This window comes from Chelonia mydas, chromosome 3 (genome assembly GCF_015237465.2).
Source record: "Chelonia mydas isolate rCheMyd1 chromosome 3, rCheMyd1.pri.v2, whole genome shotgun sequence".
Lineage (NCBI taxonomy): Eukaryota > Metazoa > Chordata > Testudines > Cheloniidae > Chelonia > Chelonia mydas.
In genome coordinates, this window is record NC_057851.1 from 84,975,797 (window position 1) to 85,552,512 (window position 576,716).

Genomic DNA, 576,716 nt, shown 5'->3' on the forward strand with positions numbered 1-576,716 from the left:
TCCTGTCTGCTGTATAATTAATTTTGCTGGGTGTAATCTAATTAAGGTGGTGGGATATAATTGGTTAGCTAATCATGTTACAATATGTTAGGATTGGTTAGTTAAATTTCAGTAGAATGATTGGTTAAGGTATAGCTAAGAATATTACTATATAAATTAGGGGCAAACAGGAAGTAAGTTGGGATTCGAAAATAAGGAAAAAGGAACTTGTATTTAAGCTTGCTGGAAGTTCACCCCAATAAACATCGAATTGTTTGCACCTTTGGACTTCGGGTATTGTTGCTCTCTGTTCATGCGAGAAGGACCAGGGAAGTGGGAGAGTGAAGGAATAAGCTCTCTAACACTAAGTAGGACTAGTTTGGGGGTGACACAGCTGCTTCACTACATCACCATCCCAGCCCTCCAGCAGAGCAGTAACTCCCAGGCACAAATGGACCTCTTCTCTTGGCCTTTGTGCATCAGGGCAACAGCAACCTGTCTCCTGACTAGACCAGGCCAATAAGCAGCCCCCACATGAAGCCTTCTGGGATCTGCTTGCACCTCCAAAAAGGCCTTGTAAATTTTAAAATGGAAAGAGCATTATGTATCGAATCTGCTGGATTGTTTAAATGCCCCTAATTCTGTGTCAGTATCTGGGCAAGTGAGATAGTTCATTAGATAAAGCATTGAGTGCTTTAAACGTTGCACCCATTCTCTAACATCTGGCCTTCTCAGAGGACTGCCCAATCAGCTTGGGAAGAAAGTGTTTGTTGTTTACAGCACTAGCACATATGATTAAAGGCATGGTGAGACAGTTAGCAATCTCTCACAGAAGACTTAAAAATCACTTGTTTAGAAAACTGATTCATTCAAATCACTGAGCAGGATAAACAGACCATGGGGAAAACTTTAGCTTTTTATGAACTGAGCTACCAAATACACCACTATCATAACTCACAAGATTTGAACACTCTGGATACCTTCCAAAATAGCTGTCCCTATACATCTTTCACACAATGGTTCTAAAAAGCTCTCTGTTTAAAAAAAAATACAATTTTAAATTGCCTTTGTTTTTCTTATAAATGCTTAAGAGCAGTAGAGTATATATAATATGAAGATACCCAATTCAGAGCTAATTTTCCTTCATTTCCTGAATTAACACTTGAGCTATATGTTTATGTCAGTGGTAGCAGCTCTATGGCTTGTTTGTTTCTAGGCAGACCTATATATTTTCACTTAAAAGCAGGAATACCACAAATGTTTTCTTTGATTTCTTCTAAACCTGTTTGTCTCTCTGTCATTTCATTTTTTAATGACTGCTTTGCTCTTTTGATATACCTGGTTATAGACATCTTTCACCCTCATGGGCAACTGCAACTGAATTAATTATTTCAAAGCGCTTTAACTGAACAGCAATAATGTTCTTTGAGGTGTGTATTACACCAGCTTTCCAGATGGTTGAGTTTTTTAATAAACTCAACTTCAATTCATATATCAGTTTTCTCAACTGTCCAGAAATGAGGTTTACAAGTGCAAGTGTCTCTCTCTCTCTCTCTCTTTCTCTCTCACACACATACACACACATGCATTTTGCCTCTGGGATCACCCCAATATACACCAAACAGCAGAAGGTGGAAAATAGTTGCACATATAGTAATTTTAATCCATTCCATTTTTAAATACCACAATAAATTTCATTTTCACAATAAATTAAATAGCCATATTCAGTTTACAAAATAGAATTACTTAGTGTGAAACCAGTATTTACAAACAATATACACTATATACATGATGTTTCTCTTTGTTGACACACAAGCATAGACGAAAAAATTATTTGATTTTTTTTGATATATGATTGACATGCTACAAGTGACACTATGGTCCATACAATAAAACAATAGTGCAAACTCACCACAGGAACTTTGAACCAATGTTGTTTGTACGAGATAGGATTTTCTTTTCAAATAATAAGAAAATAGTATTATCCAGTTTCACTGTAACAATTCATCATTGTATTTAAAGTGTCAGAATTCCTTTAGCAAGGTGCATACTTAATATAGCCTGAATGTTATACTTTCCAATATACCCTCACAGCTACATACAATTCCAAGCTGAATTTGCATGTTCTAAACTAACATTCTGTCTGGGTCTATAAATGTGTCACATAATAAATGTTATTGAGCAAGAGGAACACTGGCCCTTTTGCACAGTATCTGAATTTATTCCCCTAAATACTACCTTGTCCTTTATTTGTATAGCTTAAAATGATGCAACTATGTAGAGAGTAAAGTTATGTTAGTTACTACTCTGTAGAAAAATTGATCCCACCTTATATTTGGTCACACACTGCATATGTACAAGTATGCATGAAAAAAAGTTAATTTGATAGTTGTGTCTATGAAAAGTGCATATTTTTACTCTAGAAGAGACATTGCTGCTTGTCTCCAGGTGCAACACATAGTGTTGTATGAAATTTAGTTTAGGGCCAGTTAAATGTCCTCCCAGTGATCTGGTAAAATTTTTGATTAAAAGGGTGAAAGAACTTGCGCAATTTGGTAATGACAGAGGAATCCACCTCTGGATGAATGCGTCCCTTGCTACCCGCCAGGCACTTGTTAAAGACAACGTTAAATCGCAAGCAGTAAAACCCTCTGGTGGCATTGAAGTATAAATTGTACTGACTTATCCTTGGAGGAAGATTTAGGAACTTCTCCACCAGCTGGAGTTCTGGCAGTGGTTCTGTAATGAGCCGATCTCCATCTACAATATGAAACTGCTCGATTGGAAAGTATTTTAACCATCTCTCCAGATGTTTTGTGTAGATGCTGGTTCTCACTGCCTTATACTTAGTGTTCACTTCGCAGGTATTAGGATCAATAGCCAGCTTCTCAAATTTGTAGTAGGTTTTATTCTTTCTTTCCTTCCCCTCCAGCACCTGAGTGTAATCAGAAATAGCTCTTGTTGTGGGTTCCCTGACAATGATCAGTAATTTGATGGATGAGTTCATTTTATAAATCCTTTCAGGTACCTCCTCTGTGATAAAATATGCAGGGCTTTTCTCAATTGTTATTTGATGAGGGTAAGAAAAAGGCATTTTTTTCCTGTACCATTCAATACCCTTGGCATAGTTCTCGTCGTTATCAAAGAAGTGAATTTCTTGAGAAGCTTTGACCACTGCTGGATGGAGGTTCAGCATCTCAAGCAGTGCACGGGTGCCTCCTTTCCTCACCCCAATTATAATGGCCTTAGGGAGCTGCTGAACCAAATTGTGAAGTCGGATTTGCTCCTTAGTGGCGTTGCCCTTACGGAACTCATGTAGCAGCCCACGCTTGAACTGCAGGGCTCGGAGTGGGATCTCGTCTTGGCCATGGGGTCGAAGTCGATCATCAATGGGACAAATGGGCTGCAGCCTGAAATCAACAAAACAGATGAGATTTTGTTCTGTTGTAAACCATAATGAACGTACGTTTGCAAATTTTATTTTAATCCACCCTTTATTAAATGGGCAGACAATCTGTGGCATTTTTAATATTCTTCCAGATTCCTATTCATCAAGCTCTTAATTGATAGCAGCATGTTCACAGCACAAGAAAAACAAGTGGCCTGGGTCAAATTAGCACCTGCTTTACAACGAGACATTTGACAGATCTGGGCAATGTGCTTTTGGTAGAAAATCCTGAAACAAACCGATTCCTGATGTGTAGTGCTATTTTTGGAAATAATATCTTGTCATTTAAGGTATTTATACTTTCAAAATGCTATTAATGACCTAAGATATGGAATAATGAGCCAATTGTCAGGATTTCAAGAGACAAAATCCATCATAATCCCTGAAAACACTAATGCTCAAGTTTGCACATAATCTCTCTCTCTCTATATCTATGGATGAGTATTACACACACACACACACACACACACACACACCCCTCCCCCATATAAAAAGAGCATTACTAAGGTTGCAAAGTCAAGCACTGAAAAGTTAGGAAATGCCAGAATTAAGTGTGTGCATTATGATAAAGTCCTTATTTATATGTTTATATAATATTTTAGGCACAGAATCCCTGCTAATAATGTTGTTTTAACAAAGTTTTGTGTGTGTGTGCGTGTGTAATTTACTAGGTTTTTATTAAAAAGCAAACTGAAAAAAACAGAATTTCCATCATGTGGCATCAAATTGACATCCACACAGTTCATCTGCAGACTTGGAACCTTTAGAACCACTGCAGAGACCTCTGTCACTTGAAGTAATAGAGGGTCTAATAGCGGTAGTATGTTGTCATCAGCACTTGAGTAAGAGGCAGCACAATTTGCCAGCAGATTTCACAGATATTTGCTGACAGCAGAGGAATAGTGAGACTCCTTAATCTTGGGTTCCATTCCAGCCTCCAGAGGGGTATGTGCTCTTGTGTTTTTGCCCCAAGCTTGACTCCTTCTCTCCTGTTCCCTCCAGCCTGTTCATGTACCAGTCTTGTCTCTTTCCCACCCTTGGATCCTTACCTATCTGGTCCCAGTCTCTATTCATCTGGGTTCTTGTCCCAGTCCTAGTTTTCCCCTTTGGGCTCTCTGTTCAAGTCCCAATATCTCTCCCAATCTAAGTTTGACCCCTTCCACATGCTCAGTCCCCAGTCTCCTTGCCCAGCCAGTCTCAGTTACGCCTCTCTCTCCTTCTCAGTCTCCCCGACATTCCCTCCCCAGATCTTTGTCCCAGTCTTCCTTCTCCCTGGGCTTTGTTCTAGACTCTTTGTCCAGCTAGTCCCAGTTGTTCCCCACACCCAGCTCCTTGTCAGATCTCCTTGTTGCCCCCCAACCACCTGGCTCCCAGTCTCCCACCATTTCTCTCACTGGCTTCCAGTCCCAGCCTCCCTGCCCAACCAGTCCCAGGTTCTCCTCTACTCCCCCCAACTCCCAGTCCCAGCATCCTTGTCCAGTCAGCTCCAGTCCAAGTTTCTCTCCCCACTCCAGTCCCAGTCTCGCTGGACTCCTTCTCCCAATCTACTCCTTTCCCACACCCAGTCCAACTTTTGTTACCTCTGCATTTGAATAAGATCATAGAATCATAGAAGATTTAAAGATGAGGGTTGGAGGAGACCTCAGGAGGTCATCTAATCCATCCTCCTCCATGCTGCCTGGATGCCAGTAAGTGGTGGTGGTGGTGGGGGGGGGGGGGTGCGGTCATTGAATGCATAGGAAGGACAGGCTCCCTGATTTCAGGTCTGATGCCTAGCTCCACCATTGCCTGAAGCACCTGGGAGCAGCCATTACAGGCAAAATCCAGTTCTCCCTGTAGGCTGGGCTGGAGCATGCTCAATTCCTATGTGGGGATGGTTCATGCACAGTCTGGTCTACACAAGCTTGAGTTTGCTCAATGAGGAAGGAATCTTCAGAGCTTTAACTGTTCCTGAGCATTGCAAACTGTGACTTTTCAAAGGCTTATAACTTGGACACATTTGGGCAGATTTTCATATGGATGCCAAAAGGCACATCCTTGACACAAAGGCCATGCCCCTGCCAAATTTCAAGTCCTTACTCCAAAACAAGGGGTCACTAGAGATCCTCAAAGAACAGGTTGCCAGAATGTTTTAATATGGGCAAAATAATATATTCAGAAATGGCTAAATTGTTTTGACTGAAAGTTTCCAAAAATATTCATAGAGTCATAGATTTTAAGGCCAGAAGGGACCACTAGATCATCTAGTCTGACATCCTGTATATCACAGGCCACCTGCACCGCCCAGCACCCACGTGGGTGACTAGAATTGTACACCCTATTCCAAACGAGGGCCTACCAATGCCTTGGACAATGGTATTATTATTTCTCTATCTCTACTGGAAATGCCTCGCCTAATACATCCTAGGATTGCACTTGCCTTTTTTCACAGTTGCATCACACTGATGGCTCATAGTCATTCCGTGATTGACCTATGCAACCAGGTCTCTCTCCTCTGTCGCTTCCAACTGATGAGCCCCCAGCTTGTAGCAGAAATTCTTATTATTAGACCAGAAGTACAGGACCTTGCACTTTGTACTATTTAATTTCATCCCATTTCTATTACTCTGGTGTTCATCCAGATCTCCCTGTACAATATTGGGTGCCTCCCAACTTAGTATCATCAGCAAATTTCATTACCACACCTACTTTGTGTGCCAAGGTCATCAATAAAATATTGAATAAAATTGGTCCCAAGACTGATCCTGGAGGAACTCTGCTAGCAACCCCTCTTCAGTTTGATAATTTACCTTTCAGCACAACCAGTTGCCTTATCTCTGTTAAGCAGTTCCTGAGGCAGACACCTGGAATGGGAAGTTTCAGCTCAGATGGTTAAAGTTTGGGAAAGTTATAAGTAACTGAAAACAGGGTCTTTTTTCATGGTAAGTCTCAGGCATCCTTTATAATAGATAGTACAATCAGCCATGCCTATTATATTAAGCCCTTAATCCCTGATCCTCAAAGGTATTTAGGTGCCCAATTCCCACTGACTTCAGTGGAAGTTAAGTGACTAAATACCTTTGAGGATCTGGGCATAACTGACTGAGGCTCCAATCACAAGCCTACTGAAGTCAATGGGAGTCCTTCTACTACTGACTTCAATGGGCTTTAGATTGGGCCCTAACACACCTGTAGAAAGGCTCTTTCAGTTGGTCCTTCTATGTCTCTCTGGGCTTGTCTTCACTACCAGGGTAAGTCGACCTAAGTTACGCTACTCCAGCTACATGAATAAAGTAGCTGGAGTCTACATAGCTTAGGTCAACTTACCCCGGTGTCTTCACTGTGCTGCGTCGATGGGAGATGCTTTCTGGTTGACTTACCTTACTCTTCTCAGAGAGGTGGAGTACCGGGGTTGACTGGAGAGCACTCTGCCATCGATTTAGCGGGTCTTCACTTGACCTGCTAAATTGACACCTGCTGCATTGATTGCCAGAGCATCGATCTCCCCTGTAGTGAAGACACGCCCTCTCTCTCTCTCTCTCTCATGATGAGTACAAATAGAGTGTTGTAGCTGTTTTGGTCCCAGGATATTAGAGAGACAAGATGGGTGAGGTAATATTTTGCATTGAAATTGGTCCAATAAAAGATATTATCTCACCCACCTTAATTCTCGAGTACAAACAGAGATGTTTTAATGGCAGTGTGGTATTTTTCCACATTGCTTAATGAAAGATGAAGATAAATCATACTGTCATTAGCAATATTATATATGGAACTTCTGGAATTCACTGCTGCATGAGGTCAATGAGTTAGATATTGTGGCTGGATAATTTTATGACCATCAATAACATTTGTAGCTGTGTAAGCTTAGATAATGATATAAGGTTAATTACATGTCATGCCTCAGGGCATAAGATAAACTCCTGAAGGAGTCAAGAAGGAATTTTTGCCCCACCTACAGAATCACATAATTGGCTATCTTTAGTTTTAATGTCCTCTGAAGCATCAAGCATTGGTCACTGTTGGAGGCAAGATACCAGGTTAGGAGTCTGATCCTGTGAGGCACTGAGTCCACCTGATAGCATTGAATGCCTTCCTCAATAGTGGGACTGAAGTGAATGGAAGAGGAAGAGACCGAATTACCTTGGAAGGCAACACCACCACATAGGGATGGGGCCCAGGTTGGTCAGTAGTCTGATTTGATATTGCAGTTCCCATGTTGTTCCTATGCAGTTTTACATGCTCTAGATATTTTGAATAGAAGCATGTCACAGTTTTGCACATCAGCCATATTTTTCCAGGGTAAGGGGTGAGCAGGGTCACTGGCACAGATATGCGTACACAACCCCAATCTGTTCAGACCTAGGCCTCAACCACAGGGAACCCCAAACTCTTTTTTCAGTCATGCTTCCAAAGCTGGCACCTATCAAAGCAATCCCAGGTTGTTCTAAGGTCTCAAAGACATTATCAGCTGTTAGAGATAGGTCTGTTACATCCCAAATAGTTTCTAAGGGTGTGCCTGGTCAAGAGTGCCAAATACTCTCTAATTTCCTCTCTGTGGATTTTCCACTGCTCTCAAGGAAATCACTTGCAGACACAACCTCCTTGTCTGGTGCATTCAGCTTCAGAACATCATGGCTAGTTAACATAGTTAAAATTCTCAAACCCTGCAGCAATCTTTCAAGCGCAATAGGATTCAAAACTTGATAAGCTACTCTGCAGGCTCATACATAATTTTAATTACCACTGTCGCGCATTAATTGCTTTTCCGTAAATTTAGAAAAGAAGATACATAAATACATCATAACTGTTTTGCTGAGACTAGAGGTCAACGCACAGATGCACACAGACAAAAATGAGCTACTGTAATGACATTTGTACTGTATGCTGCTTTATTCCTCCTCTGAAAACAAGCACCAATGCACACAGAATACAAATAGACAGATAGAAATACTTTGACTTGGACAAGCAGCACCTCTCTCCCTTCTCCCACTCCCTCCCCAGAAAGAGAAGGAAGAAATAATGAAAATCAATATTAAGGTGCATAGTCTTTCTATACATCAGTAGGAGAAAAACCTGGAGATCTATATGTTTTAAGCAAACGAGGAGAAAAAAACCCAGTTATAATTAATAAATCCAGATCCATTTATAATTAAGACTGTGACTTACGCCTGGTTGTTTAATTACTTACCTATCCAAGCTCCCAACTCTGGCAACTAGATATAGGAGACTTCCAATAGCAAGGCTGCCTAGCACAAAGAGCTTCTGTCTCAGCAACGCCTGCTGTTTGAATAGCATGGCCCTCCATCAATCTTCAGGACTTCTTCAGTCTGCAGGGACCAGAACACATAAACCACTCATCAGCAAGTGGCAATACTCTGGCTAATGTTTATTAACAGGCAGGCAATCAATTCTTACAAGTGATTAAGCCTCACTTGCAAAAATCTTTTAAAGCGGCATTGGTATTAGATAAAACTTGTTTATTTTGCTCTTTTTCTGCCATTCATAATGAAGCCAAGCAACGTATCTAGGAAGTGGAACTTACTATTTCAGAGCCAGTTTAACTATGTCCACCATTACTAGGAGAAGCAGTGTCCAGTGGCTAGAACCTGGGGACTGGGAGTCAGGAAACCAAGTCAATTCATCTCCCTCTGTATCTTGTTTCCCTTCCCACCCTTCGCCTGTCTCGTCTGTTTAGCTGGTAAACCCTTTGGGGGCACAGACTGTCTCTCATTAAGTGTTTGTACATAGCCTATTACAATGGGCACGAGATTCTGACTGAAGCGTCTGCTGGTACATCTGCACAGCTTGTGGCCGCCAGCCCCCCCACCTGGGCTGATAGACTTGGGGCAGCAAGGTTTGCACTACCACTCTTAAAATAGACAGCGCTTTGAAGTTTTGGCTCAGGCTGGAGCTCGGGCTCTGAAGGCTAGGGAAGGGGGTGGGCTTCAAGCCTGAGCCTCCAGCCCAAGCAGTATGTTCAAAGTGCGGCCTATACAGCTACATTTAGTGTGCTGGAGCAAGCCCCGCTGCCCGAGTCTGTCAGCCCAGGCTGGGAGGTTCACTGACGTGGGCTGTGTAGACGTACTGTAAGGTGCTTCTGTAATGCTAATAAATAATAATAATAATGTCTAGTAAAGATACAGAAGCAGATCATGGCTCCAAGCCTTCATTTAACCTGTAGTACTGAATTCTTTCTTATTTATATGACAGTAGCCTCACAGTAATAGTCCCAAGATCCTGGCTGCATAGTGCTGGGCACGGCACAAACACAGAGTAAGAGAGAGTCCCTGCCCTAAAGAGTTTACAGAGGAAGCATTATTGTTCTCTTAGGGAAAAAAGAGATGGGGAATAATACAGAGAGATTCACTGATTTGCCCAAGGTCACAGAAGAAATCTATAGCACAGCTGGGAATTGAACTGAAGTTCGAGTTGCTGCCTAGTGTCGTAACCACAAAACCATCTTTCCTCTTTTTTTTTTTTTTATTATATTTTCCCCTAGCCTTTCGAAGTTAAACACAAAAATGCCCCCAATATAAAGAATTTTAGATTTTAAGCAGTGCAGACAATACATAACTGGAGCTTAATATGTGAACAATTTAAAAGTGAGGAAAAAATATACAGATATTACATCTCTGTGTAGATACATTATTACTAATTACTACTTTAATTAAATTCCTTTAATTAAGAAATAGGGAAGGGACAAGAAATGATGATGATAATGAGAGCAAATTTCCATAGGTTTACAGTCTTAAATCCTGCACTGCTGCTTTCTGTAGATAAAAGAAAGGTTTCAGTATTACAGTAATTGGTTCTGAATTTCAGTTCTCAGGAAACATACACAATCCTCTCCATACGAGAATAAAACACAGTCCAAATGTCCTCCCTTGTCTAGCTACTTGGATCCCAATGGATTAGTCATGTTAAGTCATATCTGCAGGACTTTCTGTGATTATGGAGATCTGCAGAACATAGTGAAATTAAATTACAGATATCTTGGCTCCTGCACGTAGATTCCATAGGGTCTTATTCTCTCAGTAATCATGTTGTCCTTAACATATGTATATATATAGGCTCATTGGGATTCACAATTCCTTTAAAACAGTTGCACCAGTTTTGTGTGTGTGTGCAAGATTGAGAGAGAGAGAGAGTTATAGAGCAAACAGTTGCTCCATTACCAGTCAGGCTGAATTACAACAGCAGCTTACATATTTACATTTCACACACACCCCCTATTCCCTGTTTCACTACTTATGAATTACTCATAACGTTTGCAAACAAATTCATTTGGGGTGAACTTTCTGTGCTTGGCTTCAGCTCAGAGGTGATTGATTTGTAAAGTTTCATGAAAATGTGTCCAGCCAGTTTTGAGTTTTGCATGTATTAAAACAAAAATCCCATTTTCTCCATATATTTCTGTCAGAAATGTGGTGCATGCCTATCTAAAGAGTAGAAAGAGTTTTGTTCATACTTGGTTTGTTTTTTGCAGGTCTCCTTGAGACCAGAGAAACCAGTCAAATTGGAAAGAAGTTTTGAAGTTATAAGAGCTGACCTTTTTTGCGCACATGAGTAACAGTTTTGTCTTTTATGTTTCTTTGCTCAATCGGCAGCTTAGAAACTTGCAGGGGAAGGAGGGAACACAAGCATAACAGGTCTTTGTTATTAGGTTTTTCTGCTCAGTGCACTGTAGCTTTGAATGTTGGGAGCACTGTGAAGCAATCAGGCATAATATAAATTTTCAAGAACGTTGAAGGCCAAATTAATTCCTGCTGTAACTCCCTTGACATCAGTAGAGTTAGAACAGAGATCATTTGCCCCTTAAAGCCCTAAAACCCCGCTTCTAGCAATGCCTGAAAATGCTAACTCACATGACACCATCAGAACTCCAATTAATTTTTTAAAAATAATTTCAAAGTTATTACCTTCCTCTGAATGGTGCATTGCTCTCTAACTTTTTTGTCTGCCTTTTGGCTCTCAAATTCCTTTGAACAGGAAGCATGTGTTTATTTATTAATTTTTTTAATCGTGTGAAGACCATTGTTGGTTATGGAAAAACGAATGAATCATTAATGTATAAAGCTCATCTTGTAAGTACATCAAGAAGCCCGGGCTAGTGGTGGCAATGAAAGCATTGTAGCCCCTTAAACCTCATGTAGCTCAGAAGCATAGACCTAGTAGCCCAGGTAGTCTTGAGTTCTAGTCCCCCTCTGCTGGTGACTAGCTCAGCAGTATGTTAGCACTTTCTGAGCCTGAGTCAAAGCCTACTGAAGCTGATTTGAATGCAGCGAGTTTTCTAAAACCCTCGCCATAAAATTTACAGTTATACCTGAAAAAACTACTGTGAAGTAGTTAAATAAATATCACTGCCATGATTTTTACAATGGAACAAGGGTTAGAGAAGTAATTTCTTGACACCTGAAATGACTGTATCTTGGAATAACTAGTTCTAAAGCACATAAAAACTATTTGTTTGTCGTCCTATGCAACAGAGGAATGGGTTCAAGAATTAGTTATAGTTAAACCACTAAGTAATACCAACCGAAATACAATTAAGGTAAAAAATCCATCAGACAGGAATGTTACAAAACCTTAACATAACAGCACTTAACTTTTGAAAGTGAAGAAATGAAAACCCTCCGATTCCATGGAAGCTGCATAGTCTCTAAAAGTATGCATGCCCTCAACTAAAAGGAAGATAAGAAAGAAGATATGGCAAAGTGGAAAGACACAAGAGGCTATTTGAACCAAATAAGTATCTTTCAGAATTTGTTACTGGAAGCCACAGAAAGAAGCATAAATTGTGACAATTAAAAATATAAATTAGCAAGGCTCAGCAGGATCTTGAAGAGTAATCAACCAATGTCATAAAAACAACTAACAATAAGTGGGTTAAATATATCAGAAGCAGAAAACCAGCAAGAAAAGTGGTGGCTCCCTCAGAAAGTAAAGGGAACAAATAAGACCTTTGTAGAGATGTTAAATAATTTTTCTACATCAGTCTTTATCACAGAGGATGATGGGGAAATACCTTTATAATCAAAGGCCTCCCTGTCCATGTCCATCTGAAGGAGCACTCTCCCTCTGGGACCCCACGACAGCTACATTAGACTGAGAGAATGAAACTGTTTACAACTAGGGGAGACACATGAATGTAGCGGACAGAATTGTCCCAGCAACTGGACCATGTGTGTGGAACTTCCTATCACAAGAGAGAACCTCAGCAGTTTCAAAACTAAATGCAAATCCCATTTCTGCAGGTTAGCCTTCCTCAATCATTTTGAGGAAATTAAAATCCAAGCAAACTACTCCTACTTATCGGGAATGGAAGAGAGAGATTTTGCGTTTAGTATTTAAAATCTTGTGAGGTCTTAGATACTATGTTGATGGCACAGTGTAAGGCCTTAGATAAAACTGAGTTCAAGAATTTGTGCCAAAGACAAGTTTTAACACCACAAAATTATACTTACAGACCAAGCCCTTACCCTTCTGTGTGATATTATTACATATATTCATATAGGCTATTATATTATAGACATACCCATATATTTAGACAGATATGCAAAGAGATGGATTTAATCACGATGAAATAAGCAAAGGCACTCACTGGATTTTCATGAAACAGTCACGACACACATAAAAAGTGGTATAAAATTTCAAAATATGAAATGAAAAAACATCAACATTGTTCATGATGAAAGCACGGTTTTCATTATATAGAGAAGTATTACTATTATTGTTAAAGAGGATTTCTTTGTATCAAATTTATAAATTAGCTGAGACAGATGTTTTGCACACCAGCAGGGGTCATCCGTTGACCAATAAATATCTGCCTACATATATTACAGAGACAAGGTGGGTGAGGTAATATCCTGGGACCAACATGGCTATAACACTGCACTCATATATTACAGACAGATCTTTGAATCTATTGATAGTTTAAAATGTGGTTAATAAGAAATGGAGCAAAGTCCTTAATACCTTGCTCTCTCTCCTTTCACTTTCTGTGTTCTTTTAATTATAAAGACACACAGCTCCGCTAGGTGTGCACTGTGAGTAAAATTCATACACCTCAAGTGGATTGGTTTTGTGGGAGGAGCTACATGGTGGCCGGAAAGGGAAAGAATCCACTCCCCCCACCTGTGCGCATGCTGTGGAACGGTTTTTGATCCCCTTCATGGCCTAGGTTGGAATAGTGGCTGCAACCCCTCCTATATGAGGGTCTGTGGTCCCTGGATGCACATAGTGGCAGACACGCTAGCTATGGCCTGCCCCTCCCTTGGCCTACTCTAAACGGCCACTTTGTGCTGAGTGGCTGGTAAGCAGACCTAGCATGAAAGCAAGCTGAGCAGCAAGTGTAGCATTCTCCTTGTACCCATTCCACAGGTGCCCATGTCTGAGCCATTAAACTACAGCAACATTACTGAAGCTGGTGAATTGCATTAACAGAGAACTACTACACATACGATGAGTAGTAACAGTATTTTTCATTAAAAGGCAATTGATAAGAACATCAGAACGGCCATACTGGGTCAGACCAATGGTCCATCTAGCCCAGTATCCTGTCTTCTGACAGTGGCCAGTTGCTTCAGAGGGAATGAACAGAATAGGATAGTTATTGAGTGATCCATACCCTGTTGTCCACTCCCAGCTTCTGGCAGTCAGAGGTTTAGGGACACCCAGAGCATGGCTTGCATCCCTGACTATCTTGGCTAATTGCCATTGATGGACCTGTCCTCCAGGAACATCATTCATCAATATATTAACAGGAGTGATGTAAGCAAGACAAGAAAAATAATTTTTCCACTCTACTCCGCCCTGATAAGGCCTGAGCTGGAGTACAGTGTCCAGCTCTGAGCACCACACTTCAGGAAAGATGTGGACAAACTGGAAAAAGTCCAGAGGAGAGCCACAAAATGATTAAAGTCTAGAGAACATGGCCTATGAGTAAAAACTGAAAACATTTGTTTAGTCTGGACAACAGAAGACTGTATGTAAAAAGTTGTTATAAGAGGAGGGTGTTAAATCTCTTTATTCACTGAGGACAGGACAAGAAGTTATGGGCTTAAATTTCAGAAATGGAGATTTAGGTTAGAAAATTAGAAAAAACTTCCTAATTGTAAGGATAGTTAAGCACTGGAACAAATTACCTACAGAAGTTGTGGAATCTCCATCATTGGAGATTTTTAAGAACAGGTTAGGCAAACACCTGTAAGTGATGGACTAGGAAATACCTAGTCCTCCCTGAGTGCAGGGGATTGGAATAGATAACCTGTCATGGTCCCTTCCAGTCCTACGTTTCTATGATTCTGTGTTGATAGTTACTCCTGAATGGTCTCAATAGGGACTACTCGCTGAATAAGGTACAACTTAGTGTGATTAAAGGTGTCAGAACATAGCACCTCATTAGCAATTTTTGAAATTAAAAAAATAGTTTTCTCCCTCTGCTTTGAACAATATGCATAGATAACTGCGCTAAGATTTTTTTTCTGTCAAAGCTGCCTATCCCTGAATAATATTTTCATATCTGAAATAAGACTTCTCAGCTGAAACTTAGATGCTCTTCTATTAATTAAATCTTTGGAAAATATTTAAACTAACCACCCTCTTAGCTATTATGAAGACGGTGAAGCCCATTTTATCTAAATAAGGAGAGAGAGAGCTTGGCATTCACAGGAATTCAAAATATTAAAAGCAGTTAGAAGCATTGATGTAGAAACCATCAGCAAAGAGCCATTCATGCTGGAAATATGTTTTGCCAGTAGACTACACTCCCAGTTGAAATTTACAAGCAGATTTTCCCTGTGCTGCTTTATCAATGTATAAAAATTCCAGGCTATGGGATTATTTATTTATTTCTTTACACAGACTCATGCATGTAGAAGCATGCTGCACAAAAGAAGGTTGGTAAATCTGAAGCTGTCTTTGCAACCTAATCTTAGATCTTGTTTACACCTGGATTTTTGCACTAGCATAGCTACACCAATGTAGCTGCACTGCTGAGAACCCCTGCAGTAGATGTACTGCAACGGTATAAAAAGTGACTTGCAGTACAGTTTTTAAACCAAGGTAAGCCACATTGGTGCAAGCCACTTTTTGGAGCAGTGCAGCACATGTACAAGTTGGGGTTTGCATCAGTGCAGTTACATTAGTGTAGCTGCCCTGTACAAAAAACCCAGTGCAGACAAGTCTTTACCATGCTCTTCTTGAAATCTTATCCTTCATTGGCTTGTCTCTGTCTTCTCCTGGCTCTCCTCCTACCTCTCTAATTGCACCTTCAGCATGTCCTTTGGAGGATCCTCCTCATACTCCTTCAGCTTTCTGTAGGAGTTCCCCTTCTCTTCCTTGGCTGCCTTCTGTTCTTACTCTACACCTTATCTTTGGATAATCTCACCCACAATCACAAATTTAACTATCATCTGTATGCTGACGACTCACAGATCTACCTCTGTACTCCGGACCTGCCTCCTGTCCGAACTAAAATCTCAGCCCGTCTCTCTGACATCTCCTCATGGATGTCTAGCCATCTGCTCAAACTCAACATGGTTAAAACAGAGCTCTTAATCTCACCCCAAACCTCGCCTTCTTTTTTAACCACTATGGACAACACCACCATGCTGCCTGTCACTCAGACCCATAACCTGTGATCATCTTCAACTTGGACCTCCATCTAGGTTCTCATATCCAGGCTATGTCTAAATCTTGCTGTTCCTTTCTACATAACATCTCTAAGACATAGCCTTTCCTACCCAGATCCAGACAGCTTAAACTCTCATTCATGCTCTCATCATCTCGCATCTCAGTTACTGCAGCATCCTGTTCTCTGGCCTTGACAAATGTAATCGTGCATCTCATATCCATTTAGAATGCTGCTGCAAAGGTAATTCTACTAGCCCATTGTTTTGACCATGTCACCCTTCCTTGCATTGCCCCCTTCTCTATGTTATCAAACATAAACTGCTTGTCTTCTTTTTTAAGGTCCTTCATGGCCTATCTCCATCCAGCCTATCATTTCTCATTCACTTTCAAGATGTCAGCACTTGCTTCCCGTTCACCAATGATGCCAACCTCCGTTGTCCGCTTGTTAAATTTTCAAACAAGAATCTTTGTGCTTTCTCCCATGCTGCCCCTGCAAACACCTGCAAATCTACCTTGTTATCCACCTTTAAATCCCGCCTTCGAACTGTCTTTTGCTGTGATGCCTACAAAAACGTTGACAGTGGGTAGGCTGCTGCTGTGCTGATACCACCGCCTATCCTTCCTTGTGCTATGCTTCCCTATGTTTCCTTGTGCTCCCCCATCTGTCTGTATCCATCTGTTGTCTTGTGTCTTATATTTAGATTGTAAGTTCTTTGGGGCAGGGACCATCTGTTTGTTCTGTGTCTATCCTGCACCTAGTATAATGGGGTCCTGGTCGATGACTGCGGCTCCTAGGCACTACAGTGATGAGGAAGAGGCCTCTCTTTTGTCAACACAAATCAGTAAATACTTCTGCTCCGTCAGGGTGGATTTGAAATGTGGAATCAGCTTTAATTTGCACATAATCTCTCAATATGATCCTTTCACTGCTCACTTGGTGCATTTAAAGAAATATATCTGCCAAACATGGAAAAATGAAGGCATGACAAGGCAAATAAGATATTTCTGTCTATAAATAACTTGCTCACTCACCCACACACTCTTTTTTGAAGACAAATATAATTATTTCTCCAGGCTAACTGTGTTTTTCCCTCATTCAAAATTATAAATGAGCAAAACACAGGAAATAAAATATCACCTATGGATCAGACAAAGAAAAACAGCATGTGACAAGACATGTTCACCCTGCTTGTGCAGGGATGGGCAAAGTTAGGATTTGCAGTGGTGCCCAAGGGATTTAGATGCCCAATTTCCATTGAAAGTCAGTGGGAGTTGGGCACTTAACTCCCTTAGGTTGCACTGACAATCCCAACCTTAATATCCTTGTACCAAATTAGCCTCCTATGCACAGGGGGATGTGACCAACAGACCAAGATGGGCAGTACTTCTATTGCCACTGCTCCCAGGGGTTTCATCTGGGGAGACCGACTTTAAGTGCTTCATCCACAATCTACTGAACTGAATAAGCTTTGGGTAATGGTGCTTGTGCAGAAGACCTGCCATAGGATCCCTGGTAATCCTTGACCACAACTCTTCTCCAGCTAATGCCAGCCATTTTTGAAAGGTTTTATTTCCATGTTAAGTGAAGATGTCAACACAACTTTAGCTATGGAAACAACGAAGAGTCCAGAGTCCATTTAGCTATGGAGTTGTCACCAATCCTTCCACAGAGAACAAGAGGCGCTGACTTTCTGGTTTCCCAGGGGGTGATCGACCCCTTCTCTGCCCAGGGCCCTGCTCCCATGGTACTCCTTCCCCCAAGGCCTCACCCCATGTGTTCCTGCCCCATTCTTCCCCTTCCCCTGAGCACACCCCGCCCTCCCTCTGCTTATTCCTGTCCCCGCTCCTCTCCTCTCCACCCCCCCCAGGACTTCCTGCATGCTGTTGAACAGCTGATCACCAGCAGATGGGAGGCTCTGAGGGGGAGGAGGAGGAGCTGATTGGCAGGACCCACCAGCGGGTGAGAGGCACTGGGGGTGGGGGAGAAGCTGATTGGTGGGGCCGCCGGTGGGTGCTGAGCACCCACTATTTTTTCCTGTGGGTGCTCCAGCCCCAGAGTACCCACAAAGTTGGCGCCTATGGAGAAGGCCTCTTAAGAGCGCTATTTGAGACTCAAAGATCTGTGACATTCTGCAGTGTATAAACTCTGAAAGCCAGGAACACACTTATACACTGAGCCAGACTGTTCAAGTGACAGCTCTCAGGCCCCATGGAAGAGGAAAACAATGGGGGGTGGAGGGGAGAAGCTCATCTCTGCAGCCCGGTGTTATAGAACTGCATGGTGCCAGAGAGATCTTATAAATGATCTCTCTGTTCCCTGAGCAGTACTCCTTCCCATTCTTGAGCCATTTGTCTTTCTCCCATTGCGGTAGAGCAGGCTGCTAAAGTTACTACAGCCTTGGGGCTTTATCATCTCTCTTACACGGCTCCAGCTTGGAGGAGAGACAGATGTGCTCCTGCGCCTGTGTTAAATTACAAAACGAACAAACCTGTTGGCAAGAGAGGCCAGAAGGGGTAATTTCTTCTGCTCCTGATCAACTGTGATAGTGGGAGCCACACTTAAAAAAAACATTAGGGGATGTACCCCCATTGGAAGAAAGCATCCTCCTCCTGTCATCAGCATGTGACACCTTTAAATTAAATGGGCCTGATTCTTCTCTCACACCAGTTTTACACTGATTTCAGTGGAGTTACTCCCAATTGATACTGGTGGAATTAAGAGAATTACTAGCTTGTGACACAACTTGATTTACACAGCGATTTTTTATAGTTAATTTCTTCAGCTCGGTTTAGTTCCTTCATCCTCTTTCCTGCTGACAGTTGCCACTGCGGTATACGATACCACTCTCAATGGTCATCAAACACAAGATGCATGAGTTAGCAGTGAGCCAGTTAAAAAAAAAAGATGGAGTGGCTCTGGTTGTAAAACTCATATAATTTATGCAGGAACTTGGAATAACCTTGGAGCTATGCAGCCTGTGTTTGCAGTGGACACCAGTCAAGTTATCCATCTGGTCTGGCTTTGTCTGCTCCTGGCTCATGTGCATTACAGAACCCACATCCTAGTTCCTTTTGGGATTATGGGATGGCCTTAGTAATGATTATGGTGTAAGAGAGAGGAGGGTGGATGAAAATCGGAATAAACACAAAATTAATTAAAAGTTTAATTTTCATTGGCTATGAGCTATATGCAGACATGTTTATATAATACTAATATCCAAATGGACACTTATACTTTAAGTAAATATGGAATAAAAGCACAATCCTAAATCCTTAATTAGGGCCAAATCCTGTTTCCCCTGAAAAAGTAGATTTGTGCAAGGGTTCTAGATATGTGATGTTTAGATACCATGGTGATCAATACCCTGTACATGTCTCAACAGATGGAAGAGCTGGTCTAGAAATGATAAAAGAACATTCACAAATAATATATTTGCCAGCTGAGGGGGGAAAAGAATAGTGAATTATTTATCAGGTCAATATTATTCAACCATCAATAGAGCTGGGAGAATAATTTACCAGTTTACTTGTGAATAATTTATTCATCATTTGATGACAGCGGGGCAGGGGAGGGCTGGAAATTAATGAAATAAACTTTATTCAGTCATAGACAGCTAAACAGGGCACCAACACAGGAGCTGAGGACATAGACTCATAGAATATCAGGGTTGGAAGGGACCTCAGGAGATCATCTAGTCCAACCCCTGGCTCAAAGCAGGACCAATCCCCAATTTTTGCCCCAGATCCCTAAATGGCCCCCTCAAAAATTGAACTCACAATCCTGAGTTTAGCAGGCCAATGCTCAAACCACTGAGCTATCCCATACTGGCTGCCACTTCCCACAGCCCCCATTGGCCTGCAGTGGCGAACCCTGGCCAGTGGGAGCCACGATCGGCCGAACCTGCGGATGCGGTAGGTAAACAAACTGGCCCGGCCCGCCAGGGGCTTTCCCTGAACAAGCAGTTTCCCAAGTTTGGGAAACACTGCTCCATATCATTAATGATCTTGCTCCAACCAGACCGCCCATGACTCGGTTGCCGACACTTCAGTCAGAGAATCATAGAAATGTAGGGCTGGAAGTGACCTCAAGAGTTCATCTAGTTGAACCCCCATGCTGAGTCAGAGTCAGATACACCTAGACTATCCCTGACAGGTGTTTGTCTAACCTGTTCTGAAAAACCTTCAATGACAGGGATTCCACAACCTCCCTTGATAACCTATTCCAGTGTTTAACTACCCTTACAGTTAGAAAGTTTTTCCTGATAGCTAACCTACATCTCCCTTTCTGCAAATTAAGCCCATTACTTCTTGTCCTACCTTCAGTGGACATGAACAATTGATCACCATCCTCTTTATAACAGTTCTTAACATATTTGAAGACTGTTATCAGTTCCCCACTCCTGTTAATAAACCCCAGAATGACATTTTCTTTTCTTTTTTTGCAACTGCATCACATTGTTGATTCACACATTCATTTTGTGATCCACTATAACCCCCAGATACTTTTCTGCAGTACTCCTGTCGAGCCAGTTACTCCCCATTTTGTATTTGTGCATTTGATTTTTCTTCCCTAAGTGCAGTGCTTTGCACTTGTCTTTGTTGAATTTAATCTTACGGATTTCAGACCTTCTCCAATTTATCAAGATCACCTTGAATTCTACTCCTGTCCTCCAGTACAGTTGAACTGAAGTTGGTCACTGCATTTTGGGTCTTAGATACCCATGAAGGATGGAGAGCTATGAGGCAAAGGTTTTGGCTCAGTAAGCTACAGGATCTGGTCCCATATTTCTGGGCAAGTAAAACAAAATCCTCTCTGAGAAATATCTTTGATAAGAAGTTGCTGCGCATGAAAATAAAAACATATTTAAGAAGAGAAACCATTTCATTTTGCAGCGGTAGAATTTAAAATCTTCAAGGGTACATCAACAAGCTAATAAGATCTACAACATATCTTGCAAGTTCGGCTATGAAATTGATTCTTGTAGTGCTTAGAAATTAAACAACAAAGCACTGACATTCAAAGGTAAATAAATCCTTGCTCTCTCTCCTCTCATTGCATGTGTTTTCACGTTTGCTAGTGTGCCATGCACCAATTCCAATGACAATCTTTTTTTAAAATAATGTTTAGGTTTGTTTAATTTAACAGCATCTTCTTTAAACGTGTCTGTGGAGGGGAAAAATTCACTTGCATTCTGAGATGTGTAATTCATTCAAAAATATGCCACAACTGTAGAAAATATTTCACTGGTTTGCTTTCAGTTTGCCTTGCCGCCACACAACAAAGCCATAGCAAATCCAACCTGAACAATAACCATCAGCAACAGCAGACTGCCATTAATAAAAATCAAAGAAATTGCTTATGTCGTATTATGATCTCACAGTATAACAGCTGTCATAAAAATATAAGGACGCCTGTGTATGTGAGCACTGGAGTCTGTTCTCCCTTCAGTGTGCTAGGTTTAATGGGAGATATGTTTGTAATTTTGGGGGGAAATAGACACCCTTTATAAAAAGACTAAGTGGAAAGAAAACTACTAGCTTATCTACTTCTATCTATCAGGATTGTTTTGCTCTTTGTTCCTTTGTTAACCACAAAGTGTAAGTGCTGAAAATAAAACAGAGGGAAAGTTTATGAATTATACAGTCTCAGAGTTTATTACTGATCTCTACTCATCCTCTTGGGAATCATTGCAGGAACAGCTTTGAGCAAATTCCAAATTTTCAAATGGGCTCTCCATTCCTTTATCTCATTCAGCTTTTGATATTGTGCATAAATTATTTATCAGAGCTACCATTATTTCCTTAGCTTGAGTTGTCCTCTGGCACCATGTCTGCAGAATGATATTCACTCTGCATTTGCAATTACTAAACTTAAAAGAAATCAGTTAATTCTTCCTCTGTTCAGTACTCTCATTTAGCAGAATGATGTGTTAAGGACTGAGATGTGAACTGAATTTCATTCTGACCCTGAATCCTAATTACTCTTTTAATCTTGCCGTTTCATTGGAATATGTAACTAAAGTTTATATAAGAAATATTTCTCTTTTCCTTTTTTTTTTTAGAGGGGGATCAGGTGGGAAATAGGTTTTTTCCACATCATAAAATTGTCATTAGTGCTTCATTGAACGATGTGCTGGTAAATTTAGAACAGGGTTCTCTCTTACACACTTTAAGCCAGATTCCTTGAAGGTAATTTTTGAAGCAGTTCCACTCAGAGCACCCCAATCTCAGGAGGATCTGAACAGAACTGTTTCTCAATTACTTCCTCTTAAACCGTGTGAAAGAGGCACCTCATTGTTTCTCACTCCAATAAATACAAAATATTCTTGAGAAAATCTTGCTTATTCTGGTTGATTTCCTCTCCTATTACTCTTGTGCTGTGCCTATGTCTCTTCCCTCTTCCTCTTACATTGCTCTATCACTGACACCGATCTAATTTCTAGTTACCAGTGGCTGCTGGAGATTTCCATTTAAAAACAAGCATTTGTAGTTTTGCATCTAAAATAACAGGCTGATGCATTGCAGCAGCGGCCTGATTCAGCTTCGTCTCGTATGCTGCAGAAAGGGGCTCAGAGTTCTGCTGATGCAGACCAGCCTCCTCGCACTTGTGGAAGTGCCCACCGGGGGGCACCATCATTCCACTCCTGCCCCCGGCACACCCCAATCTGGCAGCCTCCTGTGAAAGAGGAGAAAGGGTGGTAGCTGGAGAGGGGGCGATCTGTGTCTGATTCGGGCCTACCTGTACAAAGCACCCATGAAGCAACGAAGCCCAGATCCAACAAAGCACTAAAGCATGTGCATGACTTTAAACATGTGGGAAATCTCATTGACCTTAAAGGGACTCTTCTTCTGTCTGAAGTTACAAACATGCTCAAGACCTTTGCTGGAATGGAATGTGCTGGAGAGAGTTACTCCTGCCCCCTAGCAGCAGTGCACTGTGTTTCTCTCCTGAGGCAGCTCTCAGTCCACATTATAGGCAGCAATGCCTTCTACTCAGATGGGCCATTTACCTTACATCTACACAGCAGACCTTATTTTCTGCAAGTGCAGGGTCATGACCTAGATAGATATAGCAGCAATAATTACTATACTGCCCGAAACTTTGTTAATACTAGTGGCCTCTGGTAAATTATTTCCTTTGTCTTCCATACAAATCTTTAGATCATCTCAATCTTTCAGTCTTTGAAGTTGCTTCTCTCCTCATCTCTCCATGCAAATTGTGGCTGTTTCCTATCTATTTTATTTTTCCATTAGAAATAATGATGTTTTCTGGGTACACAGATAAGTCAACGCTCAGTATCGCATCCTTTACTCATGACAAGTTGTACTTACTTTTGTGAGTAACACCACTAAAATCAATAGAGCTATTTTTGACTGAGTGCTACTCATCATGGGTAAGGGGTTAAGAACCTAAGGTGAAATCCTGGCACTGCTAAAGTCAATGGCAAAGCTCCCACTGTCATCAATGGAATCTGGCCTCTAGAGAATTGCTAATGGCAGAGAGAGCCTTTCACCTCCAGGTTATCGGTCTTAAGGCTGGCCATTAATATTCAGCTCTCAGAATACATTATAGTGACACCATGGCAATGTTTTAGGTGTGCTAATGGAGTTGTCATCTTGCGTTTAAAAATGAATTCACATGTAATATATAAGTTAGCACAAAGGTAGGGCTGAGTTGGGATTTTAAACACAGAAAACACAAATTGCATTTTTTGAAGGTTCACTCTACACCTTTCCCTTTCACTTTGCTTCCCTCTCTCCCCCCACATTGTTGTTGTTTTTTTTAGGGGGGGGAGTTTAGTGCTTGTGAAAGATGTAGATATAATATCCCTGGCCACACACAAGGTACAACCCAGACAGATCCAGTACAAGCTTCCCCAAACTACCTCACCAATGTACCTCAAACCTGCCCTAAAAGGACCACCTCTCAAAGTGAGAGACCTGTGACTATAATGTTATGCAAACACACCTGCCTCTACTGTTACTTTGTCCTGCCACTGCCCTTCCCACCATCTTTCTCTTGACTCACTTGCTCCATTTTGTCTAAATCTTAGAATGTGAGATCTCTGGGTCAGGGGCTGTCTGTGTTATTTGTTTCTACAGTGTCTAGGGTAACTGGGCTCTGATCACTGTGTACAGTCCATAGGTAGTAATGTAATGATAAATAATAGTTGAATAGCTGAAACTGCTAACAAATGGTGCCAATTCTGATTGTGCCCCGCCTCTCACTTTATGCACACCCATTTCTGCAAGCTTGGGGAACTAGACTGACTGAAAAACAAAACAAAATACTTTTCCTGCATTCTTACAGCTCTGATCAACACACACACACACAAAATCAGCCATACAGCTAGCAGTGAGTTTGTACTTCTTGATGCACCAGGCAAAAAAAATTATCTGACTCTTTCATCTCTTAGAACTGTAACAGCTTCTTTCCATCGCCAGCAATCACAGAATGCTTGCCTTTGAAATATATTGTCTGAGCTGGATATTTACAGGCAGCATTTCTGAAGAGTAATATTTTGTTTAGAGCATAAAGGTATAAAACAGTAGCGATTTCGTTGCACATTTCTGTGCATTGTTATTGTAGAAGTTACAGAAAGGGCTATTCCCACCACAGTAAAACAACCATTGTTATTATTTTCTTTTGTAAAGGATTCACTATGAATGTTACATAACAATAACAGCTGTTACGCTGATCCTTTGAACAAAACAGACGATAATGCAATTGAGCTTGCTTTTGGCAAAGGACGGTCAGTTCAGAGGGATGTCTAACGCTTTAGATTAAAATGTGGATGAGTATATTTGATACCATTTCACTACTGTGAATTCCAATGCATTCATTATCTGTTATTATAATACGTATTTCCTGTACATTTCCCCAGAATTTTGCCATTTTCACACCCTTGATGGCAACAAGAGCTGAAAAAAGCAGAGATAACCATGGAGTACCTTATGCCAAAGGCTGTTTCTCAGACTACAAACATATCAGCTTGGATAACAAAATCACTCCAATAACATTTCTTTCCTCTTGTCAGGGGTAACTGCCATCTCACCACCAAGAAAAATAGACCACCACCTCTCTCCCACCCAGACAACAGAAGTGATTGAGTTGAATCCTTAGCTAGGACCAGGAGTGCACTGAGCTATACCAACCAGCAGTGATATTTCCACTACCTGGTAGCAGATCTGATTGAAAGTCATAGGGAAAGTGTAATTCTGTTTCTTTTACTGTTTTTTAGGAACAGTACACAAAGCAAACAACAACAAAACAAAACAAACATGATGTCTAATTTACTTAAACAAAATCAAGCTATGTGTATATTTTTTCATAAAATATATCTGTTTACCAATACCCGCCCTTCAGGGGCAGGGGGAGACTTTGAAAATAAACAGGTTTTTTCATCAAATTTCTGTTTTTAAAAAAAACAAACTATTTTAAATTAGAATTTCAGTGGTAGATTCATGATCCCATAGAACAGGGATCGGCAACCTTTGGCACGCGGCCTGTCAGGGAAATCCGCTGGCTAGCCAGGCTGGTTTGTTTACCTGCAGTGTCCGCAGGTTAGGCTGATTGTAGCTCCCACTGGTCACGGTTCGCCGTTCCAGGCCAATGGGGGCTGCGGTAAGCGGCGTGGGCCAAGGGATGTGCTGGCCGCTGCTTCCCACAGCCCCCATTGGCCTGGAACGGCGAACCGCGGACAGTGGGAGCTGTGATCGGCTGAACCTGCAGATGCTGCAGGTAAACAAACCGGCCTGGCCCACTAGCAGATTTCCCTGATGGGCCGCGTGCCAAAGGTTGCCGATCCCTGCCATAGAAGTTTATCACAATGCTGTGCTGAAAGAAAGATTCTCAGTGAGTTTATTGGCTCTCCAGGGGCTTTGTGGGCCTCCTAAATTCCAGCTCTGCAAAACCTATTCCATATTGTAACGAGGAAGAACCATCTCCTCTCTGCAGAATGACAGATTAAGTTCTTCTGGCTCCCCCTTTCTAGCTCTTACATATTGTAAGTGGATGTCAAAGAGCCCAAATTGCTGATTCATCTTTTAATTTATACACAGGTGCTCCAGTCAGACAGGAAAAGAATAAGGTTCATTTATTTATCCATCCCCAGCCATTTTGTTTGCCTGTGTTAATCTAATAGGTTAGCTTGTTGCAGCGGACTCTCTGAGCCCCCAAGTTGTCAGCAGCATTGATAAGCAACAGGTGCCTGTATGAAGGAAATGGCAATTAGGCTCTTGGGAAGATGTTACTGGTAACATTGGGGCTGATTCCTTTACAGCTGCATGGAAGACTTTTTAAAAAGTCCGAGGCTCCAAATTACCAGGCCTTTGCTAGCTCAAATCTGTTTCAGAAATGGATTAGGGAAAAGAAAGTTGTGACTATGTGACCTCAAAATTATGTGTTTCTAGACAGCAGCGGGCAGAGAAAGGAGAGATTCCCACAGATTATACCACAATAAATGAAGAAATCCCAAACATAATGACAATGGGTCCATGGGGAGCTGTCTCTGACAGAAATGATTATGAGAAAGGCAATAGTGGTAGAGAAAAGATCACCCCTAAACTATTAGGTATTGTCTTCCCTTTAGGACAGCCTCTCTGAAACCATGCCTCACTTACTAATAGTGGAAAATAAAATAAAGCACCAAACCAAACAGTAATTAGTCATAATCTGTAAGAAGTAGAGCTGAATTAATTAGGTATGTGCATGGTCAACATTTCTCAGGATCAGGCTGTAGGTGACTTTGGACAAGTCACTTGCCCTTGTGAGTTAAAAAGAAAAGGCAGAATTCCATTATAAAACAGATACTGCAGCTGAGCTCTGCTATCCTGAGTAAGCAATTTTTAAAAAATACGGTTGGAGCATTAATTTGTTTCTACTCCCTAGGTTCCCAGCAAACTATGAAAAACCTCTGGTGAATGATACCACACATAGCTCCCTCTTGCCACCACCTTCAGAATTCTGGAGCAGAGATAAATCCGCTTCAGTGCTTACTAATGGTCCACTGCTCTTATTCAAGCTCGCTGGTGTGACTCTGAGTTGAAGGAGGTGATTCTCAGCCACTGTAAATTGTTGTAGTACCATTGCCAGCAGTGGAGCTGTGGTGATTTACATTCACTGAAGATCTAGCCATATGAGTTGTTGGGTTTTTTTGCACCCAAGAACATGTATATCTGTCACTAGTGCATTCCCCCATCCTTCCTTGTGAATGAGGTAAAGAATTCATTAAAATCTTTCTTCATAGCCTACATCTTCTTTGAGTAATTTATCCCTACTGCCTTAAAAGCCCTATTGATTAATTTAATGGACCTTTTATTCTTTCTATAGCTGAAATATGTCTTATCTCCTTGTGTTATCTTCCCTTTTATTCTATTTTAGATATTCTTAGACTCAATCTGCACTTTCCTGCTCTTTTTGTACCTTCTATACCAGCCGAGACTTTGGGGATGACATCACAAGAGGTTCTCATCAATGTCCAATCACAGGCAGGTCCCTCCCCAGCTGGCAGCTGCCAGTCACTGAATGGACTGTATAGCCTGAAGATATCTGCCTTTTGACAACTGTGAACTGCAGTTGTCAGTCAGGAAGCAAATTTGGGGCCACTGGGAAAAACATTCTACCCCAAATATCAAGGCTGGGGGAGCATTCCTCAGTGATATCTGGTGTAAGATTTACCTTTATCATTAATAGAAAAACCTGAAGGGAGTTGGTCCCTTTTTCGGCCCCTCCCCTTTGCTGGAGACTTATGGAAGTCACACCTACCTTTAGGCCGCAATAATTCCTGTGACCACTAGCAAAGGGGATAGGGAGAGGACTACTGAGATGCATTTATGGTGGTTTGCTTGTGGATGAAGGTGGTGAGAGAGGGCCAGGCGCTAATGTTTAAAAGTTAGGGCTTCAACTCCCCACATATTGAAGTTTCTTTAAAACTATTTTAATATTGTAGGTGATCCAACTTCATAGCAATCTGTGGGAGACCACAACAGATTCTCCTTAATAACGGTGCTAAATCAATAAGTCATACTGTGTGCTGTGTGCTATATTGACTATCTGGGCTTTTTACAAGTTTCCCATCCGCCTAAGGCAATTTGTGTGTTGATGTTTAGACATGACTGACATAATGCAACAATCTGGCTTATTTGTTTGCTTTGTAACTATGTAAGATGCTGACAATGATTATCCCAATTGATTGAGGACATGCATTTGTTTACTGTGTCATAGAAAGTAATAAAGATGCTTTTTTTTTCCTTCAGATGATTGCTCCAACCCCTTAATAAGAATGTTAACATATTTCATGAGCTCTGCACTTTACCAAGATACTAATGAATCCTCAATCCTATTTCGTTAGTTTTGGAGCACTGACTACAGTAGCTGGAACTGTAAGCCTGTTGTCCACTCTTTAGCAGTGTGCTGCAATATAATGGATTGATTTATTAAACTGTCTGTGAAAAGAAATCCCCTTCAGAAGAATATATTTCCAATATTTGAATTCAAAACATATCAAACTCATTAAATAAGCCCTTCTTGTTGGAAATTGGTGCCTCCTGATGGAGAGAGCCTGATGAAAGAGTGAGCAACAACAGGTAAATGATAGGAATAAATCAACATGTTCATGGACCTGGTGGCAGACTACATTCTCTGTGCACTGAAGCTCAGAATTTAAGACAATTCCTCTGAATCAAGGGATTCTTTCTGATGAATCCTATTTCCAGTTCCCTCATGTTAGTAACTTGGCTATTCATTGGCTATTTATACTGAATGTGTTTTAGTTGTTCACAAATATCCACCCTGGGTTATTTAGAGCAAATGACATATGCTTTTCCTAGAGGAAAAAAAAGGCATTGCCTTAGTTTTGGTGTGTCTAATTACAATCACACTCTCTATCATATGCATCATCTACTCTAATTACCCAGAGAGTTGGCAGTGTTTAACAATGAAGCAAGGAGTGCTCTAGTGTCCAATTAAAGTTTTCTTTGTGGATTAATAAGTCATGTCTCATCAGCCCCACTGACCCAGAGGTGTTAATCTTCACCTTGTCATTCTAATCTTAAAACAAAACTCTGCAGATCAAGAGTTGCAGAACGGTTGAGTTAATTGTTCCATTAGACTGATGCAGTCCTCAGACCCATGTCCAGTAATAGACTATTCCTTGAGTTTCATTACACACCATGCCATAGAGCACAAGAAGCAGTGAAAAGCCACTGCTGCAGACATTTGCAGGAGGTTGCCAGTAGCTCGGATTCTGCTCCATGCTTAGCTGTAAGTCATTTTGGTATAATTATTTATGCTGCCTGTACATATGGAAAGAAGCATTATGCTTATTATACATGGTCAAGAGAAATTTTAGCACATAAAAAACCAACCACAAAAGTAATATAATCTATAAAGTAAATAAACCAGTTAGCTACCCTAGTACTCTTTGAGTAGAAGGCATTCAGTGTTCCACGGGTAAAGGACAATAAGCCACAGGTATTTACATTGCCTAGATTCTTACCGATTCACAAGATTACAAGAATCACGTAGAGCAAGATGAATGGGGTTAATACATGTTCCTCAACATTTCAGTGATTTAGAAACCAAATTTTAAGCATGGTCACTCTATGTTTCTATCTGTTTTTTCCAAATAGTCACACAGGTGAAGTTTTGTTTGTATGAATGTTAACAGAAAACGATTCCCGTATTTGTAGCCCCAATACATTTCATGATCACTCCCTTCCCAAGCAGCTTCTCGTTGTGATATGAGCTAGATAGGGGAGGAAATGGGGACTGGTCCTGGACCAATTCTTTCATGGGCTACGTATCTATATTGCTGAGCACACAGAGAGAGAAGGATGGGATCAAAGACAGAACAATTTTATGGGGGAAAAGAGTTTGTGGTGGGTTACTCAACTGAATAATCTTCCCCTTTCCCCCCTCCCCCATATCTCCTTTCCTATCCATCACCATCTCTATAGCTTCTTTCTCTTTCTCCTTTATCTATCACATAAATCTCTCCTTCCTCTCCAGTCACTCCTGCCCAGGCCCCCAAGATGATAGGGCTGACACACTTTGTCCCCTCCTTCCAAGTATGGATGGAGCAGGTGAAGACCCAGTAGTGTTTTATGCTTTGTTGTGTCTGGATCATCTGCCATGTAAGATCTCACTCTGACACCGGGTTAATTAACAACCTCCAGCATTATTGTGGGTGCTTTTACAACATGGCTTCTCAGGCTGCTCCCCAAATGTTCCAAATAGGTGCCTCAGGAAACTGTTTGTATCTGCTAGCACTTTCATGGTGTTACAAGTGGCATGTTGACTTCAATAGCTCTTGAGCATATATTTTTCTTCACCACCTCTTCCCACAGTGTCAACCACCTTTTCATTTTAGTTACTCCAAGTCAGATGGCTACTCCTCTTTTGCCCCATTGCATTCTCTCCTGAACATAACCTAAAAGGTGTCAAACATTAAGAGGCACAAGTGTTCTTGCTTCTACCAAAGATTATGCTACAGCAAATGAAGCTGCTGGGCAGTTTTCTCAAGACAACTGATCCCTCATTTGTATATTTCTTTCTTTCTTTCTTTCTTTTTTTTTTGTCTCTTGAAGACTTTTTAAATAGTTTCCTTTTGTAATAAAAGCAGATAGACTATTATCATGTTTGCTCTCTTTGCGTTGTGCCTACAGAAGTTACGAAACATTGTCCTGGATTCAAAGCCTTTCCTTTGTAAAAGAGATAAGGTACTGGTACATAAAGGTGTGTTGCCTAGAAAAGTAGCTGTGCTGGATCATTTGAATGATTAATTTAAACAAGACACCTCAGAGATAACTTGGTTTCCCCCATTATTTATTTGGGGTCCAACACCACGGCTGCCTCACTGTCTTCCTTCAAGACCCTCCTTAAACTTTCCTCAGTGGGTCAGCAGCTGGGATGCTGTGACTGTTTCCTTGTGCTCCCTCATCTGTGTATTGTATCCACTGGTTTTCTTCCATCTTAGACTGTGAACTCTTGAGAGCAGGCACCATCTTTGTGTTCTATGTTTGTACAGCACCTAGAACAATGGGACCCTGATGCATGACTGGGGCCCTTAGATGCTACTGCAAGACAAATCATAATAATTAATAAGTAATAAATAGTGCTTATTATCATGAGTAGTTTCACTGAAATCACTGGGACTACACATGGGATTATCCTTGGGAGCAGTTGCAGAAAACAATCTTTAGAGCTTCAGTGTGTGAACTTATGAGCTGTGGTGGAAGGAACCAGGTGAACCCTAATTGTGTTTTTGTGTATTACAACCATTTAAGCAGCTAATCTTTTGTAACCTGGCATTTTAAAAATAGATATCACAGGATTTATTAACCATTCCCCAGTCCCTTGTATAAGCACTTATATCATGCAAAGTGGGCTGCTACCAGATCTAAGGCCTAAGGCCCAGATCCATGAAGGGACGTAGAGTGAGCAACATGGGGCCTGCCTTTCAGGCACCTAGAAAATCACAGGAACAACACTGACACCCACAAAAGTGGAGTTAGATGCCTCTGCTCCCAATACAATGCGTGCTGAGAGATAAGTGCCTTAGACTACTATCCGCAAAGCCAGCATGCTAGGTAAATGTCCTAACCACTACACTAAGAGTCATGACCCAATATATATTTAATTATTCATTGAAAGTGGAACAACTTCAATAGGAGAGATTGAGGGAGCCCCCTATCAGAATGTTCCATAGCCTAATGGTTCGGGTACTCACCTGATAGGTGGCACATCCCTGTTTAAATCCTTTCTCCCCCTCTGGTGGAGGGGGGGATTTGAACCAGGGTGGATAGTTATACTCTATCCACTAGGCGAAAGGCAAGGTCCTTCTCTCTCCAGGCTGGCCCTTTCGCGTGAACCTCTTTTGTGAGGGGCCTGATCCAGTAGACATGCTCATATGTCACCTACTGGGTCAGGTTTCCACACCATGACTTGTATGGCTGGACACCTATCTTTCCTGGTTTGTGACTCACTCTGAGGTTTGGACAGGAGAGAGGCATCTGGATGCCTATCAGGAAGCAGTGGTGTGCATGGTCTGGCAGGAGATACATGCCTGGGAGTTTAGAGAGAGGCTGCAGTGTGCATGCCCAGAGGAAAAATCTTAGACATTGAGTGAGGTTAGGAGTACACAGAGTTTGGGGGCAGGCAAATGGGGGTTTTGTGGATTGCAGTGGTGCCTCAAAATGGGACTGAGAGACCCAGCTACCTTCATGGATCCCACCCTAAGTTCTTATGTTCAGTTCATTAGCAGGGGCTGAGATGGGCCTTAGCCCCCCCCCGCATTCGTTGCCACCCTTGTGGCCCCACCCTTGCTCCTTTTCTCCCCCCCTCCCATCCTGAGGCCCTGCCCCCGGGCCAGGTCAGAGGCTGGAAGCTGGAGCTGGGTAGTGCACAATCCTGGCTGCTCCTAGTTGGTGAGAGCTGCCCAGGTGGGAGGACCCCGCTCTGGGGCTGACAGAGCCCTCAGGGAGCAGTGACCGTGGGGGGCAGGGCCCAAGAGCCTGGGCCAGAGTGGGTCAGTCCAGGCCACTGTGGAGAGCCCGGACCCTCCACCCGCCCTGGGTGACACACCCAGGTGGGCGGGGACATAGTCCGGGGGCTGCTGTTGGGCACCCCCGCCCCTCACTCGGGTTTACTTATCTACTGCTGCTTTCTCTGCTCTGCCTGCAGAGCTGTGCAGCCGGAGAGCAGCAGCAGCTATGGGCAGGCTACTGTGGGGGAGGGGGAAGGCTAAGGCAAATTTTGGGGAGGCTATAGACCCCGTAAGCCTCCTCCCAGCACTGTCCCTGTTCATCAGGTATATAAGCAGAATGGTTTTTGTTCCTAGCTTGGCTCAAGTCATTTCCATGACTCCCCGTTATTGTTCCCAGAAAGAAGAAGTACGAGAGAGTGCTGGAAACTGGTGTAGACAACTAAAATTGTGTATGCAAAAACATTATTGTGAGGCAAGTAAAATGCATGATAAGTAGTTAATGTCTTTTGTACAATTTTTTGCCATTTATGTATTTTTCAGCAGACTTGTAAAATGCATCAGTTGTAAGGGTTTTGCATTTCATATTTCTCGATAATTTCTTTTATTGTAGCACTTCATTGAATGAGTATCTCTGAGGATTATGTACAGAAGCTAGTTGTGGAGTAATTTTAGCTTTTCCCTTTATAAGAAACCGTGAATTTTAATAATATTAATGCTGCAACGTTGTGATACAAAATTGGAAAAAAAAGCTGCATGCAATACCAGGCAGAATGCAGCACGTTAAGAAAGCTATTAAGATAGCAAGGTACATTTTCACCTTAACTGTGCTTTTCTTTCCTTTTGCCAGATAGCATGAGAACCGTAATGGTATTTAAGTCTCATTTATGTCTGAGATTTTCTTGTTTTTCTTTTTTTCCTCTTTAAAAAGGAAAGCTATGTTTACAGTTCCCACCATGGCAGCAGTTGCTCTTTATGCACATGGGGTTTGATCCAAATCCCAGTGAAGTTAACGGGAGTCTTTTCATTGATTTAAATAGGTTTAGAATCAGGATTCTGGATCGTCCCAGCAAGTTTCTTAGAGGGACAAGCTTTGCAATTGGCACCGTGGCACTGGAAGTAGGAGTGCTGCCAGGCTGATGTAATGTTCTGGGTGCCAGGCCTGCTACAGTGATATTTTTAACATTTTCATTTCTAATTTTTTGTACGTGAAATGAAATAACTCATTCCTCTCCCCCAGGAACCTCCAGCTGGGGGTGAGGAGTATTTCCCACCCCACATTGAGACTGGAGTACATCGGGGGCTACAGCGGTGTTCTGCCGTTCATGGAGAACAAGGAGCAGATAGTGGTAGAAGGGCACAGTGATTGTGTGTGGGGATCTGAAACAGAGAAACCATCCTGACCGAAGGAGTGATGTGACTCTCACAGCTAGCAGTCTGCAGATGCACAGGCTCTAGTAACTCTAACAGGGAGCAAAAAGGATGTGAAAATAAATGAAGGCTTTAAGAAAGTGCTCACAAAAAGTCTCTCACAGAGATGTTTTAATGAAACCAGATCTAAAATAAGAACCTTCCTGAAACGTCACCCAGCTTTCAGGCTAAATATAAACCTTATTTGTGGTTCAGGAAAGTTTATGCCGTTGTCTTCTTATCTTGAGGGTCTGAGCTACAATAGCTTCTTCCTGGTCCTATTACCACTTTTAACGAAGGGACACAAGATGACATAGTGCAGATCGGGGCCTCTATTAGTCTTTTAGAAATTATAAGTAATGGTATGGGTCTTTGTCAGGGTCTGGGATGATTGCATTATCCACAGTAGCAGAGACAGGAAGAAAATGAGTCAAAGAGCCCTCTTGATGTTTGGAATCAGATAGAGAGATGAAGAGTTAAATTGAGTCTGAGCTTGAAAAATAGTTCAGATATGGATTTAATTCCATGATGGAAGAAAGTTTAGGCCAGTTCTTATATTCTTCTGAATTGTCTTGCACGTTACTAGTTACTAACTACGCAAACACAATAAATAGCATATACAGAGTAGCCCCCAAGACACTCCAATTTCTATTCTGTTAGCCCTTTCCTTGCTCTCAAAGCTTGTTTTATGACCATTTTCCTTTTGGAGGAGGAACTCCTTTGACCCCATCAATGGTACTTCTTTATGGGCAGCAGGGCTTGATCCTCTCCCCACTCTTCCCTCCCCTGCTCCCCACCCCCGATTCCTGTAGAATTGAGTTTGTATTGTAACAGAGCTTTGTTGTGCTTAAAGTTTTTTTAAATACATTTAAGAATATAAGCTCAGCTCTGCACATTTGTCTTCTTTAACATTTGATTCCCTTTCTCTACCTTGGCCTTTTCCCGTTGACCAATTTTCTCAAAGAAGAAATTGTCAACATCAGCTGCACGCAGCATGGTGTCCATATTACCTCAGTTAAAGAAGGAAATTTTATGTCTGGACATGTGTAGCCTTGTGGGAAAAGGTCTTATTTCACTCACTGACAAGCATAGCTGTATGGCTAGCAGTATTTCTCAGGGGACGGCCTAGTTTTTTTCTTTTTTTAAATCAATACTGACTCTTGACACATTTTCATTTACATCAGTTCCTGGCTTTCAGACTGGGCACAAATCAATAGCCAGCTTTTAACACTGCTCAACTAGTTTGTTCTATGTAAAAAACGAGAGATTTGCCTTGAGTGGCTTGTTTTTTCCACTGGGCAGCAGGCCGACTATCCACCATTAACACACTGTGATTCTTGGGAAGGAAGTTTGAATTTACTTAACTATTCTTTCTGTGACTTATCAGAAGAGCTTGAACTGTAGCATTAACCACGTGATATTTTCTTCATCACTGCTTACAGTCAATTGACTTTGTACTTAGTGAAAGTGTTTGAAGCAGTTGACTCAATGTTCTAGAGGGCAAGAAGTCAATAGGAAGAAGAAAGATTTAGTTTCAAAACATACAGTACATGGCCTTTAAAGCTGAAACCATACCAGATATTCATTGGTGCTTTATCATGCTGCTGATGTGCTGTTAGTGAATTTTTATTGCTTGCACACTGGAGAGAACATGGCAGTGTCTTTACTGAAGTTCCACCAAAAAGGTATGGCATCCACATCATCTCACATCTGTTACTTCCATTGAAGGTGCAGATGCACTCAAATGATGCTTTCCCCCTTCAATCTAAAATCTACAGAAAGGGTCAAGGAGCCAGGGAGTTTCTCCAACTTGTGCTTTTTTATCAGCTGTTTAGTTTCATTTAACTTGTCTTCATAGTTCAGTTGAGGACAGACATGTTCAGCTGACACCTTGTGTTCCAGATACATTGACAAATGTTACTCCAATACAAAACAAGTACCGAGCCAATCATGTTATCCCAATGCTCAACAAGTATGCATTTGCTCAATAAATCATTAATTTGTTAACAAAATACTTAAATATGCTGTCAATGCCTTTGTAGTTCATGAAGCCGCCACAGGGATTTTTCACACTAAAGGAGTGTATGAACCATTGGATACAAGAGTCCAGAATATCGAGTAGCTGAATGTGATATCTTCGAATTGCTTTTCACTATGAGTAACCTCCAAGAGAAGCCTGACACATGAAATGGTCCATCATGACTATTTATTTAAAGTACATAAAAGAGATGCCTGATCAGATTCTGGCACATCTTTTGACTGCTCTGAACCACTCAGGGGATACGAAGCAGCTTGAAGCCTGGCTTTATGGCCTCATTGGGGATTCTCCTTGCACAAAGGGAATCCCTGGATGGCACAGAGCCTCATTGGGGATTCTCCTTGCACAAAGGGAATCCCTGGATGGCACAGAGCCAAGTGTAGCAGCTTACTGCCTCCTCTGCCCCAGCTCCAGATGAAGGGAGAATTCTCAGTGGAAAAGAGGTCTGGGATGTGGCAGGGTAACTCACTGCTCTGGCCATCCCCGGTTGATGGAAGCGTCCCTTGGGTCTGTGGGCAGCTGGGTGTGAGACAGAACAGCTTTGGGACTTTTTCTGAATTTCACTGGGGACCAGACTTACACCAGGATATTGAAGCCAGACTAGTCTGGCATAGACTAGAGTCATCTTTGCCCCCGTTGTCCTTTTTTGGTCCTGTGCCCAGTGCAACTCAGCACTCACAAGATATAGCCCATAAGTGGCTATATCTTAACTATCTAAATGGATACATATAATTAAGGTTTTGTCACAGTTATTTTTAGTAAAAGTCAGGGACAGGTCATGGGCAATAAACAAATATTCACAGAAGTCTGTGATTTCTCTGTGACTTTTACTAAAAATAACAGGGGGAAAGAGGGTAGGGCTCACTGCTTGGTGGGGGAACTGGAAGCTGCGGGGCCCCCACTGCTCCGGGGCTGAAGCTGAAGCTGAAAATGACACAGAGGTCTCTCTGTGACAAAATCTTATCCTTACATACAATCATAGAACTCTGCATAATAACATGAAGTGCCCATTGGTGAGCACAGAGCCATTGTTTTCCCTGACAGATTATTAAACAAAAGAATTATACTTTTCACAGTATAAACCAAGGTTCGTGTCACAACTTAAGGAGTTTATTACCTTCAAAGGATAAAATTAGCATCCCATAGAAGGAAGGCATTTATACAATAGGCTGTGAGCATTTTCCTCTATAAACAGATGTAGTTGTTTGTGGCTTTAGCAAAATTTCAATTGATTGGCCCATATTATATGAAGCAGCTCTCAGTCTCAAACTGTGCAAATCAAATTTATTTAATAGTTCAAGTTTTCTTGACCTTTGTCTTTCAGGAGTTTAGAGTTACAGGACAACATGTTTTTCCCACTGGAAGGCATTAAAGTGGTAAAAATGATAAAGATGTACTTTCAAGGAAATTCATAAAGAAAATTTGCCAAAGCTTTCCAGAAATTCACATTCTGTTGTTTTTTAAACCAGACTAAAACATACTGATGTGGAAAAAAGTGAATATAAGTGTCCATTCAAAAGTTTACTTGCCTACTACTAATATATATTCTATAGATAATAATATTAGTATGTGTGAGTCAGAATGAAGAGGAAATATTACCTAAACTCAAAAACAAAAGTTTATCAAAAAAGAGTTCAACTAGACAGTATCTTTCAGCTAACACCTTCCCACATTCACTCTCTGTCCAGAAATGTTCACCTTCAAAAAATAAACCAAACCCTAAACATTAGAGAGTCTGGAAATGAACAGTTAAGAGATTCAGTCATTTCATCTGTGCCATAAAATCCTTCACCACTCAGTCACTTGGTATGTTTCACAGCACCCACCCCACTAAACTTTGTTCTCTAAAACTTGCAAAAATATATGAAAAACTCAAATTATAAGTAAATTGGAGATTGTAAAATGAGATTCCCTGTGCAAGGGACCCATTCCCAATAGATTATAACATTTTCACACACAATACAGCATACCTCACTACGAAACCATGAACAGTCAGATTTACCAGTACACTCCAGCTGTTTCATGCTGCTCAGACAATACCAGGTAAAATGGGTTTACCGATGCTTTATGTCATATTGTGAGTCTGACCCACAATAAGTTAGCTGGTATCCAAAATAGTTAAAAATACAAACTTACAAGCAATACACAGCCACACATAATTGTACAACACCGTGTTATCCACATATTTTATTCTATCAAATAAATAAAACATTCACTTTCCATTAATAAAAATACTTTTCAGTGCCACCAACACTATGAGAAAAAATATATTCTGATGTACTGTACTCCCAAACTATACCCTTTTAAAATCCTTAGTCTATTTTAAATAATAACAGATTTCAACAGTACACATTCAGCAGCACATTTCTATTATAGAACAAAACACTGAGACAAAGTTAAGGTGCAAAATTTGGCCAGCCCAGTCTTCCTTGAGATTTTATACAACTATTGGAAATATATTGGAATATCAAATAAAAACATAAGAAAGGCCCATACTGGGTCAGACCAAAAGTCCATCTAGCTCAGTATCCTGTCTTCCGACAGTGGCCAATGCCAGATGCCCCAGAAGAAATAAAGAGAACAGGTAATCATCAAGTGATCCATTCCCTGTCCCCCCATTCCCAGCTTCAGGCAAACGGAGGCTAGGGACACCATCCCTGCCCATCCTGGCTAATACCCATTGATGGGACTTATCCTCCATGAATTTATCTAGTTCTTTTTTGAACCCTGTTATAGTCTTGGCCTTTACAACATCTTCTGGCAAAGAGTTCCACAGGTTGACTGTGCATTGTGTGAAGAAATACTTCCTTTTCTTTGTTTTAAACCTGCTGCCTATTAATTTCATTTGGTGACCCGTAGTTCTTGTGCTATCAGAAGGAGTAAATAACACTTCCTTATTTACTTTCTCCATACCACTCATGATATTATAGACCTCAATCATATCCCCCCTTTGTCATCTCTTTTCCAAGATAAAAACTCCCAGTCTTATCAATGTCTCCTCATATGGAAGCCATTCCATACCCGCAATAATTTCTGTTGCCCTTTTCTGAACCTTTTCCAATTCCAATATATCTTTTTTGAGATGGGGCGACCACACCTGCACGCAGTATTCAAGATGTGGGCGTACCATGGATTTATATAGAGGCAATATCCCATTTTGTCTTATCATCTATCACTTTCTTAATGATTCCTAACATTCTGTTTGCTTGCTTGACTGCCGCTGCACACTGAGTGGGTGTTTTCAGAAAACTATCCACAATGACTCCAAGATCTCTTTCTTGCGTGGTAACAGCTAATTTAGACCCCATCATTTTATATGTGTAGGTGGAATTATGTTTTCCAATGTGCATTACTTTGCATTTATCAGCATTGAATTTCATCTGCCATTTTATTGCCGAATCACCCAGTTTTGTGAGATCCTTTTGTAGCTCTTCGCAGTCTGCCTGAGACTTAACTATCTTGAGGAGTTTTGTAACATCTGCAAATTTTGCCACCTCACTTTACCCCTTTTTCCAGATCATTTATGAATATGTTGAGTAGGACTGGTCCCAGTACAGACCTTTAGGGGACATTGCTATGTACCTCTCTCCATTCTGAAAACTGACCATTTATTCCTACCCTTTGTTTCCTGTCTTTTAACCAGTCACAATCCAGGAGAGGACCTTCCCTCTTATCACATGACAGCTTTCTTTGGTTAAGAGCCTTTGGTGAAAGACCTTGTCAAAGGCTTTCTGAAAACCTAAGTACACTATATCCACTGGATCCCCTTGTCCGCATGCTTGTTGATCCTCTCATCATTTTCTATGAATGTTTGAAGTGTTGTTGTTGGTCCCAGGATATGAGAGTGACAAGGTAGGTAAGGTAACATATTTTATTGGACCAACTTCTGTTGGTGAGAGAGACAAGCTTTCAAACTACACTAAGCTCCTCTTCAGGTCTGCAAAAGGTAACCAGCTAAATACAAGGTGGAACAAATTGTTAAACATAAGGGATAACACAAGTTGCAAGAAATCATTTAAATTGAAGTGGGCAATTAATATCTGCAGTCATTGGACAAAGAAGAGTTAATAGGTTATAGGGTTTGTAATGAGACACAAAAACCAGTGCCTCTATTTAGTCCCTGATTTTTGGTGTCTGACAGAGTCATGAATTTAAGCTCCCAGGCACACCTTTTGAAGGTGTTGGGAAGGTTTCCTTGGAGGATAAGAACTGAGAGATCAGATATAGAGTGGTCATTTTGTGAAAAGTGTTTACCCACAGGTGATAAGGTGTTTTTGTCTTTTATCATTTTTCTGTGTGAGTTCATGCAACAGCATAGTGATTGTCTAATTTCACCCATACAGCTGCTGTTGGGGCATTTGATGTACTGGGTGAGGTACACAACATGTGATAAGAATGCGTAGTATCCGTGATCTTGAAAGGTCTGAAGAAGAGTTCTGTGTAGCTCAAATGCTTGTCTCTTTCACCAACATTTCCTATGAATATGCTTTACAATCATTATTAGATATATATGAATTAATTTGTGCAGCATTTGCTGATCACTGACTTTGGAATTAGTTTCTGTTCAATATGAACTGTTTAAAATTAAAAAAAAAAAAAAATGGACCGTCTTTTTCTTTTGCTTACACCAGTTTTACATGGATATAACTCCATTAACTTCAAAAAAGTTACTCCAAATTTGTACTGGCGTAAGTGAGAGAAGAATCAGGATTATTATTAAAATTCTTCATATTTTTTTAAAATCATATTTGATAGGAACAGAGAAAGTGTCATACTGGTTCACACTAGTGATCTACCTAATCCAGTATCCTGGCTCTAAAAATAGCAAATAGCAGCTGCTTGTAATAAGGTATAACTGAAGAGGACAGTTATGGAATAACCTACCCTAACCCCTTCAGTTAGTTGCTGGATTATGACCTGGAATATGAAGGTTTAATCTCTATTGTACTTTAAAATCCTACTTAATGTAATATTAACAGTTCTCATGTTTATTAGAAATGTTTATTTTTTAAAATCCTACTCAGCTCTTGACCTCAATGTATATTGTGACAGAGAGTTCCATAGGCTAATTATTTACTCCTGATTCAGCTGATTCAACAATCCTACAATAACAGTATGTTTAAGTAGCACAAAAGCAGAAATGGGCCAAACAGAAAACACATTTTTGAGCACCCCTGAATTTTGGTGAAGTTGAACTTGGAATGAAATTTTGCATTTGGCTACATCTCTCTAGTGGGTCAACTGAAACGCTGGATTTGAACAACTCAGAAGTTTAGGCCATCTGAGGCCTAAGGAGGGAGAGATCATGGTTGTAATAGCAAGGAAGGCTATTTTTCTGAGAAAAAGCTTTTTAAAAAATATTGTATGTACTATGGTCACCCTTAAAAACTTGCCAATTGGCTGCATAACTTTCCCTTGGTATTTGCAGCTCAAAGTATTTCTTATAGTAAGGACAAGACATTGACAGAACCAGATTTTAAAGGTATTTAGGCACCTAAAGATACAGATAAGTGCTTACTGTGGTTTTCAAAGCACCTAGGTGCCTAAATACCAATGTCACCTAAATATCTTGAAAAATCTGTCCCTGAGACACTATGATGGGAGAGCAAGATAGATAGATTCAAATGAATATTGCAGGTGCTCTGATGAGGTAACTACATCCACTTATCGAAGTTTTAAAGCTTAAATAAAGGTAACAAATATGTTAAAATACTATTTACATAATAGTGTCTATCTAATCTATCTATGTATCTATTGGGCTCTCAGGGGACATATATTGCAGGATTTATAGGGGTCTTAGGCTAATTTAACAGACAGGAAAAGCCTTTAAAAGCCACATAGTATGATGAACTCTGGGTTGGACATCAACAATCAAGAAACCAACGCTGATTAATAGGTCCCCGCGGAGCACAGGAGAGAGTGCATCTGACATCCTCTCTTCAGGGTCCAAGCACTGGCTTTAAATTCCTTACTTTTTCCACAAGTGGGAGTGGATGAGGGAAAACACAATTTTCTTTGCCTTAGAGGAACTGGTTTAAGTGTATGTGGTGGTAGGAAGCTCGAGTAGACTCTCCATCTCTACACAACTCTCTGTGTCAAAACCCAGAGACTGAACATTTTTTAAAAAAGAGGTTTCTATGAGCCTGCATTTGATGGTGAATGGGTCTGCCGACTGTAGAACTGCCACTGGACCTGCAACTTGTTGCAGCTCAAAAGGCCACTGATCATTCTGATTTTTTTAATGTTACTATAATTTATTTACTAATATGCCCTCTGCTATAGAAAACATAAATGACATGTCCTCTGCCCCCCTTCACTTATGCTGATGGAGAGGTGCACAAGTGTGCCAGGTGTAAGGCAGCCGCTTTGCAGGATGTTGCCCACTCACTCACAAAGTTCACAAAGCCCCACATCAGGTATACTGTGGGTTAACAGGGATGTGCCTTCACTCCTGTCTTCTTGTCCCCGAGAAACTGCGCAGACTCTAACAGTTGTGCTTTCACAATGCCATTTATTTTGAGTTCCCTCTACCACTACAGTCCCCATGCAACAGTCTGTTTACAATATCCTTGCTGCTTTTGGCCCTCTTATCAGGACCTGAGGCAAACAGATGTCTTCCTTCCCTGAGGCCTCTGTGGGTATGTCTATACTGCAATTAGACACCTGCAGCTGGCCCATGCCAATTGATGCAGGCTCGTGGGGCTTGTACTGCAGGGCTGTTTAATTGCAGTGTAAACGTTCAGGCATGGGATGAAGCCTGAACTCTTGGAGTCCCAACTCGTGGGTCCTAGAGCCCAGGCTCTAGCCCGAGCCCAAACATCTACGCTGCAGTTAGACAGCCCCTTAGCCACAGCCCTGCAAGCCCAGGGTTTTTAATTCCAGTGTAGACCTACCTTGTGTGACTGGGCTCAGCTGATGAACTAATTAGCTCTTTATCCCACACAGCCCGCTAGCCTGATTATCTAATTACCTCAATCAGTTTTTCTCTGGGGAAATGATTGGCCTCTAAGTGATCAGAGTGCAGCTCACCTCTTCGCTCCCTGCACTCTGTCACACTGGGTTATAGTTTAATTTTTTTGCTCTCAAAAGCATATGGATGTGTCTGTAAAGGCTGCTTCTGAAAGCACATTATCCCCAAATACACCTCATAATAAACTCTGATGTAGTGGACTTAATCAATATATTTAATTAATAAAATTGCTATGTTAATTATTATACCTACTGAAGAACCTCAGAACAGAGCTCCTTTATTTGATTTTAGTTGAGGAACTCTATTCAAGTCCTGCTAGAAGATTTCAACCTGTGACATTTGCGTCTTCATATTTTAAGTGATTTAAAAAGCCACACATAGAATCATAGAATCATAGAATATCAGGGTTGGAAGGGACCTCAGGAGGTCATCTAGTCCAACCCCCTGCTCAAAGCAGGACCAATCCCCAATCAAATCATCCCAGCCAAGGCTTTGTCAAGCCTGACCTTAAAAACTTCCAAGGAAGGAGATTCTACCACCTCCCTAGGTAACGCATTCCAGTGTTTCACCACCCTCTTAGTGAAAAAGTTTTTCCTAATATCCAACCTAAACCTCCCCCACTGCAACTTGAGACCATTACTCCTTGTCCTGACATTTTAAAAAACGTCTCATTAGAAGGAATATAGTAGGCCAAATTCTTGGCTTTTGCTAACACCATGACAAGAAGTGCATTCTATTTTCCTTAAATTTTTCAGCATTATACCTCTTGTCCACTCTTTCCTTCTGCCTCTCCAGCAATTATCTTTCCTTATGCTTTCCGACATGACACATGCTCACCCTAATTGAACGTCCAAATTACAGTGAAGAATTTGCATTTTCTGGATTCTAGCTTTCATGCATTATTAACTGCACTGACAAAAGATGTCCATACAATAAGTGAGACATAATGGGGTTCTACCAACATGACATGGAAATCGTGTTCTGTGCCATTCGTTTTGTGCTTATTTTGATAGAACAGAACTGATGGACTGTCTTTGGATACAATGCAGCAGAAAACCTGCTCTTCGTCAATTCTCAATTGTACAGAGAAATAATTCATATCTGTGTGTCCAAAATAAAGGCTACAGTAGTTTTAAAAAGTAAGATCACATTCCAGAATTAGGGATATGCCTAAACTATGCCTGATCCCACTGCCCTTATAGGGGCAAAACTCCCATTAACTCCAATAAGGACTGCCTGTTACAGTATAGCCAACTCTCAAGATTTTATCATGAGTCTCATGATATTTGGCACTTTTCTTAAAGCCGCAGCTCTCAGATTCCTGGGATCATGAGAGAATCTCAACCTTCATTACATAAAATAAATAAAGGAAGGAAGGAGGATCCTAGCCTTCTTGGTTGTGGAGAAAAACTTACAAACCTGACTCAAGTGTATCCTAAAGGCTCAAAAACAGCTTGCAACTAAAAAGTCCCTTCCAAATTTATTTTAAAAATAGTTTATGATTTTTAAGCCACTCATGATTTTGGGGATCTGACTCATGATTTCTGAACCCTTGTGGTTGGCAGCACTGGTTTCAAGAAAATCCTCTGGCATGAGAAAGCCATGCAGATGGCCCAAACTATGACAGAGTTGTCATGTTTCTGCCATGGGGAAAGCAGCAGAGTGGGGATCAGTTATACAGAGGGCCCCCTAACCTCTGTATGACACAGAGGACAACTCCAATCTGCAGACTGAGAATGGGAGCAGGGGAATGCAGAATGGCCAGTGTATGCACAGTTACACAGATCCACTGGCAACACCCCAGCTAAGAGGGTGGGGGGCTATGTAGGCTGCTTCATTTTAAAACCACTGTGGAATGGCTCTGTAGCCTCAGAGCAGCATTTAATCCCACCTGATGCCCATAGAACACTTCAATTTTAAGTCTGATTTGGGCCTATATGAGGCATTGTCTAGTTTTCTGTTGACAGACATTTTAAGGTAAATAATTTAATATTAGTGTCTGACCTCATCTGATTTATTAATGAAGTCTTTATCCCGTGGTACCAATGTCTGGCCATTGTATACCTGGCCTGAATAAATGATGGACAGCACTGCATAAAACCCAACCGCAACGGGAAATACCAGGACAAGAAGGACGTTTTTGGGGAAGGATGGCCATGTGGTGAAGGAACTGCAATAGGACTCAGGAGAGCTGAGTTCAATTTCCCATTTTTCAGCAGACTTCCTCTGTGATTTTGGGCAAGTCAGTTAATTTCTCTGTGCCTATTTTACCCATTGGGAAAGTGAGGATAATAATAGTATTTCCTTTCTTCCTCTCACCTATTTAAATTATAAGATGTTCAGGACAGGGGCTTTCTTATCATGTACAGTGTTGAGCATGACCAGGCACTGATTTAAGTAGGCGACACTAAATATTGCTATTAGTAATAAGTGTAATGCTCAATATACAGTAATTTTGACACCGTGCATGTATACTAAAGCATTTGAAACAAACCAAATACTATATATAGTCTTCTCTTTCCTATTAAAGACATGGGGCCAAATCCTCAGCTGATGTAAATTTACCCAGTACCATTGTCTGCAATGGAGTGATGCTGATTTACCCCAGTTGAGGATCTGGTCCATGTATTTACTGGATGTTCTTAGTAGTTCTTAGTATTTAAAGACACAGGCTTCCTTGGCCCTCATCTACATTGTTTGATTAACATAATGTTTTAAATTTTAATGATCACCATTTCTTACCACAAGGAAAAACCCATAGTGCTCTGAGTCAAAAGGATAGGACTGCGGGGGACGGGCAAAGAGAGGGAGAGAATAGCATGCTTGCTATTTAAATAATTATTTTCATTATGTAAGGACACATATGTCATGAAACTTAGAGCATCTGCTCTGCATTAATTCCTATCCACAAAGTCTGAGGTAGCATACTGTAGGACCTCCATGTCAACATTTTGAGATCAATATTGTGCAATCATTTGGGGAAAGAGTAGGAGTGATCTTCTTCTCAGTGAAAGCAACAATAGCTACTTATGGAAAAGGCTAGAGATTGGCATGGATTTGATTAACCTGTTCCTTGTCTTCTGACTCAGAGAGAGAATAATAAATGTGTGATCACTCCAGGCTATTTTTTATATTCAAGGGCTGTTTCAAAACCAATTAAATAAAGCAGGTCATAAGTTACACAGACGTGATTAGATTGTTATGCTGATACAAGGAAATTGTGTACTGCAATCATTCTGCAGTACAAATAATTACAGGAAAAGCCCAGTTTAAGGAGACATTGACAACCTAAAAAGCACACTTCTCTTGATTTCTTTTACCTAGTATCGTTAAAAATCACACAATCACTGTAATGTAAGGAGATTAAAGGAACAAAGACTGGCCCAGATTCTCTGCTGCACTCCGTACAACTAAAGGGGGAGTATCATAGCGTTGGTCATAGCTTCTTGGTCTGTGGTGTGTTCCTGTACCAGCCACATCAGCAACAGAGTTTAGAACGACTTGGGAGCTTCTCTAACCTCCGCTAGCTTGTAGCAGTCTCCTAGGAACTACAAGAGTACTGAATGTGTAACAGTTGCCATCTGGGCTGACCCAAGGGCTTGTACCAGGGACCTCCAGAACTAAAAGTGTAAGCCCTTCTAGTGTGAACTAAACAGCTAGGCTCACAAACTCATACTATTCCTACACTTATGGCAGCATGTAGAGTACAGGAACTATATATGGAGCTACAGGTGGCAGTGAAAGGCAGGCTGCCTGTACACTTGTTACTGTGGTGTGTAGCTACACATGGGGTAGGGAAAGGCAGGTTGCATCCACACCTGTTCCTGTGATGTGTAGTGACAGGTGGCAGTGAAAGACTGCAGCAGGGAGGCAGCCAGGAAAGTCTCCATTGCCAGACCCTTTCCCCATTGCCTCTCTGCTGCTGGAGCCTTTCACTGCGGGCGGGGAAGGCTCTGCTGGGAGGAAGCAGAGGATACTACACAGCTACAGATGGCAGCATATACAGGGGAGGCACTGCTTGGGTGTGTAGAGAGCCATGTAGGGTTCAGGCATGTAAAACATTCTACTTGCCTAAACCATTACTCATTGTCTATACTGCTATTTATTCCTGTGCTAGCAGGGCGAGATGTGTATGCACTCTGCACACCGCCCTATGTGTAGTACCCTAAGAGCAGTAACAAACTTACATCAGAGCAGGCATAGAGAGGCATGTAACCAGTTTCATGACACACGTTCCAGCTGTGCTTCTAGCAGAGGATGGTGGAGGTGAAGACTGAGCCAGCTATGCTGCCTGAATGGCCCTGGGGAACTCTCCTTTGTCAGAAGAATTCCCAACCCGCTGGTTGCAGCTGGTTTTTGTTCCTTTTGCACTGCCTGAATTTCACTGTTTCCGTTTTATGGTCAATTAATTAGCCTTTTAATCCTTTCTTTGTATGGGTCTATTCCACAGCAACTGGGCAGAGAAAACCTTTTCTCACTTTTATTTTCACATATACTCACCAATTGCTCCATTCATTTTGGGATCCAGTTCAGAATTGTTTTCCATGTTTATATAACTCTCCCCTCACTTCTTCCGTCCTGCTGTGTCTCTCACATCTTCTCTCTCTGCACTCTCTTCTTCAGTCATTCTTCTGAGGTATGAATCTTCTCTGCAGCTTCATCTGGAACAGTCTTCCGTATCTCTTTTGCCACTACACAAATCCCATCTCAAAACATGTCTTTTCTCCGTTGCCTAGTCCTCTTAATGAACTCATCTCCCCTGCATTACTGGCATCATGACTCAATGCCTTATTTGCTTTTTACATCAAACAATGTTTTTTCTCTTCTGTTTTCCATAATTTATACCACAGACTCTCCACAGTCTTGTATTATTCAGTTCGGCAGTACAATTTGTATGAAAGCAGCTTCTCACAATCATCTGGCTCCCTTTTTCTGTGCAGTCCCCTATTCATAACATGACCTCCCTGACCATATCTACAAGCTTCCATTCTATCCTGGCCCTCTTAAAAATCCACTTCTGCTGTGCTATTTACCAGGAATTGAGTTGGCTTTATATATAAATTGCCTGTTTTTCTCGTTGTTCCCTTGGCCTCTGTTTTCTTGTCTGTCTCTCTGCGTCACAGAGGCCCCTTGGCAACAGGTCCACTGTTCTTTGCAAACAACTCTCATTTCAGACCCAACAAACTCGCTACACCAAAAACATGTATTGCAGGGTATTTATCCATAAAGGGTAACATGTAAGGTATCTACAGAAAGCTTATATCTTATCAAGGCTCAATCATTAGGAGATGTATGTTCAGGTAATATTTAAGGAATAATGTCAGTATATTGGAAGTATGCTTTATGAACTTGGAGTAATAATTAGTCACCAGGGGCTAATATGTCTCAGTAATAGCCCAGGCAAGCAGGAGGAAGTTGTCACCCCTGCCTGGGGAGCCAGTGACATTATGCAAAGCTCAGTTGTCTAGCCTTGCTCCATCCGAAGACTATCAATGAAAAACCATCAGAGACAACTACAAACAATTGAAACCACTTGGGGGTAAAAATGGAACATTATAACAGACAGGGGATCACCCATCTATGAAAGAAGACAAAGGGCTGTTTCAGTATAACACAGAGAAAGGAGAAGCACCCTGGATGCATTTGTTGAGGAAACATCTTGTGGAGTGTTTCCATCACTCTTTCTTGTTTCTGGTGGAATATTCTTTCTTAAATAAACCTACTTTTGTTTTATTGTAAGTACTCACAAGTGCCTTGTGGTTCACAGGAGCGGTGGTTTAACATAAAACTAGTAAACTGGTGTACACTGCTCCTTTGGATGCAGAGTGTTGGGGATTTCTGCGAGTAGCCAGTGTCAGGGGCTGGATATCACAGGGGAATGCTTCAAAGGGACATGGGAATTGGGGTGCACCTATTGTTAACCTGCTAGGTGAAGAAAAGCTGGAATAGCCCAGAGGAGAGTGCTTGCATGGCTGAAAGGTTTATGGCTTTAGGGAAATAAACACCCAGCCACCATGAGCAAGGCTACCTCTTGCTAGTGGCAGTGGGTAAGAAGGTGACTCACTGTTGTAGGTGCCCTAAGATTGTCACACTCTTCTTAGATTGTCTGCTCCTCAGAGCAGACACTATCCTTCTTGAGTGTTTGGAACATGCCTACCACCATGAGCACTACTGAAATAATAACATCAACTGTATTTTACTGAAGCATATAAGGTCCCATCCACAATATCTGGTACATTCTGAAATAGGTTTGCACATTACTTCTTGAAGACTTTTAGGGTCCAGCAGCTGCTGTCTTGTGTGGAAAAAAAACTTTTAGAACTATTTGCTGAAAGCCATTAACAAAGCTAGGGAAGGAAAACCAAACCAAACCAAACCCTCTCATCCATCAGACCAGCACCACAGCCATGTTACCTTATGTTGTGTCTTGAAATGATCAACTTGAAATCCAGAAACCAAGAAACTGCAGTTTGAATGTAGCCTAAAGGTGAAACTACTAGTTGCAATATAAAATACTGTACTTTCAAAACATAAAACATTCTAAGAAAGTTGCATACTGAACTCTTCCTAAAGTCACCTACATTTTTTTAAAGCAATTAACCTTTGATTCACCTGTTTCATGGTGTGACAAAGTGGGACTGTTCTTAATGTTTCCTTTGAATACTGGAGGGGTGCCTCAGTTTCCCCTATGCATTTCTTAAGTCTCGGTGGTGGGATAAGGGGGTGTAATTGTTGCAGAGCAAAGGGCCAGTGTACATAAATGGCCAACACTCTGTCTCCTGGCAACTGATGGCCTGGGCCTTCCCCCCGGCAAGGTGAGAGCTAAAGGTGTTGGAGAACAAAGGAATCAGGTGACCTCCTGGCCCGGGAAAGGGACAAAGCCAGAGGAGGAGGGGCTGGAGAGTGAGTCAGTTGAGGGCTGGCTAGGGACATGGACTGAAGTGCAGACGTGGTTGTCTGGCTCACTGCCCCCCAAAATGGACCTGGCTGAGGGGTCCTGTTCTCTGTACCTACAAGCTCTGTTTTAGACCGTGTTCCTGTCATCTAATAAACCTCTGTTTTACTGGCTGGCTAAGAGTCACGTCTGACTGTGAAGTTGGGGTGCAGGACTCTCTGGCTTCCCCAGGACCCCGCCTGGGCAGACTCGCTGTGGGAAGCATATGGAGGGGCAGAGGATGCTGAATGCTCCAAGGTCAGACCCAGGAAGGTGAAAGCCATGTTAGCTTCTTGCCCTGAAGACAGTCTGTTCACAGAGAGGAGACTTCACCAGAGTCCTGACTGGCTTCGTAGGGAGCAGTTCCAGAGCATTGCCTGGGGACTCCGTGACACATGGACATTATCTTTCACCAAATTTTACAATCCTAATTAGTATTTAGCATTTGTGCAAGTCTCTGTGATTTAGGATGCTAAATGATATATGGGTTCAACAGAGTCCTCAGCTGAAGGACAAGTATTTTAGTGTATATGTTATTATACCAATAAAATAAAAACCAGCAGGATCTTATTAAAGGGGAAAAGGCAAAATGCCACATTTATTGTGAATACAGAAAGAATCATAGTAAGCAGTTAGTAAGCATCCATCCACATACATCCTCTATCATTATGTTGGATCATATTAAAGAAGTTCTGTATTAAAATCACAAATGAGTTTGATTCCCCATAGTTTAAATTTCAGGGTATTACTAATTAAGAGGTCTCTTGGTTTTTGGTACTGTTTCTCTCCCTCTGTGTGTGAAACTTGCAAGCTGCTAATTGTGTTAGTACATGCTAAGACAGAGTCTGTTCTCAAAGCAATTCTTTGTAACAACTACTCACACAGAGAGAGACTCAAAGCAATACTCTGTAACAACAGAAACAGCACCCAGAGACACCCCGCCCTTTTGTTGTATTCATCTCGCTTTGTTAACAATTGTGATTAAAATAGAGATAGAGGATGTATGTGGATGGATGCTTGGTGTGGATAATAACTGAATGATCAGGGAGGTGCCAGCCTAAGAATCCAGTGTCCATCGGCTGAAGAAGGCATCAAGTGGAAATAACCAGAGGACCCCCGGAGGGCAGACTGGAATCCACCCAACAGCCTCACGGATGGGAGAACCAAAGAACAAGATAACATCTAGCAGCACGGAGCCGTCAGGAATGTGCTGTCTGCTGATTGATTCAGCAACAGCATGATGAAGCAATTCCCATAGACTGGCATAGGAAGAAATTCCTATAAAAATGGACTCTAGAAAGTGAGAACTTTGGGGTCTGATTCTGCAAACCAACTTCCAGGAGCATCAGATGAGCATCTGACAAGGCCCTGCTCCCTCCTCATGTCCAGGCCACCTGGCCAGTGGCTTGGCATGAGCAACTCTAAGGCTAGTAACTATGATAACAACCTTGCAGAACCTGTGTGTGTGTGTGTATGAATGAATATTGAATAAATATGAGATTGAATGGAATGTTATAGGTATAACTAACTGCTTACTATGATTCTTTCTGTATTCACAATAAATGTGGTATTTTGCCTTTTCCCCTTTAATAAGATCCTGTTGGTTTTTATTTTATTGGTGTAACAATGTGACCTGACCCAAAGGCTATTTCCAGCAGTTTGTCATTTAGTACAGGGAAGGTTAGATAGGTTAGGATGATTTATGATCTTTCATGCTCCGAACCTAACAGCACTGTTGAGCCGATCCTTTCATTAACTGTAAGCAGCTATCTTTTGTTAGTAAGCTAAAATGCATGGCATTTTCCTACCTGTTACTGAAGAAAAAGTGAAAGCTTTTAATAAGATAGAACAATAAATCAAACCTTTATTATTCAGTCAGTATAAGCCTTGATGCAATTTTTATTTGTTGTATTTACACACACCCATACACACCCAGAGAAATGGGGCCAAATCTTGGAAGGAACCTCAGATAGATATATGACAACACACCAGAAAACTACTATGTACCAAACAATTACCATGATGTGACTGGGAAAAAGACAGCAGAAACCAACATTTGATTGAGGCATATAGGGAAAAAAATGTATGAGGGTGGACATAATTTGGTGAAAAGAGGCTAAGATCCACATGTAAAGCATGAGCAGATCCTCATTATCACACTACGCTAAATGCATTGCTCACAGAACAAAAGCAAACTATTTCAAATATGAGATGAAATAACTTATTTACATAGGTACATGGGTGCACTTATCTGCTTTGTGGGACAGGCAAGTGTATTTCTGAGCAATATCTCCTACATCCTTGTACACAGGTAGATATTTGAACTAGAGCAGGAGAAAAAAAATAATTCAATTTTTTTGATGAAAACTGGCCTTTTTTCTAAATGAAAAGTTTTATGGAAAATTTTTGTTTCATTTGAAATTTACTGCTTTTTTGATGAAAACCAATACCCTTTCATTTATTTGTTTATGTGTTTACTTATTTACTGAGATTTTCATCAGAAAACTGAAAAAAATCCATGAACATTTTTGAAAAAAACCCCACCATTTCTTTTTCATTTTTTAAAATGGAATATATATATATATATATATATATATATATTTACCAGCTCTTGTCTAAATAAAAGCAGAGGGAAGTATAAATAAACATGACTATACCCAATCTATATGAAAAACAATCATGAACATTTTTATCAGTAACCTTGCCCTGCTTTTTATTGAAAACGTGTTTAGATGAAAAATTTTCCAAAAAGGTGTAAACATAATGTTAGGTACATAATTCAGCTTTAACGCTAGTGTAAGTTAGGAGCAACTCGGTTTAAATCAGTGAAGCTACCTTTGTTTAAAACCAATGTGAGAGGCGAATCAGTACCTCGGTGTGTATTCTGGAGCCATCGTTTGGGGGAATGCATGGGTTTTTCCAGGGGACAGCTTTTTAGAGGAGATTCTGGTATCTACAGGCAAGCAGAACAAGTATGTATAAGTTTGAAAGCCACTGGAAAAGAATTATCCACTTGATGCCAACATGTTTTATCAAGGTCATTTTAGATCCCCAGTGACATTGCTGGGGAAAGATTGAAATTTTCCAATCAAAAAAGCCCAAGGCAGAAAACTTCTTAAAAAAAAAGAAAAGAAAGCAGCTCTGGAAATTGATACACGCTACTAAGGTCAGTGTGGAATCCCCAGGCCTAATGAAATAAAACTTACTACCAAATCACACAGGGTTAAATTTGTACCATGCAATCTACTCTGCTATCCCTTTGCTCCACAGGGGAAGTAAGCTCCACCAGCCCTGTCCTTGGCCCACCATACTTCTCCCTTCACCCCCTTCGGCTAAGCTGTGCTGCCAGTGTCTTTGGGGGAATGAAGCCAAGGCTCCACCCACTTCCTGCCCCTACCCACCCACTCCTTGCTCACCAATGCAGGAGTGGGAGTAATGGTCCTTTGGGAGCTGTTCTCCCCAGCCATCCTGGAAATGTGACTCACACTGAGGTTTCCCAGAAATCAGTGAGAAGGACACCTTTTGTCCCCTTACACCTCTGCATGAGTGTACACGCCTGCTCACAAATGAGTTCATTATCTCCAGTGATCTTCCTACTAACCACTGATACTAAAAGTATACTGTGCTTCATTCTGACTTCTATATTGTAACACAGGTCCTTTGCAAAAGCCTTCTAGTGCTTGACTCTATTGTGTCCAGGGCATGACCTAATTCTTTCCTGTGGAGGCCACTATGGTATTGGAACAGTGCTTTGCCCTTGAAGAGGAAGGTCACTTTTATGGACATTGTACTTCCTATTAGCTGAGGAATTTAAAAAAATCACAATGAATATTTGACTGTATGTTCCCTTTTTGCATTGAGAGAAAGGATAGCATTGAGAGGTAAAGGCACTGACGTGTGACTCAGATACTCTGTGTTGAATTCCTGGCTCTGTCACAGTCTTTCTGTGTTAGCTTGGGTAAATTATTCCCTATCTGTAAAATGGGGATGATGATACTTCTCTTGTCTATTTAGACTCTGACCGTGCAAAGGCTTTTGCATGTGAGTAGTTCCATTGAAGTCAAAAGTTAATTACATGAGTAAGTTTTTGCAGGATATAGCAGGACCTTAGACTGTAAATTATTGAGGGCAAGAACTACCTTTTACTATGATTTTGTACAGCATCTTGCATGTTGGGGTCTTGACGATGTTTGGGGCCTTTATGTGCTGCTTAATACAAATAAATAGTAATAATGGTATTTCTATGCCCCACTATTTCAGCGGTGAACTCAGGGCTTTACTTATTATAATCAGAAGAAAAACCAATCCCCTGAATTGAAAAACCTCCTTATCATCATTTAGAAGATGCTTGATGAAGGGAAAATGTACTGGAGCTCACAGGAACAGAGAATCTAAAATCAAAATTACATGTGTTACATTTTATGGAAAAAAAAAAGTGGTATCTGAAGCTTTAAAGTCACCTTGCTGTACACTGATATTGTATAAGGACTGCTTTTGAATTAAAATTGTGACTGACAGACCTTTCTTAGACTTCAAAGACAAGACAAGAGTTCACACCTCTGACATATTTTTGAAGTCTACAGAAATTAAAGTCTGCTTTTGTTTATTGCAACAGATCCCCACAGGTTTTTCCCCCACCAGCCCATAATCCTCTGACTTTCCCGTATCAATTTCTTCAGTTTTTACTATTTGTGTAATATTTTTAACAAATCCATAAGACTGGCGCTGAGAAAATTCCTGCAAACAGCATGGCATCCTGAAATATGTGAAATTAGAATGGCCTTAGGAAATAACAAATCTATAAAACTTTAAATACTGTGTGCAACTTTCTGTTTCAAATTGCCTTTTACAGCTGAGTGGTAAGTCAGTCTATTTGGTATGAAAAACTCCTTCACATTTTTCAAACTTTCAGTTGACTGAGCTTTCGCAAACTTAGAATATTTTGATATTTTTTTTCTACTAAAAAGAAAGTAATCTAGTATTTGTCAGAGGAATAAACTCTGCATTATAACTTACATTTGCGACTAAAATGCAAAGAGAGGGGCTAGAAAATAAGCGATATCCTGAACCTATCGGAATAAGGGACATAGTACAGTCTTATGATGTATTTGTATTGTAGGAGAGAAAGAACTGGCTCCACTTGTGCACATGCAAAATTGCACCTTCACAGACATATGGGAATGTGATTCAGGCTGACAAAGAGTGAAACGCTTTGCTGTGCCCGCAGCTAAGGTGGCTGTATGCCATCTTTGTGCCCTTCTGATTCTGGGCTGTTTCCCCTGGGAGATGCCTCAGGATAAGTTAGACATCCCTGGGGGCCTGTCCCTATCGGCTGCCACACTGACTGGAATCTCCTCAGTGTTATATGCTTTGGTCCCTCTTGCCCCCAGCCCCACTCTTGGCATACCCCCTACACCAGGTCTTGCAAAGGTGTCTGTGAGAGGCAGACTTACAGCTGTCTTCCACCATGTCCACATCCAGGGACTCCTTCCCCTGGCTGGATAAGGGGAGTTTTATCCCTTCAGCTCCTGTTGAAGTCAGTGGGACAAGAGATCACTCAGCATCTTTCAGGAGCCCGTGATCTCTCTGAAAGAAATCCTGACACCATGGAAATCAACAGGAGTTTTGCCTTTGACTTCAATGCAGCCAGGATTTCATCCTTGGTTTCCTCCCTGCAAAATTGTGCGTGTGTGTGTGTGTGTGTGTGTGTGTGTGTGTTGGAGAGCAGGGTGAGAAGGGGATGCAGAAGCTAGTGGGTAGGATAAGTGGAGGGGGAGGAGGAGGAGGAGCTGTGAGGCAGGGGTGAATGGATGCACAGGAGGAGGAAGGCAAGAACTGGGATGGGGGTTGTACGGATAGGAGCAGAGGGGGAGAGACATAGACTAGGGGCATGGGCAGGAGAGTCTATAATCTCAAGAGAGCACTCCCTTACAGAATTTATTAGTCTCAGTCTCTACATTCCTTTGCTGTCAGCAAATAGCTGTGAAATCAGCTGGCAAAATATGTGTCATCTCTTCTCTAGTGAATGGTCAACGTACAGGATAACAGCCTCCTGCTGCCACCAATTACTGCATTAATACAAGTGGTAGACATAATGGTCTGAACGAGGCTGATGGCCCAAGTTGGGGGTTGATATAGTTCCAGGTGAACAAAATTTAATTTTTCAGGGTTTTTTTTAAAATTAGGAAACTGCATTAATATAACTGTTGAAAGAACATTAAGGTGGCAAAGGACTCTACAGCTGGGACTCAAGCACTTCAAAGTTAGAATATGCCAGAATTATGGTTGACCATACAATCTTAATTTGACCTCCTTGTGCGTATGCATTATGATAAAGTCTTTAATTACATGATCACATGCTATTTTTTCCACAGGATCCCTTCCTCATTCAGTGCACAGCATAGATGGTGCTCACAGAATGAATCAGTGTTGTGCACACAGCTGGATGGGAAATGTTTTTCTTATCCTGCCAGAATGTTCAAGATTAAAAAACAAAAAACCAAACCAAACCAAACCAACACACCATCGCAAACTGGGATGAAAAGTTGAAATCTTGAAAATGTTCACGAACAGATAATCTGAAAATTTTGGGGGTTCAGTTCAATCAAAATCTTTTATTTTAATACTTTCAAAGCGTTGCATTTTGATTTCAACATTTAAAAAAAAACCACGTTAGTATAATTAACAATTTTGAAACAAAAAGTCATGTTGAACCAAAACACAAAAGTTTTGGTTTTGAAAATGAAAAAATGGAATGTTTTGAGAATTTCAAACCTGATTTATTTATTTTGAATAAGGAGATAATCAAAACCAACCCTTTCCCATGAACAGTTTTGGTTTAGATGAATTGGTATTTTTTGATGTAAAAACTTTGATGTAGAAACTTCTTGACTAGCTCTAGTTGTGTAGTTAATGCGGCTATTGTCTTTAGTTCTTCTGCCTCATTTGTTGCAAAAGTTGGAAAGTGTGCAGTGAATGTGGCAGAGGACTGTAGGAAGAGAAGCAGTGGTCTGGTTAAGAAGCTGAATGCCACTCTGGAGAATTGGATTAGTTCACAGGCAACCTCAGTTCTGGCACTTCCTAACTTGAGTTTGCAACCTTAACATTCTTTTAATATAGTTTTAATTGATGCAATATTGTTTACATCTGCCATTGAAAAGTGCTTTGTAAGCCGAGACAGTCTTAGTTGTTAGTTTCTCAGACTCTGAACTTGCATGGAAGTGTCAGTTCAACATGGGAGAAGAGCAGAAAAAAAAATCTTTCTACACGTTTCTCCCATCTATAGTACTACCACTCTGGTCCTGCCCCTAATATGAATCCTGGACAAGTACAGATTTTGCCTCTAATTAATATTAGAGCTGGTCTAAAACAGGATTTAAATTTTCACAAAAGACTGTTCCCTAATTTTTTTATTCAAAATTTTGATGAAAAAATCAAAAATTTAAATTTCAAAATTTTTGTAAACTTTTTTGTTGAAAATTGTGTTGAAAAATTTAACACTTTCCTTCATCAACATTTGAAATTTTTCCAAAAAATTGCTGAAGTTGTAAATTTCAAAAATGTTTGACCAGCTAGTTAATGTTTGTAGGGTTACCTGAAGACATTAAGTTCATACATTAACAGAGATCTTTCTTTTGCCCTTCTTCAGGGCTTGCCTACACAGGTTTTGTACTACTATAACTATATCGGATTCTAACTGATAGAGTTATAGCAGTACAAAAAAAAGGTATGTACACTAACCCTCAGATTTCTTGTTTTATGTCCATTACATTTTTCTGATATAGCATTACAATTGATAAAAAAAAATGGGAAAATGTAGACATTTTCAGCAAAAATGTCCTGTTTTTAATGTTAATTTTTAAAATAATTTCTGACCAGCTCTAGTGAACATCTATCTTGTCTTCCATGTACAGTATATTGAAATTACCTCATCACAAATCTAACTAAGGCATGGATGGGGCATACCTGAATCTAGTCTTGCTTTCCAACACATGTTCACTGTTTGTGCTAAACACAAGTCTTTTGTTAATCTGATTGCATCTTATTGTACCAGATCAATTTAAAAAATGTTGTCTATCTTAACAGGTCAGACAATTATAGAGTACAGATTTAGATTCAGGTGCAATTTGGAATTTATGGACTGGTATGAGCATTTGCGAATTCAAAAATATTTTTTGTTAATCTACAGGGTTTGTATAACTTGTATCAAGTAGTCCCTTAAACACATTCGCCACAGATATTTGTGAAATGCAGAAAGCTTTAATTCAGATAAGACAACAAGAAGCAAATGGAAATTTTTTTAAACTTACAAAATTGTATCTCAAAAGAAATGAAGCCTTCTTTGAGTTAAAAAAGAAGCTTCCCAGAGAGCATTCACATTTACTTTAAAACTGTTCAATTTGCTAAATTTTCACTTTGAGAACTAATGTTCATGAATAAACTACTCTACCCTTTTCAGACAAATATTAAGGCTTATCAAAAGAGAAATTGTTAGCCACAGCAGCTGCTTAAACAGAGCTGCCTGTGAATGTTTTAAAAATTGAATGCTGTGTGCTTTGGCAAGACAATTTTGGTAACAGTGAATCTGAAATCTGTCCTCAGTTATAAATAGGAAAAAAGTCTGCACTGAATCTAGAATCTAGAGTTCTGTGAACCCAAAAACTGAAAATTTACTGTGGTGTTGTGGCTGCCATCACTATGGTGCAATACGAGGCTGGGAAACGAATGCATGCAGGCACGGTCTTTTATCAGATCGATACCACAGGTGACACACAGCTACAAAAGGGGGAGAAAATAACCCAACAAGATGCAATTATCTTATTGTTTTGAATTCTATTTGAAACAATGCAATTGTTTCTTCTGTCATGGAAAAAACACACTGGGTGAAATTCATTGCTGGGGTAAATCTCATGGAGACCTTCTGCTTTATTATTAACTATATTGTGAGAGTGCCTAAACACCCCACTCCGGAATGCAGCCTCCATTATGCTAGGCAATGTACACACACAGCATTAATACACAGTTCCTGCCCCAAAGAGCTTACTTTTGCTCTTTATTGTTTTTGTTGGTCTTTTAACTTGAGTCTTTCAGCTTAAAGATATATGGTTGCTTTTTTACGTGTGGGGAGCGTAAGAACATATTTTTCAGGCTATAGGACAATGTGAACCTAGGTTGTATGCACTAGGAACACAGAGACATACTGGGTTGCCAACGCTCCAGGATTGCCCTGGAGTCTCCAGGAATTAATCTTCCATTGAAGATTGTGTCATGTGATGAAACCTCCAGGAACACATCCAACCAAAATTGGCAACCCAGGAACTGCAATAATGGCTCAGACCAGTGGTCTATCCAGTCCGTATTTTGTCTGGGTTGCAGTGAAGATGCAAGAAATGCTGAATTAATCAATTATTAGATACCATGCCCCCAGGAAAGTTTCTTCCTAACCAACAAGAATTAGTTGTTGGTTTACACCCTTAAGCATGAGTCAATTCTTTTGGAATCATGCCCAATATTTGGCAATTCGATAAAATATTCTTGCTTTTTCATTGACAGATTTTAAGCTTTATAAATTTTTGAATTTGTGCAACTATATGACTCATATAGATATAAAGAGATTTTTATTTCATTTTACTTCAAAACACACACACACGCACAACCTTGCAATATTTACCAAGAAAACCTGAACAATTTTCAGTGTTGTCTATTAGCTTTGCTTGTGTTTCATCGTTTGTATGTGAGACAAGGAATAAGAATCTTCAAAAGAAGTCTCTATGAAGTGAGTTGAATACATAATTATATACAAAGAAGCGGAACATTGCATTTAATATTATTTTAAAGTTACTAATATGAAAATGTTTTCTCAGTATGAAAGTTTCTTGATTAACGCTCTAAAACACTAAAATCATGGGAGCCACACCGGTGATACATTTGAAATATTTTTTTTAAACACCTGCTGACTCTACCAACAAGGAGTTGAAATCACCATTAGGCATGACACACGATGCAAACCTATGCCTTGTCAAAAGAGGGAAAGCATAGGAATAGCTCACAGGAAATGTCACTGCAGACTTGGGGCTTCTTGAGCATTTTAAAGTGTGCACATTTTTCAAATGAGAGACTCCCGAACGCTCCACCTGCACTGTGCTTGCCATCTGTTCATCTTTGTGGCACAGAGAGATCTGGATTTCAGATGTACTGTTGTAGCCCAACAACTATCATTCTAAAGAGGACAATGAAAGATTAAAATCGCAACTAAACCTTGACTTTCTCATTATCACTGCTGCTTCTAATGATTTTTATTTTAACCCAGGCATATAATGGTGTGAGACGTTATTTTAAAGATATGAAAATATTAATTTTATATATAAAATAGCATAAATAAAGTCAAACTTAATTCAAATATTTTCTGGTTTTATTTTCCGTTAGACAATTACTTCAAAGCATTGCGCGACACACCAGCAGATACATGAAATGTATTATATTATTTATTATTACTAATTATGATTATTTCTACAATGTCATCATTGTGCATGGAATTTTACACTAGAGTTCACTCTCTAAGGGGTCAGTCCTGCCATGTGCTGCCCCCATGAGGTCAGAAACATCAATGGGAATTCAGCGTACTCATCACTTTGAAGTATCACACCCTATATTAGGTTAATAACAGATGACACAGTCATGTTGCAGGGAAAGGACTGGATATGGAATATAGTTATAGTTCATGAGATATGCTTTTGTTACACATTTTTGTTTTTTCTTAATGATTTGTGTCACAGTTCAGGGCAACTGCATCGGTATTCCCCCTCTGTAGTCCAGCAAGGGTACCCACTCGAGGCTCCTGGCTCCTCAGCTATGTCTCTCTCCCCTTCCTGACCATGTTTTTTTGAGCCTGAATAGTTTCCTGCATATAGTATGAAGTTCCCCAGCAAGCCAGACTGCCTAACAGCCAGCTCCTGCACTTTGCTTATTCTTGAAAGTCTATGAACAATGAAGCCAACAGTTACAAGTTACCACACAGATCTTTCAAAGTAAGCACATTTGTTCTTAAAGTGAAAACATTTCACAGAAAACATTAAAAGCAATACAAGAACCTACACACATACTAAAAACCAGCGATTAGCCCCTCCCTCCAACCCACTTTCAGCAGGGGCTCTGGCAGGAGTCAGTCCTTCAAACCCTTCCCTAAGGTTCTGTCCATTTGCTGGCTCAGAAAGAAGACCCCCAGTCAGTTTAAACTCAGACTGTTTATCCAAACGTCCTTTCTTTGTCTGTTGATCCCCAGAGAATCTAGCTTGAATATACGAGAGCCTCTCCAAGTGGTGGTACCGCTCTGTAAGTGTTACAACCTGAATAAATTTACCTAATCACCCCTCCCTCCACTGTTCTTAGTTCCTGGAGGGCTGTGGTCACCCTCCCACATGCAATTATATACAGTCCCTGGCCACAGTGAAACTTAATTCAGTAAGATTTCCCAAAGATATTGCAGGAAATTGCCGTATCTGTCAAAATTTGCACTGGTCATTTTTAAATTATCATGAATATAGTATATTAAAGGAGAAATGTCTGACAGGAAAGATGAGGTTGCAGGTGCAAAAGATGTAGTTTTGGAGGGTTAACTGAGTTTACAGACTCCTGAAAGCATTCCAGGAATATGGACAGCAGAAGAGAAGGCTTAAAATTGCTTATGGGAGGAGACCAAAGGATTGTCAAGATGTGTCAAGTTGGCAGTGTTGGTAGGGTAAGTGGGGAAGTATTAGGAGATGAGATGCAGGCATAGACAGCGCTGTAAAGATGGGGTGAAATCAGAGTCCAATTGAAGACAATGGTAGATTTGCTGTGGATTTCAATGGAGATAGGATTTTATCCAGAGCTCTGAAAATGAGTCGTTTGAATCTGATATTGGAAACCAATGCAAGGACTCAAGGAGACGGTGACATGAGCAGAATACGACAAAGTAGCTAGTTACTGTAGCAATGGGTGAAACAAACTGCCTACATGAAATAGCGGGACAGTAGCAGAGGGCAAGGAACATGATTTTGGCTCGTGGTTTATTAGATGGACTTTAAGTAAAATCAGAATAAATAATTTTGTGTGATCTATGTTAATATGTTTCAGTGATACACAAAGTAAAGTATTTCACTATTCTGGACTGTACCAATGGACTTGGATGGCTAATTCTCATTGACTGTGTAGAGACAGATAAGCTAGTATTACAGTATTGTTTGACTCTAATAACCAAATGTGTAGGATTCCAAACTTTTAGATGCAGATCTAAACTGAACCAACTCTCATCACCTTTTGAGATCAGTCCACCATGAGATTGCTCAATTCCTGCAGGGAGGTTCTCTTGTTCTGCAGGAAGCTGGCACGGCATATTTCTTACATTACAGACAAGAGCATTTAAGCATATTTTATTTATTTACTTGACTACTTGAAAGAAAAAAAATACATTAATCACAGCAATGGGGAAGAAGCATCCTAAGGTTCTCAGTGCTTTTGATTAAAGTCTGCTAGATTGAATTGTAACTTGAAGAGTTTTGTTGTTGTAATGGCTTCCTGCAGGGATCCACCTGAGTGGTCTATGTGCTTTTTCAATAACTAATGTATTATTCCCTATGTTAGCTCCCTTGCTGTTATCTTTCAGATGTGGTTGTTTTTTTTGTTGTTTTTTTTTGTTTTTTGTTTTTGTTTTTTAAAAACAACTTGATCATTTGGAATTTTTATCCAAAAGTTTAAAAACACTTTGGGAGCCCTGACACAGGCTTTACCCTTTCACTCCATAATCCCCAGCAAAGCCAGCTCTTTAATTCCTCTTGTGACATTGTCTGATTAAAATATAATCATGTAAATCATTATTGCTACCACTGCTATATAATTGCAGCAAATCTTATACAAAATATAACTCATGGCCAGAAAGGGAAACTTGCAGCCTAACTAACCCAAAGTGACCTTTAAAGACACATTAAAAAGGTATGTGAATGGCAATTAGGGCCATTCATGCTAAGTAGGCTAGAACTTTGAAATGCAAACCTATATTGTTAGAAGTTAGAAGTGATACTGGGTTCTAGCCCAGGAAAGCTTATGCCCAGATAAATTTGTTAGTCTCTAAGGTGCCACAAGGACTCCTCGTTATTTTTACTAATTGTGTGTATCTTTAATGCCAGCATGTAAACAGACAATTCCTGTCTGTCACTATACCTATTAATTCAGAGATCAAAAGGGAATATTAACATTTAGATTAATCTTGGATAAAATAATGTCATTGCCTATATGTCTCTTTGAAGTTTGTAATAGAATGCCTAATGGATAAATTGCCCTATGTTAATTTGTGTAACTAATTACTGGTTGTGTTTAGTAAGCAAAAGGTTACATCAAAAGCCTATTATTTACCCAGGAGTGTATGGTCAAGTGGATGCTAGAACACTGTATAAAAGACCTTTGGGTCCTGATTCTGTCATCTCAGATCTGCTTAAGGTTTCATGCAGAGGAAGCCTAAGCCACAAGGGCTGACATCCCAGTTCTAACTGGATCACTCTGAAATATAAACATTGGACTATAACCTATGGACTATTTCTGAAAAAGCTCTTTTCAACTACAAAGCTCACCATCTCTGCTATGAATCTGAACCTCAATCGACTGAACTCATGTCTGTATGTATATTGATCTTTTAACCATACTCTCTCTCTCTCTTTTGTATTTTTAAAATAAATATTAGTTTAGTTAATAAGAATTGGCTGTAGCGTGTATTTGGGTAAGATCTGGAATATTCAATAACCTGGAAGGTGATGTGTCCGATCCTTTGAGAGTGGTAGAACCTTTTCTTTTATATGATGAAATAAGTTTTTCAGAAATCTTCATCGTATTTGATTTGGGTACCTGGATGGAGGCCTTAGGCTGGATCACTTTAAGTGAACTGTGTTGTTTGCACTTCTGAGTAACCAGTAAGGTAATAAAGAAGCTGTTTTGTGCTGGCTTTGTAAATCTACGTATTGGTATATCCAGCAGCCTTTTGGGGATTGTCTGCCCCATTCTTTGCCGTTCACCCTAATTGTGTGACCACAGATGGCCCTTACTGGGACCCCGGTCACACCTCTCTTATCTTGTTAGAGAGCGAGAAGGGAAGCTAGTTTGCTTCACACAAAGAAACAGCAGGACCCACTCCCCCAATAGTGCGTCCACCTCTCCACTATTTTCAAATTTCCTAATACTCTGAGGTAGGAGAACTCACAACTATGGATATGTCTTACACCAGTGTGTGGAGTACAGACACTGCATGCCCAGCTAGCATGAGTATAAGTAGCAGCATAGACAGTGAGGCACAGCTTAGGGGGGTAGAGTGCCCCAAATGCTTAAGCCCCTAAGTTAAATACTCTACATGTCTCTCTACAAGGCCAAGCCCTGCCACACCTACACTGCTATTTTTACTAGTGCTGTGTCCTGCTGTCTTCCTGCTGCTAGAGCCTTTCACTGCCATGTGTAGCTACACACCACAGTGACAAGTGGGATGCAGCCTGCAGGGCTTGTCTCCATTACCAGCTGGATCAATGGGCAGCGATCAATCCAGCAGGGGGTCGATTTATCGCGTCTAGTGTAGACTCGATAAATCGACTGCCAAGCACTCTTCCATCGACTCCGGTACTTCGAGAGGGCGAGAGGCACAGGCGGAGTTGATGGCAGAGCATCAACCGTCGACTTACCACAGTGAAGACACCTTTCAGAGTAACAGCCGTGTTAGTCTGTATTCGCAAAAAGAAAAGGAGTACTTGTGGCACCTTAGAGACTAACCAATTTATTTGAGCATGAGCTTTCGTGAGCTACATGAAAGCTCATGCTCAAATAAATTGGTTAGTCTCTAAGGTTCCACAAGTACTCCTTTTCTTTTAGTGAAGACACCGTGGTGAGTAGATCTAAGTACGTTGACTTCAGCTACGTTATTCACTTAGATCTATCCCCCACCAAGTGTAGACCAGGCCTCAGGCTGCCAGAGCATGTCTTCCTGGGGAATTTTCACCAGTCACACTGATCGTTATACAGGTATAGCCTCCCGCCCTCTCCCCCAAGCTGGATACTCTTATTCCATTATAAAAGAGGCTTTTTTCTATTTAGCTTAAGCCCCTTTCCAAGTGGCATAAGCTAAACCGAAAAAGTCTCTCTTAGACCGAAAGAAGATTGTCCACCCAGGGTGTTACATTTGTATAACTATATCAGTTTGAATTCACACCTTAAATTATACCAGTGGTTCCCAAACTTTAACAACCTGTGAACCCCTTCCACTAAAATGTCAAGTCTCGCTGACCCCCTCCTAAAAATGAATATTTCCAGGGATTTTCTCCTTTACCTGAGTATAAATTATAAAAGCAGTAATCTTGGAAATACAAAATTTGTTTCTGACATGCTTATTATTCACTATTTATTATTAATTATTATGTATCATTACAGTATTGTTATTACACTATGAAAAGGGTAACACTCTTCCAAGATCTCACTTTTGTAGCTTGTATCACTTTGAATAAGCCTGTTATAAGACAAGGCTCCTATGTTTCATCAAGAAGTATCAGATGTGAACAGCATGAAGATATTTAAGAAGCCAACTCAAAGAGTTCTTCCTACACAAGCATTCAGATCTTGAGCAGTCCAGGCAAACAACGGACGTTACAACAAAGTTTAAACTTGTTCTTCATAATAATTTTAAAAACAATACTAGCTGCCTATTTAATTTTAAAAACAGCAGAAAAAAATCCACCTCCCTTTCCATTTTTTATAAGGAGTCTTGTAGTTGAAATCTCCTCAGTGTGACAGATGTGATTGCTTTGATCTGCTTAGCTCTTGGAAGTCCAGGGGCTCCAGGCTGCTGGCCCCGTGTTGTCCAGGGTCCCTAGGGACATCTTTGTCCACCATTAGGGAAAATTTTTTCCCCAAGAAACCCTTGTAACATTTCCCGAAACCCCAGGGGTTCACGAACCTCAGTTTGGGAACCACTGAATTATACCGAAATATGTGATCTTTAGTAAAGGAATCCTCCTCACTTATTTAAAATGTATGAGTGTTTATCGGAACCCAATGAGGGCTAGACCCCTAAAGCCCAGTGCCTGGAGTGCCTACAGCACCTGGCTCCGAGCTCACGGTCTGAGAACATCCTACCAGATATCTAGAGGGGCCTGGCATACCATAACAATCACAGCCACACCCTGATGGCATGTTAGTTACAGTATAGGAAAGCCAACAAGTACTTTTCAGATGTTAAAGCCCCTGTGATATGAATGTCCAATTGAGAGAAGTTTGTGTCCTGTTTCACTGGAGAGGGCGGAGTTAGCCATCTGGCTTCCCCTGGAAGAAGCAAGATTGCAGTGTACAGAGCACAATGCTCCTGAAGACCCAAGATTTGGGTGTGAAGAAATAGGCATTGGCCCAACCTCTAAATACAAGAGTCAGGGAAAACTCCCTGCTGGAGGCAGATGGGTAGGATGCATTCACACACCTCCCCCTCCACAGAGGTAAAAAGAGGTAGGTGGCTGGGGTTCATAATTGAACTTCTTCCAACCTTCCAAATGTTTTGTTAACCAGTGCAAGGGTGAAGTCAAAGTTCAGGCCTAGTTCCTTTTTAATGAACATGTCCTCCCCTCCCGAGTGAGCAATACATCTTTTTGTTGATTTTTAGTGCACCTCACAAACATAGATTCCACATATTGCTCCTGTATAACACAGGCCATAGAACTTCTCCAAAACAATTACCAGAGCAGATCTTTTAGGAAATCATCCAAACTTGATTTAAAAATCCACCATGACCCTTGGTAAATTGTTCCAATGGTTAAGTATCCTCACTGTTAAAAATGTATGCCGTATTTCCATCCAGCCATTGGATCCTGTTAGATTGAAGAGCCCATTTTTAAATATTTGTTCCCACTTATAGACTGTAATCAAGGCACTGCTCAACCTTCTCTTTATTAAGACAATTTGGTCAAGTAATATATGCAAATACAGAAGTCTCAGCGCTCACCAGGGTCCAAGCACCCACCAGGACAACAAAGGGCAAGTCATCAATGAGACAGTGATGGCTCCCTGATTCTGCAATGACCCTGACATCTATTTAAGTGGCCAAGAGACAGAGCACCCTGTGCAGTGAAGCTCTGTTGCCTCTGTGGTGGAGGTGGGAAAGGACAGGTAGTTCAGAGTGCCACCTGTTCCGGGCTTATGTCAATGGGGAGTTGTTCTCTGCCATGGGAATTTTCTGATGGCTCCTTATAGTCAGAATCCAGAGACTTTGAGCTGCCTGCATGGTACAAAGAGGACAGATTGTATTGGAGATTCTGGTCCAGAATGTACTCATGCAGACTTTAACTATCTGCCTAGGTTGTCATATGGTGCCCATTACTTATATATAACAATCAGGATTGATATACAACAAATGAATCATAAATAAAAATGAATTAAAATAAAAAAAGAGGCGACTCACAGAATGAAGTGCAATATACAGTTAAGTTACACAGCCTTTACTATTGTGACCTTGTATGTGTACAGGAAATATTTGAGTTACTTTCAATATGATCCAAAAAAGTGCTGCCAAATCATAGGTACGCGGGCCGAAATATATGAGTGTTTATATATATACAATGTTCATATATAAAAACTAGTGTACCATCTTTTACACTGATAGAAGAACCAAGGCATTTAGGATATGTAATTCTTATAACTGTAAATTCTGATAGATTTACTGTGAATTACATTTTGGCATTTTTTCTTTCAGGAAATGTTATCTTGATTTGCTAACTGAGAATATATGCCCTGATCCACCTTCCTCCTAAGTCAATGGACTTTAATAGTTGCTGAATTAGGCCCTTGGAGAGAACCGTCCTTTCAATATCTTGTTTTGCCAAGATATCACCTCACCTCTCCAACTAAAACACAGAAGGGCTAGATTGCTTATTATGAATCTAAAACCCAAAAGACAAAATTGCCCCTGCCCACCTGTATATGGAGTGTGACTGCAGTGTAAAACTGGAGTGATTTCATTTGAAAATGCAACCAAAACCTATCGCTTTCTGATTCAGTTGGTTCTGACTATACAGTATCTGCCAGGCTGAGGGCTTTTGCTCTCTTAGGTAGTAGTTGCTCTGGTTACATAATCGTTCCCTTGAGCTTGCAAGTTTCAAAGTCAATTTGAGGTCAATCTATATTTTTATGGAATTAAGATGTCAACAGCTATGGCTAAACTATGTGATATGACACCCCTACCTCCACCCTCACCCCTCCGATTATTTGGTTTCTGGGGATGGAGGCTGGAGTGCAAAATTAGATCAATACTATTTGATTTTTTTCCTTTTAGAAATGTTCTGCAAACACTTGAATCACACTCATGTTAACAAATAAACCAGACTAAAAAACTTCACCAAGATAATAAAGAGATTAAGCCATGGGGTAATACTTGTTTTAGTTACATCACTGATGAGAGATTTTACTACCTAGACAAAGTCCGCTATGTATTAAAGGAATAGTAACAGGTACGTTACACACAAAAAATAAAATATTTTACACAGCCTAGTAGTACCAGAAACGCTTTCTTATATTCTTCATTTTAATTTCAAGGAAAATAATTGCGTATGCACATACACATTTTCCAGCTGTTTCTCCAGTCCAACAAGCACTGCAGAATTGTGCTTGTTCATAAGAGCCATTACGCAAGATATCTTTGTTATATGTTTGCACAGTGCCAAGCACAATGGGGCCCTGGCCTCTAAAAACTACTGCAACAAAAATAGATAACAATAATTGACTAGAAACAAAACTGAAGCTGACTAATTTATTTTTATGTTTCATGCTGAATGAAGTACAAAAAATAAACAGCACATATATGAAGGAATTAAACATGTGGTGAATTATATTAAACTTCACAAAGGCACATGTGGATAGGGAGTTGGATGAACATCTTTTGGGGTCCAAGATCTGCCCAGGAGCAGGCAACAGGAGGGAGTAGACCAGTGGGTGTGTTGGGGGTAGGCTATGCAGCATCACTTATCCAATCTCCACACACTATAGAACATACACCGCCCTCCTCCACTCAGGAGAACTCCTAAAGACGTCGTTTCAGGGGCTCTGGCTAAAAGGATCACCCTACTAGCACACTTGCAATGAGCCATACTGTCAGGGGGGAAGGTACAGAAGACCTTGGAATAAGTGGGGAAGTAAAGGGCCTTTTCACATTTCTCTCTGCTTCGACAATAAAAATATATTGTTTAGTTTTATGTTGATTAATGGTCAGATTTGAGTCAGTTTCACTGTCTGGTTTTCATGCACTAGCATAATGCAAGAATGTTTTGTGAGTTTGTTTTAAACTGTTTTCTTTGGAATTATAAAAATTAATCATGAAACTAAAACTCGTTGAAAAATACCAGCTATTTGTCTAGGAGAAATGTATATATTTATATACAAACTCTAGAACAAAACTAAAAAAAAAGCGGCTCCTGGAAGCAGCTGGTATGTCCAGCTCCTAGGCAGATGGGCCAGGGGCTCTGAGCACTGCCCGCACTCACAGGTACTGCCCCCGCAGCTCCCAATGGCCATGGCTCCTGGCCAATGGGAGCTGTGGAGCTGGTGTTTGGGGCATGGGCAGTGCACAGAGCCCCTGTGACCACCCCATGCCTAGGAGCCGGACATGCGGGCCGCTTCCAGGAGCTGTGCAGAGCCAGGGAGCCTGCCTTAGCCCCCCTGCACTGCTGACTGGACTTTTAGCGGACTGGAGTCGCCAGGGGGTCCCTTTTCGACCAGGTGTTCCGGTCAAAAACCGGACACCTGGCAACCCTATCAGTATTACACTGTTGACTCATATTTAGCTTATGACTGACTATGACCCTCAAATCCCTTTTCACACTACTCCTTTCTAGGCAATCATTTTACATTTTGTATGTGTGCAGTTGATTGTTCCTTCCTATGAGGAGTACTTTGAATTTGTCCTTATTGAATTTTATCCTATTTATTTCAGACCATTTCTCCAGTTTGTCCAGATCATTTTGAATTTTAAACCTATCCTCCAAAACACTTGCAACCCCTCACAACTTGGCATCATCCACAAACTTTGTAAATGTACTCTCTCTGCCATTATCGAAATCATTCATGAAGATATTGAATTGGATTCAGAAATGATCCCTGCGGGATCCCACTTGATATGCCCTTCCAGCTTGACTGTGAACCACCGATAACTACTCTGTGGGACTGGGTTTCCAAGCAGTTATGCACCCACCTTATAGTAGCTTCATCTAGGTTGTATCTTCCTAGTTTGTTTATGAGAAGGTCATGTGAGACAGTATCAAAAGGCTTACTAAAGCCATGATATACCACATCTACCACTTCCCCGCTAGCCACAAGACTTGTTACCCTGTCAAAGAAAGCTATTAAGTTGGTTTGACACAATTTGTTCTTGACAAATCCATGCTGACTGTTAGTTATCACCTCATTATCTTCTAGGTGTCGGCAAACTGTTTCCATAATTATTTGCTCCATTATATTTCAGGGTACTGAAGTTAAGCTGGTTTGTAATTCCTTGGGTTATCCTTATTTCCCTTTTTATAGATGGGCATTATATTTTCTATTTTCCAGTTCTCTCATCTTCCATGACTTTTCGAAGATAATCACTACTGGCTCGGATATCTTCTCAGTCAGCTACTTGAGTATTCTAGGATGTATTTCACCAGGCGAAGGTCACTTGAAGACATCTAACTTTTCTAGGTAATTTTTAACCTGTTCTTTCCCTATTATAGCGTCTGATCCTACCTCATTTTCACTGGCATTCACTATGTTAGATGTCCAATCACTACTAACCTTTCTGGTGAAAACCAAAACAAAAAAGTCATTTAGCACTTCTGCAATTTCCACATTTTCTGTTATTGTACTCCCACTCCCATTGAGTAATCAGCCTACCTTGTCCTTGGTCTTCCTCTTTCTTCTAAATTATTTGTAGAATGTTTTCTTGTTGCCCTTTATGTCTTTAGCTAATTTAATCTCAGTTCTTGTGCCTCGGCCTTTCTAATTTTATCCCTACATACTTATGTTATTTGTTTGCAGTCATACTTTGTAATTTGATTGAGTTTCTACTTTTTGTAGGACTCTTTTCTGAGTTTCAGATAATTGAAGATCTCCTGGTTAAGATAGGGTGGTTGCTTGCCATACTTCCTATCTTTCCTACCCTATCTTGCTTTTGTGCCGTTAATAATGTCTCTTTGAAAAACTGCCAACTCTTGTGAACCGTTTTCCCCCTAGACTTGCTTCCCATGGGACCTTACCTACCTGTGCATCTGAGGGCTTGGGGCAGGCTGGCCAGGAGAAATTCTGATTTACTGCCTCTCCCCACTTGGGAAGCTTCTATTTGCACAGCTCTTCTTGTGAATAGTGAATTCTCCCTCCAGTGTAGCTGCCCGCTGTGGGTCAGGGTTGTGCTAAAATCATATAACTTGTACCTGCTATGGAATTTCACCCGCAGAAAATAGTTATAATTCAATAAATACAAATACATTTTAAACAAATCTGTGTACTTTCTAACTATTTGTCAAGGTGTTGATAAGACCCTCTTCATAGAATCATAGAATATCAGGGTTGGAAGGGACCTCAGGAGGTCATCTAGTCCAACCCCCTGCTCAAAGCAGGACCAATCCCCAACTAACTCATCCCAGCCAGGGCTTTGTCAAGCCTGATCTTAAAAACTTCTAAGGAAGGAGATTCCACCACCTCCCTAGGTAATGCATTCCAGTGTTTCACCACCCTCCTAGTGAAAAAGTTTTTCCTAATATCCAACCTAAACCTCCCCCACTGCAACTTGAGACCATTACTCCTTGTTCTGTCATCTGCTACCACTGAGAACAGTCTAGATCCATCCTCTTTGGAACCCCCTTTCAGGTAGTTGAAAGCAGCTATCAAATCCCCCCTCATTCTTCTCTTCCGCGGACTAAACAATCCCAGTTCCCTCAGCCTCTCCTCATAAGTCATGTGTTCCAGTCCCCTAATCATTTTTGTTGCCCTCCACTGGACGTTTTCCAATTTTTCCACATCCTTCTTGTAGTGTGGGGCCCAAAAATGGACACAATACTCCAGATGAGGCCTCACCAATGTCTAATAGAGGGGAACGATCACGTCCCTCGATCTGCTGGCAATGCCTCTACTTATGCAACCCAAAATGCCATTGGCCTTCTTGGCAACAACAGCACGCTGTTGACTCATGTCCAGCTTCTCATCCACTGTAACCCCTAGGTCCTTTTCTGCAGAACTGCTGCCGAGCCATTCGGTCCCTAGTCTGTAGCGGTGCATGGGATTCTTCCATCCTAAGTGCAGGACTCTGCACTTGTCCTTGTTGAACCTCATCAGATTTCTTTTAGCCCAATCCCCTAATTTGTCTAGGGCCCTCTGTATTCTATCCCTACCCTCCAGCGTATCTACCTCTCCTCCCAGTTTAGTGTCATCTGCAAACTTGCTGAGGGTGCAATCCACACCATTCTCCCGATCATTAAGGAAGATATTGAACAAAACCGGCCCGAGGACTGACCCTTGGGGCACTTCACCACAGTTATATGAAGCATATTCATAATCTTAGCTTAATCCCCTCTTCCTTATAGACTAATATAATGATAACTGTGAGAAATACTTACATATGAAAACTGCCCATATTTCACAAATGGAATATGCCTCTCTCTCACTCATACTGTGATGCTGTATGATTGAAATATGACCATTTATATCAATGATATTGCCACTGTTAGACAATTGCAACAAATCTCATTCAAAATATAACATGTAAGGTGTCAATGGAAAAGTTATGATTTGCTAAGTATGATTATCCTATTTATATGCATGTATCATTTTTGTAACTAAAATTATGAATATTGACTGCATACCTGTATCACTATTGTGTTTGTTCCTGGGGTGGCACCCACAAGGTAGTTTACATCCAGTCTAGCCTGCTCATTGTGAATAGACTATTCAAGTTGATGGCCCATCAAAGACACAACTCTCACAATGATCCATAGAAGAAACTCATTCTGCCCAAATAGTTCTTCTTGCAGACGCCTTAGCCTCCAAGTGGCCAATGGCTGCCCCAGTGAGTCAGCAAGCCATGTATGGGCATGTGACATGCTCATATGACCCTGGCGTCCATCTTGTACCAGTAATTTTCTACAAACTGTGCTGTGAGCTTTGTTTGGGACAGTAGAAGTCCAAGTACATGGCAGACGATATAAAAGACCCTTGCTGCCTCTTTCCTGCTCTGATTCTCTGTACTGTGGATTTACAACTAAAAGAACCAGACTGAATTAAGGACCTTCCAATCTTTGGGGAGTTATCAGAGACTTTACAAGCCAGCAGTCTATAACATCAGCACTACAAATCTCATATAAGAACACTGCCATTATTGTATGTATATGATCTATTAACCATTTAAACTCTCTCCTTTTCTTTATTAATAAATCTTTAGATTTTAGTTACTAACGGATTGACAGCAGTATGATTATTAGGTAAGGTTAGAGTTATATATTGACCTGGATATGTGGCCGATCTCTTGAGATCAGAAGAACCCTTTGTTTGATGAAATTGGTTTTCAATAAGCACTCATCATAAAGTCTAGTGTCTGGGTGGTGAAACAAGGGCTGGAATGCCTAAGGAGACTGCATTTTTGACTTCTTGTTAACTAGTGTGGTGAGACAAACATTTATTTTAGTTACTGGCTTGGTATAATTTAATGATCGAATAACCACAGGTTTGTGTAAATCTGCTCTATTTCTCACCAGTTTGTCCTGAATCTGGTATTCTCTGAGGCACAGTGACACACACACACACAAATGTTTTATACAGAAAATTAATATGACAGAGATGTTGTGTGATACAAACAATCCTAACACTTCTAGTTGAAAAAAAACCAGAATAAAAATAAAGCTATATAATTGCATAAAACCCCTGTCTTTGCCACTAATGGTGAATTATAACATACCTTCTTAACTCAGGAGAAGGAATCCTTTATCTCACCCTAAGGAGGGGCGGTAGTCTTTATATATCAAACAGAGTTCTTAAATAGAACTCCTGCATGTGTACAAACAGAGTTATTTAATTCAGTATATGTGCAAGACTATAAATCCATACTACTTCATACCGGTAACAGACCTCGCCAGCCATGAAGACAGACTGTAAATCTTGTGCTCTGATGCATCAATATGCAAGTATCTTATTGGCAGCTGGATTAGTGCACAGCATGCATTTTCTTCTTTGTAAGTAATTTTTTTTAATTCAAGGGTAAATGTCAAAACAATGCTGTAAAACCAATTAAGAAGAAAGCAAACAAGATTAGAGGTGCTACTTGAATTATTTATTGTTATTCACTTTTGCCAAGCCTTGAAATAAGTACTTAATAGACCTTATTGTAACTCTCTTAGCAATACAGTCATTAATTTAATGCACTACACAGCAATGTACTAACATGAATATGTACTAATCATGATGTGAATCCTTTTTGTAGAACCCCAATAACCTGGACTTGTTTGCCACTTATGAAAATCTCCAAAAGGAAATTAATGTATTAATTTTACTCAGTAATATTATATATTAAGCAGGGATTGATTTCTGTAGAAGAGAACACCAGGATTTATTGAACAGAGAGATTAATATTGACCCAGTTAAAGCTCAGGTCAATATTTATCTTGAGGGACAATAAACCTTGCTATTCACCAAAACAAAAGCATTGTTAATACATTGTGAATGCTTTTTATCAAAAATATCTGGAAATCTCTCCATTATGAGAATGAATTACAGAAGTGTGACAGTTTTTCCTTTAAAAGTAAAGGTGTATGGTGGAGAAAATATCCGAAGCCCAGAAAAAACAAAATTGCTTCCATAGAACACACTACAGCCAATCAGACTCATTTGCATGTGTGATCAGATTGGTTAACATTCTTGCAGGTCTCAGTATTACTGACCTCTCATTTGGTAAATAATAGAAATTTACTGACTTAAACCATGAGTCAGTATTGTTCACAAAACTTTACTGACTAGTCCAAGATCACAAAGTAAGCCTGTTCCAGAGTCAGCAACTGGACTCAGATCTCCTAAATCCTAGTTCTCTGCCCTACCCAGAAAACCATCCTTCCCTTTGTATCACTATTGCATCATACAGGTCTTGTGATTAAGACATGGAACTGGGAGTCAAAGTAGTATATGCCTTGAAAATCAGTATGTTATCACCGTCTCACAAGTGGTGTTCCGAGGGTAAGGTCATGAGGGCCTGTTTCTTCAGCATAATGGAATGAAGGGTTAAATGCAGTAATGTTTGTGAGGTACTCAGATACTTTGATGATAGGATGCTGACAGAAAATTTTAAGGATTTTTTGCTCTGAGGAGAGAATATTTTAAAGTGCCTTTATCTCTACTTTCCAGCTTTAGTCACTTAAAAACATGTTTAAAACATTTGGGCTTAATGCCAAATCTTTATTCCTGCCTCTGCTTGTTTGAAAAATAGTGTCAAGCACTCATTAGCACTAACCTGCTATTTTTGAAATAAACACCATTTTTCCCACAGGAAATTGTCTTTTTGAAATGATACCAGATACGAAACCATTTTAAGATAACTGCTCCAGTTAAAAACTATCCAGGGCACTGCTGTGCACCTGAGGTTGGAAGCCGTATTATTCTCTAATGCTGCAAAAGAAATCAGTGTGAATGGAGGGTAGTTAACCACCTGCAGGACTGAAGTCAGAGTACCAGAAGGGCAGAAGCTATGTTAAAACTAGTTAGAGCAGAACACTATACTACTATGCAGAGCTCACCAAACAGGTAAAACTCACATTTCCCCTTGGTTTCTTGGGAAGCCTCTTTCTGTTAGCAGGAGATACTCCAATCTCCTGCAATAGACAGCATGAGGGTAGACGACTGCTGTGCCCAAAGGGAGCATCACTGACTTCAATGCGGCTTTGCCTGGGCACAGCAATCCCTGGCATGCCCTACTGCAGGACCGGAGTCTTAATCTGATTGCCCCCCCAAAATGAAATGAAACATTCAATGCCTTATGTCTTTTAGTATTGCGCTACACACAAATAGGAGGAATATGCTCACTGTAGGCAAACATTCAGCTCTTTCCATTAAAATGCTAATTACTGTCCTTTTATAGATCAGTTGGAGAAGAAAACTCCAAAGAAAAGTTTGAGAACAAAATTAACATCCAGAGATTATTCCAGAAAAATTTCATAGAAGAAAACATGCCGATTATTAGAGAACCAACTTTTTTCTTGCTTCGAAATTTAGGTGTGGGGGGGAAGTAAGGTTGACTTTTATTCTCCCTGGAATTGCTGCATATATTAAACTGATATTGAGAAAGCCACAGAAATTCTTTGCTTTTAGAAAGCATCATTCACAATTTATAGTATTGTACTTTTAACTAATATATTCTTAGCAAATTGCACAAAAATCTGTCCATGCTATCAGTAACATTTTAAAAGCAGGTTCTCTGGTCCTTACTACACAGAAATAAATAATGTGTGACAACAGCATTAGGGAACATAAACATAAAATTACCGGTTATTAAAAACAGAGCACACTTTTCTCGAGGATATCTATTACTCAGTTGTAAAATAATATGTTTGGCATTCACTCTAATGTTTCAACATTATGGTTCAATCTTCTAAAAAGCTGACATAGAAAATAACTGCATAATAAACCAATTCATCATAATGGGCAAAAGAAACCTCTGGAATAAATTGCAATAACCTTTCAAAAACTAGCAGCTTTTAAAAGTATTAATTTCTACTCCAGATAATTGGAAAAGACACCTGGGCGGCCAGGCAATATTTTTTATGGGATTGCCCTGTCAGGACTCAGATTGTCTTTGGAGCCAGGAACTATTGTTTAGTGCTAAATGACAGTGAATCTTGCAAATGGGTCTTCCTAGATGGGGTTTGCCATAAATTACCAAACTGAACTCCCCTCAAGGTCAGCCATAAATGAGGGTGCTGGTATCAAACGGCCTTCTCGGAGACCTGAAGAAGTCTTCAGACTTCACATAAATGGGCATTGGTTGTGTTGGCTGCCGTAAAATCAACTTAATGGACTGACAACAAAAATTACTATCGAACTTTGAAGATATTTCTGTGTGCCAAATAGCTGAAGAAAGTAATAAGGAATTCTGTTTCAAAGCAGCAGGAATTGTATAACAGAATTTGCTGTGAGTTCTATATTATAAATAGTTTTACTAATTCTAAATTGATAACAGACTAAAATTGGAGATTCCAGTTTGCTTCAAGTAACACAAGAAAGAATTGTTTTAGTAACATCAGGGTGGGACATTCACATTGAAGAAAACTGATAAAGGATACTTAATAATATATCAGTTTCTGTTTCCCTTATTCCTTTCATAATATTAATTGACGTTTCCTCTAGATATATATCAAGGACAAATGTTGGTCTTTGCTCCCATTGTTCCTGCTTTGAAGTCATGGTTTATGATGGCTTGAGTCAGTGTTGTCCATGAGAACAGCCCCTGGTGTCATAAACACAGGTTCATGGCTTCAGCTCTCATTACAGGAGAAAGAGAGATTAGGGCCGTGTGGCAGAATGCTCTCATTTAAACACCAATATCTTAAAATGGGAATAGGAATTCAGAAAGTTGCTGCTGAATGTTCAGTCTTCACCTTTCCCCCAATATGAAAGTTCCTCTTTAAGACTGTGGCAAAAACTGGGAAAAAAAACAACACCCCAAAACCAACAGCAACTAAACAAAAACAAGAAAATTCAAGGTGAAGGCTGCAATTCTGGGCCGTATTGTTCCATCTGTATTGAAGTAGAACTCCTCATTGAACCCAGTGGGAAGTTTAGAAGTATCTGCTTAGAAATAGATGATGTTATATAGCACTCTGCCTTTAACTTGCTCACTTGTGCCAGCATAATTAGCTATTTGGGATAAAACTGTGGGTGCTGTTGCATGTGTGCACAAAGGAGAGAGAAAGGACCATAAGCAAGGAAGGCACAAGGAGTCTCCTCCTGGCCCACTGCACAGGCACTGGTCACAAAAGAGTTGTGGCTAGAGCACTAGGGTGCTCCAAAAAGTCCCAGCTGCCATTCTGGCCCCCTGGGATCATATCCTGGTGGCAGAGTTTAGAGAAGTACGGAGGTTGCTCTGTACGATGCTGGGGATTGGGCCAGACTGCATCCCAGAATTAGGGAGCTGCAAAGAGCTCCTTTGCAGCCCCTCCTCCCCCTTAGCCTCTTCTTATCATTTATTGAGCACCTGCTGCGTTTTAAAATCTATTATGTTAATGTTTATTTAGACACTTTTATAAAAATGTATTGGCATGCAGCATGCTGAAAATCGTTAAGCAGTTACTGTGTGCACATGTATCAGCCATTTCCCTGTCAAACAATGCAAAGTGAGGACACAATTTTTAAAAGCAACTTAAAGTGAGAAACACCTCCTGTGTCTGTTTTAAATGTTTATCCTTAAACCAGCCGAACAGATTTTATATTTTAAAAAATCAAAATGGGTTTGCAGTGTAAAATGCCTAACTGCGTCACCTGAACCTTTTAAACAGCATGGAGAGCACCAATATCAGAACCAAAGATTACCCCCATGTAGCAAATGACATTAGGATTCCTTTTCTAGGCAAATTCTTGCCAGTTTCGTAATAACTCAGTAATTCCAAAGCACAGCGGAGTGTCTAAGAAAGGACAGAGATTTTACCTGGACAAAGAGTAGTATTCTGAATTCCTATGGTTACACACAAACACATGAATAACATGCCTTTTAAAGTTTCATGCTGTTTGCATGCCTTTGTTTGTTCTGCAGGTGCTGCCTATCTCCTTATTCTCCTCCTTTTGTGAACCAACCCTTCCTATGCAATGATAATCCTTTTGTATACTTTGCAACCTAAACAGAGGAGCAGCTATTTTATATAATTGCAAAGCTATGCCTGCTCTTCCCCACCACATTCTCCTCAACCCTGAAAAACATAACAAAAGGAGATGCTTCTCACATCCTCCCTTCGTGGGCTCTCTTTTCTGAGCCACTGCCAAGAACTAGGTCAACCAGCCCATTTCCAAATATCACACTGACCTCTCAACAAATTTTGCACCGTTACGCTTCTAGTGCATCTCAGCACAGATGTGTAAAAGAAATAATAGAGAAATAAAATCCTGTTGGACATTCTTTTAATTTCAGAATAAAACTGTCATACCATTTGAAGTTTAGTCTAATGACTTAATAATTATACAGCTCTGAAGAAATCTGATTAGGTGAGCTAGGAAATCCATAGCAACTATTGTAACTCACATTCTTGTAGGACAAAGTTGTCATTCTGGTAATCACTGAAGCATACGTTTAATGACTGATTGAACTCAGACTCTTTTTCCATCAAAAACCTGCAAAGTTAAAACTGGATATCAACTATGGCAACTATCGAATTTGACATACTGTACTGTACCAAGACACACACATTACCCTTTCAAAAGAAAACCCAGACTTCACTTTAGCTACTTGTATGTGGACTGTTTTGAAACAGACTCAAAATGATGCTATCTGCTAATGAAAAAGGCCTGGGATGTTATACAGTGTCCCGGATCCTTACAATCCCATTGTTCTCTAGAGCATTTCCTGGCTGGCTGAATGCATTACATTGAATAACACTGGGTCACTGTTAAGAAAATAGAAAAGTCCATTTTTGCAGCAGAGGTGGATTTTCAGAGCTCCAAAGAGAACAGCTGGCCAGATCCCAGAATTATGGGATCTGCTGAAGTCCAGTTGCCCAGGCTGACCTGGGAAAGCATGAACTTTCCTGAGGAGTGGAAGAGGTTCCAGCAGCACACACAGCTCATTTTCAAGGGTCCCCTAAAATACAAAGATGAGGAAGAAAAATGCTGTTGTCTGCTCATCTGAGTGGAAGAGAAAGGTACAGGCACTTACAATACGTGATAGATGTGTCCGATGAAGATGAGAAAGAGCTGAGGGCATATTTTAATGTTTGAGGCATATGTCCCTCAAAAGCTAGCCTCGTGGGTTGCAGGCTATCAATTTTACAAAGGGGTACAGGTGAACAATTTGTGACAGAGTTGCTGGCTAAAGACTGTGCACTTAACGATATGAGCAAAATGATTATGGCCAGCATAGTGTTTGCGTCAAACTCACCAAAAATCCAGGAAAAGTTGATAAATGTGGGAGGCTATATTGAAATAAAACATTCCTCATTGTTAGAACATATGAAATGGCAAGCTCAGCCAACATGCGTGTAGAAAAAGGAGGCAGTCAGTGCAGTAGTAAATGATTTCAGACAGCCACAAAGACAAAAAAATTGCAGTCCACACAAGCAGGCAGGATACAAACCTGTAAACAGAAAGAGGGTCTGTGGCAAAAGTGGGAGCAGAGAAAAGTCATATAATGCCAACAAAGGGCAGCTCTGTCAAAAATGTAAAAAAATCATTATGCAAAATTATGCAACTTCAAAAGAATGGAGGGAGTGGTTAAGCAGCCACAATACAGCACAGATGACAGGTTAGTGGGAGCCTTCATCCATGCAAAATAAGGAGCAGTAGTGAATTATGATTCAGCGGCCCAACTATACCAAGTGTTCACAAAGGTTATCTTTGGGGAGAAATATCAGCACACTGGAGATTAGTGCACAAGTCAGCGAAATACTGTGAAAACTGTGTGAACATTTCATGCTCTCAAAACCATCTCTTACACACACACCAACCAGAAGAGAAAGGAGACAAGCCACAGGGTGTACAAAGTACATACCCTGTAATGTATAAGTGCAACAGAGAATGAACATTGTAAATATTAAAAGGTCCAGACTTTAAATTCAGTCTCTGAACATATCTGGATCTTATTTTAATCAAATCAGTAATGTCTGAAGGAGACATCCCAATTCCATTTCCACGAAGACAAAACAAGATAGATGACCTAATAAAGGAACATAAAGCTACAGTTAATGGATTAAGGCAATTTTCTGGACAATAAAATATTAAAGATGGTAGCACTCAATACCCAATAATACATACTCCACAGAAAATCCCACTTGCAGTGCAAGGCTGATTGGCTACAGAGATTTTGTGATTAGAAAATCTAGACACAATTGTCAAAGAGATGATCCTATGAAGTAATTAAACCTCACAGTGGTAGCAAAGAACCACAAACTAGAGAGCTACAGTTGTGCCTTGATCCCATATAAAAGCTGCACTGACTTCACTGGGGATGCCTGCATAGAGGAAAGCATGCACAAGATCTGGGTTTAAACTGACAGATTCCCAGTTGTTCAGTGTCTTTCATGCCAGACCCAAGTGGCCTGTGAGATAAAAATGGACACAAAAATTTTATTGATAACCACATTTGATAGCTCACAAAGGAGGTACAGATTCACCCATGTAGCCCTTTAGAATACATTCAGCTCAACAAGTGTTTCAAATTAAAGTGGATGAAACATATTGCAGGCTATGTGAAATTGCAGACTTTGTGGATGATTATATATATGTATATTTAGAACTTCATGTAAGATAATGATGCCAATCTATGTGCCATGCTCCACAAGGAGAAGTTAAACCTGGTCAGTTGAATCTTCATAGCAGCCAAAGTAAAGTATTTTGGTTATATTCTATCAGGCTTATCAAGCCCAACTCTGCTAAAGTGGCAGCAATTGCTAAAATGGGATTTCCAGGTCTTGATGTTCATCTAGAAAAGATATCACAGATTATGCTTATATCACACCTTGCAGAAGTTTTGGAACCACTGAGCATTATAAAGAAAGACTCTGCATTTTAATGGTCTGGCAATATTCTACCTTCACCAAAACGAAGCAGCTATTAGTCAGTGTAGACTTACTGGCATACTATGATATAAATAAAGAAGTAAAAGTTCATGCAGATTCATCCAAGTAAGGACTTAGGACTGTCACTGCAAGAAAGGAAGTCAGTCGTTTATACATTGAAGTTTCTCACATCCATGGAAATTAACAATGCGTGGACTGAAAAAGTGATGTATGCAATAGTATTTGACTGTGAGCACTTCTATTAATATGCGTATGGGAGGAAAGTCACTGACACATAAGCCTTTGGAGGCAAGCAAAAAAAAAATCTTGTGGCAGCATCATCAAGGCTACAAAGAATTATATTGTACTGGCAGAAATGCAATATTGTGGTCAAATGCAGCCAGGAAAGGATGTACCAGTCACTGATACCTTAAGCAGATTATACCTGGCAGAGATGACAGTATTGCAGAGTCATTTGAGGCAGACGTTCATTTAGTCATGATCAGTTTACATGTGTCAGACAAGAAACTGACAGAACTAAGTTCTGTAAATAAATAGGATCCTAAGTTATCCATCTTGCTGGGAACAATCATTGCTGGTTGGCCAAACGAAAAACGTTTGTGTCTTCCCCAATGGCAGAGTCACAGTCATTCATGAGGAACTAACAGTTATAGATGACCTGATTTTGAAGTTGAAAGATGTGGTGCCATGATCACTAAGATCAGAAATGGCAAAGTTAATTCATCTGGGATGCCTGGGAAGAGAGAAGTGCAAACATCCGGCTAGAGACTTGTTATTTTTGGCCTGGAATGAATGTGCAAATTGAAGAAGAGGTTCTAAACTGTTTGATTTGCTCACAGCATCACATGTCAAACTGTAAGGAGCCCATGATCCCATATGACATCCAGCTTGCCCTTGACAAAAGGTAGCATCAGACTTTTCACACTGAATAACAAAAAACATGCTTGTAATGGACTATTACAATCATTCTTTGGAAAAGGAGAGATTGAGAAACACAAAACTCTCCACAATAATTGGTAAGCATAAAGAAAAGGAGTACTTGTGACACCTTAGAGACTAACAAATTTATGAGAGCATAAGCTTTCGTGAGCTACAGCTCACTTCATCGGATGCATCTTTGCCTGACGGAATATTTGAGAAGGTGGTATCAGACAACGATTCCCAGTACAATTCACATCTAGCATCTGATATCCACTATAAAGTGGGCAAATAAATACAAAAAACCAAAACAGTAGAGAATGTGAAATGTGTGCTAGTAAATAAGCCAACCAACATGAAGGAGACCCGTATTTTACTATGATGGAGTACAGGAATATACAATGGATGACTTGGGATCAGCTACTCAGCTTCTGAAGTTTCATTATCTACTTTCAGTGTTGGCTTGTACCAATCATCCATAAAAGCCAAAAATCATCAGACAAGCTACAACTCAGGAAAAGCTTAAGTCTAAACAGGTTCACCAGTCTTTATCTTATAGCTGGAACACTACACCTTTGCTTACTGTCTGAGACTCTTTGGCTGGAATCATTTCTTTAGGTGCAGAGTTGCTGCCTACGAATTACAGCTTCCTGAATCAATTTTCACTTTATGGTCTCCAATAACCTGATCATGGTAAGTCTGGTATGTCTTCCTCCCAGTACTGTCAGTTATACCACATCCTTCCCCTCCTCCCCAAACAGTCTTTTGGTCACTTATTTAGAATATTTACATGCAACTAGCTACATTCACTCACTTTCTAAGATATGTGTGTGTTTTCCAGGTTGCCCCCTACAGGACTCTAAGAAGCTTATCAACATCAATCATTCTTACCAATCCTACTTGAATATAGAAAGCAGCTGCTGCATCTTTTTAAGTAGCACAAAGGTCATTGGAAGACCTGAGACATCCACCAGCTGTAGTGGTACTTACTTTGTTTTAAATTTGTAGAGAGAGTGAGCGTGTCTGTCTGTCTGTGGTGGGCAAGCAGATAAAACAGAAGATAAGGATGGGGTTTCTAGTAGAAATGTAGTGAAATCCCAGATGTATGTCTACATTAATATTTAGCATCTGTGCTTTTACGGACTTAAACAGATAAATAGCTAGCCTGTCACCACGATCACCATATGTATTCTCTGATTATTTATCCTGTAGCAGGCTTGATCTTTTTGTGTTCCAACTGTTTTTGGAACAAAATCTTAGATGTACTTACTCTAGAGGAAGAGGAGACCCACTGAGTAATCTCCCCCTCATAATAACTCCCAGTGCTTTGTCATCTTAATTTTTGTCTAGAGCAGTACTTTTAAATGCTGATTTGAGACATACTGTGCCACAGGAAGTTACCAGCTGTGCGGTATAACTATGACAAGACACATATGAGTATATAAAGCAACTCAGATAATAATAACCCTATTTATTCCCCGGCACAACTGACAATAAAGGTCAACATCCTTTGATGTTCTTTTATGTAAAATACTTTTGAATAATTTAGAACTCGTATAGACAAATTTTAGCTAAAAAGTAGGGAAAGGGGCAACACCTTCCTGCCTCACCCCTCCTCACCCCCAAAGGACACACACATTTGAGGTAAAAATAGCATTATGAGATCATACGCTGCCTGAGATCAGCCTCCTGCACAGCTGCCTCAACCATTTTACTTCCAACAATAGTAAAAATAAGTTCTGCAGGTGCTCTGAGTAGAACAGTGCTTGGCCAGGTCAATTGCTTGTGCATACCCAGATATAGGAAGACCACAATCAATTTCTGTAGTTATGCCCCCATTACGCCTTTCTGTGGTCCCGTGCACAAAAGAAACATAGAGCCATCTCTTTATTACACAATTGTGGTAGTCAGCTTCAGTCGTGTACTCCTGCTGTGGCACACAGGTTCTCAGGGCCGCCAGACTTGTGTATGAGGAAAAATCTAGTCAAAACATATTTTCATGGCACATCTCCTGAAATTACTGGCAACACTAAAGTTTACTAGGTTGTCAGATACTTCAGATAAAAAAGGAACTTCGCTGGAGTCCCAAATGTATTTGACCCATTTCTATTATTAAGATTATTTGGTAGCACACGCAATGCGAGGCACTTTCCAAACAGATAAGAAGGTATGGTCCTTACCTAAAACAGCTCACAGTAAAGACACACAGTCAGCAGGTAGGAGAAAGATAGAGAGTACATCTAAATAATATACATTATGTTGACACAATTATTTTATTAGTTATATTATTTATGTCAGGTAGTGTCTTTTAGCCATCATGGCGGAAGTGGGTCTTTAGGAACATGGAGAGGAACATAAACGTAGTGACAAGAATACTGAACTTCATGCAGGGGAAGAAGGAAGACAGTTGAGTGATTCAAAGGGGCTGATAGGAAAGATGATCTTAGTGACAGCATTTTGTGTGAACTTGAGGGGGAAGATGTGGGTGTCAGGGAGGCCAGCAATGAGTAGGTCACAGTATCTAAAGGGGAAAAATGAACAGAGCCTGAATAAGAGTTTTAGTCATAGGAATCAAAAGAATATGACCTTTTTATGAACAGTTAAAATGATAGGCTCATGAGGGTGCTTCAATATTCATTATATGGTAACATTTGTTCCCAGAAAGTATAGCTTTCAATTTGTTCAGGTCGTACCACTGCAGAAAAATGTGCTAAAGAGCATTTCTAGTCAGTTTCAAGCTAAGTTGCATTTAACAAATCTCTCTCTCTCTCTCTGAATCTCTTTGATTATGCCAAGAGAATCAAATAGCCAGCTGATAACATGCAGTCATATTCCATTCTTGTTCATTTATGTCAACAGTTTGCACAAAGATCAACAATAGGATATGGTTCCTGGTTTTAATCCCATCTTGTAATATTGAAAAATAGGCTTGTATTTTAATTATAGCTTAATGTAATGTTCCTCAATAAGTTAAAGTTGACATATAAAAGTTGTTTATTCATTTTCCCGTAGGAAAAGCTATAACGTTTTTAGTTTCAAATCTGAATCAGTTGCAAACAGAAAATACATTTTGTCAATTTAAGAAGATTCCACTATAATTTATTGTTTTTATAACATAGCTACTCATCATGTTATCTTCTAAAGGATAAAGACATTGATAGTATCAGCAAACTGCAAGAGTCAGATCAATATGCTCTTGAGAGGTCCAATAATTCTTGAAGGTTTAAGTTTCAACTGACACTACTGAATGCATAGTATATAAAATACAGATGATTTGAGTATTAATTTCTCATTATTGAGGAAGGGATGATTAACCTGGCTGACCCTTCACATGCAATTCTTTTGCCAAACATTGAAAATCCTAATTTTCTTTCCTTTTCAGGTAAAGACAAAGTGGATGACTTGAGTATACAATCTTAGAGGTCATATGTACATTTAAAATGTCAGTTTATCTAACTTGTTTATACTAATGTGAACACAAGTTATGTGACGTTAAAAAAAACCCGAAATATATATGCTAATAAGACAGCAACGTTTAAAAAAAGATGCTCTGAACTGCTGATAACATTGTAGTCAACAGAATCTGCTTTGAGCAGGGGGTTGGACTAGATGACCTCCTGAGGTCCCTTCCAACCCTGAGATTCTATGATTCTATGATTCTTTGGTTTTTACAGGGCTGCTGGAGGACAGTTTAAGTAAGACCAGCAAAAAACTAAATCCAAGCAAAAAATTCTCGTGCTAGCAGATTCCTTCTGAAGCTCAGCAGCAAATTGGAAATCATGACCTGAGAAATAGTTATCTTTTACTAAATGCCACTTTTATGAGATACTTTTGCCCCTTTATTTTAGTGCAGGAGAGGACTTATTACAAATCTAGTACAAATGACTTAAGGATGATAAATCTCATCCTAGCTATTTCTACTCTTTGTGGTTGGCTGACTGGGCTTTGTACTTAATGAAAATAGTTATTTTAAATATGCTTGCTCATATTTAATTTTAAATTCATCATATGTAAGTCTTGATATTATTACCACAGCCGTTTCACATTCGTTATTTATTAAAACAGCATATACAGTATATTAAAGCTTTGATCATCAAAAGGCTTATATAGAAACCTGGCCTCTGCTGTTTTCATCTCGTGATTTTCTACAATAATCTGTTTATATTAGACACTATCATAATGCTCCAAGAAGTTAATATGCAGCAGAATTAGACAACTACAATGATTGTGGTATGGAAATTTCCATTTGCTTTGGAAATGTTCATCAACTGTGCATGGAGAAAAAAAACAACCTATAATGATTATAATTTGGTTGCTCAATCTACACTGCATTTAGGCTCAACATTCTTGGTAGGATTGTCACCACTCCTCCAGACACTAGCCACAAGTATTTTTTTTCCTCTCTCAAATTTCTTCCTTCCTCTAGTAGTTTTAAGAGACTGTTTTAAAAGTAACTGCTCCCTGTGTTTATGGTAGTAGATTTTTTCTTTGTCAAAACTGCCTAATTGTACATGACAGTATAGTAAATCTGGATTCATTGCCTCATTGTTGTAGATTATGGTTTTACAAAATAATCTGAATTTTGGTATTTTGTGGTTCTGGTGGGTTAGCAGCTGCTCCATTATTACTGTAATAGCCTCATGTTGGGTCTAATGCAAAGCCCACTGAAGTCAGGGGAAACATTCCCATTGGCTTGTGTGAGCTCAGGACCAGGACCTTGGGGTCTAATCAAACTGATATTGATGCCAACGGCAATAATGTGATTGATTTTAATGGGAGTATGTCTATCTCTGTGTTGATTTACCAATAATACTTCAAAGCTAACGTGTATGCCTGTGTGATGAAGGCAGATGGAAGTGAAAAATGTGACTGAGACTGTCATTTTAAAATGATTCATCCCTTTTTTAATGTCTGAAAACATGATGATGAGCATCATATCAGAACCTGAATATAACAGAAAGTAAGCAGGACTAGAGCAGAACCCTTCTGAAGAAGTAAACAATATTTAAACTGAGCATATGACATGCCTTTGGCAATAACAACTCAAAGACCCCAAAACATCACCCGCTCCTGGTCTATCTTAGCAGATTTTAGAATGCGTGAAAACTACTTCTAGAAAAACTAGGTTTAAGTTTTAATTCTCTGCTTCAGTCTTCAACACTGAAATGCAGTTAAGCAGCAAGTGTTCATACCAGATAAGGGAATTGTGGCTACTCTCATAATTATGCTGTTTCTATAGCTGAGTCTAGCAGAGAGTCATATATCATCACATTATTAGGACAGTTAGCACATTTGACAAGAACCCATTTTTCCAATAGCCAGAGACATTTGTCACTTCTTCTGTCCAAGCTCGGAGCACAGTGAAACAAATTTCTTTATTTTTTTCAGAGTAACTTGATTTCAAATCAGCTTCACAATTTTTTTTAAATATGCTTTTACAAAGACTGTGCTTTCTGTGTAAAATAATAAGGAGGAGATGTGTAGGAGATCAAGGAAAAGTGCAAACAAACAAATGCCTTTAATCTGTATCTGTAATAGGGATTGGCACAGTGTGTGATCTCAGTCTGAGTGTGTGTGGTTTCCCCACCTCTTTTAAAATATTCAGTTTGTATCATTTTTGTTTAAGCTTTTGTTCAGAGACAGGCAGAGAGTGGGGTCTGAGCTCGGGAAAGGGAGCCAGGTACTCCTGAGTTCTAATCCTGGTTTGGCATTCACTCCATGGGGAAATCACTTTTCAAATGTGTCCACTAGTTTGGGGGAACTTCTGTGTTAGTGTGCCCAACTTCAGACTCCTAGGAACCGACTTTCAGAGGTGCTAGGTGTTGAGTTACATAAAAAGAGTTTCACCCAATGTGCCATTTGCAATGCATAACAAAGATTTATGCTCATTACATTACAGCTTTGCCTCTCCTGGAATTGACACCTCCTCATCTGTTATTGGGAGTGGACTACATCCACCCTGATCGAATTGGCCCTGTCAACACTGGTTCTCCACTTGTGAGGTAACTCCCTTCTCTTCATGTGTCAGTATAATAATGCCTGCATCTGTAATTTTCACTCCATGCATCTGAAGAAGTGGTCTTTTACCCACGAAAGCTTATGCCCACATAAATCTGTTAGTCTTTAAGGTGCCACCGGCCTCCTTGTTGTTGTTTTTTTAAAGTTTTGTTGGTGCTACAAAATCCAGGAGCAACTGCATATTCTCGTGTGCCATCTACTAGAACATAATCTATTAATTTATATGCAGACATCTCTCTTCATAGAACACTCTTATAATGCTGAGCACTCACAACTCCCGTTGGACTCAATGGTAGCTGCAGGTGCTCAGGTCTTCTGAAAAGCAGGCTTACGGGGTCTAAAGTTGGGCACCCAAATACTGAGATGTTAAAAATTAAGGTTTAAAAAATGTGTGTGTCTCAATTTCCACACCTATAAAGTATGTATTATAATAATGATCACCTTCTTATCTCATTCAAGTGTTGTGGGGAATAATGTTTGCAAAATGCTAGTTAGTATTAACATATTCCATGACAGACCTTTTGATTTATTGTCATTTTTAATATATTAGCATATATCTGTCTGACCACCTAGATATTTACAGTATCCAGAATATGTCAGATTGTTATTTCAGCACCAGATGTTTGTTCAAATTTGATCACAGTAAATATAATAAAAAATGATGATTGAATGGATAATTATATTTTCAGGCAGAGGTCTCTTTTGATGCCATATTTCGGTTTACACTTTATTTGTGAATTCCTAATAACTCCACTAGGCTGACAGATCATTAAAGTTTTGAATTTTATTAACTTCCAGTTGGAAAGTTTTATATATGGAACAGACACAAGTAAACATGCTATATAAGAACACAGCAGAGCAACAATAACCCTTTCTTATATTTATATAATTGTGAAACTGCCGTGGGAATCTCTTCAGGTTGAAGAGTGGCTGAGTTATACCCAACAGCCATTTCAAATGATTTGCTACTCAAGTCTCCCAAATAAAATGCAACCAGCCAGTAGTCTTCAGAAAGAGCCAGAAACCTACCTGATGTATTTGCTAAACAGTCACAATAATCTCAGGAACAAGCAAGTTGTTAAAGGACCAGGGTAGTGATCTAGAGATAATGCTAAGTACTATCTAGTGAAAGACCCTGATCCATATCTTGGAGTCAGGGAGACAAATGTCCCTACAATAAGGGCAGTGATGCTGCACTGACTTACATCAGGGCTGAACTGGACCCACTGTTTTGCTTCTGAAGCTGGCAGGGGGTGGGAAAGTTCATGTTTCCTGGCTGATCAGGAGTGGTATTAAATCACAGAGCCCCACAGATAGCTCAACTCAGCCAAGAACTTGAGGAGAGTCATGGTGACATGATTCCCATATTTCCCCCTCTGGATTTCCTGGTGCGTCCGGTCGCCTCTGTATCTACCTTTTAGAGCAGGAGCTGTGATTATTTTTCTGTCTACTAAAGTGCTGAGCACTTTGTCACTGAACAAAAGTTAAATAAAAACATGCAGCAAAAATAAGGTTATGCAAAGAAAACATTCCAATATTCACAATGGTACAAGGCCAACTTCCCAGATACCCAGGGCTCAGATTCCCAACCCGAAGCAATTATCCCAACCGTGGGGGGTATCAGCCTGTATGAGGTATAAAGCTGACATGGTGGCCATGCAGAGTTCAGGGAAATCTAATACTGGAAGGGCGGTGCAAAAATTTATATTAAAAAAATCCCTTCAACTGTTAGCATGTGAGAAATTGATCTTTTATAAGTCCTACAACATGCGGGGGGGGGGGGGGGGAAGGGGGCGGAGGAGAAGTAAAAGGAAAATACCCTCTAGTTAGTGTCTCTCTCTCTCGCTTTCTCTCTCTCTCACGCGCGCGTGCACACACACACACGATTTACAATAATTTCAGATATAATCAATTACTTTGATAATAAAATCCTCACTTTTAGGATCTCCTTGATCCCCTTAGGCTATCTCTGAAATGGCATGATATCTCACCCACAGCTGTATGAGTGTTTATGAAAATGAATACATTATATGTTTTTAAGAAATAGTTTGCTAATTTTATGAAACTTTTCAAGGCGCTAAACTATTAACCATAAACCTTGACTTAAAGGCCCTATTTAGAAAAATGTCACAGCAGCACGTTTCCTGGAATCATGATTAAGAGGAAAGAGGCTGGTACAGAAGACATCTTCCTTCACAAAGGAATGTGAAATGACTTCTCTGTTACTTAAATAAATCATTTAATACAACCATAACTCTGTTTAAGGATTAGCACTGGCACTTTAGAGTGATAATATTTAAAATAAATTCCTTTGTTTTTATAATCTTCTGTCTTCATTGTTCCTTCATCTTCTTAGAAATCTATTGCTTTTAAAACGTTCTGAAATATTTTACCAGGAAAGTTCATGGACATATATTTTCTCACCTTCACTGGTATGCAGGGGCTATCATGTAAGACAAAGACAGAAAACAGTTTTAAGAGCAACATAATAATTGAGATGGAACAAATTAAGGAGTGTTTATAGAGACAACATTGCAAACAGGAAAGTTTATACTTTAGTTCAGAAATGTTTCCTCTTGTTCTGTACTATTCTAGTCAATAATAAAAGTTTTGGAGGGCAAATATGCCTCTAGAAAACATGTGACATTTTAAAGTGCTGTTACAGTTTAATTCAGGGAGATCTCTGTTTGTGGGGAAGTTTTCTAGCATTGTCCATTTAGCAAGCTGCCTGTAAAGTATACATAATTTGAGAACATCTATTACAGTAACCAACATTTTACCCAAGCTTAAATCATGTTAGCAATAATCTCTTCTTAATCAGGTGGAACTACTAGGGATTAACTAAATATGGCTTTCGTTTTGAATGTTGAACTATAGAAAAAATCCCCTCTTTTTTTGTTTAGAATAAAGCTATTTGTCTATGCAACAAAAGAGTTGGAGTACATGAACCAGGAAGTATATAAAACAGACTAGGTTAGTTAAATAATCTTCCTCTTTGTATCAAGATCAGTGGATAATGAAGCTGGATTTTCCACATTATATGTTATATATCTAAGCAGAATGTACTGGGCAGGGTCGGGATGGGTAGTTATTTTGTCCTCTGAAAGAAGAGGTAGCTGAATACATCAAATGAACAGCTGTTAGTCTGCCCAGTTTTGTTTTTAAATGGTGGGAACCTCTCCTGGCTAAAAAAGCAGACTGCTCCAGGCTATGTAAACAAAAGCCTCCCCATCTCCTCCTCTATCTCCATACCTTATCATGTATAACTCCTGCTACTTACATCCTCTTTGTATGGACTAGCTATTTTCAGGAAGCAGAGTAGCAGCTGTGTTAGTCTGTATCCACAAAAAGAAAAGGAGGACTGTCATAAATATAAAGGGAAGGCTAACCACCTTTAAATCCCTCCTGGCCAGAGGAAAAAACCCTTTCACCTGTAAAGGGTTAAGAAGCTAAGATAACCTTGCTGGCACCTGACCAAAATGACCAATGAGGAGACAAGATACTTTCAAAGGTGGAGGGGGGCAGGAAAACACAGGGTTCTCTCTGTCTGTGTTGTTTTTGCCTGGATCAAAGCAGGAATGCAGGTTAGAACTCCTGTAAAAGGCTAACAAGCAATCTAGTTAGATATGCATTAGATTCTGTTTTGTTTAAATGGCTGATAAAATAAGCTGTGCTGAATGGAATGTATGTTCCTGTTTTTATGTCTTTTTGTAATGTAAGGTTTTGCCTAGAGGGATTCTCTATGTTTTGAATCTGATTACCCTGTAAGGTATTCACCATCCTGATTTTACAGAGGTGATTCTTTTACTTTTTCTTCAATTAAAATTCTTCTTTTAAGAACCGGATTGCTTTTTCATTGTTCTTAAGATCTAAGGGTTTGGGTCTGTGTTCACCTATGCAAATTGGTGAGGGTTTTTATCAAGCCTTGCCCAGGAAAGGGGGTGTAGGGTTTGGGAGGATTTTTTTGGGGGGGAAGACGTTTCCAAGCGGGTTCTTTCCCTGTTATATATTTGTTAGACGCTTGGTGGTGGCAGCAATAAAGTCCAAGGGCAAAAGGTAAAATAGTTTGTACCTTGGGGAAGTTTTAACCTAAGCTGGTAAATATAAGCTTAGGGGTTTTTTCATGCAGGTCCCCGCATCTGTACCCTAGAGTTCAGAGTGGGGAAGGAACCCTGATACTTGTGGCACCTTAGAGATTAACAAATTTATTTGAGCATAAGCTTTCGTGAGCTACAGTTCACTTCATCGGATGCATGAAGTGAGCTGTAGCTCACGAAAGCTTATGCTCAAATAAATTTGTTAGTCTTTAAGGTGCCACAAGTACTCCTCTTCTATTTTCAGGAAGGAAGCTCTGGCTTCATGCCCTCATAAAGTTTGCCAAAGCAGGGGTCTATGGACTTTATATATTTCCTCCAAGTCTGTTGCACATACACCTATATACCTTCCCCAGCTCCCTCTTCCCTAACCTATTCCTTGCCCTTCAGTGCCCCCTCTTATATGTTCCTTGCGTACCCTTTACCCTCCTTCATTCCTCCATGCCCGTCTCACCAGTGTTCTACCTCTTCCCTGTAGTCTACCCACCTCTCTCAGAAGCCACCATCATTCCAAGGCTGGGAAGCATGGCTTCACACTGTCCTTCCACGTGCACTCCAATCTCTTCCCCTCCAGTCTATGTCCCACTTGGCCCATGTCCCACTCTGTGCCCTATTTCATAATCCTTTGCAAATTCCTACCAGGCAACATTTATCTGAGGCTCTCATTCCTCACCCACCCCAGGACCTGGAACTAGAAGGTCAATTTATGTTCAAAATGTTTATTTTTGTCTATACATTTCAAACCACCACTGTGGCCCACCTTCCTCAAAATTATACAAGGCCCATCATTTCAACAAGGTCTCCAAAACAAAGCAAATTCGGTGTTTCAGAAATATGGTGAGCTCAAAAATGCATTCGAATAATTTTCAAAAAGTAAACTACAACTGGAACTTCTAAGTGCCTTAATTTAAAAACTCTTTTTTTCCCCTTTCTTTTTTTTTATAAACCTAACTTCCAAGAATAACTAGTCTGGGATGACAGTGGTATGAAAAATTTCAGGAAGATCAGTTTCTTCTTTGAGAAGATGATGATTTGGCTTCAGTCTCAACTATCGGGTGATAGCAGCTGCTTCATAAGGAGCAATTCAATATTTAATAATTATCAAAAAAGTATGTTTTCATTCCCTTACAACTCACCTCCTCTTCTCCTCATTCTCTACATTATCCTACACTTTAAAACCCAGCTATCCTTTATTCCTTCATTAGTGACCCATACAAGAACAGCAAACCCAGTACCACAAGCTAACAGTTTGTATTATGAGTGTAGATAATGATTGAGAGAACAAGGTATATTATGGAAAACAAACAAACAGAATTGTCCATCCATTTTTTGACCAAAAAGTCATTTGAGCCATCATCATTTTCTAACCAGCTCTATGATCAGTTACATTATTGTCTTTTATAAGACAATGATATAGAATGGGATTTTCAAAGGAACATAAGGCAGTGAGGTGGTCAACTCCTATTGAAATTCAATGTCAGTTCGGTACTTAACTTCTTAAGGCTCTTTTGGAAATCTCAACCATAATGAATATTTTGCATGGCAATAGGTGAAATGATTCATTTTACTCATGTAAAAACTAATAATGCTTATGGCCTAAATTATCAAATGTGATTAACGATTTTGGATGCCTAACTTCATAGTCCTTAAAAGAGCCTGACCTTGACAGGATGAGTAACTCTGCACATTTTGAAAATGATGCCCTTTTAAGGTATCTCAGATTGAGTAACCAAAAATAGAGGCACCCCAAATCATTAGTCACTTTTGAAAATTTAAGCCTCTCTCTTTCAATACACTGATTCACTCCAAAAATATGAAAAGGCACTTCTTTTCAGCATGGTCAAAAGATCAAAACACATCTGACGTTCCTAGACCAGGTCATTTTGGAAACATCATGAGCAAAAAAAAAGCAGTGGAAAAAAAATACATCCATAGACACAATACATCCATAGTATCAGAACATCATACCTTTAAAGGTTTTTGGCTTATTTTTACCAAACAACTCCAGAAAAATTACTCTTGGATAAGATGTAACAAGCAAATTTTCAGAAAGACAGTTTTCTTCTTGGAAAAGTTGGAGGTGTGGTATGGGGAGAGGTTGGAAATCAATTTCATACTTCAGAGACAGCTTAAACTTTAACTACGGAGTCACTACAGCAGCTCTGTAGTCATTACATCAAGGGTTCTGTTGTACTCAAAATTATAACCCCATAAACTCATGCTTGTTCACAACCATTATATTTATTTCATGACTTACTTATTAACTGCCTATTAAAAAGGTCTTTATGCATTTTTACACAAATGCTTTTCAATATGTTTTTCGAAATTAATCGCCTACAAGTCTGCATTTTCTTTGGATTCCATGAGATGATGACTGCCCTCACTTTGCATTAATTGCTTATTATTACTAGGCTTATAGGCTCAACATTTTGTTAACATGGATCACAATAAAATTGAGCTTTCTCGGGTCACATCAGAGACTCACATTTGCCCAGAGATCTTTCTGTGCTTATTGCCTTTTATCTCAGTGCAATCCTCCTCACTAAGCAATAAAACTGTTAAACACACATCCAATGTGCATATGCTTCAAATCTGGGGTCAGGTTTCAACCTATTTACTTCCTCCTCTTTGGTTTCTACTGCTCATAAACGTCACTTTCTAGTCTCTTTATGGGAATGTTAGCTCATTGGCTGGGTGGGAGTGGGGTTGGGGGGGGAAGCTTCTTTCCCATTCACCAGAAAATGTGCAGCAAATTCAGTTTCTCCATTTTCAACTCCATGCATGTCTTCAGCTTACATCCCCCCACTGTCTAGATCCTGCTAAATCCAAGTGTACTGGCATGTTTTACGATACAAATACCATTTTTAGCCCTCCATCCTCTGAAATCTTGCAGATTTTTTGTCCTTAAGAGTGGAAATTTCTGAAAGATAAGAAAGGCTGAAACTCGATGAGCCAGTGATGCTTCTCGAGGGTACCCAGGGTTATGAGGGACCTGTCTACCATTTGCCCTTAGTGTGAGGAAGCCTTGTCTGTGCCTGCCTTGGTTCAGCTCCTCAACTTCACTGGCCACAGGCAACACAAGCACACGCCTCTAGTCCTCACAATGGCCAGCCCAGGTCTACTGCAGTCACAGTATTCACAGATTTGCTGCTTCCAAAGAAACAGTACATCTCAGCTTGCCAGTTCCTCCTCAGACCACCACTACATTTAACACACAGCTCTTCAATACCTTTATAGTGAAATCAAATACAAGTTTATTTAACAGAACATAGAGATTCAAGTAGCAGCTAGCATAAGTATTGGAAAGAAATGGATACATATAAAAATAAAATCATAACACACACACTCTAGAGCCTAGACTTAATTAACTAGATACTCCTATGTCTTGTAAAGTATTGCTCACCCCAAATCTTTGCAGCACCTTACAGCCAGTCTAGCTGTGAACCTCCTTTCACGAGATAAGCATTGCCTGGTGATCAGCCTTAACTCCAAAATCTTAAGAGCATAATATTAGGTATAGCTATGTAACTCCTTATATATTATCCATATACACATTTCACAATGATTATGACAAACAGTAAGCTACTGGCTCTCAGTAGAGACCTCACATGCTACCATTCGGTGAACTGTTATATATATATTTGACCCAGGGGATCCCTGTATAACCATATGCACCCCTGGTGCCCTCTGTCAGTTGGCACCAAGGAGTCCCTGAGTCACAGAGTCCTTTATTGCTCAGTGGGTATGTGAAAAGTCAACCCATGTACTGAAGAACTGATATACACTAGCTTCCTCTGCATGTTTGGTGGGGAGCAAAATCTGGAAAAGCCTAGTTGCTTCTCTCTTCTGCCTGGTTGAGATCAGCAGACTCCAAACCTTGAAAAACCCCTGTGGGGAAGGGGCTTCTGCAGAATCAGAGGGAAAGGAGAGTGTCAGAAATCAGGACCTGCAGCAGAGCCTAACAAGCTCAGCTGGCCTGTAGTAGGCTGACGGATTGGCTATGATACCTGATAGATATGATCAGCAGATGGGCTCAATTACAGCAGTTCAGCAGCTCCTCAAAGCATTTGTCTGTGGCTGGGATAGCTCCTGCACCTGGCTGCTTGGTCCTAGTCCTAATCCAGCTTTGTTCCAGCCTCACCCCTGCCTTGCCTCACCCCCAGGTAACCCTCTGTGCTGATTCTGACCCTCTGTGCTGATTCCTGACCTCTCACTTTGGCTGTGACCCTTGGCTCTGGCCACTGGTTCCTGGCTACCAACTCCTGTTCCGATCACTAGACCTGACTGTCCATGTCCCAGTCACGTGTCAGGAAGAATGTTACCTAAGAGGCAGATATACCTAGGGACCAAAGGCTCTCCTCTATGTACAGCCCTAGCCAAGAGCCTGTGTCCTTATCTTATTCATCTGTCCCTACTTATACAAGCAGGGTCTTTAGTTCAGAAATGCATTCCAAGGCTTTTTACAGATACATTACATAGTTCAATAATTAGCATTCCAGTTTAAACAAGAATTCACTTCAAATAACAACAGAGCATCTAGTTGTTGCCTATTTTTTTCAAATTACAAAATACATTCCGGAATACCCCCCAAAACAAACCAAAACCAAAACATTAGGTCTCTACAACCCATGCTTTTGTTAAGCACAAAAGACCTTCTCCTCTCCCCTCACAACCTACTCAGTGCATGTGGTACACTCTGATCTACCTCTGAACAAATATGTGCTACAAAAAGAAGGCACAGTCAACTGAAAAAGAAACATTCCTTGCTCAAATAAGCACAATATATGTATTCATATATTAGACACAAAGAAACTCAGCAATGTTTTTAAAATGAGGAAGATCTGGACTTCTTCCAATTTGCTGTTGGCACTATCAATAGGCCCTGCTCAAGGAAAGATGACTGCGCTGCCTGGGCCATCTGAGTAGGTTGGAAGACGGACACATACCAAGGACAAGGGGAGCTATCAGGGGGAACAAGAACAAACTGACGTCCCAAGCTTTGCTATAAAGATACATGCAAGCGAGATGTGAAGGAATTTGGAATTGATCCTGACCAATGGGAAATCTTGGCAAGTGATCGTAACAAGTGGCACCATCGTCTTCATCAGGGAATCAAAGTCCATGAGAGAAGCTGGCTCCTACAGCTTGAAGAAAAAAGAGCCTGTAGAAAGCAAGCAGCTCCCAACCAAGATATATGCCTTTGCAATAACTGCCAAAGATCATGCAAATCTCGGATTGGACTATTCAGTCACATGAGACATTACAAACCATCTATATCATAGATTGCGATTCCCACCATCTCTCTCAGACGAAAGGATGCCAACAACATATCAATAGGAGATATTTAGTAGAATGGCTTCTTCATCACAAACATAGAACCACTTCTTAGAAGAGCACACAAGAATGGCCAAATGGATGGTACTTGGTTTTTTCACTGTATTGATTTTAGATCACATGAATGTAAATAACTATGATGACCTTTTTAGGCACTAAAAAGCAAATTTACAAAATATAAATTAACTGTGCGTTATCATCATGAGCTCAATGTGTACCCAGAAAATGTGTCTCAATGACTGGATTCTTGCATGTGAAGTATGGCTTGTTAGTAACTATATCAATTTCCTAATCAACACTACATATGGCTGACAGAATAATGATAAGCAGTGCAGGGAACACAACAGACAGTGAAAAGCACTCTGGAATATTGAGGAAAAATAATCTATGAGAGAATGAAAGACAGACTTTTCTGTCCTTTCATTCACATACTGAGAGAGAGAGAAAATGTGACAAGGATAATTCCTATTCAAGAGTCAAGTTATAATGGGTAGCTTGTTTTAAACCTCATTTTTAGTCATGTTGAAGGATTTCACCAGTACAAGAGAGAAAGATAAAATCAAGCAATGTGGCATGATAGTTCAAATGTATTCCATTCTGTACCTCTAAAAGAAGAGGAAAGTTATCTTAAACCTATATTATCTATTAGACTGCAAAAAATGACTAAAGAGAACATTTAACGTTTCAAAATCAAGCACTCAAAAGTCAGAAAATGTCAGGATTAAGATTGCCTGCGCCCTTGTGCATACACATTATGATACAGTCTTTAATTACATGATCACATACTATTTTTCTCATGGGGCCCATGCCTCACTCAGTGCACAGGATGGACAGTGCTCACTGAATGGGTAGTTATTCTGTATTTCTTTTTGTCCTCATCACTCAATGTGTGGCCCCAGTCCTTATTTACTGCACAACATCTAAACCCTGCACTGAATACAGAATCATTAATTTCTTCATGGGCATTTCAATTGTGTTTGCATCATAGTATCTTCATTCTTTACAAACGTTAATGAATTTATCTCCACAACACCCCTGGGAGGTGAGGTGGTGGTATTAACGCCCTTTTAAGCATGGGAAACTGAATCAAAAAGATTAAACCCAAAATTGTCATCAGGGCCAAATAATTTTGGTTGCTCAGTTTTAGACTAGGACCTATTTTTTTTATGGTACCTAGCATTTTTTTACAATTTATATGTTCAGAGCTGAACTCCCACTAATGTCAGTTGCAGTTGCAACTTCTGCAAGTCTGACCCCAACCAAGTATCTCAAATTGGTAATCTAGGAAATTGGGAACACAGTTAGTGGCTACCTGTGAAAATGTTGGTACATATGACTTGCCCAGCATCACACAGGAACTCTTTGGTACAGGCAGGGATAGAATAAAGTAACTTAACCATGAGACCATCCTTTGTCTTCCTGCAGTTCCCTGCCTCATCACACACCTTCTAGCTTCTACAACAGAAGAAGCCTGGGTTCTACAGACAACAACATCCTTCACTACACTAACCTCATTAATTCCGAGAGCACTGCCCATCCTGTGCAGTGAATGAGGCAGGGGCCTTGTGGTAAAAATAGTATGTGATTATGTAATTAAAAACTATATTATAATGCTTATTCCAAGAGACTTGAATTAAGGTTGCATGAGCAACCTTAATTCTAGCATTTCCTAGCTTTTGAGTGCTTGGCTTTGCAACCTTATTTTTCTTTTAACATAGTTTTTTTGGATATAATTTGTTAATTGTAAACATTGGGGAAAAAATCCAAAAATTGCATCATGTAGACCCCTATAGACCACCCACATGGTTCATCAGTAGGACTCAGACCTATAGATCCACAGGACAGTCCTCTAAGCACTTGGGTGAATGGAGTAACCAATAGCAATAGAAGGCTCTAATCTTCTTTGTGGACTTGTCAATAGAGGGGGAAGGGTGAGACACCCACTTTGCAAGGGGGTTTAACAACTAGCTCCTAAAGAGCAAAAATGTTGAGACTGAGGAATAATGGGTGCAATTCCTGGTTCTCTAGGGGAGCGTGCTGTGGACCCTTATGCCTTTGTCCCCCATCGCTTCCCTTCTTCTCCTATCCCCCTAACCTAGCTTCTGACCCTGTCCCCTCCCCTGCTGCTATCCCGCCAGCTCTTCCCCACCCCAAATCCTACTCCTATCCCCCCTCTGCTTCCAGCCATGCCATTGTCTGTTCCCTGAGTTATTTCTGTCCAGTATGTTGAATTTCAATAAAATAAAATAATGGAATAAATATTAAGGTTGGGGGGAAACCTGTAAGCACAGACCAATTTTCTATAGACTCTCATATAAGCCATTCTCAGTTTTTTATGTGTCTTGATATTTAAAAATGCACATTAATATCATAACTATGCCACTACAAAAATACTAAAGATATAGGTGTCTAATAGTGTTATTCACTTCCATTGACACTATTGACCATTGTGCAGAGTCAGAAGGCCAGAAGCAATAGAATTAGAAAGGGGAGTAGTGTCTGCAGTTCAATCTGCCCTTGTCTTCTCAAAGGGCTAAAATTACTATTACTCCCTCATACAGCAGTCTTACTGTCCTCTAAGGATTTGTTTGTGTTTTGAATTTTGAGTTTCTTAATTATAGCTTTTCCATAACTTTTTCATTGTCCATGCTTATCATGGTTACAAAGTCTGATTGTAAAGCATGCAGCGTACTTCCTGTATGGAGCAATTGAAGTACATATTTAATATTATGAACACGATCCCACAAAATATCTGGTGGTACACTGCTATATTACATTGTTACCACTTTGTAGGGGAAGGTCTTGTAGACACAAAGGAAATTATCACAACATGGACAAGGGAAAGTGCTGATGATACCTGCAAAAGTAAATTGATCTGGATTAAAAGTGTGTTCTAGAGTTTCATACTAGATTGCACATGGCTTATTTTATCAGAGAAAAGGCATCCAAATTATCCAGATATAGTTTCTGATCTTACAAAGACCAACTCATATGCTGCATTTTACTTACTGTGAATAGCCACTCTGAAGTTAATGGAGCTATTAACACTACAAAGTGAAGCATGCACATTTTTGCAGAATTGGGTCTCATGATGAACCAGGAGAATTGACTTGAAATTTGGGGCATTAGGTAATGAAACAGTATCCATAGAAAATAACTTTCTACGGAAAAGACTGCAAGTACTGTGGTGAGTCACTGACATAAAATATTCATGATGGCATCAGGATGTAACAAATCCTGTGAATAGCTGAGTCTTGGTAGCGATTATCGCTTCAGTGATGAATAAGGAAAAAAAGTCTGTGGATCTGAATACAATTCATTTGGAATGCAGCCTGGGAGAGATTCTTACTACTTACTAATATTATGCATATCATATTATTTCTATGTAGTATAATAATATTCCATAGTGTTATGAATTTGAGACATTTTAAATATTTACTAAAAAGAAAAGGAGTACTTGTGGCACCTTAGAGACTAACCAATTTATTTGAGCATAAGCTTTCGTGAGCTACAGCTCACTTCATAGCAACCATTTATTTAGCGGTTGTTAGTGAAAAATGTTAAGTGAAGTTATATGTAGCAAAGTTTGCTATAGACTCCAACTTTCTTGTCCACACCCAGTTACAAGCAGTGCAAGTAGTGATGGCTATGATTAGTGTAGCCTGACACTTTCCATTTTAAGACCCTACTTTCCAAAACTTTAGCTTTTCCGGTCGAAGTTTTCCATGCCAGATGTCTGACTTAGGCGGAATTATTTTTTGGAAATTTTCACCTAACACAGTTCAACCATTTCTGAGAACGTGGTTACAGAAAAAATGTTATACCCAGGTTTAAAAAAAAAAAATCTCACAACCATTTCTTTGTGAATCTCTAGTGTTTCTGGAGCACGATTTGAAATTTGGCAAGGGGGTGCCCCTGGTGTCAGAGATGTGCCTTTTGCTGTGCATATGAAAAACTGACCCAAATTTGGCCACATTATAAGCTTCTAACACATCTAAGTTCCCACGTGCTCAGTAATGACTTGCTAGCAATTGGCAGCTAAATTCTCCAAAGAGTCCATCTACACTGAGCATGCTCCAGCCCCTCACAGCTCCTACATGTGACCAGACTGTGCACACGTTGTCCCCGCACACCAAATGAACACTCTCCAACTCTGAGCTGCATGGGCTGTGCAGGACTTTCCTGAAATTGTGCTTCCTAAGTGTCGGGGGCAGCTGTGTCCCCAGGCATGGGAATGAAGAGTGGGGAAACAGTCTCCCCGGGATCTCAGTGCTCCCCATGCTGGTGCCCAGGCAGCTTAGAGAAGGAGGAAGATGCTCCCTGACTAGAATGCAGAGGGGTGAGGAACTGTGTGTGTGTGGGCAGAGACAGAGGAAGTGGGGACAAGGAAAGGAAGAGGAAAGGGCAGTGCGGGGAAGGACAGATAAGAACCTAGGGAAGAGGGAAGATAGGAGTGGAACCATAGGGGCAGGACTGAGGTATGTGCAGGCGGCGATACAGAAGCCTAGGGAGGAGGTATAGGAACAACATGAGAGGAGAAAAAGATAAGTGAGGGAGTTGGATGGATGGACAGGAAAGGATCTTTACAAATGAAAATGTTACTTATTAATTATCATTAAGTATTAATTTGATATGCCACCCCCAATCTTCAAACTGATGCTGAGCACAACTAGATAACAGGGCCTGTCTCAGTGTGATGAGATGTGTACGTCATACAGACAACATGAGGCAAACCTACAGGCAAACCAGGGCTGCTGGCTCAGCTGCTTCTGCAACAGATCCCCTTCCGGATCCCTGATTTTGTCCCTGTGACCTTCACTCCCATCCCTGGTTTTTTCATTTGTTGTCCCCCACAATCATTTGAGACTGGGTCTGGTAGCTCCTTCCCTTAGGCTGAAGGGCTTTAGCTGTGGGAAGGCTTTCACCCACCCATCCCCAGAGCCTCAATACATGCTACTCTAACAAAGCTGAGGTGTGTCCCCACTCAAGCATGCAGCAACAACTCAGCTGCACTGACTCATCCTTCCAACAGAGCCTGTAGTGACTCAGCCAGGTTCAGGTATTTTCCCAGCCCCACCAGAGCTGGATCCCCAGGTTCAGGTATTTTCCCAGCCCCACCAGAGCTGGAGATCAGTCTGTGCAACCGTACTACCTAGCCACGACCTCTTCTGCTGCCTCATAGTTTGATTAGGTTCTCAGACTCCCAACCTGGTCTTGATCCAGTTCCTGCCTCAGAATGCCCGAGCCCAGTCTTGTCCTTGCCCTACCCTAATCTTGCTCCAGCCCGGATCTTGATTCCAGCACTACTCTTGACCCTACATCCAGCTTTGACCTCCATTCCACTACTAGGCCTGATTACTGGGAGGCAGTGCCTGAGAGACAAGGAGTGGGTTAATGTGAGCCTGAGAGGCCAACTAACATACCTGGCTGCACTTGTAGGGTGGGCCAGCCCCAATTAAAGAGGAGTCGCAGCTGAGGAAGGAGCTGGGTGGCTGCAATGAAGGCAGGAAGTCGAGAGCAGAAAGGAGCGGGGCCAGGCCAGAGAGCTGGGCTGGTGGGAGATGGAGGATTTTCTGACCCTGAAATGAAGTCACTCTAGAAACTGGAAGAGTCTATGAGAGAGGTAGAATGGATACCAAAGGGGGCAGGGGGAGCAGAATCAGAAGATGATGATATGATATGTAAGCAAAAAGCAAAGCTGAGGAAAGAAATAACCAAAATATTGTAAGATCCCTAGCCAAAGAGATAAGATTAGGTGATGTTAACCCTGTGAAAGTAGCTGATTGGATTAAAAGAAAGCATTGGGGACAATGTAAGAGCTAGGAGGCTGAAAGATGGTGATCTTTTAGTTGAATATAAAAACAAAGAGCAAGCTGATAAACTGCTAAAAATTAAAATGCTAAGGAAGTTAAAATAAGTTGCAAACTATTGAAGTATTTGACTGAAATAAGGGGGTAATATATGGTGTTCCATTAGAGCTGACTCATGGTGCGGTAACCAAAAGCATAGGAGCAGATAAAATGTTAGTAAGTAAGCAACTAATTAATAAATGAGGAGGAGAAAGCAAGTCATCAACAGCTGTACTGGGGGACTCTACCTGAGAAAGTAACATTAGGATTTCAGATATTCAGAACCAAGCCATATATCCCCCGCTCCCTTAAGGTATTGTAAATACCAAAGGTATGGGCATATAGCACCTAACTCTAAAAGGAAAACAAGATGCAGTAAATGTGGGGGAGAACATTCCTGTGAAAATTGTATAGAAGGGACAGAGGTCAAATGTAGTAACTGAGATGGTTATCACAGTCTAGCATATAAAGGGTTAACAACATATCTTATGTGGAAGCTGTAAGCAGACTCTCAAAACATCAGGTGAAGAAGGAAGGGACAATCAGCTTAGGAAAAGGGGAACTGCAGACACAGCCTCATTCTATAAAGAATATGATAAACACTGAGGAAGGAATAGATGATAATATATTAGTAATAGAAAAAAAGATTTATTGCATTTATGAAAAAAGTGAAATTGTACATCACAAACTGGGAAAAAATGAAAATTATAGCAAGGACAGTAGACAAATACTTGTTTATTAGCAACTTGCAATGCACTGTATTCATGCAATTTTGAATAAAGTTAATGGTGAGATATGATTGGTATGGAGATCTCAATTTTTTGTTGAAATGCACACAGTCTGATAGCACACAGTTAAGAACTAAAAGAAAATATCCTGGAAGTGAAAACTAAACCAGATGTCATATGTATCCAGGAAACATGGTTGGTTGAAAAGCTTGCTTTCAAAATTCCAGGGTATATTGGCTTTAGAAAAGACCAAAAACTAGGAAGAGGAGGAGGTGTTTGTACTTTTATATGGGTAAGATTAAACTACATAGCAGTAGAAAATGAAGAAGCAAGCCTAGAACATAATGCTGTTGAGATCCCAATGCAGAGTAGTAATATTTCTTTAAGGTTTTATCATATCTATAACCCATGTGGGAAATTACAAAGTTTGGAGCTACAAGAAATAGTGAAGAATGCTAAAAGACAATATATGATATGTGGTGACATAAATAGTCATAATATATTGTGGAAATTAAGACAACTGATAAAAATGGTGCATGCTTAGAAAAGTTCATTGATGAAAACAATCTCATGGTTTTAAACGATGGCACTCCAGCTAGATTTAATACAGCAGATGGTAGTTTTTCCTACTTGGACCTGGGAATTACAATAGCAGATATTGCAAGTAAATGCAACTGGAAAATATATAAAGAAGAAGGAATGGGGAGTGATCATTTCCCTATCCTCATTACTTTTCAAGGGCAAAGTAAGGTGGAAGGTAATGGAAAATTACCCACCTGGAATTTGAAGAAAGCTAGCTGGCTATTTACAAGTAAATGTACTAAATTTGTGAATAATCATTGTGTGAATGATGACACAGAGAATTTCAATGAGAATATAATAAAGGGATTCATAGCACACTGAAGTACCCCAAAACTAAAAACTCATCTCCATGGAGGAAATAGGAGTGCAAAATAGCAATTAAAGAAATGAACAAAGCCTATAAAAAAGCAAAAAAAAATACAATGAGTAGTGAAGATCTATAGAAGTAAGGCAATAACACAAAGAATTATATATATATAAAAAGTTGGAGGAAGTACCATGAGTGGACAAACAAAGATACCAAGACATCAGAAATTCACAGGCCAATTAGAAGAATAAATGGAATTCATACTAAGAGTAGCCACATGCCAGGTCTTATTGGAACTGACAACATAGTTAGAAGTTCGGATAAAGAGAGAGAATTTTTAGCAGCATCTTTATGATGGGTGAGTAATGATGAAAACCTTAAGTGAAGTTTTCCACCAGATTAAAAGACAATTCATTGAAGAGACTCGTGATCTATTATGCAGTCGGGGTAAGCATGAAGATACTATACTGAATGGTTTTGTATGTGAGAACTTGAGAAAGCTATTGATATCAGCAAGAATAATCTCCAGGTAAAGATAATACATGCAATAATGTTTAAATAACCCTCAAACTGCTTTCAGAGAGATATCTTCAAATTATCTTTGTCTGGAAAAAAAGGAATGATACTGGTAGGGCGGAAACATGCAGTAGTAATTCAAATACGAAAACTGGGCAAACTATCCACAAAAGTGGATTCCCTGTAAAGACATCCTTATGTCCTGTCTGGGTAAAATTATGGAGAGAATGGTGAATGAAAAATTGGTTGCCTGCTTAGATAAAGTGCAGAGCAGCTTCAGGCAAGGAAGATGCACCACTGATCACATTGCTAAATTAAAAACAAATTAAAAAAGTGAGGTGCAAGTGTTTCATGTTAATAGCTGTCTTTCTAGATATTGAAAAGGTGTATGACATATTATAGATGGAAAGTTTACTGTAGAAAGTAGACAGACTAGGGCTAAGTGGAAGAATCTATGAGTGGATTAGAGAATTTTTGAGTAAAAAGGTCTGTACAGGTCAGAATTCGAAAAGTTATGTCAAATACATATAATATTAAAAATGGTACACTACAGGGAAGTATTATCAGCCCAACCTTATTTAATATTATGATAAATGATCTCTCAAAACAAGTAAGTGCCCTGGTAGGTGTCACTAATTACAGATGATTGTGCTCTGTGGGTTATGAGCAGGAATATTGAGGTGGCAGAAAAAAGAACTGACAAAATGTTATGAGAGACCTCTGACTGGGGAAATGCATGGGGTTTCAAGTTCTCTATTGCTAAAGCCAAAGGACTGGTCTTTACAAAAAGGCAAGTTACAAACGAATGTAAACTGTATCTGTAAGGAGAACAAATAGATATAGTTCAAAGGTTGAAATTCTTAGGAGTAAATTACTTTGGAAAGATCATGTAAAGTAGGTTAAAGATAAATGTATAGGAAGGATTAACCTGCTTAAGTCTTGCTGGGACTAATTGGGGGACATAGAAGAAAACATTGCTGATGGTATACAGAGCCATAATCAGACCAGTTATTGACTTTGGCTGGCCAGCTTTTGGGTCAGCATCAAAATCAGAATTTACAAAATTACATTTAATAAAAGCCCAGGCACTACGAATGGTACATTTATTGCAACACCTCCGTGCACACGACAGATAGCTTCTAGTGAAATGTAAATTATACTACACATGAAACTATTGGACCTAACATTCTGGGCCAAAGTTAATGGGAACTGCAATGATGAACATACTGAACATACCGGGGATTTCTGTTGGGAATTTGATAGGCGAACTATAGCAAGCAATGTTAGAACTCCACATACCGTTTGAGTTAAAGTGTGGATACAGGAATTGAAGGACAAGGAAAAACTGCACCCAAAACTAATTTTCCCATGACTAAAAGTTTTGACTTCATTCAAAGTCACATGTCCAAACATGGATTTAGATTCATTTTATAAACTTAAGGATAAAAGAGACAGTACACAGTAAAAATGAAGTGTACCAGTATATAGGTGAAAAGTGGAGTTGGTTTTGTCAAGTATATACAGATGGATTCCAAAAAGAAAAAAACAAAACAAGAAGAATAGGAATGGCATATTATACACCAAAATTGGGAATCAGTACATCTAAAAGAATATCTGACTATACAGCTGTCATGACAGCCCAACGAGTAGGAATTATGCTAGCATTAAACTGGATCTGGGATATACACCCAGCAGAAGCAGTCATTTTTTCAGATTCAATCTCAGGCCTTCTGGTGATAAAAACGGGTATCTCAGTAAGTAGAAGTGATTTAATCAATGAAATTATATTTCAAATAAGTTAGTACAGATGGGGATACATGTAGCATTAGCCTGGATCCCAGAGCATACTGGGATAATAAGGAATGAAATGGTGGACAAAGCAGCTAAAAACACTGTAAAAATTTGAAGGATTGACATAGAAATACCCTTGAGTAAACAGGAATTCAAAAGCCTAGTACAGAAAAAATGTAAAAGAGGAATGGCAAAAAATGTGGATGAATAAAAAATGAGGAAGAAGATTTTTTGAATTGTGCCCTATGGTTGAGGATTATGACACGCGTCTGGGCTGGACAGGGCAAATGAGGTGCTTTTGTTTAGAGTATTTACAGACCATTGTGGCATAAACAAAAATCTTTCTCAAATCAATAGACTCAAAGATGGCCTATGTACACTGTAAGATGGAAGAAACAATGGATCATCTTTTATGAGTACGTAAGGGATTTGATAAAGAAAGAAAAGCTTTTTGATTAATTCAAATGTCTTTAACATAATGTCATTTGTTTTAACTTATTTAGCAAAAACATCAGGAAAATGGGGTATTATGAAAAAGGTGCTATTACATTACCTGAAAGACACCGGGCAGAATGAGAGGATAAAAACAGCTAAATATTGAAGAATTACAGTTGGTGGCAGCTATAGAGAACTCAGCCAAGTCTGATTTGCCATTAAAAAAAAAAAAGGAAAAGAATAAAGAAGGAGGCTGGGCTGGGGCTGGCTAACCAGACGAGCAGGTCAGGCTGCAGGTTGGGGTGTGCAGGTTGGGAGAGGCGTAGAGCTGGGGCTTGGAACTCAGAGGCAGCTTTGTCTGGCAGCTGGTTGGCTGAACAGAGCTGGAAATACAGGCTGAGAGAGAGAGACTGAAAGTTATGTTGGCAAATGATGGAGAAGGAGCAAGGGATGAGGAATGGCTTCAGAGGAGGAAGAAGAAGAAGAAAGCATAGAAATATCTGTATCCGAAGAAGAGGGAGCAGACGAGGATGGAAAAAAAGAGTAAGGAAAAGGACCAACATCTTATAATTATCAAATCACTAGCTGAAGATGTATAGATAAGGAGATGTTAATCCCTAGAAAACAGCAGAATGGATTAGGTGAAGTATCACAGATATATTAGGAGCTAAAAGAATTCAGGGTGGAGATTTATTAGTGGGATATACATATAAAGAACAGGATGGGAAACGTCTTAAACAATTGTAGGGAACATAAAAGTAATTTGCCATTACCTAAATTTATGACAGAAGCAAGATGGGTAACACATGGGGTTCCACTAGGCATGGCTGAGGATGAAATTTAAAAGGGGTATAGGTGAGAACCAAGTGCTGTTTGTTAAGCAACTGATTAGCAGGAGTGGGAGAGAAACACCACGCCACATCATTTAACGATACAATGCTACCCAACAGAGTTAATATAGGATATCAGCACTTCTGGGTTGTACTATATATCCTAGCACCTTTGAGATGCTATAGATGTGAATGTGGAGGAGAACATTCATATAAGAACTGTTCTAAAGGAACAGAACTAAAATGCAGCGATTGTGGAGACAAGCATAGTGCAGCATACAAAGGGTGTGTGACAGCAGAACGAGCTAGAGAGATACAGACAATTAAAGCTACCCATAAAATTTCATATGCAGAACCTATCAAAAGATATTCACAGCAGAATGTGGAGGAGGCGAAAAATGTCACTAAGGGAAAAGAACCACTGGTAGAATACCATTCAGTTCAGGGCAGGAAAGATAATATAAGTACTGCTTGTAGGCAAAGAGAAATTTACAGTATTTATCATACAAGTAATTAATTGAACTTTACAGACAGGGAAGCAAAAGAATAAAAATTATAACAAAAGCATCAGAAAAATATTTGCATACAGGCAATTTCTCGATAGACCACATTCATGCAATTTTAAATGTACGTACTAATGTAGTTTAAACAACATGGTTCTAATATTTTTTGCTGGAATGCACTTTGTTTAATAACACATGCTCAGGAATTAGAGAAAACTGTTTTTGAAGTGGAAAACAAACCTGATGTGATCGGTATAAGAAACGAGGTTAACAAGAAATTTATGTTTAGACCTCTGGGATATGAAGTAATCAGGCACAATAGAAATAACAAGAGGAGGAGAGGTCTGTATATTTATAAAGGACTGTTTTAGTTATGTTGAAATAGAAGTACAGAACTTAAGTTTTAAGGACCACATTGTTGAGATTCCTCTGCAGAATAATAGCATATTTAGATGGATCTATAATTTAACAACCCATGTAAAAAACTAGATAATCTAGAATTGGGCCTGGTCTACACTATGAGTTTAGGTCGAATTTAGCAGCGTTATCTCGATTTAACCCTGCACCCATGCACACGACGAAGCCCTTTTTTTCGACTTAAAGGGCTCTTTAAATTGATTTCTTTACTCCACCCCTGACGAGGTGATTAGTGCTGAAATCGGCCTTGCTGGGTTGAATCTGGGGTACTGTGGACACAATTTGACGGTATTGGCCTCTGGGAGCGATCCCAGAGTGCTCAGTTGTGACCGCTCTGGACAGCGCTCTCTAGTCAGATGCACTGGCCAGGTATACAGGAAAAGGCCCGCCAACTTTTGAATCTCATTTCCTGTTTGGCCAGTGTGGCGAGCTCACCTGCACAGGTCACCATGCAGAGCTCATCATCACAGGAGACCATGCAGTCCCAGAATCGCCGAAGAGCTCCAGCATGGACCGAACGGAAGGCATGGGATCTGATCGCTGTATGGGAAGACGAATCCGTGCTGGCAGAACTCCATTCGAAAAAAAAAATTGCCAAAATATTTGAAAAAATCTCCAATGGCATGAAGGACAGAGGCTATAACAGGGACCCGCAGCAGTGCCGTGTGAAAATTAAGGAGCTCAGGCAAGCCTACCAAAAAAACAGAGAGGCAAACGGCCGCTCCAGTTCAGAGCCCCAGACATGCCGCTTCTATGATGAGCTGCATGTCATTCTAGGGGGTGCAGCCACCACTACCCCAACCCTGTGCTTTGACTCCGTCCAAGGAATGGGAGGCACCATGGAAGTGGGTTTTGGGGGATGAGGAAGATGATGTTGATGAGGAGGTTGTAGATAGCTCACAGCAAGGAAGCGGAGAAACCGGTTTCCCCAACAGCCAGGATCTGTTTTTCACCCTGGACCTTGACCCAGAACCCCCCGAACCCACCCACGGTGGGCTCCCGGACCCTGAAGGCGGAGAAGGGACCTCTGGTGAGTGTACCTTTGTAAATATTATACATGGTTTAAAAGCAAGCGTGTTTAATGATTAATTTGCCCTGGCATTCGCGGCCAGTACAGCTACTGGAAAAGTCTGTTAACATGTCTGGGGATGGAGTGGAAATCCTCCAGGGACATCTCCATAAAGCTTTCCTGTATGTACTCCCAAAGCCTTTGCAAAAGGTTTCTGGGGAGGGCAGCCTTATTCCGTCCTCCATGGTAGGACACTTTACCACGCCAGGCCAGTAGCACGTAGTTGGGAATCATTGCAGAACAAAGCATTGCAGCGTATGGCCCGGTGTTTGCTGGTATTCAAACAACATCCGTTCTTTATCTCTCTGTGTTACCCTCAGGAGAGTGATATCATTCATGGTCACCTGGTTGAAATAGGGTGGTTTTAGTAAGTGGACATTCAGAGGTGCCCGTTCCTGCTGGGCTGTTTCCCTGTGGCTGAACAGAAATCTTCCCCGCTGTTTGCCACGTGGTGGGGGGAGGGGTGAAGCCATCACTCCAGAGAATTGAGTGTGTGTGTGTGTGTGTGTGCGCGTGGGGGGAGGGAGGGTTAGTTGGGTTTCTGCTGCACTTGAACCCAGAAACCGCAGCTCCTCCTTTTAAATTGCCAACCCATTTTTAATGACCAACCCAACGGCTACTTCATATGGGAAATGAGGGCACTGCTGTTTGAAACCATTCCCACATGTTATGAAGGTTAAAGAAGCCAAAAGACTGTGACTTACCATGGCTGCCTGCGAGCCGAATTCTGTTGCCCGGCTCTACGTGAGTGATCTCTCACACCAAACCGGCATACCCTCAATAAGAGGCAAAATGCGACCTTGTAATGAAAGCACATGTGCTATGTAATGTTAACAGCAAGGTTTACCGTGAAAGAGTCTACCCATTGTTCTATAAAATGTGTATTTTTAACTACCACTCTCCCTTTTTTTCCCCTCCACCAGCTGCATATGTTTTTCCTTCCCAGAGGCTAGCGAAGATTAGAAGGCGAAAAAAACACACTCGTGATGAAATGTTCTCTGACCTCACGCTGTCCTCCCACACTGACAGAGCACAGCAAAATACGTGGAGGCAGACAATCTCAGAGTGCAGGAAAACACAATATGACCGCGAGGAGAGGTGGCGGGCTGAAGGTGGTCGGTGGCGTCAGCATGCTGAAAGAAGGCAGGGGTCAATGCTCAGGCTGCTGGAGGATCAAACTCATATGCTCCAGCATATGGTTGAGCTGCAGGAAAGGCAGCAGGAGCACAGACCACTGCTACACCCCCTGTGTAACCAACCGCCCTCCTCCCCAAGTTCCATAGCCTCCTCACCCAGACGCCCAAGAACGCGGTGGGGGGGCCTCCAGCCACCCAGCCACTCCACCTCAGAGGATTGCCCAAGCAACAGAAGGCTGGCATTCAATAAGTTTTAAAGTTTTAAACTTTTAAAGTGCTGTGTGGCCTTGTCCTTCCCTCCTCCACCACCCCACCCAGTGCTTCTCTCCTCCATCACCCCTCCCCGGGCTACCTAGGCAGTTATCCCCCTATTTGTGTGATGAATAAATGAAGAATACATAAATGTGAAGCAACAATGACTTTATTGCCTCTGCAAGTGGTGATCAAAGGGGGGAGGGGAGGATGCTTAGTTTACAGGAAAGTAGAGTGAAACCGGGGGGTGGGGGTGGGGGGCGGTTCCATCAAGGAGAAACAAACAGAACTTTCACAGTGTAGCCTGGCCATTCCTGAAACTGGTTTTCAAAGCTTCTCTGATGTGCACCGCACTCTCCTGTGCTCTTCTAACCGCCCTGGTGTCTGGCTGCGCATAATCAGCGACCAGGCAATTTGCCTCAACCTCCCACCCCGCCATAAACGTCTCCCCCTTACTCTCACAAATATTGTGGAGCGCACAGCAAGCAGTAATAACAGTGGGAATATTGGTTTCACTGAGGTCTAAGCGAGTCAGTAAACTGTGCCAGCGCGCTTTTAAACTCCGAAATGCACATTCTACCACCATTCCTCCCTTGCTCAGCCTGTAGTTGAACAGCTCCTGACTCCTGTCCAGGCTGCCTGTGTACGGCTTCATGAGCCACGGCATTAAGGGGTAGGCTGGGTCTCCAAGGATAACTATAGGCATTTCAACATCCCCAACGGTTATTTTCTGGTCTGGGAAGAAAGTCCCTTCCTGCAGCTGTTGAAACAGACCAGAGGTCCTGAAGATGCGAGCGTCATGTACCTTTCCCGGCCATCCCACGTTGATGTTGGTGAAATGTCCCTTGTGATCCACCAGAGCTTGCAGCACTATTGAAATGTACCCCTTGCGGTCTATGTACTCGCTGCCTTGGTGCTCCAGTGCCAAGATAGGGATATGGGTTCCGTCTATCACCCCACCAGAGTTAGGGAATCCCATTGCAGCAAAGCCATCCACTATGACCTGCACATTTCCTGAAGTCACTACCCTTGATAGCAGCAGCTCAGTGATAGCGTTGGTTACTTGCATCACAGCAGCCCCCACAGTAGATTTGCCCACTCCAAATTGATTCCCGACTGACCGGTAGCTGTCTGGCGTTGCAAGCTTCCACAGGGCTATCGCCACTCGCTTCTCAACTGTGAGGGCTGCTCTCATCTTGGTATTCTAGTGCTTCAGGGCAGGGGAAAGCAAGTCACTAAGTTCCAAGAAAGTGCCCTTACACATGCGAAAGTTTCGCAGCCATTGGGAATCGTCCCAGACCTGCAACACTATGCGGTCCCACCACTCTGTGCTTGTTTCCCGGGCCCAGAATTGGCGTTCCATGAACCTGCCCAACTGACACCTTGATGTGCACATTGCAGGGGCCCATACTTTGTGAGAAGTCTATATCCATGTCCTCATCACTCTCGTCACTGTGCTGCAGTCACCTCCTCCTCACCTGGTTTCGCTTTTCTTGCAGGTTATGGTTCTGCATATCCTGCTGGATAACGCGCACAGTGTTTATAGTGCTCATAATTGCCGTGGTGATCTGAGCAGGCTCCATGTTCCCAGTCCTATGGCATCTGCGCTGAAAAAAGGCACAAAACGATTGTCTGCCGTTGCTCTGATGGAGGGAGGGCGACTGACAACATGGCTTACAGGGTTGGCTTACAGGGAATTAAAATCAACAAAGGGGATGGCTTTGCATGAAGGAGAAACAGAATGGCCCCCTCAAGGATAGAACTCAAAACCCAGGGTTTAGCAGGCCATTGATTTCACGGAGGGAGGGAGGAAGGGAGGAGAAAATGAATACAAAATAAATCTGGTATATTTCTTGTTTTGATCCACTTCATCTATCTTTATGCATCTTGCTGGCAGCAGACGGTGCAGTACGACTGCTGGCCATCATCATCTTCTGGGTGCTCGGCAGAAGACAGTGCAGTATGACTGCCGGCCATCGTCGTCTCCTGGCTGCTCATTAGAAGACGGTGCAATAGGACTGCCAGCAGGACTGAATCGCCATGAGACAAAACTTAAAAGGGAAATGACCTGGCTGAGTCACTCGCAGATTTGCCCAGGCGCCCCTGACCAACCTCACCAAGGTCAGCTAAAAGAGCACCCTGGAGTACGGCGACAATGGCTACCAGTCATACTGCACTGTCTGCTGCCAAAAGGCAATGAGCTGCTTCTGTGTAGCAATGCAGTACCGCGTCTACCAGCACCCAGGAAACATACAACAACGGTGAGCTGAGCAGGTTCCATGCTTGTATGGCATCTGCATGGGTAACCCAGGAAAAAAGGCGCGAAACAATTGTCTGCTGTTGCTTTCACGGGGGGGGTGGGGGTGGGAACTGTGTGATAGCTACCCACAGTACAACGCTCCGGAAGTCGACGGTTGCCTCAGTAGTGTGGATGCACTCTGCCGACTAAATGCCGACTAAATGCACTTAGAGCATTTGTGTGGGGACACACACAATCGACTGTATAAAAACGCTTTCTACAAAACCGACTTCTATAAATTCGACCTAATTTCATAGTGTAGACTAAGCCTTGGAAGAGTTAGTTAAGGGTATCAAAGGCCTGTATATTTGTGGAGACCTTTAGAGCCACAATGAATTATGGGGAAACAGGAAAAGGGATTATAATGGCAAATGTCTGGAACAGTTCATTGACATGCACAACGTGTTATTGCTCAATACTGGAGAATCTACTAGGTTGAATTCGATGGGTGAAACCTTTTCATGTTTAGATCTGGAAATTGCAACAAGTAATATAGCAACTGCAGTAAAAGCTTTGTTATCTGGCATGTTGAAGAAATAAGGGGGTGCTGGTGAGTAAAAAATTCTGGTTAACTAAGAGGGAGGGAATTTGGGTGTGGGAGGGGGATCAGGGCTGGGGGTTGGGGCACAGAAGAGGATGTGGGATGCTGGATCCAGTTGGCTCTCACCTCGGGCAGCTCCCCACAAGCGGTGACATATCCCTGCTACTCCTAGGCAGAGGCGCAGCTAGGCAGCTCTGTGTGCTGCCCCTGGCCTGCCCTGAGCGCTGGCTCCGCAGCTGTCTTTGGCCAGGAACCATGGCCAATGGGAGTTGTGGGGGCTGCGCCTGCAGGTGGAGCCAGCGCGCAGAGCCACCTGCTGCACCTCCATCTAGGAGAAGTCGGGACATGTCGCCACTTGTGGGGAGACGCTCGAGGTGACTGCCACCCAGATCCGGCACCTCGCACCCGCTCCCGTGCCCCAACCCCCTGCTCCAAGCCTCTTCCTGCACCCAAACTCCCTCCTAGAGACCGCACCCTGCACCCCCTCCCACACTTCAAACCCCTCGTGGTTGTTCCACCGCCTATGAGCAGCAGGGACTTGTTGCCACTTCCGGGGAGCCACGCGGAGCCAGGAAGGGAGCCTGCCAGTCCCGCGCCAACTGGACTATAAACCAGACTTTCAATGAAAATCAGACATGCCGGTTTATAGAGCTTGCCAGTTGGTAAAGTGCCAGGTAACACAGCTTTTACTGTAAATGCAGTTGGGAAATCTATAAAGAAGATGGAATTGGAAGTGATCACCTGAAAACACTGGAGGAATTCTTACCACGAGCCTTAGAAAAGCAAAATGAGGAGTCTTTAAGAGTAAATATGCTGAGTATCTAAGTACCAATTGCATAAGCGATAATCCAGAGGAATTTCATGATAATAGAATAAAGGAAGTTATAGTTAGATTGGCTGCTGCTGCACTTAAGATGTCAAATGGCCACAAACTCAGAAATCCAGTTTCTTGGTGGAATAAAAATTGTTAAGCATACAAATAAGAAAACGTACAATGCATAGCATTAACTCAATGAACTATAAGAGATGTGAAGCAGCGGTACAAAGAATTATTAAAAAGGCAAAGAAAGAGTTAGAGAAAGTAGTATGGGAAAATGAACAAAGATTCTAAGGATTTAGAGATATATAAACAAGTTAAAATTAATGGGATACAGAGTAAAAATAAAATGTATACCTGGTCTTAGAGTGGAATGATAAAGTAGGAAGTTCTAATTTAGGAAAAGCACACATTTTAGAAAAAGAGCTCCAAAAAATTAGTAGGAGTGATACAAATCAAAGTAAACAATTTTGTGAACAGAAAATGAATGTTTGCTGAAGAAAATTGTGAGCTCTTATGGCTAGGTAGAATATAAAGGTGATTCATTAAATGAAAATTTCAGCATACAAGAACTCAAAAAAGCTATAGACAAAAGTAAAAATACACCCCCCTGGTAAAGATAGCATGTGAAATGCAATGCTTAAGCATCTACCAGAGGGGAGTTTAAGAGATTTGTTGAAATGATATAATAATAAATGGGAAAAAGGAATACTACTGGCAGAATGGAACCAAGACCTGATGCATGGAAGCTTATTGCTCTCACGTTGTGTGTCAGCAAAATTATGGAAAGATTGATAAATGAGAGATTAGAAGCACACCTGGAAAAGTGAAATTATAAACTGTGTACAAAGTGGTTTCAGAAAAGGAAGATGCACAGTTGATCATGTTTAAGATTAGGCACATATACAAAAGCCCTGGGGAACAGAGAGTTTATTATAGCTGTCTTTTTGGACATTGAAAAAACGAATGACATGCACTGTAGGTCTTGCTGTATAAAATAGTTACAGCTGGAATAAGAGACTCTAAGTGATAGACCCATACAAGGTATGGTGCGGGGGTGGCTTTGTTGAATATTTTTAAATATACTGATGGCACTGCAAATGGGAGTGTTCTCAGCCGAGCTGTGTTTAATGTTATGATTAATGATCTCCCAGAGAGTATATGGGTAGGAATAGGTATTACTCTATTTGCGGATGACTGTGCAATGTGGGCCAAACACATTAGACTTAAGATAACTGTGGAGAGAACCAATGAGGCACTTTGGAGATTTCAGAATGGGGAGATTGTGACATACCACACCTGCCCTGCAACCTGGAGTGCCTTACAATGCCTTGCTGAAGTAGCTCCTACCTGGGCTGCTCACAAACAGCCTTCCAGCATGCAAGCTATACCCTGAGTGTCCGTAGCCTGCCAGCTTGCCAGTCACATTTGGGTTACACTCAGGCTCCCACCAGCCTTAGTTATACAGCAGGGTGACCCCAATACACCCTAGGATTAGATTTACCCCAGAAATGTATGTCCTGTGCTGCTCAGCCCTCTCCTAGACAATACAAATTACATTAAGTCAGTTATTTCTTTAAAAGGAATAATATGTTCTGATAGGGTGCCTACCCCACACAGGTTTTAGATGTGCTTATGCCCTGTCCTGGAAGGAGCAATGGAGGGGAGTCCTCCAAGCAGCCCAGAGTGGCTGAGTGAAGCACTGCCAATCAGGAAGGAGTTGCAGGGAGCAACCAATCCAGGCCCAGCAGGCTCAGATAAAAGGGAACTGCACAGCAGAGTAGGATCACTCACTGACAGGAGCCCAGGGAGTAAGGACTGCATCCCTGGAGGGCTGCAAGAACTGTAAGCACCTTGAACAGAGCGGTGATTAGCTCCTGGCACTGAGCAATTGAGGCCCTGAGATAAAGGGGAAGAAGGTGCTGATGTGGTCCAGGGAAATAGAGCAGTATTGACAGAGGCTACAGAGGGGCAACAGGAGGCTGCTATTTACAGAGTCCTTGGCTGGGTAGTGGGTAGGCCTGGGTCAATCCCCCCCCCACACCCACGCTTGCCACTGAGGAAGTGGCTGGACTGTTGGACAGAGAGACCCTCCCTTGGAAGGGGGAAATTCAGATGACAACCTAGCCAGTGGGCTGAGTTGAGAAGAGGACACTGCAGTTTTGGGAGGTAAGAGAAGAGCAATGGCCTGTGCCAGTGTGCAGGCCCTGGGCATAGGTGTCTGCCTTGAGCTAATCCCCAGAATGACCAGGAGGAGGCACCAGTCTGGCAATGAGGGCTGCACGCCATGACTTATTCACACACTTTGTCACACCAAATGGAGTTTCTCAGACACTTCAATTTAAACACACTGGATTAGATAAAACAATTACAAAGAGATTTTAAGTGAATACAAGTAATGAGAGAGAGATCAGAAATGGTTACAAGAAAAGATGTCTCCTAATACCCGAATTAAATGATATCAGATTCAAGCAAAATTTCTCATCACGTGCTTTCAGCAGTTCTTACTGACCAAACCCTGTAGATCAGGATCCCTTCTCCCCGAGTCCAACGACTGTTTCCTTTGTCGCTTCAGGGACTGTGAATACAATGGGCAAGGGGGGGGGGGGGAGCTTTGGGGTGTTTATCCCTCCTTTTCATAGTGTCAGTCCCTCTCTCAGAAAACATTTCAGCTGGGCACCAGAAGACAAAGAGTCTATGCAGAAAGATGTTTCCTGCTGCTTTTTTCTCACCTGTTTGAACTTTCTTTGTTTCCCTCCCTGCTTTATGACTCTGTTTACTGCATAAGTGCAAATTAAGCAGAACACTCATTCCTTTGTTTAGGACAGACTTCTTTGCCAACCTCAGGTTTTTCAGGGCTGTGGGTTTGGAACATGTGTTAATAGCGTCACACAGGGAAATGTTAACTTCACATACAGCATTGCCACACATTTTATCAGCGCAGTACTGACCAGCAAATTTTGAGTTTTCATATCTTACAAGGCATGATTTGAATCAAGATGATTATAATAGTGTGTAGGGTGTGAGTACAAGGGTATATTCTGTCACAGAGATAGTTGGGGATTTAAATTCTCACTAGCTAAAAAAAGGGAATGATCTTCACAATAAAGGAAGAATGGAACCTATATCTCTCTATACAGGAATAAAATGCAGATAGTTTATCAAACATAGCTCCTAAAAATGTAAAATCTTTGAACTAACTTTGAAGGGTCATATAGATGATATCAAGACTAAATGTAAATATAGGTTGAAGCTGCTTAAAAGGACTGCTAGCAACAATTGGGGTGTAGATAAGAACACGTTGCTGATAATTTATAGGCTACTAATAAGACCAGTTATAGATTATGGATGCCAAGTTGTTAATCAACATTAAAAAAAATTAAAGCTGACTGCAGCCCAAGTTCTGTGACTCGCATGTGGTGTGAGTATTACGACTCTTATGTATGCTGCAGGTAGCAACTGGAAAAATGCTAATAAATTTGAGGAAATTGTTAGATTTCACTTCTCGGGCTAAGTAATGGAAATTGTGAAGAGAAGAATACTAAACAAATATACGAGGACTGCTGGAAACTAAGTAGACAAAGTAATTGGACGCCACAAACTCCCACATGTTAACAGGGTCAAAAAGTGGGTAAGAGGCCTGGGTGAAAAGGAAGGTTGGAAGAAATTAAAATCTTTAGTCATGGAAAATCAGAATATAACTGGATGGATGTCTCTTCAGTTGTGGATCTGGAATTATATAATAAAACAGAGGGAAGAGCAGGACCATCAAATATGACAACTAAGATTTATGAGTTTATACAGGGCAAATTTTGTCAGCATTACCAAATCTATACTGATGGCCCTAGAGATAACATAGGCACAGTGGGAATGACCTTTTGTATCCCTAAATTTGGAATTAAGACATCTATGAGTATCCAGTTTTGCGGCCTTTATGACAGCAGAATTGATGGGCATACTGTTGGCATTGACCTGGATAAGGGATGTATGCCCAACTATGACAGCTAACTCATCTGATTCTTTACCAGGTGTAACAGGAATTAGAAAGAGAGCCTAGGAAAGCAGGAATGACTTAATAAAGTAAATGTTGTTCTTAACTGCACAAATAGTACAATTAGGTATACATATAACAATAGGGTGGATTCTGGTGCATGTCAGGATACCAGGCAATGAAATGGCAGACAAAGCAGTGAAAAATGCTGTAGAAAATGAGGAGGTTGATATCAAGATCCCTCTGAATAGGAAGGACTTCAAAAGTTTGGTTGAGAGATCTTAAGAAGAATGGCAAGAACTATTGACCAAAGAGAAAGGGACAAAAGTTCTCTGAAATGTGTCCTAAACTTGGAGGATAATGGTATACTTAATAGCTATGACAGAAGAAGCGGAGTAATTATGTTTAGAAGGATAACTGATCACTGTGACCTGAATGGTAGTGTGTGTTTACTAGACAAGCACAAAGACAGGTTGTGCAACACACACACTGTCCATGAAACAGTTGAGCATCTGCAGTAGCAATGCAGGGAGAATTAAACAGAAAGAAAGATTCTTTATGAAGAACTGAGATGCCTCAAGGTGAAAGAATATAGGCTAAAAGGATTGGTGAGAGAACCAGGAAAGTGTGGTAGCATTAAAAAAGCTTTACTTTGCTTTTTTTGAGGGTACAGGACTGGGTGAGAGGATGAATATTTTTGCTTATATGAAAACTGTGATAGGTACTGGTTATAGACCACATGCTGAGGCTGCTGCATCATAAAATAAGAAGAAAAGAAAAAAAAAGGAGGCTGTAGGGAGGAGATTCTCTCTGTTCCTCTCTGGGAGTATAGAGCAGAGAAATTGAGAAGGGCAACGAGGAAGCTAAAGAGGAGAATAAGCCCTGGGATCCTCTCATGAGCAAAGAAGATTGGCAAGCAACCAGGAGAGAGACAGATCAGCCACTAGGGTGGAGCAATCTCTGTTGATGTGCCCTGAAAGAAGGGCAAGAACTGTATTTCTAGGGAAAGAGAGCCCTGGGAGGCATTTAACTGGGGACAAATCCAGGGAAAGGTGAGAAGGCTATAAAGTCAAGCCCAAGGAGGGTGGAAGTGTGTTTGTTTATATTTGGGGATTCCAGGGGTGTACCCTGGCTCTGAAAGAACAGTGAACTTTGAGAAGTTGGTGGGGAGAAGGTCTGAGAAGCCAGGATGAGAAGAAGAGCAGGAAGATAGCAGCAAGGAGGTCTGCTCTGCACATGTCTGCTAGTTATAGGGTCCCTAGGCTGGAACCCAGTGTAGCAGGAAAGCTTGGGTTCTACTACTAGCCCCAGAAAAGGTGGTATGAAGTCCATTTCTCAGCAAAAGAATAATGACAACTGAAGCCCTGAGAGGAGGGTGAGGACCATGGGGCCCAGAAATGAGGCCAAAGACCTTTTGTGAGGACAATGGTACCTTTTGTTTTATTGGACTTTGTTACTCCCGGAAGGGGTGGAAACAAAGTATGACCTGGATGGAAGACTGAGCTCTGGGAAGAGAGACCATGCCAGGGCCAGACTGGCTGTTGGAATGGGGAGCCAGATGGGGAACGAGCCTGCTATGCCATGCCCAGATGCAAGTATGCTCCTTCAGACTCGGCACTGGCAATCTCACTTCTTCCTTTGATATTTTGTTCCCTGGTGTCTTACACTGTAATTAATACTGGCTGCTGTGTGCATCAGCAGATGAATTTGGTTTGTGAAAATAATCCAATTTGAAGAACAATCCATTTACATAGTGGGGGAGGAGCTTATTCTAATTAGGGAAGAGCAGTGTTAGGGAACTACATACACCACTGAGTGCAGTCAGTCTGGCTTAACCATGAGTATTTCCATACCCCCCCAAACCATGAATCTACTCTCAAAAATCATGATATCTATACACAAATAATCAATGTTGTGCATTCCTTTTGTTTGCATTTTAGTTTCTGAGTCTTTAATATTCGCTTGCTTGGTGTTTTCAGTATTTCTCTGCAAGGGATAGAAATGCACTAAACAAAAGCTGAGATTTGCATCCATTGATTCCAGCAGCTAGGGCTTTAAGGAAAACCCCAAACATCATGAGACTTGAGATAAAATCATGGGAATCAGCAACACTGAGCTATCAAGGAGCTGGAGTGACTCAAGGTGCTTTCAAAAGGCATGCTTCTCTGTAAATATATTACTTACATATAGTCACAAACAGTCTATCTTGTTAATTTTATTCTTTCTTACCTGCAGGCTGTACCACATTTTTTTTAAATATGATGCCCCTGAAACCTGGCTACAGGACTTGTTATCACCCTCAACACCTCCTCACACAAGGCAATGTGGCATTTATTATTAGTAGATGACAGATGAAAGAGAGAGAGAAAACAGAATGAAGTTAGGCAAAAGCAGACAAAAGAAACTAGAGACAGGGCGGTGGTGGGGGGATAGAGGACAAAGAAAAGGGGAAGGAGACACAGACAGAGCAGAATAAGACAATCCAACAATGGGCTTCTTTTATTACATATTTTACTGGCTCACTATTTCTATTGTAATGAGGTTTTTTTTTTTTAAATTTAGTTTTGAATAGTGCAGTGGTAGTGATTATCAGAACAGGCTCTGAGTACTTTTAACCAGCTAGTCTTCAGAAGTTCCTGAGCCCATTGGATAACAATTCAGTTAGCATTATAATTGCCTATTAGAATACAGCACCACACAATAAAATCATCACTGCACTGTTGCGGAAATACTCAGCAAAGCTTCAGTCCCAAGAAAGGGCCATTCTCTTCTATGGATTTGTGAGAATTGTTACAGCAGAGCAAATATCCTAGGGCAGCAGTCATGGAGGAATGAGAGGAGCCTTCTGTACATGCTGTTTTTCCTCACCTAAATAAGCAAAGCTGAGCAAAAATCCACTGAGTTGGTCATATGACAATCAGTTTGTTTTTTTCTATTTTGTATACATCTACAAATAGGGTTGCCAATTTGCTATTTTCAGAAAACCAAAATGGACCACCCTTGCCCCACCCCTGCTCTGCCCCTTCCCCGGAGATCATGCTCCTGTCCCTGCTCCTCCCTTCTCTGAGGCCCTGCCCCCCACTCACTCCATCCCCCTTCCTTCCGTTGCTTGCTCTCCGCCACCCTTGCTCATTTGCTCATTGTAAGCAGGCTGGGGCAGGGAGTTGGGATGTGAGATCTCTGGCTGGAAGTGTGGGCTCTGGAGTGGGGCCGGAGATGAGTGGTTTGGGCTGCAGGAGGAAGCTTCGGGCTGGGGAAGGGGTTTGTGGTATGGGAGGAGGTATAGGCTCTGGGCTGGGAGTGCAGGCTTTGGGGTGGGGCCAGAAATGAGCGGTTCAGAGTGCACGAGAAGGCTCCGGGCTGGGGGCTTCAGACTTGGGCAGAGGTTGGGGCATGGGAGGGGGCTCCGGGCCAATGGGAGCTGCAGAGCTGGTGCTCAGGGCGGTGGCAGTGGATGGAGCCTCCGGGGCCGCCCTAATGCCTAGGAGCCAGAGGGTGATGCTGGCAGCTTCCTGGGAGCCACACAGAGCTGGGCAGGCACCCTGCCTGCACCGCTGTGGGCAACCAGACTTTTAATGGCCCAGTCAGCAGTGCTGACCGAAGCCACCAGGGTCCCTTTTCAACCAGGTGTTCTGGTCGAAAACTGGACACCTGGCAATCCCATCTGCAGAGCGTAATTTACAGAAGATTTTAGCTCATGGTCTACTTTCTTAGAGGGTTTATTGTATATAATGAAGAGCAAAAGTTATACCCCTGTATCTTTAAGTACAATTACGTTATCTTCAGAACAGATTGCATAGCACTCCAGGGTCTTAGGTTTTACCCCTGCTCTGAAGTGAAAGACAAATCTCCCACTAAATTTCCTGACACAGGGTTAGGCCCTCAGCCTGGATCCTGAAAGCTCACGTGTGGGTAGAAACCTGCATCCGCATTGGGCCCTAGAATTAGGATCACAGTTTCATGTGCAGTGAGTGCTGCAGAAGAACAAAACATTATGTAGAAATCAGATAATTCTCTAAGAACTCTCTAAGGCCTGGTCTACACTGGCGGTGGTGGTGGGGGGAAATCGATCTAAGTTATGCTACTTCAGCTACATGAATAACATAGCTGAAGTCAACGTACTTAGATCTACTCACCATGGTGTCTTCACTGCAGTGAGTCGACAGCTGACACTCTCCCGTCAACTCTGTCTGTGCCTCTTGCTCCAGTGGAGTACCGGAGTCGACGGGAGAACGCTAGGCGGTTGATTTGTCGTGTCTAGACTAGAAGCGATAAATCAACCCCCCCGCTGGATCGATCGCTGCCCGCGATATATAGACAAGGAGCCAGAGCGGGAGCCAGAGGATATAGACAAGCCCTAAGAATACAGAAAGGCAGAGAAATAGTGCAAACAGAGTTCATTCTCGGCAAAATTTTAGCTCAGATATATCTGTTTAAGCTAGGAGTAATTCCATTGTCCTCAGAGAAAGCCCATTGAAATCACTGGATTTATTTCGTATTTGTTATGCTGTACTGTAACAGAGCACAATTTTGGCCTTTTTTTGTTGTTGTTAGCTATAAATTCAAAACCACAATTAGTTGCAAATGTACCACATGCATTTTGCAGAAATGAAGTATTTAGTGCAAAGTACATATTTTGCACATGCCTAAACAGCTGAAGTCAGTACCAGAATACATTAAAAATTAAAATAAAAACAGCATTTACAACAAACTACATTTGTACTGAAGTACCAGAGTTAGGTGACACTCCACGTATGATTGTCAACCTGACTGTAAATCCTAAAGGAGAAAGTATGACAAGCGAGATAGACGGCGACACAAACTTTGTTGATGAAGCTGTGTAGATACTGTACACTGGGCAAGAACAGATTAATACTGTAAGTTGTTCTTTGTCTCAAAAGGCTTAATTAAAAACAAAAGCATATAAAGTGGTTGCAGAATTAATGATGTTTGATCATGCAGTCTTCCCAAGAGGACACGAGGCAAGCTCTGTAATCTCTAGAGACCTAGCAAGCTCTCAACCATTTCCCGTAGACTTGGGCAAGCTGCTGCAGAGTTGCTGGTCTCTGCTACAGTGTTAAGAACATAAGAATGGCCATCCTGGCTCAGACCAGTGATCTATATAACCCAGTAGTCTGTCTTCTGACAGTGTCCAGTGCCACAGGCTTCAGAGGGAATGAACAGAACAGGGCAATTATTGAATAATCCATCACCTATTGTCCATTTTTGGCTACCCCCACTCCTAAAATAGAAGGGGTTAAAAGCAGCCCTGGGGAGGGCTGTGGCTGGAGAGGGCTGACTGAGGAAGCAGCTGCAGCTGGGCCATGACCCAATCAGGCCCCAGCTGGCCTGTATAAAAAGGCTGTGAGCCAGAGGCCCAAGGAGTCACTCTCCAGGGCCTGCCTGCCAGACAGACAGACAGACAGGGTACTGAGTGTGGTGCAGTGCTGGGGAAGGAGCAGGCTGAGCGGGGATGCTCCAGGCTGGCAACTCCTCAGGCTTTAACGCCTGGTCCAAGGCCCATAGAGGTACTGGGAGACAGAGGAAGGCAGCAGGTCTGAACCCCCTTGCCTATGATGAGTGGCCTTTACACTGCAGTCTGCCCCAGGGAGCGGGGGCTTGGTGATGACTGGCAATAGCCCAGACTGAGGCAAGGTGGGAATAGAGGGTTGGGGGTTCCCCAGGAAGGGGTGACCCAGAGGCAGAGTATGGGGGCAGAACCCCAGAGAAAGGGGCACCGGTATCTGTGAGGGACATGGGGGCCAGAGCGGTGTGGATCACTGGCCTGCAGAGGGTGCTCTAGGCTGGAAAAAAGCTAATTCCCAAGGACGACTAGCAGGAGGTGCCACAGGCGTGAGTCCGCTCTTTTACAGGCAGCCAGAGGTTTAGGGACACCCAGAGCATGGGGTTGCATCCATGACATTCTTGGCTAATAACCAGTGATGGACCTATCCTCCATGTGCCTTATTTAATTCTTTCTTGAATCCAGTTATACTTTTGGCCTTCACAACATCCTGTGGCAATGAGTTGTACAGATTGACTGTGCTTTGTGGGAAGAAGTACTTCCATATGCTTCTTTTCAACCTGCTGCTTATTAATTTGATTGGGTGACCCCGGTTCCAGTTACGTGAAAGGGTAAATAACACTTCTTTATTCACCCCCACCATTCATTATTTTGTTGACCTCTATCATATTCCCCCTTGATATTCTTTTCTAAACTGAATACTCCCAGTTCTTTTAATCTCCTCTTAAGGAAGCTGTTCCATACCCCTAATCATTTTTGTTGCCTTCTCTGTACTTTTCCCAATTCTAATATATCTTTTTGGGGGATGGGGTGACCAGAACTGTGAATGTTAAATTATGCTCAAGTAGAGATAGCGGCAAGTATGTGCTTCTTAATTAAATTTTTTGTGTCCTTTTAATATGGGAAAAAAAACATTTGTGATTGCTTCTTTGCAACCCACTTAATTGTTAGTGTGAGCCTAAGACAGCAGTGGCGAGAAAAATTGCAAATAGCTGTAAAGCAGCAGAATCATTGCATGAATCATTGATATGCAAAACAGTTAGGTTTGGCAGAATTATTATAATTTTGATGGCTAATATAGAGGTTTATTTTTAAGCATATTTTTCAGTTTTATCAATTTACACTTTCATGCATGTTGGGGTACCATTAAAATTGTCTAAAAACAAAGGCTTAAAAACCAGAGCACCTAACATTTTGTAACAGGAAAAACAATAAGATTTGGCTATATAAAAGTACAGCGTGTTTGGACTTTGAGTAAAATAAAATTCCCCTTGCAGAAGATAAGAAATGTTGACATTAAGGAATTATTGTATGCTCTCTAAAATTCCCCTTCTAATAGATTAAGGGTGAGGATAATATACTTATGATATACACATACTGATCTATAACATTGAAATGAAGGATTGCTAGTGATAACATTAAGGACTTTGTTACTATATTTTTAATAAATTGCAATTATGGATATTGAGGAAGTATTAGATAAGGTAATACACAGGCTAAGGCTTTGCCTGGCATGAGGGTATTTTTGTTAATTTCTTTGATACAGTTTTCTGATTTGTTTAAAATGATATTGTTGGCACGATAAGTAATGTGTTGTGTTGGCAAATGGAAGTAAGAAGTAAAAACATGTAACAATAAACAAAAATTCTGTTTTTCTGGGAAACTTAGAAACAGGGTGACCCAGGGCAACATGACCCAGAAACTGTAAATTCAGGAAAAAAATTGTACAGATTGTGTGATTAAAGCTTGTGCATGCGTAATATTTGGATTATGTAAAATTCAGTGGGTAATGTGTTAAATTCTGATTTGAGGAAAATTTTAAGTACTGGAGAATGTGAAAATGTAAAAGTATACATGTAAAAAATGGCTCCAAAGCTTGAGAAATGCTGGATCAGAAACTGACAAATGAGAGTAGACCAAGAGATTGGGAAGGGGACAACTACCATGGAGGAAGGACTGACTTTCGCACCCTGGAATGAGTAGCATGGGCCCACTTACTGTTCTGTCTTGTTTGGCATAAATGTATGTCCAGACACTATAAGTGACGATTGTCTGAAACTGTATTAAATAAAGGCAAAACTGATTACGCCTAAATTGAGTGGACGTGACTCAGTTTCCCACTCTACACTCCCACCAATTGGGGTGGGGGAGGTGTCAGACAATTTCTTAATGACAGACATTGAGATTCAAAAAGTTAGTTTTATAAACTGTTAGAAGAAAAAATCATATGTCAAAACATACAAAGTAAATGTCCTTTAAATCAATCAGACCTGTTTTTACTGTTCATTCACTAATCCATTTGTAACAAGCCTTAATGCAGAAATCTTGGATTTTGAACTCTAAGTTCCAGAGAGAAAACTTGATTATCATCAATACAATTTGTGTGTGTGTTGAAATTGATATTTACCATTAAAAAAATGAATCCTTCCACGCCTAAGAACAAAGCACTGTGATCAGCGACAGTTCTGTACCACTTTATGGGCCAGATACTGCTTCCACTGAAGTCAGTGGAAAACTCTCATTGGGAGTTCATAGAATCTTATGGACCCTATAACTTAGATTTACCATCCCTAGTCAAGGGCATTTAGAGACAAAATAGTCAGATGGTAAAATAAGGTATTCCTGTATATGCTGTTAACATCTTTTATGGCTGCAAGTCTCTGAGATGGAGCCTCAGCTGGTGTAACTCAGCATGGTTCCACTGCAGTCAATTGAACTACGCTTATCTACACCAGCTAAGAATCTGGCCCTCCAGTTATTTATGTTCATTGTGACATGGTACCTGTACACTATGTTCCTCAGCCATTTCATTGCTTCTGATTGATCTGTCAAATGTTGAGAAGTGGAATGAAAGAGGTAAGATGAAAGAAAATGGAAAGGCTGAAAAACAAGCTTAGATAAAATATTCATTACTTATAGTAATTATAAACAGAAAATAGGAAACAGAAAATCCATATTAGCAGAAGAAATTATGAAGCACGAAAGTCATCCATCTGTAACACCCTCCAAGTATTTTTCTGCATGGATTTTTGTTCCAATAGTTTGGATGGGGTGGGAAAAAAATCCCTTTGACCTTAATTATTGGCCAGATTCTGTCTGCCACCTTTGTCAGTACTACTCAATGTAAGTAATTGCCTGAGTAGTCTTATTGAAGTCAAAGGGGACTACTATGTGAGTAAGCACTAATCAGCATGAGTCAAGGTTGAAGAATTTGCCCTTCTGTGAACAAAAACTGTTTTTTTGTTTTTAAAGTTGGTAACTTAATTGCTGTCTATAGAGACTATTGTTCACATTAGGCTATTCTAGCATCTGCTTTCAAGGTTAGGCTGGGAAAAAACTGTGGATGAAGAAACCTTTATCATCGAGCTAGTCCATACTAAAAAGCCCAGCAAAACCAATAAACATACTCATGTGATGAAATATTGTTAAGGGAACTGACTGTGGGTCCACTTCTGCTTCCAGTGAAGTTAATGACAAAACTTCCTCTGACTTCAGTGAGAGCACAATTGAATCCAAAATGCCTCAGTATGTAAACTGTAAAAGTTAGCTGCACCACCAGTTTATTTGCCAGATGGTAAATATGCTCTTTCATATGCTCACAAAAGTGTACCCAAGTTGAACTAGTTTTGATCCTTACAGAACTATCTTTATTTGTTATGATGAATTAAGCCATTCTGATTGGCCATTTTCAGGCCTGGTACTGGAAATCCTTTCATTTTTGCACACATTTTCAAACACAAAACATAAGCAGATATCAAACTAGCCATTTTGACAGGCCTCCCATTTTTGTAAATATTACTAGGATTAATTCGTTCAGTTTGAAAAGCCAGGGAAAACATTAATTCCCTAGAATATTAGATTTTTTCCCCACTGAATAAAATCAAGTATTGAATTCATTGTCATTGTTTGTGATGTTAAAGCTAGCATCACTGAAGCATGGTTGAAAACATAATAGACTCAAAAGCATATCAGAGCAAACTCTACAGCCTAGAAACTGCCCAAGAATGAATGGATTTGAATTACATGTCAATGCCAGAGAGAGACTGTTCGGTCAGATCACTGGTGAAGTTTATTGAACTCCAGTATTGGTTTCCTGAGCAACATTAGCTCTATTGAGTAACAGAAAATTGCAGTTAATGCCTTGTGTTACCACGCTCAATCATTTTAATGTTCTCACATAGAAACTTCCCTCCCCATTATAAAAGAGCAGTATGGAAAAAAAGCATGAATTATACTTCCATGCCAAACTTGTCAGGCTCTGCCCTCTGAGCATTCCACTCAGCTTTCTGAGACCAGAGTAGCCTTCTTAGGTTTCTAAGGCACCCTAATTATGTACATTTGAGAGTGCAGAATTCTTTAATTGAAGCCAGCACACAATCAGATGCTGCTCTTTCTCAAATATTCAGAAACATCATCTGCCAAGATCAAGAGTAATTGAACTGATATCTTCTAGGTTTTATCTGCAGCTTTGCTGCATAATTTTTCATTTTCTTTAGAAGGCTTTAACACAAAGAGAGAACATGCCTAGAGTCCCACAGAGGTGTTTTGACATTAGGCTTAATAAAGCATGAAGAACTCATTAATAAATAATGTTCTGCTAGGTTAACAAATAAAGCTGAATGCTTCAGCTAGGCCCAGGAGTAAATCACATTGTGCAAGCAGACAAGCGACTTGTTAAAATGATTGCAGTGGTCCCTTCTCTGCACTGCATTTGGCACAGCCCAACGCAATGTTGTGCACATAAAAACACCACATCATGTACCTTAAATTATAATGTTGCCTGTCAATTTTTATTTTCCTGGTGTGAGCCTGAAGTGTTTGTAAACAAGCCTTTGTGACACTGATAAAGAGCTATGTACACAATATTGTTAATCTTTGCTGAGAGAGCATCCTCTGAAGTTTCAAAGGAAAAGACTTCTCCTGTACTCACTAAGTAATGCATCATTCCATTCTTATGCCAAAGCTGCAAGCCTGATACATGTTACAGTGGACACATTTGAACTGTTGCAGTTAAGACTGTCTTGGTAGTTCCATATGTCCTTATTTTCAAACGTTAAAAATCCTGCCATGAAATTTAGTTCTGAACCAAGGCTTAGGGGGAAATCTTGGCTCCACTGAAGTCGATGGCAAAAATGTCATGGACTCTAGTAGGGCTAGGATTTCATCAAAAGTATAATAGACCTTGGGAAGTCACATTGTGCTCTCCTGTCCTTCAGCTCTTCCAGGGTCCAGATGCCCTATAGTATATTGTTCTCTGTATAATTCAAATTGGGCCTATAAGATTTGGCAGAAGGGCAGTTTTTCATGGTGGAAAAATTCCTGCTTCTATTCTTAGTTCATGTGTGAGTTATATTAATATTCTAGACCAAATGGAAAGAGCCTTGATCTTTAACTCTACAAGTAACATGTTAAAACCAATCTATATCCAGGACTGAAAAAATACCTACAATTTCTGGTTATGGCCACAATCCCACAATGCTTTTTTGTCAGCTCATGGCTTTGCCATCCCTGAGTAACGCTGACAGAGATCGGGATGTTGTGCTAGGAGTTAGAGCAGGCTTCAGGCAGCCAGGAATAGGAGCCCATAGTTACAGACAGAGGCCAGATGCCAGAGCTGGAGTCAGAAATCAGAGCCATGGGTCAGAGGTAGGAGCAGGGCTAGAACAAGAAGCCGCAGGAGCTATCACAGCCATAGGCAAATGCTTTGAGAAGCCCAGAGGTGCTGCTGGGTGTTAGCGGGGTGAGTTAGCAGATCAGCTCTTCCCACCAATCAGGCAGTGTAGCCAGTCAGGCAGCCCACTAGCGGCTAGCTGCACTTGCTAGGTTGCCTGGAAACTGGCTCTGCTGCATGCCCTGATTCAATGCCACATATGCTACAGAAAAACAATTCCACAATGTTTTTGAGTTTATAAAAAGTTAATGAGACTGTTTTTCAAAGCTCTCTGCATGTAATACCAGGTCTCTTACTTAACATGAGTCCAAATGGCTGAAGCCATAAAATCTTCTAAAGCTGACCTGAAACATCTTTCATACACCGTATAGACTCAGATATCTTGGGAAAATACAAGATCCCATAGGGTAGGTGACAGTTGTCCTTTTCTGTTCACATAAACCTCCCACTTCTAGCGCTGCCAGCCTGCAAGATAACAGACTTCAAATTCATGATATTTTTAGGTTAAGCGGTGAATCCTGACCAACTGGGTGAAGTGTGGGAGTGATTTTGATGTAAAAAATCCTCTGATTTTGGGAAAGAAGAATTTTCTCACAGATTTTTTTTTTTTTTAATTGAATGGCAGCTGGTGGAACCTTTTCAGGGAATTGTAATGTTTGAATAAGCATCTGGGGATATGAATTAGTGGACAGAGGACAAGTGGAATGATCAAAAGGAGCATGATACATTTATCTATCACATGGCTCTTCAATTTACTCATAGTTAAAACATCCACGTATGTGGTGAATGTATGTTCATATACGTGTGTGTCTACAAATAATTATATAGAAATACATATAATGCAGTACCACTTCTCACCATAGTTTAAAAGTTCATCAGGAATTATTTTCAGAGGTGCTGCACACCCATAACTCCAACAGACTTCATTGGGAAGCTGAAAATCAGATCTAGTGTTGACCATGTAAACATATGCAGAAATTCTTCTAGTATCCAATATTTTAAAATATATAAATGCGGTCTTTGTAACTTGCAATAGACAAGGATCCCAAGGGCACTGTTTTCACGATATAGACACGTGACGTGAAAACTATATTATACGATATTGGATATCACATGAGTTGCTATCAGATTTCTTTGTGCTGTGTTTATTTACATAATATTAGAAGCAGAAGTCTAGAGACTGCTAAAAGGAAGAGAATTCAACTTCTCAAACCATAAGCTGTTTATAATAATCCTTATTTCATGTGAGGCCAGATCAGATACCTTTTCAATAGGCTGTAATGGATGTTATAATAGTAATAAGAACATATCACAATATGATGGAGCTACATACAATAATTCCTTTTACAGTTGAAATAATTGTATGGAAAAGGTATTGTTTCCTCAGTTCCATGTATAGTCATCTGGGGGGAGGGAGGGAGAAATGAGATTTGACACAGAATATGAACTTGAACTACTACAATCAATCAAAAATGGTAAGCAAAAGGTGCTATTTTAATTTTACTCTTTAATTACTAATTTAAGAGAGATTTGCAATTAAATGGCTTTAAGAAATAGTGGGTGTCAAGGTTCCTGCCCCACTCTGAACTCTAGGTTACAGATGTGGGGACCTATATGAAAGACCCCCCTAAGCTTATTCTTACCAGTTTAGGTTAAAAACTTCCCCAAGGGTCAAAATTTGCCTTGTCCTTGAACCGTATGCTGCCACCACCAAGCGTCTTACACAAAGACCAAGGAACAAGCCCACTTGGAGACGTCTTCCCCCAAAATATCCCCCCAAGCCCTACAACCCCTTTCCTGGGGAAGGCTTGATAAGAATCCTCACCAATTTATACAGGTGAACACAGACCCAAACCCTTGGATCTTAAGAACAAAGAAAAATCAATCAGGTTCTTAAAAGAAGAATTTTAATAAAAGAAAAGGTAAAAGAATCACCTCTGTAAAATCACGATGGTAAATACCTTACGGGGTAATCAAATTAAAAACATAGAGAATCCCTCTAGGCAAAACCTTAAGTTACAAAAAGACACAAAAACAGGAATACAGATTCCCTCCAGCACAGCTTATTTTATCAGGCATTAAACAAAAAGAAATCTAACGCATTTCTAGCTAGATTACTTACTAACTTAACAGAAGTTCTGAGGCTGCCTTCCTGATCTGTTCCCGGCAAAAGCATCACACAGACAGACCAACCCTTTGTTCCCCCCCAGCTTTGAAAGTATCTTGTCTCCTCATTGGTCATTTTGGTCAGGTGCCAGCGAGGTTATCTTAGCTTCTTAACCCTTTACAGGTGAAAAGGTTTTGCCTCTGGCCAGGAGGGATTTTATAGCACTGTATACAGAAAGGTGGTTACCCTTCCCTTTATATTTATGACAGTGGGGTATAATTTTGAAACATCTGAAGTGTAAACATTTGTGTTGCAAGTACTGTATCATAGTTATAAGAGTTAGAGATTACTTTATCAAGCTGCTGGCCTATTTAAACATTATTTTTCCTGGCTGACTAATATCAGTTAACTAGGGAAAATGCCACTCCCACATAAGAACTTGGGGGGAGCACACTGAGCATTCGGTGTCCCAAAATGCTATTTAAATATGGCAGCTGAGATGGTCTAAGTTGGTAACTTCATCTCTGGGAAAGAGGCAGATTTAGATTTAAAACATAAAAAACAAAAACAAAACAAAAACAAAAAAAACCCCCAGCATTTTAGAGCCATGTCCAAGAGTTAAGAATCATCCCAGAGTGAGAATGGCTTCTGAAACTTTCCAGCAAACCAAAGCAACCCATTGCCAAGTAAACCAACCAGAAATTTAGGGGTGGATGCTCACCTTCCAACCCCTGCAGAGCTCTGACAGCAATAGATTGATTGGCTGCACTGCAGATTGGGGAGCCAACATTCTAAGATGTTCGCTTGCCCCTGGTTTCATGGAACTATGCTGTGCTTGGGACTCCTTGTGGCCTCACGAAGAGGTGCTCTGGGACTAGAGACAACCAAGGCCGAGGCAAGCAGATACAGAACTATGTGGATTAGCCAGCGATTCCATCCCATGGAGGCGAGGTGGGGAGAAATACTCAAAACACTGAAGTCCTTGTACATGGTGACAGTACCTTTCAGCTACAAGCTATGTACCAGGATTAGGATAGGATTTAAGTACAAAAGGCAAAACTGTGGAAATTCTATATTGTTTTCATGCATTACATAACAAGCCCTCTTCAGGAAAACTTTCCCCCTTAAATACGCATCCTAGGAATAGATATGCAGACTGGGAAAGCAAATGTTTTATTTCTGACTCCAACAACAATATTACCACAGCACATATACCAACTGTTTAAAATAGTTTATAACAAATCCCAAAACATTCCTCCCAATAGCTACATCTTCCTAACTCCACCTCACAAACTGATGCTGTTCGGAACTAGGCCCTGCTTTTAACGGTTTTCTAATAAATACCAAAATCTACAGTGTTCAATCATTTGTAAGACAAGCAGGTCAGGTAATGATAGATATTCAAATTTTTGCTGAGACATTCCTAAAATGTAAATGGCAGATAGTACAGACGCAGAAATGTAGATGTCCTACTGAGCTCACAGTCTGGTCTGCGGAACCATCTAGAAGTGCTCCAAGGGACTGTGTATGTTCTCTATATGAAGAGTCCATTTAGAAGATCATTTAGTTCCAGGCCTGGTCTACACTACAAAGTTAGGTCAATTTAAGCCACCATACATCAACCTAGCTGTGCATGTGTCTACCCTTAAATCAATCTTCCACCAATGAAAGGACCCTGTTTACAGTGATGCAGTAATACCACCTCCCTGAGTGGCATTGAGCCACGGTCAATATACTGAGGTTGACACAGCATAAGTGTTGACACTGCATTACTTATGTTGACCCTAAAAGTCCTCCAGTAGCTGTCACACAATGCTTGACACTGACCATTCTGACCAGTCCAGAGGTCCACTGACCAGTCCAGAGGTCACAGAGACCTGAAGGCCCCACCCTGTTAAAGCCCCACAAATTTCTGAAATGCCTTTTCCTGATTGTCCATCTTGGTGAGCACATCTAACAGCTCTCCACTGTTGTGTGCAAGTGCCAAGCTGACCATGCTGACAGGCTCCAGACATGCTCGAGCTTGGAACAGACCAGAAATATTGGATCTCCCTGAGCCTGTGGGAAGAAGAGGCTGTGCAAGTTGACCAGCCATAGAAATACAGATTGCATTGGGGAATGCAGAAGAGGGATTATGAAAGAGACTAGCAGCAGTGCTGCGTGAAAATGTAAAAACTACGTCAGGCATACCAGAATGCCAGGAGACCAACAGTCGATCCAGTGCCAAGCCACAGACCTGCTGCTTTTACAAAGAGCTGCACGCCATACTTGGTGGAGACCCCCACTCCCATGCCACCATGGATACCTCTGAATAGCCTGAGCCAGAGGGTGTGAACAGTGAAGATGAGGGGGAGGAGGATGGGAGACATGTGGCAGGGAGGGGAGTCTAGCTATGCTATGAGACAGGACCAATTTGAGACTCCATCGTAGGCCAGACAGTCGAGACTAGGTGAGCCCAACAGAGAGGAAGGAACCTCAGGTAAGTTTGTAATCGTATTTCCCATTACAACGATGTGCTGATGGTACCCCAAATAGGACACAGTTATTAGCTTTTCATTAGTTTACTTGTACTAGAAGAGGTAGAGATTAGTGTTATCTGCTTTTCATTCCCCTGTAGAGTTCGGCATGTGGAGCAGTTTGTTTATGTACACAGGGCTGTCTCTTGAATTCTCCTGAAAGATCTCAGTGAAACTTCCATGGAGGTCCTCTGCAATTGTCTACTGAAGGTTTCTAAGGCTGCCATTCCTATTTCTTCCTCCATGGTAGGACACTTTCCCATGTCGGTCGATGATAACTTTGGCAGACACCATTGCAGTACACAGCCTTCTGGCATACGGGTCTGGGCGACTCTGGGCTGCCAGCAGCAGCTGTGCTTTCTCTGCCTTTGCTACCCTCAGGAGTGAGGTATCATGTGGAAACCAGTGCCAGTATCCAAAGCCATTGTCCTACATCCATAGTTTCATGCAACTGAGCAATTCCCTCATTTCCCTCACTCCAAGTGGGCAAGATTCACTATGGCTGGTGCTGTGCACAAGCACTCCCAAGCAGAAATGTCAATAAGCATGTCTTAATTAAAAATTTAAGGGAGCAAGGGAAGGGAGTTCTGAATCATAAGTTCCGCTTTCCATTGTGAATGTACGGACAATGGTATCTCTGTGTTTTATTGGCAGCTGGTGCCACTGCAGCCTTGAGGAGTTCCCTCCACACCTGTGGACTGCCTGAGCCAAATAAGGAGGAGAAAGAAAAGGACTCGAGACATAGGTGCTGGAACTATGGATGCAGGGGGTGCTACCACACCCCCTGGCTTGAAATGGTTTCCATTATATACAGGATTTAGTTTGGTTCAATAGCTCCCAGCACCCCCACTATACAAATTGTTCTGGCACTCCTGACTCAGGATGACACGCTCAATGAAATCTGCAAGCCAGTGCTGCAGACGCTGCAGTGAATATTGCAGACTACCTGGAGAAGGAAAGAGAAGAGAGGAGAAACTCCCAGGAGTCCCAGGAGGAAAAGGAAAGTGAGATGCACCCAGGACACAATGGGGCTTCTTCAGCAGCAAACGCAGACGCTGCAGATTCTTGTGGACCTACAGATTCAACAATCACAGGCTTGCCTCCATTTGCAGTCCATGAAGAACTCCATTATAGTACCTTCCTACACCCCACCTCAACATACCACAGGGCAACAGGGGCTGGCATCCCTACCTCTACCACTCCACTTTATAGGACATTAAGGACAACCACAGTTTCACACACAGTGATCTGTGAGAGCCATGGTTGCTGTATGTGTAGGTAAATGGACATGAATGTTCTTTCACCTTGTTAAGTTCTGTTCCATAAATATATTTTAGTGTTTAATGTAGGTGCTTTTAAATTGTACAGGTAATTTTCCCCCACTGGTTTTATTACTGAATAAAATTATTTTTATTTGGAAAATAATTCTTCTTTATTGGTTCACAACATACGCTGCGAAGTGCCTAGCATTTAGAAAGCACCCACTTGTTACTATACAGTATGACAACTCATAGGACTAGTGACAAACACACTGTAATAATCATAAAAGTAGAGCAAGAACCACAAAATTAATATGTACATTGATAGTGTTATATTCATAGACATACACCAAGCACCATGCAATTCCTAACAGCCTCTAAACCATAAGGTCAGGTACAGCACAGTACACCATAACGCACTACTGTGGTTCACTGTTAAAGTGCTCTTTCAAAGTGTTCCTAAGTCATATAGCTCCATGTTAAGCTCTTCTAATAGCCCCTGTGTCTGGCTATTCAAACTCAACAAGCAGCTTCTTGCCCTCTACCCCGGTGGTATCTTCCCCCCAGCTTTGCTTCACGGATATTATGCAGGATGCAGCAGGCAGCTATAAGCATTACAATTTTTTTTTCACTGAGATCCAATCTTAAAATCATAGAATCATAGGACTAGAATGGACCTTGAGAGGTCATCTAGTCCAGTCCCTTGCACTCATGGCAGGACTAAGTATTATCTAGATCATCCCTGACAGATATTTGTCTAAACTGCTCTTAAAGATCTCCAGTGATGCCACAACCCCCTAGGCAATTTATTTCAGTGCTTAACCACCCTGACAGTTAGGAAGTTTTTCATACTGTCCAACCTAAACCTCTCTTGCTGCAATTTAAGCCCATTATTTCTTGTCTGTCCTCAGAGGTTAATGCGAATATTTTTTCTCCCTTTTCCTTGTAACAACCTTTTATGTATTTTAAAACTTTTATCATGTCCCCGCTCAGTCTTCTCTTCTCCAAACTAAACAAACCCAGTTTTTTCAATCTTCCCTTAGAGGTCATGTTTTCTAGACCTTTCATCATTTTTGTTGCACTCCTCTTGACATTCTCCAATTTGTTCACATCTTTCCTGAAATGTGGTGCCCAGAACTGGACACAATACTCCAGTTGAGACTGTATCAGTGTGGAGTAGAGCGGAAGAACTGCTTCTCATGTCTTGCTTACAACACTCCTTCTAATACCTCCCAGAATGCTTTTTTTTTCGGAACAGTGTTACACTGTCCACTCATATTTAGCTTGTGATCCATTATGACTCCCAGATCCCTTTTTGGAGTACTCCTTCGTAGGCAGTCATTTCCCATTTTGTAGGTGAGCAACTGATTGTTCTTTCCTAAGAGGAGTACGTTGCATTTATCCCTATTGAATTTAATCCTATTCAGACCATTTCTCCAGATAAACTTGAATTTTAATCCTGTCCTCCAAAGCACTTGCAACCTCTCCCATCTTCGTATCATCTACAAACTTTATAAGTGTACTCTCTATGCCATTATCTAAATCACTGATGAAGATATTGAACAGAACCAAACCCAGAACTGATCCTTGCAGGACGCCGTTTGATATGCCCTTCCAGCTTGACTGTGAACCACTGATAACTATTGGGAATGGGTTTCCAACCAGTTATGCACCCACCTTATAATAGCCCCATCTAGGTTGTATTTCCCTAGTTTGTTTATGAGAAGACAGTATCAAAAGCCTTACTAAAGTCAAGTTATACCATATTGACCACTTCCCCCCATCCAAGGAAGGTATTAGATTGTTTTGACATGATTTGTTCTTGACAAATCTGTGCTGTTACTTGTGACATTATCTTCTAGGTGTTTACAAATTGATTGCTTAATTATTTGCTCCATTATCTTTCTGGGTACTGAAGTTAAGCTGACCAGTCTGCAATTCCCAGGTTGTCCTTATTTCTTTTTTTATAGATTGTCACTGTATTTGCCCTTTTCTAGTCTTTTGGAATCTCTCCCATCTTCCATGACTTTTCAAAGATAATTACTAATGGCTCAGGTATCTCCTCAGTCAGCTCCTTGAGTGTTCAAGGATGTATTTAATCAGCCCCTGGTGACTTGAAGATATCTAACTTTTCTAGATATTTTTAATGTGTTCCATCCCAATTTTAGCCTCAGATCCTGCCTTATTTTCACTGGCATTCACTATGTTAGCTTTCTGAATAGCCCTGTGTTCTTAAAGATGCAAACCTCATGTCCCTTTCCTGACCAGGCAACATGGACGTTGGTGAAGCATCCCTAGTGATCCACCATCACTTGCATAACCACAGAATAGTAACCCTTTCTGTGGATGTACTGTGTAGCAAGGTGGCCTGGTGCCAAAAGAGGGCCATCCATCGCTCCACCACAGTTCAGGAACCCCATTTCTGCATATCCATCCACTACATCCTGCATGTTGCTGAGAGTCACAGTCCTGTATAGTAGGAGACTATTGATGGCCCTGCACACTTGCATAACAAAGGCCCCACAGTGGCTTTTCTTATTCAAAAAGCTCTTCCCACTGACCAGTAGCAATCCAGCATTACAAGTTTCCACAGTGCAATCACCATTTGCTTTTCCACTGTCAGTGCAGCTTTCATTTTGGTGTCCCGGAGCGTGAGGGCCAAGGTGAGTGCAGCACACAGATCCAGGAACATGGCCTTGTGCATCCAGAAGTTCTGCAGTCACATGCTAGTCATCCCAAGCCTGCATTATGATGCAATCGTACAAGTCAGTGCTTGTTTCTTGGGCCCAGAATTAGTGCTCCACCATCTACAGCTGTTCCACGAGTGCCAGCAACAATCTTGCATTTGTTCTCACTATGTCCCACAGCAATCCATCTACCAAGAAATCATTATGTTCTGCACTGATTTGGTTCTTCTTATGGCTCTGCAAATACCAGAGGATCATGCATCCTGTGTTTGCAATGCTTATGTGCAGAGCTGTACAGGCTCCATGCTTCCCTCAGAGGTGGCAGACAGTGAGGAGCGCCACATGGGTTCATGGGCTATTTTTAAAATGTGCAAAAATTATGGGATATGAATGATATTATGGGTTTAAGACAGTTGCATGCTGGGAAGTTGACACCTTGCTCCCAGTCAGTCCTGCAGGACTCATTTCTGCCCACCCTGCATTACCAAAACTTTCCAAAAGACTATGCACTGGACAGTGACAGTTTGCATACTGGGATACCAATCCATGGAGCACTGCACTGTGCATCAACATCAGCACTTCTGGTGAGTACACGCAGCACCAATGCAAGTAGCCAAGTATGCATGTGCACAAGTGATATACTAACTAAACAGCAGCTTTATGCTGACATAACCTGCATCGACTGAAGCTTGCAGTGTAGACATGGCCTTATTCCGCACAGGCCTCTTGGACACTGTCAGTGAGATAGCTGTCTCTTCAAAATGTCCTTCACTGCAAGGGGTCTGGAGGTATTATTGCATTCAGTGGAGCCACACTGCAAGGGACTGTGCACAGGATGAGAGCCAGAACAGCTGTGCAGATATGGGTCCTCCATGAAGATGGCTTCTTACTAGAGTTTGGAGGCAGGATATACAGTCTGTTCCTCAAAAAGGGGCAAACCCTGGGTCCCCCAAAAGTATGCTATGGCAAGATCTATGGACTTGCAGTCCTTATGCATACTCAATTCCAACTCTCTTATCCATCCATCAGTTTTCTACAGCATTCATCACTATAGCTAAGACTTCCCAGGTAAATTACATCTGTAAGGTGAGGTCTCTAAAGGACTTCATTGAGTCACCTGCTCTTCTCCTCCCAGGTAAAGAGGTACATACTCAGGATACATGCATATCAATATAGGTACAACGTCATGCTAGTTATGTCAAAATACATTATCAAAGGGAGCTCTGGTACTGTACTCAGAAGGTGGTCAGAATCTGCATTAGTGTGATTTCCCTGAAGCTTATTTTATAACCAACACCCCACAGAGAATGTTCTTATTTCTCTAGTTGTCACATACTTCATCCTGGCTCTGTAAGATATGTTGTCTCAAGAGAACAGCTGCCTATGCATGTGACAAATAAGGATATAGATAGGTTGAGATCCATTCAGGCTCAGTGAATAAATGGCAACTGCACATTGGTCCTATTCTCCAAAGCCAATGGGTCGGGACCTATGCCTTTAATCGACAATGGAGATGGACTGGGAGCCTCCAGAGTGATAAGAGTATAGGAGTGACAGTCTCATTATAACCAGTCTTATGGAGGTGGTGGGGTGTGATGTGTAAAAGCTGGAGTCTCTACCTTGCATCCACCTTCAGCTCTAGTTATGGTGAATTGCAATAATCCCGTGTGGAGAACGCATAGTTCACTGAGGCTAGATCCTCATCTGGGAGAAAATGATGAACCTGCCTAGTGAGCTGTAGTGGAAGAAGGCGTTATTCACCACTGTTGCTACCTCATTGTCGAGGCTTAACGAAAAGCTGAAAAGACTGCAAGGCTTCACGTTACTTTGCTGAACAAGGCTCAGATGCCTTTAGTGGAAGGGGATTCAGCTATAGCTGTCTGGAGCAGAGCTCTGGTAAATATTTTCAAACCCCTAGGGAGGACCATGAGCTGGTTTCAAGGGGTCTTCAGGGCCCCATGGAGTTGAAACTCCAAGCCCTGGCACCCCACTCCTCATGGGGCGAAAGCCCTGAGACCCCCCCACTGCAGCTGAAGCCTTGAATTGGTATGTGTGTATTGCGGGGGGTGGGGGAGGGAGGGGGAGGAGGACTCCAGGAAATAATCTATGAGAATTTAAGCCCTGGGGAGAAGAGTTCTATTGCTCATTCTGAGGCCACAATTCAGCAAGGTTCTTAAGCACGTACCCAATTTTATGTATGTGTATAGTCTAATTGAGGATATATGCTTAAAACTATGCAGATACCTAAGCCTTGCTGAATCAGGAAACAAGCATTTCTCTAACTGATATGATCAGGGTCTTTCCCAGATTCACCCTGAGCTAGAGGTTCTCTCAGGAGCTGTTCTCCTCTACATATTGTGACGGCTCTGATTTAATCTGTGGAAAATTACACATACACTTGGCTGTAACCTACAGAAGCATTCACCACCTCTCCAAGCAGTCTCCTGTAAGGATTGAAAAAAAAAGGAGGGGGCGGGGAGGAAGGCAAAATGGTAGATCACTCATGGGATGCTGCAGGTGGAAGCTAATGGGGAGGAAAAGCAATTTACCTATTACTGTTCTCTGGGTTCTGTTGGAATCAGTTTTTGTATGGAAGGACTGCAAGATCAAGCCAGATGCATTCAGTGTTGGGAGAAAAACAAAAACAAAAAATATTCTCCTCAGTGACTGAAAGAACAAAAAATCCTTGTGAACTAATATATCCAGGAACAACTTGAATTAATGGTTCTAGTAAGTGGAAATTTAATGCACAATAAAACAGTCTGCGCTACCACAATCCCACATCTCAGTACAGATAATAGAAAAATAAAAACTGTTTCTTTCTCAGTGAATTTTGGTCAACTGACATTTTTAAACATTTCATTTTACTTACACGCAAAGGACAATATCGAGAGTATAACTTCTCTATTTAATAATTTTCTTGTGATGTGTTAGAAAGGTTAATGTATTAAATTTGCATTTTTCTAGACAGATTATTTCTCTCTGCTTTTTTCTATGTTCTGCTTTTTTAAATAGAAGTGGTATACAATGACTCCTTCTTGACAGGTTGTCCGAAAACCAAGTTTCCCCCTCTCCATCAGTTTTCATGCTCTACAAGCTTTGCCATAATAAACCACTTTGCATGTATTGAAAACGAGTATTACATTAGATGAGGTAATTTAAGTGTATCCCATTTCACTTGGTGAACTAAGCAGCTTTGCATTATAACTAAGTTGAGCTAATGAGAATATGCTTGAAGTGCGTGTTACCTGGAAGTGAAGTTAGCTAGTTATATTGTTCTGCAACTTATGAGTCTGCAAAACGATGGCAGGAATCCTGCTGTGAGGGAAATAGGAAAATTATTATAATCTGCATTCCTAAATTGAATGAGCATTTTGTTCAGCAATAACCTCTTGACTGCAAATAGTCTGCAATTGTGTCCTGCTGTTTAAAATGCTGGTGGTTTTTTTTTAAATCAAGTAAAAAATTCCATATTTCTTTAATTCAAAGAACTTTAAAATCCATATATGGTTAAACTACCAAGACAGCGAAAGCTGCTTATCATCCCTTTTTAAGTGAAAACTATTTGGTGTCCACATTTTATTGACAGTTAGGGACAAATGACTAGAATTTGTTTGAGGCATAAAGTGGGTGAGGTAAAGATCTTTTATTGGACCAACTTCTGTTGGTGAGAGAGACAAGTTTTAGAGCTTACACAGGAGTTTTCTTCAGAGACCTTGCTGTTCACCAGTTCATGGTCTTTTTCTTTATTTATATGATCTTTTTAATACACTATTGTCTGAAGAAAAGCTCTGTGTAAGCTCAGAAGCTTGTCTCTCTCACTAACAGAAGTTGGTCCAATAAAAGATATTACCTCACCTCTGTAATATTCTGGGATCTACACAGCTACAACAGCACTACATAGAATTTGTTTGGGATTCCCCCCTATGGTCTTCACTATTTAATAGGTGGTACGTGTGAAGCTTATCATAAACTTCCTTGTTAAATTATTGCATTGACATTGAAATAAGTTGAATGTTTGCCAGAGTGTTTTAGTCTGTATAAAGGAAAATGTAATCTGAATAGATACCCTGAAGTGGTTAGCAGTTATGATATAGCACACATCAGTAAACCCAAATATATATGGCAATAGTGTATTGAAAAGATCATATAAATAAAGAAAAGGACCATGAACTGGTGAACAGAAATAAAATGAACTTCACCAACAAAAGAGTGGAAAATACAGTTTTATCCATTCAAATCCTTTAGCTAAGAGGATAATAGGAGAGGGTATAAGTAAAAAAGTATTACTAAGTATTACTGAGTATTACTAAGCTTTGGAGAGAATTGAAATTGCCTAACAATTGTTTTCTGTTACTTTCTTCAAGTAATAAGTGTGGTGGGGCAAACTGCAGTGCTTCCCACATTGGTGTGCAAGGAAAGGGGAGGCAAGCACAGAGATCATCTTCCTTCCCATCCTTTGTTCACACAGGTACGGACCAAAGCAAATGCTTTGTATGGTGAATAGGAAAGGGAACAGTTGATGCGGACAGTAGTACCTGAGTCCCTAAAAAAAAGAAAAGAGATGTGTCCAGCCTTGGAGTGGCACCTCTCACAAGCCTGCTGTTCATTGACATCATAGAAGGTGGTGCGCTACACCTTTTCACAGGAGAGGCAGTGCTTGGGTGCTAGGGATCATGCTGGCCCCAACACTCTAGGAATTTTGCCTGTGTCTGCACCCTGTAGAATGCCTCAGACTAATGCCATTTGGCTCTTTCTCCTCTCCTCTTCTGTGCAGGTATTGAACTAAGAGAGACCGTTTCACCATGCAAATACCTAATCAGATTAATTTGATGGTTCCTGATATTGGGTCAAATCTTAAAGTCCTTACCCATTCCTTACTTAGGGAAGATTCCCATTCACTTCAGTGAGATTTTTGCCTGAGAAAGGACAGCAGGATTAAGCAAAAAATGAATATTTTGAGAGATATGAAAGACTAGAGGTTAGAAATGCCAGGGCACCACATACTGCAGAATAGAGCTGGGCAGCTACTACACAAAAAAGTATTCACAAACCTCTTGTTTGAATAGAAACTGCAATTTCACTTTGATGTTCTCCACAATCCTTTATTAGTTTTCGACAAACATTCATATGAGCATGATAGAATCTATGAAAAAAAATCGAAGGCTTAACTGGCTGCTGCTCTTTCCCTCTGTCTCCAGAATGGACCCCCAACAGACTCCAGAGTTTAGATTCTGGCCTCACAACCGGATATAAAGTTTGGGACAACTAGGGACAAGTCTCTATGACAGGGAACTCAGATTCCCTCATCTTTAGTCCCCTTTAGCATGAGAGAATTCTCATGGGAGACTACCAATCATTTACAGGAATTCACATTGTTTTGCAAAACAATCTGCCAGTCAACAAGCTATGATAGTCATCATGAATATTTGTATCAAATAATCAGCTTTCAAGTTATATATAATTAGAGCTTGCTGAACATTAAATTTCAAACTAACCCCCCCACCCCATTTTAAATATTTTAAAATGGTGGGTTTTATGAGCAGTTATAGAACTAGGCAACATCAAATTTCAAAAATTTGATAAAGTCTTAATTAAAAAGGGTAGGGAGGGAAGAGGAGGACTTTTGCAAAATGTTGCAATCCTCCCCCTTCTCTTCCCCAAACTGATACTAATATTTATATACACACTTCATCTTGCTGCCATTGAACACAATAACAAAACTCTGGCATCATTAGAACAGGACTGGAAGTATACTTTGAACTTTGTTGCATTTTTATATTTCTCCTATGCATTCATTTTTATATTTGGAATAGGCAATTAGTGCCAATGGGATGCACTCTCTTTTGACAAAGGATTGCTTGTTTTCTGTCTCTTATTTTCTGTGCATCTTTATATACAGAGCATGGATATGCAGTATGCATGCAGTAGTCATAGACAAAGTAACAGACAGAGAGATTGATTACAAGGCTGTAATTCAGTTGAGGTAGCCTGGTGATATCATCTGCAATGAAAGGAAAGCTCAATCCATATAGTTTACAATATCATCACAATGCTAATTTTGAGCTGTATCTTTATTAATCAATATGCCTCCCCCTAACCATTGTAACAGCCTATGGAGAAGAAGAAGAACAGATATTATTCACAAAATATTTATTTAGAAAAATAGCCAGTGTAAATAGGTTGAGGTCCATCGAGTATTTTTATCTGAAGCTGGAGAAAATAATTTTGCCGAAAATTCCTACAGAACTTTCTGCAAAAGAAGGAAAAAAAGTGATGGCAATCACAGACACAGTCAAGGTCAGAATCATCTACTCCTTCTCTCTGTTACACTCAGCAGTGTTTCCAATTCAGTGGAAAACTGCTGTGGAATTTAATTGTCCTTTATTTATGATATTATGACTTGTGCTGGGCGCACCATGAAATATTTAAGTAGCTCATTACTGTTTGGCCCTGCAAGGATGCATATGTACCTATTGCTACTGCAGGATCCCACAAATAGTCATTTTCATGCACACATGAAGAGCTAACTGGTTAGTGTTCACAAATGTAGATTCTTGCACATATATTTCATACTGTTACTTACAAATTAGATGGCAGCTGAACCAATTGAATAGGTAGGACTGTCTCTGTGATGATTTCCTCAAACCCTGCCAATACCTTCATCCTGACCTGCCTCAATTGTTCTCCAAGGGAAGAACCGGAAGCTCCATTGCTTGGAATACCTAAAACTGGACTGGACAAGGCACTTGTATGGAGGAGTCCTGCACAGGCAGGGAGATGGAATACTTCACCAAATAGGACTTTTCTATTTCTATGATTCTATGCAGCTGGGTTTGAAAAAAAACTAAATCGAATTGTTTTAAGCAACTAAGGGCCCTATTCAGAAAGGCACTTAAGCACGTACTTAATTCCATCTGTAATCAGGATTGCATTTGAACGTGAGTTAAAGTTGCTGTCCAGAATAGGGATGATTTCCTGAATTGGGTGTTGATCATCTAGAATTCACGTATTGTACAAATATTTAATTAAATTCTGATTATCATCAAAGAGTTTCCAGAGAAATGAATAAATACAATTCATAATGAATTCAGTTCTTCTACCACATTTAACTGTTTTCTCTGTACTTTGGCTAGCTAATTATACAGATAACATACTTCCATTTGGGAGAAGTGTGGCCAATTTTTCATTGAAGTGTGATATCTCACATTATCTAGATGGACCAAATTCCTTGCAGGGTGAACATGTGGAATCCCATTTAATCTAATGAAGGAGTAGCTGTTTAACCTAAATTTGGTTAAATTTTGGTAAATTTGGTTCAGTGTGTTTTGTGGCAACATAAATCTGGCTAGATCTTTCAATGTTCTCAAATATTTACATGCTGTATATTAATCACCAATGTATATAACTAATATACTTTATATTAGTAATGGTTAAATTAAATTCGGAAACTTCAGGCTTTTAGAGAGTTCACCAACCTTCGTGTCCTTATGCACATCCAGAGAATCCAATACATCTACCTTAGATCAAAAACATTCAAAAGGATTTAATTCATCTATCTTCAATACCCAGAAGTCTTCAGTGGTTTCTAATGAGACTAACGAAGTGATAAAGCGATTCCAGATATGCAGATGGGAAAATCAGACATCTCTGCTGCAACGGTATGCAACTTGTTGACTCTGTAAAACAGAGAAAAGCCATTTGCAAAATTCTGAAAAGAAAGATTACTGTTCAAATCTGAGAACAAATACTTTACAACAGAGCCCACTCCATCACAGGGTTACTACTTAGAGCAACCTCATGCACACTTTTAAAAAATCTCAGATGTTCTATTTAAACTACAGAAGGCTAAGATCCACAAAAGCGATTTAAGCACCTAGCTACTACTTCAGGTGCCTAAAAGTCCAAACTTTAGCTCCTCAAAAAGTCCGCTCAGTTGCCGGCGAACCCTGTATGTGCCTACATTCTCTGGGCACCTAAGTTTCCAACTAATAAAGTGCCCTAAAAAGCTAAGCATGGGCAGCAAAAAGCCAATTAAGTCAAGCTGCTTAGTGCCTAACTCATGCCTAAGCTCTGGCGCCCTTCACAAACTAGGCACCCTCAGATTCTCACCTGTGGAGCCCAGTCTAGCAGGCATTTTCAGAGGCCGCCTAAAAGCATGTCTACTGGATCAGGCCCTGCACTGAGATGGTGATGCCCTCTTTTACACAATAAGCCACTATTTAAAATACTCACCTGGGATGTGAGGTGCTCAGGTTCAAATCCCTCCTCTGCCTAATGGGGAAATAGAACTTGAACCCAAGTCTCCCGCATGTGAGGGGCATGCCCTAGCCACTGGGGTATAAGGTATTTAGGGGGCTTGCTGTTCTCAGTGTCTTCTGTTGAGGCTGTTGCACATTGTACGAAATACTTAAATAGTGACTGAGCCAGAGAGAGTGAGAATTACTCTACTGCCTGGTGGTTAGAGCACTCACCTTGGGGGTAGGAAAGAGATGAACTGGGTTTCAGTCCTTGCTCCATGTAATATTTCTGTACTTTACACAAAGCAGAACAGCTCTAACTGAAGAGATTGAGAGAGTTCCCCGCCCCTCTCCAATACCACATAGCCCAGCAGCTAGGACACTCTCCTTGGATTTGGGAGGCTTGTGTACAAGTCCCTGCTCCAAACCAGGCAGAGCTGGGGATCTGAAGCCAGGTCTCATACATCCCAGTTGAGTGTTCTAACCACTGGGCTATACGGTACAGTGGGGGAGGAGGGGAAGCTCCACTTTTTTTTTTGTTTGGCTTAGGCAGCCAGCTCCAGGAGAGAGCTCATAACTCTGAATACCATGCGGAGGGAGGCGCCTCCTTCAGACCCTGCCTGCATGTATTGCCTTCTGCACCGAACACTAGCAAGAAAGAGTGTTTTTCAGCCATTTTATAACTCCTAGAAAAGAACCCAGCATTTATAATGGGATTTCCATGTCAGACACTTATCTAGAGTAAAGGCTGATAAAACATACAGGGGGTTGTTTGACTTGTCTTTTTCCATTCTCTCCTCAATAAATCATGCATATTTATAAACCTAGCCAGGCATCCATATCCAAGAACTGTAACACAGATGTGAATATGAATATGGTATCTAATTGCAATCCCTATATTACCATTCCTAGCTCTGGGCATGAACACAGCCACTTTCTTTCAAAGCAAATCAAGCCCCATGTGCTCTGGAATACAGCAAAGCCCTCAAAACCCATCCTTGCCAACGTCAGCTGCCAAAACAATGCACTTGTCAGGGAAGAAGAAGTTCTGAGTTCAGAACAAAAGTTAAATTGAAAGGCATTGCTTCAGGAACATCAAGAAGTGTGTGTCTGCAAGTGTTACTTTCATCCTTCTGGTCAGAGGAACCTAAAAGCACCCAAGAAATGCCATTGGCTTGTGCCACTACAAACATAAAATAGCAGACTAGTCAATTTATGTAAACTGTCCTCAGTTGGTGCAACACAAAAATCCCTGAATCTGATACTGGAAAAATACAGTTTAGAACCCATGAAGCAATGGACAAGAGAACACCATGAGGTGAGCTATTCTCTATCTTTTATTTGCAATGAAAAGTGTTTATTAAAATCCTTTTATCTACGCTACATAAATCACTTACACATGGATCTATAATAGTTTATTTCTGGCTGTTAAGCGATTGTTTATTTGATATATGGCTTACAATATTGAATGTCTTTTTTCATCAGAAACATTTATTTATTAATAATTCAGCAGATAAATGGTTTTAGATTGAGCATTTTAAAAATGTAGGTAAATCAATGAAAAGGACACAAGGCCATATATTATATGGATATAATAATTGAATCTCATGCATTAGACTGATAATGTCCCAAAAGCTCTATTTTTTCCACACTGTAAATGTTTCAGAGTAAACATCTAATAAAACCCTTTTCATTTATTGCTTTGTGGAGACTTATTGCTTTTGTGAAAACTTGTTATTGAACACTAATGGAAGTTAATACACATGTTCACATCTGGAAATGGGCTAGAAGAAGAGAGGTAAATTCATCTCAGACTGATGAAGATTACCTCAGAAATAATGAGGGCCTGATTCACATTGACTTCAACAATAGTTATACACAGACTACAGGTAAAGAGCGCAGGATCAGAGCCAAAACAGTATTTGAACTAGCATATATGTAGGGCCCTCGTAAATTCACGTCCGTGAAAAACTCATCACAGACCATGACATCTGATCTCCCTCATGAAATCTGGCTATTTACGGGAGACCAGATTTCACAGAGTTGGGCTGCCAGAAAGCAGCAGCTGCTGGCTGGGGATCCCACCTCTGAAGGCAGGGTCACTGCCAGCAGCTGTGCAGAAGGCATGCTGACATGGTATGGTATTGCCACCTTTACTTCTGCGCTACTGCTGGCAGTGGTGCTGCCTTCAGAGCTGGGTGCCCGGCCAGCAGCTGCCCTCCAGCTGCCCAGCTCTGAAGGCAGCAGCACAGAAATAAGGGTGGCAATACTGCAAGCCCCCTACAATAGCCTTGTGACCTCCCATCCACAATCCCGTTTGGGTCGGGACCCCCACGGTTACAATACCATGAAATTTCAGATTTAAATATCTAAAACCATGAAATGTATGATTTTAAAAATCCTATGACCATGAAATTGACCAAAATGGACCATGAATTTGGTAGGGCCCTACACATATGTGAGACAAGGGGATGATAAGTGAACTGGATGTGCTAAACCTTAGGATGTGGCCCTGAGGGTCTTATCTCATTACATACAAGGCATATGTTGAGAGACAAAAAAGGACAAGGTTCTATCCATAGCAAAGAATACAAAGGGTTGTGTTGTTATTCTTTCATCATGGGTCTGTGGGCATAGGGGAGAAGGGAATGGAAAGCACTGGATGAAGGGTATTCACATCTCATGTGATGTGTAGGAAAACTGAATATGCAGTTCTGAAATAGTGGGTATACTGTGTCCCCCACCCCAAAGGAGATTAAAAGAAGTATGGAATGAGTAATTTAAAGCTTTCCAAGGCAACAATAAAGGGCTCATTTCCCCCCTCCATATATGGGAATAATGGTGCTGTGGGTCACTATGACTTCAAGGACTCTATTTGCAAGATGGACCAGTTTCCTACTAAATATATTGAAACTAATCAATATTAATGTCATACTACCAATATGCATATATGTAGACTTTCCAATTAGTTGTGTGCTGTTCAGTTTTGAAAGAAGTGCTGATGCACTGTGCCCACAATAGAGTCTTCTTATAAGTGATAAAGTGAATAGAATTTCTGTTCCCATTTGTGATAGTTATCATCAAGATGAAATTTAGAGACATACTATCATGTCAATATATTACACCAATAAAAGCCACAATTCAGCATCTGAAAGGTATGCAGAAGCATATTGATACATGTAAGTAAAAATAAACAATGTATCGTAGCAATTAAAATGAGTACCTATTACATGAAAAAAATAAGCCCCCTGTTAATGAAGCATGACGGCTGTATACCTAATTTATTTTTAAATTCAAGAAATACAAAAGATAAGGTCTTTCTTTGAATGACCAACCACATGGATTCCACTCTTGCACCCCAGGTGCATGATTTTGGCCAGCAGTGTCCTTTGGAATCACACCTGTGCCCTAGATGCCCTCACACACAACCCAACCAAGGGACATGAAAGGTACAGCAGCCCCAACCATCCCTTAGTTCTTTCTTACAGCAGTGAAATGGAACCTGCCTCTCCACATGGTATTAGCATTAATGTTACTTTGTTACTAGTTAGCTTTCCTAGGGAACACCCACTCCTGGGGACAGGGTCACTGGAATAAGGGAGCAGAGTGAGGGTGACATGGTATAAAATTTCCAAGTGCAAAGCTTAGTAGTGGCAGTAGTTACCTGAGCCCAGGGCACAGGAAGCCTGGGTGTGACAGAAGCTGTTCTGCTGAAGTTCAGGACAGCTCTCAAACAGACAAATCTCTATTACATTGACTTACAAAGCAGACAGGACAAAACCATTCAAGAGTACACCTGGGCTATTCATGACCTTTGCAGAGAGGGTTAAGCTTCAGGCAGTAGCCTCAGAGATGATCAGAACTGGTCTCCAACTCCATAAGGACACGTTACCAGCCAGCCAAGCTAGAACCAACTAGCCACATTAGAGCTCATTGCAGTAGTGCAGAGGCAGCCTCTGCTGCCTGTTTGAAGAATGTCCTTATTTTTTAAATTTGTAGGGCAGCCATATAGAGCTCAGGCTACACAGTTACACAATCACTGGTAGAGGCTTCCAGATGGAATGTCCATTTTGGTCGGGCTGTCCTGCTGTCATTGTTTAAGTAGGACTCCTAGTACCCATCTCCAAGGAAACAGACCATTATATGTTTCAGAGTAGCAGCCGTGTTAGTCTGTATTCGCAAAAAGAAAAGGAGTACTTGTGGCACCTTAGAGACTAGCCAATTTATTTGAGCATAAGCTTTCGTGAGCTACAGCTCACTTCATCGGATGCATCCGACGAAGTGAGCTGTAGCTCACGAAAGCTTATGCTCAAATAAATTTGTTAGTCTCTAAGGTGCCACAAGTACTCCTTTTCTTTAGACCATTATATGTTCATTTCCAAAACTAGAGTCCATATAGACAATCACTCGAAGAAGAAAGAATAGCTACTAGCCCTACAGGAAGTGTGATTCTTTAAGATGTCCACATGAATTCCACAACTCACCCTTGTTCTCTGCTACAACAGAATTCTCCTCTGGGATTTGGTATAGGCAAAAGAATTGAGGGATGGTAAGGCTCACTTCACCTTTTATGCCCTTGGATGGGGAGGTGCAAGGACATCTATGGGGCCATGTCTTTGCCCTAGACACTGCTGGCCAAAGAAAGATCTTGTGCACATAGGGCCACGTGTACACCAAGAGTGGAATCTATGTGGATAACAAATCTCAAAGAATCACACTTACTGTATGGTAAGTGTAATAGTGTCCCATTAAGCACATCACATATGCTGTATATGCCATGTATTATGTACAGATACACTGATTATCCACATGTCTCAGGAACATGTGAAACCTTCCATTATTCAGAGGTTGGATAAATTAATTTCGGTTTCTAAATTAAATTCTGATTCAAGAGCTGAAGTGAATTTCAAACAAGCCAAAATTCAAGCAAGCAGGACTCTGATGATTGAACTGTATTTACATATTTAGAAATACAATCTTGTCCCACTAAAGTCAGTTTTGCCACTGATTTCAGTGGGTCAAATGGAAGATCAGGCCCAGTTACAGCAATATACAGCAGAAGTTTGCTAAATGCACTTTGCTAATCTATATACTTTATAATTCATACAAATGGGGCAATCTTCCTCATGTTCTCATAAAAGAAATACAAGCAGAGTCCCACAGTGAGTTACTATATTACTGAGAATGAAATCTTAATATAGAATATGTGCTAGCACATTATAAAATATTAGAAATAGAAACTATAATAGTTGTCCAAATAAATGAACATTACCTATTTTTGTTCACTTACAGATTGCAGAAAGTCTCCAAGTCAGTGGCCTGTATCTGTAATTTTCACTCCATGCATCTGAAGAAGTGGGTTTTTACCCACAAAAGCTTATGCCCAAATAAATCTGTTAGTCTTTAAGGTGCCACCTACTCCTCGTTGTTTTTGTGAATTAGTGAGGTTCTACTGTACTAAAGTATACATTTAAGAAAAAACAACACTAGGCTAGACAATACTATGGGCTGGATTTGTCATCCTTCGTTATGCTGAATGGTACCTGGATTATTTCACTGTTAGTCCCACCCATTTCAATGGGATGGCTCATGCTGTAGGGTACTGCTTAGTGCAAGAAAGGATCTCAGAATCAGGCCCTACGAACGTACAACATAACTGTATTAAAGTTCCTGAAGAAAATTTTACTTTTGCATTTCCTAACTTCCTTGTTTTAAGTGTGCAACCTGAATATTGCATAAGTAGAAGAAGCCTAATTTTCTCATTCTTGTAAAGAAACAGAGAAAGGAAAATGAAAATGAAAAAAAAAAACTAAAACAAAACACTGCCTCCTGCATGTGGGGGGAAGCATATATCATAGGGCTGCTATGTGTTCTTCTCATGCAGGCAGGGGGAGGGAGGAAGCAGCAGGACAGGCAGGGAGTGAGTGGAATCTTGACTCCACTCCCATAACATGCCTGGCAGCCTAAGTTACGCCCATGTGTTGACGTTACACTGCAGCAAATATAGAAATTTTTCAGTTTACTCCCTCCCTGGAGCACTGGGGAGATCAGAAGGGACAGTGACTCACCCACACACACCACCACACTGCCCATTAGCTGAGGCTTGATTGCAACTGACAATCTGGCCCGAAGTATTTTGAGAATGCAATTTACATGTCTCTATTAAAAAATGTAGTTCTTACTGTAGGATCCATAACAAGTGATTTCACCCATATAGTCATACTTCCAAAATGCTTTCTAGGCTGTGCACAGAGGATAATATTTGTATTTACTGTTGTATGCATGGGCTGTTCACATTTTGCCTCTGGAGATGCATAAAGATAAATATCAGTTACCCATTCAACCCATCTTACAAAATCTTACAGATTTATGTCTGGTACAGTCTAGGCTAAAAAGATGAGCTACAGAACTTGTATAAGAGGGCCTCTTTGCCCCTATGCCAGGGGCATCCAGTCTCCTGCAAGCCCAAACCCTGAACCTCAGCACCATAGGTAAGCCTACAAGAAATAACTTTTTTATTTTTCTGTTTGAGACCTCAGAGGCATCTTTATGTTAGCCTTCACCTCCTGTTTCTATCTCTTTCATGGAAGTTTTGGAAGCTCCCAGGAATTGGGATATTTAAGAGTAGACTGAAGGAAACATTAAAAAATTTACCTTACGGAAAACTCCAATACTGGTAAGTATATCAAATAGATGAAATACTCCTTTTCTAACTCTAATTTCTCTGGTTATTTTATTCTTTTAGCCTTCGTTTCAGCAGCTTCGCATCTGGTCAGTGTAGCTGACTGAGAAACACTTAACTACATTTCTCATGCAAGCAGATAGTAGAACCTAATCCTATCTAGAACCTCACTGGGTCAGACTTAATTCTATTCACTCTAAAGCAAAATTCTATCTTTTTGATCTCAACCACTTGTGTATTAACTACTCCCCTATTGACTGCTACAGAAAACCTTGTGCTATGGTAATGCTTGTTGTTGGCACTGATATTTTCCATTGGCATATCAGGAATTTCAAAGAACTACCAGGTACATGAGGTAGCATTGTGGGTGAATTATGTACTGTTTGCGTAGTACATTAACAGATGGAATTAGTTTATCTCTAACTACTCAGTGGCCTCAGAATTCTAAACAAAATTTTCTGAACTGCAAAATGAACTAAAACCTCCTGTATGTAGTTTGATGTAGCCATGTTGTTCCCAGGTTATTAGAGAGACAAGATGGGTGAAGTAATACTTTTTATTGAATCTGTTGGTGAGAGACACAAGCTTTGGAGCTTACACAGAAGAAGAGTTCCAAAGTTTTTCTCCCCCTCGCCAGCAGAAGTTGATCCAATAAAAGATATTGCCTAGCCCGTCTTGTGTCTCTAAAAAACTCCTTGCCACTGAGATCGCAAATAAGTTACACCCATTCTGACAAAATTAACTAGCTGTTTCCTCAAAAAGAACGAGGAGTCCTTGGGGCACCTTAGAGACTAACAAATTTATTTGGGCATAAGCCTTCGTGGGCTACAGCCCACTTAATCAGATGCATGGAGTGGAAAATATAGTAAGCAGGTATAAATATACAGCACATGAAAAGATGGGAATTGCCTTACCAAGTCGAGGGTCAGTGCTAATGAGGCCAATTCAATTGTGGTGGATGTGGCCCATTCCCAACAATTGACAAGATGGTGTGAGTATCAACAGAGGGAAAATTATTTTTTGTAGTGACCCAGCCACTCCCAGTCTTTATTCAGGCCTAATTTGATGGTGTCAAGTTTGCAAATTAATTCCAGTTCTGCAGTTTTTCGTTGAAGTCTCTGTTTTTGAAGTTTTTTTGTTGAAGAATGGTGACTTTTAAGTCTGTTATTGAGTGTCCAGGGAGATTTAAGTGCTCTCCTACTGGTTTTTGAATGTTACAATTCTTGATGTCTGATTTGTGTCCATTTATTCTTTTGCGAAGAAAGTGTCCAGTTTGGCCAATGTACATGGAAGAGGGGCATTGGTGGCACATGGCATATATCACATTGGTATATGTGCAGGTGAACAAGCCCCTGATGGTGTAGTTGATGTGGTTAGGTCCTATGATGGTGTCCGTTGAATAGATATGCGGACAGGGTTGGCAACGAGGTTTGTTGCAGGGAATGTTTCTTGGCTTAGTGTTTCTGTTGTGTGGTGTGTAGTTGCTGGTGAGTATTTGGCTATTCTTCAACAAAAAAACTTCAAAAACAGACGTCAGTGAGAAACTGCAGAACTGGAATTAATTTGCAAACTTGACACCATCAAATTAGGCCTGAATAAAGACTGAGAGTGGCTGGGTCACTACAAAAAATAATTTTCCCTCTGTTGATATCACACCTTCTTGTCAACTGTTGGCAATAGGCCACATCCACCACGATTGAATTGACCTTGTTAGCACTGACCCCCCACTTGGTAAGGCAACTCCAATCTTTTCATGTGCTGTATATTTCCACTCCATGCATCTGATGAAGTGGGTTATAGCCCATGAAAGCTTAGGCCCAAATAAATCTGTTAGTCTCTAAAATGCCCCAAAGACTCTTTGTTGTTTTTGCTGACACTGACTACATGACTACCCTTCTGATAGCTGTTTCCTGTTTCTTTCAAAAGAAGTATTGCTTTGTACTGTGTAACAGTGGTGTTTGAGTCAGCACAATCGTCTCTGTCTCCAGTTTGCTTTTGTCGTAATCTCATATCTGCCCAAATGCTCCCAACCATAATTACTCTAACAGCAGACTTTGAAAACTTAGTCCCTTTCCAGAGCCAAAGTATCTATTCCAGTCACGGACATCCAGGCTGAAGTTTCATAGTGTTCTCCTGTCACATGTTACATTCATTAACTCAGCACTGGCTAATTAAAGTTGGACACCATTTCTTGTACTCATCTATCTAAAATATCAGCTTTGATTGATTTCTTGCAGAGATATGAAGGCATGACAATCCCTGTTGAAATGTTTCACTATTGCTTTGTGGAGATACTGGGCCTTATTCTGATCTCTCACCAGATTTACATAGGTGTAACTGCACTGACTTCAGTAGAATTACTCTCGATTTACCCAGGTATACGTGAGTTTAGAATCAGGCTTAGTCGACTATACAAGCTACTCCCCAATAGTATATTTTACTTAAGCCCATTAAAGAGACATTGCTAATGAATTTTTCATATAACATCCTATATCCAGCGTAGGCCTGATTCTGCTTTCAGCTTTTCCAGTGTACAACCACTGTGTTCAGTAGAATGAGATCACTTTAAAACCAGTGAGATGTCAGAATTAGTCCCAGTGATTACTTTTACAGTTCTGATCAGGAACTAGAGCCAAAACTAGAACTGGTCAGGTTTTTTCCCCCAAGTAAAAAGCCTTTTCCATTGAAAAAATATCTTTTTTGTTAGAGGAAAGTTTTCATGAAAAACTATTTAACTTCCAATTTTTTATTTTTATGACTTCTTAAAATGATAAAATAAACATTGAGGAATAATCATCAAAATTATGGGAACTGAAATTTTCAGTTCTTAAAAAAGTAGGTAATGTTCTGATCTAAGAAAAATGAAGATTTTTTTTTTAAAGTCAGTTTGAAATCCTGGAAAATGGAAACATCTTTAAAGTTTTGGATTTTTATCATGATCTCCTCCTCCCCGCACCCCCCATTTTTTTTGACCTGTGCTAGTCACAACAAGGGATTTGAAAAGAATCTGTCCACAACTGACATCTCCTACCTGTGGCATTCTGTCAGCCTGCAGAATTCTGGAATTGAAAGGGAAGCAATTGGTTTTTTTTATAGGAAGACAGTAAAAGGAATGAGAACTGTCAGAGTGTCATGTGGAGGTAGGTAAGTGACAGAAGCCTCCTCACTGAGGAAGGAAGATGGATGACTGAAGAAACAGTTGCCTTCTCCATGACAAATGTTATTTGCATTCTTCCCTTGAAATAGTCAAGGCCAGCACTACCTGGAGCAGTTTCTGGGTTAATGTAAACTATTTGGTGCTAATCAATTACCATATTATTTTTCATATATGTCAGATTTGTAATTTAATTTAATACACTACTGGAATGTGCTCAACTACCATAGTAATCATCACAGTATAAAAGCCGGACTAGAACTGAGCTGGATTGTAAGTACACTGAATTAATAGCAGATAGGAATATTTCATTGGTGTACTGTGTACAAGACCTCCCCGGCAAAGAACTCTGCTCATAAGTCTGTTCCTACAGCTCTGGATCTCAGCTGCCAAAAAATGTCAATTATTATGCCAAACTGTGGAGCATATTGTGGGCTTGATACTCTTGGAGCCCAGTCCTACAGAGGCTCTTCACATACAGGACTTCCATTGAAATAAATGGGAATTCTGCGCATAAGAGATCTTGCAGAATAAAACATTAAAAGTTTGTTGAGGACCAGGATGTGAGACCAAAAAAAAAAAAAATCAGTATTGCCAGCATTAAGAGTTCAAACATGATTTTATGGGTTCTTTTTATTTGTCTTCTGGTTTCCGAGCCCATGTGGTGCATTCAGGGCAAGCTATTCTCTGCGATTCTAAGGTTTAGAAATTCACTTTGTTTTAAAATGAAAGCTGAATTACTTAATGTAATCACTTCATTCCACAGCTTTAAGAAAAAGCAAATGTCATGAGTCTCCCAATAAAATCACGAGAGTGACAATGCACCAGCAACAGCACAGTCTTTCTAAAGCAGGCTGTAAGCTAGACAGCACTCATATTCTCTTACAATTCCCTCTTAATCCTCGTCTCCTCTGTATCAGATATGAATTGCCAGATTAGGGTAAATCTGTCCCAACAGGTGCCCTGGAAAAACATCTCACTGGCTATCACCCAAATCCTAAAGCCCACAGTACACACTGGCATAATACAGGAGTCAGTGACATTTAGGGTGGCCACTCACATGTTCCCTGAATAGCAGGCATTCTAGTACTTCCAGGAATGGCATGGGCATGCTCCCATTGCTGTGACCCCACCCACACTGGCATGACATGGTGCATATGAAGTCATGACACATGGAGGGCACCATTTTGAAGAGCACCTTGCTGCGCCCATGCCAGCATGATCTTACACATACACCGCATGCAATGTTGCAGGGGTGGAGTGGCACACTCTACAAAATGGCATCCCCTGTCTGAAACCAGACAAAACCATGTCCCACTTTTGTCTCAGTACTGGATGAGGAACATTCCCCCCAAAAGAGGACTGTTCCCATCTTTGCTAGCAACAGGTAGAGCTACACTGGTGGTATCAATGCCTCACCAGTCTACTAAAAATTCTTTGAGAGAGGTCAACAAACATGTGGACAAGGGTGATCCAGTGGATGTACCTGGACTTTCAGAAAGCCTTTGAGAAGGTCCCACACCAAAGGCTCTTAAGCAAAGTAAGCAGTCATGGGATAAGAGGCAAGGTCCTCTCAGAGATCAATAACTAGGTAAAAGACAGGAAGCAAAGCGTAAGAATACAAAGTCAGTTTTCACAGTGCTGAGAAGTAAATTGCAGGGTCCCCTATGGATCCGTACTGGGACCAGTGCTGTTCAACATATTCATAAATGATCTGGAAAAAAGGGTAAATTATGAGGTGGCAAAGTCTGTAGATGATATTAAATTACTCAAGATAAAGTCCAAAGCTAACTGTCGCAGAGTTACAAAGGGATTTCACAAAACTGGGTGACTGAGCAAGAAAATGGCAGATGAAATTCAACGTTGATAATTGCAAAGTAATGAACACTGGAAAATATAATCTCAACTAGACATACAATATGATGGGGTCTAAATTAGCTGTTACCACTCAAGACAGAGATCTGGGAGTCATTGTGGATAGTTCTCTGAAAACATCTGCTCAATGTACAGCGGCAGTCAAAAAAGCTAACAGAATGTTAGAAACCATTAGGAAAGGGATAGATAAGACAGAAACAACCATAATGCCCCAATATAAATCTATGGTACGCCTACACCTTGAATACTGTGTGCAGTTCAGGTCACCACATCTCAAAAAAGATACATAACAATTGGGGAAAAGTACAGAGCACAGCAAGAAAAATGATTAGGGGTATGGAACAGCTTCCATATGAGGAGACATTAAAAAGATTGGCACTGTTCAGTTTGGAAAAGAGACGACTGAGGAGAGATATAATAGAGATCTATAAAATCACAAATGGTATGGAAAAAAAGAATTGTTATTTACCCCTTCACATAACACAAGAACCAGGGATCACCCAGTGAAATTAATAGGTAGTAAGTTTGAAACAGACATAAGGAAGAAATTCTTCATACAATGCACAGTTAATCTGTGGAAGTGCTTGGCAGGGAATGTAGTGAAGGCTAGACATATAATTGGGTTAAAAAAGAATTAAATAAGTTCATGGAGGCTAGGTCCATCAGTGACTATTACCAAGATGGTCAGGTTGCAACCCCATGCTCTGAGCATCTCTAAACCTCTGACAGAAATCGAGACTGAACAATGGGGGGACAACTCCATAAACTACTGTGTTCATTCCCTCTGAAACATCTGACATACTGGGCTCAATGAACCACTGGTCTGACCCAGGAAGGCCATTCTTATGTCTATGACAGTGGTTGGAAAATCCAGAAAAATCTTATATAAGGCTACATTTGGCTTCATCTTGCAAAGTGTAGGTGGAGACTCATGCATGTCTAAGAAAATGGCTAAAAAGTAATCAGCTGCCAAAATATTCCTGCCTAGTTGCAAAAAAGTTAGCCAAGTACTCTCAGTTGCATGGTGAAGATCACACTTAGCACCTGACAGACATGCCCATACTCTGCCCTCTGCTCTCTCAATAGTTAAGGGAGAGGGTGTGCAAGGGGCTTGAGAATGATTTCTACTTGGTGCAGACACAGCGTCCACTCATGCTTGCAGCACAGCACAACAACTTTGCTCTCCTGCTGCAAACCCACACAGTGACTTACAGGCTCAATAAATGATCACCACGGAAATAAACTTAAAAGCAGAGCTGATGAAAGAGAGGACAAGCTTTTCAGGAGAATTTTTTTTTCCGTTTGTCAAAATTTCAAGCTTGTCCAACTAGCGTTGCTTAAAAGCCAGAATAATAACCTTTATTGTAAATATACTAAAATGAAAATGTGCTAAACAGCCTTTCAAATCCCAAAATTCACATGGAAGGGATGTGGTCGTTCAATTAATTTTTGAAAGCAATGAATCTGTGATTACATATATTTACTTAAAAATGTGCAAAGTGGTTGTGAGTGAAACAGTTTCCCCTCTGTGTTTAAATCAGTTTTTGCTTAGTAATGCTAATTAAGCAATCCAAACAGAACAACCATAATAAAACATACTGTAGAATAGCTGTACAAGAAAGAGTATGCTATTAATATATTCAGTGACTAAGACTTATGAATGCAAATATCAGCAGTGAAGCTAGGGACAGATCCTCAGCTGGAGTCAATAGAAAGATGTTGATTTACACCAGCTGCAGATCCAGAATATGGCATGAGGACACAAAATAATTGAATATTTGATTGCCAAAGCTATTTATTCTCTTTTCTGTTCATTTATATGTGGTGCCAGAGAAATCAAATTTGTCTTTAAATTAACTCAGAATACAAGCATTGGTCCAGACTGTGCACAGGCAGGAAGGAGGGCATAGGGCGTCTTCCCTTGTGCATCCCACACTAGGGAAAAGAACAGTCAGAGTCCCTGAGATCGGGGAGAGCTGTGGGGAAGCTGCTCTGGCTGATTTCCTGCTGGACAAAAAGGTCTAGGGAAAGAGGATAGGTGCTCTTTTGACTCTGCCAGGGTACAACCAGAAGAGCTATCAATGGATTCTACTCCCTCTCATAGAAAGCCCTGTGGATGGGAATAAACTGGCCCCTGGCTCGAAGAAGAAGAACTTTCACATTAATGCCCAGATTTACCAGAGAATAAAGGTTGCTTTTAGGAGAAAATGTTTTATGTAGCAAGGAGATGGGTACAACTAACACAATTTATAACATAAATTGCTGCTCTAGCACGGGTATTTTGCTTCTTTCAAACCTACGAATATGCTTCTGATAGAAGATTAGAGGCATGGCATATACATTTTTTTAAACTGAGTGGCTGGTGTCCCAGTTTCTGAAGTAGTATTCATATCATTATCCTCTGGGCTTTATGTTTAAAAGATTAGTTTAACATTAGGAAAGAGGCTTTTCTGTGTTTTTTTTTCTGCCCTGTAAAATTTTGAACTCTCTATTTAAGGGGGAAATCAAGCTGGTGATGAGAAACAGGTTTAAGACAAGATTTCCATAAAGAGAACTTTTTGGGGGTGTAATTTTCTTCTTCACTAGAATTTTTTAAAAATTCTGTTTCACAAACAAATGGCTCATTGTTTACATGATGCCAAAAAAAGTTACTTAAAATTACACGATTAATGATTATCCTGAATCCAGAAGCCCTTGCAGGGTATACAGCAGAGTTCACCAGGTTGTAGCAATAAGTTTAAGTACCAGGCATAGTCTCCCAGACTCAGCAGAACAAAGTCTCCATCCTTTTGTGCGCTTTTTCCTTTATTCTCAAGGACACAGGGTAAAAAAGGGTGGGAAATTAGCATTCCTATAAATCACAGGATTAAGTGTGATCCGCGGTATTCACAAGACATTTCACTACACACTTAGACTTACTTCTGCTTCTTAGCTAATTTGAAGGCCCCAAACAGTTTTTACCAGCATCAAGCCCTGCAGTTAAATCCACTGAGTCACCATTTAATTAAGGTTCTTTGTCTCAGTATCACAGGTGCCTGAACTTTATAACAGCAAAGGGCACATTGACAACTTGCCAGAAGTGCAAAAGCTGGTTAGTATATACAGGACATCTGATGAAGTGAGCTGTAGCTCACGAAAGCTTATGCTCAAATAAATTTGTTAGTCTCTAAGGTGCCACAAGTACTCCTTTTCTTTTTGCGAAGACAGACTAACACGGCTGCTACTCTGAAACCTATATACAGGACATGTAACACTTCAAAAGTACAAAATAAATACACACAAATACACCATTTGCTTATGCTTGTGCCTTTCTTAATGATGAAAAGGTGCTGTTTGTTTGAATCCACTAGCAGGTGGTCACATCTGACCTCATCTTGTAGTACTAGGGATGTGGATTAGGACAAATGTTAGTATTCCAGATGTTAGATTTGGGCATTTATTTAGAACCTTTCATATAAGGATCTCACATCCCAATTATTGCTATTTTCATTCCAGTTCTGTCCCTATATTAACTCCACATGTTATGTACATAGATACTGAAGGGTTTGTCAGAGATCAGGTGGTGGGGATCATACCTAGTGGAATGAAGCAAAGCAGCAAAAAACGAGTGCAGGAGCTAACACACCCAAGGACAAATGCTTTGAGCAGCTGTTGGTTTACTGCTGCTTCTGGACTTGAGAGCATGCCTGTTGGGTCTTTCAATCAGGTGATTCAGCTGCAAGTCCTCTGTTGCTCACTATGGAGATGGAGCTACCTGGTCCCAGACTCAGCTGCAAGCCCTAATTCCTGACACAGTTTAAGTGGCTGATCTTACATGTTCCACAAACGCCCAGAAACACAGTAGGCTGAATTAAGGTCAGAAATGTAGTCTTATCCCCAATTTGCTTTAAGGGTTTAATTCAGATATATAATGTTACTATAATATTTTTATAGTTTTAAAACATAATAAGGCCACCATATAATTTTCACTTTCTTTTCTATGTAATTATAGCCATTTTCTAAAGTAGCCAGAATGTAAACACAGAAGTGTAATTGTAGTTTTCAGTGATAGCTAGCCAAAAGTACTATTTTAAAGCTAAAAACCACTAAACTATTGTCATTTTCCACACTAATGGTGTCTGAAACTCCACAAGCTCATCTTGAAGCATTTATTGGTTTATGAAATGTATCGATGACACAAATGACTGGAGTTAGGAATGTTCAAAGCTCACAAAGCGCAGCATCCTCAAAGTCGGATAACAGGGTCTTCACACATTGTCAAGGAGCACAGAAGCATTTGCACCAGAATGGTTTTGATATCAATGGACTGAATAGTCAGAGCTATGAATCATCTCCAAAGCACTCGTAAAAAGCAATACGATAGGTTTTTCTGGTGATTCATAGCTTTTAAGGAAAGCTGTTTCACTTCCTTAAACAGTTTTGGGGGGGGGGGGGGGGTTAGTTTTGTATTTTGTTTGGTTTTTAATATCAAAATTATATTACTCAAAAGAGAAAAGACCTCATCTCTACAACTTTTTCAGTGTCCTTTTATACCTAACCTCCTCCAGAGGACAAAGTTTTTAACGCTGTGATGAATCTTTCTGGGACAGTTAAGGCTAGAAAAGTTAAAACTTTCTTCAAAGCTGTTTGCCGGCCTGATTGGGTGGATAGATAAACATTTACTGATTTACACTCTCTCCTTTTCTTGTGATACTTCTATAATAACATTCACACTTTTATCTCCTTCTATTATGTATTCTCTGGACAAGCATCCATATTTGTAGAAGGTAGATAAGCAGTGAAGAAACAGTATTCTAATTTGCACAGCTCCTTGCATCATGAAGAAAACTGACCTCTTATCTGGAAGAGTTTACGATCTGGGAATTCATCATATTAGACTTAGAGTTGTGAAATGCGACTGGTAGTGAGATATCAGCTAATGCCCATGGTGCATGCTGTTACCACATTCATCTGCTCTATCAGACACTTAAGCTGGCCTAAACTAGAAACCATTTCATCCATATTACCAATAAGGGCAAATTCTGGGTGAAATCCTGGTTCTAGTCAATGAAATATTGCCACAGAATTCCATAAGACCAGGAATTCACCTCTGCTGTGTCTGAGGTCTTAAGGCTAGTTCTACAACACAAAAGAAAACAGGATTGAGGAAGCTGGGCGGGGGTTGGACACCCAGCTGCATGGTGGGAGGCAAAGCTACATGGGGGCTCAAACACGAGGCAGGGCTGGGGGGATGAGGGGATGAAGCGCGGATAGAGTAGGTGCATTCAAAATTACATTCTGTGCCCAAAGATATAGGATACTTTCCCCAGAGGAAAACGCTTAGTTCAGAACACAGCTGCTGGTGCAATGTGCTGATTTTACAGGCTCGGTCTTTGCCCACTTACACTTTTGTATGCAGGACAAAAACTGAGTAATAAAATAATTCATATCTTCTATGATCAAATCTTTTGTTTTCCCCCCTCCAAACAAACCAGAAGCAACTTTTCTCATAAATAAATAAATAGCATAACCCAAGTTTTATTTATTTATGTATCTATTCATTTATTTGATTTTTTTTAACAGTATGGTCTAGTTGTACACAGCAACCCTTTAATAAGTAGACTTAATAGTAGTAGGTAGTAGACAGCTTCTTCTATCTTTCCTTTCCTTTGTTTGTCTATCAATAATGCATATAAAGGAATGCATAGATTTTTCATGCCAGAAGGGACCTTTATGATCATCTAGTCTGACCTCTAAGCATTTCCAAATGCAATCCTCAAAGCATTTCTATGGAATTGACAGCTTAGTATCTTATATAAAGAAACCTGAAAAATCTTTGGTGACAGTTAATAATCTAAGCAGTATGACCTCCTTGACATATTTAGATTTCTCAAACCTGAGAGCTTTGAGAGCTACCCAGACAAAATTCAAAACAAAACAAAACAGACCTCCACGAGAATTTTGCTTTTCATGAGAACTCCAGGATAAGGCCTGTGGGGTAGCCCTTCTATGGATTATATTTTAACGGTTAATACATGTTTAGAAAACAATAAATATAGCATGAAAAGCTAGCAGAGGACGTACTTAACTGAAAGTACACAACAGTTCATATACTTCTCTGTTCATTCCATCAGAGCATATCACTTACCATTGTGTGTGTGTCTGTGCATGTGTGTAAGTGCATGTTAGAAGTTGGATAAAATTAAATAAATATATTTGTGGATCATCTTTTTTCTCCAAGTAACCGTGAAGTTACTCATTTCTATAATCTGAACATGTGAGCAATATTCCTCTGACATACAGTGCTGACTTTGGGATTAAATGGGGAGATCTGCATGAAAAGGGGGGGAGGGATAACTCAGTGGTTTGATCATTGGCCAGCTAAACCCAGGGTTGTCAGTTCAATCCTTGAGGGGCCATTTAAGGATCTGCGCCAAAATATTGGGGCTTGGTCCTGCTTTGAGCAGGGGGTTGGACTAGATGACCTCCTGAGGTCCCTTCCAACCCTGATATTCTATTCTAAAAGCAAGACTACAGGTTCAACCCCACAAGTGTCTGAGTGCTGTTGAAAGAAATGCAGACTCAGAGTGCTAACAATGCTAATGCAGTGACTGCTCATCATCTGCTCAGAGAGGATTCTGCACAGTGCAGAAAAAACATGTACAGTGCTCAGCAATGTAAGCAAACCTCCATTCCTTCAAGGAGCTGAGCACTGAGAAAAGTGAGTGTGACCAATAAAGACAGAGGGTAGTAATGGCATCAGTGCTTTAATTCCAAACCAGATAATGCAAGTGTTATGGTGGCCATTTTAAAGATTTTCAGCTATTCCTGCCAAACAGGAGTCATGGTTCGCTTCAGAGTGCTTATCGACTATAGGGGCTATTCCCAAGAGAATTTTCATCTCATGGAGTTTCCTCTTTGTACTTACATTGGTGGTTGGTTTGCCCACATAAGAAAGTAGGGAGTTCAGCCCCCTAGACCAGTAGTTCTCCTAGATCTGGTGGGCTCCCATGTTTCCATGTGTCTTAGCCCTTTCTGGTTTCCTGGCAATGCGGCTTTCCTTTAAGAGCTGCATTTTTAGGGATACCCCAGCCTCAAGCAAGTTTCCACAGCACAGCAGAGAAGTGGATAAATTAAGGTTAGGCTTGGCAGCATTCAAAGTTTATTTTTTATAATTTCAACAGATAATATCAGTGTTCATTTTCAAGCATTGTTTTCTACTCAAATGTTCAAAATTGTGGGAAATTATGGTGTGGGGGTCAGACAATAATTATTCAATGACAGTAAACACCGAGATTCAAAAAGTGGAAGCTTTATAGCCATTAAAACACAAACTCTAATAAGTTCTCAAGCAGCATTTTCCTTACTTAGCCCATCCGTAAATGTTTAGTATTGTTGATGGAAATATTTTTTCCTCAGTTTGTGTGTACAGTGAAATTGACATTTACCCATAAAAATGTAATCCATCCAAGCCTAATTAAGGTTGACTGTGTCAGTATTAACTGGCTCCTGTGAGAGCATGTTACCTGGTCCTGGTCCCCTCCTAGCTTTGGCCCCCACCTTTCAATAACTTTAATCCTATGTAGGACTTTCTGGGGGGTCAAGGAAAGGGTGAAATGATGCTGCAGAGGTAGTACTTCCCCATCTCATGCCCTCCCATACAATGTCCCCCAGGATTTTGTTTGCTCTGCCAATGGAAGGTGAAGGACTACAGGGGTCTTAGAATAAACTGATAGCAGCAATGAGGGTCAGTTGATGACAGTTATATTTGTAAGTTTTCTAATAAGAAAGAAGCTGGCTATGAGGGAGAGAGTCCAACGGTTCATGAGTTCACACGTACTAGTCAGAGTATTCTTGCTGAGCACCAGACTCAAGCACCTGCTCCCCTCAGTTTGCTTTACCTTTTTGGATTGTAACAAGGCACCATGATCAGCAGTTGTACCATTGGCTCAGCCCTACTCGTTTGGAAAGCCCAGTGTTGTTCCATTTAATTCAATAGGAGTTTTACTGTTGGCTTCTATGGGACCAGTACTGGGACTTCACAACCATCATCCACACGCTCCTATCTGAAGGTTTTAAACTGCTGCTCTTCGCCACAGTATCTGACCCTACCAGACTGGGCCCAATCTTTTAAATTCCAGTGAAGTTTCCATGAAGGCAAAGGTGCATAAAGGTAAATACATTAAATTGCCATTTAGGACACTCAAATACCATAGTTTTAACTTTCATTGTCTATGTGTTTCATTTAGAAGTGTTTTTAGCTGGAGTAATGATTGAGTCTCACATCGATGTTGATGTACAAGGATTCAGCAAATACCATAGGTAGGGCCCTACCAAAATTCATGGTTGATTTTGGTCAATTTCATGGTCATAGGATTTTTAAAATGATAAATTTCATGGTTTCAGATATTTAAACCTGAAATTTCATGGTGTTATAACTGTGGGGGTCCCAACTCAAAAGGGCGTCATGGGGAAGTCTCAAGGATATTGTAGCGGGGGGTTGCGGCATTGTCACCCTTACTTGTGTGCTGTGCTGGCCGTGGTGCTGTCTTTAAAGCTGGGCAGCTGGAGAGCAGCAGTTGCTGACCGGGCACCCAGCTCTGACGGCAGCACCGCCGCCAGTGGCAGCATAGAAGTGAGGGTGGCCTGGTATGGGAGGGGCCTCACTTTTGGGGGGAGGGAGAGATGGCCTTACAGGTGGGTAACTGCCCAGGGCGCCATGGTTGGGGGGTGGTTCTGTGATACCACCCCCCCCACACACACACACAGAGCCAGCCTAAGGCCCCCACCCATATGCCAGGCTCCAGCTGCTGGTCCTGGCCAGGCCAGTGAGGGACAGGACTTCCAGCCCCAGGAACAGCTTCTGCAGGGCAAGAGGATCAGACCCACCTCCAGGAACCTTCCCCGGCTGCAGGAAGCTCTGTGGCTGCTGGCTGGGAGCCCAGCTCTAACGGCAGCACCACTGCCAGCAGCAGGGCAGAAATAAGGGTGTCATGGTATCGCCACCTTTACTTCTGTGCTGCTGTTGGTTGCGGCGCTGCCTTCAGAGCTGGGTGGCCGGCCAGCATCTGCAGTTCTCCAGCCGCCCTGCTCTGAAGGCAGCGCAGAAGTAAAGGTGGCAATACCAAGACTCCTTACAATAGCCCTGCGACCACCCCCGCACACAACCTCGTTTTTGGTTGGGCCCCCCAGTTTGAGATATGCTGCTCTCCCCTATTAAATCTATATCGTATGGGGTAAAAGTAAACAAAAGACCAGGTTTCACGGCCCGTGAATTTGGTAGGGCCCTAACCATAGGTGAACACATATTTGTGAAGTCAGACCAATACACAGTCAGTTACATTTGAAACAGACAAGATTGCCCATGACCATTACAGGCTATTGTATCCTTGCTTTATGCTGTTTACACTGTTCACATAAGGTGTAGCTTTGCTTCAAAGGGGTTAACGGCAACATGATAAAAATGACACCAACTTGCTTTGTCATCGGCTGTTGATCCCCAGTTTCTGGGGTCAACCTGACATGCATTCAAGTTTCACTTCAGTGTGTTTTTATATTGTTTGTACTGGCCAACAGGAGAACGGGTGTCTTGCTTTCACTGATCATAAAAGATGGCATTAGGTATTTTTGAGTTTATCATACAAACAAGATGCCCAGACCAACACAGCTGAGCTTTTTTGAGCATGCTTTGAATGTCAGACATCCAACAACGATTAAGGATTACAATATTGAGAATCCTGTCCCAGTGCTGATCCTTCAAATAGACCAAAGACAGTGCCTATGGAACTGATAAAGTTGCCTAATGAGGCAGTGATATGTTGTGCATGTCTCACAACCTTATAGAAACTTTGTAAGCATGACTGCCTGACAGACATTTAGCTTAGTTCTTATTTTGACAACCCCTATCATTCCATAGGTGTTGCGACAGCATTCCAAAGACAGAACTGGCCTTGGCTGTGTGATGAGTAATCTCATAACCAATTTTGGTATTCTGTGAAAGCATACTCCCTAGGTAGCAAAACTTCTCCATGGACTTGAGAAGAGCATTGTTGATCTTAATATTTGGTTAGACATGAGCATGTACTGGCACAGGTTGGAACAGTAGTTCAGTTTCAGTACTTCCGGTTTTTTAGGCTGACTATGAAACCAAAACAATTGATGACATGAGCAAAGTGATCAGTTATAAATTGAATGTCATCAATCAAGTGAGTAACCAGTGCACAGTCATCAGCAAAAGTTTCTTAATGAGTAAATCTGCCACTTTTGTGCGAGCATGGAAGCGTTGCAGATTGATCAACTTCCTTTCAGTGAGGAATTGGATAAATACTACTCTGTCAATGTCATGAAATGCATCCATAAGCATAGATGAAAAAAAATGATGGAAAAGAGCATGGGAGCCAGTACATAATCTTGTTTGATTCCACAGGTGTCCAGAGGGGGTCCAATATCCCACAATTTTCCATTGCACTGTCTATCATCCCATCATGGAAAGAGCAAATGACAGAAATAAACTTTGCAGGGCATCCAAAGTCTCCAGGATCCTTCACAAAAACCTTAGCCAAGTCAACAAATATCATATAGAGGCCATGCTTTTAGTCCCAGCACTTTTCCTGGAGCTTGTAGCTGATGTGCTACAAAGATCATGTCTATAGAGTCCTGTCTAGATTGAATTTCACATTGAGACTCAGGGAGGACAGTTTCCATAAGACAGACTTAATACCTATTCAATATGACCCATGCAAGAATTTTCCCAGCAACAGAGAGTGGGGAAATGCTGTGGTGATTATTACAGTTTGCTTTATCACCCATACATTTATAGAGGTGAACAATGTTGGCATCCTTGAAATCCTGTGGCACTGACTCTTGCTCTCAGATAATGGAGATGAGTCAGGTGAGGTGCCTTGTGGTGTGGTAGCCACCCTTCCTATAGATCTCCGCTGCAATGCCATCTGTTTCAGGTGCTTTCCCTTGTTATATCTACCTGATTGCTGTTATGGTTTCACGTAAGAAGGGGGGGCTAGTGCAAGTTTTCTTTTTAATGGCTGCTGTGAAAGAACATTAATTGATTTCTCAGAAATGTAAGAGTGATTAAGAAGCAAACTAAAATGTTCCCTCCATCAGTCAAATATTTCTTTTTTTGTCAATTAAGAGTCAATTGCTATCCAGTACGCATACAGGGATTATCCTATACACAGCATGGAGACCAGCAAAAAAGCTTTTGGTTTCTTTGCAGTCTGCTGTCAGTAGTAATCTGCCACTTTCTTTTCCCACCACTGGTTTTTCATTTGCGGAAGTCTGGTCTGATCCATCTGTTTTGCCTGATGATATGAAGCCTTCCTAGCTGCTGAATCCTTGTTCACTATGTAGGCTCGATGGATAGCATGAAGTGAGTCCAACTGCTGACATATTCCAGGATCATTCTCACCAAACCAGTCCTGATGTTTCCTCTTAATGAAGCTGAGAACTTCAGCAACCCTGTTATATGTTGTGTCCTGAAAATGTTTTGAGGCTGTCTCAACACCTACTGAGGCTTCTGTAATGCTAAAAATGCTTTCCTGGGTTTCTGTTAGAATTCAGATTGTTTGTCACAATTTTCCAGGCTTGAAATATTGATTTTTTTCACTCGGTTGAGTCATTGTCTATGTTGCTTGAAAGCGGTAAAGAGGGACACTTGACTTCTCACAAGTCTATGCTATGACCAGCAGATCTCATGATGTGCGTGAGCTTGATATTGCAGAAATCTTAAATACTCAACGGCAGAAAAAACGAGTACTTAAAAATGGGCATGAAGAGAAAACAAAATGACACAAGAAACACAAATTTCAAAGGTTGGTAATGTAATAAAATATCAGAATCCCTCATGTGGATGCCCAGCTCTATGTTTAGACATCTAAGTGCCAACATGAATGCCCACATATTGACTAGAACCCCCAGTTTGACACATACATAGATTCCATATGCATTCAGGGTGCTCTACTTTGGATCAAAATGAAGAACATCTTGAAACATATGTTTTGCTCTTTCTTCCCTCCCCACCCCCCATCATATTAATATCTCTGTAATAAAACAAGGTTCTATTTGTTTCAGATAACTTTCACTGGCATTATGATGCTGCTGCCATAAAGTGTACTGCTAATAATTTCACTGTATTTTGTATCTCACTTAATTCTTCACTAATGATCTGTCATTAAAGAATTTTAATTAACCCATGCTAATTAGTCTCATAGATCTACCCAGTGAATTTGAGTTTTTTCCAATATATCAACGCAGTAGGCCAGATTCTCTGCTACACTCTGGCCGTGTTGCACTGTATCACCAGCAGAACCTGTCCCTAAACCCAACGTAACCGGCCTAGAGAATATTATTCCCATGTAAGGAACGTCTTCTCGTGGTACAGAACCAGTATAAGAGCTCTTACGCTACTCCCCCTCCTTGCTACTGGCATAGCAGGAAAAAAACACAGCGTGGCTAGAAGGGGGACATACCTGGGATGCCTGTGCCACGCCTCTGACCTTGGACTGCATTTTGCTGCAGGGGGAATAGCCCTGTACAGTCTGCACCAGGATCAGGGGACTGCAAAGCTATGCTGTAAGCCTCCCTTGTACACGCAGCTCTGACCTGCACTGTGTGAAGGTCAGCTGCATCCAAGCACCGAGTCATTCCACAGTACATTTTTCTCTTTTACCTACAGCAGAGTATATTATTTTTATGCTGTATCTCTCTTTTTTGTAGCTCCCTCAGTGCATATGCTGACATTTAGCAGTTCTGTTCACAGGACTGAACTGGCATTCAATCTGCCAGACCACAAACAAGGGATGTACCAATTTCAAAATCTTCCAGCTCACTGATAGCTCTTCTTCCTTGACAGATACATTTATTCCAGATTCCCCTTTTCTTAGCTTCTCCCTCAGGCAGCATATGACAACTTCTGTGATATTGAGTATGATCCTTGATGATAACAGCAGGATTTTTACGCTGCCCTTCAACAGATCTCCACTGGTGTTAGCTTATTTAGCTAGTGAAATATGCAAGTACATTCTCTCCTGCTACACTTTCTTCTTCTTCCAGAGAAACTTTGCAGCAAATTCTATTATTCCTCAAACACACATTAATCAATTATTAAAACTTTTACATACCTGATGTTTATTTTATTCTATCAACTGCAATATATGACTTACACTTGTATTTTATCAACACTTAACTATTAGTTTACTCAGTTATGCATTAGTCCAAATGGCAGACAACATGTGAGGTGATGCGGCAGTGTTTAGCGCTCCTTAGCTATGTGCTTGTCATTATTGCTCTCCTCAAAAAGCTTTTTCTCCCTGGGGGAGCCCTAATACAATATTTAGCTTGAATCCTAATGTAGCTAGCTCCATTATAACTATGAACACAGACTCAAAGGCAACTGTAAGTAATGCAAAAATAGATCAATACTAATCTGAAATGTTGGTGTGTAATTCTAACAGAGCTGTTACTTATTTCAATTGTAACATCCATCTTATGTTCTGATTGGCTGCTGTTACTGAATCATGCTAGTGACTTCAAGAGTGATAAGTGCTACCATTCTTAAAGACAGAATAATGTTAAAGACCTTAAATAAGTAATATCACTTCAGTGTTGCTTACTCTTGCGGGGCTTAACTTTCTGAACCCATTTGGTGATTTTGTTTTGCTTTGTTTATTCAAGTTTTCAAGTACAAATACATTTGTGAGAAATTAAAAAAAAAAGTAAAAAAACATAAACAACTGTGATTATTTTAAGTCTTAAGAGAAGCAAATTGCGTTCCTCTGCAACACCAGCTATGTCAATGGACAGTACAAATGCACATATATTGCTGTTACAAAATAAAAATGGACAACCATCATAAAATATTTATTGCTAATTTTTTTTTAAAAAATCCACTTTGAGCCTCAAATTCAATTATATTAAGAAAAAAAATCGGAGACTAAAAATCTTGGTATTTCTCTCTAAAATTTAGATTTTGCCATTTGAACAAGCCATGTGATCCATTTTAAAGGATTTTTTTTTAAAAGAAATTGGTGGAAGTTAAAATGCCTTAACATTCCCTCCACCCCATTTTTTCCTCCTAAGCACAGGCCTCCAAACACCCTCCAAGTTATTTGGAATCATTTCAGCTCATCCTTACAGAAGTGAAATGTCAAAGAGCAACCTGGTTTTGGAGGCTTAAATAAATGTTAATTTGGGAACTCCGTTCTTTTCAAGGTTCCATCAATAAATTTTGCTTATTAAAAATAGACAGATTACTGATGAAAATTGTAAAAAGAAATATTAATTCTTATTAATACCATCAGCTCACAATTTTGTATAACATGGAAGCCCTTATGCTGCAGAGTTAGAGATCTCTTTCCAGCTGTCAAATGATGGAATCCCTGTATTCTTGCTAATTGGCTACACACTAAGGTAAACAAGTCAGCTAATTCCAGAACACTGAACTGATTAACATCGGGTTGTATGTACATATTTATACAGAGAGAATTCATAGTTTTCCATGCTGCTTTTGCTTCACTAACCAAAAATGGGTCTGATTTTAAAAATTAAAACTGCTTGGCTGCAGAACCATTTATTAAAGGCATGTAGAAAAAGTGGAAGTGTCCAAAAAGTATATTTAAAGCTGTATTATTTTGAAAAACAAAACTATGGTGTAATACACACAATTGAGAAGAGCAGTATGGACTCTCTGTTCACCCAGTCCTCTCTGTTCACTCAGAACTTGAGGCATCAGAACTCACTCTCCATTACTAGTCAGAAAAACACAGAAAGATTTTTCACAAAAAATAATCAAGATGTTTCCCCTGTTTTAGTCATCAAAAACATTGTTAATGAAAATGTTCTGACCAGATGTAATTTCACTCTTTGCCTCTTTAAACTCATGGCCTTTTGCCATGAGGAAGTATAGTTTTAAACATACTGAGCCAAATTTTGCTCTCATTTACACCAGTGTAAACCTGGAATAATTCCTTTGATGTTGATGGCGTTTCTTCAGATTTGCGCTGACTGGTATAAAAAGAGGAGAATTTGATTCATTAGATCCCACTTTCCACTGTTACATTTGTGGTATGCTCCCTTGCTTGCCTATAAATGTTTTTTTTTTTAAGTTAATGTTTTTAGTGTTCAGAGCCATATTCTCTGCTGGTATAAAAAGAAGTCGATGGAGCAGTGCCGGTTTACAGCAGCAAAGAATTTGGATCATAATTTTAAACACAAAGAAATCTTACATTTGTTCACAATGCAGGTGTCCTAGAGTGATAATATTAGCACTGTACCTTTAAAAAAAGGAGCAGAGGATCTGAGAGGGGAGGCAGGGAGTGAAGTAGCAAGGAAAGGTGCAAGGTCACTGCCCTGGGAGCTGTAGATGATGAAGAAAAACTTACTGTGAGAAGTTTTTTGGATGTCTTTTGCTCCAATACATGGGCAGGATCAGCAGAACAGAACTGTGATTTGAAATAAATAAAAAAAGTGTTTGCTTTGATTCAGTTTGACCAGATATCAGTAAAATTACATTATGGCTATTTGGACCCTCCACGCTGAGACCCAAGAAATAGAAAGTATGGATTTGTATATTGGATCCAATTCTGCCCTCAGCTACATCTGTGAATTCCCACTGAAGTAAACTGGAGCTCGGTATGCAAATCTCATGGCTGAATTTGCCCTCTGTTGTATATTAAGGTTCTGCATATATTTAGCAGTATAACTGGCCACCAAAAAATACTTTGTGGGCTCAGTCTTCAAATGTGCTCAATATGCTGAGTGGGTCAGGGGACACCAAAAGGGCTTATGCAGGAACCGTATCCTGGTGCCAGTTCTACACCAACTCTGGCATATTTTAGAACAGCCTTATGTTGACTGACTATGGCACTGCAGCTGGGAACAGCCACATCACAGAGGAGAGTGACCCTTTGTTCCCAACCCAGCACATTCCAGTTACATTGGTTTTCCTGACACTTGTCATTGTTATATGGGCCCTTTATGTCTAATATGGCAAGTTGAGGTTACAATGAGACTTTTGCATTTCCTTACTTGGGAGTATTTAAAACTGCAACCTTAACCTTACATTAACAGTTTTCACTGGAGGTCATTGTGTCCTATCCAAATATTCACCCAGCCCAACCTGGCTTAGTTAGTAAGATCAAACAGCATGGGTTGCTATTGCTGTGGGTATAAACTGTTGAAGTCCTTAAAGATATAAAAAATTAAAATGGTGTGCAGTGTTTTCTAGTTCCTGAATTAGCAAATCAACAGAGGAAAGACTTATGCTTATGTACAGCAATTCAGCTTGAGTATGAAAACATTAATTATTTACTGTAATATGCTGATTTATAATTATGAAATCAGTAATTTAATTGGCATCTAGTGCAATAAAAACATTCCCAATGTCATTATCTAAGTGCTGATGCTTGATGCTTTCAAACTCAGCTGAACTGTCAAAAAACACTTTTGTTAAATCTTTGTACCTGCTAAACTGACAACTATTAGGGAAAAAAGCTGAAAAAGTGCTATTATACAACAGCTGGAGATGTTGTCTTTACATTTCAACCAAACTGATGCAGTTCACTGTTGGTCACCAGGCATATGTCTTACTGCTGACAGAAATAGTGAATGTACCTATAATTAAAACACATATTCCTGGCAAACAGAAACTGCCATCATGAATTACATTAAAAGTGATTTGTATGGTGGTTACTGATTATGCCAGTCTGACTGACACAGCTTTCTCCCTAGACGCAAGAACAGGATTGTGTGCTGGTGAGCATGTTTGTGTGGGTGCACTCGCGGGTGCATGATGGGAGGTGTGAGTTCCAGTTTAATGTAAGGCTACACAGGAGAAGATGAGGAACAGCTATTTAACAGAATCAGAGATTAGCAGTACAAAAGATAGGATCAGCAGAGCCAACTCAATCTATTTGGGTTAGCGTAAAAAGCGTGCTGCAAGCAGGGCTCTGGCTTTATGCCTGCTGCTGCCTGAGCTCCAAATTACAGCTGGAACAGCAGGAAGTTCTTAGATCTTCTAGCCCCAGGTGAAGAGGTCTGATCTTCAAAGTAGTAGCCATGCAAAGGGAGGTGTATCAGAATAACCTTACAGCTGTTAGTTGAACAATAATCAGCATGAGTAAGACTTCATTTTGAAAAATCATCCGATGGACGGAGGTCAGTTATAAACTGATAAACTGGCTTAGACTGGGGGGAAGAAAAACAAAAGTACTGAATTTAATAATTACTCTAGTTTATTAAGCCTACTTAAGCCTACTCTGGTCTACTCAGAGATTTTGGTCCAGTATAATTATTTTGAATAAGAGTGTGATAGCAGGGACACTGTAATATGAGTACAAAGATGCCTTCTACTCTACAGAAATTAGCTACTTGGATCGTAAAAGTAGTACAAATTATGGGTATCAGCAAGGCCTTAGTCTTTGATGACAGAGAGAAAATCAATTCAATATGTAAAAGAAAAGTCTGTAAATTTGATATCAAAACATTTTCTGTTAGAAACTATTAATTAAAGCTAGTCCTGAAAATTCAAATGAATGAAGTGATGTTAAGAACTCCTCAGACTTATTTTAAAAGTCCCTGCAGCCATACTTGAGGCTTGTCAACACTTAAAATGCTTCAGCGGCATAGGGAAAGATTAAGAATGAGCTCTCAAAACTGGATACTCTCATAAAAAAACAACCTTCCACACAAACTTCCTCGTGGCTGGACTTTACAAAAACTAAACAAGCCATTTACAACACACACTTTGCTTCTCTACAAAAGAAAAGGGACACTAAACTATCTAAACTACTACATGCCACAAGGAGTCACAACAGTGGTTCCCTTAACCCACACAGCAATATTGTTAATCTATCCAACTATACTCTTAGCCCAGCAGAGGAATCTGTCCTATCTTGGGGCCTCTCCTTCTCCCCCTCCACCCCCACGAACATGATACAGTTCTGTGGTGACCTAGAATCCTATTTTTGATGTCTCCGACTCAAGGAATATTTCCAACACACCTCTGAACAACATACTAACCCACAGAGACCTTCCTACCAAAACTACAAAAAGAAGGATTCTGGGTGGTCGAAACAACAGACTGGACTTCTACATAAAATGCTTCCGCCGACGTGCACGGGCTGAAATTGTGGAAAAGCAGCATCACTTGCCCCATAACCTCAGCTGTGCAGAACACAATGCCATCCACAGCCTCAGAAACAACTCTGACATCATAAACCAAAAGGCTGACAAAGGAGGTGCTGTCGTCATCATGAATAGGTCGGAATATGAACAAGAGGCTGCTAGGCAGCTCTCCAACACCACTTTCTACAAGCCATTACCATCTGATCCCACTGAGGGTTACCAAAAGAAACTACACCATCTGCTCAAGAAACTCCCTGAAAAAGCACAAGAACAAATCCGCACAGACACACCCCTGGAACCCCGACCAGGGGTATTCTATCTGCTACCCAAGATCCATAAACCTGGAAATCCTGGATGCCCCATCATCTCAGGCATTGGCACCCTGACAGCAGGATTGTCTGGCTATGTAGACTCCCTCCTCAGCCCTATGCTACCAGCACTCCCAGCTATCTTCGAGACACCACTGACTTCCTGAGGAAACTACAATCCATCAGTGATCTTCCTGAAAACACCATCCTAGCCACTATGGATGTAGAAGCCTTCTACACCAACATTCCACACAAAGATGGACTACAAGCCGTCAGGAACAGTATCCCCGATAATGTCACAGCAAACCTGGTGGCTGAACTTTGTGACTGTCCTCACCCATAACTATTTCACACTTGGGGACAATGTATACCTTCAAATCAGTGGCACTGCTATGGGTACCCGGATGGCCCCACAATACGCCAACATTTTTATGGCTGACTTAGAACAACGCTTCCTCAGCTCTCATCCCCTAATGCCCCTACTCTACTTGCGCTACATTGATGACATCTTCATCATCTGGACCCATGGAAAAGAAGACCTTGAGGAATTCCACCATGATTTCAACAATTTCCATCCCACCATCAACCTCAGCCTGGACCAGTCCACACAAGAGATCCACTTCCTGGACACTGCGGTGCTAATAAGCGATGGTCACATAAACACCACCCTATACCAGAAACCTATTGACTGCTATGCCTACCTACATGCCTCCAGCTTTCATCCAGACCACACCACATGATCCATTGTCTACAGCCAAGCTCTACGATAGAACCACATTTGCTCCAACCCCTCAGACAGAGACAAACACCTACAAGATCTCTATCAAGTGTTCTTACAACTACAATACCCACCTGCTGAAGTGAAGAAACAGATTGACAGAGCTAGACGAGTACCCAGAAGTTACCTACTACAAGACAGGCCCAACAAAGAAAATAACAGAGCGCCACTAGCCATCACCTTCAGCCCCCAACTAAAACTTTTCCAACGCATCATCAAGGATCTACAACCTATCCAGAAGGATGACCCATCACTCTCACAGATCTTGGGAGACAGGCCAGTCCTTGCTTACAGACAGCCCCCCAAACTGAAGCAAATACTCACCAGCAACCACACACCACACAACAAAAACACTAACCCAGGAACCTATCCTTGCAACAAAGCCCGTTGGCAACTCGTCCACATATCTATTCAGGGGACACCATCATAGGGCCTAATCACATCAGCCACACTATCAGAGGCTCCTTCACCTGCACATCTACCAATGTGATATAAGCCATCATGTGCCAGCAATGCCCCTCGGCCATATACATTGGTCAAACTGGACCGTCTCTACGTAAAAGAATAAATGGACACAAATCAGACGTCAAGAATTATAACATTCAAAAACCAGTTGGAGAACACTTCAATCTCTCTGGTCACTCGATTACAGACCTAAAAGTGGCAATTCTTCAACAAAAAAACTTCAGAAACAGACTCCAACGAGAGATTGCTGAATTGGAATTAATTTGCAAACTGGATACAATTAACTTAGGCTTGAATAAAGACTGGGAGTGGATGTGTCATTACACAAAGTAAAACTATTTCCCCATGTTTATTTCCCCCCTTCTCCCCCCCCCCCCACTGTTCCTCACACGTTCTTGTCAACTGCTGGAAATGGCCCACCTTGATTATCACTACAAAAGGTTTTTTTTTCCCCCGCTCTCCTGCTGGTAATAGCTCACCTTATCTGATCACTCTTGTTACAGTGTGTATGATAACACTCATTGTTTCATGTTCTCTGTGTATATAAATCTCCCCACTGTATTTTCCACTGAATGCATCCGATGAAGTGAGCTGTAGCTCACGAAAGCTTATGCTCAAATAAATTGGTTAGTCTCTAAGGTGCCACAAGTCCTCCTTTTCTTTTTGCGGATACAGACTAACACGGCTGCTACTCTGAAACCTGTCAGCGGCACAGTTGCACCAGTGTAGCACTTCAGTGTATACAATACCTATGCCAACAGGAGGGCTTCTCCCATTGGCAGAGGTACTACACTTCCCAAGAGGCAGTAGATAGGTCAATGGAAGGATTTCCATCCACACCCCTGAGAGGTGTACCCAAGTAAATTCCTGGCTTTTGTCACTCCTTTGTTGTATTTAGTCTGAAATTGGGCCCTGACCTGCAAAGCCTTTGAAATCAATGGGACTATTACAGTGGATAAAGCTAAGCACATGTATAAATCATTGCAGGATCTGAGCCCCAGACTATAAACTTTCTGTTTTCATATCTGGCAAAGAGTCCTGTGGCACCTTATAGACTAACAGACGTATTGGAGCATGAGCTTTCGTAGGTGAATACCCACTTCGTTGGATGCACCCACCCACGAAAGCTTATACTCCAATACGTCTGTTAGTCTGTAAGGTGCCACAGGACTCTTTGCCGCTTTTACGGATCCAGACTAACACAGCTGCCCCTCTGATACTCTTTTCATATCTGCAATCTAAGATGCCTAGCACAGCTTGAACATTATAAAATAAATTAGCAGCAATATCAAACAAGGAAATTAATATGAAAAATGCTATTGGAAGTTTCAGGTTATGAATTTAAGTGTTCCAAAATCAGGAAATATTAAAGGTTAGCATAAATATTTAAGCTTAACTCCTTCTGGTGAATATTCATGACCACTAGTCTTTAATTACATGATCACATATATTTCTCAATGAATACAATATATTATACAGGGTTTTTTCCCCTCCAACTTTAAGTATAGGTGTGTGCAACATCATATCATTGTCTTTTCTTCCGTGTATACATATGGTATAGCATATACTATACTATACATTTAAGGTAAGATATTGCAGTGGTGGGTCCGTGGAGTGTGAGATAGCAGCAAGACATTAGCAGTTTGTAAGGCTGCTGACCATGGTGATTTTTCACCCATTTTAAAATAAAAGTGAAGCTAACTTAGGGTGCTGCAAGAGCATGCTATAGCAGCGTGTAAGCAAACCCTCTTTGAGCTCCATTAAAGACATGTTGTGGGTTACTGAATTTTACAATCTGAGTGTACAGAAAATATGACAAAAACTCCAAGTTCACTGCATTCAAACCGCTCTAATTGAGAGGAATACTAATGGAAGATTCAGGAAACCTAGAATAGTATATTTAATTAAAAGTAGCATACGACAAACATTCACTTGTTCACTGTGCTATTCGGCTTGGCCCCAATGCAGTTATAAGTACTTCCCTCAAGTTACATAATGGCACTGTGTTGACAACTCATGAATTTATTGCAAGTCTCATTTTATTTGGTGTTTTCCAAAATACCAAAATTTTCCGTTCCGGGAGGCATATGATAACAAGAGAATCTGAACTTTCAATATGTTTCTAGCCCTCATGGTTGTGAAGATACATCTGAGACAGTATGCTCAGTGTATCCTAAAGGCTCAGAAACCAGAAGACAAAAAGAACCCCAAATTTATTTGTTTGTTTTAATCTCATTATTTTTGTGAGCCTGACTAATGTTTTTTTGAACACACAGGGTTGACAATATTGTGGACTTGGGCAATGCTTAAAGTTAAGCACATGCTTAATTGCTTTGCTGAATTGGGGCCAAAGTCTAAAAAAATCCTGAAAAACAAACCAAAGTCAATGAAACTTGAGCATAAATTAAGCTTATTCTCAAGGACTTTGTTGACTTGGGGCTCAATCTTGTTTCTGTCCAGCTAATTTGGATCTTGTCCATATAAAAATTTAAATTCAAATGAAATTTAATTCCTCCCCACCCTGAATGAATAACTATGAAATGAGAGGGAAAACATGGTAAAAAATTAACATGGATCTGAACAAATAAAATGGTAAAAATAATAATAAGCTACAAAATATATGAATAACATCCTTCTAACTCTTTATTTTATATAAAAGTTGACTCAAACAGAGAAAGCATGTGCTTTGTGCATTAGAGCCAAGAGAAACTCTCCACCGTTTTCAACAACATTAAAATTGACATAACATGACTGAATGTCAAAAGTTGATGGAATCTGGCAGGGTTAGAAATATTAAATAAGTAGAGATTTTGTATAATGTTTTTCCATTTTTGACAGTTTATATACCTGTGAAGAAGGTTCATTAGTAGTTATGAAATGCAACCTATTCAATTTTGGTTTATATTTTTTAATAGACATAGCAGTGAGGAAAAGATGACTTCGAATGGAGTAAGTGTTTTTGGAATATCTGTCAATTTCACCAAATACTATTTTCAATGTATTCTGCACAGGATGTTTTTGGCAATGCATTTAATATAAAGCCAAAATAGAGAAAGGAAAATCAAAAATAAGAGAAATAAACAACAAACCGGAAGTTCGAATTGCTGCTCTCAAAACATAGTGTTTACAATATTTAGCTATGATTCTATGAAAGAAGTCCACACACTCTTTTCTGCCTTTCAGCTCTTAAGGATTGAAAATCATTCATTTTATTATTACAGATTTCACTGGGGCAAATGGCTGCTTTAGTGGATTAGCCCATGGACTGTCACAGCAGGTTTCTAAAATAGAAAGCAAAGACTATTAGACTGTTGTGAAGTGTTCTGAGTGATATACTTTGGTTGATTTAAGTATGGCATTTTCTGCTTTGTTCTCTACAGCACAAATTTAATAAAGTATGGTGTAATTTTCACTTCCAGGCTTACAGATGAACAGACACGCAGGTCCCATTTTCCAAAAAATATGTTTGCTTCCTTTTTCCCTTTCAGTCTCCTTGCTAACTTCTATTCTACAATAAAGTTGACAGAGAGGAAGGAAGCTGTGTCTAGCATAACATTAGCTCTGTCCTATAAATTAATTGCTTTTCCCCTTATTTGTATATATTGGAACCAATTCCCCTACTAGCTGGGGCAGTTAGTGGTGTACAACACATCTGTGAGCAGACGTGTTTGACACACACAAAAAAGTTGGACTAGCTCCTGATAATGTATTTGTATTTTTTACCCCTTCCTACAGCCTTTGGACATAAAGTTTCATCAGTAATCACTGTGAAAGATGAAGAAATTAAATTAAAACACATACATGTGTCTCAAAAACTGCTATACTCCACTTATGTTTCCGTGATGGTACATGAGGTTTTATGTTTTGGCTGCAGAAGACAACAATATCTTTTTTCATAATCCAAAAATATATCGATGCACCAAAGCATAGATTTTTCAGGAATGCTTACATTGTAAAAAATTGGAGAAAGAAAACAGGCTTTTACATCAATCAATTTTAGGTCATGCGGAGCAATTGCTCCTGTTGTCAGCATAAGTAAAGTTTTCTACCTTCCTTAGAGGCTGCTTTCTCAGACTCTGCAGCACCACTAGCCCCTGCTGACCCAGCAAAAGAAGAATCAATTTCAAGACCTAAGGCTTAAATTGCCCTGTTTGGAAGTATGCTGTATATCAACTAGGTTCCTGGGTCAGTCCCCTTCAGATACTTCATTAGATTAAATATTTAAATATGCCATTCTAAATTAGGTATAAGTTATGTACTATGCTTTGGAGATAATCATTGTAAAAAATTAGCATTTATGTTATTATCTGAGAGCAATGACCTGTCATTCAAGCCAAAGTGTGAGGAAACAACTTATTGCAGTGATGAATTGTGTGGCATGAAACCTCAGGCTCCTACATAACAAAGAATACAGTGAAATGTGAAGAAATATATTTAATTACACTTCAGTGTAAACTTGTGGAATATTTATTTAGACTCTTCTTCACTCAAGCAAAATGCATCCTAAAGTGAACGGGAGTTCTGAGCCAGTGTTGAGACCTTGGGGGATTTTCACCTGTCTCTGCAGCATGGGGCACAGGTCTCTTGCAGATTTAAACTAGTGTAAATGGTGGGTTCTCTGTATTTTGAAGTCTTTAAATCATGATTTGAGGACTTTGGTAACTCAGACAGAGGTTAGGAGTCTATTACACGAGTGGGTGGGTGAGGTTCTGTGGCCTGCAATATGCAGGAGGTCAGACTAGGTCAGGGGTCGGCAACCTTCGGCATCTGGCCCATCAGGGTAATATGCTGGCGGGCCGCAAGACATTTTGTTTACGTTGACTGTCCGCAGACATGGCCTCCCACTGTTCCCAAAGGCCGCAGTTCACCGTTCCTGGCCAATGGGAGCTGCGGGAAGCGGTGGCCAGCACATCCCTGAGGCCCATGCTGCTTCCCGCAGCTCCCATTAGGCGGGAACAGTGAACCACGGCCACTGGGAGGTGCCAGGGGCCGTGCCTCCAGATGGTCAATGTAAACAAACTGTCTCGTGGCCCGCCAGCGGATTACCCTAATGGGCCATGTGCTGAAGGTTGTCGACCCCTGGACTAGATGATCATGATGGTCTCTTCTTGCCACATAGTCTATGAGCAGGAGAGTTGATGTGTAGGTGCAGTGCTCCAAGAGGGGAACTGTGAAGCACAATCTTTCCCAGTGCTGCTCCTTTCATGGAAGTAGGGGTGGATGCAATCTACAGCGTCTGTTCAATAAAGCATATTTCTCCCCCTGGTATGTGCTGGCCTCACTCCATAGGCCAGTTCAGGGGGAGGCAGATCCATGACCTTGTCTCCTTACAACATCCTTTAGGAGAACTTTCAGCATTGCCAATCTCAAGTGTTCAAAAACTCATGAGTCATGCCCCCAAAATCCTGGGACAGGATTAAAAATTGTGACATTTTAAAAAAACTATTTACCTCCTGGGGTTTGAGCCTTTAGGGTGCACTCCGGGTTTTCCAAGCTTTTCTTTTCAACCATGAGGGCTACAAACTTATTTTTTTTAAAGTGAAAACAGAGAAACTCACTTAATTCTAGATTCAGGAGCTTTAATGGAAAAAAAAAAGCCACACCAAATATCATATACGAGACTTGCAATGACAAAATCATGAGGTATGGCAACATTCCCTGGGCAGGGCAGAAGCAAGCAGCCCTTTTGTTCCAGGGAACACGGGAGGTGTTATACACAGCCAAGCAAGGGGTTTGGAGCTTGCTGCTCATCCCTGTAAAGCTGTGCATAGCCCTATATGAGCATCACAGAACTGAGTGCTATGAGGTATTCTTCTTTTGCACCAGTATCCTAAGGTGAGATAGCGACAAAAGCTAATTCTCTACCTACTCACCCCATTCAGGTCAAAACATCCAAATTTGCTGCAAGGATTTTAGTTTTGCATTCCTCTGGTCTAGGCTGAGTGAAGAATAAGCTGTGTTATTACACAGTGTTTCAAAAGATGTATCTGAAATATTTTCAGAACTCAGGACATAAACGGGACCTCTGGATTGACTGCCACTCTTTTCACTCCCATCTTAATATCCAGTAAATACCCTAATCAAAGTTTTTTCCTTTAGTATTATTACTACTAGTTACTGATATACTGATCAGCCGAGTACAAAGGAGCATAGGAAATGCCATACCATCTATTTTGACATCCTGTCTCCGACAGCGGGCAATACTGAATGATACAGAGGGAGATGCAAAAAATAAATTCCCCATAGGGGACAATTATGGGATAACCTTTGTAGAACTGATCAATGAAATTGTTTTAAATTGTTCACTTTATTAATACAACTTCAAAAGCAAAGTTTTATGAATGAAACAACATTCATTCATAAAACCGGTTACCCCAATAACTGGCTAATTGAGTTTCACTTTCAATCCAATTGCTGCTTAAATGGCTGAAACTTACACTGTTTCAACACTGTAACTTCTGCTCACTGTTTGTCATTCATTTTACTTTTCTATATTGTAACTTCTGTTCACTGTTTGCCATTCCTTACACTTGTCCATGTTGTAACTCAAACTCCATTTTAACTTGTCCCAAACTCCATTTTAAAATGCTCACTTCATTTAGTAAAAGCTTGCTGCAACCTTCATTTTTGCAAAACCCTGCTGTAATCTTATTAGTTTAGTTTAGATGTGTGAATGAGGTATGGATGGATGATGGACTCAACCTCCAGCCCCCGCCTGTCCTGATGAAATAAACAGCTGAAGATGCAGACAACAGCCCTGACAAAGTAAGAGGAGTCTACCCTCAAAAGAAAAGAGCAAAAGTACAATTGAAGAAACATCAAAGCCAGGTCCTGGGCTGAAAGTCGTGTCTGCAATTGACAGGTGATCAATCACACCGGACCCAGAGGCAGCGTGACACAGCAAGACCTATAGACTCCGGAGTCAAACTAAAGCCTACAAAAAGGATGGGTGAGATGGAAGACTTTGAAGGGTAACATTCTGCTGCCAACATGGAAGGGCATGGGTGCATGCCCAACAGAGACCCAGCTCCTCCTTGTGCCCGGCTTTCCTGGCCAGTTAGCTGCCACAAGCTACGAACCTAAGCCACGAACTCAAGCTACATTCAGGACTGGTAACTATACAGCAGCTGCAGAACCTGTGCGTGTGTATGAACGAACGTGTGAATGAATGTGAAACTGAATGAAATGTCATAGCTATAACTGACTGCCTACTAGGATTCTTTTTGTAGTCACAATAAATGTGACATTTTGTCTTTTCCCCTTTAATAAGATCCTGCTGGTTTCTATTTTATTGGTATAACACCTTCTCATACGTAAGTTTTTTCTAACCCCTGACAGTTAGCATTTGGTTTATGCCCTGAAGCATGAAAGCTCATATCAGCAACTGTATTATGCACCTTGCAGAAAAAAATTAATAATTTATAATGATAAAATAATAATGATCCCTGCCCTGAGGTGCTAACAATCTAATCTGTAGACATTACCCAGTGAGTAAGAATAAGTTTCTAACATGCCCATACTAGGCCCATCTGGTGTTCTAAATTGGCCCAATAGCCCTTAAAAAAAAAAGTTCACTCTAATTACTAAAACTGGACAAAAAGAAAATATTCCAAAAGGACAGAACTTGTGAAAATGAACAGATAAATGTTGACAAACCTGCAGACCTGAATAGAAGTGCCTGGTATCAAGCCTTTAAGTGTCTTCTCTGCAGAGTTAATCCAGGCTTTGATGATACATCTACACTGCAGCTGGGAGGTGTAATTTCCAGCTCAGATAGACATACACATGGTAACTCTGACAGTATTAGGGCTCTAAAAATACCAGTGTGGCCATGTTTATTTTGAGTATGCTAGCTCAATCAGAGCTAGCACATGTATACACCTCCCAGATGCAGTGTAGACACATCCTTAGTCGGGTGTTGTCCTTAATTCCGCATGTGTCCACACAAAACCGTCTCACCCAAAGTGGTGGTGCTTTAAACCCTGGCTAGTTAGCTCTTCTGGGGATATAGGCCAAAGCTCAAATGAGTTTTTTGCTCAGGATGGTAATGCACCCACTTTGCGATAAGGATGTAGGCTAAACCATGCAAGTGCTGATAAACCCTCCAGTGCCTTCCCAGAATTCCCCCATGTGCCCAGAAGGACAGAGAAGTTTTCCCATAATTCTCTAGGAAAAGTAATAGGACAGCTCAGCTTACTGCAGCACAAAACAACATGGGATATGGCCCCAGAAGTCCTAGCAACACACATGGGTAAGTACAGCACCAGTGAGGACATGATAACTTGGGTATGGCTTGGCAGGGAGGCTGCTCAGACTTGAGGCAGGAGAACCTGGATAATCAAACCTGACTGCTGACCACCTGAGATAACATATACCCTAAGACAGCCACAGAGGGAATTTGACAAGCCCAGAGTGGGAATTCCATGGACAGGGTCCCTGAACTAAGAAGATCTTGTCCCAGACTCAATTCAGAACCTCACTGTGCAGAAAAATAAAAAACAAAAAAAGAACCAAGCTAATCTCAGTCTCGGGGGATACAGAGGGAGAGAGAACAAGAAGAAGATTTTCTAAGCAGCATATTTCTGGAGTGATATATGCAGAGGTTAGACTGGAATTTCCTGAGTTTTAAAATAACAGTCTTCAGTTTCCTACCTCACACACTACCTGATAGGGCAATTTAATAATCACCCACCCAGTCAATTCCTGTTGTGGTGAATTGCTTTAATAATAGTGAAAGGCCATCAGCTTAACAAAGAATCATATAAATATCTATAGATTTGACTTTTAGGAAGTTTTGTTTGTTTATTGTCAATGGCAGAAACAATCTTGAGAAGTTGAAAGTAGAATTAATGATAAATTTAGTTGTTCATGTGGAATAATCTGCCTTTCAAATAACCCAGTACTGCAATTGCCTTAAAGGCAGAAACATCTGCTGTGGAGTCATGCCTTGGTTGACTACAGCAACCTGAGATTTCACTGTTGATCAGCTCTGCTCTCACTAGTGTGTAACATTGCTGTCAACTGGAATTATAAACACTATAGAAACTTCATGATTTCATTGAGTGGCACCAAAAAAAAACCCCACTATGTTTAGGTAGGATGAATATATGGAGGTAGAGAGTTAATGTCAAAACACATTTACATAAAAAGGCATGGTCTTGGGAAACATGCCTCTTCAGCATAAAAGCTCATGCATACATAGCTCTCAGAAGGATTCTGTTCAAGAAACAGATGGAAGTTTTCATATTTGTTAAAATGAAAGGTGAAGAAATAGGAAACAGCCTGCAGAGAACAAGGCAATCCAAATAGCTCACCAGTATCTTAGGAGTCATGGAAAAAGCTCACAGCTTGTGACAAAGCCAAAAGTTATTGCAAAAATATATTTTGTTTGACATCTAGTTTGCCTCTTTTACCCATAAGAAGAAGAGGAGAAAGAGAGGTATGAAATGGGAGAGTACCACAACCTGATTGTGTTTGGGATAATGAGCAGTTAATTACAATGAAACCTGTATCAGAGACCAAGCTTATTTACATGCCCTCTTGTCTTGAAACACCATCCTAAAGTATTTTGAGAATACATTGCCCCAGAAAATTCTCGCCATCAGCAAAAGCAGTCCCATGTCCCAAGCAGCAGCAAATGCACAGATGTACTAACAGAGTGAATATAGTGTCACTGGGCAGGTGCCCCAGCATTGGGCAGGCTCAGTGGGGCGCAGGTTGTTGTTGCTCTCTTGTGGAACACGTCAGTGCTGCTGAGCCTGACTAGCACTTGGGCTGGGAGAAATTTTTCAGGCAAACCTTCCCGCCCTTCCCCCACCCCCCCAAAAAATACAGGTTCAGGTTGACTGAAACATTTTGCGAATTCATGCTGATTTAAGCTAATTGTCTCCACCAAAACAAAAAAAGAATCATAGAATCATAGAATATCAGGGTTGGAAGGGACCTGAGGAGGTCATCTAGTCCAACCCCCTGCTCAAAGCAGGACCAATCCCCAATCAAATCATCCCAGCCAAGGCTTTGTCAAGCCTGACCTTAAAAACTTCCAAGGAAGGAGATTCTACCACCTCCCTAGGTAACGCATTCCAGTGTTTCACCACCCTCCTAGTGAAAAAGTTTTTCCTAATATCCAACCTAAACCTCCCCCACTGCAACTTGAGACCATTACTCCTTGTCCTGTCCTCTTCTACCACTGAGAATAGTCTAGAACCATCCTCTCTGGAACCACCTCTCAGGTAGTTGAAAGCAGCTATCAAATCCCCCCTCATTCTTCTCTTCTGCAGACTAAACAATCCCAGTTCCCTCAGCCTCTCCTCATAAGTCATGTGTTCCAAACCCCTAATCATTTTTGTTGCCCTTCGCTGGACTCTCTCCAATTTATCCACGTCCTTCTTGTAGTGTGGGGCCCAAAACTGGACACAGTACTCCAGATGAGGCCTCACCAATGTCGAATAGAGGGGAACGATCACGTCCCTCGATCTGCTCGCTATGCCCCTACTTATACATCCCAAAATGCCATTGGCCTTCTTGGCAACAAGGTTGCTGACTCATATCCAGCTTCTCGTCCACTGTAACCCTAGGTCCTTTTCCGCAGAACTGCTGCCTAGCCATTCGGTCCCTAGTCTGTAGCTGTGCATTGTTTCTTCCGTCCTAAGTGCAGGACCCTGCACTTATCCTTATTGAACCGCATCAGGTTTCTTTTGGCCCAATCCTCCAATTTGTCTAGGTCCCTCTGTATCCTATCCCTGCCCTCCAGCGTATCTACCACTCCTCCCAGTTTAGTATCATCCGCAAATTTGCTGAGAGTGCAATCCACACCATCCTCCAGATCATTTATGAAGATATTGAACAAAACCGGCCCCAGGACCGACCCCTGGGGCACTCCACTTGACACCGGCTGCCAACTAGACATGGAGCCATTGATCACTACCCGTTGAGCCCGACAATCTAGCCAACTTTCTACCCACCTTATAGTGCATTCATCCAGCCCATACTTCTTTAACTTGCTGACAAGAATACTGTGGGAGACCGTGTCAAAAGCTTTGCTAAAGTCAAGAAACAATACATCCACTGCTTTCCCTTCATCCACAGAATAAGTAATCTCATCATAGAAGGCTATTAGATTAGTCAGGCATGACCTACCCTTGGTGAATCCATGCTGACTGTTCCTGATCACTTTCCTCTCGTGTAAGTGCTTCAGGATTGATTCCTTGAGGACCTGCTCCATGATTTTTCCAGGGACTGAGGTGAGGCTGACTGGCCTGTAGTTCCCAGGATCCTCCTTCTTCCCTTTTTTAAAGATGGGCACTACATTAGCCTTTTTCCAGTCATCTGGGACTTCCCCCGTTCGCCACGAGTTTTCAAAGATAATGGCCAATGGCTCTGCAATCACATCCGCCAATTCCTTTAGCACTCTCGGATGCAACTCGTCCGGCCCCATGGACTTGTGCACATCCAGATTTTCTAAATAGTCCCTAACCACCTCTTTCTCCACAGAGGGCTGGCCATCTACTCCCCATGTTGTGATGCCCAGCGCAGCAGTCTGGGAGCTGTCCTTGTTAGTGAAGACAGAGGCAAAAAAAGCATTGAGTACATTAGCTTTTTCCACATCCTCTGTCACTAGGTTGCCTCCCTCATTCAGTAAGGGGCCCACACTTTCCTTGGCTTTCTTCTTGTTGCCAACATACCTGAAGAAACCCTTCTTGTTACTCTTGACATCTCTTGCTAGCTGCAGCTCCAGGTGCGATTTGGCCCTCCTGATTTCATTCCTACATGCCCGAGCAACATTTTTATACTCTTCCCTGGTCATATGTCCAACCTTCCACTTCTTGTAAGCTTCTTTTTTATGTTTAAGATCCGCTAGGATTTCACCGTTAAGCCAAGCTGGTCGCCTGCCATATTTACTATTCTTTCGACTCATCGGGATGGTTTGTCCCTCTAACCTCAACAGGGATTCCTTGAAATACAGCCAGCTCTCCTGGACTCCTTTCCCCTTCATGTTAGTCCCCCAGGGGATCCTACCCATCCGCTCCCTGAGGGAGTCGAAGTCTGCTTTTCTGAAGTCCAGGGTCCGTATCCTGCTGCTTACCTTTCTTCCATGCGTCAGGATCCTGAACTCAACCAACTCATGCCACTGCCTCCCAGATTCCCGTCCACTTTTGCTTCCCCCACTAATTCTTCCCTGTTTGTGAGCAGCAGGTCAAGAAAAGCTCCCCCCCTAGTTGGCTCGTCTAGCACTTGCACCAGGAAATTGTCCCCTACGCTTTCCAAAAACTTCCTGGATTGTCTATGCACCGCTGTATTGCTCTCCCAGCAAATATCAGGAAAATTAAAGTCACCCATGAGAACCAGGGCGTACGATCTAGTAGCTTCTGCGAGTTGCCGGAAGAAATCCTCATCCACCTCATCCCCCTGGTCCGGTGGTCTATAGCAGACTCCCACCACTACATCACTCTTGTTGCTCACACTTCTAAACTTAATCCATAGACACTCAGGTTTTTCTGCAGTTTCGTACCGGAGCTCTGAGCAGTCATACTGCTCCCTTACATACAGTGCTACTCCACCACCTTTTCTGCCCTGCCTGTCCTTCTTGAACAGTTTATAACCATCCATGACAGTACTCCAGTCATGTGAGTTATCCCACCAAGCCTCTGTTATTCCAATCACGTCATAATTCCTTGACATCACCAGGACCTCCAGTTCTCCCTGCTTGTTTCCAAGGCTTTGTGCCTTTGTATATAAGCACTTGAGATAACCTGCTGATCGCCCCTCCTTCTCAGTATGAGGCAGGAGCCTGCCCCTCACAGACGTTCCTGCCTGTGTTTCCTCCCGGTATCACGCTTTCCCACTTACCTCAGAAAAAGAAATGTTGGAAATGTTGAATCAAACCATTTGAACATTACCAAAATGAGATATTCTGATTTTTCAGCATAGAGTCCCAAGGGGATTTAGGCACCATCACAAAACCACTGGCAGATCAGGAAGTGGTGACCCCCTTATAACCTTTAGTTAAATGGTTAGGTTGCTCATCTGGGGTGGAGGAGATCTGCATTTGAATCCCTCTTCTGGAGCGGGACTTGAACCAGTCTACCCTTTCTTGGGTGACCACCCTAACCACCAGGTTATAGGGCAGGGATTGGCAACCTTTGGCATGCAGCTCATTAGGGAAATCTGCTGGCACGCTGGGACGATTTGTTTACCTGCAGCATCTGCAGGTTCAGCCGATCGCAGCTCCCACTGGTCATGGTTCACCATGCCAGGCCAATGGGGGCTGTGAGAAGTGGCGTGGGCTGAGGGATGTGCTGGCCGCCACTTCCTGCAGCCCACATTGGCCTGGCATGGCGAACTGCGTCCAGTGGGAGCTGCAATAGGCTGAACCTGCAGACACTGCAGGTAAACAAACCATCCCGGTCCGCCAGCGGATTTCCCTGGTGGGCCGCATGCCAAAGGTTGCCGATCCCTGTTATAGGGTATTCCAAGGTGTGTGTTTTGCAGCCTGTTCAAGCTGTTCCACTTTGTATACAATACTACAATATTAACTGAGCCAGAGAGAGCATGAGAATGATTCTACACTTTTGTGATTAGGGTACTGATGTGGGAAACCTCTGATACCTCTCTAAGTTCCAGTCCTTGAGCCACTTAATATTTAATTATTCATTATTGACCCAAACCAATTTTCCCCCAATTTTTCAGAACCTACAAAGAGTTGCAAAATCAGTTACTCATAAACCTCTAATTAGTACTGCTCTGAATGGTAGCCTACATCCTTGCTACTTTCAAAGTCAGTTATGCTCCTTTTAAACTAGTGCCCTACAATTCAGGGCAAAATTCATGTGTTGCCATGGTGGAGACTTGGTACCAATTTTGCCCCCTCATTTTGTATACTGAAGTTTTAGTTGCAGTTACATTGAGGCTGACTTCCAGTGAAATCTAAAAAATGGAACATCATTGACACTACCTGTGAAATGGTATAGAGATATAGGCTATTGCTCAAGGCATCAAATGTGGTAGCATTATATGACTCCTGGCCACAATGCTGAGTAACCAAACAGATACAGTCTTTGAATGGGCAGATCAGCAAAGCACATATGTTCAATTATTGTTTTTCTCAAGGATCTGTGCTGGCTTCTTCATTATTCAACACCTGCATTAGTGACTCATCTGACACAATTTTGCTTGTCATTGATAACATTGCTTTTGCAGTACAAAGCACAGACTTTGACCATCAGCAACATCCTCTCCACCAACATGAAGGTAATGGTGGAATATTTTCAATATTGGAAGCTCCATCCCAATGCCTCCAAAAATGTATAATGACATAAGAACATAAAAATGTCCATATGGACCAGACCAATGGTCCATTTAGCCCAGTATCCTGTGTCCCAACAATGGCCAGTGCCAGATGCTTCAGAGGGAATGAACCAAATGGGGCATTTATCAAGTAATCCATCTCCTTTCATCCAGTCCTAGCTTCTGGCTTTCAGAGGCCTAGAGACACCTAGAGCATAGGGTTTTGCCCCAGACCATCTTGGAAAATAGCCATTAATGTACTTATCCTTCATTAACTTACATAATTCTTTTCTGAACCCAGTTATACTTCCGGCCTTCAGACATCCCCTGGCAAAGAGTTCTACAGGTTGACTGTGCATTGTGTGAAGAAGTAATTTTGTATTCTTTTTAAACCTGCTGCCTATTAATGTCATTGTGTAACACCTAGTTCTTGTGCTTTGTGAAGGGGTAAACAACACTTCCTTATTCACTTTCTCTACACTATTCATGATTTTAGAGACCTCTATCATATCTCTCTCCTTCCCCACCCCCACCCCCCCGCCAACGTAGTCATCTCTTTTCTAAAATGAACAGTTCCAGTCTTTTTAATCTCTCCACGTTTGGAAGCTGTTCCATTCCCCTAATCATTTTTCTTGCCCTTCTCGCTACCTTTTCCAATTCTAATAAATCTCTTCTGAGATTGGGCAACTGGAACTGCATGCAGTACTGAAGATGTGGGCATACCATGCATTTATATAGTTGCATTATAATATTTTTTAGTCTAATTAGCTACCCCTTTCCTAATGGTTCCGAACATTTGGTTAGCTTTTTTGACTGCTGCTACACATTGAGCAGATGTTTTCAGAGAACTATTTGTGATGATTCCAAGATCTCTTTCTTGAGTGGTAACAGCTAAATTAAATCCATCATTTTATGTATATAATTGGGATTATTTTTTCCCAACATGCATTACTTTGCATTTATCGGCATTGAATTTCATCTGCCATTTTTTTGCACAATCAACCAGTTTTGTGAGATCCCTTTCTAACTCTGCACAGTCAGCTTTGGACTTTATCTTGAGTAATGTAATATTGTCTGCAAACTTTGCCACCTCACAGTTTACCCCCTTGTCCAGATGATTTATGAATATGTTGAACAGCACTGGTCCCAGTACAGATCCATGAGCGATCCTGCTGTTTACCTCTCTCTGTTGAAGTGAGCTGTAGCTCACGAAAGCTCATGCTCAAATAAATTGGTTAGTCTCTAAGGTGCCACAAGTCCTCCTTTTCTTTCTGTTGTGAAAACTGACCTTTATTCCTACCCTTTGTTTCCTATCTTTTAACTAGTTCAGGGATCAGCAACCTTTGGCACGCGGCCCATCAGGGAAATCCGCTAGCGGGCCGGGCCACTTTGTTTATCTGCAGCGTCCGCAGGTTCAGCCAATCGCAGTTCCCACTGGCTGCAGTTAGCTGTTTCAGGACAATGGGGGCTCCAGGAAGAGGCATGGACCAAGGGATGTGCTGGCCGCTGCTTCCAGCAGCCCTCATGGGCCTGGAACAGCGAACTGCGTCCAGTGGGAGCTGCGATCAGCTGAACCTGCAGACGCTGCAGGTAAACAAACCGGCTCGGTCCACCAGCGGATTTCCCTGATGGCCTGTGTGCCAAAGGTTGCTGATCCCTGAACTAGTTACTGATCCATGAGAGGACCTTCCCTCTTATCCCATGACTGCTTACTTTGCCTAAGAGCCTTTGGTGTGGGACCCTGTCAAAAGCTTTCTGAAAGTCCAAGTATCACCCTCATCCACATGCTTCTCTACACCCTCAAAGGATTCTAATAGATTGTTGAGGCATGATTTCATTTGCCGGTGGCATCTCAGGCTTATGCCAAGACACTTCCAAAACTATCCATTATTTTACTAACCTGGACTTGACTAATTGAACGTTGCTCATCACCTCTCTTGCCATATGAAAGAAGAAGCTGCAGTTTTCCTCTGTGTAGGAAAATTTTTACCATAACTGGGACTAGATTGTAGTTGAGCTACGCATCCATACAAGGGAGGAAGAACTAACCTCCCAGTAGTAAATTCTTCCTAATTCTCACCTCCAAAGAGGAAGCAGAAATGCCTCGCAGGAAGAGCAGCTTTTGAATCACCCCTCAGGGGTCAAAATCTAGCCCTAGTCTTTACTGCAGGATACGTAGAGTTGTGTATAATGATGATGAGAAGTACGGAATGGTTATATCCCCTTGCTAGTTTTCACACAGTACTATCAGGTGAAATGGAAATCAGATTGCATATGTTAGAATATGAAGCTGCTCATTCAGGAAATTCACAAAAGCAACTATTCCCCTTGTTCTTGCATTGTGGAACTCAGAGGACCAAGGCATGAGAAAAATCATACATACAGGGTTTGAATAGTAATGGGATCTCAGGTTTAGCTAGGGGATCAGATTTCTAACATTTGGCAAAACAAAACTCTGCTTTGACCCTGTGTTAACTGCTAAACTGGCAAGAGTGCAAAGGATAAATCCCAGATTTGTAACTGTGTTGGGCTAGGGTTTTGATGATACTGAGATTGTCAAATATTGTAAAAGACATCCTGGGCCATATTTGTTGTCCCTTCCTCTTCACGCTCTTTGCACCACTACTGCTGGACAATATGAGTGGAAAGCCCCCACTGAGGATTTTCCCAGTAAGACAAAGTACCCAGCTCACTGACACAGAGCTAACAGAGCTAACTCCTACACCTTCTCCCAAATCCCTCTGCAGCCACTGGTTTAAGGGGGCATGCTGGAGGGAAGGGGACATGGTCGTAGTACTTTGGCAGTCTCCAGCTTGCATACAATTCCATGGAGACTGTAGCCAGATTGCACAGGTTAGAGTGGCTGACTCAAATCAGTCTCTGGACAGATTTGTGCAAATCACAGCCATAATTCTGATGGTTCCTCTTCTCCTGGAGTAGGCAGATTTAGGCACAGGAGAGATTCTGAGTGCCAGTTTTTTCAGAGATTATCTTGTGTCTCCCAGCTGGAGTATTAAAGATCTTTCAGTTTTACCCTGCTGTCATACCCATCACTCTCTGTCAAGGCTGATTCCCCACTCTGGCACTTTGAGTGCAGAAGGTGGGAGCCTGCAAGGATTTAAAAATTAATACTTGCCACTCCAGGCTTATATTAAACTCCCAAAGTTACCGCTTTTCTCTCACCTTGGCTTGGTAAATGCTGCCACCACCCAAATGCAAAAACCCTTTTGGAACCCAGGAAGACGCACTTGGGAACTCCTTCCTGTGGGGTACCCATAAGCCCTTTCACACACACCCCTTTGGGGAAGAGCTGAGAAAGAAAACAAAGGAAAGTAGCTGCTGCCACCTGCTAATTAAACAACATATGCACAAACCTCTTAGGACACCAAAAATCCAATTCTGTTCTTAAAAAAAGGTAAATTTTATTATTTTATTTTTTTTTAAAAAAGGAAATACATCTGGAACTTAGACTTTTGCTAGATTTTAAAAGAGCAATTCCAAAAATTAAGTGCACAAAATAACTTTCTTGGGGGTTCAGCTTAAAGGTTACAGCCAAATAGCAGCATTTGGGGTTAGCACAGAAGAGTCCACAAGCCAATAAGAAATAAAAGAAATAACCCTAATCGTGTCTTCCTGGACATTCCCTGATTACTTACATATTTGGGGTTTCAGATAAGTTGGATTGAGGTATGATTTGATGCTTTTTCATATCTGGTTTTAAAGCTGCTTACAGCATTGCTGCTCTGTGACTCCTCTCTTTCCCAGATAACCAGAACACACAGACAAAGGGAAGATTTTTCCCAATTTTAAAAAGTTCTAGCCCTCCAATTGGCTTTTTTGGTCAGGTGCCCACTCCTTTTCCTTTACCTGGGGGACTTTGTTAACCCTTTACAGGTAAAACAAGCAGAGAACAGACACCAAAAGGGACTTTATAGCTAACTGGCTGGCTGGGGGAGTCCATAAAAGGGACCTACCCCCCACCTTCACTTCATTTATCACACTCTCAGTGCGTCCCCTCCCTCCTTTCAATCCTTCCAGCTAAGAGCGAGTAGATTGAAATTCCTTCAGAGCCTTTCAACCACCTTAAATGGTTGAAAAGGGTATTGTTAAAAGCATAATTCATTCTCTATGGGCTGAGAATACCACCAAACTCTGATGGTACAAGGACTGAGTGCCCAGGAAATAAAATCACATCTGGTCTCCTGCAGGCAATACGAAGGACTACCAGTAGGTCAGATCAATTTATAGGAATTCCTTTTGGATTGAACATAACGGGGATGAGGTTATGGTCTTACCTGTAGAATTTATGCTATGCCTTACTTAATAGCATAAGAGAAAATGCACGGTCTCCTGTCTCTTTCCCCATGTATTCAATGAATATAATTTTCAAATTAAATGATGTTCTTTATAAATTGGGTGATTCATAGTGGGAAAAAGTCGAAGAATGTATTTGAAAAATATTGCCATGTGGGTCAAATAGACTATTGGTTACAAACTATTAGTCCAGCTCTATTCAAGGCAGTGTACAATTAGGCAGAATTGCCTACAAATGTTACTTCTGAAACACAGAATTTTACCAGTATGCTGAAATCAGGCAACTATCGCAGGCTTCCTTCACAATCCTACCTCAAGGGTAGACTGTCACCCCACTCCTGCAAAGTTCTGTGGATGTGAAGAGTCCCACTGAGTTTAGAAGCTTCAAATGCTCTCTTTTCTTTATACTCAAGGAGGTTTTTTTAGAAATAACACTGAAGATATTCTAGCTTCGAAAGCCGGTTCAGAGGACAATCATAGCTGTCACAGTAGATTTCCTCTATCAGAAGAGGGACTTTTCAGAGTTGCTTTTTGAAGTTCTAAAAGCCTTAATTCATATTTGTCAATAACCAAAATAATGTTAACAGAGTAGTTTGCAACCACTTCGAATATAAGTGTGAGTGTCACCTTCATGCTAAGTTTAAAAATGCATGAGCATTAATATTTACTGATCATCAGTAGAACACTATCTGAGCATAAGCTCCAGTTCTGTTCATTTTATTACTCAGATACTTATAATGAAATTAATAGGTCTGTCAAGCGATTAAAAAAATAATTGTGATTAATCGCGCGACTAATCACACTGTTAAACAATAATAGAATACCATTTATTTAAATATTTTTGGATGTTTTCTACATTTCAAATATACTGATTTCAATTAGAACACAGAATATAAAGTGTACATTGTTTATTTTATATTTATTTTTTATTACAACCTAATAAAAGTACTTTAGTGCAATTTCTTTATCATGAAAGTTAAACTTACAAATGTAGAATTATGTTTTATTTTTGAATGCAATTATTTTTTATACAATGTAAAACTTTAGAACCTATAAGTCCAATCAATCCTTCTTCAGCAAATCACGCAGACAAACAAGTTTGGTTACAATTTGCAGGAGATAATGCTGCCCACATCTTGTTTAAAATGCCACCTGAAAGTGAGAACAGGTTGTTGCATTGCACTGTTGTAGCCAGCATTGCAAGATATTTATGTGCCAGGTGCGCTAACGATTCATACGTCCCTTCATGCTTCAAACACCATTCCAGGGGAATGCTTCATGCTTCAAACACCATTCCATGCTGATGATGGGCTCTGCTCAATAACAATCCAAAGAAGAAAAGGAGTACTTGTGGCACCTTAGAGACTAACCTCTAAGGTGCCACAAGTACTCCTTTTCTTTTTACGAATACAGACTAACACGGCTGTTACTCTGAAATCCAAAGAAGAGCAGACCGATGCATGTTCATTTTCATCATCTGAGTCAGATGCCACCAGCAGAAGGTTGATTTTCTTTTTTGATGGTTTAAATTCTGTAGTTTTCACATCAGAGTGTTGTTTTGTTAAGACATCTGAAAGCATTCTCCACACCTCGTCCCTCTCAGATTTTGGAAGGCACTTCAGATTCTTGGTTCTAGTGCAGTATCTATCCTTAGAAATCTCACATTGGTACATTCTTTGCGTTTTGTCAAATCTGCTGTGAAAGTGTTCTTAAAACGAACATGTGCTGGATCATCATCCGAGACTGCTATAACATGAAATACATGGCAGAATGTGGGTAAAACTGAACAGGAGACATACAATTCTCCCGCAAGGAGTTCAGTCACAAATTTAATTAACACATCATCAGCATGGAAGCCTGTCCTCTGGAATAGTGGCCAAAGCATGAAGGGGCATATGAATGTTTAGCATGTTTGGCGCGTAAATACCTTGCAATGCCAGCTACAAAAGTGCCAGGTGAACGCCTGTTCTCACTTTCAGCTGACACTGTAAATAAGAAGCAGTCGGCAGTATCTCCCGTAAATGTAAACAAACTTGTTTGTCTTAGCAATTGGCTGAACAAGAAGTAGGACTGAGTGGACTTGTAGACTCTAAAGTTGTACATTGTTTTGTTTCTGAGTTATGAAGCAAAAAAGTGTACATTTTAAAGTTACACTTTCATGACAAAGAGATTGCACTACAGTACTTGTCTGAGGTGAATTGAAAAATAGTATTTCTTTTATCATTTTTACAGTGCAAATATTAGTAATAAAAATAATAAATATAATAAAAAAATAAGTGTGCACTGTACATATTTTATTCTGTGTCATAATAGAAATCAATATATTTGAAAATCTAGAAAAACATCCAAAAATGTTTAATAAATTTCAATTGGTATTCTATTGTTTAACAGTGTGATTAATCACGATTAATTTTTTTAACCCCAGTTAATATTTTTTATTTAATCACATGAGTTAACTACAATGAATCGACAGCCCTCGAAATTAGTCCTAAACCTTTATATTATATATAAAATACAATCACAATTCAGAAGCGGCACTATGGCTAGCTTTTATTGTTGCACTTTTATCATTCGATGTGTTTTTAAAAGTTGTCAACAAAAGGGTAAATAGTCTCCCTGAAAGACCAAAGCAGTGGTCTAGGAAGCCTTTAAACAGCTCAGTGCAATAAACACTTCCCTCTCACCCCCCGCCCTTTCCAGGAGGGAAGGAAATGGGGCAGACTTTTAACTCTGTTTTCAGAAGAAGGGCAAGAGGGATGTAGAAAGAACTGGGCTTGTTATGCTAGGTTTCTCCCACAATCCATATCCCATGATGGGAAATCCCCCAGGGAGCCTTATGCTTTATTTTCCTCCCAGTGAGACACAAGTATTTATTACCAATATGCCATGTTGCTGAAAACAGAGCAAAAAAAAAAAAAAAAAGAAGTATATCAATTAGCATTTTAATTGAAGAAACTGGAGGAGCTGTCAACAAAATACTATTAATTAGATTAGATTAGATTAGATTAGATACTCTAGTATTAGATAGAAAGGAAATGGTGACCAGAAAAGTAACAAGGTTTGAGTGAGGTGATACCAACATTCTGAAGGCTAGGTGAGGACATTTGAGGAAGTCTCTAACAAAAAATTTTACATCAGCTTATATGTCCATATGTCTATCATCAGCATCTCTTTGTACATCCTAGAACCTGGTATATTTCCAAACAAAAATCTTCAGTATGAGAGAGTTACGGTTTGAATTGCAGTGTAGATAACTTAAATATGAAGGGTCTGATCCAAAGCACATTGCAGGCAACAGCTAGACACTCCGAGACTTCAGTGAGCTTTCGATGAGGCCCAACGAATATTATTAAAATATTGTGATTCAAAATTTCCCCCCAAATATTTGAAACTCAGACTTAAAGAGGCAGGTCCTCAGCACCATTGACTCCAAAGGAGCCATGACAATTTGCACCAGCTAAGAACCTGTCTCAAATCTCCACAAACAACCTTAACTCTGCCTACTACTACTTTTCCACACGACAGAATCCACAAATGGGACAGTATGTTAAGTATTATGACTTTCAGTTGTTCATTAACAGCAGTCAAAAGAGCCATATTTTGTTTTCACGTCAGTTTCTCTCTGTTCTGTATGTGGCACAGACAAGTTCATAGCCTATCTGCCCTGCTCTGAAGAAGGAAATACTGTGGGATTTGCAGCTCATATTTGTCAAATGGGCTGGCTCAATGTGGATAGATGACTTGCCTTTAGCTGATGACCCAAGTGCCTGTAGTCTGAGAATCACTTTGGAAATGTGACTAAGATGAGAATAGTCTGTAGATATTTTTAGTCTATAGACACAATGAGATAAATAGGACTTTGTGGCTTGTAATAACATGGTAAGTAGGGGAGAGTGTTGTTTGTGGATTATATGTAGTGGGTAAGCTATGAAAATGCTATGGTGTATTGACTGCTGTGGAATATTGCAATAAGGAAGGAGTAGCTCTTCCATAGGTGTATGGAGAATCAGAGGTGATGTTAGTGTAGCTAACTTATAACGGGAAGGTAAATCAGAAGGAGGTTTGTGGTTTTGTATATTAGTATGTAGACTGTGGAATTGTGTTATGGGGTGTGTAGCTTTTATTGGAAATGGAGAAGAGGTACAGGTGACAGATGTAAAAATATTTTAGGGCTATAGATGAAGGGTGTCATCACAATATGGTAAAATCAACCTTAAAGTTAGTTGTGGAACCTCAACTGTAAATTGAGTTCCCCTTCTGCTCAGAGTAGGGGTGCTGGAACAGTTTTATAGTGGGGATACTAAGAGCCATTGAACCAAACTGTACACCCTGTACATAATGGAAACCACTTCAAGTGTGCCGGTGCTGCAGCATCCCCTGCACCCCTAGTGCTGGATTCTAAAATATAAAGTAGTTTAATGTTGCAGTCTTCCAGAAAGGGTATTTTATGTTTTTATCTAATTTCTCCGTTTGCAGGCTGTGACCACAACATGGATAATGACCTAGTGATTCTGGAAATTGGGTCTTGTATGAGGGCTAGCCTGAAATAATGTTGGTAGAATGGAGGAAGCAATTGGAAGAGTTGGTTAATATTGTATCTGCACTCCCTGGTTGTGCAGCTGTCATTTATAATACAGATTTGCAACTCAGGGGATTTTTTTAAAGACCTTTTGCTGCTCCTAAGTGCTCAGGTGGCAGCAAAGGTAACTAGCTGAGAACATTTTTTTCCTATCTTTGCCTGGTGAGACAAGGGCAAAATTTTCTTTCAAATGTGAGCTCTGCTGAAGTTATCCACACCTTTGTCATCTTGAGAGTGGCCTGCCACAATGTATTTTATATGGGACTACATCTTGAGACCAGTTGGAAGCTGAAGTAAGTGCATAATGTTGCTTCCCGCATTTTATGTGCTGATGCACAGTGTCATTACATAACAGTGATAGTCTCCACTGGCTGCCTGTTAGTTTCTGCATGGAATTTGAAGACCTTAGTTTTACCTCTGAAAGCTTTAAAAAGGTTTGGGGCTAGGTTACGAGAGAAACTGCCTTTCTTCCTCCATAGCAGCTGTGATCAGCTAAGATGTTCAGTTCTCCTCAGTTTATGGTGAAGGGGCTTGCTGACAGAGTGTTCTATATTAGGGTCCTCAACTCTGGCACTCATTCCTCCTTTCACACCACCAGAGCCCAGATTTTTCCAGATTGGAGAGAATTATTCTTCCCTACTATTCAAGTGAACATGATCAAGCTCAATAACTTGAGAGAGAATGAGAGTATATATTTTAGAGAGATATTCAATATTTGTCCAATGCTCAACTACCCACTTATCTTGCAAAAAGAAAAGGATAGTCTCTAAGGTGCCACAAGTCCTCCTTTTCTTTTTGCGAACACAGACTAACACGGCTGCTACGCTGAAACCACTTATCTTGGTAATCGGGTCTAACACTTAATTACCTTTTCAAAAGTTGTGGCTTATTTTCAGTTTGAATTTTTGTAACTACCACTTTCAGGCATTGCATTTTGATGATTCTCTGACATAGAAACATCTGAGGAATTTTAGTTATATAAAATAATCTGTGAAGACTTTCACAAACTAATTGCATGATTGGGGCCTCTGAGTCAAAGCTTCGTGAAGGAGAGGTGTTTGATTTACATATTTTAAATTTGATTTAAATATTTTAAAAAGTCTGCAAGACTATAGAAAAAATCATATCTGCTTGGACGTGCTGGAGCTCCATCATGAAGTCTGGAATTTTCCTTCTAAAATTAAAACTGTTCTCTCAATCTATTTTAAGTCTCTTTTTAAAACAGAATGAAGATTTAAAAAAAACCAACACACACCATACACTTACATGTTAAACTCATGTATAACTTGACTCTTCGTTTAAGGAGATCTAACTCTGCAGGACTGGCTCTAGGCACCGGCAAAGCAAGCACATGCATGGGGTGGCACATTTCCAGGGGTGGCCTTCCGGCCATCCTTTTTTTTCCCCTCGGCCCTGCTCAGTCAACCAATGAGCCTCTGCATGGGGTGGGGCGGCGGGCTCAGTGCGGGGGTCCCGGCCGGTGGGCAGTCCCTGCACTGGCCCCCCGTCGCTGGGGGAGCAGGGCGATGCGGCTCCTCCCCCCCTTCCGACCCCTGCCACATGTGTCACAAGCGGCGGAGGAGCCGGACCGAGCGGAGGGGAGCTCGGGATCGGGGCAGGACCCACAGCCAGTAAGGGACCCACTGCCCTGGGCGGTTCGGCACTGGGCGGGAGCCCCTGGTCCGCCCCCCTCCCCGCGGCTGACCAGCCTCCCAGATGCTCTGTCAGTTAATGTCCCCTCTGCGGGGGTGGGGCCGAGTCTCAGATCGGGCTGGGGGTCCACGGGCAGGATGTACAGCCCCGAGCACCTCACTCCAAACACTGCCATAGCATTACGCATTCTTTTAACATTACCAGTATCAGTGGCTTTTGGTGAGCGCAGTTTCTCAAAACTGAAATTACTAAAAAATTATTTGAGGTCCACCATGTCTCAAAATAGTTTGTCAGGACTCGCATTAATTTAAATTGAAAGTACCATTGCAAAAAAATTAGATTTTACTGAATTATTAAAAGACTACGCAAGTATAAAAACCAGAAAAATTCAGTTCATATAAATTATTTTAACCTATGAGAACCTGGGCGCTCCAGAAGACACTAATGTTTTTCATTACAGTGTATAGATGAACCCAAATTGTTTTAACAAAATCACAATTACAAATTAAACGAGTGCACTAGTAGGAAATTGTTTTATTTCACTAACTACAAATTCTCTGTTTTCATTTTTTTTTAATTTTAAACAGTCAAAAAACTCCCCCACAAAACAAAAAAACATTTACACATGTTTGCACTTTGCAAAGCCAAAAAAAAAGGGGGTGGGGAGCAACATTTGTTTTGCTTAGGGAGGCAAAAAACCTTGAGCCGGTCCTGTAACTCTGGCGGCTCTCTCTGGGTTTTGTGGAGTTATAAGCTGTGCAATTCTCAGATGCGACAGCTCCGTCTTGTACATCTTATAAACTCTGCATACTCAGAAAAAAACAAACTGAATTGGGATTAATTTGTTTTCCTTATTTCTGATGTGTGAATGTGATGAATAGAGCTGGTCAAAAATGCCATTTATTTTCCACAGGAAATTTAGAACAATTTTAAGATATTTTTAAAGTTTACTTTGAAAATCTTTTGGGGTTTTGTTGAAAAACTGGAAACTGAAAGCATTTCAGTACGAGTTCTTGGATTTTAGTTTTCAAAAAATTATTTTCAATCCCAAACTGAACATTTTTACTATTTTCCCCCAAAAAACAATATTTTCCCATGAGAATATGCATTTTGGGCAAAAAGCCATTTTTGAAGGCAAAATTTTATGATGAAAATATGTTGACCAACTCTAGTAATGAACCTGCTGAGTAGCCAATTCACTGCTTTTCTCTGTCCACCACTTCAAGGTCATGTGCAGCAGGAAGATGGCTGGTAAAAATGCAAGAGTAAGTAGGAGGAGTATGGTATTTGCAGGCAGTTGATAGAGGCAGTGTAGAAGGTAGTAGAGTTTTGTGAATTGTTCATGTGTCTTCAATAGAGTTTTTCATGTGCTGAAAGTAATGCATATGGTCAAGCATTTTGGCTGACTGGGGCGTAAACAAATAGGAGCAAACCACTGCTTGTTTATGGCAGCATTTTAAACATAAACCTAGGCTGATTTTGTGTACTTGAAGTTTAAGTTGAACAGTTCAAAGTTCTACTACCTACTACATTGTGTAGTAGAGTATGAAGTCTCCATTCTTGCTCCTTGTTTCTTACAGTACTTGTAAGCTTCTGCCTTGTGTCCTACAGTGTATTTCCTCTACAGACATGCCTTTTATATTTAGTTATGACGAACTTTCCAACTGTTTTCCTATTACAAATTTGTATTTAGTATCCTATGGAAATGTAGGCAGGCAGGCACACATTTTTTTCTTGACTCCATGAAGGAGCTCTCCTTTTCTTTGAATAGAGCATGTCAAACACCAATGAGTTGCTCACTATCTTAATAGAATACTGAGACCCTACAGCATTCTGTCCATGTCACAGCAATAGCTCTCGTCTCTCTTTCATTGGAACAAATATGCAACTTTACTTTTGTATTACTGCCTCCTTGGATGGTAATATATTGTTGCTTTCTATTCCAAAATGAAGTAAATCATGTCCACATCATTTTTGAAAGTAGAATATCAATCCAAATTCCTGACAGTTGCAAACTAGACTTCTCTAGTGTAATTGGGACTTAGCTTGTAAAAACTAAATTGCAAAGCAAATCACCAATAGGCAATTTTCTATATGCAGCTAGTGAACACTGAACCATAGATTACATTTTGAAAACAAGGTAAAATGATTGATATTATTTTAGCTCTAGCCAGGTTAGAAGGGGAAAGCTGGGGACCTGCAGTAAAGAAAAGGGATGGAAGGGGGGAGGACTAAAATGGATTGAAATGCTTTCATCAGTCAATACTTTACCAAAAATCAGATAATACAGCACTAAGCAGACAGCCAAATATGGTTTACCCTTTTACTAATTAAAATAAATGCTTATTGCTTCAGGCTACAGGTAATTTAATTTAAATCTTATTTGTATATACCAAATTAAATAAATTGTAACAAGTGAACAGGATCAACAGGGAAGTCACATTGCTTCTCGTGGGGTTTGTCTTATTCCAGCCCTTTTTCCCTACAACCCCTTCTGCCATAAATACTACACAGAATTGTCTGCATTCCACATTCCACTGTGACTCATCTCTGTAAGTTATATGAGTATTGAGAAGTGAGCAGCGGTAAAGACAGTGCAGTTTGTTAATGAATATCCAAGTGACAGGAAAATCAAAAAGAAAATTGTATTTATTTTTTAGTTGTTTTGCTTTTTGTCTGGACTGTGATCTGAATGTGCGGGGGGAGAAAAAAAAAAGGAAAATGTACCTTCAAAAGCACCACCCTACAAAGATTATTTTACTGGTATTGAAAGAAATTTCCACCATGGCTAGTACTACAGCACAACTTACTATTCTGTCAAATACTACAAATGATTTTGTATTTTCTTTCTTTCTTGTTACAGATATCTAAAAATCAGAATAATGACCTGAGAGGGCAGCCAAAAACAGAGAGGAACAAAATTAGACTTTATGATGGCTAGACTTTAACTGCACCAACAACAAAGAACAAATACATTATATGGTGTAATGTAAGTCTTAGAAGTCCTGATCTCAACTCCTTACATCTTACTTCTAGAGATTGGAATAAGAATCTAAGTCACGGAAAAAGAGATCAAGAGGTTTGTCTGTAGAAGATGTTAGGGGTCATTAATGATTGGAGTTATACACAATTAGCCAAGTCTCAAGTGGTCCCTATATACCAGGTATCTCTGATAAGAGACTAGATAAGTGATGTTTTGTCTTTTCAGTAGAAAAAGACAGCAGTATTTGGACTGCTCTATCCTACATAGTAATACTTAGGAAGTGAACACAAACGACAGAAACCATCCAACTCAAACCATCAATGTGATTTCTAAGAACATACTGATAGGAGCCGCTATACTGGAAGAGATCACTATTCTAGATAGTGACCACTCCCAGATACTTAGGAGGAAGATATTAGACTTCAACAATGCATTCTTGTGCAATAATACAGGGATACATTTCCTCTTCACACCTTGAGCTTTGGATTACTTTATGCCTGAAAATCATCAGAATGATACCCCTGGTAATTTTATTTTAGCTGGTGTAAATAGATATTATTCTGTCTATTTTGGGTTTCTCATTAGGGTATTTGCTTCAATAAAATTCTGTAGCAGTGAGTTGCACAGATTTTCTATCTTTAAAAGAGTATTCTGCTTCCCACTCAAAATTTGTTGCTTTTTGATTTTACCAATTGCCTTCTTCTTTTCATATGAAAACTGTAACTGGGAGCATCCAAATGGCCATGTCTGTATCATCTAACATTATGCACACTTCTCTTATAGCTCCTCCTACACTTCCCTCCCAAGTGAAATAGTCCTGAACTTTTAAATATTTCATATAGAGGCTCATCACTACCTACCCTCCACCTACTGCTGCTACCATTAATTTGTGCTGCTCTTTTTAGAAAATTTTACATTTCTATGCTCTTGTAGTGTGTTATTTCTGAGATAAGATGATCAAAACTGAACATGATTCAAGGTTATAACATATACAAATTATATATAGTGTCATTTGAATATTTTTATGGGTGGGATGCTCCCATACCCTTCACACATACAAAGAGAGCAAACAAGTGTCTATGTTTCACTTCCTCTAATTATACTGTCTATCTTTTTGACTGGTGTTCATCACAATCTCCTGTCAAAAAATTCAGTATCAACTCCCTGTTCATCAGGTCATTAATAAACATATTGACCAATACTACTAGTCTTAGTATTGACAACTTGAAATATTAAAATAGACTCACATTCTTGCACTGACAAATACCATACAGTCATAAAATATGATGGGATACCATAGGAAAGCAGTATGAAGAGTTCTGAAGACTTTAACATATGCTCTGTTCCACATTAAAAACACTAGTATAGCATTATCAAACAGCAACATCAGACAACCATCTGTAATGATGATTTATGTTTCACAAACCATGGGCCATATTTGGAAGTCTTTACTTAGTTTTCATTCAGGTGAAACTCATGCTGAAGCCAATAGGAATTTTGTGTTCAGGATTTGGCCCAACTATAAACCAGTGATTTTCAATATAATGAAATCATGCCTTCAGGTCCTGCTCCCAATATGTTCAACAGAAGCAGAACTGGAATTTAAAGGGAAAGTTACCCCTTGAGTGGGTATTACTAATTAATAGATGACATCTCTTTTTTCTTTATTCTAGTGTCTTCCAAATCTTTTACTTCTAAAGTTTCATAATCCCCTGAATATCCCTATAGATATCCTTCTTACTCAGACTGCTGTGACATTTTTTTTAAATTTCAGCTATACTGGAGAGTGGTAATAATAATCAAGCCTAGCACTCTGTCTGAATGAGCCAAAAAAGTGTCAAAGACTTTTGAAACTTTCATTGCATTTGATTCAAATGAAATTCTCTAGCTTGGATTATTGTAAAGTGCTCAACACTGGGCCATATCTTAAAATAACTCTGAAAATGCAGCCAGTACAGCAAGAGATTGTCAACCACTTAAGTGGTACTTCCTATAGGAATCATATAATCTCCAGGAGCCATAATTACTAGTTGACTTCTGGGTGAAGTTCAAGGGGCTTAGTTTGGCCTTTAGGGAAATAAGAAGTTTGGGTCCTGGCTACTTCAAGACCACTACTTTCTTGTGCAATACTGCAACAGTTGGAATTAGCTGAAGGTGAGAGAGTGAAAAGCAGCAAGAAATTCTTGACAAGGGGCCCTTAACCGTGGAAAGCATTTCCTCCTTAGTCCTCAAGAGTCTAGTCACTGTACTAGAACAAAACGACCTCTTTTGCAAGTAGTAACTAGTTAGCTGAATTAAATACGAGTATTAGACTAAATGGACTACAACTGAAACTTCCTGTTCTTCTCCTGAGCTTTTGAATTCCTTTTGCAAAACTCAAAATTTGCTATTTTCATTAGTTTGTACTCACAACAGACTTGGCTATCACTTTGAAGTTGCAAGGATCTCTCTGTACTTATGTTAAAAAAGATAAATGATAAACTTCTTGACAAAGTCACTATGATTACATAATTTCAGTGTAATGGAGTGGGGCTTCTGATTTTATTAAAAAAAGCTTGTTACTGAAATACAATAGCTAAATGCAAATCATCCTTCACTTTACCATTCCTGCCCCTCTCTCTTTCATACATGTGTACACTCTCAACATGATGAAAAAAAATCCATATAATTTCTCCTGAAATTTGCTCTTACTAGTAAATTTTAGATTCACACTAATTATCATACAAAAAATGTCCTGAAAGATGCACTAAACACGGCATGAATCAGCTTTTAAAAGTGTTCAATGTACCAAATACAATCACTGCTGCATACAGTACTTCAAGCTTAAAAAGACAAATAGTTCAATCCATTGTTCCTTTTGCAGCCTCAGAATAATGAGCAGTTGATTACATTTAAAAAGGAGGATTCAGAGCTTTTTCCAGACATAATTATAAAAGCACTATTATGTGAATAAAGTCACATTCTAAGTAACTTCTACAAATTATACATTCCATCTCAATAGCAGTGGAAAACTGGACCAACATGCTCCTTTTACTAGAATGTATCAGATAGGAGACAGTAAGCATGAAAAGATTTCTTTTAAGCCAGTCTGTTGAATACCTCACAGACATACATGGTTGTACATCTATAAACCTATGAAAAATGTACACAGTACTTCGTTTTAATAATTAAAGGTATTCACAGTGCCAGATGGCATCCCTTAACTAATGACATATGGTGTATCTTAACGAATGTGAAAGCTTTCTTTTGTTGTATAGGTTCATTGGTAATCCATTTTTATTTCTAAACCAGCTAGTCAGAATTACTAAGTATCATTATTTTTGCAACTTCTCGTCTTCTAGAAAAAAAAAGTGACAGCATGAAACACAAAGTCAAGTTTCCTTTGAAGATATTATTAATAGTTGTTTAAGTCTTATGGAGCAAACAGAGGCATGCATTGGTATCCTGTTGGGCACTCATTAAATGAACCTATAAATGAAAGCTATTCCCAGTAAGATGATCTTCTATTGATTAATGTTTTTGTGCATTTTAAAGTAGATTAAATAAATGGAACAATCCTTTGATTAATGAATGGCTTATTTTAAACATATAGCAAAACTTGACCCTTGGATGTAGGTGGGTAGCTCCCTTTGAATTCAGTGGGAGCCATACGAGCATCCATGGGTAGAGTTTAGATTTTGGACTTCAGTTCATGAAATTATTAGGCAACATGGGGTTTGAGCAATTCACACATCAGAGACAGATTTTAATCTTTTCAATGTAAAAAAAAAGCTTAATAAAATAATGGTAAATGAATACATGTGTGAACTGAATCTTTAAATTATAATGACATTTTTGTCACATTATATATTTTCCCTGAGGATTTAAGCAGCAAAAAAAAAAAAAAAACCCAAAAAACAAAACAAAACAATCGCTAATAAAGCCTTGCTCATCATATTGTTAGAAAATGCCTCAAGTGCAATTTCCCCATGATCACCAGTCTCTCATTTTATCTATATAAATATATCATGCCATTCACTACAGTATCTTGGCACCACATACAGGAATTCATACAAGACTTAATTCAAGCTCAGCAGTTGCTTGTTGGAGTCTGGTTTTGAAGCTTTTCTGTTGCAAAATTGCCACCTTTAAGTCTGTTACTGAGTGACCAGAGAGGCTGAAGAAAAAATCGGTAGGAGAACACTTCAACCTCTCTGGTCACCCAGTAACAGACTTAAAGGTGGCAATTTTGCAACAGAAAAGCTTCAAAAACAGACTCCAACAAGCAACTGCTGAGCTTGAATTAATATGCAAATTAGATACCATTAACTTGAGTTTGAATAGAGACTGGGAGAGGCTGGGTCATTACACATATTGAATCTATTTCCCCATGTTAAGTATCCTCACACCTTCTTGTCAATTGTCTAAATGGGCCATCTTGATTATCACTACAAACGTTTTTTTTCTCCTGCTGATAATAGCTCATCTTAATTAATTAGCCTCTTACAGTTGGTATTGCTACTTCCACCTTTTCATGTTCTCCTTATGTATTTATCTTCTTACTATATGTTCCATTCTATGCATCTGATGAAGTGGGTTGTAGCCCACGAAAGCCTATGCTCAGATAAATTTGTTAGTCTCTAAGGTGCCACAAGTACTCCTGTTCTTTTTGAAGGAGACATGAGATCATCCTGATCTTCCCTGTCAGAATTGCAGTAACATACCCTTCAACAATTAAACCTGGTCTCTAGTGCCATCAGTTTCCTTGGCACTAACAGCTTTATTATACCTGTTGGGCATAATAACCTAGAGACAATGGAAAGGAGGCAGCATTTGTTGATGGCTTGGAAAAGAAGGAGAAAGAATTAGATTCTTGACTGAATGGGGAGCCAGGGATGTATTTTCATTTACCTGTTCTGCTGTGGATGGAGGTTGAGTCAGCCTGGAATGGATGCAACTTCTAGGTATGTTCTGTCAGCTTTATCTAGTTAATATTACTAGCCTAGTGGATGGTGAGGCTTGGGAACAGTAAACATGAGTTATCTTGAGTTTAGTAAGGCTTTTGACCAGTGTTCCCTCTAATTTTTTCATCCATGTGCGGAATTAATTTTATTATGTGAACCATATGGAGGTAATGTGCGGATGTGCGCCACCAGTGGAAACCAAAAACCTAGATATAATATATATTTTTACAAAGTTACCATAGGGATAATTACTCCAGCCAGGACAGGATAGGCATTTTAGAACTCACTACTCAAAGAATTAAATTTAAGCGTAAGAGAGAAATAAAAATTATGAAATGCATAGACAAGTCAAAAAACTAAAATAATACTTCGAAAGAAGTATGAAGAAGTAACAAACACCACCACCACAAGTATGGGTTGGGAGGTGAGTAGGAAAGACAGTGCAAGTGTGTGACAGACACACACACCCCACGTGTGACAGAGATGCGCATTGCCCCTTTAAGTAGACTCACCCCACATTAAGTACACTGACCTTTTAAGTAGATCAGCAAGTTCAGACACAGCAGCAGCTGCCAGCAAGCTCCCTCCATCCTGAGCCCTGTCATGTTCCCCACACCTGCTCTGTGGAGATGGGGTACAGGGGCAGGGGATAGGGACACCCTGACATCCCCACCCCTCTCCCATCCCCACCCCACCCCGCTCTGTACAGCAAGAGGCAGCTCCAAGGCATAGGGCAGGAGCAGCACACAGCAGTGAGGGGAAGGACACCTGAACTGCACGGCACTTGATAGCCTGCTGGGAAGCTTCCCAGCGAGCAGCGTACAAGGAACTTAGCTTTTGACACTGTTCCACATGATGTTCTCATAAGCAAACTAGGGAAATGTGGTCTAGAACAGGGGCTCTCAACCTTCCCAGACATCTGTACTCTTTTCAAGAGTCTGATTTGTCTCACGTACCCCCAAGTTACACCTCACTTAAATCGGACATAAAAATACATATTGCAGCATACTATTACTGAAAAATTGCTTACTTTCTCATATTTACCATATAATTATAAAATAAATCATTTGCAATGTAAATATTGTACTTACATTTCAGTGTATAGTATATAGAGCAGTAGAAACAAGTCATTGTCCGTATGAAATTTTAGTTTGTACTGACTTCGCTAGTGCTTTTTATGTAGCCTGTTGTAAACCTAGCCAAATATCTAGATAAGTTGATGTATCTCCTGGAAGACCTCTGCACACCCGAACAGGTACATATACCCCTGGTTGAGAACCACTGATCTAGACAAAATTAGTATAAGGTAGATGAAGAACTGGTTAAAAGACCATACTCAAAGTGTAGTTATCAAAGATTCCCTGTCAAACTGGGAGGAGGTATCTAGTGGGGTCCTGCAGCGTTCTGTGTTGGTTCCAGTACTATTTAACACGCTGTAATGGTGTTAGTACCTGTTAGTAAATATTGACCCTTTTAATTCTTTACCTTCTGTATATTTGATTCATTTTTATAGTAACTATTCTTTAGAATCTTTAGGATATTAACAAAGAGTATGTTGAATTCTAAGACCCCAAAGACTGGTCCTTGACTGATAAGTAACCCTATTCAGAAATTGTGTGTTTGACTGTATTTAATAATCCGGGTGGCTCTATGTTCATAGAACTCCAGAAAATCTGGGAAACCATTCCCAGAAAAAATATATATTGCTTACATATGCATATATAAACCTGGGAAACTAAGGGATAATTGTTACAGCAGGTAGAAAATAATAATTATGGGGGAAGAAAGACACACTGAAATATATTATCTTGTTATTTCTCTCAGTTGTAGATATCATACCTTTACATATAAATCAGGTAAACTGAGACTGTATAGAAATTACATCAAAACATGTTTCTTGTGGGAAAAGAGGTTTCTTTGTTTAAAAACACACGCGCGCACACACATATGCGCATGCACACACACAGCCAGCTCTTTATCATCACCACCACCACATCAAAGTATAGTAAGATATCTTGAGATGCCTTCCAGCGCTTCATTTCTATGATTACATATACATTAACAATTTGTTAGAACTTTGTATGAACAAAATAGAAAAATATCTGGTATATGATTTTTAGTGTTACAATTTTTTGCCATTCTGGTTAGTCCTTTGTTTTTAATTTAGATTTCTACTAACTTTTACCAATCATTGGATAACAGAATCATAATTAATTCCTACCTCATCTTTAAGAGAAAATAATCCAAAATATTTTGAGCCTGATTCTTCACGGGATTTACTCCAGTTTAACGCTACTCTCTGGAGTTTCACCGGTATAAAACAAGTGTAATGGCATGGACAGCATATACCTTTAGATGTTAAAAAGCCAGTCTAGAAGAACTGTTCATTTTAATAAAGATGAAGGTTAAGAGCCTGATTTTGGGCACCAATGGTACACAGGGCCTGAGTTTCAGAAAGTAAGGCGGTTAGCAATTCCAACAATTGAGGCACTCAAAATGATTATGGGCTGGAAAAGTTATAAAAACCAGCCAGATTATGAAAAAGAGTTAGTTTTTAGATGTTTAAGATAAAGATGATGAAATCAGTACTAATTTGATCACCCACTCCGCAATTCATAGCTCTTGCATGTGGGTTGATGAACTATAGAAGAACCTCCAATTTAGCCTTAATTGTGTCTTGCTTAAATAGCTAATCCATTTCTAATTTGACTGTTTCTCTAGATAGCAAATCTTTAAATGATTGACTTATTGGTTTTCTAACATACATTATTTTGCAGGTGAAACAAATTTGATCACTTAACGCTACTTTGAATACTAAAGGCATTGTTTCAGCAGTACTGTACATCCAAAAGTCATTTCTGAATGCCAAATTGGTCATGCGGCTATGAAACAATGGCCCTCATATATAAACACTAATGGATGCAGTTTAGTGTCTTTTGGCTATTAAGAGTGTCACCAAAAGGACAAGCAATAAGGTATTACTGATCAGCCAGGAGATGACAAAGCGTGCCCATTTATATTTTATAAATCATTTGTAATCAATTATATATTTATTTATATATATATATACACACACACACTCCATATTTTCAGTCTTTGAAAGAGAGACACTTTTGTTCTCTGTTGCTATTGCTTATCTTTTGCCTGAAATCACAGCTCTCCATTTGTGATATCATACTCACTTTTATGGCAACAAATTACATTGCAATATTCCAAACACAGGATTATTAATTAAGTTAGAGAGCGAAGAAAAAGACCAGGAACAGATGAATTCCTAAAAACAAAAGAAAAGTTTTCACAGAGATCCTTGTTGTGGATGGGGGAAGGTAGGAGAAAAATAAAGAATATGCGATTTCTCTTCTAGCAGAACATTGTAACAGGGTTACAGGGCTGGCTAGTTGTGTGGGAGGCACGTCCAGAGAAGCCCTAAAGAACATGGCTTCTCCCAGATGAGGACAATTCCAGACTTAGGAAGTAACCCGACAGGAAGATCAGAGGAAGTGCTTCTTGGCTGGAGGAGAGAAGGGCTTGGTCAGCAGCACCTCTAGCTGGAGGGGAGCTGCTTCTAGCCTTTTACTGTCGTAAGAGGTCACACAACAATATTATAGGCGGGGCTGGTAGCACCACCTATTTATTAAGGGTGTCTGACATTTTCCATTATAAGACCATGTAATTTTCCATCCAGGGCATCTGTCTTAGGCTGAATTGTTTTGGTTAATTTCTGCCACAATAGTTCAGTCATTTCCATGAACAAGAGAAAAATACACCGTTTTGCCCTTGTTAAAAAATTCTGGTGATCTTTTCTTTGAAAAGCTCTAGGGCCCCCATGCTTTGGAGCAGGAACTCAAAATTTGGCAGATGCATGGTTTTTGTGTTAAGGATTTGCCTTTTCCTGACCCCATGGAAATCTGCTCAAATTTGGCCAAATTATAAGCTTTTGGAAAAGTCTCAATTTACACATGCTCAGCAGAGACATTAGATTTTAGCAGCTAAATTCTCCAAAGATTACTCCAGTTCCTGGCTGCTGACAGCCATGCTGGAGCTGGGCTCCACTCCTGAACTGAGAGCAAGGAGACTATCTTCTGTGTCTCAAAACACTCCAGCTGCACCCAAGTAGCATGGAGGAGGAAGCTGCCTAATTCAAATGCAAAAGGGGACAAGAACTAGACCAGGAGGGTGGGACTAGGTGAAAAAGGAAACTGAGTCTGGGAGCCGGGGGGGGGGGGGGGGGAAGGGCGGTGTAGGGGAAGAGGGGCAGCTAGACCAGGGACTGACTGGTAGGGTGACCAGACAGCAAATGTGAAAAATCAGGAGAGGAGGTGGTGGTGGTGGGGAGGGGGGGGGGTATAGGAGCCTATATGAGAAAAAGACCCAAAAATCGGGACTGTCCCTATAAAATCGGGAGATCTGGTCACCCTACTTACTGGGCAAGGAGACTGGAAGGAGACAACTGGGTGCAGGAGACAACTGGGAGTCAGTATGTGTAGTGGAGACTGAGTTTGGATGACTAGCTGGAGGGGTCCCTGGGGACTGGGACTGTCTGGGCAAGGAGTCTGAGTACCAGTTGGGTGGGGGAAAACAATATGAAGGTGGAGGGGGGACAGATCTGATAGCAGGAGAACTGGGATTGGCTGGACAAAGGGACTGGGACAAGGAGCGTGGGAGAGGCAGAGATGGAAGAGGAGCCCAGGGATGGCAACTGGAACTAGAAATATGTTGGAAATTATTTTCCTAATAAGTTTAAGATTTACCATGACTCAGTTTCCACACAAGCATTCCTTTATTAATTCAAAGGCCTCTTGGTGATAATTACATCCAATGTACAAACATCAGCATATACACCCATATTCTATACCCAATAGTAATACATTTATAAGTACTGGCCAGAATATTAACAACAGGATCAGGCCCAGGAAAACTTACTATCATGGCATTCTCCAGAGGGGTAAGGAACAGCTCTGACAAAGACCACGTAGGAAACTTTGCTTTCTTCTACACTGTAACTAACAATGGCATCACCTGTTTGTTGTCAGACCTTAGCTAAGGCCAGATGAAGCATCCAGGGTTGAACCATGTCCCCTGCCCCAGTAAAGACAAGATTAGTGACTGGGCCTCTCTTCAAGGTTTTCTTATCTTACTTGGCCATATTTCTCTTCAACTATCTAACTACACGTTTAAACAAACCAATTATTTATTGCAGTTGGTGTCCATTTAACCATATTTTCTTTATTTCTGTTTCTTAAAACCCAAACCTAAAATGAGATAATACTGGTATTTCCAGAATCACCACAAGTTTAAAACAAACAATCCCTCTTTCTAATGATCTCATTCTTTTTGGTCACATGCTTTGGGCCTATCACTCATATTAACGTCCAAACTCAGTCTAAAATCATAATTCATCTCGGTCTAATGTGGGCCTATACTCCTACAATGCTAGTAGAGCGAGGAACTGTGGGAACAGGCAGAGGCCATTGTGTGGGAGACAGGCAGATAAGATGAAGAACTGGGAGTGGGGGTACTGGGACTGGGCAAGGAGACTGGTGACAAGGAGCCAGGAGTTTGTGACGGAGGGGGCACTGGGACAGTCTAAGTGAGGAGAATCAGACTGGAGGAGCCACCGCAGATGGGGAAGTGACAGGACCGGAGGGAATGGGACAAAAGGGGTCAAGCTTGTGGGAGGGAGGGGAGGTGGAATGGGCAGAAGTATTTGTGCCCCAAGAGCACATGCCCCTTCAGAGTCTGAAATGGAACCCTGGATTCCTGAGTCATCATTCTTCTGCTCTCAGCAAATATCTGTGAAACCCACTGGCAAACTGTGTCCTATCCCCCTCTAGTGCTGGTCCACAGAGGATGACAACCTACTACTGCTATCAATTACTCTGTTAGCTCCAGTGGCAAAAGTCTGTATGAGGGATCTAAAGGTTCCTGTCCTGTTGATGAATCATGTGTGTGTCAATATAATACTATGTGATAGAATTACAGATTTTGCAGTTTTTTCCCCTAAATTTTTAAAATTATACAAAACTACATTAAAATAACTAAGGTTGTAAAGTATATATATTTCCAAACTTCGAGGCATCAGGTCTTTAATTGTAGCCCACAGCAGAAATCAGAAACACATTTCAAAAGGAATGGGCACCTTGTTCTAATTATGTCCCTCCTTTCCATACCTGGCAGGGATACTTTTCCTTTTATTTACTAACTAATGCAGTCTAATGACTAATCAGCTACAGGGAAGTTTTTTAGCACATAGTAAAGTGCCCAATCCCAAGAGCATAACTTCTAAGTTATTTCAGAATACGATACATGGTATCATGATCTGTTGTGTGCAATGCCCATTGAGTAAATTGAAGTAACAGATATGTCATGATGTCTTATATCACATTGGTGTCTTTTTACACTTACATAAATTGGAAAGTAAGAAACCAAAAGCAATGGTGCCATAAATCAGATGACTTCTTACAAAATCAGCCTGCCTCCTCTGAAACTAATGATCTGCCCCATTACCCAGTAATATCACGGTTAAAAGTTGAGAAACATTTACGTATTTTGCAATGACAGACTTTACAGCCTTTGAACAGTAAAAAGAGGTTACCATAAACTGAGTACTCCATGAGAAAAAGGCTCAACTGGTACATTGTATCCATCCAAATGATGGTTGTCTGATCACAAAAGTCCTATTGACCTCCATGTAAGACCTTTTTTCTTGTCATCTCAAAAATGGTAGTTGCTTTGAACAGGCTGAGCTTGTGACTTCTTTTCCACTTTTATGGTCTAAGAAGACTGATCTTAAAAGATGGTCAGCAGTTCACTTCTGCATGTCTAGATCTGAGCTTTTTTTTTTTTTCTGGTGCTGCAACCTGCCAAAAATAATTTTTGAGTACCATATTATATGAAAAATACATCAATATGATTTAAAAAAGACTTTCTATAATAGTGGCATCTTGGCTTTTTACAAGACTAATAGCTCAGTGCCCCACAATAAAAAGGACATTTCCTCCTCCCCCCCCATTACCATTATTATAAAATTGACTAATATGGCCAAAAAGCAGGTTAAGTATTTGGATGAGCATAAATAGTAGAAGGCAAAATATACCATTAAACTGTTGAAAACATTCTTAAGAGATTAAGGGTTATGTTTTACCTTTACTTGTGCTCACATAAAGTATCTTGCAGTTAAATTTTATGTAATTTGAATTAAAGAGGACATAATTCTCACATGTTTTAAAAATCTATATTTCCTTGAATTGTATCACTGGACAATGGAGACATTTTTTGTATTACTTTTATTAAAAGTGCAACTCCCACTCACTGTTACGGTGCTACCTACTTAGTCTCGGATTTTATATAGTTTAAAGTCAGAGGGGACAATTAGACCAATTTGACTTTCTGTATAGCAGGTCATTACACTTCACCCAGTTATCCCTATGTTAAACCCAATAACTCGTGTTAGATTAAAGCATTTCAGTCCTCTGAAGACGAAGCTTGTGTGTGCTACAGGAAGAGAGCAGGAGAGTGTGCTGCCGCTAATGTCCGAGGTCCCCTAAGGGAGTGCAGAGGAACATTCGGGGGGGCAGCTGGGATCCAGGCTAGCCCCCACTGGGGGCAGGGAGGGAGCGTCACCGAGCTCCATGGTCCCCGTCACCCACCCCACGCCCGGGGGCCCCAGCTGAGGTGCCACTTCTGCCTCCAGCTATGGCCCCAGCCTCAGGCCCCTTACCCCTATACCCCTATCCGTATCCCTCCCTCCCAGAGCCATGGCCCCGCTCCTGGCCCCAGCTCCGGGGGGCAGAGGGAGCATGAACAGAGGTAACTGGGGGCATGAGGTAAAAAGTTTGGGGACCACTGCTATAGCTGAAGTGGTCCATGGTGCTGTTGAGGTGGCTTCATGAGCCATGGCAGCAAGGGGGAGGCTGGGTCTCCCAGGATCACTACTGGCATTTCAACATTCCCAATGGTAATCCACCAATAGGGAAAGAAAGTCCCTGCTTACAGTTTTCTGACCAATCCTGTGTTCTTAAAGATGCGAGCGTCATGCACCTTTGCTGACCAGCTCACACCAACATCAGTGAAACGATCCACCAGCACTTGCATAACCACAAAAAAATAGCCCTTTCTGTTGATGTACTCTGTGGCAAGGTGGTCTGGTGCCAAAATTGAGATGTGTGTGCCATTTATCACCCCACCACAGGTCAGGAACCCCACTGCTGCAAATCCATCCACTACGTTCTGCACATTGCTGAGAGTCACAGTCCTGCAGAGCAGGGGGCGATTAATGGTCCTGCGTACTTGCATGACAATGGCCCCCCATAGTGGAGTTCTCAACTCCAAAATGATTCCTGACTGACTGGTAGCAAACTGGCATTGCACGTTTCCACAGTGCAATTGCCACTTCTCCACTGCCAATGCAACTCTCATTTGGTGTCCCTGCACTGGAGGGCTTGGACGAGTTTGGTACACAGATTCAGGAATGTGGCCTTGTGGATCTGAAAGTTCTGCAGACACTGCTCATCTTCCCAAACGTTCACGATGCCATGATCCCACCAGTCACTGCTTGTTTCTCAGTCCCAGAACCAGCACTCCACCATCTCCAGCTGCTCCGTGAACACCAACAGCCATGAATAGCTTCTTTCTATGTCCCGCAGCAATATGGCCTCCAAGGATTCCTCATGTTCCCTACAGTTCCTCTTGTGGCTCTGCCAGTACTGCAGGATCATGCACTCTGTGCTTGCAATGCTCATGACAATAGTGCTGAGCTATACAGGCTCCATGCTTCTGTCACAGATGGCGAACAGCAAGGAGGGGTGCATGGGTTTGTGGGATTTTGAAAAGGAGCGAAAATTATGGGATGTAGATGAAATGATGGGATGGAGATCACTGTATTATGGGAAATGGACCCCATGCTCCCAGTCACCCTTGTGCCCCTTGTTTTGGCCCTGTCGGGCATTGCAAAGCAGCTTCCCAAAAGAGACTGCGCTGGATAGTGGTGAGCTGCACAGTGGGATACCTACCCATGATGCACTGCACTCTGCATCAATGCAAGTGATCCTGGTGAGTACGCATACCACCAACACAAGGAGCCAAGTATGCAAATGCACAAGTGACGTACTAACTGCGGTGGCTGTTTGCCAACATAACTTAGGTCAATGTAAGTTTGCAGTGTGGACATGGTCTTACCTCTGTGTAAGAGCAGCTTATTTTAGTTTGACTTAAAACCTGTTCCAAATTGACTTCAGCTAAACGGAAAAAAAGCCACTCAAACTTGAAATCAGTGTCCACATAGGCATTTATATCAGTTCAAATTCATACTAAGTTACATCGGTGCAACTTTCCTGCATAGACAAAGATGACAGGTGATGGAAGACTTGTAGGTAACAATCACATATGTAAATTGCCCTCTTTTTGGAAAGGTAAGTGGAAAGAAGGAAGTTGCATTTATATTTAAAAACAAAAATGAATTTGTATTTTACCAAGAACTGCAGTTTATTTTAAATCCCTTATAAAAGACTGATACTTAAACAATGAAGACAACGAACAAACAAAATTTTAATCAGTGCTCCTAAAAGTTTAATTCAATTTCCTTTTCATATTTAGAATCCCTACAAATACTGTCCATTGCTCATTTTGAATTCAGTAAAATTTAGGCTTTTGACTATCAAATATAGAACGTTGTAACAGCCTAAGCAACTGAAAATGGAAACAAACAAATTAGCTTGCCTACTGCTATGGAGCAGAGAAGAGCCTGAGCTGCAAAGGTCACATAGAGACAGCATATGCAGAATGTCGAAGTGAAAAACAAAACTCAGTGGGAAGGGGAACAAGGGTAGGAAAGGGGTAAGGGTTCAGAAGCATGCACAAGGAAGTGTTCTGGCGAAGGAGGGGGAAAGGGTATCTTTACCTTCTCCTCATCATCGAGGTGGTATTATTTATTTAATTATCCAAACTTACAATGGATTTTGGTTGGAAGGGGGTTAACTGATGGATTTGTTTGTGTGTATATTAGGTAAATCCCTTATTAAAGATGAAACTGTGGTGAACAGGAAAAATCATGAGTCAGATCCTCAGCTGATGTAAATTGACCTGGCTCCCTTGATTTCAATGGAGCTACTTTACAGAAGTTCTGGAGTTGGGCCCATTTTTGTGATCAGCAAGAAAATGTGGAGAAGACCCCTGTAGAGAAAAGATTGCTGTATTCAAGTTAATACACTAGAGACACCATGAATTCTCAGACTGATCGGGGGGAACATTGAACAGAAGAGAAGTGGAGTGGCTTAAATGAAATATGCAACAACTACTGCAGGGATTCAGAAAGAACTGTCACAGCTAGTAGAGCACAAGATGTACATCTTCACTTTAAATTAATAAACCATGCTATAAAAATAAGTCATTTACATCAATAAATAAATGAATAAAGCAGGCATTTTAAAGCATATTATATGCTCTTAATGTCCCCTTGGAGCCCCAGCTACACACTTCATGTAATTCATGTACTGTATATGTCAAGATAAAAGTGAAGTTTGCTCATGCTAGTAGTTATCTACTTTTGAAAACTACAGAAGATTGCAATATTTTTAATATTGAAGAAGGGACTTCTTTTCAGGGGTGTTAAAAGCCCTGAACCAAGATGGAACTTAGGACCAGAAGTTAGAGCACTTTAAACTTTGCATGACAAAAAAAAGCAGAAATATTCTCCTTTATTTGGGACAAACTCTTTTTGCATTTATAGCCCCAGATTTTCAAAAGTGAGAAATGATTTTGGGTGCCTAACCTGAAACACCTTAGAGGAGCTTGATTTTTAGAGGGTGAATACTCGGCGTATTCTGAAATGTCACACTCTGAATGATATTTCAAGGTGGGCATGCAAAAAGAGAGTAGTATATTTTTTAAGGTGCCTCAATTTTGAAAATCTTGAGGGACTTTTTTGATGATTTACACTGCTAATTTGAAAATAAATCACTGAAGCTTGACACGTTTAATGACAAAACTTCTTTGAAAGATTCATCAGACTTTTCACTTTTCCTTGAATTATGTCTGAATTTATGATGTTCTTCAGAGGTCCATACCTTGTGTTCTAAACTTTCAGTCAGATTAAGAGTACAAGAAATGATAGCACATTACCTATCTTTTCTTTTCACTCCAAAACTGGTGTGCACTATTACTAATTTGTCAATCTATCGGCAAACCCAATACTGCTCACTCAGCTGTCCCTCCAATAGAGCCACAGTGAGTCACTCAGGCACACAGCAACAACACAGCTGCACTGACTTACCCTTCCAACAGAGCCTGTGTAACACTGCTTGTGGGTGGGATAGAACCTGGGACCTCCAGCATAGCGTATGAGTCGCTACTGCATGAGTTAAAAGCCCCAGGGCTGCTACCTAAAGGCTGTAGCAGACTCAATCTCTAGCGGTGCTAGGTGCCACTAGCAGGGGATAGGTGCTAGGTGCCACTAGAAGGGGATAGAGCACCACACCAAGCAGGCACGGGTTACACCTGCAGTGACTCAGACTTTAGCCATGTGGCAGCAGCCTATCCCTGAGCAGAGCCTGGATCAAATGACCCCTAAATTCAGTTTTTCCTCAACTTCACCAGAGCTGCAAGTCAGTCTGTGCATCAGCACTATGAAGCCAGGAATCCTCCTACTGCCTCACAGCATAACAGGCTCTCGAGACGTGCAGCCTGCTCTTGATCTGGTTCCTGCTCCAGCCTTGTCCTACTCTGACCTTGCTCCAGCCCAATTACACACATGCTTCTCCCCCGCCTCTGCTTCCCAACCCCCTGGACCGTCAGATTCTGACCACCTGGCTTCAACCTGCACCTGGACTCCAGCTACAGTATTGATTTGGCTCGTCTACAGACAGATATTGGTTCTGACCCTGGCCTGTCCCCGGATCCTGGTTTCAGTGCTGCCCTCAGCCCAGCCCCAACCCTGTATCCGGCTTAGACTTCAACTCCAACCTTGAAGCCTAACTACCAGGAGCCAGCAGCTGACATATTAACCATCTAGTAATGTTCCTCAAAAATAAACAACTGTAAATATTTTCTATAATAAGATTAAAGAGTTGAACTATAACAAATTTCTGCTTTAACTCTCCATTGATCAGTGGATAATGATATATGTAATACTTACATGTGTGCTTTTACAGATAAACATTTGCTCTCATTCTATAGGATACCCACCAGAAATAAGATGAGTTTAATAGATTCACAGATTCCAAGGCCAGGAGAGATCATTGCAATCATCTAGTCTGACCTCCTGTTTAACAGGACATAGAACTTCCCCAGGATAACTCCTGAAGGTTTTTCAGAGATGCTCTAATCTTGATTTAAAAAACACCAGTAATGAATTGCCAGAGAATTCACCATGACCGTTGGTAAACTGTTCCAATTCTATTAAATTCCATTACAGCTTACTTCCTGTCATTTTGTCTAACTTTAATTTACAGCCATTGGATCATGTTATACCTTTCTTTGCTAGATTGAAGAGCCCATCAAATATTTGTTCTGCATCTAGGTACTTATAAGACTGTAATCAAGTCCCTCTTAACCTTCTCTTTCTTAAGCTAAATAGACTGAGCTCCTTGAGTCTATCACTATAAGGCAGTGGTTCTCAAACTATGCGGTAGGCCTCCCAGGGGAGATGTGGGAATGTGTCAAGGGAGGCACAAGCAATTGGAGGGGAGGGAGGGGGAGGAAGAGTGTTGTTTTTTGCTTGTTGTTTGTTTTTTAAAAAGAGTCTGGCCATCAGCCCCACGCAGCTGGGGCTCGGCCATGCACACCTGGGAGATGCGATAAAGGGGACTGCTGGATCCCTGTCGCCCCGGCGCTGACAGCAGAGCCCCACTCTAAGGCTCTCCCCCCCCACCACACCAATTCCTCACCAGGAGGAGGCACCAGGGTTCCTGCTGTCAGCCCCAGGTTGGCAGCAGCAGCATAGAAGTAAGGATGAAAAAAGTTATATTGACAAATTTCACTTTTCATATTTCAGAGTAGCTTTTCACTTTTCACATTGCCACCCTTACTTCTGCGCTGCTGCTGCCGGTGCTAGAGTTGCCAGGTGTCGAAAAGGGACCCTGCTGGCTTCCCACGCCGCAACCCAGCTAGCCCGGAGGCCCCTCCAGCACCCTGAACCCCTCATTTCTGGCCCCACCCCGGAGCCTACGCCCCCAGCCAGAGCCCTCCCCCCCTCCTGCACACCAACCCCCTGCCCCAGCCCGGTGAAACAAGTGAGTGAGGGGAGGCACAGTATTCCAGCAGAAATTGCACTAATAACAAATGCAAGGGTAAAATAACATCTCTATTCCTACTCAAGATTCCCCTCTATGCATCCGATGATCGTATTTGCCTTCTAGACAGTGTTGCCCTGGGAGCTCATGTTGAAATCAATTATCCACCACAACCCCCAAATCTTTTTCAGAGTCACTGCTTCAGAGGATACAGTCCCCCATCTTGTAAGTACCCATCTGTAAGAAAGGAACAAATAATGCTGGCCTAGGTGTATACCTTTAGCCGTATTATTGTTTGTTTGTCCAGTTTACCAAGCAATCTAGAGCAAAGTGGTTGCAAAAGTCTGCCATTCTGTTATGGTAGCATTTTACAACCAGTTTTGCGTTCACTTTTCATCTTAGTAGCAATTGGCATATGAGTTATGGCAGACTTTTGCAACCTGTGTTCAAGTGTAAATGAGGAAAAATACAGTAGGAGGAGAGAGGCATTAGTATCAATGGACAGTGTTGTTCTTAGGTGTTGCCCCTCAATAGTATTTACAGTGGATGATCACTTAACAGTTCTCTCTGGGTCCTCTCAAAGAACAGCTGAGCCACACAAGAGCAATCTCAGGAGGGTTCATAGCCATGTGAAAAATCTCATGAACAACAATATCAAATGGCAAAAGCTGTAAAAACACACACACACACAAACCCCACACCAGCATGGGCATTTGAGAATCCTCCACAGGAAGATCAGTTATTGAGACTGGTGCAGCATCTGTGCCAAGTGCCATTCCATGTTCTAAAACCATTTGACAAATTTTAAGTAAACCTGAGAACTCAGTTATTGCCAAGTTTGCCTCACCACCACTCACTCTATAAACTTCCCTTTCAAAAGAAGGAGGTACAGATGGATGATAATTAGCTGGGATTCCTAATGTTAAGTGATAAATTCTTAGGCAAGGGCTTAACTATTGTTTCTTTCAAAAGCAGTTTAAGAACTTGCTTAAAAAGCCAAAACCCAGTTGCCAAAATAGCTTAATCACAGCACGTGCATGCACAAAATGATCAGCTGGATGTCAAAATGGCTACTTGTGTGTACAATTATAGAGTAACTTGCCTTTGCCAACTGACTGCACAAATAGGCACACATTTGTGTTTAATAGCAAGTGCATTTTTCTAAACAACTGCCACAGAAAGCACTATTCTGCCACTCATGTGCACGATAATGCAGTATAAAAAGTTCAGGTTAATCTAAAAAGAAAAAAAAATAGGCCTACTATTGTGTACTGAAGAAAGTCACAAGAACCTACCTGGACTCCCTTAACTTTTTTTTTTAATCCATAGGTATGAGAGAAATCAGAGCAGTCTCCTCTTGTGGTCTGCTCTCATGAGTTCAGTCTACTGACGAATAAAAGCACCACAGGCCAAGACATAACACGGGCTGCTGCAAGCACTTCTGTTCTCAGCTCTTCTAGCCAGCACCAACATAGCAGATATCGGATGTTTGTACTGCTATTCTTCTGTGCAATAGAGTTAGACGTGAGCAAACCTTCCATCTCAGATTAATACATACACATTTTTAACTTCTGCAAGTCTCATTACTCAAAGAAATCTCCAATGTGTGCAAGAATAAATTCCTCAGACTCGCTGGGTTGCTAGATTAGTAACAGTAATATTTTGGAGTCATGCTGTTAATAGCCAACGGCAACTTTAGTTATCAATAATTACCTCCATAGGAAACGTCACCATACATAAAAGAGTTAACACAATGAAAACCAGGGGAAATAAGGATGAAGGTGGGAGGAATCTGCAATATGTTGGATTGCAAATAATAGGTCCACTAAAAAAAATATATGAATGTTTCAATGTTTGGTAATGATAGTCAAATTCCCAACTAGCATTAAGAGGCAGGGCTCATCTGAAGTTCATTTTCCCACCCCTCACAGAAAAAAATATGTAGGAGACAGCTAGAAGAAAGAACTTAATAAATGAACTTTATAGGGTTTATACCAGATCACGCTGTCGTGAGTGAGAGTTTTCTTCCCCCCTATGGCCCATGGAAGGAGCACTATGTTCATGCCCCAAAATTTATGGTTCCCCTGACATTCATGCAAATCTTAGAGGACCAGCTGGATCTGCTGTGCCTCCATGTTAATTCTAAATCCACACACACTTGTGATAATTGGGTTGTCAAATTTACCCTAATTGTAAGCTCAACTGTAAATGTGTTAACTTTCACATGATGCCACAATAACCTATAGCAACAAATGCTGATAGGAAGAGGTACAAAAGAGACAGACTGAAGTAGTTTAAACAGAAAGGCCTACTAATATAGTCCGAGGACTATGCTGAAATCATGCTTGGTAGAAGCAGAAGATGTGGAACCAGAAACTAAATAATCAAAATTGGTGTGTTGGAAACTAGGCATAATTGATGGACAAAAGGAGGGGATGGGCTATTCCACTGACCATTCCCTTTGTGGGTTCTTACAGAAAGACTTTGGGGGAGAAAATAGGGAGGAAAGGAGAGGATACTGAAGCAAACTTCACCATCATGGTTGCCACCCCAACCATTTCCTTAAGATGTCCTGACCATACTGGGCCAGAGAGAGGGAGCCAGATGACACTGCCACCTAGGGTTGCCAGGCATCCAATTTGCAACCAGAACACCCAGTCAAAAAGGGACCCTGGTGGCTCTGGTCAGCACATCTGAGTGGGCCACTAAAAGTCCGGTTGGCCGCAGTGCCCGCGGGGCAGGCAGGTTTTGTGCCCGGCTCCACACGGCTCCCAGGAAGTGGCTGGAATGTCTCTCCGGCTCCTAGGCAGAGGCGTAGCCAGGGGGCTCCGCGCACTGCCCCCATCTGCAGGCACCACCCCGAGCGCCAGCTCTGCAGCTCTCATTGGACCGTAAACACAGACAATGGGAGCTGCGGGGGTGGCGCCTGCAGGCGGGGAAAGTGCTGAGCCCCCTGGCCACCCCTCCACCTAGGAGGCAGAGGAACATGTCAGCACTTCCTGGGAGTCACCTGAAGTCAGTGCCACCTGGAGCCTGTACCCCAAACCCCCTCCCATGCTCCAACCCCTTGCCATAGCTCAGAACCCCCTCCCACACTCAAACTCCCTCCTGGAGCTTGCACCCTGCACCTCCTCCAGCACCCCAACCCCCTGCCCCAGCCATGACCCCGCACCCCCAGCTGGAGCCCTCACCCCTGCCCTCACCCCATTCCCTTGCCCCAGACCAGTCAAAATGAATGAGTGAGTGAGGGTGGGGAAGACAGCAATGGAGGGAAAGGGGATGGAGTGAGCAGGGGGTGGGGCCTCAAGGAAGGGCCTCAGGACAAGGGTGGGACAAGGGTGTTTGGTTTTCTGCAATTAGAAAGTTGGCAATTTTACTGCCACCCCTACCAGTTCCAGCCGACTCCCAAATACCACCTGAAATTAATCAAGATTGGACTGGACAGCAGCAGCAAGAGTTCCAGCCCATCTCAACTAACTTCTTTCCTTTAACCAGAAGGGAAGTTTTTACCATCTTAGATGATATCAAAGAGACTGCCAAACTGGGGTGGGGCATGTTGCTTAAAACTCTCTCCAGCTAAAGGGAAAGGGAACCAGGGGTGTTAAAATAAAAGCCTTATTTAATACTTTACATTGCAAATGCTTTAACTGTTTTTCCTTCTTCTCTGTATCCTTAAAAATCCTTTCAACCCTGTATTAAAGGTATGTTTGCCAGGGTACTAAGCAGGCTACTGTCTCTGTAAACCAAACCCCAAACCTTGTTCAACACTGTTTAATGTTGGGCAGTGACTGGGTTATTTTAAAATCTTTAGCCCATATATTCCATCTAAATTAATACAATAACTTCCAGCTTGCTTCAGTGGGCCATAATGCCAGGAGCTCTTATCAGCCACTGCCCAAGGAACCCCTCCTAATGGATCAGGGCTAGACAGTAAGATGGAGCTTCTCTTCAAATATAGACAGTACCAGCAGGAAATTTATCCAGTTATACCAATATCATTACACTGGTATAGTTAAACTGCTATATTTATATCAGTATAATTCCTCTGTGTGGATACTTATTCTGGAATAAGAGTAGCTTTCTTCAGCTTAGTTTAACCCACTTTCTAAGCAACAGAAGCGACACTGAAAAAAGGTACTCTGAGGGCTCATCTGTACAGCGAGTCATTGTGTAGCAAGCCAGGATGTGAATCCACAGCTCAATGTGGATACTGCTACAGTGCAAAGAAAGTCCCTGGAGTGAGGCTTGGTTTATTACACTTCCAAGTAGTAGCTCCCAAGCTGCACTCTGGGACTTTTACTGTGCTGTAGCAGTGTCCACATGGGATGTTACTGCACACAAAGCTTCTGCTTTGAGCATTCACATGCCTGGCTTGCCATGCCATAATGTATTGTTTAGACAAGCCCTTATACCAGAATAAGAGTGTGTCCACATAGGGAGTTATAGCCGGTTAAATTCACACCCTAACTTATACTGGTATAATTTCCCCATGTAGACAAGCTCTAAGATGCTGACACCCTTAGCTCCCACTGAATCCAGTGACAGCTGATGATGCTTTGAAACCTGCAGGAGGCATTTACCACTATGCAACATCAGGGCCCCTGTCCTATCCAGTACAGATTGTAACATTAGTGCCCCCTCAGACTCAAATTTGAGTCACTTCCATGATTCTTACTAATATATTACTTACCTACCATCTATGGAAGACCTTAACATAGCATGATGCTTTAAATATCCACAAGAATTAAACACGATAGTATCCTGATAAGTAATTGACTTGCTCCCACCCACTGCAAAGAGGGAAAAAGAGGTAGTGTGTGATGTATGTCTAGATACGGTCAGGTCATACAAAGTGACAAAACAGTATAAGAGAAAGTATTAAATAGTTTCACAATATTAGGTAGAAGTGACGAGGGGAAGCTGTAAAATACTGGCACATTTTCAACTAGATGGCACATCTTTACTGAATGAATGTACATGTGCAAGAAGTGACCACTCAAGAGACAAGCATAAAATGGTTTCATAGGAGAGCTGCTCTTTAACTAAAGGTCAAGCAAAATTGTGCTAGAAACCACATGGCAATATTTTTAAGTGGTCACTTAAGAAAGAGAGTTGCTCATTTGGAGATTATTCATAAGATTACAATAGGGAAGGAATCTAACAGCTAATTTTTCTAAAGTACAATAAGTTAGAGTCTGCTGTATCTAGGTATCACTTTAAGGAATAGAATTATTTCTTAAAATTATTATTTTTAAACAGAAATGCTGAACTTCAGTCTACTTTTTCATGAGCAACATTCATTTAAGCTTTATTTTATTTTGCTTTGTTTTCTTTAAGAATTTTTCAACCTATTAAAATGTAGATATATTTGTTAAAAAAATAAAACAAAACAAACAAACAAAAAACCACACCAACCAGGAATTTCACACTGTGGCTTTTGAGCGGTTTCTTCATGGACACTGAACAGTTTGCCACAGTTGTAAGGTAAGATTCATTTGTGGAAAGAATAAATGTAAAAAGGTTTTCCTTTTATCATCTGCAAAATAAAATATATATCTTAGTTCCACTATGCTACCTCTAAAACACATCATATAGTTTAGCAAAACAGCCTTCCATGCTCCTTTCTCTTTCCAAACTAGAATTTAACATACAAGTTATTATAATTAATATCAACTCTGCACAAAGGTGGATGTCATTAATAACTAACACCAAACACCCACTACCTTCCATGATGGTCCTCATGGTCAATAGGCCTGAATGGACACTTATCTATTTATGTGAGAATGAAAAGTTATATGAGTAAGCATAATAAGTCAACCAGTGCAAAGGAAATTAAATAATTTACAATAGTTTTTCCTCTAAAAATTGAGGATTACAGAATTACAATTTATTCTTGACTAAACTATTAATTTACAGAGTAATTTTACCATTCCTACATTCATAGATGTGTGGTAAGTAGATAGCAGATTCAGGCAAACTCACCCTGGGATCTGAAAGCCAAGTCGCGTTTCCTTTTCACACATCACCACCAGTAGTAGATATTCTGAACGCCAAATGAAGCCCTCAGTTAATAGTGTGGCACCCCACTGTCTTTAAATTAGGCCCTCAATGGGACTGCTCAGGTGCAATTGACTGGAACTTAAATAAACAGTTCTGTTGGTGATGAACAAAGTAGATAGAATCCAGCTAATTCAATATTAGCTCTGTTGGCTCTGAAGAACCAGCAGAAGTAAAAAGTAGTTGAAACTTAAATTTTGTTAATCAGGTAAACTGATGTGACACTGAATGCACACAAAGAGAAAGTCTGTTGAGTTTGGAGACAATTTATGCAGTCACTATTCAAAATAGGGTCACACTTAAATAGTCTCCATTACAACTTGGTGCACAAAAATATTTTCTAGCAAAAACAAAAAAAGCAAATAAATTATTAGGAATGGGCCAGATTCACTGGTATGCTTCAATTGTTTTGTGTCACTCTGGTGAAGCAAAGCAGCCATAAATAAATCTTAAACAACAAGTTAATCTGGCCCCAAATTCTTAATTCACACATAAATTGTCACCATTCTAACCAACAGAAGAAAAAAAGATGCTGGATAAAATGTTCAAAGACAATCTCTTCCATGCGAACAGTGAGTGGAGCAAGCATGGCTTTCTGGAGCTGGCACAGCAAGTTATGCTGCATCAGTTAAAGTTTTTCATAAGCACTTCAACATGCTGAATGAAGGAGGCTGAAGTTTGTACAGACTTGTGCAAGTTGCTGGATATCCTCAACCGCAGCTACTTACACACCACCACTAAATGAGGAAAAATCCAAACCAGTGAGAATGCACATTTCAAGAGGAGAAAGTGCGGAAGACGCCAAGAACTAGTGGGAGGCAGATACCCTGTGGAGCTTGAGGTCTGCATGGCCCTGGGGACCAGGAGAAGAAGAGAAGAAAGGAACCCTAATGAGCTCATATAGCCTGATTTTCAAAGATACTGAGCACCCACAGTTCCCACTGACCTCAATGGCTTACCTCTACTGAAAGTCCAGACATAGGCCTCCAAAGCCCCTTGCTCCTTAGCTCCCAATCAGCCTTTCCAATTCCCCAGCTTCCCACTTTATTTCTAGTCTCATTGCTTGTCATTCCCAATTCTCCTAAAAAATTGCCATCCTGGTGGATTTCTTAAAGTTCACAGTAATAATGACCAATCATGCTCACTTTATAAAAAGTGAAAGTTTTGCTGGACCCAGTTCAGACTGGAGGCATTGTTCTACAGACTTCAGTATGTAGACAGGTGTGCTAATTAAAGGGAGCAGAATGAAATAAGAGGATCATGCAGAGAGCTTAAACTCCAAAGGGCACTGGGAAGAGGGAGCCCTGTAGGTGTCTTTGTTCCCTAGCTCCAAAGAAGTCTTCCCCAACTTAGCTCAACAGCCTCACCACTTCATGCCTTGCCTCTCCGGTGTGCACTCTTCAAAGTCTTCAGGAACTATCAGAGGAACAATACACACTTTATAAACAGCACCACTGGTCATGCATAATTTATTATAAGCTCATTGGAAGCAGCTTTCATTTGAACCTTCAAAGATCTGCAGTACTTCCAGCAGACTTTGTAATATAATGCACTGAAACAAATACAGCTATATCCTGTTATTTAGAAAATAATGGATTTTCACCAACTCAAAAAAACCTTTGATAGGTATTAAGTCTCAGCTAAGTTTCCTAGTTAAACTTAACATTCCTTCCTATATCTATAATATAGTATTACCACAATACCTAGAGCTAAGATAGGGACCCCATTGTGCCAAGCACTGTACAAACACACAGCCAGAGACAGTCACTGCCCTGAAGATCTTAAAAATCTAAATACACAAGGCAAAGGGAAAGAGAAAAGTATTTTCCCAGAGTCAAACAGGAAGTCTGTGGTACAGCTGGGAACTAAACCCAGGTCTCCTTCACTCTAATCCTGTGTATAAACCATAGAAGCAGTACCTCTTTGTTATTATTGTTGTTAAAAAATCCAGTCTTCAAGACAGCAGTAATATAAAGCAATTTCTAGTGATTACATCAGAGAGACCAACTTTTCAGAAAGGAAGTATGCTTTTCACATCTAGCGTGTGAAGATCCATACTTGGGATATTAGATAGCAGGATTGAACAGGTATTTGGTCAAGAAGCCAAGTCAATAAATAACTTTGTAATTGTGTGAATAAAGTCCCAGATAGCAGCTTTGCATATCTCAATAATGCCAACTTTCCCGGAACACAGTGTTGAAGGTACTTTGAAGATGGTAGAAAGTGCTCGATCCTCAAGTACTGTGATACCAGCAAGGTTACAACAGATCTGTAAAAAAAGTTTGATTCACTCAGGCTATCACCCTAGCATGCAAATCTGTTCTGACAGTATTACTAAGAGAAAGAAGGTTACTTATCAATAAGTCTAGCTACTGTACATTGCCAGTACAGATCCACACGCTTCACTACTCATCCCCACTTCCTGGTGTCTAAACAGTGGAAGAACTAGAGTGCTTTCCTTTTTACACTCCATAACTATACAAGAGAAGATGGAAAGCTAATGGCATCACTCTACATTGTAACAAATTCTGACCTTACTATAGTTTTAAACCAATCTGCTACTGTTCATTACAAAATGAAAGAGCTTGCTTTTCTATTGATGAATGCAGAGTACACCATTAAGTATCAAACAGTCATTGTGTCCATTCAGAAAGAGGAGGAACTTCTCTGCCCACTTTTAAAATTCCTATTTGGATAGAGGGACCATTACACAGCAGGATTTTTGTTTTTGAAATGGGGGGAAATTCTGTGAAAATAAAGATCCAAACTTTACATCGATGTAAGAAATGAAGTAATATATTCAAATTTGTCAAGTGTCTTAGAATTGTTTTGTAGATTACTCTTGTCACAGATTAACCTGAAAGGGTACATGAGCACATCTACAAATTTTATTTACTTCATATTAAGTACTTTCATAATGCATCATTTGGGTTTAATTTATTAAGCACACAATAATCCACAATAGTTACTGAATACATAATGCAATAAAGTGATCCTAGTTACTATTAAAACTACTTATAAGATTCCTATAAACTAGGCATAATTTGAAAAAGAACATTATAAATGTGTATGTTATTAACCTTCAAAATGGTAGGCAGTTTTTCTGGGTCTCGATGGAATAAAAACAACTGAGGAGAGATTATAGAGGTCTACAAAATCATGAATGGTGTGGAGAAAATGAATAAGAAAGGGTTATTTATTCTATAGTAGGGTCCTCAGTGGGCTGGGTTAGGCTGTAAGTGTTTGCTATATTATACTGAATTTCTTTTACTACTACTCCCATAGATGAGGCCCTCAATTCCAAACTAGACATGACAATGAGACGTGGCTGCTGCACAGTGATACTGGTATCAGTTATCTGATTACAGGGCCCAAGAGAGTCCTAGGTGAACATGTACGCATTACAGCAATACATAAAAGGGAAGATCCCCAAACAACTTACAATCTAACTATTCCTGAAAATTATATTAAATATGCTTTTTGAACTTCAACTGTATTTATTGTGTTTTTTGGGGGGGAGAAAAAGATTAATGGGGACCAGGACCCAGTCATATTATAACACATTATTTCTCATGCTAGTCAAATAGGTCCTGTGATCTGAATGAGGGCCCTGTGTAGACACCACCCACCATCATGCCTGTTGATACCCTTGAGCTGTGGAGCAGCTGGGTCAGCTATACGAGTGACTATATCAAGTTTGGACTGCATAGGGTCCTCATAACTACGCTAGAGGAGCATATTGCAGAGCATTTTACTATACTGACCAAAGGGAGGGAGGGAGATAAAAGTCAAGACAGTTGTTGCAACTGAACCCTCCTTTCAAAGAACAGTATACCGTACGTGAAACGTTTTCTTTACTGTGCTGTTCATGAGCGCTGCTTTGGAGGCTAGTCCCAGTCAGCTGTTGCAGGCAATGGGTGTGTAGAGTGCTGGGCCCCTTGCACCCTGACTGTTAACCACATCATGACCAGAACAAATATGGCAGTGGTCAGTGAGACCAGTTTTGCTGTACTAGTATGGCTTCCCCACCCTCCCAGAGCAACACAAAACATTAAAAACCCAGAGCTGTTCTATGAAACAACCTGTCACTCTCCCAACGGACTTTATTGGCCTCTAGTCCATTTTCCAATGAGAACAGCAATTAGCTCCTGGTGAGCTTTGGTACCATGCCATGTCCTGACCTCCTTACCTTTCTTTCTTTCTCCAGCAAATCACTGTCCTGCAAATTACAATTGCTTTAGGGGATGTTTAGTGAAAGGAGTAGGAGTAAAACTGATAGGGGTTTGGGGTGATTCTGAGGGGAGCTGGAGGATGAGTTGGAGGCCATGCAATTGTTTGTGCTAACCTAGGTGAGCTGCAAGGACCCTGTGCTTGCATGATGATGATTTAAAAATAATCTTTTTGCATTTGGAGATGAATCAGACAAACCAATATGGCCACTTGAGAAGATAATTCTCAAAACCAAGAAGCAGGGAGCCCTGGGCTGCATGGCCACACCATCTGCTCTCATATTAGTATATGCTAATTGGTCCTACAGGCACAAAAACACCCACTAAAAAGCATAACAGACTGCAACAGCATGACTTGGACTATAAAAAGTGACAGGATGTCCTTGTCCTCTGCTAAAAAGCTGAGAACTCCACACTGACTGGTGAGGGCACCCCAATCTGATTCCCATCCAAACCCACTAGGCGTGGGTGAGGCCAGTGCCCCCACTACCTTACTCCTCACACCACCTTGCTCTCACTTGGGATGGCCCTGACTATCTGGACATGGTTGCACTTTGTACAATTCTGAAAATAGGCTGAAAGCCCCTTTCCCCTACCACTACAGCCAGAACCTAACCCAGTCGCATGCTCAATTACCTTTTGCCAATGCCCCTCTAAAGCTCCCATGGGCGCCTACCTCCCATTTGCATCCCAGATTAAGTGCCAATAACTGAAAACACACTTTTGGTCTGACAACAACCTTAAAATTTATCACAATTAAATGAATGCATATTTACATTGAACAACTGGATGTAAAAAAGACGACCACTTACTTTTCTTTGAAGGTGCACCTATTCTTTGTTGTTTCCTACAATACAAAATAAAATAAATCTGTATTTTTTATAAAAAAAATCTGAGCTCTACTTGTACATTGGTAACTAACAGACTCCTTTGATTGTAAAGCAATAAGTAGTATATCAGCTCAGCTCAAGGGTTTGGCTTGTATTGTGTAGTTGCTGCCCTGCATCAGGGCAGCCCAAAGCTACACTAACCAAGTGACAGCTCTGGGAAGCATTGTGTGTCACACATAATGCCTCTCAGAGCTCCATACCACCCAGACGCAAAGTGGCTATTGTGCCAGCCTTTCAGAGAAAGTAGCTTGTGTTCTCATCTGCAGTGGCCAGCTCTGCTGTTTCCTTCAGTTGTGCTCTCCACCCAATGTCACTAACCTCATCAGTACTCAAGTACTGTGATTGTTCCTGGCCCTTAGATGGGGTCAGTATGGGCTGGGGTATCTTTCTCATGGAAATTTATATATTTCCACCATACTGACATTTTGGGTTTTTACATCGAATACCATTTTATTTATCTTCTTCGAGACAGTAGCAACCAAAGGCAAAAAAAAAAAAAAAATTAGCATGATTTTTAGTCATCTCTTGCTTGCATACTTCAGTAATTGAGGACACTAATAATAGCAATCCACACATCTTAGCTCTGTGAGGGTGCAATTCACACCTCCACAGATCGTGCACTATTGCACCCCACGCATCCTCCAGATGGCCAATATTACTCAACAAATTGCCCCAGGCTTGTGACCAAATAATGTGATGTTTATACAGTTGCTTTCATCCCCAAAGATCAGGAAGTGCTTTACAGACTGTACAAAGTACAGGATCAAGCTCCCAACACACAAATGTGTCTTCGGTGGGGTGCAATGCAGTACTCATTCTGTGCCTACAACACTGTACAACAATTCTTAGGAGGGGAAGTAAAGAAATAATTTCTTCATTTGAAACTTCAGGGGGAATTGTAGGCAGAATATATTTATCAAAATTGAAATTTGGCCAGGACACTAGAATTAACATCCCTACACTTGCAAAGAGCTCCATACTATCTTTTTTCCAATGAAATGAAGAGATCAAGACCTTAGTTTCAATTTAGTGCCCCAACCAAAAGCCAGCACCCTCAGGCTAAGCAGTGACATAAAATACCATACAGCTATCTTGTTTCAATGCCCGTTTAAAACAAAAAACAAAAACAAAAAATGCCACATATTGAACCATCACCACTGAACATTTTGCAGGATCTATTTTTGAATTCTGTACTAGAAGAAAAGCAAATAACTGGAAATTAAAATAGTATGATAAAATGCTCCATGTAGGCCAAGTACATTTTATGGTGGAAAGGATTAATACAATAGCTATTTCAACGAAACAACATATGGAGACAAAAATTATAAAATGATTATTGTAATCATGAATTGCATCAAGGTGATACTCCTTTAACACAGAAGAAGGAAAAAAGTGTTGCAAACATTTTAAAGAACACTGAGATTGTAACATTTTATACCATGGAGTGACCAGGTGGGCTGGATAAAGGAAGTTGAAGCGGGGAAACTAATCATATTCCATACATGACAGGAGTTAATTTACTCTCAGCCAGGTTTCTTTGATGACATTGTATCTGAAACAGTCACTCATGTTCCTCTTAATTTGGATAATAAAAACGTAATGCTATTTTATTGTTAGGAGTAGAAATACTTGTTACTTATGACATGACAAAGGATAATGGGAGAGCAAGGAAAGCTGAGGGAAACAGGCTAAGGACCATTATAAATGACAAGGAAGTTTCCTTCAGTAGAGAGATAGGAAGCCAGCTACAGCCTACTTCGAGACGCCAAATTTTGGAAAGAAATTTGAATTCTCAAGGTGCCTAAAGCATGTCAGAGAATGGAGAAGTATAGCTTTCTTAATATCTAGGCTGTCGTTAGTGTAAACCAAGAGGGACACTCCTTGCAAACTGGATGACTAATCAGAGATCAATGAATCTAGACAGAAGTGAGAAAGAGATAAGAGAAAGTGGGACCTGGGCTCCTTGGTAGCAGATAACTGATTACATCTACTCCATAGCTAACCTTTAAGCCATGTCACTAATATGAAAATACAACATGACAAAGATTGGTGATGGACATATTTGCTTTTATACACTTTATCATGGCAAGTTCCTTAGTTGTGACTTCTATGGACTCGTAGTAAGTCACAAAATTAAATGGCTCAATCCATATTTTAAAACATTATGCTACCATTTCTTAGATTCATACATTCCAAGCTCAGAAGGGATCATCTAGTGTGTCTTCCTAGTCAATAGGACTTCCCCAAAATGTTTCCCAGAGCACATCTTTTAGAAAGGGATCCAATCTCTATTTTAAAATGGTTAGAGATGAAGAATCCACCACCTTGATAACCTTGGTAAGTTGTTCTAATGGTTAACTACCCTCACTGCTAAAAATGTAAACCTTATTGCCAGCCTGAATTTGCCTCACTTCAACTTCCAGCTATTGGATCATGTTACACCTTTCTCTACTAGATTAAAGATTCCATTATTAAATATTTGTTCCCCATGTAGACACTTCTAGACTAATCAAGTCACCCCTTAGCCTTCTTTTTGTTAAGCTAAATAGACTGAAGAGCTCAAGCTCTCTCTATAAGGCAGGTTTTCAAATCCTTTAAATCATTCTCACAGCTCTTCTCTACCCCCCTCTACAATATATCAACATCCTTCTTGATTTGTGGGCACCAGAACTGGACACAGTACTCCAGCAGCAGTTGCACCAGTACCAAATAAAGCAGTAAAATAACCTCTCCACCACTACCTGAGATTCCCATGTATGCATCCCAGTATCACAGTACCTCTTTTGGCCAAAGTATTGCACCAGGAGCTCATATTCTGCGTATTATCCTCTATGACCCCCAAATCTTTTTCAAAATCACTGCTTCCCAGGATAGAGCCCCCCATCCTATAAGTATGGGCTGTATACATTTAACCATATTAAAAACACAAGTTGGTTGCTTGTGCCCAGTTTACCAAGCGATCCAGATTTCTCTCAGTGAACTTTCCTCTTCATTATTTACCACTCCCCCAGTTTCTAGGTCATCTGCAATCTTTCAGTGATTATTTTATGCCTTCTTCCAGGTCATTGACAAAATGTTAAATAGTACAGGACCAACAATCAACCTCACTGGAAACACATGCTTGATGACAATTCCCCATTTACAGTTATATTTTGAGATCTATCAACTAGTCAGTTTTTAATCTATGTAATGTATGCAATGTTAATTTCATATTCTATTTTTTTCATCAAAATGTAATGCCTTATCCAGTAAAGCATTTGACTGGGCTGGTTGTGACATTATGAAAGAAGTGCCCTTCAACTTTTCTGCCATTCACACCCTGCCAGAGAGAGTCATAGTTCATTCTTGGTTTGTGACAAAGATAGGCAAACCAGTTATTTGTTTTTGTTCTTAATAAAGAATCATCAGCTTGAAAGTGAGCTCCAACATTGCACTGGACCTGAACTTACAAAGCTATGGAATGGTTCTGATAAGGGACTTCCTCCTTCTTACCAACCGTGTCAAATCACCCTTCTCCAACTTCCTCTTCTGTGACCCTCTAATAGGTATCTCAAATTAGGCACCCCAAATCAGTGGGTACTTTTGAGCTTAATATCCCTCTGCCTCAGTTCCAAACTGTAAGAACACGGATAATAAGCACCCCCACATCTCACAAGGTCTGTGAAAATAAATTCATTAATTTTCCTGAAGCACTGAGATACTATAGTGAGAAGTACCATAGAAAAGCTCAGGAGGAAATTAATAACTCTGTCTTCACAGCTTAGAATAGTGTGAAGTAAATAAGGCATGGGGCCACCAACTCAAAGAAGAAAACAAAATACTGAAGAGATGCTCATTAACTGAGCACTGTAGATTCTATGCACTGAACGAGTCAGGGAGTCTACGGGGGAAAAACATTATGTGATTATGTGATTAAAAACTGTATAATGATGCATGTGCACCAGGGGTTCAAATTAATGTTGCACAGGTAACCTATATGCTGGCATTTCCTAACTTTTGGGGTCTTTATTTAGCAACCCTAACCATCTTCTTTTAATGTAGCTTTATCTCCCCCTATACAATAAGGATTACATAAACACTTTCTTCCAGTTTAGTTAAAAAGACAAGTTAAGAATTTCAAATAATGGCCACTGATCTTGGTTGCCTCAATTTTTGGGTGCCTAACTGAGGTATGAGCACTTACAAAGTGCTTCTGAAAATTTAGCTGAAATGCTTACATTACGGAGACAAGCAGGTAGCACAACTGGCAAAGTATTTCATAAAATGTTTTGCACTTCACATCACCGTAAAAAAATAAAAAAGAAACATTTATTTATATACAATACAAAAAAAGATTAAGAGAACCAAAATTAGTATACTAAGTGACTCAACTGACAGCTTCAGAACTCAGAACTCCCCTTAAATTACTCCTGTTATGCTGCAAAGAAGACCACTAAACCAAAATGTAGTATGATGGTTTATGATCTCTCCTAATAAATTTATCCTGGTTAATATGTAAGTGGGAATGTATATTTCTTCTTTATACAGAATGACAGGGACAATATTTTGATATAATTATATTTAATGGGTTGGTCATAGTTAAAATATCAAATTTAATGGTATGTCAGAATAATCAAACAGGATTTTCTCTGCCCCATGCTGATTGGCTGTTTGTTCCAACCTTTCCCCTCCGCCTTCCTCAGTCTCTTTACTCCACCCCTGTCCCTTTTATCCTCGTCTCTCCTGACCTGTCCCCCTTCCCTCTCCATTTAGCTGATCCCAACTGAACTAAACCAAGAAATCAATAAAACCATGAAACTAACATGATGCTTACCATCATCACAGTCTTCATTCTACTGGTGTGTTCTATCCTTTCACCTGCCCTGTGCCTGTCTTGCCTATTTAGATTGTAAGCTTTTGGGACCATCTACTACTGTTTGTACAGTGCCTAGCACAATGGGACCCTGTTCTTGGATGGTGCTTAGGGACTATCACAGAATCATAGAATCATCATAGAATCATAGAATATCAGGGTTGGAAGGGACCTCAGGAGGTCATCCAGTCCAACCCCCTGCTCAAAGCAGGACCAACACCAACTAAATCATCCCAGCCAGGGCTTTGTCAAGCCTGACCTTAAAAACTTCTAAGGAAGGAGATTCCACCACCTCCCTAGGTAACGCATTCCAGTGTTTCACCACCCTCCTAGTGAAAAAGTTTTTCCTAATATCCAACCTAAATCTCCCCCACTGCAACTTGAGACCATTACTCCTTGTTCTGTCATCTGCTACCACTGAGAACATTCTAGAGCCATCCTCTTTGGAACCCCCTTTCAGGTAGTTGAAAGCAGCTATCAAATCCCCCCTCATTCTTCTCTTCCGTAGACTAAACATCCCCAGTTCCCTCAGCCTCTCCTCATAACTCATGTGTTCCAGTCCCCTAATCATCTTTGTTGCCCTCCGCTGGACATTTTCCAATTTTTCCACATCCTTCTTGTAGTGTGGGGCCCAAAACTGGACACAGTACTCCAGATGAGGACTCACCAGTGTCGAAGAGAGGGGAACGATCACGTCCCTCGATCTGCTGGCAATGCCCCTACTTATACATCCCAAAATGCCATTGGCCTTCTTGGCAACAAGGGCACACTGTTGACTCATATCCAGCTTCTCGTCCACTGTAACTCCTAGGTCCTTTTCTGCAGAACTGCTGCAGAGCCATTCAGTCCCTAGTCTGTAGCGGTGCATTGGGTTCTTCCGTCCTAAGTGCAGGACTCTGCACTTGTCCTTGTTGAACCTCATCAGATTTCTTTTGGCCCAATCCTCCAATTTGTCTAGGTCCCTCTGTATCCTATCCCTACCCTCCAGCGTATCTACCTCTCCTCCCAGTTTAGTGTCATCTGCAAACTTGCTGAGGGTGCAATCCACACCATCCTCCAGATCATTTATGAAGATATTGAACAAAACCGGCCCCAGGACCAACCCTTGGGGCACTCCACTTGATACCGGCTGCCAACTAGACATGGAGCCATTGATCACTACCCGTTGAGCCCGACAATCTAGCCAGCTTTCTATCCACCTTATAGTCCATTCATCCAGCCCATACTTCTTTAACTTGCTGACAAGTTACTATACAAATTACTATTTATTAATTCATGTTTAATTACAAATATACATTTAAATGATAATCAGAAGTCATACATGTATTACAAAGTTAGTGCCTGATACTGCAAACACTCACCCAAGTGACTAAGATTGACTACCCACATGTGTGAAGTTACTCAAGTATGCTTATAGACCCTTAAAGAGTCAGTTGGCGGATTTGTCAGGGAAATATTACACTCACAAAAGAACCTATTTCCCACAATCAAAAGCTTCATTTTAGAAGAAATAAGATTTGCTAAGTGTGACAACGCCAAATGAAAAGTCTAAAATGGCAAGTAAATGCCAAGCTATGGGACACTTCTAGACCCTACACTCCTCCAAAAGCCAGGAATAGGACCCACCACCTTACTATAACCACTATACCACACTCCTCCCCCAGAGCTAGAAAACAAACATGAGACCTGTTGTCCTACTGTTGTCTAGTATATAACTAAGTGTGCATCCCCCTCTAATGGCTAGTCTACAGCAGGGTTAATGTTTATTTCTCAAGCAGTAGATGTCTGGGCTGAGGAGCCCTGTGGATGACCTAGGGAACATGGGGTCCTTATTGCTGGATGATAAAGATCCTCTTTTTCCAGTTTTCTTTAATAAAAAAAATTAGTTCACATTGTGAACAAAATCCGTAACACTTTAGACTTTGTTAATTACTGTGCCATGCACAACAAAAAACAGGTGTTCCACATTTCAATCACTGCTCACACATTTCAAATACTTGTGTCACATGTTGGTAGGTTTGAGGATGGCTGTGTGAATTGATATCCATCTTTTGAGAGGGAAGCCTGTGGCTTCAGTCCCATTAAAAATGACAGAAGACAGCAGCCATCTCTAGTAGGGATTTCTCCTTCCTACTATTGATGTAATGGTGATTTTTTACCCAAGACATGAACACCTTCAATCCCACTAGGCAACTTATGTCCCATTGAAAATCATAGTAAATGGTAGACATTCCAAATAAAGGAAAGTTATGGTCATAAAGGACAGGAAAAAACAAATAACGTTATTAAATTACAACCTAGTTTCTTCATATAAATATTCAAAAGTAACATACAATTCAGTAAGTTTTAACCAAATGGAAACTTTGAAAGATAACAAACCAGCCATTAGTTAGCAAAAGGGTTCCAAAGAAAAGGTTATACACTGGGAATACTTAAAGTTTCCATTTTAAAGTCAAACTAATTAACAGATTTATTTGAAAATTCCGCCCCCCCCCCCCCAAAATCAATCCTTATTCACAAGTTATATGCCGTACACGCTGTACTCTTTATCCAAAACACAGAACTTGAATTCCTGCTTAAAGTTTGGGTTTATTTTTCACTTAAATGACAGGAGCTATCAGGCCAAAAGTATAAAAATAGGTAAGTTTGTAACAAAAGGAATTAACAAAATGTGTGTCCATCATCCTGATTTCTATGGGGTCTGTTCTGCAGATACTTCTGCACATGAACAAGTTTATTCATGAGTAGTTCTGCTGAGTGGGAGTCAATGACTAGTTGTACTTTCACTACTTGTGAAAGTAAATTTTCTCAGGTGCCTAAGCGTTTGCAGGATCAGACTCTCGGATTGTAAGCTCTTGGGGCACTGAGACATATGTGCTACAGAAATCTAAATAATAAAGCATGATGTAGTCTCCATTTCATGCTCAACATATTCCTAACATGAAGGACCAACTACACTAAATTCTGCAATATATAAGTAAATGAAAATATAGAGCAAGAGTAAATGGCTAACTTCCACAATTGACATTATTTTATGTAAAATGCACTTCCATATAAAGATCAGGGTTTGCTCTTGAGCTCAGTTACTGACTCTTCACTTAGGACCTAGGAGTGCTGCCACCCATTGGCCAATTCAGCGACTCTGAAGATATATTGACAGGCTCCAACTAGTTGCATTCTGGCAATGATGCTTGAAAGTAAGGTATGCCAGATGAATAGCATTTAAATAAGGGGAAAGTGGGAAGATCCCTGCCATCCCACACACTAAATTATTTTCCAGATTAAATTTAGAGAGCACTTTATAAAGTTGTAACATAGCTCTTAGTACAAAATCTGAATTATTATACCCAAGATTTTGCTCTAGCTCATCCGCAGAAGTTTCCAGACCTGGGAATTATTTCTACATTATACTTGACCTAAGGAACTGTCCCTAAAGAAAAGGAGTACTTGTGGCACCTTATGCTCAAATAAATTTGTAAGTCTCTAAGATGCTGCAAGAACTCCTTTTCTTTTTGCGGATACAGACTAACATGGCTGCTACTCTGAAACCTGTCCCTAAAGTTCCTCTTCCAAATATCAGTCCTTTCAGATGCACAAATATGAAACTAATAAGTTAATTTTTTTTTAAATCAGGTGTTTCTTGCCATCCCCCTTTTTCTTTAACATTATAATTTTATTGTGGTCCACATTAGGGCTTCCCAAAAACTTTATTTTAACATTCCTTCTAGACAGACTCAGACGGGGGGAGAGGAAAGGTGGTGCTCCTCTTCCAAGTTCCATCCCCAAAATAAGCGCCACCCACATTTCTAACACAATACACCACTCGGTGTAGATTTGAATATTGAATATGCTCTGCTATGTCCTTTGGACTTGACTCCTCAGTTGGAGAAGAGACAAGTGATTAAGCTCACCCAATCACCACCTACTGTTGACACTAAAAAAATAAGACCTCACAGTAAACTGTGTAGAAGTATGACTTACCCTTTCCTTTATTACACAAGGAATGAAACTGTTAACAGTGTCAACATGTAAGTCAACACTGGGCATCTGAAGCAACACCTCACTGTGATGAATGGTGCAATTCTCACCTCTCCGAGCTATTGCTGTAGGCTCCTGGCAGAGTCACATAGATATCCCTGTATTGGCTACACTCAGGGCTTGTCTTCACTTCAGTCAACCCAGACCATGCTGCTAAGCTGACTCCCATCCATAAACAAAGCCTCTCCCAGATGCATCAGTGCTTTCAACCCAGGCTAACTGGCCTGTCCTGGCCTACATGTTAAAGCCCAAGTGCTGTAACCTACCCCCTTTGCAGTGAGGACACATGTAAATCACTCCACTACAGATAGCCCTCCAATGCCTTCCCACAGTTCCCCTGCATATCCAGGACAGACAAGTTCTCCCACAAGCCATTGGTAAAAACATGGAGTGCTAAGAATCATGGGACATGCCTGAATAAGTCCTACCACCTCACACAGATGAGTACAGATACAACGTGAAAGCAGTCGGGGGTGGCTCTACACTGAAGCGGCTCACATCTGAGCTAGGCTAACCCAAATGCCTATCATACTTCAGTGAAGACATACCCTTCATTCACAGTTGAGGTTTTTGTCAAAACCATAATGGCTAGAGATTTACTTTTTCTATTTAAATAAAAGATGAAATTCTGGAGAACAAGATAGTAGTTTCAGAGAGGTGGTGGAGAGATGCCAGGTGCTGGATTTCAATGGGATTCCTCATGTGCTGAAAGCTAAATGCATAGATTAATAGATTCCAAGGATAGAAGAAAGGACCATAATCTAGTCTGGCCTCTGCATAATAAAGACCGCAGAATTTCAGACAGTAATTCCTTCAGTAGAGGGAATTATTCTTCCTATGCATAAGTCTTTGCAAGATCAGGACCTTAACCTTCTAACAGATTTTATATGGGATTTCCTAGGTGTTTTATTGTTGTTGCTGTTGTTAAAAAAGGGGGGGGGGGGGGAAATGGGGAAAAGGAATGAAATGACAAGGAGCTTCACCTCTTTAGAACTCTGAAGATTTGTCAAGTTGAAACAAAGTGGTAATAGAGTATGTGAACTCCACGATTTGGAACTATTGGAGTACAAATCACTGAAATGTACTGTCCCATTTTCCTTAGGAGACCCACAGAATACCCATCTCCAATGAAGAGCTGATCAGGTACATCAGAGCATCATGCATATTGTACAAATTGTGAGCAGCCTTATCTCACCCCTTTGCATACTCAGTAAACTTATAAAATTAGTCACACAGCACGTGCAACACACCATTCATTTAGATACACAAAAAGATATACAAAACATGGACAGGTGCCCAACATACAATTTTTTACAGGTCATAACTAAGTCAAACCAAAACCAAGATTTCACTAGACTACTCAAAAGCACTTCAAGTGAGGATTATTTGGATACCAAATTTCAGCTTTCTATACCCAGACATTCTGGTTACATGCCTATTCCAAAAAATGGGTTGCTACTTATCCAGATTTTCCCAGGATTGTCCCTTTTTTGAGATAGCTCTCCTGGGAAATTTGTAAGGGTTCTCAGTAAATACTGACAGCTGTCTAGTTTTATGGGCTGAGGATCATCCCATATGTCCTAGTTTTTTGTGCCTCAGAGATGGCAATCCTATTAAAAAGGGTTGGAAGTATTTTATTTTTATAGTGAGCAAAAACATTTTCAATTCTCCTTATACTAAAAGTAATGACTTGATCATTTTTCTTCAAACTTTCCAACCAAGCTCTCCTTCAGGCAGAGACCAAGCTTGGAAAATTTCAGTCCAGCAGGTCAATGTTTCAGAAAGTTACAAACCATGGAAGACAGAGGTAGAACACAAATATTTGAATGTAACTGAACCAATCACTGCCACTATAATATTATGGCAGGTGAAGACAGAGCCTTACACAGTAAAAACTATGTAGAGGCAGTGGTCCTTGAAAGGAGAGAAGCTGCATGAGTAGCAGGAGAGTTTGACTCTGTCTGATTAGAGTCAATTCTCAGGGCAGAGTTGCTCATTGTGACCCAGGCATTGTTGTGCTGAGACTCCCAAAAGAATATATTGCCATGAATGCTGTTTGACCATCTCTGTTCTGGGATTGATATACACATGTAAATACAAATAAGTTACACTTAGAATACAGTGTGGCTCAGCGCCACTCATTTCTTTGCAATTGGGAAGCTAACCCACAGCATCCTGGTCATCTGCTACTGCTTAGCAGAGAGGCAACAACGGTGTCAGAATGGCTTCTCTGTCGGTCAAGCAACAGTTTTAAATTTTGTACTCAAGTGCATTTTATGTGAGGTTCGAGTGGATTTGAGTTAATTAACCATACTAAGTCAGAATTCTAACAGACTCATAGTGGCACTGCAAATCTCTCTAAATACATGCCAAAAACCATACATAAACAGTTGTTAATTAATCGACAGCACAATTATATAATCTCATTAGTATTTGCATATTTCAGTCACAAAAAGGGCAATATTTCACTTTGTTAATTAGTCAGGGTTTCCCCACTATGAATGGAACAAATACCAAGTTACTGATTAATCTAATTTTGAGATGGGTGATTGTATGCTGTAACAGACCAATTTGTGACAGGGTGGATTTTTTTGCATGGAGTAACTTGTAATTTTGTTATTTTCTTCTTATGAAATTCCAGGTGAAACTGGGGAGAGAGAGTTTGCAGCATGGCTTATGCTTTATCTTTACCCTTGAGAGGTTGGACTAAGCAAAGAATTGAGAGGGATCACTCACAGTGAGGAGAGCTAGTAATATAGTCCTTCATTAAGGCAAGGCCTGAATCTATTAAACAACAATGACATTTGCAGTCACCGCAAGAGAGATATAGTCCACATGCAACTCCCAGAAGGAATGAAGAACCCTTCTCTCCAATTAAGTGTCACTTTGATCCTTATTGCATCAAGGGTGGGTCTCAAGGCAAGGTAATGGACAACTAATTAAGCAGAATAGACTTAAAGAATGTCTAGATTCCCACATGAAGGACCTGAAGGTAGATTCCCACATGAATGACCTGACCTCTGGAAACAGTGGTCTGGATGTGATTTCAAAAGAAACTAAGTCTAATAAATACATCTTTACTTATCTTTTAGGAAAACATTTGTGGGCATTAACAAAACCTTTTAATACATTCATTCAAATCAAACAAATGTATAGGAAATGAATTATCATCAGGTTTCCACTAATATTTTGGCCTGCAACTAATGTAAAATAATCATTTATTTTTTGTACTGGGATAGCACTTGGAAGCCTTCCCCACCCCCATCATAGATCAGGGCCCGATTGTGCCATGCACTGTACAAGAACAAAAAAAGTCCCTGGTCCATAGAGCTGACAATCTAAGATTGTACAATAAAATAAATTCTAATGACAACATCCTGCCATTATTCTACTCAAAGAGTGGAGTCAGAGGGTTATCCAACATGCATCTAGCACAAAAGCCATTCTGCGGCCGCAGGAATGACTAGCTCACAGTTGGCTAGGAGAAAATACTGCCAGGAACACTTGGCTGCTTATTTTAAAAGGAGCAGTGATGTTAACAGGAGCAGCAGTAGCACGTGTTAGCTGGTTAAAGGTCTGGATACACACCCTAGTTAGTAGACTATGCCTCTTCTACAGTGTGATGGGAGTGCTGGAGATAGGCCCTCTTCCTACTGCTTACTAGCATGCTATGCAGAGACCCTTACCTTCTGCTTACATGGGAGAGAGAGAAGAAGAGGTTTCTTCACCCTGCAGTATTCACACATAGCATAGTGCAGGATTTCACCCTATGACTGTATTGTAGTGCTCTTTGCCTGTATCAGAGCACCATCAACCTATGCCAATATCTTCATTTTAAGTTCAAGTGATGCAAAAGCGTTTTGCACCACATGATGAAACATGTCAGGCTGTCTCAATAGGGTGAATGCTGAACTGGCATGGATTTGTGGTGCCCAAGAGAGAAGTGATAAACTTAGTGGCAGCTGGTGGACTAGAGAATGTATTCCCCACATACACCCTGCTCCCTGACACACATACAAAAAGAGCAGTTAGACTGAACCAGAAGGTGTTCAATGAACGGAGAGAACTGTTTAGTTCCTTTCAAAGTCTAGTTTCAAGATAAGGAAGGTTAAATTCAGAGTGGCACGGTGCCCATTAACTGCAGGGAGTTCAGAAAAGCTCTGTTAGTAAGGCTGTGTGAAGACATAGGTAAGGATGTTAAAGGCCTCGCTAAGGACTAGTTCAGGGCAGCCTTTATTCATAACGATCAGGCAAACAGATGGCTAATGGGTTGCAATCCATGCCCAGAAGCAGTGGGGTATATTCTGTGCCCAGAAGCTGGTTCCATTCCATGGCTGGGTGCCCACTGCAATCTGTAGGTTGGAGAGAATCAGAGGATAAAGACAACATCAAATTAGATGACAAGGCAGAGGGCCCTGAGGAGGAGACAGACATTTCAGGTCAGGCCACCCAGTAACACACTGAATTCTGGAATGGAAGAAGCTGAAGTATGAGAAGCAGCCAAAGCAGGGAGTGGAGCATGAAGAGCAGTGGCAGCACAAGCATCATAATCAGCAAACTAAAGCAGCAGGAGAAGCAACAAAAGCTGCAACTGAAGCAGCTGTGCCTGTGGGTATTATGCAAAGGGTAGTGAGAATATTCTATTTCCCTAGTGCTAGAGGGAGGTAACCTTGCTTCCTTCCTGAATACATGTGAACAAATGAGGAAGTACCATTGTGTGGGAATATGGGTCTGCACCTTTCACTTTTTCCCCCTTACAGTCTGAAGTGGGACATTTTCTATAATGGCTTTCAAACACCCTAGGATACTGGGTCAGCAGTCAAATGTAAGTCCAGTTAAAGGAACACTTAAGGTGTCAAAGGAAGTCACAGTTAGCACTTCTAACTAGCAGACTGAGCTCAAAAGTCAGATAGTTTGTTATCCACTGGCCAGATCTGTAGTTGGTAGAAATCAGCATACGTGCATTTAAGTCAATGGAGCTATGCCATTTTCCCATCATTTGAAAGGATCTGGCCCCTAGATTTTACAGTTAAGTGCAGACTTAAGTTATAAACACAACTGTGACTGAACCCAAGATCGTGGGTGCAAAATTAGGGGTCTTGTTTCTAAAATTTGGCTTTATGAGGATGCACCACTTTAAAATACAGGTGATTGTCCAGAATATCAGGGAATAAATTTAGCTTTACTGTAATATTTTACCTGACCCCAGGGGCCCACAGACTAAAATACTAGTAGAATAAGAAGGCAACATATTGAAGTGGACATTGATAATGTGGAGCATAGAGATAAGTAGATGGAAAGGATTAATGCTACCACTTTTCAACACTCCATAGTTTCATAAAGTTGAAGGCTAAAAGAAACCATCTAGTCTGATCTCCTGTATACCACAGGTCCATTAAATTTAATCCAGATACCTCTGATTTGAGCTAGACTAAACATTTCAGTCTTCAGGAGAAACTGTGCTACAGGGACACCAAGGTGCCACTGATGCCCAAGATTCCTACTACACATTTGAAATATGCAGGCTGAAGCAATTTTGCAAAGTTGTTCCCAGATTATTTTAGAACTTGGATAATAGATGCTACAGCAGAAGCCACAAGGTTAGTTAACTAAGGTCACTGTCAGGCCTACTGCACATGGAAAGCAGTAGAGAGAGGAATATGAAACAGTGGCCATGACATTAACATAAAAAGAATGCTCAACTGGTTGAAAAAAACCCATGCTCAGAGCACAGTTGTCAATGGTTTGCTGTCAAACTGGAGGGCATATCTAATGGGGTCCTGCAGGGGTCAGTCCTGTGTTCAGTATTATTCAACATTTTCATTAGTGATTTGGATAATGGAGTGGATGGTAGGCTTATAAAAATCTGTGGATGACATCAAGCTGGAAGGGTTTGCAAGCACTTTGGAAGGACAAGATTATAATTCAAAATGACCTGGACAAGTTAGAGAGTTATTGAATTTCATCTGCATGATAAGTGCAATGTATTTCACTTAGAAAGGAAAAAAAAATCAAATGTATAGCTACAAAATGGGGAATAACTGACTAGGTAGTAAAAAGAAAAGGAGTACTTGTGGCACCTTAGAGACTAACCAATTTATTTGAGCATAAGCTTTCGTGAGCTACAGCTCACTTCATTGGATGCAATGAAAGCTTATGCTCAAATAAATTGGTTAGTCTCTAAGGTGCCACAAGTACTCCCTTTCTTTTTGCAAATACAGACTAACACGGCTGTTACTCTGAAACCTGACTAGGTAGTAGCACTGCTGTAAAGGATCTGAGGCTTATAGGGCATCACAAATTGAAGCCAAGTCACTGTAATGCAGTTGCAAAAAAAATAGTCCGGGGTGTATGTACAGAAGTGTCGTATGTAAGACACGGGATGTAACTGCCCTGATCTACTTGGCACTGGAGAGGCTTCAGCTAGAGTAGTGTGTCCAAGTCTGGGTGCCGCACTTTAGGAAAGATGTGAACAAATTGGAAAGAGTCCAGAGAAGAGCAACAGAAGTGATAAGGTTTAGAAAACCTGATTTAATTAAGAGAGGTTAAAAAGGAGGCATGTTTAGTCTTGAGAAAAGAAGAGAGTGAGGAGGAACCCGATAATAGTCCTCAAATATGTTAAGAGCTGCTGTAAAGAGAACTGTGATCAACTGTTCTCCACATCTACTGAATGTAGGACAAGTAGTATTGGGTTTAAATTTGCAGCAAGGGAGATTTAGGTTAGTTATTGGGGAAAACTTTTTAACTATAAGGATAGCTAAGGTCTGGAATAGGCTTCCAAAGATAGTTGTGGAATCTCCATCATTGGAAGTTTTCAAGAATAGGTTGGACAAATGCCTGTTGGGATGGTCTTGGTTTACTTGGTCCTGCCTCAGGGCAGGGGCTGGACTTGATGACTTTGAAGTCCATTCTATCTCTACATTTCTATGATTTAATTGGTGTGCACAGTTACATCACAGTGGACAATGTTTTAAAATCAAGACAAGCTGCAGAGAGTTTTGCAGCACTATGACATAACTCTGGAGACCTATTAAAGATATAGTCTGCATATGGCTAAGTCTTGACCAGATAGGAAGTTGAGACCATCCGAGACTGCAGTCTGTGATGGAAGCCTTGTAAACCATGGGGAGAACACTCACTATCCCAGTATGTGTGAATTGTGCAGCAACCACCAGATTTGAGGCTGGCCATAAGTTTACAGTGGCTGAGCAACTTCCTTGTACTTCTGGATAGCATGCTCTGGAGTGGACTCATGGCATCAAAAGATACTAATAAACCTAATAAAATTTACGAAACAGTCAGGAACAGGGGAAAAGGATGATGGGGCAGACACCAGAGGCATGCACGATTCCAGAGTAGGAATAAGATTCTCCCCCCGCCACACACACTCCAATCGTGTGACTTGTTAGTTAATATGCTTCCCTCACATGAAAGGAACTCTGAACCTGTCTTTATAATTATTTATTTTTATATATAGTTATTTATATTAATACAGTAGTTCAACTTTGCAGCATAATTCTTCCTTATGTTTATACTTTTAAAAATAAACTCAAATATACTCTGTGCAGAAAGTGCATTTAATATAAAATTAATAGAACAAATTAGAAATCTATACATGGAGGTATATAATGTATTGATCACTCAATTCCATTCTCAGATTATTCTCAAGTATCTTGCAACGTGTATTATATGTTACTATGGTCTAGCATCTGAACATTATTTTGCAAACATGAGGAGTTATAACAGGCAGTACTCGGTTTTACAAGAATGGGTCTGATTGAACTGCTTTTATGTCAGCCTTCACCTCAGCCTGCACTAACTAGAGGAAATTCCAGACACCTCTGTACTGAATAAAGGATGGAATTTTCCAACAAATCCTTCCCTCTACAAAGCCAGGCTACACATCCTGTCCTAATTTGGGGAAGTTCAGAGTCGGATCTAAATTTTGCACCTTGGGCCTATCCTAGTTCTTTCCATGTGTGTATAAACAGTGGCATGGTCAGAAAGTAGAGTGCAGAAGAAGGTAGGGCAAAGGTTCCTGCTAAAGGGGCTGAAACCAGCCTAACTTAAAGAGACTGCTTTAAGTAAGGGCAACCACCCCAGCATTCTCTTTGGCCCCACTCCTGCCCCTCCCAGAACCCAGTCCCTATGTCAGTTTGTGAAGATAGACAGTGAAGGGCTTCTTAGGGCAACCCAGCAAATTGCCTGTGCCAGGGGAATTCTCCCCAATCATTTTGCCACCTTTTTTACAGACCTTATAAGTCACCAGAGCAGCATACAAGGACAGAGTGGGAAGCAGAACCATTCCTATAGTTCATATACATTTCATACATTTGTATATGTTCTTATTAACCAAATCCTAGGTAGTCATTCATTTTCACTTGTAGAGTGTTTCTGGCAGTCTGAATGAGATGATTACAAGATCCTGGTAATAGTTCACCATGAGAATTTGCAGATAAACTCCAAAGAGAAAGAATACTGAATTTAATAGAAGCTACAAGTTCACTGATACTAACTTTAAACAATACCCAAAATTGAGATCTCATGAATAGTAACATCATAACTGAACACATTTTCTTCTTCCCCATAATGAGCTGAAAGATCTTTGTGTAATATAAACTATCAGCCCAGTGTTATGTATATTCCCATTATGAGTCCATTCTGCAAACCTTATAAAAGCTGAATTTCTAATAATCTCAGTGGGGATTTATGTACCTGGAAAGTTTGCAGGAGTATGAACTAAGACAAAATCCTGACATGTTCAGTGCCATGTGTGTCAAAATACATTTCACCATATAAGATGATGTATGTACACGTTTGCATTCTGTCTGAGCACAGATGTTGGAACTCATGCCCTTTATTTTAATACAGATCTCAATTATTTATAAACCCTTGAAAATGAACTTGTAAATAAACAGTCCTAGGATTTCAACATTTAGTACAAACTGACCTTTGTAGCATTCACTGAGCAACATAACTGTAGGTATTGAAACATGGGCAAAAATGACCACTGTTTTTGTATATCTTCATCAGCAATCCTCTATTAATGGCTCATATTTTCAGAATGCTGTTCGGTTTCACACAATTAGGGCTGGTCTACCCACAAAAGTTGTACTGCTTTAATGGCAGCAGTATAGTTATAGCAGTACTACCCCACAATGAGTGTGTGGATCCAGTTATAACATTATGAAAGTCCTTATACAGGTAACACTTAATCCTGTATTAGAAGCAGAATAAGCAATTTCAGTATACAGCACCTTTACACTAGTAGAACTGCATCCACTGTAATGGGTTTTATTGGTATATTGGTTTAAAAAAAATCACATCCCTAATCAATATATTTATACCAGTACAAAACTTCATTGCAGACCAGGCCTTAGAATCAGGGCACAGATTAAGCTATGATTATTTGTTGAAATAAGAAAACAATTCCTGCAGGTCCTCTTTCTTGCGGATTTTACCCCCAATGGCTAGAGTCACCAGCAATGACTGGCCAGCTGCAGTTTTCCAGCATATTTGGAATATTATTATAACTCGATTCTTAACTTTCCATATTGATCCAATGCTCGGATTGTGGGGCATATACCATGCCTTTTGGGTTTTGGGTAACAGAATCCAGAAGGCAAGATGTCTAGTTCATAGACAGCTCTTATTGGTGCACCCTAAGGACAGAACAAAGAACAAATATTACATTTTATACTGCTGGAAGAGTAAGTTACCCTGGCTCCCTTCAAGCTACCTTCCAATTACTATTTAGCGTCAGATCTTGCCTTCCCATAGATTAAATCCAGTTTAGCACTAAGAAGTCCACTCACCTCTGGCTTTGAAAGTTGGTCAGAAACAGAGCCAAGTGAAAGGATTAATCAACTCATATCCAGCCAAAAAGCAACCTAGAGGGATCATTTAGTTATTCCTCTTTCCCCAGCTGTTGTGTGGAGCCCAAGCATCCACTTCTTCCTTTCTGTTATGGAGGAAGATTTAGGATAAAATTACACCTCAGGAAGGAATTTGGAAGAGCTCATATGCTCTGTCACTAGGTGCTTAGTAGAGCTTGGCAGGAAACATTTTCCCCATCCCATGACAATTTTCCCATCCTGAATAGAGACAAAAAGTTTATCTCAAATGTTCACGGATTGATAATCTGAAAAAAATAATTTAGATCAGGTTAACTTGTAACATTTTGTTTTCATAACTTTAAAATTAAACATTCATATATTTTACTATACATTAATTTTAAATTTAAAGTTGTTTTGAACAAAAACAACATTTTGTTAAAAAACAGCAACAACAACAACACACCACTCAAAGAGGATATGGCAAAAATTTTCAACAAGGGAACAGTTTTGGTTTTGACAACAAGCACTTTCCAACAAAAAATGTTAAGTCAACAATTCCTGTTCAGCTTTAAGGCATGCCATTGTATCTGGTTAAAAGTTTTTCGAAAGACTATTTTTATTTCAAAAAGCCACCTAAAATATATGGAAAATTTGTTTAATTCAAAACTGCAGTTTTTCAAGTAAACTAAATGTTTGTCATGAAAAAAACAAAAATATTCCATTTTTTCTTCATTGGATTTTTCTCCCAGTTTAGAAAAGGGGGTACAGAAAATAAAAGGGGGAAATGAAAACAATTTATTTTTTAAGTTTTGCTTTGTTTCACCAGAAAACAAAATTCAATGCAATGTTGTCTTGAATTTTTTCAAAGATACCATTTTTTGTTCAGTCCTACTTGACTCATCAATAAAAGGATGAAATTCACCTTTTTCTGTCCCTCTGTACCAAGCTGTGCAAGTGGATAGCAGGAAGAGTGCAGACACACCTATATAATGGGTCTCTGTACTGGCATCAAAGCAGCAAGCAGGGAAGACAATAATGCAGACTGAAGAAAGGAAGGGAAGGAGCTGCTGAGTGATATGTACATGGATCTAGTGCCCGAACAACTATGCAGTGGTTATGGAGACGGGGCTGGAATAGCAGCTGTTTCAGTTTAAACAGCAGCCCCACATTCTGATCCAGACTTGGAGGTAGAGCAGATTTCATCTGCCCAAGCACTCTGCATTCCACCCACATGGAGCCTGGACAGTTGCACTTCATGCCAGTGAGTGAATTCCTCCCTTGGAGAAGAAGTAGCATAATTAATAGTTTTTAAATGTGGGCTAGTGATGTCACCTGCTATGTACAGTTTATTACAACAGTTATCTGGCCCCACTGAAGCCAATGGGAGTTTTGCCACTGACTTCAATGAGGCAGGATTTCACTCAAAGTCTCTTCTGCCTATGTGTAAAGTCTTTGCAATATTTGAAAGCCACAAAGACTTTTTTCTTTCAGAATAATTTGAAAAGTTCACAAAAGCAGGTATTTTAATATTTGCTTTGAAATTAGATTTTGAATCATAATTCTGGACTGGATGCTTCCGCCTAGAGTATAAATAAAAGCATGTTTATTGTCTGGATAGATGGAAATGTAGAGTATTAATTACAAATCTGATTTTGCACTGGATATCAATCCTTTTGCTACAGGCATGAATATGAAATTAAGTGGTACAAAATGTTTACCACCCCATTTTATACTATGCTTTATAATTATATAGCAGCACATAGATGAGAATGCCTGGCAATGATTCCCTATAAATTCCATTTCTGAAATCTTGCCAAAGAAAGGATCCACTCGATCCAGTCAATTGCCTTCCAGTCAATCACTGAGCCCTGCTGTTTTGTTTTACCTTCAGGAAACATTTATAGTAAATTTATTGTGCTATCATATCTTCTTTTATCTTCATTGTTTTTCCTGTCTGACATTCAGCAGATCCCTACTAGTGACAGGGAACTTAGAAGGGGGTCAAAGCAGAAACCATTTTAGATTTTGATACAAAAAAAACCAAAACACCTTTAAAAATATAATCTGTATTAATTAGTGTCCATCAGGATTTTTAATCCACTGAATTGTCCCTTCTAACTTTTTACTTTTAAGCATTCATTCCAGCAATGCATCAGATTTGTTGTTTACTTAACAGTAGAAACATTTTAGATAATTTTTGTATTGTTTTATTGATCTGTTACACTTATTTCATCCTGTTTATTCTCATTTTTATATAGACAGAAGGTTTTTTTGTTTATGCTGTAGTAGCAAAGCTCCTAACTATAATCTTAGCTGTTCTTAGTGTTGCTTTAAAAACAAACAACAACAAAACAAAGACAAGACAATTGATATTCATTTGCCTTTTGACTCAGGTTTCACTGTGCCCCATGGATTAACATCAGTATAAGGGAGTTCACTTGTTAGTAAAAAAGTATCAGATTCATTTAATCTTCTGCATCTCTCAGGTTTACAATCTCAGAATCATGTTTGACTCCTTCCTCTCATTCTTGCCACATATCCGGCCATCACTAAACCTTTTCACTTCTTTTCTACACGATTAACAAAACAAAACAAAAAACCAATCCCCTCCCAATCCCCACGAAGCCTTCTTTTGTCCTGGAAGCAAAAACTCTTGTCCATGCCCTTTTTATTTGCTATCTCAACTATTCAACTTCAAGTCTTCCCAAAACCCTTAATCAAAATCCTTCCCCAAACCCCGTTCGTGCTAATCCAGAGTGTAACAGCCAAAGTTATCTTCCTTGGTAGTCAAACAACATCAAATGCTCTTTAAATAGCTCGATTGGCTTCCCATCATTATCATTTTTAAAATTTTTGGTCTGACCTTTGAGGCCCAGTAGAATTTACCTATGGCCTACATACATCATGTGCCACTCAACCTCGGTCTCCCAGTGTTTCTAGCATCAGCATCTCCTTTGTTTCCTTCTCCCACACTCTTTTCTCCAAACCTTCTGCAGTGTTGATTCCTAAGCAAAGATCTACCTCCAAAGCTGAGTTTGCTAGGTCACCAATCTTCTCACCCTCTACGTAACTCCTAAAGGAGTATGAAATCCTGGCTCCATTAATGTTAGTGGCTAAATTCTCATTGACTTAAGGGGGGCAGGATTTCACCATCACTTCTGTGTGGTAGACATTCAACACAACTGAAAAATAATTAGTTCAGAAATGTATATATAGATATTTAAGGTAACCATTTCATCATGCCTTTCTCTCTATTCTAGACTGTACTGTGAATGTTATTATTAACATTATTAAATGTTATTATTACATTAGTGTCTAGGGGATTTAATCATGAACCAGAGCCCCATTGTGCTGTATAAACACATACATGATTCTTTCCTGAATGATCTTATCATCTGGGCATAAAATCAGACACACCTGGTGGAAAGAACAAACAGACTCAGGGAGCACAAGGAAACAGTAAGGTCATACTTGCCAGGGTAATAATCAGGGGGTCTCAGAAAAGCAACTGCCGAACCATTGTCAGGATGTTGTAGGCATCATGGTAGAGGAGAATTTTAAGTAGAATGAAGGAGGTGGCTTTGCACATGTTTGTGAGGGTACTCCATAATGGGCAGCATGGAACAAAGAATGAAGATGCTTGTTTGAAAGTTTACTACATACTGTAGGCAATAAAGTTTGGCATTGCTGACACGTCAATTAAATGTTTTAGAGAGGATAGGTAGGATGGGGATAGACTCTGAAAATGCCTTGAAAATGAAAACAAGGAGTTTGTTTGATGCAATGGCAAAAAGGAGACGATGGAGGGACACAAAGAGAGGGGTGACATGGGTCAAGTGATGAGCTAGTAAAAAGGATCCTTGCTGCAATTTTTTGGATGGATTCACTGGGACAAGATGGGATTTGTCAGAGCCAGAGAGGAGGAGGTTGCAGTAGTTCAGACACAGGACGCGAGTTTTAGTTGTGTGGATGGAGAGGAAAGATGGATCTTAGTTGTAATGTAGGAAGCAACAGGATCAAGGTATAGACATAGACTGGATCTTATTGTTAAATAAATACAAACAAAACAAAAATCAATGTATTGGTCTGATGTTTTGTGAATTCCAAAGAAAAGAGTATAGTCACGGATGCATGGTCAGAAAGTGTTATCTATCCAATGAAGCAGTGAGATTTCTGCAAAATTCTATCCAACAAGGCCCTGATCCTGAAAAGACTTAAGCAAATGCATAATTCTACACATGTGAATAGTCCTATCAAGGCTTAAGAGTACAAACTTTATCTCTGTCTGAAGAGATACATTTTTGCTTGTCTTTCCTTTGTCAGTCAATCCCAAATCTGTTGTAAATTTAGTTCTCAGAAGCAGGAGTAAGAGAGTAGACTAAAGTGGCCTGTTCTGTAAACTAAGTAAACTTCTATTAAAACAGTATCTGTCTCAAGTGAAAAAATACTGGTAAATGGTTTAGGTTTGTTTATTTAAACAAATTCTGTGGTGTCTGTTTTTATTTATTATGTATAACATAATAGCCGTAAGACCAAAAAAACAAAAGCTTCCCATTTGCACAAGACCCAGGATGCTGTACAAGCCTATTGCCATGAAGATAAGCCCACTGTACTTGTCAGACATGTCACTTTTTAAGGTATCATCATAGTAGCAAATCTAGTTAGTGGAGTGGGTGGCATTGTGGTCCAGCTTGTGCAGAAAGCTTATATACCTGCTGAGCAAGTTTAAGCACCTGCTTTGGAGGACAAACCCCTATTCTTCAACTCATGTCACAGTTATTTCTGTGCAGGATTAAACCAGTATTGGCATTACCTTTATGACTTTTCAAAACAAGAGTATATACCCTTTGTTTATAAATTGAGTCATAAAGACCTTTTACCAATCATTTCTGGTATTTAGTTTTCTTTTTTAAATAAGTTTGCCTAAATGTAATATCCAGTTATCCCTTGCACATGCATCTGACGAAGTGGGTATTCACTCACGAAAGCTTATGCTCCAATACGTCTGTTAGTCTATAAGGTGCCACAGGACTCTTTGCTGCTTTTACAGTTATCCCTTGGTAGTCTCCAAATGTCTCTACTATAATGAAGACAAACAGTTTTATTTATGATAGTCCTTTGGAGACTCCAACAAATGCACACAGTCAAAATTATTCAAGACATAATAATACAAGATACTAGTACAGCAACTTGAATGGATAAACTTGATGTCATGCAGAAAAGAAATGGATTGGACATGAGTGTTATATACCACACCACGACAGACATGTTATCTTAATCCCTCTGCATAGAAAGTCAGATCTTCTCAAGAAGCATCCCATTGCTAGCATCAACATGCATCATGACCACAGGTACCAGTGAGATAACATTATCCGTTTTTGCAATGTGAAGCATAGTGTGTCACCTCAAATATCTTAAAGGTTCTCTGGGTTATTAAATAGTTTAAGTGTCACAACTTTCCTTAATTTACCTATTCAATAACAGCTGAACCTTATAAGCTTTAGACAAGCTTGTTTTGTATTATGTTATATTGGTGTCTGTTAGTATTACTAGAGTTCATCTTGTGTTACTTTAATTATAAAGTTTGTTCTTTCATACTTCATCTTTGAAAATTCACTTGGGTCTGAGCATAAGATGTCTCAGTCCTACAGAATCACTATATGGTTTTTATGTAATTAAAAATGCATTTGAACATTTTAAAAAAAGATTTACAACTTAAAAAAATAAAGTAGAATTTTTAAGGTGCTTCCCACCCCACCCCACCCCCCCCAAAAAAAGTTAATAAAATTTGTCAAGCAGTCATTACATAGTATAGCCCAACCACTGTCAATATTTGTGGCCCTGCTTCAGGAAAACATCGCTATCCAGCAAAGCTATTAAGCACATGCCTAAGTTCCAAAGACTTCAATGGGATTTAAGTACATGCTTAAAGATATGTATGGGCTTAGTGTTTTCCTGAACGTGAGTCCTTCTGCTATAACCATTTTATTTGATTTTAAAATGTGCACTACTTTGCATAGTTACAAACTCTTGATTCAGCGCCAAATCCTGCAGTCTTTACTGAAGCAAAACTCCCAATGCCTGAGAAAGAAAGCTAGGATTTGGTACTAGCACAGTATTTACACAGACCAAAATGACTTCATTAAAGTCATCCATTGCCAGATACTGTTTACCTAACAAAGTATGGACGAGTAACAAAATTCCAAGTAAACATTATCTGCATTGCAATATTGCAGGGGCAGTTTATTTGGTTAAAAAAATGTTGTTGTTGTTTTTTAAATACAGTAGAGTGTTTCTATTAATCTTGGATTTTGTGAAAGCTTGCCTTTACATAATTTACATTTTGGACCAAAGTTGATATAACAGTGTTTCCCTTGATGTATGTTTTCATGTTATTTAGCCACTAGACTCTATTGTGTGGTAAACTCATGCATTTCTAAGGGAGATTGTTTTCTCTAGAAAGTCATGATTAAAACAAAGGAAAACAAAATTCATGAATTAAACCAGTAATAAAAGCTAAGCCAGTACACACAAGCCACTAAAACATCAAGTTATATATGACAGTCCTTCCTTGTTCTGTTGCACTGAATTTAGATATTGTGGTTCTCCAGCCATGGTATGCATAATTTTACATACCATCTGTTTTACATGTCATATTCCATACGTAGAATGCATAACCTGAATACAATATTTTGATGGATTTGAGCTACATGAATGTTTTTGTTCTTAAATTGATGGGTTATGAGTTAAGAACGATATTCTTCAATTTCTAAGAATTTGCTCTACAAATTAAGATATGACACCATACAATTGATTTTAAAATATAAACATGACAAGAAGTCAGAAGAAAGTCAAGGGTCTTTTTGCTGGAATCCTGGTAAGAATGTTTACAATCTAATTATATGAGCTCAGTAATCTGTCAGTATCAGTCATATGATAAACAAACTGGAAGATTACAAGACTTTATAAATATGTTTCAAAGGAACATACTTTATAGTACATTTTCAGAAGCCTAAATGAAAAATTTAGACAAGAGTGATATCTGGATCAAGCAACACTTTTTTCTCAGCAGATTATACTGACAAGAAGGTTAAAAGTGACTAAAGGAGGTTCAAATGTAGATTCTTCACTTGCTAATTTCCTTTCCCACTCCCTACAACCTCTGATCTAGGAACCCCTGCCCCCCCAAAAATCACATACACACTTCATTTATGGATAAACCTAAAATACCAACGAGTATACACCTTTCTAATTTCAGAAACCATACACAAATGTTTGAAGTATCACTTGGATTTCTTAATGTACATGTGAGCAGTCATTGGGACAAAATCTAAAAAGGTGTACAACACAGCATAGCTGATGGCCTACCAGGGGTTATGCTAAGATTTATGCAAATACATATCCTTGTTTTCAGAGTTGTGGAATATCCACAACTCCAGATGAAATCAACAGGACCTACAGTTGCTTAGCAGCTTGGGGGGGGGGGGAGAGGGGGGAGAGAGAGAGAGAGAATCAGGCCAGAGTTTTTAATATGGAAAAATATTCATTATCTAAATGAAAAGTAAAATAGTAAAAATAACTTATTGCAATGACTGTCAGTAACTACCAGATAAGACAAGAAAAACCTCAACAAAATTCTGTCTAACTGAGCCCCAAATATATAGTACCTGATTTAAAACAATTTAAATTCAGGATATTACAGTAAAGTTAGGGATAAAAACTGCAGTCTAACATTTAAGTCTGAGCCTCCCCCCCATAATGTGAAGGTTGTAAGAGAAAAGAGAAAGTGACAAAAAGAAAATCATTTATCTACGTTAAAGCCCTGCTCCCCACCCCCCACCCCCAGCTCTAATAGGAACATCTGTCCATAAATAAATATTATGGACACATTCAATTTAATAGCAATTCTGCTGGAAGCATAGAAAAAAGCTGATTGCTAGGTCCAGTACCTTGAATTGTATATACAGCATATATGAACTTGACTTTTTTATTAAAAGGGTAACTACAAGAAAATACGGAAAGGTTATTCTTTGCTATGAAGCATCCTATTTCTAACAATTAAATATCTGTAGGCATCTTGGATTACTGGCAATGACCCTGACAGTTGTTAGATATTTGTATAAGGATATTAAGTGTTTTGGAGTTCTTTTTAACATTTTGTAGAAAAGTTAATAAGATCACTATATATAGAGCTTCCACAAATTATTCTTTTGAGAATGATGAGAATTGACAAATATATCTATAAAGTACAAATAACATTCTATCATTTTAGAGTAGGTGAAGAGGATTAAAAAGTGGTCAGGATATGCAAATGAGAGGGTTTTTTTCTTAAAGGTTTATTAAAGATTTGGGGTCCCATTACTATATTGAACTGCTTCTAACCCTGATACTCCACTATGCAGACAACATTCTATGAACTAAAACTTCCATCTACTACTTTTTTGCATAAAATATGCTTTGTAATCTATATAATGTTCATTTTAATGATTAAGATGCATTCTTGTTTGTGTATATGTTGTTCAGGAGTTCTTAAAAATGGAAGAAGAAATAAAAAGTATACAACATGTACTACGTTTCCCCAAGGGGAAGGGGGAACTGTTCAAGAACTGAATATTATGCAACACCTTTCCTTGTGGATATTACATTTCTCTTGTTAATCTCCTGTTCCCACTGCTTACTCTTAGGGTCTGATCCATAGGCTATTGAAGTCAATGGGAGACTTTGCACTGAGCTAAGTGGGCTTTGGATCAGGCCCCTATTTGGTTAACAACTTTATAGTAGGGGAGGGGCAGGGGAAGGGGAAAGTAGAGCACTAGGGGAAAAAAACCAGAACATTCTGACCCCCTGGATATTTTGTGGAAGTCTGTGTATAAAGTGACTCAGTCTCCCTTTTGTTAGCAAACATTTGAAGAGAAGACAATCATTTAGATTTTTCTTCACTATGTCCGAATGGAAATCTACAAGATAATTCTGACACAATGCAGCTAAACATCCCTTTGGTAACAGCTATTCTTATCTTCTTAGAATGAACTTCTTTCACTAATCTCTGCTACTGTACCTCTTTCAGCCTGCTCTCTCATTCTTTTCCTTTGAACAGTATTCAGCACGAGCCCTACCCTTCTTTCACTGAAGTCAATGGGAGTTTTGCCATTGACTTGAATGGGAGCAAGATCAGACCCAGTATTTCAAATAAACGGAGACAAGATATGCTCCTCATGGTGCTGCTTCTAAAACCAGGAGAAATATTGAAATCGTGTAGCAAAAATCTATTTAAAAGTCTCCAGCAATCACCAGCTTTATCTGTTTCCCACTGCTTTGCCTGACTCGTGGGAAGGAATAAACAGCCCCGTTGCTCTAGAGAGTCTGACATCTGACAGCCGGAGGTACCAGCGAGCTGAGAGGAGTCACCAGGCACAAACCTCTAGTTGGGTGCAGCCAGGCACTAATTTGATATCAACCATTTTGCAATTATTAAAGCTCCCTTACGGGAACAATATTTTGCAGCCAGAACCCGCTACGAAGCACATAATGGAGAGATATGGGCTGGCAGGAAGAAGGGATAGTAGTTGATGAACTCCATAGGCGGCTTCCTTGGGTAAGGGCTGAATTGCCTGTGGTGGGAGTGGGGAAGACCCACGCTGGGACCCAGGCGACAGGAGGCGCGATGCCACCTACCCCAGGAGCGGAGCCTCTCCCACCGCAGGTTACACTGGCTGGCGGGAGAACAGACCCTCTCACTCCGCTTCTACAGCTCTGAATCGCATCGCTATTAATATAGGGGTCACTCTAACAGTAACAGTATAAACCACAAGCCTCTGGCAGCCAGATATGGGCTAATTCCTTACAGCAACTCCAACCTGCCCTCGGCAATACAGATCCCCGTGCCCAGCTCCAGCCTTATCCCCAGTAAGGCACAGAACCAATGGTACCCAGCAGAGCAATGCACAGAAACCGTTCAGCAGTGCACGGAACCAATCCCACAACTGTACCCAGAGCAAGGCACACAGTCTGCAGCAACGCAGACCCCCTACAACTGTACCAGAGCAATGCAGAGAACCAACCCCTCCAAAAAACTGCACCCCGGCCAACTCTCACAATGCCCCCACTGTACCCAGAACAAGACAGGGAAGCCCCCACACTGCACGCACTGTGGTGCGGCAGGTAGCACGCCCACAGCACCCCCAAAGTGTCCCCAAAGACATGCACAACCCCCACACAGCAGGAGCCCCAGCAGTACACAGGAGAACCCTCCTGCGGTACCCGGCGCGATGTCCGAGAGATCCAGCCCAGCCGCGGAAAAGTCCTTCTCTAAAGCTTCACCTTAGCATCACATCAGCCGCTTCCTCTCGCCCCCCGCCTGGCCGCGCGTGCGGTAAGACCGGGCACCGCGAGCGCTAGCCCAGCAGATGCTGGCAGGGGCAGGCTTCCCGCTCGTCGCCACCACTTACCGGGCATCCTGAAAAGCCGGCGGGGGGCAGCGGGTCGGCTTTCGCCGTTCAGCAGCCCGGGCTCAGCCCCGCGCGGGAGACCCCAGGAGCCAGTGGATCTGCGGCGTGTGGGAGGGAGAGACTCACACGCACTGCTGGAGACGGGGCGGGGGCGGGGGCGGGGGAGGGGGGGGGGGAGAGTCGCGGAGTTCAGGACGCGTTTTCTGCACACCCCAGAGAGGCTGGGGCCAGGTGCAGCAGGGCGCGCGCCCGCGGCGCGGGCACAGCGGCGGCGGCAGCCCCGGTCCCTGCACTGCCCGTCCCCTGTGCCCGGGAGCGGCGGCAGCAGCAGCAGCAGGAGATGCAGCCCCCAGTCTCACACACACAAACTCTCTCTCTCGCTCCCCCGGCTGCGAGCGCGGAGCGGTCTCCCACAGAAGAGCCCCACTCCCCTGCCTTCCCCGGCTGCCGCGGGAGGCCGGCGTGGCAGAGGAGGTCCAGCCTCCGTGGCTGTGAGGGAGACACGGCGGCGCTCCCGCAGCGCCCCCCTCCCCCCGGCCAGTGAGGGGCGCCCCGCAGCTGCCGCCGTCTGTGGATGAGTCTCCGGGCCCGGCGCACGGAGCAGCCCCCGCCCCCCGGAGGTCACAGCCGCGCAGGCTGGGAAGCGCAGCGCGGGTGGCCCCCGCGCAGACACACGGGCGCCCCCCGGGCCACTGCTCCGAGGGGCCCGGGCCTGGCTCAGCCACGCACTGGGCACCCCGGGGAGGGGGCGTGCATGCCCTAGGGGACCCGAGCGGGGAGGGGAGCGCGGCTCGGCAGGCGGGGAAGGAGCGGCCGGGGCGCTGCTGCTTGCTTCTCTGAACTGTTGCCGGATATTTCCACTGCAGCGTAAGGAAGCAGCAGCATCGCCGAGGCAGCTTTGCCATACCTGATTTGATGCCTGCACCGCCCACCCTCAGCTCACCTTCTTCCCAAAACGGAATGATGGGCTCAGGAGTTAGGTGCCATGGTTTACTTCCTGCCACATTAAAATATTTTCCCCAGGCTAGGGGGAATGGTTTAAAACCCCAGACACCCCCGTTCGCAGGAGAGGGAAAAATAGCCACCGTCAAGTTGTTTCCTTGTTGATTTGCATTTTAAGCTCGACTGCTGCTGCCGGTCCTATTATGGAGTCTCACTAGTGTTCCCCAGCGGGCATACCAGGCTGAAGAGAGGCAGCTATACCTTGTCTAACTGGAGTTTTCTCCAGATGATCTGCTCTAAAAGTGTCCTACCCTTGAGATTGGGAAGGGGCGGGGGGGGGGGGGGGGGGCTTTTGAATGCGAGTTTGGGATTGAAGTACTGAGCTTTTTTTTTTTTTTTTTTTTTAACTACTACAGCATTTAGGAGTTTCAACTGTTGTCTCTGAAGGTATACCTTTTGGTTTTTCGTCATTGAGGGAAGGTGAAGGGAACTAGGGTAAACTGGATAATTGCAAATGAGAAGTTGGAAAGTGGTCTCATGAAGGTATGAACTGGTCCATACATATGTGAGCAGGCTGGTGGCCAATCACTCCACTGAGAAAAGGATTGGGACCAAAGCATCTCAAATAGCAGAAAATACCAACTGAGGGCCTGATTTTTCTTGGGCCTTTACTTGTATAGTTATTTGCACCAGTACAAAGTGGGTGTAAAATGCTACCAATCTGCTACAATGCATATATATTTGCTATTCATAGTGACATAAGTCCCAGAGTATGAAGAATGATAGACGAACAACAAAAGAGCCTGCTACCATTCAGATTTATAATAATTTATATCCACTTTACACCAAAGTGGAAGACTACACAAGGCGCTGGGCACAAGCGAATCAGGAGCCTGCTATTTTTCATTCCTCACCCATCAAACTATGGGACTCAAATGTTCACCATGAATGACTGAAAAAGCTGCAGTATTTCTGGGGGAAAAAACCTGTATAAAAATCCAACTTCTATTTACCAACAACTCCTTCAATGATAAAAGTTAAACAAAATTATGTTGTTAAGTGTATTGAGCAGGAGGAAATGTGGCTGTTTGCCAAATCTATGATCCATTAATCTCTTTAGCTCATTGTTAGCAGGCAACAATAGCACACAATCAAATTCTTATATTTTAAAGACGTCATTTTCTTTTCTTTTTTACCAAAATCCACTCATAACAGATTAAGAGAAGCCTTTAACAATACAAGCAATAAGGAAGGAGTACAGTGTATTTTTATTGGACAAATGATGCTAGGAGTTTGCACTGTTTCCCAGGGATTAAAAATATTGCTTGTCCGATATGATAATATATTCAACAAAGGTGAATGATAGTATATGAAAAATTCATACTTTACATCAAACCTTTTAACTAATTTAATATTCAGCACTAAAACGTATATTTATGTTATCAGTTTTATTTGTAGTTCTGTTTATACACAGAAATGAAATGAAGCCCAGTGTGGTAGAAAACGTTTTGCTAATTAAAATATGCAAATAGAACATCTATTTTTCCCCTCACTACCTTTCTTTTTTGTTCCATATCCTTTATATGGCACACATAGAATATTATGCATATACTTCAAAGATTTTTTTCCCCCTGAATAAATAAGAATAATCAGTAGTAGAAGTGCAGCACTCATCACAACAGTAACAAATTAGTGTCTGGACTTAAGGAAAAATCATTGATAGGGATACCGGTGGAAGTTATGTCTTTTAAAAGCAAATATGGAAACACTATAAGCTTCCTTTATTTTGTTTAGTTTGCTTTGTGTTATAGGAGCAGTCACTTGAGATAATTATGTCTCCATCCAAACATGGTTGTCATGTCATCTTAGAAGGTCTGTATTCTAAGGGGCAGATTCCATCCCTCTCAGTGGAGACATGTGGAGTCTTTTCTGACTGCAGACTGGAATATTTGATCAAATCCTAAGAGAGGCACTTTTCTCAGGTGTAGCCATGTGCTGCCAAACCCCTGCCACTGCTCGGTGGGTGCTACAGATGTGTGAATAGTCTTCTTCCCTTACATGGCCCTCAGGATTGCATTTAAGTAAAACATGAGAAAAGAAATATGAGGAAGAACATTGATCACAGGAGAGCGTTACCAGATTTGCCCATTACTTTGGGGGTACACACTTATTAGGGTTATTCTTCCGGGGGGGGGGGGGGGAAATCTGTAATTCTATCAATGTACTGCTTGTGTCACGTGTGTTTTCATACGGAGCTCTACTTCTCCCTTCTGCAAGTTCCCTCCCAATGGAGCTATCCTGCAGGACCTAGGTTCCCCAGGGCTGGGTTCCTCCAGCCTCAGAATCAAACGAACACACACACACACACACACACACTCTCACTCTAACAGAGCATGTCTGAGCAGACCGGCACTCCCAAGCTGTCACCCTTATATGCCCTTGCACTCAGCAGGCTGGGTCAAATAGCACTTCCCAGCTGACACCCTCATATGCCATGGGACTGCACCAGAATAGAGTATGCCTGAGCAGGCTGCGTTGAGCAGCACCTCCAAGCTGCCACCCTCCTATGCCACAGGTTCAGCACGTCCTGATCCCCACTTTCACGTTACAATTGTTCTGGTCGTAACCCACTTGATGAGCAAACCCCATAGGATTTTTGGGCGGTACAGGTAACAGGAGCATTGCTGCAGAGCAAATGGGGAAGCCAAAAACATAAGAGAAAGGGAGGGAGGGAAGCAACCGGCTTAACCCTAAAACTTATTTATTGCCAGGTAATAACCATAAAAGGAGAGAAACAAAAAAGAGTTACAATATTAAATCTAGCTTAAATTTGATTACAAAACTCAGGTTTAGAAAACTACCTGATCACACAAGTCAGGATTAGAAAGTTATACCTAGAGAGAAAGAGAGAGTTGGATTCTTACCACTCTGTGAAGCTTGAACCAGTCGGGGTTCCCAGGTGATGGTGGTAGCTGAGGGTCCGGAGTGCTGGAGACAGGCAGAGCCCTGAGAATGATCAGTCAGGAGAAGATGAAGTCCCAATAGAACTGATGCAGATTTTGGATCCAGGCATCAGAACACTTACTTGAGCGTGGGTAAGGGCTTTTTGTAGGGAAACAACAATGGTTCAAGGGAGGACACTAGATTTGTTTATGGGTAAACTGATGGCTCAAGGGAGTATACCAAAGTTGTTTTGTTCAGGCTAGACAATAGGAACTGATTATTCCTGCCTATGGGCAGTGTTCCTTCGAGGGAGCTCACAATGCAATTAGGCAGCTTCAGTATTTTGGATACCAATAAAGGATATTTTACTAGAATTGGTCTGATAACTATGGAGCTGGGTGTGTGCAGATGTGAGTTCATTAACATCTTGAGCAGAGATTCCCCCATCAAGTAGTGCTTCCCTGCTTTTCTGGTCCCAGAGTTCAGTGCGGTTCTTGGCTTGGAATCTCTGTTCTCCATTCTGTATGCTAAAGGAGATGCCTCCACGTCCCATCTTCGATGCAAATGAGGCTAAGCGAGTTGCCTTAATCCTGTCACCCTTGTCCTGAGGGGTTTAGGTGTGTCTCCCACTGCCTTTTCATTGCTTTTTGTAGGTCTTTTTTCTGATCAGTTTTGGTTCAAGCGGAGGCTGGGGCGGGTGTCCTTTGTGACTCAGACAGGCTGGATACTGAACCCTGGTTCCCCAAGAACACAGAGCTACAGGAGGCATGACAATGATGACATCCATCAAAGTCTCTAGGACATCTGCCTGCAAAAGTGTTTTGTAGTTTTGGAAAATTCTTAGGGACCCATCTTCACCCCTCAACCTGCCATTCCCTAACTCACCTTTCTGAGAGGATTAATGCAGCTTTAAACCCGCAATTAATTCGGTGGTCTTTGCCCAGAGGGAGAGATGGACTAAAGTCCATGGATGGCTAGTGATCCGATTTGCATAAGTTCCTTGTGCCAGAGCACAGTTCTAGAGGTCCAGCTACTATACTATAGTCCTCAGGATCACTCAAGCTAGTGAAAAGCTGGAACAAAAACAGGAAAAAGGATGTGCCTTATCCCTATGTAAGATCAGTCCAAGATTTGGCCTTCAATTTGAAGGACAACTCTAAATACGAATGGGAGTTTTACTGATGCATTATATTGCAGTTAGAGACAGGAAAGGAAAGAACCCAGAAATGCAATAGCGTAGAAATAGTGCACATATCTGCAAGAATGGCTATAATTGTTTTGACTCTACTGAAAGGAAGCCTAAGAAAACTACAAAGATTAAGATGATCACATGGGTGAGGCACTATTATTGTTTATTATTTGTACTAGAGTAGCAACTTGAGTCTAGAGCCTAATTGTGCTAGACATTGCATAAAAGAGATGGTGGTCCCTACCTGGGAGATTTTATAATCCATTTACGTGCGGGACTGGGATTCAGGAGAACTGAATTCAATTATGGCTCTTTACTGGTCAAACCAGGATATGTCACAGGGGAGACTCCCTCACCCTGGATTTCTCTTTGCAAGCAGTACTCTCACACTCTTACGTAAATAAAGTAAACTGTGAACATACAAAGTCTTATGCAAGCTTCATGTCCCCTCACTATAAGGCTTTCCCCAAGCTTCAGTGTACCTCCTTGCCATAGGGTGGGGAGCAGATGGGAAGGAGAAAAGGTCTCACCTCTGAGATCCTAAGCCTCTTTGCCCTTCCTCAACCCTTCCCCTCTCCCATTTAACAGTCCCCAGCTGACAAGTTGAATCCCCTTGTTAATTGATTAACTACCCAGTCTTATTCCCCAGTTTGACCAATGGGGGCAGGTTGCTTACAAAGCCTTAGGCTACTCCCACTATCACACACCTCCTCCCCTTTTCTCTTGTTTTGCTTCCTTCCAGGACCTTTTCTTTCCTGTCTTGGGCTGTGTCTTTCCTCTGGGGACTGCCATCCCCTCCCACTAGCAAGGTGTCTAAACTGGCTCTCAAAAATCCCTGTAGGAGCCTTCATCAGAATGCACTATTTGGTGGAAAATGGGGAAGGGATAACGCCCATATTTGTTTCTGCCCACCTGTCTTCACACCAGGGCAACCTTTTACATCACTGGACTTCTTCCATGCCTTTAATCTCCCTTTCTACTATCTAACTCAGGTTACCTTGGATTTCAGTACACTGTTATCCTTGCTCTGTCTCTCAACCTTTTTACATACCCGCTTTGCCTTCCTCCTCTGTCAAAGCTTATTCTACTTCTGCCCCCTTTTCATTTCCCTATACCTTTGGATTCTTTGTCTCTTCTCTAGTCTGTCCCATTTTTCCCTTTTCTAACCCACCTTTGACTTCTTGGCCTTTTTCCTTGTGGCCTCATCTGCTCTGCTCTTTCCCTCTCTAGAGGTTTGGTTCTGTGGGTATTTCTCAGTATCCTCAAAGGAAAAAGGCTCCAATCCATCAGTTAATACAGGCTGGGGCAATGACATGACTACACCAACCCACTTCCACCAACTGTTCCCCAAAATTTCTAGAAGCACCTGGGCCACTGGGAAGATTTTTCTTTCCCCATGGATATGCCTAAAACTGAGTTGTGCAGCAAGACTGAGGCTTGCCTCACAACCATGTAGTAGGGCTTCACCCAGTCTCAACCAATGACAGCCCATGGTAGAGTCAACAAGGCCCACCCCTTATTTCTACCCAACCTTCAGAGACCAGGTGTGTTTGCTTTAACTGCTTCCCAAAGGTTTCTGTCCACCCACAGAGCTCAGCAAGATCACAGACTATACAAGGGCAATCCCTTTTCAGATGTCCTACGCACCCACGCTGATGAACTATTTCACAGTTCATGCAGCAGTAATAATAGACAAAGCAATGGGATGCCTAAGTAGGCAAGGTATACCAGATTGTGTCATCTCAGACAATGGATCACAGTTCACCAACAAGGAATTTGCACACTTTGCCAAAGATTGGGAATTTAACCGTAACACAGCCATCACCTACAAGAGTCAATCCAATGACAAAGCTAAATCAAACAAAACAAACAACCCCCCACCCCAAATTCTCTTAAATAAAAGATTAAAAATAACACATGGGAAGCCATCCTAGAGTGGAGAAATACCCTCTCCCTACTAAAAAGAAAAAGGAGTACTTGTGGCACCTTAGAGACTAACCAATTTATTTGAGCATAAGCTTTCGTGAGCTACAGCTCACTTCATCGGATGCATACTGTGGAAAGTGTAGAAGATCTTTTTATACACATAAAGCATGAAAAAAATGGGTGTTTACCACTACAAAAGGTTTTCTCTCCCCCCACACCACTCTCCTGCTGGTAATAGCTTATCTAAAGTGATCACTCTCCTTACAATGTGTATGATATTGATTATATTATATATATATTGATATGATATTGTAAGGAGAGTGATCACTTTAGATAAGCTATTACCAGCAGGAGAGTGGTGTGGGGGGAGAGAAAACACCTTTTGTAGTGGTAAACACCCATTTTTTTCATGCTTTGTGTGTATAAAAAGATCTTCTACACTTTCCACAGTATGCATCCGATGAAGTGAGCTGTAGCTCACGAAAGCTTATGCTCAAATAAATTGGTTAGTCTCTAAGGTGCCACAAGTACTCCTTTTCTTCTTGTTATCTATTGATTTTTCTGGAGAAAAAACAACCATTAGTAATAAAATAGGGAAGAGCTTGTAGTTTATAGAAATACATCATTTTCAAATGGAGACTAGCAAATTTCACTTGGCAGCTTTCTTTAGCATAAGATCCTCAATAAGTCATAAGTATTTCTGCACTTGAAGAGGCTTCAAGTCAGCTGACTTTCCTCCTGAACTCTGGCATCCTTGTTTACTGGTGGAAGTGTAACCCACACACCTCCTGGGTGTGGTATTCTGTCCCATCTAGTGGCACCAAGACCACTTAGAGAGAGTTAAATGAGTCTGCTCTACACTTTAGCTAACAGCAAGTTGGCTTTTAGCTCATGCTCTAGAGGCTTATGCACTAAGCTCCAGATGTCCCCAGTTTGATCCTGCCCGCCAGCGATCAGGGTCTGTTGGCATTACAGAAGTACATGTGTTCAGTATGGCATCACTGTTGTTACTTGGTAATGCAAGATTGTGATGTCACTGGCTATTTAGAATCTTTATCTGCCATCTGGTAAAACAAAAACAAAACAAAAAACAGCTGGTATTTGGTAGCCTTAGGTTGTTTTAAGAAAATAAAATGTGGAATCATTGTGTTTCTAATTAAAATACCCACTTTAGTTTAAGTTTTCCTCTGAATGGCTTCAAATTGGAACATCCCATTTTATGCAGATTTGTATTGGTTACTTATTTCTAACCATTTCACCTCAAAATCTTGCACCACACACACACACAAATACTACATGCCTATAGCATTTGTTTGTTTAAAAGGAACTATATTTAAAACCACATATTTTGATAATGTCTGCAACAAAGCTATCTTGGCTTATGAACACATTGGCTCTTTCAGGCTAAGAAAGGTTGAGCCATACTTGATAGGTGAGTCAGGAAATGGTGCTGGTGACTAAGCAGTTGCTACTGTTGCCTCTGAAACAGTAAGGAACAAATGCCCCATGATGGTGAAAAGGCAGGCACACTGTTATCTGAATAACAGCATCTAGGGTGAAATTGCAATCATTATGACCCAGAACCACAAAGGGACTTAGGCACTGAGACACTGACTATTGTAACACTTAACTTTTTAGGCTCCTAGAAAATCACAGACACAACATGGTCTACAAAGCCTAGGCACCTAAGCTTCCTATACAAAGGATGGAAAGAGAGAGAGAAAGAGCCAGCATGCAGCATGACTCCCCATCCGAGCTAGTCAATGGGAGCTGCTGACAAAAGGGATGTGGCCTAAGCCCCACCCCCCTCATAGAGTTAGGGACATAAGTGCCAGCTACAGGGAGGAGCCTAGCTCTCCTTAGCAGTCCACAACCAGGAAGCCTCTCCTGGAACTAGGTGCTAAGATGCTTAAGTCAGATTTTGGCTCACACCACACAGATTAGCCAGAGAAGAAGTGGTGCCATACATGTAACTTTTAGCCCAAGAGTTAGAGAACTCACCTAGGATGTGGGAGGCCCAGGTTCAATTCCCATCTGCACTATGCCAGACTTCTCACCAGCTACAAAGTATGCATAGACACACCCAGTTTCTTTCAAGGAGAAATATTTTCTTTATAAAAAGAAGTAAACAAGAAAAAAAAAAAGTCTTAACTCAGTCCCTACTATCAGACTCTAGCTCTATTCCTCTCAGGAGCCTCTGGCAGGCTTCCAGTTCTGCCCCTTCTCTAGGGCAACAGCCTTAGGGCTGTCTCTTTGAGCACCTTACCCCTTACTCCAGGTGACCCACTGCAGAAGTTAGTTCTACTTCCATAGAACTTTCCCTCCCCAGAACACAGCCTATCTCAATTAATTCCTCCTCTAGCTGCCAACTCACAGCCCTTATTAGGCCCAGGTGTGGCCCATCCTATTTAATTGGCTACATTGGACTCACCTGCTGTGGTCCAGGAGTGATGGGTTTGTGTATCCACAGGGACCAGCTACCCTGTGACATGTCCTTTGCTTGAGGAGGAATAAGGATTTAAATAGACATCTCCCTTTCTGGAGACCATGTTAACCATGGCACTATGGGATTTTCTGATATAGCATTCCTTCAGTCTCTCCTGTTGAAGCTGTTCCACTGTGGATAAATAATTAAATAGCAATTGTAGCATGAAGATTGGACCCTGGGTCTCCCAATTTACCGATGGGTGCCATAACCACAAAGATACAGAATCATTCTTACTCACACATTCTTTCTTTCTGGTCCAATGACTTTAAGTATTTAATCCAAAGTAGAATCACTTCAGTAGGAGAGACTGAGGGACTCCCCCATCTAAACCATGGCTCGGTTGCTAGTGCATGCTCCTGAGAGGTGGGAGACCCCTGTTCAAATTCCCATCAGTTGGAGGGGGAATTGAACCTGGGTTCGCAACTCAGTGAGTGCTCTAATCAGTGGTCTTACAAGCTATAAGGTGGGCCTCACCTCCTATGCATGCTGGATTTTGAATGTGAGCTCGTTGACAACCTCTGAGCATGCCACCTGGATTGGGCCTTGTGGGTAAGATAGGTGGGCAAATGCCTATCTTCCCCCATTTGTGGATCACGCTGGGAGATAGGTGTCTAGAGGCCTAGAGCGAGCACCAGTGCACAAGCCCATAGGCAAAAACAAAGGGAGCTTTTACTCTGAGAGTTAGGCACCTACAGAGTTTAGCAGGAGTTCTGTGGATCCTAGTGGAGCCTAAAACTGGGATTTAGACATCTAAACCCCAGATTTAGGTGCCTATGTACCTTTGTAATTCTGGGTGTATCTGAACTATGATCTTTAAAGATTTAAGCCACTTTTTGCCCAGGTAGAAGAGAGAGCTCCTGTGTGTTGGCAAAAAAACTCAGTGTGGGTAATTACATTGCCTGCTCTAAAGACTTCCTGAATTTTCAGTTTGACATTGTATTTGTCTTAACAGTTTTGGTGACTGCTGTGCAGTATTGCTGTACTCTGTTAAACAGCTGCTCCATCACAGAGGTGGGTTTTTATACGTCAATATTACAAACTCCAATTTTGTGATATTCTGCTTAATCCAAAATGCTTCTATGCACCGAACCCTGATATCAGTCTATTGTATGCTACCTCTATTTACGAAAGTTTTGGGTGTCCCTAAAGAACTTCACAAAAATCAGTATTTATTTCTATTTGTTTAGCAAGGTGCTTTATGATCCTATAGGATTCTTTAAGCTAGTCTATAAAAATAGCTATTATTCAGAATTAACCTAGCTAATATACTTCTGTTTGGTTAGAGCTTGCCGTCATAACCTGCTAACAACATGCTTCAGTGAAACTGGTAAATATTTTATTTTTGAGCTGTCTGTATATTATCGACTTTTCTGGCTTCTCCCTTATTTTTTGTTTGGGTACTAGAAAAAAATCAATTCAAATCCTAAACATACAATAAAGCAAAAAGGGTAATCTTACATTCATACATTTTACAGCATGCATTTCTTTATCCTTTTGAGACTGTGCTTTCCAGGTTAATCTACAACACCCGAGAGTTCTGAAAACTCTTTTTTAAAAAAATTGGAAAACAGCTATGCTACACTATAATAGGTGGAAGACTAGTTAATTTAAAACCATGGTGAAATGTGACTAGCATGTTAAAGAGAGAGTTTCATATTGGGGGCAGGACTTTCAAAGGTATTAGGCTTTGGACCAAATTCTGCCCTCAGGTGTCCATAAATAGCTCCAATTTGGAGAAAAATTAGATGTTCAGAGAGTTAACACTGACTTTAATGGGATCCCGCGTCTGTGTGCACCCGATGGCAGAATTTGGCCATTAAACATAGATCCACTTGCCCTTTACATGTATTTATGATTTTCTAAATTCTTTACTAAATATCAGACTATTGTATGAAGCCTACAAACTCTAGTCCTTTCCTCAAATAAATATAGAAAAATTGTGTGTGTGTGTGTCTAAAAAGATGTATGTAAAATTTCAATGTATTTCACTTTCTTATGAGTGACACAGATAGCACCACCTATTTGAAGACTGCCTGACACTTCCCGTGATAAGACCCTATTTATATTTATGTTTATATTTTTGCTACACATAAGATGTTTGGACTGAAATTTTCCATGCCAGGTGTCTGCCTCAGGCTGAATATTTTTGGAAAGCTAAGCAACAATGATTCAGCTGCTTCTCAGAACAAGATTACGTGGAAATACATTGCTTTGCTCATGTTAAATTGTGTTTGGTTTTTTTTGTTTTTAAAAAAGCTCTAGGAACTCCATGCATTGAGGCAGATTTGAATTTGGCAGGGTGGTGGTCTTTGCATCAGGGAAGGGCCTTTTGCAATCCTCATGAAAATTCACCCAAATATAAGCCTTTGAAAAATCTCAGTTCTCACATGCTCAGAGACTGGTTAGAGTTTTGTAGAATTCTCCAGAGATCTACTCTGAGTATGCTCCAGTCTGGGGCTGCAGGGGCTTTGAGCAAGTTTTTCTTTGCAATTGTTACTCCAGGTTGCTGCTCGCCTCTGTGGAACTTGGGAACTGAGAACATGGAGCCTGTCTTTCCTATGCTTTCAGTGCTTCACCAGCTGTCATCCAGGCAGCTGCCTGACTTGAATGCAGTGGGGACAAGACCAAGACCTGGGTGTGTGTGTGGAGAGAGAGCCTGGGACAAGGAAGTGGTGAAGGATCAGGGAGAGAGACACAGGGACCAGGAGCTGTGGTGATAGAGAGAGACTAGGATGGTCCAGGCAAAGAGACCGGGACTGGGAGTTGGAGCCAGGGGAGAGGGTGCTGAGATTGGATGAGGAATTGAGGGAATGGACTGAGAATGACTAGGCAAGGAGACTGAGAGGGAGAGTGGGACTGGGAGGGCAGGGTGGTCAAGGATACAAAGGCAGAGACTGAGATGAGGAGCCGGAGGAGGTTGATCTGGCTTGGAAGCCAGGGTTGAGGGACGACTAGAACTCAGATGAGAAGCCCAAAGGCGGAGCCTAGGAGAGACTGGGCAAAGAGATGTGGACTAGGAAGAGGCATCTGAGGGGGTGGAGACTGGGACTGGCTGGGTGAGGAGATTGGGACTGAGATGCAAAGCTGCTAGAGGGGCCAGGACTGGGCTGAGCCATGGGTGGGAAAAGACAGAACTGGAACAGAAACAGGCTGGAGAAGATGGGACAGAAGAGGTCATGATTGTGGGGAACTGGAAAGAAGAGTCTATGTTCACAGAGCACATTCACTTCCAGAACGTGAAATTTAACCTATGCAACCATTCCTCTCCTGCCAGTAAATATCTGTGAAACCAGTTGTCAAAGTGTGGGTCTCATTCTCCTCAACTACTGGTCCACACAGAATGTGACAACTGCAACTTCTGTAAATTAATCTGTTAGCTCAAGTGGCAGGGGTATGGGCTGTGGATCTAATGATGTCAACTCTGCAGATGACCCATGTGGGTGTGATGCCATACGATGCCAAATGATGGAACTTCTGTTTTTTCCAGTCTTCTTTATTAAAAACCTAGAAAATTACTCATAAAATGGACAACATTAAAAGAACATTATTAAGGTTGCAAAGTCAAGCACTCAAAAGTTAGGAAATGCCAGAATTCAGGTTGTCTGTGCATCTGCATTATGATAAAGTCTTTAATTACATGATCACATATTATTTTTTCCTATGTCATTCAATGCGCAGGATGGATGGTGCTCTGGGGATGAATCAGGATTGTGTAATAAAGGAAACTGTTTTCTGTAGGACGCCTGTATCATTTGTTACACAGTTTGGAAGGTGTGTACTATTGGCAGGGTTGGGGCAGGAGGGTCTAGGCTAACCCAAAACTAAATGTCCATCCCTTCAACTTTGGGGGAGGAACCACTAAGCACAGCGTTCCTCAATTCAGTATGCGGTACAATGAAAAGGAAAACCCGGTATGGGAATGAGATCAAAGATTAAAAATAAGTAAGGCAGAGGGGCATATTGAGCAGAGAAGCTCCAGCAACACCCATGACTCCTCAAAGGTGTCTAAGGAGGCACTGGAACATAAATTCTTGTATCAGAGGCCCAGTCTGAGTCCTGAAGCCTGAACCAAAGTAAATCCTGAACCAAAGTACTTCCAGGAAGTGATAAGGAAATCTGGGCTGTGAGCCAGAGGCAGGTCCCACTCACAGAAGTTGGCAAGAAAAGGTTTTTAGAAGCACGTGCATACACACACATAAGTGCTAATGAGAGGAACTTGTGCCAAGACGGCGGCAAGACACACCATAGACATAACAAGGAACAGGCAGGTGCATCTTAAAGACAGGATCAAAAGGACAACATGATGGATAGATTCGTTTGAACAATGATGAGTAATCTGTCCTGCAACGGTATAAAAGTAGGTCGCGGAGTGCATATCTTTGTCCAGCCTAGGGGGCAGTGGAGTGTCCCACCACTGACTGAGCTGCGTCTGTTGCCAGGGAGCACAAATTCGTATTATGCCCTGTAGGGAACTATTACTGTGCTTCGTTTGACAATAAACCTGGCTCGGGTTCCTTCATACCTTACTAGAGTCTGTGGTTTTGGGGGGTTCCCTCGGGTCTGCTGTGTTAGCTATCTGTGCAGTGCTGGGGCAGCACACAGAGGGAACACTCACGCAGCCGACTGTTATCATCATGAACAAGAGTGGAGCACCACACAGGTAGCTACTGACAACACTGGACACTGCCCAGAAGCCATGATCAGATGAGGGACTAGAAATAGGCCCTACAGTTGCAGAGCTATCCCCATCTAGCTTCCTCCTCCTGATATGATGGATGGCCATCTTGGCCAGCACCAGGAGGAGGTTGACGAGGGGCTTCTGTGACTTTGTGTGGCTATGGATTGGGGGTGCAAGAATTAGGGGATGGGGAAGAAGTGCAGCCAGAAACTCAGTAAGAGGTTCTGGAGGAGCCAGAAAAGGAGCACCAAGGTCTCATCACTGCAAAAGGGACAGGTGTTGGAGGAGTTCATGGACTGTGCCAGGTACGTGCCTGAGCTCACAACTCCATGGAGCTCACAGCTCCACCAACTAAAATCCCCCTGTGGGGAACCAGTGTAGAGTACAGACTGGCCCACCAGGGTTCCTCATCCTCCGCAGATGGTGACAGATCCTGTGACGTTGCACTCTATATGATTTTATGAAAATATGCTAATGAGTATGAATATAATGAAACTGGAATACGCTTCATGCAAAAGGTCTCTTGTAAGGTATCATTACAAAGCTTATAACTACTGAGTGTGGTCATCCTATTTGTATAAATGTATCACTCTTGTATCTGAAACTAGAAATATGAAATATAACTCTGAGGGCCTATTGTAATTATGCAAAGTGTGGGCCATTAATGGTGGTTTGGAATCTTGATGGCTCTGTTTGCAGACAGGCCTTCCTGTGAGTCAGTCTGGGAGGAATGAAGGCTTGGGGTCTCACAGGAAATGTGACCATGTCACCTGGTACTGAAATCCATCTTAAACATTGTGCTTTTCCATTTAGAGTGGGGGACCCACAGAGACAAAAATTCCTGCTTTATGCCAAAGCTATATAAGGGGGTGGAACAGAACAAAGAAGGTGTCAGTCATGAGAAATCCCCTAGCTACTACCTGAGCAGGAAAAGGGCTGTACCAGGGGAAAGGATTGTGCCCAGACTAGGAAGGTGTCCAGTTTGTGATAGCAGCTTATTGAAACATCTCTGAGGGTGAGATTTTATCTGTATTCAGTTTTCTTACTGTATTAGACATAGACTTGCGTGTTCTATTTTAATTTGCTTGATAATTCACTTTGTTCTGTCTGTTATTACTACTTGGATCCACTTAAATCCTGCTTTTTGTATTTAATAAAATCACTTTTTACTTATTAATTAACCCAGAGTATGTATTAATACTTGGGGTGGGGGGGCAAACAGCTGTGCATATCTCTCTATCAGTGTTATAGAGGGTGAGCAATTTATGAGTTTACCCTGCATAAGCTTTCTACAGGGTAAAACAGATTTATTTGGGGTTTGGACGCCATTGGGAGTTGGGCATCTGAGTGTTGGAGATAGAAACACTTCTTACGCTGCTTTCAGATAAGCCTACAGCTGTTAGGGGACATGGCTCAGACCTGGTTCTGGGTTTGCAGCAGGCTAGCGGGTCTGGCTCAAACCAGGCAGGGCACTGACGTCCCAAGCTGCCAGAGCAAGAAAGCAGGGGCAGAAGTAGTCTTGGCACATCAGGTGGCAGCCCCAAGGGGGGTTTCTGTGATCCAACCCATCACAGATCCCACCACTTGGTGTTGGGGCAGGTCACTAGGATGAGGAGGTAGATGAAGCACCAACGCATACACATGTTCTCAGCATGCAGTTCAGAGGCTGACTCGCTGGATGTCATGCAGCTAGCTAGAGTGGCATGTTGTGGGTGGCCAGGGAGGCTCACAGGGCAGGGCCTGATGAAGAGTTGTGGAGGGCTGGGGTGAGGATTGGGTGGGGAGCATCATCCTGCAGGGCCTGCTTAAAGAAAGCAAGAGAAGCAGGAGGCAAGGCAACTCCTGGAGAACACAAAAGGGGATGTGCAAGGTGGGCATGAGATCATTTAAATAAAGACTGTATCATAATACTGTCAAGCTGTCCTGCACTGGCTCAAGAGCATGAGTGCCATCCTCAGGGCAGACTGTCACAAAGTAGGGCACAAACCCCAAACTGGTTGTGAGTTCTATACTAAGATTTCACCAACCAAGTATCAAGTGTGAACTCCTTGAGAACTGTAACAGCCTTAACACGGGGTACAGATATTAGAAGTAAGATCAATACATGCAGCATCCTACAAGTGTTTCATAAAGTCTAAACACTAAACACATTTTTATAACTTTAATACCTATTTTAACAATGCTAACGCACAAGTGGGCCAGACTGGTCTCCAGTTATGTATTTGTTGGTGTTCAGTTGAGACCTAGGAGCCTGGGCATGACCTGGTACCTGGTCTGCCAGTGTCACAAATCCATATGCACAAATGAGGTGGAATTAAAGTTAATTTTAATTCTGGCATCTCCTAACTGCAGAAGGCTTGACTTTGCAACCTTAATGTTCTTTTAACATACCGGTAGTTTTCGGTGTATAATTTATAAAGTGTCTGTTATCTGAAGCTTCGTTCTGTGAGTTACTTTGTGCTCTCAATCCCATTGACTTCAATGGGATTTGAAGTTGCTGAGTAGCATGCAGAAGACAGTCAGCATCCTGCAGGATTATAAACTCTTTAGGGCATTCCTGTTTGTTTGTGAAGCACCAGGCACACTTTTGAAGCTATGTAAATATGAATTTGTATTTGTGCTTTAATACGCACCTTCTTCACAGCCTGTTTTCTATTCGATATGTCAGTGGAAGCATGTTGGTAGAACTATGACATCATCAAAATTTACATAGTAACAATTTTATCTCATAAATTTAAGATTAGGAGTTAACTGCAGACTGAAGCAGACAAAGCTGAGAAAGCCCATAAAAAACATAAAGGTCTTGAAAAATAGCAAAAGAAAAATATGAAAATATTGGTGAAGTGTCGGGGGGTTTTATACCTGTCTTCTCTCTTCAAGTTTACCAAATCTCGGTGTTATTTCTACTAAAGTCAAAAGAGTATTTAAGAAAATAGAAACTATCTTGCAGATTTCCTCTTCCTTTCAAGATTAGGAGATTTATAGATCAAGCTTCCATGAGTATTAAGTGGGAGTTATACACATACTGTAATGATCTTAGTGGACATACATAATATATTTTGTAATTATACTAACAATAAGCTTTTGGCTTTGAGAGCTGACTGTCTGGAAAATCAGGCTTTAAATCTAGGTCTATCTGTGACTTAGACCTAGATCCTTAATTGGTTGCCAGAGCTTCAAGGGATGGTGAAAGATCTAAATTCTGGAATGGTCTGTTCCTCAGAAGTTTGTTGAGGGCTCATTTTATAACTAACTCTGCAAGGCTCACTATTCGCTGCAAGGATCTGTAAAATCTCCACTCTTTACAAATCTGAAGTCACTTCTTCACTCTTGATAGTTGCCAAATTATTATTTTTATGTATTTAAAAATATTCAGGGGGAGGATAGACATTTCTGTTTTCAGAAACCAGCAGAAGTGGGGAGAGTTTAAATCTTTGCTTATAACTGCTAGGGGGTAGAGGTTTTTGCTTGTGTCTGTAACCTTTTTAATAGACAGCTTCACCAGAGTGACCTTTCCTATTTTCTGACTCAGAACAAATACTGAAGAAATAGAAAAGTGTGACTATTCTTGCTGAATGGAGCCAGAAACTTCTTTTGCTGTATTAAGTGTTCAGAGGCTTTCAAAGGAACAACATCAACAAAAAAATGGTCCAGTTATTTGCGGACTCATTTTCCACTGAACCTGAAAAAGCAGAGACTCCACAATGGGATCTACAGACCAAGGGGCTACAAGGCTTTGTGAAGGAAACATTGAATTTCTATACGTGCATGCTGAGTGATATGTCTCGCAATGGTACATCTCGTAATCTATTTACTACTGTGGGCAACATATGCAGCCTCATGCACACAATATATATACTAACCGTATGGCCCTCACAATGTCACATGGGCTGCAACTGTGTGCTGATTACCCGCAAGTGGCGTGCAGGCCCTGGGTTGAGAATCGCTGATAGAGTTACATAAGAGGGCTGCTATTTGTTCCCATCTATTAAAAAGTACTTATAGTTTTAGCAGACCTTTTCTATAATGAATCCAAACAAGTCAAAACACCCACAGTCACCTAGTATATCAAATCTGTGCTCCATTACATATGTGGACACATCAGAGATAAAACTGGACTGACGTTATATCTGCCTCGTGAAAAAAATGTGTGCTCTTAACTCAGGGTTCGCTAACTCAGGTACAAACAGGGCGGCCCTTTTAATTTGAGTTTAAGCCCGTAGGAGAGCATGAAATTGAACTCGAGCAGCTAACCTGAGATTCTCTCTCTTTCCTGATTTTGTAGTTTGAATTTAGATTTTAATAACATCTGTGACTTTTTCCCTCTGAACTCATACACCGTTATTCTGAACACAATGTCATCACATTGTATTATACTGTCCTGTCTTCACTGCTATTTTAACCCAAGTTCGTGAATGCATCTAGAATTAACAACACAACCTGTATTCACACTGTAGACATACCCTAGAGAAGCTGGTCTCTAGAAAACAGTGCCTGTCTTCGACGTGATATTATTTCTCCGAAGCCCTTAAAATATATTCTGTCCTTCTGTACATTTTGTATTGCACTATATGTAGTCACAACACTGTATAGATAAAATGAGTCCATATTTATCTCTAATTAAAATTGTCTATAGTTAACATGTACATGTGCAAATTAGACTCAGGCCTTAGGTTTCATGCTTGCCAGTCTGGCCCTTGGATCTACAAAGGATCTACTACTGGTATAGAAATCTTCACAAGTGTAAGTTGGCTGTTCATGATACTTTGAATCAGGAGAAGAATAGATCACCTTAGTTAACATTAATAACCTTTGCACAGAATCAAAAACGCTTCTATTTTCTACAAGTATTTTTATCTAATAGTACAGAGACGCATTTTATATCCTTGATACTGTGGTGTTGTCACTCAAATACAGCATTTAACCCCCTATTCTTTAAAGCAACTATGGTAGGATCCTATTGTCTTGAACATATGGGAAATTGAATTGCTTTTACAGTGATGCCAAAGATGAGGCATGAACATCTAATACAATTCAAACACTTAAAATATGCATTCTTTAGAAATAATAAATCGTTTAGTACTATGCCAACATTTCAGGAAATTGTCTGGATAAAAATAGAAGAGACCCTATAGAAATCAGGAAACTTTATTCAAGCAAGTGTCTAAAAATATTTATGTAACAAATTATTTTTTCATAATTGCTAACAAATATAGGCATGGGTTTCCTAATGATTAAAGCATACAGGGGTCTATGAGCATAAAGCATACAGGGTCTGTTGGCAGCCTGATACCCTGCCAGACAAAATTTCTTTGGCTCTTTCCACTATAGAGAAGATTTTTTCCCTTTCCTGATTTTGTAGTTTGAATTTAGATTTTAATATCTGTGACTTTTTCCCTCTGAACTCATACACTGTTATTCTGAACACGTCATCACATTGTATTTTACTGTAATTTCAGAGTAGTTACATGTTTTTGCTTTTCACTATATAATTACCACTAATTCATACACTAAGAAGATTAACTAGACGACTGATTTAGTTATTTTTGCTTTAATATTCTTCTTGTCATATATGCTTTTGGAATCCATATATATTAACTGCATTCTGTTTACACTAGAATTATTCTCAGTCATGTAGTAAACTTTCTGGTTACATGAATTAACAGTTGTCACGGGTATAAAAAATAAAGCCATAATCACAGTTTAATTACAATGTAACTATGCTGTAATCACAGTACCCTTATTATAAAGTGTGATCCAACATGCAGCTAACAAGCAGATAACTTCATGACCTGTCCAATTTAGAATCCTGTAGAACATTTTGAAGATTATATATTCAATTTCTGGATGAGAAAAAGTCTTAGAATAATTTCCCATGGGGACACAAGGATAGCCAATGTTTTCACATGAGCTTTATTACAATTAGATTGCTATCACAACTATAGTTAAGACCTGAACTAAAAGTTAGTAGTTGTTTATATGCTCTAGCACTAGTATATGGCCTGTGTTATACAGCAGTTCAAATTAGATGATCCTAATGATCCTTTCTTGCCTTAAAATCTGTGAATCTAAGATTGCCTAAACTTGTCCATTCTAAAGCCCCATCTTCAGCTGTTCATAATTTACTGTAAATTTTACCTTTTTCGGGCTAAAATTTTTCAGATCTAGGGTGAAATCTCAATGTCTGTTTAAGTCAATGGCAACCAGGATTTCACTCATGGTTTCTACCCAAAGAGGAAATTTTGTTTTTGAAAATGTGAACAAAAACAATCCAGCCATTCCTGGATATGAAAAAAGAGGAATGAGGGAGGAAAAAAACATTTACCCCATATTATTTAACAAACAAACAAACACAAATCTTGCCTTTCTTAAAGAGTTCTATCACTGAAGCAGCTGTAGGTAGCTGTAATCTTGCTTGGTAATAGATTGTTGCCTCTCTAAAGCTCTCATACGATATTTATTAATTTTATAAAACTTTTCTCCAAAGTCTTGTGCAATGCATTGGCAAGTGAATCAGGCAAGACTTACATGGTATCCTTTCACTAATTCATTATGCATTTTGTTATTAGCTGGCTTTTATGGAACATGTGGTATATACATTACTACAAAATTGTATTTGAAAAATAGTAGTGGTCACGCTTTTGGAGACTATCATAATAGATATTCACATGCTGGCAGGGTTAAGATTACACCTGCAAATTTAATCTTTCCTTTTCCTAACTTTTGAATGATCAATCACATAACCTTAGCATTGGCTTAGAATACTATTTCTTTTCTTTGATGGAATAATTTTTCTGCATCCTATATTAAATACAAGAAAAATATCAACCTTATTAAAATCAATGTTTATTGTGGGAATGAACTTGTTTGTAAACAAAAGCAACCAGTGACAAAGTTTTGGAATGGTTTATTAAAACAATTGTGTATGTTGCACTCTTGCTTTTGTACACAATAATATAAATTAACTATATCACCAAGTTTATTTTTTGTTTAGTCTAAAATCTCTTTTGTAGCTTAACGTACTTGTGTTTCACAATGAGATAAATATTTTCATGCCTAACCTAAATATGCATTTTAACAGGTGTAAGTTTTGCTGATTCATTTCAAAACAAAATTGCATATTAGTCCCATCCCAAACAAAGTTGACATGAAGATGAGTCAGATCACTGCCGCTCTGGCACCAGATTGCAAAGTGCTTTTAAGTATTCCTACATTATGCACACCATTTCCCAAAAGAGCACCAGCTCTCAACATGCTAGCTGTAGAGCTAAAATGTGGGAGTTCTGGATTGTATAGTGGAAATATGGAGAATACTCCATCCCTGTTACTTTATTATGTCTGAATTGATATAACAAATTATGACAAATAGGTCTTTTTCATCCACACAACACTTACCATTAAAATTGGAATGGGTTCTGCATGAGGGTCAAGAGTAGCAAGTTTAATTACACAAAAGCCAGCGGAGTCGTGTGTTGTGAATTTAATATGGAACACAGTAGAAAATGTACTAGAAGACTACCCTAAGCCTGCACATGAATGAGTAAAATATCAAAGGGGAAGCATAAGTCTGCATTTTAAGAGTAAATCTATACAAAGGTTGATGTGTTCTCTGAAAATAAACTAAAATTAACTTTTGCTGAAAAAGGGAATGGACAAAAATGGAGACTTTGTCTTTCCTTTCCCCCTGGGGTCAGCCTTATTGCTGCCATTATAAACGTGCAGAGAATTAACGTTGGACAATGGGCAAAAGTCATAGCTGATGCAACTCCACTGAAATCAAAGGAGTTAATCCAGGGATGAATTTGGCCCAGAGTGCTTTACGTTTTCATTTATGGATGCCTACAATGAAGCTCTGATCACATATTTAGTACAATATCACTTCGTTGAAAGAAAAATGACAATTATTAACATTGTCCATTCAGTAGTAAAATCTTTATATGTAGCTTCAGATTTATAAATTATGGTAAAAATATGTATAATTATTAGCACAGGACATGCAGTTAGGGGTACTTGATATCTGTCATACAACAATAAGTCTAAATGGAACTGGATCAAAGGTGCATAAAAGATTTCCTTTGGTAAAGCATGCTTACTATAGGTTTATCTGATTTGATTGAGTGTGATATAATTCTGACAGTAATGCATCCCAGAAGGAAGTAAAAAATTAACATTAGTAATGCAATGAAGCCATCTGAGAAAATAAAATTACACTGAGATGTACTATGGAACAAAAAATAAATAAAAATTAAGTTTATGTGAAATATAATTACAGATTGTGTATTCATGCATGGCAACATTTGTTCATATTTTAACTATATCTGTTGATTTTCTTTACATATCTAACAGTGGCAAGCCAAAGTTCATTGTTTTGGTAGCTAAAAAGAGATTCCTACAAGAATTATGTATTTGACGTGTTTAAGGCTATTTCAGTCCTCTATTTATTGTCTTAATGAGTAATCAACTCTTCTCAGAAACAAGTACACCAATGAGCCTTGTCCCACAGAACATAGTCTATGGCATTGGTCTGCAAAGTGCTTAGCTTTACACCAGTGAGTGGTCCCATTGAAGATCCATTGAACTTAAGGCTTTTATTCCTGCAGGTTGTTCTCTCAGATTGTCACCACCCACTTCATATGTACTCTTTATCACAAGGTACAAAAATTATGTTTGGGAAATAATAGCAAAAATACAAGAAAATAACACTTAAACTTGCATCTGGAATAAGTTTGTCATTGTCTTAATACCATATTCTGCTGCAACAATATGGCTCCTACAGAGATTCAATATTCCATCACTTCTGATCCATTCAGAGGGACCAATAGAGCTGGTCAAAACATTTTTGACAAAGAGTTTACCATCAAAAATGCTGTTTCCATGAAATCAAAATGTTTCATGGGAACAAGTTGATTTTGAAATAAAAGTTTTGAAATGATGTATTTCAATTTTCTCCTTATATTTCACACTACAGTAGATTATTATATTTAATATTAAATTATCTGTATATGCTGTTTTATATTTATCAATTTAATATTATGTTTCAACATTATTGAACCAAAATATTTTGATGATTGCTTTGATGTTTCTGAATTGAAATATTTCAGAATTTCTATTCTGCTAAATATTTTGACATTTGTCCTAATTTAGGATGAAAAGAAATTTTGAAATGTCTGAATTTCCTGTGGGACAGAAAGTCCATGTTCCAACAAGTTCTAGTGACAAGCGATAAAACTACAAAAGGACAATTCAATGCTAAGAGGATAGTTAATCGACATTTTAATATTAAAAAGTCATACTCCCCCAAACACTTGAAACTACTTGTGAGAACCAACACATGTTCATGTGGTGCAATTATCCATGCATCAACTAGATGGATTTTATGGTGTTTACAATCGAGACAATGGTCCAAGATCTTCCCTCCATTTATTTATTTGCCACAGAGTGTATGAAAGGACCAAGAAACCAGCTTCTTTGCTGCAAATATTGTTTGAAGCGAGTGAGTAAAAGGATATCAAGTCAGCAAGGCATACCTTGCCTTCTTCTGTTTTCACCAAAACCCCTGTGCAAAATCTTTGCACATCTCATGCTTTGCAAATCTGGGAATTGCTTTCTTCAGCATATTCCCCTATAAACTTGCAAGGTTTCCCCACATCAGACAATGCTGACAAAGTCAGCATTGGCTTATTCAGACTTCCAATCTGCATTCTCCTTCCTCCTCTCCTTTTCCACCCTGCTAAAGTGAGTGTAACAAAAGAGAAGTTGACCTAAACACTTGCCAGGAACGAATGGAATTTAAACTGAAAACTTTTTGCAATAGAGACTGTTGAAGTCTTGTGGGTTGAAATTCATGAAATTTCACAGCTCCTCCTTTGGAAAGTGTGTGCCCTTACATCTAAGCTAGCACTATGGGACAATCTTTGTTGTGATGCTTTAGACTCGTGTTTTACTAAAATCACTTTAAAGTTGCAGTTCAGCATCCTTTGAGTACTGCACTTTTAATTGATTGCATATACACAAGAAATGAATTACTGGTGTGTCTGTTTCTCAGGTACATAAACACTGGAAATGTTATAATCAAATTATAATAATATTACTATGATGAATATGGGGTGCAGTCTCACACCATGGGCTCAACCCTTTTCCCCTCTTTGATTTTGTCCACATGGTGCATCAAGTATGAATCAGCCTCCCCCTTCATTGCCTTGTAGTATAGGGAGGAAAGTGGTTCTACTTTCCCTCTTTCCTGACTCACTATTCCATTTCAAACTTCAGTCTGTTTAGTATCTTCCTGTCTTTTACTCAGCTGGAGAGTTCTCACCTCCTCCACTGGGACTTCAGAAGAAACACTGTCTTACTCATCAGCATTCACTGGCACCATGACTGCTGTACATGGAGAAGGGGTGGCTTGGTTGTAAGTAGTCACATAAGAATTGCTGAAGGGGCATTGTCCTGACCACTTAACGGTCATTAAAGATCCCATGACAGTTTTTTCAAGGATGGAGAAATGATCTTCAAGATACTGGACAAAATTCACTTTGGGCAACTATTCTGTCTACCTTAATTCCCCCTGCTATTTCAGTTGGTTGCAGTATTCTTCTTTTTACTCCTTACTCTAAGCTACTGTGTAGTATTCCTGTGCAATGCCAGGCAGTGGTATGTTCCATCCCTGAAGCTGTATGTTAGTGGCGAATGTAAAGCAAGTGAGGCTGTTTATGAGACAGTGTTTCTGGGTTGTTTATGGAGGGATAAAAGGTGGAGAAATATTGGTGGAGGAATTTGTTGTCAATATGAAGTATTAAAGGAGAGTTTGTGTTGAGACAGGTGGATCTTATATTTGGGGATGGTATTTGTAGATCTTTTTTTCTGCAGTATAGTCTTTTTTTGTTATTTCCAGTATGTACTACAGCCAAAAATGTGCCAGTAGTTACTACCTCTTTGGAGCTGAATAGTTCTGCTGATAAAATTTACAAACCTCTGCCAGGCCAGCTGGGCGAGCAGAGCCCACAACCTCCTTGCAACTGCGTGATTTAGCTGATAGGGTTTGTGACGCTGGCACACCAGGTCCATTCAGGGCCACACGCCAATTCATTTGTGTTAATGTAGATCAAAGTGATTGTTAATGTATAAGTATGTAGTCAGATGTTTAAAGTTCATGAAAACTAAAGGGTTATTACTTGCATTGTTATTACATATCTATTCCTGTTATAATGTAGCAGCAAACATTTATATCAGGGGTGGCCAACCTGTGGCTCCGGAGCCACATGCGGCCCTTCAGACATTAATATGAGGCTCCTTGTACAGGCACCGACTCCGGGGCGGGAGCTACAGACGCCAACTTTCCAATGTGCTGGGGGGTGCTCACTGCTTAACCCCTGGCTCTGCCACAGGCCCTGCCCCCTCTCCACCCCTTCCCCCCCCCAGCCTGCCATGCCCTCGCTCCTCCCACGCCCAGAGCCTCCTGCATGCCACAAAACAGCTGATGATGGAGGTGCAGGGAGGGAGGGGGAGGTGCTGATCTGCGGGGATATTGACGTATTACTGTGGCTCTTTGGCAATGTACATTGGTAAATTCTGGCTCCTTCTCAGGCTCAGGTTGGCCACCCCTGATTTATATTGTGCATAGCCTGTAACTAAATTACCCATCAAAGAACTCCCGTGAAGTGCTAATGAAGGACTTTAACAGAAAATGCTAATTTCAAAGCAAATGGTCATTGTGTGTGATGATCAAGGTCAAGGACTCTAAATGCATTCCTCACTATTCATCATCAGAGAAAGAGCCCACATGAGTACAGACACTGTTAGCTTGCTTTCTATATAAAGGAGCTATAAATATGGATTCAAGAAATGATCCATTGTCTCTGACTGCTTGGACTCTTATAGGGAAGGTACCAGACGCAAAACCCAGCTCTCCAGAGACAGTCTGGGTACCTGAAAGACTTTTGGTAAACTGGCAGCACTGTTACCATTTGGAATTACAAACTGTGACTTGCTTGTGCATATAAAATTTACCTGCTTCAACCTCTCAATAACTCTCATTTCCTTTTCTTAGCTAATAAACCTGTAGCTGGTTTACTATAGAATTGGCTGCCAGCATTGTACCAATTGATCTGGCATAAATAGCTAGTCCTTTAGGACTGGGAGTAACCTGATGTGGTGTGATTTTTGGTTTATGGAACCATTATCACTAAGTCCAGTTTGTCTGGGTGGCAAGATAGGCTGGAGCCTAAGGGGCCTGTCTGTGACTCCATGCTAAGACTGGTATAGTGATCCAAGAGTTCACATTTATTACTGGCTTGGTGAAATCTAATTAATGAATATACCACCAGTTTGGGGTTTCTGCCCTGTTTTCTGACAATCTGACCTGAGATTGGCACTCTCAGTTGTGAGCCACTCCAGAAAGCGTAACCAGGTTTACAAGTGCAGTTGGAATAATCATATGCAAGCAGAACTTCTAAATGTTTGGCAAACTGTGTAAATTGTGCTTAGTCTTGATACATCATTTTGGGATTTAAGTATCAGGTAATTCCTAATATGTGCCCCCTGTCTTTCAAAATAAAGTCCTTATAAAGGACTCACGTACCAAACAAGTCTAAGAGTTCAAGATGAACTCTTTTTGAAATGCTAGTTTGTGAAAATAACATTAGAAGGTTTTTCCAAAAGTGAAGTAATGGTACCTCATATTTCAAAGTCTACTCTCTAGGATATTTGTTATCTGTGATTGTATCCTAATTAGAGACCAGAGTCCCGATTTGCCAGATTTCAGGCAAAAAGGAATATATTGAGGAAGTTGGAGGAGAAAAACCGCTATAGAATCTCTGCCATGTTTCCAGTATGTTGATAATACAATATGGGACCCTTGAAATGGCATATACATTTATAATAAATATATATTATTATAAAATGGATTCGAAAAATGTGGGGTACTCCAAAATATGGAGATTGCTACCTAGCCACGTGTATCTTGCTGCATAGCACAACTGCTGCTGATAGGTCAGACACAATAGCTTTCTCTTCTGGAGTGAGCTAATAATCAAATGTCTCTTTAAAATTAAGGGCTATATTCATGTAAGTGGCATTATTTTTTTCAAAAAAATGAGTGCTTCTTAATAACTTTTGAAAGCTCTCGGTATATTAGGTTTCCATTGCATAATACAATTCCTGTTTTTTGCCTGGCTCTCCATCATTTTACTGCTGTGCACTCTTTGGGTGGTTCATAGAGGTCAGACACTTTTGTTATAGGAATTGAAGGCTTTAGATACAAGAAGAAGGTATTTGAAGCATAATAGGAGGCCCAATAATTACATACTTTACATATAAAATACAGGATCTCTTCCATAGTGAATTATACACAGAATTTTCAACATAGGATTTGCAAAAAGAAAAGGAGTACTTGTGGCACCTTAGAGACTAACCAATTTATTTGAGCATAAACTTTCGTGAGCTACAGCTTACTTCATCCGATGAAGTGAGCTGTAGCTCACGAAAGCTTATGCTCAAATAAATTGGTTAGTCTCTAAGGTGCCACAAGTACTCCTTTTCTTTTTGCGAATACAGACTAACATGGCTGCTACTCTGAAACATAGGATTTGGTCATTCTGCACTTGATTTAGAAAGAGATTCATGGAAAGCCATAATTATTTAAAGAAGGGAGATGGGGAAGTGTTCTTTTGCCATGTCTATAAATCTTTACTTATGCTCTACAGAGAACTCTGCTCTCCTTGCCTGCTTTAACAGTGTAAGAGGAGTATATCAAAATGTCATGAATTGTTAGAGCTGCAGAACGCTTTATAATGTGAGATCACAAGTGGAGACAATTTCATTGTAACAGTCCTGGCTCCAAAGACTGAATACTGTTCAGCTGGCACACTGACATCATGTCAAGGATATTTTCTTCAGTGTTAGAATGTGTGAAATAACTAAATCTATGAGGTTAGAAAGCTATTAAGAATAAGAAATAAAAAATTGGTAAATGTACAAGGCTACTGGAGCTGTAATAATTCATTTTGGTTGTTGGGTTAGTGTGCGGGTGCTGGGTGTGTTGGTGGTGTGTGTGATACAGGTGGTCAGTTTAGATGATTTAGTGGGACCTTCTGGCCTTGAACTCTATGACGGTTTCTGGAAGAGGAAGGTAAAATAGAGAAATGGATCCAAAAAGATTGGAGATAAGTTTCTTTTAAAAGAAAAAAAAAGTTTCTGATGATAACATTCCCCAGTGAACTGCAGTGATTACTTATCACTCCACCTGAAAATGCCTTTTTACACTCATTTGCTTCTCTTCCTCTTGCAGGTTCTCCCTATAATATTGTCCCAAATCTGTGAGGGCAAAAAGCACAACTTCATGCCACACTATTTATGTACCAACAGGCAAAGCTGAGAGATTGGCATGATCGGCACATCTTGTACCAAACAGGTTGTGCTTTAATAACTCCACCATGTGCCTGCTCTCCACTGATTTGAGGAACAGACATCTTGTTGTCATTTGTAGATAACCCACTGTCCGTGTGTGTACATTTTTAGGAGACTAACAGCAGTCTTATTGGGATATTGAATTCTGCACTTTGAGGTGAATAAAACAGATAAAGGCCAAGATTTACAAAGGTGAGTAGTGATTTTGGATGCCTCAATTTTTGGGTGCCCAACTTGAAATGTGGGCTTGATTTTCAGAGGGTGAGCATTCATCTTTCCTTGACTAGGCTTGGGATTTGTGCAACTGCATTAGTAGCTACAATTGCTGGTATTGGGGAGAAATTCCCAGTGTACACAAGTTCTTCAGCTAACAGAGAGTTTCATTTCCAACAATCCTCCTAATTTCAGATCTGATTCTGCAACCCTTGGGAAGCAGTTCAAAATAAAACGTATGTTTAAGATAGTCATTTTGAATTTTTCAAAGTACTCTCTTTTCCAAACTTTCTTGTTTTCATTTTCCAGGTTTGGGAGTTCTTTTGGGTTGGTTTTTCCTATTACTAATTTTGATTTCTTAAGTTTAGCCAGTGGGTAGGATTTTTCCAAATGAAAAATGCCAGAGGTTAGATTCTGAAATGGAAAAATTCCGTTTTCAAAAATGATGATCAAAAATAGGAAAAAAATAATTTAAAAATCTATATAAAGTTTAGAAAAATAGAAAATTGGTCAGTTTCAAAAAGCCATCAGAGCAAAAGTAAGTTTATTTTATTTATTTATTTATTTATTTGATCAGATCTCATCACTATTATTTGGTTATGTGAAACTTTATAGCGTATATCATCGGCTAAGTAAAGAAGGTTTCTTCCATTGTGTGTGTGGGCCAGCTGCCTCCTATGGTCACCCTCATAGTCCAGATTCACACTACAGGCAGCCTGCCTCAATTTCCCCTTTTGGACTGTTCAAATAAACTTCAGTTCAAGTTTTTTCTGGGGACTGGGTTTATTAATATAAAAAAATTATAAATGAAACTTAAAACACTAAAACAAAGTCCATTCATAAATCCACACAACCCAAGGTTTCTCCTTGTCCTCCTTTGCCTCCATGCTTGGGGCCTTTGCAGTCTCACTCCTGTGCAGACAGGGTATCTCCCAGGCCTCCCTGCCTAGAGAGCTTTCCTCACTCTCTGCAGACTCTGCCACAACTTCCGGAGCTTTCCCCCTTCACTGCAACTTCCTGCTCTTTTTATAGTGCTTCCTCTTAGATGAGGCTCAGAGTTGGTTTAGACCCAGGATCTCCAGCCCATGGGGCAAATAACCCTGTTACACATTGCTAAAGAGAATACTTTAGGCATAACCACTACCAAACTCTCTCTCTCTTCTTTCTTCTCTCCCCACCCCTCCCATATTTTCCCCAAACTAGCAAGATTGCAGGGTGACTTATAAAAGTTTCTGCCAATGATGCTATTTATTTTCTTCTCTGTTCTAAGCGTGAAAAGACACATTACGTGTAGATAAGCAACTAGTCTAGAAACATGACTTCTTGTTATTAGCAGTTTATAGACGAGCACTCAATAGAAGGGAATATCATTTTGCATATAAAATATTAACTACGCTCCTGATTAAGACTCAACTGATTGGTATGACTCTTCCCCTATTTTTCATCAAAATGTACAACTGAGTAATAATTTTGTGAAGTACAGTATATTGAACCTGACATCTTAGAAAGGTTGACAGCCTTCTTCTAGCTATTAAAATACGATGTATTTACAGTATGCAGTCATATCTGTTGCCTTACTGAAAAGGTCATTTTGATCGACAGAAAAATAGCCTTTACATAGAAGATATTGGAAGGCATCCTACATTTTGTTTTTCTAACAAAGTAATGAATAGGAGGATCAATAAATAAAGCTTTCCTAGAATGTGGTGCAAGAACAATGTATGTTCTATTAATAAAATATATATTCTAAAATGGACAAGAAAACATGCAATAAAAGCTGAATATGAAAATGAAGGCACAGTGTGAAATTTTCTGTTTCCCCATGCATTTTGTTTCAATTTAGCATCCTGTAAGAGGAGGGAAGGGATGTTTTAGTAAAAGAAAAAAAATACTTTTTTTTGCAAGTAGAGAGAATTAGCAAAAAACTAAGGATCTGAGCTCTGTGTGGGCAGACTTTGCAACCATGTGGACACACTGTGAAGTCAATAGGAACATGTAGAAGTCAGCTTATGTAGCATTCTTTGCAGGACTGGGACATGAGTGGCTTTCCTCTGGGTATCTAATTATGCAGCAGGAAGGGGGGGGGCGTAATTATAGTTCCTCTAAAAACAAAAACACAGCAATTAGCACAGTGAGCCATGGGGTACACTTAAGGTGGAAAACTGTGTCTTCACCCTTTGAACTGTATTTCTTAAACAGAGAAGAGAGATAGTCATTGATAGAGATATGGGGGAAGAGGTGGGGGGCAAAGAACCACCTCCCCCCATCAACAAAAAAAGTCATTCAATAAGAAGAGAAATGTGTTTTCTTATTTTACTACCAATAATTTCCAAATTCTTCTGGATCTAACATGTATATGGAAAGAGAAAGTTTGTGCCCCACTATAACCACTGAGCAATTTTAATACACCAAATCCAAACTGGCTTCTCACACATTAGATGATGTTGCCCAAGTGTCGTCCAACCAAGCCTCCAAATACTTGTGATTGATGCTGTTTTAGTAGACAAATACATAATGAGAGGAGGAGGTATTAGGCATCACAGGTAGAACATAAATCCATTCTGTATGGACTATAAAGCCCTGAACTAGAACTCTGTTCTTGGCATGGAACACTGTTGTTAACAGCTGTGTTCACTGAAAACTGTAGATGGGTACTGCTGTTGCTTTTCTTACCAGGGCATGACATTTTAATATCTAGTCATATCTACGTTTATCTTACTTATTGGAACCTACTTTTGAAAGGGGGCTACTGCTCCTACTTTTGCTTCACTGGCAGGTGACAACGGTAAATAATAGGTACTTGTGATTAGCCAGGACTAGTCATGTGATCTCCTCTTTACCTACTATAGTAAATGACAAGAGTCAGAAGAGGCTACCTTGAGATTATGAGCATATTCTCCCATGCTACACAAAGCATTATGCCATAGTGCTTATTGGTATGGGAAATATTCTGGGAAAGGCCTAGTTCTGGGTCATTAACATTTAGTTACACTGAAAAGTTAATCTAAAACACAGCACCATGGTGTTCTGTGTTTGTCTGTCACTGAGAACAACTCCCATATCAAAGTGGCTGAGTATATAAATAAATAGATAACTTTTCTATCTACCAGACCTGCATGGAATGGGAATTTGGTCCACAGCAACTGGAAAATTTGTAGACCCAACCCCATGAGCATTTCTCATGCTTAAGGCTGGAGCCACTGGCTGTGCAGTGCAAGTGGGAGTATAAACCTGTCAAAAACCATATCCCCTCGTTCATTAGAAGTCACAAATAAGAAATTGGGTCAGATCCACAACTGATGGAAAGCACAATAGATCTGTTGAAATCAATGAGCCACCTCAAATTATACTAGCTGAGTATCTGGCCTATTATGCTTACTTGTAACCTGGCAATTTACTTAGTTCATAGCACTTCCCTAATTGTGGTAAAAAAATCCTACATGTTCATTATGGGGCAAATTTTGAAGTCTTTACTCCAGTACATCTCTTGTTGAAGAGAATGAGAGTTTTATTTGAATAAGGACCACAGAATTTGGCCCCATGCATTTAACATATACCAGGATGGGGTACTTCCATTTGGACTCACCTTTCAGCATTTGACTCGTTTATAAAGAGAATCAAACTTTGCAACATGTTTTTCATCATATCTATATGATGAATAGTTGTCTTAATTAAACAAGAACAACCTGATTGTATTTTCTGCATGTAGGTGGTGGAATATATAAACAGAGGGGGGAAAAGCTGGTGTTCTAGAATAAGTCTTTCAAAGTAGTTTGAAAGCAATAAAACATCATATGTCATGCACTTTTTAAAAAAGTGATGCGCCAAGCTGTTCAGTTTTTGTCCCATTAATAAGCTAGCTCACACGTGCAGATGATTTAGGCAAAGCTACTGCTTGGTGCGTTCAATATGGAATGAAATCTGCTACCAAAACTGAGAGTGGGTATCTAATATGAAAAATTGTTTTCTTTCTCAAATTTTACCACTCATGTCATGTTACATTAGACAGAGTAATAGAACATTAACTGTGTAATGAGACATGACTGTTAAAATGTAAAGGAGAACACATTTTCAGATTGGCTACCCTTGTCTAATGTGATAGCTTGTATCTAATCTGAAATGTTGGTAGATAGGATGCAAGCCAGCTGTTTGTGAATTCTGAATTATTTGGAAAGTAAAGTATTGAAAAGTGTGTTATAAACTTTTCAAAACATTGCTAGAACTGAGATATCCTTACTTTTCTACGACATAGCCTTAAGACATTTTCAATTTAGTCCTTGACATGATAATTTAATATGAAACTCTTCTTTTTATGGAGGCTCTGAGCTCAATATCTTCAGCCGGTTTGAATGGGCATAGCACCATTGAAGTCATGGAACCACACCACTCTACGCCAATAGAAGATTTGGTCTTTGGCCAGGTTTACTCTGGTTTTATAATGGCATAACTCTTCTGTAATCAGTACAGTTACCCTGGCATAAAAATGGAATAATGTAGTGGTGAATCAGGCCATCTGTTTTGATGCCATATCTGGTTATTTAATTTACTATATAAAACTAGTACTTGTCACAGTGTTACATTGCATTGCTTTGCACAGGGAGCCTCTAGAACATGATTAATGCATAAATTGCAGTTTGAGTCTGAAAACGGAGGACAAAATGGTTTACAATACATAATGGACCTTTACAAACAAGATATTAGATTCATGTTTTGGCTGTGTTGAGAACAATGCCACCATAAATGATTAAAAGAACTCTAGAAGTAGGAATGTTGGATTGATTTGCCCAGCAAAAGAACATTAAAAAAGGAAAGATCACATATATGGAAATGCACATTTAGAGAATTCCACCAGCCATGAGCTCCTAAAGCTATCAAATCAATCTGCACTTTATCCCTTGCACTTAATATTTAGAAAACTGATTCTACTTTCAAGCACTCAAGCTGTGCAGAGTGGCGCTGCCATATTATTAAAATGTGTGTGCTAAACCCCTCTGAAATCACCAAGAACATCCAATCCAATAAACAACTTATAAACTGAACAGGAAATACAAAAAAGATTTATTTCCCCAACTGTGACCCTTAATTGAAGCTGAATATTTACAAAGAAAATAGAACCGAGTATATATACTGCTATATATCTAGCCTCTGTGTAAAGTTTTCCATATATTACTACTCTGCAATTACAATCTTCAGTTTCTGTAACCAACTGTAATTCAGTATCAGGATAGATGAATTGCCAATACTTGGCTTCTCTGGAGCAGAAAGAAACTGCTGAATTGAATTATGTTTTCAAAGAGATTTAGACACTGAGTATTTCTACACTGCAATTAGATACCTGCAGCTGGCCTGTGCCAGCTGACTCGGGCTCGCAGGGCTCAGGGTAATAGGCTATTTAACTGTGGTGTAGATGTTCAAGCTCAGGCTGGAGCCCAGGCTCTAGGACCGTGCAAGGTGAGCTGCAGCCCAAGCCCGAACATCTACACTGCAATTCAAGAGTCCCTTAGCCTGAGTCCTGTGAGCTGGAGTCAGCTGGCATGGGCCAGTCGTAGGATTTTAATTGCAGTGTAGACCCACCCTCTGCCTCTGTTCACATGATGGGAATCACAATAGCTAAATTGCTGCACAGTACTTTGAAAGACACCCCTTAGTGATTTTACTCTTCACAGGATGCACTTTTCATTTAACCTGAAGATATCGCTGTTTAACTTACCTTATTAATGGCAGTAAAAACCTGACTCTTCTGGATTCTTATTAGATGGAATATAAGCACAAAATTCTCTCATTTGATCCATGGTGCAGACTCTTACGTGCAGTGCCACATTCTCCTCTTAGACCTGCATTGTGGTTATAAACAGATAATCTGCTCTTCCTACATTGCTAGAGTGCCCATGTTTTACACACGCAATTGGGAGAGAGCATAATTTTGAAGTCAAGATGCCATGGGTCAAAATGAAAGGAGAATTCTGCCCTTGGTCTCTCTGGATCCTTGTTTAGAGCAAAAATCTCTGCTCATATCCTCTGGTGGAACTCTTATCTGCAGAATGGATCACTACTGCATACTCTGAACTCATTTGTGTATGTGTTTTCCACTGATCTTAATAGACATTCTGTATAGGGAACAAATCTAGCATGGAATAGAGAGCTAGACTGTGATTCAGCTAGGCTGTGGCCAGGGGATGCACAGATGCACCTGAAAGCAGATTTTACTAACATATCTGCTGTACAGTTCCAGTACCAGAGTTTTTCACCAAAAAAGGAAAGCCATTATGCATTAGAGACGTAACATGAAGGCCAACCTGCGTAGTCTCTTGACTTGTGACACCCACAAATAATCGACCACTAGTGACTATAGGCTAAGTGGGAGTCAGAAACAACTGACATTTGTTTATAAAAGTAAAAAAAAAATAATTTAAAATTAATTCAGAACCATCAAACTATACAGGCTGTTAGGCTATGTACCTGCATGACTTTATAATCTTCCCTTCTATTGCTTGGTACATTGTCTTATTTCAGATTAGATTGGAAGCTCTTTAGGACAGTAATCATGTCCTCCTGTAGATTTGAATAGGACCTAGCACAAAGGAACCTGAAACCAATGGGGGCCTTTGACTGCCACTGCAATACAAATACATAATTTAATACTAATAAAAGCAACAACAACAACAATCTAGATATGATATTTTTCTTTCTAAAAAACAAACACACAGACACACACGCTTTCATGGGAAAGGTTTCCAATCCAGGAGTACTACTGAAACATGCAAAGGGATTTTTACTTGCTGCAACATTTTACAAGTCAATATTCAAATGTTCAGATTCACAGGCTCCCTTAATGCAGGGACCAACAAGCAAACAAACAGCAAAACATTTTAACTGTGTAATGGAAGTTCCTCTCTATTATCCCAACATTAGCTACCCTCAGGCTTTAGAATCTGTGCAATTGTAATGATTCATTAAGATTTCACTTGGACCAAGGAGAAGAAAACACCTCATGGTCCTTTGTTGTCTGCAAGATTTTAACTAAATAACATCTGCTATCTTAGATTGTGGTTGATTTAATTTTTAAACACGTGCTTCTGCCCTTTAATTTTCTGTAAAGCAACCACATACATTATTAGTTCATCTATATTTCCTCAAGGCAAGGTAGACTTAAAATTTTTCATAAATATTTAAAAACACTGCTGCAAAATAAACAAAAATTTTCACTTAACATTTAATTGCAAGTCCTGGTATCCAACAACAGCAAAAGCAGACGCAACAAAATAAGAAATCTCATTTCACAATGAAATCAAAAGATCATTTATATTAAACAAGTAGCCTCTTTTTATCCTGTCGTACTGTAACCTGCATTCTACCACATTTACAATGAGTTATTTCATTAGTGGTGCAGGTCCACAGATCCTGTTAGTGATCAACACAAGAAAAAAGACCTATTCTCAAACTTAATCCGGCCTTGACATGAAGTAATATCTAGTAATTCCCAATAGCCTTGTTTGTCAGAACATACGTGCACACAGCTTTGTACGCACCTTTATCCATGAAGAAATCTGTTAATAGTAATATGTTGAACAGCATAGGCCCAATTCATGGGTCCAGATGAGATGTGTTCGGCACAAGATCTGAGAGGAGCAAAGGTGACCATATGCTTTAGGGCTTCTCCAGCCATGGATTACCATACCTGCCACAATGTATCCCTCCATGCAAAGAGAATCTTCAACTGGCTGGTTAAAGCAGCTTTTCAGCCCCTTTGTACATCGAGTGATACAAAGAGACTGAAATGGACTGAAAAAGTGGGCCCTATCAATGAAAATAAATCCAGAAGAAATTTCATTTTCGACAATTTCATACTTGCAAAAATGTGAATTTTCATAAAATTTCACAGAGATATCTTCCCACTTCCATCAAAAATGTGGAAATCCCTAGTTTTTGCATGTTTCATTGCAAATCTTCCTTTGCTTTCAAATGGGTCTAAGATTTTTTTCAAAATAGAATCAAAGTGAATTCTACACTTTTTGCCACAAAATAAGTACACTTTCTCTGAAAAAAATCTATTTTCCAGTGAAAAATCTGTGAATTCTTTTCGAAAGGCCTATTTATGCATTTCTATTCTGTTTTTATTCAGGCAGAACTTTAACAGAAGTCAATGACTGAGTGAATGCTTCAGGAGATGGTCCAAAGGCTGGGAAAATTTGGATTCTGTAATGAAATGCAAACACACTCACATTGCCAGTATTTTCAATTTTATGGTGAAATTTTTACACACATCTTTTCTGAAAGATAAAATTGTGGATCCCTGTTAGAAATCGAACCAAACATGGGAAAGGGGAGGACTAGAATTCTTCCTACCACAGGATATAGAGTACCAGTTCAGATGCTACAACCTCTGTATCGACTGCCATCCCCCATTGTCTCTTTCCACCCCACATATTTTAGCTAGTGGCTCCGCATAGTCATGGACCCATTAGGCCCGAATATGCTCTCACATAGACTGGCAAAATTCAGGACTGACTCCACTGAAGTAAATGTAATTATGCTTTTGTTATACTCGTGTAAAGCAGATTAGATTCAGACCCAGAGGAGTGTTGCTTCTTCCCTATCATATGGAAATTGATTTTCCTCCCCTAGGCTGAATATAATTGCCTGCACTAACTTCAGCATTTCTCTACCTACCCAATCCTGGAATTCCCATTCCCAAGTTTCTAAAGGGCGATGTAGATATCAGTTAACTTGTTCTTAATATCACTCTTCTGAACTAAGATAACTATTATTATCCACACTTAGCAGATGGGGGAAGTGAGGTAGAGAGGGGAAGTGACTGGTCCAAAGCTATGCAATGAGGCAAGACAGATTTAGAACACAATTGAATTCCAACCAGGTGCTCATTTTCTCCTTTTGCCTTTGTTCATCTAATAATTCAGCTCTGACCACTAGAGACACTGCTTAAATGTACTTGATTGGGCAGTGCGTGTGCCAGGACTGCTGCTTTCCGTACCAAATGTGATCATTTCACCGTTTGCCTCTTCTGTTTGCTGCATTTCTCTACCTGTTTTTTTTCCCTCATCCTATGTTTACAGTGTAAGCTCGTTGGGGTCATGTCTGACTTTTTTATTGTGTCTGTGTACAGTGCCTAGCACACTGAGGCCCTGATTAGAGACTTAAGAGCTACATCTATGGTGCAGCCGGGAGTGTGCCCCCCGAGGAAGACAGACAGACACAAGCTAGCTCCGCTCAAGCTAGAGCACTAAAAATAGCCGTGTGGATGCTGCAGCACAGGTGGCGGCATGGGCTAACTGGCTGAGTACAGACCCAGGGGGTCAGGCGAGGTCGCACTTGGGCAGCTAGCCCGTGCCTCTACCCAGGCCACAACATCCACACTGCTATTTCTAGTATGCTAGCTCCAGCAGAGCAAGTGTGTGTCTGTGTGGGCTGGGTGGTACACTACCAGCAGCAGTGTAATCATACCCCTTAGGTATTACCACATATTACTACTACAACTACTTGACATATGATATCGTTGGGAACAAGAAGAGTGGTCTTGCCCCTCTGCTTCCTGGTGTGATTATATTTCGCAGCTCAAGAGAAATGGGCCAGGGGCGTTGGCAGTGTGCAGTATTTACAGTAGCCCTTATCATGGCACAAAAATACCACAAATAACATCTGAATGATTAGGACAATTGGAAGTCCTCGAGTATCTGCTGAGGGAAAGCCCTCACTGAAGCAACATACAAATGAATTAGATAGTCCTTCAGATCAGATAACAGCAATATGCCAGAGTTGGGTTGGATATGAGCTTGAACTCTGGCTGTCTCCTCTGTACAATATGTGATTTGTGTTCAATGAGGGGGAAAAAAAGCCCACTTATTACAAGGCTGCCAGTCCCGTAACCTGCTCAAGTGCAAATATTTACTGATAAGTTCAAATGTAAGGTAGATACAACCTTTAACATGCTGACTCTGGCTGTAACTGAGCAGAAAAAGGAAAATCATATTGATATTGGAAAGCTGTACAATATGTACAAACTTTAATTACCAGCTCCTGTGAGCTACCCAGTGCTTACACAGAGAAACCACCGAAAGGTCAATAACACAGTTCTCAGCATTATTTGACCTTATTTTATTACAGTGCTTGACTTGAACCTTGCACATCCTTGCATCCTATTTCAAAGACTCCCCTCTGAACTTCAGTTTGGTTTTAAGAGGTTGCTGGATTAACTCTGAGCGGTTAGATAGTGTGAGCACTCAATAGCCAGGGCATTTTGCTGCAGCACTCTTAATATCATTGGAACTCATGAATGTACAGATATACAGGTAGGCCCCTTCTTTTCTCAGAATACATTCAGTGTATAAGACCCAGAAGAGGGTAATGAACCTCTCCTTCCCTCCAAATAGCTCAGTAATGGAAAGTAAGCAATACTTCCCATGATGTGTCCCAGCTAATAATTTACCTGTAAAGCATATTTGATTACTTCATATAAAATAATGAGGTTGGGGAACACAGCTTTCTTTTAAAGGTTTTTGGATGAAAGAAGGTTTTTTGGTCTGGCAGGGGTCTTCAGAACCTTGTGGGGTCACACGGCTCCATTAGCAACATTATTTTTACACCATTGCCCCAAACTACAGTGATGGGACTGATGTGTGCCCCGGAAGAAAGAAAACCTCAGCACACAGTGGCATAGGGGGCAGCTCCTTCCTCTATGTTCATTCAGAGTCTGCCATATTTTGAGCACTACTGGAGGAAAATAACAGCAACACAGTCCTCAGCTGTGGAGTTACCACAAGAGCTTGGTAAGGGGTTGTGAATAGTTGTGCTGCCCCAAGAGCAGGCCAGGTTCCTGGTTTCTCCCTTGCTGCTGTGGGAAGTAATCTGTGTTAGCCCTTTGTCTGGAATAGATTACTTTTCCCTCTGTTCTGATGCAGCTGTGCTTGCCCTGCCTATTCCTTTGCCCTGCTTGTTCACCTGCCCGTAAGGGCAGGTAGAGGCCTCACACAGCCTGTTTTCTCTCCCACACCGTAATCTGTGAAGTGGGTAGCCCATGCAAGGGTGAAAGGGAATGCTTATTACTGATACAGATTGAAGGAATCATTGGAGTCAGTGGAGTTATAGACAGGTAGCATGACGGCAGAGTATATTGCACTGCCTTTGGTCTGAGCTATGTGAAAAAATGTGCTAATCAGAATGGTTCATTCTGGCAAATAAGCAGGGCCAAGAGCCTCATCCCGACCTTATCCTTGTATAAATCAGGTGTGAATCCACTGGCATCATGGGGGTCATTTAGTGTAACCAGTGTCGGCAACAGTGAAGTCAGGCTGCTAGTTTGTGCTCCACTACCACTTCAGCTATTTAAAGAACCTCTTACTATTCCTCTTTATGTCCCTTGCTAGGTGTAACTCATTTTGTGCCTTACCCATTCTAATTTTGGCCCTACATGTTTGTGCTATTTTTTGGTACTCCTCCTTAGCAATTCATCTGTCCACAATAACCATTATAAATCCCATTTTTCTTGCAATGCTACCATTTAAAATTGCATAGGACTGAAACTTAGCAATTCCAAAAATTTAGCAATGCCTATCTGCTGAAGAAAGTGCAATTTAATGGTGAATCAAGAGACCCCAACTAACCTATTTACACAAGAACTGTCACTCACCAGACACTATAAGTCAGGGTTCTTTCTTATTTTGTTTTGCCTGTGTTGCATTATCTTTGTATCCTTCCTCTATAACCTGAGAAAACAAAAAACAGCAACAAAGCATAAATAGCCTAGTTTGTGGGCTATTAAATTTAAGCGGAGGTATTTTTCTTATACCTTTTCACCTGCAAACAAAAGATGGACACAATCTCGTTTATAGTTGTTTTATATTGTCAGATTACTTAAAAGCCTTCAGAGCATACTGGTGAATTTGGCCCTGTATATTGTCTCTAAATTAACCGACTTCTAATGGTGCCGGTGGGAGCTCGACCCCGTTCTGCCCTGGTCCCGCCCCAACTCCACCCCTGCCCCGCCCCGCCATCTGTCCCCATTCCAACCCCTTCCCCAAAGTCCCTGCCCCAACTCCGCCCCCTCCCTGCCCCTATTCGACTCCTTCCCCAAATACCTGCCCCAGCCCCGCCTATTCCCCACCTCCTCCCCTGAGCGCCCCACTTTTCCGCTCCTCTCCTCTCCCCTCCCTCCCAGAGCTTGCTACAGCTGTTTGGTGGTGGCAAGCGCTGGGAGGTAGGCAAAGGAGCTGGGATGCGGTGCGCTCAGGGGAGGAGGCGGAGGCAGAGGAGGGCAGGGATCTTGGCTGCTGGTGGGTGCAGAGCACCCACTAATTTTTCCCTATGGGTGCTCCAGCCCCGGAGCACCCACGGAGTCAGCGCCTATGCCAATGCACCTTTTGCAGCTCCATAGTTAATGCTGGGTTGAGTGTTGTACTTTTCATATATTACATACACACACACACACACACACATTTCTGAATAGTTATATATGCTTGCTTGTTTGAAAAAACAAATGAAAATTGTTTTAAAATAGCACACTGGATCATCTGATGATGCATGAATTTTGCTGCAGTTTCTATTATAGTTATATGCTTCCATGTGTGATAATCTGTCACAAAACAATGTTTTACCAAGTCTCAAGGTTGGCTGTAGGACACATCATTTTAGTTAATGTCACACTAGAGATCAGTTATTTCCCATTGTGATTCCCAACTGGCATCTTGCAGTGAGCTTGTTTACTTCTCTCCAGTGCAATGGATTGTCTTGTCACTAAATAAAAAAAAAAGCTGCATAAAAATAATGTGGAAGCTCTGACTTAAGATGACAAATTCTAGGCAGTTCTGAATTAAGGATGAGGTTTCAAAACAGTGCTTGTTATGTGGAGTAGTAATATCTTTGTATAGGAAAGGAGAGCAGTGGCAAGTAACAGCTGGTGTCTAACCATTACTGTGTCAGTCTTTTATTTGGCTTTGGAATAACGAGAACTCCTTAAATATGTTCCTTTTATAAATGAATAAAACAAATGCAAGTGGGCCAGTACTTGTGTGCCAAGTTTCAGCCCAATGCAATTTGAAATGGTTGAATTACAAGAAAAATGGGATTTCTAATGGAAATACTGACTGACCTTTAAGTAGAGTTGTGCAACCAGGCATTGCTGCTATAATGTTGGCAGTATGATAGAATCAATTCAATGGGAGAACAAGAAACCCTCTTGACTAGAGGGTTACTGGATTAGTTGCTTTTAAAAGGGACAAGTTTGACAAATAACACTGAAAATCCAGTGCAATGAAATGTTATTTTGCATTGCATCTTTAATGCATGCTGAATCCTAAAGACCTCCACAGAGGTAAACAGAACTCAGACACACAACTGGAAAACCAAGCATAGCAAGGGTTGAGGGTGGGTGGGCAGAGAGATTACCCTAAGTAGAATAGAGAATGGAAAAGAGAGATGGGTTTTCGATAAGATATGAAAATAGATGAGGCACTGATCGAGAAGAATATTGTTCCTGATGGGGGTGGCCACAGAGGAGAAGGCTTTTGTACTAAGGGTGACAAGACCCAGAAAATAAACTAATAGTAGACAAAAGGAGTATTTGCAGAAAGGAATAAAGAGAGATAGGCTTTGTAAGATAAACTAAAGCAGCTAGAGGAAGAAGACAAATTTCCAGAGGTAGATCATGCCTTTTAGGCACTCCACTGAAAAGAGAGCAGGGTGGAGTCACACTGCCTCAGGGAACATTTCGTGAGGGAATGAGCCTCAGGTAGACATGATCTATCCAAGCTCCATGCTGCATGGAGGGACAGTGCAGCCTAAACCATCCTACTCCCACCACAGTGCCAGTAAAGAGGTAAGGGGAGAAGTCCCATGGCTGCACCTCCTCTCCACCGCTTTGCAGCCCCAATGGGAGAAGTGTCTGTGCTGGTCCAAGTGCAGGGACTGCAATTTTTCCTGACCCCTGTCCAGACTGTGTGAATGGGGAGGGAAAGACTCACCTTATGTAGCCCCTCCCCACATTCCCACAAGAATAAGGCCTTGTCTACACTACACAGTTTTGTTGACAAAAGTCAGCTTTCATCAACAAAACAGGGGAGGTGTACACACTGAAATGCTTCTCCCGCTAATGTAACTCTCCTTCTACACGGACAAAATAAAATCACCTCAACAATCTCAGCATAGAGATTTTTTGTGATGTAGTTAGAGCGACGCAGCATCGGTGTAGGCACTGTGCTTGCTTATGTCACCCTAAGTGGTCTCCAGGAGGTATCCCACAATGCTCACCATGACCGCTTTGGTCAACAGTTTGAATTCTGGTACCCTGCTGGTACACAGGTATGTGCCTCTTCCATGTTTAAAGGCCTGGGAATTTTTGAAAGTCCTCTTCCTGTTTGCTCAAAGCATCTTCCTAGCTAACCATGCCAGCTTTCCGCAGCAGACGCTGTCCCACGTGGAGCACACTAGAGCTGTTAGATCTGCTGAGTCTGTATCATACAGCAGAAGGGACATGAAAGGGACACACAGCAATGCCATGCTAAGATCAGGGAGCTGAGGAAGGTGTACCAGAAGGCAAGGGAAGCCAACCATCATTCTGGTATGGCACTGAAGACATGCCATTTCTATGAGGAGCTGCAAACCCTCCTTGGTAGTGACCGCACCACCAAGAGCTCCCTGGATACTTTGGGGAGACTGGAGGTAGTGACCAGTGGAGTCAACACCGAGGGCCAACTGGTGGATGAGGAAGTGGAGTTGAAGGAGGAGGTGGGACATGTGACAGGGTCGTCCGGTTTTATGGCAATCCAAGATCTATTTTTGACTCCAGAGAGGTCTAGCCCGTTCCAGCACTCTGGCTCTGGCACACATGAAGCAGGAAAGGCAAGCTTTGGTAAGCAGGCATTTTGCTTTGATACTGCACACTGATAGGAGATTGAGGCATTGATAAGGCCTCAACAGTTGTACTGTGTCCAGTTCTGGGCATCGCGCTTTCAGGAAGGATTTAGAGAAAGTCCAGAGGAGAGCAACAAAAATAATTAAAGGTCTAGAAATCATGACCTATGAGGAAAGATTGAAAAAATTGGGTTTGTTTGGTCTGGAGAAGACTGAGGGGAACATAACAGTCTTCAAGTATGCAAACGGTTATTATAAGGAGGAGGGTGATAAATTGTTCTCCTTAAGCACTGAGGACTGGACAGGAAGCAATGGGCTTAAATTGAAGCAAGGTAGATTTAGGTTAGACATTAGGAGAAACTTCCTAACTGTAAGGGTGGTTAAGCACCAGAACAAATTACCTAGGGAGGTTGTGGACTCTCTATCACTGGAGGTTTTTAAGGACAGGTTAGACAACCACCTGTCAGGGATGGTCTAGAAAATAGAATCATAGAATCATAGAATATCAGGGTTGGAAGGGACCTCAGGAGGTCATCTAGTCCAATCCCCTGCTCAAAGCAGGACCAATCCCCAATTAAATCATCCCACCCAGGCCTTTGTCAAGCCTGACCTTAAAAACCTCAAAGGAAGGAGATTCCACCACCTCCCTAGGTAACGCATTCCAGTGCTTCACCACCCTCCTAGTGAAAAAGTTTTTCCTAATATCCAACCTAAACCTCTCCCACTGCAACTTGAGACCATTACTCCTTGTTCTGTCATCTGCTACCACTGAGAACAGTCTAGATCCATCCTCTTTGGAACCCCCTTTCAGGTAGTTGAAAGCAGCTATCAAATCCCCCCTCATTCTTCTCTTCTGCAGACTAAACAATCCCAGTTCCCTCAGCCTCTCCTCATAAGTCATGTGTTCCAGTCCCCTAATCATTTTTGTTGCCCTCCGCTGGACATTTTCCAATTTTTCCACATCCTTCTTGTAGTGTGGGACCCAAAACTGGACACAGTACTCCAGATGAGGCCTCACCGATGTCGAATAGAGGGGAATGATCATGTCCCTCGACCTGCTGGCAATGCCCCTACGTAATCAGCCCAAAATGCCGTTAGCCTTCTTGGCAACAAAGGCACACTGTTGACTCATATCCAGCTTCTCGTCCACTGTAACCCCTAGGTCCTTTTCTGCAGAACTGCTGCCGAGCCATTCGGTCCCCAGTGTGTAGCGGTTCATGAGATTCTTCCGTCCTAAGTGGAGGACTCTGCACTTGTCCTTGTTGAACCTCATCAGATTTCTTTTGGCCCAATCCTCTAATTTGTCTAGGTCTCTCTGTATCCTATCCCTACACTCCAGCGTATCTACCATTCCTCCCAGTTTAGTATCATCTGCAAACTTGCTGAGGTGCAATCTATGCCATCCTCCAGATCATTAATGAAGATATTGAACAAGACCAGCCCCAGGACCGACCCTTGGGGCACTCTGCTTGATACTGGCTGCCAACTGGACATGGAGCCATTGATCACTACCCCTTGAGCCCAACAATCTAGCCAACTTTCTATCCACCTTATAGTCCATTCATCCAGCCCATACTTCTTTAACTTGCTGGCAAGAATACTGTGGGAGACCGTAACAAAAGCTTTGCTAAAGTCAAGGAATAACACGTCCACTGCTTGCCCCTCATCCAAATACTTAGTCCTGCAAGGAACTGGACTAGATGATCTGTTGAGTTCCCTTCCAGTCCTACATGTCTATGATTCTAAAAAGTAGCTGTTATTTTTATGTAAGGAGGTTGGAGGTAGCTTCAGGGACAAAGGGTCATCCTCCATTTTTGGATGGCAGATCTCTGGTATGCAAGCTGCTGTCACCACCATTCTTTTATTGCTTGAGTTATGTAGTGTTTAAATAAAAATAATTTTAGCATTAAATACAAGCTTCTCATGACTCAATAAGGAAAAGAACACACCGGGGGACCATCTGTAAGGATACAGCCATGCTGCTGGGGAGCAGGTGTTTGTGTGTGGTAAACAGTGGGCCCCAGAGCCATCAGGGACACACAAGGCCTCCTGTGCATCTTGCAGCTCAAATCCATTGCCTGTACTAGGAATGGTTAAGGGTGGGCAAATCCTCCTTCTCCAATATAATGATCCTCGCAGACCTCCACAGAGTAATCCTCAGAGTTTTCCTTGGTATTTCCTGGTTATTTCTACAGAAGGGGCAGTCAGACCATAAATAAACTAACGGCACTGAACTAGTTTCACCCAACTCCAAAGATAACTCATATCTATTTATAAATCAGCATCACATGTTACACTTATTTAAATTAATAAAATCCTTGTTAATCAAAATCTACATGCAATGGAACTGCACAGCTTTTAAATATCTCCATCTCAAAATACACTAAAGCAATTGTTTGGTACATGTATCCCCAGATACAGCAAATACTTTATGCATCATCTTAGTGGTTTGTTTGTTTGTTTTTAAAGATTCAGGAACCATCTCTTTTTTTAAAAAAAACTATATCAATTTGATTTTCATTAATTAGTTTTTTCCCCATCTGTAACCTGCAAGTGCAGTATCTGGAGGCACCGTGGGACTGGACAATTCGTTATTAGTAGCTAGAGGAGCACTCCACGATTCAGACTGTTCTACAAGGAATAGATAGATAGCTATCTGTAATTGCTGAAGAAACTAATCGGTGGTTAGAGCATTCAGTGTTCATTTGCATTGTCTCAGATTAAAAAAGAGGTTTTCATACAGCATATTACAGTGCACCATAGAACCACTCTAAGGGCTTTTGTTTCCAAATATTTTTAATGTTTTATTTTTAAAGATTTTGTTTGTAATTTTTAAATTTGATTTTAAAAGTTATGACTCCTTATTTTAAAAAAAATTATCCTGAAAGAGAGGGCATATTAATCATGGACCATGGCAGATAGCTGCCATATTAGAATTGGTTTGTGATGTAAGACTATCAGCTTCCCTCCAGCTCCTCCCACCAGAACACAGCAAGCAAGAGGTCTTCATGTTTTGTGTGTTTCACTTTATTGCTCCAAAACCACAATTTAATTTACAGACTAAACAAGCAGGAGATGCTTCATGTAGTCTATGAGACAGACTCTCCCTTGCACCAGAGCTCCACTCCGCACAGGCGAGAGAGGAAATGATTATGGATCTCTGATTCCGAAGGCCAGTCCTCATGCTATTTATACTTTCTGCTATGCATATGTCCCATTTACATCATCTGAGGGGAGTGAAAGGGTTGGGACCTGGCTTAAGAATCTGGTCCTATACTCCTAAAACATCTCCCTGGCTACCAGCAGTCAAAACTGTGCACAGACTATAGAACACCTGGAGATACTCACCAGTAGCACTGAGATACACATACTTGCATTAAGCTTTAAAACAAGGTGGCAAGGTATTGGAAAAGGAGACAACTTCCACCTGACCTCCTGGATTGATTGTCTATATCACTTAGGCCACGTCTACACTACCTGCTGGATTGGCGGGTAGTGATCGATCTATTGGGGATCGATTTATCACGTCTAGTGTAGCTCTGCCATCGACTCCGGAACTCTACCATGGCGAGAGGCGGAAGCCGAGTCGACGGGGGAGCAGCGGCCGTCGATCCCGCGCCGCGAGGACGCGAAGTAAGTGATTCTAAGTCGATCTAAGATACGTCGACTTCAGCTATGCTATTCTCGTAGCTGAAGTTACGTATCTTAGATCGATCCCCCGCACCCTAGTGTAGACCAGGCCTTAGAGAAGGGTGGATGGACTCCTGGCTCTTGGAGGAAACTTCTAAAAAATGATGAAAAATCTGAATTTCTCTGAGATATCAGGCGATGATACTAGAGCAGTAGCAACAATAAAATAATAATTAGAGATGGACTTGAACAACAGCTCTGGATTATAACACCTTAAACTTTGTGGAAGGTTAGGTCCGCCTAATGGTGATGCTTATTATTTCCATGGCCCATCTGGTAAAACAACAGAACAGCTCCTCAGTAGGGAGGAAAAGAGGAATTTCCAAACCAGGACAAGAAACTAGAATAGTGTTGCCTTTTTGGGGGGCTCCACTGAGCTTCAAATACTGATACCAGAATTTGCATAACCCTCCCATCCCCCAAAATATGGTTTTTTACTTCTTGATTGCTTACCTATATTTATGTTGTGTATTGAAATAAATAAATTGCTAATATTCCAATCTTACACTTTCACTTGGTATATACCAGTCATCATTTTTTGGTTTGTAACCTAGTGCAAAAAGGTATGCTTATAACTCCTTTAAAAAGGACTATTTAGTCTAAAATCCTAATAATTCTACAGAGGAAGGAAGATGAGAACTGAGAGATTCTTCCTGACTATAGGTTATACATCCCAAGTAAAGACACGTCTGATTATGCACATGCATAGCTCTGTGAAGAGTCACACTAGAGATTCAAAGTTTTGATGTTTCCACATGAACATGTCAAAAGCTAAAGTGCATTTGATGAACGCCTTAATGTGCAACATCTGTTTGCAGCATATAATGTCTTGCTGTCACCCTAATTCATTATGTTCCTCCAAACAAGCTGCAGCTCTCAAAGCTGGGAAGGAGGTTTGCTTCTGCTTAGCACAGACTGATGAAATCTGTAATTAGAACCCTGTTCTCTTCCCAGCTGCTGCTGGCACTGTACATTTGACAATGAAGTAATATATCATCTACTACACTGCTTCTTAATATTTTTAGTAGGGCTGTCAATTAATCGCAGTTAACTCACGTAATTAACTCAAAAAATTAATTGCAATTAATCACACATAACAATAGAATATCAATTTAAATTTATTAAATATTTTTGGATGTTTTTCTACATTTTCAATATTGGTTTCAATTACAACACAGAATATAAAGTGAACAGTGCTCACTTTATATATTATTATTTTTTATTACAAATATATGCACTGTAAAAATGATAAAAGAAAATATTTTTCAATTCACCTCATATAAGTACAGAAGTGCAATCTCTTTATTGTGAAAGCGTAACTTACAAATGTAGATTTTATTACATAACTGCACTCAAAAACAAACAGCGTAAAACTTTAGAGCCTACACATCCACTCAGTCCCACTTCCAAATGCTAAGACAAACAAGTTTGTTTACATTGATGGGAGATATTGCTGCCTGCTTCTTATTTACAATGTCACCTGAAAGTGAGAACAGGCATTTGCATGGCACTTTTGTAGCCAGTGTTGCAAGGCATTTACGTGCCAGATATGCTAGACATTTGTATGCGCCTTCCATGCTTTGGCCACCATTCCAGAGGACATGCTTCCATGCTGATGATGTTCATTAAAAACATAATGCGTCAATTAGATTTGTGACTGTACTCCTTGGGGAAGAATTGTATGTCTCCTGCTCTGTTTTACCCGCATTCTGCATATATTTCATGTTATGGCAGTCTCAGATGATGACCCAGCACATGTTCGTTTTAAGAACACTTTCACAGCAGATTTGACAAAATGCAAAGAAGGTACTGAAGTGAGATTTCTAAAAATAGCGACAGCACTTGACCCAAGGTTTAAGAATCTGAAGTGCCATCCAAAATCTGAGAGGGACGAGGTATAGAGCATGCTTTTAGAAGTGTTAAAAGAGCAACACTCTGATGCACAAACTACAGAACCCAAACCACCAAAAAATAAAATCAACCTTCTGCTGGTGGCATCTGACTCAGATGATGAAAATGAACATGCTTCAGTTTGCACTGCTTTGGATCGTTATCAAGCAGAACCCATCATTAGCATGGAAACATGTCCTCTAGAATGGTGGTTGAAGCATGAAGGTACATATGAATCTTTAGCGCATCTGGCACATAAATATCTTGCAACGTCAGCTACAACAGTGTCATGAGAATGCCTGTTCTCACCTTCAGGTGACATTGTAAACAAGAAGCGGGCAGTATTATTTTTCTGCAAATTGTAACCAACCTTGTTTGTCTGAGTGATTGGCTGACCAAGAAGTAGGACTGAGTGGACTTGTAGGTTCTGAAGTTTTACATTGTTTTATTTTTGAATGCAGGGGGTTTTTTGTACATAATTCTACATTTGTAAGTTCAACTTTCATGATAAAGCGATCACACTACAGTACTTGTATGAAGTGATTTGAAAAATACAATTTTTTTGGTTTTTTACAGTGCAAATATTTGTAATACAAATAAATATTAAATGAACACTGTACACTTTGTATTTTGTGTTGTAACTGAAATTAATATATTTGACAATGTAGTAAACATTCAAAAATATTTAACAGCGTGATTAATCACAATTAATTTTTTAATCACTTGAGAGCCCTAATTTTTAGTCAACTGTACTAGACTTAAACCCAGCTGTGCCACCCAGTTGTCCTTATTTCCTGTTCAGTTGTGTGCTCTCTGACTTCCAGTGGAGCTCAGATCTGGTGCTAATAGGATGTCATAAATATAAAGGGAAGGGTAACAAGCTTTCTGTATACAGTGCTATAAAATCCTTCCTGGCTAGAGGCAACATCCTGTTATCTGTAAAGGGTTAAGAAACTCAGCTAACCTGGCTGGCACCTGACCCAAAGGACCAATAAGGGAACAAGATACTTTCAAATCTTGGGGAGGGAACGGCTTTTGTTTGTGCTCTTTGTTTACGTATTTGTTCTCTCTTGGGCTGAGAGAGGCCAGACAAAAATCCATCTTCTCTAACCCATCCTTATCCAAGTCTCCAATATTTCAACCAGTATAGGTAAGCCAGGCAAGGCGGATTAGTTTATCTTTTGTTTTATGTGAATTTTCTTTGTGTTAAGAGGGAGGTTTATTCCTGTTTTCTGTAACATTAAGGTTTTGCCCAGAGGGGGATCCTCTGTGTTTTGAATCTGAATACCCTGTAAAGTATTTTCCATCCTGATTTTACAGAGGTGATTCTTTTACCTTTTCTTTAATTCTTTTCTTTAATTAAAATTCTTCTTTTAAGAACCTGATTGCTTTTTCATTGTTCTTAAGATCCAAGGGTTTGGGTCTGTGTTCACCTGTACCAACTGGTGAGGATTATTATCAAGCCTTCCCCAGGAAAGGGGGTGTAGGGCCTGGGGGGGAGATTTTGGGGAAAGACATCTCGAAGTGGTCTCTTTCCCTGTTCTTTGTTTAAAACGCTTGGGGGTGGCAGCATACTGTTCAAGGCCAAGGCAAAGTTTGTACCTTGGGGAAGTTTTTAACCTAAGCTGGTGAGAATAAGCTTAGGAAGTCTTTCATGAGGGTCCCCACATCTGTACCCTAGAGTTTAGAGTGGGGAAGGCACCCTGACATAGGACATTAGGGTCTGACACAGATTCATCTTTAAGCTAAGGAGAGGGAGATGAGAATATCAGTAAATAATGTCGACAGTACCAGCACTTGGACTGTAACTGAGAAGTGTAGTTGGCCTGGTCCAAAGGCCAGTAGTACAGAGCAACCTGGAACGTATGGAAAGCTGAGCCTATTCAAACAAAATGTGTTTCAGTACAGCCAATTGCAAGTTCATTCACCTCGGAACAAGGAATTCAGGCCACTCCTACAGAATGGGGCCTTATATTCTTGGAAGCAGTGACTCTGAAAAGGAGTTTGGTGGCCACAGTGAACAAACAACTGAACATGAGCTCCTAGTGTGATGCTGTGGCAAAAACGGCTAATTGATTAATTGAATGTATAAAAAGGGGACCAGTAAGGAGGAGTAGGGAGGTGATTCCACCTCTGAACACAACATTCATGAGACCACTTCTGGATTACTGAGGGCAGCACTGGTGTACACATTTAAAAAAGGAAATTGATAAAATTGTAGTGTGGGCAGAAAAGAGACACAAAAATGATCTGAAGGATGGAGGAAAATGCCTTACTGTGAGAGACTCAAATAGCTCATTGAGGAAAAAGAGGGAGAGGTGACTGGGTTACAATGTATAAATACCTTCACGAGGAGATGATACGGTACTAAAGGGCTCTTTAATGTAACAGAGAAAGGCATAACAAGAACCAATGGCTGGAAGCTGAATCCAGACAAATTCAAATTAGAAATCAGGAACAATTTTTTTTTTAACAGTCAGGGTTGGAACAAACTGCCATGAAAAGTGGTAGATTCTCCATCTCTTGATGTCTTCAGATAAAGACTGGATGCCTTTCTTGAAGATATACTTTTTTTCCAAATACAAATTATTGGGCTCAACACAAGGGAAAGTGAATGAAAAATTAATGGATATACAGAAAGTCAGACTAGATGATCTGTTCCCTTCTGGCCTTAAAAAACAAACTAAAAAAACCCAAAGTGTATAGAATAACTCCTTATGACTTCAGTGGGCTTTGGCTCAGACCCTTGTTTCTGAAAGACGACAAACAAGTATATTAGCCTTTCTAGCCTTCACTCCCATTATTCAATCACTTTCTTTTCTCAGTAAACTTTCTATAAGATATCATATTCTATCAGCATTTGGCACATTTATTTTTAGTGAAGAGATAACAGACTCCATACAGAGCAATACAAGAGATATTGAACTGTAAATACACAATTGAATTACAGAGTCGAGTATCTAATCAATGGAAAGTCTCTCTGGGTATGTGCAGAAATGTGTCTTTTTTTAACCTAGTGGCCTTCAAGCGTATGCAGTAAGCTACAAATATCTATGTATTCTACCAGCATAGAAGAGAGAAACGTTCAGAATGTGCTGGCTAAACAGAGAGATGGAACTTAATTGTCCTCCTAGCACTTTCCTGCTTAAAGTGTTTTTGTGAGCAGGACTGCATGATGATACCTTGTGAGGGAGGCATGCCATTTTGCCCACAAAAATTGCTGAGGCTGCACAACCTCGGTTATTTTCCTTGTCACTTGATATGTGGGATGTAAGCTAATCAAATAGTTTTTGAGATTGTTGCAGTACGCAGTTTACTAAGCTAGGAATCCTCTCTCGTAAGAGAAGAAAAGTGGCTAATTACCAAATTTCTATACATGCCTCTGAAGAGTTTTGTTGCTCGCTCACTCCCCTGGATATAGATTTGTTGTTTTTATTTTAATTTATTTATTTATTTTGGAAAATGAGATAAAACACAGATGTGGAAACAATACATAGATTAATTCTTAAACATAAAGTGGCACGTTAGAAAACAAAGGGATACAAATACTTCCTACATTTCTGCCAGTCCTTTTTCTCCCAGGGCACACCTGTGTGAAGTTGTGTTAGGGAGCATAATGGGTCAAACTCTGTCCTTGCTACATCCATGCAATATTCTTTACATCAGTATGCATGGAACAACACAGAAATAGTTATGTGTCTAGCAATTACTTTCAGGATATTCTTTAAACTTGTGATTCAAATTCAGTGGGGAATTTTGTGACTAGATTTTATTTCTCCTACAGTACCTAAGACTAAAATAGCTTCAAATATGTGGTTAAAGGGAAAATAGCTGCTGTAGGATAAACTTAAGGGTGATTTTTTAAAAAGTTCTTGTTCAGCTAAAAGGGCAATGTTCTCTATGATTAAAGGACCTATTCTCCAGCCTGAGTACATATTTCCCAATAACATTTACTGGAGTTATGAGTGTGCATTGACTGGAGAATAGACCCCTAAAAGTCCTCATCATGTTGCTTAGAATTAGATTCTTTTTTAGAAAGGAGTAAATCTTCCACTCTTATTGGTTGAGAAATATTTGTATAGTGAGTTCTTAATTTCACCCATGGATGCCCTGTGGTGCTGTCATTTACTATAATGGAAACCTAGTGCAAAAACTGAAGGTCAAAATACGATCCTAAGTCTAATTGTTAATGAATAGAACTGTAAATATGAGTGTGATTATACTGCCCTGGTACATATGTGGTGAACTGCAGTAGAAATGTGAAAAAGTGCAGAGAAATGTTTTATTATACGAAAAATGCTTTGATTTAGCTTTTGCTAAGCACTGTATCATTCCAAAATCCCTCCAGCTAAAACGAAAAGGATTTCTGGAAATAAATCCATTTTATAGTTAGCGATACTTTCTATTCATGGGCCCATGTGCAATTTGAATTTAAAAAAAATCAGAGTTTTATTCCCATCACTAGTCTTTTTACACCGAAGATAATTCCTCCTCATAAACACACACAAACAAAATCGCCTTGTTTTGAGACTACAGAGAATACAGACCTTTAAAGGTGTTTTGGACTATGTACAGCTCAATAGAAGACTGAGAAGTTGAAGGGAAGTGTCAATCTAAAGTAACACGATCAATGCTCTCTGGTCCTGGGAAGTGTCCTCTAGCAACAGAGTACTCAGAGTTTGAAGTTTCGAGTATAGCAAGCAAACATAAGGTTCCTGATTCACTATGGCATTATTTCAATTTAATGTTGCATCTAAATCAGGCCCAGTAGTTTTTGTTTTTTCTTTTGGTAGTGAGGAAAGAGAACACAGGACACTATCTTTATATACCATAAAGTAGCAGTACAGAATACAGGCCATTTCCCCTTCCTTTCTTTTTTTTTTTTAATAAAAAAACCACTTTATAATGATTAGATATACCATGTACACAACATGTTAAAAGTAAAGCAACTAAAAGATATCACATTAGTTCACACTGAGGTGTTTCAGAAGCAATTGTTAATTCTTAGTTTCTGGATCAAACAACTCTTTTTTTTTTTAAACACAGAGATTGTGTGTGTGACAATTTAGGGAATCTGTCTAGGTATCCATTATGAATTCCAGTTCGATTTTATGAACTGTCCATATCTTAATGTCTGTTTTTCACTCTATTCTTATCTCACATTCCTTGTGTGAAGGGGTGGGGTTGAGGCAGTGGTGCTAGAGTGGCCATCTATGAATAAGCTAATTATTAAAGGACTATCAGCATCTTGTTAGATCTTGCCCTGGCAGAACAAAGGAGTAAATGCATCCTAGATAACACCAGCTTCTTCCAACTTCTCTGCAGAGTTCTAGGGTTAAGGAATGGAATTTTCTAAGAAGAGGGAACAGAGAGAGGAGGTATTAATACAGCCCTTTAAAAACACAGGGACGGGGTGGGTCAGGGAGACAAAGGAAGAACAAAGGGACGGGCTTTTGGAGGGAAAGAAGATTTTTGAAGGAAGCTGGCTGCAGGAGAGAAACAGACTCCATATGGTCAGAGGAGAAGCCATGAGCTTCAGGAGGGGCATCCTGGACCTCCTAGACTTTGACCAAATCCCAAAGAACATTTAAGAATTGAGGAAAAACAGAGGCAAGGGATTGGCATATAGGTGTGTGGTTTTTTTTAACCTAGATTTCCAAACCTCTGCTGTCTAAAGTAAAGAGTAATTGTTTTAGAAACCCCCTTTTCAAAGCCTGTGTCTATTTGCTTCAACTATCACATATCTCTGATGGGGTAAACTGTAAATCTCATATTCCAATTCTGTGGACAATCTGGAAGGGTTTGCTTAAGCAACGGGGGCAGGGGGGTGGGGTACTCAGGGGTACCCACAATAGCTTAAACAATTGGACTGTGGGGGGTCTCAGTTCTCAGGAGGTGCTAGAAAGAGAATGTGCCCAGAAACCCAGAGCTAAAGGCAGCACCTGGACTCTGCTCAGACTCAAGAAAGCTTAAAAGCACACAGGTCAAGTGTGTAGGACCCAAACACAGCAGTCAGGTGATTGTCCAGAATGGGAAGCTTGACCAGGACTGTGACTATGGGTGTACACTACTTGATATTCCCCGCTCTTGACCACAATTATTTTGTGGTATCTAAATGTAACAAGAAGTTTTCAGATTCCAGCCTACTGTAGAGTAGAGAGGGACATGGAAGTATCTGAATAGATCTAGCCTTGGAAGAACGAAGGAGTAAGTGCATCCTCGATAAAACCAGCTTCCTTCAACTTGCAACAGCTTGCAAAACATGAAGATAACTGACTAATCAAAGAACCTGAAATATTTGAAATCAAGATAGGTTGATACCTTTTTCTGAATTATGCTTGGCTGTCAGAAAGATATATTTCCTTTGATTTACCCAGGTGTTGACAAAAAATTATAGTGTAGACTCTTGGTATATTTTGCTGTAGGTAGATTGACACCACTTTCATTAAACGCTCATTCCATTAAATAATAGAAGTAAATTCTCTGTTCCCATGAGGTTTTTGTTCCTTGCTCAAGGCCTCCTCTTATTTTTAAATTATTTTTGAATAAAGGTATAGTCATACTTCATTCTTCTTAGAGAGTCTCTACCTTCTCTCTATTGCCCGCTCTTTAGTACTAGACCTTTTATAGTACAAAAATACATAATTCTACAACTAGTAATGCTAAAGAAACTTCAGTATGTAGTAGAAGTATATTACATATAATATAATGTGACTGGGTAATGCTCAAGTTGCAGTTTATCACTATTCAAAAAAGTCAAATAGTCACCTTCACTGTAATCAGGAATCATGGTAGCGCGTACTAGACTTGGGAGCTATGAATGACTCCTGCTTCACCACTCTGCAAATTACTGAACAGCAGCATGCTGTTTATAAATATGAAAGAAAAGGGAAACAGCTCCAAAAACTTACACAACTAAAAAAAGCCCATTGTTCTGAATCATAAAACTGACAAAAGGGTAAATTGTGCGGCTGAAAATGAATTTATTAAAAGATGATGAAAGACTTAGGTTTTTCAAACCCTCCAATAGAGGCACTAAATCAAATCCCAAAACTTCAGTAGCAGATATTAGATGTCAAACTTACAGCTCACACATTTATCTCCCCACTCTCTTGGCATAGCTTGGCTCAGAGCTGAGAGGAAAAAGTCAGCTGTAATTAAGATGTAAAGACAAAGTCCTCTCTCTCGCTCTGTCTTTGAAGTTCATGTGTGTGAGACTTAAACTTTATGATGGAAAGATTTTTTTTCTGGAAGGGCAGAAGTTGTTCACAGCAACCAAGTCAAGTTGGAAACTAGTTCATTATGTTTTCACCGTTTCTAAAGAGTATTTAGGTGCTCTTGTGAAAAAAAATTAATTTTAAAATGATACAATGTTTCTTTATATATCTCCCATGGAATCCAGTTTACTGTGTTCCCCCTTAAGGCCCAAATTAACTAAGTCAGCATTCTGTTAGGCCTATTTAAGAAGAGTGATTTATAGGTCCTAGGCTCCCATTTGACTAAGGGGCCAGAAAATGGAGAAAAATCATAGTAAATGATAAAAACAGCCTCAAAACTACAAGCCTAAAATTCTGCTTTGTGTGCTGCCATCCATAACATCCATATTCTGGAGGGGCTCCCAGGGTGCAACCTGAACTGTGGGACCACTGAACCCTCTGTCCCACCAATCTGGAGTAACTTTTCGATGGTGTGATGCTGTTACAAGCTATAAACCTCTGTCAGGTATTGTACTTGCACAGACATCCACAGGCAGGGGCACTCCCAGCTGAGTTACATGCTTCTCCCAGCTACTCATGAACCAACAATAGACAGGCTCCAGCCAATTCCCCCAGCTCTCCAGCCTTGTACCCCCAGAGTATGCCATCTTGCCCTGATCAGAAGCCAGACCAATGTAAGTTCATTACCCAGTCCACTGCTCCGTCGATGTGGAGAGGACACACATTAGCTTCTGTACAGTGAGGTGAGATTTCTCAAGCACTTCAGTCAAAACACACTATTTTAGGTAAAATATAGAACAGATGCATAAACTACAGAAAGATAGATTTTAAGTGATTATAAGTAGCAAGCATAAGAACATAAGACTGGCCATACTGGATCAGACCAAAGGTCCATCCAGCCCAATATCCTGTCTACCGACAGTGGCCAATGCTAGGTACCCCAGAGAGAGAGAGAGAACCTAATGGGTAAGGATCAAGTGATCTCTCTCCTGCCCTCCATCTCCACCCTCTGACAATCAGAGGCTAGGGACACCATTCCTTACCTATCCTGGCTAATAGCCATTAATGGACTTAACCTCCATGAATTTATCCAGTTCTCTTTTAAACCCTGTTATAGTCCTAGCCTTCACAACCTCCTCAGGCAAGGAGTTCCACAGGTTGACTGTGCACTGAGTGAAGAACTACCTCCTTTTATTTGTTTTAAACCTGCTACTCATTAATTTCGTTTGGTGGCCCCTACTTCTTATATTATGAGAACAAGTAAATAACTTTTCCTTATTCACTTTCTCCACACCACTCATGATTTTGTATACCTCTATCATATCCCCCCTTAGTCTCCTCTTTTCCAAGCTGAAAAGTCCTAGCCTCTTTAATCTCTCCTCATATGGGACCCGTTCCAAATCCCTACTCATTTTAGTTGCTCTTTTCTGAACCATTTCTAATGCCAGTATATCTTTTTTGAGATGAGAGGACTGCATCTGTACGCAGTATTCAAGATGTGGGCCTACCATGAATTTATATAAGGGCAATAAGATATTTCCGTCTTATTCTCTATCCCTTTTTAAATGATTCCTAACATCGTGTTTGCTTTTTTGGCTGCCACTGCACACTGCATGGAAGCATAGAGATCAAAGTTGGTTACTTAAGAAATTAAATTAAATCTGCAATCTGAGTTCTATAAACTAAACAGGGTTTGAATCTGGCAGTGTCTCACCCTGATAGATGATACAAACAGGTCGCAAATCTTCAATACACAGACTGGAACTCTCCAGCAGCCCAGGGCCACCCTCCCCAGTTCAAAATCTTTGTCCTCAGATGTGTTTCCAGGTGTTGACTTGTGGGGGGACTGAGATTTCTTCCAGCTTGCTGGAAAGCTCTTTTGCTATGACGTGGGTCAAGCAGTCTCCATTGTCTACATCCCCTCTCTGAGAAGTGTCCATTGTATACAGTTCTTGGGATAGTGGATTCTCTTTAATGGGCCATCAGCACATCTGGCTACTCCACTGTTGTACCTGAAAGGCTAGTTGTGGGTGCTCCCAACCTCACCACATATTTCAGTAACTCACACATAGCAAAACTTCATAACTCCACATACAATGACAGCCCCTACAATCCAACAGGATATTAATGTTCAATTGATCAAGACTTTTAAAATGATACCTCCCAAGACACACCTTGTAAAAAACATATCATAATCATATCGCAATGGTGAATATGGGGATGCCAGGGTGCTACTCTGAGGTACAGAGGGCCACAAACCATCTGGAAACATGCAGAAGATTCTCCAAAGATCTGCAAAATACATAGATGGCATATGGTCTGTAGAATGCTCTGATAAGTTAGTGGAAAGCTAAACTGATACGTATAACTCCCTGGAAAAGCAACCTTACTTCCTCCAGAGATGACATCCTGCAATCCCTAACAAATTCAAACTCTCTAAGTTCAATGCAAGTCTAACCCCATGAATAAGGACTATAGAACTGGGCCATTACGTGAGTAATTGTGGCTGTGGGTAGTAATCTTTTATCAGAAGAAATTTGCACCTCAGTGTGGGTGATAATAAACACTTCTGTGGTTTCATAACCATAAGTGGAGCAATTGCAAATAAAGGGGCATGGGGGCTGCATGTGAGATTGCAACAGTTTGAAAACCCTTTTTTGGGGGGAGGGGGGTATATACCATAGAATCTAGAGATGGAAGAGACTTATTAAGATCACCTATTCTAGATATTCAGTCTAGCTTCTCTGTTCCTTAGCTTAACTCCTTTCCTTCTAGTTAGACCCATTTTATTTCATTAAATAATTCCTCTTCCTCCAAATGCGTATTCTTAGAAGGATGAGCTTTTTCTCCAGAAGAGTATTAGCACTTAATTACTAGCAGTGGCAATGGCTACTCATGTTTCTCCCACCACCTCACCATTATTGGATAGAATGCTGATCATTTGTGTTTGCAGACCTTTTATATAACTGATTTTTAGCTTTCAGAGTAACAGCCGTGTTAGTCTGTATTCGTAAAAAGAAAAGGAGTACTTGTGGCACCTTAGAGACTAACCAGTTTATTTGAGCATGAGCTTTCGTGAGCTACAGCTCACTTCATCGGATGCATAGCATATCGTGGAAACTGCAGTTTCCACGATATGCTATGCATCCGATGAAGTGAGCTGTAGCTCACGAAAGCTCATGCTCAAATAAACTGGTTAGTCTCTAAGGTGCCACAAGTACTCCTTTTGATTTTTAGCTGGGTGAGATGGGGCAGCATACTCTGCAAAATGAAATCCTCTGAGGTCACTCCAGTAGGATTGGGGTCACGCAGGCCAGAGCAGCCCCATACTGTTCTGGAAGTACCAGTACTTTTCTCATTCAGGACTACACCACTTCTCATACACTTAGTGTTCAGAGTAACAGCCCTGTTAGTCTGTATTTGCAAAAAGAAAAGGAGTACTTGTGGCACCTTAGAGACTAACCAATTTATTTGAGCATAAGCTTTTGTGAGCTACAGCTCACTTCATCGGATGTATACTGTGGAAAATACAGAAGATGTTTTTATACACACAGACCATGAAAAAATGGGTGTTTATCACCACAAAAGGTTTTCTCTCCCCCCACCCCACTCTCCTGCTGGTAATAGCTTATCTAACCTATCCTTGCAACAAAGCCCATTGCCAACTGTGCCCACATATCTATTCAGGGGCCACCATCACAGGGCCTAATAACATCAGCCACACTATCAGAGGCTCGTTCACCTGCACGTCCACCAATGTGATATATGCCATCATGTGCCAGCAATGCCCCTCTGCCATGTACATTGGGCAAACGGGACAGTCTCTACGTAAAAGATAAATGGACACAAATCAGATGAAAGAATTATAACATTCATAAACCAGTCGGAGAACACTTCAATCTCTCTGGTCACTTGATTTCTGATCTCAAAGTGACTATCCTTCAACAAAAAAACTTCGAAAACAGACTCCAACGAGAGACTGCTAAATTGGAATTAATTTGCAAATTGGATACAATTAACTTAGGCTTGAATAGAGACTGGGAATGGTTGATTCATTATAAAAAGTAACCTATTTCCCCTTGTTTATTCCTTCCCCTCCCCCCCCCCCATTGTTCCTCAGACGTTCTTGTTAAACCCTGGATTTGTGCTGGAAATGGCCCACCTTGATTATCATACACATTCTAAGGAGAGTGATCACTTTAGATAAGCTATTACCAGTAGGAGAGTGGGGTGGGGGGAGAGAAAACCTTTTGTAGTGATAAACACCCATTTTTTCATGGTCTGTGTGTATAAAAACATCTTCTGTATTTTCCACAGTATGCATCCGATGAAGTGAGCTGTAGCTCACGAAAGCTTATGCTCAAATAAATTGGTTAGTCTCTAAGGTGCCACAAGTACTCCTTTTCTTCATACACATAGTGTTACCTCAAACAGTGATAAAACTGTTCTCTACTGTGATTGATAAAAAGTTACAAAGAAGAGGGAGAAAAATTGTTCTCCTTAACCTCCAGGACAAGACAAGAAGCAATGGGCTTAAACTGCAGCCAGAGTGGTTTAGGTTGGACATTAGGAAAAACTTCCTAACTGTCAGGATAGTTAAGCACTGGAATAAATTGCCCAGGGAGGTTGTGGAATCTCCATCACTGGAAATTTTTAAGAGCAGGTTAGACAAACACCTGTCAGGAATTGTCTAGATAATATTTAGTCCTGCCTTGAGTGCAGGGACTGGACTAGATGACCTCTCAAGGTCCCCTCCACTCCTATGATTCTATAAAATCAACATCATCTTGGAGTTTGTTTATAGTCACCATGACTATAAAAATGCAAGACATTGTTCAATCCCAAAAGGTCAAAAAAATATGAGTTCATTGATAGAAGTAGAAAATGAGAGCAACATGCATTCTGTGGCCTGTGTAAGTGTAACGTAGAAAAGGGGATTTAAATCAGCATGTTTCTTCTGAAAAGCACAAACAGAATTCAGTGCAGATACTTCAATTAATATACAGAATTTCTTCAAAGCTAGTGTGTTGCCTCATGACAATAATGCGACTGCTGCTGAACTTTGCAAAGTGTTCCATGCTGTTACGCATCAATATTCTTACTGAAGCATCAAATGTAGCATAAATATTGATAAAACTATTTACTGTGACTCATCTGTGGTTAAAAATTTGCAGAGAAACCAAGGCAAAAGCATTGAGTGGGAATGTTTTAGCCCCGTATTCAGTTCAGAAACACACAGTCTATATTAAGGCTAATCATCAATATTTCTTTTTGGTTATTGATGCTTCAAATAAGGGAGCAACAAAGTGTTTTCCATTAGTCTTAAGGTCTTTAAGTTTTGAAAAGGAGATTCAGCACTCTCTCTTGGATTCTTACAGTGATAGGACAATGTCCAAGTCATTGCCACAGAAATAAGGCTCAAGGCTTGTGACCTTAGTTTGGAGATACAGCTGATAATGCCAGTGTAAATTACAGGAAGCATAACATTGTTTACCAGAAACTTAAAAATGCCAGAGAAATCATAGCAACCAACTGGTTAGCACACATTCTTTGTAACACAATGAAGTATGCTACAGGAAAACTTGATGTTGATTTAGAATATTTAATTCTAAAGATTTATTCCCACCTTAGTATTTCTGCTTCCAGAATAGAACAGTTAAAGGAAATGTGTGAGTTTGTTGAGGTAGAAGAGAATAATCTGTTGAGACATGTTGTTGCCACATACGTGCTGCTTTTGCCAGAAATCAGTAGGTTACTGAAGTGCTAGAAATGACAAATTAGCTATTTCAGAAGTTTAGGGGAGGAGGAGTATCCCAAAGTAATTTGGGAATGCTCTGGGGATGAGGGGACTGCCAGTGAGATGACTGAACTATATTTTCTCTTTCTGAACCACGCTCTGAAGCGATTCATGCACTGTATTAAAGACTTCGGAAGCCATGTGCTATAGCGTTCTGTCAATATGTGAGCTCATGAATGGACTGACTATGAAACAGGAGAGAAGGATTAGGGGGCAAGTCCTTTGAATACACAATGAATTGTAAACTCAGGAAACTCTCTCAGGGTATTGCTGGAAGGTGAAAAAAGGACTTTGCGACCTTTTATGAAAAAGCAAAGTATCTGCATGACAAGTATGACTTCTCTGAAGACAGCTTTCACACTGCAAAGTGCCCAAGTCAGCTCTTGAAAAACCCATCAGCTTTGAAAAAATTCTGAAACTGTTCATGCTTGCAGCATGAAATAAGTGGACATGGATGAACTCTATGAAGAATCTGGCACTGTAAAAAGCCCAATCTCTTCTCCTAAATTAAAGGATTGCCTGACTAGTGAGGAGATGTACTTGAACATTTTCACAGGGCAACTTCAAGAACTTGAAGAAAATCAGCTCTTTAACTTTTTCAATACTGTGCAGCACTACTCACACAGAGAAGGTTTTCTCTCTGATGACCACAATTTGGAGAAATTAAAGAAATAGGCTGAATGTAGACAGCATGAAAGCAGAGCTCCAGATCTTGCAACTCCTGTTAAATTGACACATAATATGTACCCTGAGCTCCCCAAGAACAAAGAACTTCTGAAGGAGGCTGGGGGTGGGCAAAAGGACAGACATAGATAAAGGCTAAATTTTGTCTTTTTATGGTCACTGTAAATACCATTTGGTACACTGTGAATTAGGCACACTGCACAGTCTGCTTCTCTCTAGCAAGTCTAACTGTATTTACATTGTCACATTGTTCACTATACATAAATGAACACAATATTTTATTGAGAAACTTCTGAGTTGTGTTGTAATTTTTATTCCATTTTGTAATCGTACACAGAATTGAATGCAAGCTGTTATTAAAATTTGCCAAAAATCAGAATGAGTCTTTTACTAGAATACTCAGCAATGAGCTGGATATTTTGAATGTGGCAATGTTTGGTATAGGTTTTATTAGCTAATATTTCTGCACGGGCTATGTCTAGGCTTAATGCAACTGAGACAACGTCTTTTATTCTGGGGATACATCTGTGGCCATCCTAAATACCACCCAGTTGCCCAAATGCTGCTCAGCCTTCTCTGCCAATGCATAAATTGTAAGGCGAAGAGCAACAGATCTTCAATAGCCAAGCATCCTCGCCTCTTGTAGCTGAGAACTCTTCCATTGTGGTGGCTACTGCATCCCTGCTGCTGCAGTAGTAGGTACTGGGTGGCTTCTTGATATTCCATGATATTCAGGAGCACCGGAGGGAATTCTCACCCCTGATTAGTTTCAGAACTTCCTCTGCACAATACCTGTTTACTTGGATTTTGCTGCAAGTTGCCACAAGAAGGGAAAGGATTTGGTCCTCAGGGAGGTTTTTACATGCTAAAATGCTTAACTGATATTTTTAGTTGTATTACACACTTCTGATCTTCATGTCTATCATGGTTTCAGATGGTGATGCTCCAAATAAAGTGTAGTTGAGCCATAATGAAGTGTTATCAGACAGAATCACTCATTCCATTTCTATCATCTAAAACTTACTCAACTGAAGTGTGCTTTGGTGGAGCTACATTCCATTCTTCTGGGTTATGGAGCTGATGAGGAGCTGGATGACTATATGTGTTCACATATATTATGGCTATTATAAGTTTTCCTATATAAATTCCTAAACTGAAAATAGGGCAGTCTCTGGAGGATTTGAGTTAATCAAAATCAAATAAAATTATTAAACATATTATTATACTCCCGTGTGATTAATTATGTCTAAAGTTGCCTGAGACAAGTGTTCTGAAGTCACAAAAGATGAGAACAATCACTTTGCATGCATAAACTTGAAAATATGTATGAAAAGAAACTGGCATCCTTTGAAATGTTATACATTAGAGAGATTAGAGAAACGGGTGCAAATTTACTTCCAAGAGGTAACTTCAAAATAGGGTGGAATGACTTATCTATAGAGTGAGGGGAGTAAGAAGGAAGACTGCAGCATTTTGCAGCATGTAACATGCCTGCTGTTGAATTGAAAGGCATATCATATACCTGCCTTTCAGCTGTGGCATCACTGACACAGCACAGTTACATGCCACAGCTACTATGCAGGCATGTGGCAGTCTTTATATTTTAACATGCATACTATAAAATTTTGCAACCCCTATCGATTTCTTTTTGAGCCTATTTCTTTGACGTCAGTAAACATGACATTTCAGGATCCAGCAAAAGAATTAGGAATATTTGACCTACTTGTCATATGTGAAATTTCTGCAAAATATGGCCTAGGGTTTTTTGGATTAGCCATTGGGAGATTAGCCCTACAGCAGAAACACACATTTGCTTCAGATAGTGCTACATTGATTGCCATTGAATAGTTGTTAACATTTGTTAACACAGATCTCATGCAGTTACATTTCTTTCTTATTCTTAGGATAGAGGAAAACCGTGGTACCTTGGACACCAGTGAGTGGTGTTAGCAAACAGTGAAGGCTCAGGCTTTTGGTACAGCTGAGAAGACAGATGGAAAGTAAATGGCTCTAAGTCACCTCGAGTTCTGGGCTGGCCAAGGGCCAAAAATGTCTCCAGTGTAATTAAATAGCCTTAGGGCTTCTCTAAGTTACATTCCCAGAGGCCTAGGATCTGGTGGAGAGCTGTGCATGCTGACCTGCCTCCTCTCACCCCTAGCACATCTCCTCCCTGTCTCCTGACCCTTCACATAACCCTTCTGGGGAGAGAGGAGAGGATGGGTAGTACAGCAGGAATGCCAACTTTGCACCATTGGAAGATTCTCTTGTGTCAGGGGAATCCTCAGCTGCCCCTTTTAGGAAAGTTTCTGAGTTCTTTATGCTGCCTCAGAGGTGAACGCTGTATTCCATAACAGGAAGATGTAATGAACTAACTAGAAAGCGCATTCTGTGCTTGGCAGCCAGAATTAAACGTGCTCAGTGAGCAAAACCTGGTTAACATTTTTTATTTTTTAGGGCTAGTTAATTTTTTTTGTCAGCCCTTAAGTACTTGTAGCAAGTTACCCACATGAGTAGTCCCAATGAACCCAACAATGTGCCTAAAGTACTGACGTGCCGTAAGTGTTTGCAGGTTTGTAGCATAGGGCATTTAAACAGACTTGCTGGCTAATGTAATGCCCTTGCAAATCTGCTTTTGTGAAAGCATAATGAAATTCCGATTAAACCCCTTATCATAATGGCAGGAGCCATGCTGAACTTCACCCTGATATGGACGTGAACAGGTGGGATATTTTTTAAAATCAACTCAGCTAAACGAAAATACAGTATGTACCCTTCAGAGCTACCAAGGTCAGCAAGAGCTCTAGTAATCTGCTATATCAATGCCAGATGCGTAAGGTAAAAATATCTAGTGGCATTATTTGAGGGACCAACACGACTACAACACTGCATAGAGGCATTAAAGTTCACATTTTTTATGATGGCAGTAAAATGCCAAGCTTCATTACAGCAAAAATGTTAGTGCTTCTTTCTGTGTGACTTAGCTTAGAGTCTGACATACAGTTGAAAATGAATATAAATGCACATATACCTTACAATTTAACGATCATTCAAATTACACATACATCCTTTCCCATATGAAGAAACAGTCCAGAACCTCACATGGGGTATGTAGAGAGTAATTTTCACCAGAATTTTGGGGGGAAAGTTTTGAAGGGGCGGAGCTGGCCTGAAGAATTAGAACAGAATTTGGTCTTCTTTAGCACCTCCCTCACTGAAGGGTTTAAAAAAGCAATGAGTTACTCACACAGTTATGCTGAATCCCCCATTTTTGTTTGAACAAAGTTCTTCTGGTGAAATGCACATTTTTTGCCTGAATTGGCTTATGGTGCAATGTCACCATTTAATTGGTGAAAATAGTGATATTTGTCTTCAGCATCCCCTCATCTTTTGTGAGCATAAAATTCCACAAGAGCCAGGCCCAGAAGACATTCTGTACTTCATACACCAGGCCTGAAATCTGTTGCAAATACATTAATTGGCAGGGAAGGAGCACATCAAATATTACAATGCTCACAATAAATTCATGAGAGTTGGCAAAATAATGCACAAACCTTAGCAGCTGTCTACCAAAGGAGTTGAACTTAGTCTTCAAGCAGTGATGACATATTCCCATTCAGCAGATTATGAAGCCTACAATTTATACATTCCATTGCAATAGATGGAACACAATGCAGCTAAACCCACTCCTCTAGTGAGCTGTCTTTTGAACAGAGGTTGGAATAGTTGCTGGAATATCCCTGGCAGAATACCAGCTGGAAGGATACCCCAGCGTGCCCTCTCAGGGAGTTGTAGGCTTCAAAAAGGGCAAGGTAATATCCTAGAAAGAGGCCTTCAGAGAAGGAGTTTTCTTTATTTAGAGCCAGGCTTACAAATCCACCCATTCTGGGCCAGGTTCATTTCTGCTCCCAAGCTGAGCATGGTGCAAGTGCCGGGTCTGGAGAGATGTAGCAGGGATACAAAGGTTGCTTTGTGCCACATTTGCCCCTCTCCTATTTTAGGAGTGGCTGGGAGCCAATATGTTCCTGGGTGTAGATTAGAATAACTAGAATAATTAGGACTGCCCTAACTTGCACCAATCTGTCTATAGCCCATTGCTCCAGCCATGTCCCATTTCCCTGGGAAAGCTTCTGACACATCTCTATTGCAACGGCTACTATAAAACATGACATAGAGCTGTCAAGACAGTTCTACATCATCCAGAGACTCCCCTTACTCTCAGGGAATTCCCCAGCTGTTGGGCTGCTGGCTTTATGGCTCCCTTATGTTGGCAGATCAGGTGCAAAGGAGTCACAACCCCATATTTTTCTTCTGCCAGTCAGGTAAAGTACATGAGAGGTGATGGGAAAAAGAGTTAAAGGTGTAATACATCTGTCACCTTTTCAGGGTAACTGCACCTGTATTTCCTCCTCCATGGTCCCTCAAGGACACTCAAAGTTTTCTGGCCCCCAGACATCACTTCTTCCCAGCATAAACCCAAGTCTCACTCCTTCTGACCGAGAATTTCAAGGCTGCACAGCTCCCAGCCTTACACTGTGATAACCTCAGCAAGCCAGTCTGCCTAAAAGGCCAGTACCTGTAGTTTGCTTTCTCTCCAAGGTCTATGACCGGCATATTGCCTGTAGTTACAAGTTACCATGCAGCTCCTTCTAAGCAAACACATTTATTCTTAAGGATAAAGCGTTACAGAGAAAGCATATAGAAACAATAAAAGACCCTATACACATGCTAAAAAGCTTATCAGAGATCACTCTCAACTCCAACTTCGAGCTCTGGAAGGTGTCAGTCCTTCACACCCCACACCTAGGTTTTCCTTGTGGCTACAAGTTTATATAAGTGTTTAGATCAGGAACCAAGACAAAGGCCCCACATCAGTTAAAGCTTGGGTTATTTATCCAAAAGTCCTCTCTTTGTCTGCTAGCCTAGAGAGGATCGTGTATGAGCCAGAATATGCAAGCCTCCCCAGGAGGTGGAATCTCTCTGGAGCTGTTATAACCTGAGTGATTTGCCTAAATGATCCCCTACTGTTTTCACTTCCTGGAGGAGCTGTGGTAACCGTCCCCCCACATGGACTGCATAAAGTCCCTGGACCACAATAATACATAAACCATTTACACACTTAATATACAGATAGTGCAGGAAGTTGCCTTGTCACAATGTCATCATCAGTCATAATTTTTCATGAAAGTTTCTATTATTTTTAAAGCAATAAAGGGGAATTTTGCATAGCTTTACTTTTTAAAGTCCTCTGGGAAACCTGGAGGATAAAAGTCACTGTGTAAAGCTAGACTTGCTGCCTTTCTTTTGGACAAGTTATTTTTTTTTAATAGTTTTATAATCCACTTCAATAAACCAATGGGTAAACCCTCACCATTTTATGTGCAGAGTTCCTGTGAATAAACACCATATTTTCAAAGGGGACGTAATTTGAATGAAGGGACTGCATTCTCTTTTTTGCTGAAATTAGGAAATCTCACAGGGAAAAATCAGATGGAAGCAGGCCAGAAGAAAAATGCACACCAAAGTCATTAGATTCTATACCGTACTTTTGCTATAATTCAATCATGAAGTTCAACAACCATTATAAACAACTTGAACTATATCTTTGCAGTTTATATATGGTTCAGTTCTTCAGTCATACAATATATATATAATTGTATATATTGTATAAATGAGCAGCACTTGATAGCTATAAAACTGAATAATAAATCTGCCTCCTCAGCTACTTATCAGATACTGTCATTTTTGGATCAAGAGGTGCAAAGTTTCCTGGTTTTAGTGGTGCACAGAACACTTACTGTCATCTTCTCCTCCTAGCTAAATTATATGAAGTTTGAGATTTGTTGAATGGCCCTGTGGCAACGCACAGGTTGGGTGTTAGAAGATGTATGTTTGATTCCTACCTCTGCCAAAGGCTTCCTCTGTGTCCATGGGCAAACAACTTAACTTCTCTTTGCCTACCTGTCTCTTTAAATAAAAATAAGGTATTATTATCTGTCTACCTCACAGAAGTGTTATGAGGCTTAAAAGTGCCTTAAAAAGGAAAATGCTATGGAAAAGAAAACATTATTATTACCTCTTCAGTTGTTCCACTCCTACCTATTGACGACCAGTAAAGATTTGATCAGGGTTGGGATCAGGCCATTTCCGTTTGTTGGGAAGAGGAATAAAACTCAGCTTGAAGATTCTCTCACATGAACTATGCTAACTAATAAAGACTTCATCAGTGGATTCCAGAGAGGCAAGGAATCCCTTAATCCAATAATTCACTTGCACTTTTAATCAGAACACCTGTCACCTCTCACAAATAGATTCCACTTGGGACATTAGTTATTCCTGCTAAGCCCCCTCTCCCACCATCAACTCTTCCAAGGCAAACCCCCCACTTGGAATAACAGTTACACTCAGAAATGAATGCCAGTACTGGGAAGATGAGCTCGGCATCTGGACACTTATAGCTGCCAGGTGTATCCTATGTATGACCACAGCTGTTCACAGTGATAACTGAAGAAAAAAGAGGAAGTGAGAGAGAGATAGACATTAGGAACCAGCAAGAGGCAATGCTATGTTATTATTTTAATTACATGGGGGTGCTGATTTGCTTTGTAATTGCAAAGCTACATTGTTGTTAAAGTCCAAGATATGCATGGAAAGACACTCTGGATGTAAGTTTTCAATAGAAGTGGAGGCTGCCAACAAGAGGGCTGTTTAGACACCCCAAATAGAGGAGGAGAAGAGAACAGTGATGCCTTCTTCCTATAATTTTGGAAGACCTAGATCCACCTCCACCAAGTTAACTAAGCCACAAGAATAAAAAGACACAGGAAGGGAAGCAGAAAGCTGTAAAATCACTTTCCTAGGGTATGTGCCATAATAACTTATCACAGATCACTTTGTCGTAAAAAAAGATTTTTTTAAACACAGGAGGGAGTTTAAAAGAGAAAATATAGATACTAGGTATTTAAAAGTTATACTTCTCCCCTCCCCCCCCCCCCCCCCCCCATGCCATAAAACAATAGCAAATGTAGTACATGCCTGGGGCCTGATTTAAAGAAAAATAATAGCATTATGTTGGGTTGTTTTGCAAGTTCTTGCAGTTCTTTGGGCATTTTACTGTTGATTTACAGAATACCAAGCAAACAGGTATCAGGAAAATATGCATGCTGACCATAGGCAAGGTATTAGGTAACAATCTTTGCCCCAGTGCAGTGGCTCTTTCCATGATCAAAACAAAACCACACCCATAACATTAGTCCCCTAAGTTTCAATAAGCACTAATTCTACTAGCAACCCAGAACAAACAGAAACTTTATTCTTTTATACAAATACTACTAGGCACAGGGATGTTATAAAAACAGCCCTAACCATGCAATGTGATCTACATGGGATGAGGCCTGTGCCCACACAAACTCCCATTGAAGCGTCTGCGCAGATCCAATTGTAAATTTGAGGCCTTATTGATTAACATTGCATAGTATTAATATTTCCAATGTATATTTAAAATAGTAATATTCCACTTGCAGTTCACACACTGATGCAGCATCCCCTTGCTTGCAGGGGAAAGCTGATCCAGAATTTACCATTTGTTCACAAGGGACCAGGTAGTGTCCCTAAACCCTCTCACAATGATCTTCTTATGGTGCCCTAGAACTTGGACATACGTGTGACCATCAGTTTAATAAACTTTTCAACATTAAATACAGGACCATCACAGAATTACAGCATTGTCCAAAGTGAACCTGCTAGTGTAAATTTATAGCACACCTGCTGAGGATGTATGGTAAAGGGAGCTGTACATGTAAGGAGAGAAAGAATGGTATATGTAAGGAGAGAAAGAATGGTCTTGTGGTTAATACACTGGAGAGCTGGAAGTCAACGGATCTGGATTTAAAACACAGCTCTGTGACAGACTTAATGCATGTCCCTGGGCAAGTCATTTAATGTCTTTGAATCAGTTCCCCATCTGTAAAATGGGAATGATAAAACCAAGGATGGAAGAAGAGAAGTTTTGTCTTTTCACAATGTAAGTGTTTGGGGCAGGACCTGTTTCTCACAGTGCATTCTGTGCCTAGCATACCAGAGCCTCATTCGTGGTTGGGGACTGTAGGTGTTACAGTATAATAAATACCTGTTAACGGTATAACACGACCCAGTTTCTTTTTACTCAAAAGCTACTTGATTTACTGCCCCTCCATGTTTATAACATCTACAGTGCAGGTGTGGTTTTTATTTTTTTAAACAGGAAATATAACAGGTTAAGAATTTAAAAACAAAACAAACCCAGCAATTTGGTCTCCCTATCCATATTTACGCAGCGAATACTACAACAAACTGGTGGCCAGATGCTTAGCTACTATTTTTAATTTGTAACTATCACGGGTGACAGAAGTGTCCTTCTGCCTTTTCTTCATTGTCCTCCTACTCCACATTTGTGAATGGCAAGCCCACCTCAAGGTGTAGCCTGCAGGTAACATGTATTTGCTCATGAATGAATGTCAGTTTTTTAACATTAGTCCTAATTGCTGAATCCTTCCATCAGTGACAGTCACCTCAGCACTGGAAAAAACCACTTAGATTAAGTGCTTGCGGGTGAGCAGCTATGTTGTTACATTTTAAGAATGTTCAGAACTGGCTGTATCTGCCTCTGGTCCTGCCAAAAGAGCAGGATTTATAATGTTGTAGGGGATAACACAGCTCCTGCACATAGTCCTTGGCCATTTAAGATTCAGGATGGGCAGTTTCTTTTTTGGCCACTTTAGGTATAGAAGGCTTTCCCTGTCTCTATTAGGCCTCAATATATACCTCTTCCTTCAAAACCCTCCTTATAACATACCGTTTCCTCAGCTCCTATAAGCTGTAGTTCTCCTTTCTGAGAAGTAAGAAACAGATTTTGACAAAATCATCAAAATGATTATATAAAGGTTGAAAAATTTCATTTCAGCTATTGAAATGAAACATTTCATTAAGGTAAAAATTAAATAAATATTTCATTTATGAAAAATTCCAAGACTGACTTTTTGTCCCACTTCAGGATGAAACCAAGTTTTGAAATCTCAGAATTTCCTGCGGGATGGAAATTCTGAATTGTAACCAGTCCTAGTAACTACTATGCCATGTTCTAAACATATCAGTTCAGTCACACAGCATTTCATTATACCCCTTTTTTCACTCTCCATTTATATGGGACCATATGTTCAGAAGTGCTGAGCACCAACAGTTCCCACTGACTTCAGCTGAAGTTACAGATGCTTTCACCCTCTATATGCCCTCTTAGCCTCCTTGTTTCCCTCTTTGGCTCTACTCAGTGGAAGAGTTACTACTGCTCAGAGGAGGAAAGAACTGTAGAGTAGTGCCTGCTCCCACATATATGGTATGGGTTAATACCATGTCTGAGAAGTATACATGCTGCCATTGTTACCGTATGCTGATGAACAATATCTGCCCTGATTCTTCCTCCTTCCCTCCGATTTTAGCTAGTTCATCCTGTGTCTTTCCCTTTTTTATTTCATTTGATTATTTTCTCATTCATTGGCATTTAAAATCCAAAACAAACAAACACTGGCTCCTCTTATCAACGGGGTGCCCCAGCACTACTGTTGGCTTGTCATTTCACTGCCAGAGCTATTGCTTTTTTCTCCATATTGTCTGCTCATCTAGTCTGTTGCTCTTGTTTTTCCATCCCCGCTCTGCCCACATCTGCAATTAACATGAAGTTTCATCAACTTGTAGCCTGTTGCAGTACTACCTAAGTAGATTTCACCTCATTAATTATCTTAGGGAAATTTCTCCATCAACAATCCCACACCCACCATCTCTCTCAATTTAAAAAAGTTTTGAAAAGACATATGCAGCTAAATTGCTGTGTTCAGTAATTTTTTTAAAGTATGAAAGCTGCTAAAATATTATTAAAAATAGGGTCACTATTGTTCTTCCTGCTCGTTATTCATTGCTCTTAAATATTCCCCTTTATCACAAATTAAAAGAGACAAGGCAATTTTGTTCCAAATGTGTTTGAAAGCAGAAAGACATAACAAGCTTTAAATAGGTTAGTGTCAGGAAACAAAATTACATTTCTATATTTATTTTAAAAACAATAGCACACGTTAAATACGGTGACATCTTCTAAAGGTCATTCATCTGACTTCCCTTTAATCCAGGGAACGTTGTTTCCCATCTTGCCGATTGCTGGCAATCTGATTGGCCATTACCCCATTTCACTGGAAGCTGCTAGAGCTGATCATGGGTGTTATCAGCTATGACTTTTATTGCTGCTGCATGGCAAACTTAGCAATAAAGAAAATTGTAAATTCAGGATTTATTCTTTGCAGGGGTGTACCTCATGCTTGGAAGATTAATGAAGAATTCCTGGTCCATTGTTTATTAAAGACACTTCTGTTCTATGGCATTTTAATTGTAAATCCACTCTTTGACATCCTAACTAATGGTTCCTGCTAAATTAATAAAAGCGACATATTAACTTTAAATCCCAGATAAGGTAAAGATTGCCGTTTTAATATCTCATCCATATCCTTTAGCTTTCTACAGGGGCTTTCAGGCCAGTAGTTTTAATAACATGCATGAATGAAGATGCTCTTTTTTAACTCAAATGGTGGCAAAGAGTTTTTCCTTTATATTAGCAGACAATCAATTCCAATAGCTTTTTAATGCTTTCTTAAAGAATCAATTTTGAAGCAGAAGCTCTTCAGGGGACCCTCTTAAACTTCTTCACAGCCGGTCTCCTAATTTTCTATTACAATGCAATCTAAAGCAGCTACAAAAATAATGCAGATAATGTTTGCTGGGTAATGATTTCCAATTTCCCCATTCCATGTACCCTGTTATTAGGAGGATCATCTTGGCTGTGTAAATTAATTTTCAATTCACTTCAGGGGAGCATTACAATGATTTATTCAGCACTGGTGCTGAAGAAAGTGTTGGGAGGATTTTAGCCATCCAAGAAACAAAAATCAATTTGTTCTGATGATCAGCATGTTAAAAAAAAGAGAGACGACAAAAGGTTCACTGGAATACACTGGGGTTTAGCATGCGTGATAGAAAAACTTGTGATGTGATACTGGGTGTCATCCAAAGTGCAAGAGAAACAAAAGGCCTGAGATTTACTGATTTTGCTCCATGTTTTGGGGCTGTAGGGGGGGAGGGGAGGAGAGCCAGCAGATTCTAGAATTTTTTATACAGTATTTTAAAGAGCAAGTCAACTTTTCAATCGCTAAAGCCATCTTTCCCCAGTCAGTGATAGAGGTGATGCTCACTCCACGTTAGAATCAAGGAGACCATTTCATAACTATGTTGTCATTCATAATGATAGGTGAGAACTTGGGAGAACTCACAGGCCTAGAGTACTAAACATAATCAAAATATCTAGTATCCATTACCCACTGAGACCACTGGTTCCATATCTCCCAAGAATTTTAGACATACTAAGTAGCTGTGGTCAGAATGCCTGCCTATTTAAGTGCAGTGGATTGCCGTTTAAAAGTCAGCATAAGTCACAAGGATAGCTGTGGTGTTGCAGTAGATTCTCATGCATAACATTATAGTTGGATAGGATCAGTTTTTCCTCCTCCCATGAAAATTTTCAATTTAAAAGCATTTTTGTCATCCCAAATTGGGCTGAGAAGTCAAAATCTTTTACATTTCTATGAACTGAAAATTAAAAAAAAAAAAAAAAGTTGAGATGAGTGGAAATGCTTTGTTTTGATGATTTTGAAATGCTTAGCCTACATTTATATTTTTTAGTGTTTGACCATAATTAGCTGAAATTTAAAAACAACCCCCCAAACGGATTTTTTTTCCATTCAGAAAATGTTGAAATGAAACGTTTCAATTTCAAACCTTTTTTCAAATTAAAAAATTGGTCAAAACCAATCCTTTACCATACAGTTCTGGATTTGATGAATCAGAATTTTTCAGCAAAAAAAAAAAAACAACCCCAGGTTTGTGGTACTGCATTGTCATATGAAGAATTGCTATTTTGTGTCATAGTAAGCGCAGGAATGATACTTTAAACCACAATGGCACCATTCACTGTTTTAAAAAGTCTGGAAAAATGTTTGGGGACATGTTTTTTGTTTGTTTGTTTGTTTTGTTTTTTAATACATTTGACTTATTGCTAGTAAACATATAGGGTGGGATTAGAATGCTCAGCAATGGCCTAACTGTGCTTCTTTTTATGTCAGAGGGAATTTTACTGTTGACTGCAAAGAGAGCAGCCTTAGGCCAGCACTGTACATTTTTGAAAATCCTATCCCTAGAACCCAGTTCTTCCACTCATTCTTTCATTGTGCAGTACCTTATTCCATCAGTATCCCCTTTTGTTTCAAGAGCATGAGTAGAGAGTCAGAAACTGGCCCACAATTCGTTACAGAAACCTTTATATCTTTCAAAAACAAAATTGTAGAGGGGTAAAAGGTGGTAGTTAGGGATCTGACTTGGTGTTATTTACTACAAAGATGGCAGGGAGCAGAGAGGAAAAACTGACCACTGATGCGATTGGAAAAAAAAAAAAAACAGCAAACAGTATTGTATAAGAGTGCAGTCCGTTGTCATTTCCCCAAGTTGTCTAAAATCATTACAGAAAAAAAAAGGTTAGACTCCTCCCAAGGAGCCCTGTATCACTGGAACAATAAATCAAACACTAGAAACAAATTGGCTACTGATTCATTAGGGGCCAAATTCAATTGTTTCACAAGTTTCGTTTCACTGCTGTCTTTAAAAATGTGCTTTTGTATTAATATTGGTAAACAGAACCAATAGTCTAAATTTATAATAATAATAATAATAATCTATAATTGTACAGCTGTTTTCATCTGAGGATCTCAATGTGGTTTATGAAGGTGGATAGCTATTATCTCCTGCTGAGGAAAGGAAAATTGAGGCACAGAGAATTAAAGTGACATGACTAGCATCAGACAGTGCAATGGCAGAGTCAGAAATAGAATCTAAATCCCCAACGAAATGCTTCAAATAGCGGAGAACTCTGACTACTATTGTCACTTCAACTGTCATGTTGCTCTCCCCATACAAACCCCCAGTATTGTGTATCCAGGCCATTGTTGATAGACAAGCAAAATACTGTACTATAAATCATCTTACTTGATATCCCGTATTTGGGTGAGAATTCCTATTGTAACTGTAAATTAGTCTAGTGGGTTGGATTCATTTAATTGTTCTGTCTTTCCTCAGTAGTGCCCGCCAACTCAAAGACAAAAAAAGAAATGTTATAGTCTGGTGCCTTCACTGATAGCAAGAGGGTTAAGTAAAGGGAAATGGGAGTGTTAATTTCTTCTTAAAGGAGGAGAGCTCCTCTTCCTTTCCTGGGCTAAAATTAACAGCACTTCTTCACAGCTTCCCTTCCCGCTTGGTTGATGCTGCAAACTCCTTCTCTCTTCTTCAATCTACTTTAACCACACCTTTAACTAGGTTATCCAGATGAAGAAGCCCTTCTCACGTACCTCCTTCCAGCATCTACTATGAAGAGGTGAAGGAAAATCTGACCTCAATGAGAAGAAAAGTTATATAAACATATCCTCTGTCCTCAATCCCTCCATCCTCACCCTCCTGTAATTCCTCTCCCATCCTTTCATGTCAGCAAAACAAAAAACATTTTAAAAATGTTCATCCAAAATTCGTCAGGGGTAACATTTTAAAATATCACAATGCTATTGTAAGCAGCACAGTACATTGCAGGCTGAAAAACTGCAAATTATGTCAACCTTCAGTAGGTACGGATGATATTAAAAGTAAGGGTTTTTTTTCCCCTGCACCCAAAAAGCCATTAGCAAGGTTGTCAAAAAGAAGAGCCTATCAGGATTTCAAATAAAAGAAATGAAATATCCATTTATGACTACTTATCTCCCAGATCCTCTCTGCATCTTAAGCAGAAAATGATATACACTGACTTCAGAAACACAATTACCACATATAAACATTTCTGCTGTAGGAACATACCAAGGACTATGTACAACAGTAGGCAATAGTAGAAGAGAAAGAAAGAAAGAAGAAAAAAAAAAGAGGGGATAAGGGGAGGGAGGAGGAAAAACAAAAAACAAAACAAAAACAATTTCTGCCCCTTCCCCTTTTTAAAAAAGGAGCTATGAGTGGTTCATTGCTCCGAAACTCTACTCTTGTCATATACAAAGAACATTACAAATTGCATCCTACTGTTATGCACAAATAGGAAGATTAAATATAAAGGAGTATGGCACAGAATTAATCAAAGTATATTAAGAAAGATGAAAGATGTCTTTGCAGCCCTCTCTAGAGCTGAGAGAGAGAGAGAAAAAAAGTGTTTATACATTAATTCCCGAGTTTCCCAAATTCTGTAGTTCTCCATTTGTAGCCCCCAAAAGAGGGCAGATTAGTGAAAGAAATACCAGCATAACCATTACTATGCTCTTTGGGAAAGGAAAATGTGATAGCATTGAATGTAATAATAGTAATGAATAATATTTTTTTACAGTTTTACTTTCACACCAAAGGATACTAAATCACCCTAACAAACTAGGAGACAAACTGCCCCCTACCAGCATAGGATATTTCTTCCTACAGTCCATTAAAATGATGAATTTGGATTCAGAGGATTTAGAGTTGATCATTCCCTTGGACAAGCTACATTTACCCTCCCCTCTTCCCTCATGGTTGAATGGAGCAGGTTAAATGCCAAGATCATCTGTACTGGACTCTGATCCTAAGAGCCTTTTACGCCAACTGGAAAAGGGCACACCCAGCACAGTGCATATTCTGTTGTCAGAATATAGAGTCATTGAATTGTAAGACTGGAAGGGACCTTGAGAGGTCATCTAGTTCAAGCCCCTACATTCATGGCAGGACTAAGTATATTTAGCCAAACAGTATCTTGTAAGGTATCATATAAAAAGTACAGACACACTGATCATTAAGATTATTGCATGATGAATGTATGGTCATTGTATAAAGCATTATGTATGTGTGCTCAAAATATGTTCTTAAAATATGTTCCAACCAAACAATCTGAGTAGAGCAGATAGACAAATCTATTAACAAAGGAATGTTGTTTCATCTGTTTGCCTGTATCTCCAATGTAATTTGAGCAAGGTGTGGCCAGAGACAGTGGAAGTACATTTATATCCAAGGTAAACAAAGTGATTAAGGTAATCAAAAAGGCAAATTGACCAGAGGATGACGAAGACAGCATGGCCTCTACTTCCCAGCAGGGGAGAGGAACTTTGTGCAGGTTTACTTTGCAAAGAACACATTTCAAAGGTTTACTGGACTATAAAAATAAGGAGAGAGACACCCATAGTTATCCATCATTTAGGGGACAGCACCCATATTCTGTGAATATTGGGCTGTAGGTGCTGGTGTCTTGACGTAAGTGAGAAAGCTGTTTAGGCAAATCTTGCTAAAGTTAAGTCGTAGACACTGGAAAGTGTGTTTTATTTTGTTTGTTTGTAACCACTTTGTTTCTGCTATCTCTGCTTAGTGTCACTTACATTTATGTTCTTTGTTAATAAACTTTTTTTTGTTTTGTTTTACTATAAACCATCTCAGTGCTATTATATTGAATTACGTGCAAGTCCTCAGTTTAACCCAACAGGCTGCAGTGTGCATTGTCTCTTTGGAAGAAGTGAACCTAATTATTTCTCTGAGTGTCCAGTGAGAAGGACTGGACACTGCAAAGAGACATATCTGGGGAACAGGGGTTCAGAGATTGTTACTCCTGCGTCTTGAGGAGTTTGCTGGTGAAGCAGATAGACTGGTGTGCCAAGGAGCTGACACATAGTGTAATCTCCAGCAAAGTTCACTCTTGCTAAGGCAGTTGGTTAACACAGTGTCTTACAGTTCCAGGTATGCCCTGAGGAGAATGTCACATGGCCCCTGTGCTTTCACACTGCTTTTTATACTCATATATAATATATATATCAATATATAATATACTCTGAATAAGACATGTTCAAATGAATGTTCCTGGAGGCTATGACCTCTGAAAAGCTCTTCACGTATGAACATTGAACCTTGTTGTAGGGGAACCCATGTAGGTAAGCAGTGGCAGATCAACATTAACTTCAGTATTCCTGCAGGTTTGAGGATGGGCAGATGTTCCAGAAAGTAAATGTCTTCCCTGGACCTTCTTCCACAAGGCTTGGGATCAAGGAGAAAATATGATAGAGCTGGAACTCCTTCCCATATTCATGCTTCTTCCTACCCATACCTGCTACTTTTTGTTGACCACCATCCTACTTAAGGAACTAAAATACTTTACAAAACTAAATGTGTAAATAAAGACAATTGTAGATCCCAAAAATCCTTGAAGATCCAGTTTTGCCAGCCATACTCAGGTTGAGTGGTGTCTTATTCTGTAAATAGTCCCATTGGGTCTCCTCACACAAGCTCGGATTCTGCACCCATGGGAGTTTTGTCATTAAATGTGTGATCAACCACACAGTAAGGTACTACTCAGTCTAAGGACATGTGCTACTGCAGCACGTGGTGAAGACACTATGCCGACAGAAGAAAGCTCTCCCATTGGCATAACCCCCCACCACAAGCAGCAGAAACTATGTCAGCAGGAGACACTCTCCTGCCAACGTAGCACTGTGCACACTAGCGCTTTTGCTAGTGTAACTTATGTCGCTGAGGGGGATGGAATATTCACACCCCTGAGCGACTTAAGTTTTGCTGACCTGCGGACGCTGCAGGTAAACAAACCGCCCTGGCCCACCAGCGGATTTCCCTGATGGGCTGTGTGCCAAGGGTTGCCGATCCCTGGTCTAAAATCATAGCATGCCAACACTGAGATTTTCTCTTTTCAGGAGAATGTCAAAGTGGGAACTTCAGTGATCCACACCCTATCTGCAATATGCCTCTCTTTTGTAACCATACACTGTTTTTAAAGGCTTTTCCTAGTCCTGTGTGTCAATAAACACCTCTATTGTAAGAAAAATCTGTCCCAAACCATTTTGGACTGCTCAGGCAGCACAGCAATGAACGTGGAACGCGTACACAGATTAGATCAAGTAATAAAAAGGTTTGTCCAGAGACATCTAGCTGGTCCATCTGGTGTGATGAAAACAAAATGTTTTAGGCAATCATGCTTTTGCGCAAGCTTTACGGAGTGGTTAGCATTTTGTCATTAAAACTATAAGTATCAGTTTGGATTCAATCCAGTTTATGGCAAATATCACCACCAAGTTAATGGGAACCTACACAAGTTCTCTGCAGCAGTTTTGTGCGGGCTTGACAAATATCATTTCTACATTTCTCCTTGGGATGCTGCAGTTACATTAAACTTTCCATTCTGATGGTGTGTGAGACAAACAAACAAATGAAAACTAAACACCCCCTGCAATATTAAAATGAAGTGCCTGTAGCGAAGCGAAGGCTCACTGCCGCAGCGCCTCCTGCTGGTCATCTTGGGAATTAGCTCTCCAGCATACAGAGGACCTCCTACTGGCCAGTATCTCACCTGTTGCTGGCCCTGTGTCCCTCCCAGACCCCAGTGCCCTTTACCTTGGGGTGCTGTCCCAGCAGTACCCCACCACGCTCTGGGTCTCCCCTCCCAGGGGAACCCCAAACCCTCTCACCCACCTTGCCTCAGTGGCTACTGCCAGTCATCATCTAGCCCCCACTCACTGGGGCAAACTGCAGTCTGTCATGGCCACTCATCATTGGCAAGGAGGTTGGACCAGCTGCCTCTGCCTAACCCCGGGCTGCACCTCTGCAACCCTAGTACCTGTGTAGGCCTTCACCAAGGCCTGCAGCCTGGGGGTTTACCAGGCTGGAGCACCCCAGCTCTTCCTCCCTTTTCCCAACACTGCTCAGTCTCAAGTACCCTTCTCTCCCAGGCAGCCAGGTCCTTCTCTCTCAAGAGCTAGAGAGAGACTCTTAGAGCTCCTGGCCCACAGCCCTTTTATCAGGGTCAGCTGGGCCCTGATTGAGCTGTCCACAGCTGTGGCTGCTTCCTCAATCAGCCTAGCTTTGCTGCTTTTGCTCCTCTTATTTTAGGAGTGGGGTAGCCACCCCGCTACAGTGCTACAGACTTTGTTTTATCAGGATTTTCAGCCCCAGGTCTTTAGTTTTGGATGGTTTTGTATGACTTAGATATGATTCAGCTGTGCTCCACATCTGGAACAGCTAGCGTACAAAGGAAATGGAAGCTGTTCTCCAGCACTGCATCCGAAAAAGACTATACGATTACAATCTGTTGATTGTAAGGAAAGTGGGTTGATTTTCCTCTAGTTGCTAGCATCAGCATCATCTTTGTCAAGAAAAACTGTGCTATTTTCTTGTAACAGACTTTGTGAAGGAAATGAAGTATCATAATTTAATGCCTAGAATACAATATGTTAAGAATGGTAGTGGTAAATTACGTTGACATTTATAATATTCTTTATTTTGGTTGGCTAGTCATACTATTCCTTCCTATTTACAGCTTTACCCATTTCTGAGGAAGGCAAGGAATGGCTAAGTACTAAACCTGAAAACGTCAAATGCTACCATACTCCAAGGACATACTAGACATTCAAATTCTGATACTTTATTATCATAGCAAAGATTGCAACAAGAGTAGAAAATAAGCTCACATTAATCCACTCTCATGGCAGATAGTAACAAAGAGGAGAAGTGGTACAGGCCACCCCATTACAATTTTTAAAATGGTACAGGCCACCCCATTACAATTTTCATTTTGTGGTTCCCTTCAGAAGCTGATCATCCTTTCTCAGGTGAGTCATAAACAATGGAGCCTTTGAAACCTATTACAGGGCTGTACATGCTGTGCTGTTACTTTCACAAGCAAACCTGGACGCAAGGGAAGCATGACTACTAAGACTGCTTCTCTAATAAAGCCTGCTAAATCCACTCCTCCAATATTGTCCTTCTCAGTACCCTTCCCTAGGAGAAACCACGGTTAAAATGGGGGTGGGAGGACTCTTACAAGTGCATTCTTTTGTTTAATCTAGATCTCTTTCTCTTGCTTTTGAAGTAATTTTTTGCACCCTAAATCTCATCTCAATAAAACCCTGTCTTTCCTTCCCTCCTTCTCACATTTATTTGTACTGACATGGTACGGTCAAAATACAGTAAGAATGCAATAGCCTCAGTTAGCTTACACACTTGTACCAAGTTTAGAGGAAACCAAGAGCAGTATCATAACAAATATATGAAAATGGTTCAACAGCAGCAGATATTTTTATCTTCACAGTAAGACAACATAAATGTGTTTTAATACACCAATTATCCATAAAACATAATAATGACCCTCAAACATAAAAAGTAAAGACTGTATAAGATTCAGAATCATGTTTTATTTACACATCCCATTTAGGTTGCCATGGAGTGGTACCTTGCCCTAAGTCAGCTTAATATTGTCTTTATGGCAAAAAGAAAAAAAAAAGTATGAACATATTTACACAGAGCTTCATGGAATATAATTGCTACCTAAAAACAAAGGGCCAAATGGCTGGAGCGGCATCAGTTCACACAAGCAGAGAATTCAGCTCAGGAAGTATACATTTTTTTGGTGGTTTTTTGTTTTTGTTTTTTGCTTTTCCACCATTAATTTCCATCACAAAAAATAAAAAAAGAACATGCAAGTGAAAACAAAATCCTGTCATTTGTCTTGCAGCACCAGAGAAACCAAACCCTCTATGAAGCCACTCAGTCTCTGTCAAAGGAGTGCATCAATTTCAGGTCTTCCCAGTAATATTCCTGTTGGATAAAATCAGATGAGTACATAGATCTTCATAAGGTTTACACGAGGGTAGAGATCTACCATAACAGTGAAACTTGTCAAAAGCAAATCTAACCTAATAATGAACAGAATTTGTCTGTTCAATCTCATTTTCAATTTATGGTGCCTTCATCAAGGATTATATTAAGTGTTTTGTGAAGGATGCCAAGGCCTACGTTTACAGAAAAAAAGATGCGTACCACATGTACCTTACCCAGTTGCTGTAATTGCATATGCAGATGACCACACAACTGGACACACTTTTTTCTGAAAACATATGATGAAGTTATTGAGTTCCAGTATAGTCATGATTATGAAAGTGATACTAAACCTAATGATTATGTAATCAGTGTAAACAGTATTTATTGATGACCTGCAGCCAGACCCTCTTAGGCTGTGATCTCATCAGCTTTCACAAGCTAAGAAAGTTTGCATCTGATCAGTATCTGCATAGAACACCACCATAGAAACATGGAGGGTCAGGTCTGATGATATGAATTTGCTCACGTACCCATCTGAGGATGTGACCCAAAGGGTTACAGAAAGTGGGCTTTGTAGTTCATTAGGTGATATTCCCTCAGAGACAGTATTGAACCAATGTTCAAAACACTGTTGGCCTTCTTCTCCACTTCTACACCAGTTTTGTGCTGGTGGAACTCCACTGACTTTAGTGGAGCTATTCTGGTGTACAGCAAGAGCAGCACAGTCAAAAATAAAGCCCTGTTGTTTAGCTGAACAGGGAAAACATTTAGCTTATGAAAGTGAATCATTCATGTAAAAACAATGTCCTTGTGGTCCTTAAATATCCCATGAAAGTGTAAGGATGTTGGCCGGGGCAATATCTGGTGTTTATGTTCTACCCACCAAACTAGCCCTTTAATTTCAAATCATAAGATATTCTTCATTTTCTATCTTAAACTGCTTTAGGCATTGTTAAATAGCTGCTGTGTTCCACCCAAAAGGTGATGGAAGTGATTTGGGATGAAAGATGCTACATAACATATCATTCATTACATTTATGTTATACGGTAACACTCTTGTCTGAGATTTACTCAGAGGAGATCCTACCAAGCCACTGTGTGGGATGGAATGGAGTAAACTACTCCGTTCAACTCTTCTCATTTAAACTCAAATCATATCTTCGTTGTATTACAGCCATAGCCAATTCTGTAATATATTGAGGAGATATCACGAGTAAATTTTGAATGGCCCAAATAATATTACCCTTTTATAGCTGCATCTCTTCCAAGAATCACTATAAGAATATCTTATTGAAAGTACTCACTTCGGTTAGTGTAGCTGCAGGATTACAGAAATGGGAGCACTGAAATATGTTTCAAATGTAGCCATAACTTTTCCTAATATTAGAGATTATTTTATAGTAAGTGCCTATTAAACCTCACTCCGTGGCTTAATGCTGAAAGCAGACAAACGAATGTGAGTACATAGAACTGAACGGCCAGATTCAAAATATCATCTTCCAAGGAAACTAATGCAAATCTCCCCCATGATTCAACATACAAAGTATTGGTAAAGGGATTAGAAGTCATGCAAAAGGGGCAGAGTGTGCATCCACCTTGGTCACAGGGGAAATTATGGTCTCAACCCTGCAGAACTTGGGAAAAGTGGTTGGAGGGCCTGCCACAATATTCTCTATATACTATGGTGCCCACCCTCCACAAGTCCATCCACATGGTGGCCATGCTGCCATTTGTCTCCTGTTCATAGCTGCTGAGAAATTTTTCTGGAAGATAGAAGCCCAGTGTTAACAATTCTAGATTTAATTGAGAGTAACAGGATTTTAGCCCCTGCTGAAACTAGACAGAAAAAGGCACAGACCTCAAGCAATTTTGAGCCCTGCTTATGCATAAATGCCCTTGGATTGGTTGCCCACTTTCCCATCTCCTGGGGAAGAGCAGCCAATCAGAGCTTCTCCAGGAGGGAAGCAGAGCTTTCCCCCACCCTCCCCACAATATTCTTTTTCGCTCCAGGGAAGGGAGGGAGGGAGGAAAGAAGTGTATACTATTTTCACAGGAGGAAGCAGAAAGAGTCTAGCTACTGAGGATGATTGTGTTCCCTCTTCTCCTCACTCCCTGTAATCAACTGGTCAACTCCTCATGGCTTCACCTTCCTCCCTTTTCCAGCCCTGGAGCCCCAGGACTATGAGGAGGGTGAAGAGTCCCCACAGCCACAGGAAGGGCAGAGGTGTGCGGAGGAACAAGGGGCAGATGACTGACAGGATGGGGGCAGAACAGATGTGCATAATGAATTGCTGGGTTGGGAGGGGACAGACATAATTAATTAAAGCTTTGGTGCTTGAGGAGAAGCTGGGAGCTCTGCACCCCCTGGCAGCATTTTGTACAAATCTCTGTAATTTGATCTCACTGGGGTCTTCCAGCAAGAGCTCCTGTAGTAGAGGACATAGTCACCTTACTCTACAAACATGGCAGAGTCCACAACAGTAACTGTGCACTCACACAAACGATGGGTGAGGGAAGTTCAAAAATTAAAAAGACCAAAACAATGACATCACCTTGTCTTTAACAATGATTTTTGGACCAATCATGATGGTCTGACTCATGATTTTTGATTTCTGGGAATTGGCAACAGTAGAAGCTAAAGATCACACCGTAAGTCACAAGTCAGTCCTTTGGTAATTGCTTTAAGAACTAGTCACTTTATAAGAGCTCAGCAGCAGACACTAAGAAGCACTGTGTTCAAAGATCAAAAGGTTTTTCTTCTCCTTTTAACCAGCAAAATGTAAGGGCAGGTCTATACTTAAAATGCTGCATCAGCACAGTTACATCGATGCAGACGTGCTGCTGTATTGCTTAAGTGAAGACACACCTTTGCCGACAGAAGAGCTTCTCCTTTTGGCATAGTTAATCCACCTCTGCAAGAGGTGGTAGCTATGTTGACAGGAGAATATGCTGACATGGCGCTGCCTACACTGGGCTCCTGTGTGTGGATTTTTCATGCCCCTGAGTGACGTAGGTATACCGATATAAGTCTGTAGTGTAGACCTGGCCTTACTCAGCTTTAGTTCCTACCCCTTCCTCCGTAATATTGAAATATTAGTAGCCATATTTTGTATATTTCATTCTTTATTATCTATTTTGTTTGAAAAATATGTCATAGAATCATAGAATATCAGGGTTGGAAGGGACCTCAGGAGGTCATCTAGTCCAACCCCCTACTCAAAGCAGGACCAACACCAACTAAATCATCCCAGCCAGGGCTTTGACAAGCCTGACCTTAAAAACTTCTAAGGAAGGAGATTCCACCACCTCCCTAGGTAACGCATTCCAGTGTTTCACCACCCTCCTAGTGAAAAAGTTTTTCCTAATAGCCAAACTAAACCTCCTCCACTGCAACTTGAGACCATTACTCCTCGTTCTGCCATCTGCTACCACTGAGAACAGTCTAGAGCCATCCTCTTTGGAACCCCCTTTCAGGTAGTTGAAAGCAGCTATCAAATCCCCCCTCATTCTTCTCTTCCGCAGACTAAACAATCCCAGTTCCCTCAGCCTCTCCTCATAAGTCATGTGTTCCAGTCCCCTAATCATTTTTGTTGCCCTCTATTGGACATTTTTCAATTTTTCCACATCCTTCTTGTAGCGTGGGGCCCAAAACTGGACACAGTATTCAAGATGAGGCCTCACCAATGTCGAATAGAGGGGAATGATCACGTCCCTCGATCTGCTGGCAATGCCCCTACTTATACATCCCAAAATGCCATTGGCCTTTTTGGCAACAAGGGCACACTGTTGACTCATATCCAGCTTCTCGTCCACTGTAACCACTAGGTCCTTTTCTGCAGAACTGCTGCCTAGCTATTCGGTCCTTAGTCTGATTTGCTTCAGTGACAATTACACTAATTTTCTGTTTTGTTTGAAATTACTACCATGTTGTATCACATTTTAAAGTTTTCAGGCTTGAATGACTGATGGCTGAATGTAGTACTTCAGCACCTGACTTTAATAGTACAGTTTCTTTGCTATGATGTCGATAAAATGATGGGCCAGGCCCTCCGAAGTGTAAATCAGCATATTGCCATTAGAGTCAATTTAGCTATGTAGACTTGTACCAGTTTAGGATCTGATATATCATGTATTTTCTTGAAGAGGACCAGTTACATATAGTTTTGAAAGCTAGGATCCATTTGTTTGAGATTTTTACTTTACAAAAATACTATGAAAATACAAAATCCACTGAGTTGTTTCTTTGCTTAAAAGGTTACATAAATTCCCTCTTGCTGTTATAGCACATTGCTAAACTTCTGGGTTAACTGCAACTAGTGAGTTATTGGCTATTTGGTATGTTTTATTTCACGCAGGGACTGCTTTTGTTTTTTCAAGCAAAACAATTTCCCTTCATCTCCAGGAGTGATCAAAATTATTTAAACAACATGGGCAAGTTACACCATGGGTTAGTACTAGGGTTTTCACTCCAGTGAGCTGGATTAGAATCTTACCTTTTTCTGAAAATAAGTATGGTCTCATGCTAGTTATTCTTGTTTTGTGCACAAAACCAATATTGGCATGGTTTGGAGTCTGTGCAAAAGAGGCTTAATCCTGAAACAGGAGTGTGTTGCATATTTTGACTGACAAGGCTTAGCACAGCAGTGTGGGGAATCTTGTACAGAACCTGCCAGTTCACACTCTGGATCAAGTCAGTGCTAATGGTCCCTTGATTTCATTAGCACTAGATCACTCACAAATATGTCTCAAGCAAATATACCCCAAACAAAACCAAACAGCCACATGTTTTGCTTGGTTAAATTTTGAATTTTTCTAGATACTATTACAGAGTTTTGGGGTTTTCTCCCCAAAGAACCCATTAGGAGAACTGCTAAAAGGCCCAGAAGAAACAGACAGAATGGCCCATTTCCTCTTCCTCCCTTGAGCCTAGAGAATCCAGCAGCAAGGTATTGGGACACCAGAAGAAGCTGACTCCTGTACAGTATTTTTGTCTCCTTACCTCCACTTTCCTCTCTGCTCTCTATTAGATTTTGTAACCCACTAAGTCCCAAAAAGTTGAGGTGCAAGTGACACCTGCATGATAATTTCTAATTAATAAAGGAGGTCTCCCATATGTTAATTTAAAATTACTTAGGTCTAAGTTGTCCTTCTACCTCTAGCCCACAGTAAGGGGCAGCACATAGCTACACCACATACGGATCAGGCAAGGGAAGGAATTATGCCTCTAAAAGACTCAATTCCTTAAATTACTTTCCCAGGTGGAAGAGGAAGGGAGTAACAGGGTAGCACCTCTTGTCAGTAGAGGGAGTCTTAATCTCCTTCACTCTCTGTCCAGCTATGTGGGGTGGGCTACAATCTGTCTGTTACAGAACTTGAAATCTCAACGAATAAGTTCCTGAGAACCCCGAAACCAAGTGTGTGCTAGTGAAATAATAGTAATCAAAATAAGATATTGTTTCTTTTCAAATCCCCAGAGAGAAGCAGCGGGACACTTCACCACACTCCCTATGGGTCAACATTCTATTCACAAAAAAGAAAAAAAAAAGAACCTTGGAGAAGGATAGGAATGTGTCTGCCATAAAGGCAGACATTAGAGAATTATATCTGAAATGAAATCAATGAAAGCTGAGATGCGAGTCTCCTTCAGGGAATAATAAAAAAGGCAGTAGAACTTGCTGATAGTGAGTGAAATTGAGACAGGCTTAAAGGATATACAAAGTGATGCAGAGAAGAGACTTCAGATTGGTTGCCAGCTAGGAATACATTATATAGAGAATAGCATAAGAAGGAACAATACGAATCTGAAAGGACCTCCATTTGTGATAAAAAAAGGAGGAATGCAAAAATAACTATCTGGAGACCCCGCTAAGAGAACCAGGGGGAAGAAAGAAGAAGCTCATATATGTTATATAAGCACACAGCATTTGTTTTAGAAATATGATTATCTGGCTGCACTACTGTGAATACAAGTATATCTTACTGCAAGTCAGAGAATTAAATGCTGTATTGTAAGTGCACATACAAAAAGTGGTTTTTTTTTTCAATATTTGGCCTCACTCACATTAAGAAGAACAATCAATGAAGTATTAAACCAGGCCAATATAAAACACCGCTGGAACTTCCCACTTGCGCATTATTGTAATATCAAACTCGTGGGTGAGGGTGAACATTCCCTAAAAAGAGTTGAAATTACACTTTAGGACAGAGCACCAGGAGGAGAAAATGAAACTAGCAGATCGCCATTCGTGTGGCAGCAGGTCAAGTCCCAGAGGGCCCATAACCAGAACAGACGTCTTCCAAAGAGAACATATGGTGATGAACAGAATGCGAAAGAGGCGTATGAGTAGAAAAGAGGTGGCCGAGGGAGTAATCAAAGAGATCAAGGGTTTCTAGGACATGTTTAGCTCTGAAGGTTTCCAGTTTATATTTGGTTATTAGAAGTTGTGTTAGTGCATGACTGGTTTACTATATTATAGAGAAACAAAATATGTACAAGGTAAAGATAGCAAGAATGTTAGGTGTTTTCTCATCAGCTGGAAAGAATATAAGGGCTGGGGACACACGTAAGACCATCTACTCTGGAGGGATGGAATATGATAGCTTTTATTGCTTTAATTTAAATTGATTATACCCAGCAGTATGTTTTTCACCAAGCTTGAGATGGTGATCTCTATGGGGAGAGTTCTAGCTATTTCCACATTTGACAACTTCTTAGAGTGCCGGTTAAATAGCTTATTGATTAAAGTATTTAGAGGTATTTTTCAATTCATTAATTTTACATCATGGCAGGACGGAGTTATACTATTAAATACTTACCATGATCATTACATTTTCTGTTTGGATTTTGATTTTTTTTAAAATAAAAAAAATAGTGTTGGATGAGTCAAAGGAGGCTCCTATTTATGTCTGTTTTGACTAGGAAATAATAGCACATTTTGAGAATCAAGGAGAACAGTGGACTCCTGATCAGTTTACAATATTGGTGGACCACTGCTGGCATGACTGGATACTCCTTCGCCACCACATAGAGGAGAGATGGATCTTCTGTGAAGGATTGGCAGAATGGGATAGGAATTGGGGAGGCAAAAGGAGAAGGAAAGAGAATTTCAGACTTTATGGAACAAAACCATTAAAAATATGTGTGGGTCTAAATGTAGGAATACTATAATTGTCTTAGCACCAAACAGAGAAAGACAGCAATGACATTAACTGTAAGTTTGAGAAAAAAAGGGTCATTAAGAGACAAGGTGGGCAAGGTAATATATTTTATTGGACCAACTTCTCTTGGTGAGAGAGACAAGCTTTCAAGTTACACATGTAACCCTTCTGCCCATCAGAGCTGGCAGCTACAAGGGCCGGGTTCAGTATCTAGGGGTTCCATTCCAATAACACAATGCAAAACTGGCTCGAGCCCCCACCCAGTGACCTGACACATATATATACCACCACCACCCCCGGACGCCTCTAAGAGGCAATACTTCCCCTCTCGCAAGCACAGAGTCTGAGTGTAGCAAAAGCCTTTTAATAACAGAGAGAAACAATGTGGTGTTGTGTTGGGGAAACACCACCAACAGGATTTATAACACAAACCATGAGTAAAAACCCACCCCGAGCAAATTGGGCCATGTCCTTTCCCTTTGGTTCTTGAGTCCAGCAACCCAAAAGTCACCCAAAGTCCCAAAAGTCCAACAACCCAAAAGTCTCTGTCCCTGGTCAGTGCAGCCCCAGAGTTCAAAAGTTTATCTGCAGAGTTTTACCTCCCAGACTGGGTCAAAATGCAGGGGGTTAAGGGGCACCTTATGTGGTCCAAAGCTGATTGCCCCACCAGCTGTCCCACAAACTGCTCTGTTCCACCAGCCGTCCCATGAGCTGCTCCCAATATATCTTCAGTCCCCACCCCGCTACTTAATGCAGCACTCAGTGATTTCAGCTTTTAGTAATTTTAGCTCTTTAGTGATTTCAGCTTGTGGTAGGGGAGCCTCAGTGCTGGTACACCATTGACCCAAAGTGAATTCAGCTCAGCAGCCTGAAACTAAACACCTAATAGAATCAAAACTAGCTGTTATTCCACAGTAGAGAGAAGATCTAATCAGCATTTAGGACTCTCACCAGGTATTAATACCTGTCCCCAACCTCTCTCCATTCACTGGGTTTTGGAGCCCATGACCCTTGCCTAGCGAGAGCTGCTTAGTTGATGATGAGTCCCTCCATCATAACAAAAGGCCAAGTACAGTTCCACTGTCCTTGATTCACATAATCAGGATAATAACAGTTTATTCTTCCTGCCCCAATAACAGAGAAACTGGGGCTCCTACAGCAGCCAAAGTGACCATCTAGATGGGGTGGGTGTGCCTATGAAAATGAGATCAGCCCCTGAAGTTCTTTTCCACAACCCACCACAACTCACCACCAGATGTCAGGGTAGAGCTCATCCTGACTCTGCTTACACACAGAGCTCCTCTTCAGGTCTGGGAGAGGTACTCAGAGTGTTACAGCTATATAGAAGGTGGAACAGATTGTTTAGCATAAATGGTTAATACAGATTATAAGAGACCATTGCAAGTGAAGTTCCTGTTAACACTTTTGAAGGCATAGGACAAAACATAAAGTATGTGTGTGTATGTGGTGGGGGAGCAAATTAGTGGTTACAGATTGTTGCAGTAAGCCATAAATCCAGTGTCTTTGTAATGATTTGTATCGTCTAGCAAAGTTATAAATTTAAGCTCCCAGGCTCGTCTTTTGCAGGTGTTACGTGGGTTTCCTGTGAGGATGAGGGCTGAGAGGCCAGATATGGAGTAATAATTTTGTATAAAGTATTTTTCCATGGGTGTTATGGTGTTTTTGTCTTTTATCATTTGAATGAACTCTCACAAAAAAGAGCACAGTGATTGCCTAGTTTCATCCACAAAGTTGTTCTTGGTGTCAGAGAGTTGTCGGTTGGTCTTGTTAATGCAGTCATCACAGTTGAGACATACAATGGTACCCCCTTTGTCTGCTGGTTTGATCACTATCTGGTGGTTGGATTTCATGGACTGTATAGCTGTCCTTTCAGTGGTGAAGAGATTGTGATGGATGTGATGTTTGTTAAGGATTTCGCTGGCAATGTTTTTCGTGAAACAATCACTGTAATGATCAAATATGTTCAATCTCTTGAAAAGTACAGATAATTCAGTTCCAGTTAGGGCAGTCTTGATAAATTGGTGATGTCAGGGAGTAGTGTAGTGGCTATGTAGCAAGTACTGACGTCATGTTTTTCCCCAAAGGTGGTATTCTGTGGGTTGTGAAGTTGGTTCAGTTTTTTGTTTTTGTGTTGCATCGCTGTCATCAGTTTTTAAAAAATAGTTGTTTTCGGTTTCTTAAATGATTTGCAGGTAGGCTTCCTGATTTTTTCCTTCCAGTCAATGGGAGTATGTGATGATTTCTTGGTGCTCCCTTTTGGTGTGTCTGAGGTGCAGGGGATGGTTCCTCATTTTTTTTTCAGTCGGTCTGCAGATCAGCATATTTGGAGTTGTATGTAGTGGTCAGATGGTTACAGATGATGAGTCCTCTGGAGGTGATGTTTTGTTTCTTTCATTTGCTCAGGAAGTACACATCACTGTTAAGCTTTGATTCCTTTTTCTTTATGTTGTGGAGTTTCCATTTCAGACAGCAAAAATTAACATTGTTCATTGTTTGCAGTGCTGTTGTAGCTGTGTTTGTCCCAGGATAGTCCTCAGTTTTTCTGAAATCCTTCTGCAGACCTTGACAAGCCTGGGAGCTTAAATTCATACCTTCACTAGACACTAAAATTCATAGTCTTAATTAAGACACTGGATTTATCATTATTACAACAATCTTTAAACCACTAAAGCCCCTCCCCACCCCTTTTTGTCCTATGCCTTCAAATTTGTTAACAGGCCTTCACTTTGAATGGTCTCTTACAATATGTGTTAACTACTGTCATAAAAATAAAGGGAAGGGTAACCACCTTTCAATATACAGTGCTATAAAATCCCTCCTGGCCAGAGGCAAAACCCTTTCACCTGTAAAGGGTTAAGAAGCTAAGATAACCTTGCTGGCACCTGACCAAAATGACCAATAAGGAGACAAGATACTTTCAAATTGAGGAGGGGGGGGGACAAAGGGTCTGTCTGTGTGATGCTTTTGCCGGGAACAGATCAGGAATGCAGTCTCAGAAATTCTGTTAGTTAGTAAGTAATCTAGCTAGAAATGCGTTAGATTTCCTTTTGTTTAATGGCTGGTAAAATACGCTGTGCTGAATGGAAGGTATATTCCTATTTTTGTGTCTTTTTGTAACTTAAGGTTTTGCCTAGAGGGATTCTCTGTGTTTTGAATCTGATTACCCTGTAAGGTATTTACCATCCTGATTTTACAGAGGTGATTCTTTTACCTTTTCTTTAATTAAAATTCTTCTGTTAAGAACCTAATTGATTTTTCATTGTTCTTAAGTTCCAAGGGTTTGGGTCTGTGTTCACCTGTACAAATTGCTGAGGATTTTTATCAAGCCTTCCCCAGGAAAGGGGGAATAGGGCTTGGGGGGATATTTTGGGGGAAAGACGTCTCCAAGTGGGCTCTTTCCTTGTTCTTTGTTTAATACACTTGGTGGTGGCAGCATACAGTTCAAGGACAAGGCAAAGTTTGTCCCTTGGGGAAGTTTTTAACCTAAGCTGGTAAGAATAAGCTTAGGGGGTCTTTCATGAGGGTCCCCACATCTGTACCCTAGAGTTCAGAGTGGGGAAGGAACCTTGACAACTACTCATGCAAAACAATTTGTTCCACCTTGTATTTAACTGTGACACTCTGATTACCTTTTCCAGACCTGAAGAACTCTGTGTAGCTTGAAGATTGTCTCTTTCACCAACAGAAGTTGGTCCAATAACAGATATTACCTCACTCACTGTAACAGGGTTCACTAACTGGTAGGGCACCTCCTCCCAGCTGCTCTGGGAATTAGCTCCTTCTACATCTGATGCCCCCTTCTATTGGTCATTCGCATGCCCCATAGCCTCTCTCTCAAGTCAGGATACACTCTCTTCATGTCTTGACCCTCCGGCCAGATGCCTGTGTGTTTTCCCCTTCCAGGGGTATCAAAGTCCCATAGGAACTGTCCCAGATCATCATCCGATTCACTGCCTAGACTCTGCCACTTCCCCCGTGGCTGGTAGGGGAACATCCTCACGCTACTCCAGGTTCCAGCTTAGGGGCCCTTTACTCAGCAGCTAAGGTCTGCACTGCCTTAGACCCTGCTGCCATTTCCCTGAGCCTTTTCCTACACCTTCTCACCCTAGGTTTCCGTCTAATGTCCAGTAAGTGGCTGCAGGCTCCCTCACTTCAGCCCCTTCTGATGCCAGCTTCTTGGCTTCATTCTAGCCCCACCTGTTCCTTCTCAGCTGGGCTCCATCATCATTCAGGGGTAAGGTAAGCCACCTAATTCCATTCAGCATTGACCTATCTGGTTAATTGGTGCCTTCTCAGCCTCATTAACCTCTTCTAGTTTTGTGTGGGATGAACACCCCATCACACCCACTGTGTCTTTCTAATATCCTGGGACAAACATGGCTACAACAACACTGCAAAGAAAAAGAGGTTATGGCATCTGAACAAAACCAGACTTAGATAAATGTTAGCCTCTTAGCTTAAACGTTAGAGGCCTGAATGTCTGAATTTAAGAAAATGCAGCCAGAAATTAAACAGACTCATTATAAAAGGGAAAGAAAAATGTTAGCTTATGAGTGGGTGCAGGCGAGAATTTTATGCATCCAGAACTTTAAAAACAGAGTGTTTCTATATTGATTTCTACATCATTACAATTTGAAGTCAAAGCTGTCACGAGACAAAACATGTAAGTGTATAATAAAGGGTGACCATGTAGGCAAAGAGATCACCTGGTAGGGGTGGGGATCTGGCTTTCCATCTAAAGATATATTTATGGTAGGGGACCAGATACAGCAAATAGTTTGCATGGCTAGATGTGCTGTACTGGCCCCAACTAAATGATGTTTGGAAGTGAACATTCTTCATTCTGGGAGGGAAAACTAATCCAACTTTAAGAGTTTGCCTCCTCTTTCCTCCTATCAATAATAGGTTGAAAATGACCATATACAGTAATGGCCACATCTTCTCAGAGGCCCTTTCTTGTTAAAGTTACTATAAAATGGTTCAACCATAAAGATGGCATTATTCTGAGACTGGACCAGTAGTGAACCCAAGAAACATGAAAATTAAAAGAAACCTTTAAAAATGTGATTACAGATTGTTTTTCAATGAATGAACATTGGGAAGAGTAAAATTTTCAAAAGTATTTAAGAGCCAGATTTTTGGAAGATGTTTAGGCACCTAAAGATGCAGAGGCACCAAACTACTATAGAATGAAATGGATATTCAGCACTCAGGTATGTGGTGGGATTTTCATAAGCACCTATCTGCATCTTTACACAACTAAATACCTTAAAAAATCTTGTATGCCCCCCACCCCCATATCTTAAAACCATATCATATGCAGAGTGTCTCTCACAGTGCTTTGGAGTAAACTGCTTGCAAGAACCTTTGGGCAAAACAGAAGGAGAGGTTGAAAGAAAACATTTATTTCAAAAATAAAATATCACAAAAATAGATTTTTTTAAATTGATCTTACTCCTGGGGCAATTTTAAGTTTTATTCAGAGATAAGTGACAGCGCTTTGTTGGCTAACAGAGTTTATTGTAAAAGAATCATAAAACTCAGATATTATTATAAATTGAAGTAAGCTAGACAAAATAAAAACAATTGCAAAAAAGATCCAATAATGACTATTGACCAAGACGCCATAGCTAAGATGTTTGAAGCTTTGTTTACATCTATTTATATATAAGAGAATATTGAAAATGAAAATTTACCTAGTCTTACCAAGGAACAAGATGAGAGATTTTACAGAATCACTGATGCAAGAGAGGTCTACAATGTAATTAAATGGACACCTACAGTCAAATCATCAGGCCCTGATGGGTTATCATGTGAATGTTATATAGCTTAAGCAGAGGAACTGAGCCCCAAACATGCCAGCTTAATAGTTTTCCAGAATGCTCTCAAATTCCAGAATCAATGAGCCAAAGACAAAATTGATTGTGCCTCTTTCTTATGGAGGCATTTCCCTAATAAATAAGGATGTCCAGATATTTGCCACTGGGCTTTCTGCAATTAATTGATACCAGGCAGGGTTTACTCAAGGCCAACAATTAGTGAACTTATTAAACTTTATGTGGCAGACACATGTAATTAAATACATTAACTGGGGTAAAAGACTCAAGATAAGGAGATTACTCTAGAACTTTGGTACATTATTTGGCATTGGGCAGCTTGTTCTTCCGTCTGTGCAGCAGCAAAAGAAAACATTCTAAATTAGAGATACAATGGCGGGTGAGGTAACGTCTTTATTGGATCAGCTTTTGTTGGTCAAACAGACAAGGGGCTTGTCTTCATGTACAGCGCTGCAGTAGAACTTTAGTGAAGATGCCAAAAGGAGAGCGTAGTTAATCCACCTCCCTGAGGCTATGTCTATACTACGGTGGCAAGTTGCCCTACGCTACGCGTAGCTGGAGTCGATGTACCTTAGGTCGAGTTACCGTGGGGGTCTACACCATGGGGGGTCGACGGGAGAAACTCTCCCGTCGACTTACCTTACTCTTCTCATCGGGGGTAGAGTACAGGGATCAATTGTAGAGCGATCTGCTGTCAATTTGGCAGGTCTTCACTAGACCCACTAAATTGACCTCTGGTGGATCAATCTCAGAGCGTTGATCAGGGTTGTAGTGTAGACCTGCCCTGAGAGGCAGTAACTATGATGATGGGAGAAGCTCTCCCACCAACATACCACTGTCTACACTGTGGGTTAGATTGGTATAACTGTCGCCCAGGAATGTGGATTTTTCACACCCTTGAGTGATGTAGTTATGACAATATAAATTTGTAATGTAGATCTGGACAAGATTTCGAGATTACAGAGCTCTTTTTATAGCTCTGGGAAAGGTCACAGCTAAATAAAAGGTGAAACAGATTGTCAAAGCATAAAGAGTTAACACATGTTGCAAGAGACCATTCAAGGTGAAGTGGGCAGTTAACACCTTGGCAGTCACAGGACAAAGGAGTGTTAATGGATTAGAGATTGTTGTAATGCGCCATTAATCCAGTGCCTTTACTGAGTCCATGATAATTCTAAATTAGTGTTTCATTGGTACCTGACACCTGATTAAAAATAAATCTATACAATTGCTGCAGAGAATTTAGAAAAAATACCTTTTCTAGATGTAGTGGGATAGTTTCTCAACACACAGGAATATTGGCTCAGGATTTTAAACCTCATAGTCAATTTAACTAAGGTGAAATTAGCAAGTGGTCCATTGGTAGTGCTTTTGGCTGTGTTGGAGTAAAAGATCTATCCATTTCATAATACAAAATTACGCTCAAGCCTCTTAGCATTAGGGTGTTCTGTGGGAGATTTTTGAGGAGGAAGGAGTCCCCTGATACTATTTTGTGGATCAGGAAAATATGGGATATTCTCATAAAGGAAAAGCATACAGATGTTCTGAGACAGGGAGATAGTTAGATCTGTAAAAAACAATCATTTTTGCATTATGAAAATGAGATAAAAGAAGCTTAAACCGGGAAAATACAGATATTTTGTATTACCATGAAACATTTACAGTCTGTGGCCTTTGTTCTAGTAATATATGGAATAGGACTGATGGAGATTAAATCAGCTCTCACTTCAAAGCCTGTCATAGTGTTGTAATATACTTTGAAATATAAGAGTGATTTTTGCTTGCATCTGCTTGAGTTCTGCAAAATAAAGACAGTTTTCTGTTTTGTATTATGCACTAGTGGATGGCACACCTGAACAAGTGGAGGTTAAGGGGCTAAATTATGTTCTCACCATGATGTATTTGGACGAATTCCACCTGTTTAAATAAAGTTACTTCACTACTACAACCGAGAGCAGACTTCAGCTCCAGATATTTATCCAAACCATAACTGAATAACCCAAACTTCTTGGAACTGCAGAATTGGGCTAAAAAGCTCATGGGAATGGGCTTTAAGTGAGATTTTACAGTCAACTCTCTATCAGTTAAACTAGAAATACAAGACCCCCCACATCCATGGTATTTTAAACACATATAGTTTTAATTTGGGCCAGAACCAGAAGATCAACAATGAAATACAGGGTTGGGGAAAGAAATTTAGACATTTGCACATCTCACATTCGGTGAAGGACCAGATTGCAAATGTTAGAGCAAATGTTCTAGTTCTTATTTTATGCGCACCTGCAAATCTCTCTCTGCTGGTTCACATTAGAATTTGTATTCCCTCCGGTACATTCCTAGCCCCTGTAGTATGCTGTATTATTGTAGTAGCTAGTTTAGAATGCCTGTTTACTTAGTACATTTATCTATTTCAGGGTTTCTTTTAACATTTCACATTAATAGATGTTACAAGGTTTAACAAAGTAGAAAAACTTGGGGAAAATGGTATAGATGTTTACATTTCTTTGAAAAACAACATTCAATAATAAGTAGAATATTGATTACACCAGAGATCACAACTCAATGTTATTTTGCTATATTACAAAACTGTTAGAATAGATTTAATTGTGAATATTGTCCATTAATAAATACTTCCTACAATGAGTAATTTAAAACAAAACAATGTTCTGCAGATGCAAAGGACAATTTCCCCACCTTGTTATGGTGCTAAGATACAAATTATATTTTGGTGTCTGATACAGTGCCAATGGTCCTTTACAATCCCAAAAATCTGCAAGAAAAGAACCTTGCCAGTTCATTCAAGTCACTAATTTTTCAGGAGAACAGCCTTTCATAGCGAATTCATTTACCTGTCTACAGTTGTGGGCTACAAGGGCTGCTTGTGAGGTCAGGAAAGAAACAAGCTTCCTGACTGCAGCATAAGAAACTTAATTGAAAGACCAAGTATTGAAATACTTACTAGACACAAAGCCAAAGAATTCAAACTACTGGCTTTTAAAAGGCTTGCTGTATTCGAAGACTACTTTTTCACATCTAGAGATCTAGGTTCAGGTTGACTAGCTGCAGTGCCCATCCACCAAAAATTTACACATGAAAAAATAGAGGTTTGTGAGAACAGTGCACATTTTGGGTCATGCACCTGACTTTGGAATACATGGAACAATTAGTGTGATGATGTAAGTGTTCTTTTGGATCAGAATTCAGGACTGTCGAAACAGAACTATCCCTTTTAAAAGAAAGGGTTTAAGATCTTGTCCCACTATTGACAGATTCAGGTATTCTACTTCATATCCATAATTCAGGCCCCAATGCACCAAGCACTTAACCAGCTGCTTAAAGTTAATAATATCCTTTAAGTGCCTTGCTGAATCGGGGCCTGAAACAGGATTGAAAGTCATCATAGGGGTATTTCTGGAAGTATCAGTGCTGGAAGGATGATTAAATGCTGTGCATATGTATTTGCACTGAGGTTGGGAAGGCCTTTTCTATGCTTAATCTGCTCATCATTTATTAAAGACCAACGGGGGTTGGAGTAGAATATACAAACAGTCTTGCATTCAACATCAGGATCCTTCTATATGGTGTCCAAACACTTTAGAGAGAAGAATATGAACTCCAGAATTTTCTTCCGGACTTGCAAACAATGCACATTTCTTGTAAAGCAGCTAGGACAGATCTGATTTGAATTCAGTCGAAAGATAGGAAGTTTTTTGTCTATGGTTAAGCATATTGTCATGTAACCACTGAGACTGCTACTGTTTTAAAATTAGCTGAATTTTGTCCTTACATTTTTCCTTTAAAATTTTTAATTTATATTAAAAATGATTTATTGAGGTCATAAGTGACAATATAATTTTTTTTAAAAAACAAGTGCACTTATAGAATATGAAACATCCCTTCTTCCAATCTACTCCTTTCCCCATATCCCCAAAGATCTCTTGACAAATATTTGCAACAGTTATTGACTTTAGCTGACTTTAAGGTTACAAGTAATCATTGACTTTAATACAAGAATATTTGATTTTCAAGTGTAGCTATACCAAAAGGAGTTGGGAACTAGTGAACATATAGGTAGCAGTCTAGTTCATTACAAATGCATAGAAGTACAAGCCTGATTATTCTTAGTGAAGCTAGCTGGTTAGAATTCCTCCTTTTGTCCCCTCCAACCCAGTTTTCATTAATGCTTTGAGAGGCCATTCAGTCCAGTTTCACTGACTAAATGGAAAAATGCTTCAGGAAGCCTCAAATTTCATCTGTTTCATTCAAGTGTAATGAGTTCTGCATTACTTTGCCTGTTTGGCAAATTTCCACTTTCACTGTCATTGCCAAACCTATATTTGTGTATTAAAAAGGCTTAAATGATTACTATGGTTATTTTTTTCTCATACTTTTTTAAAAGTGAGTTTCACTTTACTTGTAAAAGCCTAGGTACAGACCCATTGCTAAAAATGTACAGTATTTCCCAGATAAAGACAATGCATTGTGTGTGGCACTTACTATACCTTCTAACCTAATGAAAATCAGCAACACTGTTGAAGGATGCACACTCCCTTCCTGCTCTAATGAATAGACCCATAAATATCAGAACTTGTTGAGATAAGAACTAAAGGAGTTGCAGGTTTAACACTGGGAATCACTAGGCTTTGTTACTTGTGTCAGTCTAATACCCACTCCTCTGTTTGACAGAAGGGGAGAGAATTTGACTCAAAGCCAGGGAGGGGAAGTAACAGTAAAAGCTTAAGCTGTGATCCTGTGTGACAGAGCCGAGTTGAAGAAAATAATAACTTGTAGCACTAGTGACTGAGATCAGGTCTGAATTATGAAGTATTTCAGAAACCTGTGGAAATGATACTAACAGGACAAAGAGAGCTTAACTATAAGTTGCCATTATGAAAATTAACTCTGCCCCACAGGACTATACCTTTGAAACCAACATTTCTAAGTAGATCACAGCTCCCTGAACAAGTAATGCTGTCACTAGGATGTACATCAAACACAGGGCAGTAAAACGTGATGTAGCCAAGCACTCTAATCAGCTGCTTAACAAGGGTGGGCTTTTTATAAAGGGGGAGCAGAACTGAGCTCAATAGATTAAGGCAGCTACTCCAGAGCTCTCTTAAGACAAGGGTTTGCCTAATAAAGTGGTCTCTTGCAAAACTTTAAATATATCATCAATCTAGCCAGATCCTCTCCAGTTCACCTGGAGCTATTTCTGTGTCACACAAGGGGTATTCTAGGAAGGAAGATTGGGCACTGGGGAATGTCCATGTCAATTTAGAAAGGCCATAGGGAGGTGTCTGCTGCCCCCTCACCTTGGTCGTCAGTATTCCTGTCTCAGGAATCTGGAAGGAAACAAAAGAGAAAGACAGAGTTTAGTGTAATTTATAAAACAGGGTCAGAGAATGAAGTCCCACTCAGCTTTGACATTGACCTGATTACATGTTGCAAACTCCAGTCTGCCTAAAAACAAACACCAAAATCTATTTTAAAAGTTAAAAGGAGATGCTGTCTGCCTAACGTAGACGTGGTGATGCTCATCATACTCAAGACTGCCAGGCTTAGAGACAGTTGAGGTAGTTGTTGGGAGCTGCCCCCAAACCATCCTCCACTAGGGTACAATCTGTGAATGTCACTCCTTAGGATTCCTGTGTGTCCACAAATTGGGCAGCGTCAAACACTAGAAGAAATCACTGAGACTAGCACAGTACAGTTTCTTTTTCACCCTCATGAGATGATCCCTATGTGGAGAGGACACTCCAGTTTCTTGTCTCAGACAGCCTCCCTTGGTGCTTTTTCTCTTCCTTGCCTTTGACCCACTTGGTTTTATTTTCTACATTTGTCCTCCCCCCAACACTTTCCTTCCCATTCTTACTCTTTTTCCAGCCACTTCTTCTCCTCTCTCAGCTTTGCTCCTTTAACCTTATTTTTGCTTTCCCTTGCCTTTTCCCCCTTCCTTCTTCTCATCCCTGCCTAGCCTCATTTTTGGCCAGAGACAAAGGCTTTTGGGGAGAAACCTCAGGCATTCAGGACTGCCTCCTAAATCCCAGGGCTTTTGGCAGTGCAACCATGAGAGCAACAATAAATAGATTAGAGGCGGAATAGGGAGAGGGGTTCCATCCAAGCAGGCTACAAAGACAGCTCGAGACCCAGAATTATCAGGATTAAAAATAAAGAAAAACAAATCATTTAAATCATTTCATGTAGTTAAAATACACCCCCCCCCAAAAAAAAAAAAGAAAAAGAAAAAAAAAGAAAAACAACCCACACGTGGGTGGAGGGATGTAGGGATCAGCCAGGAAAATCTCAGACTTTTCCATTCCCAATTGCAAGTAATTGTGTCCCCTTGTTTTCCCTGTTTTATGTCCCACCCTATTTCTCTCTGACCTCTCTCTCTGTTTTGACCACTCCACCAATTATAGTCTTGTCTTTCTTTGATTTTATCCCCTTTCCCCTCTTTTGGCTCTGTATTTGCTCCTCTCCCCTGTAGTTGTGTTATTCCTCCTTGTGTGGTCATTAAAGCCCCTATTCAATTTAAGTGCTCAAGTGCTTTTCTGAGTAGAGGTGCTTTGCTGGTTTGTCGGTCTTTTACTTGTGAAAAGCAAATGTAAAAAAACCTCAAAACCCCCCCTATCACTGGAGTAGAGAAATTTGATTTTGTAGCAATTTACTCTCACTTGGTGGTTACCATCAACAGGTGTCAATCACTACTCATGGTGCCAGTGGAAAGTCAGATTTTGTCTATATCTGGGATTAACCCTGATTTAGCCTTTAGGGATCAATTGAGACATACTGGTGCAATGCTGTGTTACAGAAAAGGAAAGCCATGATTTGCACTGGTTAAGCTTACCCCTGCACTGACTGTTATGCACCAAAGGCTGAATCCCAAACACAGACAAGTCATTGGCACACTACACAACATGCACTTCTTTTTCCTATTGAAATAATTTGGTAAAAATCACATGGAGGCTCTCCCATTTGATTTTGTTCCTGTAAGCAGTTCTAAACCATGAATTTAAATAGCTGTTTCTAACTTGGATATTTACACTACTGAGATCATTTGAATCAGTCATTTTCATTATTTCTACAAAGTCATTGGATTCAGCTGACTCTCAGTGGAATTGAAACAGCTGCTTTACAAAACATTCCCTGACTCCATGTGTTGACAGGGAGATCTGAGAGGAACTTGAAAAGAAACAGAGCAGAAGTGCACATATGTAGGGGAAGGCAGACTTGGCCCATTCTATTTGACTTGGTTCGATATAGTAACATTCATGGAGGAGTTGAACAAAACCACATAAAATGGCTTATTCTTTTTAATAACATCTCAAGATAGTGGAAGACTGGATTTACTGTCGGAGAACCCCCTCATAGCTGGGCATGGCATAGCATCCCCTTCTGACAGTTGCTCTGGTCCTGTGATGGTCTCTCTTCTCACACCTCAGCCCTCCAGCCAGGTTATGTTTTAGTCCCTCCCACCCGCTCCTTCCAGGTGGACACAAAGTCAAATGAATAATCTCAATCCTACATCTGGTATTTAGCTCCAACTCTCAGCTCCATGGTCATTACACCCTTGTCTGAGGCAGGTCATCTTTATGCCAGGGGGCTTGACACCACTTTCCCAATAGCTGGTAGGGAAACCCTCGTTCTCCACTACCTGGATTCAAGTCCAGGAACCCTGCACCAGCAGCTTAGGTCTGTCCTCTCAGACTCTTTGCTTCTGTTTTCTTGGATGTCTTCCTACCATAGATTCCCTCCTCCCCTAGGATTTATCCCCACAGCCTTTCTAAGTTTACCTCTCTTTCAGAGCCAGGGCTTTCCCCAGGAATCTCCCAGCAAAATCCCAATCCCAAAATTGGGGGAGTAGTCTGGGGAGTACAGAAGATCAGGAAAAGGATACTAGCACAATGGCTGTTGGAATTGACCTGGGGATTGGAGGGTCCACGGTGTAGGACCAGCTGGGAGAGCTGCCAAAAGGAGCTCCAGTAATGACTGGAATAGGAGGGGGAGTATCTGTGGCCCAAAATCAGAACAGCGCAGTGGTGAATCAGGCTCACTATATTTAATATCCCTTTCAATTTTATCCAGTATCAATTTAATATTATCCCATGTGACAACCATGGGATACTTGCACCTTCCCCTAAAAGATCTGGTATTAGCCTCTGTCAGAGACAGAATACCATAATAGATGGATCTTGAGTCTGATCCAATATGGCAATATGATTCTGTGATCCTATGTCTAAACCCCCTAGTTTGCTTTGAAAATCACAACATATATGAACACACATACAAGACTTAAAATGTGTAAATGTTCATGGTTTGTAAGTTTGTGATGATTTGAGGAATCTGTCTGAACAATTTATGAATTCTGCATGAGATCAGTCAAACTGCAATCTCCATTTTGATTGTGGGACCAGTCTTTGCCTTCCTGCTGCCTGTTGGTTTCTATGTTGGATGGAAATTCCAAGAGCTGGTGACAAAAGAGATAACAAATGAGGATCGTTGACTTCAAATGTTCTCCTATTCAAATGGAATATCTCTAAACAAGAGAACTGACTTATCACAGGAGAGGTCACCTAGCAATGAAGTCAGCTGTTAGGGGTCTTGGGACACCAAGGGAGGCTGTTCAAGGGGTCACCTGCCAGAGGGGTGGGAATATTTTAAGGACAGAAGATGCTCTTTTCTCTTCCTTCTTCAGCCTTTTCCCACCCTCTCATGGTGAGAAGATGAGGCCTGATGAGGCAGTGAACACATCATCTTCCTGAATACAGATGGATTCCCAAAGGAAGGGTCAGCTAATGAGAATGTTTTCTAAATAGTCTGTACTCTCTTGTGCCTTATATGTTAAGTAAAAAAAGTAGTGGTGTTGGAATCCTGTAGGCAGCCTCTGTGTGAGTTATCTGTAGGTTTTTGAAGGATTAGATTTCTGCCAGTAAACACCTATTGCAAACCCACAAAAATATTTCCATCAGTGATAATTGAAATATACAGAAAGGCAAAATAAGAAAAATGCTGCTTGAGAACGAACAGAGTTTGATATAAGGATATTTACTTTGTATATTTTGATGTGATGTTGGCAATTTGTGTTTATATGGTTATAAGGTTTAACTTGAATCTCAAGAGCTGCTGTCATTAAATAATTATTGTCTGACCCTCTGTTGTCTAGCCCACACAATTTCCTGTGTCTATGAATATTTAAATCAATAAAAATTGAAAAAATGCTTAAAAATAAATATTGATCTTGTTCATCAAAATGATATATATCAATTGAATTCTGCCAAGCCTAGTTATATGCTGCACTTACAGGTTGCTGTCTGAGCGAATTAAACTGGCACCCAGAAGGCTCACACCTTCAGTGGGATTCTGGGAGATGGTGTGTGTTAAACTGCTGGGCTTGAAGGTCATCATTGGACTTGGGGCCCTAAGGCAGATGAGATGAAAGGCTCCATTTCTGTGAAGAGGTAGCAGACTGCGTGTCAGTACTCCGGAAATATGCCAGAGAGGCCAAGGGGGGAAACAGTGCTGCAGCCTGCTGAAACCCAGGGAAGTTTTAAACCCCCACGGATCAGAGGTTGGATTTTCCCCACAGTGCGTAGATGGGACACCAGCAGGGGGAACATGGCTGGCTCTTTGAGAGTTTCATAGTGAAATTAATATTGTATTTTGATTGTTTCAAAGAATTAATATGTAAGTTTTCATCTAGTGTATGCAGTGGAAAGGTAACAGGGTGAAAACCTGGCTCCTTTGAAGGCAATGGGAATTTCACCTATTGTTTATAATCCTGAGCTTCTGGAATTAGCTTTGACTCTTTAAACTCCTGTGTTAGGGGTTGTTAGCTTTGCAATCAGAAGAGTGTGTCTGTCTATAGAAAAACCTCCTCTAAAAAGTTACTTTCTTCATTCACCTACACTTGCTTTTTGCTTTGTTACATTAATTATATCATCCCCTCAGGCAGATGGGAAAGAAAAAAATTTAGCAAACACGTTCCACTTCAGAACTTGCTCTTGCCCAAAAGGTGTAATTATGACTAATAAACACAACCACATTGTGATTTAATTAACAATTAAGAGTAAAACAAAACAGTAAATCTGTTATTTCTTTAATATATACAAGATTGGTGCTATCTTTTATGTGGGAGCTGCAGCGATAAAAGATAAAGTATAGCTATCAACCAGTCTTAGCATATCATCTGTGGACTACAAAGTAGGACTGTGTTGGCTCTGCAGACATTAACTGGGGGTGTCAAGGATAGTTCCCAAACAAATGCTCTTTTCAAAGCTGCTCTGAATCCCTGGGATTTATTATTCATCAAATCATTCCTACAGTCTAAACACTTTTAGGATGTTGTCAGCTACTCAGTATCGAACACTTTTGTGTCTTTTTCAGAAGCTTTGTTAAAGGAAAGAAGCAAGATAGCACCTTCAAATGTGGGTGATGCTGATTCAACCCGAATCTGCTTTACCTGTGGGTGTCTAAATGTTCTCCTGTGCATAGATACCATGCCTTTGTCAAATTAGTTTACCTTATCTTTCATAACCAGAGTAATGCATTGGTGTTTGGGAAATCAGGACTAGCACTAGTTCCCTCCCTCTCCTTCCTTTGTAGAACAAGTACAGGGCCTTAGGAAGGGAGGATGCTGAATATGGAAGGACTATGGGTCCCCTCCATTTCCGGGTTTGGGGACACAAAGTGGCTCTGAAACTAACGTTGTTGGAGTTTGGCTCAGCAGAGCCTGTGCTCCAGGAGACCATGCTTACAGCATAGAAGAGAGTAGGTCCAAGTGCTTTGCCACAACTATCATAGCAGTGGTAAGCACACAGAGCACATGGAAGAAGAGCTGTTTCATAGCCACACAAAAAGAGCTCTGAATTACTGCACTCCAAGGGTGGGCTACAAATGGGAGGGTGAGGTTAGCTGCTTTCCAACTCAAACTGCAGAGACGTGGAAGATGGTTTGGTAGTGCAGATCATGTGGCCAGTAACAGAACCTGAATACAAACTTCTGACTTCTTTCACTCCTTTAATGATGACAAAAGGTGGGGAGGGGGAAGAAGAAAAATACTTAAATGAAAGGAAGCCATTTCTCACAAATTCAATCCAAAATACATTTCCAAGGAGTACTGCGGAAAGGGATCTGGGGGTCATAGTGGACGACAAGCTAAATACGAGTCAACAGTGTAACACTGTTGGAAAAAAAGCAAACATCATTCTGGGATGTATTAGCAGGAATGTTGTAAGCAAGACACAAGAAGTAATTCTTCCGCTCTACTCCACGCTGATTAGGCCTCAACTGGAGTATCATGTCCAGTTTTGGGTGCCACATTGCAGAAAAGATGTGGACAAATTGGAGAAAGTCCAGAAAAGAACAACAAAAATGATTAAAGGTCTAGAAAACATGATCTATGAGGGAAGATTGAAAAGAGAAGACTGCGAGGGGACATGATAACAGTTTTCAAGTACATAAAAGGTTGTTACAAAGAGGAGGGAGAAGAATTGTTCTTCATCTCAAATTCCTAACTCTCAGGGTGGTTAAGCACTGGAATAAATTGCCTAGGGAGGTGATGGAATCTCCATCATTGGAGATTTTTAAGAGCAAGTTAGACAAATACCTGCCAGGAATGGTCTAGATAATACTTAGTCCTGCCATGAGTGCAGGGGACTGGACTAGATGATCTCTTAAGGTCCCTTCAGTCCTATGATTCTATCTCTGCTTCTTCCACTACTTTTTCCTCTCATATTGGGCTTCATGTCTCACCATTAGGCATGACTGTTCATGACTGTGACACCATTAAGCATGTCACTGATGGAAGTTTGGGATGAAATCCAGTCCCCATCAAAGTCAGTGGCAAAGCTTCCATTGACTTCAGTGGGGGCAGGATTTCACCCTTGGTTTCTGTTAGAACCTGTGAGAATATCTATGATTCTGATTCTCACGGGTTCATGCAAACCCTGTTTTTCACGTTTTGTTCCAAGCTAGTTTGCACCCCTTTGAATACCAATTTTAATTTGAACTCAAAGTGTAAATCAGTCAACTACATTTATTCACAGGGTTTGCATTCAAAACCATAAACTATCTCAAAATGATGTGAAGGTTCAACCAAGTTGAGAAGTCATTCCAGGTTCATCAAAATGTTCACAGAGATTTAAGAACATTTTATGATCTTCAGCAGAGATTTTGGTTTGTAGTGGCACTCAAAACAAGGCAAGTAACCAAAATACCTGAGTTTCACTTTGTGTCAAGTAAAATTCAGGAAAATGGGCAAAAGAGATGGAGAGTGATTTATCAACTGCTTTTGGTTTCTCAGTACAAGCCTCTAAATATAGAACCATAATGATGAATAGTATTTTGAAGGTCAGGGCTGCATAGCCTAAGGACCTCTCAAATACAATGCACTTTTCGGACATGTATAGAAATAATTAAATGCTATCCATTTGTTGAAGATGAGTTATGACCTTCACAATGCTGATATCTATGTCTTTTCTTTGGGTATGCCCAGGCATATTGCAACAAAAAGCAGATTATGCAACAGCAACAATGGCAAAAGACAACTGCAGAAACCATTAATTCATAATTTCTGCTCTTTGAGGATTCTTGACCATTATCACTGAGTCAAAAATTAAAGTAAAGTGTGCTTGTACCACATATCTCCAGCAGTGACTTACTTGCTAACCTGACCTATCAGTGAGCCACAGAACTTGAAAGAGAAGCAGGGTTGAAAAATGCCAGCCCGTGCACATATTTCCCTGGCAAGAGGTCATGACTCAAACAAAATTACATTCAGTATTATTCCCACAATGATTTTGTATTATGAGCACCAGAAAGCCCTATTGTGTAGGGCACCATACATATACATATGACCAGATGCTGCCTGGACCTTACCTGGGTGTGCTTGGGAGGAGAGGGAGTAAGGAGCTTCCCTTTACCTTTACCCAGCACACAAAAGAGCCAGGCAGAATTGTAGTCCCTGTCCGCAATGGAACACAAGGACTGCTCTTTCCCTGAAGGTGCACAGTGATCCAAAGAGGGCAGAGGCCTGGCACGAGGGAGTGGGGAGAAGGGTATACGCTGCATCCCGTGAAGGAATATAACAGTACACACAATCTTCATGCTCTGTATGGCCAGATAGTATTTTGGAGCAAGCGAGAATAAGCCTCCCAGCCTGGGTCAAGGGACTTGGGCTAGCGGGGTTCACACTCCAAAGATATTTATGTGCACAGCACTTTGAAGTTGCAGCTTGTGTTGGAGCTCAGGCTCTGAAGTCTAGGGAAGGGGGTGGGCTTCAGAGCCCAAACCACAACTTCAAAGTGCTGTCTACACAGCTATTTTAGAGCACCAACGCTAGCCCAGCAAACTCACGCTTCCACTGAAAATTCAAAAGCTGAGAAATGTCAAGCAGCTCTAGAGCTCACCAATGATTTTTTAATTCTGAAATTTTTAAAATCTAAAAAAAACCAAACCTTTTTTTCACATTTTAACCAGCTCTAATATCTATCTATTTATGTTCCTATTTTGAGCTAATCATAGATACAGACATAGATAATCAACTTATTTTTTTTTTTTTGTAACTATCAAGTTAGACACTCAGCTCAAATTCTCAAAGGTATTTAGGTGCCTAGCTCTCACTGATTTCATCAGGGCCTAATACCATACTTAAAATAAAGCATCTGCACATTGTTCATTAATTTTCAACACTCTAATCCAATATTAACATTTGATTAAAGATGGATTGATTTGCTAGACTTTAGTTTTTAAATCTTTAATCAGTGAATAGTTAAATATTTGCACACCGAACAAGATCTAGGAAAAATATGGTTTTACTAGAAACTTTTCTCTGCTTTTTCTTCCTTTTTCTTCGTCCTAACATAATTTAAGGTGTTTGGCCACTACAGTTTTGGGGCCTGAATCATCAGTGCCCTGAACCCTTGGGTTACTTATGCCAGCAAAAATTAAATGCAAAATGAATGTAGAATACATCAAACTGATTTGAGGATGTTTTATACCAGTGCAAAAGACTATGCAAAATGCAGGGCAACAAAGAATCAGGATCTTCACAGATTAAGACAACTGAATGATCTCTGATCTTGTCACAGTGAAAGTACCACTGGACTGCCTGTGTCTTCTTGTTTTCCAGGATTATACTTTTGGTGTATTCCGTTCATATGGCTTTTGTATATATGGAAAGCACAGTGTCGTTCACTAATCTTATCCTTGTAAAATACAGAGTTAAATCAACAGTAATTTTTATTTGTTTTTTTTTTTTTTGTAGAGCTGGTATTATAATGTTCATGAGCAAAACGCTGCACCTAGTTGGAAGAGTATGAACACCATAGGGAAAGACTGAGAAGACTTGGCAAGGACGGAGTAGCCCTGTAAGGGTGATTGCATGAGGCATATAACTTCTCTTTTTTGAGAATTGCATTAGCTTACCTTGTTGAAAAATTGTGTTAAGCCATCATGTGCTTTTTCACTTGTGAATTTTTTAGGAAAGCATATAGTTATTATTCTGGCTAGAGCTGAGAGAATGTAAAAACACCCCAAGAATGAGACTGGCATTCAGCCACCAGCCTTGATGGGGGGGTGGGGAAGGGGTTGCAGAGTCACACCACTCTAGGAAGAACTCTAGGAGGATTGTGCTAATATTGCTCCCTGCACAGGGGCTGTGCAGAATGTTACCCACAGTGCACCAGCACCATTCTGCAAACTGGTATGGAAGGGAGACATGGCCTGCCCCTGGTTTGCTACCTGGCTTTCTGAGGGGAGCAGGGATGGGCAATAGTTCAAGTAGCCGTAGCTCCTGAGCAGCCAGGCAAATGGAGAATCTTCTTGCTCTGTCACCCCTGCATGGCCAACCAAGGGCAACATACAGTCTGGCCCAAGTGAGCAAGGCTTTAGTGCCTTGTAGCTGTACAAGAGCTTCTACTTATACAATGTGTCCCAGATTATACCTGTGGGTCAGATTCTGATATCCTGATTATGGTGAGTAGTACCTTACTTCATGAGCGCTCCCAGCGAAGTCCCTGGGATTACTTGCATAAGTGTTCCCCAGAGAGAGCTCCACAATCTGGTCCCACAATTTTAAAACTGCTTCTCTATTCACTCAAAACTCACTGAAGTTTGTGCTTGTCCTAGCATTAGAATTAATCTGCTTATTGTAGCTGAATTCCGTCGAGACTCCACCAGATGCTGCCTATTCACTCTTGACATTCTGAGGCAGACAGGAAAGAAAAGGAGACAGACCAAGAACATATGTAGTAGTGTGCATTCCTGATAGAAAGGAAAGTTATGACATTAATCATCGGTACAAGAAACAGAGAATATATGTGGGTGTGATGAGGCAATCGTATGAACAATGTAACCAGCTATGATGGGGCAAGAAGGTCACTTCTCATTGACAATGATGTCTGATTTGCACTCAGACTGATCTCCTGTAAACCTGAACATTGTACTAGTACAGTTATGATACATAAATCTCCACATTACTATAAGGTAGTGAACCACTTTCAGATTTCATTGTGTCCTGTGGAAGCAAGCTAGTCACTGCTGGTGAGGTTACTCAGTGCTATGGTGTGCAAGATGTCAAGCTACATTGTATCGCTCAGAGAGATAACATCTGACACCACAAGAAGTATAGCACTATCGTATATAAAAGTTGTGTGTGCCCCAGTGGACCCCAAATTTTTCAGGTTGCACCTCCTTTACCATAGTCCATGCCCCCCCCCACCCCCCCCCGCCAAGCCGTAGCTGGGATCCGGGGCTGGGAGCAGAGGCGCAGCTCTGGGGGAGACATGAATGGGATAAGGGGGCCATGGCTGGGGTTGCAGCTGGGTGTGGGTCTTCAGCTGGTGGCAAGAGCAGAGCCAAGCTCGAGGCTGGGGTCAGGGCTGGGGCTGAGGCTCGGGCTGGGACCAGACGTGCAGCTGCTGTTGGCACTGGCAGCTGGGGATGGGAGGAGAGATGCAGTCAGGGCCAGCAGCCAGGGCCAGGCCAGGTGCAGAGCCATGGCTGGGCCAAGAGCCAAGGGCTGAGGCTGGGGTCGCAGCAGAGCTGGGGGCAGAGCAGGGTGTTGAGACGGTGCCAAATTATTATGAATTGCTGTGACTGATCTGAATAAATATGGTAGGCATGCGTTTGGTATGGCTTGGTATGTCTGAATCTGCTAGAGGATTCTGGGAGCAGAATTCTCTTAGCATTAGATAAATGATGTGGAAAATTACTGGAATTGCTGAAACTGCACTGGAATGGTTAATAATCGCTCAATCTATATGTATGTTTCAACACTGAACTTTTGAATATCAGCCGGGGAACCAGCTCACAAAGTAAAGAAGATGTAAAATCAAGCTATCAGTGGGCTTGGTACAAGCTGACCTGGGTCAAATTGACCACTCTAGATGGCATCACACTCAGAGCTTAAGTGAATGATTGATGAGAGGTTAAACATTGATTGAGCTTTGGTCTGTGTCTGCTTTGCAGTCCCTTCTAAAATATGAGAAAAAATCAGTGATGAATGACCACAGGCCATATTTCTGGACATGTGACTCCTTTAAGAACAAAAAGTATAAACACTAAGCAAAGTAAATTATTTACGTTAGTTCCCCAATTAACATCTGAAGAAGTTCGAGACTGTGAGACAGAAGTTCTTGGGGTAACCTAGACTCCACTTAGAGGGACCTTTGTGGGATTCTAGAACCAGAAGGGTTCAAGGTGACCTAGACCCTGCTTCGGGGGACCCTTGACAGACCAAGTACCTGAAAGGGAAAGAAAGAAAGAGAAAGAGAAGAGAAGAGAAGAGGTCTCCATCTAGGACTGGTAACTATACCTGCTTTGTTTGCCAGTCAGGCTACTGTGTAAAGCTAACATAGTTACTGAGGGATTATGCTTGGGGAGTGGAGGGTTATTGGAAAAAATGTGTATTGTATAACCTTAACTGCTTGTGTGATTCTTTCTCAAATAAATTTCTGTGCATTAAGCATACTGTACCCAAATCTTTCACTGGTCCTGGTAACAAGCCACCCTGCTGTGGGCCATTAAAGATCCGTTTCAACACGGGGCTGGGTGGCACTCTCTATCCACCCCCTGTGGGGGCTGGCCTGGGCCCCACTGCATCCCCCCCTCCAACACTGTTGCGCTCCCCATAGTTTGGGGACCTCTGGTCTACCCTATTTAAATGTCCCTCTGATATAATTCTCTTTACTATGAGAAACAAATATTGACACTACTTTGATTTCATACAAATCTGTTTTTACCAGTAGAAGTGCTCTGCTTTCAAGGAGAGTATTATGAGCCTGATATGGGATTGTATGAGTCTTGTACATACTTTGCTTTTCAATTTCACCATAGCCATGTGTTAAATGGGGAGAATTATTGTGAGTCAAGAGACATCTTTGATTCACTGGGTCCTTTCTTTCAATCACAGCAACACAGATTTAGAAGAGTTCACAATTATTATTTATTATTATGGTAATATGTAGAGGCCACAGTCAGGGATCAGGGCTCTATTGTGCTAGGCACTGTGTGTGTGTGTGTAATTCAGTGACAGCATTATCTAGAATCAAAAGTGAAGCAAGCCCACCTAAATGGCTAGAATGCTGGTCAAAAATCTTTTCTGAAAGTCCATCATCTGATTCTTACTCTCCTTTTTAACATGTTCCTCTTTCCCTTAATTGTTCTTTTTAGAAGATACACCATTAGTCACCTAGCAGCCAGATTGCTGGTTTACCCTGGAGATACCCAGTTATTACTTGTATAGGAGTAGCTGTACAAATGAGACAATATAATGAGAGTATATGAATGACTTTGCTGATAACTGTGTTAAGCTGTTAGACATACTCAGAATGAAGTAGATGTTTCCAGGATCCTGGACAAACTCAGTAGAGTGTTTATATATTTAATAAAAAGGTGCCTTGTCTTCTCTGCAATCAGCTTGTCTCCTAAGGAATGTTTAATAAACCCTGCACAAGCCTCCATGGAAGACGTGAGTTGTTGAGCAGGAGGTGAACAAACTCCTCTTACTTATGCTGGGAGCAAAACTGGCTCATTTGGAGTGTGGAATGTGATTTCTGTTTTTTAGCAATACCTTGAGCACTAGCTTGGGAGATTTTGAGGCATTAATTCTTATATGTCCAGTGAACCAGTCTATGGATTGTGGGCAGGCTTTTTGACTGCATCTAGTCTATGCTTCCCTGAAAATTCTCCACCATATTGAAGTCTCGGGAACACAACAGCAGCATCTTCTAGTCTGGTGCCAAAAATGACTAAAGGAAGCATAAAGCTGTAACAGATAACTCTTGATCCTTCTGCCTTTATTCTCATGCCTTATTTCATTCTATACATATTGCATTGCCTTCCTCCATATTGCATATGCTATTCCATCTCTTCATGCTGTTGTCCCAGTTTTATGTTATTCCTTAATACTCTTCACTGTTTTGCCTTTTTAAATTCAGCATTTCATTCTCCTTTGCTCGCATTCCACAATCTATCCAAGGCAATACCACACCACCCTGCTGCATCCCTTGAGTATCCAATGTTGTCTACTTCCGATCTATTACATAGACCATTTCTCCATCATTGTTGTATTTCTGGTGCCATCTGAGTTAATTTTGGTTTGGTGTATAAGCCTCTACATCCTTGGAGGTGAAGGATGGAATTAGGAAATGCAAGGGCATACAGTCTTAATATTCCTACTCACTATCACACTTTCTTTGTGATACTTTGCACTGCATTGCATTATTCTTACTAGAAATATGCTGCACTATCTAGAAAAAGTGTCCATGATTCAGATACATGGTGGGCTTGTCAGTTTTCGGAAGACGGATACTTAAGGCAGTAAGTAACTTGTTCTCCTCCGCCACACTCAAGCAAAAACAGCTGGGCATATTTTTCTGATAGCTAGTGTGTACTGAAGAATCTCTGTCAAAGTGGCATAGGTTTTGAATAGATGTGTGAGACAAAAAGAATAGCAAGATTGCAAAAATGCAAAAAAGTAAAATTAGGGGAGAGGAATTCATTACCTGTCTGATTATTCAAATCTATATGAAATGTGAAAATTTTGTTTTTGACTGCTGAACAAAAATAGTCTAAAAAAAAAAAAGATCCAAGCTGCTGTTCACTTCTCTTCCTTTTTTAAATACACTTTCATGCACAGGGATCAGAGATCCTACGCCACAGGAAGGAGTAGGTTCAACTTCCTATGCCTTTGTACTACTAATATAAAATGTCAGCATTTCCTCTGGCTCTGTCAGTGGAATGGCTTTGTTTTCTTGGATTCTGTTTTTCTTTCCTCATTCTTTGCATAATTCATTGTACTGCAACATTTTGAAAGGAACTGCTGCCTAAATTTCTCACTAGATGAACATCCCAGGAACACAGGAATTATTGTTTTGAATCAGATCTGTACCCATCTAGTCCAGTATTCTATATCCAGAAGTGGTCAGTACCAGAATGTGTTTAAAATACCCGGTAGCAGGCCGTTACGGGATAATATGGCACCAGAAAAATAATGACATTCACAGATCATGGGAAATTATGGGGAGTATGGTGTGATGGGAAAATCCTATGCACATCATCCCAGCTACAACCATAATAGATATTCAGCAATGACCAACTTTACTGTGGGCACAGTTATGGCTCTTATGAGCTTGTGCTATGCTGGGGAGGGGAAAGAGATGAATCTGCAGCTCCATGGTGCCTGGAGCAGTGCTCATTGCTATAACACAAGGAGCACATTCATAATGCCTACACTCTCCAGAACACCTCCTCTAGGGCTACTAGTGCTCTAGCCAATCTCACTTCCCAGGGCTGGGAGCCAGATTAGAGTTGACAGATGCCTTTCCCTTTATCCTTTCTCCCTACTAAAGGACTCACAAAAGGGTGGGGGATATAATTTAGCTCTACATGTGTACTTCCTGGGTGCTCGTGCTACAAAATAAGATGGATAATTTCTGTTTTCTAATGATTATTAAGCAAGACATCAGGTCAGAACTTCAAATAATGTAAATTGGTGTTGCTCAGTTGGTTTCAAACAGAGCACAAACTCTCCTCATGCAGTTTTTTTCTTCTGTAAAATGGCATTAGCCTGCACATAGTGGGTTAAAGAAAAGATGCAGCGAAGGACTGTTCATTGCAGCTGCAGAAGATTATCTTCAGTCTGTAGCTCAACAAGTGGATGTTAAGCATATTAAGTGCTGATGTGAAAAATCTTGTAAATGGAGAGCTTAGAAGATAGCTGAAATCTATGAACCAACAAGGTAAATTGACTTTATTAAAGAGACTTCAAATTGCTATGTGTACACTTTACCTAGCACTTTTCACATGTTTGGATTATAAGGGCTGCATATTCTATTTATAAAGATTTCTCTATATGAAGAAAAGTGGGCTTTTAAAGAGAAATTTCCATACTTCTAGTGTGTGTTTGATCTTCCCTAATGTTCCACATATGTTGTATATCTTGAATGATGTTAATAGACTCTATCCTGAGAAAAGTGTTTGAGTTCTAATAAATGCAGCAGCATTATCTGAATATATAAAAATATGCAGTTTTGGGTTTCCAGTATAATATATTTGCTGAACAACATAGTTTCTACTGCTCAAATTTTAAAAAACATTTTCATTCTGGTGATGGTGGCCTGTGAGGAACCTTCTAATGATAAGGTTCCAGCTGTTTCAAGTCATGAACTAACCAGATGGAATCAGGAAACAATACATTCTTCTTGCCCCTTCACACCAATATGCATAAAGCACAACTAGGAGCAAGGGCAAGAATCTTTCTTCTGTCAGTGCTCTGCCTGGCACAGCAAAGAGAGGGTTGGAAGGCATCAGAGAAACAGGTTCAGGTCCCTGCTTCTGGTGGCCTGCCCTATCCCATGCCATTTAGAGCAGCTACTGGCCAAATTTAAGTTGTGGCACAGAGGAAGAGTTTGTAATGGGCCCTATGCCAGTGGAGGATAAGCAAACTACAGTGGAACCACAGCGGAGCTCTACTATTCCCCCAATATGCCTCCTACTCTTAGAGAGGAGTTGGTCCTCATGTGCAGGACTCATATTCGGCACATGTATGGCAGTAGAAGGTTCTCCTAAACCTGGGAAATATTCAGCTGGGAATTTGTGACCAGTCTCTTTCCCCTTTGCACCTCCTTTGTGGGATCAAGGGGATGGATCTCAATAGAAAATTTTTTGCTATATCTTATTCACCATACATAAGCTGAATAAGTGGCTTGCATGCTGAGGAGGTCCAGAGGTGGAGGAAGGAGCCCTCAAACACAGACTCAAGAACAACAGCAGAGTCACCCAGTGGCTGCTAATGTAGCCTCCAGACTCTGATTCTGCAGCCACTCAAGAGCAGAAATAAAATGAACACACTATTTACAGTGAAGAGCTCCACTAGATGTAGTGGCCAGACTCTTGCATATTGACCTTTTACAGAAGATGGGTTTGTGAATATGCAGTCTTTTGCACAGGAAAATGGGTGCCTATAATAAGACACCCAGTAAAGAAATACCTGAGATAAATACACAGATGTTGAAAATCATCCTGTGCACATGCAAAGGGATGAACAGCATGCACATCTGGGACTAAGTCTCACATGTACTAAGAATGTAGGCCTAAGGAGATTAGATACTGTGTTAGGTGTCTGCTGGAACATGCTGTGAAGTTGGGCACACAGGTAGGACAGCTCCAGAGCCTTGTGAGGTGCCTGTGTAACTCACACACCTTCTGGGTGTGGTATTGTGTCTCATCTAGTGGCATTGAGACCACTTAGAGACAGAGATTAATGAGTTTGCTCTACAGCCTTATCTAACCGCCAGTTGGCTTTTAGCTCATGCGGTAGAGGTTCATGCACTGACCTCCAGAGGCCCCAGATTCAATCCCACCTGCCAACAACCGGGGTCTGTCAGCATTACACCTGCATGCTGCTTACTTAGTGGTAATAAATTTATAAACCCTGCAGTTTATAGCATAAACCCTACAGGTAGCCAGCACAGTGCAGATAACTAGCAACTTTCAGTACCTAATATCCACTTGAGTTGTTGTGCAATACTTAGGCCTTGATCCTTAACCACTGAATTCAAAAGGAGCAGGCTCCAGCCCTTTAGTGTGTGCATTCTCTTGAAAAATTGATTTACAAAAGCATAGTAAAAGCTAACTGTACACACACAGGATTTGTGAATATGGATTCCTCTTTGAGTTTGCACATTAGTGCATACTTAAGTACCCTGATACACATGACTTAAGAAAAATTATGGGCCACACTTTATACATAACTGAGGGTTAGTGTGAACATCAGCAAGATTCAAGAAATACAATAAAATCTATGGAAATTAGAAATATGGGCAGGAAAGAATAAAATTATCCAGTCTGGACTCATACAAGCTAACATATAGGGGTGGAGAGAATAAATAAAATTCAGATATTCAGTGAGAGTGAGCTGCTTGGAAATCAGAATTACATTAAACTCTTTTAAGAGACCACCAAGGAGCCAACAACACCTCAGTGGTGGAAGTTTCCCAATAAAAATGAAGCATAACTGTACTCATTACATTTAGCTTAACTCTGAAGTGGTCTCTTGAACCAGTTTCATTGTAGTTAATGTACAGGCCTTTGAAGGTGCACAGGACTAATTAAGAATGGCAACTGTTCATCTCAAAAGATGACTGTGTATAGGCCAAAGCTGTTCAGTTACTATGTGTCAGGCTGCAGCATTGCAAGTGGCTAAAAAGTACAATTTTCAATTGACCGTCCTTACCACAGATAATGCAGACAAAGCACTGGGCCAGAAGATGAACCCAGAGCACTACCAGTGATTGAGGCCTGCTGTGCTTTCCTCTTCGCTCTCCTTTCTCTCAACCACTTATCTTCAGCCACTTTGACTTGCTGGTGCAGCGCAGCCCTCTAGTGTGGCCTGTTTCTATTTACATCTTCCAAGTGGACAGTGTCACTGTTGAAAGTTTTCACATCCGTCTTGCAAATATCCTTGAACCTGAGCCTAGAGTGGCTCAGTGTCCTTGAATCATCTGCAAGTTTTTCACAGGGAAGAATCTTTGGAATGCGTCCATCCCATCTGATGCAGATGACCAAGCCAGCGGAGACATCTGCATTAGAGAATAGTGATTAGATTTGGCAATTTTGCTTTCTCTCATACTTCAGTGTCATGAATGTTGGTTTCCCATTTAATATTAGAATACAGTGAAGACAGCAGGTATGGAAGGTGTTTATCCTTCTTTAATGCCTGTTATAGGTGGTCCAGGTCTCACCACCATACAGTGGTATGCTCAAATGCACATTTGGTAGACTACTATCTTGGTGTTCAATATCAGTTTCCTGTTAATCCATACATGCTTGGTCAGATGGACGGATGTGGTGGCTGCCATTCCAATGAGAGAATTAAGCTCATCATCTAGACATAAGTTTTCTTATCTGATAGGCAAAATTTTCAGCAAGGTGCTAACTATTGAAAGTTCTGGTGCAGTCAACACTTCTTGTGCCATAATCATTGTCTTCATTAGACTGATGGTTAGTCAAAACTCATCACTACCTAGAATAAAGCTATTACAAAGTTCCTGGAGCTCCTCTTCACTGTGTGCGATGACCACTGCATCACTGGTGAAAAGAAGTTACTTTATCAGCAGGTGTTTGACTTTGCTTTTTGTTCTTAGACATGCAGTGTTGAAGAGTTTTCCATCTGACCTTATATGGAGATGTAACCCATCAGTGTTAGATAAGAATGCATGACAAAGAAGCAGACAGAACATAGCAAAAGACTTTTGGTAAAGACATCCCAGTTGGATATTACTGCAGATTTCAAAATTGTCAGATTGATCACAATCATATTGGACTGTAGCCTTCATGCCATCACAGAAGGATCGAATCAGACTGAAGAGGATTGGGGAGCACCCAAGTCTCTCTAGTAATTGGAAAAGGCCCCTTCTCCTGGCCAGATCAAAAAGCCTTTGTAAAATCTACAAAGGCCATATAGAGAGGTTTACTTTGTTCTTGACACTTTTCTTGAAATTGCCTTTGTGTGAAGACCATGTTGATAGCTGATCTATTGGCATGAAGCTGCACTGACTCTCTGGATATACATGTACCACAGAAACTTATAGTCTGTTGAGAATGATCTGAGCAAATACCTTGCCAGCAACACTAAGGAGAGAGATTCTTCTGTAGTTGTTGCAGTCACTCTGATCTCCTTTGGTTTTGTATGTTATGATGCTGGCATCCTTCATGTCTTGTGGTATCCCTCCAGCAGGCAAGCAAGACATTGTGCTGAAACATCTGCACAACCTGTCCTCCTTGTTTCAGCACTTCATCTGGAATTCCATATTTTCCTGTAGCCATTTGTGGTGCAAGGGAGGCTATTGCCTTTTCAAGTTCACTTCAGGTACGTATATATGAATCTCTTTGATGGTCTGGAGCCTCAGGATCACATTTAGTGCTGCCTCAGAAACAGTAGTTTAATGTGAATAACGTTTGTGATAGTGTTCCACCCAGCATTGCATCCATTTATTTCTATCTGGGATGAGGTCTCCATTAAGAGATTTGAATAGGGCAATCTTCTTGGCTGAAGTATCTGTTGCTTTCTTGATTCCATCCTATATACCTTCTCAAAGGATGTATCTTCTTTCACAGATCGAGCCAGTATGATCGAGCACATTGCCTTGCTGTTCATTGCAATGCACTTTTGGTCAACGTGAGGTTAGGACATGTCTCAGGAGAGGGATTCATGTTGTAACAATGATATGCTTTGTGTTTTGCTGCAATAAGTGGAAGTATTTTTTCAGAATATGCTGGAAACCAGTCTTTATCTTGTACAGGTGTTTTTTAACCTAAAGCTAAAGTTGCAGTTATCTGGATATTCATTCTGAGTGTGTTTCATGCCACATCAGCATTCAGGGGAGATGCAAGCAATGACATAACTTCTCTACGATTTGTAGTGAACTGGGAACAACTTCCTTGGTCTTTTGTGTTGTTGATGTTAATATGTGGGCAACAGCTTTGTTTGGTACAACGGAATTTCCACAGTGAAAGCTTTTTATTTTGTAGCATACATATTCATGATTTGTGTCAAAGTCTGGACTGTAAAAACCTTGAGTATAGAAAACAACCTGCTGGTGTTTTCTGTGAGTGACAATTAAATTCTGTTGGTGCTAGTGTCCAGATCTGGGATGTCTCGAAGAGTCCTTCCAGTGGTGACTCCCTTGGAAGTAGGTGTTGCTAATACAAAGTTTATAGTATACGGAGCTCCAGTATCCTTTGCCCATTGTCATGCATTTTCCCCATTCCATGGTGGTCAATGCATAGTGGCCAAATCCCCCAATAGAGTAAACTCTTGTGTTGAGGTCTCCGAGTAGATAGTCGCTTGTCTGGTGGTAGCTTATTGATGAGTTGTTGATAGAACAACTCTTCAGAGATTCAGGAAAGTGTTGGGGCATATGTACTGACATTGTCAAAGCCTCCTGTGGCAGATATTCTTAGCGATAGAACATATTCTGACATAATAGGACATTCGACCAAGGGTACTAATCAGTTTTTGACTGCAAAACCCACCACAATTTGCAGTGGTCTTCTTTGCTTTTTCCATGCCAGAAAAAAAGGTGTAATGCATCTTGTGTAGAGAGCCTGTCTCGGCTAGTTTGGTTTTAGAGAGAGTGGCTATGTCAACGTCAAACTTTTCCAGCTCTCTGTCAATGACGGTGGATTTTTTAGGGTCATTGACTTCCTCTAGATCATTTGGCATACCAGTGTACACTGTCCTCATATTCCAATAAACAAGTCTGAAGAGAGCGACTACCATATGCAAACTTTGTGTGTGTCCATCTAGGCAGAAAAAAAAATAAGGAGGCAGAGGCTTGTCTTAGGACCAAAGACCCCTTCTCAGTGGTACTGACCAGACCCAAAAGTTTGGAGATCAAGACATCTGAAAGCTAGCACAGCTGCAGGAGATGCCAGAGGGCAACACTGAGTTGCAATACCAACGGCTTGATGTCTTCTCCACAGTGGATTTGATTCAGGGTTTTCTCCCCTAGAACTTTGTTCAGCTAAGACCTAGCTGCAAGGAAAAAGTGCCAGATGGAGTTACCCACTGGAATGAAAAAACAAAATCCATAAAGGAATGTCTGCAAATATAAAAGTAGTAATGCCAATAAAGACCTAGAGAAGGTGGTGAGCAGGAAATTAGCTATGAGCTTGCAATGCACTATGGTGCAAAAATATGATCGCTGTATGCAAATACAGTTATATGACAGACCAATGGGTCAAAGGCAATGATCCTACAAGTTTAGCTTGATTGAAAAACAGCTCATTCTCTGCAAGTATCTGAAGAGTACAAGCACTAAGGAGTGAGAAAATGTTTATGGTGTTGTAAAGGATATAACTATAATAATGGAACAAAACAGAGCAAAGAAAGATTTAGATTAAATATCAGGACACTCTCATAGAGCTGAGTGATGTGACAGAAACCCCATCGGTTGAATTACTTAAAACTGGACATGACACTTTAGAACACACAGTATCGTAGGCAATAATCCTGCATTGTCAGGGGAATGGACAAAAGGATTCAATACCTCTTTTCCACCATTAATTTCTTTGATTCTCTACCCTCTTTGTAGACCTATGTTAAGTGCCTCTAAAAGGCACTAGAAAGCTTATACTTCCATTTATTTCTGTTGCTAAAAGCTAGTCTTCAATCATATACTCATCAGACAGCATGTCTATTAGCTATTGTCGTTCACTTTGGGACTGGGGAGAGAATATTTAGGGACAATGAATATAATAATAGTTCCAATCAATCAATGTGAATTACTCCAGGACTTTATGCAGCCACAGCAACATATGGTCTTGGTGATGAGTAATGTTGTAAAAACAGTTATGGCTGCTAAGTTATCATTTCATTATCAAGTATAGAATGAAAAATGGATCCTCTGTCCCAGCTGGCTTCAGGATGAGTTAAACAACAAGTTAAATGGGGGCATGATTCTTCAGTAAAATGAGAGACAGCCCAAGATACGGATAAATAAAGGTGCCAGTTGAGGCAGCGGGTAACAGTGCATGAGCAGCCTCAGACAGTGCCCAGAATGCTGCCAAATCAGCCCTGGTGAATGACAATTATCTTTCCTTTGGAAACATTTCTCGGGATCGGTGTTGCTTATGTAAGATACAAGCACTGGTGCCTATCTGAGATCCTCTGGTTCTCCAAATTTCAGGTTGGAAGATCTTTTCTGTGGTCTGTGGCCTCCCAAGTGTTTTTCTCTTGCCCTCATATATCATTCAAACTATTCATTTATTTAAAACTTGTGTTAATTTTCTATTTATTTTCAAGTATATGATAATAGCAATACAATTAAAACATATATACAGCGAGTTTCACGTTCTTAAAGGGCTCACTCAACATAGACGCATTAATGTTGCTTTGTAGTGTGCTAAGGAGCACTTTGCTTTCTGGGTACCTCATCAAGGCATTTGTTAAATGTCTTGCTATTTTATTTCTCTTTCTACTAACATTTCTTTGAGAAATTTGCTAATCCTGCTGATTTATGTATAGATTATTTAAATATCTAGTCCTGCCTGTTTCAATAATGAAGAATTCTATGAGTGTGAAGATTAATATAAAAGATGTGTGCCATCATTTTATGATTAATTAGAGTAATCACAATTTTGCTTTCTGAGGTGTCAGTTGAGGGTGTCTGTGCTACAAATCCTGTGTGTAGGACAGGCAGTGTGTAGTTGCACTAATTTAGATCTAGACTAGGAAACAGACTCAAAGTCACAAGTTGCTTCCCTGTTTCCCCCAAAACAAATGTTACAGTAATATGTATACATCCCTGATGAAGCCTCTCTGGAAGTTATCTATAATTATAAAAGTTGTGGGTTTTAGGCTAACCAGGCTTTCCATGGTCTACTTAGCTCACAGAGTTTATGAAAATTTTACAGGCCCTCTGGCATGAAAATGAATGTAATAAGTATTGCCAAGGGGCTTAGATTAAGTATGTAAATTCTTACTATAGCAGTGGTTTTCAACCAGGGGTCCGGGGCCCCTGGGGGGCCGTGAGCAGATTTCAGGGGGTCTGCCAAGCAGGGCCAGCATTAGAGTTGCTGGGGCCCAGGGCAGAAAGCTGAAGCCCCACCGCATGAGGCTGAAGCCTGGGGCCCTGAGCCCTGCCACTCAGGGTTGAAGCCAAAGCCTGAGCAATGTAGGTTCGCAGGGTCCCCATGCAGTTGCCCTGCTTGCTAACCCTGATGCAGGCCCTGGCTTTTATATGCAAAAAAAACAGTTATTATGGCACAGGTGGGCTATGGAGTTTTTATAGCATGTTGTGTGTGTGTGTGGGGGGGGTGTTCAGAAAGAAAAAGGTTAAGAACCCCTAAACTTTAGTGGAGGGGAAAATAGAACTTTCAAGGACGAGCAGTTGCCTAACTCAGAGCTAGATTGTGCTACGTAGGCATAGCCCTCTAATGGACAGTGAGGCTCGAGAGAAATTCTGGTCTGGTGGCAAATTCTGGTCTGGTTGCCCTGGAGCTCCGACATGAACAGGAAAAATGTATCCACTGCTACGTCCTTTTAAGGAGCACAGTATTCTCTCCCTTGCCAACCTGTGCAGTGCAGAGCCATAGCTTCATCTGCTGTCTTTCCCTTCCTAACCCTTTTGGGCACCAAGCAACCCATGTGCTCCCAGACAATAGCAACTACAATTCTGCCAGGTCCTTAGGAGAGTCACAGAAGGTGTGTGGGAGTGTAGTAGGGTCCTCAGAGGACTGAGTGGCCTAGTGGTTAGTGTCCACCCAGCCACAAGGCAGTAGTAGGGGAGCCTAAGCCTGCCCTCTCCACCAGGCTCCAACTCAGTGCCCTAGGAGGGTTACCCCTCCTTGGGTCACTTCCTACCACTGCTCTCTCCACTTCTGATCCCAGATAAAACGAAAAAAGAAAAAAAAAAGTAAACTAAACTGTCAGCCCCAACCAGACTCAGCAAACAGTCCTGTTACTTCAGGGAGCTGTCTCTAGCCCCTTTTGGCAGGAACCTGCAGAGTAGATATGTCCTCCTCTCCAGCCTTCTGAGCAGTTATAGTCTTGTTCTATGAAACATGGAACCGGCATAGAGTACTAATAACTTTCTTTGTTTCACTGAATTTATATTGTTTTGGTGTATTAATAATCTAGTATCAGCCTTAGGATAACTTTTGAATGCTGACCTTAGAAGTATGTTTGCTTTACAGTCACTTCTGTGTATTTGGCTCGGATAATTCTTATAGAATTTGCAAGTAAACTTTTATTCTGGCTGTTCTAGGGTTTGTTGTTGTTGTTTTTTAATCAAGCAAGTGCCTCTGGTTTAGCCAATTAACTCGTTTTTAATCTTTTCTATACTAGGTTTCCCTTTTCCATACTGGGATGTCTTCTGCCCCAGATACTTCCTCCTATCTAAGCAGGATTTAGCCAGGCCTTCCTCTTCTTAAGCGAAGGTGGAAGGGGAAGGTGATTATGTCCTCCAGACGGAGAATTACTCTTGTAGTCTATATGTATTTGTAAATAGAAGGTCTAGTTCCCTGAAAATGTGGCCTACTAGACTGCTGTTCCTTTAAAATATCTTTTGATGTTTTAAAGGCAAACTGGCAATTTGATAGATGGCTAGTCATCCCCTTTTCCTACCAACATCTCTAAACAGTAATACAAAGCATTGCAAATTAGTGATACAAAGTACAGTAAATTGCCAAGGCTCTTACCAATGTTGATTAGTAAATTTATTATTATTCATGTTTCAGGAGAGTAACAGCCCCAACAGATATTAAGAGCTCCATTGTACTGGGCCCTGGGTATACACACAATGATAGGCAGTTTTTGCCCCAAAGAGGTCACACTCCAAGGGGAAGATTTTCAAAGGCACAAATGGGAGTTTTGTCCATGAGTTGGGCATCTCGTTCCCATTTATGCATTTGACATTCTGCCTCTCAATAGACAAATAAAGGATTATAATTCCCAAATTCCAGATGGGAACTAAGCACAAAGGGAATATGGCTGGGATTTAGGTTTTGCAATACTGAGCTAACTTGTAGGCACCTAGAAAATTACAGGAAAAACACTGCAGTCCAGAGAGCTGAATTCAGTGCCTGTCATAAAAATAAAGGGAAGGGTAACCACCTTTCTGTATACAGTGCTATAAAATCCCTCCTGGCCAAAGGCGAAACCCTTTCACCTGTAAAGGGTTAAGAAGCTAAAGGTAACCTCGCTGGCACCTGACCAAAATGACCAATGAGGAGACAAGATACTTTCAAAAGCTGGGAGGAGGGAGAAAAACAAAGGGTCTGTGTCTGTCTGTATGATGCTTTTGCCGGGGACAGAACAGGAATAGAGTCTTAGAACTTTTAGTAAGTAATCTAGCTAGGTATGTGTTAGATTATGATTTCTTTAAATGGCTGAGAAAAGAATTGTGCTGAATAGAATGACTATTTCTGTCTGTGTGTCTTTTTTGTAACTTAAGGTTTTGCCTAGAGGGATTCTCTATGTTTTGAATCTAATTACCCTGTAAGGTATCTACCATCCTGATTTTACAGAGGTGATTCCTTTACTTCTATTAAAAGTCTTCTTGTAAGAAAACTGAATGCTTTTTCATTGTTCTAAGATCCAAGGGTTTGGGTCTGTGGTCACCTATGCAAATTGGTGAGGATTTTTACCAAACCTTCCCCAGGAAGTGGGGTGCAAGGGTTGGGAAGATTTTGGGGGGAAGACGTGTCCAAACTACATTTCCCAGTAAACCTAGTTAAAGTTTGGTGGTGGCAGTGGAAATTCCAAGGGCAAAGGGTAAAATTAATTTGTACCTTGGGGAAGTTTTAACCTAAGCTGGTAAAAGTAAGCTTAGGAGGTTTTCATGCAGGTCCCCACATCTGTACCCTAGAGTTCAGAGTGGGGAAGGAACCTTGACAGGAGACAAGATACTTCCAAAGCTGGAGGGGGGAAAACAAAGGGTCTATCTGTCTGTGTGATGCTTTTGCTGGGAACAGATCAGGAATGCAGTCTCAGAAACTCTGTTAAGTTAGTAAGAAATCTAGCTAGAAAAGCGTTAGATTTCCTTTTGTTTAATGGCTGGTAAAATACGCTGTGCTGAATGGAATGTATATTCCTGTTTTTGTGTCTTTTTGTAACTTAAGGTTTTGCCTAGAGGGATTCTCTGTGTTTTGAATCTGATTATCCTGTAAGGTATTTACCATCCTGATTTTACACAGGTGATTCTTTTATCTTTTCTTTAATTAAAATTGTTCTTTTAAGATCCTGATTGACTTTTCATTGTTCTTAAGATCCAAGGGTTTGAGTCTGTGTTCACCTGTACAAATTGCTGAGGATTTTTATCAAGCCTTCCCCAGGAATGGGGGTGCAGGGCTTGGGGGGATATTTTGGGGGAAAGATGTCTCCAAGTGGGCTCTTTCCCTGTTCTTGTTTAACACACTTGGTGGTGGCAGCATACTGTTCAAGGATAAGGCAAAGTTTGTCCCTTGGGGAAGTTTTTAACCTAAGCTGGTAAGAATAAGCTTAAGGGGTCTTTCATGCAGGTCCCCACATCTGTACCCTAGAACTCAGAGTGGGGAAGGAAACTTGACACTCCCTATACAATAAATGGGGAGAGATAGGTACCTAAGAATGCTATTCACTAAGGCCATCAGGCTGGGTGGAAAGCCACCTAAGCCAGCCAATCACAGATGTCAACAATAGGGGCTTGTTGTGTGCTGACCTCTGCCCCTCTCTTCGAGTGCAGGCTTAGGCACCTATCTCTTCCAAGTGGTTTCAAAGTCTGAGGTTTCGGCACCTATGTACCTTTGTGGATTCCAGTCTATGTGACTTTCCCAAGACAGCACCAGGAATTGAATCAAGACCTCCTGAATCCCAGCCCTGTATTTTAAGCACAGGATCATCTTTTTTCCTCTGTCAATCAATGAGACTATTCAGAGTGAGTAAGGGTAGTGAAATCTGGCCTTATATGATATCTGGGGCTCACTAAGCAAGAGCAGGCCATCAGCCACTGAGGGCAGCAGGGCAGAAGCAGGATCAAATGTTGAGATTCTTCTTCATCTGGTCCCTCTGACAAAAGCAGAAAATGTATAGTCCTGGAGCTTACACAATCCCTCTAGAACTTCAGGGCCCCTTGTGATGGGTTGGATCACAGAAACCCCCTGGGAGCTACCATCTGATGTGCCAAGACTACTTCTGTTCCTGCTTTCCTGCCCTGCCTGCTTAGGACTCCAGCACCCTGCCTGGTTTGAGCCAGACCCGCTAGCCTGCTGAAAACCCAGACCCAGATCTGAACCACGTCCCCTAACAGATGTAGGCTTAACTGAAAGCAGCTTACAGAAGTGTTCCCATCTTTAACACTCAGATGCCCAACTCCCAATGGGGTCCAAACCCCCAAAAAATCCATTTTATCCTGTATACAGGGTAAACTCAAATTGTTCACCCTCTATAACACTGATAGAGAGATATGCACAGCTGTTTGCTCCCCCTCCCAAAGTATTAATACATACATTGGGTTAATTAATAAGTAACAAGTGATTTTATTAAATACAGAAAGTAGGATTTAAGTGGTTTCAAGTAGTAACAGACAGAACAAAGTGAATTACCAAGCAAAATAAAATAAAACCCACAAGTCTATGTCTAATAAAACTGAATACAGACAAAACCTCACCAGTTCCAGTAAGCTTCCTTTTACAGACTAATCTCCTTTTAGTCCAGGTCCAGCAATCACTCACACCCCTTGTAGTTACTGTCTTTTGTTCCAGTTTCTTTCAGGTATCCATGGGGGTGGAGAGTTGAAGACCAAATGGAGGGGTCTCCCAAGGGCTTAAATAGTTCTCTTGTGGGTGGAGATCCCCTCCTCTCTCCTATGCAAAGTCCAGCTCCAAGATGGAGACCTGGAGTCACCTGGGCAAGTCACATGTCCATGCATGACTTACAGTTTTTGCAGGCAGAAGCCATTGCTCGCATGGTATCTTGAATGTCTCCAGGAAGACTTCTTATGTGGATTGGAGCATTCCAAGATGCAGTGTTCCTTAAGTGCTTCTTAATTTGGGCACTTAACTTTGCAAATTCCTTTCTCCAGGAACTGACCAAATGCTCTACTAAGGTTATTTAGAAATCAAGCCAGTACACAGCCAATATTCATAACTTCGAATATAAAAAAGATACATGCACTCAAATAGGATTAATAGATTCAGTAGATCATAACCTTTGCATAGATATGTTACATGGCATATGTAGCATAGAACATATTCCAGTTATGTCATATACATTCATAAGCACATTTCCATAAAGCCTTATGGGGGGCACCGTCACACCCCTAAAACTGCCGTGCTCCAAATACTCATTGCTCAAATCCTGCAAGTCACAGATGAATTATTTCCTTGCCCAAACTGAGAATCGGAAACTTTATAATTAAAAGCAAAACCGACAGGGAGAGCCCTTATATATTCAGTAGTGAAATACAGGCAAAGGCAATCTCTCTTGAAAAAAGAGACACTTACATTGTTTGTGTGACCTATAATGTAATTGCCGGGCTCTGCCATGAACAGTAAGAGAAGCTTCTACTAAGAGAGTCTCATTTTGGAAAAAAAGAAAACAAAAACTAAGATTGCTGGCAAAACTGAAAAACAAAAGGCCAAAGCCTTTCAATAGGAAAATCACTGATATATCAAGGACAAACAAACTGCTCTGCAAACAAGGTGTTTTTCTATGGAAATTCATATGTGTCTGTCCTAGGGGATTTGCGACATGTTTAAAAAAATGATTTTCATTGTATCTTAAATAGATGATTCTGTTGCTAGGTGATGCAATATCTAGGTAATCCTATGAGCCCAAAGGAGGGTGATATCTAATGAATTTTTCTTGTTTATAGCAACATAGCATTGGGTGAAATGCTGGTGTCATCAGTTCATTTTAGTTTTACATGGACCTTTTCAGCTGGACATGAATTCTTTATATCTAGATTTTTTTTTTTGCCAGATTTTTTTAATACTAGCCTTTTCTTTAAAGTGTGGCTAAGATTCACCCTGCCCTCAGTATTAAAATATATGAGGCTTTCCAAAATGACCTTTAAAAAGTCCATGTATTTGGTTTTAATCTCAACTCTTTATTTAATCTTATATTGCAGGCAAGTCAAGCTCCTGAGAAGCAGAAATATCACAGGTAGATGTTGTTTAGGTCTGCTTCTATGGCGGGCAATCTCCTGCAGTGTTTCAAAGCTCTTGATTGTTTGCCTATATGTGTGCTGGTATGGGAAGGGAAAAGAGGAAGGAATAGGGTGATAGGGAAGAAAAGGTGTTAATAGTAAATGGATGTTGGGAGCAAGTCCAATTCAGTTTGAACTCTTTTACTAACTGAATTAGAAAACTGCATTCTCCATGCCTACTATCTAGTAGAATAGGGATGGGGGAAGCCTTACTGGCATATTTATGCAAACTTTCAGAAGCAACGTTATATTTACCCTTAAATAAAAATTCCAGCATGCTCAATCATGAAAGATTGTTAACTAGGCTTTTAAGTCACATTGATCCCAGGTTTAATTCCACCAAACTCAGTTATACGAAGGAAAAAACTGGCTTATTGTGTTCAGACTAACATGGTGTTATAAAAGCTACAGTGTGAATGGGAGAGTATTTATAGATGTCTGAGCTGCGAAATAACAACAAGAAATAGAATATTGGGCAGAAGCCTCTAGTTGTTACTAACCAGATATTATATGCACTTTTTTTTATTGAAAACAACCAAATTAACCTTTTATTTCTGGGGCATGGAGAGCATTGCCAGTTCTAGAACCTTACTGAGGATATGCAAGAATCCTGTACATAGGGAGCCAAATTGTAAGCAATGCGACCAGTAAATAAGGTACTTATGCCAAGAATAAAAGGTATGAGAGCCTGCCATCAAACAAAGCTTGACAGTCCTAATAGCAGCAGCTAAGAATAGAGGAGAGGGAACAATTCTGTTTTCTTAAGTCAGTTTCAATTCTTCACGAGCCTGGTGGAACGGAATTTATATGAAAGCCTTTGCATATTAAGAATGTTTACTCATATCTTACTAGCATTGCATTGTGTTCAAATTTGTTTATGCTAATGCAGCATGAACAACTTTTACATCATAATGATTTCTGTTATAAATGTCTTGAAAGAATGCACCTTGCTGGGAATATGAGAACAAAATATCAATGATGATAATAAAAAGAAAAGGAGTACTTGTGGCACCTTAGAGACTAACCAATTTATTTGAGCATAAGCTTTCGTGAGCTACAGCTCACTTCATCGGATGCATACTGTGGAAAGTACAGAAGATCTTTTTATACACACAAACCATGAAAAAATGGATGTTTACCACTACAAAAGGTTTTCTCTCCCCCCACCCCACTCTCCTGCTGGTAATAGCTTATCTAAAGTGATCACTCTCCTTACAATGTGTATGATAATCAAGGTGGGCCATTTCCAGCACAAATCCAGGGTTTAACAAGAATGTCTGGGGGAGGGGGGTAGGAAAAAACAAGGGGAAATAGGCTTGAATAGAGACTGGGAGTGGCTAAGTCATTATGCAAGGTAACCTAAGTTAATTGTATCCAATTTGCAAATGAATTCCAATTCAACAGTCTCTCGCTGGAGTCTGGATTTGAAGTTTTTCTGTTGTAATATCGCAACTTTCATGTCTGTAATCGTGTGACCAGAGAGATTGAAGTGTTCTCCGACTTGTTTATGAATGTTATAATTCTTGACACCTGATTTGTGTCCATTTATTCTTTTACTGTAGAGACTGTCCAGTTTGACCAATGTACATGGCAGAGGGGCATTGCTGGCACATGATGGCATATATCACATTGGTGGATGTGCAGGTGAACGAGCCTCTGATAGTGTGGCTGATGTTATTAGGCCCTGTGATGGTGTCCCCTGAATAGATATGTGGGCACAGTTGGCAACGGGCTTTGTTGCAAGGATAGGTTCCTGGGTTAGTGGTTCTGTTGTGTGGTATGTGGTTGCTGGTGAGTATTTGCTTCAGGTTGGGGGGCTGTCTGTAGGCAAGGACTGGCCCATCTCCCATGATTTGTGAGAGTGTTGGGTCATCCTTCAGGATAGGTTGTAGATCCTTAATAATGTGTTGGAGGGGTTTTAGTTGGGGGCTGAAGGTGACGGCTAGTGGTGTTCTGTTATTTTCTTTCAGGGATAGTGTTCTTGATGGCTTGTAGTCCGTCTTTGTGTGGAAATTGTGGAAAAGCAGCATCACTTGCCCCACAACCTCAGCTGTGCAGAACACAATGCCATCCACAGCCTCAGAAACAACTCTGACATCATAATCAAAAAGGCTGACAAAGGAGGTGCTGTTGTCATCATGAATAGGTCGGAATATGAACAAGAGGCTGCTCGGCAGCTCTCCAAAACCACTTTCTACAAGCCATTACCCTCTGATCCCACTGAGAGTTACTAAAAGAATCTACAGCATTTGCTCAAGAAACTCCCTGAAAAAGCACAAGATCAAATCCGCACAGACACACCCCTGGGACCCTGACCTGGGATATTCTATCTACTACCCAAGATCCATAAACCTGGAAATCCTGGGCACCCCATCATCTCAGGCATTGGCACCCTGAAAGCAGGATTGTCTGGCTATCTAGACTCCCTCCTCAGGCCCTACGCTACCAGCACTCCCAGCTATCTTCGAGACACCACTGACTTCCTGAGGAAACTACAATCCATCAGTGATCTTCCTGATAACACCATCCTGGCCATGATGGATGTAGAAGCCCTCTACACCAACATTCCACACAAAGATGGACTACAAGCCATCAAGAACACTATCCCTGATAATGTCACGGCTAAGCTGGTGGCTGAACTTTGTGACTTTGTCCTTACCCATAACTATTTTACATTTGGGGACAATGTATACCTTCAAATCAGTGGCACTGCTATGGGTACCCGCATGGCCCCACAGTATGCCAACATTTTTATGGCTGACTTAGAACAACGCTTCCTCAGCTCTCGTCCCCTAACACCCCTACTCTACTTGCGCTATATTGATAACATCTTCATCATCTGGACCCATGGAAAAGAAGCACTTGAGGCATTCCACCATGATTTCAACAATTTCCATCCCACCATCAACCTCAGCCTGGTCCAGTCCACACAAGAGATCCACTTCCTGGACGCTACAGTGCTAATAAACGATGGTCACATAAACACCACCCTATACCGGAAACCTACTGACCGCTATTCCTACCTACATGCCTCCAACTTTCACCCTGACCACACCACACGATCCATTGTCTACAGCCAAGCTCTGTAATACAACCGCATTTGCTCCAACCCCTCAGACAGAGACAAACACCTACAAGATCTCTATCAAGCATTCTTACAACTACCATACCCACCTGCTGAAGTGAAGAAACTGATTGATAGAGCCAGAAGAGTTCCCAGAAGTCACCTACTACAGGACAGGCCTAACAAAGAAAACAACAGAACGTCACCAGCCGTCACCTTCAGCCCCCAACTAAAACCCCTCCAACGCATTATTAAGGATCTACAACCTACCTGAAGGATGACCCAACACTCTCACAAATCATGGGAGATGGGCCAGTCCTTGCCTACAGACAGCCCCCCAACCTGAAGCAAATACTCACCAGCAACCACATACCACACAACAGAACCACTAACCCAGGAACCTATCCTTGCAACAAAGCCCGTTGCCAACTGTGCCCACATATCTATTCAGGGGACACCATCACAGGGCCTAATAACATCAGCCACACTATCAGAGGCTCGTTCACCTGCACATTCACCAATGTGATATATGCCATCATGTGCCAGCAATGCCCCTCTGCCATGTACATTGGTCAAACTGGACAGTCTCTACAGTAAAAGAATAAATGGACACAAATCAGGTGTCAAGAATTATAACATTCATAAACAAGTCAGAGAACACTTCAATCTCTCTGGTCACACGATTACAGACATGAAAGTTGCGATATTACAACAGAAAAACTTCAAATCCAGACTCCAGCGAGAGACTGTTGAATTGGAATTCATTTGCAAATTGGATACAATTAACTTAGGTTACCTTGCATAATGACTTAGCCACTCCCAGTCTCTATTCAAGCCTATTTCCCCTTGTTTTTTCCTACCCCCCTCCCCCAGACATTCTTGTTAAACCCTGGATTTGTGCTGGAAATGGCCCACCTTGATTATCATACACATTGTAAGGAGAGTGATCACTTTAGATAAGCTATTACCAGCAGGAGAGTGGGGTGGGGGGAGAGAAAACCTTTTGTAGTGGTAAACACCCATTTTTTTCATGGTTTGTGTGTATAAAAAGATCTTCTGTACTTTCCACAGTATGCATCCGATGAAGTGAGCTGCAGCTCACGAAAACTTATGCTCAAATAAATTGGTTAGTCTCTAAGGTGCCACAAGTACTCCTTTTCTTTTTGCGAATACAAACTAACACGGCTGTTACTCTGAAACCTGTCAATGATGATAATAGTATTGTACAGAAAGGTCCCGCTAATTTCATATTCCATTATCAATTTCTGTAGTAGTGTAATGAAAAGAAATATTAACTAATGACCAGGGAACCTCACATGGTTCAGCAGCTTGGTTCAAATAATCAGGCAACCTAAATTTTGGAAGCTTACACAAACCTCATCTGAATTCTTGGGTGTTCAGAACTGTGTTGAGCACACACCCTGACACTGTTTTAGCACCTCTTTATCTTCATCCCAGCTGGGACCAGGAAATAGAAGTGAATGAAAATTAAAGGTAAAGATGAGGAAATAAACTAATATTTTTTTCAAATCTTTAGAAAGTTTCTGCTTGTTCTGAACTAAGTTTCAGGTCACTTCTTAGTTTTTTTCCAAATTAGTTTGTCCATCCCTAATATGAATGTAATGATTCTCTGTTCATCCAGAGTGACATCTAGCTGCCGCAACCATACACATCTGTGAAAATTTCACATCTTGGCTCTGCAACTAATTAACTTGTCCACCCTCTAGTTACCACATATTCTGCAGAAGCATAGAGACCAAAAAGAATGAATGGATCACATTGAGAAATCTCATCTGCTCTGAACAGTTTCTCCCTGATACATGCTGCGCCTGAAGCTCTATTCCCATGGTTGTTGGTTTTTTTGTGTGTTTTATTTTGATAATGTTACTTTAACCCAAGATCACATTAACAGCCTGTGATTGCTGACAGGTGCAACTGATAACCAGCCAGCTGGTAAAACTCATAATCTAGTTCCTTATTTCTTTGCAAGCCAGGTTGCATTGCACCGGTTTATCCATTTTTGATCAGAGATTATGTATGATCAATATGCACGTGCTTTCCTCGTTCTACATTTTTGATAATACTGGGCCTTAGATGTCAAAATTTTCCCTGACAACTTATTGGCTCAGAAAGCTGCTGCTGTCTTTCTCAGAATAAATAATAATGTCAGCAGATTCGCTGTTATCACAGGACTCCCCCAGGGTGCTTTGTGTATTTCCTTTGAATATGGTGAGCATACACATGATCAGCGTTGAGAGACATTGCACAGGACACCTTGCCAGGGAGAAGTCGAGCGAGTTCAGACAAACGCCAAGTCCCCCATTGGCAGCACAACCTCACCTGACTCATGTTCCCTGGTCTAAGCTAAAATTTCTGGTTCAGTGAGAGTCACTATTTGTTTTCTTTTATTATTTTATTTTTCTGCCATGCTGTTGATGTGTATAGAAGGATAGTAGCATTTAAAGAAAAGGAAACTCATGCAGTAGCATAAGAAATCATTAGTGTATTAGAAAGCAAGTTGTACAATGCCAACCATGTCCATCAAATAAATTGGATGTAGATATCACTCAGTTGTGGCTCCACTTTGAAGTCTGCCTACCTGTTACAGGAGCAGTAAAAGACACGCTTAATTATTTGTAACAGGCATTGCCTTTCATAACATCCCATCTACCTTTTGCAATGTACGAATCCATATTATCCCTTTCTTCAGAGGAAACTGACTGACTATAAAAGGAATCTGTCTCCATTACAAGCAGGGAGGACAGAAAAACAGTGTCATATTTATGCAGCACATAGGTGGCATTCTCATCAGTCTTAATCATAATTGTGGACTAATCACATCTTCTGGATAACCATTCTCCTTATGGATTTGTCTCCGGCAGCACTTCTCACTCGTGCCAAGTTATTTCTTAGTGTTGCCTGTGACAAGGCAGCATTGGATGTACATGGAATCATTTATATAGCCCCAGTTAATGTTGCATAATCTTTCCACACAGGCACAAGCACTCTGCTATAAGAGTTCAGCAGTTTTCAGATTAGAATGACTCAGACTGGCAGGGAAGTCACAAAGACAGGCTTAGTGGAACTTGCATGGCAGAACGCAGAGCCATACACACCACTGGGCATGCTGTGAGGAGGCCAGACCCAGACCCAGACAGATGGATCTGGACATTGAAAGATGCCCTTTGTGGGATTAAAACAGATGGAGATATCAAGAGGAGTTCCTAGATCACACTGATGCAGCTGTGTTAGAATATATCTCATGTAATGAGGGCAAACACTTTTTCTGTGGCTCCCTAGACCTGTAGTTTTATCATGTAAAACATCTTTGAAACAGTTGCTTTTTGTACTGTACAGTGAGCACCAGTAAAAGATATCTACCAAGAGGAAAGTTACATTATTTGGAGTGGTATTTGCAGACTTTTGTTTTTTATATATATATATATATATATATATATATAAAGAATACAATACAGTAGATATTGATTTTTTTTTTCAAATGGAGCTCACTGTACCCATAAATATCTACTAAATATTCATTTACTTCACTTCCTACCACATTACAATTATGGGGCCAAGTGCTGGGGAAAGGTGGTGAAACATATTGATTTATTTAAGATTATGATTATTCAGTAGTTCCTATCTAAACAGGAACAAAATGGTTGCTTGAAAGGGAATTCGTGCTTGCTGTTGCGCAGATAGACCCAGTCAGCCCCTTAGGGCAGTGTGGCCCAGCAGCTTGAGTCACCAGGGCATGCCTGGGCTTCTGGGCCATAACACCTACTGGCTAAAGGCTAGGTAGCAGCCCTCCTTTTTGGGACACTATGGCCCAATGGTCAGGGTCAGTCAGGTTGTCCTGGGGTACAGGACAATAAGGCCCAGTAGCCAAAGTCTAGGAGGCCACCCTTCTTCTCAGGGTGGAATGGCCAGAGCCTACGCAGCTGCTCTTGGGTCCAAAGCAGCATGGCCCGCTCCTTTGGGTGGCGACCGCACCCAGTGGTGGGTGCAGTATCGGGTAGGAGGGCCCTGAGGAAGTGATTCTCCTGTATTTAGGCTCAGCCTCTGTCTGCAACTGTTCTGTTCTCGGGGTTGCTTCCTATCCTCACTTCCAGCATTAGTAGTCTTCCGGTATCAGCAAACTCTGTCACCTTCAGTGGTCAACTGAGTGTCCACAGGGGCCTCAGTACATTCAGCCTCTGCAAACCGGGGCTCCAGCAGCTTCATGGAAGGAACCTGCAGCACAGGTCTGATATCCTTCTCCATCATCCCCGACTGAATTGAGTTGCTCCCTCTTACACTGTGGTTCCAGTTGAAGCATGCCCAGCAGAGGTGAGGGGAGCTTGGCTTCCTCAGCCCATAGCATGGGGTTAACCCCTTCCAGCCCAGTTTGAGCTCGGTATACCTTGTCCCAGTGCCATTTGTTAAAACCTGAAATTCAGGATGGCAAGATTTATATAAAAAATAGGGTTATTGGAAGCTCACACTGGGCTTCTCACCACTGACCAAGTCTGACAGAATGCCATTCAATAAATAATAATAATACATGGCACTTACTTAGTGCTCAGTAGACCATAGTCATCCCTAGTGTAGGAATGAATTACACTAGAAGAAATCTAAAACCTTTATCTGAAAAGTGATGTACAAGCACTAAGTGGTTCAAATTCAATGAGACATCATTGGCATGACAAGCTGTGTGTTGCCAAAGTGTGAAAAAAGACAGCCCATCAACATGGGTGTATTTGGACCTGGTGGGGGGCAAACCCAAGAAGCCCAGGCAGCATATGTGATCCTATTTTCAACATTTGCAGAAGATGCTGCAAGCAATGTCTCATATGGGCAGAGCTTGGAAGAGTACCAATAACTTTTATTCGGAAGCTGACCTCTGTCAAGAGCTTAGAATTGGTGAGCCCAGGGAATAATGATAAATAGAAGAGTTATCTTCATAACACCCCATTAGTATTAATTAGCCTTTCCAGATAGGCAAATAAGTACAATGAGATAAAAACATCCCTTGTATAAATGTGTCCCTCGGATAGACAATATTCTGGTGACCCTTCAACACAGTGGTCCCTCTGTTGCTGAAAGCAAAAAAAACCTTGATAGTACACATCTATTCAATTACTTCTGTCTCTATGCTTCCTATTTTGAGTTTATCAAGAAAATGTCAACAGGTTAGCTCCAGGAGCATCTGATCTCTTTATCTCCTGAATTCCTGTCAGTCAGGTTTCAGACTTGGGTATGACATGAAGAAAGAGTTGTACTCACTTGTATATGGTCACCTGAAGGCAATGAACTGATGGCACATCCATCAGTAGTCTTCAGTATGGCAGATCATGAAATAATAGTCTCACCTGCAGAAACCTGGCAGGGACAGTTCTATTCTTTTTCCTTTTGGATTAATAATTGGGCGTTCACCCTGAGAGCTCTCACTTGTGGACCCCAGCAAAGTTGCATCATGTCCCTGCTTTTCCAGTGTACAACAGAATTAAGGACTTGGGTAAAAGGTAGCTGGATTAAACTCAATTCTCATCAAATGGAGATTACACTTCTTGGCAGGGGAAAATGGTTTGAGGAATTGGCAAGGAAAGTGACTGCACCCTCAGCGAAAAAACATGTCAACTGATGTCAATTGTTATGCAATCTTGGGCTCTTACTGGATTCACATCTCTTTTTGGAGACCACCCCTTGGAGTAAAAGTAGTAGAAAGGGGTTTTTTTGTTGTTGCACAAGAAAATGTGTCCTTTCCTCTCAAAGTTAGCGTACAGTATAATTATATTTATATTATTCATACTTTTTGTTATTTCCAGGAGGGACTATTAGAACAGTCCTTTGAAGGCCACCCATCTTCAACTAACATTGAATGTGACTAGGCACATTCTCCAGAGGCCAGACAGATGAGAGAATATTATACTTGTGCTCCAGACTTTAAGTTAGTTTTTAATTCACAATTTAAGGTGCTGTATATTACTAAGGGGGACTAGGACCCACTTATTTTAGAGATCACCTCTCACTCACTGTCCCATCACAGCAGTTGGGACATGTGGACCTGATACACTTCCTTTCCTCAGGCTTGAACTTGCAGCGCCTGGTGGGTGGTGTTTTCAGTGGCAGGATCTAGCTATGAAGAGGAATACAGGCACCAATGAAGTCAACAGGAGTTTAACACAGATTTCAGTGGTAACAGGATTTCACCCATGGTATTTGCTCCTCCGGGCAACACCTTAGTGTGTAAGATCTGCCACGTGTGTCATGCAAAAAGACACACATGTCTGGTCTGTGTTTTCTGTTCAGTGTGTGTTGATATACACTTTGTATTATCTTTGTAAATGGGTCTTCTGGTTGGTAATTCCTCATTTCCAGGCAGGCAGACCTCTCACTGAAGAGAGGGAGTATATGACCTGCATTTTCCCTTTTTCTGGGGAAATAAAGTACTGTATTGTAGTTCATGGAGATCCAAAACAGAGTAGAACTGAAAACAGAGATCTTTTGTTCTGGTAAAGATTCTCACAGACAACTAAGTAGCCTCTATCTTGAAAAACTCATCCCCCCATCCCTCCCAATCACTGGAGCTTCCTCAGTACAATCTTAAAATTTATAATAGTAAATAGCTATTCTCACATTGGCCACCAGGTGGTAATAACTGTAATAAAAATGTCTACAACACTACGCTCCTCCCCCATTAAATTATTAGTAATAATAAACTTAAAACATTTAACATTATAACCACAAAACAAAACATCCTAACTAAAAGGTTGGGGTAGACTATCCTAAATCCTCAGGCAATTGCAAGGGATTATTCTGCCCTCTCTAGCATAATTTCCATAGTAAAGTCTAGTCTGTCTGTAGCTTTGGGAGATTTTCTGGAGCAGTGCAGTGGAAAAACCTGTTGTCCCTGACCAGTAGCAGGTGCAGAAGACCTTTCTGATAATACAATCATTTCTTTAGGTTTAACTTCCAAATCCACTGTGGTGGTTGGTATGAGGTCTCCAGCATTCTCACTATGTCTGCGTTTAGCAATTGGATTAATGAGTCCATAACCCCTGGTACCACAACATCTGAAAGAGAATTATTTGCCTATAGCCCCTCATGGTACTGCAGACAAACCTGACTGTGATGTCTATGAATGTGCCTCCCATCTGGTAACTCAATCACCCAAGAAATGCTGATATTACAATGTGACCTGATAACCAGCAAGGACCATTGCAAACATTATGAGTATATATTGAATTACATACACCTAATGTTCTTGGTGATGCTTACATATCATAATACAATTTTTGTCTTGACTGCTTTTCTCCAACTTTAGCAGCTTAATCAGTGTGTAAAGAGCCCAACTGAGTTCTTTGTTTCCTTTCAATTAAGATTTCTGCAGATGACTTTCCTGTTGTGGCTTGTGGTGTCATGAAATGCTGGAGAAGAAGCCTGGCAGCTTGGCTTCTATGCTACCAAATAGCATCTTCTTCATTCCCTCTTTTATGGTTTGCACAACCCAGTCTGCTAGGCCACTTCAAGCAGGGTGGTAGGACAGAGAATTAATGTGTTTAATGCTGGGTTTTTAAAAAAAAAAAAAATTCCTGAAATACAGCACCACTGAACGGGATACCATTGTCGCTCACCTCTTTGTTAGGCAATCCAAAAACAGAAAAGGTAAGTCAAAGTTTATCAATTGTAGCCTTAGCTGTAGAGGAGGGCATTATGTGTGCTTCAATTCATTTGGAATTATAATCAATTATTATTAAAAACATTTTCCATATAAAAGAGCCAGCATAGTCTACATGAAGCCTCGCCCAGGGTTGCTGAGGCCATGCCAATGGCTGCAAAGTAAGTTTAGGTGGACTAGATTGGCAAAGGACACACTGTTGCACAATACTCTTTTTGGGTTTGACCCTATTGAAATTGTATCCCTTTTTGAAACAGTGTAATGGAGCCAATACCACTGCCAAGTTGGGTAAAAATGTACCATATTAATCTAGCAGGTCTAGAAAAAGATTTCTATTCGCACCCTGACTTTGGTGGCAGTGCCTCAGTAATGGCCTGTACCTTCTCTTCTACTGAATGTAAGACAGTTACATCAATTTTGTGTCCTAGGTAAAGTACTTCAGAAGCCTGAAAAATACACTTCTCCCTCTTAAGGTCTGTGTCAGCCGTTTTCCCCCCCAGTACCCGGTAAGCGTTCGGAGAGATTCCCCGGTAATCAGGATATCATCAAGGTACACACAGACCCATGTAATGCCTTGCAATAAATTGTCCATTGCCCTTTGAAAAATACCCAGAGCTGCTGACACTCCGAATGGGTGGCAGCTGTAAAGAAACAACCCTCTGGGATTATTGATTGTTACCTAGGGTTTAGATCTATTGTGCAGAGGTATTTGGAGGCATGCATTACTTAAATCAATGTTTGTGAAACATTTTCTCCCAGATAAGGCAGCAAGCTGGTCGCCGATCCTGGGGAGTAGATATGTATCAAACTTGGCCACACAGTAGACCATCATCTTGTTGCCCCTGCATATCCATATCCACCATCTGATTTCAACACTGAAACAACAGAAGCAGCCCACTCTGAGAACTGGACAGGCTCAATAATACCAGCTGCTTGCTCTCGGTTTAGTACCTGGTCTACCTTATGGTTCATTGCATGGGGTACTGGTGTTGGCTTAAAGAAACATGGTTTAGTATCTGGATCTACCTAAATTCTGCTAGTGACCCCATTCAGAGCACCAAGAGTCTCACTGAACAGGTCTGACTGTTTTTCAAAACATGCTTCTATGCTTAGAGTATGAATATGGTTGATGTCTGCCCAGTTAAGTTTTAATAGTTTAACCATTTGTAATGGCGTGGCACCCACCTCTCATGAGCGCCCCTTCTGGCTGGATGTGTTTGCAGTCTTTAAATTGTCCCAGCCCTGGTATTGGGCCGTACCCCAGGGCTTCCTCCCCAGAGGCAATAGTTTCTCCCTTTTGTTCTGTTCCGGTCCCAGCTCTCCAATTTGGCCTCTTAATAGTTCAGATCCCCTTCTGGGAAGTTTACTTCCATCTGATTGTAGGCCACTTCCTCACAGTGGCCTATGGGGAGGACCCAGGCCTGCCTACTACTCGGGATCCAGCCCAGTGATGCTAAGAATAGCGGCCACAGGCCATTGAGTCCCTTTAACAAAACTGCTTTTAGTTCCCTGGGCCACTTCCCCGTGGCCCCAGCCTTCACTTATGCTCAGGGCTCTTTTATTGTCAGGCTGAACAGCCAGCCAGGAGCTCTTCCTTGCTCTCCCAGTCCCCAGCAGCAATGAGTGGTCCGTGATGCTTCAGTTCCCTTTGGCCAGCCACGCGCACCATCTGACCTCCTTTAGCTCCAGCAAGGAACTGCCTGCCTGTGCCATCCTCTGCAGCTCCTTTTATATGGCCCTCCTGCATCCTGATTGGCTGCTCCCTGCAGCCTCTCAGATTGAATTCTTTCCCTGTAGTTACTCTAGGCTGCTTGGAAGACTCGTCTACTGCTCCTTTCCTGGGATGGGTGTGGCAGGACCTTGGGGCCTCCAGCAAGAGGTCTCTGGGCTTTGTCCACCTCATCACACTCATCTTGCCCCATAAGGCTGGGGCCTTCCCCCTTCACAGAGATGCCCCTGTGTCAGTCTCCATGGTTAGCCTCTGTCCATTAATTGTAACATTCATGGCATAGGTCTCTCCCTTTGGGTTTTGCTGGTAATATTAAATATCGTATATCCCAAGTCCTTGGCTTCTGGCTCCTCTCCCTGTTCTGCAATATAATGAATCTCTTTCTTGTGACCCACATTTTCCTTTCCAGGTGTCTGTTTTTTTATAGCACATTTTTGCAAGATGACCTCACTTCCAGAAAACCAAGCATTTCCTATCCTTGTATGGGCAGGAGATGTGGTCATGGTTTCTCCGCACATCAGAAGCAATTGTGTGTGTTCTTAATGAGATATCTCTATTTAATTAAATATTTTTGTGTGTGTGTGGAATGCTGGACATGTACCTGGTGTCCGTAACTCTGGCTATCTACATGCTGCTTAAAGCTTCCCCATAAATCCAAAGCACGCTGTGTGGCTACTTCTATGTCTTGTGCTATTTCCAGAGCTTCTTTTAAAATCCAAAGGTTTTAGATCTGCCAACAGATGTCTCTGAATTCTTTCGTCATTGATACCACAGACAAGCCTGTCCTGCAGCATGACATTTAAAATCACAGTGCTCTGATAAACAATGTAGTTCTGTACAAAAACTGTTATGGACATTCCAGGTTGGCGGGAGAAACGGTTAAATTCAAAACACAGCACAACCTCTGATGGGATGGGGGTATAGAGGTGTGTGACAATTTTAACAAGCTCATCAAAGGACTTGGCATTGGCTTTTCTAGTGCAACCAAACTTCTAATTTGCTCCTGTCAAGGTTCCTCCCCCACTCTGAACTCTAGGGTACAGATGTGGGGACCTGCATGAAAAACCTCCTAAGCTTATCTTTACCAGCTTAGGTCAAAACTTCCCCAAGGTACAAAATATTCCACCCTTTGTCCTTGGATTGGCCGCTACCACCACCAAACTAATACTGGTTACTGGGGAAGAGTTGTTTGGACACGTCTTTCCCCCCAAAATACTTCCTAAAACCTTCCACCCCACTTCCTGGACAAGGTTTGGTAAAAAGCCTCACCAATTTGCCTAGGTGACTACAGACCCAGACCCTTGGATCTTAAGAACAATGAACAATCCTCCCAACACTTGCACCCCCCCCTTTCCTGGGAAATGTTGGATAAAAAGCACCAATTTGCATAGGTGACCACAGACCCAAACCCTTGGATCTGAGAACAATGAAAAAAGCATTCAGTTTTCTTACAAGAAGACTTTTAATAAAAATAGAAATAAATAGAGATAAAGAAATCCCCCCTGTAAAATCAGGATGGTAGATACCTTACAGGGTAATTAGATTCAAAACATAGAGAATCCCTCTAGGCAAAACCTTAAGTTACAAAAAAGATACACAGACAGAAATAGTTATTCTATTCAGCACAGTTCTTTTCTCAGCCATTTAAAGAAATCATAATCTAACACGTACCTAGCTAGATCACTTACTAAAAGTTCTAAGACTCCATTCCTGGTCTATCCCCGGCAAAAACAGAATATAGACAGACACACAGACCCTTTGTTTCTCTCCCTCCTCCCAGCTTTTGAAAGTATCTTGTCTCCTCATTGGTCATTTTGGTCAGGTGCCAGCGAGGTTACCTTTAGCTTCTTAACCCTTTACAGGTGAGAGGAGCTTTCCCCTGGCCAGGAGGGATTTCAAAGGGGTTTACCCTTCCCTTTATATTTATGACAGCTCCACACACACTCAGTAAAATAACATGTTACCATCTGCTATGTCATTTGCAATGAAAGTACTGAGAAGTCTGAGTACTAAATCCAGTCCTCCTGCTCTGCGTCATACTCTTTCATTTTTCCATTTGCAGTCATTTTTCTTTGCAATTAAGAAAAAGGTGTTCACTTACTCACACACTGTGTAGAACTTGCAGGTGATTGTTTTCAGCTTACCCTCCTCACCAGTGTAGTATATGGAGACCCGACACAGATTAAAATTGAAAAAAGGAGATCTTTCATCCTGGCACAGGTTCACATAGACAACTGAGCAGCTTCCTCTTGGGATTCCCTCCAAGATCTCTTTCCACTCAGCTTCCAAGAACTCAGTTCGACTCCAGATTTTGTCACTCTGGTATCTTTATTAGGCACACAGCAAAACTATGCTACGTTGATTAGACTCAAGTGCAGGGGAGGGTGGGGGTGTCGGGTGTACCACACCTGTAAAGTGACACAGAAAATAAGCCAAAGAGTTGTAGGAATCATGTGCATGTCCAGCATTCCTTTGTATGCATCATATTACATTGCCTTTACTATATATTGCATAAAAAGTTTTGGGATTGGCTTGATTACTTTGTAGGAACCAAATCCTCTACAGCATGCTCTGTCCATTTACAACTTATTCTGTACCTCATTATACATTCTAGGCTTATCTGGCCCATTGTAAATGGTCCCCTGGGTGTTCCCCATTATCTTAGCTAGGACAGACATTTTGTCTCTTAGCTTACTGAGCCATTTACCTACCCTAGTTAGCACATATATTCTATTTCTAGCCTGCTGATCTATTTACCTTCCTAATCCTATCTCCCAAGAAATGAGGCCTCCTTACTCATGTCAAGCCATGGCCTACTTTACACTGCTATGTTTTTTCTTAACATTAGCATTTGTTTTATTTGCATTATATATATTTTTTAAATTTATTACTTAGCAACATATTTTAAAACGACAGCAGTTGTAATTATTTGAGTTATTATTAATACTAGGCTTAAAGTATGAACTTCGGGGTGCAAGCTTACTTTTTGGTATAGTTTATGAGGGTGTAATTTTATATCCTAAGATTGTTTTGTTTTTAAAGTTTTTTTTTTTGTAATTTTAACTTTGTTTTTATTTTAATTACATTATAGAAGTTGGTACAATATTTTTTTTAACTTCCTATAGTAGGAAATGTAGGCTAACCAATATAACATTTGGGGGGGTTTATGCTACAAGTGTATTTTTTTCAGCTACCACACAATACTTGTTATATAGGCAGTTTTTACTTTATTAACATTTTAGTGCTTTAACTGTATTGTGCAACTTGGAGACTGTTTTTTAGAGCGAACTCACATGCTGGCAACTTTATTAGGAACACTTTACACCTGCCCATGTACGTCTTTCCCAGGTGCAGACAGCAGTGCAAGTCTGGGGCCTGTTAGACCTTGCATTGTTTTACAATGGTATTTAAGAAGGAAAAACTTTTTTTTTAACATTGTATGAGCTGTAGTGCTTTTTAGTACTTTTACTGGTAACATCTTGGAAAGATTTTAGTTTTTTTAATAAATGTTATGGTATTGGACTCTTGTTAATTTTTTTTTTTTTACTTTGTATTAACTGGTATTATTTTGTACTAAATATTTAATTTTTTGTGGTGAAAAAAGAGGGCAAGCTTTTTGCTTTATATTAATTAAGTCTGCTTATAGTTTGTATAACAAGTATTTTTATATACTAAATGTTATTATTAGAACATACTGACTTAATTTTATACTTAAAATAATTGTAATATATATAGTTAATAAAGATTTATTACTAATTTTTTGGTTTTGTTTATTTAAAGGATGCAATACTTTTTCTGCTATTTTTATTGACGTTTGGTTATGTTCTTATAGCATTTTTGTTAGCTTAGTTTTATAGCGACATACTAGTTTTAAATAGCATAGCTTTTATGCCAGTTTTATTAAGCTTTTTTTTGTTTTGTCCGCTGCGTTACCTTGGCAGGCTTATGCATTTAAAATTAAACTTTTTAAATTATATTTTATTAAATTTTAGTGGGTACAATTTTTAGGTAACTGCAGATTGGTAAAATTTAATAACATTTAGCATATAAATATTAAACAATATTTTAAGAGATTTAATTTTAAGTTATTGGTTGGATTTCTTTTTAATTTAAGGCATTTTAATGTTTTATATAATTGCTTAGTTTTAATATAACTTTTATTTATAAAACTTTTTTTAGATTTTTATTTTGAATAATATTTACTTTATACAACAGTTAAACATAACTTTTGGATTAAATTGTTTATAGTTAAGCTTTATTTTTCATATTTTTATATTCTTTTTGGTACTGGATTGTCTTTGCTTTTAAAGCATGCAGCTATTTGAACGAGAAAACACAACTTATTGTGGCTTTTTGGCACCTTTTATAGAATTTTAAAAGCCTGTTTTATTTACATTTATTTAATCACTCATGTCAAGCCAGGCCTACAAGTCCATCTTGAAAAACTTCCTCACGTGGAGCATGCCCAGTGCAGCCCTAGGGCTTCTAACAATAAAGAGCTATTCCCACATTGGCCACCAACTGGCAATAAGCATACCAAAAATATCCACAAAATTGCAAGTATATTTTTAGATTTAATTCTTCCTACCTTTATTGGGTTCAGAAGACTGGCAGAAAACCTATACAGTCTTTAAGTTCCACTTACATCCCTGGGTACTCATAACAGGCAGAACTTCCGCCACTCTCAAGCCCCAGTCTGTGCGCGAACAAGGGAATCTTTATTAGGGGAAAGGGAACACAGTCCTAAACTTGATAAAACACAGCAATAGACTATATATGCAAATAAAGAATAAAATATCCTTCTTCCAGTAATGCTGGGAGTAGTCCACTGATTCTCTTTCTACTGGTGACAATCTCCCAAAGATAACAGTCCCTTGTCCTCACCAGCTCACCCATCCTCACTGATCATTTGGAACAGCAGGTAGCAGTAGTCCAAGAGTCTCTTTGAATGTCTATCTCCACTGTCAATGAAGCTGCTTGCCTTGTCCTCCCTGGAGATGTCGCCACCTAACTCCAGCTTAGTGATTCAGCTTCTCTTTTAAGGAAATGGGTAGGCAGGGCCTCACCAGATTTCATTCAGCTCTGCTGCTGCTCTATGTATTGTCTCTCATTTAGAAATCTCTGTGCCATCTTTTTCTGTGAAGTCTTTAGTCTGTCTTGTCTCTTGGTGTGAAGGCCCCAGGAGAGGGGACCCAAGAACTCTGAAGATCATTAAGCAGAGTCCCGGCTGTTTGGAAATAAGCTCTTTGCCACAAGCATTTTGCCCTTTTTAGGCCTCCCTGGAAGTCCACTACTCCAGAAACTCCAAATTCATATATAGTTATGATGATTCACCAAGTGTCACTACAGGAACTGTGGGGAGGGAGCCTATGCAAATGAAACTTTATGGCAACACTTTTGCCTTTTTCTCAATAGTTGAGTAGAAAGCTCTTTCCCCTCTGGAGTTTCTGATCATAGGGTTTATACCACTGTATTTTCTGGTAAATTTCTATGCCACTTTTAACCTTTGCCTTTTCAATAGAGGGTTAAATGTCACTTGTAGGGAAAAAAAATACCCACTGTACCTCTAATCTGCAGAAGAGTTAACACAGAGCTTGGTGACTGCTTTATTTTTTCCTTTTCATCTCATGAAGTAAGTACTTTATTTCCCTCTATCCTGACAACATGACTGATTGATTGTTTTTGCCTAGTTCATTTATAATGCATATGAAATAAAGTATATGAAATATAGTATTCTAGTATATAGTATTATGCATGAATATGGGAAACAATAAGTATAAGAGTGAAACTCACTTAAAATACACAGACTTAATCCTAGGTTATGTGATGTAAATCAGCTAAGCCAGGATTGGAAGCTTGAACAGCGTACATTGGTGTATGCCATACTATCTCTTTTCTAATTTTTTCTAGAGATCTAGTGTTGGCAGAATGCGAATTTATAGCCTTTGATGTTGCTGAATCTGCAAGTCTGGGCTCTCCCACCCCAAAGCCCCCTCAGAGTTGTTGATGACCCCCTCTTTCTACAGTACTTGTATACAGATGTATAGGGTAGAGGTAATAAGAGTTTAAAATTCCCTAGCTTAACCAATTTGCATCTTATTTGTCAGACACCATTTGCATTCAGGATAGAAACCTGAAACAATTTTATCCAGCTGAGATATTAAAATTGATATTTATAAATGCATAGTGAAGATGTAAGGTGGTAATAAAAGTAATAAAATAATGTTATAAACAGTAGCTAGTGGACATGATCAGGAGCTATTTTTCAAATATTGCACATTGTATCTGAGTATTTCTAAATCAAAATATCACAAAGCCACATATATTAAAATATGACAGTATTGTCTCATTTTTAAACTTACTCAGCTTTATCTAGAGCTTAAAAACAGAGAGAAGGGAGTTAGAAACTACTAAAAAATTGTTTCATACGACAACCTATTTATCCCATTTTATTTATCAGAAATAGAGTTTGCATATCAGCTGAGCACCATTTTTAAACTCTTTGGGAGGGTCTTAAAATTTTGAGCTATATTTTAAATTCCTGAAAACTTTAGATTTTACTGGGAATGCTGACAAACCTTTTACCATAGCATAGTCAATGGCTGCTGTACAGTATCCTTAAACATCTCAAAAGGCATTATTTAAAGCACCTTAAGAAAAGGAATTTGGATTATGCTAAATATGACTGTACTTTAGCAAATCACAGCTCTCCTTCTGTTACCTTTTATAACTGTCTGTCTTAATTCAACTCCAATGCAGTGACTGTAAAGGTTGTCGTGTTATCCACCTGGTTATTTATAGACTGGAGAATGTGTGATTCTCCATAAAAAAGGCTAACTTTATCAGCGAGCCACCAACAATCCATTTGAAGTAAATATACTTGCCTAGATCTAGACTTTACCTTATTGTTCGTGGAGAACTAACTGGGTTACCATGTGGGCTTGACATCTTGTGAAGACAATAAAGCAGAAAAATGTGTTTAATGAAAGCGATTTGTTACTAGTTGAGGCAAAGTGTCCTTTGTCCTTCTGCCAAAACTGCCTTGCTCTGGTACCTGCATTTGCTGAGATTATGCAGATGAATAGGAATAGTACAAGATGCATTAAAGACAAACAGCATTAGCAGAAGGGCATATAACACTGTTCTAAAACAGTGCAAATGAACCTGTTCTTCTTATCGTATTATCTACCAGGAAGCTCCTTGACAAGGTGGAAGTCCAACATTTCTAATTGCCTTTTTAATTTGATCCACTTTCTCCCCATGATTGAAATACTTTTGTTGATTTTTTTTCTCTTTGCTAATAGGGTTGCATTTATAAAACATTGTAAAACCCCTGATTTTTACATTGTGTTCAAATTTTCTTGAGATATTACAGTATTTCTTTTCCTTTTTAATATAAATATACCTTTTGAGGTTGGTGTTAGGAATAGTAAAGAGAAAACCATCCATCCTGGGGAGCAGCAGTTATTCTAAAAGGGGCAGGGAGTTGAGGGGGGAGTCTGAAAATGAAATAAAAATGAAGGCTGAAATAAAAATAAAGTAATAAACAGTCTAGAAGATGGAAAGTGTAGACTGGTTGTAAGTAATGAAGATAACATTAAAGTTCTTAAGTAATCCAATTACCATAGACAGCCTGAGAAACTTGTGCATTTGGAGATCGTCATCGAGTTTCATACACTCTTTCCCTTATCTGTGCAGAGGCTCCATGTCACAATGGAAGCCACAGAAAAGTGGGATTTATGGACAGAGTGAACAGAAAAATATCTGATGTATTATGGATTTTGAGTGGCATACTGCAGGTAGAAATTTATCATTTCCACTTCCTGCAGTTCTGTAACTTTTAGAACAGCCTTACAACATTTGGGGGAACTGACAAGAAACATCTTATGTGAGGAAGGGGGACAATGATGTTGCTGGGAAAGACGATAAGGTAACTACATCATGAATGAGTACTGCCTGGAATATTCAAGGGAATACTCCATATTTATGACTGGTTTAGCATTAAAAAAAGGAAAGGTGTTAAAAGAATGTGGAAAATAAACTGCACATTAATACTGAAATATACAAGCCTTTCTTCCCTTTAATGCGTAGGAAAAATATGTCTAAATAAATAAGCTATAATATTCTTTGTCATAAAATATATACAGATAAGCCAGCCAAAGTACTATTAATGACTCAATTTTTAAAATATATTAGGCACCTAAATTAAAATGACCCAATATTCACAGCTGCTGAGCATCCAGAGAGTCACAGGACTTCTGAATGTTGGCTCATTTTATTAAGGAGCATAAATTCAGATTTAGTTGCCTAAGTTTGAACATGTAGCCTATGTTTAAAATGGCATCTATTTTTCATAACAACAATATGCTTAGGTCATCTCTTACTCAGATTCTCAGGGATTTTGTACTTCAGATATTCTCAGAAGGGTGAGAAGTATGAAATAAAGCAATACCGTACTTAAGGGTCTATTTTTCAGTTTATTACATCATAAAAATAATTGATCAGGGTCAGTGTGTGCAAAAACATTACCAATATCATCTTAGGCTGCTTCTTCTGCAAAAAAATGGTTTGTATTTAAAAGAAAATTTTGAAATAGAAGCTACTGTGTCGGACTAGTGTATTTTTTAAATGAATTTAGCACGCATGAAAGGTGCCAACTGACAGCACTAAAGAATGGCATCTTCTCTTCATAGGACAGTGCAGTGATAGCAAAATCTTTGCTGCCTAATCCCGCCAACTACCTCATCCCTCTTCTGGAAGTGCCACAGGGTCTTTCGGCCTGAACCACGCCATGCCAATTAGTGTCAATGTCTCAGTATTATCTCGTAGGCTATGTGATGTTGCTCTACAGCCAGAGGGAAACAGAATCCCATCATTTTCTACCAACCTTTCCCACCAGCCCTTATAAAAATATTTCCTTTAGCCATATATCTGTATGGTTATTGGGACCCACTATGGCAAGTGCCTACAAGGCCTACCTGCTGAAGCACTATTGTGCTTGCCTCCAAGACATGGTAAACTGGACATGCTACTGGCATCATAGGGGCTTGGGGTACAGAGTAACTCCAATAATTACACTGGTGACAGAGGTGGGATTCAAACTGGCAAATTTGGCTGGCAAGGTTTAAGGTATAGGTACCCCATATCTACACTGTAGGCGGAAATGAACAGCCTTGAGGATCAAAGTGTTCCCCTGAGCTCTGAGAGTGCAAATAGGCAGGGCAGTGCAGGTGGAGAGAGACAAAGGCCCATCTTCATGCCTGGAGCTTATACTGGAGATGGTCAGGGCTGGGCCATCTGGATCAACCACTTTGAATGAGCAGCCCAGAACCTGATGGGGAAATGTCTTTGATGTGCTCTCCACTGGGAATGATGACTTGGGGTGCACAGGGTTGACACAACACCAGATTGAGACTGGAGATGCCAGACCTGTGAGACAGAGACCACAAAGAACCCAATCCACCACCAGGCAGAGTTCAATGAACAGCTTCAACAGATGGTATAAAGAAGGATCATCTAGCCCTCTGTGAACCCAGGGGCTGCATTATAGTCTTGGTAATAAAGTAAGATGCGGGGGAGGGAGACAGAGGTGTGTGGACTATTGACAGTTGAGTTACATTACTATGAGAGATGCCTATCCCGTCCCTAGGGCTGACGACACTCTAAATCAGGGGTTGGCAACCTTTGGAACGTGGCCCACCAGGGTAAGCCCCCTGGTGGGCCAGGCTGGTTTGTTTATTTGCTGTGTCCACAGGTTTGGCCAATCGCAGCTCCCACTGGCTGCGGTTCGCCGCTCCAGGCCAATGGGGGTTGCGGGAAGCGGCAGCCAGCACATCCCTCAGCCCGCTCCGCTTCCCTCAGCCCCCATTGGCCTGGAGCGGCGAACAGCAGCCAGTGGGAGATGCGATCAGGCCGAACCTGTGGATGTGGCAGGTAAACAAACCTGCCCGGCCTGCCAGGGGGCTTACCTGGGCTGGCTGCATGCCAAAGGTTGCCAACCCCTGATTTAGAGTGTCGTCAGCCCTAGGGACGGGATAGGCATCTCTCATAGTAATGTAACTCAACTGTCAATAGTCCACACACCTCTGTCTCCCTCCCCCGCATCTTACTTTATTACCAAGACTATAATGCAGCCCCTGGGTTCACAGAGGGCTAGATGATCCTTCTTTATACCATCTGTTGAAGCTGTTCATTGAACTCTGCCTGGTGGTGGATTGGGTTCTTTGTGGTCTCTGTCTCACAGGTCTGGCATCTCCAGTCTCAATCTGGTGTTGTGTCAACCCTGTGCACCCCAAGTCATCATTCCCAGTGGAGAGCACATCAAAGACATTTCCCCATCAGGTTCTGGGCTGCTCATTCAAAGTGGTTGATCCAGATGGCCCAGCCCTGACCATCTCCAGTATAAGCTCCAGGCATGAAGATGGGCCTTTGTCTCTCTCCACCTGCACTGCCCTGCCTATTTGCACTCTCAGAGCTCAGGGGAACACTTTGATCCTCAAGGCTGTTCATTTCCGCCTACAGTGTAGATATGGGGTACCTATACCTTAAACCTTGCCAGCCAAATTTGCCAGTTTGAATCCCACCTCTGTCACCAGTGTAATTATTGGAGTTACTCTGTACCCCAAGCCCCTATGATGCCAGTAGCATGTCCAGTTTACCATGTCTTGGAGGCAAGCACAATAGTGCTTCAGCAGGTAGGCCTTCTAGAACTAAAGTGGAAGCTCATGTTTGCATCAATATTGACCTACCCAGATCCCCAGCTTCTGTTCATCCTAGCTACAGATGCCAGTGAAGTTACAATGGTGATGTCCAGTCTCAGCTGTAAGGAGACAAAGAACGAATAGTCACATATGCAAGGAAGGCCCTGAACAAAGTAGAGCTGAACTACTCCACAGCTATGACAGCTGCTGGCACTGGAGTCCTTCACCAAACATGTTTGGCACTTCCTCCTGGGGATCCAAAATTCCTGTTAAAGACACATCACCATTCACTCATAAGAACATAAGAATGGCCATTCTGGGTCAGACCAAAGGTTCATCCACCCCAGTATGCTGTCTACTGACAGTGGCCAATGCCAGGTGCCCCAGAGGGAGCGAACCTAACAGGTAATGATCAAGTGATCTCTCTCCTGTCATCCATCTCCACGGTGACAATCAGAGGCTAGGGACACCATTCCTTATCTATCCTGGCTAATAGCCATTAATGGACTTAATCTCCATGAATTTATCCAGTTCTCTTTTAAACCCTGTTATAGTCCTAGCCTTCACAACCTCCTCAGGCAAGGAGTTCCACAGGTTGACTGTGCGCTGAGTGAAGAAGAACTTCCTTGTATTTGTTTTAAACCTGCTGCCCATTAATTTCATTTGGTGGCCCCTACTTCTTATATTATGGGAACAAGTAAATAACTTTTCCTTATTCACTTTCTCCACACCACTCATGATTTTATATACCTCTATCATATCCCCCCTTAGTCTCCTCTTTTCCAAGCTGAAAAGACCTAGCCTCTTTAATCTCTCCTCAAACCCTCCAAACCCCTAATCATTTTAGTTGCCCTTCTCTGAACCTTTTCCAATGCCAGGATATCTTTTTTGAGATAAGGATACCACATCTGTATGCAGTATTCAAGATGTGGGCATACCATGGATTTATATAAAGGCAATAAGATATTCTCTGTCTTATTCTCTATCCCTTTTAAAATGATTCCTAACATCGCGTTTGCTTTTTTGACTGCCACTACACACTGCGTGGACGTCTTCAGAGAACTACCCATGATGACGCCAAGATCTTTCTCCTGATTACTTGTGGCTAAATTAGCCCCCAACATATTGTATGTATAGTTGGGGTTATTTTCTCCAATGTGCATTACTTTACATTTATCCACATTAAATTTCATTTGCCATTTTGTTGGCCAGTCTCTTAGTTTTGTGAGCTCTTTTTGAAGTTCTTCACAGTCTGCTTTGGTCTTAACTATCTTGAGCAGTTTAGTATCATCTGCAAACTTTTCCACCTGTTTACCCCTTTCTCCAGATCATTTATGAATAAGTTGATAGGATTGGTCCTAGGACTGACCCTTGCGAAACACCACTAGTTGCCCCTCTCCATTCTGAAAAGTTACCATTTATTCCTACCCTTTGTTCCCTGTCTTTTAACTAGTTCTCAATCCATGAAAGGATCTTCCCTCTTATCCCATGACAACTTAATTTATGTAAGAGCTTTTGGTGAGGGACCTTGTCAAAGGCTTTCTGGAAATGTAAGTACACTATGTCCACTGGTTCCCCTTTGTCCACATGTTTGTTGACCTCCTCAAAGAACTCTAATAGATTAGTAAGACACGATCTCCCTTTTCAGAAACCATGTTGACTTTTGTGCAACAATTTATGTGCTTCTATGTGTCTGACAATTTTATTCTTTACTGTTGTTTCAACTAATTTGCCCGGTACAGACGTCAGACTTACCGGTCTGTAATTGCCAGGATCACCTCTAGAGCCCTTCTTAAATATTGGTGTTACATTAGCTATCTTCCAGTCATTGGGTATGGTAGCTGATTTTAAGGACAGGTTACAAACCATAGTTAATAGTTCCACAATTTCACATTTGAGTTCTTTCAGAACTCTTGGGTGAATACCATCTGGTCCCAGTGACTTGTTACTGTTAAGTTTCTCAATTAATTCCAAAACCTCCTCTAGTGACACTTCAATCTGTGACAATTCCTCAGATTTGTCACCTTGAAAAGACAGCTCAGTTTTGGGAATCTCCCTAACATCCTCAGCCGTGAATACTGAAGCAAAGAATTCATTTATTTTCTCTGTGATGACTTTATTGTCTTTAAGTGCTCCTTTTGTATCTCAATCGTCCAGGGGCCCCACTGCTTGTTTAGCAGGCTTCCTGTTTTTGATGTACTTAAAAACATTTTGTTATTACCTTTTGAGTTTTTGGCTAGCTGTTCTTCAAACTCCTTTTTGGCTTTTCTTATTACATTTTTACACTTAATTTGGCAGTGTTTATGCTCCTTTCTATTTACCTCACTAGGATTTGACTTCCACTTTTTAAAAGATGCCTTTTTTTTTATCTCTCACTGCTTCTTTTACATGGTTGTTAAGCCAGGGTGGCTCGTTTTTTAGTTCTTTTACTGTGTTTTTTAATTTGGGGTATACATTTATGTTGAGCCTCTATTATGGTGTCTTTGAAAAGTGTCCATGCAGCTTGCAGGGATTTCACTCTAGTCACTGTACCTTTTAATTTCTGTTTAACTAACCTCCTCATTTTTGCATAGTTCCCCTTTCTGAAATTAAATGAAACAGTGTTGGGCTGTTGAGGTGTTCTTCCCACCACAGGAATGTTAAATGTTGTTATATTATGGTCACTATCTCCAAGTGGTCCTGTTATAGTTACCTCTTGGACCAGATCCTGTGCTCCACTCAGGACTAGATTGAGAGTTGCCTCTCCCCTTGTAGGTTCCTGTCCCAGCTGCTCCAAGAAGCAGTCATTTAAAGTATCAAGAAATTTTGTCTCTGCATTTCGTCCTGAGGTGACATGTACCCAGTCAATATGGAGATAATTGAAATCCCCCACTATTATTGAGTTTTTTATTTTGATAGCCTCTCTAATCTCCCTTAGCATTTCATCGTCACTATCACTGTCCTGGTCAGGTGGTCGATAATAGATCCCTACCATTATATTTTTGTTAGAGCATGGAATTACTATCCATAGAGATTCTATGGAACATGTGGATTCATTTAAGATTTTTATTTCATTTGATTCCAAATTTTCTTTCACATATAGTACCACTCCCCCACACCCTCCACGACCTGTTCTGTCCTTCCAATATATTTTGTACCCCAGAATGATTGTGTCCCATTGATTGTCCTCACTTCACCAGGTTTCTGTGATGCCTATTATATCAATATACTCCTTTAACATGAGGCACTCTAGTTGACCCATCTTATTACTTAGACTTCTAGCATTTGTGTACAAGCACTTTAAAACTTGTCACTGTTTATTTGTCTGCCCTTTTCTGATGTGTCAGATTCTTTATGTGAATGTTTCTCGTCTGATCTGGCCCATACTTTGTCCTCTTCCATCCTCTCCTCCTGACTAAAACCTAGAGAATCTCTATCAATAGACTCTCCTCTAAGAGAAGTCTCTGTCCGATCCACGTGCGCCTCTGCAGCAATCGGCTTTCCCCCATCTCTTATTTTAAAAACTGCTCTGCAACCTTTTTAATCTTAAGTGCCAGCAGTCTGGATCCACTTTGATTTAGGTGGAGCCCATCCTTCCTGTACAGGCTCCTCCTATCCCAAAAGTTTCCTCAGTTCCTAATAAATCTAAACCCCTCCTCTCTACACCATCGTCTCATCCACACATTGAGACTCTGAAGCTCTGCCTGCCTCCCTGGCCCTGCACGTGGAACTGGTAGCATTTCTGAGAATGCCACCATAGAGGTCCTGGATTTCAGTCTCTTTCCTAGCAGCCTAAATTTGGCCTCCAGGACGTCTCTCCTACCCTTCCCTATGTCATTGGTACCTACATGTACCACGACTACCGGCTCCTCCCCAGCACTACACATATGTCTAGCCAGATGCCTTGAGAGATCAGCAACCTTCGCACCAGGCAGGCAAGTCACCATACGGTTCTCCCAGTCATCACAAACCCACCTATCTATATGTTTCTAATGATTGAATCTCCCGTTACTAACACCTGCCTTTTCCTAATGACTGGAATTCCCTCCCCCGGAGAGGTAACCTCAGTGCGAGAGGATACCCCAACATCATCTGGAAGGAGGGTCCCAACTATGGGAAGGTTTCCCTCTGCTCCCATTGACTGCTCTCCTTCTCTGGGCCTTTCAGCCTCCTTAATAACGCAGGGGCTGTCTGACTGTCTGAGAAATCTACAGTGTCCTGGAAAGCATCAGCAACAAACCTCTCTGCCTCCCTTAGCTCCTCCAGTTCTGCCATCCTGGCCTCCAAAACCCGTACACGATCTCTGAGGGCCAGGAGCTCCTTGCACCGAATGCACATATATGCCAGCTGCCCAAAGGGCAGGTAATCATACATGCTACACCGAGTGCAATAAATAGGATAGCCCCCACTCTGCTGCTGGGCTTCTGCCTGCATTCTCTCCTACAGCTACCTAGGTTAATGATAAGGTTTTTGTTTAAAATCAAGAAGTTTTGATTATAGTTTAGTTTAAAGGTTTTAAAGAATGGTAAGTGTACCTCGCCCCCTTTCCACTTCCCCTCCAAACTCCCTATTAGTGATCCCTGTTCGCAAAGCTCCCTTGTCGCTTGCTCACTGCTTTATAAAGCCCTGGCCTTCTTGATAGCCCTGCCCTCTGACTAAGGCTCAGCCAATGAACAGAGGATTCTAGATTTCAAACCTTGTTTAGAAGCTCACAGCTTCCAACTGCCGGCCCCAGCACACGGTCCTTCAAACAAACGAACAAACAGAAAGACAAACACAAGCTCAGCACACAGCAAGTAACCCCCAAACACAAACACACACTATAGACAGCCACTTACCCCAAGGGTTCCATATTTGCTCCTCCTTTTCCCTCTCGAAAATCCCTGATAGCTTTCCCTGTTTGCAAAGCTCAACTTATATGGCTTCATAATTTCCATGAGCCCCAAGGGAAGTTGGCCCAGTAGCTTGTACTGCTGGCTCAGTTCCAATAACAGATAAGACACCGCCCAGGGAAATAGCACACTGATGCTGATGCCCTGTTTAGGAGACTGAGTCTGGGTAGTGCCAGCAAGGAAGCCAGGACGGGGGAACAAAAACCTGCCAGCCTAGCAGGAGCTCTGATCCCAAAAGAAAGGATCAATGACAATGGGGCAGGGCGTGCGATGCCAGATGAAGGAGTCACAACTTTGAAGGAAGCACAAGCCACTGACCCAATAGTTTCCCAGCTAATGTGCTGGAAGAAAGAAAGAGGCACAGGTAGACCAAGGTATATGCCAATACCGAGAACCTGGCCTGATTTACCCTTAGAGCAAGTTAGGCCCTCAAATGCAGTTGAGAACATGGACCATTATACTCAACTAGTGCTCCCAAGGGCATCAGTCCCTGAGATTTTGAAGGGATTATATAGCAGCAAGGTTGGGGGATATTTGGGGAGAGAGAAGCTTACTTAAAGGGTTCAAAGCTGTTACTTCAGGCCTGGCACAGGTCTGTTAGGGACTGGGTAAAGCCCATAAGACAGTGCATACTACACCCAGAGCACCTATGGTTACCACCTGGATGAGCTGACCTTTAAAGAGGGTAGCTATGTATATTCTGGGACCCCCTATCAGTCACTGAGAAAGGCAGTTGGTGATAGCAGACTACTTTTCCAAGTGGGCAGAGGCTCATTTGCTGCCTGGCCAAAAGACACAGACAGTTGCTAAGATATTTGTTGAGCAATTTGTATGCTGGTACAGCACACCTCACTCTTGTAACAAGGATGAAACTTTGAGTCACTGTTGCCCCACGAAATGTGTGACCTGCTCAAAATTAACAAGATCCACCCTACACCTTATCACATACAGTCAGATGGTCTGGTAGAACATCTGAACCATACACTCTCAGCTTTGTAGGTGCCAATTAACATAACTGGGACAGAAATCTTCCCGTCATGATGACCTACAAGCCTAGGGTGCAATTGTCCATGGGGTGCATAGCACACAAGGTGTTTCAGCATGATACTACCCTCCTAGTAGAATTACTGTATGGAGCAGTTGTGATAGGTACTCTGTGGGATTAGCATACCCTTCTAACACAGTGCACAGGCATCCTCAGCACTGTCAGCCAAGCAGTAAAGCATCACCAGAGCATGGACACCTAGAGACAGAAAGAACACTATGATTTAAGAGTGTCTGCTTAGATACACCAAAAGGAGGAGCTCGTTTGGGTCAGGGATCAATGAAGAAAGAGGGGTTTGAGTTCCAAGTTACAAGAGAAGTACAAGGAACAATACAGGGTGGTCAGCTGCATATCAGAGGCACTCTATGAAGTATCCTCTGTCCTGAATGGGAACAGATTTGTCCTACATTACACAGGCTCAAACCCTACCTGACTCCTTACCCAACTGAAGGTATGACCAACTTGCTACAGCAGAACTGGGACAATGATCGAGAAGAGCCTGGTTGGCGAAGAGGACCAAACCTGGATGAGCGTTTGCATGTGTTCCATCCAGCAGGGCCAACCCCTGTTATGGTCTATCCAGGTATGGCCTTATGACAAGGAACAGAGTCAGGTGACAATACAGAACCACTGGAGGTCACCCCATGAACAGAACCTTTCCCCTATCTTGCCAGTCCTAGTGAAAACCTTTCCCTTAGCCATCTGTCTGAGTGGTTATTGGGACCTACCAAGTCTAGAGCCTACAAGGCCTAACTGCTGAAGCACCTACAATGCTCCTTTCTGAGGCACGATATTCTGGGCACATTACTAGCACCCTAATGGTTTAGTACAAAATAATCCCAATAATTACGTCTGACTACTTGAGAATTTTCCCTCTCTAGGTGAATCTTCAATATAGTACTACCATCTGCAGCTCTTAGCCCATATCTGGGCCACTAATGTTTTAAAGAGTGCTTATACTTTAACACTGATGAAAGTCTTTGCTGTTCCCTGTCCTTCTCCATGCTCCCCATCTGCTTCCAATTCTTCACCCTACAGGTATGCCTCCCTCACCTACATCACTTTGTCCTCCACCTTCTTATGTAAACATGTGAAAACAGTTCCATATGCATGTCACCTTGGCTGAGCCATGTGTAACAGAAAAGGAGGGCAGGGCAAAACAAAAGAAACAAAACATGAAATTCTGTCACTTTTGGGCAGAACACTTTTCCATTCCAGCCAGATACATATGGAATCAGAACCAAGCCTTGCTTGAGCCAGTTCCAAAGGCTCCAGGCAGGCAAGTTTAAACTGGTAAAGAAAGTGTGTGTGCATATGCATCTCCTGCTTCCTTCACTCATGAGGTTCATTTTATTTTAAAAGACTTTGGATAAACCCTGTAAAAAGGACAACCTTTATTTGACTTCTTCTTGCAGCCTGGGAAATTATTACAGTTGTTGAACAGCTTATTATGCCCCATACAAGGTAGGTCTTAGAGTTAGTTTGCTTGTTAATTTTTGGGTATTGTTTACACCAGTGGGAGACCACACTGTGTCAGTCTGATTTATACATGCAAACCGAACCCCCCTCCCCCACCCCTTTCTGCAAATGTACTGCTATGTACCAAACTCAGCTTTTGATTCCCCTATTCCTGTGGGCTTAGCATTACTTTTATGTAGTAGGGTTTTTGGGGGGTGGGGGGGGTGGAGTTTGTCTTTTAATATCACTTTTGGTTAATGTATGCTGCAGTGTGATTTCTTATGCAAAGATTTCATGTGGTTTCAAAAGCAGAACCCGATATACTCTAATGCACTTCTTTATTGGAGCCTCTGTCATAATAAGGTTGATTCACTTATTCAAAAGACCCTTATTCCCAATTGTAACTTCACTAGAAATAGATCCTAATCATTGTCAGCTCCCTTGAGACTTGAAAAGCTGAAGCAATAAAAAAGTGTGTGTAAGTTTTAGATAATATAGTCACATTTTCTAATCCTATTTCTAATTTCACTAGCTTGTTACATAAAGGCTCTGATTGCAGAACAAGATCACATAGCCTAAGAGATAATATTGAGTCATTCAAACACCAGAATGTAGAAATAGCTGAGTGGCTTAAAGATCTGGCATAAAAATACAACTCCCCAAGCGTGTTCTTGCAAGGCACTTTCTTAGGGGAACGAATAATACATTTGGGGGAAAGCAGATATGAAAACAATCACTTCTGCATTTATTAGAATTCTAATCAACTTGATTCCCCCCCTCTCCCAATATCAGCACATATTTCAGCTAGAGAAGTCAGGATGGGCTGCACAGATATTTTTTCTAACACAACATCACAAAGTGAGGAAGAGCGTTGGATAGTAAATCTGACAGAGAGAAAAAATACCTTGCACAGTGGCAGTATCTCAAGAATTCTGTTTATATACTATACACATGGCTTAAAATAATTTTCTGCCACTGAGGTTTTCAAACAAAAATTCATCTTCAAGTTGAAATGCATTTCTTATTTTTAAAGGCTAGCAGGTACTGAACAAGATACCACATTCAGTATTTTTTAAGCAGGTGGTATTCGAACAAACCCTTACGTACTATAGAGAAGTAGAAGGGAAAGAGTAGTTTTCAACCCCAGTTATCCAGGTCAGGTCACTGAGCACTGACTGTGGGCTGGACTAGAGACTCATGCCTAGAGCTCCAGCTCCAAGGTTACAGGATGAGATCAGAATCTCCGGATATTTTAGTGTTTCTAGCCTTCATGGTTGCAAAGTAAAGCTTGAATGTGTGACCCAGCGTCTCTGATGCCTGTCTGAGGGCTTGTCTACACAATTTGTGCACTGATTTAAGTATATTGGTTTAGAAACCATGCTAGTTAAATCAATACAATCCTCCCTTTCCCTCACCGGAATGCAGACACTGACCAATTTAAATCTCCACACAGGTTTTATTGATTTACTAAACCATTTTAAATACCCATTTAGTTAAACTGGTGTATCTTTCTGTATAGATCATATTTTAGTCTGCAGACAGCCTGAAACAATGGAAAGAAATGGCATTTTTCTTTCATTCAAAATATTGCATTACATTTTTCATTTTTCAAACTGTTTTCAGAATAGTTTCAAAATTTTTTTAGAACACCATTTGGTTTCAGAGGAAGTCCCTCCTCCTCTCCACCCCCGCCCTCCGGCCATAATCTCACTTTTTTGCCCACTAGAAAAATGGGAGAAGGGGAAGTAAAAAAGTGAGTGGGATTTTTTTCCACCAAAACAAACAAACAAAAAGTATACTAAAATGGATATTTTCTTTCGAAAGTATATGTTTTATTGAAAAGCCATATTTTGACAAAAACAATTAAATGAAATAATTTTGATAAGCTCTACTCTGTTTACCTGGTCCCTGAAGCTAGCTGCAACTCTGTGGAGGAGGGTCCAGAGTGCAGGGACAGGGGCATCACAGCTGAGCAGAGCCGAGTACTTAGTGCAACCCGGTCCTTTCACATGTTGGTGAGCATTGACTCACTGAGCATTGACTCACCAATTCCTTTAATTTACCAATACCATTAAGCATTCCAAAACCTAGTATTGCCAACCCCAGTGGTTCCAGAACTATGAGTCAGGCTCCTGAAAATCATGAGATTGGCTTGAATATCATGAGTATTTTTTTTATTTTTTAAAAAAAGAGACTACATTTGGCTATTTTTACTTGCTTTCTGACTTTTGAGCCTTTTGGGGGGTACTCGGGTCAGGTTTTGAGATTTCTTTATAACCACGTAGGCTAAAAACTTCATTGTTTTTTTAATGAAAGGCAAGATTCTTATGTAATCCCTAGACTCTAGTTGCGGGGGCTGTAAGAAAAAACAACAAATATTGTAAGACTTGTGATAATGTCAATCTGAAAACTGAACACTCAGTTTATTTTCCTTGGCCAAACACAAAACAAAATGAAAATAAGCTTCCTTTTGCCTGGAGTAGAAGACAGATCCATGTCCTGAATTCTTGACACCCTTACTTCTATCATGTGCTGCAAAGTGATTGCAATTGGCAGACTAACTCTTCGTTTTCTTTCCGAATAAATACGCTCAATGTACTTGTCTCTCCATATATAAATTAGTACAAATAATGTTAACATTACTAATGTCAGAAACTCAACATCCTTAAAACTGAATAGCTTGCATGTTTCTTTCATAGCCTGATGGAGAAGAAATAAGAAATAATTCTTTTCTAATAGAGACCCCCAATGATATGTCAGTTGCACGGGTCTCCTTGAGACAGAGTTTAGTCTAATAGGCATAATTTTTTCAGACAGCTACTCTGCATTATCTACCATAGAGGTATTCCAAAGTCAGAAAAGCTAGCAGTTCTCAAAGTTCTGTAATTTCACAGAGATTTGATAAATTCATAGCACCTATCATGGTTTTTGGTGCTATATAAATAACTGATCATTGATTTAAAAATATGTAAATAATAGAAACAATATTTTATTTTGCATCAAACAAATTACTAAAATTATTAAAATCTGTTGAGGAATTATTTAGAGATTATTTTAAAAATCCACAATTTTTAACAGTAATTAAAATATGAGGGATGATTAAAAAGCAGTGGTTTGTGCTTTCTCTACTTTCTGAGCAGCAGGAAACACTATTCTTAGATCTGTGCTGACATCAGTGATACTGATGGACAAATGAATGAAGAAATGAAAAAACTGTTAGTTTCAAACCCTGTTAACTTTAACAATGGCTTTATATACAAGGCTCCTGGCATGTTGCATACACAATCAAAATAAAATAGCAATAATTAATTAATTAAAAGTAGGAACATACTGGACACCTACTTATGGTATTCATATGTATACTTTAGATATGTTAAGATAGTGTTTGACCACATTGGAAGCCATGTAGTATAGAGAAGAATAAATGATACGATATTGTGTTTTATCCAGTATTTAAGAGTGACTCTTACAGAGGGATGATAGTCCTGAAAACTAGAAGATCAAACTGATATAAAGCCACCGTTGTGCCCTCTCTCCTCATCAAGACCTCAGGGTCTGCCCTTACAAGTTCTCTCTGGATTGCAGGTGATATAAATTGTTACCTGTTTAAACAAGGAAAGTAGAAACAAACAGTAGGACTTCTTCCTTTGTTGCTGAACGCTGTACTACAATATCCTCAGCACTTACTGGAGAAGGAAGCTCAGCTCCCATCTGCCGGGGACTTGTAATTCATCCTTCTAACCTCCTCTCCCCTACCCAGAAACCTCTTCATAGCTTTCTTTTGATAAATTATTTAATTATGCTTGAACAAAAGAGAAAAAGCAGTAGGGGTATGTACAGGGAAGTACAGTGGCAGCTCCAATTTTAACAAGTGGTTCCTTCAAACATTTTCTTCTTCAATGGGCAATATCATCTGTAGACCCCCCACCTCACAGCTCAGCAGCAGCCCTTTGAAGACTGACCCTGCCTGCATATCCCTGATTGACGGGGAATGCAAAGACAGAAGAAGCTGGCATCTCCACTCCTCCCCATTACCACCAAGGCCTGGTTGGCTGGAGTTCTAGCAGGAAACATTTCCTCTACTTCCCACTGCTAGCTCTCCTCTGATTGGAGGATGGGGATTCTATTATGGAAGGAACTGCACAGGTGGAAGGAGGGGGCATGTGTTGCCATTGCAGGGACACAGTTAACTGAGGTTTGAGTGTAAGACTGAGAGGTCAGCCCAGGAAGCAGCATAAGTGTTTCAGCTCTATGAGCCTGCATCCCCCATAAAAATCAGTCCTGCCCAGACAGAAGGAGGTGCTTTAATCTGGATCTAAGGAGGGTTGAGGGGCTGGTGAGACTGTGACTAAGGGAGATAAAGTGCCTTTTAGGCATCTTAGGATAATGTCCTACTCATATTGACTGTTGTCTTCAATGATATTGTTCTTTCCATATTAATAAAAGCAGTCGGATATAATCTCTATGTTGGAGCAATTCCAGCATGAATTCTTGCCTCCCCAAATGTTATAAGAATTTGGAACAACCTAGGAGAGTGGGGAGTCCCCGCCAGACCACCAATGAACAGGTAGGGGCTCATATGAGCCCTTTCCTAATGGAGAAGGTGTTTGAAACAAAGATATCACCCATTTTTAAAAAACGTTATTATCCTTTGTGAGGCAATTGATAAAACTGAAAGAAGCAAGAAGCCAGGCTCCATTTCTGCAGCAGGAAGCTAAGAGGGACTTAAAGATTCCCTGCCAGCCTTAATTCCCTCCTCTACCACATACATTTCTTAATATAAAATGAGTCAGTTAAGTTTGGGATGTACTCCAAAGTGTCATTTTACTAGGCCTCACGTTGTTCTTGTGTGCAGTGTGGTTATAATGATGAATGGGAATTGGTTACATCATGGTGAAACATGGTGTTAAAATTTCCAGCCTTCTCTGAGGCTGGGGCTGAGCCAGATGCTACTTATTCAGGAAGGTGCTTCCCCACAGGTGCACCTGCTTTGGCTTAGCAATTGTCACAAGGGGACTCCTCTCCTGGATCTCCCACCAGTGCTACAAGAAGAGTGTGTCAGAGGCACTAGATTGTTCCAGCACCCCCATTGGCTGCTACAGCATTGTATAAGGAAGAGTAGGAGTGGTCAAGCTGTTTTCCTGAGTAAGAGTCTTGCAGCTTCTGTAGCACTCCTCTCTCTCTGACTGTGTCTGCTTGCCCCACACAGAGTTTGAAAAGTAGTACTAGGATAGCGCATCTTCTCATAACCTTCCATAAACCCTCTCAATCACTCCTCATCCCTGTCCTCCACCCCCATACTTCAACCCAGGGAGTGCTGCTCTACTACCTGACCCTTTACACCAGCAAGTGGCAAAAATCAGCTATCAGTGGAGACCTTGCCATCTCAGGAGCAAAAGGGGAGGCTTTGCAAATGACCTACCATGCAAGAACCCAAGACCATGGACCACCTGCCTGCCACCCTCACTACTACTGTGAGGAACAGCTACCAGGTAGGGAAGCCACCTGTAAGATACTGTGAGATGCCAAGGAGAAGAAGCAGGAGAGGACTGATGGATTTTTGTGATAGAGTATGGAGCTGTGGCATTCATTCATTTATTTATGTATTTATTTTGCTATGGACAGTTTGGAATGGAGGGATTCTTTGGGGCCTGGGGGAAAGAAAAAGAGGAAAGAATTATTTTATCTAAGAATAGTTATGTATATCAACAGATAAACATTTCTGAGGCAACTTCTTGTTAAAATTATAGCAATACATTACTGCTCAAATAATCTTGCACTGTGTAAAATTTACCTTAAATGAAATTAAAAAACATACACAGGATTTAAGGTGCCCTCAGCTGAATGTAGCTCGGTAATTTTTCTTCATATCACTAGTAGGGAAACAGATAAACTTAAGGTATATCTACACTGCATTTTAAAATTTGTGGTCTCTAGACACCAGCTTTTGCTACAACACTTAAAAGGGCAGTGTAGACATGGCAACGCAAGCTGAAGCTTGGGCCCTGAAGCCTTGGCAGGCAGGTGAACTTCAGAGTCCAAGCTCCAGCCCGAGCCCAGACATCTACACCTGAGCTGCAGGAAGTGTCCTGGATTTACATACGTAGTAATAGTAAATATGTACACTATAACACTCAGTTTCCAGTCAGGATTGGGGCCTCATTGTGCTGGGTGCTATACAAACACAGAAAAGAGACAATCCCTGCCCTGAAGGCTTATTGTGAGCCTCTCTCTAGTAATGAGATGGTTTTACAAAGCCAAATATTAACAGACAGGTAATGATTATTTTAAACATCTACACAGCTGTTTTTAGCACCGTTGCGCGAGCTCCATGAGCCTGACTCTGTAAAGTCAGTCTCTAAGACTCGCTGCCCTGGTTGTTAAAATGCAGCGTAGACATACCCATAGAGGTTATGTGACTTCCCGGGAGCTGCTGTAGATTAATGGATGAGACACAGGCTGGGAATCAGACTTACATTCTGAACTTCATTCTGATAGACTCTATCTGAGTCTCTGGGAAAGTTTTCTTAACCTCTCTACACCATCTGTAAAATAGGAATAATTATATCTGTCAGTTTCATAAGGACCTTGTGAAGCTTAACAAACTAATGTTTGTAAAGAGTACACATCTGGAAAGTAGTATTAGAACACTTAGTGGCAGAGATGGGAACAAAATGTGGGGTTAATTTCTCTAGCTGTATGGCATTGAGGGACTCATTAAAACAATGAGAAAAATCCACACTTAATCCTTCTAGTTGGCATTTCTTATGTCTTCTTTTGGAGACATCTTGTAACATTTCTACAATCCTAGAAAAACCATAGGAAAAACTATTTGCAACAAATATTCCACATGCCTGTAATTGATAGATCTTTTATAGATGCATGTGACAGGGTGGTCTGCCCTCAAGGGCAATACTGCCTACTGGTCAGTCCACTCCACCACCTGGTATGGCTCCTTAAGATTGTAAGGTCCAATTACACAATCAAGGACGTAGCAGAGATTGGAAGAGAGAACCCAGTACTGTTTCTTGAAGGGTCTGGGGCCAAGAGACTTGCAGAGAGGATGGGGCAAGTCTCTGCTCTCTCCAAATCAATTGAGAATCAGCTGAGAGAAGGGGCCCAGCATAAATGCTGCCTCCTCTAATCAAGCATAGTTTTGATTTGACATTTGTTTGTTAATTTGAGGTCACAGAAATTGAGTTACAGCTGGGGATAAATTCAGCCCAAGACTTTGCCTTTATGTAAGTTAACTTAAAACAAGTCAGAGGAACAAACTCAGTTATTCATACTGTCGGAAGACTGTTTTAAACTGAGAAATCAAGATGTATATGTCCCTCCTTCACTCCCCTCACTTCAAGAAATGCATTCTATAAATGTACACTTAGCTACTCAGTAGTCCCAGCCATTGACTGCCACTTGATTTAAGCCTAATTTATCCTTAAGCAGGCTTCTTGCTGCTTCTGAGGCCACTGATGACTGTGAGTCACACACAACGCGGAGAGATATGTAGATGGTTTGATTAATTTAGTGCTGCTGAGTATTTTTTTGAACTTGTAATTGTATTTTCTGTATGTTTAACTAATTTGTAATTCTGATTTATAGCCATGCTGGCAGGATCACCTAAACATGAAATGATGTATCGTAGTGGAATTTTAACCTATACATAAAACCAAAGGCAATTAATGAACTAGATTTGTGTTCTGTCCTGAGAGAATGACTAAGGTATATTACATTCCATGCAAATACCCTATTTGAATGCAAATGCAGCATAGATTAATTTATTTAACTCCAACATGATTTCTTTTTGCTTGTATTTTATTAATTTTTGAATACAGACACCATAAATAAAAAGGGAAGAGAAGAGGTATAAAGATGTACAATAGCTTAAGTGCACTGTCATAGGATTTGCCTGTCCTGTAGCATCTCCTGCTGAGTTAGCCTGGTGCTGCATGTACTCCCTGCCTCACTTTCCCTTCTTAGAAGCCAATAATTCCACTTCTGGCACTCTTGACTCAATAATACCCTCCTGGGAGCTTGTTTATTACAAAATGTCTTACAAAAGGGTCCATACCAAAAAGCCTGAAATAAACAAAAGATGCTTCTGACTTTCAGGGCTCCTCTACCCTCTAGGTTCTGTTCCTGCTTCCCTCAGGGTTACCTCTCAGTCTCTGTCATCTCCTTGTGATAGGAGCCCCAGCTCTCCTCCTGGAGCTGAGTAATTCAAGCAATGATTACCCCTCTCCTTACCAGGAGTCCCCAGCTCTCCTCTTAGAGCAGGGTTGCCATTCAGCTCTCTCAGCTGGTCTCACTTAGTTCTCAGGCTCAGAGAATTTGGTAGCCTTCTCCTGATGACATCTGCTCCCTACTAACTCAGGGCTCTGAGGGAATCTTTTTATTGCCTTTACTATCTGCAGGCATCTGCCTTCCTATGAGGGATACACAGTTCAAGTTTTCTTTGCTTTAGTTTGAGAGACTAGAGTTAAAACAACAGCTATATATAACAGAAATAAAAATATGTATATACACCCCCACTTGCAGTATTAACCAGATAAATACATATAGGCGGATGACAATGTTGCTAAAATACAGACAGGAGTTCCCAGGAAATCAGTTCCAGCGTACCTAAAATGCAGATAAAAGTTCATGGTGAATGTGGATGATGGAGGAATGGAGAAATGATGAGGAAATGGATGATGACAAAAATGGAGGAATGATGAACAAGTATTTCTTCACCATTGGAACTCGGATACATATGTTTGGGGCTTTATACCTGAGCTGCAGGAAGTGTCCTGGATTTGACATATGTAGTAGTAGTAAATGTGTATACTATGATAACACTCAGTTTCCAGTCAGGATTGGGGCCCCATTGTGCTATACAAACACAGAAAAGAGACAATCCCTGCCCTGAAGGCTTTCTGTGAACCTCTCTCTAGTAATGAGATGGTTTTACAAAACCAAATATTAACAGAGAGGCAATGACTATTTTAAAAAAATCATCAAAATGGTTTTCCAGCTTACACTCTGCAGTTTCATGGTCTAGTGCTTAAGAACTGAGATGTAAAACTGTCTAAAAATTGGCCAGTCTAGATTCATTGTCACAGCAGCGTGAAATGAAAGAAAGAAACAGCAAAAAATAATGAGAAGCAAATTAAGTACTTATGTTTACTTCAATTTTAATAAATCAAAAGTGGTGTTAGGAATTCTGATGGGGAGTTTTTAAAAATCTAGGATTCTTCTCTTGACAGAATGTCCCTGTAATATATAGATTACAAAAGGGTGCTTTTAGAGCGGCACCAACTATTATTATTATTACTATTTAAGAGCAAATTTTAATTAGCCTTGTCAACAGTTTGAGATTAGCAATGTTGGCATGCATGTAGCTCTTCTTGGGATAAAGCTGGAATAATAATTTCATTCACAGTTGGTAAAAGTGTTTAATATTTGTTTCTCCGAAATAAACTATACCTCTTTGAACAGAAACCTTTTCAAAGGGGCAAGATGTTCTTAATAATGTGCCCTTATAATTGAAGCTGCTGTAGCCTTGTCTAAAATTGAATTGATAGTTCTATGTTAAACCACAGTGTCCCTAGTGAATGAATCTGGCTCCTGTATTGCTACAGTTTTAAGATCAACAGGATGAAGGTCACCCATAGCGATTTGCTTAGGTTGGGACACTCTAAGAGTACACGAAGAGCAAATACAGTGCCCACAAACACTGTTACAAACAAAGAATCTTGTTTGTATTATAAGTTTAACTAAACAGATAATTAAGGTTACAATCACAAACAGGTTTCAGAGTAACAGCCGTGTTAGTCTGTATTCGCAAAAAGAAAAGGAGGACTTGTGGCACCTTAGAGACTAACCAATTTATTTGAGCATGAGCTTTCGTGAGCTACAGCTCACTTCATCGGATGCATACTGTGGAAATTGCAGAAGACATTATTATATACACAGACACCATGAAACAATACCTCCTCCCACCCCACTCTCCTGCTGGTAATAGCTTATCTAAAGTGATCATCAAGAAGGGCCATTTCCAGCACAAACCCAGGTTTTCTCACCCTCCACCCCCCCCACACACAAACTCACTCTCCTACTGGTAATAGCCCATCCAAAGTGACCACTCTCTTTACAATGTGTATGATAATCAAGGTGGGCCATTTCCAGCACAAATCCAGGTTCTCTCACCCCCCCCCCCACCCCCCTCCAAAAACCACACACACAAACTCACTCTCCTGCTGGTAATAGCTTATCCAAAGTGACCACTCTCCTCACAATGTGTATGAAAATCAAGGTGGGCCATTTCCAGCACAAATCCAGGTTTTCTTACCCCCCCCCACCCCCATACACACACAAACTCACTCTCCTGCTGGTAATAGCCTATCCAAAGTGACCACTCTCCTTACAACGTGCATGAAAATCAAGGTGGGCCATTTCCAGCACAAATCCAGGTTTTTTAACCCCCCCCCACACACACACACACAAACTCACTCTCCTGCTGGCAATAGCTCATCCAAACTGACCACTCTCCCCACAATGTGCATGACAATCAAGGTGGGCCACTTCCAGCATAAATCCAAGTTTAACCAGAAGGCCGGGGGCCGGGGGGGGTAGGAAAAAACAAGGGGAAATAGGCTACCTTGCATAATGACTTAGCCACTCCCAGTCTCTATTTAAGCCTAAATTAATAGTATCCAATTTGCAAATGAATTCCAATTCAGCAGTTTCTCGCTGGACCCTGGATTTGAAGTTTTTTTGTTGTAAGGAGAGTGGTCACTTTGGATAGGCTATTACCAGCAGGACAGTGAGTTTGTGTGTGTGTGTTTGGGGGGGGAGGTGAGAAAACCTGTATTTGTGCTGGAAATGGCCCACCTTGATTTTCATGCACGTTGTAAGGAGAGTGGTCATTTTGGATAGGCTATTACCAGCAGGAGAGTGAGTTTGTGTGTGTGGTTTTTGGAGGGGGGTGAGAGAACCTGGATTCCTGCAGGAAATGGCCCACCTTGATTATCATACACATTGTGAAGAGAGTGGTCACTTTGGATGGGCTATTACCAGCAAGAGAGTGAGTTTGTCTGTGGGGGGGCGGAGGGTGAGAAAACCTGGATTTGTGCTGGAAATGGCCCTTCTTGATGATCACTTTAGATAAGCTATTACCAGCAGGAGAGTGGGGTGGGAGGAGGTATTGTTTCATGGTGTCTGTGTATATAATAATGTCTTCTGCAATTTCCACAGTATGCATCCGATGAAGTGAGCTGTAGCTCACGAAAGCTCATGCTCAAATAAATTGGTTAGTCTCTAAGGTGCCACAAGTACTCCTTTTCTTTTTAATCACAAACAGGTATACGCAACCTGAGAGAGAACCCATGCTGTATTCATATCACATACCCAAAGATATCATAGAGATAACTGTTGAGAGATCCACCTGTCATCAATAGGGGGGTTGTTCCCATGGGGTCTTCCTGACTTGGTTCCTCCCCTAATGGGTCTTTTCTGATGGGTCTTTCCTTAAAGTCTTCCCTGGTGGGATCTTCCCTCCCTATCCATAGCAGGAACCCTTCTTTTCCTATAATGACCATGTCTACCATCTTATGCATATGCATATGGTTTCAACCCTCTGTTCCTTATCTGTACTTCCACATCCCCTAAATTTTGGGAGTGCCCTGCTTCTCATAGGTTGTTCTCTTAGGGTGGGTCTCCACTACGTGTCTAAGTTGACCTAAGTTACGCAGCTCCAGCTATGTTATTCACGTAGCTGGAGTTGACGTAGCTTAGGTCGACTTACTACAGTGTCTACATCATGCTGGGTCAACGGGAGAAGCTCTCCCATTGACTTACTCCTATGCAATGAGAAGCATAAGGTATCAGAGTTGACGGGAGAGTGATCGGCAGTTGATTAAGCGGGTCTTCAGTAGACCCGCTAAATTGACCGTCGGTGGATCAATTGCTGTGCGTCGATCCCCCAGTAAGTGGAGACAAGCCCTTAGTTCCCCTTATTCTCATTAGCATTTTGTTAACATCTATGTAAACATGTTCCCATGGTAACTTGTAGTGAGAGCAAAACTTTCCATGTTACAACTGGGTGTCTTGTACATGGGTACATCGTGGCATATTTTCCTGAACATTACTTATAAGCACATTCTTTACATTAACCTAACTTTACTGGTGCAGGGTTATTCCTAGGTCACCTGCTTATGTTAACCCTCCTTAAGCCTGAGGGCTGCTGTGGCTAAGCTGAAATCTTACAGTCCTTAAACGGTAGGCCTTGCTTTAAAACTTTACTTTACTATACTCATCACTCATAAATACTTGTCCATCTTATACTCCTGTAATCCTATCCTACTTATATCTATACCTCGAACTTAAGTCTATTCATCACACATTAATTACATATGAAATTACATACGAGTTAGCCACAATAATGGATAACACAATTAAATGATAAAATGAACTACTTGGTTACACTGCCAGCTTCACAGGTAGTATAAAGTAAATGATGAATTCTACTACATGCTAGCAGAACAGGGTATAGAGAAACTAATTTTCTGCTTCTCTCTTGATAGTTATGGATTAGAAATGATGGTACACATCCTCGCTAGCATAACCATTCCCTTAACATTTTGGGCCAGATTCTCAACTCTGTTAGAACAGCTTTCCACAGCTCCCTTGCCGTAAAGGTACCCTGGAGTCATATTAGTCAGACACAGTATAAGATGTCACAAGGATGTTTTACAGCTGTGCTTTTGTAAAGAGATAGGCAGCGCTATATTATTTAGTTCTTTCCATCAGTAGATCTCAGAGGTCAGTACCATTATCCTCATTTTACAGATACAATGCCAGTAGATGGTGCTCAGGAATATGAAGTATAACTTCTGAGTGTTGTTGGATCAATAAAATTTGTTGTGTACTCCAGATGGCTTCCTTTGGGCCACTGATTTAATCAGTTCTTATTCGGAAGCCCTCAGTACAGAGGATCCTATAGTGGTGTACAGACACAATAATGGCTCCTAGGCAGTCCTCCCTGTGACCAGCACAGCATGTGGCTGTTCCATCCCTGCACCTTGGCAATTTTTGGCTTCTGTAACAGCTCTTTTGGTCCATAGGCTGCCAGTGCTATTTAGAGAAACCCTCTTGGTTCTCTAATTTGTTTTGAGGGAACCAGTCCAGAGCAGAGTGGCCCCAGGATCACAGAAGCTCAAAGATTGTTTAGTATTGCCTTTCTATCCCTCTTTCCCATTTCTGCCAAGAACTCCTCAGCCATAGCTGAGGATCTGGCCCTTAATTTTTTTTAAAATGGATATTTTTAGAAAGATACATTTCAGATACATTTGTCCAGCTCTAATTAGAAACTCCATGAGTGGACATGCAGTTCACCTGTGAAAGAACTACAATGGGTCAGCCAAATGAAATGTCTCTTAAAACAAGAGGTGACTAGATACTTGGAAGTAACCTAAAACTTTTTTTGAGAAAGGGGGAATTGCATGGAGGCGAAACTAACTTCAGTTTGGTATCTTTCACTGCTTAAAACAGGTGAGAAATGTTAGCCAGAGAACATTCTTAATTAATTACATGAAGATTGGGCATTGTTAGACTTCATTAATCTCATTTATTCACAAACAAGAATCTCAACAGAAGTCCCTGAAAGGACTCTAATGCTCCCCGTTAATGGATTCTGGCTATTCCCATGAATAGGCTACTATAGGATGAATATTCTGCTTTCCTCTGAATTGAAATGCAAAGGTTATTTCTATCTTGGTAATATACTATACCTTCTATAATGCATACTAATGTCATCAAGATTCTTTAAAACTCAGATCTATTAAAGTTTTCCTTGCTCATTGTTCTGCATCATTTTCTCATGTCCTCCATAGTAAATATGCAAACAGTATTGTAACCTTTACAACAGGAAATGTGCCGCTAGAAAGCTTCACCCTGCTAGATTCATCCAGCTAAACTTTATTGATGGGAATTTAAAGATAGAAATTAATTACAAGGTTGAGTTGTTTCACCATTGTGTGCTGCAATGTTTGTCACATCACTTTCAGCTTCAGTGCCTGCTGCCACTTGTCCCTCAAGAAATATTAGCTTCTAATAATATTAAAATAAATAAATAAGTTGTGTGTATTAGGGTGTGCACTTTGGAAATCAAAACTCTGATGGCAGGTCATGGCCAGTGGCGAGCTATTTAATTTTGCATGGCCTTGTCTATGAATGGAAATTGAGCCCTTTCAACATGAGCATCACTATCAATAAACAACAGAGGAGTGTGGGGGGAAAAATGTCAGAGTGCATCTGGCCTGTTGCAACATAAGTTGGAGAAGCTGGCCACAGTAGGTGAATCAGCCTTTCCTTCTGTGAAATCCAGGCCACCTTTCTGTGTGTTGTTTAAAAAAAAAAAAAGTGGTTGCTCTACATTTCTGGTTGCTTACTATGTTTGAGCAGACATACCTAACTGTCCTTCTTGTCTGCTCCTTCTGGCACTATGCGGTACACGTGAACTTTCAATGTTGCGATTCATTATAACACCATTGGTTTTTATGTTACTGTTGAAGCAAGATTACTGTGAGTTTTCAGTGAGGATTGCAGGCTTCCTTGAAGTGTGATTCTAATCTTAAAAGTGATTTTGTAAAAAATAGCTTCAGAGGGGTAGCCGTGTTAGTCTGGATCTGTAAAAGCGGTAGTGCAACTGCATTTGCTCCAACTCCTCAGAGACCAGCACCTACAAGAGCTTCACCAAGCATTCTCAAAACTACGATACCCACATGAGGAAATAAGGAAACAGATCAACAGAGCCAGATGTATACCTAGAAGCCTCCTGTTGCGAGACAAGCCCAAGAAGGAAACCAACAGAACTCCACTGGCCATCACATACAGTCCTCAGCTAAAACCTCTCCAACGCATCATCGCTGATCTACAACCCATCCTGGACAACGATCCCTCACTTTCACAGGCCTTAGAGGCAGGCCAGTCCTCGCCCACAGACAACCCACCAACCTGAAGCATATTCTCACCAGCAACTAAACACCGCACCATAGTAACTCTAACTCATGAACCAATCCATGCAACAAACCTCGATGCCAACTCTGCCCACGTATCTACACCAGCGACACCATCACAGGACCTAACCAGATCAGCCACACCATCACTGGTTCATTCACCTGCACGTCCACCAATGTAATATACGCCATCATGTGCCAACAATGCCCCTCTGCCATGTACATCGGCCAAACCGGCCAGTCCCTACGTAAAAGGATAAATGGACACAAATCAGATATTAGGAATGGCAATATACAAAAACCTATGGGAGAACACTTCAATCTCGCTGGACACACAATAGCAGATTTAAAGGTAGCCATCCTGCAGCAAAAAAATTTCAGGACCAGACTTCAAAGAGAAACTGCTGAGCTTCAGTTCATTTGCAAATTTGACACCATCAGCTCAGGATTAAACAAAGACTGTGAACGGCTAGCCAACTACAAAAGCAGTTTCTCCTCCCTTAGTGTTCACATATCAACTGCTAGAAGAGGGCCTCATCCTCCCTGATTGAACTAACCTCGTTATCCCTAGCCTGATTCTTGATTGCATATTTATACCTGCCTCTGGAAATTTCCACTGCATGCATCTGAAGAAATGGGTATTCACCCACGAAAGCTTATGCTCCAATACGTCTGTTAGTCTATAAGGTGCCACAGGACTCTTTGCCGCTTTTGTAAGAAATGGCATTGTGGGGTTTCATGTTTATCGTCTCAGTGATTTCCAGTTCAAATTTGTTCACTCTGCAAGTAATAATAAAAAAATTCCCTCCAGTATTTGCCAATCCTGTACTCTGCAAACAGACTGAACTCAAAAAGTCAAATTGGGTTCCTCCCTCCTTAGAGCTGGTTAAATAGGATTCATCAAACAAAAAAATTAGATGAATTTAAGCCTGAGTCTTCTCTTTGGCTTAGGAATCATTCACAGACCTTTCTTGATTTCTGTGGATGTAACCATTATTCATATTTGCTGAAGTTGGGGCAGATTTTCAGCCTCTGAGTTGTTGGCAAACTCTTCAGTTTTACTATTTGCTATTCTTGATGAGGTGTTGCTCACACACTGTTTCTTCTCCCTGACACGTTAATATGAAAATAATGCTAAAAAAGTCAATTATGAATAAGCTTTTCTCTCTTCCCTCATTTCTCACACACCTGCCTCATTCTCTCTCTTCCATTTCTTCTTTCACTGTTCCCTTCCTTTCTCTCACTCCGTGCTCTTTCAGTTCCTTATCTCCACTCTTTTCTTCACTCTCCCTAGTTCTCTCTCTCTTTCTCTTCATTTTCTCACGTGTTGACTTCCTTTCTTTTTCCCTTGTCCCACTTACCTATAGGATCCAGGGGTGCTGGAACAATTTGTATAGTGTGGGAGCTGAGAGCCATTGAACCAAAATGCAAAAGCTGCATATGATAGAAATCACTTTAAGCCAAAAGGTGAGGCAGCACCCCTAGTTTCAGCACCTATGATAGGATCTGTACTATAAGGGTAGGGAAGAATCTCCTAGTGCTTCTGTACTACTACTCTATGCCCCTGTGGCAGTAGAGAAAAAGGATTCTGTTTGTACACTTCTCTGTAAATACAATGATATTGTAAATACAATATACAGAGAAAATGGGAAGGCTGCTTAAGAACACAGGACTGTCCAAGCAGGGACTTTCTTTTCTGATTGGTGGATTACCATTGTGAATGTTGAAAAGCCAACAGTGATCTTGGGTGACCGAGTCGACCCCTTGTTCCCTTGCTCATGATATTGTACACTGGCCACCTCGACAGCACCAAGGAATGATTCAGCTACGGGCTCAGCAGGTGCAGAATGAGAGTTGAATGTGCTTTTGGTCATTTCAAGGGTCGTTGGAGATCTTTACTCACAAGATTGGATGTCAGTGAAAAAAATTCCCAAATATTATAGGTGCCTGTTATGTCCTCCATAATATACATGAAGCAAAAGAGGAAAAATTCCCACCACTGTGGAAGGTGGAGTAGCAGTTTGCTGAATTTGAACAGCCAGATACAAGGCTATTAGAAGACCTCGACATGGAGTGTATGGCTCAGAGAGGCTTTGAAAGACCATTTTAACAGTGAGTCAGCCTTGTGTGTATGTGGTGTTATGGTGTGCTCTTCTTGGCCTCACTCTTTTGTGGCCAGGCAGGAAAAATGTGGTGATTGCTGTACGTGTAGAAATATAACATTGTCAATGGACCTATTTATTTTGTTTGTGAACGATCCTATGAGATGTGTGACATTGTGCAGTAACAGGTAATTGGTTGTTTTGAGAAGTGCTGAGTGCTCAGCACTATATGTTGTGAACTAATAAAGATTAATTTATAAAAGAATTTTATTCTGTAACAAATCAGTGCAAAAAAGGAGGCCATTTTAAAACAAATACATAAAAAAACTTCATACATTCTGTTTGATTTATTGAGGGGAAAGACCATTCATGTCTATTCTAGCTACACATACTAGAAAACAGTGGTTTTCGCTGGTAAGTGCCTGTGAAGCATTGGTAGTTTTTAATGTCCCCTGTGGTGGAGTGGTAGGGGTAGGGCAGCGACCCCCGATGCCATGGGGATAGTTGAGGGGGGTATAGGGAGGTCCTGATACTGAGTTCCCAATGCTCTGTAGAGGTATGCAATCTTGAGATAGTTGAACCTGTAGGCCCACCAGAGTCTGAAGCATCTGTTTGCAACCTGAGAAGCCCCATTATGACCTCGTGCATCTCCCTCTTCTTTTCCTGCTGGCTCTCCTGGCCTTTCTCCTCTCCACTCTTTCCTTCTCCTAGCTGTCTGCAGTGTTCATCCTCCAGGCCCTGTGCTCACAGTCCAATGCAGCACTGGCTTGCAGAATCTCATTGAACATGGCTGATGGGATGGATTGCACCCTCAGCAAGTTCACAGATGACACTAAGCTGGAGGAAGAGGTAGAAATGCTGGAGGGTAGGGATAAGGTCCAGAGGGATAGGGACCTAGACAAATTAGAGGACTGGGCCAAAAGAAATCTGATGAAGTTCAACAAGGACAAGTGCAGAGTCCTGCACTTAGGATGGAAGAATCCCATGCACTGCTACAGGCTGGGGACCGACTGGCTAAGCAGCAGTTCTGCAGAAAAGGACCTGGGGACTACAGTGGACAAGAAGCTAGATATGAGCCAACAGTGTGCCCTTGTTGCCAATAAGGCTAATGACATATAGGGCTGCATTAGTAGAAGCATTGCCAGGAGACTGAGGGAAGTGATTATTCCCCTCTATTTGGCACTGGTGAGCCACATTTGGAGTACTACGTCCAGTTTTGGGCCACTCACTACTGAAAGGATGTAGACACATTGGAGAGAGAGTCCAGCGGAGGGCAACAAAAATGATTAGGGGGCTGGAGCACATGACTTATGAGGAGAGGCTGAGGGAACCTGGCTTATTTAGTCGGCAGAAGGGAAGAATGAGGCGAGATTTGATAGCAACCTTCGACTACTTGAAGGAGGGGTTCCAAAGAGGATGGAGCTAGGCTGTTCTCAGTGGTGGCAGATGACAGAACAAGGAGCAATGGTCTCAAGTTGCAGTGTGGGAGGTCTAGGTCGGAAATTAGGAAAATCTGTAAAGCACTGTTTACATTAATAGTTTAATTAAGGATAAGATTAAGTCACCGAGGTCAGTGATTCCTGAGTCTGCAGCTCCCAGCCACCGTGGGCAGTGTGGGGGCCTGGAATCCCAAGGTGCTGTCAGCCACCGCCACGGCAGGTGCTGGACCCCTCCACACCTTGCAGGAGGGCTCAGGCTTCCATTCTGCTCCCCACCCTCAAGCTTCAGTCGTCCCCCATCAGCCTCCCCTGCCATGTTATTTTTAATAAAAGTCACAGAAAGGTCATAGGCTTCTGTGAATATTTATTGCCCATGACCTGTCCCTCACTTTTACTAAAAATAACTGTGACAAAAGCTTAACCTTAGGTATAGTGTATAAATAACTACATAAAAACTACATTAAAAGAACATTGTTGGCAAAGTCAAGCACTTAAAAGTTAGGAAATGTCAGAATTAATATGCCCACGCAATTTTAATTTGCTTCCACTGTGCATATGTATTATGATAATTCTTTAATTAAATGATCGCATCAATATTTTTTTCGAGGACCCATGCCTCATTCAGTGCACAGAATGAACAATGCTCACTTAATGAGCCCTGTTCCATACTTTGTTTTCTCCATGTTGTTCAGTGTGTGGCCCCAGGCTTTATTTAGTGCACACTTTTCAAACCCGGCTATTAAGACAGAATTACTAATTTCCTCATCATGGAATTTTTCTGTGGTGCTCATCACTATAGTATTTGAATGCTTCACAAACATTAATTTATTTATTTTCCCAACACCCCTGTGAGAATAGGTGGTGTTTTTATTCCTATTTTACAGATGGTGAATTGAAGCACAGAGACCATCCTTTCTCTTTCTGCAGCCTCTTGCCTCATTCCCTACACACCTTTCAACTTCTGCAACAAAGGACACAGGCATCCTAGAGATAACAGACTCTTTCACTAACAACCCTGCTTCCTCCCCACGGTATGTTCCAGCCTATACACTAAAGACACAGGCAATCCTTAATTCTATCATTTCCTTACTTTTGTCTACTTCACTTTGCAACCTTAGCATTCTTATATGATTTTTTGTTAATGTAATTTCCTATTTTTTAAAAAAAGCAAACTGAAAAAACAGAAATTCCATTGTGTAGAATCATATTGACACCCACATGGGTCATCAGCAGGAACATTTAGATTAACCACACAGACCTCTACTACTTGAGCTAATGGAGTAACTGATAGCAGTAGTAGGTTGTCATCCTCTATGTCAGTGGTGGGCAGCCTGTGGCCCATGCTGCTTCACATAGCTCCCATTGGCTGTGGTTCGCTGTTCCCAGACAATGGGAGCTGCGGGCGGCCGTGCAAATGTAAACAAACTGTCTGGTGGCCTGCCAGCGGATTACCCTGATGGGCTGTGTGCAGGCCGCAGGTTACCCACCACTTCTCTATGTGGACTGACACTAGAGGGGGATGAGACTCTTTGCTAGTGGATTTCACAGATATTTGCTGACAGCAGAGGAATGGTAAGACACAGGAATCTTGGGTTGCATTCTAGGCTCTGGAGAGGAGTGTCCTTCAATGGTCACAGACCCTTCTGCCCCTTCCCTTCTACCCTAACCCCTTATGTCCCATTACTTTCATCCTATCCCTGTCCAAGTCCTCTTAGTGTCTCCTCACTTAGCTCCTTGTCCCACCTTCCTGCCAATCCAGTCCCAGGTCTCTGTACTCATTTCTCCCCACTCCCGTTTTCTTCCTTACACTCACTGACTCCCTTTTTCAGTCTCTTTGCCCAACCATTCACTGCCAGTCTGCCTGCCCCTGGCTCCTTATCCTCCTTTAGTCTTCCCCATCCATCCATTGTGTCCCATTTCCTCCCGCATTCTTCTCTTGGCTCTCAGCCCCAGTCTCTTTGCCCAACATTCATCAGCTCCGAGTATCAATCCCAGTCTCTCCTCCTGATCCAAATATACTCTCTTAGATATGCCTCCCCCAGTTTGTGTTTTGTCCCCTCTGCATTCAAGTCAGGCTGTTCCTTCTCCATGCCACCTGGCTACCAGCAGAGCAAGCCTTGAGATCTCAGGAGAGACAGACTCCCTGCTCTGTTTCTGTCCTCGTCTGCACAGTGGCCTGCAGCAGCTGGGAGTAGCAATTAAAAAGAAACTCCTGTAGCTCTGGCATGGAACATAGGGCAAATAGACTCTTCAGAGAATTAAGAACATAAGAACTGCCATAACCCAGGCTCTGTCTTCAACAGTGGCCGGTATCAGAGCTGTGTGTGTGTGTGTTATATCCCTGACCATCTTGACTAATAGCCATTGGTAGACCTCCATGAACTTAGTCTCCAGGAACTTATCTAATTCTTTTTTAGCCATCACAACATCCTCTGTCAATGAGTTCCTTATGCTCATTGTGTGTTATGTAAGAAAAAAGTACTTCCTCTTGTTTGTATTACACCTACTGCCTATTAATTTCATTGGGTGACTCCTGGTTTTTGTATTGTGGAAGAGAGAAAAGTAGGGCTGTCAAGTGATTTAAAAAAATTATCGAGATTAACCACGCAGTTAAACAATATTAGAATACCATTTATATAAATATTTTGGGTGTTTTCTACATTTTCAAACATATTGATTTCAATGACAACACAGAATACAAAGTGTATAGTGCTCACTTTAAATTTATTTTTGGTTACAAATATTTACATGTAAAAAATATTTTTCAATTGACTGAATACAAGTACTGTAATGCAGTCTCTTTATCATAAAGGTTGAACTTACAAATGTAGAATTGTGTACAAACAAATAACTGCATTAAAAACAAAACAATGTAAAACTTTACAGCCTACAAGTCCACTCAGTCCTACTTCTTGTTCAACCAATCGCTGAGACAAACAAGAAGATGGGTTCTGCTTGATAACCATCCCAAGCATGTTCATTTTCATCATCTGAGTCAAATGCCACCAGCAGAAGGTTGATTTTCTCTTTTGGTCAGTTGGATTCTGCAGTGATGATCTTTTAAGACTTCTGAAAGGATTCTCCACACCTCATCCCTCTCAGATTTTGGAAGACACTTCAGATTCTTAAACCTTGGGCTGAGTGCTATGGCTATCTTTAGAAATCTCACATTAGTACCTTCTTTGCATTTTGTCAAATCTGCAGTGAAAGTGTTCTTAAAATGAACATATGGCTGGTCATCATCCAAGACTGATATAACATGAAATATATGGCAGAGTGCAGGTAAAAAGAGTAGGAGACATAAAATTCTCCCCCAAGGAGTTCAGTCACAAATGTAATTAACACATTTTTTTAACACGCGTCATCAGCATGGAAGCATGTCCTCTGGAATGGTGGCCGAAGCATGAAGGGACATATGAATGTTTAGCATATTTGGCATGTAAATACCTTGCAATGCCAGCTACAAAAGTGCCATGTGAATGCCTGTTCTTACTTTCAGGTGACACTGTAAATCATCCCCCGTAAATGTAAACAAACTTGTTTGTCTTAGTGACTGGCTGAACAAGAACTGAGTGGACTTGTAGGCTCTCAAGTTTTACATTGTTTTGTTTTTGAGTGCTGTTATGTAACAGAAAAAAAATCTACATTTGTAAGTTGTACTTTCACGATAAAGAGCTCACACTACAGTACTTGTATGAGGTGAATTGAAAAATAATATTTTCCTTATTTTTACCATGCAAATATTTGTAATAAAAAAATATAAAGTGAGCATTGTAACTTTGTATTCTGTGTTGTAATTGAAATCCATGTATTTGAAAATGTAGAAAAACATCCAAAAATATTTAATACATTTCAACTGGTATTCTATTGTTTCATTAAAACTGCAATTAACTAAAAAAAAGTGATTAATAAGAATTAATCATGATGAATCTCGTGAGTTAACTGCAATTAATCAACAGCCCTAGAGAAAATAATACTTTTTCACCACACCATTCATGATTTTATAGACCTCTATCATATCAACCCTTTAATTGTCTCTCGAACAGCCCTAATCTTTTTAGGCTTTCCTGGTATGGAAGCTGTTCCATACCCTTGGTCAGGGATTGGCAACCTTTGGCACGCGGCCTGCTAGGGTAAGCCCCCTGACAGGATGGGCTGATTTGTTTACCTGCCGCATCCGCTGGCCAGCACATCCCTCAGTCCATGCCGCTTCCCACAGCCCCCATTGGCCTGGAACGGCAAACCACGGCCAGAGGGAGCTGCAATCGGCCGAACCTGCGGATGCGGCAGGTAAACAAACCGGCCCGGCCCGCCATGGGGCTTACCCTGGTGGGCTGCATGCCAAAGGTTGCCGATCCCTGACTCAGGGACACTTCAGGCTGGTACAACACCTGTGCTCTTTATTTGTGATCAAGTCCATACCAACTATATACAGTCTTTTTACAACAGCTTGGCCTATCACAGGCCTGGCCAGCAACAGACTAGGAGACTCCCACCTCCCTCTGAGTCTGAGCCTGATCTTCTGTCCCTGGTCTCTGGCCCTCCCCCAGCTCTCACTTCCTCCCAGCCTTATTAGCTTCTGCTAATGAGACTGTCACGTGTGGTCAGTTACAGGGAGGCAAGTATCAGGCTATCTACCCAACCCCAATCCAATCCCACTGATTGGGGCTGGAGTGGCAGGAGCTGATTAAGGCCTCTCTATCAGCATCCTGCCAGAGTGACTAGAACTGGACACAGGATTCAAGGTGTGGCCACGCCATAGGTTTATACAGTGGGATTATTATCCCTTTCTTAATAATTCCTAACATTCTATTAGTCTTTTTTATCATTGCTGTGCATTGAGATGAAGCTTTCAGAGAACTATCCACAATGATGCCAAGATTCCTTTCTCGGGTGCTAACACTTACTTTAGAACCCATCATTACATATGTGTAACTGGCTGACAAACTCTGAGAAATCTCTGCTTGGCACGTGAAAACTGACATTTTTCTTTAATTTGGCCAAATTTGGGTATTTTTTCATGAGAATAGGAAAAGGCTAACACAAAGGCCAAATTTCCTACGCCAAATTTCAAGTTCCTGTTCCAAAGCACAGATGGATTAGAGGTTCTTCGTGAAATGGTTGCAAGAGATTTTTAACATACAGAAAACTGTTTTATCAAACCTCATTCTCAAACAGCTAACCATTTTTTCCCCCTGAAACTTTCTAAAAAATAAAGCAGCCTGACACAGACAGCCGGCATGGGAAATTTCAGCCTGAACAGTTAACATTTAGAAAAGTTAAAAGCACTGAAAACAAGGTCTTACAATGGAATGTATCAGGCAACTTTATGTATACATAGCTCTGCCCATATTAAACTCCATTGTTTGATTTTGCTCTGAGGATAACACCGTGTTTTTAGTTTTCTTCCATCTCACTTTTCTCATCTGTTAGTGTTGGATAAATGCCTTCCCAAATCTTAACCAAACTCAGGAAATGTTACTTTTTCCTCCTCTTTTCCTTGGTGTTCTGATTTCATTCTAAGTTGTTTGTTTATTTTGATCTTGTGACCTCTGCATTTTTTTTCATTTTGATAATTTTCCTGATGGAAAGAATTTACCACCCTTTCCCTCCCATGTCCTTGTTAATGATCAGTTTAATTCATTCAGCGCTACCATCTTGTCCTTACAACTTCTTATCCATCAAAAAAGTGGCCACGTACTGTGACTGCTATAATGTTTCCTCAGTCAGTCTTACTTCATGCTGAGCCATTTAGGTGCACTTGTGAATTGCCAAATGATACAACAAAATCCATCACTACAGTCGGTTCTGTTTTTTTTTTTAAATGTCCAAATCCATGGACTGACAACTTTTTAACAGTCTTGACTGACTATTTAGGCTTCACAAACATATTGCCTCTGTATTTATTTACTTCTATCCTGCTGCTTATTTCATATTCTGGTAAAATCAAGCACAAAACAAATACTTGCTCTGTTTTCTAGCAGCATCTCCACTTTCTCACATTGATGAGGTTTTTTTTTGTTTGAATACCCTCCACAAAATACCCAAAAGCATTCTCACAGAATTAGCTATTCTCTGACTTCAATTTGAGTTTGGATTCCTGGTTGGATTAAACTTCAAGGTTAAACAAAGGCATTATAGTCTTCCCACATTTTGCTAGACAGTTACTAGGTCCAGATGCTTTTCTGTTTAATCTATCCAGATATTTATAGAGCTTTCATCTGTAGGAACTAAGCCCCTCCCAAATATTTACAAGAGAAATCACAATAAAAAGCATTCACCTCTCCCTAACTGTACCTGAACAGAAGACAAATGTGTCCACAGCTGCAGCACAGAAATTTGAATGCAGGTAAAGAAATAACTTTTGGGTCTGATACCTCAGACCTTACTGAAGCAAAATGGTCAGTGAAATCAGTGGCCCAAATCCTACCACTTTGAAGGTACAGAGCTCAGCCAGAGAACTCAGGCCTCCATGGGTACAGAGCAACAAGTAGATCCTGAGTGCAGGAACTTTCCTTGGCAGTACCCCTAACCCCTACACAGAACAAAGTGGTGAGTGTCCACACTGGTGTCTATAAAAGTTGAGTTAATTGACAGTGAATTAATTAGATATTTAAAAGTCTAGTGTACATATACCCACTAGGTAAAGTCCAAATGCATTCCCCTTCCTGTGGTATAGCTTAATTAACAAAGAAAACAAAAAACAAACAAACAAAAACAAATACCAGGTTCTTTCCAGGTTTGGCTCCTCCTTATACATTACTGAACTCACACTCTAGAGCCACTATCTCCGGAGCCCCTCACCACTTCAAGTTGGGGTAACGAGCCACCGGCCTCAGAACCCATGTAACACTTTCATGCTAGCACCAACACTTGCTAACCAGTTGGGTGTTCCTGTCAAACTGCACCATTGCTAACTGCAAACTATTGCTACATGGTGTTTTCATACAAACATCGTATAAGCAATTGTAATATTGGTCACTGGTTATAGTTAATGTGTTTCTATATATCATTCTCTAATGTTCTCATACAATAGATCTTTAAATAGGACATCAGTGATGACTGACACTTTAAATATTACATAGTCCCACTTTGAAACATTTTAAGTATCTTTCAAAAGGGGAAGTCACTCTCAAATTGTAAAGAAATAAACTACTGGTACTTTTTTTTTTTTGGCAAGGAAAAACCATATATTATTGTCAAGGTTCCTCCCCCGCTCTGAACTCTAGGGTACAGATGTGGGGACCTGCATGAAAACCTCCTAAGCTTACTTTTACCAGCTTAGGTTAAAACTTCCCCAAGGTACAAATTAATTTTATCCTTTGTCCTTGGAATATCCACTGCCACCACCAAACTCTAACTGGGATTACTGGGAAACGTAGTTTGGACACGTCTTTCCCCCCCAAATCCTCCCAACCCTTGCACCCCACTTCCTGGGAAAGGTTTGGTAAAAATCCTCACCAATTTGCATAGGTGACCACAGACCCAAACCCTTGGATCTGAGAACAATGAAAAAGCATTCAGTTTTCTTACAAGAAGACTTTTAATAGAAATAGAAGTAAAGGAATCACCCCTGTAAAATCAGGATGGTAGATACCTTACAGGGTAATTAGATTCAAAACATAGAGAATCCCTCTAGGCAAAACCTTAAGTTACAAAAAAGACACACAGACAGAAATAGTCATTCTATTCAGCACAATTCTTTTCTCAGCCATTTAAAGAAATCATAGTCTAACACATACCTAGCTAGATTACTTACTAAAAGTTCTAAGACTCCATTCCTGGTCTATCCCCGGCAAAAGCAGCATATAGACAGACACAGACCCTTTGTTTCTCTCCCTCCTCCCAGCTTTTGAAAGTATCTTGTCTCCTCATTGGTCATTTTGGTCAGGTGCCAGCGAGGTTACCTTTAGCTTCTTAACCCTTTACAGGTGAGAGGATTTTTCCTCTGGCCAGGAGGGATTTTAAAGGGGTTTACCCTTCCCTTTATATTTATGACAATTATAAAAAAACAAAGTAGTCCCTATTGGAGTATTAGGCTGTAATTGTATGTTGAGTTCTTATGACTAAAGCATTTATGGTGTCATAAGAACTGCTTAATGAATGTACTGCCTTGTAATACTCCACAGGGTATACTTTATTTTCTCTCTGTTACAGCTTTTGTCTTTGCAGATATTTCTAAAAGCTCAGTGTTAAGAAAGCAAAACTCATACTGATCATGCATGTTTATTAGAAGCTGCTGGTCATGGAGAACACCAGTGGCTTGAATGATTCAAACTTATCTGGATTTTTTACAGGTAATTACACACAGATGAGAATTGATGACTGCTGGGATTTTCTGCATTTTGCAAATTACACTTAATAATATATTGGTATGCACTGAAGCAACATTATACTTATTGCTGTAATCTTCCTGTATGTAATATGATGTATAAAGTCATGTCCTTAGATTTCCTGAAACTTAATTCTGATAAGACAAATTTATGTTGATTGGTTCTTTTTATCCTCCAAGGAATCATTTTCTATTTTGGTGGTTTAATTGCTAAATCCACCACTGTAAAATAGTTAAGAAGCTTTTATTCACTTTTCCTGGATTTAAAAACCATGTCAAGTGCCACACTAGTTTTTTTATTCTTAAGTTATATATGAATAATTTGTCAGCATCATAGATGTGTGTTGCAATTTAAAGTTGGGGCAAATAATGTAATGACAGTTTTAGAATTCTGCTAGTTTTGTAGGTACAAGACAGTCTGACTGGTTTACAAATGTCTCAGATTCAATTACAGAGATCCAATAGAGATGGAAAAGACATCTGAGTTCATCCAATCCAACCTTTTCCAAAGTAGTAATACACCTTTTATTATACTTTATAGGGACAGCCACCAAGGAATCCGTTATGCCTCTCTCTTCCCAAGCTGCCTGGCTCCCATACAAGTTAGAGCTGCAAGGAGCAGCTCTAATTTATATTACAGAGGTAAGGTCTATCAGTGACTTTACAGCAGTGGGAGGATCAGGTGTAGCAAAGTTCTGCTTTGTCCCACCTCACCTCACTGGAATGCCCACTCAATCCCACATGCTGAGTATGAGTGGGGTAGTTGATACAAGAGGTGGCAGAGCTGTCTCCACCAGCAATTTCCCTGTGTACAGGGAATTCACCATTGGCTATGTCTCTGTGTTAAATCCACTTTCCCACTGTGACAGAATCTGACCAATAGTGTTTTGCCTGATGTAATTTTAAACACCCTGAATAATCATGTTTCCCCCACTACTCCTTGGAGGCTATTCAACAGCTTAATCACTCACACTCTCAGGAAGTCAAAACTTTCTAATATCCATCCTATATTTTGCCTTTCTTAATTTTATTTCATTACTCCAGGTTCTAGCTCCTTGTATCAGGCTAAAAAACCTCTCCCTCCTTTTGTTTACACATCTCAAGTATTTTTAGACTGTTATCATGGCCCTATTAGTCAGGTCCATCAGCACAAGGAGAAGGTGGGAGAGACTGGCTCCATGTCCCTTCCGTCAGTTGCCTGAGCCAATGCCAATGCCTACTGAGCGCTAAAGATGCTATAAGAAAAGGAGTACTTTTTCAATGAATGCATCCGATGAAGTGAGCTGTAGCTCACGAAAGCTTATGCTCAATAAATTTGTTAGTCTCTAAGGTGCCACAAATACTCCTTTTCTTTTTGCAAATACAGACTAACACGGTTGCTACTCTGAAACCTAAAGATGCTATGTGATTTGCTGAAGTGCTTTTCTCACACTCTGAAAGCCCTCCCTTTGCAATTGCCTGCCCAAGCTTCCAGGTACCTTCATAGAATCACAGAGGATTAGGGTTGGAAGAGACCTCAGGAGGTCATCTAGTCCAGCTCCCTGCTCAAAGCAGGACCAACCCCAACTAAATCATCCCAGCCAGGAGGATTTGTCAAGCTGGGCCTTAAAAACCTCTAAAGATGGAGATTCCACCACCCCACTGGTAACCCATTCCAGTGCTTCGCCACCCTCCTAATGAAATAGTTTTTACTAATATCCAACCTAGACCTCTCCCACTGCAACTTGAGACCGTTGTTCCTTGTTCTGTCATCTGCTACCACTGAGAACAGCTTAGCTCCATCCTCTTTGTAAAACCTCTTCATTAGTTGAAGGCTGCTATCAAATCCCCCCTCACTCTTCTGTTCTGCAGACTAAATAAGCCCAGTTCCCTCTGCCTCTCCTCACAAGTTATGTGCCCCAGCCTCCTAATCATTTTTGTTGCCCTCCACTGGACTCTTTCCAATTTGTCCACATCCTTTCTGTAGCAGGGGGCCCAAAACTGGATGCAGTACTACAGATGTGGCCTCACCAGTGCCAATAGAGGGGAAGAGTCATTTCCCTCAATCTGCTGGCAATGCTCCTACTAATGCAACCCAAAATGCCATTAGCCTTCTTGGCAACAAGAGCACGCTGTTGACTCATATCCAGCTTCTCATCCACTCTAATCCGCAGGTCTTTTTTCTTCAGAACTGCCGCTTGGTCTGTCGGTTCCCAGCCTGTAGCAGAGCCTGGGATTCTTCTGTGCTAAGTGCAGGACTCTGCACTTGTCCTTGTTGAACCTCATCAGATTTCTTTTGGCCCAATCTTCTAATTTGTCTAGGTCACTCTGGACCCTATCCCTAACCTCCAGCTTATCTACCTCTCTCCACAGCTTAGTGTCATCCACAAAATTGCTGAGGGTGCAATCCACCTCATCATCCATTTCATTAATGAAGATGTTGAACAAAACTGGCCCCAGGACCGACCCCTGGGTCACTCCGCTTGATACTGGCTGCCAACTAGACATTGAGCCGTTGATCACTACCCATTGAGCCAGACAATCTATCCAGCTTTCTATCCACCTTATAGTTCATCCAGTCCATACTTTTTTAACTTGCTGGCAAGAATACTGTGGGAGACTCTATCAGAAGCTTTGCTAAAGTCAAGGTATATCACGTCCACCACTTTCCCCATATCCACAGAGTCAGTTATCTCATCATAGAAGGCAATCAGGTTGGTCAGGCATGACTTGCCCTTGGTGAATCCATGTTGACTGTTCCTGATCACCTTCCTCTCCTCCAACTGTTTCTTGAGGATTCCTTGAGGACCTGCACCTTGGTTTTTCTGGGGACTGAAGCGAGGCTGATCGGCCTATAGTTCCCTGGATTCTCCTTCTTCCATTTTTTAAAGATGGGCACTATATTTGACTTTTTGCAATCATCTGGGACTTCCCCCGATCACCATGAGTTTTCAAAGATAATGGCCAATGGCTCTGCAATCACATCAGCCAACTCTCTCAGCACCCTTGGATGCATTAGATCCGGCCCCATGGCCTTGTGCATGTCCTGCTTTTCAAAAAAGTCCTTAACCTGTTCTTTCACCACTGAGGGCCACTTACCTCCTCCCCATACTGTGCAGCCCAGTGCAGCAGTATAGGAGCTGACCTTGTCTGTGAAGACCGAGACAAAAAAACATTGAATACTTCAGCTTTTTTCACACAATCTGTCACTAGGTTGCCTCCCCCATTCAGTAAGGGTCCCACATTTTCCCTGACTTTCTTCTTGTTGCTAACATACCTGCAGAAACCCTTCGTGTTGCCCTTCAAATCCCTTGCTAGCTGCAGCTCCAATTGTGCTTTGGCCTTCCTGATTACACCCCTGCATGCTCAAGCAACATTTTTATACTGCTCCCTAGTCATCTGTCCAAGTTTCCACTTATTTTGTAAGCTTCCTTTCTGTACTTCGCTTAGAAAGAAAAAATCAAATGCAGAACTACAAAATAGGGAATAAGTGGCTAGGTAGTAATACTGATGAAGGGGGTCTAGGAGTTATAGTGGATCACAAATTGAATGTGAGTCAACAGAGTGATACAGTTGTAAAAAAAGGCTAATATTATTCTGGGATATATTAACAGAAGTGTTGTATGTAAGACACGGGAGGTAACTGTGTCCCTCTGCTTGGCACTGGTGAGGCATCACTTGGAATGCTGTCTTCAGTTCTGGATGCCACAGTTTAGGAAGGATGTGGACAAATTTCAGAAATTTCTGAGGAGAGCAACAAAATAATAAAATTTAGAAAACCTGACCTATAAGGAAAAGTTTTAAAACCCTCACTAAAATTGGGCATGCTTATTCTTGATAAATGAAGACTGAGGAAGGACCTTGTAACAGTCCTCAAACATGTTAAGGACTGTTTTAAAGAGGGTGTTGATCAATTGTTGTCCATGTCGACTGAAGGTAGGACAAGAAGTAATGGACTTAATCTGCAGCAAGGGAGATTTAGGTTAGTTATTAGGAAAAAAACTTTCTAACTTGAGGAGTAATTAAGCTCTGGAATAGGCTTCCAAGGGAGGCTGTGGAATCCCCAACATTGGAGGTTTTTAAAAACAGATTGGAAAAACACCAGTCACGGATGATCTAGGTTTACTTGGTTCATCCTGAGGGAAGGGGGCTGGACTTGATGACCTCTTGTGGTCCCTTCCAGCCCTACATTTCTATGATTCTCTGCTTATATTTTTGCAGTGTGCTTATATCTGGTAATGTGTACATCTGTTGGGAAATACACAAGGGTATTTGGGGCTGTTTGGTTTTGGGATGAAGCATTTGGCAGTAGTTTAACAAAACATAAAGTGCTGTTGGCAAATTATTCTTATACACTATTCTAGATAAATACCTGGTAGAATTGCTACTTGTATATGCTGCATTTTAAGGCATATCAAAACAAAAATCTATTAAAAAGTTGCATACAGATAGACTTTTAGTGATAACTTTTCTGAATCTCTCCACTTAACTTTTTCTGTTGCCTTGCCATAGTTCACCAAAGCATCCTCATTTTTGCTCAGCTACCTGTGGCCCTGTTCTTAGTTATCTCTTATAAGTAAAGATTAAAAGAGCTAAATACGTATAGCATGGTAAGTCATGTCTTCCAGCCTGCTGTTCATTTTCGTTCCTTCCTCTGATTATTCTCCATTTGATGTATTGTCATATTACATCCCCTCCCTCATTTATCATAACCTAATTTCTTGTTTACCCTGATACTTCTGAAAACTGCTTATTCCTCTTGCTAGTCATAACCTAGGACTTCTTAGCCCATTCAGAAGGATAAGGGGGCATAAAGTTCCCCGATGGTACCAGGAGGCAGGCGGGAGGGGGTTATGCATCTGGCATTTCCCACTATTTGGGGTACAGGAGGGAGAACAGCTTCCATAGTGGTTGTGTTCTCCCTCCAATGCAGGTAAGCAATAAATGTACTGTGATGGCACATCACAGCCATTATGCAGTGGTATGCCATACCCGTGCCTATCTCAAGCTGCCATCTTAATCTCCAGAATACCAGTTTTCATTATAAAAGTAAGTTTCCAGCTGTTATGGTTGCAAAGAAAACCTATACAGTGGGAACTGAGTGTAACTGATGTAAGAATACCTATGTGACTCTGCAAAAAACTTAGTAACAATAGCTCTGAAAGGTGTGAACTCTCCCATTCATCACAATGTTGTCTTAGCTCAGATGCCCAATGATTATAATGTCAATATCAGCATTATTACCTGCCATTCCTGATGTAAGGAAGGAGAGAGATGGGCACAGATCTACCAATTTACTGTGAGTAACTTCTCATTTTGGTGGAACAAGTAGGTGGTATTTGAGAGATACTGCCACTTTTTCCCCCCACCAGTCATAAGGCAACACGCCCAAGGAGCCTAGCAGAGTCCATATTTAAGCCCTGCTGAAGGAGACCCAAATTACTGGGAATCATTCAGTCAAGGACCAGATACAATACTGTACCATGTGAGTGAGGTGATCAATATCAGAGGTGAAATATTTGCAATGAATAGTTTGCAAGCAATCCATAGGATGGAATATGTTCCTCTGAACTGTTCCTGAAATGACTTGCATAAATCAGAAAGTCTCTTTGCAGATAGCTCAAGCAGAAAAAAGAGCTAGATTTGTTGAATAAATTGTTTTCAGCCAATTGTTTACCTAGCTCTATTTAGAAGCCTCTTTATTTTGTGTTTGGCTGTATTGGTTACTCAATAGATATCTGGGTATTTAAAATATTGGTGAATTTATTTTCTGTCCTGACTACTATAAAAGCTAGCCCAGAAATTTTTTATTCTTGATCTTCTTAAGTTTCATGCTGTGTAGCAGATCCCCTTTGTTTCTTACAATTTCTTGTAGCCTGGATCAATGAATTATGTCACCACATTCTTCCCTGCAGAATTATAGCTTGTGAACATTCTAAATGCCTTTGGACTCACAGTTGCACCTTCCACTTTTTCTCTCCCTCTCAAACATAGATTATGCCCATTGCTGTGGATATTGTAGCTATGAGAAATATCTCCAGGAGTTTCAGATGATCTTTGGCAGTAGTGGATAACCTGCGACCCATGGGATGCATACGGCCCATCAAGGTAATCTGCTGGCAGGCCGCCAGACAGTTTGTTTACATTTGCACAGCTGCCTACAGCTCCCACAGCTCCTACAGTGGGAGCTGTGGGAAGCGGCAGCCAGCATGTCTCTGCAGCCCGTACCGCTTCTCACAGCTGTCATTGGCTGGGAACGGCGAACCACAGCCACTGGAAGCTGTGGGTGGCTGGGCAAATGTAAACAAACTGTCTGGCAGCTCACCAGCAGATTACCCTGACGGGCCACATGTGGGTCACAGGTTGCCCACCACTGGCTTAGCACCTCAGTACGTATATGTACACAGACTGAGCAAGCAAACTGGAGTCACTTCATATTACAAATTGGCCCTAAAGTGGAACAATAAATTTTTATGCCCTCAAATTTTGGAATACTTTGGGTCTGGATCTAACCTTCGTTGGTTGAACTCAGACCTACTTTGCACACTTTCTGTATGTATCCAGCTAAGGGAGGTAGTGTAATGTGTTGTGAGAGGAGGAAACAGATAGTACCGGGATGAAAATGAGATACACAGAAAGACTTAAGCACCACTTAATCACTTGTTGGTATCCCTATTAAACAGAATTATCATCCCCATTAAACAGCGGTATGGCCATGATGTACCATTAGGCTTAGCTGTTTCCCAGAGAAGCAATTTCACTTAAACAGATTTCCCTGTTAAGTGCATTCTGATTCAGTGGTGTGTACTATATTTCATTGTTTTCCCATGCACCCATTTTAGGAAATTTTTATCCCTCATTTTCTATCACAGGCTAATTTATTCTGGACCTGCTCAGTTTCACCCCTTGCTACCAAACACACCAAATTAAAGTGCTGCAGCTGATCCCAGTTTTTGCCCCATTGCATTGACTTTCAGATTAACTATATTTAAAATTCTGACGTGTAGAATCACTTGTATTTCAGGATGATATATTCATTTTAATTAGAGCATAATGTGCCAGCCAGAGGATAAGGACATATTGTGACAAGTTTAAAAAAAGATGTAAAATATAAATGAGAGTGACAGTCAGTTTTATTTTTACACATTTTGGAGTCACAATATGAAAATAATGCTATAGCTAAAATGACAACATTCCTCCTCCTGTAGAGGGTTTGTGCTTCAGAGTTCAGGGAGAGGCCGCAGTTCTGAAAACACAACACAGCAATGAATCTTCCCATTTTTATTTATTGAAAGAGCAGTTTTATTACAAAGGTGTTAGATGTGAAAATACAGCCAGATGCATTTAATGTTGTTGTTAATTCTGGATTCAGTATTTAACAGTTAGCATAGCTCTGAATTAATAAAAAAACAAAAACAAAACCCTAAATCTAATGAAACTTGTCAATCAAATTCAGCCATGTGAATATTAATCTGTCCTGATGCCAAGTTAAAAATGGAACAAAGTTCTTTTAGGAAATTATTACACAATATTGAAATTAAAATGAAAAGCCCAGTGTATGCAGTCTGTTTACTGATCGGTTAAGTGAGGTAGATGTAATGATGGATAAAAATAGCTACTGTGTATTATTTACCTGAAATATCTTTTTCATTTATAAGAATAAACAAGAAATAGTGTGAGACTCAATGGTGGCTAATTTTTATAGGCAAAGCCATTTTCTTTCTACCTATAGGAAGAACTGCCTTGTATAACTATCTTTAAAAATTTTTCCATTTCACGAAAAAATTATGAACCAACAGATTAGATAAGAATTTGTCAAAACCTGTCATATTCTTGAATCAAACATGAATCAAACTTGAAACTTGGTGCAATTTCTCAAATATTTTCACGCAGAAGACCTGAAAATGTCAAATGTGTCAGTAGAATCCTTGCAATAATTCCTTGGGATGCAAGATGTTGACACAGAAATATTGAGTAAGTAATCTGATCTCTTCAACTTTTGAAGTATCCAGTGGAAATGTAACCATCTGTATTTTTTTTTTTAAATATCTGTATAAGCAGGTCCCCTTTTAGCCTTTATTGGAGGTTGCTTTATCAATAAGACTGTAAGTTTGTCATGGCTCTGACTTCCACCACCAAAACAGTGATATTCAGGGTTTATTATTTTTCATAACTTTGTAAAAACAGCCACTCTCTCCTAAGCAAATATCCTCCAAGAATTCCCACAATTTGTCTATATATACATCTAATATAGTGGCGTATGAGGATTTTGATGGTTTTAAATTATTAGGTAAATAAACTCAAATGGTTTAGAACAATTTAATTGAAAAATGGAGGATATTTGACTCTTTCTTATAATTTTCATTACAGATAACTAATTTAAATATAGTATTGTGCTATGATTGAAAACTAAAAATATGACCTCCCCATCCCCGGCGCCATGAGAAAATCAAGACTTTTTGCATAATGACTAGCTGTATTGTAGTACCAAAATATGCTATCTGGCACAGACCTCCAATAAGCCTGGAGTCATGGAATGTCATTGTGGTACTTGACAAGGAAAAGTACTGCAGTCATTGCAATACAACACTTCTTCAAAAGGAAGAAGAACATGGATCAGTTTAACAGTCTGCAATGATACCTGAAAATTCTGTTCCTGTGTAATCTAACAAAGCCTGGGAATGTTGCAGAGGAAATGCATTCAACTTTGAAAGCTAAAGGCAAGAGGTAGAAGAGCGATCCTTTCACTTTTCTAGTGTTAAACTGCTACTCTGACAAATCAGGATGGTGCTTTCATATGAACTTGTCTACTGCATGTATGAGGAAGTATGAATAGTCTTCCTGGAGGGACCATGTCAGAAAAAACTTAAGGTCTCATATGAGTTTTTGTTAAAGATAAAACAATAAAAGTGCAGTGATTTCTCATAGATACAGACTGGTATCTTTCAGATTCACTGCCTTGGGTTTAGATATACATTAATGGACCAGTTATGCCACTTGTTACATGAGTAATTCCATTCATTTCAATGACACTATTTGAAGAGCAGAAAGCTACATACATGATTTATCGTGGCAGAAGTAAGCACTTTGATTCATTTTTGTCAGGGAAAATCAGACCAGGAGCAAACAGGAGGGCAGGCTATAAAAAAACCAAGCAAACCCAAACGCATGTTTTTGTTTTGTTGTTCATTTTGCAGGGCAATGCTCCATTATGTTACCTAGGGATGTGGTGGATTCTGGTAGGTTCTGCACCACTTGATGTATTAAAATCAAGACTTGAATAGCTCAAACAAACATTGTGGACTTAATTCAGATATGACTGGGTGAGGTTCTTTGGTCTCTGTTATGTAGGAGGCCAACTTAGATGATCACAATGATTCCTTCTGGTCTTAAAACCGATGAATCTGTATTGACTGCCCTTACTGCTGTATTAAAAATACCTACTACCCTAAGGTAAATCAGAGATTCGTGTTCTTTGTTATTTATATGCCAACTGCTGAATTTCTAGACAGATATTCATTTAAAATGCCACAATTTTATTCCTTACCTAGCAGTATTGTTGGGGACACTGGGCATGGCCACTAGGTAACTCGAGGGGATGGAAAACCACAAGTGTCAATAAAGCCCCCTCGCACTAGGCCCAAGTGTCCTTGGCCCCCCCGCCTGAAGGCACTCGCAGCAGCTATGCGTACTAGGCCCAAGTGTCCTTGGCTCCCCCGCCTGGAGGCACTCGCAGCAGTTATGCTGAGGATCTGCAACAATATGTTGCAGAGTCAGACTGCCTGAAACTAAACAAGGCCAAACAGGGCAAATATGAAAGAACAATGCTGAATAAAGCAGTTTTATGTATAGTTTAACAAATAAAACAAAGAACAAGGAAACTAGCTGGTAACTGGATTGGCTGGCAGTTGGATACTTAGGGCAGCTTGCTATTGGATAAGTATGCTAAAAAAAGGATGTATAAAAGCCTTTGTAACTTCCTGCTCTGTGTGCAGAATTTGAAAATTTAATCTCCCTGTACCTTCTTTGAAGCTTCAAATAAACTTTTCTGCTTCTCCACCCCGTTGTAATTATCAAGTAAAGCATACCGGGTAACAAACCCCTGCTGTTGTTTTGCCTCTCGGCACTGGGTGCTGGCAACAGTATGGCAATTAACTAGTTTAAGGCTTTGTGGTTTTTGTGTTAAGTTCATATTTTGTAACATGATGAGCCTACTAGGTACTTCATGTAAAATGGATAATTGTGCAGACAGATAGCCACTGTACATGTAATTACATTTTCAGGCAGCACTACTAAGGGTAGGACCCACCTAATGGTCTAACGCCCAAGCAAAGGAGAAAGGTAAGTAAGCAAGCTTAGAAGGTGAGGTTAAGGTTTGAAGAGTGCAGTGCATTTTCAGCATATGCTAAGTAGGAACAATATCTTGCTTTTAAAGTCAGATTCACTCCCATGCAGAGCTGGGTAAAAATTTTCATCCAGCAACCTTGTTTGCCAAAAAAACAGATTTGAGTATGCAGATTCAGGTTGACTGAAACATTTTGCAAATTCATGTAGATTTCTGCAAATTGTTTTGATGGGGGAGAAAAGGGGAATTTTATGTTTTTCTGTCAGAGAATTTTGGATTTTGTTATCACTAAAAACTAGGATGCCTGTTCATGAGACAAGCATGCTATCAGTTTGCCTCCTCAGCAAAGGATTCAGTGTGTCTCTTTGCATTTCAAGGTATACCAATCAATCCTTTGTCTTTAGTCATAAATAGGACATGCCCCCTCCCCCGCACCCTGTTTGTTTCTTACAGTAGATTTTCTCTTACAGATTTATGAATTGCTCAGTCAGGTCCTGGCTCAGTATGCAAAAAGTCATATATTGTGAGGCATACAATACGCAAATGACCAGACAGGGAGACGTTTATCTGTTACCTCCTGTATAAAAGGAACATTCCTCCTGGTGACTTGCCTTAACTCTAGGGCCTTAACGTAATTTTCAGTATAGATATCAAACTTCTAATAATACTCATAGATACATTTCACAATGAGTTTGACTACCAGTGAGCTACTGCCTCTCAGTAGAGACCTCACATGCCACCCTTTGGTGAACTATTATGCATAGATCTGACCCGGGGATCCTGCAAAAACTAAATGCAGCTCCTGTGTCATTTGCCTGTTGGTACCAACGGGTCGCTGAGTCACAGAGCAGTTTGCTGTAAGGGAGGGTAACTTGAAGTTGTGGCTGGGGGCCCCATACACAATGAAATGGCTAATTTTCATGGTTTGCTATCTTATGTGATATATCAAATTCAGACTTTAAAAAATCATATTCTGTTACTATTTAATTTACAATTTTTGCTATTTCATCATAGGGAAGTTGTAAGTAGGGATCACTATATAGTCACTTTTGTGTCTACGTCACATTACATATCTTGCATGTACCTTTACCATGGTACCATAAGCAGAGATCTGTTTCTGTAATGACTTAATGTCTTCACTCAGTTAACTCTTTGCAGCCAGATATAAAGCAGCATTTGTTTAGAGTAGCATACAGTCAGAACTGGTCACTTATATTCACAGGCCACTTACACTGAAGATAGAAGGAAATCACAATTGCTGTAGTAATTGTAAAAAAAAAAAAAAAAAAAAAATCACAAAAAATCAGTTACTAGTTTCCTTGTGAAATCCTCATGTTACTTTAGCCACATGAAAATGTGTCCCATATCAGAGGAAAGACAAGCGGAAGAAAAGACAAGAAGAAGTATATTAATATTGTCAGTAAGATGACATTTAAAATGTGTAGCATTTAGTCAACTTTGTTCATGTACTTTGTGTGTTATAGCAGCCACCCACCTGTTCAATTAGCTGCCAGCATGATGGCTTAGCTCTGGGCATGGTTTTGTGTTTGATTTCTAGCACTGGCATAGAGATCAGACATTGCACTTCTATATACTTTCTCTTTCCAATTTCAGCAGGCCAGGCCAAAAAAAAAAAAATGTCGCCTCTTATCAGTATTTGGAAGATATGTGAGCTGCAGGAAGTAAAAGACAGAGTTTTGAAAGAACCTTAGGCCGCCTTGTTCTAATCAAGGACTTGAATGTTAGCAGTGGTCAGAGACTGCTATGGCACTTTGTTTGCAAAGCAATTTCTTCACTTCCCAAATTCATGAAGGAAAGAATTCTAGGCTCAGTTGTGTACTCTGGTTAAATGGTCCTATGGGGAAATAAGGCCCCTCCTTTGTTACTATGCAGCCATTTTAGCTTTGTTAGCTGAATGTTAAAAGCTGCACACAGGAAGCCATTTAAAGTGTTTAACAACAATTACTTTATTCAGCCTCCTAATTTATGCCAGCAGATGGCATTCTTTCTAGTAACTATTTGCATATATACAGACATCTCTTTTCTAGAGCAGTGTCATAACATAGGGGAGCAGAGGATGGATGCCCAATAAAACCCTGGCCACCTCATGTACAAGAGGGCAGAGAGGGGAAAGAGAGAAGGTGGAGCCATAAATTCAAAATTGTTCAATTAATCTGTTGTACCAATACTAAAATACATGAGAGCAATTCTCATGTCAAAACTGGTGAATGTTTAGAGCCTGATTCTGCTATCCTTACTCATTCTTAGTAATACTTTCTTCTGTAGCTAATCCCATTTAAATCAGTGGGACTAAGATAATATTCAGCTGAATAAGGAGATCAGAATTCTGCCATTACAGAAGTTACTAAAGAAACAAAATAGTTATGGAGCGAGATGCTGAGTAACTGGCTAAAAGAGAAAACAGAGAACAGGAAGAAATGGTCAGTGGGGCATGAGGGAAGACATCCCTTAACAGCCACAACTCTTTTTCTCCTGCCCGTCCAGTTGAAAGCCCACTTGCCTCTGAGGCTGCAGGGGGCATTGGAAGAAATCACTTTGAACTAATCTTGAACCTTACAATGCTCTAAACGAACTAATCAGCCAGGAAAACCTAGGTTTCACTGTAGACAGCCAAGTAAAAACTTCTCATTGTGCAGCAGCAGTTAAAAGGGAAGCAAAGAAAATGTGTTATAAATAAAATATTAAAATTTTATGTTGTATAAATCAATAGTATGCCTCTCCACTGGAATAATGTGTTATGTTTTGTTCAGCATGTCTCAAAAAAAAAGTAGCAGAAATAAGTGTTCAGAGAGAAAAAGGATTTAGAGATATGAAAAGGTTTCTGTATGAAGAAAGACTGAAAAGACTCGGCTTGCTCAGGTCAGGACTGGTCTTCACCTTTAAAATTACATCAATCTAATTATATAGCTGGGGCTGTGAAAAATTTTGTGCCCTGTGTGATGTAGTTAGGTCAACCTAGCCTCACTGAAGATGCAGTTAGCTTGACAGAAAAATTCTTCCATTGACCTACCACCTCTCGGAAAGTTGGACTGACAGTGACAGAAGAAAACCCTTTCCTCAATGTGGGAAGCATCTACTCTGCAGAGGTACAGCTGCAGTGGAGATGTACCCTTACATAGGGATGAGTGAAGGGGAACATGTTAGAGGCGTACAAAATAGAGAAGGAATGTCTATACAGCCTTTGCCATAATACAAGAACAAGGAGACAGTCAATGAAATTGAAAGGCAGCAAAATTAAACATATGGTGGGTTTTAGTTGTAGGAATATTGAGCACAAATATTCTTACAACTAAAACCCACCATATGTTTATTTTTTTCAGTCCGAACACTTGAAGTGCCTCTAACAAATACTTTAAAAATACAGTAAACTGAAAAAGAAAGATCAACTTCAAAACATACAACATTACTAAATAACCAGGAAGCACAAATATAAATTAAATTCCTCATTTTCCCCTAAACATCACACCCCGATATATTTGCTTTTGTTTCTGTTAATGTTATTACATGTAATATCATATTTAAGTCAAATATTTTAAACTACTGTGAGACAGAGATTGATCCCTAATAACCATCTCTCTCCTGATGGGTGGGTGGAGGGCTCTCTCTCACACACACACACACTCCCTCTGTCCCTCCCTTTTTTTATAAATACTTTCTTGGAATTACCTTCCTATTCAAATAGTATGAAAACTGTGTGTAGTCTAACAGTGTGCTGTGTTCAGAAGGCAAATCTGGGCCTCTAGCATATTTACTCCTGAGTTCAAAGGCATTATTGAAAGACTTTTAGGATTTGAGATTAACAGATTCCTAGAAGCATAAAAATTCTCAAGCAAGATATTTATGCTTTTTTTCTCTGTGCCTCATAATGCACTCTAAGAGTTTATATTTTTTAAAAAAAAATTGAAAGGATGCAGAACAAATCTCAAACTGCAATATGGAATAGTTCACATTGTCAGATTATGCTCCAGGTTGAAAATAAAGCTGGGCCTCATTTGTAAGAAACAATTTAAATGAAAAGCCAACAAATTACTATGTTGAAATAGTAAGATTGAGATTGTAATAGTATATAAATTAGGAGTTTCTCCTTATTTTTTTTTCCTTAGCAACAAATAATTTACCAACTGATCTATTTCATCTTTGAAATCCATCAAAAGTATTAATAAGAAACAAATCCATCTTCCTCATTGAAGGAAAAAATAAAGTAAAAAAAAAAATCATTTTTATATTTTAAAGCCAGAATAGGCCATTATGTTAATCTAGTCTGAGTTTTATATCACAGTCATAGAAATAAATTAAGATCTCAACTTTCCTAATGAGTAAATGTACATTCAAATATTATGCTAATTAATAGAGAGAAGTCTAAGACTTTCTTTTTCACTCCAGAAACAAAGCAGGATTGCCCATGTTCTCCATTTCTCTTTGACTTCTCACTTGAGCCTTACACATGTATATTAACAATAATTGCAAAAATGAAACTGGTTAGAACTGAAAAGAATGATCACCCTATATCGCTAGATGACAGAGGATGTTCCTTCCCCCACCCCCCGATATAAATAAATCCGGTTCCTCTAATCTTAAATGTTCTTGAAGAGTATGGACTGATCTCTGGGTTTCAAGATTAATGGAAATAATCCTCTGCACAATATTGACGAAATATAATGTAATGAAGGAATGCTTGATTAAAGAATGTATTTTTCTAGTTTCAAATAACAGAATAAAGTATTTAGGTATCACATTGATTCCCACTGTTGAATCTTTATATGAAGCTAATTATATCCTGTTACTGAATCAAATCTCAGATGGCCTTAATTGGAAACACCTTTTAATAAATTGGTTAGGGAGAATAAATGTGAAATATGACAGTACTCCCCTGAGTATGCTGTTACTTTTTCACTGCTTTGAATGATTTGAATTCATTATCTTTTTAAAAAATAAAATCAGTGAAATGGTCAAAGATTTTATCTGGCAGAGAAAGAGACTCCCAGGTTTACTGTTTCAAATCCAAAAAATTTTTGCTACTGGGCAAATGCTCTTAGATCATTATCTATTTGGGGTGAAATCCTGGACCCTTTGAAGTCAATGACAAAACTCCAGTTGAAATCAATGAGTCCACCCTTGATGTTTATTGTCTAATGAGCTGGATTTAAATAGAACATATATTAAATCTTTAAAATATTTTAAATTTGTATTTTGGTAATATTTAGCAGGGTTATTTCAGTTTAGGGAGATTCATCCTTTTGCTGGTATTTCCTCTCTCTCTTGTGAAAAGATGTATAAAAGATATGTTGGTCTCTCAAACCCATTGAAAATGCAGTTTTCAAGCAAAATGAATATGCATAATCTGTTAGCCATTTTAAAGGGAGTGAGTTATTACAAAATGAGCCAATTGTTTAACACTGGGATTTCTTCTTCATTAGAAGAGTGAGAATACATTATTGATAGGTCAATTAACACATTTCACATTTGAAATACTGTGGAAGTAAACCCTCTGGGAAACCTTTACTTATTTACAGTTAAAATACTCTGCAAATAAACCCACTAGGAAATTTCAGTGTCAGAAGTAAATAGAGTTCTGAAATAGCAGTTTGAGAATGTATAGGTTTAAGATGTAAGTGCTTAGGTCTATAGAACAATTAGGAAATTATAAAGCATAATCCTCAACTCATATAATCACAGGCAACCTTCATACTATCTCTTCCTAACTTTTGCCTACTTGACTTTGCAATTTTTTTTAAAATAGCTCTGTGTGTGTCTGTGTAATTTTTCTGGTTTTTTTTAAATAGCAATCTGGAAAAAAATAAATTCCATCATGCAGCATCATATTGACACCCATATGGTTCATTAGCATCAAACCTTTAGAACCACTGCACAGATCTCTGCTACTTGAACTAACAAAATAATTGATAGCAGTAGTAGGTTGTCATCCTTTATGTGGATTAGCACTGTAAGAGGATGCAACATGGTTGTCCGTGGGTTTCCACACATATTTGCTGACAGCAAAGGAATGGTGAGACTCAGGGATCTTGGGTTTCCATTTTGGAATCAGGAGGGGAGTGTGCTTCAGTGGGCACAGTTTCTTCCGTCCATTGCCTCCCAGTGTGATGCTTCCTATTCCATCCCCTCCAACGTGCCATTGTCACGGTCCTGTCTCTTCCTTGCACCTGGCTCCTTTTGTCCCAGTCCCATTCTCTTCATCTAGCCAGTCCCAGACTCCTCAGGCTTCTTACCCCAATCCCAGGCTTCTTACCAAGAATTCATAGTGTTGCTCCTCCAAACTCCCTGTCACAGTCTCCCACCCATATTCAGTTTCTTGCCCCTTCCCCAGTCAATCGCAATCCCCTGTTAGCTACTCAAGTGATCTCTCTCTTCCCCACCCCCACTTTCTGGCCTCCAGTTGCTTCTCCCACCCAAATTCCCCCTCCTCACTGGCTTCCAATTCTAATTTCCCTCACTGGGCTCTGCATCCAGTCTGGCCCTCTGGAGGTAAAAGTTTAGACAGATCTCCTTTAACCATCCGCTTCTTTTTTCATTACCTTTAAGAGGAAAAATACTGCAACTGTTGCTGTGGCTTGTTTTGAGCTGTGTGTGAAATGTATTGGGCTGTGTCTCATATCAGATTAGATTACATTGCCTTTCCAACCACTTCTTATGGGAGGGGCCGAAGAGGGATGGAGACATCTGCCTTTCTGTTTTTCATAATACTAATAATTATGTAATTATAGTTCATTAACACCCATATGCACACGGTGTTTTGTTCTATTTTGTGGACTGACATGTACACTACTTACTACCATTTGAGGGATCATGTAAAAATAAACTATCATTGGACAAAAACTAGAAATGTGTGAAACGCTCTGTTCAAACTCAAAATTAACCCTGGCTGGAGTTTGGCTGCTGTCCATGCACCAGTTATAATTCATTGCAGCTTCATTTGTGTCAATGAAGGCGCTTGCTCTGTGTGTGTATTCCAAAGCCCTTGTTCACCAGTTTAATTTGGGAGTTTAACTGTGTGCTCTTGGGAATAATCCCAAGGGGCAAATTACATGGTATTTTCAACAGCTGGCTGAAAACTTTCTGATGAAATAGTTTTCTGTCAGAAAATGCTGTTTTGGCAACACTGAAATTTTCACAGGAATGTATCATTTCCATGAAATTATCGATGGATTTTTTTAAACGATTCACAGTTAAAATGTAGTATTTGGTTTTGTTATCATTGCACTTTGTTCCTAATTTCCCATTTCATTCTTTCTCATTTTGACTTCTGTGTTAAAGCATATTATTTTAATATTATGTCCAATAATTATTACATGCAATACAGTTTTTTATATTATGTGTTTACATAATTTAAATGAAATGTAACGATTATGTCATTTTGATGTCTTCACAATTAATTTTTTTTTTAATTTCCAGTCCATAAAAAAAATTCAACATTTTGAATTTTGTCCCAATTTGTGATGGAAACAGATTTCAAAATATAAGAATTTCCATTGGGATGAAAATTCTGTTTTCCTAACATTTCTATTATTTTCAGTCGTGACCACTGGGACTGCTTCAGTTTCTTCCAAAGCAGTGAGACTCATGTTAACCTACACAAACCTGTGTAGACATATAAGAATCTGTTGAATCCACACCTTGACCCAGATTCTCTGTGGCCGTCGGTTTCTGCTGGACTGTGCAAGTGGAGTCTGTCAGGGAGCCGGTTACGGCTTCCTGATTCACTGCCTCAGCAGGGACCCATGTTCAAATAGCCTGAAGGCTGATTTAACTCTTGCAAAGGAAGCATCCACCACATGAGGTATCCAAAATACTTGGTACTCACAGCCAACCTGCTGTGCCAGAAGGAGGTGTAGGATCTAGCTACTCTGGTCCTACACCTGCTGGGAACTCCACCATTCTGAGGTTATTATGACGAGGTGAATGGCACAAGGAGAGCCCTTTGCACCAGCTGAATGGCACAAGGAGAGCAAAGGAAGTCAGATAATCTGTCTACTTGTTTTTTGAATCATGGGGAAAAAACAAAACCCCTTTTGATTTCTGGCCTGCACACCTACACAATCTAGTTCTGCTACCTTCCTGACAAATTCACAAACCCATTTTGAACTGAAATTGCAAAATAACACTATACTCCTCCCCACCACACACACTTCTAATAACATTACATTTGTGACATAAACCAATAAAAGCAAAGAAAGTTAAAGCACACACTCAGTACTTTAACGTATTTCATTATGCTTTGGTACTGTAAGGGCAACAAGTTGATTTAGAGAAGCAAGTTAAGCAAGGATTTAAAAAGCTCTCCTACTATATAGGAAAGCTCAGATTTTCCATGCTTTTATGAAGAAATAGAACTCCCAGCAGCTTTGGGTTCTAGCCAGCTACAATGGATTTTTATTAAACGAAGAAATGAAACACTAGAGAACCAAAAAAATAAATCAATAGTCCTGTACCATTTGATGATAAAAACCCCCCCGCCATGCTACTGCAGTACTTGTACTAAGAACATACCTGGCACTATCAGTGTTATAGTAAGTCAGTGTCTGGGAGCCATCTTGGAATATACATTAGGTAACTATGTACTATAATTTGAGAAATTGTAATAAATATCTTCAAAAAACCATCCTTTGGATCATTGTTAGGCAATTCTAGTTATACTTAGATTAGATTTAGGATATTAAAGTTCTGTTTCTCTCTGGCCTATGCTTTGTAGCACTCTGTGGGTTGTGTTTTATTTCAGCATTAGTACTGAGGAGTGTTCCTGCAAGTGTTCCTACGCTTTTTACTTTTTCTCACCTAAAGCATGATATTAGAAGGATTAAAACGCTCATCTGTTTAATCTGTTTCAGGATGCATAGCCATCATTTGAGTGTGTTTAAATCTTGTGCTGAATAATATCTGGTGGCTGATAGATCTCATTAGGGCTATGTAAAACAAATCACAAAAGAACTTAGAATCTGGTTTGGTTCAAGTTTAAACAACATGCCTATTTATCTAACCTAATCTTTTTCTATTGGTACCCATCACTGAACAACTTCCAAAATAACAACAGTAATATCTCTTTCTTCCAGCCTTGCTGACAACAGACAAGTTTTAGATTTGCTTATTTGTTGTTTCTAAAAAAAATTAATTACCTGTGTTAGTGTGAGTGGATTTTACGTTAGCTATAAATGCAGCAAGGATAGTGGTCATGCACCTGCAGTGGTTTGCTTAAATTTTGCTCATGACCACAAACTGTCCCTAGATTAGTGAAAAAGCAGTCAGTGTTAAACTTTAAAATAGGCAAGAACATATCCCGTATGTATAAACTTTCGCTTGTTTGAAATTCTGCTACATATCTGTACCCATCTCGCTGATGTGGCTTATAGTAGCTCTTGCTCTTATACTCTAATATAATTGCGATACTTACAGGACAAAAAATATTAGTTACCGTTGTGCATTCCATAGCCTCCACCCACCTACTGCATTCTGCAAATGAAAATCTGAGAAGGTGCAAATACTTATTCTCATGCAATGAAAATGATAATAGACTGCACTGACACTATTTCTAGTTTGTGACTACAAAGAAACATGAAACAAAGCAAAATCTTTTCTATACCAATAGGTTCTCTTAGTGAAATACATGCACAACATGAGTGGTTTGTATAATGGCTTTTAAAAAACATAATCCTCTTAAAGGTCTGTGTCAGTGGCAGTCTTAAAAAATGCAATTGTTTTGTTGAAAATTTTTTGATAATCAACTGCAAGGTTTTCACCAGTTTTCATGTCGGTCTTTGTGATTAAGTTAGCTTCCTCAGTATGATTTGAGTCATTATCTACAGGTTCAGAACAAAAGGAAAATCCAGAACAGTATTCAGGGGTTATCTGATAGAGAAAAAAATATGTAATGAACACTACAGTGATTTCACTGTTAAATAGCACAGTAGCTTTCCCTTCTCATTACTGCACCAAGTAAAAAATGACAAGGTACAAACTCTCAAATGAAAGGCACAGCCAGTCCTTTATTATTGCTTCTTCAAAAATGTCCTTCCTTATAACACCTGAAAAGATCAAATAGTGTCAAAACTACAGCAGATTTCCAGTCCTGTGCAATATACTGTAATGGAGAAAGCCAGAAAGCCTCTGACAAGGTCCCTCACCAAAGGCTCTTACATAAATTAAGTTGTCATGGGATAAGAGGGAAGATCCTTTCATGAATTGAGAACTGGTTAAAAGACAGGGAACAAAGGATAGGAATAAATGGTAAATTTTCAGAATGGAGAGCGGTAACTAGTGGTGTTCCCCAAGGGTCAGTCCTAGGACCAATCCTATTCAACTTATTCACAAATGATTTGGAGAAAAGGGTAAACAGTGAGGTGGCAAAGTTTGCAGATGATACTAAACTGCTTAAGATACTTAAGACCAAAGCAGACTGTGAAGAACTTCAGAAAGAGCTCACAAAACTAAGTGATTGGGCAACAAAATGGCAAATGAAATTTCATGTGGATAAATATAAAGTAATGCACATTGGAAAAAAATAACTCCAACTATACATACTTTATGATGGGGACTAATTTAGCTACAACTAATCAGGAGAAAGATCTTGGAGTCATCATGGATAGTTCTCTGAAGACGTCCACGCAGTGTGTAGTGGCAGTCAAAAAAGTAAACGCAATGTTAGGAATCATTTAAAAAGGAATAGAGAATAAGATGGAGAATATCTTATTGCCTTTATATAAATCCATGATACGCCCACATCTTGAATACTGCATACAGATGTGGTCCCTTCATCTCAAAAAAGATATCCTGGCATTGGAAAGGGTTCAGAGAAGGGCAACTAAAATGATTAGGGGTTTGGAACGGGTCCCATCTGAGGAGAGATTAAAGAGGCTAGGTCTTTTCAGCTTGGAAAAGAGGAGACTAAGGGGGGATATGATAGAGGTATATAAAATCATGAGTGGTGTGGAGAAAGTGAATAAGGAAAAGTTATTTACTTGTTCCCATAATATAAGAAGTAGGGGCCACCAAATGAAATTAAAGGGCAGCAGTTTAAAACAAATACAAGGAAATTCTTCTTCACTCAGCGCACAGTCAACCTGTGGAACTCCTTGCCTGAGGAGGTTGTGAAGGCTAGGACTATAACAGGGTTTAAAAGAGAACTGGATAAATTCATGGAGATTAAGTCCATTAATGGCTATTAACCAGGATAGGTAAGGAATGGTGTCCCTAGCCTCTGTTTGTCAGAGGATGGAGTTGGAGGGCAGGAGAGAGATCACTCGATCATTACCCGTTAGGTTTACTCCCTCTGGAGCACCTGGCATTGGCCACTGTTGGTAGACAGGATACTGGGCTGGATGGACCTTTGGTCTGACCCAGTATGGCCATTCTTATATTCTTAAGAGCACTTTCCCTGTATCTTGCCCTGCATGACAGCCATACACTTTGAGTGTTTTGCCTGCAGCAGCATTAATAATGTTATGAAGGTGTAAGGAGTCCACCCACACAAACATTTGCAGCCCTGAGCCACAGTGGGGCACAACTGCAGTCACTCCGTACACTCCTGATTCACGAGGCATCGCAACAAAAGAGTAGAGATGGCTTTTGCTCGTCCTGTTAAGTACCAACTGCACTGACCAATTGCTCAGGAGTAAATATCCCACATCCCCTGATGGAGTATCATGGTGAGAGTGCACCCCTTGCATGGAAGAGGAGGGCCAGAAGGAGTTTAGCCCTTCCTGAGTCAAAATTCTTCAGAGACCTTCCCCTGGGGTGATGTGGCTCTATATTGTCTCCTTCCTGAGACTCTCCATTAAAGGCACAATTGAGCCAAAAGAAATTAAAGTAAAAAAAAATGAAGAGAAAGGGGTAACTATGACAGAGGATCTCCCATAGAACTCAGTTATCCTGGAACTACAGAAATTAGAGCTAGTCAAAAATCATCATTCACAAACATTTTTCAAAAAAATTGGCTTTTTTCTTCATGAAAATGTTTCATTTGAAATTTACTGTTTTGATGGAAAACAGATTCATTTATTTCCCTCCCCTTGTTTCTCTCCATTTCTAGCTCCCCGCCTTTTTTCCTTTTACCTCCCATTTTCCCTGTCCATTTTTGACACTTGAAACAAAGAGTTGGGGGGGGGTGCGGGGGAGGGAGGGAGGGAGAAGAGGTAAGAAAATAAAGGGTGAACAAGAAAAAAAAAAAGGAGGGGTCAATTTTTTAATAAAACACCCAAACTTGTTTAGCAAAAATCTGCAAAATTTTTTGGGGGAAAATGAAAATTAATTTTTTTTGGAAAAAGAATAATGATTTTTGACCAGCTCTAATAGGCCCCAATCCTGCAAAAACTTTTGCATGTGCTCCTGTTTATGCACTTTGAGAAGTCCCATTGACTTTAGACCCACAGACTTTTCAGAATTGTGACCATAGAATTTATATGTATCTCTTGTTTCCCCCTATTCTCCTTTTTCTCTTTTTGTTAAAACAAACATGTGGGATTGGATGGGATTTTCAAAAGCTGTCAACATTGGCTTGTACGGGAGGGTTGTGCCCTACTGCTGGTCAAGGGTGAAAGAAAAGGGTTTCTTTGTGTTAACACTAGTAGTTTCACCGAATTGGCCTAATGGGATTTTAACACTGACTTCACAGAGAGCAGAGTTAGGCCAACACTGAATACTTCTGAAAATCCCAACCATTGTGCTTTACAGCCCAGTTCTGCAAATATTTTGTTATCTGGTGTAGTGATTACTGCTGGACATAGACAATCAGATCATGCCCTGGAGTACATGTGGTTGTGGGTTCTGACTCTGACATGGTAAAAACACAGTCTTTGTGTATAATTTTTATATATTTCCATTACTAAGCTTATTCTTCTCATCTCTCACTATTCTGTTTTTTCAATGTTTACGCCTTTATAGATTAGGATTCAGTTAATTCACAAACATCTGCTTTCAATATTTAAAACATTTTTCTTCTTTTCTAATGTTAGTTAATACATGGGGGAGAATGTAAAATTCAGATATTTGGATGCTTGCAAATGTTCATAAAACCAAGACATCAGATATTTGGGAGCTTTTAGTTTCTCAACGTCTTCTGTTGTGTAGGGCTGAAGCTAAGATTCTGAGGAGCTGCAAAGAATTCCAGTTTGGCCAATCTTAGGAGCTCTGTGAAAGCTTAGGATCAGTCCTGGAAAGACCCGCAGAACTCCTAAAATCTGCTGGAATGTAGCTTCAGTCCATTCATCCCTGGCTAACCAGAGTATCAGATAACCATTGTTTGGAAAATTGGAGTCCAATTGGCAAGGAGATACACTAGATGACCAAATTAATCTTTTTCATATCTAATGTCAGTAGTTCCCAGATCATGTCACAAACAAAGTAGACAAACTTTTCTCTGACCGAAAACGTGAATGATTAAGGGTCTGCAGAGACAGATTTTTGATACAATCTGAAGGATTAAATATGTCGATTTTTAGCTAAACAACAATTTGGGAGAGACATGGTACCTATCGATAGTATCTGAAGGATAACGGGAGGGATACAAATGTTTGAGTGTGGCCCAACCATCTCAGTTCAGCACAGTAATTTAGCCTGTACCTAACTTTGAGCATATGAGTAGCTCCACTGATTTAAATGGGGTTACTCATATGCTTAAAATTAGGCATGCATTTAAGAGCCTCACCAATTCGGGGCCTTAATGAAGTAGAACTTGGCACAGAAAAAGTTAGGCTAAATGTTAGAAGAAAGTTCTTAATAAGGAAGATCTATTAGTCTGTGGAATATCTCCTAGTGAAGTGGTAGAAGGCCTCTGGCTTGTTTTATCTAAAATTAAATTGCATAAAGCATTGGAGAATATACCGTAAGAAATAATTCTGAATGAGTGGGATGAAGTAGCCTAACATATCTTATCTCTCTCTAATGTCCATTCATTTTTTTCTGTTCATGTTTCTATATATTTGTGTTCTGAAAAAAAGTCCAAACATTCTTTTCTTAAGAAAGGCTTGGTAGACACAGTCAGTTGAGTTTGATATCTCTGAAATTAGGGTGTTTTTTTTTTCTTTTTTTAAGAAATGCTGACACATTAGCTATAATTGGCATGGATAGCTATACTGAGTGTTAAATATATTTATATTATGTGTAACGTGCATTGCTAAATAGGCACATAAAAAGATAAAGTTAAAGAAGTGATTAGAAAAAGTTTACTTTAATAGCCATAGAGTAGCCCATAGCTGCCTCAAACATTTTTTTATAATTTTATTATGCAGATCCAATGGTATATAGTATTTGCAAATGAGCTAATAGCACTTCCATGATTTATTTTGGATAAATCCATATATCTCTCAAAGGTGCACTCAGCAAAGCATCATTATTACTTTATTAAATACTACTTTTGCCTACTTGAGCTTAACAAACAAATCTAATGGTACGAAAGAATTTAATTTCAGAGCTGAATGATAATTTGTCAGGCACGGTTAATTCACATAATTCAAAGTTAATTATGTTTGCGATATTAGGGAGCGCTGTAATTTTGTTCTGTTCAGCTGCAGCGTTTATGAAATCTTACATTTCGATTAGGCAAGGCAGGCTTTAAGAGTGTATGGTAAATGTAAAAAAATGTCGAGGAGGCAGTGAGGGTTTACAAGCATATGTTTATGTTCATGCCTACACACACGCATGTGGAAACACTCACATTGTATTAAAGGACGTAATAAATCAGTAAGATGTGTTCAATGTAATGAAATATTTCAGAAAACGTGACCTCAGTGTGTGTGTTGCATTTTTTGCACTTGGGAGTATTATAGCTGATGTTCTTCCGAAGGCATTTAATAAACAGATGTGCTAGTGTAGAGTTGGTTCTTCAACTATATCTCATAGACCAGGCTGGGTTTTCTCTCTGTATAAATCACACTGTGGAGGAACAGGGGCAGTTTGCACAGGACGGGGAGCTAAGTTTTCTAATTAAGTTTTGGTGAGAGTCCCTTTGCTGACATTTTGTAAGTTAATTGTTTTTTACAATTTAATTAACGTGCAGTATTCATGCATATGCATGTAGTGACATTGGATAAGTCTATTTTATGTATATATAAAATCTATTGGTATAATGGTATAACTGAGCACAAGCTCAGTTCTGGAAAAAGCTAGGCTGAGTGCGGGGGAAAATGTATGTGAGAAATACCAGAGAACTGGTCAGGTGACTGGTCCAGAGATTAAGGCATTAGCTTGGAACCTAGGTTTCATTCCCTGTGCTGCTACTGACTTCCTGTGTAATCTTTGGCAAGGCTAGATAGCTAGACACTTACGTGGTGGGATTTTCTAAAGCACCTACATGCCTAACTCCCATTGAGATGCTTTTCAAAATCCCACCTGGCATCTATCTGCCTCAGTTCACCATCTGTAAAATGGGGATAATGTTAACAGCACTGCCATGCTTCATAGGAGTGTTATGAGGATAGTATTAAAGATTGAGGCTCTCAGATACCTCAATAATGGGACAATATAAGTTCCTAAGATAAAGAGAAAAACAGATGCATGGGGGTAACTTATGGACACCCTCCCAAACACACACACACACACACACACACACACACTCACACCTGGGGTGGATGACTAGAGGATTTATGCAATATTGCGTCCTGCCTGCCCCTATCAGTTCCCTGTGCTGATGGTCCTCGTAGTGTGGGATCCATGTAGTGCTGGTAGTGTGCATCAGCTGTATAGCCACCCAAATTCTTCACTAGACTGGTTCCATTGTCAGGGAACTTGCAGGGTGTCTGGGCAGAATTTGCTTTTATGAACTCATTCCTACTCCCACTGACCTCAAAGGGAGTTTTGCTATTGAGTTTATTGGAGCTGAAGTAGGGCAAAATTGAGGTTTCAGAGTGACACATTTTGGCTGAAAAAATCTTATAGAATGAAGTGCTGAAATGCTATGGGAAGCTTTCTTGTGTCCTTTCTGGCTTTGCTAGAACCAGGGAGCAGCAGGAATTTCATGAGTTTTGCTTATGGGGGTTTCAGGATCAGTTTTGCAGACTTAGGACGCGTAGAGAGTTTGGAGAAGCATTGGGAAAGCATCTGAACTTTTGGAGTCTAATCTAAACTGAACCTGAACTTGTAGCATATGACATTTCTGCTTAAAATAATGATAAAAACTGAGCAGAGTTAATGATTACTTCAGACAGGTTAGCTGTAGAATGTCAGGTTATTTATTCTGCCTAAAGGAATCCTTCAACAGCACAGAGTCCAAAACAAAGATTGTTTTTGTTGTTTTTTAAACTGTCTGTCTTCAGTTAAAATTTCATCTTCCAGAATGTTCTTTTCCTTTGCCTCCCCCATTATACCTAAAATATTCCCTCTCTCCACTCACTTACATGCAATTTCTGTTCCCTTATTACATCTGGTCACTGAAACATGTTATAAATCCACAATCTGCAGCCCAGTTTGGGGTCTCTCACTTCAGTGGGGCTAGTCTTATGAATAAAAGCTGCAAGATTAGGATCATGTTGAGGTTCAACCATTAATATATACCCCTTCCAGTTATGTGTTCGGTTTATGTTCATCTGAAATACTCCGTGCACTACTGGTCACCCCCTCTCACAAAAGTTATAGCAGAACTAGAGAGAATTCAGAGAAGGGCAAGGAAAAACCATCACATGAAGAGAAATTGAAAAGATTGGGTTTGTTTACCTTAGAAAGTAGACAAATAAGAGGGGAGATGATAAATGTATATTGTTACCCCTTTTGACTCCAATATTTGGGGTCTTGTGAGTTGTTTTAACTAGGATGAGAAACTGATGATGGAGTCAGATATTTCTTTGATGCAATGCTGTTTATTTACAAAGAACGTACATGGAAGAAAGCCAGTATGCTCTACTGGAAAAGAGGAACAGACTTCAATGGCTGAGGAAGAGAAGCCACCTTCCCCCCAAGGCTGGGATGCCACTACACCCAAGAGGAGTGGTATAGTGTGGTGATGACTGGGGACTACCTTGTGAAGGGACAGAGGCATCCATCTGGAAACTTGACCTGATGTCCTAGGATGTGCACTGCCTGCTGAAGCCCTCATTAGAGACATTACAGAAAGGTTGCTGAGACTCATTTGCCCCTCTCCTGTCCACTACTCCTTGCTGACTATCCACATGGGCACTACTGATATTGCCAAGTATGACCCTAAATAGATCAGCAGTGACTACAGGGCTCTGGAAGTGAGGGGAGATGCTGTTCCGGGAAGAAGGACTGCTGGAAAGAGATGGGGACAACCTGACCAAGAAGGGGAAGAGCATCTTCACATGTGGACTCACCAGACTAGGTGGACTCACCAGGTGACCACAACAGTGTCAGGAATTGGAGCTTGCAGCTGAGCTTGGGACCAGGTGTTAGGGGGCTTATTCCTTCACCCACTTACTTCCCTGGTCCTTCTCACATGAACAGAGAGCAACAATACCCGAAGTCCAAAGGTGCAAACAATTTGATGTTTATTGGGGTGAACTTCCAGCAAGCATGATTCCAGTTTCCTTCCTTAGTGTCCCCCTTCCCAGCTCTGACACCACAAAGCCTTATACCTGTGTCCCTGTTCCCATTCCTGCCCTTAGCCAAACATGATTCCAATTTCCCCACCCCCATTCCCTGTTCCCATTCCCCCCAACACACTCACCCACTCACTTCCTGATTGACTGCAGACTATATAGTAAAACTTGAGTTCTGCTTAGCTATACCTTAACCAATCATTTTCCTTAAATTTAACTAACCAATCCTAACATATTGTAACATGATTATGTAACCAATTATATCCAGGCACTTCCCTTTCTCTGGAGGCATCCATGGAGACAAATGTTTTACTGCCTCTTTGAACAGTCTCAAGGTAAAGACAGCACAGGTTAAGGCCGCTGTGTGGCAATAATTGTATTTGGTGGCTAAGTTGTTACAGACAAATTGCACTACCTTAAAGAACTAAATGTAGGAGTAAGTGATTTAAAGAAATGAGGTGAAAACTTACAAATAGCTTTTGTAAAAATTGATGATACAGGGTTTGCAGGAAAGTAAACATTTGGGAGTTGTAGAAATGGTAAAAGGTAACAGTTATGGTGTTACAAGAAGGAAGTTTTTGTTTAATGATAAAACCCAGTTATATAAATGTAACTGTATGTGCAACTCTGTGCAGGCACATTGGATGGAAGCTTGGTAATTAAATTATCCAAGGGGGTCAGGTAGAGTGGCTACTACCACCATTATGCTTCTGTCCCCAGAAGCCTTTACAGCTATTCTGAGGGGAAAATGGACCCTTTTCCCACAGAAATGGTCGATAAGGGACTGCTGCAGGCAGCAGGCGGAGAGATAATCTGATCAAAATTATTTGACTATTGGGTAGTGTAATCAAAATCACTAAAGGATGTAAGGGATTTCTGTTGGAACCTAACTTGGCTGCCCCGGTTGTGTCTAGTTGTACAAGATGGAAGTGTAATCGGGGTACAGTTGTGTAAAAGAGTAATCACAGTGCAAGGGATGTTAGGCAAAAGAGAATTTTGTGTGTGTGTACAGTGCTAAAATCTGAAGCTGTGTCTCAGCTATTACCTGAGAATAAACTTAAAGCTTGGTACAGCAGAGAAACTATTGCAAACATGGTCTGTTGTACAAGAGGGGAAACTGAGGTACACCACCTTATGAATTTCATAAATGACCCATAAGTGAGTGGGGTAATTCACTAGCCTGACTATAGAACAAAATAAGGACAGCCTGGAGGTAATTCTTTTTTTCCCTGCAATTAGCGAGGAAATTTGTAAAAGAAAGTGGTATTCTTGTTAAGCAATAGTCTGTCTCCACCAGGGGGGTGGAAATTGTTTCTTTTGTTTTTCAGACACTCTACAAGCAAGCTGGCGCCAGCAGAAGAATAACTCAGAATACCATGGATCTATGTTTTGTGTTGTTTGTCTGCGGTGTTTGTCTTGTTGCTAGCATCGTTGTGTTTTAATGAACAGAAAATCTCATGATGTGGGTGGGGCATGGCTTCCAAAGGCTGACCTTGGGGGGGAGATGTGTATGGGAATGCAAAATGCTCAACTAGGAGGCCAGCACCTGTGTAATAGCTACCGTGGTACCTGGAAATGGAATGGCAACTAAGGTGGTCCCCACAATCCCTATGGAAATAATGAGAAGGGGAGGAGCTCACTGGGAATCAATGGAGGGGTGTGTAAAATAGTGTAAATCAACAGAAGATGTTTGGATGTGCCCTTCTCCTGTGACTATGGAGAAGCAGGATCAATAGCCTATGCAAGGGGTGAACAATTGGGTGTAGTGTGTATAAGGTGTTTGGCTGGGAATGTACATATTACTGGGGGCACAATTACACCAGCCCATAACCAAACTACACACATCTACATGGTGCTGTCTGGACTTTGGTGCACAAATGGGTCTGTGAATCTTATTGCTGTGAATAATCAAACCAGGGCATACTGCCTGATTCCATACCAAGTGGTCACGCTGGTTTGGACAATATCCCATTTCTCTGTGAACATTCAGTGGATTTATGATATGGACAAAAGCAAGCAAAACCTGCAGGGGCAGCTTGTTGCAACTGCCAGCAACTGGACACATAAAATCGTGACCCTGTCGAAAGAGGAGAGGCAGTGTTTTGGGGATGTCTCAGATGTTGGACCATACTGCAGTGGTCAGGACTCGGTGTTGCTGTGGATTTTGTATTGTTAACTGTACTTGTGTTACGCTGCATATGGAGATAACCTATAAGTAATGTAGTAAGCCCTCCAAACCCTACAGTGTACTAGACCCAACCTGGACCCAACCTTCTCGGGCCCACTCTAATGGGAAGTCTGGAACACTAATTGGAATAGGTGTGGTATGCCCGTACGAGAGAAGGTGCAGGACACTATACTACACAAGGGGCAGTGGGACAAATGGAATATTGACACCTTCCACCTTGATGCCTGCCCCTATCAGGAAATGTGTCGCCATATGTCCTATGCTTTTCCAGGGATACCTGGGCAGGAGGATCCCAAAAGAAAAAAAAGGGGTGGAGTGTTAGGCTATAGATATTCAGGCCTGTCTGTAAAGGCCTATACTCTAAAAATTTAGGTGTATTCTTATCACTTGGCTAGTTATAGAGGTATAAAAGAAAGAATCAAAATCACTGTCTGCTGGTGTAAAGTCCTTCTCTTACTGTGACTGTCTGAGGCCCTGTGCTCAGGCTAAGATCTTTGGCTAAGCAGCAGAGGCAGCCATAAGCTGGGAAGCAACTGGTCACAGCCTGACATTCCAAACTAGTCACATTGAAAGAAGGTGCTATTGGGCTGTTAGGAATACAATAATGCCAGTCACCTCCAGAGAAAGGGAAGTGCCTAGAAAATGTAAAAGGAAACTTTGTTTGATAGCATCCTGTCTGGCAAGAACTCACTTATCAATAGCTGGGATGTATTCACTTCTGTATTGTTTTGTCATTATAGTTCCCACTTTGCTATTGTTTTTCTGTATAATCTCTGTCTGGTTCTGTGATTGTTTCTGTCTGCTGTATAATTAATTTTGCTGGGTGTAAACTAATTAAGGTGGTGGGATATAATTGGTTACATAATCATGGTTAGTTAAATTTCAGGAAAATGATTGGTTAAGGTATAGCTAAGCAGAGCTCAAGTTTTACTATATAGTCTGCAGTCAATCAAAAAGTGAGAGGGAGGGTGGGGGGGATGGGAACAGGGAATGGGGGTAGGGAAATTGGAATCATGTTTGGCTAAAGGGGGAAATGGGAACAGGGAATGGGGGTGGGGAAATTGGAATCATGTTTGGCTAAGGGCAGGAATGAGAACAGGGACACAGGTGTAAGACTCTGTGGTGTCAGAGCTGAGAAGGGGGACACTAAGGAAGGAAACTGGAATCATGCTTGCTGGAAGTTCACTCCAATAAACATCGAATTGTTTGCACCTTTGGACTTCGGGTATCGTTGCTCTCTGTTCATGCGAGAAGGACCAGGGAAGTAAGTGGGTGAAGGAATAAGCCCCCTAACACCAGGTAGCTCCACCTCCTTAGGGAGCAACAGAGGACTCACAGCTGAATCACCTGATTGGCCAGACCTCCTGATTGGCTGAGGAGATCAGCAGACCTGCTCTTAAGACCACCAGCAGCAACAGCAGCAGGGCACTGGCTGCTCAAAGAATTTGCTCGTGGCTGTGCTAGTTCCTGTGTTTGCTTGTTCCTAGTTCTGCTTCTGCCCTGGACCTGGCCCCACTCCTGACTTGCCTCACTCCACTGACCATCAGCTCTGACTCCTGACTTGGACTCTGATCTTTGGCTCTGGTATCTGTCCTCCGACTCCAGCTCTGACCCTGGGCTTCTATTCCTGGCTACTAACTCCTCCTCTAACCCCTAAGCAAGACTGTACGCATCCCTGTCTGACAAACAGGGCTAAACATTTGGGGGTGGGGGAAGCTGGAAAATTACCGAAGGGTCATAGGAGCTGCCAGAGGGAAAACAGTGGGGGAACTTGCTCAATATCTCAGATGACAATGCACAAACGCAAGGAGTATGGAGAATAATCAGGAAGAACTGGAAGTATTAATCCATGGTCATAATTATGACTTGGCATCACAGATACTTAGTGGGATAAATCTAATGACTGGAATATTGGTATAAAAGGGTATAGCTTGCTCAGGAAGCACAGGCTGGGGGGAAAGGGAGGAGGGGCTGCTTTGTATAGAATATATACACTTGTTCTGCAGTCCAGAAGGAAATGAGAGGGAGGTGACATCTCTGAAGATAAAAAAGAAAGAAGTTGGACCAATGTCATAGTAGGGGGTCTACTAGAGACCACCAAATCAGGAGAAAGAGGTGAATGAGGCATTTTTGGAACAAATGACAGAAATATCCAAAACACAAGACCTGGTATTAATGATAGGGCTGGTAGTGATGGGGAATTTTAACTACCAGACACTGTTAGAAAAGTAATATTTCACATTTTGTGTTTTTCAGTAAGCTCTTGAACTGTGTTGGGCACAACTTTTTGTTTCAGAAAGTGAAGGAAGTAACCAGGCAACAGCCATTTTAGACTTGATTCTGACCAACAGGGAGGAATTGGTAGCAAATATGAAGGTGGAAGGCAATTTGGGTGAAAGTGCTCGTGAAATGATAGATTTCCTGATTTTAAGGAAAGGAATGAGTGAGACCAGCAGAACAAGGAGTAACTACTTTAACAAACTCAGAGATCTGGTAGATGATGTTCCGTGGGCAGAAAATCTAAGGGAAATGGAAGTTCAAGAGACCTGGCAGTTTCTCCAGGAGACAATATTAAAGGCACAACTGCCAACTGTTCTGATGTGAAGGAAAAATAGGAAGAAGCCAATAGGGCTCATTCAGGAGCTCGTTAATGACTTGAAAATCAAAAAGGAATCCTATAAAAAGGGGAAACATGGAAAAATTACTAAGGAGGAGAACAAAGGTAGACAGGGACAAAATCATTAATGCTAAGGCACAAAATGAATTATATCTAGCAAGGGACATAAAAGGCAATAAACAGAGCTTCTTTATATACAGTAGGAGCAAGAGAAAGATTAACGAAAGTGTAGGTCCTGTCCTTAGTGAAAAACGAGAGCTAATAATGAATAACATCAAGAGGGTTGAGGTGTTCAATGCTTATTTTGCTTCAGTCTTCACTACAAGGTTAATGGTGACCAGATACGCAACACAATTCATATTAAAAACAAGGGAGAAGGACTGTAAGCCAAAATAGGGAAAGAAAAAGTTTTAAAATATTTAGATAATTTAGATGTATTCATGTCATCAGGGCCTGATGAAATTTAGCCTACGGTACTTAAAGAACAAGCAGAAGCAATCTCAGAACTGTTAACAATAATTTTTGAGAACTCCTGGACGATGGGGAGATATCATAGCACTGGAGTAGGGCAAACATGGTACCTATCTTTAAAAGGGAGAACAAAACATTATAGGAAATTATAGCCCAGTCAGCCTAACTTGGATACCTGGAAAGATATTGGAACAAATTATTGCACAATCCATTTGTAAGCACCTGCAGGATAACAGAGTTATAACGAATATCCAGCATGCATGTGTCAGGAATAAATCATACCAAACCAACCTAATTTTCTTCTTTGATGGGGTTACTGCTGTATTGGATAGGGTAGCTGTAGATGTGCTATATCTTGATTTTTAGTAAGACTTTTAACAGTACCCCACGACATTTTCATAAGCAAATTTGGAAAATGTGGTCTAACTGAAATTATTATAAGATGGGTGCACGGATGCTTGAAAGACCATATTAAAACAATAGTTATGAATGGTTTGCTGTCAAATTGCAGGAGTGTATCTAGTGGGGCCCTCAGGGGTCTGTCCTGGGCCTGGTACTACTCAAAACTTTCCTTAATGACTTGGGTTATGGATTGGAGAGTGCTTACAAAATTTGCAGATGACACCAGGCTGGGAAGGTTTTCCAGCATTTTGGAGGACAGGATTAGAATTCAGAATAACCTTGACAAATTGGAGAATTCATCTGAAATCAGCAAGATGAAGTTCAGAAAAGATAAGTGCACTGCATGAGGAAGGAAAAGTCAAACACACAAGTATAAATGGGGAATAACTGGTGACGCAGTAGCACTGCTGAAAAGGATGTGGGGGTCATAATGGATCACAAATCTGATATGAGTTAACAGTCTGATGCAGTTTCAAAAAAGGCTAATATTCTGGAGTGTATTAACAGGAGTGTTGTACATAAGACACAGGACATAATTAGCTGTCTCTACTCGGCATTGGTGAGGCCTCAGCTGAAGAACTGTATCCAATTCTGGGTTCCACATTTAAAGAAAAATGTGGATAAATTGGAGAGAATCCAGATGAAAGCAACAAAAATCATAAAAGATTTAGAAAACCTGACCTATAAGGAAAGATTTAAAAAACTGGACATGTTTACTGAGGGGGGACCTGATATGCCTTGAAACATGTTAAAGGTTATTATAAAAAGGACGGTGACCAATTGTTATCCATGTCCACTGAAGATAGGAAAAGAAGAAATGGGCTTAATCTGCAGCATGGGAGATTTAGGTTAGATATTAAGAAAAACTTTTGAACTATAAGGATAGCTAAGCTCTGGAATAGGCTTCCAAGGGATGTTGTGGAATCCCCATCCACATACCCAGAGTTACACATCAAAACTTTACCTCATATACATTTTTACTAACACTGATAACATATTCATTCTTAACTATACCTTGCATCATATGCTTCATGATTGGCTTGGTTACTTTTCAGGAACCAATCCCTGTAGAACACCCTCTGTCCATGTGCTGTCCATATCTAACCTGATCTTTACATTCCAGGATTATCTTGTCCATTGTCCCTAGAATCAGGGTGTTCTTACTTATCTCAGCCAGCACAGACATCCTGATTCCAGCATACTGCTTGCTACAACTTAACGTTCCATTCACCTTCCCAGTCATGCCCACTAAAAAATGATGTCTTACTTCTGTCAACTAACTTAGGCCCAGCCAGGCCTACAAAGCGCACAAGAGGGCTGAAATGAGGCATTCCTTTATTCTGGCATTTCCTGACTTTTGAGTGCTTGTCTTTGCCATCTTAATAATGTTCTTTTAATGTAGCTTTTGTGCGTTATATGTATCCAGCCATACTTTCAATCATGTAAAACTCTGATAGAGCTCAGAGTAACAGCCGTGTTAGTCTGTATTCACAAAAAGAAAAGGAGTACTTGTGGCACCTTAGAGACTATAAGGATAGCTAAGCTCTGGAATAGGCTTCCAAGGGATGTTGTGGAATCCCCATCCACATACCCAGAGTTACACATCAAAACTTTACCTCATATACATTTTTACTAACACTGATAACATATTCATTCTTAACTATACCTTGCATCATATGCTTCATGATTGGCTTGGTTACTTTTCAGGAACCAATCTCTGTAGAACATCCTCTGTCCATAAAGCTTATGCTCAAATAAATTGGTTAGTCTCTAAGGTGCCACAAGTACTCCTTTTCTTTCTGATAGAGCTGCTGCGAGAGTCAGGAAATTACGAATTACATAGCTAGTGGGTAAGTGAAACAAGTAGACTTCTGAACCTTGCAATCTTACTGGCTTCTATTTTTTAAAATAAATTATGACTGAGATTTTCAAAAGTGCCAATGGGCATTACACACCCAGCTCCCCATGTGTTTCATTGGGATTTCAAAGCCTGACTTCCCCAAGCATTTTTAAAAATCTCAGCCCAAAAGATTATTTTGTTCACCAAAGGCTTCCTTAAATCTCTCTGTGATTTCTATTGCAAAGAGCCCTGCTATGAGAATCAAAGCATTGTTCCTTCTCTTGTACCCCAGCTAATATAATGTAGCCTCTTCTCCTCCTCTGTCAGATCATCTTTCTGATATCCTTGATGAAATGAGTGAGATATTTGGTTATGTTTAAAGAAGACTTCGAGCGATAGAAGAGAAACTGCTGAATATTGAGTTCATTTATATTCTCTACTTACTGCACAGTACTATAGTACAGCTTCAGGCCTCAGTTAGGCACAGAATGGATCCACTTACAGTCGTTTTCTTGTGGCTCTCTGAGTCATAAGCCACAGTGATTCAGGGTGACCCAGGGTATTAATAAAGTCACATTCCTTTTTTGTATGAAAATGCTGGATTCCCAGTATGTCTAACCTGTCGTTAGTAATGATAAAACTAGTATGTTAGAGCAATAAGTGCTCGGGGCATGCCAAATATTCTTCTCTACAAAAGGGAACTGTTTAGTTGTTCTGAGAAGGAACTTTATTACTGGAAACCAGAGTACTGCAAGCAAGAAGGAACTGCCCGTTTAAAGGCAACTGTGATTTTTTTCTCATTTAATATCTCTGATAAATACGTTATAAGCCAAATCTCTCTTGTGGTCTTCCCCTGAGTGTAACAGAGCTTTCAGCAGTAACTCTCTTTTCCAGCTATTGAACACTTCTGAGCCTCATTTGTGTCTCTTTTTAGCACAGAACCCCCACTGATGTCAAATGAGAAATTCATTTGATGAGATGAGGCAGACACAATATGATTCTAATGGGGTTTCAGTACTATTTAAGGTGGCCATTCTGAGTTTATTCTCATGTATGCTACAGCAGTATGTAAGGCAGTCAGTACTCATTTCAGTCCTTGATTAAAGCCGCTGCTTTTGTGTGGGTATGACAGCACAGCTTGTACAGTAACTGACTAGAAGCAGATGATTGCCAGGGATGCTACTTGTCAAGGAATTGAGCAACATGGATTAATTAAAAGGCCATGGGCATCCAGAAATCTGGGAATAGAGCTTCTAGAAAAGAAGCCCCATCCACCCCCCTACACCCCACCCCTCCGCCATAGGAAATGCTAGCGATATGGTAAGAAAGGGAGGAGACTGCTTGTTTACTTTGCAGATACAGATACAGTGGAGAGGTGACACTCCATCACAGTCAAATTAGAAATCGTTTGATAGATGTTGTTCTTACTAAAGCATTTCAGGACTAGTAAAATGATCCTGTTGGAGAAACACAGTAGGGCTGTTTCCTCCTTGCAGAAAATTCTTCCTCTCCCTTCCCCCATTTTCATCTTACATTTAGAAAATTAAATACAATTTCTGAAGAACTTCTCATCCCCACAGTAGAATTCAGGTATGTGATACCATATTAACAGTTGCAGCAACCCCTGTAGCCAGATGATAATGCTCTGAAACCTGAGAGTGAGAAATACTTTTTTCTGCCAGGGGTGATAATGGCTAATCAACAACGGCTTTAGATTATATGTGGCTGTGAGGGATCAATATTCTTAAATGCTTTTCAGCGTCACTGTTGTTTTATATTGACAGAATTAATGTCATTATTTGTCTCATTGGCATCATGAGCATACTGCAGATGAGTGTCAGAGTGTATGCTCAGGATTCTATGTTGCTGGACTATTTGAAAGAATTTGCAAATCACCTTTTCCCTTACTGCTTTCCGATTGGTGTAGCAAAAATCGACACTTGGTTACAGAGGAGAGTTGAACAGTGAGTAGACCAGGCAACTAGAAGTCTGGATTTGTGGTTTCTACTTCTGAATTTGTCAGTGATTTACTCTGTGATACTGGTAATTCAGATTTTTTTCTAAATTCCATTGTAAATGCCCACTTTGCTTGCTAGACTGATCTCCTGGCATTTGAACTAGCAGAAGAGAAGGAGATATCACTGTTCCTTTAAGAAGGGAGGTGGTGGAGACTTCCTGCCCCCACGTTTGATGTGGGAAATACAGCTGCACCTGTGATTTTTGCAGCCTAACTAGCCACTGATTGGCTAGAGGTGTGGTGGATTTAATTGACCACTCTGTCTCCCCTTGAATGAGCTAGGAGACAATGCTCTTCCCTTGTTTCATCTCAGTGGCTGCTCTTGCTCCACTCTCACAATTCTTGTTTTGCGCCGCTTGCATGTGTTGTTTGTTGAAGGATCTCATGAATTGCTGTGATCTTTCGATAAATTGCCATTTGGGGTTAGGAAGGCATTTCCCCACCAGGCACAACTGACAGAAGACCCATATGGATTTTTAGACTTGCTCCCAGCACCCAGAAGGGTTTGCATGTTAATTTGCAAATTTAGCGTTGCCAAACTCTGGCAGCAGTTCAGTGCCGATTGGGGTTATGAGGCCCAGTTTGCAGACCTCTATCCTGAAAGTTGTCAGGAGGATTGAGAGATGGGTGGTAATTCTATGCACAGCATAGAGCAGGTTTTAACCTGTGCTTGTAGAAATGGAATTATCTTTATTCTGGGCTCTTACCCTGTTCCATAATGGAGGGACGGCAGGGGATGCTGGAAGCCGGACAAACACAATTTTTGATTGGAAAAACAAAGGCTAAAAATAGCTCCCCCCTCTAATTGTTTAAGAATCTTCCCCTGGCCCTTGTAAGGGAGGGACGTGAGCTGTAGCTCATGAAAGCTTATGCTCAAATAAATTGGTTAGTCTCTAAGGTGCCACTAGTACTCCTTTTCAATTAGAACTGAACAAGTATATTCTGCATAGTTTGTGTTGTGATATTATCTCGTTAATTTGATAACATTGTGATGTCCACTTTCTGTTGTAACCTCAAGTTCTCCCAATGTGTCATGATAAAAAATAAACAAAAATTAGAGATTTTTAAATTAATTGTTATTTTTATCAGTTTTTACCCTATTGCAAGTGGACGATATGAGATTCAGCTAGTAAATTCTTTGAAGTCTCGGGATAAAAGCGCTCAAGAATGTTCAATGCGTCAATATTTTTTTGTGTGTGGCAAGGAAATACATATTCTTCCCCGATCAGTAAGTCCTGCTGCAAATAAAGTGTTGCTCATTTTCACTGAGAAGAAAATGGTTTATATCACTGTAGTGCCTAGAGACCCCAGCCCAAACTGGGGCTCTGCTGTGTTAGATGCTATATGTACACATCATAAGAGACAGTCTCTAGCCCCAAAAGTTTATGATCTAAATAGATAATGAAAAAAGGTAGAAGAAAAGAAGCCTGATTATTCCCCATTTTACAGATGGGCGGGGGGGGGGAGGGGAAGAGAGGTCAGCACAAAGACAAAGGGCCGATTTGTAAAGGCATTTAGGCAGCTAAAGACACAGCTAAGTGTCTATTGGAATTTTCAAAAGTACCTACCTGCATCTTTAGGTGCCTAAATAACTTTAAAAATAAGGCCTAACGTGACTTTTCCAAAGTTTTATACAGGAATTCTATTTGAGTTAAGGATTAATATCTTAAATCCCAGTCCAGTGCTTTAACAACAAGATCATCTTTCCTCTCTGCCCTTTGTATTTCTAAGTCCTATTTAGCTTCTCCTACTCTTGTACTTAGTTTCTATTTTATGTATTTATTTGAATGTTTTCTACAGAATTGAATGTTATAAATCATTTAAAATATCTTAATTGCATTTGCTTATCCAAACCAGAGCAGCATCATTACAAATGTATATTTAAAAATTAAATGTGATGTGTGTGGTGCTCACGGAGGAATTAGTTCAAAGCCTGTAAAATGCTACCTTGGAAAAGGGCTGCCAGAGTTCTTCATTTCATATACATTAAATTTCCTTTCATTCCTCTCCAAATTTTCAACACTACCCTTTATATTCCCTCCTTCTTACTGCCAGTGTATACAAACAGGCAAGGTCATTCTACTCTGCTTCTTTTTGGCTTTGTTCCTCTTTTCCTCCAGAGGAGGGTAAAAGCTCTGAGGAGCACCCCAAATGTCTTCTGTGCACTCAGAAGCTCACCTCTAATTATTAAAACTGGGAATTATTAACAGAGGAGATTCCCTGAAGACTCTAAGCTCTTGGCTGCACTCATTATGGCATTGTCATGGCACACCAGATTTGCAGACAGGAAGTTTGACATAGTGTATATGCTAGAATCAGAAGGGTAAGGTAGGATTCTTAATGCAGAACTGAAACACCCACACCTTTGCTAATTTCTCTGTTTTCTAAAAGCAGATGAATAATGATGCATTTGTTGTCTTTGGGAAGTTCACTTCATTTGCCACAGATAAAGGGTCTTTCCGCTACAGAAGCATATTGAGTTCATTCTCCATATTCAGCTGTGTCAGTAGGTTATATTTAAATTCCACTTAACAGTAAAGTCGGGGATTAGGTATGTTTTCATCTTAATTAACCTGCATAATCTGTTTTTTACATAATTTATCCTTTCATTTGCATTTTAATTAGAAGGTGCAAAATGTCAAGTTTGAATTGGTTTAGGAGGACGCAGTACCACAAAGCCCTGTGCTCAGTGTAGCTGAGGGCTTTGCATGGAACAGCTGGCTCAAAGTTCAGATTAGGGCTACAAAAAAGGTGAAGGGCTTTCCCCATGTAGATTCCTACAGCTAAATGTATCAATATCAAGATACTCACTGAGAAAGAAAAGTGAAGGCTTCATAGACCCTCTCTAATAACATTAGAACAGCATTAACCCATTTGCTCCTGAATTCTTGGCTATCAGATACAAGCATGCCACAAATATGGGGCAAAATCTGGAGGTCCTCATTCAGTTTTTAACCTGGGCCTTTCTCAGACAAAGTCCCATTAATAACCCTGGAGCAGATGGAGAAGGAGAGAAGCAACTGGGACTAGATTTTCTATAATGTATTGGCAAACAATAAATTATCCTTTCCCTTCTGGCTGACAGATGGCATTCAGGAGCTCTCTCTTGGGACCGCTGGCTTTGGGCCATGCTGACCCATTCAACCTCCCCAGTTGTCATTCTTTGAGAAAGCACCTACTCCCACTCACACATGTCATCCCCTAGCATCTCTGATGACATATATGGCAATCACAACAGAAGGGTCATGGGCTTCACTCTCTTGGGTGGTGGTAGAGGAAGCAGTTTCATAGGAACTACATTGCTGCCCTGGGGGAGAGAAGATCTTTTGTCACTAAGGAGCTGCAGGTCTGGAATTATTAGTTCTTAGTTCACATTAAGATTTTTTCATAGCTTGTTAAAACACACAAATAATTTAATAACAAATCTTTATACATCCAATTCAGAATTCAGCCTGGTTGTGTTTATCTCTCTTCCACCCATCCCATCAGTTCACTCTTTTTTCATTCTTCATCTGTTTTTTTTTTTCTCCCCATTTGTTGTTCTTGACATCCAAAATGAAAAAAAACTTGTTATAGCTTTGAGTACATGTTGGAATATAGACATCCTTTCAATTCAGGTATGGCAAATGTAGAAGGATTTCAAGATACAAAGTCTTCAGAATACAGCAATGGAAAATATCTTGTAGAATTGTTTCTGCTAGACATCTCTCAGATTCCAGAATGAAACGTTTTGAGTGTTGCTGGGAAGTACAGATGCATTCAGTCAAAGACAGCTGCTCTCTTTTTGCTGTTAAAACATTTCATTGAAGGCTTCTCAGGCTAAAAAACCAGTCTGACACCCACTTATCAATACAGTATTGAGTCAGAGTTTAATCTTGCAATGTGTTTTCCCTTTAGAATTTATTGTTACCTGATGATGGCAAATTATATACTAAACTATGATGCTTGCAGTATTTCTACTCAACTTTCAATCTCACTGTCTTACATTTTACGATTTTAAAAATTAAGGGATAGAATTGAATCTCAGTATAAGGATAAAATTCCTATAAGTCTTTAAAGGGAAGTTATACCTGTTTAGAGAAGAGAAACTGCCTGTTCAGTAAGGTGTGTCCTGCCTATCAACTAATATTAATACTATAGAAGTAGATAGGGATGTATATACAAGCCTTACACCAACATTGTATTAACATTTACCCATTAGTAAAATACAGTGGGCCAAATTCTCCTCTCAGAGTCTCATCGGTAACTTTACTCGTGAAAGCATCTGCAGGATCAGGGCTATAGGGAGTGGCTTGCAAACAGATGTGAAACAGTGAAGGAGGAGACAAAGGAAATAACTAAAGAACAAGAAATGATCTAATGTAAGAGGCAGGAGAGGGGGTGTGGGATAAAATGGAGGGAAAGTATTGCAGAATCTTGTAAGTTAGGCTAAAGCTTACACTGGATACAGAGGGAGAAAGGAAGCCAGTGAAAGGATTTGCAGTAGCAATTTGATTACACGAGAGGAGATTGGGGAGGAGGTTCTGATATGGATACTGTCGTGATGGGCACACTATGAGAAATTGAACAGACTATTTTACACTGGACTAGACTTGACTTGAACAAGATTTTGGCAATAGAGTTGGACTGAAAAATTGCTTCAAAGACCAGGAAAATAAATTTATTGATATGTGCACATTTGTATGTTTGAAATCTGATTTGGCTGAAATACTGAGATTTATTGAGGTGGAAATTTGACAAACTTTTGTACCATTGATTATTTGACTCTGATTTGCCACTACAGTGTGCGTAGTCCTTGATTGTTGGCAATACACTAGTTCTACGTAAGGGGCACCACATGAGAGTTGCACACCTATTCAGCTATTAACAGCTAAAATATTTAAACTTTGAAGAAAAAAAAAACTATTTAAAAGGACAGCTCAGACAGACCCCAGTCTGGCTGCCTTGCTGCCTAAAAGGCGATCAGTGTGTTGCAGCTGGATTCCCCGCTCCACCAGTGTTAGGGCCCTGGGCTGGGACACGGTGGAGTTTGGGGACCTGAGTGCCCCTACCCCCTGTCACCCCACCTCTGGAGTGGCAGCCTCTGCTCTCTAGGACAAGAGGCCTGCGTTTGTTGGCCATTTGCCAGAGTTAGGATGATAGACCCTTTTGCTGCTCTGCCCTGACTGCAGGCCACAGCCCTTAACTGTTTTCTGCCCCACCTTGATTGCTGGCCAGAGTCAGATTATTTGGTGCCCTGCCCTGCCTGAGTGCCTAGGCTCAGAGACTTTTTTGAGGCTCAGTCCTGACTGCAGGTCAGAGCTATAGACTCTTCAGTGCTCTGTTAATTCCCTGACTGTGGGTGACACCCACTGATGTAGTGAGGTGGAGTGGCCTCCCACTGAGCCAGAGTGGGGGGACCAGTGCTAGCCCACTACATGAAGCATCAGTAAAACAGAAAGTACTCAGCAGAAAAAATATTATTCAAATAATCTTATAGCTACAAAGCCTTAGGATGGATATTTTATTTTATTTTCTTACAGGAACCCATTAAGGAGTAACATCGATGTTTTAACCGCTTGCTAGCCTTTCTCAACAGCCTTCACAATGATCAGTGTTTTTTTTCCCCCTTATCCTAAGTAATTCTTGTAAATAAACAAAATAGCATGGTTATGAAGCTTAGAAGATAATTATATGAGTTATAATAACCTGTCTCTGGAGTGCACTCTATGGGCTTTTGTGCTGGGAATGAATGGAAGGAATGAAGATACATAAAGAATACATTGTACTTAAACTATAGACCCTCCTGGTTGTGAGGAAGAGCTATGCTCAGAGAATTGGATGCAGCTCATTAAGAAAATAAATTGTGACTGAGAAAACATATTACTGGCCAAAGCTAATGTACAGCATTTTTTGTTTTATCTCCTTAATACCTATTTATTTGGTGATAATTATGTTTTCTTCATAACACAGGAGTGGTATTGCCAGTAGTTACAGATTGAAACAGAGCTATGATTATAGTGAATGGCATTTAAAATAGGCAACAGATTAGTTTTCATAAAATAATATTTCTAGTAAACAGCTGTATCTTATTATAGCCTTCAGACTTTGCTTGTCACAAACATGTGGAAGGAAGAACGTCATAGGCACTGTCAACAGCTGGAGGGTTAAAATGTATTGTAGGATTTTCCTTAAATATATTCTCTCTTCTTTTGTGGTGCAGGGAGATGTAGACACTTGCTAATTTCAAAGGATTGTCACAAGTGACCTCTCCGGCGGCTTTAGAGCTGTATAGCTCCATATTTTTTTTATGATGTAATGCAAGCAACTGAATCAAAATGAAGTATTTGTGTCATCCGTGGTCACGGAAATGAATATTGGTTGAATAGGGCTTTCTTAAGGCTACCGTCTTTTGCTTGCTATATTTAGAGAATACCAGCTGGGGACTGGCAAACAGCTCCTTGCTGCACCGAGTGAGCACTCAGCCTGCAGGTCTAGATCCGGTGCTTGCTAACATGTAATCACTGATCTGAAATATATTCTGCAGGATTTGGATCCTTTGCCCTTTTGTTATTGCTGCTACAGTTCCTTACCTGAAAAGGTTAAGCCAATGGGAAAAATTCGGATATTTGTTACACCGGTCAAAATCCAGAGTAACTTCAGTGAAGTAAAGAATTTAATGGACTTATTCTGGATTTAGAATAGGATCAGAAAGGGCTCAATATCTTTAGAGCTCACATTGCCAAGACCCAATATAGTTAAACTGTATATAGAATGCAGCTTTATTTAAATATGAAAAATTGGTGGTCATAACGGTATAAACCACTCTAATATTTGGCTGGAAATGACAGTGGTTTTTACTAGTATAAATCCATATGCTCCTCTTCTGTGCAAAAGCAAAACAAATTCACGGAAAAACTGAAGGACCACCAAGACTGTCTAGGGGAGAGAATATGGACCCAGATTCTATGGACCAGCAATACTAAGATACTTATGTCTTGTTCCTCACTTAGCATCTGTGTAACAGTCTACTCTCTCCATTGTCTGCTGCTGTTAAAATGGGTTTGAAAAATAAAAACTGTTTGTTGCAGTGCTGTCACTGATGATCATGCTTTGCCATCTGTATGGTTGAATAGACTTGGACAATTCACAGTGAGTACTATAAAATAATGATTGATTTCCCCTACCATGTTGGCTAAAATTATGAAATGCACCTATGTAGCAGTAGGCAGGGTTATTGGAAGAGATGTGTAGCTTGATACTACAATTTCCTATGGCTATCATTACCAAAAGAGTCTCATCTTGAAACCAACAGGGTAAGTGCCCCCCCCCCCCTTCTTTTTTTCTTTCTTTTCTGAGAGCTACAGAAATGTTTGTAGCATCTGCCTCCTGCAGCATATTTTCAGCATCCACAACAGATCCATCAAGTATCTTTGCCATTTCTGCAGTGTCTGAGTTCCTGGTTTCTGTACTGCTAAGTGTAAAAATGAAATGGTTTGCTCAGTCAGATTCCTTCTATTATTTAAATCTAGTGCAGATTGGCAATCATGTGCCATGTTTTTTTCTTTTTGTGTGGCAGTTTCTCAAATGCCACCATAGGTAAAATAATCATAAAAGTTTTCACATGGTAGAATGAGACTCTGGCTTTTACAGATATTAGACAATCATCAAAGAATCACAGGAATGTATGCTACTAAAGACAAACCCATCACTGAAAGATAATTAATCCAAATATTATAGATCTGTTTGGTAGTTTTCCTATGAAGTGAGCTGTAGCTCACAAAAGCTTATGCTCAAATAAACTTGTTAGTTTCTAAGGTGCCACAAGTACTCCTTTTCTTTTTGTGAATACAGACTAACTCAGCTGCTACTCTGAAACCTTTCCTATGACTGTTGCCTTCCTACTCCCCTCTCCTTCCATCAGTTCTTGCATCCATCTGTTGGTCTTGACATAGACTGTATGGTTATCAGGGTGGGAACCTGCCATCTTGTGTTTGCTGGCATTGTACAAAGTGTGGCCCTAATCCCAACTAGGGTCCCTGTATGTTTCAATAATAGGATAATAATAATAGCCCCGTAGACGGAGTTACAGTCTACATCCAATAAATAAATCCAGTGTTCAGATACCCTGTAACTTGGTCAATACATTCTTCTGTTGTTATTTTACCTCTAAATGTTAAAGATACTTTTTAATGTAAACATTTTAATCTGAAATTTTGACAACATCTGATTTTTTTTTCTGGCTCCTCTAAACTTTGCACACACAAATATTCTGGAAAACTAGTATATAGCAACTTTAATTTTTTCTTCTATTAATTATATTGTTGTTTATTTATTTGATGGGCTATACATAAAGCCGTCTGTTAGGTAAATATTTGCTCACTGACATGTACATTTTTCAGTGTGGTCAGCTTATGTTAAAATTTTTCCCACCAATTTGTAAGTTTCAGTATTAGCCACTGGAATACAGGTGCAGATCCTCAGTGTAAATCAGCAAAACCGACTTACACTTGCTGAAGATCTGAGCCACTACGTTTTTCATGCTGGGATGTAAACATTACTTCACATGCAAAGTTTTGTATTTGAGTAAAATATTACTTGACAGTTTGAAATTTTTAATAGAAATCCAATACACAGGGGAAAGAAATTAACAGCAACATTTCTAGACTGAGAATAAGAGACAGACATCAAACTTTCATTTTACACAATGGATGTTGTTGCTTCAGTAGCACAGGTATGTAATCAACAGGTACAAGAATGTCTGTATAGTGACTCTTGACCTACGTTGTCTTTTTTCTTTGGGAAAAGCTATATATATTATACGTAAGTTGTATTCTCTGTATCCCTTGCTGCCTCAGTGGATCTTCTGTCCTGTTTCTCTCTTCCCTGAGGAGCCCCATCTTTTCTCATGATCATCCCCCATCTCCTTCTGATGCTCCCCATGCTAATTCACAAGTGCTTCATTCCTGCACTGTGTAATAATTCAGCTCAGCAGGAGCAGAGATTTATTCCTGCTGAGCTCAAGAGATAGGAGAACTCTGGAGCACTGTCGGAGTTTGCAGACACTGTGATCACTTAAATCTTTAGAACTTGGGACAAGTGAAGGTGACCAGCATTGAAAGAAGGGGGGAAATGAAGGAGCAGGACTTTGAAATAGGAGACTGTCAGCTGAAGCAGTCACCAAAGACTAATGCAGCACTTGCATAGAAAACAGTATGTTTTAATGGAAGCTTGGTTAGAATGCATATAGGCAGAGGTATAGGCTGTCACACTTGTGGCTGCTTTGCACTGCTTGGACAGTGCAAAGCATCCCTAAAAGGGCAGGCTGGAGAATCCCAGAATGGCATATTACAAACAGAACCAGCTCCATTCCACCACATCTTTCCTTCAGTGAATTGGCTGTACCATTTCTGAGATATGGTTGTATTTCATATTAGAGAAATGCTTATTTTTGTGGCATCACATCTCAGAAATCGTTTAATCTAGAACCTTCAAATGTTGTATACATTAACTTGACCCATTGCCTCCCAGAGACAGGTCTACATATTTTTTGAAGATACTCACTGCTGCTTTAGGAGTCAGACACCTCATTTGTATGCTGTGGATTTCTAATGTCTCCCACCCTGAAGAAGTTTGCAAATGGTCTGATGCCTGGGCTTTCTAAAGTGACTTATCAGCTTCAGCAATGTATCTGTGAAGCTTTGCAAGGATTCTAGGGAACATAAGAAGCCATATTTAGACTATATAACAATTACTTAAGGAGGTGGGGAACGGCAAAGCCTGCAAAACACAAATATGAAAAAGCCAGGAAATTAAAGGTTAAGGTATTTACTTGTAACACAAGGTATAGGTCTTCAGGTTTATCTCCCTATCTATGAAAAACTGTTCCTTATGATGTATTCTCTAGTCTACTTTAAATAGGGATAGGAGAAATAGTTCAGGAAAACCTCAAACTCTTCCCCGTTTCTACAAAGAGAACAAAATCTTTTGGCAGGCTCTGGAATGCCTGGTTAATTTTTTTCTTCCATTATCTTTCAATTCTTGCACTTCTGGGTTTTACAGGGACTGGAATGGAAAGCGATTGAATTTTTCAAGAAAGGTAGTTGTAGTATTTTCATCAGTAAGATTTACCTGACATAATTTAGACCCAGAGCACTTAAGCACATGATTAAGAACAAACAGATGAGTAATCCCATTAAAATCAACGGGACTACTCAAGCCTGCTCTAGGTTACACTGACTAGAGCATCCCCAAGGAACTTGCTCTGCCTGTGTGCTCTTGCTATGACCTTGCTGCCATGGCTCCAGTCCTCCCAGGGACACCCCCTAAACCATTCATGGGTGGGAGCAGGAGATATAGAGGCTCTGATCCAAAGACTTTGAAGCTTCTCGGGTTCATCCATTTCCATTTTAAACGTCTTTAGAGAATGGACTTCCACCATTTTTCTTCAAGGACAGACTGCACCACAGAGTAACATATCTTATTTCTTTCTGATATTCGGTTTAAATTTCTCTTTGCTCCTTTCATCCTATTATTGCTAGCCACAGTAAACACTCTTTTTGTCTATGAGGAAACAACTGTTTCTGAAGAAAGGCTAGTGTGTAATCTATGCTGACATTCCAGCTGTAAATAGCACTGCATTGGCAAGCACATCATGCGGTAACAATTCTTTTAAGTTCTACTGCTTCCTTTAAAAGATGTTTCTCTTTCTGCATTTTGTTTCTGAACAATGCACTACCCGCACATGTTGACAAGAAAACCTTCAGTGACTATAGATCAGAAAAATCCTGTTGCCACTGCAGTAGGCTTTGAGGGGTCTCCTGCCTAGACAAGAATGAGATGAGGACAGATATATGTGAAAATAAAAAAGGCTCCCCCACAAAAACAAAGCATATTCTATACCCTTTCTCCAGAACTGCTGCTTATAACAGATGCACTGTCTTAAAACTCAGTGTTTTAAAAGAAACACCTGCAAAGAGAGTCAAGGCTTTACCAGAGTGTTTGAATTAAAATGCTGATGCCTGGACAATTAATCACTGTTCACAGACAAAGCATAAAACTATTTAAACCAAGTTGTTTATGTTCAATACATTATGTTCCCCTGCTGAAGTCCCTGGTCTCATCTGCCATAATTGCATATACTTCAGCTTTTTTTCCCTCATTACATATATTGCTTGACCGGAAAGTGGGAATCCATGACATGGGAGACATTGGGACTAATTCTCATTGACATATTTCACATTTTTATCCACTTTAAGTTCTCTACACTGTCAGAGCAGTGTAAAGTGGCCTTAGTGTAAGTGAGAATTAGCCTACTGCATTTTGTAGATATATATGTATAAAATAAATGTTTAAAATAATATTGTGTTTGTTAAGCCTGCTCATTTTCCCACATTTAATGGGTCAACAAATTCATCATGCATCCTAAAACCTAGTTTCTGCCTCTGACCAAAGTATGTTGTATCATTATTCATGGATTATATGTCACAGTGCTTGTGAACTGGTACTTTGGTTATTTCAGTTTGATTGTTTCAAGGGCATCTTGCACACTTAAAATAGATTATGCAATTTGGACTTTCCAAACTGCCTTGCTTTCTCTGTATGTTGAGAAACCTGACACAGTGAAAAATTTGCACACCACTAACACACTTAAGTGTCAAGAATAAACACAAGTGGGATTCAGTATCTGTATTTGTCTTTTCAGATTAAGTAGTCATCTTCATTTGTATTTGTATTTATTGCATGTTTCCCAAATGTCATATCATGTCAGAGAAGTCTTGCTGCATATTCATAATGAATGCAATAGAAACGATATATTTCTTCCATGCCCAAGTGCATTCATTCATGCTGACAGAAGGAATTTACTGATAAAGGAGAGAAGCAAGATGGTTATGGGGAAGCAGAGGAGTGGGGAAAGGGACCCTTTTTCTCTTTATTTTTATGTCCATGATCCATTGTAAGCATGCTTCAGGTATCCTGATTGGAAAAACTTATGGTGGAAAAAAGTTACCACTAGCCCCTTTGATGTAGCCATTCTCTTTAGAAAAATGGTGGAAGCCCTTTCTCTAAATACATTTAAAATTGAAATGGATGAACCTTATATACATATATAATTTGGCTCTACTTATATGAGTAAAGTGACACACATATTTAAGTATTTGCAGGGAAGGATCATGCATGTGAGGAACTCTTCAAATCCATAGGCCCCATGGATAATACAAAGTTGAGCAGAGGGGTAGCTGGGATTCAGGACCCCTGGGTTCTATTTCTAGCTCTGCCAGTAACTTATCCTTTTGACCTTGGGCAAATCACTTATGGTAAATTTTTCAAAAGCATGAGTCCCATTTTGAAAAATGACTTGGACATCGACATAGCAATTAAACATCTGGGGCTGGCCTGATTTGTGCTTGCTGGGCTTGCGCTACGGGGTTGCTTAATTGCAGTGTAGACGTTTGGGCTCAGACTGGAGCCCGGGTTCAGGGATCTTCCCCCCTCATTGCGTCTCAGAGCCCAGGCTTCAGCCTGAGCCCGAATGTCTACATGGCAATTCAATAGCAGTGCAGCCCGAGCCCCCAGCCATGAGTGAGCTGACACAGGCCAGCCCTGGGTGTTCAATTACTGTGTAGACATATCCTTAGGCTAAATGTTTCAAAAGTGTCTATGGAATGGTTTCAACGGTAATGATTCCTGTGGGTATATATGGACTATGGATATACCATAGTCCAGTGGTTAGGGTACTCTCCTGAGAAATGGTGGGTTTCACATCAGGCAGCAAGGGGTTTGAGCCTGAGTCTCCCACATCCTTCCTGTGAGTTCTAACAGCTGGGAAAAATATTATAATAACAGCAACACTGTTTTGAGTTGAACCCAATCAGTTAGGTAGCCTCAGAGCATGCCTAGTGGATCGGGACTCACAGATGCGATAGGCAGAAGACTCCTAGTTTGAAGACCACATTGACTTTTTGATGCAAGTTAGGTGTCAGCACTGAGATAGCCGGAAGATCTTTAGGAGCCATGGGGACTTTATCCGCAGAAACTTGGTGTAGGTGTGGGTGCCTACCCAATTTAGATCTCTGCAGCTGAGCAGGGGTTTTGAGGAGCTAAATTTTGGACTTGGGTACCTAAAGCGGCAGTTAGGTGCTTAAATTCCTTTTTGGGTCTAGCCCTGAGGAGCCTGTAATGGGGTGAAGAAGTAAAACAGGCCAATTAACCTTATGGGCTGTACCTGAAGGAGAGCAGGGACTGATAAGGCCTAATGGTAGATGAAGCCCAGCTGGGAGAGGAGCTGGGGATAGGTTTATAAAGAGAGGAAATTGGGAGTGGTGAGGAGGAGAGACAGTAAGGAGGAGCACTCTAGTCATTCCTTAGACAGAAGGGGAGTTGGCGAGGTACAAGGAGGGGTTCTCAGGGAAGAGTATGTGATTAATGAGCTAATTACATAGTTCAAGAAACCTTCTACTGAAATTAAAAGCTCAAGGGTGAGCATTCAATATCTTGCACATAATGCATGGTTGTTAGAGCATAAGCCTGTTATCCTTTTGATAAAGTTACTATGTTAGCTATAATTCCATCCATTGATTAGGACTCATTTACTGCATAGTTCTTTCTGACTATTAATGAACAAATATAGTACAGTGCTAGCTAATGAATAAATACAAAACTGAAGTTACCTTTTAATCATGTAATTATTCATTAAAATGTCTATTCGTGGTAAGCAACAATCTCCTATCTCAATACAAAAAGATATTACAAATAATGAGGGACGGCCTTAATCACACAAAATCTGGGAAGGACTCAGGTACTATACCTTTATCTCATTTTACCTCATCTCATGGTGTTGGGCTATTAGTACCTTTAGAATGATGTGTAAGTTTGCCCACAACCCTGAATAAAGCCCAGACATCAGCTGTAATTCCTTGCCTCCATGATTTTTTTCAGTCTTACTGTTCTTGTCCATTTAAAACAAATCCATAATACTAAACCTTAAAAATACCTTAAAAAAAACCTTAAAAATGATTTACACCTCCAGAGCCTTCATAGGCACATGAAAATCTGGTAATTGCATGTGCAAGTACTATTTGCATTTGTAATTACACAGTTTGCTACAAATGCAGGTTGTTTGCATGCAATTCATGTATACACAGATTTTGCAGATGCAGCTTAAGCTCTTGCATTTGGAAAATTTGTCCTTTGTGCAGCTGAAAAATGTCAAACTTTCCTAGGATCAGGAACAAAAAGCAGTTGAAGAAAGAAGAGCGATATTCAAAAAGAAGCCATTTTACAGTAACATTGGTCCATCAGTCTTGGAGATTATGTGAGGGAGTGAGAACTGAAGCTTGAGTTTCAGAGACTGATAGTTTGACCTACCTCTGAGCAACTGATAGTGCACATCTTCACATGCCTTGGAAAATGAGCTCAGGCTGCCTTTTCATTTAAAAAGACAGAGCTTGATCTTGGACAATGCTGACCACTTCCTGAAAGCTGACTTCAATGGTGGTTGAAGCCAATCAGCCCATGCAGGATGGGAAAATGGTAGGCCTACATGAAGCACCAAGAAGGCTTTCTGTATTAAGCATGAAGGAGAAGGGAGAGAATCTTTCATTACCTTCATTTCCTTTGTAGTTGTACTCTGACAAGGTTATTTGCTTGCCAGGTGGCCTTCTCAGGCTCTGTTCTTCTAAAACACATTATTCCACAGTGCTGTGGTGCACTCACTCTGACTGTAACTAACCCAGTGAAAGACAGGCTGCAGTGTTGCAAAGCTCATATACTAGAAAATGTTTGCAATTAGACCTGAAAGTTAATGATTTCTGCCTGGTAGGGGGTGGTAAGGGAGAAATACGAAATGTGCTGTCTGTGGTTGAAATTGGGTTTTAACCCTGGAAAAATCAATTCGCTGTCCCCTGGCTCTGTGTCTCTTCAGAGTCAGTCTGCCAATTGCTCATCAGCTGTGGATACAGGCTATCACAATAACTTTTCTTCAAGCTCTTCTTTTTGTTCTCCATTGTTCTGTAAGGGGTCTTGTTGCTGCCTCAATCCTTTAACAATAACATTCTGCATACAAGGTACAATATTTTTGTATTGTCCAGTTGACACAGTTCATTAATATGCTTCTCTGAGACACCTGGAAAAGGAATTCACAATTCCTCCATTACTATGGATCAGTATTTTCTGGGTTTGCCAATAATGCTGAGTTACTTGTGTTTGGAAGCCATTACCCTCCTTGTCCTAGGCTTGCTATTTTAATAGCACTGCATTAAAAACAAACCAACCAACCCAAATTATTGTTTGTAACATTTTGAGAGCTGATTTGTCAAATAACTCCATACTTCAGAGAATTGCACTGGATCAACTGAAGCAGAATTTGGCCAGGTCTTGCTCACCTCCACCATATGCCTGTCATCCATTCTTATCAGTTTCAGCTAAGGGTCACAGAATAGTACCATCCAGGTTATGCTAAAGTCTTAATACACTGCAAGTTCTTGTGTTTTTTCTTTTCTTTTAAAACATCATATGTTAGCTGGTCTGCTTAATACCAATATTATCCCACTATATTACCATCTATGTAACCTGATAATTTCCACCAAACTTCAACAATTTGTTGGTTTGTGTTTGGTTTGCTACCTCATCTGACTCATCTTGAAACATTGCAGTTCTTCAGTGAAAATAATCAGCCCACACCTATCCATGTGAACTCATGAGGAAAGTACCACATGGCTGAGATTTTGCAGCTATTAAATCCCCATTATGCTTCCACCCTTGGGCCTTTTTGCAACAGATGTTATTGTGAGTCTTTTGCCTTTTTCGCCATCAATCAGTGAGTTCAAGTCAGGGCTACCAATCACACATGTTTTCTTTGTTTTGTCTTGCATGCCCAATAATATATAAAACTACTTTAATGAAAAGGAATTGGCATTAAAATAAATTATGGGAGATCTTTACTTTAAGCAATAGAAAAATATCTACTACTTCTGTTATATTTGGATATGCCAATGTTGCTCTCTGCAGAAACTAGGAATTTAGGTTCACTTTATTTTGACCACTACGAGCCATTGTCTGCATTTTGAGTCCTGTGTGCAAATAGAGTGAAATGTTGGGTGGTGGAACGGGGTCGCACTCACCTTTCGCTAGCGCCCCCGGTCAAGTGCGTTTGCCTGCACACTCTCTCTCTCTCTCTCTCTGTTTGTGGTGGGTCTTCAGTGACTCAGCCCTCTGGCAAAGTCATACACAGTCTGCCTGGGAGATAAAAGCAACGCAAACCATTTCAGGGTACAAGTCTGTGGAAGTAGATAAAGGGAATTTGGATGCAGGCTCTGAAATGAGCAGGAGTCAGGCTAACTCTATCTTTAATAACACAAGATTTGTAGAAGCGGGGATAGTGCGAAGCGAGTGGAAAAGAACTGTGAAAGAGGCTGTTGTGACCTTGTATTAGATAAGAATTGAATGTAGACTATAAGAGAAATTGAGAAAAATAAGATATCATGAAGGAATATGTATAAACAATATGCAGCTGTTGCTTATTATTGTCTGTAATAAAGATATAAATACTTGCTCTAATTGTTTATCTTTAGAGAGACCTGACTAGGTGGGGGAAACCCTGTGTCCTAGTGCACTCTCTCCTTTTGTGCAATTGCTTGAGATAATAAAGTATATCTGACCTGCTGCACCCAGCCTGAGAGTGAGAACTGTGTTTTTCTCCGACAAGTCCAACAAGTCCTCTCTCAGTGCCCTGTGATGTCTCTCTGTTTGTCCCTGGTCCAGAATAGAGCAGTGCCCCAGGACTCCTTCGCTGGAGGCAGTGTCTTCGCCCTCTCAGGGCCTTTCTGGCCCCACCTCTTCAGCTGGGCCACTACAGTTCAGTTCCCCTTCTGGGGTGCCTCAAAGTCCAGGCCACTTTCCCAGTTGCTGGAGCGAGGGGAGCCAGGCCCACCCTCTACTCCAGGTTCCAGCCCAGGGACCCTATAGATAACAGCCGTCCATCATCTCCCTTTAAATAAACTGCATTGCTGCATTCCCTGGCCCACTTACCCATGGCTCCAGCACATTCTTCACCTTTATCTCAGGGCCTTCTCTTGGTGGAGTCCCAGGAGCCAACCCAGAGTACCATCCACTCTCCTCCAGCTCAAGCAAGGAACTGCACTTGCTCTGGCCCTTCAGCTCTTCTTATATTAGCCTGCTGGACCCTGATGGGTTGCTTCCCTCACTGTCGCTCTCGGTAGCTTGGAGAACCTCTCTACTGCCCTTTTCTGAGGTGGGATGTGGTAGAGCCACAATGCCTCCAATAGGGGGCCTCAGGACCTAGTTTACCCCATCACAGGTGGTAAACCTATACTACAGAAGCCAATGAAATATCCTCTGTAGAAGCCTAGCTATTCAATGAAGTGTGAGGACAAAATTTAGCCAAGTACAGTACAATATAGAATCTCAGAAATGTAGGGCTGGAAAGTGCCTTGAGAGGTCATCTAGTCCATCCCTCACACTGAGGCAGGATCAAGTAAATGTAGACCATCCCTGAAAGGTGTTTGTTTAACCTGTTCTTAGAAATCTCCAGTGATGGGGATTACATAACCTCCCTTTGTAGACTATTTTAGTAGTTAACAATCCTTGTAGTTAGAAAAAAAATGGTAACATCTAACCTAAATCTCTCTTGCTACAGTTCATCTGATTGCTTCTTGTCCTACCTTCATTGCCTATATATACAGTGATGGTATGATGAGACTCTTTGTAGGTTTTCATTAATTTAATACTCTTTTACCAATTTGTATTAGCAGGGATTTCATTAGCTTTATTTACAGACAGTTAAATATGCTATTACTACTCCTATTTCTGTTGTTGCTGTTATCAGTCTTGATTCTTTCCTTTTTACTCATATATATTTGGCAAGACATTCATATTCTAGGAGATGCAATGTATTTACATGAAGGAAAAGGAAGTGAAGCTTAACAAATGCTTGTTAAGGAAACCAGTGTTTGAATCTAGTGACAATTTCCCCCTTACACTGTGGATTGAATAAGATTGAGCTAACGCCACCACTATAGTGTTAATGCATATTATTTTTGATTGCAGAGCCCCACAGGATGGAAGGCTTGGTCTTCATACTCCATATCATTTTGTCTGATCTAGACTGTAAGGTCCTTGGGGCAGAGAGAATGTTTTCCTTTTTTTATGTCCAGAGGGCACTCATTAAATAAAGTGTTTTCCAAAGAGGGGTAAGTTTGTTTCATGACAACTTCTTTCATACACCTGCATTCTCTCAGCAAGTGATTTAAAGACATTGTCTGCACTTTAATAAGGATACATTACGAGGAAATGTCTGTACTCAGCTTTTAATGACTTGGGGCCATCACACTGGGTTGCTTCTGATTCTCTTTCTTTTTTTTTCTATACCTGTGCCCACAAATTTTCCTATCTTATTGATGTGTGTGGAGAAATGGAATGAACAGGACCAAATTCAAACTGCATGTGCTCAGAAGCTCAATATCACATTCATTCCATAGCCCTCGCCCAGAGATGCATAACACAAAAATACCCTGTTTCATGTATGTGAAGGAGCTGGAAAATACTTTTGATGCTCATATATGCCTCTTGTCTGCCTCTATTTTTGTCCAGGGTGGCTTGAACTCACTCACAAACTAATATTCCATTTTCAATAGGATCAAATGAATCAGGCAACTATAGGTTAATATTGACAGCTTACCATAACGTGCCTGTAGAAATCTGTTACACTGACAAATTTATCACAAAAACTGAAGTTCTATCTTGTACTCCTTAAACAAAATTCCCTTAAAGTCAACGTATCTAATGTATCTGTAGAGTCCCCAGTACTGTAGGGGACGTCTCACAATTTTTAATATATTTATCTTTACAACTCCCCAGGAAAGTAGGGAAGTGCTGCTATCCCCATTTTATGGATAGGGAACAGAGGCTCAAAGAGATGAAAAGAGAAATTTTCAAAAGCACCTAAAGCCCAAATACTAAAAGGCGCATAAAATACCGTTGAGGATGTGTCCCTAAATGACATAGGCACAAGTAGCCTGACTCTTGTTTACTTACAGTGAGACTTAGGATAACATTTTCAAAAGTGACTCATTCAAAGTCAGTGGGACTTTGGTGCCTAAATATCGAAATAATTTTTTTAAATTAGATTGAGCCGGTTTTCAAAATTTTACTGTTAACGTCTTGCCGAAAGTCACACAGGAAGTTAGTGGTAGAGCAGGGAATGGAACCCATATCTTCTGTATTCTGAGCTTTTGGGTTTTTGCTTGTCCAAAAAGTGCCAAATTGGGTCCATACCATTAGAATACTAATTCTAAATATTTGTTCAGGAGGATGCAGACATATGCTGGTGATACACATCTTTTGAGCTCTATCTTATTTTGGAGCTGTGAGAGGAGACCCCTGTGCCAGTATGATGCTCCATTGACTTTAACTGGACTTCATATGGAACAAACTGCAGGACTGGGGCCTTTGTTTTTGCTCAGTGCACAAATAAGTGCAGAACACCTGGTGGAAACTGAAGGGGGGGAAAAAAACAAGTGAAACTGAAAACATAGAAAATAGAAAAGGAGTACTTGTGGCACCTTAGAGACTAACCAATTTATTTGAGCATGAGCTTTCGTGAGCTACAGTTCACTTCATCGGATGCATACTGTGGAAACTGCAGAAGACATTATATACACAGAGACCATGAAACAATACCTCCTCCCAGCCCACTCTCCTGCTGGTAATAGCTTATCTAAAGTGATCATCAAGTTGGGCCATTTCCAGCACAAATCCAGGTTTTCTCACCCTCTGCCCCCCCGCCCCCCCAAACTCACTCTCCTGCCGGTAATAGCCCATCCAAGGTGACCACTCTCTTTACAATGTGTATGATAATCAAGGTGGGCCATTTCCAGCACAAATCCAGGTTTTCTCACCCCCCCCCCCCACCCCCCTCCAAAAACCACACACACAAACTCACTCTCCTGCTGGTAATAGCTTATCCAAAGTGACCACTCTCCTCACAATGTGTATGAAAATCAAGGTGGGCCATTTCCAGCACAAATACAGGTTTTCTCACCCCCTCACCCCCATACACACACAAACTCACTCTCCTGCTGGTAATAGCTTATCGAAAGCTACCACTCTCCCTACAATGTGCATGATAATCAAGGTGGGCCATTTCCAGCACAAATCCAGGTTTTCTCACCCCCCCACCCCCATAGACACACAAACTCACTCTCCTGCTGGTAATAGCTCATCCAAAGTGACCACTCTCCCTACAATGTGCATGATAATCAAGGTGGGCCATTTCCAGCACAAATCCAGGTTTTCTCATCCCCCTCCCCCCCCCCGCCCCCGCTCCCAACACACACACAAACTCACTCTCCTGCTGGCAATAGCTCATCCAAACTGACCACTCTCCTTACAATGTGTATGATGATCATAGAAAATAGTTTTCCTTTTCTGGAGACAAAATGAACTGTGAGGATTTTTTGTTTGTTTGTTTTTCGTGTAAAACATTTCACACTACTTTATTTGTGATAATGGTACAGAAACACAGTAAATATCCATTCAAATCCCAGAATACTGATATCGTCCCAGACACAATGCATTTGTTCTTAATAATAGCAACATTTTTTTTTTCAGATAGCCACCTACAGTGGGCTGGACACGACTTTAATATTCGGAGAGGCCCATCAAAGCCTGCAGCATATGTGTCTGTATTATGACCATTTTTAAAGGCTCTCTGCTCATCTCTCTTTGTCTTTAAGCAATTTTCTTTACTTCCAGTAGAAAGTTAAGATGTGGGTAGAGACACTAAGATCTGATTTAAGCTCATGAGGTTTTGGTGAAAGCTAGAAGCTCATTATCTTCTGTAATCTGTTGCGGTTTATATCATTGTCTAGCAAAGTCAAATTGAAACCACTGAGTAAGTGCCTTTTCCCCCAGCCTGTGTAAGTGCCTCTTTCCTAATTGAAGACTCAAACTTATTTGAGGAATTGCTTAAATATTCTGGAAAAATATACATCTTCCAGAGCTCAGACTTATCATAAAAAGCAGCTGATCTCCAACTTCTAATCAAAATGGGCCATTGCTGCTATAATTAAAATCACTTTATTATAAATGTTGAATTCATTTTTAGGAAATAAGACCAATTACTTCCCAGCATAAGAAATGCTTCTTTTTTATTAATACGTGTAAATCTAATAACTTTTGTCATGGAGCCTTTTTCCATGGAGTGCAATGACAGAAGTACTTTCACTGAACAGTAAAGCAAATTAACATTTACAAGGTGGCACCTGCAGACTGATTAGTAACAGACTCCCAGTCCTGTAAAGCCGCCACTGACTTGCTCTGTAACTATGGGCAAATCATCGAACCAAATTCTCAAAGATATTTAGTCTCCAGACTTCCACTGATCTTAAAATATCTTTGAAGTCTATGCCTCAAATACCCTATCTGTGAAGTGGGAGTAATACGCATGTTTGCCCTTGAAAATTACTTTGAGATCTATGAATGAAAAACCACAGTAACAGTGCAGTGTAACTTCCGCTGGGTCATAATGGGGTAGGCCCAATAAACTTACTGGAGTTCTCCAGTGCAACTGAGCCTGGATGACTTTGTAATCTAAATCTAGATGGATGGCATTGTTTAAACAAATACAGCATACTAATGTGTTTATGTAATTCTTATACAAAGATTAAATTGTATAACAAGAAAGATTTAGATGTTTTAACTGATTTTGTTTGTATGTGGAGGCTCAATACAGCAAAGCCTCTGTCTTATTTCTTTAGAGCTTTCTCTCTCGAGTTTGAGGCCATTGGAAAGTGTAGAGACATAATTTTAGGTATCGGTTCTTCTATATCAGACTGCAACTATTTTGTACACCAGTTTTCACTGTGACTGGTTCTGTAGTTTCAAAATAGTATTTTGCAAGAATAGGTTCATTTGTTTTGTTCAATAGATTTCTTGCCACACGTGTTTGTGAAATTCTTTTTACTTTCCATTCAGTGTTTTCTCCAGTGACTGCTTTTGCTACATCTCTGTTTATTTTATAACCAGTGACTCAGATATTTTCTCGTTTGGATCCTTATTGAACTTGTGCTGATGCCTGACACATTCTAGTGAACTCCTAAACGTTCAGGATAATAATACCCACTTTGCAGTTGTAGTTCATTCTGTACTCTGTCTTAGTGGCACTTTATCTCTTAATTTGCAGAGGGTAACAAAGACTCTGTCTTTCTTTGGCTGCAAAGGTTTGACTTTTTTTAACTAATGTTCTTCTTGAAATCTGTTTCAATAAAATATACACTAGAGGGACCTGATTCACCACTGTATTATTTCACTTTTACACCATTGTAACCTCATTGAAATCAGTGGAGTTACACCAGTATAAACCTGGAGTAATATAGTGATGATCCCTTACATTCTAAGCTGAAATAGAAGCCTTGATTTTTGTTTGTTTTTGATTTTTTTTCTTTTTGCATAAGCATTTAAAATGCCACTGATACTAGCCATGCTACTGGAAGTTGGTGTAATCTTTATTTCTATAAAATATTTACTGCACATATATTTAATTATCACTAGAGGTGGTTCAGAACCAGAAGTTCAAATTGAAACCTCACCCCACTGAATTTCAGTGTGGGCATTTGAGTGTGTGAGGTTCAGATCCCCTGCTCAGATTCCTAGCAAAACCAGGGCTAGGAGTTAGGTTAAATGGGGATTAAACTTCTTGCCAGATTTCAGTACAAAATGACAGAAATTTCAGGACATTACCTGAACCAGCAGGTCTAGTCTCTCCAAAGGGGGTGGAGAATGGCAACATGAGAGCAGACTATGGCTTAGTACCCCTCTGTGCCAAAGAGTGGAGCTGATGTGGGTTAGGGAGTAGCATACACCCAATGATCTTTTGGAAATAAGAGTCATATGATCTTGGGTCGCTCTACTTGAAATAGCATTGAGTATATCATTCACTGTGGTACATACTCTTATTTTAAATTAGAAGAAATCAAAACAACCTCCATTAGATTAATTTATGTTTCACTGATTAATGGAGCATAGTTGTCAGGAGTAGTGATTTATTGGAACTGGCATAGTTCAATCCTATTTGTAAATGTTGGAGTTCCTGGACTGCAACAGTGAGTGTGAATTTAGTATCTGTATTTTACCAAAACCTGTGCTGCCAAGTAATTTTCTCTTTCATATGACCAATGGCATTTGCACTGCTGTTCTGTTGGGAAATCAATTAACATGATTGTAATAACTACCACAATGCTGCCAGTCAGAAGTGGGAGTAAGAGATAGATCATCTAAAGGAGCAAAGACCATTATTTAATTTGGATGCTTGCATGGGAGCTGTCTCATCATTGTTGTGATGGCTAGATTACCTCTCAGATTTCAGTAAACACAAACAGGACCTCATGGATCATCAAGACACTGGATAAATATGACCCCAACAAGCTTTAGGTAGAGCTTGTTGATTCTGAGGATGCAGAAGATTGTGTGGAATCAAGTGGGACTATAGTAGAGTCTGAACTACTAGAGGAAGCAGAGGGCATTTACTTTTGAGAACTGTAGTGTCTAGTCAACAGGCTCCCAGTCCAGTCTCTGTCACTTGCCCCTGGGTTCAATCTAGAATCCCCACTGCTAGGCAAGCTTACTATTCCCCACAGCAGTTGGGCTCACCCCCGGGGTTCTTTCTGAGGGAATGTCTACACTGGCAGAGTTACAGCGCTGCTCAGAGAGTGCTGAAGGGAAATTGCTGTTGTGTATTCACACTCTCAGCTGCCTGCGCAACAGCGTGTTCACATTTGCACCACTCGTGGCAGTATTCAGAGCGGTTCACTCTAATCCCACAGAGCATCTCTTTCTCTTCTGCCGGTAAGAGTTGTGGGTAGGCGGAGGAGGTTGTGGTACATCCTGGGTCCTGTCCCAGTGCCCTATGATGCATTGCTTTTCATCCCAGCAGTTCCTGTGCTTCCGTCTGCATTTTGCACCACCTTTCAATGGTTTGTGTCCTGCGTGCTCTGCCTTTTCGGCCTGCAGGAATGGATCCTGCACTGATGATGGCGGGGGGGCGGGGGGGGACTGTCAGCAAGGACTGCTGCCTTCACATGTGCCTCCATTATTTAGTGCAGTGATTCTCAACTTTTTCCTTACCACAGTCCCCTTTTCCATACCAGGAATCCCCTGGAATCCCTTTCCAGTCTAGCTGAAACTCCCACCTTCTGGTTAGAAATATGGGAAGGGAAGGGAGGTTATAACTCCCAGGCTGAGAACCCCTGACATAGTGGTTCCCACTCATAAACATTATCTGTGTTATACCAATAAAATAAAAAACAGCAGGATCTTATTAAAGAGGAAAAGGCAAAATACCACATTTATTGTGAATACAGAAAGAATCACAGTAAGCAGTTAGTTATAGTTATAACATTCCATTCAATCTCATATTTATTCACACATTCATTCATACACACACACACACACACACACAGAGGTTCTGCAAGGTTGTTATCATAGTTACCAGCCTTAGAGTTGCTCATGCCAAGCCACTGGCCAGGTGGCCTGGAATGAGGAGGGAGCAGATGCTTGTCAGATGCTCATCTGATGCTCCTGGAAGTTGGTTTGCAGAATCAGACCCCAAAGTTCTCACTTTTTAGAGTCTATTTTTATAGGAATTTCTTCCTATGCCAGTCTATGGGAATTGCTGCATCATGCTGTTGCTGAATCAATCAGCAGATAGCACATTCCTGACGGCTCTGTGCTGCCAGATGTTATCTTGTTCTTTGGTTCTCCCATTCTTGAGGCTGTTGGGTGGATTCCAGTCTGCCCTCCGGGGGTCCTCTGGTTATTTCCACTTGACGCCTTCTTCAGCCGATGGACACTGCATTCTTAGGCTGGCACCTCCCTGATCATTCAGTTATTATCCACACCAAGCATCCATCCACATACATCCTCTATCTCTATTTTAATCACAATTGTTTATACAACAAAAGGGTGGGGAGTCTCTGGGTGCTGTTTCTGTTGTTACAGACTATTGCTTTGAGTCTCTCTCTGTGTGAATTGCTTTGAGAACAGACTCTGTCTTAGAATGTACTAATGCAATTAGCAGCTTGCAAGTTTCACACATAGAGGGAGAAAAACAGTACCAGAAACCAAGAGACCTCTTAATTAGTAATACCCTGGAATTTAAACTATGGGGAATCAAATTCATTTGTGATTTTAATACAGAACTTCTTTAATATGATCCAACATCTGTGCCCCATCTACCTCCATCAATCTCATTTTTGAGTTTTGTTGACAGTTCTACTTCAAGAGTGGGAATTTATAAAGGAGGCAGAAAATTACAGGCTTTCAGTGTAGTCAACATGTCTTTTTATTTCCTGGCATGGAAAGGCCAGATTGCCAGCTGGCATAAATAAATTTACACCAGCTGAAGACCTAGCTCTTTGGCTACATTTACACTTGGACCTATGGGTGTGTTTCCCAGCTCAGGGAGAAATACTTGTGCTAGCTCTCATTGATCTAGTACACTAAAAATAAGGCTATGTTTTAGTCACAGGTATTCAATTTTACTCCATACCCCTAACTAAAACTTGGGCCAGGGGACCTTGGGTGCTGGGGCATGGGGTGGGGGACCACAGGTGCTGTGGGGGGACAGCCATGCACCGCCAGCCCCCCGCCATGCACCGCTGTACCCCCTGCTGTGCACCACTGCACCTCCCCCCCATGCACTGCCACTCAGCCCCCCTCCCAGGACCAGCGGGGCTCTTGGGCTGCACCCCGCCATGCAGCCCCCCTCCCAGTACCAGCAGGGGTCCCAGGCCATGCGCTGCCACCTGGCCACCCTCTCAGAACCAGCAGAGGTCCCGGGCTGTCCCCCAGTACCAGCAGGGGCCCCGGGCCACCCACCCCCAGCACCCATGGTGCCCCCAGCATGCCCCCCTGAGCACCCACAGTCCCCTGGCCAAGTTTTAGTTAGAGGTATATAGTAAGTCAGGGACAGGTCACGGGTCGTGAATTTTTGTTTACTGCCCATGACCTGTCCATGACTTTTACTAAAAATACCTGTGACTAAAACGTAAAGCCTTAGTCATTCGACAACATTTTTATGGAAAGAGTCTGCTTTCTAGATTTTTTTTTCATCACAAATTGTAAACGCAAAATGTTTTCAGGTTTTGATTTATTTTTTATGAAGCTGATTTTTTTTTTCATTTTCGGCAAAAAATTCCCATGGGGAAAAGAAAACATTTCCTGGCCACCACTGTTTGGAACAGCTTACTGGTTGCCATACATCATGCTTTCTCCATCTCTCCATTGAAAACTGTTCCTAATATCTGCTTCCTTTATCTTGCCTTCCATTATTGATTGACTGATATACTGCCTGCTCCCACCCTTGATCCTTTTCCATTAATTGTTTGTACCATGACTGAGTATCAGAAGATCTGTGAGAAGGGAAATCATGAATGAACCATTGCATTTTTCATTAACACAGAGAGACACTAACCTCCTATAAAAACAATAATGGGCTTCTATGAATCAGTAAGGTGGTCTGGAGCCAGTAAAACTTCTATCTCATATTGTTCATACAACAGTCTGAATAATCACTGCCATATGGACATCTGCCTTCTTCTGTATTTTGCAGTGTTCTGTTATCTTGAGATTTTTAACAGTTGCAATGAACTTTTTAATGAGCAGCAGCAGAGGGATCCTCTAGTTCAACTTGTTAATTAGTAGTACAGCTTCTGGCTAGTGTTAGGTCGAAAATAATTGATTTGTATTTCAAAGATGTACAACATACGTGTCATCACACAGAGATGATCTGCTGAGCTATTTTAATCACAAAGAGGTTTTTCAAGACTATTCTCAAAATGCACAGCAACTGAAATAATGGTAAAATAACTGAAATAATGGTAGATTGTTTACATTTTAGTAATTTGAAAGATTAAGCTATAGATTTTTATCCTAATAATACATACCTCTAAGGATCTTTTTAAATATAAAATGTTTTCCCTGCATTGTGCTACTGTCTCAGTTTTCCAAGGAAACAGTTTTCAGGAAGGTTACACTACCTCTATTTAATCTGGAAATTAAATGTATTTAAAGTTGTGTTTTTGTTAGGATACATTTTGATTTCATTACCTTTCAAACGACATTGTTAAAATCAGATAATCAAACTTGTCTCCATTAGTCATTCTTCTTTATCATCTCTACACTGCGCTATTACTTCCCCTTTTTAACCATTTCATTGTCCTTTGATATTTTGGGTAACCCTAGGCCTGGCATATTTATGACTCTGTGGGTGAAGAATGTGAATTCCCAAACTTTAGGCATCTATTTAATAAAAGATGCCATTTTTTCCCCTGACAAATTTTATGCCTGTTCAAACAGCGCCCCTGCCATGCCAAGCTTCTGCTACTGATTGAAGCAGTAATGTCTACAAGATCGAGTGGGAAATATGTCCCCCTGTTTGCAAGCATAGATGGCCCTAAAGATAGAGGAATCACTGAGATTCCCTTGTGTGAAAGAAGTGCAGAATGACAGCAGTCCCTACATGTGGTCAGCATCTCTGACGTGTTTCAGAGTTCTGCTTCACAAGAGCTCCTTCCCCAGTTCTAAACAGGGTATCTGGGTTGTGGGGAGGTAGGGCCCATGGATCCACAACTCTGCAAATCTACTGGATGTTCCCCCACTGCAGCAGAGCCCTGGGCCCTTTTAATTGCCACTGGAGCCCCGGGGCCCCTGGCTACTGCCGCTACCCTAGGGCTCCGGCAGCGTGGCAGCGATTTAAAGGGCCCGTGGCTCTGGCCACTGCCGGGAGCCCCGGGCCCTTTAAATCACTGGCCTGGGGAAGCTGCCACCTGCCAGCATGGTCGGCTGTGTACCGGCTCTTTCTGCTATGCCTTACCAGACCGGACTGGCTTACTTTCACCTCTGTATAGGTATAAGTTTGTGCTTGGTGTGAAGAATGCACTGTTTCCCTTAATGAGTACTCTTTAAGGACCCAATTCTTTTCCAGTTGAAAGCAGTGGAAGTTTTCACTTTGATTTCATTAGGATCAGGACTATTCTTATTGATTATATTTATTACAGCAGTTCCTCAGAACCCGCAAAGGATGGGTACCCATTGTGTTTGGTACTGTACAAACACAAAGTAGCAGGGAGCCTCTACCTCGAAGAGCTTATAATCTAACTAGACAAGACAGGAACAGAACAGGGCCTCAATTTCATTTTATGTTAGGGCCCTATGTCCCAACCAGAGACATCAATAGGGTTAAATATCATAGTGTAGTTTGTCATTATCTTAACCTTTCTCTTCTTCTAAGTTAATTATTGAAATGAATAGCTCTACTGATAAGACCTAATTTGATAATTCTCATCAGTTAGTAAGGTGGTTTCTGTTTTATGGCAGAATACTGGATTTAGTCAATTACTGCCTGATAATACTTGTTTTTAGATCTTATTCCTGAAATAATAATTATTTTCATGCATCCCACCACAGAACATCTGTGTTGGCAAGATCTGAGCTCAAAATCAGTAGTTAAAGGACAAATATAATTTTATACAAGTCTCAAGAAAAGAATCAGAGTCCTAGATCCAAAAAATAACAGAAATTGAAAGCAAACTAGTAACTAGGAGGACGAGTATGACCTCAACTGGGCTAATAGACACACGGTGGTGTTTGAGCCTGATCCAGAATCCATTGAAGTCAATAGGAAGACTCCTACTAACTTCAGAGGCGTTTGGATCAAGCCCTTTATGATTTATTGCACAATTATTGGACACTGTTACTATGGTTTTAAAAGAATAAGGAGTAATGAGCCCTTTGTGGTGATATGTTGATTTTGTTCAGGTTTAGAGAGGGAAGATTTAAGAAACTAAAAAGAAGTAGGTTTAAAAGAACTCTGTGTACATTGTTAGCCATTGTTCTTGCCCCTTTGAGAAGAGGAAACTTACATGTAGTACATTGGGGATTTGGTGCTTAAGCAGTACATTCAAGTGCAACTGACCTACAACTTTATAAAACAATGATTTAGATAATGGCATAGAGAGTACACTTATAAAGTTTGCGGGTGATACCAACCTGGGAGGGGTTGCAAGTACTTTGGAGGATAGGGTTATAATTCAAAATGATCTGGACAAACTGGAGAAATGGTCTGAAGTAAATAGGATGAAATTCAATAAGGACAAATAAAAAGTACTCCACTTAGGAAGGAACAATCAGTTGCACACATACAAAATGGGAAATGACTGCCTAGGAAGGAGTAATGTGGAAACGAATCTGGGGGTCAGAGTTTACCACAAGCTAAATATGAGTGAACAGTGCAATGCTGTTGCAAAAAAATAACAAAAAACCCCCCAGCATTCTGGGATGCATTAGCAGGAGTGTTGTAAGCAAGACACAAGAAGTAATTCTTCCGCTCTACTCCATGCTGATTAGGCCTCAGCTGGAGTTTTGTGTCCAGTTCTGGGTGCCACATTTCAGGAAAGATGTGGACAAATTGGAGAAAGTCCAGAGAAGAGCAACAGAAATTATTAAAAGTTTAGAAAACATGACCTATGAGGGAAAATTGAAAAAATGGGGTTTGTTTAGTATAAAAAAGAGAAGACTAAGAGGGGACATGATACAGCTTTCAAGTACATAAAAGGTTATTACAAAGAGGAGGGAGAAAAATGTTCTTCTTAACCTCTGAGGAGACGACAAGAAGAAATGAGCTTAAATTGCAGCAAGAGAGGTTTAGGTTGGACATTCAGAAAAACTTCCTAACTGTCAGGGTGGTTAAGCACTGGAATAAATTGCCTAGGGAGGCGGTGGAACCTCCATCATTGAAGATTTTGAAGAGCAGGTTAGACAAACACCTGTCAGGGATGGTCTAGATAATACTTAGTCCTGCCATGAGTGCAGGGGACTGGACTAGGTGACCTCTCAAGGTCCTTTCCAGTCCTATGATTCCTATGTGATGTTTTGTCCTAAGCTCTGAAAAATGAGGTGAACAGTTGATAAAGTGTTGTAAGTTGTGTGTTTGGTCAATTCTCACTAAAGGTGAAGTCAGACTTTATCTGACTTAAATGGTGCATAGGCCTTACAGTCTGTGTCTACGCTCAAGCTGGGAGCAAGCCTGGCTAGAGTCAAAGAGTTTAAGGCCAGAAGGGACCACTAGATCATCTAGTCTGATCTCCTGTACATCACAGGCCACCAGCACCCCCCTGCACCCACACACTAAACCCAACACTGGAAACGAGTCAAAAGTATTACAATGTAGACAGACTTGCACTAGCAGGGCTCAAGCTAGCATGCTAAAAATAGCAGTGTGCATAGCGGCATGGGTGGTAACTTGGGCTCTTAAGTCAACTCGACCTCCAAAGTCTGAGATCTAGCCCAAGTCTCTGTGATGTCCACACTGCTATTTTTACCATGCTAACTCGAGGATCCTAGAGAGTGTCTCTACCCGGGCTGGGAGTGTCTCTACCCAGGCTCCTTGCTGCAGTGTAGACATACCCCTACTGGCACTCTGCATGAGGCTGAATTTAGTCCTAAATATGGTGCTTACCTGAAGCTTATTGTGACTATGTTTAAATGTTTGCACAGAAAAAGGGTTAACTGTGTTAACACCCACTCAATAGTTCTGGACATCTAAGGAGAGAGAGATTTTCTTTTAATCAGGTTGTATACATTTATTGAAATCATGCCAGGGCTGGGATTATTTTATCCAGCTCTAGGGTTGGGTCAATCATTGTGAACAAGAGATGAGCTCTGGTGTTGCTTTTGCGAGAAAGAGCCAGGTTCCATTTCTTCTGATTATTTTTATTTTTTTACAATTTTCTCACAAATGTAGGGTCTGAGAAAGTGCTGGATTGAGAGTACTGGTGCTCACACTCCCAGCTTTATGTACAGAGCAAGCACAGTAGCCGTGTGAGCTTCCTCAAGTAGTTCTGCAATATTGTTCTCAGACTTGCACTGGAGGGACACTTCTACTGGTGAGTGTTATTCACTTTCCTTGCTCATTCAATGTTTGGCTTCTCTTTCAAATCTGTCTACAAGGATGCCAATTACTGTCATAGGTTTTTCAGTATTATTTGGTTCTGCTTTGAGATTACTGGCTCATTTTGCATAGGTTAAACATCCATCACATAATGATGACTTTTGGCCACAACTGACCTGGATCCAAACCAACAACCTCCAGAGAAAATGTTCGTTGTTCCTTTACACATTCCCAAGAGTCACTCAGTCCTTCAGGTGTGTTTTGCTAGGTTTTCTGCTGCTTCTTTTTGGGGGAGGGGGAAGGTGGGAGTCATTTAAAAAAAAGGATTCCAATATTGAAAAAAATAGATTAATGAAAAAAAAAGATTAAATTTAATTTCTTAATAATGACAAAAAAGTGTCTCCGAAAAAGAAGAAAATCCTTATTCCTGAATAGGAATTCCACTTTTGCAGACAATTGCTCACCTGAATTTCTGGAATCTTTGAAATGACCTGTGAACCAATCCTTGCTCAGAGAAAAAAAAACACCTGGGAAGTGGAAGTTTGCAGGATTTGGCACTCTAGGTGGGTTATCTGTAGCATTAGAAAGTGAGCACTAAATTCTAAACCACAAGCTATCCATCTAAGACTGAGGCAGCAGCTATTATACTCTGCAATAATCTTGTAGCAACACTAACCGACACCAAAAAGGACACTAGGGTTTTGTATTGTAGGGAGGACTTGTATTTAATTCTCTCTGTCATCTTCAAGTCTGATCTCTATACAATACTGAGCAGTACAAATCACACTAAATTTTTCTTCTCCCTAGTTTGCAGCCAGTGCTGAAAAGTCTAAGAAGTTTAAATATATATATATATATATATATATATATGTATGTATATATAAGGGGTAAATTAAATACCATAAGTCTGTGAAGAACTGAACAAGATCTAATAACATCAAACAAAGTTGTGCTTTACTAGGGTTGGAAATTGATTCTTATTCAGAGAAAATTAAGTTAAAAGATCAATAGAGATGGATTATTTTAGACAGAAAACATGGATTTATGTTGGTTCTCACACTACTTACAGGAATGTTCATTATCCAGCTTTGGCTGGGCTTTTAGCATTCATTTATTTTAGTATCCTTTTATGCAGAATGGCTGGAATTATCATATCATCCCCCCAACTCCCAGGATTTTAAGCGTTGTGCATGGAGTTTCTAGATAATAGTCTGGGATCACCTCCTCCCATACCAAAACCTGGAGGAGAGAGTCCCCCTGGGGGATTGCAAGTGGCACAAGAGATCATAGAAGTCTATTTGATGTGAAAAAAAAAAAAAACCAAAATCCTATTAAAATATTTTTGGGGAAAGTAGGAGAAAAATAGGCTTGGTGTCTAATGTTTGCATTACAGAATTTGAGTGGTTCCAAACAGGCATTAGGATATCCTTCTGGTTCCCCGCCTGAGGGCAGATGACTGCTAATGGAAATGTTAGAGCCATGGAGCTAAGACAGCTTTTCTTGCTGGGATAGCAGGTAAGGTGCTGCATTCACTGCCAACTGTGTTTACAATAATATCAAAGGTAAAGTTCACAAGTTGCCCTCTTGTCCTTTCACATTGTCCCGTCAACTCTATCAACAACGCTAGGTTCAACCTTCCTGTTCTCCCATAGATATGTTTGTTCTCTCCTCCAGATTACCCCTACTCGTGGAATGCCTTTCCTGGTCTAATGTGTATGGCCACTACCTTTTCCTCTTTCAATTCCTACCCTGGAAAACTTACCGTCTAACACTTTGATTCAGGAGAACACTTTAGCATGTGCTTAAATACAACTCTATTCAGGAAAGCACTTGAGCACATGAGTATCTTTAAGTACATCCATTAGCTCGATTGACTTTATGTGCTTACGTGCATTCCGGAATAGGGATGCTTTTTAAAATTGGTGCCTATGAAACACATAGGCAAACATTTACATATGACGATAATCTAATATATTTCCAGGCAACAAACGTGTTAAACTAGAGTTAAAGTTGTAAGTATCTACCAGTTACTTAAAGGAAAAATCATATGGGCAAGGCAGTTATTAAAATGGAATAATGAAACTAGCTTAGTTTGATTGAACTTTGATATTTATCTGCCCTACCTACTATGGGATGTAGAAATTTTAATAAAATTCATAACATCACACAGATGAAAACATAATTATTCTCCTATGACAGTGCAGTTTAAAAATACATTTTGGTTTTTGTGGATTGCATTTTACAGTCATATCGGTGAATTTTTGCAGAACTACATAAGAATGGCCATACTGGGTCAGACCAAGCCCAGCATCCTGTCTTCCAGCAGTAGCCAGTGCCGCGTGCCCCAGAGGGAATGAACAGAACCGGCAATCATTGAGTGATCCAGCTCCTGTCATCCAATCCGAATGTCTGCTCCCTGCCAACCGATTCAAAAGACACAGATCGTTTGGTTGGTTAGGAGGATGTTAAAAGCAAAACTTCCAAGAATATTTTCAAAGCTGTATTGAAATAGCTCAGGCAGGTGACCTTTGAAAAGATATGATATTTCAGAGGTGGGTCAGACCCCAAACCCTGATAATAACACTGCTGAATTCTGGGAAAGCTTTGACTTAGCTCTGCATTGGGGAAAGTATGTTCTGGTTAAGGTATTGGACTGGGACTTTAGCAATTGGGGTCTGATTCCCGGCTTTGCCAATGACTTCATATATAACCTTATCTTTAATTGATCCGTGCCTTAGTTCCCCATCTTCAAAATGGGGATAATACCTCTTTCCTCCCTTTCCCTCTCTTTCTCTAGTTAAATTCTGAAATCTTGACAGCAGAGGCTCTCTTTTACTATGCGATTTACACTGCTGTAAGTAAGAAGGGAAGCAGGCCCAATGTGTTCAAATAACTACTTGGCTTAAATGCTAGCTGAATTTTCAATACCTAAAAGCGAGGCTACCGAGTGCATAAGTTAGGGACAGGTCCACATTATTGATGTACCAGAGCCAAGAGCAGTTACAAAACACTACTTCCGAATCGTTAAATCCATTTATCCTATTTGACTGAAATCTATACTTGCTGTCACAGCAGCAGTGGCTTTCTTCCCCTCTTGCCCCTGCCCACAAACTCTGGTTTTGTGTACCTGGGGAAGTGTGTGTGTGTGTTGCGGTGCCGGGGGGGGGGGCAGAGGGGGATTATTCACTCTGCTATGCAGGAAGGGTTCTTGGAATTCAGATTAAGAAATCATGGGTAACTGATGCATTAAACAGAATGTTAAGTCGCTCGGCAAAAATACATCTGCTGTGCCCTGTACAGTGCTATCCGAATGCCGTGTGTTCTTAACCCATGGGCATTTATCAGTAATCTGCAAAGGAAAAAGAGGTTAATGGCAATTCTTCACCTCTTTGTCTTAAAAATCAGATTTTTGTACTTTACAAAACAAACAAATATTTCTTTCTTACTATGTTAATGGAGGTTGAGCAAAGAGTGGACCATCCTCCTGAGACCCCTTCAGCATATAAAGTCAACCAGATAATTTTGTTGCGTAATGCAAAACTTCAAAAGCCTTGTCCTCATCAGTGTGTTTATTTTTATGTCCCTGGAATATTACAAACATAAAGCACCTATTTATAAATAGATAAAATGGAGAATAAAAACAGGCTACTTGCCTAACATTGTCTTCTTATCCATAAGTTAATACTTCATTTTCCAGATCTACCCTCTTGTTTAGGATCCTCAAGGGCAGATGCAACTGCTTTGCAAAGTATTTAATGTGGATTTTTGAAGACAGAAAGGCAACACAGCATTTCAGTTGGGCTTTCTTTAACTTGAGGGTCAGGAGACTATGCTGGTCAGTGCTGGAAAATGTATTCATTTGGCAGTATATTTTCTGGAACCACTTATTTTTTTTATTTGTCTGAAACACTTTGTCACTGTGCACTGGTTTGGAAGTTTTCCAGTGCCAGAGGGACATTTCCTGGCACTAAAACGTATTGAAATGGTATTGCAGCAATGCAGGACAGGGTTGATGTGTGCACTTGACAATTTAAGAGTGAATAAGGCTTGTTATAAGCTGGGTTACTTTTTTTTCTTGTATCCTTATTTCTTACACAGTGCATTAATACATTATGTGTGTGATGTATTGTGCAGTGCTATGCAGTGAAGCCTGATATTTCAGCCTTCCACAAGGAAACATTGCATCTAATGCAATTTCTTGTGGTCTAAAGTAAGCATGCTGGTAAATTTCTGGCTTCAGTTCACCTTTGTTCAGGTAACTCAGTTCACCTGATAAGAGAAGGCTGAAGAGGAGGGGCCAGACTGCAGAGTTTTACACTCTTTCACTTAGCAGGGGGAAAAAAAGCTTACAATTCAGTTCAGCCGGGCATGGGCAGAAAATTAGATTTTCCTAGTCACATTACTCTACAAGCCAATTCATATTGCATGACTGAAACCAGAGAGGCCAACAGTGGTGCTTATGCCCTGCTCTAAGGACTTCTATTTATGAATATGCTGCCTGTAATGCACACCTCCAGGCAAATATGGGAACAGTGGGCCAAATCATGCCATCAGTAATGGAGAATTCTGCTTTGAAACTGATGTTTTAAGTTTATCTTAAAGAAAGAAACAGTAAATAACCAAATACATTTGGGATTTAGAAAAATGCCGGGAGAAGATTTTAAAAAGTTGTGTAACTGTTCTTGCAGTCAGTGTGAGCTGGATGGATTCCAGCAGTGGTATGAGAAATATTACCAGTGGAATGAAAAAATAAGCACAGCCAAAATTACTGCTAATTTAAATTGTAGCTGAATTGCAGAGTTTGACTCATTCATTACCCATCCCATGTTTAAACCACATCTCACTATATGTATGTTTTAATATATGGTTCTAATTTACTGGCAAATAATTCAATACCAATCAAGATTTATATGGAAAATTACATATTTATTGCTCATACATTTATTGTATGTAAGTAAAAGTGATTTCATGAGGCTATATAGACATTGTGACTTATTGTTCTCGTTGTATATATTACCTATTATGATAGCTATGTGACTGCCCTCTGATGCTTTGAAATCCACCCTTGCTAAAGATTTACAGTCAGTTCATGTGCCCAAAGTAAAATCTAGACAAAATTGAAATGATCAGCTTAGAGCTCTCATGTATGTTGGCTACAGTTTGATATGTGGGACCCAAGTTTAGACTTTTCACAACAAGCTCATAAAGTTTATACACGTGAAATTGGAAGGTGTGTCATGAATGAGGCAGGGAATTACAGGAAGAGAAAGGACAGTTTTATGTTTAAAACAGCTGCATACTGCCCTAGAGAATTGGATTCTATTCCTGCCTCTGCCACAGAGTTCCTCCATGAGGCTGGGCAAGTTGCTTAAACCAGACTTTTCACAGGTGGCCACTAATTATGAGTTCCTTATTTTATGGATCCCCAACTTGAGGCCCTGGGCCAGATTTGCAGAAGTGCTGAGCACTCTCAGCTGCAAAGGAAGTCAATGGAAGTTGCTCTTTGAACATATAAAGTGTTATAAAATGCTCAGTACTCCAAAATATCAGGTCCTGGGCTTCTCAAATTGACTACCCAAAATTAGTAGATATTTTAACCTTGATCTTTTGTTTCATCCGTTCCCCATCTCACAGCGCTATTGTGAAAATATACTCTTTCACGTTTGTGAAGCACCCAGATACCCTAGTGATGGGTGCCTAGGAAAGCCTATGAGGAGATTAATAATTCAGTGCAGTGTTTGAATAATGTGCAGTAAAAAGGCATGAGCCCACACAATGAACAATGAGGAAAATTAAATTATTGAATAGCTGTTCATTGAGTGAGTCCACTGCATTAAATTAAGCTGGGGCCCTGTGGAAAAATAGTATATGATCATAGAAATGTATGGCTGAAAAGAACCTCCAGAAGTCATCTAGTCCGGCCCCCTGCACTGACTCTGGATCAAGTCTAGACCATCCCTGACTAGTGGTTGTCTAACGTATTTTTAAAAACCTGCAGTGATGGGGATTTCACAAACTTCTTTCAAAGCCTATTCCAGAGCTTAACTATCCTTTAGTTAGAAAGTTTTTCCTAATATGTAACCTAAATCTCCCATGCTGCACCACCTTTAGTGGACATGGAGATCAGTTCACCCCCAAACTCTTTAAAACAGCCCTTAATGTATTTGAAGACTATCAGGTCCACCCTTAGTCTTTTCAAGACTAAACACACCCATATTTTTAACTTTTCCTAATAGGTCATGATTTCTAAACCTTTTATCATTTTTGTTGCTCTCCTCTGGATTCTCTCTCCAGTTTGTCCACATCTTTCTTTAAGTGTATTACCCAGAACTGGACACAGTACTCCAGCTGAGGCCCCACCAGTGCCAACCAGATTGGGGTAATTACGTCCCGTGTGTTACATACGACACTCCTGTTAATACACCCCAGAATTATATTAGCCTTTTTCACAACTGCATCACACTGTTGACTCATGTTCAATTTGTGCTCCACTATAATCCCTAGATCCTGTTTAACAGTACTAGTGCCTGGCCCGTTATTCTCCTTTTGTATGTGTACATTTGATTTTTCCTTTCTAAGTAAGTGTCTCTAAAACCTAGCAATTAGGTCACTTTCCTGGGAGGGGGGACATCCAGATTCCAGTCCATGCTTCAGGGAATATTTATACGAAGTGGAACAGCTTCAACATGAGAGACTGGACTCCTCCAGTTTTATGAATACCACCTAAGTGCCATTGTGATGGAGCAGAAAAAACCCACACCAGCAGAAAAGGAAATAAAAATAGCTTATAGGCCCAGCAAGCCCTGCCCCGCTATACCGGTTGCCAATGCCAGGCCTGGAGAGTGAAGAGAAGGAGAGAACCTGGCTCAGTGCAGGGCTGACTAGTGAATAGGCAGGAGGTTGTTGTGTCTATCTACAGGAGTGGAGCATAACTACAAGTCTGACAGTCAGGACGGCCACCAGGGTAGAAGCACTGTGTCCCTCACTGGAGACTGAGGAGACTGAGGAGCACCCAGCGGTGAGCAAACTTTACTGTTTGTGGGGTTAAGCTGCTTACATCCTCAGAAGGGCCTGAGACCTCAGCAGGATGCCTCAAAAGCCCCAAAGGGGCTGCTACTTCAGGGGAGCCACTAAAGGCAGTTTGGACTGTAAGTTCCATGCCCCAAACTGAAGGGACGTAGGAAATAGCCTGGTGCAGCGGACATAGGTTCTGTGCTGGGAGGACCCTATCAATGTTGCTTCCCACAGAGCTCTGGACTGGGACTTTTGTGTAGAGAGAGGGCCTGGGTTTTCCTACCACACCCCCTTAAGGGCTGAGGCCCATATGTGGGGGAAGGCCAGAAGATTCCCACACTAAGGGCAGAAACCACACACCTTTGCTGTTCGGTCAGAAAAGCCAGGGGCTAGAACTCAGATGTGCTAACTGCTCGGCTGTTTGACCCTCCAAACACCCTATCACAACCCTTATGACTCTAGCTCTGCCAAATTTCTTTTGACCAAAACTATTAGTGTTAAATTTACAATATTTGGGGGTCAATGTGAAATTGAATAATTGGCCAGATTATTCTTGCCAGTTCACAACTTTGAACCTTAAGTTTATTTGTGTATGTAATTTATATTACTGAACATTTTAATATATATATATATTCATGTTCAGTTATTCATGAAAGCTCATAAAATCCATTAAAATGATGGAAAGTTAATACAGTCGTTATAGCTTTTGACCATATTAGCTATGTAGGCACTTATATAACCCACATCACTAGAGATTCTCAGCACCTCACAATCACTAATTAATGTATTCTCACAGCAACCTTCTGAGGCAGAGGTCCTGCATTTATAGACAGGTGGAATGAGCCACAGAGAAATTAAAATTAAGTGCCTGAGACAGTATTGGGGATAGAACACAGATCTTCTGAGTCCCAGTCCAGTAGTTTCATCTCAAAACCACCCCTTGCTCCATAGAAGACATGGCTAGTAAAAATAATAAGGAATCTCCATCTATTTTTGGAACCAGTTTGTTCTCTTTATAAAGCCATGGGTTTCCAAGGAAGCTACATGACATGTTATTCAAACTTACAGAATAAATATTTCTTTGCCTGACAACTTTATAGTACTTGTAAATAAATAAAATAAATAAATAAAATTGAAACAGAATTCCCTTTTATGTTGTACTGTGAATTTGTTCCCAGGGTAATACCCGAGTTCTGTTCTGTCAGTAGCATGATGGTCGTAGCAAAGTGCCGCTAATATTCATCTTATGAAAATTATTAATGCTGAAGTTGAGGCTAGTACTAAGTATCCATAAATAAATTCACAAACAAGTCAGTTTTTGCATTGAATGGTTTTTTTTTTGTTTGCATTGACTCCCAGCATATTTTCAAGTAATGAAAAGTCATATAAACAATCAGACAAAATGTAAGGCAATAAAAAAAAATTCGTATTTCATTCCCATTTTCTGGGAATAAAGTTGTGAGATGTGTGGCATCTCTACCTCCCTTCATCCAGCCTGCAAAATGGAAGGCCATAAATCCTTAGGAAGGGACGTTAAAAGCTACTATTCTATTTACATAATAACATAAGAATGGCCATACTGGGTTAGACCAATGGTCCATCTAGCCCAGTATCCTGGCATTGGCCACTGCCGGAAGACAAGTGCTTCAGAGGGAATGAATAGAATAGGTAATCATCAAGTGATCCATCCAATTAATTTGAAATTAAACTTATTAAAATTACGTTACCAATCTCTGAAATGCATTCCTTCCCCTGGTTTATTTACCCTACAATACAATTTTCATTCATGCCACTTACTCTAGGCTGCTGACTGTCAGTTGATTTCACTTTCACTGACAAAGAAAAATCCCATGGCCTCCATTGTCAAGAACATTTCTCTTCTTTCATTCCACAGGGACACGAGTAAGATGTCTCATTCCTCTCTGTGTGCTCTTTTGTTAGTGAGGTGATCACCTAAGATTGGTCTGCTTTTACTACTTTCTTGCATTGACAGTCTCTGGTGGACACATTATCATCATGCATGCAGAATCATGCTCTTTTGATGTTGAAAGGGTTAACCAAACAATAAAAACTTCCTTCCACATCAAGTGTTGAAAAATATAATTGAACAAAGGTCAGAGACTCTTACTCCCTCTGAAAATTGTTTTTATAAAAAGTATATTTACTTGGGAAGCAACTGACAAGTCATGCATATGCTTTTTATATAGTCTAGCATGTCCACTTCATATTAGAACTATCCTAGAAACTATGTATTTATTTAGATTTGATTTATACAGATCACCCATTGAATGCTTTGGATGCTGAATGCTGAAAATGCTGCAAGGTCAAACACTTCACAGATGAATTATCTTCATTCTCTACAACATCCCACTTTACTTCATAATTTCAGACATTTCTATTCATACCAAGACATCTCTGGCCAGTGCCCAACTCTAAACACACATTTCAAATCCTCACATCATTTTCCCCCTCAACAGCCCTTCCCTCCCCCAAGACCTCTCTAATTCTCCAGGACAGGTCTAAGAAAACAGGTGGATCTCATAGCATTTCCCGAAGTAATCAAATCTAGTCTCTGATGGACCAAGGCAGAAAGCTTGATTCAAATTCAAAGACCTCACACAAGAAACACTCTGCCACCAGTCTCCTCCTGTTTGTTTGTACCATGAAGGGACTTTTAGCTCGAGCACCTCCAGTGACTTCAGCTGTCAAGGAAACACAGGGTGGGTGGGGGAAAGAGGCAGCTTCTTGACTATCTGGGTCCCACATCATTTTAAAAAGGGTTTAAAAGGCCAAAAAAACAGCTCTCTGCATGAAACTCCACTTAACAAGTGGGCTGGGATGTTCTACACTATTTACAGTTCCTAAGTAGTTTGAAGATGCAGTCCCATATAAAGCATATTGCAATAATCTCCATTTGAGGCGACAGAGGCATGGAGACCCATAGTGAGTCATAGTGAGTTCTGTATTCAGAGGTAAAAGGCACAATCTCCTTGCTAAGTGCAGGTGATAAGAAGCCCCTTTGACAGCTGCTGCTACCTGAGAATCCAGTGTCAGCAGGGGATCCATCGTGACCTCCAAGTTATGAACTTTAAAAACTAATCCTACATCACCAATACAACATCACTGCAACAACACTTAAATAAATCAGAGTAACACCAATGCTTTAATGTAATGTCCTTTTCAGCTTTTTTCATCATAATCGTGTAAATAATATTGTCCTACAACTGTTTTCATCATGTGCATCACCCAGTTACAATTGTTAAATCTTGTGTTATTTTCCATTTGGATTTCTCTTTAAATTTAGCTTGTTCAGTTTCCTATTACTCTATTTATTTTTCATTCCTTTGCCATCTAGCCTAGTTTAGTCCCCTCTTCCTTTCTGCTACCTGTAGGTTTTTTCCTTACTATCTTATTTCTTTGTGTCCAGTGTATCACTTTCCTTTTTTCTTACTTAATCTTTTTATTTCCCCTTTGTAATTTAGTGACAGGTTTCAGAGTAGCAGCCATGTTAGTCTGTATTCGCAAAAAGAAAAGGAACATTTGTGGCACCTTAGAGACTATCAAATTTATTTGAGCATAAGCTTTCGTGAGCTACAGCTCACTTCATCGGATGCATTCAGTGGAAAATATGGTGGGGAGATTTATATACATAGAGAACATGAAACAATGGGTGTTACCATACACATTGTAATGTGGGATTTGGGATTGAACTCTTACGAACTAGAAAGGGACATGGGAAAACTAAAAAGAGAAGATGAAGTTACAGTAAGAACAGAAGGTGAGGAGTAAACAAGGAAGGGCTAAATAAGATTCTGGAATCATGCAATGTTTTGGTTCACTTGCATTGGTATATCCTGGAAGCAGTAGCTCTGCACTTAATAATGATTCCTGAGAATAATTCCAGTCAGAGAGAAAATAATTAACTGATTGATACACTCATCTTGTAAATAGAATTACACCACTGCTAACAATAAATATTTCTCTAAGATATAACTGTTGATACAGTCAATTGAAGAGAACTTGTAATAGTCTCTATAGCAGTGCCATCCCAACGTTTCAATCTAGAAAAGGAAAACCCTTCTACTTCCAGCCAGGTTACTCTTTGACTAATTTCTTTTCCCTTTTGCTTACATTGTGAGGTCTGGCTTTCCCTCAGGCTACAGATATATTTGACAATCATAACACGATAATTTAGTTATGTTTTTAAAATGGGCCTAGACTACATTTTTAGTAACGGTTTCAATTCTGACATTTGTTTGGATAAATATTGCTAAATATCAGAGCCAAACCAAAAGTCTTAATTTGATTCAGATAAGCATTCACAAATTTGGGAAAGTAATTTGTGAACTATAATTAATTATCAGGATAGCATCTAGAGGCTCCAGTGGAAATTCGGACCACACTGTGTTAAATAGTCTATATACATATGGTGAGAGATGGTCCTTGCTCTGAAGAGCTCATAAGCTAAAGAGACAAGGCAGACAAAGAAAGTTTTATTTATTATCCTCATATTAAGATAGTCTAAATGTTTGCAGTGTTCCCCATTAAGACCAAACTCTTTGTTTTCCTGTAAGCTCTTTGGTAATATTAAATGCGAAAATGAAAAAGGCCTATTTTAAAGAGAATCTCTAATGTTTGACAGATTTACTCAGTTTCATATTGACACCATTTCAGAGGTACCACCTGTACATCACTATTTTATAGAAAATAGATCCACACCTTAAATATATTGATGTGTCTCCAGCTGTCCATCTAAGAATACTCTTATTTGTCAGTGTGGCCCAATCTGCCCTCTGTGTTATGGAGTCCTGACTGGGTGCTATGTCACAATACCTTACTAATGAATTGTTCAAAGGCCAATTTGAGAGGAGAGGAAAAAGCATAAGGAGAGAACAACGTTAATCATGCCTGTAATTTTTATCATGGGTACAAGCTACTGTATTAACTATATAAGTAATAATTAAAAAGGTACCCATATTATGTAGGCCACTTAGACATACTATATATTGGTTACATAAAATACAGCTGCATAGATAGAATTTATTGTACAGAGTCAATGTTAAAAGCATTAGAAACTTTCATAATGAAACCTGAAACTTGGCCCAGGTTTGCAAATATTTTCAGTGAGTCTGGACTGAGTTTTGTGTTAATTTAAATCAACATTCAATTGAAACTGGTCCAGCTTATGGTTTCAGGTAGAGATGGGATGGAGTCAAACTCCCAGATGAGAACTCTGGTTCCAGATCCAACTTTACATTCGAGTCTGTCTCCCCCTCATCCCCCCACCCCAATTTTTTAAATAAGTATTTTTCCTCCATCAAGAATTCAAAATTACATTTATATTTCAACATGCAAAACATTTCATCTAGCTCTATAGTTGGTTTTAAAAAAAACAGGATGGGGGGAGGGAATGAAACTCTGTGATTATTTTTCCTATTTTTAAAATAAATTATAAAGATGTTAATCAGCTCTACTTTATTTCTTTGTAACAGGAACTTTCCAAACTCCAGATGCGAACACTTAAGGCCAAGTCATACACGCTCACTTCAATAGGAAGATCTAAAGGTGGCCTTTGCATTCTCTCAGTCTTTGGCTAGCCATATGTTTGGACAATATCCTGGTGGCTGCTCTAAGTTACCCCACCTGCCAAGGGCTGGAAGAGGCCAATATGGCAGCAAGGGATCAGTGGGCCATAAGGGACCTCTGGTCTTGCATGTTTTCCCCCAGCAATGTCCTTTATGCTAATCACAGGCGCAGGATGTCATGTAAGAGTCAGAATGCCAGCAGCACTACACCAGTGAAGACTCTCCTTTGCACTGTCGTGATTCTCCCAGGGCTGGTTAAACCATATTTGTGTACAGAATCTGCTGGTGAGGCCTTTCTGCATATCATGATAGGGACATCAAATTCTGGTACTGAAATATCCCAGATTTCCCAGATATTTGAAACCTGGGGACTTCTGCAATCTCTGTTAGTGACAGGCACAAAAGTTGGAGACATGAGGAACAAAGTTCCTATTTCTACCTCCTCCCACAGAAGAACAAAAAAGCAGAGGGATTTTTGCCTCAAGGTACATGTTGAGAAGGTGATTCATTCCTCTTCAGAGCTTGACCAAAAGAAACAATGGAGAGTTCATCCTCAAGAAATGCCCCTCCAACTCCCCAGTTTCTAAGCTGAAATTAGGTGAGAAACATCATTCCTCTTCATCTTCAGCAATATCTTCTAAATGCACATAATCCTCCTCATCTTCATGGGCTGATAAATGTTTGATGTCCCCTCACAAAAAAGGCTCTGAAAAAGTCCTCCAGTGCTGATTCAAGATCTGGTTGTAAGCACCGATACTCACCAGCACCGTCAAAGGTGGCACTGTCAATGCCAGCTGCAGCAGGTCCATCAAGATCAGTGACTTCACTCTTACCGGGGACAGCATCATGACCCATTTATCTGCATTATGATCACCTCAGCCATTGGCTCGGTCTGATCCATCATCAGCTTCAGTTTCTCTGGTACAACACTGAGTGTCCCTTGTGCAGAGACCTCCCTTGACACCTACTTGGTCTGCTGCTCCTTTAAGTGAGGAGAGTTATATCTCCTCTTTTGATTCTGATCATAATAGACCGATATCTCCATCAAGGTCATTCAGACCAGCAAAGTTCTAGAAATGCCCAAACTGTAGAGCAAGATCGGTATTACAAGGATGCTTCCATTCAGTGCCCTATTCTGTGTGCATACTAAGATTGGACTGTCTTTCCTGGCTTAATTTGGTTCTTTGGCCTGCTTCCAAAATGTTTAGGCCTCTGTCGTCATCTCAGTCCAGGAAGAATTGCCTTCTCCTCTTCCTATAGTGCCTAGAGATGTCCCTCTCTAGGCCCACTGATTCCCTCTGTTCTGGAACCCACAGAAGAAGAGGAGACTGGAGAGGAACCCTCTAGATGCCCTCCTCCCAATATCTCTTACTCTTCCTTGGATAAGGCTATCACTTCTGAGTCAACATTAAAGTCCTTAGGAAGAAATAACATTTTTCAAGACCTCATTAGGCGAGGGCACATCTTTGGGAATACGATAGAAACTTGTGCAAGACAAACTGAAAAAATTCTAATAGTTTGTGCAAATTCCTGTTCCGGGGTTGCCTTTCACATTAAGAAGGCCCTTTGGCAGATACCAGCCTCTATCTCACTCGCTGCCAAACAGGTAGACAGACATTATCAGGTTCCTTATCAAGAGTGAGTATTTTATACCCTTTGCATTCCAGACTTAATAATGGTTACACCAGTTAATGAGTGTTCAAGGCAACCTCCCGCTAAGGCACCGGTTCCCAAACTTTTTACTAAAGCAACCCACCAACAGTATTTTGTCTTTCCCCCCCCCTTCAACCCACTATTACATATGTGCATTCTCCACCCTGGTACAATAACACTAATCCCAGCTTCCTGTGGAGAAGAGGCCCTGAGGGGAAATGGGAAGATTGGAGAATGTGCCCACCCTTCACTCACCCTGCAGCAGTGGCTCCTGTCCCATGGAACTCCCTGCTCCAGACGTTGCTACTTAGGTTGCCATGTCCAGGGCGGGACTATCTAGAACTTCCCGCGACCCATTGGTGGGTTGGGACCCACCATTTGGGAAACATTGCCCTAAGAGTACCCCAAAGATTTTAAAAGACTGAATTTGTATGGCAGAATGGTACATACCACTGTGAGCCTTTAAATTAGGGTATCAAATTAACTGTCATTGTTGTCCAAATATACTTTTGACCATTCAGCAATTTCAGACTTTTCAGACAAAGTGCCTGAGGATCAGTTCTTGGTCATAGTTTCAGAAGATCATCTCACTGCTTGTAAATCCCTTCAATCAGCAATTGATGCATCAGATACGGTGTTGTGTTTGATGGCTCCAGCTATTTCAATGAGATGCTCTTCCTGGTTCCAGGCCTCTGGTATTCCAAGAGCTGCAAAATACAATGAAAGATTCACTATTTGAATGTGCTAAACATTTTCCCCAAAAGACACAGGTGATGCTAATATTGAAAGATTCCCATGCAACCCTTCCTTCACTGTGTGTCTACATTCCAGGAGCAGAGGTAGCAGTTTAATCCCCAAATGCACTAAGGAAATCTAAGTCTTCTAGACTTGCCCACCAGCATCATCAATAGCAGGCCCTTCTCACCAGACTTCAGTGACTTCAGAACAGGCGTTTTGTTTTATCTGTCAAAGACAACATACTATCTCAACTCCTGCATTCAGACTTCCGATATGGAAGATGCCTGTTACACTTGGGAGCAATAGAAGAAGTTGCTTATTAGTGCAGCAGGAAAGGTCTCTATTCCCACTACCTATGATTCCCAAAATGAGGTGTTCTTTGACCATTCTGGATTTAAGAATTCTAAACAGATTTATCAAGAACATCAAGTTGAGGATGGTCACCTTTGCTTCTCTTATCCTTTTCCTGGAGATTAGTATGCTGCCTTCAGCCTGCAGGACACCTGCTTTCACATGGCAATACATCTGAGCCACAGAAAAATGTCTTTGATTCATAGTAAATGGTGTGCACTACCAGTATACAGTCCTGCCCTTTGGTCTTTTCTTGGCCCCAAGGATATTCATGAGTGTATGATGGTGATAGTGGCCCATCTGCTTCATCTTGGAATTCAGATATTTTCTTTCCTGGATAATTGGCTAGTTCGAGGAAGATTGAAGTCCTATATCTAGAACAGCAATCTTGTTATCAGACATCTGTTCTTTCATGTGGTTGTAAAACTGAACATAGAAAAATCAATTTACAACTTATACAGAAAATAATTGTCATGGGGCAGACCTCAATGCCATGTGTTCCATGACTTACCTCCCCAGGGACAGTGCATAGTCACTGTCTGATAGTCTCAAGTCCAACTTGAGAACAATAGTGCATATGTGTCCACAGCTATTGGGACATGTGGTCTTGTACACATACATGACTCAGTATGCTAGACTTCTATTGTGATGTCTGCAAGACTGGCTTAACACATTATACCACCAGAGTAAACATGCCATGGACATGTTGGTTTGCATATCTGCATGAATGTTTCTGTCTCTAAATTGGTGTTTAGACCCTTATAAGGTATGCATAGGAGTTACCCAGTTTGATTCTGGTAACATACATGCCCACCAAGGGTTGGGTGAACCCATCCATGTTATCTTCAGGCTGGAGAACTTTGGACATCTCAGGAAGCCTCATTACATATAAATATATTGGAGCTTCAAGCCATTCACTAGGCCTGTGAACTGTTCATTACCTCCATCAGAGGCCAGGTAGTCTAAGTTCTTGCCAACAACACCACTGCTATGTTTTATCTGAACAAGCAGGGAAGCACAGGGTCACCTCAGCTCTGCCAGGAAGTGATCAATTTGTGGAACTTATTGTCTTTCCCTCCTCTTTATTATTTTTACATAACAAAACACCAAGTGTTAAATGCTTTTTTGTTTCAGTTTTCACCAAAAAGATTTGCAGAGATCAGATGACTAACATATTGAACATCAGTGTAAATGGAGCAGGATCTGAGGCTAAAATAGGGAACAAACTAGTTAAGAATAACTAGACAATGTTAGATGTCTTCAAAATGGGAGGGCCTAATGAAATACATCCTAGAATACTTAAGGAACTTGTTGAAGAGCTCTCTGAGAACTTGTGAGGCACGGGAGAGATCTGAGAGATCCCAGAGGACTGGAAGAGGGCAAATATAGTACCTATATATAAAAAGGGGAAAGAAGGACAACTCAGGGAAATTATAGACCAGTCAGCTTAATTTAAGTACCCAGAAAGATAATGGACGCAAATAATCAAGCAATCAGTTTGTAAGCATCTAAGATAATAAGGTGATAATAACAGTCAACATAGATTTGTCAAGAACAAATCATGCCAAACCAACCTGATATCCTTCTTTGATAGGGAAACAAACCTTGTGCATAGAGCAGAAACAGTAGATGTGATATAAGTCAACTTAGTAAGGTTTTTGATACTGTCTCATGTGATCGTCTCATAAGCAAACTAGGAAAATATAGCCTAGATGAACCTACTATAAGGTGGATGCACAATTAGTTGAAAAACTATACTCAGAGAATAGTTATCAATGGTTCACAATCAAACTGAAAGGGCTATTGAATGGGGTCCTGAAGGGATCTGTCTTCAGTCCGGTTCTATTCAATATCTTCCTAAATGATTTGGATAATGGCATAGAGAGTATACTTATAAAGTTTGTGGATGATGCCAAGCTGGGAGGAGTTGCAAATGCTTTGGAGGATAGGATTAGATTTCAAAATGATCATCACAGTCTGGAGAAATAGCCTGAAATAAATAGAATGAAATTCAATAAGGACAAATACAAAGTATTACACTTAGGAAGGAATAATCAATTGCACACATACCATGACTGTCTAGGAAGGAACCTGGGGGGGTATAGTGGATCACAAACTAAATATGAGTCAACAATGTAAGACCGTTGCAGTAAAAATCAACATCATTAGCAGGAACGTTGTAAGCAAGACACAAGAAGTAATTCTTCTCCTCTACTCAGCATTGATAAGGCCTCAGCTGGAGTACTGTGTCCAGTTCTGGGCACCATAAGAACGTAAGAACGGTCATACTGGGTCAGACCAATGGTCCATCTAGACCAGTATCCTGTCTTCCAACAGTGGTCAATTCCAGGTTCTTCAGAGGGAATGAACAGAAAAGCTAATCATCAAGTGATCCTTCACAGGAAAGATGTAGAAAAATAGGCAAAAATCCAGAGGAAAGCAACAAAAATGATTAAAGGTCTAGAAAACATGATGCATGAAGAAAGATTTTAAAAAAGGGGTTGTTTAGTGCAGAGAAAAGAAGACTGAGCAGGTACTTGACAACAGTTTTCAAGTTTGTAAAAAGTATTTCATAGACCGGGGGTTGGCAACCTTTGGCATGGGGCCCAGGAGGGTAATCCGCTGGCGGGCCATGAGATGTTTTGTTTACGTTGACCGTCCGCAGGCACAGCCCCCCACAGCTCCCAGGAACAGCAAACCATGGCCACTGGGAGCTGCGGGGGGCTGTGCCTGTGGATGGTCAACGTAAACAAAATGACTCACGGCCCGCCAGCAGATTACCCTGATGGGTGATGTGCCGAAGGTTGCTGACCCCTGTCATAGACCATCATGAGTGGTCAATAAAGAGGGACGTTCTGTAGCAGACCTTTCTTGATTAGGGATAATCAAGAATAGAATTCTTCTGAACCAACCTCAACAACAAATGCAAGAGGCTCTGTTCCAGAGAATGTTGCAGCCCAGGTTCCATATGGATGCCTTTCTTCCTCCTTGGTTAACCTATTTTCTGTTTACATTCCCTTTTGTCCCTCTCATTTCAAGGAAACTAAAGAGGGTTAAGGTAACCATAACCCTCATAGCACCTGCCCCGGCAAGGCAGTATTTGTACATGGACCTACATCAACTTCTGATTCAACTGCCCATATCTCTATCCTCAAAACCAAGGCAAATCAGTGTACACAACCTACAATCTCTTCCCATCAAGCCAGGGTTGATCTCTGGCTGAGCAGCAAAGACAGCCTGCTCCCAGGATGTCCAAAGCATTCTAGTGAGTAGCAGAAAAATTCCACAAGAACTACATATGGAGCTAATGGAAGGTGTTCTCATCTCGACAGAATTTTATCAGTGATCACCATACTGTACAAAGATTATACACTTACCATTACTACCTATTAAACCTGAAATCCTCTGGTCTTTCTATAGTTCAGTGAGAGTCCATTAAGCAGCCATTTCTGCAGTACTCCCACTAGTAGTTTTTATTGTTCATTATTATTGTTCATTATTATTATTACTATCTATTATTTTCACATTCTTTGGTTTCTAGATGTTTTGAAAGGTTTCTAGATGTACCCCCCAAACATATTATCTAGTACCTTCATGGAACCTGAATTTTGTATTTTCTTGTTTACTAAGTTCCCTCTTTGCGTCTTTGGCAACAGCACCTCTACTACTAATTTCAATGAAAACAACATTTCTAGTAGCAATTACCTCTGTGAGGAGATTGTCCGAGTTCCAAGAATTTCTAGTAGACCATCGTTTCACAGGATTCTACCGACCCCCCCTTAATTTTATGCCAAAATTGGTTTCTGCATTCCATCTCAACCAGACTATTCATCTTCCTATATTCTTTCCAAAGACTTGTTCTTCCAAGGCTGAAGAGAAACTTCCATCCACGGATGTTCAGTGGGCTCTGGCATTTTACCTGAACCACACAAAATCTTTCAGATCCTCTCCCAGACTGTTGCCTGCACTGAGAGGATTAAAGGGCAACCTGTTATAGCCCAGCATGTTTCACACTGGGTTTTGGACTGCATCAAACTCTGTTATGATCTAGCAAAGGTCTCTCCTCCACTAAGAATAACAGCGGAGTCCACTGCAATTCATTCCTCTTTGTCAGCCTTCTTGAGCATCATTCTGATAGTGGACATTTGTAAGATTGCAACATGGTCATTGGTACATACCTTCTCCAGACACTATACTATTACTCAGGCTTCCCAGGATGATGCCAGCTTTGGGAAGTCTCTCTTCAAGAAATCTAAAGTCCCTCCACCTGTATAGAAATAGCTGGTGAGTCACCTGCAGTGGAATGTATATGTGTCCAATCACCTGAAGCAGACAAATAGTTACTTACACTGTTGTTCTTCGAGATGTGTTGTGCATATATACATTCCATGAGCCTCCCACCTTCTCTGCTGCTTTGGTTAGCTTATGGGGGGTATGAAGGAAGTGAGAGGGAGGTGGTAACCAGGCCCCTTTATAACCTTGACTTGGTGCCTGAGGAAAGCAAGAGATGCATGTGCTGCCTACTGATATGACTGGCAAAAGTGTCTGACTCAAGTAAATTGGGTGCACGTACACCTACAGTGGAATGTTTTATGAGTATAACACATCTAAAAGAACAATAGTTGATGTATAGATAACTGCTTTTCTTCACACAGCTTTGCAAATTCCCACCAGTAAATCTACAATAATTCGCAGAGCATAGCAAACAAAATTCCTCTTATACCACCAAACAACAGAGAGAAAAAAATAACATCCCATACACATTATACCAAACATGAAAGGTGTTCTGGGAGTTGTGAATGAATCTCCCTGCACAACAATGAGCAATGACTTAGCGAATCTCCCATCTTGAGCAGTGATTTAGCGAAGCCCCATAATCCTTAGCACAGTTGCTAGGAAACTACAGAGAAGATCATCTTAAATGTTGTGAATAGATTATTGAATAATCTCCCACCCATCCTTGTACCAGTAAAGTATTGTATTTTGCTAAGATGATATACTGCTTCAGAGTTATTTTCAAGTGCAGTGTTGAAATAACCACTGAATAAGCATGAGAAAGAAGTGAAATCTGAGCACCGAAGAATATAATTTCACATTCAAAATATTTCTGTCCAAACACTGTAAATTCTATAAAACATTATCCACAGCACCCTAGGAGACAAGCAGACTTTCCATCATGTATTGTGCATCTACGTTAACTTTTACAAGAACTATTCAAAGATTTAATGGTATCACTGAAGTTATTTTGAATTCTTTATATCAGGAGCAGAATTGAATTTCTTTTATTTGGTGATCTCTGTCACCTTCTACCAAATACTAAATGATCAAAAAGACTGTTTATTTTTTTAAGAAACAAAAGCAAAAACTTAAACCTTACAGTGGAAGTTAGGGGTACTCAAAAATTGCAGGACTGGGTCTTGGTTAATGTATTTGATAGATTAATATAATATACCAGTGCTTCAAGAGAAATGACTGACCAGCTGTCTACAAGTGAGCTAGACCTACTGGATAAAATTCTGCCAATAATTATACTTTTGAAAATCCATTGACATCAAGTCAATGAAGAGTGAAAATATTTTGGGTTGTTCTTATGCACACTGTGACATCAGGCATTCAGCTAAAATCAATGGCAGTGTCCAGCAAATAGGCTCAAAATCTGCCCACCGATAGACTGGTCCAGCTTCCATTGAAGTCAATGGTAGCTGCATGCAGACTCCGAGAATTTAGACTTTAGTATTATGTAATTTTAATTCACAGAAGGTATTTTTGATCACAGCAGTGGTGTTCTCATTTTGAACATATAGTGGCCCCAGATTATGATTTCATATAACAGCTGGCACTTCATATAGCACTATTCTCTGGGAGAAATTCTATCGAGTGAAACTGAAGGCTGAAAAGTTTCACATCACCTTTCAGAAAAGCTGACATTTATATGATGTCTCTATAGCAGCTAATCATAGTTACTTGTTTGCTACCAGCTGACAAACCTGATTTGTAAATTGGGAGACAGCTCTTTTTCATGAGTTTAACACACACAAAAAATACAAACATTTTAGTTTTGAGTTTTTGGAAAAAAGCTGCATTCTTCTTTGTCGGTAAATGGGGTTAAGACAGGGGTAGCACCAGTATTTTTATTACAGTAAACCTGAAAGACACAATTCAAATGAGGATTTTTAAAATTTTCTTTTCTTATATTCTGATTCTACTTAAACTATTCTTTGCAGCTTTGGTCTGTAGCCTGTGTGTCACAGTCCGTTCTAATTATGTAATCAGTTCCTCCACTTTCGGTTACTTGATTTATCTAAATATTAATCTTCTTTTATATATAATAGTGCATCGTACCTAATTACATTACTTTCCTACTCAGTCCTTGTAAAGGCCCTGTAGACCACGTGTGGGATTCATTAATGTTTTAGAATCCATTTATGCAGTTTTGCAGCTGACTTTACTTGTAAAAAGTTTGGATTATAATATTTTTCTTTATTAAAACCCAGTTATAATAACACATCAACTCACTACTATACTTATTCAAGGACTCTATAAACCAAAAATGTGTGGCCACATAATATCTGCAATTAAAATATATACAGTATCATTATAAAAAAGCAAAACAAGAATTGCCAACAATTACTTCCAATATTGGTGTGGTAACAGCTTTTTTATATACTTTGAATAAGAAACGTGGTATCTCATACCAGTGTCTGGTAGCTGTTGTAAATGCTGCCTTTTTAATGGCAGCCAGTCATTCTTATGTGTGATTCTTATGTGTGAAAACAATGCCAGTTATAAAAGTGAGAAGGGACTTATCCACCAAACAATATTATACCAAATTATACTTATGTGAAAGTGCCTGAGCCACTGTGTAGAGATCCTATACAGTTACTGAAGCATAACCTGGGTGTTTCTCTCAATTATGCAGTTCTTGCACTTTGATCAGTTCTGGATGCATCATATGTATAACCACTGATGATTTCTCTAAATATACAATAAGAGTATTCCAACATTATGATTGGGTGGCAAACATTATTATCCAGGGTGTGAGGTGTTGCCTAATCAATACCTATAATGTCACTATACAATTCTCTCTACTCTGATTTGACAATATAATCCCTACACTCTAATTGGCTCTTTTAGACTTTTCAACCTGTTTGTCAGCAACAGATGCTGCCTCAGCCTTTCCTACCCTATGGCTAAAGCAAAAAACAACAACTCATAATGTTGCATGAAAGTGAAGGAAAAATAATATTCTCCTCTCCAAAAAAGCCTGTCAAATTGCTGGCAGAGATTGTTGTGTTTCCCCTACCTTCAATATTTAAAAGCATTAACTCATTTCCCTCATTCCAGCCCAGTTCTGATCCCACTGAAATCAGTGGACATTTTGCCATAGGCTATATTACAATCCAGATTAGTTTATTTCTCTTGTCCTTCTCCTTCCCTAGAGGCCTGTAAGGCAACTGTACCCACAATAGCTGTCAGATTTGTGTTCATATCATTTGTGTTGAGAAAACCTTATCTCATCCGTAATTCAGTTAGAAACTAAATATATCTCTGTTCTTCTGGGGAGAGCTTTACTGAGTTGTGGGGAGGAAAGGGACAAGTCGTGGAAAGTACATAACGTTGACAGGAGAAGGAAGTCTTGGAGTGGACATAAGATGATGAGGGAAGAAAGGATCAAACAAGTTTTAAAACTTTCTGATAAGTAATTTATCTTTCAGCAGGTTGATGACCCAATTTGGTTTGCGTAGTTCCCTCCTTTCATTCATATACAATTTGAATACATAGATAAAATATTCAGCCTAAAAATTAGCGAGGCAGATCTTTGGCTGGTATAAACCAACATAGCTTCATTTGTTTCAATGGAGCTGAGTCAATTTACACCAGCAGAGGAGCTGGCCCAGGAATTTTAAGGTACTTTTTAAAATTCAATATTAATAAAATCTTGGCGCATAAACTCTTTAGCCTTAGACGTCAGGTATTTACTATAAAAACTGTCTCGTGGTTGAGATACTGGTCTTGTGACTTGCAAACTGGGCAAAAATCTTTGGATGAGGTTTTTTTGGGGAGAAAAATTCAGATTTGGGTAGACCAAAACATTTTGTAAATTTGTGTCCATTTCTGTGACTTGTTTCAGTCATAATGAAAAAAATAAAAACTGTTGGAAATGTCAAAACAAACCATTAGACATTAACAAAACAATATATTCCATTGTTTGCAGTGTTTTTTGTCGCCATGTTGTTCTCAGGATATTAGAAAGACTAGCGAGGGGAGATAATATAATTTACTGAAAAAATTTAAGTTCTGAAACTCATCTTTTGAAGATGTTGTACAGGTTTCCTTTGAGGATGAAGAGTGAGAGATTTCCTCCAGAAACTCCACAACATTAACAACCTCCCTCAGAACACTAGCCCTGCCACCATTGATGTCACCCCCCCTATACACCAATATCCCTCACAATGACAGAATAGGAGCCTTTCTCAAATATATACAAGACAATGGACAACACTGAACTATCCACCCAGACACATCATGAAACTAAGTCACATAATCCTTATCTACAACAACTTCACATTTAACAACAAACATTTTGTTCAAACCATAGAAACAGTCATGGCTACTAGGATGGCTCCCCTATGTGCCAACCTCTTTGTAGGTCACCTCAAGAAAGAGTTTCTGGAAAAATGCACCATGGAACCAATTATATACCTAAGATACATCAATGAAATTTTCATTCTCTGGACAAATGGCCTGAACTCCCTCATAGATTTCCACCATACCACCCACCCATCAACGAATACTCCCACACCAGTCTCAACATTCTGGACACCACAATCAGCTTCAACCCTGGTACCCTACAGATGACTATATACAAGAAACCTACAGAGCATGACCATTACTTTCACAGATCCAGTAACCACCCCAAACAGATAAAAAAATCTGTTATCTACAGTCAGGCACTCAAATATAACAGAATATACTCCAAGGAGAAAGTCTAGGTTACACACCTTAACATATTTAAAGCCAACTTTAACAAGCACGGACACTCTACCAGAGTCATGGAATGAATCATACAAATACCCTGAGATACCCTGCTTCAATACAAATACAAATACCCTGCTTCAATATAGGGGGAATAAACCTCTGATGACACATCCCTACTTGTCACCTAGCAGCCCAGATTGGAACCCATATAGGCTATCATTAAACAATTATAACCCATATCTGATGGGGACCACACTGAAAGAAATCTTTCCTGAACCCCCTCTTCTGGCATTCAAACAACCCCCCATAACCTCATCAAGCTTATGATCAGAAGCAAGCTCCCCACAGACCAGGACACACCAACTCAAAGCAATACCAGACCCTCCTAGAACAACAGATCCAAAATCTGAAAACCATATCTCCACTGCTACAATGATCAATACCCCCACAACATACTTTTCAAGATCCATGGCTCCTACACATGCCTATTGCAATATCTGGTGTACCTCACCCAGTGCACTAAATGCCCCAGTAACAACTATGTGGGTGAAACGAAACAATTACTAAACCCTTAAAACGATTACTCCATATCTGACCTCTCTGTTCCTAGCCTCAAAACGTACGTGCACACCACCTGCAGAACATGAGCCTGGAAACTTAAGTTTAGAATTCTGCTAGACATCAAAAATCATGGACTCAATAGAGACACTTGTTTTATGGCTCATTACAAAATCTGTAACCCTCTAACCCTCATTTTGTTCTGCAACTGTAGTGGTGCTAACTCATTGCAAGAGACTATTAAGGTGAAGTGAGCAGTTAACTCATCTGTTCCACCTTGTATTTAGCTGTGATGCTCTGAGTACCTTTCCCACATCTGAAGTAGATCTCTGAGTAAGCTAGTTAGCTATATCATTTTCACTGCCAGCAGTTGGTCCAATAAAATATACTACCTCACCCACCTTTCTCTCTCTGGTATCAATACAGAACATTTCAGTTTTTCAGAATAGATTCAGAAAGGGATTTAAGTATCATTCACAAAACCAGAGGGAGTTTTTACTGCCACGCTTATACTTAATAGCCCAGCGGTTAGAGCACTCCCATGGGATTTGAGAGACCCAGGTTTGGAGTAGGAACTTGAACCCTGGTTTTCTCCTCTCAGTTGAGTACCATAACCAGTAAGCTATTTTGGGGTGGGTCTCTCTGAATGTCTCTTGTTGAAGCTGTTACACTTTTTATAACTACTGAAATATTCATTGGAGCAGGAACTGAAATCCAGGGTCCTGCCTCCCAAGTGAGTGCCCTAACTACCAGGCTATAGTAATTCTCATTCTCCCTCTGGCCCAATGACTATTCAAGTACGTTATGTAAAGTGGAACAGCTTCAACGGGAGACGTTCAGAGGGACCCACCCCAGAAAACTCTATAACCTGGTGAGTAAGGCATTCACTTGAGAGGGGAGGCACCTATATTTCAATTCCAATGGCACAGTGGAACAGTTTCAACAGGAGAGCCTGAGGGAGCCCCACAACAGAATATCCCATAGTTTAGCATGCTCAAGTGGGAGTGGGGAGACACATGTTCTGGTCTGCTCCACATCTGTCCACAGTATTGATTTGCCCCCAGGTTCTCCCGCAAGCTCGGCAAATGCCCTAAGCACTGGGCTCACTTTTATAATTCTGCAGTTATGAATCTAGCCATTCATTTCCTTTGCTTATTTTAAAAGTATCCAAAATAAAACATGTTGTTCAACCCAAAATAATTTTTTCCAATATTTGGATTTGCCAAAAATTCCATATTTGGGTCAACGTGAATAAAAAAATTCTTAAACATTTTTCAGAATGGCCAGTAAACTGAATAATCAGCTATTTGCACAATCCTACTCAGAAGGTGTGTATGCGAGGGTGCAATTAAGCTGTGAACACTGTGATGTTGAGCAAGTCACAGTCTGTATCTAAGTTTGCCATTGTAGCCTTATTGATGGATTGGTGTATTGATTTTGAGAATCTTTTAGACCACAATGGTCAACAAAGTTTTGGCCTTCTGCTGTCTACAGCTGCAGAAATATTATCAATGTCATTACAATGAGAGACCCTAGGAGCACATGAGAAACAACTGCAATTTATCACAAGTCCCTTTATTAAATTCACTAGGCAGGTAAACAATCCCACAACCACTAAAATACAATAGCAGCTAGACAGAGAGAGCATAAAGTGTTTAGCCCTATGACGGGCATCACTTACAACTCACATTTCATATTTCCTGCTGGGAGACCTTGAGGTGTCACTCATTTTCCTCCTCCTCATCGCCACCTGTGGTTATCATCCTGGCATCTCCCTCCAAGCGCACAGCTGGCCAACACCTTTTATTGTTTAACCCTACTAAGACTCATACATATACATACCCGTTTTTCCTTATTTGCACTGCCACACCTCATGAATTTTAGGGTATCCCATTTCTCATAGCCTACCCCCTTTGTTCTCCTTTGTCTCATTAACATCAATGGTAATGAGTTACCATAGTAACTTGAGGTTATTACAGGATCCCCCAAAATGTTACTATAGGGCATTTTGTGATATGAACTAGTACATTGTGGCATATTTTCCAGTCTATTGCTGCACAGTTTCCATCAGAACTTAACACATCTTTTACGGTAATCTCACATTTTACTGATACATGGTTATCTCTCGGTCAACTAGACACACTAACCTTTTTCTGGCCTGAGGCCTTCTACAGCTAAGCTACATATTTTAAAGACCTTAGGTCTGTAGGCCTTACATTACAGTCTTCTCTTAATTATATATCCAATACACTTTAATCAGTGACACATACTTATTAGTCCTATACCTGTGTGGTATAATCCTATTTATACTTTACCACTTAAACCTACAACTCAAATCTAATCTGTTACCCATACATTACATAATTATATAAATATATCATTAACTACAACATGTCATAGGATAAAGTAATTAAGTCAAGTGATCAGATACTATGTTGATGGGTGTCACTGAAAAGCCTGTAAATAAGTAAGCCTTCATCTCTGTTGTTTATGGAAACTAGCATATAGTTGTCAGATTTGGTCAATATTTTCCAAAAATTTAAATCTAAATGAAAACCACAAATGTGTTTTTGATGCAGTGTGCATTTTTTCCTCCATGTTTTTAACCTGATGTTAGAGGTATTTCCTTGAAAATAGAAAGGGGGTGTGAAGCTCTCATTAAAACACAGTGAAACTTTTAAATGAGTACCATTTTAAAGGACTAGGACCTGGAGTGTTGTCTGGCTCAGGAAACCAACAAAATACTTGTTGTTTTAAAAATTACTTTAATAATGGAACCATGTCAGAATGGCAGCCTTGGGGAATTAAGTATTGCAGAGGTACCATATAGACAGCTATAGTGCAAGTTTCCGGACATTACCCCACTAAAGAGCCTGAACCCTGATCTGGAGAAACCACCTAGAGAAGAGAAAAGATAGCATGATGTTCATGCCCATTTGGTCTTTGACCTCTTTGCTAAGACTGCCAACAAAGATGCCAGGTCAGATAGGACAATGATATGTTTTGTGATATAGACTCCTGCCCCTCAGAAACTGTCCTGAGATCACTGGTTTACTATGTGCAAGCTGGTTCACCTTCCAAAACCCTAACAGTAGGTGGAGCTCTAGATTTCAGAGCAGCAATGTAATAGATGGAAGCTTGGATTTTCAAAGGAGCCTGAGAGACACTGTCTTTGAATGTCAGTGTGGGATTTAGGTACCAAACTCCCATAGGCTTCTTTGAAGAATCCTAGCCAGAAGAATTGACTTTTTTTCTGACTTCGTCACAGAGAAAAAATCAAAGAGAAGTAAACATAAGAGGTCTGCACTTTGCATTTAGCTAGCCTGTTGTTTGAACCTGACCTCTCTCTGCAAGACATCAAGGACTCTATAAGTTATCCTGTTTTTCATTACACCTTCATCTATAGTTGCCAGATGAGTACATACTGAAGATTTCTTCACAAATAGAAGGGGATTTTCCACCCGTAAGCATATACCTTCCATAATAACATAACAGCTAATGCTAAGAATTTTTATAACATTCTGATTTTGTCTTTGTCATTGCATAATCTTCTCTTATCCTTCCCCCCCACCTCACAATTCCTTTTTCTCTGCTTCCCCCAAATACTTCCCCTATTTTTTTGTTAGCCTGTGAAATGGAGCATGCTTATGTATCCCTGTGGAACATTCATTGCTTCCCTCCACCCCCACCCAGCCAACAGTAATCTATTGCTACATTATATGAATTCCATTATTTTTCCATTGTGTTAACTCCAAGTGCCTTAAGCAGAGTTTTCGTGTCATGGGACAAAAATGGTTAGAGTTGTGAAAGTGAACTTATTATCAAGGCTATATATCTATAATTTAATAGATTTCATAGTCATTCAGGTATCTGAAAGATTTCCCAAGGAATTTTACAAGTTATGCCATTTTAATGAAACCTATCACATCTAATGTTCATGGGAAAATAAACTGGATTCTATTTGGAACAATCAGAGGCAACAAACACTGAAAGAACGACAAGCTTTAAATGGATAACAATTCAGGGATTTAAATAATGATCTGGGCTTTAGCTTCCCTTATTACAGTTCCTCTGACCTCAATTTTCCCCCTTTGTTTTCATCTTTCGAATCCTCTCAACCTCGTTGTCAGCTGCCTTCTGCCATTTTGAGATTAGTAAACAATTTACAGATAGTTAAAAATCCCACTGCAGTAAATGCAAGAGGGTTGTTGTTTGTTTTTGGTTTTTTTGAAGCATATATGGTTTACAAAAATGCTGAAGCTCATAATGAACTCTTGTTTCTAATAACACCTATGCATATATTTGAAAGGTATATATGTCATTGTAATACTACTTCACATAATTCTATAGTTTAAGGGCTGTCAGCAGTAATTCAAGCACACAATTAGGAGTTATTATTCTTAAATACATTTTCGCATACCTCAAGAGGCTGGATAATGCTGCAATATTTCACACATCATCCACAGACACTAGAGTTAGTCCTGTCTCTTTGCAGCAGACTTCCGTCTTGAGTATGGAGGAATGGGGGGAAAAACACAATTTTCTTCATACTTTTAGTTCTAACTTCTTTTATAAGTCTGATGTACTATAGGTAGAGTGAAGTAATTGGATACATTTCACCTCATTTTTGTTTGTGCTTTGTCTGTAAGCATATAGGTTTTTACATGTATTTGTTGTTTGAAGTTATTTGCAGTACATCAAGAATATTTTGAATATTCACAATCAAGTTGTTTTGATTGGACATGAGTCATGAGGCGTTTTTTGTTCTCTGATTCGACGAGTGTACCTAGAAAAAAACCCCACAAAACATTTCTCTCAAGATATTGATTCATAGTTGACTTTCCCTGAATATTCCGTAGTATTTGCTTCAAGATCTTTTTTTCTGCTACAGTATTCACTGCAAATGAACACAAGCAAAGCAGATTGGTTTCTTAAAAAATTCAAATGATCATCATGGACATTTTTCTGCAATAGTCACTCTATGCTAGTATTAACAGCATATGCATCTGTGAGAATTCTCTTGGTGGGTGTGTTGCATTAGACACAGAGAAATAGCAACATCAGATACACTAGGAGAAGTAAAAGGATCTTCATATGTAGAGATAGTAGTTGCAGTTTGGGGAAAGTGAGGGGGATATGGGAAACTATATCACAGGCTGGAAAGGGATTATTAGCCAATTAATTAGATGTGCCAATTAATTATAATGCTTTGTCTGTAAGCAGATAGCAGTTTTCTTACATGTATTTGTTGTTTGATATTATTTGCAGTGTATCACCTAGAAATATTTTGAATAGTCACAATCGAATTGTTTTGATTGGAGATGGGTCATACGGTATGTATAGATAGATGTAGCTAATTAATTGCATGTCGGCCACAGGTGTAGGACTGGGAGGCATCAGGCAATAACTTAATGGACACCTGGGCCTTGTAAAATGGGGAGAGAATTCAGGTTGAAGAGAGGAAACACAGGGAGCAGAGAGACTATTGTAACAGAATGTGAGCCAGAGTCTTCAAGCAAGCAGAGACCTCAGAGACACTCATTCTGAGAGACCAGTACTCAGTACTAGAGTTGGGGGTGAAGACTCCTCCGTAGCTGAAGAAGGAGATTGAAGATGGAGGGCTGAATTGCCCGTGGGGAAAGTTTAGGTTGGATGTTAGGAAAAACTTTTTCACTAGGAGGGTGGTGAAACACTGGAATGCGTTACCTAGGGAGGTGGTAGAATCTCCTTCCTTAGAAGTTTTTAAGGTCAGGCTTGACAAAGCCCTGGCTGGGATGATTTAACTGGGGATTAGTCCTGCTTTGAGCAGAGGGTTGGACTAGATGACCTCCTGAGGTCCTTTTCAACCCTGATATTCTATGATTCTATGACCTGCAGGTGGTTCTAGAGATGCAGATTCATGTAACATGATGCCCTGGTGAAAGTGCTCTGGTGGTGAGCTACCATATCACCTCCAAAGACTGATTTCTCCTTCAATTTTCTTATTATTTCCATTACGGTAGCACCTAGAGGCCTCACAACCCCGTTGTCATAGGCTCTCTACAGACACATAGTAAGAGAAAGTCTATGCCTGTCACGACTGGGATGTGGGTGGTCTGACCTAATGCTCAGAGCAAAAGTTACAAGTCAGGCCAGGTCACATGCCAGGGGACAAACCGAGAGTCAGGTGTCAGGAAGCAAGCAGAGTCTGGTTACCAGGAAATGAACAGCAGGAGCAGGCATTGCAGAGGAAGTATCCTGAGCTGGGAGAACGAAGCTACATGGACAACTTCCTAGTCCTGTGCTTGAGACTGGAAACCAATCAGGACCCTAGGGGTTCACCAGTCAGTTCCCAGGACTGGAATCCTGTGTGAGAGTTCAGCTGCTATTTTAGGGCAGTGGGTGGCAGGTTGGGCCTGCCTAACTCTTAAAAGCCTTGTAGACCAGTGTTCAAGACCTGTGGGCCATGGCAGTGCCTCAGAAAGCATGCAATTATTTGTAGTAAGAGCCCCATTTTATAATGAGGAACTGAAGTATTGAGAGATTAAGTGATTTGCCCAAAGTCACAAAGAAGTGGAATAGCCAAGAACTGAACACAGATTTCCTGAGCTCTAGTCAAGTGCTTTAAATCCTAATAACATCCTTTCTTTTTGTCTTGATTTGCTTTTCTTCATTTTCATTTGATTTGTGAGTAATTGCATGTAAACAGAGAGGAAATGAAGCTCCCACAAATATATCTCATTCCACATACTTCCTTAAAACTTACAACACAGGCATTTTCCAGTGAGATGTAATATCTACAATCTCTAGAGCTACTACGCAAACAGGTATGAGCAATCTTCTCTATCTAGTGTCTAATTGTTATTCAAGTTAAAAATCACTTCAAGTTTGCTTTCTTGAGAGAGAGTTCTTGATGTTTCATTTCTGGGTAGTGAACGATATCACTCACTGAGAACTAGCCTAACTTCTTTCCTGTTTCATATTTAATTTTAATGCATGGGTTGAAAAGGATGAGTAGACCTGTGTAACTTGCTGGATGAGACAATATCTTTTGTGGGACCAATTTCTGTTGGTGAAAGAGACAAGCTTTCAAACTACACAAAGCTCTTCTTTAGGCCTTAGGAAAGGTACTTAGGGTATGTCTACACTTAAAATGCTGCAGAATCACAGCTGCAACCTTTGCTTTGAGTCTAAAGACTGAGAAGTCTCCATACCCTCCACAATACCTTCAAAATGCAAGCCTGGGAGCTTAAATTCATAACTTTGTTAGGCCCTAAAAAAATCACAGTCTTAATAAAGACACTGGATTTATGGCTTATCACAACAATCTGTAACCCCCCTTTTTGTCCTATGTCTGTAGGGGAATTAATAGGTCACTTCACCTTGCAATAGGTCCCTTACAATATGTGTAAACGGCTTATGCTAAACAATCTGTTCAACCTGGAATTTATCTATTATTCTGAGGGCACGGCTATACTAAAGACTTTACAGTGGCACAGCTCTCCCGTCGGCTTAACTACTCCAGCCTGCATGAGTGGTAGAAGCTCTATTAGTGGGAGAAGCTCTCCTGCCAACATAGCACTGTCTACACTGGTGCTTATGTCAGTGTAATTTATGTTACTCAGGGTGGTAATTTATTCACCCCTCTCCCTGAGCAATATAAATTATGCCAACATAAACTGTAGTGTAGACATAGCCTGATCACCTTTCCCAGCTCTGAAATTGATCTCTGTGTAGCTCATAAGCTTGTCTTTTACACCTACAGAAGTTAGACCAATATGAGATATTACCTCACCCACCTTGTCTTTCTGATATTATAGGTCCAACAGGGCTACAACCCTTCAAATAACTTTCTAGATAGCCTTTGTTATTATTGGAATTTTCATTGATAATCTGGCGCATCAGTAGTTAAAGTGGTTACTAGCACCAACTAACAGTAATAAATGCAGCTCTGTTCAATATATCCTCTCTTTATGTACAACATTTTTTAAAAGGTGCTATTCTTTTTCAGTAAATTTCAGAGTCTGCATTTTGCATCCTCAAAAGAGCTTGTATGAATATAAATAAGTAAAGTGGCATATCCTTAAAGGGGAAAAGTCTAGGGATTTTTTTTGTCTCTGAACTAATGAAGAGAACATTATTAAATCAAAATTCCACACTCTATGCCCCAGACTAATATTACACTGGCATCCACTTGGAATTGGCTACATACAGGAGCTCAGATATTATAGAAGTAGTGGGGAAAAAAAAACACTGTTCAATTATTTTTCCTCCCACTACTTTCTTTTTTTCAAAATGAACCTGACAAGAACTAAAAACACACAGTGTTGTGCCATGTGCAATACACCAAAACTTAAAACTTTACTATTCACTTCATGAAATCAGGCATATATTCACAGTTGCCTTTAACCAACCAGATTTTTCATATACTCTCAGTTAGGTAACCTATCTATCTATCTGCTAGGGAGTCTCTGACAAAGTTGTACTCCTTGCACTGTTGAACAATGGAATTTTGCATTCCAGTCCCTTGCTTTCCAGTCCTGTTGAGGTGTCTCTGTTTTTTGCATTTGAGATCTGATTCTGTTTCTCCAAGGATTGACTGTGTGCTGTAGAAAGGAAGACATTCACATGTTATACTAAAAAAAAAAAGTTGGAAATCTATCCCAAGGCCATTTGAAATGTTTGCTCAAGACTTACCTGTTTGATCAGGCTTTTAGCTGATTGCTGTATCTTGTCTGATAAATGCTTCATGCAGCCCTTGAGGATCCTTATGTGAAGAAATGTGGGATAAGTTGGCCCCATCTGTGGAGAAGTCCTCAGGAGGGAAGGGCAGAGAGTCCAGGAACTCACAATGTTGATTTTGCTGATATTCCACACTGTCACCTTCTAGTCCTATACCCCACCAGCTGGGAATGGTCTCGGGAGGGGGGAAAGGGAGGGGAAAGAGGAGGATTCACGGTCTCTTGATCCCATGGAACCTCAAGTGTGAAAGAAATCCCAACTCCTTCCCAAATGCAAAGGTCCACAGAAAAACTGTTGATCCTCATTGTTCTAATGATTTCCCCCCAGTCCCTGTTACTTCTCAGTTGCTGTGGGAAGCAAATGTGAGATAATGCTGCTTCAAGTGGCAATAACTTCTGAATGCATTTCCACTTGGAATTCTGTTGGGTAAGAAGGTTATCATACTGCAGAATGTGGCTGGTCTCCTTGTAATGGGGCATTGGCCCCATGCACGTGTAAAAAGGGTTAATCTCAGCAGGGAACAGTGGAAATTATCCCAGAGGGGCTGTGTGGGGTTCAGTCAATCAGGGCGAGGCTGCAAGAAGCAGCCAATCAGGGCCCAGTGGGCTCCCATAAAAGAAGATGCAGGGCAGAGCAGAGATCAGTTGCTGCAGGGAGCCCAAGGGGTGAGGACTGTCCTAGCAGACTGAAAGAAAGCTTGCACCACAGCTAGGTCAGTTGTTTGCAGGGTCTGGGGGAGCAAGAGAGAGCTCCTGGCTGGCAGCAGGGATTGAGCAGCTGAGAGCCCTGAGACAGGGGCAGAAAAGGTGCTGGGGCCCTGGGGAAGTGGCCCAAGGGATCGTGGTGGTGAGAGGAACTAGAGGTGCAACAGGAGGCTGCTATCCAACAGGGTCCCAGGGCTGGGATCCAAAGTAGTAGGGAGGCCCAGGTCCCACCCTCCTCCACTTGCCACTGGGGAAGTGGCATGATTATTAGACTGAGATATTAACCCCCAGAAGTGGGGAATACAGATGGTGACACTGCCAGAGGGTTGAGTTGTGAAGAGGGTGCTACGGTTCCTGAGGCTGCGAGAGGGGTTGCAGGCAGACGCAATAACAGTGTGCAAGCCGTACACAGGAGGCGCTGGCCTCGAGCTAATCCCCAGAGTAACCAGGAGGAGGCACCAGTCCAGTGGTGAGCTATGAGCCCATGACACTCTTGTTCCATGTTCGCCTTGGCCTGCCCCAAAATTCCATAGAGGCCCAATTCTGGTGAAGCGAATTTACAGGCATTCCTAGGAGGAGGGAATGAAGCCAAGTACTTATGCCTTCCACTGCTTTGCATCCCTTACTGAAAAATGCTGGAGTTGAGTCCTCTCCACTTCCTAGCCCCTCCTTCCCATATCTATATCTATAATTCCTGAATTGTACATTATTTATCAGAATATTATTTCAGTTTAACATTTGAACACTGACATTTGAAACACAATATAGATACCACAACAGCTCTCCATGTAGCTTTGAAGACACCTTAATATCTACAATAATTGAAACAGAGGTGTAAATTCCTTCCAGAACTATATTAAATACTACTTATAAATAAGTGAAACAGGAATCCTGATAATTCAATACACAGAATGGGTAAGAAATAATCTATTTTCTACCTAAGAAAGTGATACTATCTGATATTTTTTAATTTCCAATGTTTTCTGCTATCGTTGGCGTTGATAAGATTGGCTTTTGCTAGAGAATAACAACGCAGTGTCTGCACTGACACTGTATTGACCTGATTATATTGACCGTGACTCTATGCCACAGTGTCACTAAATCGGCATAGAGAAGCACTTTCATCTGTGAGAGCCAAATTTAAGTTAAGACACTTCCACAGCTAGGTTCATACAAGGCAACTTACATTGACCTAACTCTGTTGTGTAGAGAAGAACTAAGAAAAGACATTTTCCCACACTCTGAGTGTCCATGAGTAGTTATGTTAGGAGAATGAAGTTAAAAAATAAAAAAGAGAGAATCTTTTAAGAACAGGCTTGGGTCTGGGTGTTTTATCCAGAAATGGAGAGCCAGCATGTCCATGAAACACTGAATCTTTTCTAGGACAGAGGGCATTCTGGCAAATTGTTCAGAGGCAATAAATCACTTGTGTTGGAAAAGAGAATTTAGCTAATATAGAAATATAAAGCTTGAGTTTGCATCTTTATGTTTATTTTCTATGTAACTTGTGTTTTCTTTTCCTTACTATCTTACCTTTGAATCTGTGGGTTTTTTCTATGAAATAAACATAGGAGTTTTTTACCCCAAGCAGGACTCTGTTGTGCAAACTGTGTCCAGCGCATGTGCCAGAGTGAGCTGATAACTTGGGGAGCAGATTTCATTCCTTCAGCAATAATGATCCAGAGCGATAAGGTCTGAGTGCCTGGTAGTTAAGAACTTGAGGTACAGGGATCTGGGGAAACTTGGGACTGGATGGGCAGTTGGTGTCAACCTGCAAGGAGTAACTAGGCTGGTTGCAGCTAGGGTCAGACCTTTATGCTTTAGGCTGGCTACTGGTCAGGGCTGTGAACCCTAGCAGCATAACATTAAGGCACCCAAGGTTACGGGGCAGGTGATAACTGAACCTCCTACTGGTCTGAGTGATCCCCAAAATGTTACATGTGGCTTTACACTAAGAATTTATACTATATAGGTTCTAATGGTATCACTCTTATCACCACATTATCTGAATGCCTTCCAATAGTGCATTATTTGGTGACGTGACTATCAATGACATGTAGTTTTTCCTCTTGCTCATCCTCTCACTAGAACAAGCCTATCCTGGTGAATTGTATGTGGTTATGTTCATAGGTAATTTGCGTTGTTTGATCCTAGTCTATGGGCATGTTTGGAAGAGGTTTTCTGATCAGAACTATTTACAGTGTGATCAATATCAAAGCTGATGGGTTCATATTGATGTTGAATCTATGTATTCGTTGGCTGGTCCATCCGTGGTGAATGGAAATATAATATTGGCTCAAACATATGAATTCCCCTATTAAAACATTTGCTTTCCTTTACAGTAGATCCATGTTGGTCCTGGTGTATGCCAGACTGAAACTTTGCCAAGAGTGGTCCAGCCCAACATGTTCTGTGTCACCTTTTTTGGACCAAACCTTGAGTTTCTGGTTGTAATTTCTTTCCTGCATCTGCACTGGATGCAAGAAAACAACCTCTTTCCCTCCCACTGACTCCTGGATTTCAGTAAAGGTCCAGTCAATGGAAGTAGTAGCTTAGGAACTGTTCCAAGGTGACCTCATTTTAGCAAATGAACAATAAGTCAGTAGTCCTGTAATGCAATGAAAAAAAGGGATTAGGAAATTCTTCTATTACTACCTACTACTACTTCTTTAATAAGACTAAAAATGCTGATGAAGGCAGCAGTAGTGCATTGACTTCGAGTCTAACTGTAAACACAAATGAAGCTCTACCAGAATGGAATACAGTGAAGTTCCTACCATAGTTACAGTGAAACATGAAGATAATTCTTCAAAAGAAGATGTCTGTTTCTGATCAACAGCCAAAGATCAACTGGCTTGAAGTCTGGTTGGCAGATATGTGGAGTGCGAAGAAGAGGAATATTCTTGGTTGGCCTGCCATGATGGTAAGTTTTAATGTGTTATCTGTAGCAAAGGTTCATCTCTATCAGTATAAAAGCATTAAGGCCTTTCAATAATTGTAGAATGGTATCAGTTTTCTGTTTCTCTTTATGGAGGTAGTCAGAAGTTCAAATTAACTTCTCTAATTCTCTAAAGAAAATAAAGGAACACAAGGATTCAAGTGCATGTAAGTTAGCAGTACAAATGTCAAAAGAAGCCACAATTTTTTTTTGAAAAAAAAAAAAAAAGATTGACAATATGAGAAAATCAGAGGTCGAAGCAACTGTGAAAGTAATTAGAATGGCGTATTACATTGCTAAAAATGACAGACCCTACTCCAACTATCCTGATTTCATTGAACTACAGATACTAAATAGTGTACTTATTGGAATAGGTCTGCATTCATAGTTCAGTGCTATAAACATTATAGACAATATCTCATCTGAAATGTGCTGAAAGGCATTTGCTGAGATAAAGAGAGTGAAGGAAAAATATCCATTACTATTGATGAATGAACTACTCTGAGCAATGAAACAGAGTTATAATATATCTAATTTGTGAGACCTCAAAGGATGATGATCCTCACTTCATGTTTCTGGACCTGATTGAATCTGCAGATAAGACTGCTTCATCTATTGTGGCCTGTGCGCAAAAATGCCTCAATAAGTACAATTTTGATGACAATTACCTTTAGAAATCTTGTGGCATTTGCAAGTGAAGGTGCTAATGTTCAAATGCTTGGCAAGAGATTTGATGTAGCTAGCTATATTGTGAAGAAATACTCAAACATTATAGTGTGGCACTGTTTAAACCACAGGTTGGAATTAACAGTTGCTGTTCTGATAAATGAAGTAACAGCTGTAAATCACTTTGAAATCTTCTTTGATAAACTGTGTACACTTTACAGCCATTCACCTAAAATCAAGGAAGAACTAAAATAATGTGCCAAAGATGTGGATGAGCAGCTAAGAAATATTGGTCTTGTTTTTGGAATCCACTACTTCATATTGCACCATCTCTGCTGTTTGAGATCATTTTTAGTTATTGTGCCTTCACTTTGAGACTGCATCTCATGACATGCAAAGGGACAACAAAGAGCAGTCTATGTTTCTTGGGCTGTTGAAAAGAATTCAGTCACCTAAATTCTTGATTGATCTTGGCATAATGTATATTGCATTGTTTGAGCTGTCAAGTCTTTGTGAACTGCTTCAGCACTGAGGTGCTTTGATGTACTGAGATAAACTGAGGTACAATACCATCCACATTCTGAATAAGAATGAAAAACTATGAAAGAAAAACCCAGCATAAAGATTCTTGAGTCCAGATGCGCAGCTAAAGAATGGAAATTCAAGACCATCACACTGAGAACCATCTTGTAAAAATGAATGGAAAACAATTTCTGAAAGTTGGAGCAATAAAATGAATGCTTGATTATTCTGCCCTATCTCATCAAATTATACAAATGATGGCACTGATAACTAAGGAAGAGTCAATATACCAATCTGTTGAAGCGGTTCTTCATTGTTGACAAAGAGAAATGGCCACTACATATGATTCCTGGATACGGTGAGGAGGCAGTGAGACAAATGTGCAAATGGTTTGGTCTACCAGCGATGAGAATTATTGATACCTATTGTGACTTTGATGATAGTGGTTCCCATAGAATTTCAACTCAAATTCAAGGTCTCGGTCCTTATCTTCATGGTGCCCTATGGCCTGGGACTAAGGTATCTAAAAGACCGCCTAAAGCTCCAGGATGAAGTCAGTGGTCAACAACTATGCTCCTCTGGCACGACGGAACTCTCTACCAAAAGGATAAAGCCCATCTGTGCAGAAAACTAGAATTTTCTTAGTGCCCAATCTGAAACTGTAGAATGAACTCCTCCAAGAGCTAAGAACCATCCCAAACCTCACCAACTTCTCTTCCAAGTGCACAGTGTACTTCTTTAACCTTGCATCTCTAACACAAGCACATATCAATGTGTGTGTATTTAAACCCTTTCATAACAAGACACTCAACTGCACATACTTTGTGTGCATGTGACACATATTAATTCCATTGCTAAATGCATTTCTGGTAGGCACTGAGGTACTATGATGATGAGCATGGTAGAACAACCTATGTTCAACAGAACTCAAGTCAGATAATGAATTAAAAATTTGCCTTGTCTTCACACACAAATAACAGAAGCCTGATAGTACAGGGGAAGACTGCTATGCAGAGAAGTGGAAGCACAGATCAAGACTGGGAGCATTGATATACAGCCACCAAGTAGCAGGAATAGGCCAAAGATAGGAAAATCTATCTAATCACCTCGTTTACATAAGTTGACGTCTCCTCTGACATGCTTATTTTCCACCCATATGGTGGCCATTTTTACTTTTCCACATTTGAGAGTAAGGGACCAATCAAACTGTCTGGAATCCTTGTACCATGCTATCCCTGTGATAGGCTGGAAGTGTTTACTGAAACTCCCCAGTCTATTAGTAAGCCTGCCCTGTAGCATCCCCTGCTGACCTAGTGTGGTACTCCAGGCACTCTCTGCCTTAATTTCCCTTCCCCCAGGGCTCCTGAAGAAAGTCAAAAGGGTGTACTGTGCTGGGTTTCTACTTTATTAAAGCCAAATAAACTTGAAAGTAAAGCTGGTAAAGTCTTCAGATGAAAATAAAGATTGGTGGGATAGTAAATAATGAGGAGGACAAGTACTGTTAGAGTGACCTGCATCACCTGGTTAATGGTCACAATCCAACAAGCTGCGTTTTAATTCAGCCAAATGCAAGGTAACACAGCTGGGAACAAAGAATGCAGACTGTGCCTACAGGTTAGGAGACTGTCTTGGAAAGCAGCAAGTCAGAGAAGGACTTAGGTGTCATGATGGATACCTGCACCAAAAGGAGTTAATGTGATCCTTGGCTATATAAAAAGGGGACTATCGAGCAGAAGTAGGGAAGTTGTGCCTTGACACAACATTGCTGAGACCACTACTAAAATACTGTGTCCAGCTCTGGTGTCCACACTTCAAGAAGGAGGTGAAAATACTGGAGAGAATTTAAAGGAGGGGCACAAAAATGATCCAGGGGTTGAAAAACAAGCCATACAATATGAGGCTTGAGGAGCTCTGTCCAGTCAGCTTACTGAAGAAAAGGTTGATCATTGTGTGTAGCTCCTTACCAAGGGAAAAAAATATCTAATAGTTGGGAGGGGGAGATCTGGGTGTCTTTCATTCCTGCACACAAAGGCATAACCAACAAGATATAATGACTGAAAGTTGAACAAATTCAACCTTGAAATAAGACATAGTAAGGATAATTAAACAATGGAACAGCTCGCCAAGCAGATGGTGGACTCACCATTGCTTGTAATCTTTAAAATGAGATTAGATATCTTTCTAAAAGACATGTTTTAATCCATCTTTTAGGAGAAATTCTATGGCTTGTGTATACAAGAGAGGTCAGAGTAGATAATCATAGCTATCCCTTTTGGTCTTAGAATCTATAAATCATCTGCCACCTTCTCTTCATTTTAATGCAGCCGGGTGCCCTTCTGTTTCATAGACTCATAGAAATGTAGGTGTGGAAGGGACTTCAGGAGTTCATCTAGTCAAAGCCCCCCATGCTGAGGCAGGACCAAGTATACCTAGAGAATCCCTGATGGGTGTTTATCTAACCTGTCACTGAAAATCTCCAGTGATGGGGTTTCCATAACCTCATTTGATAACCTATTCCAGTACTTAACTCCTTAAGCTTTTCAATTAATTATATAGCAAAAACTGGGAGCTGGGCAAATGACATATCTCTGAAGGTATCCATGCTGGAAGTGGTCTTGGGTACTATGGGATTTGTGATCAAATGCCCCAAAATGCAAGGCAAAATGCAATTCCCAGAATGAATAACTCACAAAAGAGTTGCCATATTAGAAGTGTCCCAAAATTCTCAACTTCTCCAACTTCGTTTGTCTTGTGAACATGGAATGAAAATGCTGAGTTGGGAAAAATTTATTCAGTTTTTAAAAACCTAAGCAAATTCCTCATGAGTCTTCTAAAAGGGGAGCATTTCTGTTCTCCTCCATGACCCACCTCTGTTCATACCTTCAGTAAGCTGGCCATCGGGCTTCCTGCATACATCATTCTTCCCAGCTCTTTGTGAATCATTTAAACATGGCTGCAGCACAATCAAGGGCAGCACAGAGAGTCAACCTCTGTGTGTATATAACATTTCTTTGTGATTAGAATACTAAAAAGTAACTGTTACCTCTTGGAGGATGGCTTCATCTTTGACAAGCAGCTTAGGATAAGACTGCACGTGAAAGGTAAATATGTTTGGGGGTATTTACATTTAAAACACTTCCAAACACATATACATCTGCCAGTTTTGGTAACTTTTAACATTTAAAGTTCTCCTAATTGATCTTTAAGAATACTTTATCAAGCTTTTAAATAGCACTGAGATGATTTAATGTGGCTGGTATATGTTTATTCACTTCTAATTTGTGATATGCCATGTGAAGGACTACAGTTTCCCACCTTTAACCATACCCACTATACTACTACAACATGTTTTTTTTTAAAAATCATTTTTAACGTTCTGTGTGGAAAGTTATTTTCATGTGTTAAATTATTTAGAGGGAGATTTTTCAAGGCACAAATGGCAGTTAAAATCTCCCCCCTTAATGCACATGCTTTTTACCACCCCCAGGGGCTCCCTGAAGCACCTCTTGGAACATCTTCATACCCTCTTCCCCGTATCAAGCAGATGATCTTTTCACTTGAGAAAGACTGGATATGCCTCTTGGCATCATTGATGCTGCTTCGTAGGTCACTGGACAGAAATAAAAGGAGCTTTTTCTCAGGGCCACACTCCCAGTGCTTGTTCTGAGTGTCTCCTTGGCCTTTTGCTTAGTCTCTCTGTTTCACACACACCCCCTCACACACACCCTCTTCTACCAAGCAACGCCCAGCCCCTGTGTCTCTATATGCTTCCCTAGGGAACCCCCTCGGGCCACATTGTTCAGCTTCTATGCAAGCTTTGCCAATTGCCTGTGCTTTAGGTGGCACCCCTATTGTTTCAACTTATCGGGTTCCATTAGGAAGCTCAATTGCTTTTACACTTATCCTGAACAAAAGGCAGCTGTTACATCTACCAGCTTCAACAAAATTAACCAAACCCATAAAACGGTGTTCCATTGTATTTCTGAGGTGTATAATCTACTTTTCTAAGTGTATGTTAAGCGTGAGTTTCACCCATTTTTATAGTTTCTATATTCATCTTGTGAGTTTGCACTTGATCATCTTCACTTTTACACAACTGCTTGGTACACTATCTGCATGTAACACTGCTTTATATTCCATTTACTGGAACTTGACGTTCAGTCAAACAATGTTTTACATATACAATATATGGATACTTATCCAAAAGAATCTCAGAGTTTTCTACAAACTGTAAGCCTGGTCCTGCTAACCCTCCTCATAACTCCCTTAATGGCTGCTCTGCACACAAGATATTAAAGTGCTCTTTATCTAAAGAAACATTTACTCTGTTCTAAGCCAGGATTCTCTGAGCAGCTATAAATAGGATTGTTCCATATTCCCCACTAAATGAGAAAATCCGTACTGATTTAAAGAGACATATGAGCAAGTTATTGTATTGAGAGATGGAGAGACCACTGGAAAAAAATCTATTTCATAATCAAGATATATTTCTTGAAGATATATGTTCTTGAATTACAAAAGGGATGTTCTTAATCCCAAATAAACTGTGTTTTCAAAGCATTAACTAGTATGTCTGAAGGAACAAATAAAGCCACAAGCCCCATGGGAAGAGATTCATATACTAACCAACCATGATCAGCATATTCCCCTTTCTACTCAAACAATCTTTTGTATCTGAGCAGCGACATACAAAACCAGCTTACTGAGTTCAACAGTTTTAGAAGGCTTCTGTCATCGGCAGCTGAGAGTCTGTCAGGTTTGTATTCACAGTACATGGGCTGGGAATGCAATATATACCTTAATGGTAGATGAGTAAAATGACTTATAGCTTTATCTTACTTGTGGCAAAGTGGAATTATGGTTCTGAACAACAGGCCATAAAGTATTTTATTACATGATCATGAGTGTCATTTTCTCTGATGAAGCATAAGTCAGTGCTTTAAATTACCATTTTGTGAATTCACATGCACCAGCAGTCTCTGACCTAACTTTTATTGAAATGATCTCAAAGATCATGGCAGCATTACTGCATGACTGTGTGTAAAATGACACTTGTAAAATATAAATGTTTACAGTATAATCACACCTGTACAGTAGGAGAAATCTTGGCCCCACTGGATATGTCTACATTGGAGCTGGGATCATGCCTGCCAGCCTTGGTAGCCTTTCATTAGCTCTGCTCAAATTAGCAAGCTACAAAAACAGCAATGTGGACATAGCAGCATAGGCCACTCTAGTTAGCCGCCTGAGCTAGGACCCAGGGAATAAGGCGGGTTTGGGCTTGGGTGGCTAGCCCAAGCCACCACCTGTTCCACGCTGTCCACACTGCTATTCTTAGTGCACTAATCTAAGCTTAGCTAGCATGAGTCTGTCTACCTGGGCTAGGAGGCATGCTCCCAACTGCTGTTTAGACATACCCATTGAAGTCAGGGGGAGTTTTGCCATTGACGTTAATGGGTCCAGAATTCCACCTAGTGTTTCTTAAAAGAAATCTCGTGACGCTCAGCAATAAAGTAAAATTATGGGAGGTAAAGAAAATTATATGAGAGAGATAACTCAAAGGCATATGAATACAATCAGATAAAAGTCCAGCTAAACCCAGCATTCAGACAGCAGCTAGTCCACCTAGAAAAATCACAACAGCCCTAAATGTCAGTGACAAAAGATGGGATTTGTAACCTGCCTGAAAGGTTAATATATTGGTCAAACTCTGGTGGACCAAGAAGGAAAACAAATTCTGGAGCCAGTACCCCACCATGGGGGAAAAAACTTCCCCCTCTCCTTAAATTGAGGGGATACCACTTGAGAATGTCTGCAGATGGTAACTGTGATAATACAGCATGGGACGACAGGAAGTATCTCAGATAAGATCTTAGACTGTGTAGGGCTGTTTATGTTAAAACCATCACATTCAACTTTATCCAGAAACATGTGGGGAAACTGTTGCAATACTTGGATTACCCGTGCTCTATGTTCTGTGCATTCTGTACCACTCATTAGATGGATGGCTGCATTCTTCACTAGTTTGAGTTTCCAAGGGTTCGCATTGTGTAGACCCATCTGCAACACACTAGAACAGCTTAGTTTTGAAATGACAGATATGTGGATGATGAAATCAATGTCTTCATCTGACATGACAGGTCAGAGTCTCTCAGCTAGATTGAAATGAGAAAATGTGTTTCTTTGGATCCGATGAAGTGAGCTGTAGCTCATGAAAGCTTATGCTCAAATAAATTTGTTAGTCTCTAAGGTGCCACAAGTACTCCTTTTCTTCTAGCTGCTACATGGTTTTTCAAGGACAGCACCAGATATAGTAAAATGTCAAGACTGTGAATCTGAGTCACAAATGATGGATGTACTGCAAGCAGGGGTACAGATATCACTCTTGCCAATTGTCTGGTTGCTTTCCCCCAAATTACTTCAGTCTTGTCTGTGTCAGCTTCAGCCAGCACTCCTTCACTTCAGTTTCATAACAATTCTTGATTATGGTTATTCCTTCCACTTTACCAGCCAGGTCCAATATGATGAACATGTAAAATTGGGTATCATCAATATAACTAATACACTGCAGCCCCTGTTTTCTCACTAGCTCTCCTAACAGCCTTGTATATACACCAAATTAGTAATGGCATATGGTTCAAACTTCTTTACCGTCAAATATCACTAAGTGGCTATATTAGAATAACCTGAAAACCAGGCAGTCTCCTGCACATATCAGTGGACATGCTCTGGCATCTCTTAACTAATCAAGAATATTGTTTTGGCTATTCTTATACAGTCTGAAAATTGTGATGCAATGATGAAAGATTATCAGCCTGAGCCTGGAAAACATACAGTATTCACAACAGTTTAAAAATGTAGTTTTGAAGAGTTCTTTGTGATAGAAGCATTTATAACATAAAATGTGCATCTCGCTCACAGAGCTGGAATAAATGCATATTGGTTTGTCCCATTAGAATGATTTATAATTCTTTCAGGAAGTCTTCTTCACAGTCTATTGCAGTAATCCGACATGAGGAGATAAAGGCATGGATGAGAGTTTTGGCATAGTTATAGCATATCTGGCACGGCTGAGTTATGAGTCTTAATGTGATTTTGTAGGAGCTCTTAGCAAGGTTATAGACCATGAAGAAATGTCCCCTCCTATTCTTGTAAAATTTTTATTACAAATGCTAACCATAAAATATTCCTACTGAATAATAATTCATTTCTGCCAGGATTAAGCACGGTATTTTTGATTTAGAAACCCAAAAATATAGACTCTGGTTTGGGTTCTTTGGGAAACTTTGACGCTTGGGTTTAAACCTTTAATTAAAGATCCCAAATGAAATATTAGACTTTAAATTATTGCTTTAAGAGAGCGTGTTTTGAGATTTGATTGTTATGAAATCAATTGTTAGTCACCAGGAAATTATTAACATTCAAATAATACCCACATCCACCATAGCTGCTCCATTAAAAGAAAAATAAATCATCATTTACAGCTGTGAAATACCAATAATCACTTCAAAATCCATCATTATTTTAGTGAATGGCTAATTTCTTAGCACATTAACCTCCTTTTCCTTTAGGTCATTAAATAATTGACTGGTCATTAACTGCTGGTAAGCACCACTTTTGAGTGGATTATGGCCTAGTTAGTGTTCTGACTAGATTTGTTACTTTTCATAAAAATAACAAAAGAAAAATGAATAGAAGAAAACTTTAAGAGACATAGAAAAACAGTAGTTTTTACTTTAGGAGGAAAAGTTAAATTGAGAAGAAAGAAACGGCAACTATCAAGAGGGAGTTTGATTACTGAAGTCAAATGTATGTTGAGAATGAATAAGAGCAAAAAAATAAACAACTAAATAGTATCGAGAAAAGGAGTACTTGTGGCACCTTAGAGACTAACAAATTTATTTGAGCATAAGCTTTTGTGAGCTAGAGCTCACTTCATCGGATGCATGCAGTGGAAAATACAGGGGGGAGATTTTATATATACAGAGAACATAAAACAATGGGTGTTACCATATACACTGTAATGGAGTGATCAGATAAGGTGAGCTATTGCTAACAGGAGAGAAAAAAAACCTTTTGTAGTGATAATCAAGGTGGGCCATTTCCAGCAGTTGACAAGAACATGTGAGGAACAGTGGTGGTGGGGGGAAATAAACATGGGGAAATAGTTTTACTTTGTGTAATGACACATCCACTCCCAGTCTTTATTCAAGCCTAAGTTAATGGTGTCCAGTTTGCAAATTAATTCCAATTCAGCAGTCTCCCATTGGAATCTGTTTTTGAAGTTTTTTTGTTGAAGAATGGCCACTTAATCGAGTGACCAGAGAGATTGAAGTGTTCTCCGACTGGTTTTTGAATGTTATAATTCTTGACGTCTGATTTGCGTCCATTTATTCTTTTACATAGAGACTGTCCGGTCTGACCAATGTACATGGCAGAGGGGCACTGCTGGCACATGATGGCATATATCACATTGGTAGATGTACAGGTAAACGAGCCTCTGATAGTGTGGCTAATGTGATTAGGCCCTATGATGGTGTCCCCTGAATAGGTGAGTATATCAGTACATATGAGTATATCAGTATACTCACCAGCAACCACACACCACACAACAAAAACACTAACCCAGGAACCTATCCTTGCAACAAAGCCCATTGCCAACTGTGTCCACATATCTATGCAGAAGTCTCTGGCAACTTATCAGAGATGTTGTCCAGTAATTAATATAACCCAACATTATATATATATATATATATATATATATAAGCTACATAATGAAGTTACAACTGTGACAAAGCCTTGAGCATTAAAATATGGAATGGATTAGTTTTAAGATAATTTATATATTCCATTATATTTGTGGTTCATATATTTAACCACAGCAAAAATTTACCTCACTCATTTTTAAAACTACCTTAACTTTGACTCAAAGGATATGTCTGCACTTATACCCAAGCTCAAGGAACCATATTCACGCTAGCTATCATTGAGCTAATGTAGCCATGGTAGTGTGATGGGCTAGCCCTCCTGAGTAAGCACCCATCTGTGCCTTGGCTACTTCAACTTTTAGCATACTTGGTCAATGAGAGCTAGTGCAAATATGTCTCCATGAGTTCACACATACCCAGCTCAAAGTGTAGATGCACCCAAAGACATAGAGGGCTAGATCCTTGGCTAGTGTAAATCTATGTCGTTCCTTTGAAATCACTGGACCTGTGCTAGTTTATAGTAGCTCAGGATACATCCCATACACTTTTCAAAAGACTATGTGATATAGTATATTTCTCAAAATCAGAGATACAGTCTATGTATACGAGGGAGACATTCATAAGTTTGTCTTGCAGCTCAGAGTCAACATTTTTCTGTTAAATGTTTGAGAAATTATTACACGGAACCGTTGTCACTCACCAAATGTACAAAGTATGGACTCAGTTTTGCAAATCCTTATGTAACACTTAATCACATGAATAGTCACATTTAAGTTAATGGGAATACTTTAATCAACAGGAATTTGTAGGATGAAGGCTAATAAGGCTAATGCAATGTGTATACATATTTAATATTAAAAAGTGTATTGGGGGAAGGACACATTTTACTTTTGTGTTTCTGGGTGTAGGTGAGAGGTAGCTGACACAAAACCAGTTCAGGCTCATAGTGACCAGAAATTGCTACCATACCATAGTTGTTGAAACAATGAGGAGTACTTGTGGCACCTTATAGACTAACAAATTTATTTGGGCATAAGCTTTCATGGGCTAAAACCCACTTCACCAGGTGCATGGTGCGGAAAATACAGTAGGAAGATACATAGAACAGTACATGAAAAGATGGGAGTGCCTTACCCAGTGGGTGGGGGGGGTCGAGACAAATCAGTTAAAGTGGGCTATTATCAACAGGATGAAAAATCACTTTTGTAGTGGTAATCAGGGTGGTTCATTTCAAACACTTAACAAGAAGGTATGAGTAACAGTAGGATGTAGAAGCCCTCTACACCAACATTCCACACAAAGATGGACTACAAGCCATCAGGAACAGTATCCCCAATAATGTCACGGCAAACCTTGTGGCTGAACTTTGTGACTTTGTCCTCACCCACAACTATTTCAGATCTGGGGACAATGTATACCTTCAAGTCAGTGGCACTGCTATGGGTACTTGCATGGCTGTACAGTATGCCAACATTTTTGTTTGACTTAAAACAATGCTTCCTCAGCTCTCGTCCCCTAACACCCCTACTTTACTTGTGCTACATTGATGACATCTTCATCATCTGGACCCATGGGAAAGAAGCCCTTGAGGAATTCCACCAGGATTTCAACAATTTCCACCCCACCATCAACCTCAGCCTGGACCAATCCACACAAGAGATCCACTTCCTGGACACTACAGTGCAAATAAGTGAAGGTCACATAAACACCGCCCTATACAGGAAACCTACTGACTGCTATACCTACCTACATGCCTCCAGTTTTCATCCAGACCACATCACACGATCCATTGTCTACAGCCAAGCTCTAAGATACAACCACATTTGCTCCAATCCCTGAGACAGAGATAAACACCTACAGGATCTCTATCAAGCTTTCTTAAAATTACCATACCCACCAGCTGAAGTGAAGAAACAGATTGACAGAGCCAGAAGGCTACTCAGAAGTCACCTACTACAGGACAGGCCCAACAAAGAAAGTAACAGAATGCCACTAGACGTCACCTTCAGCCCCGAACTAAAACCTCTCCAGTGCATCATCAAGGATCTACAACCTATCCTGACGGATGATCCCTTAGTCTCACAGACCTTGGGAGACAGGCCAGTCCTTGATTACAGACAGGTCTCCAACCTGAAGCAAATACTCATCAGCATCTACACACCACACAACAAAAACACTAACCCAGGAACCTATCCCTGCAACAAACCCAGTTGCCAACTCTGTCCACATATCTATTCAAGGGACACCATCATAGGACCTAACCACATCAGCCACACCATCAGGGGCTCGTTCACCTGCACATCTACCAATGTGATATATGGCATCATGTGCCAGCAATGCCCCTCTGTCATGTACATTAGCCAAACTGGACACTTTCTTCGCAAAAGAATAAATGGACACAAATCAGACGTCAAGAATTATAACATTCAAATACTGTGGGGTTTGGTCATCAAGTGGGTTATTACCAGTACAATTGTGATGTGAAAGTGGGATAGGGACATGTTAAATCTGTGGCACATTAAGGGGGGGGCAGCTGAAAGTGCTGCTCAGCCCAGCCTATTGAGACCAGGGGCACATAAGGGTGACAGCTTGAAGGTGCTGCTTAACCCAGCCCATTGAGTACAGGGACATATGAGGGTATCAGCTTGAGAGTGCTGATTGACACGGTCCGCTCAGACTTGCTCTGTTAGTGTGTGTGTGTGTGCGTGCGCGCGCGTTCGTTCGTTCATCTAGTTCCAGGGCTGGAGGAATCCAGTCCTGGGGAACCTAGGTACTGCAGGATAGCTCCATTGGGAGGGGACTTGCAGAAGGAAGGAGTAGAGCTCCATATGAACACGCAAGTGACATTACTAGAATTACAGAACACCCCCACCCCAGAAGAGTAACCCTAATAAATGAGCATACCCCAAAGTAATGGGCACATCTGGTAACAACACCCCTGAGCGACATAAGTTACATTGTCTTACAATGAAGTGAGCTGTAGCTCACCGAAAGCTTATGCTCAAATAAATTTGTTAGTCTCTAAGGTGCCACAAGTCCTCCTTTTCTTTTTATTGACTTAAGCAGTAGTGTAGACCAGCCCTTAATTGGAGTTTTAAAGGGAAGAAAGGATTTCAAGGACCCCGAAGAAACCCAGAAGGATGAGCCCTGTCTACAGCACAGTGATAACTAGCAAGGGCACAAAACTACTGAACTCCGGTAACCATTAATTCTTCTGCGAAACAAGGAGCAACTGAGGTAAGTAAATTAAATTGAAGCAAACTGATGCATACAGCAAATGGGACAATTTGTCCAAGAGGCTTTTGAGAAACCTTTATGAAGATTCTTTGCTGTATTAGCTAGTATTATTGGACTGTATTGTGTATTGATTATTCAAGAGAGGAAATTTAAGCTGAGATTTATGTTGGTAATACCATGTAATAAAAGCAAGGCTAAATGCTCCTGGTCAGTCTATTTACATTGGCATACCGCTGTCATTATTTATACCATTTATCTGTAAATTTACTAGTTTTATTCTAACCTTTGACACTGCCTGGATTTAATCCTATACACGATCTATGTTGCTGGTTGGTTTTGCAAATAAAAAAAATCTTACTGTGTAGAGACACTGTATCAATAGTTCATTAAATTTATTATACATATACCAAAATAATTTGTAATGTTCGCATGACTTAGGGTCTGATTCAGACTCCCATTGACGTCAATGGGGTTTGGATCAGACAGCCCCTTTGTGGATATCTTGCTATTGTATTTGAGGAATTTAAAACCACTTACAATGAGATTACCACAGTTTTGCAAGACTTTAACCCCATGGTGCATAGAGGTGGACATCTCAGGGAATGGACAAGGCTACATAACAGAAGCTTGCTTTCTTTTCTGAATGTGCGTGAAGTGGATGCTTCATAAGCCCCTATTAGGTCTAGCAACCCAGCTGTGATGGGGAAATCAAGGCAGACGCGACCACTACTGTTGCAGAATGTACTGAACTGGGAGGAGGGAGGAAAGAAGATATAAGAGGGTAGTTCAATTTGTTGTAGGATTTGAAACTCCAGATATAAGGAGAGTTTAGGTTACTTTCCTGGAAAACTCTCTGAGAAGTAGATGTAGTTCAGGAACACCTTTTCTTATTTACCCCCCTTTTTCTTTTTCAGGTTTCCCTCAGTTCTCCTGCCTTAATTTGGGTATGCTGGGTCTCAATTACTGCAATTGTTGCCACTTCCCAGAAGCTAAGCTGGCTTTTCTAATGGCTATGCAACTGACATGAGACTTTTCTGGTGGGATAAATAGTATCATTACCTTTCCTCTTTTTATCTACATCTTCTTTTTCACTCCTTTTCTCCTTGTATTGTTTTTATTTGCTCTCCTTTTTCCATTATTTCTCACCTGCTCTCCATTGTCTTTTTTCTCTCAATCCCGAAAACTGAATCTTTTCTTCCATCCCCTCTATCTCTGATTTTTATCTTCTTTCACATCTTCAGCAGGCCTCATTGTCTCTCTCATCTTCTCTTGTACCAGTCATCTGTCTCCTCTGCATGTTCTGTTCCATTGACAAGCCTCAGCATGCCACACTGAAGCAGTTTGGCTATAGACAGCATCTCCTGCAGTGAGAGAAATCATTGCACCTTGACATGTTGCAACACTTCTGTGGGCCATTGTTTTTAATATTCAGGACATATGGTTTGTTGCAAGAAGGTTCATGTTTCACGTTATTCTGGATAAATACATATACAAGAAAAAAAAGTCATTTTAAAAATGAAACTATAAAACAAAATATACTTATAGCCTTAAGTCCTGTAGTTGGCTACTCTCCTGCAGGACTTCTTTTTTTTGCCACCAGCCGCTCCCTATCAGGCCTCACAAAGTTCTCTCCATGACACAACCTGTTTCTATAATCTCGTTATACAACCCAGTGCAGTAACATCTATTTTTGTCCAGCAGCAGGACTGTAGAATCCATGATCCACTGCCCAACCAAACAAATTGAAATGTAAATATCATGCTTATACCATTAGGGCTTAGAGAAGCTCTCGCTCTACCGTAGATGTCAGTCCCTTGCATGAGCCATCTTCCAGGACTGGTGGAGCCTCTGCTGTTTACCTTTACCATTGCCTTGGAGATAGTAGCATATGCTAATCCCTTAATGACAGGTTTCAGAGTAGCAACCATGTTAGTCTGTATCTGCAAAAAGAACAGGAGTACTTGTGGCACCTTAGAGACTAACCAATTTATTAAAGCATAAGCTTTCGTGGGCTACAGCCCACTTCATCGGATGCACAGAATGGAACATATAGTAAGAAGATATATATACATACAGAGAAGGTAGAAGTTTCCATATTTAATTAGGCATAATTAATTAGCTTCTTACAGTTTGTATGGCAACTTCCACCTTCTCTGTATGTGTATGTATATCTTCTTACTATATGTTCCATTCTATGCATCCAATGAAATGGGCTGTAGCCCACGAAAGCTTATGCTCTAATAAATTTGTTAGTCTCTAAGGTGCCACAAGTGCTCCTAATCTCTTAATTGTCTCCTTACTAGAGGGGGTAAAGAGCCGCAGTCTTAGTGTGGATTTAGACACTTGAAACCTGTCAATTTTGTCTGTACTCTTACCATGTTCCCAATATGTGCATCTTAGATTTTTTTTTCAATTGCTAACCCCCTTGTATAACAGCTACCTTATATTATGCTCTAACCTTCATATTGTCCTCAGCTCTTTGATTTGTTTCCTTTTTAGTTTATGCCAGGACAATTCTATTTAATTCCAGTTCATCTCTATTACTGTCTTCCACCCACCGTGTCTCATTATTCTTGCCAAATGTGAGATCTTATCTTTTCTAACATTAAATTACTATCTGCTACTATTCCCTCTCTACCCCGCATCTGTTCCTATCCTCCTGTAGCTGCAGTTTGTCCTCAGTGGTATCCACTATTCTTCCTGCAGATGATGTGAGGAAATTACAGAGTCATATAATGTATTGCTTTCTCCAAGGTTATTTATATCAATGTTAAATAGTATTGGCCCAAGGATCAAGCTCTGGGCTGCTCTGCTAATTACATTTGCCAATTTGCTTGAACCCATTTACTGCCTACCTACCGAATTCCACCCCCACCCAATCCAGTCAGTTTTCTTGCCAAGAAGTTATTGTCTCGCTGATTACAATTTACTTGTACGTTTTAAGTTCTTACATAATATTTTGGGGCCTCAAGAGCCAAGGGCTGGATTTTCACAGGTGCAGATCCTCACAGCTCCCTTTGACTTCAATGGAAGTTGTGAGTACTTAGCATTTCTTAAAATCCCAAAGGAGTTAGTCAGCGCTCTAAAGTAAACTCTCAGATTTCTTTCTCCCAGTCACCATCCAGTCATAGCCCCTCTCTCCCCTTATGGGAAAGTAACTGATGAGAGCTCAGCAGAGGCAAGGGTAAGGGGCAAGGCTCATAGAGATGCAGGGAAAACCACAGAAAGTTCTTGTGAACTGAACCTGGAGTTCATGCATCAGTGTTTAAGAGCTGCTATCTTATGTTTAATAAAGCCATTTCAGTTTACCTATCAAGAAGCTGACTGGGTTAATCATAGGTGAGTATTCTTTATGGCTTCCCCAGGGGATATACAACATCCCATGCATAGTCCTTCTGCTGAAAAGTGGCAGTTTGAATTGAGACAGATATTGACTAGCTGCCACATGAGGTGCATTTTTATTCATGACATAGGCAAAGCCCTCCACGAGTGATCCTGTAAAAAACTAATAGCAGTTTGCAAAAGCTCTTAAAGAGAAATGAAAAATGTATACAGGGAACTTAGAGAAAATTTGGAAATAGCAAAACTTTGTATTTTTTCCCCTTCACTTTCAGTGAACTAGATACAGTATACCACGTGCTTGGTTTGCTGGTGCCTAGAGCCAGCCCTGAATAGTACAGGTTTTTAATCCAAACAGCACTTAATAGTTTGTTTTCAGATGTACACTGCTTAATATTGTATATGAAACACTTAAATGTCCTAATGCATACTAAAGTCTAGGGCACATAGGAATTCTGTATTCAGTGCAAACCAGTGGATTTTAATAAAAACAATTAGTTGCTAGTTGCAACAAAAACCTGGATGGTTGGAGATCCTCGAGGACCAGAGTTAATAAAGCTTAGTTAAATAGTTAGATAAATATTTAAAAAATAAACTGTTTTTATATAAACCTAACAAAAAAGCAAACTTTTATCAGTACAGCAATATTTTTTTTGCCTATTACCTTGTCAGAGTAATCATCTGTTCGAAAAAACCCCCCACTTTACAGGACAATTATTTGATGTGTATATTATTGCTCATATTACATTTATAACAAACTAAAATAATTAGATTCCAAAATAAATAAATGCAAAGAAAATTAAATACATGTATTAAATAAAGTAAAACGCAACCAAACAATACATTAAATGAATGTAAAAATAAATAAAGTAATTAAATTGAATGAAATTAATTCGAAGCTAACAAATCATAGATAAAGGATTCAGATTCCACATTGCTTTTAATACCTAATTTGGTTTAACGTTTTATTCATGTGCGTTGTTATATTGCCGTATAGACCCCTTTGCTGTTTTGAAACATGGCTCTGGATTTGCCAGCCTCGCTTAGATAATGGAGCACAGTGTCCCATCTAGTCCAACGTTTGGTCTGAATGGTGCCTCACTCTTTTGAAAAAAAGACTGAACACTCTCTCTTCTGCATTTAAGTGGGGTAAAACTAAGACAAGGCTAGCAACCCTGGCCAGCAATGGAAACTTGAGAAGACCACTAGGGCTTTTGACATTGCTAAGATATGCCCGCATAGTGTCCATCCTGTATTGCACAGTAGCATTATCTGTGTAAGTCTGTAGTGCTGCCTCAACCCACTGAAGGATATCTGACTTCTGCATCAACTGGTAATCAACAAACTCCTCTTGCTGCTTCTCTATCTCAGGTGGAGAGAGACTAAACGTGTGCTGGTATCTGTCAACAAAGTGCTCAACCTGTTCAAAAGTGCAGTTTTCTCTAATATCAAAGTTCACAAATGCTGCCATCTTTAACATTTCATCATTAAAAGTAGCTTCTCACATGCATACTTAGCTACACTAGTATAGAACGCTCTGGCTGCACAAAAAAACGTCCAATTTGCAAGAGGACTAATATCCCCTTGCTCTTCCAGCGTCTGTACAGCCTGCTTTGTGACCAAACCTACAGACACTGTTGTCTTTTTCAGTGCCTAAGTAAAAATATTT

The 576,716-nt window shown here is 40.6% G+C and overlaps 1 protein-coding gene and 4 long non-coding RNA genes across 10 annotated transcripts; 1 reads left to right on the forward strand and 4 right to left on the reverse strand.

The window, feature by feature from the left end:
- Positions 1-1,617: 1,617 nt before the first annotated feature.
- Positions 1,618-266,384, reverse strand: HS3ST5 (heparan sulfate-glucosamine 3-sulfotransferase 5). Of its 5 annotated transcripts, XM_043542826.1 has the most exons (6): positions 265,789-265,917; positions 236,537-236,571; positions 175,161-175,220; positions 147,314-147,514; positions 8,598-8,736; positions 1,618-3,389 (listed from the first exon to the last, which is right to left on the reverse strand). In XM_043542826.1, the coding sequence occupies exons 5-6, from the start codon at positions 8,702-8,704 to the stop codon at positions 2,459-2,461; spliced, it is 1,038 nt and encodes a 345-aa protein (XP_043398761.1). In that variant the 5' UTR covers positions 8,705-8,736; positions 147,314-147,514; positions 175,161-175,220; positions 236,537-236,571; positions 265,789-265,917; the 3' UTR covers positions 1,618-2,458. The 5 variants fall into 5 exon arrangements, with proteins under 5 accessions (XP_043398761.1, XP_037750590.1, XP_037750591.1 ...); XM_037894662.2 differs by lacking the exon at positions 175,161-175,220 and having other exon boundaries at positions 265,789-266,384; XM_037894663.2 differs by lacking the exons at positions 175,161-175,220; positions 236,537-236,571 and having other exon boundaries at positions 265,789-266,254.
- Positions 266,385-307,226: 40,842 nt separating this feature from the next.
- On the reverse strand, positions 307,227-324,519 carry LOC122464813. The gene is made up of 3 exons (XR_006289204.1): positions 324,404-324,519; positions 311,382-311,621; positions 307,227-307,317 (listed from the first exon to the last, which is right to left on the reverse strand). It is a non-coding gene; the product is annotated as an uncharacterized LOC122464813 (long non-coding RNA).
- Positions 324,520-400,471: 75,952 nt separating this feature from the next.
- Positions 400,472-423,132, reverse strand: LOC122464814. The gene is made up of 3 exons (XR_006289205.1): positions 422,996-423,132; positions 413,636-413,642; positions 400,472-400,483 (listed from the first exon to the last, which is right to left on the reverse strand). It is a non-coding gene; the product is annotated as an uncharacterized LOC122464814 (long non-coding RNA).
- A 29,643-nt stretch (positions 423,133-452,775) lies between these two features.
- Positions 452,776-461,452, forward strand: LOC122464815. The gene is made up of 3 exons (XR_006289206.1): positions 452,776-452,984; positions 453,561-453,661; positions 461,369-461,452. It is a non-coding gene; the product is annotated as an uncharacterized LOC122464815 (long non-coding RNA).
- A 42,584-nt stretch (positions 461,453-504,036) lies between these two features.
- LOC119565777 lies at positions 504,037-507,486 on the reverse strand. Of its 2 annotated transcripts, none has more exons than XR_005224677.1 (3): positions 507,399-507,486; positions 506,492-506,606; positions 504,037-505,494 (listed from the first exon to the last, which is right to left on the reverse strand). It is a non-coding gene; the product is annotated as an uncharacterized LOC119565777 (long non-coding RNA). The 2 variants fall into 2 exon arrangements; XR_005224678.2 differs by lacking the exon at positions 507,399-507,486 and adding an exon at positions 507,029-507,264.
- Between the last annotated feature and the right edge of the window lie 69,230 nt (positions 507,487-576,716).

What these genes read in the sequence shown, in the direction of transcription:
- HS3ST5 (XM_037894662.2), bottom strand. Translation starts at nt 8,704, where the DNA reads ATGCTATTCAAACAGCAGGCGTTGCTGAGACAGAAGCTCTTTGTGCTA. An exon ending in AGAGTTGGGAGCTTGGATAG is followed by an intron (nt 3,390 to 8,597) that starts GTAAGTAATTAA and finishes TGTTGATTTCAG; the next exon opens with GCTGCAGCCCATTTGTCCCA.